Below are 533,867 nucleotides of genomic sequence, written 5' to 3' on the forward strand. Positions count from 1 at the left end.
TCTTTATTAATAAACATAAAAAAAAAAAAAAAAGTTTTGCCCTACCCTTTTGCGAAGTTTGTCGACGAAGCAGAGTTCGACGCAGCGAACCCCAACGCGTACACGGATGGACGACTTTGTACTTACATGCGATGGAGACCCTAAAAATACACGCAACGACTAAAAATAATCCTCGATCGGTGCTAAATACATTCGTTTCGAAGAAGCTCGCCATTCGAAGGAAGAATTTTAGATGTGGACGAAATTCAGAAACATGGAAAACAAATTTTGTATTATTATTACATTTCTCTCGTGTTATTATTTCGTTATATATATATGCATAAAAGAAATTTTACTCGATAGTTTGATAATTCGTTATTTATTATCTAATTTATTAAGACAAAGTTTCTTTCAATATTTTTTCCTTAAAATTAATTCTATTTTGACCCTTTGATTATGCCCGTCTATCGTTATAATAAATAATTCACGTTCAGAAATTAAATCTTTCTTTCATGAATTCTTTGCAACGCAAATTTTTAAAATGAAAAGCTTCCCAAGATTGTGAAGAAATTTTATTTTAATATAAAATAGAATTATTTCAGTTATTATAAAAATGAGAAAAAATAAATTAATCAAATGTTTAATTATAAATTGTAATATCATATAAATTCAATTTTTTCAAGATGAATTGAAAAATATATACACATCATGCACATTAATTATATACTGTTATAAAAATAAAACACTTTTTAATCCACTATAAAGATTACTACACAAATAGAAAATTATTAACCTCCATCACAAATATTCTATACGTAGAAATCCTTTCTTAAATCCTTTTCCCTCGAAAATTTCGATAAATCATAGCTCTTTCCTCAAAGTTATCAAAATTCAACTCTGTAATGAACCTCTAACCAATAACTCGTGCATCAACTTTTACATCGTTTTCCTCGATTCTCCAAAGATATCTTACGAACAATATATATATATATATATCACAGCGATTTTTCACTTCGAAAAAAACTTCGTAAATCGCAATTAAATCGCAATTAAAAATTGCAACGCATCTTCTTCTCGACACACGCCATTTTTCCTCTCTCCTAACCTCTAACCACGACCTGTCACCGTTCAAACTTTCCAGGAAACTTGAAAGCAATCTGGCAAGGGGTCGAGGGCACGCACAGCAACGAGGGGTGGCCTCAGGGTGGGGGCGACGCAATTAGGAGAGAACATAAATCCCGCAGTTTAGCACACTTCCTCGCATCGCCGGTAGATCGGAGAATACAAATCAATCGTCGTAACGGCCGACTGCGCATTTAATTTCCATTCGGCTTCTGATCCGCGCGGACGGGGTGGGTTAACGTGGAACAGGACAAATAGGACGAGCAGAGCAGGCGGAGGAGAGATTGTACGAATGGATGAAAGAAGAGGGTTGAGAAGAGCTCACGGTATGTGATGATAGAAGGAGGAGGAGGAGGAGGAGAGGGGAAAAAAAAACGATGGAAAAGTGGGTTAAGGGGGAAGGATGGGAGAGTAATTTGCGAACATCGAAGCAAAGGAGATTTAGGACACGGAGAATGGACGATTGGACGTTCTGGGATGGAATGGAAAAACACAGAGGACAGGAAACGTGGGATGGTGATGGTATTAGATTGAATCTGGAGGTGGAATTGAGAGAGAAAGAGATGTGGGAAGAAAATTTTTGTGATGACAAATGAAATATAGTTGCTTGGAAATAGAGGATTTGGTAAAATGGGCAAGATTCAAAATGTGTGACTGGAAAGTGGATTTGGAAAGTGTGAAAGTATTTGCATATTAATATATTTATTATTACTGTATTTAATAAAAAGACAGATAATGCAAATATTTTTTGTGATTACTGTGTTTAAATGAGAATTTCCTTTAAATTATTATAATTAAAGTTTATTACTGATTCTTATTGACAATTCTCTTAAGTCTTTGATATTTATTACTTTATTATATCAGTAGATTATTTATCCTTTTAATATAAATGTTTTGAAAATTCTATATAATTAGTATGCAATTCTACTATTCATTCTATCAATTTATAAGAGAAAAACATTTGAATTTTACATTGAGGAATGCTTAATAAGCTATAATACATTAATTTATTTTCTTCACAATAAAATAATACATACAATTTATTCAAATTATATTCAATTAGCTTCAATTTTGATATGCGACAATCATGATTAACAACAATATATTCAATTACTAAATTCGAAATAGATTTGTACACAGTTTATATAAAATTAAGCATTTCATGTGACAAGCTAACCTAAAAATCGATTTTAACAAAAATTAGTTCCATTCACATTAAATTAAATACATAAAATGAAAGGAAAAAAAGAAAAAGAATAAATTTCCGGAATAAATTGACAGAGGGAAAGGAAAGAGGAGAAATAGAATGGTGAAAAACGAGGACACGACGAATGGAAAAGAAAATTCTCGTTGGAATGTTGAAGATTCTCTTCAGTCTATTTCCATTCGAACGTAGGCGTTTCCCCTCCCTTCGTTGTAAACGGATCCTGGGATCGATGAATGACACCGGCGTAAAAAGGATTTACCGCGTTCCGCGACGAATCGACGGTGATCCGATTCGCATTAAGCCCGCGACGTGCACGCCGGATCGAATTTGTACGCGTCGTTACGCGCTCACGTCGCCTCCTCCTGGAAAATGAGCACATTCCGATAATTGCGCTTTCGGTGCATTGTTTACCCCGTGCAATAACGATCGACGTGACTCTTTCCTCAACGCCCGTTCACGCTAATAAGCTTTGTAATCGTTGTTGTCCGATCGCGGAGATAACGCGCGTAAATGCGCTGCCAGGCCCGATTTTATAAAAGAATTATGCTTACGAATCGTGATTCTACTCTTTGTTGGATATAAAATAGAATTTTTATCTTTATTTTTTAGAATTGAGATAATTGGAAATGATAAAAATAGTGGAAAACGAAGAATTGAAATGTTTTTCGTTGCAAGGAGCAAAGCGAGGAGATTAGAGGTTAGGAACTAGAAAAGATTAAGTTAAGTTAATTAGATTAGATTGATTTCTAAAATATTCTTAATATTTTCTTATAAAGATTTTGATTCTTGAGATTATTTTCAAATTCTTGAATTGAAAAACATTTAAAACAACTTTGATTGAATTGAGAATTTTGAGATCTTCGAGAACTTAAACTCTTCTAGTCCACAAGTGTAGTAATAAATTTTTAAATACAAATTTCACTTATGTCACATATAAGAAACCAAACAAACATTCCAACTAGAACATTATTTCAAAAAATAAGTGAGGCCGAACAAATTTTTACGCGAAGAAACAAGAATCTTCCGAATGCCTGGTTCAAGTAATGATGCTCGAGGAAACATAGGTTAGTGGATAGCAATAGATCGACGACACTTTCGACAGTGGCGCAATCTGGGAGACACGATTATTGCCTTTGCAAGATCCCCAACTATTTCCACCGCTGATAAGGTTCCTTCGAGCCACAAGATTTCCTTCTTTTCTCTTTTACACGGCATACTTACACATACTCTTGTACATACTCTCTCATCGTTACTCGTGGTCATAGCATCCAGGCTTACCTAACTTGGTCGACGGCGAGCCGCACTCCCGTCATTGCCAAGCAAGTTTATGGCCCAGACCGACGCCCATAAACTGTACAAATGGTAAATCTACCGTAAGATCATCCCAGCCGAAAATGATGTATCGTAGGTTCCATACACACGAGAAATCGGCGGACCTACTAGTTTGACCCACCACCCCTAGTCCCTCTCTCTTTCCTGCGACGATGTTATCTATGACGGAAAGAATTGACGAAAAACGACGATGTGCTACTGGCTTGAAGTGTAATTTCTAGATCTGTTTTGGTGGATATCTTGTATAAAATGAATCCTTTGACTTTGAAATATAAATAATAAATATATATCATATTGATATAGTATTTGTGAATTGAACTATTTTATTTGGAAGTTGATTTATATTGACTAATTTAGGTTAGATCAATCAAATCAATTTGTAAATTTATAAATATTTTTATAATGAAATAAGTAAGTATTCGATATAAATATTATTATTTTATACGATACTAATTCTTATTCTAAATCTTCTTATTCTCTCTTCTTTCAGTAACATCAATGTCCAATTCGATAACCTGTGAAAATTTATATACATATTCGAAATAAAATATAATAATTCTTGATATTTTATTTTATCTATTTCAAAATTTTACTACGATTCTTGTTTAAAATTTAGAATAATTAATTTACATTCTTATTTACAAAAGATAATTCCATAATAATGTGCCTTGGATACAAAATTATTGAACATTTTGTTTCCAACGTTTCCCCGTATTTCGCACATGGATTTTAATTCAAAAAGAATTATAAAATAAGATCCCGAAAACGAGTGATGATTACATGGAAAGATTCTCAGCTTGAATAAACTTTGAACCAAGGTGTCGTTGGCGAAGGTCTTTTGAAATACGCGCGCGGGACGCTTCGCGAAGCATGAAGAATACAGAAGGGATCAATGTACACAACGATTGGCCACGGGAATATAGACTGCAGCTTTTAGGAGCTTATCCTTGTTACACCGTGGTGCCGCTATGTAATACTATCTTAACCGAGGAGAGCCATTGTGATCTTATTTCCGCCTGGCTCGGTCTGCCGAGTTAACATCTTCAACTTCGATCGTGCAACTACTCTTACATGTTCTGGCTTTTGTTTCGTTGAATATATTTGTTAATTCAATCCATTCGAAATATATTTTATGTTTATGATATTATTAATTTCTATCAATGATCAAGTAAAAATATATATATTAATATTTTAAATAAGAAAAGAGACATTTGTTTTTAAAAAAGAAAATATAATGTTAAATCCATAAGTTTTTCTTAAGATTTCTCGGACTTTATAGATAGTTTAAGAAATATCGTTTGAGAAATATAAAAATATTTGAAAATTTTTAAAATATCATGAGAAGATTTAATTTCATTGAAATTTTTTATTTTTATATACATTAAATATGTGAATTTTTTTGATTTATTAAAAGATATAGAATTACACTTATTATGCATTATTAATTTTAATGAATATATTAAAGAAATAAAATAAATTTCACTGGAAATTTTTTGTTAAATAAAAGGATTTATGATATACGGATTTTGATGTAGATTTGGGATTTGATAGCGACATATTTAGTTCATACAAATACATTATTCTATTTTCCTTTGTATCAAAGTTCTACGTTCTACGTTTCCAGTTCTATATCTCGACAACTATTCACTTGTCTTTGCAACAGTTTACAGATAATTCGGAATAACTACTTTGTAAGTAAATTAACCTCTTGGAAATATAGATACAAGAAAATTAATCTGATTTCACACATTTTCAATAGAGTAATTATTTATCATCAAAAATTTATATTTAAGAAAATATTGAACAAAATTTTACGATAAAATTTTTCGATAATATGTACGCAATATAAAATTGTTCCCTATTGAATGGAAATTTTACAATATAGAAGAACCAAAGTATTCTCATTGAAAATATCATACATATATTTTCACACACGCACAATCTCGCGAGCTCATTATGTTCCCGGCCACATTGTGAAAAGGACGAAAGCTCTCCTCGACGGATTTAACTTCACGATACCCACACACCTGTGCTTTACCTGCGCCACGAGAGTGTGATCAACTGTACGTAATGGGGACAACCCTTACTAAATCCTGTATTGTAAGAAATCGGCCGGAGTTAATAATAGAGCTCGGCTTTCGGCTTTGTGCCAGGCGTATTGTGCCGCGAACTGAGATCGTAACTCGTGTGGGATTCGACCGGTGTCCTCTTATGCTCGCGAGGAGAGGATGCAAGAGGATGCTGCAGTCGTCTTTCACGCCCAACCAGAGTAAGGGATTAAGGGATGATGCGGTGATGCGCGGTTCAAAATTTTGAAAAATTTTTCCCAACTGAATGGTGATATAATTTAGAAAAGGGAAAAATTGTTTTAAAAGGTTTAATGAATATAATCTAAATTTTAGTAATTTCATTACGTTTCAAACGTATTTTAGAAGATTCTTTTTTTTTTTTTTTGGAAAAATTTTTTTTTAAAAAATTCTCTCGAATAATCACGAATGGTGATGTAATTTACGAGATGTTATGATAAAGAAATTAAGTTTAGAACGTAATTTAAATTTGATCGTCAATTTACCCTTTTCTACGTTAATATTAAACTTTTAACAATTTTGAAATTTTTCCAAAGTATTAATCACACACGAGTTATTTTGTAACGAATTAATCATTTATTTTTTATAAAAATTTAAAATACTAATCCTACGTTTTAACATTAAAATTCAAAGATTTCATTGAAAATCTTATTAATCAATTTTCTGAATATCTGCTTAAATTAAAATCTTTAACAAATTATTAAAAAAAAAAAAAAAATGAACTCTGACCAATTTTCAAATATCATATATCATATAGTTCGCAACGTTCTTCGTAACTATTCTTCGACCATTATTTCGAGGACATTCCATCGCACACGAATCTTCGTACGTTCCTTTAATCGAGACACGAAGGCAGAAAAAGCCCCTAGAAGCATCGACACGAAATGGAGAAGTAAAGGCACGAGCGAGGTACGTCCGTGTTGTAGAGCGGCAGCATCTGGTGCCACCCTTCCCTCTTTCCTCGCATCGCATAATCCCTCTCTTTCCATCCTATCCTTTTTATCCCTGTCCCGTATCGTTCCGTCTCTTCTCTATTTCTCCTCCACTCTCTCTTTCTTTCTCTCTCTTCCATCCACTCTGCGGCCACGTTCCTCCTTCTCTACCGCTCTCGTCCCTGTCCTCACTCCGGTTCAGGCCGCTGCCGTTGTCCCGACGTTACTTCCGTGACGATGAGCTTCAATACGCGCCGATAGTCGCGGCGGGAAACCAACGAGCCTACCCAAAGTCGTCCATGGTTTCCACGCATCCAACCCAACCCAACCCAAACCCAGCCTAGCTCAACCTGGGACGCGACCAATACGTACATACACATATATATACACACACACAACTCGAGCGTGCATCCAGAGAGATGGAGGGAGAGAGAGAGAGAATCATATCACGTGGCTGCGGTTGTATAGGTATAAACACGTGGAAGTGGGACAGAGAAAAGAAGAGTAAGAGAAAGAGAGAGAAGGAATGGTTGCGCGGGCGCAACCATCCGCTCCTCGCTCCTCTGAAATAATAATAGAAGAATGAAAATGAAAGAAAAGGAAAAAGTAATAATCTCGGGGATCTTTTAAAATCCATCGAAGCAGACGAAGCCGCCGGATTGTGTTGTGTGTTAGGGCAATCTCACCGCCGTGCCTCCTCGCGTATCCTTCCCTTCTCCTTTCCTTCCTTCTTTTCTTTCTCCTTCTTTCTTTTTCTTGCTGGTCCACTCATTCGTCCGGCTCGCTCGTTGTCTCCTTTTCGTTGTCGTAGTCGAGCACACGCCCCCTCCTCCCTTTCCTCGTGAATAGAAGTCAACATCGACGTGAAATCCGAAGATACCGATGTCGAAGAGAGAGAGAGAGAGAGAGAGAGAGAGAGAGAGAGAGAGAGAGAGAGAGAGAGAGAGAGAGAGAGAAAGTCGTACAACCAGTACGACAATACGTACGTATCGGGAATCCGCGTGTTTAACGACGTTTATCTCCTTTTCCCTCTTGCCTTCTCTCGCTTCTCTCGTTCGATGTCTTTGTAATGGCTATCGGAAGACAGACTTCCAAGAAATGGTTAAGGATAAGATGTGGTAACCGTTTGTTGCGAGGAGAATCGTAGATACTTGTAAATATATTTCATATTTATCCATTTCTGAAAATTATTATATTTAAGGAATGAGCAAAGACATACGGAATTTAACTATCGTGTATTCTTTCGAAGAAAATCCATAAAGTGAGACATCTCAATAATTCGAAACATAATATATATATATATATATATCATCTTACAAAAAAATTTATCAATCTTAAAACCTAATATCATCTTTATCATCTTTCTCTCAAAAAAACGTATCGCGCAAATATATCGCAAGAATACAATTGTCCAATCCTCGAGAAATCCTCATAGTCCAATCGAACCCTCCTCCTTCTTCCCTCCGCACCGAGTTCGTCAAATTGGCTCGAAACAGGACCGGTCCAACTCTTCAGAACGCGAAACTCGGGACGCCACGCATTTGACGCATTAACACGATGAAAGAAGGGAGAGGAGGAGGGAAGAGGGAGGGGGAGGGGGTTAGTCGATGTTCACCGGAAAACAGGGATGCCGGGGAATTCGGGGGTCGGTTGACAGCAGAAGGGAAGGGCGGAGGGAATAAGGCAGACGAGGACCAGGAGAGAGAGTACAGAGAGAGAGAAAGAGAGAGATGGCGAGAGAGAGCGTGAGGCGAATAGAGAGGGAGAGAGAAGAAACGATTGGGTTTCGTTTCGGGGTGAGCCGGAGGGAGGCACAGGATTTCACGGGAGGCTGATCACGAATGGACGCGTCTCCCGCAGCTCTGCCGCTGACAGCCAGGAATTGGAATTGCATCGGCGTCGCTCGATAGCCAGCCATCCCGCCAGTCAGCCAGTCAGGCAGCCAAACGGCCTAACATACCATGCCTACCCCATCTGCCTGCCTGCTCGTTGTATTGCCTGCGCTATACCTGCTGCCTCCGCTGCTTGCCCGGTTGCCTATATCTCGCGCCTTGCCGGCCCACACACGGACCTCATCTACTAGCGCGCCTCCTCGATATCTCCTTTCGTGGAGATCCATCCAGGCAAGATCCATCGAGGAGGGATGGATGGACCAGGTGGCAATCCTCGATCCCGATAACGGTACAGCCCACTGTTTGGTTACGCTCGTACGCTCGTACACCTGTGCTCCACAGGATATGGGGAGGATAATAAGCCTTGGCGTGGAAATTGCGAGTTTCGCGAGTGGTAGGTTTGCCGTGGTAATTGGATAATGATCGCGCACAGTTTTTGGGAAATTTGGAAGCGCAGAAATTATTATTTTTTTTTTTTGAAGTTTCAAAATCGGAATACTTGCTATTGTCATTACTTACGTAAGTTACGTAATTTTTCTTATACTGTTGCTCTTATCGTTCGTAAGGATCATAAATATATATCTCGATCGAGATTACAGTACAAGAAATTCGATCAACGAATACTACTGATTTTAAGATCAGGGCGAAAAAGATATCAAGAAATCTGTGAATTTAACCTTTAAAACGCAATGAATACATTCTATCCAAATCTACTTACAAAAATCGATCATAAATGGGGATCGGGTACAATTAAATTCCATTATCGATGGAAGCAGGAATTACTTGTCGCAATATTCCGCGGCCGGCCATATAAAGGCGGCTCTATTTACCAACGGCAAATCGTCGAAAAGGATCATGGCCCGTTTGTCGCCGCTTCCCTGCCAACTCGTTATTTGGGTTATCGAATGGGCCTGTGCACGATGCGAGCCCAGTGCGCGAGTAGAACGCTTGGCCAGATACATTACACGTAGCACGTATATAACCCGGATTGATGCCGGTGTGGAGCTCCGCGAAATACCGGATGCTGCTGCTCTACGACCAGTATTGTCAGACTCGTGTTTTCGAGGGGATTGGATTTTTTGATTTAAAGGGCGGCAAGCCTGATACCTATCCCGCGAGAGACCCGCGATCGACTGCCGACTCTCTCTCTCTCTCTCTCTCTCTCTCTCTCTCTGTTCCTCCCGTTCTATGCCATTCACGTGCACGATACGAATTTACCGCTTAAAAACAGACGTTATCCCGCGATTACGTTGGCCGGGTATAGAAAGTTTGAAACGCGCAACAACGGGGGAACAATGGACGCGACACTCGTTTTTCGACCACCGTCAATTGGAATGTATAGCGGGTTGATATTCAATCGTGGTTTTAGTGTTAAAAATGTAAAATACCGCGGGGGGGGAGGGAGGAGGAGGAGGAGGAGGATGTTTGGAAAATTGGTAAATGGATTTGGATTGGTCGTGTCGCGCGCGATAAAAGATATAAGGTCTTTTTTTTTTTTTTTTTTTTTTTTTTTTGGAAATTGAAAGTTGAAATTGTTCGTGACGTTTAATGACTTTTTTTTTTTTTTTTTTTTTTTTGAAAGAATATTCACTTTGCTGCTCCGTATTTCTGATGGAATTTTAATTCGTTCTAAATTTGGAATCGTGGAGAATCAGACTTTTTAATTTATCTTTTTTTTGGTATTTTTTAGTTTGGCTATCGAGTGTTATATTAGCGTAAATTTTGTTAAAATCGGAATTGTTTGTGATGCTTGGAGGTCGATGATCTTTGGAGGGAACGTTGACGTTGCTTTGTATTTCTCGATGATGGATTTTAATTTGTCGGGAACGACGAAAGTTCCGATCTTTCGTCCTAAATTTTAATATTTGAATTAAATTTTCCTTTTCCTCGAATATTAATGCAAATATAATTTCAATATAGAGAAACTATCCCAGAAATATTTCGTAGTACGATCTATTAGTTGTTTCTACATTTTCTATTATTCTCATTGCCGTCTCACACCAGTTTCCCGTCAAGACTAAGACGCTCGCTATTGTGCCGCCGTTATCGGCCAAGAATATTATCTGCCTCTTCCTGAACCGGTTTGCACGCGATGGATAACGAGCCAAATGGAAGCATTCGTACGAACGATCTGGGAACGAAAACAACAACCGTTGAATCGAGGGTTGGACCGGATAGCAGCGAATATCGTTATAGATATAGTGGAATTCGTTTCACCGTATTTGACCAATTCCAACGATCCGGAATTTTATGATAATTCTTATCGAGATGATGGGCGCGTAATTTACAAGGAAATTTTAGCTAAGAAAGAATTTTTCTTCTTTTTAATGCATTCGTGCAATAATTATGAATCAAAATATTCCAAATACAAATATTCCAAGCTTTTAAATTCTCAAGGATATGATATAAAGGGAAGGGAGGATTACGATTTTATTATTTAAGAAAACTGTTTAAGATTGTTTCGACACGTAAGAAAGTTCGATGATTTATCTTATTTAAAATACAACGTTTCATCGTTTCAAAGTTACAATTATACGCTTACTTATACCGTATATTCTGATGATTCACGTCACGTACGAGCCAAACTCGCGTAACTGATTCCAGTGATTTACGATCCACGATTAATACCCACGCATACGTATACATATACGATTTTGATCGACGTGAGGTAAGGTATTTAGGGGTCGAAGGTTAATGGCCGAGAGGGTAATATCATCGAGTACTACTTGAAGTGGTCGAATAAAGACGTGGAGGATAGGGTTTTAAGGAGGGGGAGAAAAAAAAAAAAAATAAAGGAAGAAATATCGGACGAAAGTTGATCGTTTAAACATAAGTCTATCGATCGAGGTGCAGTTTATTCTACGCGATAGATACTTATAACCCTTATTTAAAACCCTTTTCCACGCTCACCCCTGTGTAAAGTATAATACCCGGAACCTAAACTACTTTTAAATGCTAATAAGTAGTATACATTGTAAATTATAAATTATTATTTCCAATTTACGAATTGTAATTACGAAGAGAAAAAAAAATGTTGAACGATTCATTCCCGACGATATAGAAACGTTCATTTTCAATAATTTTTATTTTTCGCCTAAAACAATCTTTTACGCCAATGAAAAAAAAAAAAAAAAAAACAAATTAACTTTACTTTACCAATAATTTTCCTCATCTTTCCAAGTTAATCTCGTCCAACATCTTTCCCAACAAACTTAAACTTCGACCGATTCCACCCTTTCGAAACGACATTAACAACTCCCCTACGAATAAAACCATCATATTACTCCTTTCCATAAAACTTATTCCACTATTATAAAAAAAAAAAACTCGTAAACCATAAACGGCGATCATTCGTTCGAATTATCCGCCTACGACGGCCATTAACCATCCATCCATTCGACTTCACATTTTCTTCCCCAACCGCTTACCGCAACCCCGCATACACCTCGTGCGCATTCGATACGTCATTAAACGCGAAAGAGATCCGCGTAGAAGAATCCCTGCCCCCATCCTTTTCCTAAATTGCTTCCGCCTTCGAAGCGGGCAAACCGTTTCGGGGGTCCAAACCGAGGGGGCCCCACCGCAAAAACGAGATTCACGAGATTCCATTCCATTCCTTCCTTCCTTTCTTCCTTGGGACCCCCCTCGAGGATCCATTGATATTAAAAATATAGGTGGAAACTGAGCGTACACGCATGCGGGGGAGGGGGAGGGGGCGATAAATGCAAATGCGGGCAAAAATAAGGGGGGAGGAGAGGTAAATGCGGTAACGAGCGCGAGGTTCGTCAGCTCGAAGAAGGGAGGAGACCCCCCTCGAGGGACATTGGGGGTGGTCGAGCTTCCTCGCCCCCTAACAAGAATCCCCGTGGCGCGGGACCACCCCACCTACAATTCCTTTCTCTCTTCTCTTTTTTTTTTTTTTTTTTTTGCAACCCCTTCTTCCTTTGGCCACATCGACGCTCCTAGGAAAATGCTCTCGCCTCCATGCTAATAACCGAGGCCGATAACACGCGGCCGATCCCACGCGAATGGGGTGAATTGTGAATGAAAGGGGGGGGCGACAATGCGGTGGATGGATCCCTCTTTTGCTTCGGTATTTCTCTGCGCTGGCTTTTCGTTTCTTTTCTTTTCTTTTCTTTTCTTTCTTTCGCGGTGGGTCGAGGGTGGATCGTTTCTTCTTTTGGTTTCTTTTTTTTTTTTTCTTTTTTTTTTGAGACGAGTGAAGGTGAAATTTGGACGAATTTTGAATTCAAGAAGGGGGATTTGGGAAAGAAAGGGGGATGTATTTTTTTTTGATTCTTATTTTCTGGAAAGTAAAGAAGTAGAGTTGGTTAAGATTTCGAGGAAAAGTTAGTTCAACTTTAATTTAAACTACTACGATTAATTTACGATTATTCGACGTTTCGAAGTAACTTTAATTTCAATCAGTTTAAATTTTGCCCACCTCCGTAAAAAAGGTAGGCTAGATCACATCGTAAGATTCCTTCATTCTTTGCTTTTCTGTAATTGTTGTAGCTATTTACACATTTGGAATATATTTTAGAAAAAGAAAGATCGAAATCGACGTTTCATTGATATTACTTTTTACACTTTTACGAAGAAAGTGATTATTCTCAAACGTAGAGTATCGAAATATAATTCAACCTCTATCCGAGACTGATGCAATACCAAATCTCTCGAATAAAAATTATGGTCGCGGCGTGAAGAAGACGGTGCCACGTGCGGCTAAACACGCGTGACCGTAGCTCGCCTTGTTCCCAACGGAACTTCCTCCTTTCACCCCTTTTTTAACGACGCCTCCTCACGACACCCAGCCATGACTTATGCTCATAGACACGATCGTCGGTATAATCGCGTATAAGGGGCGAAACACTCGTCCCTTTTTCCTCGCGTATAATAGACACGACGAGGATCGAGCGCGACGATCATCCACGATCGAGGGGGACGAGGTTACAAAAGGGGCCACTTAATTTTCGCGAGCACAATGCGGATGTGACCCTTTTTTTCCGCAAACGATGTTCCACTCGGGGTTGCCTGATCGTTACGAAGCAATAAAGTTCGGTAATGATCGTGTTTCGAAAATAAAAGAAAAAAGGAGGGGTGACTATGGAGAGACGGAGGAGGATCGATTCTTCCTCGAGAGGATGTTTCGTTCGATCGAAAGATAAGAAATTGTAGTAAAGTAATATAAAATAAACTTTTTCAAATTTTTGAAAACGAAAGAAACTTATACAATTTCAAGGAATATCGAAATATAAAATAAGTAATTCTAGTAATAACCCATTCTTTTTCCCCTGGAAAAGAAACTCAACTCGAGAAAATCCCATACAATTTCAGAAGCGTCGCAAAATTATTCGAACGAATTTCTTAAATCGATCCCGCAAACGCATCTCGCCACCGAGCAAAGAAATTGGCTAGAAACCCGTATCTGCTTTGATAAAACACACCATACACCGTGTCGCCTATATTTATATATATATATATATACATGGGGAATAATCTTGGTGAAACGGGATATCTTGGGAGGAGGGAGAGTTCTAGCCGATCCATGCGGAAGATAGTGATCTTTACCAGAACCTGCCACCCCATAAATGGCAGGTAATGCGTGTGCTCGGATATTTGCAGTTGTATAAAGAGACTGGAGAGGAGAAGACGTCTATATATACGCCCACCCATTCGCACACCCACCGCCTCTGAGGAGAGAGAGCAAAGCTCTCTCTCACACGCACACGCGCGCGCATACCTGCATATTTGCACACGTACGTAGCCCTCCCCCTCCCTCCTGCCCCCTGTGCAGCACACGGGAAGAGTTCTCTTCTGAGAGAGGACGAAAAGGAAAGAAAGGTGGATAGAAGGGGGCAAAGGGCGGAGATTAAGGGTCGGCGAGGAGATGAGTTTGTTAAAAAGGCAGAAGCGGGCCAGCAGCACGCATCACGGACATCAAAGGGACAAGACGAAATGAAATCCAACCGACGCTGCCCGTCGCCACCCCTCTCCTCGAGACTATCTCCACCTCCCCCTCCCCCCCCCCTCGCCTCCTCTCTCCTTTATCCACCCTCCTTTCTTGGCCTCGACTTCCTGTCTGCGCCATTTTTTTCCCTCCCCCCTCCCCTCCTCTTCCTCTCTCTCTCTCCCTTTTTCCTCCCTTTATTTCTCTTCCTCCCCCTTCCTCCTCCTTCTCCTCGGCCACTCAACACGGTTTCGACCCTGTCTCCTCCACCCGTCCTCCTTCGTCCATCCTCGAGAGAGAAGGGAAGCAGCACAGAGAGAGAGAGAGAGGGGGCGGGGGGAGGAGGACGCACGCAAACCCTTTTTTTTACACGGAGGAGAGGAGACGAGAGCAGCCACCACACACATACTGTTTCATCCTTTGCCGCAATTTCTGGGCGAATCGTAGCCCCTCCCCCCTCGCGGTGTTAAACGCAATTTTTAAGAACGCGGAGGTCGAGTAATTGCCTTGTGCCACAACCGGCCCGGGACAGCCGCAATTTTGTACGGTTTCGCGTTTGCGAGATCCCGTGAATGGTGAACGTGTCAACGGTTTTTACACGATCCCCCCGAAAAGATATACACGAGGGCTTTTTTTTTAATCCCGTTTCTCCTCCCTTCTCCTCCCTTCTCTCTTTACTTTCGTTCTTCCGTTCTTCTCTTTCTCTCTCTGTTTTTCTTTTTTTGTAAGATTTAGGCCGGTTTCACGGATGTTCTTCGTTTTCTTTTCATACGTCGAGTATCGTCTCTTTCCGTTTTTTATATTCCGTTGTTTCAACGGAAGAGCTTTGCCAAGGGGAACTCTGTTTATGGAGGTAATTAAACGATAGCGTTTATTATCGATCAACGCGGAAAAGAGACGAATGAGAAACTCCTCGCCAAGTAACGAGGATAAATATCCACTACCACTATCTAGTGGTGGAACTCTGTGATGCGGAGGACGGAGATAAGACACACAGAGTGGTTGACTTAACGGTGATGAAATGTTCGAACCGATCGAAACGCGGTGCGGTTTACCGTTGAAAGATCGTAGAAACCAGATATTAAATCTTATAGCTCGATACGAAATAACGAATTAAATTAAATATCTTACGTCATCGATCATAATCTATCGCGTGGAGATGTAATATAAACTTGCGTTTTTTTGTTATTTTCTTTCAAATTTCCATGATTATCCGATCATATATCGGGTCATAAATATGTATCCGGCGGGGATATTCATGGAAATTCTTTAATTGAGTTATTTTGGTTTTCCGCGAGGCAAAGCGAAAGAACGGACGGAAACGGGGATTGAACGCCTCCGTGAAATCCTTGTGGGAAGCGTGCAGCCTCGAAAATCTCCTTAGACGAGATTCTGGCAAGCAAAACTCCCCTTGCCAACCGTACGATTACGCCGCTTTTCGACTCTTCCTTCCTTGCATCCGTCGTGGACTTCCGGGGTGAAAAGTTAATATAGCATTTACGCGGGACGCGTAAAATAAAAGTGTCGATTTAATGAGAGGGAGGAGAGGTTGGTGGGAGGGTGTTGCCGCTTTCTGCTCCAAGATTATCGCGATGATTAAAATCTTAGAATTAAATTGCATTCGTTCCTCTTCCGTTTCGCCGGGTTGAGCAGGATCTTATGGCCCCACGCGTTATACCTGCGATTTAATGGAAGCTTTTGAACTCGGTTGAATCTTGGGTTGGCGGGGAGTCGCGGGCGGAGGATTGTCGCGCTTTGTTCTCGCCGTTGCTCGAATCGAAAATACGTCAAATCTTACGTAATATTGTTGAAATGTAATTGCTTGTCGTTGGAAGATTATCGAAACGTGTATTACGTAATATGCCTCAGATTTTTAATCTATTCGTAAAATATAAATTCAAGTTTTCGTATTGAAATAGTTATTTTACCATCTTCCGCAAATTGTTAAAGGCATGTAACAAAATATGCCTTAGATTTTTAATCCGTTCGTAAAATATAAATTCAACTTTTCAATATTAAAACGGTAATTCTGTGCAAATTCTTAACGATACGTGGAATTTCTCTTCCTCGTTTCGTAGCGCAACCGTTTCACAAGAGGCGCCAAGAGCGAGGAATTCCTAGCGAGATATATTGAAAATTCCTACCGTGTTCGCGATGTCGTATTATGAACCCCAAAAGGAGTATCCATCCTCGTCGGTGATCGCCAGGGTGAAAACAATATGTGCGAGACAAGTGTGTGTGAGAACAGATATTCGATACGTCGTTTTATATATATACAGAGATAGTTTCATAGAATCATTCGATTTCGTGACCAAAAATTCGAAATTACATCGTTGTCTCTCCTCAATATTTTACTTCAAACGTTTTTTCTCCTCCATCCGATCAAAATAAACCTTATCTCGTCGCCGAGTCACCGGTGTAGTTTTTAATATCAAACGTGAAATCCAGCATCCGCGCATAATCACGCGTCACGAACCGTAGTCCAGAGGAAAGGGGTGGAGGACAGGTGGAGGGACAGGAGTGGTCGTTGAAAAGGCATGGAGCGAAGGGTGGCGAGAAGAGAGGCGGAGAGAGAGAGAGAGAGAGAGAGAGAACGAATCAGACCAGTCAGCTGTCTAATGACTCGTTAGGAGAGGAGAGGAGAGAGAGAGAGCTGGAGTAACGAGGCCACCGATAAGTGACAGGTAGGTATTCCGCTACCCCACGTGGCCAAGCTTGAAGAGGGTTGCTCGAGGTGGCCGTGCTCGGTTGGCGTGCAGGGGGCAGAGAGAATACGGGGGTAGAGGTTGCTTACCTACGGTTCTGCATGTCACTGGCACTTGGCCGGTCGATGTCGCCGTTGGGGCAGGATCAAAGCGGTAATTAACGTTTCAATCTCAAGCAGTTTCGACGTTGAAACACCCTTTTAAGAAATGGATACGGTAATTGAACCAACACCACAGTTTTCCTCCTCGTTTAATAAATTAACTCACGGATAAAAGGAAGTGAAAACTTATCGAACGGATTCGAGGAGAAAGGAAAAAAAAAAAAAAAAAAAGAAAGGAGAAAAGAAATGGTAGATAGATGAGCGAACGAAATTTTTATTTTAAACGATCGTCCATATCGTCGTGCTTTTTTTTCCCTCCCCTTCTTTTTATTTCTTTTTTTAATTAGAAAGATATATATATATACACATATACGAAGATGGCGCGTATAAATCGTGGCGAGTTTAGTACGTTCCCTGCCCCGAGGAGAGAAAGAGAGTTCCATAAATACGACTTGATATATTATCCTGCCGGTAAGAAAGTTTACCCACCCGCGATTTTCTAGGTTGTCAGGCGTTCAATGTATTTATATATAAGCCACCTTTTAAACCCTTCAATCGCTAATTGCGCGTGATAATTTAAATAGGATTTAAATCGCGTTATAATTAATCGGCCGGCTCACGTCCGCAACGCGTTTCATAAATTTACACCTCTGCGTGCAGAGGATATTTATCGACACCTACGAAGTGTGCGTGTTGCAAAGGCGTGCAGCGATTTAATCCTGTCACGTTACTGGGACGAAGAGATTGTTAACTTTGTCCCGATGTATATAATTAATAACGCGCAGAACGTGTCGCGTCGAGCTTACGTTTAATCCACTTTATACCGCTCGTATCGATATTTAATTCATCGCGAATACGTGAAAAAAAACCTCTCGAAACAACAATGTCGATCAAAGTTGTTCTATGAATTCTTACGCATTCGAGAATTCGTAAATCCCTAAAAACAAAATTTCGCATCGATATCGAAATTATGTAACCGTTCACCACTGAATGGAATCCTTCGCTATTTCAGACTTCACTTTGTTCACGATCCTGACAGGCTACCTAGCAGGTAATTAAAAAAATGTTGGAAAAGTAAATAGTTAAAAATCTCGACGACAACACTTATTATAATTCAACTGCTTTTCATATAACGTTACAATTATTTCCGATTGTTATTAAGTTTTAAAGAATAAATCATTGAAGTAACTTTATTCGTAACTTCAACTATCAAATTTTGTTCTCATCACTGTTACGCTGTAATAGTAGAAGAGCTATAAAAAATTATCCCCATTTATGAAGCTACGTTAGGATGATCATCTAAGAAGCTGAAATACTTTCGAAACTATTTTGATATAATACTAATATACTTATCGAGCTTATTCGTTACAATTATTATTCTCAACCGTTTGAGTACGAAATTACATTTATAAATTAAACTATCGTTATTATCCTATACTGTCATACATTCCCTTCATAGAAATGAAGGGAAAAAATTTTTTAATATCACATCCGAATTCCAATGCATCCATATTCGGATCGTCAAATATGGCCGAAGAGACAAAAATAATCGTTTCCTTTCGTTATTAACCAACCCCCAGACTTCTTCGTCAAAAGATTATTCTAGAAGCAAACGTATCAAAAATTCGAGAAAAGTAGTTTGCAACGATACAGCAGTCGTACCTCTAATCCCATTTGCCTGTTTCTTCCTTCAACCTCCCCCCGTTACGTCCGAGGATACGTCCCTCTTTCTTACCACCGAAACCCACCCACTCCACCCATCCGTCTGTTCCTATTTCGCCCTCCCCCCTCTCCCACCGCCATTATGTTCCCTTTGCTGGATGGTTACGCGTCTCTATAGCAACCCGCCACCGAGGGCAGACAGGAGAACACGCCGGTTACCTACGCACACACCCACCCCCGCTCCAGGGGAGGGTGTAGGAGCATGCGTGCACCCACGTGCCGGGCATGGAGTGACCCATTTTAAAAAAAATCGTCGCGCGAAAAAGGCGAGGATTTTTTCTCCTCCTTTTTTCTTCTCTCTCTTTCCGCGTAGAAAAAAGAGGAGGCAAAGGAGAGAGAGAGAGAAAGGGGGGGAACGTCGAGGAGAAGCTCGGTTAATTAGGTTGAGTACTTACCAGGTACGAAGTAAGTGGATTAGCCGTGAAGTGTCGCGCAAAATGTTTTTCTGTTTTCCTTTTCTCTCCCTTTCTTTCTTTCTTCTTTACTTGTCCCTCTTTCGCTTCTTGTCCCGCGTAACTTCGTTTCGACGATTCGACGATGAAACACGAGAGAAGGAGGAGGAGGAGGAGGAGGACGACTCTCTGGAAGTGGAGAGTTTTTAAAAAGAAAAAAAAAAAAAGGAATCGTGTTCCAGCCGCGGCCTGGTAATTGAATTTCGCGCGCGCGGGAAAGAAGGCGGAGGGAGGGAAAAGAAGGAGGTAGGAAGGAAGGAAGGAAGGAAGGAAGGAAGGGCGACAAGGTACAATGGAGGAGGAGGAGAAGGAGGAGAATCGCAATTACTTCTGTTCTTCGACCGAGATGAATTCTTTTAAAACTTATGCCCGGCAAAAACTCGGCCTGGCTTTCATTTTAAGTTGGCCACCAGCCTTGTTTACGCGACCAAACTACGGGAATAAAAATTGTTTCCCGTTAAAAAAAAGTGCGATCAATCCGTGCGGCAAATCCTTGCGCCCGTCTTGATGAAAGTTAATCTCCAAACCAGTTGGTCGACACGCGAGACGATTCATTTATAGGGAAGAAAAGTATCACGCGGGATGATAATTATTTTTGACGCGATATGATTCGTGAATTGTGATTAGCGATCACGATTTTGAGAAGATTGAAAATCTCGTGAAATATAATTGTAAGATTCGCGAAGGAAAGTTTTTAATACGCGATGATGATAATTCTTTGTAGATCAGATTTCGATTCGTAACATTCGTGAATTGTGATTAGCGATCAGTTTTGAGAAGACTCGAAATCTATCCTATAATTATAACGCACGTTCGAGTTTCGAAAATTTATTGATAGGATGATTCGTTTAGGAAAAGTACGATAATAATATTTTCGAGTTATTCTAGATACTCGATTTCAATTCTTAATATTCAATACGTACATTTTGAGCTACACTTTGCAATTAATTTTGAGAACACTTTCAACGACACGACACGCAATAGTAATAAATTTATAATTCGCAAAATTATTCGTAACGAACTTTTATAAAATCTCCATCTTATAATATCCGTTTACCTTAGAAAAATATTCCACGATACGAATATATATCGGCGAAATGGAGGAACATTTTTAGAAAAATATTCCACGATACAAATATAGATCGGTGAAATGGAGGAAGATTTTTATTACTATTTTTGATTAAGCATCGAAATACGGACGAAAAGCTTGGGAGAAAATGAATTTTATTTCAAGGAACTAGGAGGGTGAAATTAATGTGAATTAGGAAATCGGGAATGGTAATACGGGCAAGTTGCGCAAAACGCCTTGCGCCCCGCAACACCCGTAAATGACGTGGTTGCGGATCGAAGCGCGTTCAGGGGCAAGGCCCCTTGATGAATTGTCCGCACGTGCCTGCCCACGTACCACCACCTAATTACATGCTGATCACAACGAGTACCTATATTGTCCTTTGAAATGCGAAATTGCCTATTGTCAACGTTTTCGCGGTCGAAACAACCGGCAGCCTGTAATCGAAATTTACCTCCTGATACATTTTCAATGGGGGACGCATTGTTGTTCCTTTCACCGCGCGCCCCTTCGTTACACTTTAATCCTGTCCACGATGCTCGAGGAATACCGAGAATACCTGTGGGGGAACATAGTAGAAGTAAGAAGAAATTTTGTAAAATATATTGCTCGATGAGAATAATAAATAAAAGAAGATGAAGAGTATCGTTTTATCAGTTGGATCGGGAAAAAAGGAATTCTTATTCTAAGAGGAAATTTTTTAGTTAATTGTTCAATGTGAATTTGAAATGAAAGCGAAGTAAAAAATTGTAACAATTGTACTTTGATACAATTGAGCATTTAAATTTTCCATAATCTTAAAATGAAATAAATCTTTTAAGAAGCAAAGATACCGACGATTTGCACCGATTCGAATTTCTTTTTTTCGAAAAAAAAAAAAAGAAGAAGAGAAATTACTCAATAAACCAAAGGATACGAAAGGAGCGATCCGTGACGTGTCGTTGATCGGCGTTTATTTATTTTTCTCACCCTTAAAACGGTCCATCGTGGCGTGAGTCGTGGATTGATGTGTTTTCTCGAGCCGTTGATAGATGGAGGCGCCCGTGTTGTCGGCGCCTCCTTTCTACCCCCTTAACATAGACAAATGCTCGCCAGCAACCCTAACAAATATCTCACAGATTTATTATGCGAAATCGCTTCGGCTTCGGAGCTGCTGAAACCGTTCCTGAAAACTTTCGAGGGCAAAAAAATTGGTGTTCTTTCATGGGCAGTCGTGCGTCGCCATCACGGAGGAGGAGGAGGAGGAGGAGGAGGAGGAGGAGGAGGAGGAGGAGGAAGAAGACACGGCGAAGAAAAGCCACTCCACCGATTCCTTGGAAACCCGGGGGACGAGCCCTTTTAATAAGTTTTATTTCAAGATCAACGTCTTATGCCGTATTAAGTAGAATGAAAACGAAAGCCTGCAAAAGAAACTTCTCCTCATTTTTCCTTCGTGCCCGATTCATTACGACCTTGCCTTTCAGCTTGACCACTCTCCTCCTTAATTATATCCGCGGCGCTAATTAAATGCTTTTTCAACGGCAACATGGAGCCGTGCCCGCTTAAACGGCGATCTCGTCTCGTTTGGCAAACCGTTCTTGTTGCAAAATGTATTCCATTAAAATGTCCAACGTGCATAATACTCGCAGAAAGATCAGAAACAGGATTCTGTGAAATATCGATTTTTTAAGACGCAAGGAAATAATTCGAAATTCAAGACGTTCATAACGATACAAAAATTAATAGACCTTCCGTGAGGATCGTATATATAATAAAATCAATAAATTCACTGTCGATAAAAGATGGATCTCGTAATTATTCTCGCGAAAAATCGTCTGCTTTAATAATCAAAGGAAAATCTAACAACCTAACAAGAAATTTGGTAGAAAAATTAATCAAGATTCTTCTATATATAATTGCGGTCGTTAGAAAAAAAAAGAGGGAGAAAAAACAAAATTAAAATTCCAAACCAAAGCATTCATCGTCGCTAACATAACGATATAAGAATAATAGACCTTTCATGAGGATATAATAAAATCAATAAATTCACTGTCGATGGACCTTGCGACATGCAAAAATCGCATAGTGAAACACAATCGTCTGCTTTAATAACCAAACGGAAATCTAACAGCCTAATCTTCTAACAATTAATCAAGATTCTCTCGTATAATCGCGTGTGGCGGTCGTTAAAAAAGAGAGAGAGAGAGAGAGAGAGAAAAAACAAAATTAAAATTCCAAACCAAAGCATTCATCGTGACGCGATAGATCGGATCGGTGCAATTTAAACGAATTTTCCCGGGCCAGGGTTGAACAGTCGGTAATGTGTGTCGGTGGGTTGGCGCACGACCACTATCAAGCCGAGTTGATCGGGTGTCGCCGATGTCGGGAGGGTCGGCGCGCACCAGGCGCGGAGGTTTATGTGGCAGAAGTGATGGCTACATTTGTTCGTTATTTCGTTGCGTTTTTGTTTTTAGAGGGGCTTTATTTACGACCGGATACCGGGGCCACAAATATGCGACGAGATCGGCCAACGCGTGTTTCGTTTCGGCCGCGTACACTTATGCGAGCGTGGCTGTTCGTTCGGCGAAACGAATATTCCCGCGCCACTTTTATATCCGCAATAATTTGGCGCGCCGACGTCATCCGCAACACCGTGCCGTGTCACGTGAACCGCGAGTAATGATAATGAACCACTAGCGATAGCTGATTTATACAGCACCTGTGTGCCACCTGTGTGTCCCGTCTATCGTAATTTTTCTAATTCTCGTGCCACGATATTTCTTCTTTTTCATTCCTTTTTTTTTTTTTTTTTTTTTTTGGAAAATCGTGAATACCTGTGAAAAATTTTAATTTTTGTATGTATGTGGAGTTTACTTTATTTTAATGTTATACCGTTAATCGCAATTTTGATACCACTCGCTCGAGGAAAATAATCTTTAAGAATACAGAAACGGAACGTGACAACGATCGATCAAAGCCTCTTTGAAATAAACGGCAATTCATCACCACGGACACTAATTTCTCAAAATCACACGTTTCTTGTATAAAACTACAATTTCGTTGGAAATTTCCATAAACGTGTCATTCGATATTTATCTCATCCCTTAAATATCAAAAAGATTCCATAGCACACATAATAGTGCCATAAAAATTATAAATATTTAAACCAACTAAGTTACAATTTGTTTAGTAATTTCACGTACATACGTAACATTGATGCGCGTAACAAAAATACGATACAAAGTTATTTCATCGTGTCACGCTATACACGACTCTCCGATTTATCCTTAGAATTTCATTTGCATCGGGATCAAGCGGTCTGTATCGATCGATAAAACCAAGATTCCCGTGGATCGACGCAGGAAAAGATAAATTGCGGTATTCTTGGGTACCACGGACGTAATATCGGTGTATATTTACGAGGTTGCGGGAACGGGGGTGGGATGAGGGACACGATATCGTGGGGTAGCGAAGACAGGGGTTGTGGTGGGGGGTTAGAAGGCGGAGGTGGAGGTTTCTGGCGTTTCTTGCGAGACGGAGAGCCCCGGGTTGCGCCGTTCAAAAAACATTCAAATTAATTCCAGCCGGCTTCCTCCAATGATGGCGGCCAATGTTGTGCAACATAAGATGAGACCTACGGCTCCTGTGTGCTCCTCCAGAAATACGCACGCACATACACGTCGCGTTTCTCTTCTGCTCAACTTGTAAATATGTACAGTTTGGACCAAAAGTTTGGAACTACTTCAACGGTAGATAAAATTTGAAAAAGGATAGGCGTGTAATTTAAATTAATTTAAATTAATACTTTTCGACGATATTTATTTTTGAACCGATAGCAAGAAAAGATCTGAAATGTGGATCTTTGTAAGAAATGGTAGTTTTTTTTTTTTTAAATAAAGTAGAAACGCAACATTTCGTTTCGTTGGATGAATAATTCATTCGAAGATTTCAAAATATATATATATATCGAAAAATCGTGTAAAAAACACTTTACAATTTTTCCATCTGACCCGTTAACTAACGATATACTTTATTTATTTTTTCCAAATTTAAACATCTCTCTCCCCATCGTAATCAATCTTAAAAAAAAACTTACTAACATAGAAACTCAATCGTTCGAATTCCTTTTAAGAATATCTCAGCCCACGTTTCACCTTCACACTTTCGCATCCTCCAAAGCACAAAGCAAACATCCTTATGCATTCCTCGTTCCTTTTTTTTCATTCACACATTCACACTTGTTCACGCGGCTACGTCGGTTTACGTATCTACACGCCGAGGACCACCCCCTAACCCCTTTTCACGGTTGCATCGGTCTTTTTTCTCCCCCTCTCCCTCCCCCCGTCCAGCCATCCCCCGTGCAAGAAAACTCGAGCGTGTTGGTAACAACGGTCGGAAAAGAGGTACGGAAAAAGGAACGTTTCTGCCTCGATCTCCCTTCCCACCTCCACCATCCTCGTAACGTCGTTGCCTCTCCCCCCCCCTCGCATCGAGGACCCTTCTCGACCGCCAACCACCACCACTCTGCCCATTCCGCTTTGCATGTCTTTGGGGGGGGAGGGAGAACGCGAGTGGAAGGAGCGAGCTTTCTTACAGGATACACCGGCGAGGCTGGAGGCTCGAAGAAAGGGCTCGAAGGAGGGAGCGAAGGCGAGAGGCGGCGAGAGTGACGAGGACACGAGGGGCGGAAAGAGAGAGGAATGATAATCCATTCGACGGTCATAACGCAGCGCGGCACCGTAAAGCTCACCAGACAAGAAATACGGCCAACCGAGCGACCACCCTCCCTCGTTTCGTCTCCTCTCGCGTCGTCCCTCTATCCGCGCGCGGCACCATCTTTCTCCAACCTTCCCTCTCCACCCTCGAAAACCTCGAAGCGGCCAACTTACCCCTGGTTATATGCAAACCACCGTCCCCCCGGGCCAGTCATAAACTTACTGAATTATATTACGCGGACCCGCTTGTCCCTCTCCGCCTCCCCCACTTCCTACAAATCCACTATATTCCCACCCGCCACTTCCGCACAACCACCCCCCCTTCAACTAGCCGGGCATTTTTGTTTCGCCGTTTTCGCTTCTTCTTCCATCCTCAGAGACTCCGCTCGAACTTTTTTTTCTTTTCTTCTTCTTCTTTTTTTTTTTTCTTTTTTCCAAATCGTGGAAAAGATGGAAGATTCGAGGCTGGTTTTATTCGAGAGAGTTTGTTTGTTTATTCGAGTAACATCGTTTCAAATTCGGATTCGAAGGAAAAGAATTTTATTAATGGATTTAATATATAATGAATCTCCTCGAATCGTGTTCCTCGAGTTTCGAAAAGGGGATATATTTTTTTCAAGGATATATTTTCGATATTTCTCCAAAAATCCTAAATATCCGTTTGCCTCGATTCGAATTTAATCGTTTCGAACAGAGCTTTCCCGCTCTCTCTCTCTCTCTCTCGAAAGGAAGAAAACTTTTGCGATCGAACGAATATTCTATCGATCTCCTCGTCGAATATCGCTCGAATCCAACAATCGAGCCCATCCAGTTTCGAGTTTCCCCGCTCCGCGAATCGATCCGTCCATTTTCAATATGATCGCGGCGAGTGACAGGCGCGGGTCATTACTAAATGCAAATCGTAGCGAGAACTACGGGGGGATCGATGAGTTTGCGAACGAGCGAACAAGCGAGCGGGCAGCGAGCGCGTAACGCCGTTTAACCGTTTAGGGGAGGGAGTTAAAGGGGTGAGAATCGGGCTCGACACGCGCCTCGTTGCCGTCGATCGAGCCATTTTTCCTTCCTTTTTTCCTTTTTCTTTTTTCCTCCTCCTCGTCGTCGCGTTTTAATAACGTTTGTCGTATGCTTCCCCTCAACGTGGGCGTTACCAGAAGCTTATCAGCGTGAGTTACGCGTGAGAAAAAGTCACACGCTGATTTCTCTATATTTCGTCGTGTGTGTGCGTGAGCGTGGTCGGTTGGTGAGTCGAGCGTGAGATGGGGATAATAATGGATACGTTTCTCTCGTGAAGAAGGGAGAAAAATGAGTTGTCACTTTGGTGAAATTGTTTGACGAGGTTTGTCTCGTTTGGTATGAGAAATCTCGTTTTCAACGTATCGTTTGAATTCGTGGAAAGATGTTTGTTGTTGGTTTTTCTTTTTTTTTTAGTATTATGTGGCGGTGGTTTCCAACAAAACAATGGAAGAATCCAATTCTCTAATCCAATCCTCTCTTTCTATTCTACGACGTATGTCTACCATTCGTTGCGTTTCGATAATTTTTTAGCGAGGAAAGCGATACGTGTATTTGTTTTTTAAAAATAATTGAAATTTTGCAAAATACGTCCAAGGAAAAAAACAAATTAACATCTTCCGACATCGAGTCATTTTTATTCTTTTCCAATCAACACTTGACACGTATGTTAAAAAAGATCAAGACAATTTACCGAGTTTCACAATCACAATTTTTCATCGGCCTCTTTCTCAAAAAAAAAAAAAAAAAAAAAAAACGATATTTTTAAAATAACCGAACACTCTTCCCAACAGAGAAGGGATCGATCGAGTCGTTCGAAGAAACGAGAGCAGGGCGAGAATCTGAGCGAATTGAGCCGTCAAACGCGTATCAAATCGCGCATTATAATTGGAACGTTGACGCCGACGTCGAGCACGTGCCGCCACTGTAAGACCTGCTCGTATATTATTCCTACGGAATCATAACTCTAATTCCCGATATCGAATCGAATTACACGGCGATTGTTATGGGAGACGTTCGATGAACGAGCGCACGATACGGAGGGGTGGCTCGTGCCAAGGATACCCGTTATTAGAGCGCTCGTCCAGGATACGCTCCATGTCCGACTTTTGTTCCCTCTGCGACAATATTTTGAATGGGAAGATGATCCAACGACGGCGTAGTATCTCGATTGCCCGAGGCGACGCGCATTTTTGGATAAAGGAATCAACGGATCGAGTTAATTTATCGATCCTCGAGTCGGTCAAAGATTCAACAGATCATATTAAATACGGTTACTCGAAGTAAGAAATTTTATTTTTTCGTTTGATTTAAAGTTACGTTCCTTTTTTTTTTTTCTTTTTGATCTTCGTCCATAATTCGTGCTTTTCCAATTATTTCAAAGTTGATCTCGTATCGTGTTTTCTTCTTTTAAATTTGTGAAAAGATTCGTGTAAAAACGGTACGCGGTAATTCATTTCGTATCGATCCTTTTGTCTTTGATTCGTCGCGTAACTTGTTGCTCGCGACAAAGAAGTGCGTGGAAAGGATAAAAGTGTGGTATCAGATAGCATAAACAATAACCAGGCAAGGACTGGTTCAAAGCTTCCATCTCTGTGCGAGATACACGCGCGCCCCTCTTTGGTACACAACTTAAATAAACAACTCCAAGGTCCGTGGAAAAGGGAGTTTAAAATCATATTCACCCCTCTGCTCGCAACTGAATCTATTAGCTTCGAGCATGTACCGTTCCACTGACGTTTATAGCTCGATGAAGTGTTTGACGTACAAATTCGTCGGCAAAAATGCCTGTTACCCTATTTTTATCCCTCACAAAATTATATAAATCTCCGTTTCGCAATAAAACTTTCCAATTATAAATTTTCCATGAAAAAGAAAGAAAGAAATTTTCTTCAACTCGCTACCATTCCCCACTTTTCTTTTATCCCATCAAACCTTCGATTCAAAATTTCCAACATATCCAACGGACAACTACTACTAGAAAAAAAAAAAGCTATTTTCCATCGAGGAGAAAATCGAGATACAAATTCCCAAACGTTCACGGCCACCTTGTTAATCGGCGATCCCCCAACGCGTTCCAAAGGCTCGACAACTATATCGTAATCGCACGCAGTCAGCCACCCAGACAACAAAACTGCTCCTTACACCCTCCTTTCACACGTACGCTCTCTCCCCCTCGGGCTCGAGACCAAGTACCTTCGATCATAATACACGCGGACAGCGCAATCAGAATTTACACTCGTCCAAATCGCGTATCAATCACCCTCGTGCGCCCAAAGGGATGCACGCGGCCTGCACAGACCCGGCCATGATAATGCGTTTCGCGCCGTGTCGATCGACGCACCAACCTCCTCCTTCCACGTGTGTATATATATATATATATGTGTGCGTGTGCGTGCGCGCGTGTGTGTGTAAGCTCGTCCTTTTCGCCCTCCTGCAGCGGCGGCACGAGCAGTCACGTGCCCGAGGCGCCCACCCTCCCTCAACCCGCCCCTGTGTCCCCAGGCCGCCCACTTTAGACGGCTGTTGGAGAGAGAGAGAGAGAGGGAGGGAGAGGAGAACGGTATCCTCGTCACCTTTTTCATTTTCTTCTCCTAGATTTCTCTCGCTCAGCTCCCTCGCGCGACCAGTCGCCGCTTTAATAAAAAGCTACTTACTTTTTGGACGATGATGAGGACGAGGACGAGGCGAATTATTGGTAAGGGACGATTAACGGTGACCTCCTCCTCGAAACGGGGGTCGAGGGAACGCGAGAAACGATCGGATTGGGCATTAATAATTGGCAAAGTTGCTTCGAGTTCGATCGATTCGTTAGAATGGTTATAAGTGATATTTATTCGTAGCTATATATATATATATATAATTATTTGTAATTATTGTTATTACGTTTTGAATTATCGAAGTGGCTTTATTTGAACTGTTAAATTTTGGAAGGGAGAGAAGGTGATTGTCTGAAAATTTTTCGTGCTTTCTTCTCTCACCCAGTGATGGGCAAAATAGTTATTCAAAACGTAATACTAATAATAATTCGAAACAACCGAACCGATATTACTTGAGAACAACTGTAAACATCTATCAACAAATATAATTCGATCCGTGCACAGGTTCCACTTACCCAAATTCGTCGAATCGATCTCGATGCCGAAAAACCATCTCGCCTTCCATCAAAGGAGAACTGTGCTCGCTCCTTTCCATTCATCGCCGCGAATAATATTTCATAATTCGTCGGCCGAAACGAAACGACCATCCAACCAGGTCCAACGAGGATAGGTGACGGGTATAAAAACAGTATGACCAACAAAATGACACGGTACGAGGCATCGGTGTGTGTGTATATACGCGAATGTGTATAGGGAGGGAGAGAGGGGAGAGGCGGGCGGACACGTAGAGCGGCGTTGAACTTTAATATTACAAAAAGCTGTAATCCGTCGGGCGGGACCAGCTGGAGCGTTAACCCTGGCCACCCAATTTATAAAAATAACGATGAAATTACTGTTGCGTGAAGTGTAGCGTCACGCAGGACACCGATGCAACGCTGCACCCCGCGAAAGGACGACGCGGCAGCGATGGAGGGAGGACGGGGGAGGCGGGGGATGGACACATCCACTCGTGTCGGACACACGTTGGACGCGGAGAAAGAGGAGGAGAAAAACGGGGAAAAACGGAGGAAGAGGAGGAGAGAGAATCGTGGGGAGGGAGGGTGATACACGTTTTGTCCGTCATCAGCTAGCGGACCGTTAGCCGGGGCTGTTGATGTTTTAGTCTCTACTCGCGTTTTACGTTCGAAAAAATATGCGCATTGGTACGTGAGCTAATCGGTGGTAATAACGAAATCTCGGATCCGATTAATTAAAACGGTGAACGCGCCCGGCTCTCGAGAAAACAACCTCTTTCCCGGTTCTTTCGAATGCGCGCGTCGAAATTCCGCTACAAGCGGAAAACTCAAGCGACGCCTAAGCTTTCGCGACTCGTTAGATCACCCCTCCTTTCCTTCCTTTCTTCCTTTCTTCTTCTCGCTTCGTTGTCGCGAGACCTTTTTTTTTCTTTGTTTAATTCTCTTCTCGTTCTTCTCTTTGGAAATAGATGGAGTTTGTCGAGTCGTGTAACGATGATCGAATTGCTCGATGCCGATTTTGAAGTGGAGTTATTATTGTAAATTATCATTGCTAAGTGTTATATTCGCGTGTATATATTCGCGATGCTTGGAATACTTTTACTGTACTTTTTTCTTCCCCCCCCCCCCCCTCTTTGCACCTATCAGCAATTTTATGGGCCACGGTTTGACGAAAGATAAATTGGCAAAAAGTGTTTATAAGGTTCCCTCGAGCCCGTACGAGACGAGCAAATTCGTTTCCCTCGCCATTATTAAATCACGCTGAATCACCAGAAGCGCGCGATTCCTCGAGAAAGATCGGAGAAGGGACTCGTGTTCACCTCTTTGCCCCCTCCCTCCTCTCTCTGCGTCACCCGACCCAACCGAATCCTCATTGGGCCGATGCTAACAATGTTTGTAGATATATTGTATCTCACGCATCACTTGGCCCGCAAATTGTTTTATAAACAGATTATAGCGACAGCGGGGTCGCCACCACCGTAACGCTGGTAATATACTTCGACCAAACCAACCGCCTCGCGGCCCACCACCGACCCCCTCGCGTGTACAAGAACTATTCCATTCCATGCGAGGATGCACGATACGCTGTCGTCGCATAAAGTGTTAATAAAATATCGACCGATTTCAACAAAGTGGAGCAAAATCGTTTCGAATCATTTCGGATGGAAAGAATGGAGGCAAGAATCGAGGTCGGGAAAAGGATTTAATCGGAGGAGGATTTAGAAGTCGAGGGATAAGTCGATTTGAACACGATTTGTTTAAATCTTTTGTTGCCTCGATTGGTTCGTCGGTCGAGGGAAAGTTTGGAAATGAAAATGGATAGAGAAATTTTTCAAATTGATCAAAGGGAATGAATCCTTGTTGATATTCGAATTGCGGATTTCAAAAGTATGTACGTCAATTGTTTTTGTAAGTAAGTATAAATAGTATATTTTTATAATATCATCGGAAAATTTTAAAATCACAGATAACAACGATTAATTCCGATCGATTTTGAAACACCTCTTCGATTTCACTTGAATCTCGCGAAACAATATTTCCTTCGAATTATACTCGACGAAAATCACCGTATATACCTACGAAAATACCCAAAACTCGCCAATCTCGTTTAAATCTAATTTATTCATAGATCCGTCCACCGTGTCTACCCATCCTACCCCGCAACAAAATAGAAGAGAGAGAGAGAGAGAGAGAGAGAAAGAGCAGAAATCGAATACGTTCGCAAATATTCAATTTTCCTCCTGCAGATTTTCGCATCAATTACGGAGGAAATCAAACGATTTCTGGAAATAGATCCGAAGAAAGAAAAAAAAAAAGAGGCAAACGACAATAATAAGAGTGCATCTCGAATTCCGGGAAGAACGGGGAAAAATCCGGTGAATCAGTGTCCGTGGCTCATTGGCTCGATAATAGCGGTAACCCACCGGTACGGAATAGCGTGCTTATTGTGGTAAACCTGGGACTTAATGGCCTGTGACCCGAGCTCCGTGCACCAATATCGACGGTCTGCTTGTTTCACCGAGGAGGAGGCCGAGGAGGAGAAGACTTAGTTATTCGTGGGAGGGCGGAAGGGAGAGCTAACGTTCGTCGTCCGGGTGGCTCGACGAGCCTGCTGCCCATCTCCGGTCGCGTGCCTTTACGACTCCGTATAATATCCCTGTTTTAAATTTGAAATGGCCTCCGCTCTTTTCCGATTGCCATCATTTTTCATATAGCGATTCATTTAGGGATTCAGATATTTGCACGTAATTGTTTATACGAGCAGAAACGTTAGACTCTCCAATTAAGTATGTTTTGATATATTAGCTTCGAAACAAAACCTCTGTTACTAATGTAAATATTTTCGCGATTAGAGCGATCGACTTAGGGATTCAGACGTAATTATTTATATTCGTGGATAGGAGAGATACTGTGTTGGATCGTTCTCCGATTAAACAGGTTCGAAATAGCCTCGATTCTTTCATATTACTACAATTATATTTTAGAAATTTGGATATAATTACTTTGTTTATTGTCAATGTGATTGGTAGTAAGTTTTGTAAGTTATTGCGTTGTAAGAAGATGTATTAGGTAAGAAGATATATAGATTTAGGGATTCAGATATTTGGACGTAATTATTTATATTCGTCGTATAGGAGAAATACTGTTAGATCGTTCTTTAATTAAGTAAATTCGAAATAGCCTCGATTGTTTCATATTACTACTTACTAATTATTTTCGTGTAGAATAGATCGATTTAGGAATTTAGATATTGTCGATGCGATTGGCAGGAGAAATACTGCGTGTTTCTCCAATTAAGTAAGTTTTGCTTTAAGTAAGTTGTTATTATAAGAAGATATATTAGATAAATAGCCTCGATTCTTTCATATTTTAGGGAATCGAATATTTGGATATAATCCTAATTCTAACTTTTGCTTTATTGTTATCGCGTTATAAGAAGATATATTTCTATATTATATCGTCGCGTCTCTTCACATCGTTGTAATTTTCCAAAAGATATGTATACTCGAATAATTACGCTTAATCATAATCCTGGTGCAAAATAATATTTCGAAAACTCAATATATTTCAAATTCATTTTTAACAAACTATCCGTCTGTTTGTTTATTTATATCTCGTGCAAATTATCAAAACTACGCTCAACAAACCTATTCGTACGAGATATTGACTCAAACTCGTCTTCTCTCCCTCTTTCTCCCCCAAACCGTCTCGACCCCTTTCTTCCTCCTCCTATTCGCGACAAAGCGGTGGCAGTTTCCTTTATTTGCTTCAAAGTCGTTTAAAAGTGGGTACTTGGCGGGGACGAGGCGTAACCGAGGCGTGAAAAAGCGAAAAGTTGCCGTGATCACCTTCGTCGAAGGGGTTAAATCGGTCGAAGCGGCGCTCGAAGGGGCGAGGGCCGGACGTCTTGCGGGATATTTTTGCGAGCTTCCAATCGTCAATCGTTTATTTATCGCGAACCCTCTTCGATATATCGAGAGAAGGAGGGGGAGATTAATCTTCACCGGTAAATCGCCTTGACGAGTTATTTCTGTAACGTTTCCCCGTCACAAGGGGGGTGAAACTGGCGTAAGAGATGAGTCGCAAGAGGAGGAAGGAAGGGTGTACAAAAAAAGAGAGGCGAGCTCGCAAGTGCGAGAGATGCTACTACCTCGCACGATTACCTACCCAATCTCGAATATAATTTTCTTGTTAGCTGTGAAATCCAATCAACGTTGACGTTGCCCGGCCAAGCCGCCGCCTCTCGGGTCGACCAACCCCGACACGATCTCCGTTTTCTTTCTCTCTCGCTCCACCTTTTTCCCCGACGACCAAGGAATACGCCAATCCGCAAGCACTAGATATCGCTAGAGTCGAACAGCAGAACTATCGCGATACAACTCTGGTCTTCACCCATTATTAATCACCAGCGTTAAATTAGTGGAAACTTAGTTAGCGAACGTGTGAATTGGCGAATAGCGCGAATATTTTCGCGAAATAAATGATGGATCGATGTGGATCGCCGAAAGGATACTCGATCGAGAGATCGTTGATGGATGCGCTGCGTTGAACCAGAGCTGAACAACGGCGAAAGGATCGTACATACTAGAGCGTATAATTTTATCCAGCACAGACCGGATCCTTTGATATAACGCCTGTATATAACGAGAGAATTAAATTCGTCGAGACATCCACAACTTTTGTATCTTTGCATACGTATTGAAAGATAATTTTAATACTTCGCTAGAATCGAGCGAAAATTATTTTACTCGTATTCGTCGCGACTCGTTTCCAATTCGTCAACCCGGTGCAAGAACGAATATTGGAATAAAGTCACGAGATGATTCTTCTGACCAACGCCATCGCGGTAACCCTGCCTGGGAGAAGGATACACGAGGAGGGCGAACCACGAACTGGCCTGCCCTTTGTTTTCCGCGCGGCCCTTTCAATTATTTGCAAATAAAAGAGCGAGGGGTTCGACCCTTCTTCCTCGCCTCCTTCCTCTTCTCCTCCTCTCGCCCCAACTTCTTCGCCACTCCTCGTCCAAGATTAAAACGACGTGTTTCTTGGGCTCGAGTCGTAGCAGGGGATCATGGAATTAGCTAGAAAATCGCGTTTATACTGGCCCTCCTTGTTTTGCAACGAATGATTCATTCGTTTCGTAACACTTTCAACGAGTCGAGTCAACGATTTATACGATGTAACAGAATCCTTCCATTCGTAAATCTGATAAACCCGAATCGAGCTCTAAAATAATTAAAATAATTACTTGTCGTTGAAAAATAATTACCCGTGTTGTTATTGTATCTGGCGACAATCGGCCACGATTCCTTTTTTCTCCCGTTGCCAATTATTATTACATCCCATCCAAGCCTCGATTCCGCGTCTCCGACTTATCGGCCTACCACGGAACGGAATAATAGGCGCATCCTGGTGCAGGAGATTGAAAGGAAAGGGAGGAGGAGAGGGCAGGCCAAGGGGGCGAGTGCCCTCTTCTTCTGCGCGCCTCGCTGGCCACAGACCACGGAGTTGAATCAATTAAAGTTTAATCCGGAACCAGGAGGATCGAGGAGAAGCCCCTTCGGCCACCTTTCTCTCCCTCTTTTTCTCCTCTCCCTCTTTTTTCTTTCCTCCTCCTATCTCGTCTCCCTTTGTTTCACTCCCTTTTTCCGCTCTCCTTCGTCCCTTCGTCCATTCTATTTCTTCCATCTCGAGCAAGCATTCTATATATATATATATATTTTTATTTTATATTCGTTTTATATTCGTGCAAAAATAATTTTTTTCCTTTCCGTTCTTTCTTGTTTCATCTTCGAGACGAGGTTTCAATTCTTTTTCTCCTCCCTCTTTCTCTTATTCGTTTCATTCGTTTCATATCTCCGTTTTGGAAAATTGGAAGAGAACAATTAAACATCCATCGAAACGAAATTAAGAAAAGGAATACGAAATGTTTCGATGATTCCTCTAACCGATAATATTCAAACTCGAGACTCGAAATCGTAAAAAATATATTTCTTCGATCATCCATCTCCCTTCTTCTCTTTCCCCCCCCCCCAAAAAAAAGAAGAAAGGGAGAGAGGTACAACTGCTGGAAGACGCATCCAGGTGAAACGAGGGCAACGAGGATGGAGTCGAGAAGGAAGACGCGAAATGGGGTGGGTTGCAGAACGAGAGGAGGGGAGAGAGAAATTGGGGATCCCCAAAGTGTATCGCTTACGCGAGGGTCTCCGCTGACAATGGGGCCTCGCAACGAGCGGAAAGAATAGTTATCCGTAATATGGGGTGACGCGTGCTGATGAGTCGGGGCCGGAAGTTTCGATCACCCCTCCCGCCCTTGCAAAACGAACTTTAAAAAACGAATTCTTCTTCCTTTGCTTTTTTTTCTTCTTCTTCTTCTTCTTCTTCTCGAATCACGATGCAACGACAAAGGAGATAAAAAAAAAAAGAAAGAAAGGGAATTGGACAATTTTAACGAATAGAAATGAATTTTTTTTTTTGCGTTAATTATGCTAATTTATTATTATTATTCAAAGGAGGAGAAATTAGTTTTATATGGGATAGAAATATGTTCATCATAGATTTTAAGAAAATCGACCGATGAAAATCTTACAATTAAACATCTTTTGGCAAAGTTTCATAAAATTTTTACGATTGGGATAAGATAGAATAAGATGGCGTGCTATAATCTTTGATCTTGTATAAATTAGATATTCTAGAAGTTTTTGGAATATTATTACACACAATGGGTATTCGAATAATAATGAACTCTCGAGAAGATGTTCTCCATTTTCTGTATTATACTGACATGTTCAATCGCAGCAGTCTGGAAAATGGCCAACTCGAGAGGAGTCTGGAACGAGTCTTGGCGTTATCGAGACGTCAAAGACTTAGCGACGCTTGAACCTGGCAAAAAGACCGATCGCACGCGTGTCATCGAGGATTCTTTATCCCTCCCTCGTGATTTCGCGCTCGGTGTCCTCCAACGGCTTTCAGCTTTCGACCTAGCGTGGCATAGTAATTATTCGGGGACGTTTCAATGCGGGTATCATCATCTCGATAATTCTTTTAAAATTAACACGTCTCTTTTCACATTGTTTTTAAATTTGCCTAAACGATCGTCTTTAAATTTATGTCTTATGTCGTTTAACGTTACCTTTGGAAATTGTTGAAACGTGATATGTCGTTATAGTAATGGTCTAATAATTATTCGAGAATGTAGGTATCGTCCCGATAATTGATCGTAATACACATTTTTTAAAATTAACATATCGATATCCTTTTTTTAAGTTTGTCAACGATGTGATCGTCTTTTCGTTTCTTTAAATTTATGTCTGTGTCGTTAACGTTATCTTCGAAATTGTTGAAACGACGTAGAAGATAAAATGATCATCTTGTCTTCGAAAGGATTTAATTTTTAAATTACGAGGCTAATATTATTCTTAAGATTGTTAATACTTTGATCCTTTTTCTTATTGCTCTTGTTATATCTGTTATATCCAATAATTTATTGTTAATTAATTTAAATATAGGTGGTAGATAGGTGGTATCGTTTATTAAATTGTCAAATTTTTAGCATGTTTTTGAGTGTAGTAAATATATATACGAGGGGAAGTCTGAAAGATTTTTGAAGAAAATTAAAAGAACAAATATTGAAACGAATCGATTAAAGTTTTTAACGTGGTATATTTATAATATCTCGTTCACCATATTTTCACTACAGTTAAATTTTCCACAAAATAATCCTATTGATTCTTATTATCAAGTCCCACAAATAATATCGTTTTACTTTCAGTTGCATTTTAATGTAAATAAATAAATTTTAATAATTTTATATTTCCACCGCTTTGGATAATATTTCTGTTGAAAAGAATAAAAAGAAACTCTTAAATAATACGACACAGAAATTTAATTTTCCAAAAAACTTTCAAAAAACGTCTCGTGCTCCGATGAAATTCATCGAATCATAACTTCCGCCATTTTCTTCCTTCCCAATAAAAATAAGGTTCATTCAAAATTCTGAATTTATTTCCCAAAACTTTGCTCCATCTCTCACCATTACAAACTTATATATTTAAAAAAGGAACCGTTTCGAAACGTTCAAAATTCATTCTCTTCTTTCAAAGTTTATAGTTCATTCCAAAAAATAAAATAAAATAATTAAAATTGTTTTAATACAAAAAACCAAAGTCAGAATCCAAATATTCGAATATCCTTTTCCCAACTTGATACCTGGTGCCACGGCATCGAAACCTGGTCGTCACAACGAAAATCGAAAAGTCCATTATTTTGGAATCTTCTCTCTCTCTCTCTCTCTCTTCTTTGCCACGAGCGAAACAATGGCGGACGCGGAGGATGCGTCGACGGGCCGTTTACCTGGAAATACGGCGGCCAGGAATCCGGTGACCCGCGCGTGGCAATCTCTCATTTTTCCCTTCGAGGACAAAGGAGCGCTAAATCTTATTGTTCTTATGCCGGTAATTAAGGTGGTTGAATTAGTTGGCGATTGTTCGCCTTCTGCCGCTCGTTCGCCCTCCTCCCCTTCAGCGGGGGATAATAAATAAGATTCTTGAGAAATTTCTGACCGTGTTATTCCGCAATCCTGTTTACGCTCGACGGGCGGCACCCAGGGGAATGGATTAACGGGGGAGGAAGAGAGGAAAGGGAAAAAAAGGGAGGAGGGGAAAAGAAAAGATGCAGCGTTAATTGCAACTGTAACGAAGTTCTTCCTGCTCGTTCTTGATTGTAGATTTATTTTGCGCCAAGTTGGAATGATTGTAATCGCGAATTCGTATTTTCTGAACGAATGCGACGACGAGGTGGTAGTAAATACGAGGCCCTCCTTCGTTCTTCGTGTTTACCTCTCCGATGGAAGGATTTGTTTTTATTTATATTTATATTTATTCACGCGAGTGTGAATACGTGCAAGTGGTTGGCTCTTGTTAGATCGATTGTATTTTGAAATCGAAGTTTTGATATTGAAGTCTCGCGAGATTCGAAGAATGAGACGAGTTTCTTTATTCGTGTGATTACGTTTCGAAGAGAGACATAAGAATTTTCGTAAGTTTAGAAAAGGTGTAGATCGAACAATGAATATACTCGATTGTATTTATATTTTTGAAAAATTCATTTTAAACGGATTAATACTGGTATATTGGATTTTATAAGTCTCCTCGTAGGTAAAATTAGTGTGCTATATGTAACTATCCTTCCACTATCGAATATTCTCGCTGTCTGAAGATGTTTTGACGTTGATTCTATTCGCATGATGCGAACGAGAAAACTTATAAATATCATCAATTTTATGTAATATTGTCTAATAATATTTGAACACATTATATACGCAAATTTTGCACGTGTACAACAAATCTGAAAACTGAATTTGATAATTGGACGAGCCAAGAAAAAAATCTTCTCAATCGAATTTAGAATCGAAATTAGCACCGATCAAGAATAACTAATATAACCAATATTAATTCAAAAATGCTTGCACGAGTAAAAACTGATTCCATTCGAATGAGAAGAGAACGTCAAATCGATTCGCGATCAAAAGAAAACTTTGGATTACGTGAATCAAGATTAACTGATATAATTAATATTCCGTTAAAAAACGCTGCACAACAAATCTAAACTGAATTTGATAATTTCATTGTTGAAGATCCAAAAAGATTCTATTCGAATGATAAAAATGACAAATCGATTCGCCACCAAAAGAAAACTTTGGCTCACGTGAATCAAGATATAAGCAATATTAATTCAAAAATGCTTGCACGAGTAAAAACTGAATTTGATAATTGGATAATTCCAGTGTCGAGGATCGAAAAAGATTCCATTCGAATGATGGAACGTCGAATCGATTCGAGATCAAAAGAAAACTTTTCGATAGAATTTAGACTCGAAATTATCAAGAATATAACCGATATTAATTCAAAATATGTGCTTGCACGAACAAATTCGAAAAAATCGAAATTATCAGGGGATACGAATCTCGAGAATAATCGTCGAATGGGTTTGCAGCTTTCTTAATATTCTGGAGAAGTGGTTGCGTCACGGCGCGATACTCACGGCAGTATTTCACTTCTATCCAGGAAACGTTGGTCGTCTCTGCTAGGTCTGGTTTCGCGGCCGTGGAAAACTCGCGATTGCAAAAACTTGTCTGGTCCTCGAGACAAAAGAACAAACTTTCCCGCTCCCGCAAGAGTTGCCGGCGACTTCTCCATCTTCTTCCTCTTCCATCCCGACTTTTTCAATTTTCAACCCCCCTCCATGCCCTCGTCCCATCGACTCGAACCAAGTTTCGGTGACAAGGCCTCTTGCTCCGCTTGCAAAAACGCATTTCCGAGGAGAGAAACTCCAACTTGGACCACCCATCGATCCGCTCATAATCACCTTTCCCACCCTTTGCATCCTCCCCCTCTCTCGCCAACCGTGACACCTGATCGATAGATATTCCAGACATTTTGTATTAATTTCATCAACTCGATTCCGCGTAGATTTCGTTTTTTTTTTTTTTTTAAAGAGACGTTTTTTTTTTAAAGTGACGTTATTCGGTTATTTAATTTTTAATTTTGGTTTGGAAAAGAAATTGGAAAGAATGGAACGTGTATGTATTTTATATAATTTTTGTCAATCTCTGGGCGAACATTAGATTTTCAATGCGGGATCTTTTTCCAATTATTTTTAACCTCAAAATTGCGTCTAATCGAATAAGCTTGATTAGAATTGTTTCGAATATTATCCGCGATTTTGTGTATATCATAATAATAAATAAGGATATAAAAGTTTGATCTCGTTCAAATTTTTGACGCAGAAATTTGATTTCGAAGCATTTTCGAAACATTTTCGAGGGGACGAGTATGATATTCGGAATAAAATTGTCAATCAACGACGATCAATCAACGATCCTATCCTATCGCGAGGCGTCGAAAATATAGGCCAAAAATTGTATTCTCTGCGTTAAAGCGCGAACGAAACCAATAATATTTGTGCATGCAATAATAACTTTAGATTACACGTTTAAAATTATTACACCGCATAAATTTTCGCGTCTCGAGTTTCTAACACCACATCCACAGATTTCAGCGACAAAAATAACTAAATAAAAAAAAAAAAGATATATATATTTCGCCTTGATATAAATTCCATTTTTTAACGTATCTTCCAGCACAAAAAAGTTTTACAGATAACAACAATAATTACACGGAAAAATGTTCCATCGACACACGCGATTATACATAATATACCGTGAATGAAACACGTTTTGTTTGACACGACTATATATATATATTTCTTTTTATTTTTTATTTTTCCCTTTTTTTTTTTATTCCTCTCTCTCCCTCTCTCTCTCCTTTTTTTTCCCCAATTATTCACGCGCACCACGTGTCGCCACGGAGGGCGAAAATACGCCGTCATTCATCTGCAACGCTTACATTACATTTGTTGTATATTTCCGCACAAACGCGATAACATGACGCTTGACTTCGTCCTCCCCCTCCCTCCCCCTCCTCCTCCTCCTCCTCCTCCCGTCCCGCCGATGCGTTTTGTTCGAATTTAATTTCGTTTTGCTACTTCATGCGCTACAAAGGGTATTAAATTCCATTGCGTCGCGTTTAAGTGAAGCATGACGCAAGGGGGGGAAGGGGGCAGCAATTGCTGCCTCTCTCATTTTCCAACGCGGCGCGATACCATTTCCGAACGGAACTCTTTATTCGAACGCGGAACGGCGATCACGACAAATCGCGAATATCGTCCACCCATCGCCACGAATCCCCTCTTTTCTCCCCCTCTTTCCACCGTTCTTCACGATATTTTATCGCGAGGTTCCTCTCGAGGTTCCTTCGATACGAATCCTCCTCGTTTTCGTGAGACTCGATATTCGTTTTCGACGTTTCCGATTACTCCTTTTCCCATACACAAGTCGCATCATCGTCGAAATTTTAGATCGCGACTTGGCTTTTCGAAACCCACCCCCTTCTATCGCATCGAGGAAAAGAGTGGAAAAATTGTCGATCGAGGGTTGTTCGAAAATACGGAGACACGAAGAGAGGATACGCGAGGAGACACGAGCGAGGCCGATCGAAGACCATCGGCCGTTTATCAAATATCCGCAGTTAATCCGGTTACGAGCAATCCGGGAGCGCGACGCCGGCGGATTGTAAAGAGGAAAGGCGGCGAAAGGGAGGAGGATAGGGGTAGATCCGCGCGGATAGAGAGAGAGAGAGGCGCTGATTGCAGGGCGGGTAATGATGGAGGCGCAGGGGTGAGCAGCAGCCTGGAAGTAAGTAAAAATTTAAAATTTAGTTACAGCTCGCGTGCGGCCGACGGTTTGCGAATGCCGCGGATGTGGGACACGTCGGGGGATGAGTCAGCGCAACAACAACGCTCGCGGGACAGGGTTTCTCAAAGTTTTCTCTCGATGTTAACCCCTTCAAGGGGTTCGAATAAGTGTATACGTTCGGAGGTTTTTTCAATTGAAATTATTGCACGAGTAAATTTGTGAGAGAACTCTTCCTCCGTGGAATCTTTTAATAATAACAGGAATTAGAAGTGCTTATGGAAGTTGAATATTGTAGGTGGATTTGGGAATAGGTTAAATAAATAGTAAATTTCTGTGAAAGAGAATATCTTCGCCATGGAATCTTTTAATAATAAAAAGAATTAGAAGTCTTGTAGCGTCTTTGAGGAAGTAGAATGTTGTGGAAATTTTAGGTTTTAAATTGAAATTATTGTACGAGTAAATTTGTGAAAGAGAACTCTTCCTCCGTGGAGTCTTTTAATAATAACAGGAATTAGAAGTGCTTATGGAAGTTGAATATTGTAGGTGGATTTGGGAATAGGTTAAATAAATAGTAAATTTGTGAAAGAGAATATCTTCGCCATGGAATCTTTTGATAGTAAAAAGAATTAAAAGTTTTGTAGCGTCTTTGAGGAAGTTGAATGTCGTAGGTGGAAATTGTAGGTTTTAAATTGAAATTATTGTACGAGTAAATTTGTGAAAGTGGAACTCTTCTTCCGTGGAATTTTTTAATAATAAAAAGAAACTCGAAATGCTTATGAATATTGTAGGCGGATTTGGGAATAGGTTAAATAAATAGTAGTAAATTTGTGAAAGAGAATTTCTTCGCCATGGAATCTTTTGATAGTAAAAAGAAAGTTAAAAGTTTTGTAGCGTCTTTGAGGAAATTTAATGTTACGTAGATGGATTTGGAAATTTAAATAGATAGTGAGGAATGGATACACGTTTAAGTTTTCTTCTTCAAATTGAAATTATTCCAAGTAAAATCTGTGGAAGAGAATTCGTCGACGTGGTATCTTTTCATAATAAGAAACTTGATGATATTTTATTGTTTCGAAAGTATTTTAGCGCTTTCTACGTCTTACGTCTTGGGATTTCTGAGGAGGTTGAACGAGTTATAAGTGGATTTGGAAATTTATTATAAATAATGTGAAGTGAATATTGAAGTTTTCTCGTTCTGTCGAATGAAAAACTATCCAGTATAGAATTTTTTAAATAATAAAAACAAAAAACTAGAATGATATTTCATTTGGCAATCAATCAGAAACTATTGCCTTGTAAAAATAAATTCATAATTATAATAATAAATTATCGTTTTATTTCTAACCTTAATAATCTGATAATCTTTTTGATAAACTTTTTAAATAATCGAAATTATTTTTGTTTCTCAAGAAAATTAGAAAATCGATTACTTTACTAAAAAAAGAAAAAGTCTATAGAATAAAATTATTTATAAATATATAATATCATTTCCAAATCACATAGCGCAATAACTAATTAAAACAAATAATTACGCATCTAATGAAAAAAAAAAAAAGAAGAAAAAAAGACTCGAAGGATGATCTCTCGATTCAATCTCCCTTTTACAACCGTGTTAAAAATCAGGAATTCGCATTCGTTCAATCACGAAATGGGACAAAAGTGAGTTCTGTTCCGAAATCGTAACAGGATCCGCGTAAAATACCCGTTTCCCTCGGCCTCGGTAATCTCAGCCAATTAGATCGAGGTTCCCAGAGTCGGAGGCAGCCGAGAGGAGTGCACGAGTGGAATTAGACGCGAATAGCCAGCCACGTTTATAGCCTGGCAATATACGCCCCCATAAATGTGGAATAGCCAGAAACCCTTATATTTAAATTATCCTTGTTTGCCATTCGTATCCCCGCAGCTGGGTCACGCGGTCAACGCCGACAGGAAAAATAATTCGTACGTAGCCACGGTTTGTTTTACGAGAAAATATCCTCTGACGGAGGAGATTTCTCTTTTATTTAAATTTATTTAATCTCGCGCTCGGTTTTAAACTTGAAAAAAAAAAAATATGATAGACGAACGCTTATTGCAAATTTTGAGAGAAATAAATAATTTCTTAACCAACTGTTGAAAGATATTCCAAGAAGATCTATCCAAGAAGAGAACGCGATAAAATGCAATAAAAATTTATCCAAAAAAAATCTAAATAAATAACTAATTCTCATTGGACGAAGAGAAACTTCAACTCTCTAGAAAAAACCTCTGAATGAAAATACGGGAGGATCATCGAGTTTCGAATTTGAGAAACGCTGTGAAGAGAAGAGAAGAGAGGGATGGGATCGCTTTGGGTGTAAGCTTTAATAAGGGCTGCCGAATTTCACACTGACTTGGCTCGCCACGGATCCACGAGGGTGGTGGAGGGGAAGGGGTGATGTTGCACGAGGGGGAAGCAGGATCAAGGGGTGGGCACGAAACGAAATGGGAAAGGAAGGCGTGCGAGTGATCGGCCGGAATAAAGTCTCCTCTCGCAAGTCCCGGGCACTGAGCGTTTCTCCACGCACACGGCCGCCCGCCCGATCAACGCCAAGATTATTAGAGTATTAGAACTTGTCTCATAACTCACGGGCCTAATGGCCTTTGACCCGGCCGATCCGTATTGCCTTTGACGCGCCACCACGATATATATCTCCTGTTTTCCTTCGATTGTTCTTTTTTCTCTCTCTCTCTCTCTCTCTCTCCTTTATTTCGTCTCGTATTGGACGCGGAGATTTCACGAGCGAGCGATTTATCGAGGGGCGGTGGTGGTGAAAGTTGCTTTTCCTTCGTTTCTCTCTCTCTCTCTCTCTCCCTTTTTCTTCGATCGCGTTTTTTCAAGCGACATTTTTGGAAAGAGGGCGCGTCCACCATTCAGAGGTTCAAAAGGTTGGCAACGGGTTCGATACGAGAAATTTGACGATTTAAGTAATTAACCCTTTCGCTGGTCGAGCACAACTAGAATTGTGTGGGCGTAAAACGTGGCCGCCGATCATCTTTCTCGAGCATATTTATTACAGTCAAAGCTCGTTCTCATTATTTAAAATCCTTATCGATTGAACGATGAAGAGAGAGCCAAATTTTCCAATCGAACACCCCCTCCCCCCTTTTTTAAACAAAACGCCCAATTTAATTCCTTTTACAGACTCGTCTACAAAATCTCATTACTTACGTCTCTACGAAAAATTAAACGTTCTTTATTTTTCCTAACGAGGAGATCGCAAAAATTCGTTTCGATTCGTTTCTTACGGAGAAAAAGAAAGAAAGAAAGAAAGAAAGAAAGAAAGCCAGCGATCCTTGAAACCGCGGTAAAAAATCTGGTGAAGAGAAAAGCTGTATCGTCGCGTGAACCCCGACGAGAGAAGCGAACAGCTGGCGCGTTCAGCCGCGTTCGCCGCGATGCTCCTCCGCCACTACGATCCGCAGCTCACGCACTCGCAACAGGATTGTTTTAATGCCATTTAAACTAATCGAATTAGAGAATGAATCAATGTGACGATACGGAACGATAAAAGAGGGTGAAAGAGGGGGAGGGGGGAGAGAGCGAGGAGCGGAGGTGGGGGCCGGAGTTTGGCTGGATGGATACGCAAAAGGGGGCGCATGGATGTGCAACAACACAACCCCCGTTCCTGCAAACTCCGCAGCTGCCAGGCACAGCGACCGCTCGACCGGAAGTAACGCGACTACTGCCTACTATGCATCTCCCTCCCTCTGTCTTCCCATCTTTCCATCCTCTCTCTGTTTCTCTATCCGTCCGTCCATCCATTCCCCTCTTCGTCCCCGTTCGTTTCCTTCCCACCCGCTACTCGGCCTCTCCCTTTGTTTCTCTCTTGTCGCTCGCTCGTTGTTCAACCCCCGTCTTCCTTCCATCTCCTTTCGACTCGAACACCCCTGTCATTTACATGCGTGCACGTGGTACGTGGACGCGTCGAGACGAGCGTTTCTTTCGAGCGGAAAGAAGGAGGAGGAGAGATCTTTTTTGGAAGGATGATGAAATTTTTTTGGAAAATTTGCAAGATTGGAGGAAGGAAGGGATTTATTATTACGCAATCTGTGGAATGTAATTGGGAGAAGATGGTAAGAGAGAAGAGAGGTAAGAATTGAAAAAGGAGACGAAACTGTTATTACTCTCCGAAGGGATGGATAAAAAGAACGTTGAAATTGAAAAGGGAATGTAAGGTGGATAAGATAACGTGTCTCGTGCTCGAATAATTCGGGATCTCTAATGCAATGAGGAATCTCTTTCGAGCGGGAAGAAAGAAATTCCTTTCAAAATTCCTCCTTTCTTTCTCGCTTTTCACGAAACAGCGATCGACGAACGAATCGTTGTCATTTACACGTTTCGAAACGCCATTGCGAATTTATCCAACCATGTGTGAAAGCGCAAAGAGCCGTTTGTTTGTGATTCGACACGCGTGGCGATGTCAGATGTTTAAAATTACGATTACGGCCTCTCTCTCTCGTCGTATCTCGGCTAATCCGAGAAGAAGAAGAAAAAAAAGAGAAACGATTCTTGCGTCGAATCGAATTTTTTCTAGATGGATAGAGTCGCACGTGGCGGCCAACTACGCGCTACGTTTAAAATCCAGGCCCGATTTAATCGCAGGGACCGTGAAGAATGCAAGAATCGAGAGATTCGACGAAATTTCCCTTCCACGATGGAGACGTTTCTTCGAGAAACGAGAAAATTGAATGAAATTTTCTAAAATTTAACCGGTGGTATCTATTTTTGATCGATATTTATTGCACGCGCAGAGTGATTCATTCAGTTAATTTGTGCTATCGACATAATCATAACTCGAATTAATCGTCTATATTTTTTCAAGCTGTGTCTATATTACACGATCATCACGATAATTCATGTTATTATTAATTCTCACCGCATATAGTTATTGACGTAAATTCGTAAAATTTATCTGGAAATCATTATTTCTCTTTAATTGAACCTTCCTCCTAAACTTATCGAAACGTGTCGTCATTACGCGAGTAAAGATGTAAAAATATGCACGCGTTCTTTCTTCTTTTCCAAAAAAAAAAAAAACAAAAAAAAATGAAAAATCGGAAAGGACACCATTCGAAACGCGCGAGAAACGCGTTCCATTCACGGGGCGGAATAATAATAATAATTACGAAGGATCATAAGGTCGCTACACGCACTTGAACATCGAATTAACCAAAGCCAAGTCACCCTAGCCCATATTGAGAGTAATATGCCTATTACGCGTCTTTCCTCCGTCCTCCCTCTTCCTCCCCCCATTCTCCTCCGCCAGTAAATTACGCGCGCCCCGTTTTCTCATTAACGCACACCTATAATCCCTCGCTTCCTCCTGCAAATCGAGAAAAAATATATATATATATATACGTAATGTATCCTTTTCACGAGAACATGCGCGATGTAATTAAATTCCTTTGGCCGACGATTATTTCGTCGATCGTCGACCTGCGAATTTGCATTTTCAATGAACGGGAGGGAGGTCGATTGAATCGATCCATGCGACACGAGCATATCGATGAATCGACGAGGCAGGGGAGGGAGGAGAGTTTCAAGGTTGCCCGAAATTACGAAATGTCACGCAGTTTGGCAATAACAATGTGAACAATGTGCGAGTCGAGTGGAATATCTTAACTTTTATCGTTTCGAAGGGGGGAATTTTTTATTTTCGAAAATATCGAAATATCAAGGTGTTGAAACGGTATTAGACAGTTTGCTCATATTTACTACGAGCACGTGGTTATTTTATTATTATATATTTTAATTAGTTCAGAAATGAAACGTTCGGAATGCGAGATCAATGGGATATTTTGTCAAGTGGTATTTGTCAAGCGACTCGATACGACGCTAGTCTATCTTCGTCTCGAATCAATTTCCAGCTCAGATATCCAAACGATTCCCCTAATTCAAGTTATCTAAGAATTCGAAAAACAATAATATCCCACGTATCCATCGTGTAAACCTTTCAAATATCCAAACATCGAACTCGAAACTCTCCTCCATTCGTCGAAACCAAAATCAACCCCCCGATTCCTCTCGCCAATTCTCGAGAACGGTGTAAAAGAAACGGAGAAAAAGGACGAAATCCTAAGGAACGCATGCATCTTGGCGCGAAATAAACCGCGCGACGAAAGATCGCGTTTCGGCATCGAGCTCGATCCCGTTATTCGCCGTGCGCGCATCGGGCGCCGCGCCGATCCAACCCTCGGGGAGGCCGGCTCGCAACCCTCCCCCTGCCGCCGTCGCTCCGCCCCCTGCCACCACTCCGGCTGCACCCCGCCAGGGGGTCGCCCATAGGGCTGCGGTCCGTCCGTCCATCCCTTCCAACGAGGGGATCTCGCGTCGAAACCCACCGCGGCCAGCTGCGGGACTCGAATGTCGCTCCCTTCGACCACTCGCGGATATATTTTCTCGAGCTGCCTCTCGTTCACCCTCTCCCCTCCCTCGCGCCTTTTCTTTTCGCCTCGCTCTCTCTCTCTCTCTCTCCTGTGCGTTGCACACTACACGGCAACACTCTCTCTCTTTGTCTCTCTCTCTCGCTTTGCAGAGGAGCCACCTCTCTACTCCCTTCCTTCCTTCGCCACTTTACATACGCATACCTCGTGCATGGAAGTCTCTCTATTAGGGAGAGACTTCCATTTTTCTGCCACAATGGCGTAACCCGCTTCTTCGCTGCCTCTTTTTTTTTTTTCTTTTTCTTTCCTTTTCTTTATTTCTCTTTTCGCGGCTGGTACCCGCGTGTGTACACGCAACGGTGGAGACGAGCAACGTCGCTAGGAGGAATGGAAGGAGGGGGGGGATGGCGCTTCCCGTCATTAGGACGGGGAGTGTAGCCGCGAGGTCGCGCTTATCGTGATTAAAAGTCTCCGCCGGATCTTTAATCAACGGCCATCTTCCTTCTCCTTTTGAAAAGGAGACGAGGTTTTTGTTATTGCGTTTAGGGGGATGATTTTAATAGGGACACAAACGGGGACGACGCGTCTCGCGTGAGATTTTTATTTCTTTTTGTTCTTTTTTTTTTTTTTTTTTTTTTTTTTTTTGGTATTATCGAGTTATTCGGGTATTATCCAACCGCTCGTCGACGTGCGGTGTAATTGGAGACGTTGGGAGGGGATTGAAAAATCAATCTAACGTTTCAGCTTTGACTTTAATCCTTTGTAAGTGCTTCTTTTTTTTTTTTTTTTTTTTTAGTACGTTTCATCTCTGTCGAAGATTTCGAGTGTTAACTTTTTTCCTTTTTGGGGAGATTTTTTTTTTAAAGAGATGTTGAAAGTTCGGTAGAGCGATGTTTCTTTCTTCTTCCTCTTCTTTTTTGTAACGCGGATATCCAATACATTAGGGAATAAATAAGGAGATTCTGGTTCTTTTTTTTTTTTTTTAGGCCAAATACTCGAACGAACGAAAACGCTGGCGAATCGTTAATTTGAATATCGCTGAGCCGGACTCTTTGAACTTTCAGGTTATGTTCGACACACTCGGACGGATGGAACTAACTGCTAATTTGTAAAAAATCTCCGCGTTCGTCCATTCATCCATTCTCTCCGTGCGAGTTTAACCGTGTAGAAATAATATAAATCGGAAAGAATAATAATAACCTTTCGAGGTTACACTATCACTTACGCTAATTAATCACATTCGTTTATTTTGAGGAGGATGCAAATTTAAATCTGTCCATACAAGATTATTCTAAATTCATTGTTCGAACATATAATACGTGTATATATACATAGATAATAATGGAAAAAGTGTTATTAAACTCGTTCAAGCGTAATAGATTCTACCTTAACGAACACGAAACAATATCATTTTCATTTATAGATACAAACCGTATTCTTTCTCTTTCTGCAAGAGAACAACGTAACATATCCGAGAATCGAGTCATTCATACTTGAATTAAACGGAATGAGAAGCGAAAGTTGGAAGGGAAGCAATTCGAAAGAAATTCCCCCGGAAAAGTAAATCAGCGATCACGCTGGAAACTTGTAACTGGAAGCCAGGTAACGGATTCCTCCCCAACGGATTCGCATTCAACTCCGCGAAGAGCTCGTCTTAAAAGATCCACTACCGTTTCTCTACGCCCCCCTCCCCGTCAGAACGTTGCCGAACCGGCCGGGTTGATTCACGGGTTGAAGAGGACACATCGACTTTAAACCTGAAGGCAGACGGGGGCAACCTCGAGACCCCGGCTCTCCTTTCATTAGTTGGAATAGGAAACCAGCCAGTCAGCCAGCCAACCAACCTACCTACCAACTAACCATCCATCCAACCACCGCAACGACCTACCCACCACCACCGACCACCACCATCGCGCCCATCATCACCGACGCGGGCCTTCCATGATCCACTCTCGTTCCTGGCGGCCGGCTCCTCCTGATCTTGCGTGCGGTTCACTCGTTTTCAATGAATACAATGCCGGTGCGGATCATATTGAATATGAAAACGGGAAATCAACGAGCGCCACCACCCCTTCTTCTATATATATATATATATATATATATATATATCTCCTTCTCTTCGCGTCGCGTTTCCATCCGATTCTTCGTTTTCGACCTTCCATCTCTTTCGTGTTTTTCCCTTTGCCATCTCTTCCCCCCTCGTTCGAGTCTTCTTTGTCGGATCGAAAAGGGGAAGAAAGAAATACGATATCGAGATCAACCGGTATATCCACGGTTTAATCGTTGCACGCAGGATTAGCGGCCGCTTTCCTGGTTAACCCGGATCTCGTGGAAACGAGCGGTGTGCGCAGGCATACTCTCTCTCTCTCTCTGTTTCAACCTCTTGAGAGAGAGAGAGAGAGAGTTGAAATTTTCTTGTCTCGGTGAGAAAACGTCGTCGATGCTCTCGTTAAAAATTAATGTTGCGATTAACGTTTCGATTCGACGGCTTTGAAGGAAACGCTTGGAATAAAATAACGATCGAATTAATCGATAATCGAGGCTTAAACCTGAAATAAAAGGGGAAAGAAAGTACACCCTTTTCTTCCAGAAATGGAAGGGAGCGGGATGGTTGGCCGACGATCCCTTTCCAACTCCAGCCACGAAATTTACGCGTATTGGCGCGCAGATGATCGCAGATTTCGAGAGAGGGAACTGTTAACAATCCGGATCGTGTTTTCTTTGGCCCCTCCTCCATATTTCGTTGGCCTCCGCCGGCAAACACACTTCGTTAGGCGATCCGTTCTCCGTTGTTTCCGAGCGCTGGCAAACTATGCGCTTCTCCCCTCTAAACAACCACTACCTTTAACCCACTTACAACCCTAACGTGGCGTGGACGCGTATATATTCACGGGCAAAGTCGATGCTTTTATTCCCGTTAACGAGATTACCATTCGTTTCCCCGCCTCTCCCTCCACTTTCGCCTTATCTCGAACAAGATCGTTCAGATTTTCCACAGATTTTTGGATAGAAATCCGCGATAGAAAAAGAAATTGTACAACGAATGTTTTCTTTTATTTCTGCGTAAAGAAGCGAAGAGAGACGTGTTTGTTTGAATTTCGTTTACGATTTAATTAATTAGGAGACAGACAGGTTTATTCGAGAATCTATTTATTTAGATTATTTCTCTGCTCGAGAGTTTCGTGGATTTAAAGGTTAATATCGGAAGGCTCGAGATGAGATATTTCCATTTCGAGAGGAATTTACGTTTAATTTTTGTAATTACTGTCAGAAATTTACGATCTCCTCTCCGTATATAAAACGGCGAAATAATAACGCCGCCCATAATAATATTGGCAACGTTACCGACCAACACGAGCGAAACCAAATTCCATGCGTAATCCTCTCCCTCTCGCCGATCCAGATATCATTACCCGCCCCGATTATCGACCGCCCACCCTTCAATCTCGCGTATAAAACATACCATTCTATCCAAGAATCAATCAGATCCAATCCGAAACCTCGTTGCCCTAAATCCAACTCGTCCACGCTCGATTACCGATTTTCATTTAAGAGTGGAGCAAAAGAAGGCGACTCTTGCTTTCTAAATCTCTATCCTATCTCTATCGAATCCATCTTTATTCTTCAAACGAGTTAAAGACCCTTGCTCTCCATCTATCTCTATCGAATCCATCTAATTCTTCCGACTAATCTAATTTAACTTCCAATCGACTCTTCATCAAGTCTCTATCAAATGAATTCTTCGAACCAAGATTCGAAGAATTAACTTTTTGCTTTTCAAGTCTCTATCAAATGAAATCCATCCAATCCTTCGAACCAAGATTCGAAAATTAACCTAACTTAAATCGACTCTCTTCGCTTTCCAAATGAAATTCATCCAATTCTTCGAACCAAGCTTCGAAAATTAACCTTTTGCTTTCCAAGCCTCTACCAAATATTCATCCAATCCTTCGAACCAAGATTCGAAAATTAACCTTTTGCTTTCCAAGCCTCTACCAAATATTCATCCAATCCTTCGAACCAAGGTTCGAAAATTAACCTTTTGCTTTCCAAGCCTCTACCAAATATTCATCCAATCCTTCGAACCAAGGTTCGAAAATTAACCTTTTGCTTTCCAAGCCTCTACCAAATATTCATCCAATCCTTCGAACCAAGGTTCGAAAATTAACCTTTTGCTTTCCAAGCCTCTACCAAATATTCATCCAATCCTTCGAACCAAGGTTCGAAAATTAACCTTTTGCTTTCCAAGCCTCTACCAAATATTCATCCAATCCTTCGAACCAAGATTCGAAAATTAACCTAACTTAATCTTCAATCGACTCCTCGCTTTCCAAATCTCTATCAAATGAAATTCATCCAATTCTTCGAACCAAGGTTCGAAAATTAACCTTTTGCTTTCGAAGCCTCTACCAAATATTCATCCAATCCTTCGAACCAAGGTTCGAAAATTAACCTTTTGCTTTCCAAACCTTTGCCAAATAAAACTCATCCAATTGTTCGAGCCAAGATCCCCGAAGGAAGATAAAAATTACCGGAACCCCTGGAAAGAGCCATATGGGGAACGTAGATAATTAGCTCTCGAGATTTTTTTTCTGGACAAGACGCACGCACAGACGTAGAACATCCAAAGAGCTGGTTTCGACGACGAGCAGATGCTCGATTCCTCCTTGTTCTCGCGAGACCCTCTCTCAGAGGCCTATGCTGGCCTCCTCCTCCTCCTTCTCCACGGTGTTGTCGATGCGCCCGCTTCCGGTTCCGCCTCTTCAACCCCTTACAGTCGCGAGAGTCGTGCCGCCACGTACGACGTCGGCGCACAAAGCTTATTATGCCCCGGCTTGGCTCACTTCAGCCCTCGGAAGAGGATGGTCTCGTGCTCGTCGTCCCATGCCACGAGTTACGAGTTGATGGCACTCGACGAACGTCCTTCCCGTCTCTACATCCTCGATTCGGCTACCAACTTTCTTTCCCGCTCTCTGCCCTCCTTAACTCGCCTCCTCTTTTCACGTTTGCACGTCACGGCTAGCCCTCTTTATGAAATCTCTACTTTGCTCGCGATTCTTCTTTTTCAGCGGATCCTTGTGGATCCTCTTTCCTTTCCTGCACGCCCTTTTGCTAATTGGTAACGGGAATAGGTTTTCGAGAGGTTGGGTTTTCGAGAGGATTCTTCTTTTTTCTTCTTCTTCTTCTTCTTCTCAGAGGTCGCGAAATTAGGAAGGGACGAAGAGAGAGAGAGAGAGATGGGCTGTTTTTAGGAAGAGCGGTACATAAGGAAATTTCTTGCGATGTGATTCGAGCATGAACAGTTAATAAGAATTTGGTTAATTTAGAAAACACGAGTGAGAATTTTCGATCATTATTTTCTTTCTCGAATAATAATAATATCTTCATAGGTTGACGAGTATCTGTCGAAAATTTGAAGAAGAAGAATAATTTGACCTGGAGAAAATTTCGGAAAAAGCGATTTTTCGAGGGCGCGAAGTTGGCAAATGGCGAGTCAACAAGCTTGCGCTATTATTTACAGGCATTATCGCGCGGAGGGTGCGTAAACAGGGACATTTGGCCCCGTTGCTGAAAATCGACGATTCACCGCGGAACGCAAAAAAGCCTCAACTAAATTTACTTGTCCTTTAACGGGGACTAACACTTTTCCCAACCATCGCTTTGTTTACGCGGCAACGATCACTCTGCAAACGATATTGCGATATATCCCCCGTGAAAAAAAAATGCGTTTAATGAATGCGCGAGAAAAAAGGAGGAAGAAAATTTAATCGAGAACACGTTCCATCCGCACGATCGTTTCGAAATTTTATACCCGATGCTTTCCAACGCGGCGTTGAGTTTTGACTTTTTATCCCGTTAGAATTGTATCCCGTTTTATCCTGGAATGGATATTATTATTTAATGTTTTCGAAAAAAAAAGAAAAAAAAAGAAAAAGAAAATATCGAATTAAAATGATATCGTTTCGAGTCCTCGGTGATTCGATCTTGTTGGAATAAAAGTATTTATTCCGGCGATTTATTTGTTCGTATGATTTCGAAATTTTTGGTCGAGTGAAATTTCCTACGAATTTATACATTTTTTCGCGCGTCTCTTTCAATGCGCAAACAGGAAAATAGGTGTTAACCTTTTAACCCACTTTGCCAGTTTCTTCGAAGTTAACTCGTCTATTAACCGATTCGAAGGCGCGCCAGATGCGTCGTTCAATATCTGTCCAAAGTGGCGCACCAGACGGGTTTCAAATCGGAAAGAAGAATCGTTTCCTTTTTTCGATAAAATTTCCGAATGCACGATGAAAAATGTACGCGTGAATCGATCCAACGATTCGATTGCAGTTTTACAACTCGCGTAAGCATCGACGATAGATCCATTCGTAACTATTACTTATTCTCCTCAAACCTTATATACAAACGTGTCATTCACATATACGCACAACGTTATACGAACAAAGTTTCGTTTCGCGCCATCTGGCGTACAATCTTGCACGAGCTCACTTTGAACAATAACGAAAATTCATTATTCGAATACGGTCGAGTCACACTTCGTACAGCGCTTCGATTGTCAATTCAACAACGTGATACATTTATATATCGTACAAGCTTGATCGTGTTAAAAAGTTACAACATCGAACGTACAAAAATATCTCGAGTTCCATCGAGTTTGAATTTCATATCCGTAAATAATCCTACTACTACAATTTAACAAATATATCAGCTATACTATACTATATATACTGAAACCATACTATATCCATTTCTTCGATTACGTATACAACTCAAACTGTTCCTCCTAACTTTTGCGGTAACCGAGGTTCCACCATTTACGACGAGTGAATCACAAAAGGACGAGTATGGAAGAAAAAGTGGAGGAAGGAAAGAGCGAGGGAAGAATTCGGTCGGATGGTGTGCCGGGGAGCTCTGTGGCTCGACTGATCGCCTTCCACCTCGAAAAGCCTTATATAGGCTTCCCCGAATTTTGTGGTCCACTTAACTAGAAAACCTGGTGCTTATCCGACTCCGGAGCCGCTGCAAAATTACACGCTTCGGCTTATCAAGCCGTGAAACTGGTATTAAGCGTCAGACGAACGAGCGCGCTCCTGCACGCGCGCGAGGAGCCTTCGCCGGAGAGGTGAGCCCGGCGAATGCACCAGTAAGCTCGTTTCCTAGCCTTTCCCCTATAACTATATACACGGATATCGTTCACCTGACCGACCACCCTGACTTTTCGATCGGAACGCCGAATCGAGGCCCCCTTCTCCTCTCTCTCGGTATCCACTTCGTGGACAGCCCCCTCTTCCGCCTCCTCGAGCATTGACCGACTGATACTTTCTTCCCTCTTTTCAACTCTCCTTCCACTTTTCCTTCTCCCTCTCCTCTTCTTCTTCCTTTTCGCTCGAGATCGAGTCACTCGATCATCGTACATGCTTTTGGAAATCGTTGGAACGAATCGGAGAAGGGAAATTAAGTGTCGAATTCTTTGGAAAAATTTCCCACGATAAAAAATTGAATTGGAACACGAGAACGAGGGCGCCGCCGCGTGGCGTTCGAGAGACACCGTTTCCACGGTGTCACAGTAATTAATTCCCCTCCCAAATTACTCGAGAAACAGGCGAGGAACTTTACTCGTTGCACCGCACGCGCCACCTGCGAGTCAAATTACAATGCGAGAATGCCGGTTAAATGATGAAGCTTAATTGAATTGCAGCTCGCTGCAAACTAATTTGCATCCGCTTTCCGTCACAGGCCCCTCTCCTAGTAAGGGGATCGTTGGAGACGGTTTCGAGTTGAAGGAATCTTCGAATCGCGTAAATACCGATTCGTGCTTGCTCAACACGAATAACAAATGATTCGATTTTTCGGAAACCGAAGTGAAAGAGAAAGTCGAAACTTTCCTCCCATTCGTTTTCTTTAAAAACAAAAATTCGAGTGTATCGATATTCGCGAAAGGGAAATCTCTGAAAAAACAAAAATTCGATATTCGATTTGGGAATGGAAATTTTCTTTTTTAAACAAAAATATTCGCCTCTGTTTGGAAAGAAAAATTATCCGCAATGAAATTTCCGCAAAAATTGAACGTCGAATTTTCTCGTTTTAGGCGAAGATTTAACCGATTGAAAGCCGGTGTTTGTCGAATTAACCAGAGTTTCGCCAGTTTCACGCGTGGACAAGGACGCGCTCCTCGTGACGCTGCGTTTATACCCGCCCCCTCGGGGATCGGTTGCACAAATGCTTGCGAAATGACGCACGATGCGCGTAGCATATCGAGCCGGCGATGGGAGTATGCGCGCGGTTACATGTGAAACGACGGCTGCGGCGACGGCGAAAACAATTTTACCCTCGTCTATAAGACGCGCCCTCCTTTTTAACGCGTTATCCAACTCGGTAATGGAATCTCGTGGTCGACGCCGTCGATGGAAGATAATCGTTTATCCCCGGAAGAAATGCGATGATACGCGAAAAGTCGAAAAGAAAGAAGGAATCGAAGACGGTTTAATTCATTCGTAGAAAGTGGATACCTTGCGACTTTTTATTATAACGTTGATAAATGCGTTGAAAAGTCGATAAGAAGGTAAAATGAAGGAAATTCTGTTCTGAAGAGGTTTCAGTCTCCTTTTTTCGACTTAATAAATAATGATGGTGTGCCGAGTGGGTTAATAGGAAAGGAATATTAAAATGTTTCTATGTATAAAATCGTTTGTATAAATGGAAGACATGGAATATGCAAGTTTGTTGGACGTGTTTCAATGGGAAGGCTTGTTGATTGCATCAACCAAGCGTTATCTAAAAAGAAATTGTTAAGATACAATTTTAAGTGAAATTCTTAATAACGTTCATTGCTTCACGTCCATCGAACAACATTCATTGTTAAAAACATCTAAACAAAGCCTTCAGCTTCGAACGTTAACGAAACGAAAACAAAATTCATCCTTGTTTCCCGAAAATGGGGAAATTTCGAAATCGTCGAATCATCGGCGAATTATACGAAGGATCAGGTCCATGGAAGGGAAGAAAGGGCGACGTGAGAACCTCGGCATCGATCTCGACGCACGTGGCCACGAGTGGAAACCCCTTCGACGTCCATCCTCTCGTCGTTTTCGTGCGTCTCGTACGCCGATTGTGCGCGGCCGAGTCGAGCGTTCGCCCCAACAATGGAACCGGCTTAAACGCCGGTAATTATATTTGCGGCCGAGAGTCGGCCGAATGCCTCGAATTCTCGTCGAAACGCGGCCACTTGGAGAGTCGGTGGAGCGTGGAGGACGAGATTTAACGAAGACGAGGATTCACCTGACGCGCCGTAGTCAGGTGTTCCCTCATCGATTGGAAAAATCCATGAATTTACATGGATATTGGTTAGAATGAGTATCGCCAAATATTATTCTCTCAGCTATAATTAACCTATAGTTTGCTCCAGCTACGGACGATTTCTTAGCTAATAATTTGCGAAAGGATTTCACACATAGATACAAACGTATACAAGTTTTAATATTTTACGTATCTTTAAATAGAAAGATTTGTCGAATATTAAATTATTTTTTATCGCTACTTTCCTTATTCATTTCAACAATTTCGTTATTCAATAACAAAAAATCAAACTCGTCTCAAATTTCATTATGTCGAACTAAAATGTAATTTGAAATTAAAAAAAATCTAACCATACTATATTATTAAGAGGAATCTGTTCTCACGAAACGTATGTTGATTTTAAAATTGTCGAGGCGATCGGTGGCTCACCGATTGGAGATTAAATTCTCACCTCCCAATTCCTTGCTGGACAGAGTCCATTTCCTATGAAACGCGCGCCACGCGTCGCGGGCAAATCGCGTGTTGTTTGTCTCGTATCGCGATTGCGAGAGACGGGCCCCCTCCTCGTTATTAATGGCAATACAAATCTCGAGAGTCATCGAGCGCTCTTCAATCTGAATGCCTTCTGCTCGTGACGTCACGCGCGCTTCCTCTCTTCCTTCGTTACCCTCCTCCACGAGGCCCTTCTCTCTCCCTCCCACCAAACCACCCTCCCCCTTCGGATACGACACGAGTGTTGTACGTTGCGCGGTTCCTCGTCGCCCAGAAGTTTGTTGTGTTTTTATTCCCGTTGAATGAGTCAATCGGCTCGGCTTTGCATCCGCCGTACACGCGCGCTTCCCCAACGGGGAGCCCACTCGAGGCCCTCCTCCAGCGGAACAGAGAGGAGAGAATGGAAGTAGCTGCGATTCCACTTCGGGGGTGGGACCTTCAATTAACTTTCCTCTGATTACATCTCCCAGTGCCCACATGTGCTGGCACTTTTGAAGTCTCTCGCGTCGCGTGCGCCCGCCAAATTGTTTAATTGCGTCGCATTACCTTTTTCTTTCTTTCTTTCTTTCTTTCTTTCTATATATTTCTCTTTCTCGTTTTGAGAGGAGGAGGGGAGGAGCCTGTTAATCGTCGGTTCTTCTTTTCCCGCGAAGGGATACAGCAGGGAGGAGGAGGAGGAGAGGGTGAAAAGTTCTGACGAACCGACGCGGTTAACCGCGTGCTTTTCCCTCGTCGTGCAAGTCTGGGTCACGGCTCCTTCCCCTCCCCTCTTCTCTTTCTTCGTTTTTCTTCCTCCTCTGTTGTCCTTTGCCACGAAATCGACGAAATTTGGAATTTTTTTTTTTTTTTCGTGCGTATACCTGCGATACCTTGACCGAAAATTTTCGAATACCAAGTTAATCAATTTAGGAATTTTTTGTACGGGGAGTGTAATCTCGTCGACGATTCCTTTTTTTAATTGAAATTATTTTGACGGAAAATTTAATTAGGAGAATATTTAACAGAACATTCAAGAAATTCATCCTAGGATGAAAAAACTGCAAGTTTCATTCACTTATCATAATTTAATTTAACAAATAAAACAACGCATAACAACTATGATTGAATTGAAAAGAAGAACAAGAAGAAGCAATCATCACGTTTCCCTTTCGAATCGTTAATGAAAAAAATCCTCGAGCGGCAATAGAACAAATAAAAATAAGCATAAAAGAGGAAAAAGGAAAGGAAGGAAACGGTGTAGAAACAATCAGAGGCGAGGAGAGGAGTCAATTTCACGGGCGACCAGGGCCGATGATTCGCGGGCCGATGAAGAGGGCGCCACACAAGCCCTTCGTTCCCCCTTTGGTCACCTCTCTGTTACCCCGTGAATCGAATGATAATGAGATTGTTGGCCGGCCACCGCCTACGGCGATCCTTGCTGTATTCGACCACCTTCGCCGCTGCAACCAGCTAGAGCCCCCTCTCGATAACGAGATGCAGGAACCAGCTCTACTCTCTCTCTCTCTCTAGAGACATGCTCTCGATCGACAGAAACGCGGATAAAAGAGACGTAAATGAAGCGAGAAAGGATACGAGAGAGAGAATAGAGAATAGAAGGAAGCAAGAAATAGGAGAGCAGGCTATAGAGAAATTGAGAGAGAGAGAGAGAACAGGTATAGAGAAATCGTGAGAGAGAGAGAGGATGGAGAGGAATGCAGGTTGGATACCCTGTTGCCCGAGGACTCGAGGGCACTGATATCCGCCCGAATGACTGCCACGTAATCACCGGCTAATTATCCGATAGATACCCGCCAGCTCTGCCCGCCGTCAGCCACAGCCGTGTGCCTCTCGTGCGAGATCGAGGGAGGCGGCAAAAGGGAGGCGAAGAGAGAGAGAGAGAGAGAGGAATACCAATATGGCGAATATCGGCGGATTCCATGGAACTAGAACCTCTCTCTCTGCCTCTCTCGATCCTCGTTGTGCGCGCGTGCTATCCCTTCCGGTATCCGTCTTTCTCCGCCTCCTCTCCTCGTATCAATCCCAACGGCGAATGTCAATATCGAGGCCCGCTCGTGTAACGACCACGAATCGGTTACGTGTACCTGTTTTGCTTTGATACGTAGATATGAGCGGTTTTTTGTTAGGGGAGGGGGCGTTTGATCGTTCTCAAGGATTATTATTCGTGTGTGTGTGTGTGTATATATGGTGGGTAAATGATTTTATATTTTTAATGAAATTTTTAATGACCGAGCACGATCAATTGTATATGTTATTATTTGAAATCGATGCTCAAAGTTTCGATAACGATAACGCTTCGTTCGTTTAAATGTTAAGTTTGTAACAGTGTTGGAGGATGGAAAAATTGTCGCGCGAAATTTTTATCAATGATCAAAATTTTACAGATATGATATGATACGTAAGAAATCAAACGCGCGTGCATATAACACTTTCGTTAATTGAATATTTATTATTCAAACTTTGCGATGTATATATATAAAAAAGAAAGGAAGGTACACGTTATTATTCGAAAGGAAATTTTTCCTTCAAAGTAGAGAGAGTCGTAACCCTTGGACAATCACCTATCAACGTTCAAACGATGCGATGAATCGCGTTCAATCCTTTCATAGTAATTGCAACGTTCAATATTGTTACACACTTAATCGTGTTCTGCAGGATCATTACCTAATAACGTTTAATATCCCGTACCATCGGCGGAAAGTATGCATATAACGTCGTATAGCGAAATTATTTGTCGATCATTGACCGCGAAATCACGTGTAACCGTTATATACAGGCAGCGTAAGCTAATTGAAATTCTCGTGTTTGGAATAAACACGACGCCGGCGTATAGTATTCGACGATGAATTTAGCATTGGACGCTATACGCTCGCCATCCAAGTCCCTCGAGTTCGATTAATGACTTTGTTTCAGGTAATGAGGTAATGATGTTTCTGGTGATGATGATACACCTGATTAACTTTATTGTATTTTCCTCTTGTACAAAAGCTATTTCTAGGAAAACTATCTCTCTCTTGCTCAATTATTCCGTGTTAAATTTTTCTTCTCTTTCCTATTACCGCGAACACAACATCGAAAAATATCACAAAATTCCTACCAGTAAATGACGAGGCTCTATCTAAAATGTTTCGCATTCTCCTTTCCAAACGTCATCCTTTTCTCCTCCCCCCGAAAAGAACGTATTAACACGATTAACACGGCCGAAAGAAATTCGAAAAAAAATCTTCGTAAAAGATTCTATTGCTCATCGGTAGTTCCCCCCCTATGGAAATCGAGGGAACCCATCCACTCAAAACTTTATCCCCCACTCCTTTATCGGCGACCTCGATTCGGGGCGGTTTAAAAGTCAGAGCGTTATATATATATATATGCGGACACGCATCGTGGAGAGGCGAGGGTCCGTGGAATAATTAGTTAACGGTATAACGACAACGGGCGAAGCTCTCCTCCCATCTCGAAGATAACATCTAGATCCTGGTCGAGCTCTAAGCCTGAGTGACGTTTTCTGTGCGGGACGCCTCTGTCCTCGTCATCGAGTTCGAAAAGAAAAAAAAGAAAAGAAAAAAAAAAAACGATCCTGCAGGGATATTTTCCCGTCGAACGCCCCCGTGGTTTCACTCCTCCTCCTGCGAGAGGATCGTTCGTTTTCAGATTTTCGATCCCCTCGCCTCGCCGAGGAAAAACACGATTTTCGACGTTTGTCGGCCACGTGGCGACAATAGCGTGACAGATATTGTTCAAGCTTTTGTAACAAGCTCGGCACGAAGAAGAATTGTAATTTCTGGATCGTGCTTCGAAGATTCGATCAACGATTATTAAGAATCGGGGAAACGTTAATATATTCCTCTCTGTCAAATTGTTTGAAATCTTTCCACCGGTTATAAACGATTTGAACGTCAGTGGTAGGAAATTAATGAATAAAAATTGAAAAGATAAAAATTTTCTGTCAAACGTACATGTAGCATCAGAAAGCTTCAATGATTAGATAAAGTTTGTCGAAAGTTTTATTCTCTGATCGAGGATTAAAAACGGATACCGGATGCCAAAGGAGGATATTCTATTTCCTATGTTTTGCGCCGAAGCCGAATTCTCGCAAAGAAAAGAAAAAAAAAAAGAAAAAAAGGGAAGGAGAAATAAATTGTAATGGATATTTAAGGATCGTTGCCAACGGCATCGAGGACGATCCTGGACAAACATCGTCGCAGCTATCATGCGGCAGTTCCCCGGGCAGCGTAACAGCGAGATAAACAGATGTTTCTGTAGGGATACTTTGGCCTCGACCGTAGGAAAACAGGGCACGTATCATTGTACGATGCTCTAGGCATATAAAGACAATTTAATGGGCCCATCTCTCCGCTGGTGGCCGCCAACCTTTCCCTCAAACTAACGATCAACAATGCTCGGGACACACGTAGGGAATCGTGAGTACCTGGTGTGCACGTGTGTAATAATAATTTTACAAGGGGATGCGACGACGAGTTAGAAAACGGACGATCGTTAACAACGTATTCAATTTAGGGGAAAGGATATTGTTCATTCTCCTTCGATTTTTTTTCCTTTTATTTTATTCGAAAAATCGACCTACCGTGGTTCTCAACCACTTTCTCTCGTCACATGGTTTTTAATTAAAAGAATTTTTATTCGGTTTATCGATCGATGCACCTGTAATATATATTTCGTGAAATTAGCATATGCATGGGCATATACGTAGCCAGGCCCGTAGCCAGGATTCTTTTCACGAAGGGGCTAATTTTGTACGCACAAGAAATTCGGAAAAATGAATTATCGCGGCGCGTTCTCTTCGAACGGTGAAATAAATATTTGGTGTATATACTTTGTGTCGATAGAGAGAAATGTAAAAAAGAATAAATAATTTTCATTTACTTGAAGTGATTGAGAATCACCGGTTTCTAGATTCTGATAAAATAGAGAGTCAAGTATGATTCTTCCAATTTTCACATCGATATACTCTTTCATCGTGCTCACAATTTTTTACCATCTTCCTCTTCCCAAACCTCTCCCCTCCCAGCCACGTCCCAATTTCCCTGTCCACCCAATTTCTCCTTTCACCCTAATTTCCTTGACCCGTGATCGCCGTCCTCCTCCTCCACCACGTCCACTCGAGCGGATATCAATCCACAGGATCTGTGTTGGGATGGCGGGCACCGCGCGAGCACGCACCCTTATCGTGGAGAGGAAGGAGGAGGAGACAAAGTCTCTCCCGATAGAAAAATACGGCTGGTCGTTCGGGTGAAGTATTTCAATGAATATGAAAGTGACGGCCGCGTAATCCGGGCCAAATTTATCTGACCTCCTCCTGGATGGATATATCCACCCTCGCGCTTGACCCACGCCCTACACTCTCAGACCGGATAACGTATCGAGGCTCCTCGCCATCGCCACGAGGCGGCCATTCGTTTTAAAACGCTCCTTGCCACGCAACGATTGATATATATATATATCAACTATGTAACCCTTACGATCCATTCTCGAGAGGGGTGAAAAGGAATATTAACGTGGAGAAACCGTGTCGGTCGATGGTGCACGGATATATCGGATTTTCCAATTTAGGTCAATTATTTTTTGCACATCCGTGTAAACTAACTAACGGATTCGATCGTTTTTTTCCGTCATATTTTCGCTGTTCGTATTCGGATCGATCCTAGTTTTCCAGAGATGACTCTTCGAATATAGCGTATATATATTTTTCATTAAAATAATTTTAACCCTTTCGCTACTACGGGCTATAGTCGCTCTGTAGAAGACGTCGATTGGAGTATCTTTCACTGGAAATGTAGCATCGATATTTTGTTTCTCTTCTTTCTTCAATAAATATCGTCGAAGCAACTCGAATTGTGAGGCGTAAACCATCTTTCTCGAGCACTGTGCGGCGGAGAAGTCGCTCGTAGGATTAAATTTCATCGCGGAATAATTCCTCTCGAATTTAATTCAATTCCTTTAATTTCGAAGAAACAAACGAAAATTCGTAATGCATACCGTGCTATAAATCTAATTTAACCTATTTTTCCATTTTAAACAACGAACACAGTAAATTTCATCCAATTGCTCGAATAACTCATCCGATTTCTTTTAAAATAACCGCAATGATCAAAAGAAAAAGATAGATCCATTCTTCTCTCGCTTATGTAAAACGTCGATATGATTGATGGACCGTCGACGTGCCCGCGAACAAATTCGATTCTACTCTTCGTTCCTACTCGAAGAAATATAAGAAAAGGAGGAAGGAAAAAAGGGGGCACAAACTCGACGGCGCGCGGGGGAGAAGGTGGCGCGATTTGTCGAAGGAAATACGTCTGTCGACAGCCCTGCGCACGCAAACCTCACCGTTCCTCTTCGAGAACTCGATGATTTTACCGTTGCCAGGCACGTCGTCGTCTCGTCATCCCCGTCGAATCCTGGATTTTCGGCATTCCCTCTCTCGTGATTTTCCTCTCCTCTCCTCCTCCACACCCCCAGTGAAGGCGCGTCATTGTTTACAGGCACCTGTATGTACGTACGTATATAACAATGTCACGCACACACCACGCCCTCGTTTATTTCTTTTGTTCCGCGTCGCAGCGAGGGGTTCGAAGGCAGGCACGGCTCGAGGCCGGCCTGGTTTCGACAATCGGGCGGACGTGCAAGATCGGGACGATAAACGCGGAAAGGAAGGCGGATCGGAACCGTGCCGAGGCCGATACTCCATGTATATATATATATGAAAAAGGTCAAGGGAAAAAAAGGAAAAGAAAGGAATAGATACCTTACTCTTTTGTGGACCGATAGAACGGAGGGGTTTACGTAATGGGGGAGGGCTCCTGTTTGCGAGTGGTTTTTTCGGTCGAGGGTGTTCTTTTGGATCATGGATATCTATTCTTTTTTTCTTTTTTCTTCTTCTTTTAGCTTGGTTTCGAAGGATACGAATGGTGGTGGTGGGAGATAATTTCTTCTTGTTTCTTGTTTATATAGATGATGATGAATTTTTATATAGATGATGAATACGAATTTAATACGTAATTATGGAGGGATCGAACTCCTATCCTTCTTTTCTTTCTTTTTGCTTCGTTTGGGGGAGATAACTTCTCGTTTCTTGTTTATATAGATGATGAGTAAGAATTTGAATTTAATACGTAATAATGCTTGGTTTGGAAGCATAGGAATGGTAGCGGGGAGATAATTTCTTCTTTCCAGGTGGTTGTAATGTATTTACTATTGAAGCGTTATAGTTGAAAAGTGTTTATGATATTTATTGCTATTATTTTGAGATATAAAAGTAAGAAAAGTGTAATTTTATGTAATTACGATGATGAATTATGAATTTGAATTTGTCCATTATGGAGAGGCTCCTGTCGGCGAATATCTATCCTTCTTTTCTTTTTCTTTTTGCTTGGTTTGGAAGGATATGAATGGTGGTGAGGATTAATATATAACTTCTTCGTGATTTTAATGTATTTACTATTGGAGCATTCTAGTATAATTGAAAAGTGTTGTTTATTGCTACTATTTTATGACATAAAAGTGAGAAAAACGTAATTTTGTATAGATGAATTACGAATTTGAATTTGTTCAGATCTTCTGTTGACGAATATCTATCCTTCTTTTCTTTTTCTTATTTGCTTGGAGGCATACGAATAATGGGAAGATAATTTCTTCTTTCTAGGTAATTGGTAATGTATTGAAAAACATAGAAAAGTATCTATACAAAATGAGAAAAATTTTGTAATTTTATATAGACAATGATGCAGAATTTGAATTTGTCCACGAATTTAACACACAATTATAGAATTTGTAGGAATAGAGTATATAATTATAAATTGATAAATTGACACGACAGCAGTCCACTAATTATCCCCACTATTTTTAACTTTTTACTCGAATAACTGGAGTTCTTTCACACAGCTTATTCTTCGGATCATATCTGCTGCGTTTACCCGTTGTATCGTACGCGTATCTCTGTTCATATAATTAATCATTCATAGCGGGCATTCATAATTGGAGCTCAGTTAAACTTCACTTAATTGGATGAAATCGATGAAAATTTCTGATAAAGTAGACAACAAGTTAAGATAAAAGTTTCGCGTGTGACATATCTAAAATACACCTACAATAAGAGACACAAAACTTTATCTTTCATTTAACTCTGTAACATTATCCAAAACAAATTATCCATTCTTTCGAGTTTCCTCCTCGCGTTTAAAGAAAAAAAAAAACAATTCTCATTTATTTTTCATTTTTCGCGCGAAAGAAAACAATGCCCGACACGAAGAAATCCAAAAGAAAAAAATTTTCTCGACCCAATATTTCTCGTCCCCGATATTCTCCTCTCGAAACGAGAGGAAACGCTCGATCGTTTCCACCCCTCCTCCTCTCCCCTCCCCTCCCTCCCTCCCTCCCCTTCCTCCAGAGCTCCTCCACGAAGATAAAGAAGAGTTCCGGGTAACAATCGGCCGCCAATTTTAACGACGAAACTTGCGGCCGAGCTTTCCATTATTTCGCCGCGTGTACGGAACTCTTGTTTGGGAAGATAATAACGAGGCCGCATCGTATAACAATTTACCGGCTAATCGAAAAACTTTTGTTAAGACCGAAACTTTGGTTAATTAGCATCTTTGGCGGATGCTTACCTTGTGGCCACCGCGAGGAACCGCCGACCGGAAATACCAACCGATGAAGAAATTGCACGATGCGCGAAGGGCTTCTTATTATCGATTCGCCGCTCCAACCGTTTCGCACGAAATCGACCTTTTATCTCTTCGGCTCGAGTTGCCGCGATATCGATTTCTTGTTTCTTCTGTTGGAACTTGTCGGCAAGTCGCGACTCGTCCTTTTTTTTTTTAATTTTTGGATCAATTTTATGGAGGAAGGGGAACGCTTATGCTTCTCTAAAAAGGTTGAGAGAAGAGAATAAAAAACGACGAATTCTCGGTCGAGTTTCTCGAATTAAAAATGAATTTCGATTATTCCGGCCCTCGTTTATTTTATGCAAATTCGCGCGAGCCCGATCTGTCACGAATAATTGCCTCCCTCGTTTCTCCATCGTTTAATATTCAAAAATTTGATCGATCCGACGCAATTGGGGATCGCGTTGGGTTGTTTTTTTTTTCTTTTTTTTTTAAATTATAATTCATTAGATTCGTGATAAAATGTGATAAAAATTGAATTTTCTTTCTTTCGTCTCCTCCTCGAAAAGAACGAAATTTCGAAACTTATTAATTTAAGAGAAAGGAGAGCAAATAAATCTTGTTGGTTAAAAATTGGGGAGGATGTGGCCAAAAAACGTACACCGATCTCCTTTAAATTAATCCGTTTTATTCCTTCAAGGCATTATAAATATCCAGGGAATAATCTTTTTCTCGTATATATATATTCTAATAAACATGAACAATAATAAATATAACGTGTCCAAGAAAGTAGGAAGTTTTCTTTTTTTCTCTCTCTCTTTTTTCTAATCACGATACAAAATAGCGCGTTTGCGTAATTCTCGACAAAACAGCTTTCATAATCATTTGATTCTCAAAAGATACCGCCGATCCCTTTTTCTTCTTCTATCCATTCTCCATTCTTGTGAAAAATTCTGATGAAAAAGAAAAATTTGTAAAAAAAATCCTCCCCCTTCTCAGTATTCTCTCTCAATCATATTTTTCGAGAAAAAAAAAAAATAGTCGAGGAAAAAACAGAGAAAAAAAACTTCCTCGTGGCGCACGATTCATCAGCGAAATTCGCATCCATCTTTTTTCTCTTTTTATTATCACTACGAGTCACCACTCGAATCGCACGATCAAGCTGTCCCATATTTTTTTACTCGTCTTCCTTCCTCCCCTCTATTTTCCGTTTTCAACGTTTGTTTCCTTCTCTCTCTCACTCTCTCACTCTCCACAAAGGGGGACACGGTAACGCAGGGAAAATAGATAGTAACATCTCCGAAATAGTAATTCGTTCGCGTAGCTCGCATTGTTCCGAGATCGACGGCCGTGTATACGTGTTCGCGTGGGTGGAAGGGAGAGAAAGGATCCATCGAGAATAGCTGGACCGGAATACATAGTCGAACTGCCTTTCGTTTTTCGAGGATCGCTCGCCCCGCGACGGTTGAACCGTGGAAAAATTCGAAATATCGACGGATCCCTCTCCGCCGGAAGTGGCTGCCGCCGCTCGATGTTATGTATACGTAATGTGGGTCGATGGGGATTGAAATCGAAATGCGTCGACGCGTGAGTAATTATTATGCGATTACGCGTATACAGATATCGCCCGCCTTAGATAAAACGTTCTGTCTAGCGTTTCGAAATATTTTTTTTTTTTTTTGATACGTGTAACTGCAACGAAGTAAATTGGATTATCTTTTAAGAATTGTCGATCCTTGTAACGTATATGTAAAAATATGATAACTTTTGGTTTTTCTAATATATATATATATATATAATATCGTTGTAGAAATCGATACCTGCTTCGAGGTAATTCGAAGAAAAGAATTGGGATATCTTGATATCTTTTGGAGAATAATCGTTTCGAAAGTTTTTTGCGCCGGTCAATTTCAAGAAATTTCAAGAAACGCAACGATGCGTGTAATGTTTGAAAAGGGATAGGGATATTTTATTGGAAAGAGTAAAAAAGTTAGAGTAGAGACAGAACGTGTTAACTAAGGGAGAGACGCGCGCGGAAAGAAGTGTGTGTAATGGTCTCGAGTAATGGAGACGAGTTTACGAGTGTGCAATTAAGATTATACGGCATGGTATACGAAGTTGGCGAGGGCAATCGTTTTACAATCGATTCGATGAGGTAATAGGGGAACGTTGCCACGCGTGTGTTACATTAATCGTCTAACATCTATTGAAACGTTTATATTTATTAAAAATAGGACATTCAATCGTAAAGGTACGTAGTAAATTAAATTGAAAATAATATTTATCTCTATAAAGTATCACTCGTTCGTGTAAAATATGATCAAACAGTGAACGTATACTTTTAAGTTTATTCAATTCAATATAATATAATATAATATAATATAATATAATATAATATAATATAATATAATTTAATACTAATTCTAAATTGAAAGATCGTTAAAGAAGCTCGTTAAAGAAATCTTTGATTTCGACGATATTCGCTCGTCGCGATATATATATATACTTCAATCATATTCAATAATAACACATTGTGCATATACATACATATATATATATATATATATATATATATATATATATATATATATATATATGTTGTATTATTGACGCGTTGACAGTCATGTCTTGCCATTAAAGGCTAATTACGACGTATTATTATTCTATTTTTACAATATGTTTCTTCTTTCCAATTGTACGCACGTGTGCGATCACACGCTAGATTTCGTACACTCTATAAAAAAGCCATTCTTGGTGAACATATCGTGGACGTGTTCTATATGCGTACAATGAAGATTGTCGCCAACACTCTGACCGATCAGAATTCACAATGACGCAACAATTTTCAATTGTCTTATGTATGAATGAGATACGATTACGTATATATATATATATACGTTTCAAAGCGGATAAATCTTATTTCCATCCAATTGGAATACTGTATATTGAATATTAACATATACGCTAAATAAATATCTTTTATCCTGTCTTTTTGTACGTAGAGTGTACGAACTTGACCTATCGTATTGTAAATCATCAATTGACTGTTTATTCGGATGTTTATTCGAACATAGTTATTATTTCCACAGACAAGACAGCCAACGCGACCAATATATTCAAAGTGCAAAGTAAAGATCGAACCTCTCGAAGGATACTAATCGTATTTAAGAGAAGAAATCGTAATCGACTAGGAGAGAAACATCGACACAAGATGGAGTACGCAATAAAGCGATCGAACGATCGATCATCGCTCTTCTCGACAACCTTTTTTTTTTCCGCCTATTATCCTTCGTCTCGTAATTCTATCGTTTACACGCGTCTAATTTTACTACACCTTTATTTTACACACTCCCATTAATGCTATGTACAGGAAATATGCTCGTTTGAATCACTCTGCCTTTGTTTTTCAAGCGAAAAAACAAAGTCGCTCTTGAGCTCGATTCGAAAAGATGATGATTTTGACACGAAACGAGTGTTACGAGTATAATAAATCCATCGAAAGAATTCCTAGATTCTAGAACCTAGAACGAACGTCGCACGAGTGCGACGAGTAAAATGGCGATCAAAATTAACCATTGTCGGTTCTGATCTGTCGTAATTTCCTTTCCAATGGACAAATTATTCTTGATGGATCGAATGATAAGTGTTAATGAATATGATATCTCTTCCTATAACGATAAATTAATATTAAAATTTCAAAGATTTATTTGAGCAATGTCGATCTCTGATTAAATTGTGAAAGCGAAGGAACTTGAATATCTCATTCATATATAACTATAAATAGATTTCGATTAACGTGCGATTACGATGTGTAAAATGATGACGCGAGCGTTTAATGAAAACCAAAATTTTAGCTTAAGATCATAAACATATAGCCCTAAGTTCAACTAACGAACAATGTTACTTGTGACAATTATCTAAAAATTTTGATCGCTGATTCAATTGGAAACTTAGAATTTGAAATATCGAGTATTTGTTCAAGCGATTGATTTGGCGAGGAAAAAGCATTTGGGAATCGAAATGTTTGACGAAACGTTCTTCGCAATTACTTCGATCGCCTCTTTTGCAACAACAAGCGTGATCACGTTCGAAAGTGATCGATTGCGTAATATCTTTAGAAATACGAGTGAATGAAACTTACGAGCGATAGAATACCGAGTGATAGATATCGTTTAATCGTGCGAGGAAAATATCGTTAAATTACAGTGTGTGTGTGTGCGCGCGCGCGCGCGTGCGTGCGCGTGTGTGCAGAGAGAAAAAGACTCGAAATATTTGATTCTGTGATTTTCAGTTTTCAGCATATAGCAAATATACAAGGATTCTAGAAAAGATAAGAACGCTTTCACCGGAATCAGTTCACGAATTGATCCAATTTCTAATTTAATTTCAAAGTATTTTTTGGTATAGAAAGGTATATAGGAGCGATTGTAATTTCCCTTTCCGTTTCCAGAAAATAATTACATCTCTATTAAATGTTAAAAGGAAGACAACAAACATAGAAAAGTATTATAGTATATATATATATATATCACTTCTGTATACGTATACATAATTGTTATTATTAATTACTATTGCGTGTGTATTATTATTATTATTATTACAAAATATTGCAAATTTCAAAAAGTAAGGAACGGATATTGAAAATCATTCATTTCGATATGTAATTTAACAAAATTCTAGCACAACTAACTCATCATTGAATATTTACATTGCAATTATTAACCCTTTCGCTATATACATTAAAAATGTCAAATAATAACCATTTGCAATAATATCTGCGGATATCGCATAGTTGTACACACCGAAAGTAAAATTTTTTGAGAAAATAAGTTTTACCAAATTATCATTTTATTGACAAATCGTACGCTTAATAATTAACAAAAAAAAAAAAAAAAGAACAAAGTTTACAACTACTTTTTTATGTTCAGCTTTCGATTAATTATAAATATAAAGATCTGAAAAAAAAAAAAACAACAACCACGCATATATTTCTTTTGGAACAAAAATTGCCCTCGGCGAAAGGATTAACAGAAGCGAGAAATTCCTAGATATTGCCATCTAAGCTCGTTTTTTTTTCTTTTTTCTTTTTTTTTTTTTTTTTTTTTTACGATTAAAATCATCGATTAACAGAGGTGTGGCACACCGTTGACGGAAATAATGTCGCGGATATTATAATTTCGGAGCCTTCGCATAATTAACACGAGGAGGGAGGATGCTAACGAGACGTTTCACGTTTTTCTCGCGTGAAACCTCTAAGCTGGGTTTCATCTCGCAAATTGATGCGATTTGAGATAAGCGCCACGTTAATGACATCGCGTTTTCGCGCGCTTAATCAGCGCGATTTCGCCGAGACGTGCACGTATATTTGCTGGGAAATTGTATGCTAAAGTGAAAAATGCACGAGCACCTGTTTCCTCCCGTGAAAGTAATTGAAGACAGGAAAAATGTGAAAGTTAAGTGGGATAATGATACTTATAGGGTTGAACGATAAAAGCGTTGAACAATTTTTGGATCGTGTGATTGTATTTGATCAATTTGATCAATAGAAATTCCAGTTTGATTGAAAGAGGAAAATTGAAAAAAGATTGTCTTTCTAATTTACATTTTTCTTATTAGATTAAATAATTTTTTTTTAATCTATTTCAACAAGCATGCTCAAAAATTGCTTCATCTCTTTTATATCACCCGGTATATATCAATGTAATCGTACGTCGAATCGAAAAAAAAGGACGAAATTTAATTTGAACGTCTTACATTCTATATTGTTATATTTTATGAGAAGAGTTCATTTGTATTGCACCATCCTATATATATATATACTGTTCGAAGTTCAGAGACACAAGATAATGCAAATTTTGTGGAAATTTCTCCTTTCGAATCTCGCTATTATAAATCCAGAAACATGTTCAAATCTTTCTCGATACTGTTTCGCGCTAAAAATATGTATAGTTTTTTTTAAAATACTACGAATCAAAATTCTCTTCAAACTTTTCAAGAAATTACTATTGAGAAAATAATTGAATCAGACAAGTGTTATATTTACGAGTAGATAAGTAAGATAAAGGGCAAACTTTTATTAGTATATTTACAAAACATCGATGAGTATTAGATTACATCATTTGTTTTGCTATCGAGAATAACTGACTAGGTATGTACACGCTCTCTTAATATTTATATTGCATCATTTTTATTGCTAATCCGTCTGATGGAACCATTCTCAAATTCGAATCGAATATTCAAACAATTTTAACTTTTATTTTTTTAACAATAAATAAATATCGAGTGTTACAACACAAACTCGACAATTTAACAACTTGTTACTCACATCTAAGAACTTCGAACGTGAAATGCATAAATCACAAGAACCCAACCCATATATAAACCCTTAAGGATCCCAAGATTCGTAGGTTATACAACGGAAACGAACATCAGAGACAAAAATCCACAAGAAATAATCAATATGTCACTTTAATCACACATAATCGTCTAATGTACAATTAGGAAAAATTTCATCGACTGCCTCTTTGGTATCGTTGATTCATTGAACTGATTCACGGTGATCGCTATAGCGTGCTCTAATTTTACCATACATCTATGTACACGTACATCTGATACCTGTATTAATTCGATCTAAATAATCGACACGACGAATAACGTGATCGTCGTACCTCGTCATTTTTAGGAGAAAGAGTGTCTATCTAAAAATTCCTCTCTCGACCACTGTGCAACTAATATTTTTCTTTCTTCTCTCCATTGAATACTAGTTTACGAGTATATTACTCATACGTCTCTTTCTTCTTTTTAATCATTTGTATTTTTTTTCTCTCCCGATATTTTTTTTTTTTTTTTTTTTTTTTCCTCTTGTTTTATCATCTCTTGGTCCGTGAATGAGTTTTTTCGCGCGATTGGCATGTACGAGTCCTATAAAACTCATTGCCAATACCATCCGATCTATATATAATCGTATAAGTGTATTACGCAGCTAACGTTTACTCATTTTTAGAGTTATACTACTGTTTTATTTTTTTATATTTATATATATAAAGAAATAAATTATTTCGTGCGAATTATCTATTGCGCTCGTGTTCAGAACGGAACGAAATATATATGTATATTCCCCTTTGAACACGTGTGGATAATTTACAATATAGCAAAAAACAAGATAGCTACCAAGTGTTCGATGTAATGTTATGTACACTCTTATGCGCATGTGCACGCTCGTCGGATTTTTTCTGACTTTATTTCTTGACACGATCTAACCTCTAAATCGCGAAATTAGATCGATGTTATGTGTTTATTGAATATATAAATGGGGCTTCATTGTTGGCACTTAAAAAATTGCATCATATGCAAAATGTATTGTTCACTGATGGACGAAATGATTGTTCGAATCGCGAGTCGAATGATGAAGAAAATCTTTTAGCGAAAAATCTGAGTGAAGTATGAAGTGATTCGTATAAAGTAAAACAAGCAATGAATTAATGTTTCTCGTTGGTTATTATGTTAATTATTTATGTTATGTTATGTAAATGTATATAATAAAATGTTTTAGAACACTTGTCATTGGCAAATACGATATCGAACGTTTGAGCATGCATAGTGAAGTACGACTACTTGTGTATGCAAAATTTTACAAGAACCACTTTAGTTTCTTTATATTATAGATTAAAAAGAAAAAATTCCATGTAAAATATCTTAAAATATAATTCTCTATATTACTTTACACGAACCACTCTACGCAATTTGTATAGAATAAAAAGCAAGAAAAAATCTTACGAAAGTATAAATCTACGAAAGGACATTTTAATACGCTTTTCTTCAAATATATATCTTTCTCAAAATGTTCGAAATACGTAGTAGTACGTTTCATAACCATAAACGTCGAAACTTGGTCGAAAAAAGACACACACTATCGACTACAAACTACGCAGCATCAAAATTTTGTCACAACTATATTCTAGTACGTAGTACTACGTTTTCGTAATTTACTACTAATTTATCGTAATTTATTTGATACTACGCAATACACCATCGTTAATAATCCTCGTTACCAATCAATATCGAATCTTTTAATATCTTTTTCTCTTTTCCGATATATTATACGTATACTTTTTCCCCAGACACATAACCAAATAGATCAATCTTCTATGGAACTCACTTTTCATTTTAGTCGAACACGCTTTTCGAAAACCCAATGCCATTACGAAACATCAAAGCCAACACGAATAACCCCTTTAATCGATTCTATATCGATCCGAACACTTCTCGATTCTTTCCGCCATTCTCTCGAATTTATCGACACACATCGAGGAAGCATGCTCTACTTTGAATTTCTACAATCCTACATAGCTGCACTATAATTCGCAAATACGAACTCACGAAGTATGGATTATATACGACGAACCATATTTCAAAATGACTGTATCATATCGTTCACGAATTTCGTCTCTGCCGCAACATTTTAACACTTAATTTTATATATACGTATGAATAGCGCTATCTATAATTTTAAATGTGATAAATACAAAGTGTGCGTACTTGGTAATGGTGGTGTGTTATTTGGCAGTTTCTCATGTTCCACTCGTCCTAATATCTCTCACTCCTGTATCACTTTCGAAATGGATTCTTCATTCCATCTTCCCCCTGCTTTCCACGTTAATATCGAGATTAATATCGCCTTCTTTATATACAATGCAATCTTTGGTTTCACTACGAAATCTACGCGTTGTGTACACTCCAGGACGCCATTGCTCAACCGACATCTTGACGAGTTTCTTGAGCTCGCGCATGTTATTTTCCCCATTTTTCGAAACGGTTCGTGATTGGCGAACACATGCTCTCATTTATTACTATGATTCAACAACTACATACAAGGTCTTTTAGGCCTGCTCCATAACAAAGTTACCAGAAAAAAAAAAATACTATATGTTTAGTTAGTAATAATATTCTATTATGACACATTTTGTCAATTCAGAATGAACCCTAATATTTAAGCCTCGAACCGATCAGCTACGCCATAGAATTATTTTTAATATTCATTTTTTAATATCGTCACGTTAAAAATCAACTTATATTGAAGACAAAATCTTTCTCTTCGAAGATTCCCATCGAGTACTTAAATATATAAATAGATAAATATTTGGTACTGTTTCATAGTATAATATTCGTTTTCTAATCGCGAGGTTCGTCAAATTAGCATATGATAAATACACATTAATTTAAAGTTTTTCTGTCCGATCCTTTTTTTCCTTTTTCGTTTTTTTTTATTTTACAATAATCAATACGTGCAATTTTTGTGTACATATGTATGTCTATGTACATGTAATATACATAAATGCCGAACATGTGAAAAATATAAAACGAAATAAGGACCATCAGTCTTGGGAGATAAAGATGTCGAAAAAACAGTAACGAATCGAACGAGGGATGATAATATTATGGAAAAACGAATCGATCGTGGTATTAAGCCATCCACGGTTCAAAGAAAAAATGATTCAGCCTCTAAATCTCATCAGTCAATTCATTTTTTTTTTTTTTTTTTTTTTTAATTGATTGCACGCGATCAAAATTGAGCATTCGCAAATTTATCAACTCACCTGTATATTCTTTTATGGGAATGTTCGTATGTATATAAGTGCCATTTTAAATGCAATATTAAATTATAAATGTATATGCAATGGGAAACTTGAATCTTTCGAAAAAAATCGTGTTATTTTGTTAATTCTTTTTTTTTTTTGTTTTTTTTAAATTATTTTAAAATTACTTTAGGCGAGACGTCAATGTGATGTTAGTCACGCTCTTTCTTATCGACAAAACATCGAATCTTATTTCATAAAGAGTCATTTTCATCAAATAATACTGTTTACAATAATCATGGTTCGTCCAACGAGATATAGTGAAACGGGAATTTTCAAACTTCGTTGTTTTTCTATTTTATTATTATTAATATCTTTTCTTTTTCATTTTCTCGTTGCACAAACATGAATATAATATGTAAAGAATGAGCATATAATTGTCTTTTGTCGATTTATTAATGCCCTCGATGTAGAAAATCACAGTGTCATAGCTGATCAAGAATTTGGCAAAATGATTGGATTTGTCTTTCACTTACCTGAGTCGTTATCAAACCTGTACCATTTATTTCAAAATGAAATAACCATTCAATCTGTCACAATTATGTCTGTTTAGAATAGTACTACAAAATTTCAAGAGATAAAAACCACAAATGCTTTGCGCGATCCCCTATTTCGCGTGTATTATTCAATTCGACTTCTCATCCCAACATTAAAATCTCAACTAGATTTTATAATATTATTTTATAAAAAATTCGACTGATGTTCTGATACGAAGATCAATTTGCACGATTGGATATATACTTTTTTTAACCTCACAATTACGAATTTCCAAACTTTTCTCCGAAAAACAGTTGTTTCACGATATTTTCAACATTGCACTAATATTTCAAATAGTACACTTGTCAAACAAGCACTTGTCAGATTTCCTTCGAATATTCATATCAATATCATAATCTCTAAAAGTTCACAAAGAAAAAGCAAGAGCCTTGCCTAATCGCGCGAGTTTGTCAACGATCAAAGCAAAGATCGTCGAAGCGTTTTCGAAACCTAACTTCTCAAACAAACGACAATGAAGATCCAAAAAACATGGATCATAGATTTTTTACAATTCTTCAGACAGAGCGATGGGTGCTCTAGAGCCGGGTTTCATATCCTTCACACCGATTCCGATGTCATCAACTGGTGCTGGAGCCAACTTCAATTGGTTGCCGTTCACTTTAATATCATTCACCGAATGGGACCTACCATGCGTAATAAGCGGTTTCGCTGTCTGATTAGTGCTTGTGTTCGAATTTGAGCTGCTCACAGAATTCGTACTAGGACTAGTCGCGGAGTTCGAACTCGAACTACAGTTCACAGTACCGCTTGAGAGGGAACTCGAGTTAGAATTTGCATCTTGCGTTTGATTGGTCGCCGTGGATTGCATTACAGGATTAGGAATGGACGATTTGGAACGAGGTTTCGGCTTTGGGTTCATCGAGTTCACGTTAAGAATAGGGGTTGCAGATTGATCAAGTATTTCACGACCAGTATCGAGCGCGGAATCTGGCGAAATTGGTATCTTAGTGGATACAGTTGATTTTGAAAATGTTGTGAGTTGGTTAGCCGATTGCGATCGTACTGTATGATTGCCAAGTTTGTCCCGCAACGCCATCTGATAAGCTACTTCAAACGCCTGGCCTAAGGTTAGGATCACCTCCGTTGCTTGGTCCTGAAACAGATATGTCTCGCTTCGTAGATTTATTGTGAAGGTAATTAAAATTTGGATGAAATTGACAATAATACATTTTGATTATTAATGAAGAAGAAGTGTAAATGATTGAATTATTAATAATATTAATAGATTTAACGTACTTGTTATTGGAATTATTATGAAGCTATTTCTAATTGAGTTGATAAAATTAAAACATCAAGAAATATGTAATACAGTAAAATTTTATTTACTGGAACGAAATTTCAGTTAATATCCGATTAAATAATTTCCCGTTGATTGAACATATTTATCTGAATGGGAAATCGTGGGTTGTAAAAAGAATTAATAAACTGTTGTGTGTTACGTGTGTATGCATGTAAGTATTCCATTTGAATTGCTTATTCTCCATTCGGATCAGTTATATAATAATAACAATTCTAAATTCTGTTTCAAAAAAATTTCATATAGATAGATTTCAACATTGTGATATTGAAAATAAAAGAATGAAAATGAACTTACCATTGTTGGTACGCAAAATACATGGCAGAAATGCGTACGGCTGGCGTGGTCCTTGGTAATATATGCGAAATGCGTGAGATCGTCGGCATCCTGACAGGCGCAGTGAATGTTGCGAATTTCGTGCTCGCAAATCGGCTCCTATATCGATTTCCATCATTCCAAATACAAATGTATATAGGCACAGTAATCGTATTATGGTTCAACGTTAATCCTTTCGAACGTGATACAAATTCCATAAATGCAGGACATTGTTCTCCTTATTTATATCGTTATATTATTGATTCGAAGCAATTTTGTGATAAATTCCAATTAATTTTATCACAAAAACTTTCAAATCATATACGAACAAATATAAGATAATACTTATATAAAAATAAGTAAAAAATATAGTTCAATTAAAACTATATTTTTATTTTTAACTATTTATAAAGATATTATATTAAAATTAATCATAATTACACAAAGGATTAACGTTGTTATTTAAAATTTTTTGCCACGTATTCCACGATATTATTTAAATATATCTTGTAAAAATTGTCTTACATTAGTCACTGTGTTGAGGAATCGAACGCCACGATAAGAAATCGCCAAAGTGATGTCAGGGGTGACTCTAGGTTCGCGGCAAGTTTTCTTCAGCTTTTGTATCGATTTCTTTGTCGACTCAGTACCGCGTAACTCCTTCACCACAGTGGAACCCAGATACTACGCGATTTTTGAACAGAAAAAAAACCGTGCCTCTAGAATCTACAAGGTATTTAAACGCTAAGCTTTTTTAAAAATACGATTATAAATCTACCAGTATTAATAATGAATCGCGTATAAATTATTTATAAAATATGTACATTAGTTCTAACTTAATAACTATAATAAGAATTGGCTTAAGCATTATTAAATTGTTGTATGATATTTGCAGAATTATGTATCAAAGAAAACAAGCGATCATCAAGTTGAACAATATGAACTTCCAAATGAAGAAAGCGTTAAATGCTCGTTTATTGCGCTAGAGGTTACACCAAAGAAGATAATATTCTGAATGAAATGTGTTATTAGCTACACCCACGCTATAATTATGGTAATAGCCTTCACCTTGAAGCGTTGTCATGATTATCTGGCTGACATCACACACCGCACTCGTTATTCAAGAACCATACAATGTGTTAGAACGACAGAATTACGGAATACAATTTCTATTTCTACAATGAAATAGAAATCTCGTTTTTATAGCAACTATAATTTCCTTTTTATACAACGTTATAAGAAACTCGATTACCACCGATTTTTTTGATGTAACCATCTCGCGACGCAGTAACATAAATCCCAAAGTATATTCATAGTACGATATTAAAGTTACACATGAAATGGCAAATTTCATATGTGCATAAAATCATTCAAAATATTCCTTATGGACAAAACAGTAACTCAACAAAGATGAAGAATTTTATATTAGCATAAAATATCAATTATATTGATTAATTTTAATTATTAATCTTATACTAATAATTTTGCTACATACATCACTATATGAAAATGTGAACATTCGTTATTTCATCATCATTATAGTGGAAAAACATAAAATAAAAGTTATATTTCTCGAAAGAAAGTTAAATTAAAAACAATTTTATTAAACTTTTTCAGAATTATATTAAAAGGATTTTATTAAGAAGAAATTTATTAAAAATCTATGAAACATCGAGTAAAGCTTCAATTTCTTCAATTACACTCTTTCGCTGAAAATATAAGAAGTTACCGGCATAAGAGCTATCAAGAATTCGGCCATTTCATCTACGACGATCTATATAAATTATCCTTAATAACCAAATAATAGAATCCATTCACTACATAAAGCAGTTAAAAAGATTTGGCTGCCTGGAAGGAATAGTTCCTTGTTCAGGAAGGAAGACACGGCAAAAGACATGTAAAATAGCAAGAAAGGAGATAGAAGGGATGGAAGAACGGAAGCAATTAGACTTACGTTGGCGACGTACGTGACGCAGCCGGTGACTAGAGCTTTTGGCTGGTGCCTCCATTGCGTCTTGAGGGTGGACGGGACACCGAGGAGCAGCTCTGACGGTGCCCTGATCTCGAGTTGTTCCGGTGCCGAGATCGCCCCATTATGCGAACTGGGTCGTTGGGGTGGCTGCGGAGCCGGCCTGTTTTTGCGATGCCTTAATGTGCTCGTGCCGGTCGAATTCGTTCCGGTTATCGACGTACCGCCATTACCCTCCGTCGTTGTTTCCGGCAGCTTCTCCCGTATCTCCTCCTTCAGCTGCTGTATGTTCGACTTCTGCGGAAACCAGCCACCGCCGAATTTTTGAGTAATAGCGAGTAGAGATTTTACAAAAAAAAAAAAAAAGAAAAAAAATACACGTAGCTTCTTCTCATTCTTTTCTTTGTATTAAATACGTTTGTAATAGTAAAATATATGTAGGTCTCATTGTAAACAGATATTTTCATTTCTAATTTTCAATTGTCAAGAAAATTTGAAAAAAAACTTGACATATAAAATTAAATTGTCACTTTAATGTTTGCAATAGTAAAATATATGTACGTCTCATTGTAAACAGATATTTTCATTTCTAATTTTCAATTATCGAGGAAATTTGAAAAAAAACTTGACATATAAAATTAAATTGTCACTTTAATGTTTGCAATAGTAAAATATATGTACGTCTCATTGTAAACAGATATTTTCATTTCTAATTTTCAATTATCAAAGAAATTTGAAAAAAAAAACTTGACATATAAAATTAAATTGTCATTGTAATGTTTGCAATAGTAAAATATATGTGCGCCTCATTGTAAACAGATATTTTCATTTCTAATTTTCAATTATCAAGGAAATTTGAAAAAAAACTTGACATATAAAATTAAATTGTCACTTTAATGTTTGCAATAGTAAAATATATGTACGTCTCATTGTAAACAGATATTTTCATTTCTAATTTTCAATTATCGGGGAAAATTGAAAAAAAACTTGATGCATAAAATTAAATTGTCATTTTAATGTTTTAAAATTATATTTAAGAAGACGAGTACGTGTTCCTTAAAAATATAGATACATTAGGTATCATTTATCAACAACAAAGCTTTATTACATAAAACAGAATATTTACATTAGACTGTCTATCTATTATAAAATTAATTATAATGTTATACGTATTTCTGTTTCTCTCGAATTCAGAAAAAAGAGGGGAGAGGATTTCGAGCCGCTGAAGAAACTTTGCCTTTCGTCAACACAATGTAAACTACGAACACGTCAATATTAACACCAATAGAACGCGAATACATTCCATTAATTTCGACCGTGGAACGTAAAATCTTCCAATAGATTTATTTGAACGAACGAACGACCGGAGCAAATACCTTTTTACATTCCAACGTCGCGTTTTCGGCCGCGTTACAAGCAAATTTCCGATACGTCAGCGGAGCCAAAAATAAAAATGGACACATGTCGGCGCGAAAAATTTTCGCGCAGCGTTACAAAGCCGCGCACGAAAACCGGGAGGGGGGGAGGGAGGAGGGAGAGGGCTGCTCGTGTTACAGAACGTGCAATTACACTCGTGAAAGCGTCGCGCGTTTCGAATCGGCACCAGTCCTGATGAAAAAAAAAAAAAAAAAAAAAAAAAAAGAAAACTTTTTGCAATCTCCGGGAATGAATCGTTTCACGCCGTTCCGGGAATTACGATCAAACCAGATTCAAACCACACGAGCGTATCGTTCGCCGTACGGATTACATCCCGCGAATCGTTTGTTACATCTGCCTCTCCTATATAATTTCTCTTCGATATCGTTAAAAGAGAATCGTGTCGGGAGAAAAAAAATAAAATGAAACGATTGAAAATAAGAAAACGATACGCTGTGACAACGATCAAAAAATACCGAGAAAGAATAAAGAGACACGATGTCAAAAAGTATGATGCAATATTTTCCTTGCAAGCATGAAGGGCGACAATTTGAACGATTATTATACTAGAAGGGGCAACGAAATCTTAGAAACGTACTGGTATTTAAAAAATAGCTCAGAGGTTCAATTTCCTATTACGAAAGATTGATCGAAGAAAGTGAAAATACATCATGTATGAAACCTACATCGAGATTCGAAGATTAATCCGCAGACGGAACTCCGCGGGCCGCAGCGCGAGGCCGGTAATCGTGAAATTCGATTACGAGGAAAGAATGGACGTAAGAAGCAGAGAAACGGGGGAACAAAGAGAGCAATTTGGACGCGTCGACCGACGGCCATTAATCGAATTTAATTAGCTAATTAAGGGGAGCACCGTCGAAAAGGCCGAGCGGCGAGACGCTCGGCGCGAGAAGGCGGAGGAGGGAGGGAGGGAGAGAGAGAGAGAGAGAGAGAGAGAGAGAGTAGCTCGTTAACGGATGCACGTATCGCGCTCGAGGCGCCCGAACAAAAACTATTAGCGTCCGCTCGAGCGATCAGCCTGAAAGGTTGGCTCGAGTGTCGCCTCGCGAGGCAAGTGTGTGTATATATACGCGGGTACACAGGTAGCGGAAGCTTGATGCGCCCCCTCCTCGGTTACAATAACGCCTCTCCAATTAGCCACGATATTTACATTATGACGCGATCGGTTGAAAGCTCGGCTCGATCGAGCCTTGGCCCTGGCGTGTCGCAGGGACCCACCCTCGAGCCACCGCCGTCCTCTTTTTTGCCCAAGTGCTTCGCGGCCCTTGTCAGACACCCCGTTCAACGGAATTCTTAACAGGATCCCTTCATCCGCGACACTCGTCATCCATTCTCGTTGTTTCTGTTTCTTTTTTCTTTTTCTTTCCCGCCGTTTCCCTCTTTCGCTCCGTCTGATTTCGATTGCCACTTTTAAAACGCGCGATGTGACGCGCCCCCTATCCGGGCCAGGTGAGAGAGAATCGGCGGAAGAAGAGCGTCACGTGGTCTGATCGACGAACCTCGTTAACTCTTTCCAGACTCTTCGCCTTTCGGTCGTTTTACTCGTTTTGTCGATCCTCGCGTTTATTATTAAGAAATTTTGTTGCTTTTGCGATCGAAAAAGTTCGAACGATGGAATTTCTTTTTTTTTTTTTTTGAGAAATGTCGCGTGATAATTGTATTAAATATATTTACTTAATGTGTATTATTCGATCAAATATTCTAATTTTTTTCATTATCCACGTTTCGTTATTATTTTCGAAATAACGTCTCGATCAATTTAAAAATTGCTGGGAGATATGTTCGTAGCAACTTCTTAGCATACGAAAAATACGAAAGGTTCTAAATTTAACTCCACAGTTAAAATATTTTCACGATTTTTCACCTTCCATTGTCGATTCCAGACGAACGTTTTTAGAAGGCAACGATCGATTCGTATTCAGTTAAACTACTAAGCGAATTCACTCACCAACGTGTTCAAATCCTTATTGAGATCCTCCAAGTTGGGCCCGGCGCAGTTACGATTCTGCGCACGCGCGCTCGATCCACTGACAGACGCGAGGATCCTCTTACGGTGCGCTGGCTTCTGGATCTCGAGCACGGTCGCCAATTCGACCTCCCACACGCACCTCACGCGCTCCATATCCGTGTACAAATGCTTTTTGAAGGTTTCCGCGTAATTTTCCAAATGAATGCTCTTCAACCACTCGTCCACCGATTGAACGTTGGATCGTTTGTCCAAGCGTTTGTTCAACAAACCGACCGCGTCCATTATCACGGCCCGCTCTTGATCGCTCGTGATCTCCATATCTTTCAAATCGGCCTCGTCCAAAACCCCGTTCTGGAAATAAGAAACAGTGTTCCAAACTTTTCTTCTATGCACGCGTTTCTCTTGCAATTTCGTTCGAATGAATTTCTTAGCTAACTTAAAATGATTTTACACACAAATTAACGCGTAAAACTTTTATATTTTAATATTTTATCCATCTTTACATATAAAGAGAGATAATTTATCGAATATTAAAAATCTATATTGTCGTGATATTTTAATAATAAAGTAATTACTAAAAAGCATCCTCGGTTTGTCAGGGCAAATATCACAATGAAACATCGTTACAAACCTTATAATCCCAATAACGTGCTCTCATTTATTGCCTGTTGTTCTTATTTTTCATCTTCTTACACTATATCTCTATTTTTATCACTATTTTCCTTCTCTCTATTATCAATTTCTTAACGAATAGAAATCATTTCGTTATTTAATAACAAAAAATCAAATTTCATTACAGTTCCACGCTGCAAAACTCAGAAACTTTGAAAATAACATTTCCATCGCCACGAATGTCAAACTCGGGAAAAACTAACGTCGAAAATAAGTCGATCCGAGATCTTATTTCAGATAAAAATCCAACCGTTTGATATATTATTCTACAACTTTATAAGCTTATATAGAACTTAAAGAACTTAGGAATCTATTAACGAAGCGATATTTAAAAAAAAGATCAAACATAAATAAATATTCGAGAGTCAAAAGATTAGTATAGTTCTCTTAAAAAAACTTTCAAAGGATAACGAGGATGTGATGCTCACTATGAAATCCAGGTCGTCGAATCCATAGTTGATGAAGAGGGTCTCGTAATCGGCCAGTCCCAGCGTCGACAGCCATTGACCAACGGAAGTGGAGACAATAGGGCTGCTACTAGTGTCCGAGCTCAAGCCTGTGCATAAAATTATTTTACTCGAATATAGAAATAAACACGATTCTTCTTAAAAATCTCTATACTTTAACACCAGAGAGAAACTAATCGAACTCGAACATTTCGAAAAAATAAAAACTCGAGAGAAACTTCTTTCAGAGGCGTTATATCGCGTATATACCTAGTCTCGTCTGGAACTCCTTCTCCAGCTCGGTGACGAAGACCGACTCCCTGACGAGGCCCGTGCCGATCGACGCCATGATCTCTGAAATCTTGGCCCACTCCTCCTGCTCGTCGAAAGGGCTCATTATGCTGAGGGACTTCTCGTCCCTTTCACGATCGCGATCCGACAATCTGAACGACACCTCTCCGTCCTCGAGACGTTCTCCGCCTCCGCCCCCATCACCTCCGGTTCCCATTCCGCATGCGGATGGCCCGTAAACGTTACGCAGCCGGCGCAGGGTGCGCGGTCGCTCAGCCGTCACAGACCCTTTCAACAAACCTGTCGAGATTACGATATATATGGATGAAATATTCGGTTGCGACGACGAAATATCGGCGAACGTGTTGCCCTTTACGATTAAGAATTTTCGTTTTAACGTGTATATAAGAAACATTAGAAGGAAGTAGTGGAAATAATATGTGTCTCTCTTTTTTAAACGTACGTGTTGGTTGTTTGTCGGTTTGAAACAACTGTGAGAGGTAATTTTAAAATGGATACAACGCATTATATGAATTTATGATTCGTTTTATTTTTCGATACTCTACGCCAATTTACGTGGCGCATATTTCCTTTGCTTTTTTTTTTTTTTTTATTTATTACGATTCTGTATTTTGTTATCCCCTTCGATTCTGAGTAATTATATTAATCCATAATTATTTTTCGATTCCAAAAAGATCGTCGAATATATCGAATATAGTGTTGCTTTATTATAGGGAATTAGGATATTGATATCGCTTAATATGCTTCAATTTGTCGAGAAACAACGAGTTCAAACCCTTTCCCGAATTCAAAACCGATGTTGCATTCTCGAAACTTAGCTGACCAGCAGTTCCCAACGGTTTTAAACGCAAACACGTCGAGGCTGTCTGGGATCAGCCAACAGATATCCATAATGGATAGCGTACGAACGAATTCACGGATACGTTGAATATTCATTATTGATTCGTCATTGTTCGATGCCTCCGCGAGATTAGCTCGCGGAAGATAATCAAGACCGGTTGTCGACACGGATGTCTTCAAGCAATTCGTAAAATTTTACTTTCTCGAAGAAAAAAAAAAAAAAAAAAAGTAATGACGATTTTGCAAAATTACGATGATTAAAAATAGACGAGACAATTGTTGTTTGATTATTCACAAAGGAAATGACGTGAAAAAATTATGATGGCCGAAAATAAATCGATAATATTTTTCGAAGGAAAATACGAAAGTGTTAATAATATAACGAACGAGTGATCGCGATAAATTGAAATTCTCAATTTTTCTGCGTCTCTCTGGTATGATATTTTAAAAAATAAATTGCATAAAAAAAAATTGTATATATTTTCGATATTCTCTTTGACCCACCACATTTTATTCGAGGGTCTAAGAAATAACGTGTTAAAAAAAAAAAAAAAAAAAAAAAAAAACATTTATCATGTTCACCGACGAAGTTGGCGAACACGAAGCAATCCCCAATATTTTCGAAACTATTGGCAATATCGAAAAATGTTTCGGATAAAGGTTAACCGGGTTTTTATAAAAAGGGGACGTTGTTAATTTTTTTTTTTTTTTTTTTTTTGTGAAAAGCGTGTAAAGGTCAAATTTGTTTTCTCTTTTTCCAAATAGAATCGTATATTTTTAACTGTTAATTAGTCGATTTGATCGAGATTTGATTCAAAATTCACAATTGAGGAAAGAAAAAAATAAATAATATCTTTTACATACGCGCGATAATTTCCTACGCGCATTCTCCATTAGAAAGAAAATTATTCTTCATCTAGAAATATAGAAAAATATGATATTGGTCGGTTGAATTATTCTCGTAAAAATAAAAAAAAGAAAAAATGAAAAGAGAAACGACGATATCGTTAGATATTCAAAACATTGCTTGGTCACACGTCCCAACATCCGTGGCCGGCAAATAAATTCAGGTTCTCGAGTAAATAAAGAACGCGGATAAAACGTTTGCCGGTCAAAGTACTATATAAAAAAAAAAAAAAAAAAAAAAAAAAGAAAAAAATCATTTACGCGTGCACTTGTTGCGAGCGTTACATTCGCAGTGATTGAAGAGATTGGACAAACATTGGACAAACCGTGGACCCGGACCGTGTACGACACACCGCCAATCGAACAAAAAAAAAAAAAAAAAAAAAAAATTCGAATCAGGGAAGATTATTGCGAGATCGAACGGTTTCCTGTCGCGAACGGATATACGGAAGAGGTTTTCAGTGTCTTTATATTTTTATTAATTTCAAAACGTTCCAAATAAATATGTGCGTAATTCGTCACTTTTGGGATCCCACATTCTGGAAATCCAAATTTAAAAACTCAAGACTGGTATTTTCGAGATTTGAATCGCGCTCTAAATATTTAAAATTATTTAAAATAAAGATAAATTATATGTTTATATCGTTAACTTCCAGATGCAAATAATTCTTCCAATTGGGCCGCAACGTTTCTTCGCTCTTCTCAACAGTGTCAAAACTACGTCTACTACGAGGGGTTGGAACGGCGTCGCCAAGTACAATTCGAGTGCTATTTTTTTTCTCTCTCTCTCTCTCTCCCTTTCTTCTCCAACGCCGTTACAATCGACGCGTTGGAAACACCGCTGCGTTACCCATGGAAATTCTTTCATACGAATTTTCACAAATGAGAATTCGCGCCATCTACGCACGTACGAATGGGCCGGCTTCAGAAAGGCTCGTGAAACCTCATAGACGGCGAAGAAAAGAAAACGAAGGGAAGAACGTGGGGTGACACGGGCAACCAGCCACTATGAAGAGAGAGAGAGAGAGGAAAAAAATACCACTTTAAGCAACGGCTATGAACGCCTTTCAAAGACGCTGTGTGTATCCTTTTCCCGCAGGCGCGCACTCGAAACAGAGAGAGAGAGAGAGAGCAGCACGTACATACGTACGTACTTAAGCTAGTACACGTGCGGACGTCGTGAAAAGCTCATAAAAATATTAAATAGACGAAGACGGAGAGTGATAAAAAAAAGAAAAAAGGAAGAAGAAAAATGGGGAAAAAAGAAAAAGAGGCGAGTAGACGTGAGAGTAGACGTGTACGTGAGCATAAGGGTAAAAAAGAGAGAGAGAAGGAGAGCGGTGGGCGCAGGTTACAAGCAGCAAACGTACGTAATTTTAATTAAAGCTCCATGATGAAGGGCGTCGCCTGCTCGCGCGCACTTCAGCCACCACCCGTTATATTATGTAGGCAGTTATTCAAGTCATATACACAAATTACATAAATCCTCATCGTCGTTCCCTTTCCTCCACCTTCTCTATCTTCTCTTTCCCTCTTCCTTCCTTCCAGTCCAACCGTCCCCTCGCCATCCACCCACCCTTTCGTGTGTAGCTTCTCCTATTTTTTTCTTTTCTCCATTTTTTTTTTTTTTTTTTTTTCCCCTCCTTTTCTTCTCCTCTTTTTTCTTTCCACCTCCACAGAACTCCCATTATCTATGTCTCTCCCGCGGGATTTTTTTTCCCTTTCCACGGTTGCCATTCTTCGCCAGTCGTCGCACAAGCAACCGCCGGCTTTCACGGCGTAATAGTTTCCCTTGTGAGAGAATCCGTTTAATCGCAGTAATTGGGAAGAGCCGCGACATTATGCGCTTTTTCTTTCGCCTTTATTCCCGTCGTCGGTTTGCACGCCTCTTTCCACCACCGTGAGAAACTATGTAATACCGCGCCAAATGTGTCTTTTTCTTCCTTTGTCTCCTCCCCTTATCTCGTTTTCTTTCTCTTTCTCTTGTTCTTCGTTTCTCATCTCTCTCTCTCTCTCTCTCTCTCTCTCTCAAGATTTTTTTCCTTTCTAGTACGTTTTGTTTTTCGTCAAGTACTCGGTTTTTTTCTTCTTTTCTTCTCTCTTTCTTTCTTTCTTTTTTTTTTTTTTTTTTTTGCTTTTGGAAGAAAATTTTTATCTCGCTCTTTCGAGAACGCGTCCTCCTCCAACAGAGAGGATTCATTTCTTGCAACGATGACGCGTATCGTGCGTGCATCTGTGTGTGACGCGATTGGATTCGTTCTGTGTATCGAGTGTGTTCTACAGGGATAGATCTTTTTCGTCGTTCAATCGTGTTTCACCGATTCGTCGTGTTTGTCGATTCGAGGAATTGTCAGTGAATAAAGGGAACAGTTTTTGAAATTACGAGAAAGATAGGTTATTCCATAATGCGATTTCGATTGGTTACAAGATATTGGAGAATAATCGTGTACGTGTTATAAACGTCTTTTGAAGCAGGTGAACAACCGTGTTATTTGTGCAAATCAACGTGAAATCGTAGGTATTCGTTTTTCAAGTAAAAATATATATATTCATTGTGATCAAGTACAAAGCGATTGATAGTGTACTTTTTCCAGAATTCATACATCAATGCCTCCTTTTGTCGTATCGTATCGTGCGACAGAGTTATTCGAATCACAAATGTTGACGATTGACAATTTTTCACGATTCGTGAATATCTCTTTGAAAATTGTTATAACAAATGAAGCGTTAAAAATTACTTTTACGTTACATATTTTTCACGCGCGACGAAAGAGGATTAAATTAAGAAATTTAAACTTTGAAAACCAGTAACGTGATAAAATATATTATAAACAATTTTTTGTTATTTCGCTTTTTGAACGATCAATTTTGCATTATATCGTATCTGGATTTCATATAACCCAAATTTTCTAATTTTAAATTGATTTCACTTTCTTCTCACCAGAGTCGAATCTTTTTAATTTCCTTCCTATCCCCTGCGCACGAAGTTTTGACACAAAAATAAAAGAATAACTCGACTTTTGCTTGAATCAGAGATAATAGCTGCTTCGAAAAAAAAAGTTATCGCCCGACATTTCATCGCTGCAATCTCGAAACCGAGAAGTAACTTCCGCCCATCTTAACCCCTTATTTCTAGATTCTCGGCAGCGGTCCATTAAAGTTGAAAAATTCACGACGTTACTCGTAAACATTAAAGCAATCCTTGCGTAAATAACTGCGTGTGGATTTCACAGAAACGCAGGATCCCGCTGTATATTAAAAATGGCCGACCATTAAAACTCGCTCGTAAACCACGCGCCGTTGGGATTGTCGCATCTGCTTTGAAACCATCATCGAGATTTTTCTCGAACAAGTTGATCAAGATCGTTTATTTCTACGACCAATGATGCGTGTAATTTATACGTTTGATGAATTTTGCGCGAAAATTTACCTCGAAATTTGATGGATCTGTCGGAATTCGAAAAAAAATTGTTTTTATATTTCTATCGGATATAGAACAGGATAACGAAAGAGAATTAAAATAAAATATATTCACGAGGCTCGTAATAATGCCTGTCCTCGTCGAGGATGACTCAACGAGTCGTCCCCTGCAATTATCCAACTTTTACTGTAAATATATTACGCAATATAATAATAATAATCTTTGATGAAATGAGATAACGCTTGCACGAAATTCTGCTGAAGGATGAACAGCTTGCGTCTGAAGGCAGTGGTAATTTTAGAGCGTTGTATCTGGTGAAAAGTAATAAATACAAAATTTCAATTTTCAAATATTAATAAAAACAACGAGTATGGACATTATCATTGAAAAGTCATTCTTGGAAAATCTCGTTTCCAATAATATATTAAATCAAATTTCAAATTTCCATTGATAAATAACTTATTGGATATTATTTATCACGCATATTCGAAAGAAGAAGGAAACACTTCTCGAAAGACCTCGGCTCACGTCACCCGTAAGATAACCTCTATCTTTTCCCTCGAATTACCATTTCCACAATAAGAACAATTGCATCATCTGCAAATTACCGCATCCATCACGAGCAACGATCAGACGACGACCACACAATTCGCCATAAAGAATGCATCGCACCTACGATCAATTGAACGTAATTGGCGAGCTCGAAGCACCATTTTCAACGAGTGACAAATATACCGAGCGATCGTAGAAACCACTCGTTTCTCCCGCTTTCTTTCTTTTCTTCCTTTTCTTTCTTTCTTTTTTCATTGTTGGCCCATTGTTGGGGGAACGATAGCCGCCCCATTACTCGAAAGAGCATTCGTCGCTTAACGAGATAAACAGGCTGCTGGTACAAGGTTTAGATACCGACCGGACGATAAATGCTCGTACGTAATTTGTAAGACCAGTAGGCTGCTTACGATCCATATATTTACTCGTTGAAAAGGACTTAAGCCTCGAACGCTATGCACAGAATGTTAATGTTATATTCTCGATCGAAGGATGGAAACAAAGTTGATACGCAAAAATTTTTGCAATATCGTTAAAATAGATTTTGATTCAGATTCATTATCTTAAATTAATGGATATCCTTTCGCGTATCGACTTGATTTGTTTTAGAATTTATCGTGAAAAAAATCGTTCACGAATGTATCAACACCGTTCGTATCGTGTAGGCGTATAGTGTACATTGTCTGGCTGGAATTCGTTGCCGGCCTCTGAAATTTCGTGGCGACACAGAAGTGAGATATGGATACTTCTACTGAATAGTGTGACTATTTTTAGATGGTCGATTGTTGCTCGTAAGGTGGAAATGGGTCAATATTTTTGGTATACGGGTGCGGTTTGTGGAGAAGAAAGGGGATTGAAAGAGATAAATGCTTCGTGGACTTTTGGTAGGAAGGTGACAGTTCTGTGAACTTATTGTACAGGAGAGTTGAAGGTTATGTAATCGTTGTGAGTTCTGATCTTTGAAATAAAATAGAAATGATAAGAGAAAAGGTATGTATATATATACGTCGTTACGTTTTCCATTTTTTTTTATGTTAAATTTTTTTCTAATCTAATAAGAAGAAATAATTTTAATATCAATTTTATATTTATCACAATTATTGTTATTTAAATTCATTATTCGAATATTAAAAAAAATATCGATATTCATATGATTATTTATATAGTTTTTAAGAATAATTTATATATAATCGAGTTTTTATAATATTTATAAATTATAGGTTAATTTAGACATTCCATTTTGTACACTGATAAATTTGTAAACTGAAGCAAGGTATCACTTGTCGTTTAAAAATCAAAGTTACAGGACAGGTTTTCTAAGATGAGAGAAACGAGTTTGAAGATTTATAGAACAAGATACAGGACATGAGAGAATAAATTATTAAGAAAAAAAAAAAAAGAAAAGAAAAAAAGAAAACGTTGATGAAATACTATCGATTGCAAACAATTTTGTTCAAATTAAAAGAATCTATACGCGCATATTGAATAATAATCCTTAAATTACACGTCAATAAAATTATTATTGAAATTTATTCAATTATATTTCGAATCCACAAAATAATGAGCCATCAATATATTAAGATATTTTACAATTCATCGACCGTACAACTTAGTTGAGGAAACATAGTTTTCAGGTCATCGATTTCTAAATAACTACACAAATTGCGACGTATTTGGACACGATAATGATTCCAGTTGACTCATAATACCGCTAATTAAACTTGATTGTAGCGCTCAATGGGTCAGGAAACGGGGTCCCGTTTAAAATGATTCCAACCAGATCGTTGAAAGGAATTCTTAATAATGCGTTAAATCGTTCGTAATCGACATCAGATATTTTTAGTGAACAAATTAAATTCATCGAACGATGGAAGGAAAAAAAATATTCATTGGGAAATATTCTTCTTTTCTAAGAGTTTACGATTTGTCGAAGAGAAACGTTGAATACGCGACACAATTATATTAGGGAATTAAAATCCATGTTCTTAGTTTTCAGATAATTATGCATTCGATATCTGTATATATAATTAATATTTTTAATTCATGTATATTACACTGATAAATTTTTGTTAATGTATGCATACATGATTCGTATCTTAATATATCGATATTTATTTAAATTACATATTTAAATTACATAGATAATTTGCGGAAAAATATAGATAATATTAATAAGTTTCAGTATAATTCCTTTTTATAAAATTTAATCCATTTATTTTCAACATCTATAATGAAATTCAAATAAATTAAAATCTAAAAATATAAAATTAATATAATATTTTCCCTTAAAGATAAGATAAATCCAAGATAAAATTAAATAATTTGATAAAAAAAATTCTTAGAGATTTATAAAAGAAACAAAATTAATCAAATATTTAAATGATGAAATTTATTCAAATTTATTCTCTAATTTCAAAAATTAGATTTTCAAAATCGCTGTAACAGGTTTTCTGAACATGATTTTAAGAATACATGTTTCTGAACATGATTTTAAGAATACATGTATCTATATCATATTACTATATTGATATTACTAATTTTCTATTAAAAAAAAATTTTAAATTAAATAAATAATTAATACATTAATACTTAATAATAACACATATTTAAATGCACAAGAAATAGTGAGACTTATTTCTTCCATTCTCTATCATTTTAATCCGTTCTAGGGAATAACGTTCCAGGGAAATTCTCGGTTTATCTCTGTTTGTCTCCATGAAATGCAATCGTTATCGCTATAGACTGAAAGCATTTATGGGGCAAGGTATATTAACATTAACATGCCGAGAATTCACGGGCATTTACGCGGTAATACGAGCACTGTGAACACTTCGACCTCTCTCGACAAATCGCGGCCGCTCGAGCGCATAATTAAATACTGGCGGCATTGAAAAGCATAATCGCGCGAAATCACTTCGAGGAAGGCCATCGTCCCGAGAAAACGATCAGAGCCAGCGAATAAGGGGGCAGAATTATTGCAATCAGTCGAACGATTGATGCGCGGACTTAACCGGAACCTTGAACAGTTTCGTTCGCTTATCGTTCGCTCATTTTCGCGTTTATATGAAAGAAAATGTCGACGAAGAGTGGTATTAAAGATAAAATTATGTATGTGTCCTAACATCGCTATTGCTTATTATAATTACATATAATTAACATGCGAGTCTACTTTTCATTACCTAATATTGCACGATCAGTCGATTTTACATGTAATTTATTCCTATAACTACATTTGGGTATTTTATTACGAAATGCTTTTAAATGTTTTCAAATAATTTTAATGGCTTTTACTTTTACGCATCTGACAATTGTAAGAATTATCTTCAGTTAAAATGTATACAGTAAACGTGTGATAATATATGGTTATTGTAAAACATGTATTGTAGAAATATCTGTTGTTTGGCTGATTTACAACTGTATTTATATACAATTCATTCTGTTATATTAACTCATAAAGTTGTGAAAAGAACATCTTACAAATATCAGATTTCGATAAATAAATACTTGGAGATGGATATTGATTTACAATGATAAACAGAAATTTCTTTTGAAATTTCGTTACAACATTTTTGAAAGAATGTTACGATGAAGTGTAAATAATTTTTAATAAAATTTTAAAGCATTATGCTAATTACAAAGTTTGAAATATTAATTTCAATCTAATAATTTATGTCAACTATACATTTTCTAATACATAATAAACATAACCTCACATAGTATACCTTGATCAAGGAACATTTCCTTTCTTCTTTCTGTACTCTCCATAACCTCTAAAAACGCATGCAATTTAAATCCAACAAAATTTAAATATAAAAAAATTATGAAATTTCAATAAAAATATCCTGAACACAAATCGTAAAACGAAGAAAATCATATAAACACGTTTCTTTCAAAGGATGTTATCTTTCCTTCGTTGAGAAGTTAAAAACGGAACAAAGCAGACCGTCTCGATTGCCAGTCAATTGTTATTCGTCGGATGCGCTCGTGAAATCGAACTGTATATTTGCCCAGATGTACGCTATATTTCGAGGCTGGATTATAACATAACACATGAGGCAAGAGTCACAGTCAAACATAGAATCGTACCTAAAAATACCAGAATTGCAAGATAGAAATAAACTGGCCGAACAACATAAATTTCATGAGAGACATAACCTTATAGCTTATTTCTAATGAGTTTCTAATGTTCTATATCAGAATAATAGACTAGTAGTATATTATGAATCATGATACAAAATGATAAAATCAATTAGCAATTAGCATTATAATGTCTTGTCAAATAAGAAAAAAGAAATATTAAAAATATGAACATATAAGATGACATTTCTATTTAAATCATATTAACATTTATAAATGTTAGGTTATGCATTTTAATCACTGATCAATTTTATGAAATTCTATATCATAACCTAAATTATTCTTAATATTTTAACGTAATATACGTGATTCGTGAAGAAAATATTTCTAACTTTCTTTGACAATGTTTTCTCTAGAAGAATGCGTTTCGACGAAAGAACGCGGTACTACTACTAGATAAAAGAACATATACTACCTCAATTATATTCGAGATAACTATCCTTTCTCAGTATAAGACGAAAGAAAAGAAAATGAGACAGGTGGAAGCTATAAAAAAACCGGTAAAAGAAACTTGCGTAAATTGTAAAAATGAGCGTTACGAGAATAAGCCAACAGATTTCAATCAAATAATTAGGTTCAATCAAGTGTATACTTGTATTTAATCCAATTTAGGTCGAAATTCGAGGGACAGAATTTTTAATCAAATGACTTCGATAATCTTGACATCAAAAATCTTTTTTTATCTTTTTATTATATTTCTTTATTTTTCTATATTATTATATTTTGAAACATCAAGTTATCTTATTGATAGTTATTATGATTTATGATATTAACCAATTTCGAAAGATTTTTTTATCGTAAAATTATAAAATTATCGAATTATTATTTTTGTTTTTTCCCCTGATTTTATATTTTTCTATGGTATAATGATACATATTTTTCATTAATTTCAACCATTCATTTTAATACCTGCTATTATAAAAGGCGCAATATCTTTTGATGTATCATAATTTATTTACTTTTCCGTCTCGAAACACGTTAATTTGCTGCGCACTCAGTTTTTCTCTATCTCTTTCCAACGATGTATCGCGTGCCCACGAATGATATCGAGACGACGATTTCTCGACTCGCGACGCGTCCTCGAACGTGACGCAACGAGTGGACGAACTATTATTACATCAGGCCACGCGACGAGCAACAAGTATCGCGGTTTTTGCCAGGCATGCCAGGAACTCCAGCCATGCAGGATTCCCTTGGCGAGTGCACGTGGCACTAATGCACGCTCTGACGCGCGCTCGCGCGTGTACACGAAACGTCGAAGAGAGGGCACGTAATAACACTGAAGAAAGCACAGAAAGTTTAACACTCCCCTATTACCGACTCTCGTTTTTCTCTTTTCCTGCTAGTTCACCAGATGTCCTTTTTCCTTCTGGATAGGATACGACATGCGCGCCTCCAAGTTCGTAACTACTGACATGAACAATGGTTATATAGTTATACAACCGGTTAACGATTCATTGACTTTTGGAAAATTGGGACCCTTGCAATGGACACGTGTGTTATTTTGTAAAAATTTCTACGCAGCTGTTACACCCGTATATATATCTACGCTCGATTTCGTCCGTCTGCTAGTGAGATAATGTAGTGCGATATTTATAAAGGCGTAATTTTAATGTTTGTCGTTGGCAAACATTTTATATAATATTTATCTAGTTATATTTTTTTTTATAATTTTATGAAAATGTTTTGAACAAATTTTATTAGTGTATATCATGGTTTAATAATTAATAATTGGTTATAAAGTTATCTAAATAATATATAATTATGTTAAATTTTCATATTTTCCATATTTGACACTATTAAGTTGATTCTAAACCTATTCTAATGCCGATTATCTTTTGTTTGAAAATAGTAAAAAAAACATATACACTGTGTTAATGACTTTATCTCGAAAATATCTTGTATATTATCACCTTTTAGTATGTTCCTCTTTTCCTTTCTAAAAAAATCACAATATATATAATAATATTCCACTTCTTACACCAATCAGAAACACTTTTCTTATACACTTGTCATATCATAATAATTCAATATTAAACAAAAAATAATGACACCTCACTATTATGTTAATTTTTACAATTCTAACATAAAATATATGTGTCAATGTTATATATCATACTGTTCATATTGTAATTTCACTATAGTTAATATAATATAACAAAAACATTGGTTTTCTAACGCGAGCAACATGCGACACGCCCTACCCGCACAAATCGCACGCGATGATCCACCTGCCTCGATCGATCCTCGTCTCGATGCACACTGGCGCCCGATCCCGGCGGTTCAATCGATTCTCGTTCGACTCGGGACACGTGACCCTACGTTGCCCTTCCCCAGTCTACCTGTGCGTGAGTCAAGCACCGGGCTTTCGACAAATTTCCGTTTCAATCGAATCAGAAATCTCCAGCAAAGCTGATAAAAGTGCAATTGCCATAATCGTGAAATTTATAATAATTAGTTATTTGATAACTTATCAATGAACGTAAAAATAACATTTTGTTTGATTGGATTTTCGTTGACAAAAATGATGATTCATATAATTATAAATCTTCAAGATATATTGATCATGCGCACTTCTGATGAATAAATTTTAATTTTTTAATTATTTTTCCTTCACTCATTAAAATTACAATTTTATATTAAGTGATAAAATTAATTAATAAACATGCAAGTTTTTTATAGTAATAAATAATTTATGGATCAATAAACTTTAAATGAAAGATTGTCAAACATAACTAATCACTCACAAGGTATCAATAAATCTACATTCTTTAATCAATTAACAAATTTTCTTTCTTTGTTGTATAATCTAATATCATCTAACATACAAATCTCTATTTTATTATTTTTTCAACTTTTTCCTAACCTCCAATCAAGCTCCCAGCAACATACATTCAGGCCAGTGATTCCGGATGGAAGCCCGATGGAACGACAAAACCGGTCTATCAACCGAGCCAGGTTCGCGCAAGTCCAGTTCAATTTCAGCACCGAAGGATTCGTCGTGCACCGATCAAAGTAAGCAACACGTAACAAATCGCGATATTGACCTGTGTTTATTGTTTCTCGTATTGTTCACCAAACTAGAGAAATTCAATCATTCGGGAGAAATAAACGCGAAGTTAATCGACGATGCACCACGAGGCTGGTTAACGAGACGACTAATTCGAACGTGTTAGGTCCACGAGGAGCAGTTGCACGATGGTGGTGGTGGCAACGTGTACGAGTAGGAGTAGCGTGAAGAGAGGGAGGGGGAGGTCCAGTCCTCACCACCCGCACTTACCAGCCGGACAATAAAGAAAGGAAAGGGAGAGGCGAACAGCCGGTAAGGAGGAACAGAGATGCATTAAAAGTCATCCGACTCGTATAGCCGACAGACCAGTGTGTTGTTCGTATGGAAAGATGACCCCAGAGATGGGACTAGTATTCGTTGGGACCCCAGACCGAATTAAACGCTACCATTAGTTGGAATGATGAAGAGAGGAAGGACGGATGTCGTGAATATTTCGTCATTGGCACATTAATCTCTTTTTTGCTCGTTGGGCGTTGAGTTTTGGTATGTGGAGATTAACCTAGTTTTATGGGTCGAGGAATTTATAGAAAAGATAAAAAATACTTTGAAGATTGAATTCAAAGGTTGAAAATATTTTACTAGTTAAAATAAATTTCTGAAATTTAAAACAATTTAATATTGTATTATAATAATTATAATAAATGATTGCATAATAAGAGTTTTTTATGATGCTTTTGTTAAGACAGTTTAATTTTGAAATGATATTCAATAATTAATTATAATTAATTAATTTATAATAATTTTTAGAATGCAACTTTCTACTTATGAAAAACTAAATTTGCAACATTATAATGTAATTTTTTAGTTAGCTATATTTACATGAAAGTTTTCCAAGGAAGAATTAGTCGATTTTCGAACTTTCGAAGCCTGTAAAGTTCCAGGTCTTCAAAAACATGCAGACGACCCTGAAGAAGAATTGAATGGCACAGAACAGACAATGAATCTACACTCGTGGAGCACGCTTGTATATAGTGAAGGTTCGTTTCAGCTGACCAGGGTCGACCATTGTCATGTTAATGAATAGAAGACACATTTTCGAGGTTGAAAGTTGCGCTTGTTCACGCATTTCATACTATGTAATTATCTTATACCTGAATCATCGCGTATAATGCAAACTGACATGAAGATACACGAAAATAATGAAATAAGATGCAACTTTATATCAAATTTAATTTTAAAATGTATATGAAATTGAACGTTTGAATCAATGGATATCATTAAAATTCTTAATTTTTATACAAATTTAAACTAATTAATTAATTAAAAATAGAAGAACAAAACATGATATTAATTTGAACGTTTTTAGATAATAAATATTTTTGTATGATGCATTACATTAAATAATAGTGAATAAATTAATCTAATTCTAACATTATTTTTTTAAATGAATCATTTAAAGTAACAAGCAACAAAAAAAATTCAACGACACCAAAATAAAACTATCTTTATAAACTAATTGAATCAAATTATCATCATGCGATTGTCGATCTAATCAATGTTGACACGAGCAATACATGAATACTCTTGTAGAAAACATGATTCGTCGTACACGTCATTCGAAGTGCCGTCGTTGAGTTCGTTACACTAGCTTTCTGGGAAACTTCTTGGAGGTCATGACTAATCCATTCCGGTACAGAGGAAACGGTACGTCTTCCATTAAAATGCGCGCTGCGTGCGTGCGAAGCACACCTAAGGCCCCGGTTGCTTCCGTTTAAGATCAATAGACGCAACTGAGCAACGAGTAATTACGTCGTCGGTAAAAGCCGTGATCGTCCACGCGAATGTGAGAACCATCCTTTAGCGATTCGTTTTACGCCCGCGTGAACCGCACCTCTTCCTCGAATTCGATCGTAGATTTGTCTGGAATTACGATTTATCGCCACGTTCCAACATTGATGTCTCTGCAAAGGATGATTATAAAGATGTATAATACGAGAGTGAGTACACGTAATAGTTCTTAATTCTCTTTTAACTTTGCAACGATGAGGAATGTGTTTTGTCTCTATTCATATTAAATTGTTAAAATTTAGAGAATTATTAATTCAGTAGAGAATTTAATTAGATATGATATATATGAAGTAATTTTATTATTTCTATATATGAACCTAATATATGAACCTTCTATATTTTTTGTTAATCAAGTTATTTTATGTGATCAAAGTAATTTTTAGGTTAACTTTGGATATCAAAGCATTCATTTATTACCGTCTAGAAATGAAATAATGATTTCTTTTTCTTTTTTATTATATGATATAGTTTTTAAATTAATAATTTCATCGAATATAAAAAAAAACTTTTATAGTTTCTAAATCTTCTTCTTGACAGATATTATATTACAATTTATTTAATATTATTTTGAAATTTAAATTTTTTGCAATTAATTGTTTTTCCAATATCCAAAAAAATCAAGTATATTTTTCATAAAACAAAAAATTTCATAAAATCCAATCATTTAACAAATTACCTACAATTACATATCAATGCATTGTAATCAATCGAACTGTCAACCAAACAAGTTTCATGTAACAGTATTAACCTAACAATTATATCTCCATTTTTTCCTTTGTCATTTGTAAGACCAGGACACAATTAACAAAAAAAAACACGGAAACGAAAAAAAGCAAATGAGTAAAATACTATGTAAAACAAGATCGAAAGTTTCCTTTTGAAGGAGGAAGAAGCTCGCATGAGAGCGAGATTATGACATCATGGTGGAATGCATTAGCCGTGGTGCATGAGTCACGCAACTTTGTCGCGTTGCGTTCTTTCGGCGATCATTTGCAATGACTTTTTCTCGCATACGACGACGCAGTTCATAGATAATTCGAGCAATCTCGTAATTGATGCGATAAGTGAAGCTACGATGCGATTACCCATTAGCTGGGAACGTTCGGTTTATCGCCGTTGTTCAGAATTAATTTCGCAATGAGGTTAGGTCGTTAATTAAAAATTTCTTGTGAGACTCATAAGAAAAATAAAGTCAATGATCTTTGTAGATGTTTACTTTGATGTAGTGGTAAATAATTATTTTTGTTTTTTTCTTGTTTTCTTCTATTTAATTTATGTATTTGGAAGGGAACATATGTGATAATGTATGAATCAGTGTGGACATTAGAAACACGTGTTCGTTGATAAAACAAAAATAGTAATGTTGTGACTATGATATTTTTATTATGGAAATGGAATATTATTGTGAACAAATTGTATTTAAATTTGAATTATTTTTTATAATATATTTTATAATATTGGTCAAATAATATATTTTTTAATTTGGAATATGAAGTAAAGGATATAATTATTTTTAATCTGGTTACTTAGTTAATTTAATATTTAGACTTTATAAGTTTATTTTAATTTATTTTTTTTCTTTTTTTAGAAAAAATTAAATATTCAAGTAAAAAAAGTATATACTAAATATATTTCAAGAACTTCAATGTTCCTAACTTTAATACTTGACGAAGAAAATATTTTGGAATTTAAAGGAGAATCTAATATAACAGCAACTAATGTAAATTGCTGACTGTGATCAAGTATATACTAAGAATTTTCAAAAACATATATAAGATTTTTAACGAAATCAATTTTATTAGTTAGTTGTTAAATAACTTCGAAAGATACGTTTATTATGTAAATAAATTTAAAACTAACTATAATCTTTGGTAAAAAAAAAAAAAAAAAAAAATAGAATTTTAAGTAGAAAGGAAACAATTTGAAAAATGAAGTAATTTTCATTTTTTTTTTTTTGTATTTTAGATTCTAAATATCAATGGGCAACGATTTAAAATCCTCGATTTGTTTATGGAATACGAAGAATAATAGGACAGGATTGAATGACAATCGCGACAATCGCGATTTCAAATTGTTGACTTCGATTATTGATTTCGATTGTCGATTTTGAGCACGAATTTCCGCGTTCTTCCGGCTGGCAACAAAGAGGTGCACACTTTCCGTCACGGTCATAAACGGAACACAATGAAAGATTAACCAGCTTGCTGAAAGTAAATTCCGGTTTCCCTATGTTGCGATTCATCGTTCAACAAACTTCATGTTTTTTCTCCTTGATGAAATTGTTACAACAAAGCTTTTGTCACCCTTGATTCAATATACTATTTGCCTAGTATATAGTTTCTTTCTAATAATTATTATTTACACAAGTATTATTTATCATTGCAATCTAACTTTACATTTTAACATTTAATTTTCTCCAATTCATTTATCAATTTATTAAATTTATTAAATTGAAAAATACAAATAAAATATATTTAATTTTTTATATTAAAAAATAATAAATTGAAAGATAAAATACATATGTATGTATGTTTAGAAATATATAATCTTGATATAAATATCTTGATATATAATTTGTGAATGTTTTTAAAAATATGAATATTATGATATATGTCAAAAATGCAAAATTGAAATATTACTTAATTTATTTTATTCTTTTATGTTTGAGAATATCAAAGAACTTTTAAGATTACTAATTGAAAAGAGAATTTTATGTTTCAAAAAATATATTTTTCTTTTAGTTTTGATACAATATAAAAAATATTTAAAATGAATTTTTCTTTACTTACCAAATTGCTAACAACATTGTAAAAAAAAAAAAAATATGATTTGGGAAAAAATGAGCAGAAAATTACATCGAATATTTCCTTGTTATAGATTTTTCTCGTGAGATGCCGGAGACAGAATACTGATTTATTTGAAGATGGTGAGAGATTGCCGGTTACAACCGAAGAGATAAACAGCGATAAGATACAACATATCATTTGTCAAACGAGACGTTGTCCTGTTCTCTGGGTACACGTCTTGCCTCTGACAATCTTGCTACGTGCTTTGAAATGTATTTTCAATGCATTCACTACCGAACGTGTTGAAATATACACTTGTAGATATAGGTATATTTCTTTTTCTATCATGTAAAACTAGTTGTAATGAATAATAATATAAGACAAGACTTTCTCAAGTTGTATGATATATTAAAAACATGATTTTAAAAAAATTGCTTTCATTATAGAAAATATGAATATACAATGTAAAATAGTGAAATGCTGTTTATATATAAACAGAATAATAATTTTTCTTTTTCATTTAACTATTAAAATTTCTATTCATTCATTATTATTGTTATCACATTAAATATAATCAATTAAAGTTTCATTTATTTCCTTCGAAAAAAAAAAAGAAAATAATCTTATATTTATTTCTTTTCATCAGGAATAACCAAAAATATTATAACAGTGAGCATCAGATTTTGATTAAACGACTTTCGAAATGGTCCAAGATTCCAATGAGGAAAAAACAGATATTTACTATTGAAAACTCGATTGTATCCGTTACGATTTTCCTTCTGTGTATGAAAAAGATGAATAGACAAACTGTTATCACTTTGGCAATGCGTAAGTACTTGTGCCGTAACATGTACCGTATTCAACCGGATGTCATGATGTGGTTTGCCTTATTGTAAGGTATATTAACGTTCATGCGGACGTTGCTACCAAATCGGACGAGCGATGTTAACCGAGCCGAATTATGCGACAGCATGCAGTTGCAACATGAAGTTATATACTAAAGAATTATCTTGCATCTGAAATGCTATGTATATTATATGTATATTTGGTGAATTTTAATTTTGTCCTTTTTTTTTTTTTTACGAAAAAACAATTTATATAATGTAAACTTTAAATTGAGTTTATGATGCTATAAACATCTTCTGTTTAAGGAAATTTACCATATTCATTTCAGTTTTAATTTTTTATTTCAAATTTAATTCAGATTGTGGTTATAAAAATGGCTATAAAAGAAATTAATAAATAAATTAAAGAGAAACTAAGAATTTCTAGCGAATCGTTAAAATTTACACTTTCATAAGAATATCATAGAATGGATAAATAAATGTTTATAATTATACTAATGCTTGTGACCCAAATGTCAGAATAAGGAGAAATCTATCAGCAACTTGTACAGTTTAATTTGTAGTCATCCGGGAAATGGAAATACAAATTCAGATCTCGATCTAGCAATTGAAATCCCGTTCTTTCTCGATATGCTATGTATGCTATGTAACTATAAACAACAGTTACTTGTAATATTGTCACATGTATAGATCAGAATAGATATTTTACAAATCGAAGATCAAAGATCTACATTATCAATTAGTCTTTTTACTAATTATTTTTTTATTCATATTGCATATTACATATAACTGTAACTGAAAACCACTTTGTATATTAGGTTAACCGTTCAGAGTAGTCTTATTGCAAATAGAATATCTAAATATAGAACGTGAACTTTCCTTGCTTTCAACATTCTGTAATAACTATAGTCAAGAAACGATGAATATTAATTTTACCTTTTTCATTAATTAATCTTTTTATAAAGTAAAAATTAAATAAGATGAATCTTAATTTAGTAATTACATTATACAATATTTGCAAAATTTAATATTGATCTAATTAAAGTTAAAATACTTATTCTTAACGAAAAAGTTTTTATTGTATTCAAGAATATGTTAAACAAATTGATGTCAAAAATAAACTTAAATTAATATTTAAATTGAATTTAATATTAAAATTTATTTCAACAAACATACATTCAAGTAAAGTAATCTACAATTTATACATTTTATTAGTATATGTTCTACTAATGACTAAAACATATATAATAAACGAGTTTTTAAAATGAAAGATTTCGTGAGCAAGACTAATGTAGATAAATGTGGTTATTATCGAAAATCCCAAACCTACGACAAGCAGATTCTTTGAAGCACACGATAACGAGCGTAGGGAAGAGCGCGTAGATGCGCGCGTGCGTCAGTTATCACTAAAAACGAGCGTAACTCATGGTGTCGATAAGGCAGACTAAACCGTCTGTTGATCTAGTGCCGACTATCTACAGATATCACGTTAATGTATGAACGGTAGTTTCTCTAGCGATGAATTATTGCTCCAGAAATATTATGGATCAACTCATAGTATACGATAACTGTGCTACAGTAATTATAAAATGATATGAAAAAAATAGACAAATTAATTCATTGTTTATTTTTTATAGTTAATTATAATAACATATATTAATAAAATTTTGTTAAGAATAGTTAAATATTAAATAAACTAATTTAAATAATTTAACTATGATTGAAGAAATAATTAATGGTAATATTTTCTTGGTTAGACATGTATAAATAAACTAATCAAAATTTAAATTTTCCCGCGAAAAATATAGAAAATTTTTCAAAGTGATTAATAAAAATTAATAAAAAATTACTTTAAATTTTTTTTAAAGGAGAAGCTATAAAATAATTTAAAATTAAAGTGAAAAGTTAAAAAAGCTATTAAAATGTATAAAAGAAAATGCAAAAATAAAATATTTTTCCAAGATGAAATGTAAACCTATCTTTAGATTATTTTTATAATCATTAACTTATCTACTATAACAATGTCTGTGACAATGAACTCATGATATAAAGAACAATAAAGCGATTAAGAAATTTATTTTGCAACAATGACGATCATCATTGATCGAAAGCAAATATCATCAAGATTTCAATTTGCCCGCTCATTTTGAGTCGGTGCAATACTATCGGGTTTCCAATATGGCGTTGTGTAAGCTATAAACGGGCGCGTGCGGATGAAAATAATTAAGAGGATAAGGTTAATAATATAAGAGGACGCATGTCGTTGGTTGGAATCTCACCTTGTTCCACTTTTTCATTAATTCGTCGGTCGGAAAGAGACACGTGCAATTAGATTACAATATTGTGCTCGGTTTCTTGTCAAACATTACGAAAATATCCCTATACGCGAAAATTATGTGTAAATAATTGGAAAAAGCGTCGGATCTATCAGAAAACTTTCTCATTATCCTTTTTTTAGAATTCTACACCATGTTCCATGTGGAAATTTTATATTATTATTTTCCAGTCTGTTTTGAGTTATATTTTGCAATATTCTTGCAATTTTCTATATAAAATATTAATATATTCGTAAAATACTTATGAAGAGTTGATTCTAAAAAATAAAACAAATATAAAAACTGGTATAAAAATTATGATTGAAACTTATTTATTAAATTATAAGAAATTGAAGTTTATATTAAATGAAGCAAGACAAAACGATAATGACGAAGATAGGTTATCTTATTTTATTTCTATCTCGGTTTATATAACACAAATTCAATTATTTATGATAAATAGCTTAATAAATAAATCTCAACCATTTTAGTTATTAATTTTTGTATTTGCTTTGTTTTTTAGAATAGTATTTTCAACATTGCAAGTTTTAAATGTAAAATAATTAAAATGGAAAATGCTATTAATGATGGACAGAATAATATTCGATCATATTAAAACTAATATAATCCGAGTACAGCAATGAGAGTTGCATAATTAGATCATATAGATCAATAATAAAAATGATAATAATGAATATGCATGCCAACAAGTGAAAAGATAAATCGATGCATCGTTTTCTTGCTCGCGGATAAATTCAACGTTTTATTCTTTTTTGTTAGCAACAATTTTAGAATAAAAAAGTTTTAATAAAAGTGAATGCATTATAATATTTACAGAGACTATGTACAATATGATGTACAAAATGAAAAAGTAAAGAAATAAGTATGAAAATTTTTTGTAAAACAATTGTAAGTAGATAAAAATAATTAAAAATATAATTATTTATATACAAATAGATAACTTACCGTGAATCATTTGAAAAACTCGAAATAATCATGATCCTTGTTAGGCTTATTTCAATGATGAGAAAATAGAAAAAATACTTGCACGCAATCTTGTTGATAATAATTTGTTTCACTCGCATGCAATTCGACTTATTAAACGTACAATAATACTGTCACAACAAGAACGCAGCATGTCGCAAAAATTTACTATACACATCTCGAAAGCATCGTGATTCAAATTTAGTCGCTGTTCGTTCAATCAAATTTAAAAAAAAAACAAAAGAATTAAGAGGGCAATCAACATAATATTTTAATCACTTTTATTTTTCAAGAAAGGAAATTTAAACGAGGATAATTTCACTTGTCATTGAACTAGTCGCAATATTGTTTCGCGAAACAATTGAAATGTGATTCGATTAAAGATCGAAGTAAAAGATGTCTTCGTGAAGTAAAAATAACGAGTTGAAAAAGTAAGTTTATGAACGATACTAACGCGATAAAGAAAAATAGGGACCAAGTGACAAAGCTCGATGAATGTACGAAAGCGACAAAAAATAATTCAAGACATCGCATTACACAGCAGCATAACGTTTATTATAGCACACCAATGATATCGATATAACGCACTATAATCGCATATTTATATGTTATACTTTCTAAGTGTACCGCCCTACATCTAAGAGATATAGGTTATCTATACTATATTTTCTCTTATTACTCGTGAATACTCGTCCAGCGATTACAATAACTAGACGGAAGCGTTTAACATAAAATAAAATGTAAAAATCAATCACAAAATAAACTATTTATGTATATATACCATGGCCTAATAAAATTCTGTGTAACAAATCAAATTGCTTAACCTATGAGCTTGACAGTACATGGAGCGCCCTCTAGCAGTGCATAGTTTCCATTCTCGATGAATAATTAAAAAAAATCGATTCTCTTTTTCGATATATCTATTACTAAAAGTCTGATTAATATGTGGCAGTTTTTTATATATTAATAATAAAAAAAATATTTATATCCATAAAAATTAAAATAGATTTTGAAGTTTGAAAATGGGCAGTTAGAAAAAGATGTTTAGCATCGAAAAAAAAACATCGAGAAGGAATCTATCTACGACTTTCTAACTAATATATGTGACGTTCCATGATCATTAGAGCATCCATTTGTCGATGAAATACTTTCACTTATGCATAAATCTACGATCTACAATGACGAATAATAATCTTTCACATAAAAAAAATTGAAATTCCACGGATGTCCAAAATTCTTTTTCAATAGTACGTATGAATTTTTTTATCGCTATTATACATTTTTCATGTGAATACGACTTGACGTTCATTTCCATTAAATACTTATTACGACTTGTATAATTAAAATGTGAAAGGAAAACGACAAATAGTCACTACAGAGTATACATATGATTGTATAGAATATGTATATGTTGATTTACGAGTTTTAACAGTTAAAGATTATATCTTTATGATACATCAATATCTGTTTAAAAAAAAAAGGCATGTATTTACATAAGTGGTTACCAATGTATGTAATTAGTGATTAATAAATGTATAGAAAATATAATATATACTCTATTCAAAAAAAAAAACAATCAATAAAACATTCGATATAATAATCTTCATAAATTTTTTACAAATATATCATATATATATAGTACGCAATATTTGTATATACAGGGTGGTGATAAATGAAAGGATTACAAAAGATTTGGAAGCAAGTGGAAGTAAAAAATAAAAATATTTTATAAAATTTTCTAAAAAAAAAATATATATATATATAATAATAATTAACTTTTTTGTTTTTCTTATAAATAATGATAAAGTTTTTTTAAGTAATATACATTAAATAATGTTGAATTTCTTTCTCCCTTTCTTTTTCAAATTTACTGATAAATATAAGACTTCTTGATGTATTTTTAGATTTTTCCTAAAATTATAATTAATTATTTTGAATATAATGTTATATAAATTAATTGATATCTTTTTCGTATAATTTCAATCAAAATAAAATATGCAGCTATGTTATAAACTTTAAAAAAAAAATTCTTTAAAAAAATTTTTTTTATTCACATATTCTAAGTGCATAATTTTCTTCGCATCTACAAATAAATACCATCAAAGCAAACTTCTACTTGGATAATTAACTGATTTGCTAATTTGAACGAAAATAAACAAAAATACATTTCATAAAACTAACAAAAAAAATCAATAATTCTAATTAATCATAGCTACCAAAGCATTTAAAATAACATTAAAAAAAAAAAAAATTACTTAAATTTATTATATATATTTTTCACGATTGAAAATAAAAATGAAGCTTTTTTCTTCTTGTCACTCTAATCACTTTCCAATAATTCTAATATATCATAATCATCAGACGTGATAAAAAAAAAAAATAAAAATTGTTATATATATATATCTTCAATTCCATAAATTTAATCTTTTCTCGAGGCACGTCCCACGCTTCCAAATTTCAAAATCTTGCAACACCCTTTATATACCCGTGTATACATCACAGTTAACAAATTAACGTAAAAATAATCTAAGGAACTATTCGAAAACATTAATCATACGTAATATATTGCAATAGTAGCATTTTCTACGCTATTGATCGCGCCTCTTGTCCCCCATCAGCGAGTAGTCTGGTAACCGGAAAGGATGACGACTTCCGGCATCCGAGTGTTTTGTCTCGCGGAAAAATTCTTCGCGCAAAACCGCCGAATAAAAGGACATTTAACGCGGACACGAAGCATATTTAACTTTAACTCTAACTGCAGGGAATATTAATATTAAATAATTTTGTTTACACGAAATATTTTTTGCGCTTATTAAGATATTGAAATTTTATTCTCATCCAACGAGAAAGAACTACTTTTAGCACCCGTTACGATATTAGAATCGAAATTCTAGCAGTTTCATTATAAATTGATATTTTTCTTTATGTTTTCTCTTTTTTTCTTCTCTCTTTTTATTCTTGCGAATTCTTAATACTAAAGTGTTCATTTTTCAGAAATCAAGAGCGACGAGTTGCACGTGCCCTGCAGAACAACCCGTGATCCATGATACTTTCGTACTTTAATAATCCTCTGTCTGTCTTTCTTTCTTCGTTTTGATCAAGATATATCTTTTTTTTTTTCTTTTTGCGATAAAATCTTGAAAGTCTGTTCCGGAAGGTTCGTTCTCAGATTCGATTTGGATTTATTAATCATGAGATTTATTAATCATCAATGAGAGTGAAGTGAATCTTTTAATGTTATGTTAATAAGTAAAGTATGCATACGTCACAATTAATATTAATATTTTAAAGCGTATTTCCATATGTATTTTGTTTTATTATCATTATTATATATTTAATTTTCGAAAAGAATGTGGCGTAAAATAAAATCTTTGAAAGATGAATGAAAGACTTGACGGAAATCGCTATTTTCGTAAACACACACACGGACAAACGTATACGTAATTTTCATACGAAATATTGGCTCGCAACCACGATTCAAACGATCAATCCGGATTTCTCACGGACGTTTCGAAATATTTACATACGCGATATCTTTCCGCGCGTACAAATCTTCCTTCGCGCAGTATACCTTTATACGTTGACACGTTCACACGGAATGACTTCGCCGTATCGCGAACAACCACCAAATGGAAAATATTAGTTCGATAAATCGGCACAAAGTACAGAAATACAATGATCCCGTGACAGACAATGCAAAATACGAAACGAAACAAAAAAAAAAAAAAATGACGAGGAGAAAAAGAGAAGAGAAGATGAAAAAAAAAGGTAGAAACGATAATACAATAGATGGTTCACAAAACCGGTATAATACCAAGGATCAAACCTTCCGGATCGGCATGTTATATCGAAAACAAAAAAACGAAAAAAAAAAAAAAACAAGAAAAAAGCTCGTGAAGTCCCATTATTATTCTACACTTCTATAGTACACCAAATCGTGGAAACAAAAGCATGGTGTAAATACAATCGACGCGAAACAACAAACGCGAAACGAAGTTTTCCTGAACTCGTAGAACGGAAATTACAAATTATTCCAACGCGAGAATCATCATGAGAAGATAAAATTTCGAGAAACGAGTGGAAAGAACGCATTCGATGGTTTCTTTTCTTTTGCAACATATATTGTACGTGTATAAAACGATTATAAAATTGTTAGTGATATTTCACTGGCTTCATCCGGAGATGACGATTGCCGGTACGGCGATCGTTGTCAGGCAGACGGTCAAAATAAGAAGAAACAAAGACGTAACACAACGATTATGCATGTACACGTGGGCAGAAAGAAGCGTCATGCGGTGCAGCCAAGCGTGCGTTGCTGTTTACCTGCGAACGGCACATCCCCGAAGTATTCCTCCACGTTGTCCGTTGACATGCTCTTGTCGGACAGAGACACGCTCGATAACGATCCACTGCTGGCGTCCAGAGAGCCGCTGGCCGGAAACTGTAATAAATCCTCGTCGGTTTCCGTTTCCATGTCGCGTGACCGCCGTTTGTATACCTGTACACAACAAGTAAAACATGAGTATGTATGTGTATATATATATATATATACACACATAGAGAGTTTTCGTTTGTTTCTTTTTTCTCTTTTAATGAATCTTGTGATGTGATGTGTATTGATATTATAGAGATTATTGGATTTTGGTATCTTTCTAAGCAGATATCTATTATTTCTTGCAAATATAATAGGATAATTTATTTTTAAGAGTATAATTTGCGGTGATGATTATATTCATTGGAAATAAAAATAAATTTAGAGATAGATTTTTAATAAAAGATTTTGAAAATATGAAACATAATATAAAATCGTTATACTTTTTTATTAATCGATATCGGAGAGAGAATTTGAAATAATCATACGATTTATTTATCTTCCAATTTTTCTATCGATGTTAAATTAAATTACGATTAATGCATAATGAAAATTAAATTTATTTACCATAAAAAATTTGATTGTCGTATCTCTCTCTCTCTCTCTCTCTCTCTCTCTCTCTCTCTCTCTCTCTCTCTCTCTCTCTATTTCAAACTTTTTTGAAACGGTAATATACACTCGAATTACTAGGGAAAAAACGGATCAAAAATGACATTTCGTACGTTTACGAGCTATAGAAATTTATCTCTGAACGTTGCACATGAAAACAAGTTTGAACGGAGCAAATAAAAACGATTCCAACGCGATAAAAATCTATCGGTATGGATCACTTGATACGATTATACATAATAAACTTTATAAAATATGAATCGGTTAAATAAATCTCAACAGGAATGTATATTTGTATTCCAAACTTCGATCCGCAATTTAAATCACGAATACGTATAACAGTTATTAAAATTTCGGTTTACAAAATCAAAAATATATCGTCATCGTTTACCACGAATCGACATTTTCAATGTATAAATATTGAATGTTATAATGATAATAAAAATTCTTGAATACAAACATGAAACCGATTGATAAAACAAAGCTGAACCAATGCTTTTTACATTGTTATAAATTTAATAACTTTTGAAATTAGCGAAAAAAACTAAAACTTGATATTTTAAGAAACTTTGAATATCATACAACATCAAACATAATATTTATATGGAAAAATAGTTTTCGAAAAAATATTTATTCTATCATTTTTTTTCATCAACGATAATTCAAATTTAGTTGAATTATTTTACACATATATTCATCATCTAAATTAAATACAGAGGGGAAAAAATCCTCCTCCTTCAAACAATCAATTCAATTCGATCAAAGAATTAATAATTATTATCAATATTCATCAAACCGATTTTCTAAAAACCATTTCCTATTTTTCTTCATTGTATCACTCTTCCAGCAAAATCAGCGATATATAAGTACACATGTGTACTTATTCTTCCCAACGAGAGAAGTCGTTTCTACTGCGAAGAAGATGCACGATATCGCTGTACAGTTCATCCATAAAGAGACTCAAAGACGATTAAACGCGAGCCAAGATAAGATTCCTACGTGTCGCGGATCGTCGTTTTAACGCAATTAAAATTTGACGCCATCAAAGCCGACAGACGGACACAGACGGCGGACGGTCGCATCTCGGTCGCGGCAAGCGAGAGGAAAGCGTCGCTACAAATTCGTAGATTTCTCGTTGGCGAGAGGAGAGAACGAGCGTTCGCGAGGAGAAGTCAGACAGGCATAGAAGCCGAGGGCTTCATTATTCAAAGGGTGTCGGCGTCTTGCATTCTGCCGCTCTGCTGGATCCGCGGAAGTTGACGGGTGTGAAGCAACCATCCGTGAGCAGTTCCTCCGCCTCCTCCTCTTCCTCCGCTGCCAAACGCGCCGCCACGCTTCCTCTTTTCCACAATCCTCCGCTACTCGCCACGATACCGACCCGATCCTGTCTTTCAATGGTGTATCCGTCATTGATTCGCGGCAAACGATTGACATTCTTTCAGAAACACGGTGATTTCACACGGTGTACACGTTCGTTATCTTATATTTTCTTTTCTTTCCAACAAGGGGATTTAGAATTGTTGGAGTTGAAGGATCAGATTAGGAAATGATGAAAGTTGGAAATCTATAATTAAAAAGAAAAAGATTTTCAGAATGTTATGATTGAGAAAATAATTATTTGATATGCGTTATCTTCGAAGGATAAATTTATCTTAAAAAAAAAATTATACAAAACCTTAACGTTAAAATTCGATCAATGCTTTAAATAAGTTTAATATTTAAATAATATAATAATATTTTAGAAGATTAAAAGTTTCACCTTTGACTGATAAATCATTTCCTTTAATCGATAATTGAATCACGAGAACGGTTATGCGCCATAACCGATAGATAGTTCTCAATCTTGTATCAATCAAGGCACAACCTTTGCCACTGTACAACGTTCGAAGAGACGATTAAATTGTGCCGAAACATCGGCTGTGTCTCGTCCGGGTTGATGAGATTTACGAGCGTCAATCGAAATCGAGGTTGACTCGTTATCGCCAGTCGCGACCCCGTGACTTGCCAATTACCGTCCCGCTAGATTGCCAGATCTATACACATACAGACATCCGGTTCAACGAAATTACACGTTCCAACTTTGTTTCCTCGCTTTCCATGGAACCTGACACAACCTGTCCTTATTTCTTGCGAACCCAATAGTGTAACTAAACGAATAAGAATAAAATAATTATTGAAATGATAAATTTTCTATCTATATTCATAGAAAAACACGTAATAATATCATATATTTATTCTTTCTTTAATCAAAATATTTTAAGAATGCAAATTTAAATCCAAATTTCCAAACACGTACAAAATGCATATATTTACACAAACTTCAACTATGCAGTAAAGTTTGAAAACCAATTTATCTTGGATATTTCTTATGCTTGGTAAGTGCTCGCTATTTATCCACTGTAAGATTAGATCTATCAAACGATTTAACATTTACGCAGATGCAACAGAGAAATAAAAAAATCTCTGAGAGAGCGACGCGATCGTATCTGGTATCCGTGAAGATCTACAAGGCTCTAACTAGTCGATCCGCCCGAAGCAGAGGCAACCGTACATACCGGCACCAAAGCGTCTTGCCTTCATCCGTCTCCTTTCGCTGAAGGATATATTCACTGTACGATATTTCGTGAAGCGTGTATAACCGCTGAAAGACACGGATTGCGAACGCATATAGCAGCCAGCGAAAAGGAAGTAGCGAGAAAGGACGAGAGGAGGAGGTTAGGTGGAGTGAGTAGGGATTGGTGAAGAAGGATGCATGAGTACTGGTAAGTTGTAGTATGTAGACATCATAGTCGGAGAGGATACGAGAGAGGATACGAGCTTCTACTCACGAGATGGCGCACCTGTAGAAGATACGAGACACATGAACGAGAGAGAAATATAAGGAGACCATACGGTATATATGTTGTGTGAATATCCATTCGTGGCGGATGCGAACGTAGTCACTCTCACAGCAGAACGATCATAGGATGATGCGGCAAACGGCGGGAAACGAGCATAGAGCGACAGACATCTCGACCTCCTTGCAAATCGCATCACAGATCAAACACGGCTTGTATATTAAACGTAACCTGCTAAGGCATCCTGTCGACTGCTTATCTACTGTCCATGTTTGACGATCGTGTCTTGGCTTCAACGATGTTTTCCAAATGGTATTGTTGATAAAATTTTTCTAGCGATTGATACGCTACAATCGTGGCAATATCACGATTATCAATTATTTCGATCAATAAATGATTCTGAATATTTTACAGTTTTCGAAACGAAATTTTCGCATCAATACTTTTGCAAGCAGTAGCTACTGGTGTTTGATATCTCAATATGCGTAACAGAGTAATGGGAATGCACACGCATTAGTTCTGTTCCTGAAACGTAGTCAAGGATGCAAAATTGAACTTTCTACGAATATACGCTCCAGTAGAGAACATGTGACGAAAGCGTTTACCGCATTAATAAGATCTATTGAAAGATCGTGTAGTGAATTTGCATGCATACGATTCGAGACTTAAATATATTATTATTAACAAAAAAAAATTGGAAAATAATTTTGATTTTTACGGTATTATGATCGATTGACTTAGTTAAAATAATTTGATTAGCAAAGAATTTGCGAATTAAAGGATTAAAATTAAAGGATATGCGACTTACGCACTCTATAAATTTTGAGGTTAGCTTTGATAAGATTATTATAAATTGATACAATTATTAAGTTACTAACATTAATATGATCTCACAAAGAACTTAATATTGTATTTATATTTTTAATTTTTGCATTAAAATTAACAAAAATAATTACATATTATTAATATCTTTAATTTAAAGGTTAAATAAATAATACAACAGACATCCACATATCCATAAACGAAGACTCACCTGACTCAAAGGACGAATCCTTTCATGAATAGATTTCTCAGCTTGCATAGCAGAAGGTGGTGGATGATCAGGCGTCGGAGGTTGAGCATAGTGTGTGGGACTGGTGGGCAGCATCATTTGTACTCGTTTCAAGCGTTTGTCAGTCGCCTCGCGGCCATCCGGTGTAGAATGCTCGTCAATGGCATCGCGTTTATCGTCCAAAAGACTCTCCTGGGAAGACTTGAGTGTCAGGAACGCGTTTGACACGAATACTGGTTCCTGGACGAATGAATCGGTCTCGCTGCACGGTGATTTGTCCACGCATGGGCTACTCTCCTGCTCGTAATTCTCAAACGCGTGTCTACGTAATTTTCGTCGAGGATTCAACGTCTTGATCGGTCTGTTCTCGTAGATGGAAGTGATGGCGACTGGTTCCACATTGGTTTCACGTCTTTCCTCGCCATCCGGCACGCGAGACTTCATCTCTACATATTGGTCCACACTTCTGGTTACGTGACGCAATTGTTCACGACGTTTCTGCAACTGTTCCAAGTCAATGTGACTACGAGCGCCGCTGCGCGCCATGAACAGATATTCGTAATTGCTAGGGCCCAAAGTGCAATCCGCTGATAAGGACATTTGGGTCTGTAGATGCGTTGGTGAGACAGACAAGTTGCGCCTCGGTGGTTTTTTTGGTGGTGTTGGCTGAAATGTATGTACGAATTAATACTAATTTGATGCTTATGATTTCGTTAATACATAATAAAATTCATCTAAAGCAAAGTTATACTTATTACTTGTAAGTTCAAGCAACATTTTTATGTATCAATTTTTATATTTATTTTAATTTTTAGAATTAACTCTTTAAAGATATTCTACAAATATTATTAATACTTTTTAAAATGATAACAATTAAATAATTGCTAAAATTATAGGAATATTTATTTTAATTGGCTTCAATTTAAATGTCATCTTAATTGATTGCGAATATATAAAAAACATCGATACTTTGACAATAATCTGATATGATATCTCGTTAATGCGAAAACAAATAACAAGAGGTCAATTAAGAATTGAGGTTAATAAAGAATGAAACCTTCATCCTTATGGAAAAAAAAAAAAAAAAAAAAGAAACAATTGGATGAAAACGAGGTCCAACTAATAATACCGATCAATCGTCGGATATCTTTTGAAGGTAATATTCGATCGGCATTTTCACGAAGCAGTCTCGTTCGAAGGAAAAATGTAGCCAGCGTCAAGCTGTCGGGCCAATTAACTCGCGATTAATTTGTCCACGTTAACGAACTGTAAGGCGCAGAGATGATTCATTGCCGGGTTACACGGTTCTTCGATGCGAAAAAAGAAGTCAATCTCGAGTAAGTGGAAGAAAAGGAAATAGAGGAACGCTTAAAGAAAGACAATTCAACCGTATAAATTAGAATCCTGTTAACAACATCGAAATTAACAATCTCTTAGTATTCAAGAAAAAGTTGAAAAGTTATTATCAAACTTGGGAAAATTGAAATTTTACTTGGAACTATAACATGGTAAGATAATGCAAATAACAATTTACATATATAATCCAAATTTACAAATTTCTCATTATTTTAAAATTACAGTGTAACTCGTAGTGTAACCGTCGCAGAACAATTACTTTCCAAAAAATTACAATATAAATAAAAGGTACATATCTTCGAAAAAAAAAAAAAAATTCAAAATCAAATCTCGCGTTTAAAATTTTCAAAACTAATTTTTCTTAACTCTTTCAGATATAAGGCGTATCATAAGTTTCCTCGTATCTGTTTCATTTACACGTATACGTATCAGACATTATCGAACATGTCGATTATAACGCGGATAGATTTCGCTTCGAACGAGAATATTTCTCTGTTTCATCGGAGTGAGGGAGAAGAGGCGAAAAGGGGATCCGGAGTATATATATTCTTACCGAGACTTTACTGTTGGAGGCGGGGCTGTGGAGAGAACTGGACAAGGGTGCCATTGGCAAGTAAATCCCGGCGGCGCTGGAATCGTTGGGCAAACAACGCCGGTCCCGCGGGCTCGGTCCACCGACGCTCGAGGACGAGGAAACGCTCAATTGGTCCGACTCCCTGCCACCCCCGTATCCCGTGGGTAATGTCAAGGACAGATCCTCCGACACGAAGCTACCCTCCATTGTTCCACGAGGTACCGGTGGCGTTTGGTACAATCCGCTGTCGGAACCCCTGCGCAACCAAACTTGAAGTCTCAGAGGGACTAATTCACAACTTGGAATTGCTAATAGATAAATCTCTTTTTTTCATTTTCTCTTTACTTATTTATTTCTTGTTCTGATTTGTTTGTTTGTTTGTGTAGTAAAGCTAAACATGGTGCAGTAGCGCTTTGGACGATTAACACTGTAACAAATTTAAGGATTGTTGAATATTTCGAAGATGAAAGTGTATTTTTGTTTCAACACTTGGTGATGGAAGAGAACTCGTGTGGATATGATTGAAAAGTGTTGTTTGAAATGTGGTAAGCTGTTCAATATATTCCTTTCCAGATTTTTGTTTTTCTTCTTGTGTTTCGAAATTACTATTCTTATGCATTATTCATGATTCCACTTAATAATTTATAATGTAAAAACATTAATCTTATTACAGAATAATGACAATGGCAAATGACAAAATTTCATCATAGGATTAAATCTAAATGATCATTTTCAAACGCTCGATCAAAATTACAATCATAATATTCAATTTACAAAAAAGAATTTATTCGTACGTTAGAAAGATGCAACAAGTGATTTTTTGGTAAAATTCAGTTTAGAGGAAACCTTCGATTGACAATCGAACGGAATATTTATTCCAGTGTCGGGGAATCAAAAGCGCTACCAAAAGTGCTGGAGAATGTTTGCATGCCATTACCGTGTGGTATCGCGCTGTGTTAATGGTATTCTGTCGGTGGTAGTGTTTTGTGGTTTGTCGTCGGGAGTCTGATCGGAACTTTCGAGTGTATTTATCGAGTTCAGAGTGTCGGACATAGACATAAAGACGCTGTCGAAGACTGAACTGGGGTCGGAGTCCTCTGTCTGCTGGAGGGTCCTCCGTACACCGTTCACTGTCGGTCCCCCATTCTGCTCGTCTTCACTGAAATTCGCAATCCATCCGGTATCGTCAGATTTGAATTTCCAACGACTCGTTTACCGTATTAGCATAACGAGAAGCGTAGCCACTGCCGAAGCGAGCAATAGCGTGCCATTTTTATTCTTGTCATCATCTATGCTAAATGCGTTTTTTATTTCTTATCTTTATTATTATTATTTTTTTTTTTACAAAAAATAGAATCGAGAATAAAAATTGGAAATAGAAATATATTAAATTAAAAAAAATAACAGTGTCAAATATTAGCATCGATAACATCTCTAATCGCTGTCTTTTCTTTCCATTCGCAGTTACCTTAAAGAAATCGTCTCTTTCAAAGACGACTCGTTCATCGATATTCAACCCAAACAACAGATATACACGAATACCCCTGCGTCTCTCCCTCGACAATACGTAAGTTCGAGCGGATGAACGGCGACTTTTTAATGAAGCCACGTAGACGAGGTCGTAGGAGAGGCGCAAGCGGAGAAACAGAAGGAGAAAAGCAGCCGAGGAGTGGAAACAAGCGAAGCCAGAGGTGAATGAGGAACCGGCGAACCGCGAGTGGAGGCCGTGCCCATAGGACGAGGGAGAGAGCAATGGTTATTAGTTTTATGCTGAGACGGGCTAACATTTACATTGTTTAACGTGATGGATTCATCTCGAGGCGGTCGAGCCACGGCTACCGACGTCAAACATTGACGGTGGAGGTGCGGAAAGCCCTCCTCTCCCCTCCTCACCTCGACATATCGTCTCTCTCTCTCTCTCTCTCTTTTTCCCTCCGTCAGCTCGGCTCTCTTTCTCTGCTCTGGTCGGGCCAACCGGTCGTGCTTAGCAGCTGGCAGCAGCGATGCAAAGCGAAAGAGAGAAACGAAGAAAGAGAGAAAGAGAGAGAATACCAATAGGGTGACCTAGGGGTGAACGAGGCGGTTGGTCGGACCCACCATCGCCTGCCTACATCAGGAAAATTAAACCAAGCCAAGCGGTGCTTAACGCGCTGAGGCTACACGCGGCCGCGCCACCTCCTCCAACCTCCTCTCCTCCACCTCCCTCTCAGCTTTTCCCTTTTCGGCCCCAGAACCTTTCCTTCTCCTCCCCTGCCCTCCTTCTTCTGACCACCCTCGCAGAACCTACCCCCGCACCCACGAACGGCGCAGAGGCAGCACCGGTACCAGCCCGACGACGACGCCGCCGCCGCTAACCATCATCCGAGCACTCGCCACCCGTTCATTCACTCCGGGTGTGTGCGCACCCTGGCCCAACGTCTATACTTTTGTTTACCCGACATCTCCTATATTAAAGCCGCCACGGTTATGCGCCCACCTATACTGCATATCCGCTCTTTTCTAGAAAATATTACCGACCTCCTCTGCACCGCTCTCTTATCCGATGCATCCACGCGATATTCTTTTCTTTTCTTTTCTTTTCTTTTCTTTTCTCTCTCTCTCTCTCTCTCTCTCTCTCTCTCTCTCCATCCAAGATGACGCCGGATGAGCACAAATACGTAGTGGAAGGGGGGAGAGATGGAGGGGGAGGAGGATAGAGGGGCAAGTAACAGCTCGGTGCAATTGTTTCTTTTTTCCTTCTCGTTTTATTTTTTTCGTTTCGTTTCGTTTCGTTTCGTTCTCTTTCTTTTCTCATCCGTGTGTTTTTTTCTCCCCCTCTTTCTTTTCTCTCGACGGCGAAGTTCACGCAATCGTTGCACGGAAATGCAAAATGCGAATGGCGTGTAGCGTGATGCGTTCGTTCTTGTTTGGGAAGGATGATGGCGCGTCGCGATCGAAAGCAGCCGGTGTTTTTTTTTTTTTTTTTTTTTTTTTTTGCATCGATGGAACCTAGGCACCCTAGGTTATTGTTGTAAGCATTTGCTCTTTTGTCAGAAACTACTGTACTTTGTCGAAGTAAGTTGCATCTGTTCGTTTTAGCGAATTTGTTTGCAATTTGAACAAACTAATAATGGAGCCATTTCTTTATCGTATTAAAACGAGAGAGAGAGAGAGGGGGGAGAGAGAGAGAGAGAGAGAATTCACGATTTATGTAAGAAATTTTTAAATTTTAAGCAAAGTTTTTCGAACACTTATCGAATTTCGTTTATATTCCTCGCAGCTTGGATCGCGCAATAACGAAATTTTACATGGCGGGAAGAAGAGAGAAAAAAAAAGGGAACGTACATGGAAAGCAACGGCGATAGTCACGAGGCAGTGTTAAAGGGAGGAAAGGGGCGACACGATACTCACAAAGACATAACGGAAGTGCCGGAAACACGGCGATCATCGTCCCGAGGCTTGTGATAGAACTGCCATTGAGTGGGCGATGTCCCTTCCGCCGGGGAGAGATCATCCCCTGGGCGAACGTTCTCGTAAGGGCTGCCCAATGAATCGTTCCCTTGGACCGGAATCGGTGGCAAGTTCTCGCTGTCGGCATCGCTCTCCACGCCAGAGGAAGATCTGTGCCCTGCATATTTCATCCGTCGATTATTCATTTTACCGTTAAGTTGCAATTTGAACCGTTCATTCTTCTTATTTAAGTTATTCGAGTGCGAAGATGATGATCGAATGGTTAGTAAGAATGATGGATCATCATTGGATGGAAGATGATCCATTAATGGCGCAATTAACAGAGAGACAACATCATAGGAAGAATTTCGTTTCCTCGTAATTTATAATTTTTCGCGTGAAAATTTGATCCGTTATAATTGAAAGAATCGTAAGAAATTTATATATTCATTCATAAACGTAATCTCTAATTTTCTATTGATACTATAGAAATTTATATTTTTTTCAGATTGGAAATCAATCAACGAGCAATACGCTAAATTCAAAGTATCATCGCGAAAACAATTGCGATTATACAATTATATTTCTAAATCAAATCCAAAGACTTGATGATACGATAATTCTAACAAGTTCTAATAACAAACGGGCGAACATCAATTTACGACCCAATACGAAAGCGTTCCTCGGCGTTAACAAGGTTCAACATGCCATCGTGCGAAATCTTATCGCTCGATGCTCGCTCATGCAAACCGTTCCGACAAATTTTTCGAGGGGACGTTAGCCGGTATCGGGGCAATCGGCTCGGTTATACACTTATGACAGCTCGCCGAGAGACACGTCGTTTTTCTCCACCAGATATACGTCTCGTTAATTGCACAGCTCGTTTGCTCGGGACGTGCATGAGGCGAGAAAGAGAGAGAGAGAGACGAGGTCGGATACGCACTTTTTATCACGGCGGTGATGTCCTGAGTGACGTGCGGCGGGAACTGTCCCAGAAGATCGAGCACCGTGTTCTGTCGCGAGTCCCGGATGCCCAGGTCGACCCCTCTGTCCAGGAGTGCCCGCACCACTTCCATCTTGCCGCAGAGCGCCGCCTCGTGCATCGCGGTTCCCGCGGACGTCCTCGTGTTCACGTCGACGCCCGCCGCCAGCAACACCTCCACCACAGCTCTGAAACCGACAGGTGTATTTTCCTTTTTTGCCTATTTTGTTCTTTTTTTTCTTTTCGGATTGAATTATGGCCAGATGCTTTTTTTTTTTTTTTGTAGATGGACGAGAAAACGTGAAACTGTTTTTGGACGAAACAGGTGAAAAATATATATATATATACGGTTGACGTTTGTAAGTAATGAGAGCGAGTGAAATTTTTTACGACACGTTTTTTCTCGTTTCTTGTCTGCATGGTAAATTTTACCAACTTCAAGTTAAAATATCTTCTCTAGATTAATGGTTTTTCGATATAAGTAGATTGATACTTTTTTTTATTTATTAGAGAATATCAAATTGGTATATCAAGCAATTGGTAAATAATGTATGATCTCATTTAAAGAAACGTTAATGATTTTTCATATGTATTCTAAGAAAAAACTAGATCATCATCAGAATCGTGTGAAACATTTCTTGCTATGGATAATAATGGCGGAAATCAAGGTAAATTTTTTAAAACGTAACGTGTAAGTTAATTATATACGATACCGCATGTCCTTCATAATTTGAACGTTGATTAATTTCCGCGAAATTTTATTACATTCAACGAATACGATTATTGTGCGTATCAACGATACACTTTCATTTTTACGTAGATTTCATTCGATTTGAACTACCTTGAACATTCTAAATTTTATCCTCTGATGCGTCAACTTTCTCATTCCCGCTCGATCCACATAAAAATTTAATCAATACGAGTACGAATCAATCAACAATCTTGTCTCAACAACCCTCCCCTCCCCCCAGAAATTTCACCGAATATCTGGTGCCCAACATACAACACACGCGTTGTTTCCATAAACATAGTTCCATAGTAATACTTAGTAATCTTAAATTAACAAATCAAAATTAGAAGTAGAAGGCGTGCAACAACGGTTCCCCGAAAGCCATCGATGACGACCATCGATGGTTTCCTACGAGACCTCCCCCCACCCGTGGGTCCGCGGATCACCGACGTCAGCTGAAAGTGGCCCGCTTGCACGCATTTCCCATTTCGATACCACCACCACCGCCGCCGCCACCGTGTATCACGAAACCCAGATTTCGTTTTGTATCCGTCGGTCGGGTGTGCACCGACTGCAGTGACCGCAGCCATCCGTCGCATATAGGATTCGTGGCTGGGAATCGGATTCACGTGCACCTATGTTGTTATTACCGTGCCATAGGGGTATTTGTATACTGGCTTACCAAGAGCACCGATATTGAATCCGATAATAGACATTACTTCTGCCCCGTTCCCGATCCCTTCTCGAACCCTACGCCCCCCTCCCCCTCCCCACTCTGTCGCGCCTTCCCTTTGTCCCGCTCCCGCCCACGTAACGCCGCCCACGGAACCGCCAGATCCGCCAAATATCGCGGCGGGGCGCGTGAAACGCGTGCGTGAACGCAATCATCACCGGTGTGTGTGCATTGGTATACTACACAACCGAATCCCGACGTTACGTTTCGATACTCGGATGTGCACGGTGTGCAGGGAAGGCCGGGGAGCTTCGATGCACGACACCGAAAACGAGCGTACACAGCGATCGTGCACAGAGCGCGCCAACAGAGGGCTCTGGCTGCTTCCTACCGTGGATTCGCGCCTGTCCAAACAGTCAAAATGCCTGTACACACGTATATATGTATAGATGGTGTGCTGTTTGATCATCGTGGAGATTGTCCATCGGGCAGATTTTCCAACCTAATCAGCGCGACGAGGTCCGATCGGCGGGGATAAGGATGGAATAAGGTGATTCTTGTTGGGATATAGTTGAAGGCTTCGTGTTACGTAATAATTCAAGAATTATTAATCGAGGGAAAGTTTGAATGGATATTTCTCGATGTATTATTAACAAGATCGTTGTAAGCGATATTATATCTTAGGAACGAATATATTTTAGGATAAATTTTTGATTGGATCGTATTAAAATTGGGGAAAATTCGGACCGCTACAACTTCGAAAATATGATTCTCGATCAATGATCCTAAGAAACGTGGAACGGTTTTTCATTTATACGACGATTCCCGAAATATCGTCGTGCAAAGAAAGAGGTAATTTTTAATCACCATCTTTTTCCAAAGTCCACGCAAATGATGAATGCGATTCCTGGAAGAACACGTGCAAATCTGCATTTCCAAGAAAAAAATATCGCTTCCGAGTTCCATAATTTAACGTTAGCGTTTTACATAATTTTCATATCGACATTTGAACGAATCTTTTTTAACTAAAATTTCGCAATTATGTAACGAAGATCGAAAAGTAAACGATTGAAATACATATCTGAGATTCAGTAAATTAATTCCATCGAAAAGACGAACGCCTGCGTTGAGAGAAAAGTATCAACAATCCTTCCCAAACCTCGTTCCCCCGGTCCACAACAAACAGTTTATCAAAGCAAGCAATATTCGCCTTTCACGCGTTCCCTCGACACGTTCAGTCCCGAATTTGCCACGGTGGGATACGGCCGCGTGGCAAATTCACGCAATAGCGTGCTTTGCACAACGCGCTCGCGGTTCGCGCGTGCTACGTGGCGCGTGTGTACACGCGTCCCTCATCGAAATGCCGCACGGCCGTGTGTCAACGAGAGATAGTGTTCACGTGCCTATTTAACATTTTAACGGATACGTTGTCACGTATGCGGTGGCCGTCACCTGTCATCCTTCGACGTGACTTTGTTCTAAACGGTATTGGATAAATGTTTCCGTTCCGCGCCTTTGATGTTCCTCTTTTCTTTTTTTTTTTTTTTTTAATTGCAAGAATATCATATATATTCTGAGAATTTTGAGAGAACGGAAATTTCGAGAATTTTAAATTTTAAAGGTTAATAAATATTTAGGGTGTAACGTTATACGTAGATATAATATAACGTCGGTTATAAACGTTGGCTCAAGCGTTGGCTCAATCTTTGGACCAAGAAAAATTAAACATTTGATCGAATCTTGATCAAAGAATGAAAAACAATTATTCTTAAAAAGTCTTTCCAATTTTTCAAAGTATATCAAATTTTTTTGATATACGTTTCTTTTTAAAATTAAATTTCCGATTCCTTCTCCTACGTTTAAAGATTACCAAAATTCGAGGAGGGCATTCTTAAAAGAAATTCGGCCAATAAATCGATCGCTCGTCCCGTATTTCACCTGAAATCTGGATCGACGAGGAAAAGTCGAGGACGAGGTACAAAGATCGACCAGTTTTCCCCAGAGGAAGGGGCGGTGAGAAAAGAGGAGGGGAGTGCGGGAGGAGGCGACGGAAAATGCATTCATCGGGCTGTGTATCGCGACGCGATCGCATTATAAGCGGGCAGCGCCAGTTAAAGCGATTATCGGCTGCAAGGCTGCATAGAAAAACCGACGTTATACCCGATTACAATGTGACTGCCCGTTTCGCGGCGATTCGAAACGAACGATTTTCGATCCGTCCCACCTACAACCGTCGATTATTTTAAAGGCTTACCAGCCGGATTATGGACGTGACGCCGCGATGTTAAATGAGAATGAATTGGCCGAGCAAAGCGTTAAATGCTACTATCCCCTCCCTTTCCCTGCGCTTCCAGCGCTCTTCTTTATTCAACGCCCGATTCGAAACGATCGTATCGATGATTCTTCGACAGGGTTGGACACGATTTCCGCCAATTTTCGAACGTGCTTTCTTTTTCGGAATGGAGGAAGATTAATATATTAATATAAGTTAGAGGAAGAAACCATTGCCGATTTTTTTTTTTTTTTTTTTTTGAGGAAGAAGAAAGAAATTTTGAATCGTTTAATTTTTGTGTTAACAAAGAAAGGTGAAAACGTTAGATGTTATTTGTTTCTTTTTGAACGTGTTCTGTGGACATGAGTGAAAATGAGTTGATTTTTATTCAACAAGGAGAGATAGATACTTGTATTGAGAAAAAAGTTACTCTGGTTTCTTTTTAAATCTTTTGTTTCAATTGTGAAAAATGTTGGATCGTATAGAAAACGAGAATTACTTTTCTCTCCGTTTCTCTTGTTTAAGATATATATATATATATTCTAGTTCTAGATAATTTTTTTTTTTTTTCCCCAATCGAAATTCACTTAACCGTGACAGAAAAAATACGCGTGTAGGGGGACAAACATTTACGTCATAAGGGGATATTAAAAAAAAAAAAAAATAAAAAAAAAAAGAAAAAAAAGTTTACACATCAATTTTTTTTTTGTCATTTTTCCCTGTCTACTATCATGTCAATTTTACACAAATATTTCCCTTCATACCTCCATCAAATGTTATTTACGACTGTTTGGATATTTTAAATCAACGAACCGTTCGATGACAAACTGGAAATAATAAACCGGTTGGCATCGCGTCCAGCTTCTCGCTATAAAACGATGGAAATACATCGTTGGGAAAAAAAAAAAAAAGGGTTGGCTGGTGGAGGAGGAGGGAGGAGAAGAAAAAAAAACGAGGGAGAAAAAGAGAATGAAAAAAATAAAAAAATAAAAAATAAAAATAAAATGGAAACGCGTGCAAATAGCCGCGTTTCAAAGAATTGTTTCGAGCGCGTGTATATCCCGAAATTCATTTTCGTTATTTAATTGTACAGGATCGGTGTAACCGATTATCCGGTTAATCTTGCATCATCCGATTGAACGGTTCGATTAATCAAATAACGAAGGCTCGTGCTTACAATATCGTTTATTTAACTGAACATTTTTGCTGCGCGATGCAACAATCACCAATTATTTGTGTAAATGCTAGTAAATCGATCGAACGATGGGAACGGAGGGAGGGGGCGCCCATATTTTTGGAAAGGGGGGAGTGGAGGGATGACTATTTTTCTTTATGGAGGCGCATTGGGTGCGCCATTGCGAAAACAACGCACGAATCTCTCTCGTTCACGTTTCACCGTGCCGTGACACGGGCGTATCGCTTATTTTTTTCCACGTCCCTCTTCTCCCACGAGGTAAATCGCTCGCTGTCACACAATTTACGTTTTCGAAATTCACGCTTTGTCAAAAATATCCGTTCCACGCGTACCCTTTCAAAATTTACACTGGATACATACCACGCTGTGTAGAGAATCGTGAATACGAGGGAGAGGGTGTGCGGTGTATTTGTGGAAAATGACCCGAAAAGAATATTGTCCTCTCCTCTTTTCTTTGTGAAATTGTTCTTCAAATTGTGATTAAAAAATGTACGTTTGTCCATTCTTTTAAACCGAATGTATTTAATTCTTCGTCGAATTTAGAATGGAAGATTTATATTCACTCGAACAAGAAAATTATCGTTTCATTTTTTTAATGATCCAATGATTCGGACTTAAGAATTCTCGCAACGTAATCGATTTTATTTTATTCAATTTTTATTCTATGCATCTCATCCTACGTTCCAAAAAAGTTGTGCTCAATTTTCTTCCAACAAACGTATCAATCCATTCGATAACTCTCCAAACTGTAACTACACAAAAATATCTTGGACATTTCTTTCTTCTCTATTCTCCCTCAAAAAAAAAAAAAAAAATATCGCTATTAACACATTACTTCAATTTCCAGCTAACGACACGCCCAGCCACCAAATCACACGCCGGACAAAAGATCCAATACCATTTCCCAACTCGCATTGTTCGACCACCGCACGGCAAACGGTACGAAGACACTGCAAATCCCTTCAAAAGGGAGGAGCGCGTCAATGTTGGTGAACAGTTATCGAAGCGTCAGAACACCTTGGTGCATAAAGGGGGCATTAAACATCCTGCGAGCAATCACGATCCAGCAAACCGATCTAGGTCGATACGTTTCGAAGGTAACGATTAATACGATCCTCTGGTAATCGAGGGGCGGCTATGGAACACGCATGGACGGTCAGAGAGGGATGTCTGTTGGCCTCCGCGGATCCATTCGATCGGAGATTCGGCCGGACGAGGAGGAGAGACCCGGGCTCGATCGGTAATATGGGACGTGCGTTACCGAGAGAGGGTTGCGACGGATCATGCCAGGACGTAATACATACATACATATCGTATTCGACGGGATTACGCAACGTGGTGCTCTCTGATTGGCTAATGGGCAACGCTGCAAATGGTTCGACATCGTTATGCTTAGGCGAAACGACTCTATTGTTGTGCCGGGATACAATGAGTCGAGTACTATATTACTCGATAATTAGCGCGAACAGTTCTTCTTTCGGAAGAAAGAAAGGAAAAAAAAGTGTTGCTGAAAATGGTGGAAGAAGATGTGGAATTAAAAAGTGGAAATTTTGAGAAATCGAGGAAAGGATTTGAGAAAGTTGGAATTTGTACGTGTTGATGTTTGTAGATAATCGTGGGATATGGAGGATCGATTTAAATGAATGCAAAAATTTCGAGTGGAGGATAATGATAATCGATGATAATTATTTTTGTGTTTTTTTTTTTATTATGTTTGATCTATTATTTCAGTTGAATGTTTGGCAAGATTTGGTTTTGTAACGATAATTTTGTACAAATTATGGATTTTAATTTCATATGGAACTTTACAACAACAAGATAGAGAGAAATGTTCTGTCTACGTTCAGTAGTTTGGATCAATATTTAATGATCTGTTAAATATTTGATGATTGTTTTAGATAAATTAATAATATAATCGAAACGATGACACAATCGCAATTATCCGTGTTCCAATTTCAGATATATGTACCGATTTCATCAGAATTGATTTATTCATCAGAGATTTATTCACGGGCCACATTAATAAGATTAATTTCAGACACCTAGTTACGATGATTATGATTTATTAACTACTAATATTATACACTCCCATATTATATTTCTTACAACAAAAAATCTTGTTCAAAATAAAGAAATCCTCCGACCTTTTGACAGATTTAACATCCAAAATAACATATTATTTCATCTCGAACCTTAACGAACCTTAAATAATCTTACCTAAAAAAAAATGTGTAACTCAATTAATCTTTATTCAACTTCGATATGTTTCATTCTAAATTTCATAAAAAAAAAAAAACCACCCCCTCTTCATCAACATTACGAACAAAAAATCCAGAAACAAATTGATCCTCGACGGAGACAATCTTTGCAAAAAAAAAATAAAGGGACGAAGAAACGTAGAAAACGCATCTACGAGAAGAATTGAACGTTCTTTTCTTTAGATGGCACACACGTGGAGCGAAAATTAATCGTGTGACGCGTGTACGCGCTTGGAGGCCAAGCGTGTACACAATCCCCGGCAGGGTTCCACGAATCATGAATAATCTAACACGATCCTGATCTGCAATGCAATATAAAATAGATTTCATGGACAGCGGCTGTAAATGCGCGCGCGCTCATACTGTCACCCTCGCGTGTTGATCAAACGCCGTGCGACGATCATCGACTCAGCTTGATTAAATAAAGAGAGCGTGTTACCGGTGAACGATCCTGACTGGTTATTGGACAGGCTTTACGATCCGTAACGAAACTTGAGATTGTCAAACGAAATTTCACGTGATATTTTTTTGGGGGGGGAGGGCAAAACGAGAGAAAAGAATTTTAATGATACGCGTTAGATCGACGTGCACGGAAAAATTTGTTTGATAGAATTTGCGAGATAAGAAATAAATGAAATATTTTTCTCGAGTAAACGTTAGATTGATTGTAAACTGATGGTGTTTAAATGTTTAAAGTCGATCTAAATGATGGATATCTTGGTTGAAAATATATTTTATATATTTTTGTAGGGAATATACAAATATTCGCAATTTAATTAATAACATTAATGGTTATTGGATACAATAAGTAAAGGAAAACTAAAATTGACTCAAACGAAGTTTTAGACGAATATTTTATAAAACGAAAGAAAAGAATTCTAATGACAAGATGGACGTTAAATTAACTAAGTTGTTTTTATCAGTTAAAATTGATAAATGAAATATTTTTTCCAAGTAGATTATTACATGCTTACAATACCATATTAATGATATCATTAATAATTTTTTTTAATTATCAATTAAAAAAATTAATTAATTCAACAATTATTTCGGTTTGTTAATTGTTAAGAAATGATTATTTTTTATTCGATACAAAATTGTGATATATAAAGATATAAAGACAATTAGCATCGAATTTTTAACTAAAAAATTTGCATCTAAAGTGAACCTTTTTTACTACGATATTTGAAAAGTATCTATAAAATTATTTTTTCGTTTCTTTTATACAATATATATATATATATTCATATCCTGTACGTATAATTTTGAATAAATGCATTCGAAACGAGACGATAATTGATTTTTCATAACTTGAAATAACAATTTACCGAAAATAAAAAAAAAAAAACCATACATATAAAAAAACGCGTAAAATATATATATATATATATATACATACGTACATATACGCGTTCACAAAGACTCACCTGTGACCATTTCGCGAAGCCAGATGCAGCGGTGTGTGAGGAAAAATCACCGACGAGGAAGAATTCCGGAGGGGCACGATCAGTTCTGGATACGTGCTAACGAGCAAATGCACGGTTTCCAACCTATAAAGGATAATTAATTTTACAGAAGAAGCACAAAGCCAATTAGCAATGTCATCGATTATTCAGTCGCGACGATCAATTATGCGCGTGCAGTTTCAGTTTCCCCCGATTGAAAGATTCCTCGAATTTCAATCGAGTTCGAAACTCGAATTCTCGAAATTATGGGCGAATTTTAAATACGAAGAAGGAGAGAGAGAGAGAGAGAGAGAGAGAGAGAGAGAATTGGACAAAAAAAAAGTCGCACGTGAAATTTACCTGCCATATTGTGCGGCGAGATCCAGCGCGGATTCTCCCCGGCTGTTGCGGATGCTGGGGTCGCATCCGTATTGCAGCAGCTGTGCCACCACTTCCGTGTGCCCATACTGTGCCGCACAGTGCAACGCTGTTTCGTTGTCCTTCGTCTACGATCACACAGGCAAACGTATTTCCAGCATACGTTTTTCGTTTCGATTAAATGTCTTAATTTATACAGCGTGTAAAACAAACGAGACGAAGGGATATGGGCAGAGCATTATTATTAAGCTTCACACAGATCGTAAGATCGTACGTGTTAAATTGATAAATATTGCAACGATCCCAACAACAAAAATTTTTTGTATCCCGTAATTAATTTCACTTCATTAATAATTAATGCGACTCTATCTTTTTTTTTAGGAATTTTTCATCGTTGTTCATTTGCAATGAATTATAAAACGATTAAAATATATAAGGTGTTGAAGCGATACGATAAAAATCGCGGGAATATTTTTACTTGACCGAAGAAAAGGAGAGGAAGAAAAAGAATAAAAGAGAAAAAAAAAAAAAAAGAAAAAGAATAAATTTACTGACCGTAAGATTCACTTTAGGTACGGAGGGTCCTTGGGTAAGAATTAACCGCACGATTTCAGCGTCGCCCGCCCAAGCTGCCAAATGAAGCGGAGAAGAGCCTTTAGCGTCGACGACGTTAGTGGAAGCCTCATATTGGAGCAATAACTTTACCACCTCCCTGAGGATGAAAGCGTTTTCCCCGAATTATCGTCACAATTTGCGCGACATCGATTAATCGTCAATCAAGAGAGTATATTAATGAGAAACGCGGCTTCTAAGATAAATTTCTTACATCGAAGAAACTTTTTATGGAATTTTTTTTTTTTTTTCTTGAAATTTTTGAAACGTACTTGTGTCCGTTCAAAGCTGCATGATGAAGGGCTGAATAACCACTGGCATCTTGCACATTAGCTCCCGGACCCCGCCGCAGGCTGCAAATAAATAAAATAGATTAGATTAGTATAGTATATTACGATGAAAATAGAGTTGAAAAGGAATTAAAAAAAAAAAAGAACGTTTATTGATAAACGTACAAGACTACAGGATGTTAATATATTGAACTTTACCTTTGGAGAGGCTAAAACAAATAGAAAAATTGGTATATAAAAATATTATTTATTTATTTAGACAAAGATATTTCTTTGCCTAATCAATCTTAAATTACTATATACTGTTCTACACATTAATACAACAATTTGATTAATGAATGAATAATTTGACGTTATTTTATCAGTCGCAGGAAGTCGAAAGTGATAATGACTCATATTTAAATGACACGATCATTCAGTTTATATTTGTCCAAGGTCTACGCTTAACGATACGCGGATCATTGCATTCATATTACTCATATTTGAAGTCAAACGTCATAAATATATATAATAATTCAACCTTACAAACTTTCGTTAACAGAACAACCAGAACTTACTATTTCAAAACACTATTTATAACACGATTAGAGAATCGCGCCACAAGTATTAATCATCACCGTCGCCAAAAGCTAACCAAACTAACCTAAACTCCTAGCCTAATCCGTATCAATAACTTCCTTATATCTTACCTTGTCTCAAAGAATAATCATCTTCCTTCCTCTATCCTTTACTCGATCGAAAATATCCACCATCCACCATCAAAATCTTAAAGAAAAAGTCAAGTCGAAAAACTTAAAACTCCGCTCAAAGAAAATTTATTCGCAGGTTATTCCTTCGCGAGGATTCTCCGTCCCGACTCGACCGTTCATCACGTGACCGTAAAAGCCTCGTTGGGAGGGGGGGACTGGTTATTCGCCAGCAAGGCTCAATATCGCGCTATTTGCAGCCGACAGTTGGAAAGCAAGCCGAATCGTCAGGTCACGAGAGCGATGGAGAGCGGTCGTGGGGGTAACGATCATCGGGGCCCCATTTCCGCAATTAGGAATTCATGTTTGCTGCCGGTAACTAATACCCGGCGGCAATATGGAGAAGCAAAGAATCGGGCGTCAACGCAACTACGAGAGACTGTCGTATCGCGGCAGGCAGAGTTAGGTCTCGCACAATGGGCCTCGCGGACAGGAACAGGTTCGCTAATGAAGCTTCCTGCATCCAACACATGTTCTCATTATTGGCCTTTGTTGCGTCCGTGGCGAGATAAACGTCGGCCACGCTCCGCCCTCGCGCAAACACAATGTAAACGCGCCTTTCGATCATCTCTCTTGGGACGAATGCCACACTTTCCTTTTCTTCCCTCCTTTTTTTTCGGAGATTTCTAGGTCGATGGTGGACGCCTTCTCGTGGTGACTGATAATGATCATGCCTCGTCGATATCCTCGTCAAGGTGAGTTTACAATTGTTGGAGCGCAAAATCTGCGTTTACAAAGTCGAGGATATTTTTCGTAAGTAATTAAGTAATTTTTGACTGGGTTTATAATTATTAGGGCACTTATTCTACTTGAGAGAGTACATATCGAAAATAAATCTTCGATATGATTAATGAAAAATGAAAAATGATTAAATTCTATATGATATCTTGTATTTCCATCCGTTAAGGTAGATTTACAATTTTTTAAAAGTGTAATCTACCTTTAAGAATTCAGCTCTCTCGAATTGATATTTTCAATTACATAACTTTATACCATTATCCCCACCATTTTTCAAGAACCCCTTTTGGAATTGTTAGAATTATATTTCTTGCCAATGAACAATTAACTTTACTAGTAGTATCGAGAATACCAGAGCAACTTTCGAGAGTTTTATTCTTAAACGCAAGTATTTATTTACCTTAAAAAAATACCAAGAGATAAGAGGCAGATCTTGTCCCACGAGTGATCGCTTCTTCACTGTTTCAATCTGTGGACATCGCAGGTTTCAAGGGATTACTGCATCCAAGCAATTTCTCGTTGTTCTCTTCTTAAGTGGATTTGACTAGCGTCGTTCCTAGGCTGGTCACTTAACCACCCTCGAAGCGTCGAGTGGCGCGCGATCAAAGTCGATCGAATTGAACGGATTCGATGAACAAGCATGGCGGCGGGGCTCGTCGAGAGCAGAAAGGGGAGACGAGGCTGCTGACTCGTTTGATCTCTGACCTTTTTTCCATATTGCGCAGAATTTGTCACGTAATTCGAGTAATTTGCTCGAATTTGATCTTGTCTCACTCTTAACAACAGGATTCTCGTTCATATAAATTTCGAAGCCGAGAAAACTATTTACGCGTTTATTAATTTTTTATTAACCCAAATCGGAAGAAGCACGAATGATTTTGGAATGTGACAAAATCAAATGTAAAGATTAAAAAATTTTAATAACCGTTCATTTTCCATGTTTAATAGATTACATCGATGCTTGCGCTATCTTTCGAGAGAGAAAAAAAAATATATATATATATAGATTTAAAAAAAAAAAAAAGGCAGAGGCAGCGTTGAAAATCCGTTGGAAAAAAAAAAAATCAAATTGGTGGATTCAGCGAGCGTTTAAAAAAAAATATACTATTCATGGGATTTGGAGAAAATCGAGGGCCGGGATGGCGAGGAAAAAAACAACGTAAGGGAGAGCAATATTTATCTTGGTCGATTAATACACGTCATAACAGTGAACGACCAGTATTTGCTCGGTCCTCGTGCAATTCCGATATGAAGATAGATCCGTAAAAATATGTATGTTTGCCCACGCCCTTCGAACTGTCGCACATATAACTCTTGTATCTTGATATTAGAAACACCCACGCTTCCCTGTATCGATATTAAACGTGGTTTTTGCCGGCCGAAACGGGGATAAAGTACAAACAATATTTCGAAATCGCGTTAAACTACACAGTTGTTTGCACAGTGTTTGGCCGTGTTTCATTCGAGATATAGATGGAATGATAAGAATTATAAGGAATAAATTGTTTATACGATTTTATTATCTTTTACAGTTTATAAATAACGAAAGTGGAAGAGTAAATTTATTTTGTGATAAGATAAAGATAGATAATTCTTCGTTTCAATTACGTCGTTCAAATAGTACATAATCTTAGCCGCAACTTTCTTACGGCTAATACACATTATTCAGAGAGATTGCTGATAAATCTATAATTTGTCACGCAATTAAATAATATTGGAATAATAAAATAATTTCTGGCAAAAATTTTATTTACCCGAGTTCGAGTAAACGGAAAATTATTTGGTCAGTCAAATAAAGTAACGTATTATTATTTGAACGGTTGATCATCATTTTATATAATGTAACATGTAATTTTGTCGAACTCTCAGAATTTTTAACGCCTCCGATTCATTATTCAAACATTGCCATCTTGTAAATTGGGCAATTTACGCGTGTTTGTACAAAACATCGTTGCTCGATTAAATTAATCGATTGCCTAATAATTTGGAGATGGGCGATTGGTGAAAGTGTTGTAAACGACAAACAATAATAACAACGCTTCTTAGCGAACGATGTTTGCTTGTTATCGAACGTTTGTTGAAAATTGTTCTTCGCAAACATTCGAAATGCTCGGCGGTGTTTATCAAAGCGATCCAACGCCAACACGCCTGTTTACAACAACAGGTAAAAATTGCGTGTATAAATGCGCAAAAATATTCGTCACACCGGTGACGATTTGTCTCGGCGCATCGCGGACAATTATATCGAAACTCGGTGCGGTTGAAAACGATTGCGGGGAAAATATACTTGAAACGTACGTATTAATGCATTTTGAAATGCTATCGAATGAAAAAGGAGACAAATGAAATCAAAATATGGATAAATTTAACGATGGATAATTTTTCTTTTTTTTTTTTTTTTTTTCATAAACAAATTTATCACGGATCAAAGATTTTATATATTATACTTATACAAATTATTTATCGAATTTTCTTTTCTATTGTTAACGTGGATTCCAAAAAACAATTCTTTTTTCCTTTCCTTTTTTTTAATATCCATACAAAAATTAAAAAGGAATCCACCAATGAAAGATCGAAGATCAAACCAATACTCCATTTTATTCCTGCTCGTATATAACGGATATAAAACACTGGATAAATCTAAATAACAAAAAATTTTATAACAGTGTTCATCATCATCGAGAAGGGAGAAAAAAAAAAAAAAAGACAAAAGAATCGAAAAACCTCTCCCAGTCATTATCGTCGCCTCCAAACAATGTCGCCCCGATTCCCGTAGACAAGGGGCCCCAGGGTTAAAGGGCCCAGAAAGAGGGAAAACTCGCCGGCTGGATTTGCCTCATTAACAGGGACGCGAGTTCTGAATCGCGTAGTCGAGGCCTGCATCAAAGCATCGCATTCAGTTTACCCAAAACAATTACCGGCAAACCGAACGCCTTTTCTCCGCGCAAGCAGATCAAAGGCGCGCCCGTGGTCGTCATTAAGCAACGAGACGTCATTAAGCTTTTCGGATAGCGGCACTTTAAATCATCGGGGGCACGCGTATACCCGACGCGCTTACGTTGTTCAACGGAATCGTTCAAGGCACTCGCCCACTCGACAGAGCAGCTACCGCCCTCTCGACGAGCCTCTAATCCATTGTAACTAAAGATCAAAAAAAAAAAAAAAAAAAAAAAAAGAAAGAAAAAGAAAAGAGAGAACGAGAGGAAACTGTCGATTTTACCCAATGCAAATACTCGCCCCTCAACCGACCGGCAGCAGCAATTCCTTGTGACTCGCGACCGACCTCGCAGAGTCAAGTGGTGGGGGGAATGGGAAGAAAAAGAAACGAACACTTGAGGGGTTACGCGAGTGCGCCTCGCAACGCTTGGAAGTTCGAGGAGCTTTTGGTCGAGGCAGAAGAATAGGAAAGAGCTAACGCGGACGGAGGAGGACGGCACGTGTTGAATTTCTCTCTCTCTCTCTCTTTCCTTTCTTTCTTCCTCCTTCCCCCTCCTTTCTCTCGCCCAATGTGTCTCACTACCGCCCTCTGCACAGCGCGCCCCGTCAACGGCGACGATTCGAGTCCTCTCGTTTCTCGCTCTCTTTTGCGGACAGAGTCGCGCGTATTTGTTTTCCGCGCCCTAACAACCGGGCCGGGGACGGTAGCCGGCTCTCTTCAAGCCGAGTACACAAGGAGAAACGCCGTGAACCTCGGCGGACGCGTGTATGGACTCGGCCTGGCCGAGTATCACCGTGTTGTGTGTGCGTCGAGTTAGAGGATGTTTCAGAAGCGGAGGAGGGTCGAAGAAGAACGAGAGAGAGAGAGAGAAATATTTTTCTTGAGTAAGTATTTTCCTCCCCCCTTTTTTTTTTCGTTTTTTGTTTTTAGTGAGAAGGATTTAAAAATGAAAGAGAAATTTGTCGAGTTTATGATCTGGCAAAATTATTTTTCTCCTTTGATTTTTAAATAGAATTTTTGATTGTTAGTTGTTTATATATATATATATATATAAATTTGCCAATTTATACGAGTATCATTTCATCATTTTTCAGTAGTAAAAAATTATCATCAATTGTAAACAATTAAACTATTTCAAACTATCATATATCATCCCCTCAACTCATTAAATCTCTCCTCACTTTTGAATCAACGAGTACTACATCGGAACACTTCCACATTTCCAGACCATTCGGGAACGTTTGACTCTTCCTTTCTTTTACCCTGGCCTTTCTCTCTCTCTCTCTCTCCAATTACTTTTGCAACCTACCACCCCCGTACCTTCTCCGTCTGTCGCACCCTCGACGCCAACTCGCTTGCCCCATTCATCGAGTTTATCCGCTTGCCCAAGTTCCTTAATTAAACCCTGAAGATTGTCTGCAAAAAGGACATCGCCCAGTGCCCTCGACATCTACGAACATTACGAATTGGACGACGAGGGGGGCAACATGAAAGATACAGATATGGTGGCAGAGTGGAGGGGATGAAAGCGGCGGTGCACCGTCTGTCAGGCATCCATAATAGCAATTTCTTGCCGGTTTTAATCAAGACGCCGAACGATCAACGACAAAAATGACCAAGGATAATTGTAACGGTTGTTTTTGTTACGGCCATGCATCTAAGGGGCACGTATTAATGAATCGTAAATTGTCGATCGGGATTGGAAATGCTCGCTGTTGTTGAAATCTATTATACAATTGGGATTAACAATACTTGGAAATATATCCAATACGAGTGCTTAATTAAGTCTTTTTACAAAGATCGTAGGAATTATATATTTTCTATTATTCACACGGAAGATCTATTAGGATTCTATTCTTCAAATTCTATTATTACAATTTTTACAAGGATTATAGCATTTTGTTACAATATTTTTATTATTATTTGTCAATCTGTGACGATTACGTGTCACGGGTATATATCGTTTTTGAAATTAAATCCAATTTATTTTTATCTCTTTAGCAAATTGTAACGTTGCATAATTAAAAAAAAATTCCAAGGAACCCGGATATCCGGGTAAGCTCCAGCGAGAACTTTATAGCATATGCATATATATGTGTGTTTGCAACATGATGCGATGGAAGCACGTTAACGAAGCTTAAGTGACGATTGCAATTGAAACTGGATGATGTGTGTCATGTAGCAAATAGGTATATTAAAGTTAAACGATTTGAAGTTTTATGATTGAATGGACTATCACTGAGATTTGTTTTCAACTCGATGCCTTTTATTTATTTAACTGGTTGAACAGGCGTGAATTCGTATATTGCATTCTCAACAGTGTTTATTGTTATTGTTAAAAAATTTTTTTTCACCAATGTGACTGTTTAACGTAATATTAATTAAATCATGTTTAATTAATTTCTATCTCGTTAATTATCGATAATTTCTAGACATCATTGGCAGTAATAAACATTGCATTGTCAATGTATTCCATTTTGATTATTTCCCTTTCCTTCTTTGTTCCACTTTTAAAACGTGAAATGATAAATTGCACGAGATACCACAATAGTATAATAAATATCACAATTGAGAGGAGGATGATGATTTCGCGTTGGTAATATACGTGTAATGTGAAGTAACGTTTATCTATGTGTGGTCTTTGTTTCCAAGAAAGTCGAGTTTCAATGTACGTCGAGATGCGCACTTGACTTACAATAAACCACAACTTTATGAATGTCTCTCGAGACTTGCATTGCATCTAGATATACAGGGTTTGTACAAATGTACCATGCAATACATATCATCTTTTTGAAATCATAAGAATTTCTTCATTTTTATTAAGGTCTTTCACTATTATTAATATTAAATGTAAATATAATGATATTAATATTAATATCAAAATAATTTAGTATGAAAAATATTTCACAAAAAGTATTATTAAATTGTGAGAAATCCAAATTGCTTCATTTGAGGTTTTTAATTTTAAAAATCAGTAATTTTATAATAATGAAATACCAACCAATTGTTTATCTCAGCAAAGCAAATGTAAAACTCAATTTTTATGAATGTGATTAAAAGAATACAATTTTTCAAATATTAAAATATTTTGTGCTTTTTTTGCATATCATGTGTACAAATTTTTATAGAATAATGTTTAAATTTTGCATAAACATTCATAGTTTATTTATGATCTCGAATATCAAATCTGTACATTATATATTTCCTGTTTTCTGATTTTCTAGCAAAGCGATATCTTTGTTAAATTCCTTCTCATAAAAATAAACTCATAAAAACCGATAAAAGTAACATTTAAGACGATGGAGAGGCCAATATCATTGAATTACAGTTGTTTTTCCTGATACTAGACAGTCAGAGAAGCAATAAAACGCTGAGGGATAGGAGAATCACTATCCAGCCCCTTCCGGTTCCATGGATGCGAGTGTTTAGTGCGAACGCACCCTTACGCTAGAAGCAGACAGGGGAAGGAAGCTAGGAAATCGACGGAGGGTGATTCGAAAAGGGACGAAAAAATTGAAGTTGGAAAATGAAGAAGTGAACGGAACGTTATATAGAAACTGTGAAAAAGATAAGAAAAATAAAAAAAAAAAAACGAAAAGATAAAAGGAAACTTAATAAAAATTATAAAATAAAAAAGAGGAATAAAAATATGGAAAATTTAAGAAAAAAAATCTTCAACGATAATGAAATTGAAAATTGAAAGTGTGAATAAAAACATTGCCAGAAAATCTAGATATTATATTATTTGTGCATAATATAATATGTATAATAAGTTGAAAAATAAAAATAAATGGAAAAACGAAAAGATGTGGAAGAATTTAACAATCATAAAATGAGAAAGGAAGAATAAAAAATAAATACGCGAAAAATTTCGAAGAGAGTTTTGAAAAACGATAAAAAAGAGTAGAAAGAAATGAAAGGAACAGAAGCAAAAGAGAGCAAATAAGAATTACAACGATGGAAGTCAATGGACGAAATAATGAGAGAACAATAACGTAGGAATGTCCGTATGTGAGACAGTGTTCAGTGGAGAGTGACCGAAAACAAGAGAAAGAGCGCGTACGTGACGTAGAAGAGGGAATAAGGAAGAGAAGCCAGACGACAAAGAGAGAAATAGTAGACAGGGTGGCCAAAATGCAGCGAGGGTGAAGACACGCGAGGGCTGTTAGACCGTCAATCGATAAATTCCTCCGGCAAGGAAGAGGGGTCACGATACGTGCTGATGTCGCGAAAAGGTTCTTCCTTGCAAACACTTGAAGTGAACTTCACACTTCAGAAAGGTGAGAGAAAAAGATGGAAGGGGGTGGTCTCTCTTCTAGTTGCACTTTATGCAGTTTCGCGCCCTCTCGAAAAGGGCAGATCTCTATATTCTCTTTCTCTGTCTTGTTAAAAGGGAAGATCGTCCATCGATCCGTAATACGAATGAACACAGTGAACGTTCTCGTAGTGACAGAATGCCTTGCCTGTTGGCTAATTATCCCCTCGTTGGTCGTTTAACGCATCGATTCCTTCTTCCGGAAGAGCGGAGAACGAACAAAACATTATAGTAATATCGGTCGAGTGTAATAGAATCGTTAGAGAGAATTTCACCCTATCTACTCTCGAATTCGATATCGTTTTCGATGATAAAAGAAACAAAACTAATGCGAGTAGAGAAGAAAAAAGTGTACGATGAAGTTAACGATCGAATTTGAATTATCTAATTCTGTATCTTGAAATTATAAAATATGATATAATGCAAGGAAAACAGATGAAATTGATAATTTTATGACGTAAAATTTTCTAGAAAATAATTTTGACGATGTAATTTTCAATACAACAATAAATATATCTCAATAAAAAACATTTAATATCAAAAATTCTAAAATTGAAAAAAAAAAACAGAAAGCCTCGTGAGAATATTTTTTCTCTTTTCATATATATTTTCTAAATTTTCTCAAGCATAAATATTCTTCATCAAAATCCACCCAAGATTATATATATGTATATTACCTTTCATATTTTAAATGTTCATTTCCCCGTTTCGAATAAATGAAACAAGATCGGTAAAATCTTTATTACTTCGAAACCGTCGAACAGGCTTTATCAAATCCTTGATCATAAATTAAAAAGTAAGTTTCCTCGTGGCGGGGATTCCGAGACGGGCCAACGGTGTGCTCAAGAGACATCAAAGAGAGACGAGGTTATCGCGGCCGGCCGATGACGTTAAAAGTTCTGGTTCGCGGGAGATCAAGTCGCCCGAGGCGATGTTTCCATCGGAGGGAAGCCCTTCCCGTCGTTCCCGGGGGCCGTGATTAAAATTATTGCCCTACCCAAAGTCAACACGCCGTACAAACAAAGGATAAACACATTCGCGGGCACCGGTACACGAGAAGTGGCACGATTAGCATCGCAAAATATTTCTCGTCTGTTCCGTCGAGTGTCGCTGTTGTCGTTCATAGCGCGCGCGCGAGAAGCAGGCATACTTTTTACATTGCTTTCCTCCTCTTTGTGATCTCTTAAAGCAATGGAGGAACAAAAGGTAAAAGAAGACAAGGAAAGAGAAATGAGGCAGGAGAGCAGAAACTATAGAAGAAAAAGTAAAGAGCTTTGGTAAAAAGTTGCCTCGGGCGAGCTTTTTAGTTATGGACAAGTTGCACGACTGGTGATGAGCAAAAGAGGCAATTTGTTGGAAGACAAGCGCTTTCGTTGTGATACATTTAGGATTTGTCGTGAGCTTGATCCTAATGCTCTGTCCTTTTCTCGCTTGGTTTACCTTGTCTTCTCTCGTGGAGAAAGTGGTGGGAGAAGTGCTTCTTGCCTCTATTCCTTTCCACTGTATCCCCCTCTCTTTACCGTCACCCTACTATGTTCTCTTTCTCTTTTGCCCCGAAGGTTTTTGCTCGTGAGCGACAATCGGTGTTAAAATGCGTGAATGCACTCCAAGCACGCACGCCTGCTTCTACACGAGCACGCGGCAGAGACCTCTCGAAAACAAACAGCGGTTTCTCGTCCCGTAGCCAACGTGACTTAATTAATGAAAGCGCGCGAGAAGCGTCGACAAAGTCGTCTTTGTCGAGAAGTTCACGGGACTGGGTCAATAAAGACGCGGGACCGCTGATCGATCATTTCGATTAGTCATACTCTTCAATCGATCGATTCGCTTCGACCTACCGATCGAGTTCGCGAAGGAATCTATTACGAATCTGAAGTTCGATTGAGACCGGAGTTCACGATTAGAGAAGTTGACAGTGATTTGTCGGACGAGTCGATTACATTCCTAGTGAATTGATTCGCGAGTTATATGTGGAAGTTGCTTGTTAGTAGTTACCAGCACGTGCATGAGTATTTAAATGACGTTTTTTAGGTCGAACTATGCTAACTCGGAAGGATGACTAAGTTATTTTTTGCTCTGGAATGAATTGAATGTGGGACTCACTGTTCTCATATATGGATATTGCATACGTGGAACATAGATTTTTTAGAAAAAGATACTTTTTAATATCATATAATATGAAAAATAAAAATAAAAATGAAAAGTTATTTAAAATTTAATTTCTTAATATATCATTGTCTAAAAAATTAAATTTTTCGAATTTAATTCTGACGATTATTAAATAATTTAAATGCAATTAACGTAAACGCAGAATAGAATTCATAAAATTATTATCCTTTAAACAGAATAAAGACAAAAATACTATGAACCATTTTTACAAATTTATCATGTTTAAATTAGGTTTATCATTGACTCTTGAAAATAAATCACTACCAAAATAAACCTGTTTATCTGCTCCCATAAATAGAAAGGAGCAGCATCCGATAAGTCGTGAAGAAACGTGATTACTTACTTATGTACTCTCGTTTCCAGACGCATGGGTCAACTTTCTAATTTTTTTTCAGTTTTATATCATTGATTTAATTAAATTTTAATGCGTAAAATCATATGAATATACCTCTAATGTAGAATTTTGAGTTTTCTTGTTAAGAATGTTCACAACAAATTTTAATAAATGATAATGCAATCAGTTGCATGTTCATATCACATCTTTACATGTATCATTATATACATAATGTACATATTAACAGAATGATTCATGGTCATGGTGAAATCATGAATAATCACTGAACAATAATGTGGATAACACGCGCATACGGACATATTATTTTACTCTATAGATATTCAGAGCAAAATTAATTATGGTCAAGAAAATGATCATACGATTACGATGTCCGCGTTTATTTCCACACGACAGTTATATAATATGTATTATAGAAAAATATCCGATTATTAAACCTTGCTCGATAAAGATAACTCGAAAAACACGAGAATTTCATTCAACAATGACTATTACAGTTTTCATAAAATATGTATCATGAATCTAATTGTCAATTATCAGACACAAAATTGGTTACCTATTAGCGATTAATGGATAGTATATATACGAACATAAAATAATTACAATGTTAAAATAAAAATAATAATATATAATATTGTTATTAAACAATGCAATATTGTTGGTTGTAATACGGTTCGTTCACTTAATTAATGTGAAAACTATCGAACGGAACAGATTCCACGTATAACGGTACAAACGACGGCATCCACGAGTATCTCTGGCAAACTGTCGGAATTAATTGGAAAAATGTAGCGATCAATTGAGCGTAGATAATTTAACGCAGGTACCGGTATGTATAACGACTCATCTAATTTCGTTTATGCTTAAAACACAGTTGTTCCTGATTAATAAAGCTAACAAGGAAGTATTCGAAAAATGAAATGAAAAGAAACAATCGGGACAGCAGTCAATGTATAAACACTTTATCATTGAAATCAAATCATCAGAATAGAGATTCTAAAAGAACGTGACACGTAACTTTCATTTCTCTATGAATTGACAGACAATGAAGTTATTTTTCCCATAATCTAATCAAGATAACGCGCACGAAAGCAAAACTATTATGTGAAACACCACGTAGAATACGAAAACGGGAAAAGAAGCGAGAAAAAGCAAAGTCTGCTATGGTGACACCCACCTTGCCAGTGGACCACTCCTCTTCGCTCGTTGACCCAAAATCTTCTCGACCACGGTGACATTTCCGCTTCTCGCTGCCTCCAGCAGCTCCTGGTCCTTCCCCATGGTCCATTTACACTGTAATCAAAGTCTGGTGTTCACTTGCACACTTGTCAATTTCTGTTTTTACTATGATTACTCGCGTTTCATTGATCCAGCGTGGCCATCTTGGGCCGACTGCGTCGCCACCTTACGGTCACTTCGCAAAACACTCGCAACACACGATAGCGCGACAGAGAAAGGAATATTCAGGCACACGATGATTGGTTGTTCAAGAGCGAGATAGAACGACAGTAGCCGAGACTCGAAGTATACCGTGCTCAGGCATGTAGCCGACTGTCAAGTACCAGCTGTTGCGCCGTACTGATTTTCCGTGGCTTCACGCCGACTCGGTTTTGCGGCAATTTAATCGAATAAGTGTGTCACGCGGTTCATAACTCCGATCGACATGAGTCGCAATTTTGTCGGAGAGTTGCTGATCTTTCTGTTATTCTTCATTGGCAGTTTAGATACGAAAGTATTATCAAATACTCTGTCTCTCGGTGGTAAGCACATAACCTCAATAGCGTATCCTGACAATTTTTTTTTACATATTTTCTTAAGCCGATTAAAAATTTCCGTTATTAAACGTAATTAATTTCAAATGTAAAAACAATAAATTTTGTAATTCGTTTAAAAATGTAATAATACTAGATTGTTTTTCAATTATGTATTGATATAAATAATCAGTGTAATCTTTTGAATTGATATAAATATGAGATTATTTATAATATAAATCTATAAAAAATAATATTATTTTTCTATTTATCGATTAGATGCAAAACTTAATGGATGAATATATCACTTTTATTTAGAATTATACTTTTTCTTTATTTATTATCTATAATAAAATATTTAAATGATAATGTAAAACAATAGATAAATGTACATATAAGTAATATAATTGTGTAAATGTAAAGTAAAATATTAATAAATATATTTTTACTTCAAGAACATATATTTTCTACACACATTTTTATATTACATATCTATTTTCAAATGTAGCTATACATTTTATATATATTTATTATCATATATGATTACATATATAAATATTCTAAATGTGTAATAATATTTATTTTGTATATATTTGTGTAATATACTTATATCAGAAAATATTACTTACATTAAATGTAACGTATAAGTGAAAAATATTAAACCGTTACCACTATAGAGAATAATCTCTATGAAAAAGAAATATTTATTTAAAAGCTAAATTTGTCAAAATAATTAATAAATTTATTACATATTTAAATTATATAATAATTGTATTTATAGATATATATACACATTTTTATAATTTTATTTTTAAATGTACAAGTTGATGAAACGTTGCAAAAGAAAAAGCATATGTGATGACTTCTTGTACGTATAAATAATATTTAAATTACAGCGATCTTCTAATTTATTTTTCTCAACAGTATTCTTTTAAATTATTTGAAATATGTAATATAATGAATCATTATATTAAAATTTTTTGTAAAATGTCCAATATAATGTACGATACATTTTACAGATGGAAGTGTATTTGAAATGAAGTTAACTAATCTTCATGACACGGTACCATACATGAAACAAGCATCTATTGCAGCAAATAGCAAAGCAACCTTTAATGTAACAAACGTTTCCTCCAGTGCTTCATTTATTATTTTTCAAATTCATATTTATCAACATAATGTTACACTATCTTTTGATAAAGATTATCTTAATAAAGTTTCGAATAGAAGCATATTTGGATCAAACATTGGTCTTCTTTTTAAGTTAACCGCTGATACGACACAATTATTCATCAAAAATGATAATGTTCACAATGTTATGGCTCTGCTCGTTGTTATTGCTTACAATAATAATGGTGAGTAGTATAGCTTATCTCGTAATAAACGACTCGATATGAATCATTACTTCATTATATCGGTGCATTTCTAAATCTCTAAAAATCAATAATGTTCGTTGCTGTGCAATCCAATTTTTACTTATATACAAAATTGAAATAATTTTAATTTTTCATTTCGTTCACAAATTATCAAAGCTAAGCTAAATGTTATGATATGAATTGTTGATTCAGATTTGACAATTTTTGTAGACTCTGCATTTTAAACGATATACAGGGTGATCCATTATTGCAATAATGATAATTATACAAAATTAAAAAAACTTTATTTGAAAGTAATTATACATTTTTACGTTTTTTTTTTTTTTACACTTATATATTTTTAAATCCTATTAAATATTTTATGTTTTCGAGAAATATTCGTCATCAATATTCAAGTGTTATTCAGCATTATCACATTCATTCTCGTTTATTCACAATTTGTATCGGTAACGCGCAACACAAAGGAATTAAAAATGGCTTTTAATAACTCTACATTCCTTAGCTGTTGTATTTTCCTAAAGAATACTTTCAACAATGCTAAATTAAGAAACGTATTCAATAAAAATGATTATTGAATATTACATGTATTTTCTCTTATTATTATACTTAATACCTCGCATAAAAAAAAAATACATGCTAATGACAAATTTCAGAATTTTTTTCATATTTCCCAAATAATAATTAAAATTGATAAATTTTCACATATTTCTATCCCTTAAAATTTCAATAAAACTCTACTCTCTATATTATATCTAAAATCATCAAACCTATTCTTTAAAGATTTCTACTTCTACTTCTGTTTATCGACATGTCCCAAAAAAATTCCCTATCAACACGCTATACGCTTCAACATCATTCATATTTCCAATTACAATCGCGGTCACTAAAGTGATAATCGGACCAACCTGTATATCGTTGATTTTTTCTGTTTTCACGAAGCGGGCTCGAATAATAAATTTCCCATTGAAAAGAACGATCAATCCCATCCATCAGTTCATTGTTCTCTCCGTTGCAGCACCCATACCGGGTGGATGCAACATGGAGTTCAATACCGAGATCGCGCCGTACGCGAGAATCCAGACACGCGACACGATGGTGATCGTCGACGTGCAACCGGCCTCGTTATCCTTCAACTCGAGTTGCGAAAATGTGTCGGTGGAGGTCGAGATGTATCAGATGTTCCTGCCCGAGCAGGACCTCACTGCCGAAACTTATTTCATGGGTATCGTAAACATGCTGACTGTGCAAGATATCAAGAATAACGGAGCGAAGGTATCTCGGTATCATCTAATTTTTATAATTAATCATTGATGAGAATAATAGCGTTTATTTATTTATTTATTCTTAAAGTCTAAAGTTCTTTGAGTTTTTTTCCTGAAAATTGAGATTTTAGAAAATATGGATAAGAAATGAAAGAATTATTTTTGAAAATAATAGATACTTTATTGAATATAATATAATTAAAAGTAAAGGTTTAACATTTTTCATTTTTTTAACTTCTTGATGGAAGAAAAATCTGACAGATTACGCGTGTTTTTTAAAAAGATAGTCAACGATAGTTGATTGCATAAAAATTATACTCGCGGTGAATCTGAATTTTTTTTGATAACGACAAAGCAAAAATCCATATTAAAGTATCGATTCAATAATTCGATTGATTCGTTCGTTTGCAGTATATATATTTTTCAGAGCGAGATTTAGTTTCAAAACTAGGTTTATTCCACTGGACGAATCGTGAATAATAGGTATTTTGAATATTAGATTGGAAGAAAATAATCGATCAATTAAAGGTAAAGAAAAATTTAAAATAATAAATTCATCAATCAAATCGATAAATTTTTCGATCGTTCTAAAACATTCGTTTCAAAAATATTATTTATCGATCAATTTCATTTCCACATTTCCATCAATCCATCGAAAATATAAAATATTCTAAGATTTAAGTGATTAATTTTTATTGCAAATCACTATTTTACAAATATCGTATGTACTATATAGTGTGTACTCTCAAAACATAATGATTACCATTCTAATTATACTCACAAAATGTACTTTTGATTAATCATTAATTAATTGATGTATCGTTCGTTGTACGCCAAAAGTAAACACAAACATGATATTAAGTTATTATTATTGGCAACAATATTGTATACATAATTAATCAAACGTGCACCGTAATCGTATGATATATTCAAACATTTTCAGGATACATCGAATAATATATTTATAAATCAAAGCTTAACAATTCTAATATTAAAATGTCTTCCATATTAGGTAATGACTTCCATTGATTTCTCTCCTATGAGACGAATATTTAGCGCGTATATCGGAGTTGGCTCGGTTTACGCCGCAGTGGCTAGTTATGAAAATTATTCTGCGGCCTATGTCCCGATATTTTCATACAGCTGTAATCCCGCAATCGATCCTGTATCATGTGACATTTTATGTACGTGTTCCATTTCATCCATAACAACAAGAAAAACATGATAAGTTCATTTTTTTTTTTTTTTTTTTTTTTAATATTGATATCACTTGTTGAATTTAATGTATCGCTGATCATTGATTAGAAATATGTTATTAGAGATAGCCCAATTATGATACATAGATCGTATATATAAAACAATTATCATGTTTTTCTTTTATACATTTTATATATATAAAAAAACCCAAAGAATTAATCGTTCTATCGTATCGTTATTTTCAGCCGAGAGTGTTTTGAAGTTTATTTCTGCCGTTTGTTTCTTCCTGGGATTATTTTTTACATTCCTGGGTCATCGTTTCCCTAGAACTGAAAAAATGTTTCCTATATTTTTCATTGGAACCGTAATTGGATATGCCATGGAAGGTATGTATATACGACACTGTTTTCATTATTTTTCCCACACTTCTTGTCATAAAATTATATATTAAAAAAAAAAAAAAACAATACAATTTTTTTCACTCTACAAAAATTTAGCGAAATAATAAAAAAAAAAGTAACAACGTTATAAGTTAAATACAATGGCGGATTTGTCTACTACTGGACATATTCGCTGTACATTTTGTCTGGAAAAAAAAGAAAAAAAACCAACAAAATTAAAGACAAAAGCTAAATACAATTGAATACAATATTATACCATACATTGTACTATCCCGTTTGTTTCAGGAAGCGTTATAACTGGTCTGGCGATAGGTTTGCTCTTCAACCTGTTGTCGTTAATATGCCCATACTCCGCAGAACGTCCTTACAGCGTATTGTTTGTCAATACGACTCTGGGCTTGTTCTTTGCGTGCGTTGCTTACTTATACTCCCCAGGTACGGAAGAGGCTTGGCATCTCTTCAAGGACACGTACGAAATGCCGATAATAGTGGAACGTATCCGAAAAGCGATTCAAGTGCGTGTCAACGCTTGAGGAAAGATCAGCAGGGGTTGTAGTAAATTATAGGAAAATAATGGAAGCCGGCTTAAAAGCGGACGAGAGGAGAGTAACGCGAAAAGAAAGGGGGATGAGGCAGCAGAAACGAGAGCGAGAGAGAGCTCACCGCCCCCGAAGTTAGTTCGAGTTTGGCGAAGGGATGAAGTACAGTCAGAGAGTCCCCCTGTAGCTTTTATCAATGTTGCCCGCTCATGTGGAAACTTCGTCTGCCGAATCCCCCACAGCATTCGCGTTACCTCCTACCTTTCTCACCATAACCACCCTCCACCGTCCCCCGCATACACGCGTAAACACAATAAAAATCGTGGCACGTACACACAGAGCTCGAGACCAGGCCCCAACTCTCACGAGCCGATCTAACCAGCTTGAAAGATTCGCATTTACCTAATTGTGTCCCCCGTATTTATTTAGCTCCAAGACCTATTTAGATTACACGGTCTATGCATGCGTAACTGCACAGAGTATCGGTCCCCGATCTACCTCCCCCTCCCCTCCCTCCGTCGGCAGATGATCGAGTTGGCCATCCTCTCTCCCGCTTCACCGTCTTTGCCACAGTTTGTTCTCCGTCGTTTATGTAATCGTACGTATGTTTTTTTTCTTTTTTCTTTTTACGTGGAAATGATTATCGGTGTAAACTTAAAAGGAATATGGTTATTAAGGCGAAGGAAAAGAAATTGTTCCATGACGTTGGTGCCTTTCCTTTTTTTTATGAAGATTTTATATTCGTTTTTTATTATACACAAGTAAAAGTAAGAGGAGAATTTCGTGAAAGATTTTCGCGAGGATAATGCATTTATTATTCGATATTACTCATTTTCGATTCTCTCTTTCCTCTTTTTCTTCTTTCAGGTTCATTTACATTTCTGCAGAACAATGCGGTGTTTTGGATACTATTTGCGACATTGGCTCTCAGTGTAACACTTGTCGCGACATTTTACTCTTTTTCTCACCTCACGTGTTCCATATTTTCATCCTTCGCGATAATCCTGCCGATTGATTATTGGGTTGGCTCTTCTCTGAAATATATCGTGATAAACATTGTAAGGCGAGCAACCGTGGAGGATTTTAATCTAGCCATTGTTCAACCTCCGATTCAATCTAAGGGTATCGTGTTTTGTTAACATTTACAGGTTAAAAACTGTATGTGAATCGATGAGAATTTTTATTTTATTCAAATTTTATATATAATTATACTAATTATATTGATATTGATAAAATACAGAATCGTTAATACAACGTGTTAATAATAAAATGTTCTGAAACAGTGTGCAATACGATTTCAGATATATGGTTGATTGCATTCTGGATCTATTTGGCGGTGTATCACTTTTATAAACATTGGCAAAATCGAGAATCATTAAACCCGACAGAAACAATGACGGAAAGAACGCCATTGCGGAATCAGATAGATGTTCCAGATAGATTAATTACAACAGATCCAGATATAATTACCAATTATAGATATATTTATCATTATTTATTAACAAGGATTAGATTTTGGGTATTTATATATGTATATATTATATTTAAAAGAACAAATGTAAACAAATTTTTACATTTAATGCACGTTCATATTTTATGGTTTTATATTTATTAAATAACGTTTCAGAGATATCGCTCAGTTCAATCAGAGACATTTTGTAATGCAATACATCAAAGATAATACTTGAGTGACAATCTTGCATATTTTTTTAATTAATTTTAATTGCTCTAATTGCTTTATACCAAATATAATTTTAACTTTTTTAATAAAATAATAAAAAGTAAAATAAGCATATACATTAAAATCGAATGTACATAATCAAATGTTCAAATATAATGTGATTATTTTAAAAAAATATTTGTAAAAATATTATTCCTTCCACTTATCAATCACTGTAATATAAATATAAAAAATAAATTCTCTTATCACGTATAATCATTTCTTAATATTGACCAAATTTTTTCTAGATTTTTATTTCTTTTTATATTTTTCGAAACACACGTGATAAATATCTTCAAATAATAAATATGAAAGAAATAAAAGCATAAATATTAATTTCTCACTTATTCAATATTGTCCTTTGTTTTGTCGTTCTTCACTAGCTAAAACCTAAAAGTAAAGTGTTTATTATTCAAATATTTGAAAATGAAGTAAACAATGCAATTATTTCGCTTGTATCGGTTGAATGTAACCAAGCAAGGCATCGAACGTTGAGCTCTCCATCCAAATCGGAAACAAGAAAAAAGAAAAAAAAAAAGCGAGAAAAATAGAATTAATTTGAAATATAAAATATTGCTTATGCAATGAAAAATAGCGTTTCGAATTAAATGATTTGTAATTGCTTTGTAGACTTTTATTCGCTTAAAAAAAAGTTTACGTATAAATAATTCAATAATTTTTAACAGCACGTGTAAACGCACTCGGAATATAAAAGGATCCAAAGGATAACGATGAAAGGTTCGAAGTGTTGTTGAACAAAAAAATGCCAGATGACTTTGCGTTGTCATTAAAATGAAATAACATTTATTGAATCGAGACAGTGACACCTAACAGTGGTTTTCTATATCCTACTACTTACAATCTTAAAGGTAATCACAGCAACAATATTATCTCCATTATTCACAACACTTACGTAGATTACTGTCGCAATAATATATTATTCTCGTTAATAAATTTGTTTAATACTCATACACTGTATTCGTTATCAGTATTTATTATTACAGATAATAAGAAAAACTGCGTGACCACTTCCGCCCTCGGTCCGTCGAAGATTCACAAGGATCGTTCGTGATGTGAATCGAAGACATTCATCTTCATCTTCACGTTTTTCCAATAACATCACTGAAATGGAACTTGCCTTTAAACGTGCAATTTATTAAAACAACAAACAAAATAGAGATAAAAATTTACGCGGCAACGAACCCAACATCAAATTCCATTTCTGTGTGTATTATAAATATTTTCACGACTTTCCATAAAAATCGTCGATTGTTCTTCTATACAACGTACATGTCAACGTATTATTTTTCACCAAGCATATTTTTCATCTTAGCGAGGAAGGATAAAATTCGGCCAAAAAAAAAAAAAAAAAATACTAACTAAAACTAAAAAACTAAACTCGACGAAGCCACCATTTTTGTAATAAATCTTTTGGCGCCCTCTGTAATCTTACAGAAATTCCTTTCGAAATTCAATTTCATTTCGTTTCTATATTTCTATCGAGGTACGATATTCTTCCAATGAAATAAAAAAAAAAAAAAAAAGAAATCCAATAAAAAAACTCTTCACAGACACGATTCAAATTCAAAATTACGAAAAAAAAAAAAAAAATCTCGAATAAAATAAATTCAAAGAGAGAAATACATACATTTCGAAACGTCTGTTCGAAAATTCGAGAGGAGTAAAAAAAAAGTGAAAAAAAATCGGAGGTAACGATTCACGAACACCTTTGGTTCCCTTATACGTATATATTTTATATATATATATATATGAAATATATCGCGAACGCAGAAGTGGTCCGTGCGGATCCGAACGAAGTGTACGACGTCGAGAAAATCGAGGTCCTCTCGACCGATGGGAGAATCGACAGAAATGGCGGCGCGCGCGATCTTTTTTTTCTTTTTTTTTGCCCCTAATTCGGCCAATTATTCGGCCTTGCGTTGCGTCCTCTTTGTTTTGTTCCATTTTTTAGTTTTCTTTTTTCCTTTTTTTTTTTTTTGTTTTTTCTTCATCCAAAAATATAAATTTACTAATGTACATTACAATCCCCGTTCGCCGTAGAAAACGTTCAAACGAATTGCGGTACACCAGCAGCTTGCGCCGCGTGTCGACATCGTAGGAAACGTTGCGTCTTCCCCTCCTAACAGACGGAACACGGTTTATCCTTACTTTATTTATTTATTTTTTTATTCTTCTCGTACGTGCCTCGTCTACGCGACTCGACGCATAATATTATCGTTAAATTATCCTATTGACTGTTGACAAATCGTTATTAGCTCGTCACCTACTGACGAGAGAGAGAGAGAGAGAGAGAGAGACTCGACGATAACGCGATTGTTGTAATTGCTCGGCACAAAAGCATATTTTTCTCGAGGGAGGAGAAGCTGTTTTTTTTTTTTTTTATCGCAGATTCTAATTAAACGGATGCTTGTTGCGTAACACTCATATACACATGCTCGAGGAGTATATGCTCGGGCGAAGGGAACGAAATGTAGACCTTGGAGGTAGTCTTGGAACGGCGATTCTTGCGACGACCGATCATCATCGGAAGGTTTAATACGAGAAGATCGTTATGGGTGAAATATCGTGATACCGTATTTTTTACAAATGTTGTTAACAACGTTGATTTATAAATATATAATTTGTACAAGTGTCCGGCAAATCTTGTGCAACTTATCTAATTTGTTTGAGATAAACGAGAGTTGAAGCTCGTTAAAATAATTTTACAATAATAATTAGTAGCATGGATTGTATAATAATTGTATTTTGACGAAAGTTGTAGTAGATAGGTGGTATTTATAAAACACGTTTTGGCTCGAAGTAATTTTAATTTAATCGGATTGAAGATTGCTGAAATAATAAATTGTGCACGTATTTAAAATTTAATTTCAATTATCCTCGATGCTGAAGTAAAAAACAAAACGTTTTGTTATCCTTGGATATACATATATATATATCGATCATGCTAATCACGATGGCGTAGCCTTTACATCTCGTTCATTTTAACCCCTTTAAAACTTCCACGACAACCTGACGATCTGTAACATAGGCTTTCGAAGTTTCAAGTTGTTGCCTATTCGATTCAATATTGCATCAAAAATACGAATCGAAAATAAAAATTCAAATACGAATCGTACGCGAATAATTGTTAAAAAAAACGAAATAGCATTAATTATCTTCTTCTATTAATTATTTTTCTGCTTGGTAATTTTTTGAACGATTCCACTTGGATCCACCGATACCTTTGCATCCTCATTCCATCTTTTCTTTTATGTTCAACAAAACATAAAGGAAAACTTCTGTTCCATTAATATTAGAATTTAATTTCGATAATTCTTCCGCCTACTTTAAATTTCAATTTTTGAACAACGCTTGTCCAACTTCCAAGCAAAATCTTCAACTTTTCTTCAACCACATATAAACTTCCTCCATCATTCTCACACGTCACCCAATGCTTCTTCACTCGATCGATTCGCTGCTTTATTCCAAACGAAGCAATCCTCGAAGACGCGATACCGCTCGGTTTCCAGATAAGCTTTCCGCGAGCAGAGAGGAGGGAAACGGAGGGGGAGTGAAACGCGTGTTTTACGGGGTAGTTGGTCGGCCGTTTTATCGCGGTGAGCCGCGTGAAACGGATGTCGCGAAAATCTCTCGAGTGGTTTTCGCGGTCGCGCTTGCGCGTCCTTCCACTTTCGACCACGCTAATGCGATTAATTAGAAATTTTATATCGCGTAAAAAGCCTTGTCTCTGAGGTAGCGCAGCATCGCGTGTGTCTACATATATATATATATATATATATAGAATTACCCTGTGCCGTAATTTTCCCACTTTTCCACGTGGCGCGCGCGTGCTTTAGACGAACGCGTTGTGACGTCTGTGTAACTGTGCGGTGGCAATGAAAATTTATTTTCGCTGAAAGTTTGGAGATCCGAGATTCTCATCGTTCCATCGATCCGGAGAGAAAAATTCTCGATTCTCGTGGCCATTAATTTTCAGCTCGAACTTTGTCGCGTTGGATTTTATTTATTTTTACTTTGCGTGGTTTCTTTTTTTTTACGATGTGAGAAAAGTTGAGGGAATTTTGAGGTCGGAATTAATTTAAGGCTAATGAAAGAATGTGAAAGGATTCTTACGTTTGTGAGGTGTACAACTTTCAACATATCGAGAAATCTTGATAAAGTGGCAGAAATTTCGAACAACTTTTTACAAAAGAACCGCTTTTGTCACCGATCTTTTTTAAAATTCACGAAATATTGCACATCGCGTATTACATAACAAATTTCTTAAATTTCGCATTAAAACACGAGCTAAATTACCTTCTATTCGAGCACCAAACAGTATTATCTCGTATATTTAAGTAATCTTTCCCAACTAAATTGCTAAATTAAAATTCTAACAAAGAAACTCAACCATTAACCTAATAATAATAATTCCTTCTTCCTAAATCTCGATTATATAAAAATCACGCAATTAAAAAAAAATTAAAATTTATCAAACGGCCTTAAGATTTCTTCGACATTACGAGTCGCCAGATCGGTGAAACGAATCAATCTCGAGGCCGAAAAAATTCCTTTCCGACTCTTTCCGAATAAAATCGCCACTTTTATTTATCTTTTAACTCGCGATTTTTACTTTTTTGTTAAATTACATTAACGTATCCCACCTGCATCATCCCCTTTCACTCACAGTCAAAGGCAAAACCTTCGTGTTAATCTTTCCTTACCTTGCACATACTTGTCTTTTCTACAATTTTTCTATCCACTATATCGTAGAAAAATTGTAAAAAAAAAAAAAACATATATACGAGGATGAAGATGTTGTCACGATTCGCTCAAAAAATAAAATATAAACTGAAGGAAGAGAACACCGTGTGATCGTTGTTCTTCGTTGTTCGATCGTCCGTTCCAAGACATTCCAAGCGTGGCCAAGGATCCGCGTTCGAAGTGCGACGAGAAGAATAACGTATAATAACAAGATGGCGACGACAATTGCGCGGAAACGAATGAGAATAAATGCGGTTGGTGTTCGAAAATCGCCGATCGACCGTCCTTCCCCCTCCACCTCTTCCTCCTCGTTCAATCGAGACGGTCGATCGTTCGTTTTCGAAAAAAAGGAAGAAGAATACATCGAATATACACTTTGCTTCCGTGTTTTGTTGTTAATCTTTTGTTGCGTTTTGTTTCATCATCGCTTTATCAACGCGTCGATCGAACGTGTCATCGATTCGGTTCCCTAAACGTATATATATATACACACTTGCTTTTGCCAAACGCTTCCTCTCTAATTTACACGTTTACGGGCTAAGAAGAGTATAACAAATGCTATTTTACAAGTCGCCTTTATACAAGAATTGGATCGACCAGCAAACTGTCCACGAATATATATATATATATGTATAAGGAAGGCGCGAGGAGGAGAAAGGAGAGAGAGGACAGTTTCATTTTCTGTTCAACGAGTCGAAACTCGCCCCGTTTCTCGTCTCGATAAACGATACGATTTTTTCCCTCCTTGTGTCTTGTGCTTCTAACAAACGCGTTATGTAGTAAGTATATAATATATATATATATATATACTGCAAATGAGACACTCTCCCTCTCTCTCTTTCTCCTTCTAGTTTTATTTAACTACGGATTGTCTTAATCTAAGGATCGAGCGGAGAGGGGGTGAAAAAAGGGTGAGAAATATACAGAGAACGTTCTCGTTCGAGAATTCGTGGTGTCCTTGGTGGAGCACGAGAAGAGAGAGATGGAGGGTAAAAAGAGGCGAGTTGAGAAACACGTTTTTCTTGTTCGAAGGAGGAATTCTAAAGCTAACGCGCTGTATCCTTGAACCTTTCGCAAAGGTCCGGGAGAAAGAGGCGCTCTTAACGGGATTACCCGAGGACCTAGTTTGAGCGAATCCTGCGGAAGTGCGTTCCGCCTGCGTCTGAACGAGGCTCGTGAGACGACAACCGCGATCGATTTAAAATTTCGTTCGAGCCAAACTTGGCGTTTAATTCGAGTGAACATTTCGCCAGATATTTTACTTCCTTTTCGAGAATTTTATTGTATAACGAAATGAAATTTTTAAATAATTATTAAAATTTGATCCAATCGGATTTTCGACGATCCTAATGTTAAACGAAGAGCAAATAAAATTACTTAAAATGATGAAATAAAGTGAAGAGAAAAAAATCGATCGAAAGTTGCATTATTAATTGATCAAACGAATAAAATTTTCACTCGAAAATTGAAGATGGAAAAAGTATTTCTATCTCATTGCAGAAGATTTTCGAATCGATTTTCATTCGAGGATGAAAATGAAATATTTGAAAGTTAGATTCCCCAACTACACGAATGGAAACGAAATATATTTCAAAAAAGAGAAGAAGAAGAAGAAGAAGAAGAAGGAATGTTTTGCAAGCATATATATATATCCAGTTTGGTCGAATTTCTCGACTCGAGAAAGGAAGGAGGAGACGTTGTCAGCCGGCGCCATATCTGCTCGCAAGCGTGATGGCCGGCGAAAAAAGCCACCCTCGAGGCAGCTATCAATCCTCTCCCACCCTTACAAAGGCTTGGCCAGAGCCACCCCAAAGTCTCGCGAGAATATTTGCAGCGGATGCCCGCCTCCGTCCGTCTTCGGATCCCTCGAAAATTTCGCTTCTGTCATGCGTACAACAGCTCTACGCGTGGAAAATTCGATAAAACACTTCTCTCGAGCCATCGATCAGGAAATTTTTAACGCGATATCGACGATGAAGTAAAATAAATAATTCCTCGATCGATAATATTGAGAAATTTTCGTCTATCGAATTCGTTAATAACGAAAAACCATCTTCTAGAAAAAAAAAAGGTTTTTATTTCGGCGTCGATCGATATCGTTAAGAACGTTAAAAATTTAATATTAAAATTCGACGATTCGTTGAATCGAGTAAGGAATCGAGAATATTTTTTTTTTTTTTTTCTTCTTTTTACGTCCTCCGTGAAATATCGAAACGTTAAAAAATATATTTTGGAATAAGAAGCGCGCGAAGATAATAATTTTTTTTTTTCTTTCTTTCTTTCTCATTGTACTATTTCAATTCGTCTATCGATAATATTTATAAATTTTTTTTTCTCTTATCTATCTAACAAATAGTGATCATTTTTTTTTTTTTTATTACAAGCAGAGAAATTTTTATTTTTATTTTCCTTATATCAAACTTATTATTTGATAAAGTTAACAAAAAAGTTAATTCAATAGACGTACAACCTCGATACAAAAGCGACAATTCATATACGATGATATTTATATATCGCGTATTTATAATCGACGTTCGTTCGCTATTGTATCGTATACATTTGTATCGCCGTATAAATATTCCATCCATCAGTGGCGGTTCGATCGTCTAACGAGCATGTTCGACGCCGGTGCGCGTTGATTTGTACACTGTCGCGAGTAGTAGATGGATAATATTATACCCTGCGTGACCCGGGTCATGCGTATACGTCTACGACCACTAGGATTAAACGCGTGAAACGAAGGGAACGAGAATCGTCGCGCGATCACGATCAGTGCGATTTTTCCTTCAACGTCGTTGACAACACGCGTTCGTCGTCTCGAGAGGATATTTCGTTCTTGAACGAACGTTTGAAAAATTTGCGAGGAAAAGTAATCTCGATTATAATAATGAATCGTTCGTTGTGTTGAAAACAAAGAATTTTCGTTGTACGAAATTTGTGCAAGGGGAAAAAATAGGTTTGTGTGAAAATACACGATTTGATGTACGAAAAATAAAGAATTTTCGTTGTAGGAAAAACCACGTTGTTAAAACGATTTGATGAAAAATAATGAATATATAATAGTCGCGGATTAATGAAAACGGTTTGTCCCGGTAATCGCAAACATTGAACGAGGATGTGCAGCATTCTTGTGACCGAAAATAGCTATCAACAGTGTCCGCTGGTTATCGAGATTTGGCAAGTCTCCAACGAGTAATTAATCGAATTAAAGCGTGGGACTCGTTAACCTTTATTCTCCTTTCCAAACTCCTGTTGCGCCTTAACATGTTACACGCCATTCGTTCAAACTCTTTCGCTGTGATTTCTTTTCGATTAAATTTTATAGATTTATAATAAAAATAATTACGAGGATTATGTATAATACGATTGCATACGTTCCTAGGGGAATCAAAATTGTTGAATTAGGTACTTTCGATGCAATGCGTTGTAAAATATCATTGAAAATATTACTTACAAACGTATGCAATATATTTCGCGTTTAATTACAGCGAAAGAACGGACGAGTATAAGCAACAATTACGATTATCAAACTCTTCGAATTTTCCCCTTAATTTAATCCTCCCACCTAATTTAATATTCCATTTGATAAACCTCTTCAAAATCTTCGAATCATTCGAAACATCCGCTCCCCCTTTAAATTTCCTTAAATTTCCCGAATTCGTCCCACGCGATTGAAAGAATGCAAAAAAAAAAAAAAAAAAACTACACATGGAATGATTCGACGAAAAATAAAGAAATAGAATCGAAGGTAAGATGAAAAATCCCCAAAAAAGAGAGAGAGAGAGAAAGAGGTGCAGCCCACTCGAGATATCATCCTGTTGGTCGCAAACATCGTTGAACGCAAGTGATCGTGGTCGGCGATTCGTCGTACCTGGCCGCTCCTACTTTTCGTGTATATTCGTATGGCCGTGTCCGGTAAGAAAAGCGCGTTGAGAGAGGGATTGATTGATCGAGGTTCACTCACTGGTGTCGGACGTGTGCACGGGAGTGGTGGCCGGCGTGTTCGTTGGTTGATGCTGCTGCGCTGGCTGCGTCGGTATCCCGAGGGATGCGAGCAGCGGCCGGGACACTGCACCCGGGGTGGCTGTCGGTGGCGGCGGGCTCTCCTGGCCGACGAGCAGGCTCGCGGGCGGGAACCCGAAGAGCTGGGATCACTGGAGCCTCGGCCAATAGTTGCCTGTCAGGTCTGGAGTCTGAGACGGGATCTGGACCGGGACCGAGACGCCGGCCGATATCACGCCTGGAAACACCATTCAAACGTGTTCCTCGTTTAACAGTGAACCTACGCGGTCAAATGACCGTTTCGTTTACAAAGTCTTGTATCCATTTTTCAATATTCACAACTTTCTCTATCGTTTACCTTACGAATCCAATCAGCTAAAATCTCTTTCTCTATATCATAAGATACAAATGCTGCTTCCTTGCAGCGGTAGGAATAGGTATACGTGAAATGTCGGTAGGTTTAGTGTTTTAAATTGTTCCTATAAGGAAATAGGGCCTTCCTGTAAGGGGAACCATGATATACTCTTTCGTTATTCGTTTCTCGAATTTCGGGAGGTGGAGGTGAGAGAATAAGGTTGGAGAGACGATTCGACGTGTCGAGGGGATATCGAAGAATTATTGATTGGTCGGCGTTTGCGGAGGAGGTTGTGAGAATAATTTGAATCAAGTTGATTCGAAGGGATAATTGGACGAAATCTCTATGATCTTTATTCCACCAAACAGCCGTGTGAAAACAGCCAATATTTCCAACAGATCCAAGTAAGGACGAACGAATTGGGCCGAAAGCGAGAGACATCGGGGAAAGAGGGAGGAGGCAAGTGAAAGTCGCAGCAGCGCTCGTGCACGTGAAACGATTATGATGGATAAGTTGCGGCTCGTTCCGCACGTAAGAAGCGAGAGAAAACGGAGGGGACACAGAGAAGGGCGAGAAATGGGGGGCCCCGTTAAAGAGAGGGAGGGGGAGGGGGGGAAAGAAGAGAAAGAAAGAAAGAAGAGGAGGGGGGGAAGAGGGAAGAATCGAATAAGGAGGGGGGGAGGGGAGACAAGAGGAATGCCGGCGCGTGTACCGCAGTATTCCATCCACCATTCTACGGCGTTCCACTTCATTCCTGTAGGTACGACGCCGCGCACCCCCGTATTTCCTCCCCTTTAGGTTCGCACGTTATTGAGCGCTCGCCCAGCCGAGGCGAGACCCAACCCATCCACATCCTCTGTTCGCCCCCTGTACACCCTGAAGAGAGGAAGAGCCGCCCGTGGGGGGAGGGAGACGGTGCGAACCGGAGGGAAAGGGGATGAGACGTTGAGACGGAGGGGGAGAGAGAGAGAGAGAAGGACAGAGAGGGAAAGGGAGGGTCGATCCTCCGCAGTTTTCGTTAAACGAGAAGGGTGGGGTGGGGGAGGGAAAGTCGAGGAGGAAAGTGAGAGAATCGGGGAAAATGGAAAATTCAGCAGCCACGGGTGGTGAAGGGGTGGGTGGAAAACCACCGAACATCCCGTTCTTCGATTCGGGGAGCCCGCTGGCGCCCGTGCGAGATTTGTTTTAAAATCCTTTTACAATTCCGAACGGGCGGCCACGTGGTGCTTGTACCACGTTTTCGTCTATTCTTTTTCTCTTTCTTCTTTCTTTTTTTTTTTTATTCTCTGACGTATAAGGCGTACAAGGCGTTCGTCTCTCTCTCTCTCTCTCTCTCTGTCGCCTTCGATCTTTCAGGGATTGTAGGTACGACCCCTGTTGAGACGGGGCGGGATCGAAAGAAAAGAGGTTCTTATTGTTGGATAATACTCGACGTTTTATTTTGCTATCGACGCGTAGGGTGTCGGGAGTGAGGCGAAGATTGGTTGGAAATTTGAAGGGAAAGGTTGGCCATCGATTTCCCAGAATCGCAGATAGATAGACACCGTTCTCGATGGGAATAAGAATGCCTCTGTTTACCGCCCGACTTTGGATTTAGATCGCGTCCCGTAGTATCGGATACTAGAAAACCGATTTATCTTGAAATATTCGAGGCGAGAAAGACGAGGAAGGAGAGAAGAGAAGATCGATAGTTGGACAAAGGTTTCCCTATATTTTATCGAATTTATTCATCGTTTGCAATTTTCGAGTAAGAGATCTTCAAAATCTGAAAACTACAAATGAAAGATACGATTGAACATTTCAAACTGTACTCGAGCAATTATTAAGGAATAAAAAGAAACGTGGGCGCGTTTTAGAGAGATTTCTATTCCATTCCAATATTTCATTTTCCGTCCATCATTGTTGTTAATCCAGGCGAACAATTATCAAGGAATGAAAAGAAACGAAGACACGATTCGTTGTAGAGATATTTATTTGGTTCCCCGCACGAACACGTCGCCGATGAAACAAACTTCCGCCCGTTGAACTTCGCGTCGACCGCCACGGCAACTGTAAGTGGACCACTCCTCGCGAAGACGCTTATCCTTTTTCATCGTTCGAACGTGCGAGTAATCAAGCGGGGAGTTTGAATGGTGCAGAAACGAGAGCAGCGCCGTGTTCCCGCAAACGACACGCGTCGAGTGCCGCCGCGACGGGAATTTTCCATCCCCACCCGGTTTCCACCGATGTATCGAGAGAAGAACTTGAAAGCTCGAACGAAAGGAATGCGCTTGCTTGCCTCGTTCGTTGTTTGTGGAAAATGGAAGGAGGCAATCACATTTGCAAAATATGAGAATTATTTAAGCGGAAGTATAATGGACAAATTCATCGTGAAAAGCATATATATGAGAAGGAAAAATGGTGCACGAAGTAACTCGAATAATTTAACAGATCCAACAACCGAACATCGAAAAAGTACTCCTTCTCCAATCAGATCATCCTCCTTTATCGAAATAACGAGCTACGTTATATTTCAATTTACGAACTTACAGTATCAATTTTTGTATCCACTAGAATTGTCCCTTCGAAAAAGTAAAATCAACCCCAGCAAACTCGATACAATTTCGCCCTAAAAATATTCTTTACAAAAAAAAAAACGAAAAACCAAATTCCTGCTTCGTCCAACACCGATCGAAGCGTTAAGGGAAACCACTCTTCTCCTCGATCATCATCATCATCGTCGTCGTCGTCTCTGAAGGTAAAAAGGTTTTTTCCCAGATACGAAGAAGTTGTTTCATCTTCGCCTTCTCGTGTACCGCCGACCTTGATCAGCGTTAAACGGCGAAGCGGGGGGAGGCGGCCTTGAAGATTGAACAAGAACAACAAACAAACAATCGTTTAAAGCGGAAACTCACCGGTGGCGGTGGAGGTGGTTGGTTGGTAGGGCGCACCACCTGGTCCTGCAGGCTGTCCTCCTGGCGTGGTGGGGGTTCCACCATGAGAGGTCGGTATACCGCGATGGGGTTGCGAATGCGCAGCAGTGCTGTGTGCGTGGGAGTAAGACTGCGTCAGCGAGTGAAGGGGCTCGTGGAACACGTACGCCGGATATCCCTCGGCGCGCTGCTGAAGACAGCTTCCACCCATTGACCCGCCCAAGCTGCTCGACATCGAGCTGCCAACGTAACCGAGTAACGGGAGAACCCGTTCGGATCAGAATTCGTTCGCAACAAACAAGTATGATCTATTTTTTAATTGCCGGAAAATTTGGAATTGTATTTTCCAATACGATCGAATTTCAATTGGTGGGTTTTTCGTGGGATTTGATTTTTAATTAATCAGGTTAGGAAACTTTTGGAGCAGATAATTCCAAATTTTTTTATCGATAATGAAATATTGTTCTGAAAGGATCTTCGAATTTGAGAATACGAAATTCGAGGTGTCGATGATTCAATTAATCTGGAAACTCTTGAACCAAATTTTTTATCGATAATATATATCGTTGTGAAAGGATCGAATCTTGTTATTGATCAAAAGTTTGGAATTATTTAAGAATTAAAGAATTTAAATTTTGATCAAGATGTTTGATCAAGGTTTTTGGATAGATTCCAAATTTTCCGAATAGAATGTAATATTATTTTAAAAGGATTTTTCTCAATTAAATTAAAAAATTCATTCAAAAATTGATTTTACAATGCAATATTGATAAAAAAAAATATTGTTGAATTCCTAGGAAATTGAAAATTTAGTTCCAGTTTTGTCTGTTCGTTGTAATAATTGCAAGTATTATAAATATTGGTTGAAGGATTAGAATTATTAATTTTTTCTTTACTTTATAAAATTTAAATAAGATTAAACAGCTATTGATATTTCTTTCAAAAGTGGCGACGATTTGATGAAATTATGACTTTTAATTATTATTCGTTTTGAAAGACGTTAATAAATTTTTCGAGAGGTTCGCGCGAAGGAAAAGTTTCGAAAGATACAATTTTTTTTTTTTTTTTTTTCATTTCTCCACGTCGAAACATGGTAAAAGGAGATAAAACAACAAATTATCGGTATATAAAAAACATTTGTTTCAAAGATTCGCGTGGAAGAATTTCGTGCCACGTTTGTCGCAATAACTTAATGAATCTATAATATAACACTCGAATTTGATTTTTACACAATTTATTTGCTCTCAATAAATATTTCGTATCAAAGAGATTTCTGGATTATGGATATGAAGATGTATAAGCTTTTAGGAGGATTAAAATTTCGACACGAAGGCCAATCATTTATCATTTATTACACAATACGAATTTTCAATGAATCAATGAAATGTCGAATGTAAAAAGAAAAAAAAAAAAAAAAAAAAAAAAAGAAACGTATTTAAAAATTGTTTGGAAAATTTAAATTCGAACCTTTTGATATCTCTCTTATCCTGTAATCTCCGCAACAATGCAACCTCGGTTAAAACGCAGCTCGATTGCCAAATCTTTTTAAACAATGGGTCACAGTTACCGTGCACTACATTGTCACTCCATTTTGACATGTGTAGCCACCAAAAAATAAAAAACAAAACAAAAAAAAAAAAAAAAGGAAACAATCGACGAAAAATTATTTTAACATTTCCACAGGACGAATCAAACTCTTCTCCAATTCTCAAAAAAAACTAAATCGCTATAATATAAAAAAATATATATATATACACACACACATGATAACATTAAAAAAAATAGAGGATGAGTTCGCTCCAACCCACTCCTCCCCCAAATTCGAAATTAAATTCTCCAAACCCATCGCCAAATCATTTAATAATCCTTTCACCGAAACAACAAATATCGTGATATTTCGAAACGACTGAAACTTCTTCGAAGAGGAAGAACTTTCCCTTCCCCCTCCACTACGCACGAGGTTGGGCGAAGGCAGGCGAGAAACACAAAAAAGGAAGGAGGAGGAGGAGGAGGAGGAGGTGACAGGACGAGCTTACCTGTAAGTGTCGGGCATCGTAGCGATCGGCTGCGGTATCGACGAGTACATGGCGTTGAATCCGGCGTTTAAGGGTAACCGTGGCGTGGCAGGGGTCGCGGCCGGGGGCGCTGTGCTGCTTCCACCCCCGCTGCTGCCACCGCCGACTACCTGATCGACAGCGGCCCTCCTCTGGTTCCGTAATTTCTCCTCTCGACGCCACTTCGCCCTGCGATTACTGAACCACACCTGCAACCGACGCAATGACGGTGCTTTTGTCACGATAAGGGGCGTCGTCACTCCGAGCGATGCGGCTCTCGCATTATCTCGCACACCTCCTTCTCTCCACGTATCTCCACTCCTTCCGCTACTTCCTCCTCGCTCCGTGCACGCTTATACCTTTTTTCGCTTCTCTCTTCCTTTCATCTGCTTCTCTCCATTCACAAAACATTCGCTCCATGCCTTCTCACGCTATTCTCTTTCTCGTTCGTTTCTTTACTAGGTTTTAGATATTCTTTTTCGTCTGTTCTAATTTCAATTTCAACAAATTAAATCCTATTAATCCCCTTTCGAGTTTTCCTTTCTACGCTTGTTTTGTTAATTTTTTTTTTTTTTTCTTTGGATCTACCCCGTCTATAGGCTAATAAATTCGGACTGCTTTCTCAATTTACGCCCTCTCTTAAGCGCGTGTCTTTTCGTCGACCTATTCTACTAGCTACCGAGGTTTTTCTTTTATCTAGATATTTTTTCCCCCTCCCCATTCTCCTGTCCTGTCGAAAGCGAAACGAGAGTTTGCACGAGATCCTCGTGCAATCTGTTAATTGCGATTCACGGATGGGGAATCGAATCAGTGTCCACTTTGACGTTCTTTGATGTTTCGTTCGTCTTTCTTGTTCGGTTTCTTCCTTTTCGAAAGGAAGCGTTTTCGACAGCGGATTCTTTCTTTTAAGACTATTCGTTTATGGATATAGGTTCAAAATTGACGCGATTCCGAAATTTCGATTCCTCTTGACTTTAAACAGAGGGATTAAACGAAAGTTCGAAAAATATCGGATAAATTCACAAGTATCCCACATTCAAGCGAATATTACTTACTTACTACGAGGCTCGCAACTCGAGACTGAGCAGATTTAATAATCCGTACACTCGAGAAAATAAGAAGAAACTGAAGTTCAGTTGCTGAAGTTCAACCCCTTAATTGCCAACAAACGTTTAATCGTGGGTCTATATTCACCAACAGCACTCAAGTTATAACAATCAATCGAACAAACACTCGAAAATGTACGCACGATCGAGTAAAGATTCTATTTTGTTTTAAGAAGAATCGAAATCTTAACGACGAATCTCTCGAATCGAAATCGCGACAGGGATCGACGACACAACTTTTCGACACGAGAGATGATCACTGGTGGAAGAAGCATGGCCAAGATGGCCCGTAATAACCTCGTAATCTCGAGCAACAAATCGGAGCTTAAGCTCTCTTTGTCGCGCTTCCTCCCGATTTCCAAGATGCCCTCCTCCTCGCGATAAGAGGATTCCCTTTTCTCCCTTCGATATATGCTCGTAATAAAAACACGGATTACGTTATCGAAATTTCTTTCCCCCGATACTTCTTCCCTTTCATCGTGGACCAACGAAACGATATCGCCGAATTCCGAAGAAGGAATCTCGAGGATAAAACAGATCCGACGAACCTTTCTTTCTCGAGAAGTTGGACAAGTTTTTTTACCCAATTTCATCGAAATAATTTTATAATCTCAACAGAGAAATGTTCGTGAAATATTTATGAACGCGGGAAAACTCTCTCTCTCTCGAAAAAAAAAAATCGGAGAAGAAAAGGAAGGAAGGAAAGAAAGATCAATATAGAATAGAAAAGTAAAAATTGAAAAAAGGGCGGGGAAAAAGGACTAAAAAAAAAGGGGAGAGGGGGGAGAGAGAACGAATTGTTGAATTACGAAACGAGCTCGATTGCTCGGCTCATTTGCAAAAGGGGGAAGGGAGAGAGAGAGAGAGAGAGAGAGAGAGAGGGAAGGAGAGGGGGAAGAGAGAAAAAAACGGGACGAACACACGCTCCTCTCCTCCTCCTCCTCCACCTCCAACTCTTCTTCCAGCGCGCGCTTTTATTAAATAGCCGACAATTGCTACGTCGGCTGGTTCCGTTCGCGAACAGCCGCTTAAACGTTCGCGCGATAATGAGAAATAACGATATAAAAATTCGATTGCCAACAATGAGCGCAACTTTCTCAATTACCATGCGCCACCGAGGACGCTAACAATAAGCCAGACCGGGTGAGGGAGGGGACGGGGGGAGTTATTATTTTTCCTCCTCGTCCACCCCATTTCCCCTCTCCAACGCCACCCTCCCTCCCTCCCTTCCTCGCAAGCCTCTGATCCTGACGCTAATTTGTACGCATTCATTCGAGCTATTGGTTGAAAAATAAAATAAACGTGAAAAGAGGGAATTCAAAGGGGGGAGGAGGGTTGGACGATTCGCCTCTATATATTTGGAAAATGTATCTCTATAGGGTGTTAAAATATATTCGTGGGGATATCTTTTTTCCAAGAAATATCTATCTTGAAGTGAAAAAAGAAAAATTTGGAGTGGAAGAATGTTAGGTTAGAGACGAGACAGTTTTTTCTTTTGCTTAAGCTTAAATTATGCTTACAATTGCTTCGATAATTTTGGGAATCAAGAATCTTTGGTTGTTTCTGTCTCCGGAATCGGGGACTCCAAATCGCGAATACATTGTAATATTAGTCTTGGAGAGGAATGTTGCTGTTTACACAGAATAAGTTTTCAAAGAGACATAATAAATAACATCATTTTCAATCTCTTCGTGAAATAATTATATCTCTTATATTAAGAATTTATTTCTATTTCACTTCTTATTCTTCACAACGTTACATCAACCGGACGACAAAAACGGATAAAAAATACTTTCGTAATAAAAAAAAAAAACAAGTTGACAAGAAAAGAAACGTCCTTCTGCATGCAACCCTCGTATATCCAAAATGGCCACCGAAACGGCCAAACATATCGCTATCCCTCCTCTCCGTATTATTAAACAGAGAGTGAGAAAATTTAAAATTCATTTTGTCCGTAGCGAAAAACTTGATCCCGCACACCCGACGGCCTTCAATTGAACGAAATAAAAGAGAGAGAGAGAGAGAGAGAGAGAGAGAGAGAGACGAAAAAAGAGAGAATAAATTTCGTGTCGGCAGCGACGTGGCAAATCGTGTTCTAGCGGGCCACCGGCAAATATCCACCATTCGCCCGCAGCGAACTCCTTTCGCCCAATACCGTCGTTCCTCGTAAACTCGTCCTACCGCGTCCCGAAAACTCGTTTGAATCGATCCATTCGGAATTCCACGAACCGGGTACATCGTTCCCGTCCCTCGCGGCAGACCTTCTACTTTGATTGGCAATGTTTAGAAGATGGCGTCGAACGCGAATTTTAAGATCGTTCCATGCAAGATTTCGGATCCCCGCGTGTGCTGTAAAAATAACACGGATCCAGATATTCTGCGAGGATTTTTTCTCCGCCGCGCATTCGTGTTAACTCGTGTTTCCTTATGTTTGAAAATATTGGAGAATTTTTTAAATTTATCTCGAACGATGTTGATTTGTTTCGGAGTAGTTAAGAAAGATTTCGGATATTTCTTGATTTATATCTGGATTAAAAGACGGAAGGCAAGACACATCGGTCGGATGACACTTCTGGAGGAAGAAGAAAAATTCTACGAGACCTCGAGCTAGAATTTGAAAAGTTGCGAAAGAAATTCGAAAAGATCGAAGAAAGATTTTTATACTCGCATCAAGATACAGAAGAATCACGAGATCTTTCAGAAGAGAGAAATTTCCAAACTGAACTCGAATCATTTTCTTCGTCGAAAGAATTTTTAATCCTAAGCCTGAAAATTTTGCAATCGAATTTTTCAAACTCACTATAGATTGGAATTATCGGAAGGAACCGCTCACAAATAATATTTCATAGACAAGATTGTAGCGATTGGTAGGCGACGCTCGAGAGAGCGGGCAAAGATTCCTCGACGGGATTATCGGGGTCCTTTCTCTCGTGGAGAGGCGCCACCACGCCAATGTCCGACGATGCCACACTTCGGCCATCACGGCGTCACACGAGGGATTCTTCTCTGGGCAGCGCCATAGATGATAATCGGGCAGTGGCGGCGGTGTTGCGCGGCGTGGCGAAACTCGTGCGAGTATCCAAGGTATATAGGTGGAAAAGCGAGGAACAACCAATCAGAGGGCAACCTCCCTGGGGACGCGACGTTGCCATGGTTGCGTTCGAACCCTCTTAGGCCGTCTGTGCCGGATCCCTCACGGCTTGCTCGGGATATGCCGCCGCGTGCGGCGTGGCGTTTCGTAGCCGTGTGCCACGACCGAATCCGCCACGCCATGTCCTCGCCGTGCCACGCTTTTACTCTCTCTCTCTCTCTCTCTCTCTCTCTCCTCCTCTCTCTCTCTCTCTCTCTCTCTCGCATCGTCCGTCCGTCACGATTGTCCTCGTTTCCTCGTCCAACGACGTTCGAGAGAATCGTACTCTGCCTTTTTACCATTTTTTCGCAATCTTTCTCTCTCCCCCTCCTTCTTCCTCCACTCTCCTTCCTTTTCCCTTCTACTAGTAGCTCCTTACTCCTCTCCCACTCCCCTTTGTTCCATCCAACGACGATAGAAGACTCGTTCCTCTCTTTTTCCTTTATCTTTCTTCTCCTATCCATCTTCCCTATATCTCTCTTCCTACCCTGTCTGTCTATACTTTCTCCGTTTCTCTCTCTCTCTCTCTCACACACACTCTCTCTCCCTCCGCTCCACCTCCCTCCACCTCTTTATCCACCTCTCTCACTCTCTCCAGGCTCTCTCTGCCTTTGCCTCTCGCACCGGCACTCCCGGTTTCCTGCACTTAGCAAGATCAATACCAGCCAACGAGGCTTGAAAACATGCGTCAACATGGTCTTGCACTGTTTGTACGTCCACATAACGCTCAGCGCCCGGTTACTACCACCGACGCGAAAGCCCGCCGGCCACTTCACCACCCCCTATCGTCGGGGCCAGGTGAGGGAGGCCGAGCGGATAGCAAGAGGGTCGAACACAGCGGCACGGCGCGGCCAAACAATGTTCGATAAGGCTGCGTACATATTAGCTCGTATAACCGTGCGTCACCCCATGGCTCGAGCAACGATGTTATATTAATTAATTACGATACACTCTCTCTCTCTCTCGCGCGCGCGCGCTACTCTTCCTACTCTACTTCGTACCTTTGTAACTCCTCTCTCTCTCTCTCTCGTGGATATTCGCGTATTGCACAGCACACGTGATTTCTCGAAATTACGCTTTTCCTTGGAAAAACTTTGTTTCAGCAACAAAAACGGGAATTCTTCTTTCGTTTTTATATAGGGAGAAGTATAAATAATCTGGACAGAAATGGCAGAAATTTTTATCGTTATTCGAATTTCCTTTAATCGCGATCAACGATTCGCAATCAACGAGATTCCAAATTTCAAAAAGCGACGAGAACACTCTTCTTCCTCTTCCGTCAAATTTTTCGAAAAACCTGCAATACCAGTAGCGCGCGAGAGAGAGAGAGAGAGAGGAGGATCCGAATGGTTGGTGGCGTTTAAAAAAAATGGCACGACGGTGTAAAAAGAGGCCTGCATAAAGACGAGAAATCCCCCCCGGGTGGTCTCGCAGATTCGTCTTTCGAGGTGTTTAACGTCCCCGTGGTCACGCGTTTCAAAGCGTTTAATGAAAGGGCGTCGTTGCACTTAACAGCCGCCCTTCTCTCCTAAGGCCGGGAGAAGACGTGTCGTGGGAGTGGAAGAAGAAGAAGGAGGAGGAGAAGAAGAAGAAGGACTTACGCGGAAGACACGACCAAACGAGGGAGGAGGAGGAGAGAAGGAGCGGAGAAAGAGAGAAAAAAGATGGAAAGAGGAAGGGAGAAAAAGGCGGAGCGAACGAGAAAGAGGAAGCACACGCCGCATTCGCACATTCACACTCACCTGGATACGTGCCTCAGGCAATCCAATCTTCTCGGCGAGACGCTCCCGTGCAAACACGTCCGGGTAATGTGTCCGCTCGAATTCTAAAACGAAACCAGTTTGCAACAAGTGCTCGTTATTAAACGTGGCTCCGTTGGATAGCTCGCGTGTTTTCGCGCTACTATATAAGTAATTTACTTATACCTACACGTGTGTGTACTACATATATATATGTTATATATATATATGTGTGTGTGTGTAGTACGTATATTTGTTTTTAACTCGCGCGTGGACGTGGTACAATTTTATATTAATCGCGCATAATTTCGATTCACCGCGAGACAAGATTAAAAGGATAATTATCGAACGATACTCGAACACGCAGCGCCGACTTGAATGGCCGCGGATCCAATTAAAGCAGCGGTGCTGCTCCTGCTGAACGAGAGAAGACCGATATATATATATATATAGATATATATATGTGTGTATATATACATATGTATATACATATATATATATATATATTTGAGGAAAGCAGTAATTTACCTCGACCGTCTCTGAATATGCATGCATCGTCGCGAAACGGAATACACGTACACGTACAGGGGTTCCATGACACGATCGTTCGACGTTTATATCGTTATTACCGGCTGAACGAAAATGGAGCTTTCTGTTCATAGGGGGGGCACAGGCATAGGTGTTCGTTACGTGGAAATGTGAAATTGAAGCTACCTATGGTACTTTCCTCTCTTCTTTTTTTTTTTATTGTTTTCCTCTTTTCAACGGTAGTAATTGTAGATGGATTTTTGTAGGATGATTAAAAGAGGGAAAAGGGGATGTAGCCGCTTCCAACCCCTTAACGCCCGTGCTTATGTTCGATATAGTTTCAATTATGAATTCGTATCCCCCTTGTGAGAGGATTTAATAATTTACATTCGGAATTACTAACTCATTTATTTTTGAGAATCTTGTTTAGGACGATGAGTAGTAGTCGGTCCTCTATTATTAATACCATGCATATACGTTGGTTTATCTCTTTTAAATTAATGACAACCGGTGGTGGTTACCTTTCAACGAAAATCTCTCTCACAAATTTCTATCTATCGAATATTCTTCTAACGTTTATACATATTTTCGTTCGAATTTTAAAAATAATTATTTTGAAAAGAAATACGGGCGTTAAGAAGGTTTTCTCTTTTTCTCTTTTTTTTTAATATAATAAATCGATAATAAATTCCATCCAGTCCAAAAAGTCTTAAAACTGTCTAAAACTAACCTTTCTCGAGGCTGTCGATCTGCTCGTTGGAAAAGGACGTTCGGTTGCGCTGCAACTTCCGTTTTAACCTCAGCCGTACCTGCGAATCCTCGTCGCCGGACGAGTTGTGCTCCGAATTGCCATCCGACGTGGTCTCTTGCTGATGCGACAACAGGGAGCCCGTGTCTGAAAGCAAACGTAAACGTTGGTTGCCCCCTTTCATTCGAAAAACCGTTTCTATCTACAAAAGGGGAATTCTATCTCCAAAAAAGAGAGAGAGAAAAAAAAAATTCAAACCCATCATCTTCTCTTCTTTCATTTCGCATTCACCCTATTATTTCTCGGGGCCCCGATAGATACGCGACGACGAGAAGAAAATTCGGCCGAAGGAGGGGGATAAGAGAAAGGAGGGGGAGGGCATTCGAACTTTCCACCAGTTTGCCTCGAGAAGAGCGATCCAATTAAGGATAGCCCCGTCCCACCCACCGACAGTATCGTTCCACCGATTTCGCGACGAACGACGCGGACTAACGTTCTCGGTATTCCTAGAAACAGCTGGTGAGAGAGGAAGGGAGGGCCAAGATTAAGACGGAAAACGACACACACAGAGGTGTGTCTGTACCAGTGGTGGTCGTCGTCGTCGTCGTCATCGTCGTCGACGTTGACGGCTCCCGCGATTACTTTCCGCCTCCGCGCACCGAACCCTCTTTCCATCCCTCTCCTCGATACCTTCCTGCCATTTCCTCCCCCTGTCCATCCCTTCGTGCCTATATACTCGCCCTTACGCCACACACTTATACGTATATATATATGTATGTATGTATGTACGTATCTCTCTGGATGCGCTTTATATATATATATATATATATATCGTCCGCTCGTCAGCTGCTCGCTTTCTCGTTCGCTCATCTCTCGCGCATCGCGCACCACCCACCCTTTCTCCACCGCCTTCTCTCTGCCACGACCCTCTACTACGAAATCTCTCGCCAACTTCCCTCTCTCCACCCCTCTCGCCACCCTCTCTCGCAATCCGAAATACCGCCATCCTCAAACGTGTATATATATATATATATATATGTACCGATGTGGCCCCCCTCTTCGTCCCTCGCGCCAAGTGAAATCATCGTCTGTATACGCTTTTATATGGGATATTTTCTACTTATTTGAGTAAAGGTGCGAACCTGTTCTCGAGAGTGAAACTGTACTGTTCGAGAGTTTTTTTTTTTTTTTTTTTGGAGAACGTGGGTGGTGTTGTTGTTGTTGTTGTTGGAGTAATTTGATAAGAGTTAAAGACGTCGATTATAGAAATTCGAGCTAATTGGTAATTTTAATTTTGTTCGATGGAAGAGTGAAGTTTCTTGCTACATAGCAATTCTTGGAAAGTATTTGGAAGAGGAGATGGAAAAATCGAGAAATCAGTGATCCTCCGCTACGAAGAGAAAATTAATTACCTCATAATTTTACAATTTCATCGTAAAGTAACCCCAAAACCATATCACATTGTTATACAGAAACGGTGGGCATTCGTTTAGAATCAGATCACAATTGCCCTAATCTGCTTATCTCGAATTCGCGGTTACATTCAGAAGCATCGCCCGATCGGGAGAGGACCACGACAGATCGGCCTTGATCCTATTAGAAGAGAGACACCGTTTCCTTCTTTCTTTTCTTCTCGATGGAAGGAACTGGTCGGCCCCACAATGTGAAAATACCGCACAATGAGAGGCGAGAGGAAGGCGCGTAATAACGGGACGAGAGGGTGTTGCGCGTACGAGCAAGATTATAATACGTGGAGGGTGCTCTCCCTCCCTTGACTTTCACCTCGCCTCGAGACCATTGTCGGATCCGTCACCGCGCGGCAAGAAGTGGATCGAGCCATTGAGAGGATTCCTGTGCCGATTCTCTACACCTTCTCTCGACGCGAAAAAGGTGAAAAGGACCCCAGAGAGGCATTGACCGTGCTCGATGAACGGTAACAATTTCGTTTACGTATGGGGGTTGGTCTACGTTGAGAACTGCTTGCCGGGAAACGAGGTGTGAAAACGATCTTTCCTTGTTGATTTTCAAACGTCTAATTCATCGACAAATATGTTTCTTTTTTTTTTTGATTAACGGAATTTCATTCGTACGAATCTTTCGTTTCTTTTTTAAAAAAACATCTCGTAAAGAAGTCACGTATCGTAACATTTTTCTTTTTTAATTCCACTAATATTTCCAACCTTTCTCGAAATCTCTTGTTTGAAAGAAACAAAGGAAGAAGAATAAAAATTCTCTACGAATTCTCTTCGCGTTACTCCCCGATTTAAAAAGTTTACCTAAAAAAAAAAGATTGTTCGGAATAACGTTAATTCTCGCTTAACGAAAAAAAAAAAAAAAAGAAAAACATGCCCCTCCCCCAAATAATCAGAACAATAAAGGATCACCATTAACGAAGTGGAGGAACAATCTCTTGTTCGAGAAAACACGGTTGCGCGTCGCGCTTAGCAATTAAACGTATAATTGGGACTCACCGCTTCGTTTGAGCAGGGAATCGTCGCGGCCGTGAAGCTGGCTGCCGGGTAGAAGCGACTGGCCGGAGCCCGGGGTCGCCGCCGTCGGGATCCCCGTGGCCAAGGGATGATGAGAGGGCGTAGCGGAATACCAAGCCGGTGGCCAACCTGCAGCCTGCCCATTGAACATCCGAAGCTTATCGTACACGCTCTCGGCACCCTGATGCGCTTGCACCGCCGCCGCCTGTTGCTCCTTCTGCGAGGCGAGGTTCCTCAGCACCCTGTTGATGGACGACACCTGGACGAAACACCAATTGATCGATCGAATCGAAATCTTGGTATCGAGAGAAGATTCGAGAGGTATGTATTTATATGCATAATGGACACGTTTCTAAAATGCGTTGTAAAGAGCGTATGGATATTTTGGGAGGCGCCGTTTTACATTACATTCTTTGATTCTGTGGTCAAATTCTTCTCTCGAACGAAGGAGAAAAGAAAGGATTTTGGAGAATTAATTTAAGAGAAATATAGATACATCGATGAGAGCGAAATAGAGAGGAGAGGATTGATTGTTGGAGAGATCGATATCGAATCAATATCGGAAAAAGTTTGCCCGTTGTAAGTTGCATGCACCATTTTGGAACGGTGATTGGTTTTTCGTTTACCGAACGGCGACACTGTTTTCAGGAAAGTATCGTAGATTGATTTACCGGATTGTTTGACAAGTATCAAATCGTTAGCAGCAGAACGCGGTAGAATGGTAACGCGGCGGTTGTGATCGAAAGGAGTTTGTTTGTTGTAAGTCGAGTCTCATCTAGCCATTGCTTTTTTTGATTTATCGAGCACAGATTTTTCAGCAGAAAACTGCCATGAATACAGGAATCGAGGATCGAAAAAATAAAATCGCACGATTTTGACGCGACGAAAATTCCACAAACGGGTCTCGAGTTCGACGTAAGTCGTTTCGACGCGAGTGTCGTTTATCGTGAAAATTTTCCAGAGATTAATCGACGAGGGGAGAGGAACGGTCAATCGTGAAAGATCGCTCTCAAGAAACAAAGAGGAGGAGGAACTTTTTTTCCCAAAGTTTCATTCCTCTTCTTTCCTCGCGACAATCATTTCTCCATAGTTACATAGTCTCTCGTTCATCGCTCCCTCTTCCGTTCTTCTCTTTGCCGACCTTCACGTTGAGGGAGAGACTAACAGATGAAAGGACACCGCCATCCAATTATTATTACATAAAACGGTTTCCATGGCTCTTCGCTCCCCTAACCAACGATGGTGGAGCGCGGTCTTCTTCACCTTGTACCGAACCACTGGCCAACTCTAAAGTTATAACGAGCCACGGGGGCCGAGCCTTGTGCTCTCGACTCTCGCGCAATAATAGTCTCTCGCTCGCTGTTCTACGCGCCCTCCCCTTCTCTTCCACGTCCCCCTTCTTCATCCACCCCCCCCCCCAAAACATCGACGAGTCGGTCGGTGCGCAGCGAGCACACCGAGTCGTAGAGCCCACAACTCTATGTGCATTCACTCTCCCATGGATCTCTTTCTTCCCCCGACGTGGGACGTGGAGGATATCGAGCGAGGCTTCTTAATTACTAGGCTTTCGTTGAAAGGTTCGATGAGAGAAGAGGGGGAGGGAGAGAGAGAGAGAGAGAGGTCCTTTCCTCGAGTTTAAGACGAAATAATGGGCGTGTATGCGGTCGGGTGCCAACAACCGAGTGTTGTTGCACACTCGAGTATGCACAGCACGGGTCAAGAACGTGTATGCACGTGAGAGAGGAGGGGGGTTATTACGTCGAATAAAAGCCGATAAATTCAATCGTGTGCTTTTTGTGCGCGCCGCCTCCTCGACGAGGGATCGATCTCGAGCGTCGACGAGCCTCGAGTTTAACTTCAAGCTTTGTAATAAGCGAAACACGTTTAACGCGATGCCAACTCACCGAAGCTGTGTTTCACGCGAATGATTCGCGAAAGTAAAAGTAGATCTTGAAACGAAATAAAAAAAGTATATCGATTTGATTGGCTACAAAAATCGGAGGGAATAATCGATTATGCTTTCGTGTAATTAATTACGATTCTTTTAATCAAAAGCTTCTCGATTCGAGAAACGATTGACATCAAAAGGCAAAAACAAGGATAGTAGTAGAATTCTCTTTTTATCCGACCCATCTAATAACTCTCTCGCAGACGTGAGATACACAGTTTCTTAGGAAATTGCGCAAACCCATCGAACGGATCCAAACAAACGAGACTCGACGTAATACGAAGCAAGGAGAGGCCCCGCGCTTGTTCCTTAACCGGAATCAATCCAACAGGGAGAGGGGTGGTAGGTTACCTCGAGGAGGGAGAGACGACGGCATCGTGGAAAGTTGGTATCGCAAGATTCGTCTCAATCCTGCGGAATAATGGCCACGAGAGAGAGAGAGAGAGAGCGCATGGAAAGGACGTTTTCGAGACTAACTGCATACAGCATCGAGAGAGAGAGAGAGAGAGAGAGTTCCACAGGCAGAGTTCCAGAGCCTAGGCTTTCCATCATCAAACCAAGCAACCTGGCTGTTCTACGCTTCGCTCCACTCGGCTCTCGCCGCACAACAGCCGCAGCACCGATGCAGACCATTACACGCGCGACCGGACACGAATAATTGTGCAACACGCTTAACTGATCCCATTCACCCTGATTCTACCCGCTTCCATCCGCTCGTCGGCGACTAACCCCGTCGCACCCCATTGCCGCGGACGATATGTACCCACCGCAACAACCGGCGCTCCACCACTACCATCATCGTCATTGCTATCATTACCGTTAACGTCGTTGCGCGAGACAATCGCCGTCGTCGTCATCGGTGCAAACCATCCCCTCCCGATCGAAGATTCCTCGAAACGATTCGTCGATACCAAGAGGAGGAGGATTCTATGTTTCGATGTTTCGTTGATTTGGAATGTTGTCTTTACCTTAATTTAAAGCGATTAACGATTATTCATTAAAAACAACGATAAGTGAGACGATTCAAGGAAACTCTATCGCAAACGAGAGGGAGATTTTGATGGAACGAAGTTGTCAAAAGAGAAACCGAGTCTCGTTCAACTCTATTCAATTCTATTCGCGCGATCCTCTCTTCGCCTAGACAGAAACTCTGTGATCATTATAACGATCGTTCCACGATTTAAAAGCCGCTGATCGAACCGCGTTCCTCCTTTCCGAACACCGGATAAGTAAAGAGCGGATACTCTCTCTCTCCCTCTCTCTCGCCGATTGATCAACCATCCCTCCCCTCCCTGCGAGCGAACTCGAGAGCGCACAGGATTCGTGCGCTCCTCTCTGTTCCCAGAGAATCGGGAAAAGCGAGTGGTTCACGAGCCGACGGATAACGACTCGTACGCGTGTCGTCCCCTTCGATTCCTGACAGCCACCAGGCGGAATCGAAAGGGAGCTAGCTTCTTCTTCTCGCGAGGAAAAGGCGACCTTTCCTCCGCAACGACTCGAGGAGAGAGAAGGGCAGAGGAAAGGATGTTTGGAGGGGATGGAAGCCCAAGGGGTGGACAATGCCGAGGCCCGCGTAATGGGCCGATTACCTATCCCACCAGATCGTATTGACGAGACTTTGATTAGGGTCGAGTGGCCAGATCCGACGGGTAAGTATCGACAGGGGTGCGCGCCCTGATAAACCGCCGCCACTGCACAAAGCGAGCCTTCGCGTCTAGGCGAATGAGCATCCCGTTCCTGGATGGATTGGAACAGGACGCCAGAGTCATTGCGCTTTTCTTCTGGAAAGAGGTGATCTCTCTGGTCATTTGCTAATTGCACGCTCGAACGAGAGCCAGTTTTTCGGTTCAAAGCGCGATGGTATGCTCGTCTCGAGATGGTCGATTATTTGAGATTGATCGAGTTTCGATCGTTTCTGAAGGAAAAGTGACGAGATATGATGGAATCGGAGGATACTCACGCTCGGTATGTTGTCGTTGTTGCAAACGCCCTCTTGCAAAAGTCGATCGCGAATCTCCCAAGCGAAAATCGATGGACACTCTCGTTTATAGTCGGCGATTTTGTTCACTACCGGCGTGGTCGCCACACGTGGTTTGCTACCGCCAATTGCACGTGGTTTAATTGAACCGGTCTCGTAGTACCTGGAAAAATAAACCAATTTCTTTGTCGGCGGAGAGATTGGAACGAGCTGTACACGGTGAAAATAAATAATATTTTTCTCGCATCTCGATCAAAATTAACACCAATAAAAAAGTAATAATGGAATCGTGGATATTAATAACACGAGATAAATTGAATTGATAAATTCAATGCAAAAATGTAATATTCCTCGTGTATCGAACCATCTTTTATTTACAACTTTATAACCAAACACATAAAAAGGAAACGAAACGTATGGGAAGAAGGAATTTGATCAAATTTCAACGCGATCTTAAATCACTGACCTGCCTAGTATCTTGGAGACGCAGCCATTGCTGACTTGCAGTATGCGCGAGATGTCGCAGGGTCTAGCACCACTGTGGGCCAGTTCAACGATCTTCTGCCTTGTAGAGTCTGGTAATGGTCGGCCATTGACGTAAACACCGCCAAGCTGGTTAACCCCGCTGTGTCCTGCAGCCGAGCACCCAAATATTGAGTTCTGTCCGACCATAGAACCCCCGCCAATACCCGCACCACCCCCGTGCATCAAGTCCTCCTCTGTGAACCAAAATCGCGCACCAACGTGTATTCTGTCACTTAGCCAGGGTGTCTGGTTGAATAAACACACCGGCCCATATGTGTCCACTTGTGTACGCGTGGGCCACGTTCTTATTAGCCTGATTGCACCGCATGCATCGTCATCATCGCCGTGGACACACATAGGTGGTGACGAACCACCGTGCGCTATCGATAATGGCTACCCGTTCTCGATTTGGCATACGCTGTGTGCCAAACGCTGGGGCCTGTCGTCGACTTCGCGTATCAAAGGTGGGAAATTCGATTTGCCGACCAACGATTAACCCCTTCGACGCGACGAAATATCGGTCCTGTGGAAGAATCATTTTTCATCGAAGATATAATAATACAATAAAATAGGATATTTTCTACAAATCTTTGAAAATAGGTATACTATATATCTTTCTTCGTTTACTTTAAATAACAATGGAAGGAGAATTGAAGTAATTCTTTGCGAATATTAAAATTACACATACGAAATATAACCGTGTAAGAGTGAATAACTATTTGTCAAATTAATTTTATAATTGATGGAACTTATTGTGTTTTTTAGATTTTGAATTTATTTAACAAAAGAGAATGGTGTTTAAAAAGAGATAAAAATATTTGTGAAAAGATAGAAACGTTTATATATATATATATATTTGTATTTTTTAGAATAATAATGTTTCTAGAGCTAATGAAATCATAGTGCTTGAAATTGTCTGGAAGACAATTCTTAGACCGCAAAAGATTAATCCTCCGTGTACCATTCTGTAATAATATATATCATGATTGTTGAAATGGAAGGGAAATCCAAAATAACGTAGTATCGAAGCTGCTGTAAATCGTGACAATTTTGAATTTCCAGAATAAACAATTGCACGTGATAAATACAAATACAACGACTTTTAATAATTACAATATACACGATAATAACACGAGTCAAAAGGTAGACAATGAATGTTTAAAAAAAAAAAAACGCCATTGTTAATTTCGTTACGCGACACAGATGGCACGATTGTAACAGTCTACAATTGCGGAGGTACAATTCCAAACACTAAAGAGTACACTGGACAATATTTGCGTTGGTTAATCGATGAAAATACCCGAAACCACAATTAACTCGTTTTTCGACGACACACGTTCGTAAAAATCAATAAACTTTTGTTAAATTTAACGAGATAAACGACTGCAAATAATCAAGCTATTCGTCCACGGTTTATCAAAATGTATTTTCAGAAATAAAACAGTGAAAACGAGTTTAATAAAAAATAAAATAAAAAATAATGAAAAAAAAAAACAGAGAGATATATCTTTTATTCTCATTGTACATAGCGAGTAACGACGATTCACGCGAAATCATCGAAGATTGTGCTACACGTACAAAGCATTTAAAGAATTCACCGTTTTATCGAGTATGAAGAAATACAAAAATAAGGTGGATGTACAAAATGAGCCCTTTGCTCTTTTGTCACCAATTTTTTTCTCTGAATTTACGTGCTAACGCCGACAGCGTGCGAAGAATAAGAAGCAAGTGAACCCCGTAGCAGTACGTACTTACACGGGGTACACACGGCCAGGCGCAGGGACCGCGGCAAGGACTACCATTCCCGACATTGCTGCTCGCGCTAAATGCATCTTGCAATTAACGAATTTAATTAATCTACCGCTTTTGCGGCATGCAAAACGACAAGAAATAGTTGAAACGCAATTTGAATGGGTCTGCTCGTAGTGCTACAGCACTGTATGAAACCACTTTGTGTGTAACGTCGGAGCACACCATGGCGCTTTCATCAGACTTTAGCCGGCGTCACGAGAGGGCCGAAATTCCACACGTTTCGTGCTTATTTCACGCTTAAAGTAGGCATGTTTCCGCTCCGCGACTATCTGTCACTTTTCCTTGTCTAGAATGCACAACTACTTCGCGATTGTGTCGACGTGAGACAATCGAGAATTCTGTTTTCTCCATTCTCTTTTCTATTTTTTTTTTTTTTTTTAATTTCTATTTTAATTGATATCTTAGCGAGAAAAAAATTGGAAAAAAATAAAATAAGAACGTTTATTTACGCAAGTTTTACAAGTATCTTAAAAATGAAGACAATAAAATTTTGAATAAACGAAATAATGAAAGATTTCTAAATATTTTTTTAACGATATATAGTAATATATAATTTTCTACAGTGTATATATATTTGTACTTTTTCAAATATATTTTAAATATTTTCAATTTTTGTAATAAACTGTACTACTATTATATTATATTATTAATTTTTATCTAAATCATATTCATCGATCACCAATTATTAATTTACGATCAATCATTATTTTCTTCACCTATAATATATCATACTTATTAAACTATTAAATATTCTTAAATTAGTCAAATTTATACAAAACCGCTAATCAAATTATCCAAACAAATAATACAATATTTTTATATTGAATACAACATTTAAAAATGCGAATTGCTAATAGACAAGGTAAGCAATTATATAAATTTACAAGATAAGTTCTCTAATTTTTACATTATTATCGTGAATTCCTATCTGAATATACGATCATTAAAGAGCAAGGTAAACGAGAATTTTGCATAAGATATTAAACAGATATCGCGAGTAATAAGCACTTTTATACTTTGATGACAGAACAGAAAATCAAGACAGTCTGTCGAACGAAACAGCGTAAAGTCTATTCGATTATGCATGCTGCGTAAAAGAGATGATAACGATATAACGTTAAGACATTTTCCTTGATCCGATTAAAATGGCGAATATCCTTCGAAAATCCAACGTATGGCCGATGAATATTCATTCGAATGCCTATTCAAATAACCACGTATGTAAATGTGATCAAGTATAAACGCACGTTTTTGATGTGTGCAATGCATTATGGGACTAGCACATCGCATCGCATCTTTCGAGATAACACTGGGATTTGCACATTCATGTATATTACTACTATCTAATATTTATACACAGTACTTCTTTCATTCAAAAGAAGATTATATCTTTCGTGATGAACACATTTTGCTTTATACCAACAAGATATCACTGTTAGATACACGATCAGTATGTGCATCAAACTATGCTTAACGTTCGTGATAAATTATTTAATCAAAAGCATAAGAAATGCTTTTCAAGCCCTTATTTACATCGATCAATCTCGAATACAACTATGTAATTATTTATACGGATTCGAATGATTTCACATATTGAAAATCACGATCCAAGAAATCAAACGAAAATCAGAATTGTTCTCAATCAGATACCCTCGCGGAGACTATTGTTTTCCTTTAAAACTCGTTCGTCGTAAAAATAAACTATTGTTAAAGGCATCGAAATCCCGGCGTTGCGAGAAAACCCCGTCGTCGTCTCCGCTTTGTGGGACGACGCAAACCCGTCACTGGTTTTTCACCAGTTTTAATTCATTACAAAGAGGGTGTGACTCGGACACATACATAGGTATACACGGAGAAGGAGGAGGAGAGATCCCGGCTGGACGACGAATACACAAAGTAAAATCCTTTCTCTCTCCCTCTTCCTCTCCCTACTGATCGTCTACTATCCCTTCCACTCTATTCCTCTCTCTCGTCTCGCACGAGGAGAGCGAATCGTCCGTAGCGCTCAGCACCGGCGACCCGTGCACACGCCGTCCGCACACATTCTTTATATATAATTTCGCGTTAATCTACGCGACGACCAGCGCAAAAGCGAGTCATGCCGCAAAGTGAGGCAAAAAGGTTCCACTTGGCTGAGCGTGAAACGGGACACAGATTAAATCCCATCCTGCCGGCGCACGACGTCGCGGCACCCTTCCTCTTCGTCCAACTTCCCTCCCCGCTACGCCATCGGCCCCCTCTTATGCCACCCTACCTTCCATCACACTCCCTCGCAGCGCGGTCCCCTACCCCTCTACCTACACCGTGGCCGACCTCCCTCGCCAAACAACCTCTGAACCTACCGTTCCTAACGCTACCGCCCTAGACAAGAGGGGTAGGGGCCAGTGGGAAAATTCTGCCATTTCGTTCTCTTTAAGCGCAGAAATACTTGTCTGCTGTATAAATACATTCTTCGTGCCGATTAATACCATTTTCACTTGTTTTGCACTTTGTGGTAACTTTTCGTTTGTTTCTAGCTTAACACGATGTGTAAATAGTGTTGAACTACTACTAGAAGTGTGTTGAGTATAGTATTAGAAAGAATTGAATTCCCGATATAGATAAATATGATATATAATATCATAAAAACTGTACCGATGATGCTATATGATTTAGCAGATTTATAGATAGATATTTCTAATGATGCACATTCAAGATTTATCCTATTAGATAATGCTGGCAGATGTGCACCTAATTGCTCAATAAAAATAGCAACAATGTGGAAAATTATGTGAAAAATGATTTAGATTCAAAAAATACTTGCCTTATATTATATAAGATGTACATTTCGTTTGCACGCGCTCTCGTTGATAGGTTAAGACGCACAATAAACGATAACTGATCATAATGATGATGATGTTATTTTTGTACACTTCTTCTCAGTCATTCTCACTAAACTATTTTACCAATAACGTATTCGTAACATACATAAAATCTATATTCCGTTTACAATTCCGTTCTTTATTTCTATTACACAATTTCTATTAACAATAAATGATGAAACACACGACATTAATAGTTACTCGTAAACCGTCGCGTCGGTAACTTTGCGCCGAAACATTTTCCCATTAGCGACTAGCGCTACACGAAAGGTGGCGAATTAACGAATTTCCAACTGAAAAATGGCGGTGTTTATATACGTGCACTCGTAAATAATGCAATATAGAACAGTATAAATGGTATGTTTCCCCAAGAGAAACAACAAAACGATCAGCAACGGCTGCTGGAAAGGAACGATTGATTGTTATCCGATAATAGAAACAAAACAGGCCAGCGAACCGGCTAATACGCCACTTCAATTCCCAACGATGACAGAAAGTTTACGTTACGATGTTTGTTTAATGGAATGCAATAATATTACGCGGGTAATTAGCCAGTGCATTTTCAAGTGTCATCTTTTCGAATGTAAAAAGTTTCGTGATTGGTTCTCTTCATGCTCGAAGACCGTCGCATACAGAGAATTCGATATGACGATACTTCTGATGTGAATGCTACTATTCTCGTTAGAAACATATACTCCTCGAGTAACTAATTTCTAGAACGGTCCGAAAAAGTTATGAAGTACTTTTCAAAATGCATCGCGTCGCTTCGTACATCCAAATGGGTTGAAAGACATTTGTTTTGAGATATTTTTTTTATCTTTTATAAAGTTGAACATTGAAATGTGAATATTGTAAAAGGTAATTATCGTCAATATAAGATAATTAATTATAAGTAAAAATCAGAGAAACAATGTGCAAAAACAGTTGAATTTTGAAAATGAAAATCAATTTTCTTTGTTTTTTCAAGGTGTTCGAAAAGTATAACATTATTCTCGATTCCAGAATCGCAATGACTTAACAACAAAGACTTAATAACAAACGGAATCCCATTAAACGAAAAATAATGCCGGTATGTAAAGTATTTCGGCAATGCGAAATACATTTCCCTGGAAATATTTTTCTTTCATTCATTTCATGGCATCAATGGCAAAGTAAAGAAGATAGAAAAGAAGTAGTACGGGAACAGATGGTACGATGTGTTTTATTTATTTCAAAAAGGAGGTAACACTCGTTAAACGTTATTATCACCTTGGGATGAAAGATTGAAAACGGGAGAGAAGGACGAAGATAGGATGAAGTTCACTCTGACAACTTGCTTCAAGCGTTTCTCAGGCTAAATCCACGCCACAAGGAAGCAAGAGTTTCATCTGAACGCGTCCTACCGCGACATCAAAGATGGCGTGCGGAGCACACATTCTGTAATGAGTTGAATCGCGGGTAGAGAGGCATTCTATCCGTCCTTTACTCTCTAATAGATTTAAACGTACTCTATCCCATACTCTAACCTTCTCTCAGGTGAATTCATTACAGGCAGTGTTAAGAAGCAACGTTGAATTAGGGAAAGCAACGCCATCCTAACAGTGTATACTCGTTACCACGCCTCTTATTATTAAAGCCGCGAGGCATCGGATCTTCGTCGCTTTTCACCATGAAGAGAAACCACGGAACATCACGATAGCATCGAAGTTAGTAGTCGGATGATTACACTCGTGCGTTCCTTAATTATAATTGCGAAGTCGGTGGTAATGTAATTGGTATTTAAATGCATGCTGAAATAATTTAATGTCACTGACAAACTTCTTCTCTTTTCTTTAAATGTTCTTTTTTTTCGCTTTTATTTTATTATTTTTTTTTTGTTTTTTTTTTTAGAAAAATCGTCAAAGATTTTCGACTTCTTGATAATTTTTAAGGATCTATTGTATTAATGGACTTTTTTTTGAAAAAGTTAAATAATTAAAAAGGTAAGCTAATTTAAAATTTTATTAATGAATTCTGAAGAAAACTTCGTCAAGAAAAAAAATGATAAATAGTATAAATATCTTATTTGTATTAGTAATAGATGCTATTTTATTTTTACTAATATAATGAATAAAAATATAAGAATTATAAATATATAAATATATTTAAATATATTTATATATTTAAAAATTATATTTAAAATATATTAAAAATATATTTAAAAATTAAATAATGAATTGAATAATCATTCTAAAATAAATTAAAAATAAATTGAAGAAGTGATATAAATATAGTATATTTATTAGAATTTCAAATATTTAATTTGCAATGGTATGAGATAGATATGTTGATTTAACTATTCATTCCTTATTTAAAAATAACAATAATTTTTCTTTAATTATGTTTTTTTTTCAATTAATATTTTTTCATCAGCAGGATACAATAATAGGAACGAGAAAAAATCGAAAAGCGAAAACAGTTCCATCCATAAGCGGTGGAATAAATTATGAAACTAACAGGAAATCTCGAGATGCATTACGAGCGATATCCTATTGCCTCGCCATGGATAATCCCGCACCCTCGACATTTATTGCCCCTCGAAAAGCCAGCGCAGGTAATCTCCGCAGCTTCGGCTGGCACGCGAACCGACCGGCACACGAGCGCCCATAACCATTAACAAATCTTGTAACCTAGCACGAAATAAAGTGCTCTCGTGAATCGACCGTTTGATTCCAATAGCTATGGGGGCTGCTTTTATGGGAGCAAGATGAGAGACACGAAGGGGAACCAGAAGCTGAAGAACGAAGAGGAAGCGATACAGAATCGTGGAAGAAAGAAGAGTGTCTCTATATGTGTGCGCGCGCGCGCATACATCGTGCCACAAGGGTATTGTCGATCTCCTCTCGCAATTCTGTGATGCTCGAACGGTGCACACAACATCACGAAGAAAAGAGAGAGGACGAGTCTTCTGTGCCCGAAACTCGGGTATTATGATCATCGAACGTAATACGATATGGCCAAACTTCGGATAAACATACACGCCCCTAGCACACGGGCTGACCTGAACCTAAGACCTGCCGGTGAAATCAATTTTAACGGACTGAAACTGAAGGGAATTATCAGATTGATGCGTAGACTTGGATTTCAGTGTGGTGAAGATAGTAACTTTTGATTGTGAGAGATTATATCGAGGGATGAAATTTTTGATTGTTGAGAATGGGAACGATATAATTTCACCACCATAATTTTTTCATTTCATTGTGAAATGTTTCTCACATAATTCTTTATAAAATAAATTTTCTTACAACAAAATTTACAAAATTTTCTTGTAAAAATTGAAGAAAAGGATATGAAAATAAGTAAAGAAAATAAAGTAAAACGAATAAATTCTTGCATAATAATAATCATTATTTGCAAAGAAAATGCATTTTCATATAATTTTAAAAATTTCACGAACAAAATTTATGAACGAAGATAAAAATCTAAAAAAAAAAAAGATAAATGATTATTTAAAAAATGAAAAGATAATAAATGATTTATACTATGCATCATCAAGAATTCAAGAAGCAAAGTTTAAAGATTTTAAGCAATCTAAGAACAATATTTCTTATAACCAAGTTAAAAAAACCAAGTGAAATTGCAAAAATTGTGTAAAAAAATTCTCGCAACCAAAACGATTTATACCATCCTCTAACTAATCTCACTGTTTCCATGCGCCGATTTATATCAAACAGAGGAGAAAGGGGCACGCACACGATTCAACACGAGACGAAAGCGAACAAAGAAAAGACAAATTGGCGGTGTAGGCGCTCCGCTTATTAAAGCCAACGCCTGACCCAGCCTGACCCGAAGCAATACACCCCGATTGTGCCGAGTGTTGTAGTCGGATAGGAGGGGAAAGTCGGTGGTACCGAATCGGTAGAAGCTTTTTGGGTAAAAGGCGCCACCCTTCGGCGTCGAGTCTCCGTTGAAGGGGCTGTTGGCCCGACAGAAGCCAAGGAAAGGCGTGTCGGGTTACCGGCTAACCCCGGGGGTAACCGCGAACCCCACCTAAGCCCATAAGCGTACACGTATTTGCGCACCCCTTCGTATAACTCATTGGGAAGGTCACAAATTTCGCTCGAAGGTTGCGGTGCGATCCGAACCACCTATGATCCTATGGGGCACCATCGGACCACCGTTAGCAAAAAGGTAACAAGATGTAAATTGAGACGCGTTTAGAAAGGATACACTGCTAATTAGTAGATGTTGCATGAACTTGTGTATATGGTGAAGTTATAGGAACGATTAAGGGTTAATTTCTTTTGTTCATTAAAATTTTGAAAGTATTTTGAAAGGATTTTTTAAGATATTTATTTAACTCTTACTTTGTAAATATAATAAACTAAGATGATTTAAAATAACTTGTAATTTATAAGTATTATTAGTATTGAAGAATTTATTAGTATTGATTATTTATAATTTATAATTTGTAAAATATATATATATATTATTTTTAGGAAAAACTCGTCAATTTGGGAAAGAATCATCTTTCTAGGTGGTCAAGAAGATTCAAAAATTAAGAGAAAAGCTTGTGTTCGTCGGCATTTTGTACTTTCGAACAAGCTACAGAGCTGATTCATGGAACTATACCCTTCCGTCCCGATTTGAGACAACTCGAAATCCATCCGAAGGTACGATCCATCGGTCCAACCCGATTGTATATCGATTAAAAAATCCTCGTGTCGGGTTTCACGGTACATGGTACAAAGTTGACATTAACGATTGCTGACAATACGAAAGGCGACCGACGCTCGACCGCATTGTAACGGCCTTCTATTAGCACAGTCGACGAGATACAAGAGCCGGATCTTCCAGATACCATACCTATCTGAATGACAGATAATCGGCCACCTTTCAGTTTCTTGAGGCTCGCGATTAAATATTCCACTTTTTTTTTTCTTACTTTCTAGAAAATGATCTTGTCTTCTTAACAAGTTTCAAAGATGTATTTATTTTTTTTTCTTTTAAATTTTTATTTTTATAATATAACAATGAATATGAATTTTTCTTTTTATTACTTATTAACTCATATTAAATAATTTTTATTCCAGAAAATAGCCTAATGGTATAATTCACATTTGCAATTGATAGAATATGTGTACTTCTATCAATAAAAGAAAATTATAACGTGATACAAATATTACTTTCTGTGATACAATCGTTTTTTCCAATTCTTTTGAATCATGTGAAAAAGCTCGAGTAATACCGCTTGTCAGCGAAACCAAAGTAAAGAGAAGAAAAAAACTATATAAAACCTTCATGTCGCAGTTCATCGATGCTCGGATTACAATCGAACACTTTACTGCCGGTATATTTTGCAACAGTAATTCCACCAATCTGTGATGAATGAGTTTTGCGATACAGATAGATTAAGCGATGATACAGTTATAATACCTTTTATATCAATGTGGTATATAAAATGATTTTCAAAAAATCTAGAATAATATCTTTCAAATATTACAATACAAAAAGCATAAATCAATGTAAAAAAATTATTGTTATCGATATTTATATATATCTTATATTATTATATTGATTCACAATATAATATTATTCACAATATTAACAATATCAACTATATTAATTAAATTCTAATTTTTTATTTTTTCATATAAAACTAATAATCGTATAACCACAAAAATTATATCAGTACAAAATATTTTCAATATTTTCAATATTTTTTATATTATTTTAATCCCACGAGCAAAAACAAAAGATTTGTAAAAACTATCAACTAGTTTTCAATTATATAATTAATCTGTTATTAGTTAAGTTAAATAAATTAGACTAACCTTTATGTGGCATCTTCCAGAAGGGCGGTTCGGGGGTGGGCGAGCAAGGGTTAGCCACCCCCGCGCCCAACAGGGTTCTTGCCGCGTGCAGCGCCGCCGCCGCCGCTTCCCTGCTCCTCGCTGCCGTAGCACTTGGCGGGTAATCCGAAGCGCTGTCACTTTCGGCGATGCCGCCACCGCCACCGCCGCCTCCGCAAGGACGAAGGTGCAGGTTCAGTCGACCGCCGCCGACCGTGCCACCACCTCCACCGCCTCCTCCGCCGCCGCCTCCGCCACCGCCGCCACCTCCGGCCACGCTAACACAATGCTAGAAAAAACAAACGAACAATCGTTAACTATTAATTTAATCGCTCAAAACTGAGAATCATAGAAATAATGCAAATAAGTTTGACAGTAAAATAATTAAACTCTCTTGAAACTCTGTTTCTTGAAAGTAATCTTCACAAATACAATTGAGACCGTGAGAGAATAACATTAATTTCTCAATACAGAAAAATTATGCTGGAAAATTTTATCCCTAAATATGTCAGAAAGAAATATGATTAAATATGATTGATTATGACTTTTGTACGGCTTATAGAACGATTCAAAGTTTATACGATGCCTCCAACAAGAGTTTATGCATTTTTTCTATACTTTTATTAAAATTTGAAATGTCTTTTTATAGATAGAAAATAATTCGTGAGATACGTATGAGAAAATATAAATATTAAGTGAAGAATATTTCTGAAGAGATATCTTTTACATTTATTTTATATGAAATTTAGTTATATATAAATATACAAGATATAATGATGAAATTGTGTCTATAATGAGATGCATTTCCTATTCATAAATTAAAAAAATTAATTATTATGTATTACTGTAAAGCCAAACATTATAAACATTCTTAGAAATTTAATATCTTTTATGTAAATTTAACGACTAATCAAAATCTTAGAAAAAGTGACATTTTATACATAAATCACTGAAAATAGCGCAAGTAAAATAGAAAATAAATATCGCATCAGAATTTTACACTGACGGCAGAAAATCACAGGACAAGGAAGGCTAATTCATGAGATTTACAAGCAAAAGCTTGTTGATCTTTCACAGAAGTAGCTAGTGTTTATTCATACCAAACGATGCACATGCTTCCATCTTCTGTTCTAACATTTTGCATTTCACGTAGATATTCTTTATTTTGTTTTAGGCAAAGCAAACTAGTTTCATTATATCATATAATATTTTTTTTTAAAATCATACACCACATTCAAAATTCTGAAAAATTGACTGCTTTGTATGCATCTTATTATTATATATACATATGCATGTACGTATCTACAACAATTTCTTTCTAAATTCTAATATTTTTTAAATTTCAACAAGAAAGCAACATGCCTGTTCCTACGAAATTAACTGGTTGTTTTTTTTTTTATTTCAAATCTTGTTTCGAAATAATATCCCGTCTTGTGATTCTCTTTATATTTTTAAACAAGAAAAAAGAAAACGCTGTGAATCATGTTTTGTTTAAATTTCGCTTCCACATCTCGTATATCGCGGTACGACGGCAATATCTTGCGTTTCCCACTGATGATTTTTGTTAAAATTTAATTACAGAGTTAGGCAGACCATTGGAAATATAAGAAATACGTGTCAAGTGGTGAAATCCTGATGGATTAAACATGGATGAAAAAACATTAACGTTTCAGCGATTTTTTTCTTTTTAGCTTTTTCTTGGTGACTGAAATGTAATTCCAAACTCGAGCATTTGCAATTTACCGGCAGCAAGTGAAAAGAAAATACGCAAAGAAACGCATTTTCGTAGAGCTCGTTTTCACACTCTTATACTTTAAATAGTCCGATCCGTTAAGATGTTTAGTTTAAACACGAACGTGGATGCGCGCGCATCGTGTCGACATCGAGTGAAAAGCTGAAATAATTTCTTAACCTCGCGGCGACGTTTCCTCAACAATGGTGTTTGTTAGCCAAGCGGACGAACATTGAAATGTTGGTTATTACGAAATATAGTGAGAGAAAGATTTCTAAGACTACGTTCGTCGACTTTTTAAGCATTAATTAATTAAAAACGGGATATTGCGTACTGATCAAGTGGAAGGTGATTGTCGTCTATTGTGCGATTTCAAGGGCGTGAAAATTTTATGTATGTATGATGTCGTTGAGAAATAAAAGAAATATAAGGTAACGAATTAAATTAATAATTAGAAGAAATACATGGAAAGAAGAAAAAAAAATTGAATATTGATAAAAATTTATTCTCAATAAAGGTAAGTTATTTAAAAAATTTTTGATTAAAATAAAATAAATTTTAAGCATTTTCTCATTGTTACATAATTAATATTTCCTTTTTTCGAATATCTATTAATCTAACATCGGCATAAAGTTTTCGCCCACTTTTCCCCATACATTCAATCGTAATCGTACAAGTTTATAAATTAAAAAATCCACAGGAAACGGAAGAAAAAATATCACCTCGTAAACCTGTCAAATTCATAATCGTGATGCATTAAAAAGCATGTGTTTGGAAGAGGAAAAAAGGTCAAATTTTGCATGCCGACAGGTCAAAGTTTCGCGTAAAGGCAGATCAATGTTTCCGTGTGAAACACATCGAGCTGACTATCAAAAATAACCGGCCGATATTGTTGCGAGCGATTTCATAAGCCAACGGTAAATCACGAGAACTCGATTTGATCTCTGTACTTCTGCACGCTCTTTCACGTGCCCTTCCACGCATACAAAACGGCGGCCGCTTCAAAGAACATAATTCAGGGGATTATCGCACGCGCGAAACGGGGCAAATATTGGCACTGTCGAAACTGGTTCGCCGAAAGCAAATTTCGAAGTGCACCCAGAAAATAAATAACGCCGCGGCGAATAATAAACATCGCGGTGTCGACGGTAAATTTTTTCATTTTTCCAAGCTTGATTACGCTCCGCATAAATTTATCGTTCATTCGCCGATCTTTTTCGTTATTTGAAAATTGCGATCGAAAGGCGAATCAGAAACGTGAGACATAACTAACAGAAATAATTTTTTTTGATTGACGCCAATTAGTGTGCAAACAATAGCGACAATTGAATCTTCTTGTTCATTTGAGATGGAAAATTGTGTTTACTTGTATGAATTGCAATAAGAAAATGATGAAAAGAGCTAATTTATTAGATTTTGATACATTTACGTTATGAAATAGTATGTAAGAATAAAGTAGTAGTAAACACTTGTAGTTGTAACGATTATTTAAACTCGTTAAACATTACTGAATATCATAAACACATCTAAACATTTTAAACTACTATATTGAAATTCTATTATGTTTAGATTTTGTATAATAATTTTTTTATTATTAATATTTAGATTAGAATAATAACTAAAATGTTGAAATTATGTTTTTTTATTTATCTATAAATAAACTTATAATAAATGTGCCTTTTATTTAAATTGCTAAATTAATAACAATAAATAATTAAATTTAAAATAAATACACCAGAAAATAAGAACACTATACGTTGATTACATATGTTTTCATTTTCTCAAATTTATACATCACTCATAATCATTAAATACTGAATAGATGGTAGATTAAAACAATATATATAATGAAAAGATTCAAAGAAACGAAAAGACCAAAATAAAAAATAGAAATATTTTAAGAAAACAGAAATATTTGAAGATATCAATATTTAATTCTATACTTACTCTCACTTAATTAAAATATTGCTTAATTAATAATTAAATATACCGCAAAACTTGATCTATTAAATTACATTCTAACCCATTTACAACACCAACAAAACGTCACATGATGCGCAATTCAAACGTTGATCAGCGTGTGTTGACGCACGAAATCGTTTGTTCCGTTGAAAGCAAGAAGAGCTTTTACTATCGACCGTGTAATTTAACTCTTGCACAGCTGAGATGGTTGCGGTCAGTATAGTGTTTACATCGCCGGTAATATGTTCTTTGGCGATCGAAATGCCTCGTCTGAAGGCGACTGTATAACGCACCGCGGACGCTCACCTACGCGCATTCCACCATCGCTTTCGTTCATCACGGTTAATCACGCCGCGGTTACGATGAGTGTTAATTATCATTCGGTCCGCTTCGTAGATCATTAGCTCCTTTCAACCGCGATGCGGGAACGTCACGACGAAGGGGGTCAGTGGACGCCTATAGATGATCCGACTCGATCAAAATGTGCAAGTTGTATATACTGACGTCGACTGATTATAGGTTACCACGCCACCAATCATGCGCGATTGCATTGTATCGTATTTAATACCGCATTTAGTTCAAATACTTATTTGACTACGAGTTTATAAAATAATACGTATAGTGCTTATTTATCGAGTTCGTTGCTCCTGCTATAGAAACTGCTATTTTATAGAAATTATTCCAGGAAAAATTATATTTAAATTCACAGCAAATTTATGACTTCAAATCTTTACAAATTTTAATTTTAATTTAATTATAATTTTTCTGAAAGTTCAATTAAAATAGATGCGATTAATATTCCGACAATTAAGTTCGATTTTTCAAAGAAAATCAAATGACGTTAAAATAAATGTCTTATCCAACAGATTAAGATTCAATTAAACCCGCCGGCATGCTGAGTGTAAACATGCTTAAATTCTACTACAAATTAAATGAATTCGCACAAAGTTTACTAATTACTCAGTTCCTTCTTACGGCATACGCTTAGAAGAAGCTGCGACACATTAAATTACTTCATTTCGTTAGACATAATCTGAGATTTTATGCAAAAAATTATCGCGTGGCAACGTTTTTCTCGCGACGGGACGAAAAAATGAGTTTCAAAGCGACGGGGTCCATGCGTAACGACATTCTCAATGCTCGATTTGCAATTAGATACAAGAGGCAAGCTTTTCCTTTCGACATTTCCCTGTAAAAAAATTGCGATTTCCTAGCTTCGTTAACGGGAGATCGTTAAACGCAAAGAGGATTTTTGTACATTAACCTAATGCCTGACAATTTCCAGTTCAGAAGGCATAGTAAATAAACGCGAAAATATGATCCCTCTGTTCGAGGACCGTCGGAATGCGAAGGAAACGAGCCGCGACTACTCTTGTTGAAAGCATACTCGCAACTAACTTCGTGCAGTACTGAACATCAAATCTTTAGGATAGGTTACATCTCGTTATGAACAACTTCAAAATGCATCAAGAATATGTAAAATAATATAATTGATCTTAATGATCGATATGAAAAAAAATTGGAATCATGAAAATAATAATAATTTTATGAAATTATATATGTATATATATATAGTATATTATATCGATTTGAAATAAACATCACTTTTCTGACAAATCATTAACCTCACTTATTCGTTTGAAGTTGTCCGCGAAGAGAGATCCCAAAAACGAATGAGAAATTCGTGAAAGCAAGAAGCTATAAATCTCTGTTCGAAATTGTTTAGTGACAGAATGAAATGACATATTATTCTATTCTTCTTTAAAGAATAACATTGTTGCCTGATCGATTATTTTATGATTTGCCGCTATCTCGAGCCTCTCTTATTCTTCGCGGTTTCTCTCGTTTCATTTAAGAACAAAGGCAAGCCGAATAACATATGTGATCCGTAACAAACAACTAATCGGTCCCAAATGAATTGCTTATTTCGGAATAATATTAATCTAACTGAATGTAACAAATTTCATGATAGATCTGAGGAAGTTTATATGATATGTCAAATATCATTATAATTACCAGTATCTACATTCAATTTATCTTTTTGTATATGTGAAATCGTTAGCGGTTAAAGATTAGTGTTGACAAGAAAGGTGTTCGAAATTAATAAATAATTTGGATCAGTAAATTTTCCACGACAGGCCGGTTGTCTCTTCACTCTGGAGCGCTTCAAGTACAACAAAGGGCTTCACGTGAAATCTCTGAGGTACGCGAAACCGTTTCTTTGTTGAACACTCGAGAGCAACGAGGGGACATCTGTTATTTCCCGAGATTGTATCACTTTCAATGAGCGCGCGCGATGTTTCTTTTTTCCCCACCATTCGCCCTCGCCATTCGTGTAAAAATAATAAAGGCGGACAGGTGTTCGCCGTGTCCGCGCGCCATCGAGGCCTGTGATCCCTAATTCGAGCGACGATGGCATAAATTATTCATAAAGGGAAAATTTGTTTTATTCGTTCAAAATATACTGGCACATTCGCGCACGCGGTTCCAAAATTTTGAAAGTATAATGAGATGAAAATATCACCGACAGAAGCTCAATCAACGCGAAACGACGCTGTGCGAAAATTTCAGACCGTCGTTCTAACGCTTTACAATTGATTTAACGGAATGTTGTTCTTCGAAAGATCGCGAATGAAATGAAGTAAGATCTGTTCTCAAGATACGAAATGAAACGTTTTGTTTCTATGGTTTAATATTACGACGATTATTTTAAATACTAAACGTTTTAAAATTTAATATGATCGAAAATTATCTTATCTAAATTATAATAGAGCAGAAATGTCTTATATATATCTCTTATAGCACGAAATTATTTTAACTATATAGACTATTATTTGATGATATCATTATAACCTAACATGAAATATTACAATTAATTCTCGTTTTTCTCTGTTTCAAAAATGAAATTAAACTTTTTTCTATAATGTAATATAATATAAAAAGTTTAAAAATTTTAGAAAAAGAATACTTGTATCTAAATAATTTTGATCGAGAACTTCATGATCTCTTTTATATTAATTTCAACGAATCATCAGTGAACAACTTTAATTTCCTCCATTTCACGTAAAAGGTAATTGGAATGCTCGGTAAATGTTCATCAGTAAATAACAAAGCGTGGCGGCTGTATTATTTAATCCGTCCACGATATAGGTAAATCCGATACAATTCACTTTCAATTGACAGCGTTTTTTCCACGATCACAATAAGGTACTGGAGTGTTAACAACTATTGTAGCATGCGCAATTTATGGCTAAGCTTCATACCGTGATTTCAAATTATTAAATCTATTCTAATTTATTACAGTTTTCTATGAAAGACAATGAATGAAACAAAAATACAAAACAAAAAATTATTCTTTTATTCGTTTGAGATGAACGATCGATAATTTCATTAAATATAATATCTATCATTTACATTTATGTATATATAAAGTATTTTGTTTAAAGAATTTTTTTGCAAATTTGAATTAAGTAAATACTATTCAGTATTTCTAGAAATTACTTCATATTTTTTTTTTTTTTTATAGAAAGAAAATTAATTCATGATTAATCATGAATTAATTGCAAGAAATTAGCATTTAAAATTTACATTAAAAATTTTTATCAAAATATATAATATCGGTATTTTCGAAAATGTATTTAACATTTTTTTTCTAGTTTTTCTATTTTCTAGGAAACTAATAAATATAAAAAATTGTAATTCTTATATTTATATTATATCATAAGAAATAAAAGTTAATATGATTATTCAAAACATTTAATAATAAAATTCAATGTAAAATATTACAATATCGCATGGAAGTTACGACTTGTATTTAAAAAAAAATGATTACATACATCCATATTTAAAAAAAAAATGATATATATAATGATATATAATTTATTTACAGCATATAATAGTTTAAAAATAGAATTAATTTTTATTTCATTCTTTATAATTGAAATAATTTGAGAGATATCTTTTTATCAATCCTAAATAATTATCCGTCGATTATAAATAAATCTAAAGGAAGAATTTCAAAAAATAAACATAATACTTTACAATAAAATAGTAATTGAAAAGTATATAATTGAAATTCTGTATAGCAAGAATGTAAAGAAGCAATTTTAAAAAATCTTATTTTTGCCGCCGGTCGAAAGCTCGACTAACTTCATACATATCTATGTTTTACGTAATTTTTCAAATTTTGGTATTTATTTATAAATAAATATCAACAAAATACAAAATAAATATTTAAATACTTCTTATATTTTATGATCATATATATATGTACATCATTCAATAACTAATATTAAGTAATACATTTTCAATTTTTTATAAAATATATAAAAAAATATAAAATTTATTATAACTCAACTTTTGACTATTTATATATCATAATCTTACTTCTTTAGTGGTTTATGGTTATCGTTTAACAAAAATTTTGATCTAGTGACATGAAATTTGGCTCTCTACATTGAAATTTACCGATCGATTAAGAGTAATAGACGTACCGTGTCGAGAATGGCCGTGGTCAGGCCGGATCCAGTCACTAGCTAAAAGCACAATCCGCAGCTACGTGTTTTCGCGGGATGTTCACAACACTTTTCGAACTCAGCTCGACCAGCGATACTATTCGAGCGGCTCGATTCGCCACGACTTCGAAAACAAAGCGTTAGATCTTCGTTGAAACGGTCTCACTGATCACTGAGAATTTACACAGTTTAAAAACGAAAGTGGCGCGTATTCGTAACAGAATCCACCACTATAATGTTATTGCAAATGGATCTAAACAAAGAACGCTTCTCTGGCACAGTAACGTCGAGGATCACGACGATGATGACGGCAATTCGCCGTTCACGAAAACACGAAGATCCGTGGTCAGCGATCGAGGACGAGGTTCGACAGAACGTGATAGAATGACTACGTCACGAGAACAACGCCGCTCTCTACCATCAACAGTAGTTACTTCAATGTTTCGGGTGGGCGTCTCGTTTACGGTGTTTATCGGTCGTTATCGCGGCAAACTGACCAAGGAAACGAGAAGAGGACAATTGAACGTGAGCGTCGGTGAAGAGGAAAGAAACACGTGCAACTCGAAAACAGGGGTGCAGTGACGCGTCACTGCTGCGGTGCGCGGCGCCCGATTGACCATCAGAGTCTGCCTTCCTTCATGCGAAGATCCCTGCCGCACGATTTCGGCACCCCCACCCCTTGCTCAACACACTCCCGTCTCGTACAATCTCCCTCTCTATCAGGTTCCCTTCTCTTTCCTTTTTCGCTTCTCTCTCTAACACAGCTAGGACTAAACCGACGAGGTTGCTGCGCCTCCGGGCAAAGTCGCCGAAGCCGAGGTGGCTCCGAGACCGACCAGCGTTCCGTTTCGCCTGAGCGTGTCTATGGGTGGAGCCAGTGATACGCTGGCGTGGTCGTGCCTCGCTTTACCGTTCAGCAAACGTACCGACACCATAAAGTGGGGGAAATCGAACAAGCAACACCGTGCGACGTCGCGGCGTTCTCGAACCGGCATTCGCGCCAACAGAACGGTTTCAACGCGAGGATGTTGGAAATGGGCGGTGCTTATCAGAGGTGGCGCCCTTTGTCGTTGGACCGCGCCACAGGACGCCATTGTCTGTTGGCGGCGCAGCATCGTACGGCGTGCGCGACGCATGCCGACGCCTGACGTCGCGACGCCACTCTCGCACGCAACGCCGTCGCGGCCGTCGTCATCCTTCTGCCTCTTTTCTCTGCCTTCGGCTAGCTGCTTGAATTTCAGCTCTGAGAGGTAAGTCGACGATCCGTACGTATGCGCGTGTGTTTGTGCTTCGTGTATATATGTTACTTTTACATGTGTGTTTGTGTGTGTGCGGGAGGAGGGATACGCAATGTGGGTGTGTGCACAAGATTCCCGTATGAACGTGTGTCGCACTTTTGCCACTTTATTCGTTCTCTTTTTCTGCTCTTTTTTCCCCTCTCTTTTTCTTGCCACGTATTTGTCCGTTTATTTGTCTTTTACTGTTTACCGTACTTCCTATCATTGACTAGCATTGTTTTATGTACTTTTTTTGTTTTTTCTACACGTTGCACGAACACACGTGGACTATTTTTGAACATAAAAGCAACATAAGAAAGTTTGTTAAAATGGAACGAGTGAGATTACGAAGAATGCGAGATTGAATAATATTGGTCGTCGGCTGCCATCTATTTACTACTTATATATATGCTTATATTCGCGAGGCTTTCAATATTTTCTTCATTAGTGTTCTTCGTCATGGAGTACAACTGTGATAGATTTTGCATTATCAATGTTTTATACATTCAACTAATAAAAGAATTATAATATTTTACGTCCATACAGATATCTACTTAAGTACATATATAATTGTTTTAGGAATTAAATAGTTCGCTATTTTTTTTATCTTGTATAAATCATCATAGATTTATTTACGATTCGTCTAACCTATAAATATTAAGTTTGTGATTGTGTCACGAGAAGGCAGCACGCGCGAAATAATTGTTCGAATATATACTCGATTGTATCATAAAATTATCTTTTTGTTATGAAACAGGGGTTCAATTACATTCCAATTATCTAGATATTTAATTCACTGAATTGATATGATAATCGAGATGCTAATTTTAGAATACATTCCATAAAAGGAGAAAAAATAAAAGGAAAAAAGAGAATAGAGAATTATTAATGATAATATGTGTTATAACGACTACATATAGATTTACAATAGAATCGTATATGTATTCCGACTATAAATTTTCAAAGATTGTTTTTTTTATTTGACAAGATGCTTGCAAAAGAAGAAAAAAAAACATTTTTCTAATTATATAATAATTTTCGTGCGTGTAAAAAACAATTTCTATATAATCTGACTTTTCTTATTATCATTTTTTCTTTTCGCATTATTCAATGCCGAATAATTAATCAATTTAATATTAATTATCATTTATAATCGTTTAAATATCGTTTATAACGAATAGATTTTTTTTGGATTCTATCATTTTATTAATTTTATTAATTTATTAATTTATTGAATTTTATTATTGTTTATCAAATGATCAATTAAAATATATATTTAAATTTTTTCGATGGATAAACAAATGTTACTGGCACAATATTAAAAATATTCATACGTCCTAGAGGTAAAATATAAAAGTCAATAAAAATATTACATTTTAATATATTTAAGAATATTAATTAATTAAAAAAAGAATAATAAAATTTATTAAATTATCTAATGCAAATATAAAAATGCAAAAATAGCTAAAAAATTTCGATCATCGCAACTTCTAAAGCGACATCAAAACAACGTAATTTATATTTTCTCGTGAAGTAATTGCCACTTCGTTAGGAAGGGCTATTTTCCCTCTTGCTAAAGACCAATACGGTTACGGTCGCGACGTTGTCCCATGTTTTTTCCTTAAACGAGTTTAGTTAAAAAGCCTGCACGGTTTCACCTACACGTGAGTGGTCACACGCCACCCAAACTTTCCAAGGGAAGAACACCGAAGACACACCACCAAGGACGGCCGATCTCACTAGCGACGCTACTTAATACGGGTACTCGACCGAGTGTGCAATTAATCACCGATCCGTGGGTAATTGGTGGCGGGGTACGGGAATCGATCAGGGACTGGAGCATCGACGTGTGCACGGGCCATTCAACGAAAGTTCCGTCACACACCGTGTTCTGAGACATCCGGTTGAAAGTGTTTCGTTCAGAGACTACTTGCGAGAAAAAATGGACATAATGTTCGTGGTAAAACAAACGAAAATATGGAAACATAAAGAATGTACCTAATACGGTTTTTTTTTCACTAGATGAAAATGAACAAGTATCTATCAATAATTAATAACGATAAATATTTCTTTTATCTTTTACTATTACCATTGTTTGCCTTATTTTTACTAAATTTAATATGCTTCTATATATATAAAACTCTTATCGCGATGAGTTATTCCAAAATCAATTCGATTTCTCTCTTCCTTATAATACTTAATAGGTGTAAAAATATCAGAGATATATCAATAATTTTTCTTTCTTCACGAAATTAAGGATCTATTCTAATGTTGGAATAAAACTTCTTGAGAATCAATAGAATTTTCGAATTCACAATTCTCTTTAATCCATCTATAAATTATCCATAAAAATATAAAAAAAAGAAATTTCCTGGAAAATCTTTCGAAAGTGGATTTTAAATTTATATATATAAATGAAAAAATCTGTTTAATTTTCCTATCATAAGCCAGTCATAAACAGAGACTTTTCAAGGAATAAAGAAATATCATAAGGATGGATAAGAGAGAAAAATGAGATAGTTGGACGATTACCAGATAAGTAAATTAGAGTAGAACGAGTAGATGGATAGCAAATTGATATATTTGTATAATTATGTCGACGTTTGAATGACACTTTTCATTTATTTCATTCGTTAATCCCACAACTGAGCACCCATGTGAATCTCCCTGTTAAAATACTCCGCGTATATATTCAGACGATGCTTTTTCGTATTGTACATCTTTTTTCATTAAATTGTTTGTATCCATTTCTGTTCAACAAAAACTCAAAATAACGATAATTATGTTCTTTCATCTTCTGTTACCCCTTTTCGCAGAGTAATTTGTTTCCTGGAAATGTCAAGCTGAAATGCACTTTGCCTTTTTAACAGAATAGCCATCTTAAGTAAAGTATTTACCGGTTGATTCAAACGATCCTCGTCAATATGCTTATGAGCTTTTAAATTCTATTCGTGCGAAAGTTCTAGGATCCTGGATCCTTCAGAATGCTAAATAGACATGATCTACGGTCGGTTGGAATTCGTTGAAAAATTGTTTAAGTGGGTGAAAAATGATCGGTATAAGGGGGAAAAGAAAATTTTGCTCTGATATTTTTATTTTGCAATTATTTTTTCTTTCAGTATCGTTAAAAAGATTTTATGATTCAAATTTAATTTCATTTGAATCTTTCTATTCTAGGTACAATGATCAAAAAAAAAAAAAAGAAAATTAAACATCTTTTTTTAATTTAAAGTTTTCATATGAAAACATCTGTAGAATTTAACTAAATAAACATTTAATTGAAAACAATAAATATTAAATAATAAATTCTTTTGAATTAATCAAAATATTCTAAAAAAAAAAAAAAAAAAAACTTTCTGTCTTATAGTATTTCTAATAATAACATAATCCAATAAATATCCGTTTTCTACAGTTGTCATCTTTTCTCACGATCAATTAGCTACAGGTGGAGCTTCATTTAAAACGCACTAAACGAACAGCGATCGTTCAATCGTATTTGTGTAGGTGGGATTAGACGGCTTCCGTGAAACGCGGGTCAGTCATATCGTTGTCAGAATTTCAGCACGGCTTTTTCGTCACGCCCCTCGTGTACCTTTCAGCTTATCCAACGCGTACAATTGGATTTATCAAGTTAAAGTCGAAACCGACGAGTGTGCCATACGCTCGTGTTGCAACGACGATGACACGTACTGTTGGGACGCCGACTGATCCCCGCGAAACGTGAATGTCAAACATCGAACTGGATCGGGATGGCTTTGCCGTGGAAATTTCGCGCGTCACGTGGCTAAAAGTCTGGCCGAAAAGTGTGCCAAATCGATGGTAAATGGATCGATTCCTTGTAACGCTGCTCAATCATCCTCTTAATTTCTATTCATTCGTGTGTTTATACGAAGGATTTCTTTGTATAAATCCTTCCGTAAATATTTAACTATTTTCATTCCCGAATTTTATTTGCACAAAGATTTTAAGTAAAAGAAATTTAATTCTTACCTTCGATACTTGGATCGTAAACTTAATTCTTGGAACATTCTCAATTTTTTAAGTATATTTTATCTTTTTTATATTTCTATCTTTTTTTTTAACATTATAAACGTTAAATAAAATATTACATGCATTATCTGAAAAATACTCGTCTAAAATCGTATTATAACTCGTTAAATACCGCAGCACCGAGAACTTCCGGCGTATCCACCGGAAGCACACCGTGGAGCCGTGGATCCATGCCGCTCGGTCGTATTTCTCGTATAGGATTTGCCGCGTTATTTAGGTCGAATTTTCGTCTCGCGAGCGTTCCCAATAATTAGGGAGCGAGGTTCGCCATTTACAAGCTAGCGACTCTCGAAGGCAAAGATATTTTTTTTCCTCCCTCGTTGCACGGTCGCACGATCGTGAATGGAAAACTGTGGTGACTCTACTCCGTGGTTGGGGATATCAGTGTTTCCGACTAGGTGAATTTCATATTCCACGGGTATTATTTGAACGATTAACGCGAATGGAAAAGCTCGTTGCTCCCGGCCCGCCCTCGTATTGTTGGCAACATTTTCAACCGAAGCATTTACAATTCTCTCTTTATTGCCTTTCGGCTTATCCGGATTGCGTTGGGCCGCGACCGAGCCGCGTTTCATTCTAATAATAACCATTAAGTTAACGAACTGCAACGCGGCTGTTTGAACACCGCTGGACACAGGGATTAACGTACCATTAATAAGATTATCCGCGTAAACAATAGATTGTCCATTTCCGACCTCCGGCCATCCGATTCCGCCGGATATATAATGCGAGCCGCAGGACTCGCGGTTTATCGAAAAACTCGATATCTCGCGGATCCGTGATAAATTGCAACTGTGACGATTCGTATTCGCGATATTCGCAAAGATATCGATGTATCGATAATGAAATGTGGTGGGTTATTAATTATTGATATTCTTAGAAATTAGATTTCGAAATTAATTTTATATATATTTGTGACAAAAGTATATATTCGTACGTTCCTTAAAACAACTCTTTCGATGTTGTAATTTTAAAAAAATTTTCTTTTACGCGTTATTTAGTAAATTAACGTTTTAAAAGAATCTCAAAAATAATTCATTTCGATCTTAAATAAAAGGAGATATTATGTTTTAAAAGCGTGTATATATTTTTTTGATTGAAATCGTTAGATAGATACATGGCAAAATGAGCTTTGAAAATAGAAATGTTTATTAATTACTTTTTGAAGAAAAGAATCTCGTTTAAATAATGAGATTCAATAATGAATTTTGACCGCATAATAACGTTACAATTGTAAGATAAATCAATAATCTGGTTTCGTAATTGTTCTGTATATAATACGAAACTAAAGAGAAATAAATGTAAATTTATATTAAACACAAGAGAAACGTATAAAAAAAATAAATGTGCGAAACGGAAAATGAGATTGTAACTAAATAAAAATATAGTTGATATTATAACAAACGTGAAATTACACGAAACAAGAAGAAGATAATTAACGTTGCGATGCATTTTAATTCCGCGGAACACAATGTTTACGAAACAGCATCCAAATAAATCATTACGAGCAATCTCATAAAATAGAAATATTTACACATGCAATATCCAACTACTGACTTAATTTTGAAAATTTATTTTTAATTTTACAATCGTATTCATTCAATGGCTACGATATAAAATTTCCTAGCGTTTCGCAAATAGACGGATACGTTACAAAAAATATTATTTCCAATTTCTAATTCTTAACATCTTAACCACATATACGTATATCTAACGTAGATATCAATATTTCTCAAAAAATTAATTTCTTCGAATCGGACAATCGAGATCTCAAAATCTCGATCATCAAATTTATACAATAATAATAGGTATATTTTTATCTCGTAAAACTTCGACCAAATTGAAGAAGTAAACATGTTTTGCTTGGTTACAAAGTGGGTTAAAAAAAACCCGACTCGAAAAAAAATCATATCGTATTACCGAAAGGCGTGTTTCCAGAAGGGAATCCAGAGTGGCGAAATTTCCAATGTGAATTTCCTTCACAGTATTAGAGTCGAATTCTCTCGTTCTCGGGCCGATTTACGAGGGCACGGCATCAAAACGGCAAGTGCATTTCGCGGCAAACGAGGCTCCCGACATCTCGGTGTAATCAGACACCGATGGGGAGTGGTGCAAATGTAATTGAAAACATCCGTGGTGCCTCTGATCCATGCCGCTCCTCCCTGCCTTTCGCTTTTTCTCCTTCTTTCGCCGCAACGTTACGCGCCACCCCTCTGTCCCGTAATTAAAAGTCGTTTCCCCGCGATTTCTGCCCCGTCCCGTTCCCGTTTCGCGTTTTACCTGTTCACATTATACGCGCGCGCACCTGTTTCTCTCCCGTCGCGTTTTCAATGCTCTTTTCAATGCGATTGTGTTACGCATTTGTGGAAACGCGGAACTCGTTATTACTTTGTATGCCTCTTTTTAATCAGCGGTAATACACTGGGAGAAGATGGGACGCGTTGTTGAGATGCGTCGGGGAAAATTGTTTTATCGAGCTTGATTCTTTACTTGTCTTCTTTCTTTTTTTTGTTTTTATTCTCTTATTATTATTAAAATAAATTAACGTACACGTGATGATATTCGAATTATTTAGATAATAAATAAAAAATATTGTGAAAATAACTAAATAACTAAATATCAGGACAAAATTATTTCAATGAGTTAATTTAATAACTTATTATTCGAAGCATCGCAGATAATTATATTACGAAACGGCCGAAATTGTACATGAACATTTTGAATAAAATTACTTAAGAAATTACGTAAAATAACTTTATTTTTAACTAGTTTCATAATTCTATCCAATTTGTATCTAATGCATATAAAATTGATAAGTATTATTCTTAATAATAGATACCCCAAGGATGGATATATACTTATAGAAAAAAATTTACTTCAAAAACTTCAATAAATGTTGTATAACCAATCACTCGAGTCCACTTGAACGAAATAACAACAATTGCCCAAATACGGACATCACGTTGCTTACCGCCCCTTTAAGCGACACAATACATTCACCGCGCGCGTATCCGTGAAATCGTGGAACTTTTCAGAAACGTTCGTAGACCGTGCTCTCGGGAAGGAGCGCGATAATGCGTTTCCAAGTAGCCGAAAGTAGGTGTAAATACGGGCGGAAGATTTTTTTTTCTCCGGCATCGTGGAATATTAGGTTAGGAAAGGAGCCGACAAAGGCGGGTTCCCTTTTTTTTTTATTGCGAATAATTCTCAATGGAAAAGTTTTTTTTTTTTTTTCTTCTTACAAAGCCCCCTCCCCCTTTCGGTACCACGATCGTCGTGTACACACGTGAACGATCGTGGTGAAAGAGGGAAAAAGAGAAAGGGGGCGGGGGGACGGAAAAGAGAGCGGAGAGAAGAGAGGAGAGATCTCAAAAGGTACGCAGAGTACCGCCTCTGATGAATGCCGCAACCAGTGGCCACCATGTTTTCCCTTCACTGGTCCGCCCTACTACGAAACATCCCCTCCCCCCCTCCGCGCATCCCTCTTCTGGCCGATTTTCCAACCCCTCGCCAAACCGCGATTGAACCCTTGTACACGTTAGTATGCGCATCAGAGGAATACATTTTGCAGACAGGCGGCGGTGCACGAGCCGGTGAGTGTAATATCGATAATAATTACGGCACTGGTAGCGTTTGCCGAATAACTAACCGGAGACAAGATTTTGGTGAACATCGTAATCGAACTCGTTGACAAAAGAGACTCTTTCTTTTTTTAATAGGTCTCCTCATTGAAAATTTTTCTTCCTCGTTGAATTCGGATACGCGAAATGATCGTCCCTTCGCCGCAATAGATTCAGAGCTTAGATTTAAGCTACACGTATCGTTGCATCACTTTCTTAAACGTGTTTTCTTTGCAATAATAACATTAGTTCTAATATACAGAAAAAACTACTTACATCCCATATTATCCCGATTCATTTTAATAAAAGACTCTCGCATTTTAGCCAAAACAAAGTAACAAAACCTCGATACACTCCATCATACATATTAGATCCTTTATACGATCGGAAAGAACCAACCGACAAAGAAGAAAAAAAAAAAAAAAAAAAAGAAAAAAACGCCCGACTAAAAAGGAAAGTATCAGCGTACAAAAAGACCAAGTCTCGCATCAAAAGCGTATACATATGTATATACATATTAACCAAAGTCGGCCGCTTCGTTTGCAACGCGATGCGCGCGCCCCGCGTTTGAGGAAGCGCGGAACGAGGAAGAGAAGCCACGAGGAGGAGAGCCGCCTTGAAAAAAGAAGGGGAGGAGAGAGAAAAAAAGAAAGCGAAAAACCGACCGATAAACAAACCATACCGCTCGGATCGCGGCCGCTTTAATCTTTCTTTCGAGGCATCATCGGCCGCCTTTTGCGGCATTCAATGAAAAGGAGGAACGGGCTGGGGCCCTCCGCTTTCCTTCCCCCAAATCCAATCCCCTTCTACCCCTCCACTCATTATGGCAACATGCGGTAAGTATACTGGTGTTTAAGTCTCGCTGGTACCCCTCGAGCCAGGGGTTGGTTGCACGGTTTGAGGGTATGGCATTAAGTTATACACGTATATTCGTGGCCCTGTAAAAAGTGCCATAGATTGGATACCGTAGGCTGGAACGTGAAACGCGGCAAGCGTGCGCGCGAGCTATGCTCGAAGGTCGGAGGGACAAGGACAGGATGGAAGAGCATCCCTTATTCTGCGGCGGCTCGTTGTACGGCTCGACGCATCCGAATACTCTCACTCCCCTGATCCCGGGGATTCCAGGTGGTTTCTGACTCCCTTCCCCCTCTCCCCCTCACGCTCACTGTACGCCCTCTCGAAAATTAGGTAGCCCGAATCCACAGCTGCGATTCGCAACAACGTCGAAAGGATCAAGGATACCGGCGCGCGGATATCTGCTGCGATTCTTTCTTTCTTCTTTTTTTTTTTCCAGACGTTTTCAAAGATATTGTTTCGTGATAACGTAACGACAGTTGCGAAAAGATAAAGGAAAATGAAGTTGTTTAAATTTCAGATTTAAATTCGATTTGAACGAAAGTTAACAATTTAATTGACGTAACGAAATAAAAGGATTTTCAATTCTTCGTTATGTTGTCTCGAAAATAGTTGTAAATGGTACTCTGTTTCTCTTCTGTTAAGAGAAGCTTCTAACCAGATACACCCCATTGCTGGCAAATTTTAGCCATTGTCGCGTCCAGTGGGGACTCGAATCCAGGTAACTGGGAATCCTTGTCGACCCGGTCAGGTCAGGTAGTTGGAAAAAAACCGGTGTTGGTCCGCGCCGCCCAGAGATAATCCATGTAGCCACGGTGGCGGGACTTACTTGCCCCCTCCTCTTCACTAGCATACAGTGGCCAACCCCTGTAAGAAGCAACGATACCGCGGCTGAAAAGCCGCTGCGAATAACGTGCTTACGCGCGATCATCCGACCGCGATCCTCAACACCCGTGACAGATCAAGCTGCGCGCGCCTCTTTCTCTATCTCTTTCCTTTCTTCTCGCCGCTCCTTCTCCCCTCTGGATGAATCGAGCATAAGCTGGCCGCGTTAAACAGCGAGAGAACAGCGGCTGGGCCTAAGTACAGCGACGTTGAAGGTGGAATCTCTTTTTCCAGGGGGGCTAACAATACAGTGTAGATTACTTTTCAGAATGGGCGGTGTGACGTAAACGCGGACACTCCCTTCTCACGAACAATCGTTGTGTTTGCCGACACAATTTCCACGGATTAAAATCATAAGAGCAAGAAGGATCGGTTAGGATTTTTTTCTTCGCCAGTTGTGGATGGCTGAATTTCCGCCGCTCTGCGTCGGGGATTTTCGTGACCGCTTCACTGAAGTTTGACTATTTGAGAGGTGGGTCATGAGTTTTCTGGGAAAAAAAGGAGAATAAGACAGAGATAAAATGGTCGGCCAATATTAGTTGGATCGATTCGATTCGAGCTTTTTATTAAAATTTTATTCTCTAATTTCTACATTCCCGAAACGAACAGACAACCATATCATTCCTTATAAACTTTCTATATACTTGCTTTCAACGTATCTTTCACGTATCCTTCCAATTTAAGCATCAAAAAAAACATCTCTATTCAATTTGTCCTACATTTTATCATTTCCATCGTAACCCGTATAAGGTTCACAGAAAGAAAAAAAAATGAGAGTACACACACACACGTCTCGTCTTTTCAAATTCCGAAAAGTCGAGGGATCCAGATTTGACCGCGATCGAAAGTCAAAGGCATATTCGATCCCCGGCCGTCGGCGGACAGCGGACGGATTCGATATCGGGTCCTGATGAAGGCTTCTCGAATGTCGTGTCAGCCACTCTTGGAACTGAGAGGGAAGAGAGGTAGAAATAAAATAGAAAGGGAGATCGAGAGCGGGGAGGCCGCATTCCTAGACGGCTTACCGGTCGGTTATCGCGGCAGCCATCGCTCGTCTTCTCATATCCAAAGGTGGCGGATTTGTTTCTTCCTCTTATCCGACCCTTAAGCAGAGGCTTTTGCGCGGGGGTGGCGGGCCGGTGGTACAAAGGCACCCTAGGGACGCAACAACGGTATCATCTTCGGAAGGACGGAAAGCTACCGAATTTTCGAATCGTTCGAACGTGTCGGTTCGAATTTTTTCCGGGCTCGTGGCCACGTCCCATGGATATGAAGCTGTCTCGCGTCCCATTGTTTGAAGGCTCTCGGCTTTCGAATCTTTTTTTTCTTTTTTTTTTTTTTCATAGTAAAATGCCGAAATGATCGAATTAATTGAAGGAAACGTTTGGAACATTGACACATCTGAAAAAAAAAGGATATCGTTAATAATTTCTATTCTCCATTATAATCATAATTATGCGACACCGTTATTGTTTATTTTATAAAAGAGGAAGGAAATTGGAGATGGCACATTCGAGATATTAAAAAACTTCGCATAAGGGTCTCGTGTTACGTAAACGATCGAGAAGAGAAAAGTCAATTCGCGAATATTTATGATGCAACGATTACAAGGAATAACAGCGAAACGAATCGGGGAACGGTCCCCCTGGATTATGTCCCCTTTTTGCTATTATAGGGAACTACCCATGCATGAGGTATTATCATACAAATATAATCCCCATACGCCCTTACGCGAAATAATATTTGTCCCGATCGTCGTACGACCAATTATCTTAACTTCCGTGATATGTCAACCCTTATACGTACATGTTTACACTTATGTGTATATATATATACACACACACGAATATAATGTGTACGCAGAAAAGTTTGACATAAGTACTTTTATTATTCGACATTGGGATAAGTAGTGACGATTTTCTCAAAAGTTCTGATTGAATCGTAAATAAAACAATCAATGGTTCATATATCATTGAAATATATAGAGAATATTCTTTTTAAATAAATATTCTCTTTCTAATATTATCTCCTTATTTCCTTCTTTATGTAAACGTGATTTTAACATATTTTCCTTTTTATTAATCCTTAAATATCAAAGATTACGAAACCAAGAAGATTCAATACTTTTGGACCGAGCGCATGATAAAAACAAAATTTCTTCTTAAAGGAAAAAACTCCACGTAACGCAACGATTGCTAAGCTTAAGCCGCGAGAATGTATGAGGCCCCATAAAATGCAGCTCGAGAACAGAAAGAATCTGTTGGAGAAGGATCAATTGGGGTATATATATATACGTGTTCACTTATAGGGAATCGCGATAACACAGCGAAACCATTCTCGGTTTCCCGACTCCTACGAAACAGTTGGCCCCCTGATTGGTCATCTCTGTGTGATCGAGCACGTTACACATCGACGTTGTGTCGAGCAACGACACGCGTTCTCCGTTTCTCTGTCCACGGGTTCCGCGCGGTCAAACGGCCCGTGAAAATCTTCTAAATCAATTTCTGCGCCGGCATTTATCGAGTCGCGTCCCTCAATCTCGTTGGATTTAGGATGAAAACGAATGACCTTCGACTACTAGGATCGATAGTCCTCTCCTACGCGGATATCGGCTTGGCTTCTGCATTTGTCTCGATGGGGAGGGAAAAACGTCGGCCCAAACTCGATTTCGTCTAAATCTACCGCCCTTACGTCCTTTATACCGCCCCTGGTTTAACATCTTTATCGTAATTTTCTTGATTGCCCGCCGCGTTATCGCAGGAATACAACCTCGAATATTTTACGAATAAAAATTCGATAATAGTAATTGGTGGTATTTTTCAAGATATTTGTCGGTAGATTGAAATTTAGTTATCCTTTATGATAAATAGGAGGATGTGTTTTCGAGATCAATAAGATAAGCTATTCAAAAAAGATAACTTTTACAATAATTGTGGAGTTGTTATAATTTCTTTGACGCTATTAATATAAAGCTTTTTTGGCTCTAGATACTCTATCTTCTATTATCATCTATTTCATCTAGTGTAATATAATTTGAAAAGATAGTACTTCAAAAATCGAATTCAGAAATCGAATCGACAATTTTATCAAATTCAAGTTTCGTTCCAATGATAGGAACAAGATCATTTACGTCATTTCAATTAAAAACGAACTTTAATTACAATTATTTTAAGTAGATTCTTAATGAAACATCCTAATAACTAGTTGACTCGACAACAAATAAAATATCTATCCAAATATCTTAAATGTCACCAATACAATACAATAAAACCACCTTTGTGTACACAACAATACAGAAGCAAAGCAAACGTATATACTAATAATCCCATTACCTCGTATTCACTCCACAGTCCACGATTTTTGGCTTCCTCCATGCCAACCGTTATCAAAGGGACGTCCAAGCAAGATTTAATTAAGAATTCTTCAAACTAGACATCCGAGCAGGATTTCGCGCGGCCCCCTCTGCCCCCGATATATCCGAAGAATCAACGTCAGAACGCCAGAAACGAAACGTCAGGGCACGACGGCGCACCATGGCGCGGAGGATACAGAAAGGAAGGACAAGAGGAAGACGAGACATTGGAAGGTTCGCGTTTCGAGCCGGTAGCACGAACAAGCGTCCTCTTGGCCTCCTCTCGGCACCGGCAAAGCATTCCTCGTGTCAGAACTTCACAAAGATCCTCCGGTTAACAGAGAATCGAGAGACTAAGAAGGAGAGAAAGACCAGCGGGATACTTCGACGAGGGGCTACTGGTTTCTCCGCGAGATTCTTGATGAGAAAACGCGTGGTTTCGTTCCTTCGTCAAAAAGTCGCTGCATGCTCCCGTACGATTCGTAAGAGCGTCACAGCGTGAGTTTTGTGCCCTCTATCCACGATGTGTCCGTATAAATTTCAGCGACGTTTCGTCGGGGTCCTGGAAATATACTTCTGGTAAGAAAGAGAGGAAGAAAGAGAGAGTAAAAAAGAAAAAGAAATTACGGGAAGTTGAGACGATCGATGGATAGATTTGTAATTTTGGATCGTAGAAGGAGAAATTTGAAAGCGTTAATTTATTGGAATAATGCAAAGATTAAGTAGTAATAGTATCAAGAAATATCGGAAGATGTTATAAAAATGGAGGAAATATTGCTCACTATATAATAGTATCACGTCGCTTTATTCTATCTCCAATTTTTAAATTATGAATCGTAAAAAAAACGTTTTTTTTTTTATTTCATATTTCATAAAAAATGTTTGTGTTCTTTCGCTTCTTACGATCCAATGAAGCGAGCATAAAATAAAATAATAAAAAGAGAAACCGCCAATTCTGAGAATATTTACCTTCTCGGATGCATTCATTCCGCAATGATTATATCATGTAATAAGTTATATTATCTTATTCGTAAATATAAAACTTTCTATAAACGAGTTTTTCCATTTTCATGATTGTAGAAAGTAGCCAATCTGCATTTCTTTTACAAAACTTCTTATGAGGCACAATATCTATGTATGAAGAGAAGTAAGATTATTTTTCATTATTTTATATACATAGAGAGTAATAATTATTCCTCATCGTTATGTAATGAACACGGTATATAAAATGTAAGACTTTAAAAACGAATTTAGATTTTTTCATCCGTAATAAAGATCGTTTTCATATGAACATTCAAAGTGATCGGTGAACAAAGTAAAATTATTTTCTACTTTTTCATCAATAAGATTCATCCATAATGAAAACAATGGCAAGTCTAAACTTAACCAATGACAAATAATCAATTCATAACATACAGTTTTAGTGCCGTATAATCGTGCATATCCGAAGTGAAAAGTCTAAATTCGTCTTAAATCAATCCAATACTCACGAATTCAATCATTGTACAAATATTTATCTATAAATATTCTAATTTTCATCATTCCTATGTGAATAAATTATTCAGAATATAGAATATTCAAAATTAAAAAGTGTAAATTCGCCTTAAGGGAGCAACTTCTCCCGTGTCCGTAGAATATGACAATAAGATCGGTCAGACCGGTGACAGGGGTGGTTCGAGTTCTCGTGTGTTACGTGTACTACGTGGAAAGGGCGAAACACACTGGACAAGCCATTCCAATGCGAAAGAAAGAGAAAAGAAACGGACAGACGGACCACCCCGTCTGCCGGCGATCATGTCTCGATCACGTAAACTAGCCGCCCCCTCATCCATCATGCCTTCGTCGTACATTGTCATGTGTGACCAGCCCGATCTCCTTTTTCTTCCTGCATCCTCTTCCTCTTCGTGCTCCTCGCCTTTCAGCTTGTTCCTCCGTCTTGTTCCGCCAATGGTGTATCTCGTGTCGTGGACTCGAGATCTCGGTGCAAATTGGCAGGGAAAAACAAACGGCGAGACCTGGCCAGGCCGACGTAAACGTACCGATCAGGGGTGGCCAAGGTCTCAAGATTCATAATTAGAGTCAGCGTCGTCTCGTGCTGCTGGCTGCATCGTTCTGTAACGAGGATTAGAGAAATTGATTTATGTGTATATTTTTCCCCCCCCCCCCACTTTTTGGAAGAAGGATCTGCGTCAGAATAGTACGTGTCAGTTGTCATTCCGTTGGAAATTTGAATTTAACATTCAATACGGTAAATTTTATCCTGTCATCGGTTATGTCGTATTGAAAGGTAAAAAAAAAAGTTGTATACAAGTCGAATATTAATGAAATTCGTAATATAATTGATTAATTTATGTGAATAAGAATGTTATATCAATCTAAAAGAATTGATAAACATCAATTCTCTATTTAAAATATCATAATTCAATAAATGAATTCTTATAAATCACTTTTTTATTTTTAAAATGTATTCTCGTATTTTTAAAGATAAATTATTTTTCAGTACAATCAGAAAATAAAGCATACATCTCTGGACAATGTGTTGTTATTGATGTGTATAAATGTTAACAATTTAATGATATATTTCAATTCAAGTTATTCAAAACGAATAATTTACCGGGAAGATTTATAATTGTATGCATGCACCATGTTCTAGTCTGTTTTCAATCTTTAGATTACATAGTCTGGTCACCCCAAGCTGGACAGTACATTGCTAATTGCTGATTGATCGTTTCTGAATAACGCAATTAATTGAACGAGAATCCTGTTACTTGTACAACAACCTTAAAAAAGAAACAAAAAAAAAATTAAAAATTCTTCATTTGTATTTTTCTTATTAATATATATTTTTTTCTTTGATATCTTCTAACAATTTCAAAAACAAATCATTTTAAAAACAATAATAAGAGATAAACATCTCGATACAATATAATTTTTATGAAAAAAATCAATGAAGCATTTAATATAAAATAATTAAAACTTACAAAGAGCAAAGTTTCTATCTTATCCATAATTACATCTTATTCAAATCTTCCAATCATTAATATCCCAATCTCAAAACTTTGCCACAAGCACAACAATATGAAAATTATTATATTACACAACTTTAAAAATCTCTTTTAAAAGAGAAGTCTCTGTGCACAGAGAGAGATATCGAGAGACTTGAGTACCGATGCAGCGGTCGATCACACAAAGGGTGAGAAACGAAGGGCAGAAAACGAATAAAGGAGCTTCCCCGACTATGGCACGTGCGAAGGCTGCGAGCCGCAAAAGAGGCGGCTTATATTATTATAACCGTGGGCAGGTGGGCGAGGCACTCTATTGGCAGTGCTAACGAGGGATCGGTAATTATTACCCACGACTTAACTCCTAGCTGCTCGTGCAAAGACCTTTATTGTAATCGCTCACCCTTCGTCCTTTTCTTCTTCCGGAACGAATCTAGTTTGTGGGAATCCTATAACATGACTGCGGCTACCGAATTAATACGCATTACCACCACGCGTTTCCTCTATTTTCACCATTTCTTTTCAGAAATTTTAAGAACGAGCTAGAAATGGGGATTAAACGCTACTGCTTGAGATAATTGGATATTGATAATTGGATCTATTACTGTAGATTTTTGGTAATGTTGGAAATTCTTGATATTTTTTGAGAACTTTTTATTATTTTATTATTTTCATAGTAACTTTTTTAATTAAAAATATAATCAAAATTTTAACCAATATTTATTTGGTTAAAAAAGATTAAAATTATTTTAATAAGTCATTTTAATAATATATTATTCAAAGCATTAAATAATTGCAGTTAATTGTTGAAGTTATATGAAGAATTATGAATAAATTTGAACATTTTAAATAAAGTTATCATTTAAAGTAACATTATTAATTTTAACTAATTAACTTTTCTAGTTCTATATAGAAATATAAAGAAATATAAAGAATGTATATATTGTGAAATAAAATAATATTGAATATCATTTTTAATCATTTTTAAATATTTATAGTTTTACATTAATAATTCTTGAATTTTGATTTAATCTGATATTATATACAAAATTTGATTATATGATTTATTTGAATTCATAAAAAATTGAAATCATTGCTGTATTGAAATATATATACTTACATATGATAGTAATTTATTTTTTATTCTATAAAAATGATTATTTCATATTGAATTCCGTGCACGTGTTCAGAGTTTGTCGTATGCCAAGTTCGCAAGTAAGCGGGTCAAACACCGTATCAGATGATTTTCACGTTTTGATGGAGTTGTTGACCCTTGTAAAGGTACCTGCGTGCTGCTACGATTACACACTTTCAACGCGTTAGTGTGAATGTATGTCTACCTGTCCGGTCAAGGTGGACGATCCATCATCGTGTCAACGGAGCGTTACACCGTACGACCAAGAATTTCTAACATCTTCCCCTCTTACATATACTGGGTGTTCCATGTTATTTTATCGAAGGAATATTTCACTTGCTTCTGAAATATTAAAAAATAATTCAGACAAAGATTGAATAGTTTTTCAAAAGAAACATAATACGTAATTAATTATTTTTTTCACAAGTTCAGTTTTGTTTTCTTAAATAAAATCACGTATTTTTTAACGCATAAATAAATGTAATTCTGTATAAAAAATTATTAATTATTTATAATAATTTTAAATATATCAAAAAATATAATTTAAGAAAAAATTATACTTTATGACAATTATATTATTTTTATGTAAGACACCCAATACATTTATTTCCCATCGGATTCAAACATTTTTTTGAAGCAAATCAGATAAATAATAATAGAATATCAAGAGATAAAACAAGTGCAAAAGATAGAAGAAAAAAGTAAGATATTTAAAAAAAAAATAAAAAAAATACAAATCTCAGTATCGTTAAAAACTATTTTTGTAAAAAAAACCTAAATTCTAAATATAAAATCAGTTAAATATTTTCAATAGTTTAAGTTTCCAAATTAATTTAATCATAAAATATTTTGAAATTACAAATAATTCTTTTCGTCAACATCGTTTTTCAATTTTACCGTTCACTATTTCCAATGTATTTTTCTTTTCATCCTAGAGATTTAAGAACAACACAGGAAGCATTTTTCAATTTTCGGTTTCTATTCGGAACCCAAACGGATAATCACTTGTTTAGGACCCGATCCTTGTGTTCTTGTTAGACAGCAAAGAATCCGGCGAATTAACGTAAATCCTTTTTAAATAATAAACCTCTTGTTAAGTGTAATGAATCCATAGAGAATGAAAATGAGAAGTAGAGGGTGCTAAGGTACCTATTGTTGAGGTTAGGAATGACTGACCAATGATGGGACAGTGAAAACCGAAAAATAGGCCAAGACTTTAGGTCGATACTCGTTGCTCGATGCTTAGCTTCGTTATTAGCTAGGACTTGGATATTTGGATACCCTTAATCCCTTTTCTACGATTCCATCGAGTCTAATCTACCTGACTGAGCAGTGACAAATAATATCAAGTTGCCTGCCTCGACGCCAGCGCTACACTGGACCCACTATCTGATTTTAAAGGACGCGCCAACGAAAGATGATCTTCGGTTGACAAAAGGTGTCGAGTCCGAACTTGGATCGTTGGTTAGAACTTTTTCACTGAAATCGGCAGCATCGTTTCATAAGAAAAAGTATAAAGCCGTCTAGGACTATTTTTCTGATATTTGTTTGCGTACATTAGGTTAGGTTAGCCTAGTAACAAAGAAGCTTTTCACGAAGATACAAAATTTCCATAGAAATGGAATATTATTGTACTTTTTTGCGAACAAAAAGAATTTACATAACATCAATTCTGAAAAATGTTTTGAAAATCAGTTTGGAATTATTTCATGTTAGAGTATGAGAAAAAAAATTAATAGAAGTATTAATTTATCTTAATTTGTAAAAGGTATTTTTTTTTAAATTTTTTTTTTTGCTCATGAAATGCGATGGTTGCCTTATTATAATTTATATCATTTACATATTTATATATAAATCTAAATCTATCTAATTAATAATATTATCGTTAAATTCATGTTGAATCAGAAATGACTCGGATCAAGATTTAAAATATAAAATTATAATTTTGTAAAATATAATTTTCGATAAAATCTGAATCGACGAAAATGAAAATCGTATTAAAAAGAAGAAAAAAATTGTGATAAAAAAAATAATCTTCATATGCTTTGATAAATCTTCTTTCCTTATTATTTAGAATCAATTGAACATCAAGCCAGTTACATATATATATATATATGAAATACATATTTATGTACATATATTGATATGATTATATTATATACATATAAATTCGATAAAACGAAAGACTCAACAAAAGACAGAAAAGAAGAAACATACATGGCAGCAACTGAGAAAAATCCATCGTTGAAATCCTTTTCGAGTCAGTTCGATGAGAATATAGAAACGATACGCAAGAGAGATCGACGAATACAGAAGAATCACGAAGGGAAAGAGAAAAAATAGGAGCCAGTTCAACGAGTTCTAAGACGGTGGCGGCCTTTAAAAGATTCCAGATGCTTTGATGTTCGCCGCACAGCACTCCGCTCTGATCCATGTTGGAACGAGCGAATACCGAAAGATCGCTGGAAGATCATGAACAGAAAAGAATTGCATGCAAACATTTCTTACTTTTCACTGTTCACGCAAATTTTCATAATTTATAATTAATTAATATTCAATAATATCTCTTAATTATATTCTTATTTTTTATTCTTCATCTTTTTTATAAGAAAAATTATAATTTATGTGTATCAAAGAAAGAAAAGCAAAATGTTATTTCATAATATTTTTCGGAAAATATTTCGTAATAATTGATAATTATATTAATGGTTTGATCGTCGATATAATTGAACAAGATTTTTCTGTGTAATGTAAATGTAATTTTGCTAAATAACATTATCGTAACGTTCGATCAATTGCAAGAAGAACATCAATACTCATTAATGTTTGGTGCATCGGTATTCGGATCGTTTCAAACAAAGATTTTAGTGACTGGGTCGGTAACCATAAAGGATGACTGTACAGTGAACGTGCAGATTTATCAAAAATGATGACCATGCTGAGACCACTGGTCACAGAAATCAAGATTCTACAATGTATAAAAAGAAATTGTCATAGATGACTAAAAAGGAACAGATATAGTGTTATTTTAATAAATGGAATAATTTTAAGGTTAAAGTGAGAAATATATAATATCACTTTAGAGAGTTATTCTCAAGAAAGATGAAAGTAGTTGATTAATATCCTAGTAAGATGCATTCATTTAATAATTATTAATTTTTAGCAAAAACTTTTAAATTTCAGAATTATACAACAAAGAAATCAATATTTTAATTTTGAATCTGAATCACATTGTACTCACAAAATCGTCAATTCTCAGCTCGAATGATCTAGGCGTGTGCTTTCGAGGACTTTTCACCAAAAATGAAGTGTTCATCGATACTCTTCTGCTGACAAATGTGTGCATTGTCGATGAATAGCGTGCTTCCAGCTTTACAATTACATCGTTACTTGGCTGTTCAATATAGGACGAGAGAAACCGGGACACTTTTCATCCATGGATACCGGTCGTTTTGAAAAAATGGATCGTTGAATGCCCGTAGATCCTTTTTACGCTCACGGTTCTTCCCTACAGAATTGCTGGTTTCCTATTTTCGTCACTGGCGAAAACTTTTCTCAATGACTATACGAGGAACCTCGCTGAATGTATGTAAGTATCCTGAACGACGTATCCATGAACGGGTACACCTGTAGCTACTGCTACTATTCTCGAAATAATTCCAACTATAATAATAAGCCTTGAGCCAAAACGAACATAAGGATGACGGCCCATTGACTCCGTTTTTTGTACGATTCAATAGAAACGAAACGAATTGTGCAGCCACGATGAATCGGCATAGTAGCTCTCTCTAGAGGTTAGTGGCTTCATGAATGAAGATGTCGTTGCTGCTCATAGAGAAATAACATCGAGTCGATCCTATGGTTGTCCATAAATTATGTCTTCCACTTCATTTCTCTATTTTTCAGGATATCTCATCTATTGATGGTTGGTTGTTTACCTGTGCAACTGGAATAAAACTGATCGATTTCGAAATTGTAAAGCAATTTTATATCATTTTGTCAATTGAATTTACAGAATAATTTTTTGAATTGTGAATTATAGATTGAAAATAGGTTAGATTACAGATGACATATAGTGCATATATATATAATGCTTCATATTACAGAAATTTATTTCTTTGTTATTTTTCGTATCGTATGCAATGTTATTGATGTGGTATCGTTAATACTTTTCACAATTAAAATTTAATAATAAATATATATAAGAAAATAAATAATTTCTGCGAATGTATCAATTTAAATGTAAAAATGGTAAGTAAATACAACGATAAGTGATATGAAATGATAAGTAAATACATCAAATTTCATGCACTATATTTTTTAAAATTATATTTTTCTAATATAAAATCGTAAAATCGTAAAAATGCTGCAAAAATTTTCGATTTTATATTAGAAAAATATAATTAGTTATAAATAAAGAAAAAGTTCTCAAATATTTTTTATCATAGTAAAACATTGATATATTATAACACTTATATTTTGATTTCTTTTAGCTAAGAAGTTCCTTAAAACATCGATATACGTAAGTTAACGTAACAAGGAAAGTCATAACGTTTAACTCCCCGCGAACAAAACAGTCTGTACCCCAATATCGATAACTACCCAATTGTGCGGGCTCCAGAGGTTCGTTTCTGATATAATCAGGGAATACGCAGGGGGTGCTACTAATTGTAATCGTATAATACAGTCGAGGGGTGACGAGCATCGCAAAGAATTGATTCTGGTTACGTTAATATAATCAGAAATTCAAGACCCGCTCGTCTCTTTCCTTATGAAATATGTACCATGGGAGATGTTTGTATTCGCATCTTTTTATTGACCATCCAACGATCATGAAAACTCATGCAAATATTTCTCGCGCCTCAGAATTTTTAGATAAATTATGAAGTTTTTATGAATATGAATAAGAAAAATGCTTTTCTAGCAATAAAAATTATAATGCATTTCATCTATTGGAACTAATAGAGGTAAGCATATATTAATTATATTTTAATTCATATACAAGCATCTCAATTCTTCTAATTGTTAATTCAATCCTTTTGCCAAATTATTCACGGAAATTCTTAACTTATAAATTCAACAGCTCTTATATCTTTCAGTACAAATAACAGTATAATATTAATATGATATACTTTCTATAATAGAATTGCAATGAAATGAGAGCAGTTCAGCGGCAATGTATTGAATATCAAGAGATAAGAATAGAAGAAAGAAAAAGGATTGGTAAGCATCGGTGATCTATTGCAGAGAGAATCTGTGCGCTTAAAAAATGAGCAAGATCGCGCTCGCTTGAAAAGGCATCCATTGACTTTCCTTTCAATGGCCCGTTGCAACAAAACGAGCATGCGATATCGGTGCGGCAATGAAGTGGAGACCATGCGTAATCAATCAGTTTCATAGAAGCATGGAGGCCCGACGCGTTAATATCCAGTAGAAAACTATGAATATATACGCAGCTACCGACAAACGAAGATTCGGTCGAGTGTAACGCGTAAGATGAATATTGGACAGGCCACGAGTAGATATATGTGTTATAATATGCTTCCTATGCTGGATAGATATAACATATTCATAGCTGACTGGATGAGAAGCGCGCATATGCATCTATACAAATGGTTTCAGAATTATAATATTTAACACAATTTTATAATGATAAAAATTTTGGATAATAATGTATCGAGAATATTTTTGTGGAATGGTTATGAATAATAATCAGAAAGATTACGTATGTATTACGATTTTACTTTATTTAATGATATTAATCATTTTATAATTACATCATAGATCATTTACTAATAACAATAAATTAAAACTTATATAGGTATCCTTAAGGATTAATTAATAAAATTTTGAATTAGATAAAAAGTACTCCTATCTCCGTACTTCAGAGAATTATTAATAGGCCTGTATTTTTGAAGCACTCTATACAATATATATATATACTACATATATGTTACGCCACTGACGAACGCATTGTGCTAGCGTAGCGAGTAAACGAGTCACGCTGCGTCACGTTCTGGCCCACCACCGCAGCAGCAGTAACAGCAGCAGCCCTTCTCCTTTTGTACGAACACCCCGCCGCTTTTCAGCCCGGCCTGAATTACGTTACGCCGCTTTACTATCGGCCAGTTTATATTCGAGGTTTATGCGGACCTCGGCTAGATACACGTGAATAGCGTTTTAATCGAATCGCGCCACAGCCGCGTAATGATATTTGCTCCCTTCCTTTACCGAGCTCTCGACTCTATATCATGGAGGAAGAATCCCTTTTTATTTTTTTTTTTTTCTTTTACCGATTTATCTTTGTTTTTCAACATTTGTTTGTTTTCTGTTGATTTGTTTGATGGAAATAGAAGCCTTTAACAAGTCTGTACATTGAATTTTGAGCTTTCCGGTTGGATATGATCGTAAATTTGATTTTGAAAGTGCTGAAAGTGCATAATTTTCTTTATTTATTGATACTGATATAATAATTAAAAAATATAAAAATATATTTATAGATAATTTCATTCGTTTTTTATTATGATATTATTGAAAAAAATATGTATTTCAAAGACTTTAATATAAACGACATATTAATTTAACAAATACCAATATTTAAATTTTCAAAATATAAATATATTCATAATCATTTTACTTACATGCACATAGTCTTCCAACTTTATTTCAACTACTCGACATGTCAATTTACTCGCGTACGAAAAGTGAATCGAATTTTGTGCTCGAGGATAGAGATGAAAACTCTTGAAATATTCGCACATGCCTGCTCATAACTTAATGGAGTTGACAAGTCGTCGACGAGAATGATGGACTGCGTTGGATCGAGGGGTTTCTCGCAACCCCAACGCGAGGATAAAAACGGATTCGCCACGGGCAGCTGTGGCGGCGCTACTATGCTCGCCTTCTAGCTCATTTTCCTCCTCTTTACTTTTGGGGGAAATCAACTCTCTCTCCCATCCGCGTAATCGGTTTTTCTGTTGTGCCACTTAAACAAGACAGCATTTGCGCACATGCGTGTTTTACATGAGATCCGTATCCCGAATTATACGTGGGACGAACCCTTGTCGGAACTTCGAGAAGCGAAAACCACTTTGTTATATGGCCGTCAAAATTTTCATTCATATTCATTTTATCTCGTCACGGTTCTTTAATGCTGTACAATATTCAAAATATAGCTATGAACTGTAAGATATATATAAGAAGACATAAGATTTTAGTGTTATCTCTAAAGTTATTTTGTTGAAATAATTTTAGAAATATTAAAACATATATGATAAATAATATAAAAAAAATGTATATGTAAAATATATGTACGTATTTAAAAATTATATTTCGTCACCTTCTCTTTTTTTTCCTCTTATTAACCACCTTAGATTGTCCACCTTAGATATTTTCATAGGTTATTATAAAGTAAATATAGACAAAGAGAGCAAATAATAAGACAAGGATGGAGATAGATTAAAAATTGTGAAATCAGCGCCATCTTCAGAGTGCCGTAAATGAAACATATAAAGAAAGGATAGAAAATAATTAGAAGAAGATAGAGATAGGATCAGAATTGACTACTAATGCCATCTCTTGAGTGTCAAAAATATTTCTTCAAAAATAGAGTAAGATAAAATAATAATTGAAATATTATAGACTAGATATAAATAATATAGATTGTGATTATAATAAAATATAAAATATAAAAATATATTTCTAAAAACACTCAAAAGATGACATTGATTTTTAATTTTTATTTTGTCTTCAGAAATTTTTTTTTTACATTCAAGAGATGGCGCTAATTGTCAATTCTTAATTTTTAGCTTATCGCTTTTAGAGATATTTTTAGTGCTCAAGAGATGGCGCTAAAAGTCACTTTTATTCAATCTCTATCCTCTTCTTTCTATTTTCTATCCTTTTTTATGTGTTTCATTTGCGGCACTCTGAAGATGGCGCTGATTTCACAATTTTTAACCTATCTCTGTTCTTGTCTTATTATTTGCTCTTTTTGTCTACATTTAGTATGTAAAATTAATTTTATAACGTTAATTTAAACACTTGTGACGATCTATGATCCGAAAATGTCTAAGATTTTTTTGTAATAAGAAGAAAAAAATTAATGGTTTGTACATTTTTATATACATATATATATTTTATATTCTATATTTCTATATTTCTATCGGCATTTTAGAATGCGATGATAATGTGGTAAAAATCCATAAAATTTTACAATTCAAATATTCTATGACATATGTATTTAATTTTAATAATTATAAATTTTTTATTTATCAAACTTACTGGTGAGTCAAAAATTTTTTTTTATTAATTGTTTTTCTAATATACTTAAATTATAAAATGTTTAATAAAAGTTACGTTATAATATGAAATCTAACCTAAAATAAATCTAAAGTAATAATAAAATAAAATTAGTAAAATCTATAAATTAAAATCTATAGTAATAATATAAATGTAAAAAAATAATTGATTAATTTTTATATTTTTATTAAAAAAATTTCAAATTTCATAGTTTTTCATATTAAATTCAAAATTATGAACTTTTATTATGCTACTTTTATTTTTCGATCAACATGTATTTCATAAGAATGAAATCTAATGAAATAGGAATAAACGTAGAATCTAACACTTGTCTTCAAAATACATGAGGTAATATGAGCAAGTTAAAAATGATTAAAAGATAATAATAATCAGGTTAACTCGTGCAACGATTACTTAATCAATCTGATTTTCAGTTTATTATGAAAATATTATCTGCATTATCTCGTTGTCATTGAATATCATAGCTTAAAAAGGAAAATGTTAGAAAATTTAATAAAAATGATGTAAAATTTATAATTTCAAGGTTGCGAATACACTCTCTTGCTAATGCTTGAGCAACCGGTTTTCTCGGATTCTACTAAATAGTCCGACAAAGTAGCATCTCTTTCCTGACCTGAATATAAAAAAAAAATAAAATTTCAAGCTTATTTAAAATTATAAACGTTGAAACGAATTATGAAATAAATCATTTTTATTTAAAAATCTGTAAAATCTTTCGATAAATCGAATTATAACAATTTATGTTTTTATGTGTATAATCTATATCTATACACCTATTAAAATAAATATATCTATAAATAAATAAAATAAATCTGTAATATTTATGTATTGATTGTAATTTTAGATTTATTTATCTTTAGACTTATTTGAACATTCTTTTCCAAAGTAGCATAATATTTAATATTGTATATTAACATTAAATCAGGCCGGTTTTATTTCACATTAGTTGCTCGGCAAAAGGGCCGAATTCACTTTCACAAACTGGTGCGAGTGAAGTGAAGGACTTTTTTTTCCGAAACGAAATCTCGTCGCACCTGAAAACATTGCCAATTCGAATATATTGATTGAATTTTTTCCACCAATAACAAATGTCTTTGTTCGAAAATTGAAACGTTGACGAATAACCTATAATGATGTGATGTGTTGAGTCGTGAGTAACATAACCTTCACCCTTGCCTCGTTTCACCGACTAGTCATTTCTCTTTCCATAGCCAACTAATTATTAACACTGTAGTCTTTCTAGTTGCTAGTCTTTAGATGATAATAGAATTACAAAAAAAGGGAAGAAGGAATTTTTTTCATTGTTAGTTTAATTTCTTTTATTCGATTTGTTTTTCTTCAAATGTTATTAGAGAAGAAATAACCTATTTAAAATTCCAGATTATTATATTATTGAAAAGAAAATGATGAGATTGCGGAAGAAAATTGTCAGATAAAATGTTTTATGTATTTAACACGTTTTTTCGACCTCACATTTTTTTTCAATACAATATTGTTTTAATTCTTATGAGTTTTAGATATGCCGAATTTGATTGTACGACTTATCAAAGAGTTATTAAAATAAAAATATACTTTCAAATTCCTAAAATTTAAATAGCTATATTTCACAAGAACTTTTTTATTTAATTTTTTATGCAAAATATCTCTGTTTCTCGCTTACTAATAAAAAAATTAAATCATATATATCATATCAATATATTAACGAAATATATTTTCAGATTCAAGAAATCGGACAATAGTGTACACAAATAGTATACACAAATCAAAAGATATAAATGAAAAAAGAAAAAGAAAAAGAATCGAAGAAAATCACGTAACGCGTTGTAGTGTTATTTAACCTCGATTAAACGTGTTCTTTTGCATCGAACCACCGAGTCGATTCGCACGATATCCATAGTCATTTCTTTTCCGGCCAGTCGTGGTATCAGAACTTTCACGCTCGAAATGTTGGCCAGCCATTGCGAAATCAGATGATATTTACACAACCGTGCCGACTTTTCTCACTCGTTCGCTTTAATAAACGCGGACTAATTATCGTAGAAATTGTAACTATTATAATACTTCTTGCCGGAAGAATTACAGTTGGATTACATGTCAGATGGGTCATTAGTATTCCTCAAGGTCATGATTGTTGGATCATCGGAGTATATACTACACATGTTATGTAAGATAGATCTCGAGAGAGGGTGTATCTTGCCGCTATGCACATTTTAATTAAATACATCTATCATTCAATGCGTTTCGCAAATAAGAAATCCGAGTATGTGATTTATTTTTAGGAGATAAACTTAATTACAATGTTCAATGGAAATAAAAATCTATTTGACAAAACGGTTTTACAAGTGGAAAAATTTTAATGAGAAATTTAAAAAAAAAATTTTTGAAATGGATTTATGGTTGAGTTATTATTGTCTCAATAAAATGTGGATATTAAAGATTGAGTAATTGAACATTAAAATTTTTTTTCATTTTTGGTAATTTTCACGATTATAATTTGTTAAAAATCAAGTGAAAGTACGTGATGCGTAAATGAAACATTATATATAATATGATATGGTGTATATATTGTATATGTTACAAAGTAAGTTGTCAAAGTATAAAAAATATATTAGAATGATGGATACTTTACACAAGTTTATTACACAAATCATATGAATTAATATTTTTTTTAATTTTTATAAATAGCGACATAAGCTTTTTTAATTTAAAATTCAGAATTTATTGACACAATTACTGATTTTGTAGAGACTTCTGTTGTCAACTAAATGTGAATCCCTTTCACCAGCAATCTGCATGCTTATGTAATTCACTGCGAATTATTGGATTGATCAATATCTTTAAACAAATTTAATCTCTATAATAAGAATTCAATAAATAAAATAATAATAATGAAATGAAATAAATCCAATTAAAAATAATGAATTATAATTAAATTTCATAAAAATATATATATATATACTAAATCATTATATGAATATATTTATTACTTATAGAAATAATTAAATTTTACAAAAATATAGAAAATACGAAAGAGTAAAATTATTATTGTATATTAATTAAAAATATAATTTTATTCAATTAAATAATAACGATTTTTAAATTGAACATATAAGTATCAGTAATATTAAAGTAATACTATTATCATAATTACTGTTATGTAAAAATTTCTCTAGGTATTAAGTGGTGGTATCCTTTCTCAAGACAATTTTCTAAATAAACGGCAAACTAGCAATGAGAAGGTGTCTAATAAAAAGATCGTTGATTCCATTTAGAACGAATGAACGTGAGAACGGAAACAAGGGCCGAAGGTGCCACGGTTTAGGCTTCATTGTTATCCAAGAAACTGCGGGAAGAAGAGTTATCGTAAGAAGGAAGCTTACGCGTAATGAGGCAAATCAGATTGGCTGATTACGAAATGTGAGATCGCTTACCATTTCTTGCAACAAACTCGATAAAGTTTCAAAAGTGAAACGATTACCACATTTCTTATTCTCTGTTTTGTCGTATACATATTTACGACGTTTTTATGTCACCTCGATTATCGTGGTAATATTTTTTTAAGTCTATATCGTTATTCTGCAATTCAAAAAACTTTAGAATGTATTTTTCTTCTTATTGTGAGAATAAATTTTTCATATCTAATCAAGCATTGCACATAATCCGATGTGTTGTCCTATAAATTAATCAATTTATCTATTTATAAAAATGAAAATAATAAGAAAAAATTTATTTGAATTGAAATTTATGAACAAATTTAGAAATTTAATAAATTTCTTAATAGAAACTTAATATTTTGTTAAAAAAAATTTATAAAAAGTGAAGTACATATATGTAAATGGATTATATAGATTATATGTAGATACTTACTTTCAAGTATATATTTCTTTCGATATCAAGAAAAACAATTTCATATTTTTGTTAAAAAATTGAAACCACGAATGCGTAATAGGAAATGATCTTATCATGTTCGAGTCTTAGTCATGCATTTCTCATTTAATATCATAAAGATTTCACACATTTTAATATAAAATAATCACTATAATAAAATTGTTCATAAATTATATATAAATTCAAACTTGGAAATTCATCATTTTTGTAAACATAAAAAATCCATTATTTGATTAATATAAATAGCAAATACGATTAAATATTAAATAATTATTTTATTTAATATTATTTTTGAAAAATAAATGATACTTTGTAATTTTATATTTTTGATCACTTATAATAATATTATAAGATTATTACAAGATTTACATTTTTATTTAATTAAAATTTATATGTATAATCTATAATTTTTTTTATATTTTATTTTTTTCTAAAGAAAGCTATAAATAATTCATCTTATTTCTTACTTGCCATCTTTTTCCTATCATTCTCTCTTCCTTCCTCATCTCCATCATAAATCGATTTCAAACATGGATTTTTCAACATTCAGAAAACTTGTTCTTCCCTGTGGTGCAGTGTCCAAAAGACACAAAATGGAAGCGCTTATGCCACCTAAGGATTTGTATGATTCAGACAAGGATCGATCTTGTCAAAAAGAATGAAAAAAGGATACATCTTATCTATCGTTTACCACCCACCGCGAGGTTAGAACCTTCGTGTCCCTCCCCTTCCTGTCACCTCCCACCCTCACTCTACGAACAATATGTACGTGATGCGCGCGCGCGCAATACACACACACGCACTCGTTTATTAGTGCCTTATGAGTGCACGATACACACTCTACACACACGCGCGCGCATTTACCGGCGATCGTTCGCCACAGCAAGTAGATACGAAATAGCGGTCGCAGTCGCGAAGGCTCGCTGCTCACGGTGAGATCGTGGTCTGTCGTGATCGAGAGCAGAACACGGTGTCGATTGTGATCGATCGATCGATCGTTGTCAATAGTGGACGCGGTCGATTCCTATCGAGACAAGGAGAAGGTATACGAGAAACACGCCACACGTGTGAACGTACAGTTTGGATCAGGACATGAAAAAGAATTCTGCGTGAGTTCGAGACATCGTTTCTTATCGATTGATTTGAAGATTCGATTATAGATTGATGATTGCATCTACAACGATCAATCGAACGCGTGTGAAATAAAATACCGCGAAAACTACCGGTGCGATTCTGCGCGGTGACAGCTTGTGATCCGCGTGCAACGAGTCAATATATTAAATTCATTTGTTGTATTAAATCCAAAAATATAAAGAAAGTATTAAGAAATTGAATAAAATTTGATTATTTCATTGAGTGATATTGAATAAATTGAATTGTTGATATGATGTACGATCGTGGTGAGGTTAAGCGGATGTTTGTTATTTGGTACAGGACGGAATAACTTGAAGTGCAGGACGAGTGAGCTCAACGAACAATAATGATTTTATGAGAAAATCTACAAGAAATGCTTATACATTTTGTTGTTGGATCTATGTAGTCGCAATATCGAAAGGATAATTGTGAACAAGAAGAAATGGAGAATTCTTGAAACGTTTAGGTGAGATTTCTAATTTTTTTTTTTTAAGTTTGTTGCATATGTTGCATAATTTTATCGACATACAATTCGATTATAATATTGTAAGAAAATACTTGAGTATTTAATTATTAAAGTAATTAATCATAGATAGAGAGTTATGATATTGTATTTTTATATCTCAATAATTTTTATGTAAATAGTTTTTCAAAGAATAATGCATTTTCTTAAAAAATGTAGGAAAAAAATTCATTATTATTTAAAATTACTGTCGATTCTAAAATATATTCAGAATTCAATTTTTTAAAATTATTTTTGAATTATTTGAAAACTCATTATTTTGAAAATTCAATATAAATGTCTTATTTGAATAGAAAAATGAAAGAAGGGTGAAGACGAATATGCTAATATAAGAATATGATGTTCTACCGTGAGAACGAATGGCTGAATATACACGTGTTGTTTACAATTCATGTTTTCAAATTCGCTATTCAAAACGATATTTTTCTTTGTTAGATGTTTTGTCGTGTACCTATGAATGATCAAAGTAGATAAACAAAATTTATGATGATATTTCATATCTCTTACGTAAATGCAAATATATAGAAGTTTTGAATTACATTTTAAAATCATTTACATATAATTTTATTAAAGTTTTATAAGTTTTAATAGATTTGTTTGTCGATTTTATAATATGGAAGGTATGATTTTATACATAATGGAATGTTAAACAAGAGATTAATTATTATTCAAGATCGAATAATAACGTCATTGGAATTTATCGTTGTTTTTATTTAAAACGAATATTTTTCATCGTAAATGGTAATCATTGATTATCAATAATTTAGCATTTTAACTAAAAATATTATGATGAAAAAATTATTTTAAAAATCAAATATGTAAATATATGCATGTATATATATATGCAAAATACCAATAATATTAAAACAAGTGTATTTATATTTTATCTGTTTAAGTTAGATGTTTTAATAAAATATTCTTATCGCAATTCATCAATATTATTATATAATATTATTAACATATGTTATTATAATTAACTATTTTATTTACTTAATTATAATATTTTCATTTAAGAATTATTTTTCTATTACACAATCTATAATTTCAGTTTAAGTAGAAAGTTGAAAAAAGTATAAAAAAGCTTAAAAAAAATATTGCATTCTTGTAATTTTACAGATATACATAATATTTTAAACTTTCGCCGTATATTCAATATACGTATATATCCGCACTAAATAGCAACTAACATAACACTAACCTATATTCAAGTTACACTTGACCGTAATAATATCAAAAAAGTAAAAATAACTTTCAACAATTCTTTCGTATGTTTTGACTTTATGGAACCGATCTGTTAGCCACTTGGCAAAGTAGGCCTCCCATTCAGGAAGTAGATTTACCATCGAAATCGAGGTGCACGCATATACACGAGCCACACGTGAGGCTACTGTTCGAACATTGCATATCGACTTACCTAACGCGTTATTTAACCTCTCATTGCATTAAACGTTAGGTTATGTTTCACCGAAATCCTATTCGAATTGTTCGTAGTGATCGATGATCGATGCTCGATATTTAATGCTCGAATAGCGGATTTAATAATCGATTGTTACAGAGAATTAATCTGCATTTATATCGAATGTATTTAACCTATGTGCGTTGTCATATTTCAAATAATAACGAAGGAACAATATGAACAATATGATGTCGATCGTGAATGAATGCTTTAATCACATATTTTGTTATTATAAAGGAATAGCGATGAAAAAATGGTAAAAAATTATTATGTATTATATAACAAGTATTAGAAATTTTACAAATATAATAGATTCGAATGCAATGAATGATTCGAATAAATTTTAGAAACAATAAATTCGAATATAGTGAAACTGTATAGTTATTCAAAAGAACGAATCTCAAAGTATTTATAATAGCAATAATTACTAGGCTGAAGAGCCTACTGAAAGTTGGATTGCGGCAATTCAGCCTTGGTCTCGTTGTGCTTAGAGGATTATTAGGCTCATTCGTTAACTCTGTATCTTTGTACAATTTTAAAACGATTTCAATGTCGTGAATATCAATATTTAATCAATGAAACAAACTATAATATTTTCTTTTATAATGTAATATATTCTAATAAATTCTTCTTGCAATTCTGCATTAGTTAATAAAAATTAATGTTTTTTTTTTCAAAATTAATTCAAAATATTAATGTATACATATTTTAGCTCATGATTTTTAAATAATAATAATAATAATAATGAATGTATATATGAATTAGAGGTAAATTATTAATAAATTTGATTGTTGCATGAACGCATATACTTAGCACGTGCAAAAGCAAGGATTTTGATTTATGTATGTAATATACAGATATTCAGATTTATATGAAAGCTGCAATTTAGATTAATAGTTCAACAGGCTGCGAGTAAAATAATCTTACAAGGAGAGATACAAATGGAATGAGCACTTGAACAAAATTAGAGCTTAAAATATAATAAAAAATAAATATAAATAAATCTTATTATAGTTTCAACTGACTTGTTTAGAAAATACGATACTTGAACGGACTTAATATTACGACAATCTAATTAATAGTCAGTTCGGATTTCTGTTGGTTTCTTAATTGAATTTAAAATTTTGCGGTTATACTGCTCTCTCTATTTTACATTTTTTTACATTGCATTATTGACTGCATTATCTCGAAATGAATCTAAATATGAAATAATTCGATTAAATATCGCGGGGATCGTTGATCGAAAGTTGCTTAACGTGTAAACGAATTTCGGAATAGAGGTCAAATTTTTCGAAATCATTCAAGGATAACTTTTGCATTCGTTTTGAAGGTGAATGTAAAATATGAGTCAGGGTCGAATATCTATAAAATAAAATGTTCGCGAAGCATCTTTTTTTTTTTAGTTTACTGAAAGTGAAAAATTAAAAACACGCGCAATTTGAAGAAATATCAAATAAATATGATACCTAATTCTCAAAATATTTTATACAAAATCACGTTAGAAGAGGAGCAAATTCGTTTGGTAATCAATTATCGCGATAAATTTTATTACACTTCTCCATAGCAATTCAACTCGATTAGGAAGGTACACGCGTCATAATAGAAATTATCCCGTACACGTTGCTCAATAGACAGAATATTTAGGACGAGTTAACGATTTCGTTGGTGTATAAAATCGTGTCTGCTATTCTTACGTAAAAAAAAAAAAAAAAAAAAAAAATAGAGGAAAAAATTACAATAGAACAATGAATCAGCGATCTGTGAAACCCTATTTACCAAATTTTTTCTTCTTGACTATGATATCTTCAATTTTCCTAAATAAGATTTTTTTTTTTATCATAGCTCAGTAGTGCGAGACATATACGTGCAAATAAATATATCGCAAATTGCATCAATGTATCCTTAAATCAATCCACAAAAATCATATAACCTCTTCCATTTGCACCACGTGCTGTGTAATAAAACCATAACGAATCTGAAAAAAAAAAAAAAGAAAGAAAGAAAAAGTCACACAGCCCTCTGTATAGTCACCGCTAGCTTATTTAATTACCTTCTGAAACAAAGTATAGTTTGTTATGAGTCAGCGATAACTAATCGCAAGTGAGCACCGGTACGCGGGTTCGTTAGGATCAACAGGTTGCCCCCATCGATCCGTAGATCTCGCGATACGCAATGCTCGCAGGTGTAACACCCTTAAAACGAGAACGAGTGGCCTGTGAAAAAATCGCTATATTCTCTTTCAAACTTTTATCACAGGTATCGCACGCACTTTCACATCTACACGATACGATAATGCAGGCGTATACACGCGATATCGATACACACGGATGTGTAGACATTGCGAGAATATATAGGAAAAGCGAGTCGGAACGATTTACAAGCACGTGGTACGATTGCGGGTGACCGTCCTTATACCACTTACCTAGATTTTCAACCAGGAACAAACGGCTCGGAATAGTAGCGGCGAGAACGACAGGATTTTGCAAGAAAAATACCAGGAACTTGTACTTTCATGCCGAGGTAAATCGACGACCTTACGCACGAGATTGGCCGAGATCGATCGATTTGTTCGTTATCCGTGAAATATCGATACTACTGTCAATGCATTTGTATATCGTATGTCGGAACGGTATTACGATATAAATAGAAATTGGATCGTTTGCCATCTTATTTTTGACATTTATTATTGATAACGGTATGCACGATAGTTTTAACGCATGGGATAATGATTTAAGCGGGGATGTTCATTAAGGAGATCGAGATGTATATAGTATTTGAACTTAATGATATGGATTGGAATAACTCGATGCAAATTGATTCGAGATATTCATACGTATGAACTCTAATTGGTTTTGTATCGGATCGTGGATATTAATTGACGTAATAACGTTAATCAGTTCTGGTTGATGATAATATAAGAACGTGACGTGTTTAGTATTTTATGTTCACACTCCTATCTATAAAAATAATAATATCCATAAAAAGTAATTATTTATGAATCTTTAAAAATGATAAACACGTTTTTCGAGTTATCTTTATGAAAAAATTATTTATAAAATTTTTAAAAATTGAATATTACAAAAAGAAATCTTGATTCTGTATCGTACGTATTATTTCTCTCGAAGAAGAAAGAATTGTTCGTGATACAACGCGACCAAGATTGAGAGGAAATTGTATTGTAGAGAATATTTTTCGCTCGCTCAGCTGTTACGTCGCGGCAAATCAAGTATTAACCGCAAAATTGTTGCCCAACGATGAAAATGACTCGAGGTTAATGTCTCAAACCCATTCACGCCGCTCAAGAAAGCATTGTAATCATTATTTCCTCCGCGCTCAACGATTATCCAGTATTCAGTGAAGCAATGTTTTGGTGAACTCGTTAGAATGTTGAAAATATTATATTACCACGAATATATATTCCTGTTTCAATATTATTATTACTATTATTATTTAAATTTTCTCGATTTACGTTGAATCAATTTTATGATACTTTTTGTAAAAATATAAACTGTTTCCTACAATTATGTGTGTAACAATGTATCCTGAAATAACATGTATTTATATATGCACAGACTATTTTTATAGTACACTATTTGCTCTTAATAAACGGTTTCCTTAACTAATGATTAAATAAATAAAATTAATAGCTTCGTAAAAATTATCCACCACTTGCGTTATTGAAAAAAAAAAAGTATAAATCCTTTTCCATTACTTCAAAGAACCTATTAACCTATATTAGTCATCTGGTTACTTAAATTGCATCCTTATTTTCATCATATATATATATATATTTATTATTTCATAATTAATTAAATCGAGAATGCTAACAATCATCGAGTATTTTTTATTTACATTATTCTCATTGTAGCAAATTTTAACAACTCTCAAGTTTACACAACGTTTCTCGAAGAAGATTGAAATAACCATTGAAAAGACGCGTGTACGAAATCGTTTCCTTCGAAACGTTCGGCTCTGAAAGGCTGTTACAGCCATTGCAAAATCATCTGCCCGTATGTTCTCGATGAAAACGTGACCACCGACGCGATCTTCGCGATTGGCTTCTCATGCGGCACAAGATATTCGCTTCTTTGAACAGAGATATATGGCGCAAGACGATCGTCGATACGCGAGAAATATCGCCGAGTTGATAGCGGAATATCGCAAGCATCTTCGTGCAAATGTCACGAGATATATTGTTGAATAGACAGCGTTGTATTATTCATTCAACCTTGCGGGAACCTTTTTCTTCTTATTCTGAATAATAACCATGGTTGGACACAATGATGTTGCAAAATCGGTAAACGCGTGAAATTGCACGAGAGATTGTAAAAGATGCGGAGGAGGCGAGGCAATGGAGATGCGCTTAAAGCTTGTTCAAGGTCGACGAGGACTTCTTTTTTGGCAGAAATTTTTTTTCTAGATATAAATAGCGCGATGTCTGCGTTTTGACATTGGAATTCTCGAATATGCACTAATTGTTTTTTAGCTTGTGAAGAATACTGATCATTCCTTTTTTTTCTCTGATTTTTGAATGGTGAGATATAAATGTCTCTGTCGAAAAATTAATAAATTTCAAATAATAACTTAATAATTTAATTAATTTTAAATAAATAATGAATATTTATTTATTTATATAAATTTTTTCTTTATTTATTTAGTACTTAAAATTTATTTTTTCTTATATTATTCTTTAGTAAAGTTACGCCGATTTTCCCTAAAGCAATTACTTATAAGGGTGTGTACAAGGAGGGAAAGATTTTTTTCTCCTCGTTGAAAGAGTCAAAACGGTCGAGTGTATGGATGCATGCAATTCGCGGGAACGAGGTGCTCTTATACCGTACGGTTCTAAAGATACACTTAAAATGCCTCTGTAAATGCCAGGTTGATTCCAAAGGATGTAAAAGGAATACGAATATTCTTCTTTTCGCTTGTCATGAAGTAATGACACAGCGGGGAATCATGGGAGAGCAAAATTGCTCCCGTCCATCTTCAAAAATATGGTTGCACTTGTTTCGAGATCGAAATAGATTTAAAAAGACGATTTATTAAGTTCAAAAAGTGAAATATTTAACGCGTATGCTGTCTGAAGTAATTAAGGAATTAAATTCTTCTATATAATTGAAGAAATATTTAATCCAATAAATCGCAAAAATCAAAATAATTTTTCTTGCTAATTGTATTATGTATTTTTTTTTATTTATTTATCTTTTCACAAGAAATCATTCTTTCTCTTGATCGTATCTGTGGTAATTTTTTTATATAAAACATTTCTTTTTTTTTTATCTATTTTTATTCTATTTTTCTCATCAACAAAGTAACATGTGAAACGAGTATATAAGTACATAATATAATATCCATTAGTTTCTAAAAATCTGTAATGCCAATAAATTATGTATCTACTCTCATTATTTAACAATGGCGGTTACTGGATGCGGTTCGATTTATCGCGATGAGACGTACTGCGTGAAGTTGCTAACAAATCACGGATTCATTATCAATCAGTTGTATAAACGGTGCCGCGTTCAATATTGACGTACATGTGTAATTCGTGCAAACGTAGTGTGTCGTAAACACAAATTGTTAGAATGCTAATGGATTATGGTTCGTTGGCTATAGATAACATTTGATATTCATCATATTGATTGTTGCAATGCAGTAATATGGAAGTGCAAATTCGTTTAATATCGCGAAACATTTAACGAATGAGTTAATAACTCGTTTAAATTTGTTCATTTTTACTCGTGATATTTATCCAAAATATACACATATTTGTCTGTTTGTCCATTAATAGTAAGCATAATTCGTATTATACGATGATATAAGGAAAACGAGATTGACGTATAGAAATATAAAAATAAAAGATCTGAATCGATTATAAATACGGAAAAATTTCATAAATAAAATTTATAAAGTTAAGTTTATTAAAAAAAAGAAATATGTAAAACTTTGTATCGATTTAGATCTTTCGATCAAACCGATTTTATAAAATTTAGAAAAAATTTTTATAATTTATCAACGAATCGTAAAATACTTATTTTTAATTATAGAAAAAAATTAAAAATTTTAGAACATCACTTGCGTATTTACTTACTTTCATATGAATGCTTTGATGAGGGCATTCAATGTATTTAATTTTCATCAACAATTTCAATCAATGTATTTTTAATAGGCACGTTTCTGGAACGTTTATGAAAGAAGTAACTAGGTTTAACGCAAATGTCGCAAGCCACAAACATTGAGTATAATTTAATAAGTGAACTGCTCCAGTTATCATTGTAATAGAGAGCAATTAACATGGTCGCGTTCCCGAGTTTGAAACCCGGGCCTCTGTTTATAGACTTGTTTCCCGTCTGTAAAATATCTGTAATTTGTCTTGTCGTCCGATAAAAGGAACATTTACTTTTCAAGACCGCGTTTGCCTCACGATTAATTTACATACGTGCGTCAGTCCAATGGAAAACCTCGGTTCACGAAATCTCTATTTTCTATTCTCTTAATAAAAAGGTTGAAGATTTATTAATTTTGAATTAATTGCATTTCATGCATATAAATTTATCGAATATTATTTTTACTCAATTATATGGAAGTCGGATGAAAAATAGATCGATGTCGTGATGTTGTGTCTATAATTAACATTGGTGAATTACTGATGACCCACGGTTATCGTAATTGTGAAATTTTCGTTGGATAAAGAAATGTATGTTCTTGTGTATAATTCCAGTAAGGAAAAAAAATATATTAAAGTACGACTATTTACCGCAATTAAGATTATTAACGCGTTGCTTAACACGTTTGCTTCGAGTGATTTTTCATCTTAAAAATATAATTAAAATTTAAATTGAATCAGTTGATAATGGGAATTTTATCAAATTTTATTTAACATTCTAGAATCGACAATTTCTAATGAAAATAGTTTTCTTGTCATGTTAAAAAATGTATAAAGAAAAAAAAATTATTGATTATTTAAATCGGGATTAAATTCTGCAATTTTCATTATTGTTTAGTAAATTTTAAAAAATAAATAAATAAATAACTGAAACTAATTAAATGATACGTGTTATGCAATGATATGAATATGCACTCGTATGATTCCGTTTTAAGTATTATATATGTATATTTTTCTTTTCCGACGATTTATATTATATTATTGAATTTTGAATTATTTACCATTATTATTATTATTTATTTTTTTTATAATAAAATGAAAACCAGAAAAAAATCAAATCAAAATCATTTAATATATATAAAAAAAAATTCATAGTTCATCAACAAGTTATGCTTCTTGCATTCAATAACATAAGTTTTATATTAATATATTTTTGCGTAATCTTTGATTATTAATTTATAATAATTTATCTCAATAATGTATAAAATAGATATCGTAATAACTCTTGAAACTCTATAAGAAAGTAGGAAGTAGTAATTTTCTTTTCTTTGTAAGCAAGCATATAAGAAACTGGTTTTAAGTGTATAAAAAAGTTATCTAAAAAAAAAGGGATATTAATTTAATTATTTTTTTTTTTTGTATTGATTCTATGTTTCAATTTAAAATATATATTGATATTTTCTAAAACTTTAATAGTGAACAACAATTCACAGAGGAAATAAAACTGTAAATTCTGCAAATATTTATTAAAAATTTCAATTAACGATACTTCATAAATAATGTTTACTATGCATATTCTTGTAAGTTTTCAATTTCACTTATTGGAAAGTTAATGTTTTATAAATTGAAATAATATTCGATATTTCATCATAACTTGTTTCTACTATATTTTTCAAAAGCTGTTCATAATTTAAATGTATTTTTATATTTTTATAATTAAGAAAATCATTAATCATTTTTTTATTTTTATAAATCGAATTTATAATATGAAAAAATATGTTTATATATATTAAATATATATATATATATGAACGAATAAATAAAATACTGAGTTTAATTCAATGTAGAATCATAAAGGATTAAGAAAAGCCGATTGATTTTGAGATTATATTTATCGATTTATCTGGTTTTATAAATTTTTCAAACATTTACAATCAATCTTCGTATCACCGACAAAAGAAATATTACAAAGATATAATCGAGCAAACAATTAAGTCGACACCACGAGATCGTTCGTTCAATAGAATTAGTGCAACAAGTGTGTAGTGGCAACAAGTGCCATGGTGATTGGAACGGCAACGCTGCTGACTCGCGTTATCTTTTGCTGTCTTGCAACAAACAGTCAGTGACCCATAACAATTAGTTTCGTGGGGGAAAGGACAGACTCTACAATGTAGAGGGGAATGTTGATTAACGGAAGTCGAATAAACTTGCGTGATCCGGTAGGGTAAATCCATCTCGATTTCTTGACCCTCGGTCTTCTCTCTTACACTGTAATTTGTGCACGAACAATGGACACCGAACTTGTTACTTTGATTACAACGATAATTGAAAAGTTTAACGATAACGAAAGTAAATTGTATAAATTTTTCTCCAGGGGAAATTATTTCGAAACACTTAATTTTTGTTCATAATAATATAACAATTTTATCAATAGAAAAAAATCTATTATTGAAAAAGAAACGAGTAAAAATGTACATAATAATATTTATAATCGAAATATTTATGACAATATTAATATATCAAAAACAATAAAAATAAACATATATATATTGATGTATCTATGTATAAAATCTTAATAGGTATTATAAAATCACCGTGCCTATCAACGCGACATCAATCTAACGACATAATAACACAACGATATCATTCAATAACATAATGATACTAACATGATAATGTATGTGATATAATTAATAATATCAGCATATCTGTTGCATATATGTTAAAAAATGAACGATAAAAATATCGTTCCATATACGTATTATTCTCAGTTAATTCGTATATTCAACTCTACTAAAATTCTATGCCAAGCACGAATGCAATTTATTAAATTATCCATTTAACGAATTACTCGTCATTGACCGGATACAAATAAAATTGCTATGAACTTGATTACGAATCTGTAATACAATTTTACATTCGTCAAAAAACTCACATTGTATTCGTATTAAAATCCGATTGAGAATCCTATGAACGAATAGAAAATGATCAATAACGGTATTTGCGAAATTCTGCGTTGTTCCATGTTCGTCACGTTCTCTATATATATCATTTAACGGATGTCAAACGATGAATGTGACTGACGATCGAATAAACATTCGTTTCGAAAGAACGAAGCATACGTGCGCGCGCAACTGGCGCGGCGCGGTGCACGCCGGTAAATGATGGTGTGAACGCGTGCGCGATCATTTATACATTTCAAGCATATTAGTAACGTAGCTGCGTAACCGTTACTCATAGAATAACCGTTGAGAAGAAAATTAATCGCACTCAACTTAGACGACGGGACTGTGGATTCTATTTACGAATTACGTGTCTCCCTTTCTAAATCCGTCATATGATAGCAATGCGGGGAATGAAGAGAACACGTCATTTTCATCTGCACCCGTATTACGAAGGGAAGAGATTGATGTGTTCGGTGGAGTGAAGTGAAACACAGGGCATTGTTTCGTGAGATGGATCAAAGTAGTTTTGAAGAGAACGGAGGTTAGATAATGAGTTAAGAAGTGCGTTCATAATGTCATTGGATGTAATGAATATTAATATATAATTCATAGAATTATAGAAATGAGACAATGAAAATAATTATGATGTCAAAGAATGCTTTAATTTTTATAATAGGTAAGCAACTATTGCAGAGGTTATTTTTAGCTATATATATATATATAAGAAGAAAAGTTTTTTTACGATTTTGAATTTTTAATAGCCTTCAAGATTCAACATGGATGTAAAAACCATAACCTTGAATTTCAAAGAGTTGATATAATTCCAAAAACCGAGAACTTTAAAAGATCCCACGAAATCTTCCATTATTCATGGCTTAACAGCATGAATTACATACAAGTACCCAGAAATATTGAACTCAGTGAATGAAGAATAAAGTCATTTGTATGAGATGCTGCATATCTGAAGTCGTCTACCTTAGTTTCCAGGACTGTCTATGAAAGTTTATTAAAAAATCTTATTTGTTTTTTTAGTTTTTTATTTCTTTTTCATTCATCATGATCTTTATTTATAAAAAAAAAATTATAGGTAATTACACTTTTAACTTAATAATTAATTTACAATTTCTTTAAAAAGAGATTCAATGATTTTAAATTGATCGAACTTTTTAGATCAAATTTAGTTTTAACAATATGTCCTTGTTTTTAATTACATTTCTGTGATTCAAACATATCATTTTAGGAATAATCGGAGAGAATCATGCTGGATACAAAATTGATAGACCAGCAAATAACAGTCACGACATTAAAGTGCACGTGCATCGTGATTCACGAGCGGAATAATTGTAACAATCATTTGTTACACTCCTTTCTTTCTCTTTTTCTAAACCTTATATCTGCTAAGGAACACGACTCATGTCTGTAAGTTTTGAAACTTGCATACGAATTGCAGATTCAGCTAACTCCGATTTTGCCAAATCACGCGAACCAAGTTACCATAGTCATAAATCACTGTAAAACATGGAAAATGGATACGAGAAAGCTGCTAATTAAATGCAACAGATAATTTATATGTTTATGAAATTAGTTCGAAGGTTAGTCTCTTGTCCTTAAAAGACAAAATTTCTATTATTTCTTATTCAATATTAAAATATTATATATTTTTTACGATTACTTACAATATTTAAAATAAATATTATCTAAAATAATTGGATACATTATTACAAATCGGTACTTTTATTGCTTCGATATATATCGTCAGTTTAAAAGACAAATATTTCAGCTGGGCGCATGATACCGTTTCCGGTGTCTAATCCACTGCGCAAAGACCCCTTTCGTGATCCTGACGACCACACGAACATACTACTTAAATAATTCCTCCCCATTAAGTTCTGTGTCACGTACCATCTCGCTTCTTGTACCACCGACAACTGAATCGCAGCGTGCACTCGATTGTTCTTTCAATGGTGTTTTTTATATACCGCGGTTATTCGTCACGTTGTTGTCTCGCGCGTGCACACGATAACATATCGAATTCGTTGTCAACAATTTTCTCTGCGACGATATTATCCCACGAGAATACTTTTTGCATCTTCGACGCATCGTTTCTTCGACAAGGTATGACGATAACATCGTGATTCTCGTAACTCGAGTGATCTTCAGTGCGGTTAGGTGCTTTTTCGAATTAGTGACAGATGCGTGGATCGCAGTTGTTATGACGATTAACTTTAAGGTTGATTTTTAAAGTAATTGCGAAATTGACAGATTTTTTTTTTTCATTTTATCTTATTATCTTATTAAAGAAAAGAAATTCATTTTTGTTATTGATTTTGATAAAAAATTTTGGAATTTAGATAATTTTTTGTTTCGTTGGTGACTATATATATATATATATATATATATATATCTTTTTATTGTACAATACAGTACAATACTTTGGAAATTTAACATTTTCTATAAGTTTCTCAGATGTTAATAGAAAGGGACTTTCAACTTTCTAACTAATCAGCTGATTAACTATACACAACATTGTTTAAATAACTCTTTGAATGCGTAGCCATTGATAAATACGGAAGACGTCTCGTGAAATGAGTGAACTTACAAATTTACAGCTGCATGCATATACTTTCTTATAATTAGTTTTATATAAGTGTTTTTTTTATTGATTTTTATTAACGTCATATGTATTTTGACTTTCTCTTATATAACTTCTCTTGTATAATTTTTCAATGAAACTTGAAACTTTTAAATATTCATATTACACAAATTTTATTCAATTGTCTGCATGAATAATTAAAAAGCACACTTCCTATTTTATATACTATGCTAAATAATTAAAAATCTAAAAAAAGAAAAAATTTATCAACAATAAAAAATCGCTCTTATTTTTTTCTATTAAAACTTTAACTTATGATACGTGTATTCATTATATAACAGGATTCTTCTTATATATATCATACTTGCGAAATTATGAAATTTTCTCAGTAAGAAATTATACATACGTATAAAGTCGTTTATCCGACTGTTATGACTCCCCCGTTCGTTGATCATTCGATGCATAATACACTGTTACACAACAGTTTGTGTGCTTTTACTGCAGCATCGCGAGAATGAACATGCAGAAATATCGATGATATTTACGTTCGTTCAATTTCACGAAACTTTCTACGTTACGCTCAAACGAAAGTATTCGTCGCATAGCACCAATAGTAAATCGAATTTAAACCCTTGTCAGATTTTAACATATTTAGAAAACTTAACATTGTTACGTCTTCATTGGTATTGGGATCGTTTATCATCAAATTGGCAAATTTCTCTTTCTCTATCCTTGAAATTTCAAGGAGAACGCCAATTAGGTTAAACGCTTTGAACAATACATGCGAACTTCACCTGTTTAGGACGTCCGTGAACTTCTAATCGCGGTGACAAGCCACTTTCATACGCTTAACGGAGAATGGCGAAAGTGGAACTTGTTCCACTTCCGTTTTGCTAATTTGGAAGCTTCACCGTCTTCGGCCGGGACGGATGCATGTCGAAGAATACATTGTTTATTCCATTATGCCGTGTATACTGGGTCTTATGTTGAAAGCTGTGTTTATGCTTTGGTAGGCGTTAATTTTATTTAATCGTGCACCGTTGCAAGTAATTGGAATGCTGGCATGCATAGACAATTGCAATAACGGATTTCATTACATTGTATCTGGTAAAGACTAATTAAGTAAAAAGTATATATTTACTTCATTTTAATCGTTAAATTTTTTAAATTCTCTCAATAATATTTAATATCATCTCGGTAATAATAAAAAGTAATAATAAATTGTTATTTCTTTTTTTTTAAATTGCAATTTTTTTTTTTTACAGAAGTTATCTATCTTATATATATATATATATATTAGATGTCAAACAGTTGAAAAGCAGTTCGCATTCATACTTCTTCTTTTCCTTGCTTCGCATTAGAAAGATTAACAATAAGAAGGCAAAGGATGAAGTTACTTTGCCGTCAATTCTGTACAGAGAACTCTTTGTTGCAATCTTATGAATATGTATGGAAACTTTCGTTTGCAACGCTGTAACTGGAATCTGGGTATGTGGAACGATCTTCCTTTCGAGATAAATAGACAAATAACTTCCTATTATGTAAGCGTAGATGTGGGTGTATACAGTTTACTTCTGTGCATATATTGAAAATAGATGCATATAAAATATATATTATACTATAATTTTGTAATAAATATAATATTCATATAATTACAGTAACAAAATTATATAATAAATATGTAGCAACTTCTTTCATACTGATACATTGTATGCTAAAGATAATGGGAAGCTATTTCTTTTGTGAAAATGAATACAATCTATTGATCAAATTATTAATTAATTAAGCCATGTAGTGGCAATTTAAAGGAAATGGAATTCGTAGCAACAGATTGATTGCTTCATATGACTCTACAGTGATTTCATCTTAGTGATTTATTGTATGCAAAAATGTACTGATTGAATCTTTATGCGATGAACATTTAAAATTGATTTATAATTTTTAAAAAAGTTCTTTTTTTTTCTCTTTCTTGAAGAAAGAATTGAAAGCATCGTTTTTATTTTGAATTCTTTGATTGTTCATGTTTTGTGAGAAAAAAAGTATATATTAATTATCAACCAATGTATTTCTCCAGTTGCGAATCAAAGTTGGAGGATATCCAAGAAACAAACTTTGATTGTTACGTGATCGAAAGCGATTAACGACATTATTATGAAACCTTGTTCTTCTTAAAACACTTTTACATTCTCATCATAATATAAAAGAAAAGAATATGTGAAGGTTTGACGACGTAACCTTCGGGAAACTTTTTTAGTGATTCTGTTACGTGTTATTAGATTTTATTATTATTAAATTATAAGATTCTTTCTTACGATAAGCTTATATTTTTTTTTAATTTGGAAAAAATACAGAATAAAATATAGGATACATAATTTTCAATCAAGAAATACAATAACTAAATTAAAAATGATTTACATCAGTAGATTTAGATCTATTTAATGATATTAATTAACATTACAAGATACAAATCCATTTTAAAATTAAACTTTTAGCTTTATTCTCAAATATAATTTATATTCTTATCGCTGCATTAATTAGATCAAAAATGAGTTAGCTATTAAAATTAATTATCTTTGCAATTATCATGCTAGAAATAATAAAAATAACATCCATTTCCAAGCTTAACATTTTAATATTTTTTTTCCTATTGCAAGTATATCACCTTTGACATTATTCCGACCATAGCGGATGTTTATCACGTGAATGGTGGTAAACATTTAGATATTCATACAGGAATATCTGTATATCTATCCTATTATTTTATGTATCACCTCTGACTTAAGTTAACACTTTATCTATCAGAATGTACCTATTAACGGATTTTTTTTTTTTCTTTTAGGTACCAACTCTTATTGACATGTCTATTAATGCTCTTATTCCTTATTAATTGCCTCTTCGATTCGATTAACGAGTCGATCGTTACTGAATGGTAACCTCAATCATGAGCGATAGATAAACCATAAATAAAATAAAATTCTTTCGATTAAAACGAGTACAAACACGTCGTGATCAGTGTCTTTCATAAGTAAAGTACCTATTTCTTATCCGACGTGAGAAAGAACAATGGTGAACAGTTAATATTATATCTCGCTCGGTTATCAACACGGAAGTAAACCGTTCGGTGCTTTTCATTGTCAAACGCACTTCACGAGTAATATACCGTTAACGCAGAATAGCGCATAAATCGCAGTCGTCGTGCATAACGATCAATCGTGTCGCGTGGACATTTATCAAGATGCACGGACTCGCGTGCACGCGGCCAACCGAGACCGAACGAGCGACCGTTTCTTCTAGATCCTCCTGAATCCATGAGAAAACGCGGAAAAGAAAAAAGAAATGCTCGAAGAAGGATTGAGCCAAGGATGGATTAGTCACGCAATACGAGCGCGAACGCATATATAATATGCGTGCATGGGAATTCGTAAATTTGTTAGCAGATTTTCAAGCCTTCAAATTGTTTGTGACGAATGAATACATATTTGTTGAGCGTCCACAGTACATTGGAGTTTATGGATATTGTCGTTTCGGATAATTGTATCTTATTGCCTAGTAATTTGTGTTGCCTTGTCTTTGAGAAAGATGAAGAAAATAGATAGTTTTCTAAATTGATAAAAATATAAGCAGATATGTTAAATGTTCCTCGATTATTTATTTAGACAGTAAAGAAATATTGAGAACATTTAATGGACGTGATGGATGTTTTAAAAATATCTTTCAAATCTCTTTCGTGTTCTCTTCATCGTTGCAAGTATAATTTTTTTCAGACAATTCATCAGACAAAATAATTAGAAATGATAAATAGTAGTTTTTTTTAATAAAGTTATCCTTAACACATATTCAATGTTTTTTTATAAAATATTCTTCTTTATCATTCGAACATTATGCATTTCGTTTACTCGTTTCAAAATTATTTGAAATTGACAGCTTTCTATTTATTTATTGACACATATTTTTACAATTTTAATATCGCATTTATCGCGAATTAAACATTTATGAAGCCTTAGGATTCACACAACGAATACTGTTACTAAAATTTTAGATAAAAAGTCATAAATTTCTCTCTATGTTTCAGCACATTTCTATCCACGTATGAATTTCTAAAAAAGTTAAAATACTAATATTCCTTGGAAAACTTGGCAAACATTAATTATTATAGCACTCGCATTGGTGCCTATCTCCATCGACTGGCTCCTAAACGTTCGTAAACCACTCGTCCAGCCAGTGGTGGCTTGCTTGCATGCTGGAGAACCGCGTTAGAGGAAGGTGTTCGCCCGGTGGTCAGGTGGGGATGAAGGCCGCAGTACTGCTTCTGCAAACGCCTCGACGATGTGCACCTAGACCTACAAAACAAGATAACTCGCGGCGATTTACCGGCGACTCGTTGCGTTGCACTCGCGGATCCGAGACGTCGATAGAGCGCCACGAGCGCGAGACGCGTGTTTTTATACGTAAATGTATAGATTTATTTTTGTGAAAAAAATCCAAGTTTATGTTGTAACCGATTCCATACGATAATAATATAATTAGGCACAGGATTATGAGATTAATTTTGTAATTTTGCTTGTTTTGATTTTAATTGATCGTGGCCAGGCTGTGAATGAAACTGTCGATGGTGTGATTATAAAGATGTGAGAAAATTCGTGTCATCTTTCACGTTTCAAGAATCAATAAGATCCGTAGGATTCGATATTTTTCCATAATTTTTACCTAGATTTTTTTTTTTTTTTTTCTCTTTATCCTAACTCGAAGAATGTAAAAAGATAATTTAAAAAAAATCATTTTACACTTATTGAATAGAGAGATTTCCTAATCGATAAACACTTAAATATATCAGAAACTTTATTATTAGCAGATTCGTCGATCTCGCCAAACCTGTTTTTTTTTATTTATTATAAAACTATCAATTTCACACACGATTCTTTCTCCTATAGCAAATCAAATTATAAAAAGGTGAAAATTCCCGATCGTTATTCACCCTTTGCATCTCCATTCTCACTTCTTCCATTCCACCTCGTTCAATATTCATTCTGAATGCAATCTTCTTCGTCTCCCCTCCCCCCTGTTCCAGGTGGTTTCGCCGCAGGCAGCCGCGAGAGATGTGGTCGCACACGCGATTCTTGCTCCTGGCGTGGACGATCGCGTTGTTAACCGGGATACGGTTCAGCAACGGGTCCCAGAGGCCGCGTCTCGGCGGCGCCGTGAACATCTTCAGCCGTTACGGCTATCTCAGCATCAGCATGAGAGTGGTGCCAAGGAACGACACCGAGACATGGATCTTCCGTGAACCGACATTAGACGTTTTCAGGAATCCTGTCCCCATGATGACCAGGCAACGGCAACAGACCGCTGTGTTCGACGGAGACTTCCATATGGAGTTTTGCGACAATGTTCGCCAACTTCTGCAAGCATACTTCCGGGACTTCACGTTCGAACGGCTGGAAAGGCCGTGGCGAGCGTTCAGCGCCAGCTGGTCCAAGGCGGCCATTGCTCGCCATTTAGGCATCAACTCGTCCTTCATCACAGGCGATCATTGTTACGTGTTGGTACGCGTTGCCAGATTCCGTGAGAATCAGAAATTGGCTGGTACCGCGGAAACGATGATCCTGGACGAGGCGGTTCTTCGGGAAACGGAGAACGTCACGGTCGGTGATACGGCGAGTGTGGTGCGATTTATCAAACATTTTGGATCGCATTATATCGCCGCTTACGTCACTGGAAACTCTTTGTATCAGGTAAGGATTAGAATTAATCTGTCTGTCCAACTAGGATTCTGATGAATTCGATCGAGTATATATTTGAAATATATATATATATATATACATGAATATTTGAATATTTACTTTACCGTGCTGTACGAGTGTTCGAATAGATGTTTAATTATTCATATTGTTTTTAAAATGCTTGCGCAAGAGGAAAGATTTTATTGCATAAAATTTATTACTTCAAGATTTATTTCCGAGAATCTCTGCCTAGAAATCATTAAATCAAACGTTGCAAAACATCATCAAAGAAATTTTCTCTTAATAACTAATTGTTTTTCTTATTACAATCAAAATTACACTCTGAAACTATGATTTAAATACGGGCGAGCGGTGTTCTTGTATCTATATTTTATATAAACCTTAAAGGCCACTCCAAAGATTTGTAAGTAGAATAATGATACTGAAAATAATAGAAAAATGATACATTGATTAAATTAACGACTAATTAAGAAAAACTTATTAAAATAAAAAAAGATGCTGATAGATATCTAGTTAATTATACAAATATATATAAATCTCACAATGTTATTAAATACAAATTTTGTACAGGATATAGTTGAAAATATGTTAAAAAATAGATAGAAAAAATTATTCTTTAAAATTTAAATCAAAAATATAGAATATCTAATATCTTTATCTATGTTCTAAAAAAAGTTGATTTTGTATATGCTTGTGTGGATAATACCATTCATTTATATCTATTTATATATGATAATTTTTCTATGCATATTATCTTTAATAACTATTCGCTGTTTAATATTCTATGAAAGACGCATAAAATTTTTTATAAGATAAACATGTCCTTGAAATATCAGTGTACAATTTTCTTTTTTTTTTTTTTTTTTTTTTAATACAAAATAACTTTCTCTTCTTTTAAAGCATGTATCCTTCGAGACAATTTTACGATCGTGTATTTTAAATAAAAAAATATTCGTTTGTATGTATCTGTGTTTATATAATGTATCCGTTTCAGGTGTTCGTGTATACACAACAAGCGTATCTACGTATCAAAGAACGATTGAAGACCCGTGGCGTAGCAGATCTATCGAATATCGAATTGAACAACTACTTTTCACCGTGGTACGCGGAACACATGGGTTCCATACAGGCAGCGAGCGGAAATCGCACCGTCGAGTCATGGGCGGTGGAACGGCTTCGAAACCAATATTACATTTTCTCATACGCCAGTTTGCTGAAATTACATGGTGATGCGATGTTGCTGAAGCAACTGGATAGTTTGTTGGGTAACGAGGCATTACTGCAACTACAGCTAAAGACACTGGCACCCATTTTTAAAGATCCTCAACGACGCGAATGGTTCCTTGAGGTTATTGATAATTACTTTAAGTTATGGGAGGTGAATATGTGAAGTAAAAAAATACGTCCTGAAAGGAGAAAATTGGTACACCTCCGTCATATTTACGTAAAATTACGTACCGAATCGTATTTGAACGTGGCGGACCATGATACACATATACGTATATTAGAAGAAAAAGATCGATGACTTCGACATGGAAAGATCATTTGATTGTCATAGAACGATTAGTGTTCGAACAGTCGTTAGTCACGGTCTGCTGAATGTTCACTATTGTTTCTCCGTCAAACGGACGTTAGAATTTAATAGAGAAACGCCCAACTACTATATTGTTATTAAATAAGTATTTATTAATATAATCGACGATAGAAAACATTTTTATACAAACGTTTTAAATATATATATATCATATAATATATATATGATATATATATATACATCACAAGCAATTTTCATAAAAATGACTGAAAAAAAACGCGATATCCTGTTCCTATGTTTGTCGGTTTATTTTTGATATTGTTTTAATAATATCTGTTGCATTTTCGTTTAAGCTCTTCAGAAATATAGCGACAAATATAGAAATAGGATTCGTGGTTTTTTTCTTTTTTCTCGCTAATTTTCTTCTCGAGTGTGATCGAACTTCGATAAATCAATCTCAATATTTTTGAAAATAAATCTACATATTATATATTTTACAATATATTTTATCCTTACAAACATATGGACGTTATTTTTGCAGAGTTAAAATAAATTTATGTGAGTATTATTGAGTATAAAAGAACGGTTAGTTTTTGTTTTGTACGAATAAGAAAAAAGTTATATTATTGGCACGGTAAAACGATCGATGGAGTAAAATTTATAGGAAAAATCAGTTTATTTTATTTTTTTAAATATTAAAGGACTATATCTCTTACGCTAACTTATTTTTTCACTTTCCTTGTTATCATGAAATCATAACAATTAACATACTAAAAATACGAAACAAATTCAAAAAAAAAAAAAAAAAAAACTTCAAAATCAAGAAAACATTCAAATATATAATAATTTTTTAAATGAAAATTATTTGAAAATTAAGAAATACACGCAGATACATTATAAGAATCGATATTTTTATATGAAATCCGATTATATTATATTATATATAAAACATTCTGTAACTTTTAAATCAACTAAAGAAACTTGAAGAATGCATACTTATTAATTTTTATAAAATTTTAATACATCATATATAAAAATTTTTATTGCTTATCATGTAACACTCAAAAGTGCTTTTACAATATTCTACAAGATAGAATTATTTAAATGAATTTATTTTTTATTATATATATAAAATTTCATAAAAATCCATTTGAATTCTTCAAGCTTCTCTATAAATCAATATATCGGAAATAAATTGAAAACATTTAAAATGTTTAGAACTTTCATCACTTCAAATTTACATATTTTCTATGGAAACGCGCAACAATTGTAAATAGATCAACCTATCTTCAGAAATATTGACTGTGGTAAGATTATTCAATTCTGTTAATGTATAATTATTACTTAGATTCAAAATTTAAATATCACATTGTCTATCCATTGATATTAATTTAAATTTGAGATGAAAAAAAAAAATCTTATTACTAATTACGTTTTACTAATTCAGAATGAATTTTTGTACATAAACCTTAATCGGTTTTTTTAAAGGTATGCAATTTTGCAGATGCTTCTTGTTCCCTACCTAATTTTCTTCCATTAACAACTAATATAATCGGAGTTTCGACGCGTATAGATTTGAAGTCAAAATCCTGAAAAAAAAACATACTTATATAATCATTAATTTTAGAACAAATATATATAACATTAAAATAATATTAACATTATTAAGATAAGAAAACTTTTGATGAATCACGAACGGTTCGGGTATAGCAACAGAATCTCCTACAGTAACACCACGACCTTTAGCAAGATTGTATACTGTTACAGCAATACATGTTTTCTCTTCATCAACAAGGCAAAAAGCGCTAAAATTCGACATGTATTTGTGAATCTTATTAATAAATTTCTTATTTGTTTAATTTTACATTAATATTGTTTAATATACAAAATTTACTTACAAAGGTACACAATCAGTGTCTTGTATCCAACATACTACTTTTCCAAATATAACTTTCTCTGGATTTAATCCTAAGACTAAATCTTTCAATAATATTAAATCTAATTTTACAGTCTTCTGGCCGGATGTGAAAGAGCCACCTTTGTATGGTCCCAAATGTTTAACATCCAATGCCTACATTTAATCAGAAACCTATAAATATGTATAGGTACCAGCATCATGTATTAAGTTTATAAAATAGTATAAAGTGAATCATCTTGAAATTACATTCCCATAAATAGAAAAAAAAGTATTGTCCAAAAAAAATTTAAATACCCTTATCATTTGATATAATCTCTTCGGTTTTACTCTCCCACTATTGTTTACTGAATTTTGTACATCTTTTAAATATTGTAGTAATTCATCTCTTTTATTACGTGGTGTTTCCCACAATGGATCTAATAGCATTGCCCTTTCAAAAGACTTTAATGCTAAACTATATTCTTCTTGATATTTTAAGGCCTAATGTATATTTTATTTAATTACATCAGGAATTAGGAATTAAAATTCATAAATTGTATTGAAAAAAAATAAAATGCTTACCACTGCCTTATTATGAAATAAATCAGGATTACTTCCTGCTACAATATCTTTTTCCTATAAACAATTTAAATGTTTATTACTAATTAACAATGAAAATTATTATAATATAAGACTTACTGCTTGTGCATAAGCTGACATGCAAAGTCGTAAAATTGCAGGATTTTGTGCTACTGTAAAAAAGGAAGACAAATAAGCATTTCCTAATATTGCCCAAGAAATTCCATCTGTTGTATCAAGGCTAACTGCTTCTTTAGCATGTTCTACACCTTTCTGTATATTTTGCATTCGTTGTTCAACATTAAGAACTGGTTCTTGCCTGAATACCATTGATAAATTTCTTAAGGATACTTTATTCTTACCCTATAATTTTTATTATATAATTATAAAAAATAGTAAGATATATAATAATTAGAAAAAAGGATCTTACATGGCGTAAAGCTCCAACAAAACAATTTTTTGCTTGTTGAATGTCATCATTTTTCCAATAACATTCTCCTAATTCATTCCATGCTTCTACTAAATTAGGTTCTAATTTCACTGCTTTTGTTAATAATTCTTCTGCTTGAGGTATAAAACGTTCTGTAACATTTAAGGCTTTTCCTTTTAGATAATAATATTTTGCTCTTGATCCATCAATTTCATACCCTTTACATTCATCAAATTTATTTAAAGTATCTTTCATCTCTTTTTCTAAATCATTATTCTTTTTAATAGCTTCTTCAATAGAATGATTTTCAAAATAGTGATCTCGAAAAAAATATAATGCATTAACTTTTTCCTAAAATAAACAGATAAAATAAATTTTATATAAATAGAAAATAAAAATAAAAGTAAATTTACAAATGAAATTATATTTTTCTGTATATATTAAAACTTATTGTTAAATAACAAGGAAATAAAGGAAGAAGGTAATTCACAATAATTCTCTATATCAATAAAAAAAGATATATAATTTTCTAAATTCTATTATTAAAACGGTATAAATACCGTCAATGCTACAATAGGATCTTCTTTAACAATATTTGCAGATTTTGCTCCTGCAACCACTTTATCATCTATAATTGCAGACATTTTTTTTTTTAAATACTTTTATAAGCAACTTATCACAATAAATTCATTATGCGTCAGATATAGATGATATTTTTAGTTCTATACATAATTTATAATTATATACATGCAAATTAACGTTTAAACAATGAAGTATAATCTATCATTCGAGAACTGTCAAAATGTTAATGTTTGCAGAATAATCGAAGAGGTTATGTGATAATTTTAATGCTAACTAGTATATATAAAGTACTATTCACAATAATGTTAAACGCAATCAATATTAAGTAATTTATATATTTTCAAAGAAAATAAAAATATTATTGCTTCGATTCTACAATTTTTCAATAATAATCATAATGAAAATAATTAAAATAATTGTTTTTAATTTATGACTTTTCATATGTTTATGGTAAGCTTCGTTCGCATGATTATTACAAATCCAATTTCTAATATAGTACCAAAATGTGCCGAGGATAGCGCTACTAGTATTCCTCCCACTGCCACCTGTCATGAGCATCAAACAGGGCAACTAGTAGAATCGCGTACTCTGTGACCGAAGCTTCCCCAGAAGGCTGCATCGTCTCAGGATCGCCATTTTATATGTTTGGCTCTGAGACTGGGACGGTGGGTGCGTGTGGTGCAAACTACAGAGCGTATTCCGTGTATTATCTGCAAGATGTTACCCAAATACTTTGCGCCCGACATGTACAAGTAACGACAGGTGTCGGAGTGTGTGATCGGGCAGCGAAGGCTCGGGCCGAAATGGTCCCGGAATAGTGAGCTGTGCGTGAGTGTGTTTTCATCGAGTAAGTGCGTCGCACACTGGCTTTTCACTGCTGTCACCATTTGTTAAATACCTGTGCCATTCGGGAAGTCGGCTTTGGGTCAAATTACGGACGGCCTCTGGATTCCTTGCGACACCCTCGCCATCATCTACGATGAGTTCGCGCAACATACCCTCAGACAAGGTGAGTCTTGTCACTTGCTCTAATATGTCTACCGCACCCTTCCTCTTTCTCCTTTATTCTTTGCATTCATACAATTTTCGGCTGCTGTTAGATATAAATCATGTAGTATCGTTTTACATATTCGTACTCTTATTCAGTAAGTTATGGTCATTGGACCGTCAATGTAAAATTAAAGTTCGATCAATGAGATGTCTTTTCGTGTCTACATGACTGCCACTTTTTCCGATTAAACAACGGATGTACACCCTCGCATTAACGATATTAATATCTCTTCTTTTTTCTGTCATTTGTTTGTTATCTCTATGTTATACGTACATATAATATTACACACCTTTTTTTTTTTGATTTACGTTTAAGCGAAGCATACTAGCAAAATAATTCAATATGAAACCAAATCTCGCGCGGTAACATATACAGTATTGCTGATCGATCGTAAATCGGTATTTACGTCATTGGTGATTATTGAAATTTACTTATTATTGTTATTCCTCTTGTATTTTTTATCGAATACTATCATAAATTTACACCTCTGGCTAATTAATGGACAAAGAGTTACCTTTGATCATATTCCATGTCATTCTAACAAGATCATAACTTCACCGGTTCTTTCTTCTCGCCAAGAGCTCACGCTGTAGAGCCGTTTCCCTTTCCCCTCTTCTCTCTGAAGTTCCCTTCCAAGCATTGTGAATTAATTGTATTGTGAAAGTCATGACGGTACGTTCTCCACGCTTTGTGAATTACACCTACTATCGTCTACTATAGAGAATCGTCGCGTATTTTTTTACAAAGTCGTCGCTACTCGTGAGAAGTGTCCTCTTAACTGAAGCCAACGAGGCTGTTTAATTGGCACCAATCGTATCACAGAGATGACCGAGTACCTATACTTTGTACGTTAATCGGTGTTCCTCTATCTCCTATTGATTCCTCTTCTTTAGTTTTTATTTCACGTCTCGATATGTATAAATTATTAAATTAACGATCGTATATATACATGGCAATATAATGACACAGAATATATGGTTGGTTGTGCGCGTGAGCAAGTACAAGCCGCGGGCTAAAGAATAGATCGACATACACTCAACCTATTCTGCTAAAAATAACATGCATTCAAAATTCAGCGGCATCGATGGAGTGTAAAATAGATGCAAATATTTGCGCGGCCCCTTTTCGCACGGATTATGCACGCTATTTCCAGCTATTTTCGTGTCCACCATAATCGCCCGATCCTTCTCCCCTGTTTGTAATTAATTGGCGATGTAGTGTATATTTGGTCATGTTCAATATAGGTGCGGTTTAGTGGAGGAACGAAAAAAACTGCATCATTATATGTAATGAAGTGAATTAGTCTATTTATTATGTTGAAATTAAAATTTAAAAGAAATTTTAAATGGCACATAGGTCAACTTAATTCTTGTTAGATGCAGTTTAGTATTTTGTATAAGTTATGATTTAATAAAGAAATAATATTATGAATTTATTGATTTTATTTTTTTTATGTGATTGATTTAGAATAATCAATTTATTACAAATTGTATCATTTATCGATTTTTTATATTAATCCCGAATCTCTTATTACAAAAATATAATTTATTATAATATTGCATACAAAAATTATATTCTATAACGTATTATTCATCCTTCTTATTATTCACATATTGATCAAAATTTTTAATATAACAAGCACTTTTTTCTTCGAATTATTTATTTTTTTCAACATTTTTATTATTTTTATTTCTTTTAACAGAAGCAAGTATAAATTAATTTTTAATTTTAGCGTGATTTAAAACAGCCAAAAATTTTAATAATTTATTCATGTTTCGGTTTATAACAATTGTAAAAAAATTCGAGTACAATAAAATCAGTTCTGTTGAGTTTTCAAGAAATATTTTCCATGGAGAATTGCGATGCCGCGGAAGCTTAGTTTCGTTACAATTAATCGTACAAATTGGAATTCATGGCGAGCTATCATTCCGGCCTGGATACCAGAGAGAGCAGCAAACACGAGTCCTTTCACCCGCCATTTCGTCAAAGATACTCTATTACTTAATTATTTTACCAAGTGAATGACATTTTCTCGAAGGAAACATCAACATATTTGTTCTTGATCAAACATTATATGCAATATTATATAAAAATCAGAAGAGAAAAATAATACATTCATTTTTTTTAATTTTATAATTTTTATCTTATGTAGAGATTATGAGTAAACATTATATGATTATATTTTTACAATATCCGATAAGATAGAAAACAAAGCTCGTGTTTAATTACTAAAATAAACGTAAAATAAAATAGATTTTTTTTTTTTAATTTTTCCACTCTAATTCGAATTAGACGACCGAGTTGGCACGCGTTCATTGTTAACACATTCGTTAATACTCTGTTAACTCGTTGTTTTGCTTTCCGTTCATGGTACGTGTACCACCGATGGTGCATGTCGTAAACGTCAAAAACTTAAAACATATGCGACCCACACGGCAGGGTACGCGTTAATAAATCATCGCTACGCTTGTCGGGTTTGATAATAACCGTTGTCTTCCTTCTCATTTCATTTTATTAAATTTTTTGATAGATGTTTCTGGCTATCTCCTTGTTGTTTCTTTTGGACCAATTTGACTCGGAATAAAAATTTAATACATCAATCTTCAAACTTATTAAATACAAAATTTTAATAGTGTGTCGAATGTCGTAACATGTACTTATATAAAAATATATGTTATATCGAAATTTTGATGAAAATTGCTATTATTTATTAATTATGTTTATATATATTTTTTTATTCCAATTTCCATAGTTTCGAAAGATTTTCTAAACTTCTAATTTTGAAAAATAAAAATCATTCTTAATTATTTTCACTATTTTTACGAAAAATGATCAGTTTTTTCTTCAACTTTTTAATAGAACGAACGAATTCGATTTCAAAAACTTAAAATATCTACTAATCAATAACTTATTTATCTAACATCAAGAAGAAATTTACGTGTGAATAATACCATCGTAAATTCATTTTCAAATTCAACTATATTATCCCAAGTAATCTCGTATCATTATTATTAAAAAAAAAAAGAAAAAAATACATATCCTCGGCTACTATTTGCCGTAGGCGGCAGCCATATTTGGAATCCCAGGAGTCTAGACATAATTGGTCAAAGCAGTGATGTAACGAACGAGGTATCCAAGGTTTTAACCTCAAACTGGCAAAAACCGGCCACTCGACTCAATTTTTTCCCCTCCGTTATTAAAATAATTTGCCTATCTCTCATATATAAAAGTTACATGCACATGAATTTACATCTTACGCTATTCTTAACCACACCACTTGGATATTCTTTCATTTTTCGCTGAATACGCTCATTCGATTCGCCTTTCGAAGCCGGGATACGTGATTTATCAAGCTAGCTGGAACGTCTCGTTGGCATCGAGTTCGAAAGGCTCGAAGAACGCGGTTCAGTCGGCGGTCGCGCCATTGTCATGTGGCTATCGAGCAAAGCACGGTCAAGGTCGATTAAAGAAAAGAACGAAATTGTATCTCCTTTTTTCGTAGGAGAAAAATAGAGAAAGGGAGAAAGAAAGAAGAAAAAAAGATCGGTTCGAGAAGCTATAACGCGAGAAAAATGTTTCTTCTAACTCGCACAATAAACTATGGCGAGTGGGGTTCCCCGTGGTACACGTATAAAGTTCTATATCGCTTTCTCCTCGCGGAAATACGAGAGTGGGCGGGGTAAGAGGGAAAAATATAGGAGGGAAAAATCGAGCTGTCCATCGTATGGAAAAAGACCGTCCAGCAAAACGGATCAAGGCGAATCAGCTTTTGTGAAACGTCTAAATCGATTTTCTGTGTCGGCCGCTTTTCTTCTCTGAACAGAAATGTGTGTCGACCGTGCTTGCGGGCTCGTTCCCTCTACGACGAGCTGACGATTCACTTCGTCCTTCTACTATAAGTCGAGGGCAAAGCTTTTCTGGATAAAGCGATTCGATGACGTTGTGAAGATGAAAGCTTGTCTCATTCTAGATGGTCGGTTGATAAATGTTTGAACTGCTTTGCGAGATAATATCTGTGATAAGAATGATTTCTTCTTGTTGATCATTGATTATGATCAGCGTTTTCAAATTAAGAATATAAATGATGAACGAAAATGTTTCAATTTTAATCTATATGCTACAAAGAGAATCTTATAAAAAGTTCTTTTTTTATGTCTCGCATAAAAGGAAAAATATAGAACGAATACTTAAATCGAAATGTTAAGCGAAGTTCATGAGTTTTTTTTTTTTTTTTCCTTACTAGTATATATCTTGTAATGTAATTGAATTTAAAAGTTTAATGCAATGCATTAAATTCTGATCGATGTTTCGGAGATCAGTTCTACTTCCATACAAGGGAACAGAATCCAATTGAAAAAAATATATCTCGTAATTGGAATTCGATCTACACGATTACGCGTTCCTATAATTTCTGCAATTATAGAATATAACTACGTTTCTTTAAAAGATATATGTGATATGTATTTCATGTGCTGATTTCATAATTTTTGCCAACAAATATTTTTAATTATTCGAATTATTAAAGTAAAAGCATACAAATTTACAAGCATAAAATAATTCTTGTTTCTTATACGATTTAATGAATTCTTTTTGATCTAAATGCAACAAACATATTTAATAATTTTCCAAGTTCGATATTTTTTATTTATCGATCTTGTTTACGCCACATATTAAATGAAAAATTTAAGAATTATATATTTTTAAAAATGAAAATATTTAACATAGATAAAAAGATATTTTAATATAGTGATAAAAGGTATTATTAAAAAGAAAAAGAAAAAAATAAAAATTCACGAGATATTCTGTTTTCATACTATTTTAAATTTTGTTCACTGAATGGAAGGTGATTCGGTGTATAGCTGTTGTTATTTTATAACGCAACAATTTCTGCAAATAAAAGAAATCAAAAACGAATGAAGGTTGAAATGCAATAAGTGAAGCGGAAAAAATCTCCGAATAATATTGTTCGTATGAATCACCGTGATATTATATCATTCGAGTCGTATTTATTCCTAAAAATCCATTGTTTGCATTTTGAGACAATTATTAATTCGATGAGGATTATTACAGAAGTACAAAGTTCGATTTTTATCTGTAACAAAGAAAACGAGGAAAATATCTCGTTCTTTTGTTCAATAATAATCTGAATAAAAAATTCAATCAAAGAATACATCATAAAATAATATATACATAAGTTTTTATTGAATATAAATTTTAAGCAAAAACCAAAATCTGGGCAATGTGATTTGAAAAGGATTGTATCTTTTCTTAAGCGTTAAAGAACGTTAATAGGTTTTTACGTGTAGACGTTAATGTTCTTCTTTTTATATAAATATATTAAATAAAAACTATGCTTGCAATAAATAATACGATATTCAAGTGGCCTCGTTATTTAAATGTCTTTTCCAACAAGAGAAAATCGTTCTCTTACTGTCGTTCTTTATATATTTCAACAAAGTTTCGAAAGAAAAGTCGAATAAATATTCGTCGGTGCGCGCGCGCGCTTCAACTGTAAAACATCTAAAAGTAGATTCGAACGAGATCCTTTAGTCTTTCACGACCCAGTTAAAACTGTTTGAAACTTCCGAATATAAACTCCGTCTCTTTCCAGAATAATTCCAATGTTACATGAAACACTTTATTCTCTTCAATCTTATACTTTTTTAATAATCTGCACTTCAGAATCTGTATCTTTTCAATAAATGATCTACGATTATCATTAATCCATTTAATTTATCCATAATTCATAACTAATATAAAAAATTGCTTCAAAAAAAATCCATACAGTGAATTGATTCCACCATTTTCTTACCATTCGTATTTTTTTTTTTTCATTTATTATAATAAATAATAAAATAAGTAACATCAAAATATTCAAAAATAATACTTTTCATAATAAATCGTAATTAAATACAACGTTAATCATAATACTTCTGTTTACGACCAAAGAGAGAAAAGCCACAATTAAAACTCAATAACTGTACAATCATTATGATCATATTTCTCAAAAGATATTGCAATTGAAATACTCGACAGTAAGAGTTTCAAGTGATAAAGTAGATTCGTTGATATCTGCAACTTTTTTCCCGGTTATATTTCTGCCACCGTTTGATGTTTCCATTTCAAAGTGGATTCTGCCGGAGAACGAGTCGATATTCTCGCAATCCATTCGCTTTCTACGGTCGGAGAGCGTGTGGTCGCGTTTGTTCGCCGTTCACTCGAAAAGTTAATGTTGCTACGAACGGTAACGCCACTTTTTAAGGGATCAGAGACGAGACTCGTTCGGTTTTTGCAATTCGCGACCCAATGAATACGGGCGAATGAAAACGCAATTGACGAACATTTAAATACTTAATTTCAAGGCGAGATAACTCATGTACGGGATAATTTAAAAAATATTCTTTCTTTTTCTATTTTATTTTATCCTTTATATACCATTTATTTTCGTATACTCGTTTATTTTTTTAAACCAATTTAAAACTTAGCATATTTTTCATAACTTTTAGGAGGTAATAAATAATAAAAATAAAAAGAAAGATTTTTCTTGAAAAAAATTCGATTAAAATATCGTGTAATATGATTGTTGAAAAGTTATAAAACAGATTACAAATTATTTTTCTATTTTTTTCGGTTGAAAAAAAATTGGGATTGAATAAATATCGAAAACAATAGATGTATTCTATTGTGTGATGTTCGATTAAATTTTTTAGTAATTGAATTCCTTGTAAATATTGACTATAATGGAATTTTCATTTAACCGGTATAATGAATAATTTCCTCGAAATCACTATGGTTCTATTATTTATTCGTATTTATTTTAACATTTAACTAGTTTATATACATAATTGCAACAAACAAAAAGAAAGAAGGAAAAAATAAATTGTATTATATCTTTTAACGAATCGGTCAATAACATCACTTAACGAAGAAGTACCCGCTCTTTGATGCTAAGACAATATTGGAACAAAGGATTTGTTCGTAAGAACAATAGCAATAGAACTAGCATAATATCTTGAATAAGCATTGTTAGAATATCTTCGAATGTTGGCAGCAAGAAATGTTGCAGCAATAATTTCTATTGAGTTAAGAGTATAAGAAATGTATTTGCTATTTAAAAATATTGAATAACCGCTTATATAAGTCTCTTTGTTATTATAGTACTCATGTTTACAAATTAGATATTTTTATTTTATTATTAAGAAATAATCTTGATTATATTTGGATAGCGTATTAACAAAGGTCAGTTTTATTATTCTTCACAGATAGATATACCTTGTAATATAATATGATATTATTTTTGCGCAAGTTGAATGATTAAATAAATGTATAATTTATAATTGTACCTGAATATAATAATAAAAAATTAATGAAATGGAAGATTAATATTAATTAAAACATTTTCGTAATGAAAAATATCATTATGCGTAATTGATGGAAAAATTATGATTTTATTTGAAATTCGAAAGATTTCTTTTTAGAAGAGAAAGTAAAATTCCTTCGAAATCCTGCTATTTATTGATTTGATCCATACGTGCAATGTTTAATATTCAAATATTTAATATTTTATTAACAGTAAACATTAGAATTGCATAGGAAATTCTCTTTATTCTAATAGGATTTCATTCTTCTCACTCGTAACATTTATAACAACAGATAATATAATAGTTTATTAACACAAATTTCACTTCTACCTTTTCATTGGATAGATTTTCAATAAAAATCATAGAACGATGAAAAACAATGAACATCATATTTATTTAAAAAAAATATATAACAATATATCACATGTCACGGATAGTTGTATGAACTATCCATTCTCTCGAGAGAAAATTGCTGACAATTCTATAGTTGTAATGTAATATGTGAATATGTTCAAAACAAATGAGAAAATTTATGTAAAAACAGATGTATTCGATTTATCGCACATTTTGATTTTTCATAGTATAATGAATTTTGTTTTTTTATCTGTTTTTTTTTTTTTCTTTATAAAAATTATTTTAAGTGTAGTATTTTGCATTTCAATGCAGCTAGACATCTTATTAAAGATTATTTTATTTCTTATCTAATAAAATTGTAATAAATTATCATAAAGTAAAATTCCATTTATCTGAATCCATCAAGAGAGATAAATGAATTAGCATCATAGAATTAGATGTCATATTGTAACAATCCAGTTAATAACTTATTATTCGTATCCATCTACAATTTCATATTTCATTGAGAACCGAATGTATATTTCATTCAAAATATCTTTTCGATTTAGGTTATGCTCTAATTACATAAACACAAAACTATATTTCGAAAACAAGGTCAAAATGTATCATCTGTTCGCTTATTTCATTGTTTATGAAATGTTGAATTCATTTCTCAGAATGTTTCTCATGTATTTTAAATTGCATCTTATATACACGCGTTCACGAGCCGTCTTTTCCTCTCGATTCTATTTTAACAAACTCGTATTTTTTGCTCCACGTACAAAACACGTGCTGTTTACACGCGTAGTACGGAAAGCTCATTAATGGGGCTATACATCGAAAAGCATTGGTCCGGTAGACACGGTTCATAAGGAACCGGTCCTGTTTACTCGCAGAGCAAATAAAAATTGGCCGTGGCACGTGTTGTTCGTGCGGGATATCGAGATTCGTTTGTCATGTAAATATTTTAACAAAAACCTTGATATCCCGACTCTATGAAACGTTTCACGCGAAATAAGCGATTTACCAATTACGAATTATCTTCATACTTATTCACGCGCATGCGCGTATATGTATATATGCGCAGAAAAAGGAAATTATTACATTGCGTTTAAAGTTATGCTCTTGTCGTTTATTTCTTGGTTCCAGTACTTTTTTACGTTCTGTTAATTCATTTTTCAATTTATGTGTTCTTTTTATATTTTGCGATTATGTCATCGATACACAGTTTTCGTTACTTAGCTGTCATATCATGATTTGTGTTATAATCTTTTGAGGTTAACTTTTGGAGAAAGAATTTTTTTTATTTTATTCTAACATTGTTATATCTACTGAATTTATTCAATTTCGCTTTACTTTCGAGCTAAGCTTTATTAAATAGTATAGTATGATATATAAGAGCTTAAAAAAAAATTTAATGTTTTTGATTGGTCAGTAAATATCGACTTCGTGGCACGAAAGCGATTGCACGGCAATGCAAATTCCGTGAGTTAGGTCCTGTGAAATTCATGATACGTTAAGCATACATTGCCGGGCTACATTCAACTGATTGCATCAGAACCATATTCTCGTATCACAATTGCCAGCTCAATTCGTTACCACTACAGACTGTGCACAACGGACAGGTGCATAAGCAACTGGTATTCACGATCGTTTTCGGACACGATAATATCCGATATGACGCGACCGATATTTCTGTAATAACAGACTCGTACGATGAACTAGGAAGATCGTGATAAATCGCAACTCTGCCAAAAGCAATCATGTGTTTTTCTTTGTATTAGTCATCGCTAATAAAGCAGAATTTACTGAGAATATTATGATTATCCTTTCTTCTATGAGAAACATGATTCAAACGCACAATTTATAATGTTGCGTTCACATCGATCAAACGTGTTCATAAAAGCAATATTCAGACAAGTTTTGAATTGGTGAATAAATCTTTTAAAATATACATATATCTATGAAGCATCATTTAAGTATATGTATATAATAATACACGTGTATTTTGAGAAAGAAGAGAGTGAAAAATAGACTTCCCATAGTGAGATGAGAAGATGTTATACACATTGATTTGAGATATATATATATATATATATGAAATCATAATCGTCAAATATTTTGTTTTATTTCTTATGCAATTTTTTCTTACAACCATTTCGAGAAAAAATATTAAACGTAAATAAAATATTTCCTTTCATTAATTTATTATCACAATAAATTATTAAATCATTACGTTTCACACAATATCAAACGAAATTTTCTCGAAATGTAACACAATACGATAGTGGTTCGCAAGAAGAAACAAGGGTTATCTCCGTTATGCTATTAATTACTTAAGGTTCCAAACGATAATAAGGGGAAGAGTTAAGTCAGAGGAAGATTCGCGGCGTGGTTCCATGGAAAACGGTAACCGTAACGGCTGCAGAGAAAGAAGCGATGTATATATATATATATATATATAGCGATAATAAGATGGGAACAGAGCGCGTAGAAAGGCGGATGAACTGGCCAGACAAAGATTTTATGCTTGACGTCAGCGCTCCGTAAGTACAACGGCATTCACGTATACTTCTCGAATATTTATTCGATTGTTGGAATTTCTTTCTTAGAATGCGAAAAATACGTTCGACCGAAAAAAAACTCTGGAATTCAGTCTTGTAACATCCACAACGAATTTCGAAGGATTGCAGAGGATAGAATTAATCTCGTTGTCTTTCTCAATTTCACCCGTCCGTGTTTCTTTGCAACTAGGTTAGCCAAGATTGATAGGGAGGCGACATATAAACACGCTTGTATCTCAAAGTTATAAGTTTAAAGCGGGTTTGTAGAGGGCGCGGATCAGTCGTTACGGCTTGGCAAGCAATTTACGAGGGGTTTTTGCTCGAAACCGTTTCACGTTCGCGGAGCAAAACCGTTCGAATTTCGCGCAGTGTATTCCATTACATGCCCGCATTCAGAACGGCCGCGAGATAACCTAAATTTGTTCTTTCACGATCTTCCATTTTCGTGGTATTTACGAGATACATCGAATTATACCGGCAACGTATTTTTATCTCGTACTCCCGCGTCCGAAGAATTTTAAATTTAATATCTACGAAATTTCATGCGTAGTTCGTTTAAAAATTATGGAGTCAAAGAAAAATAATGGATCGCCATTTTTAGACGTTTCGAACTTGACATGTCGTTCGTCATAATTATTATTGATAAGCAATATTGAACTTTTCCTATGTACAAAATAACAAATTGTTTTTTTTTAAGTATTTTTATTTTTATTTCTAATCTTCTTTTTTGAAAATTAAGCCTTGATTGATAATTCAATTTTTGTATTTCTATGTAAAAGTTTCTAGAAAAAGATTTCTATATTTATATTTTACTTCAAACGCCATTTCAAACGTAAGTAATTTGTCATATAGCTTGTTATCATAAAAAATAAATTACACACGTGATAATACTATTACTCAATATCAAACAAAATCATTAGCAAACGATGATACTGATTTTGATACGCAAGTAGATTTAAAATGATTCTGACTAATAACGTTTTCATTACCACAAAAGTTTTTTTACGCTTTCATAAAAGTGCACCTGACCACACTCAGAGAGAAAGTGTGCACGGACTACTTGTGCGGTTCTTGCGAAATTTCAATTCTCATTTAGAGGTGGTCCTATTACCGTAGTTACTTAGATAATGCTATAGAGATTATTTTAAATTTATATAAAAGTTAAAAAATATTTGTACATAAAAAAAGGAAATCTGTAATTAATGTTAATATTATTTTTATTTTATTTGACTTGAATTTTTGTATAATCGTAAAAAGAATTTAATATTTAAAAAGTATATACTTCGATAATGAACATCCTAATATATTATATTCCATCTTCTTGTATAAATTATGTTTATCTTTAAACTTTCTATTGGAATAGCCCGTTTCTCGTCGAGAATCAACAAATATTATCCGCATAGAAATTCAATCTTTGTTTTACAAATACAGCATCAACGAGTTATAACATGGTATAACCGAGAAAATCGTTGGCCAACGTGAAGTGCAAACACATCACTAAATGGTAGACATTCTGTGTCTAGGGATTAATGTTTGTCACGAACATAAAATACAGTAGTAAAGCATTGATTCAGATATAGTTAAGTATGTATTTTGTAAAATTATCGATGAATTGATTTCAAATGTTATTATCTAAAAATATCATAATTCATTGATAATTTATAATATACAAGAAATCAACTAATATAAATAATTAATACAATTGAAGAAAATACTGTGGTTATTCAATATATAATATCGATAATTTCTTATTAAAAAATAATGATTTCATTATGTTAATGAATTGTTTGAATAATTTATAATCGATTGTTTTATGAATATGATTATTTATCTTTCTAAGAGTAGAAAATGAATTTCGCCACATTTTTTTGTTTAACAGGAGAATGACATTCCATTCCTCTTTTCCTTCTATTACCCAATAAAATCATAAAGTTAATATAGCTGGCAGTAATTGGGATTATAGAGAAAATGGGGCAAGAATAAAAGGATTAGAAGCGGATCGGAGCTGGGTGAAGGTAATACCAGTAAAGACTGTACTTCTAACGCTTCTAACGTGACACATGATACATATGTACACGGTATCATGGATTCCACATAGGTCATCGGTATTATATAATAATTAATTCTGAAAAATTTGCATCAGGATATTATTATATATTTACTTCTGATGTTACTTTTGATTTTGTTTCTTTTTCTTTCTTTCTTTCTTATATTTTATTATCAATAAAAAAGAATTTTGTTTTGTTGTATTTGAAAGTTTTCATCAATACTGCTTATATCAGTATAAGTTTAAATACGTTCATTATTAAAAATAATAATAAAGTACTTTATTTTTTATATATTTTAATTTTAGTGCATATTTTTATTAAGAATATGATATAATATAAATTACAAATAATACAACTTATAATGTAGCAAAAAGATAATTATTAATATTTAGAAATATTTATAAACGTTCGTAATACATCTAAAAATAAAATACAAGATTAACCAAATTTTTTGCAATTCCAATTTCATACATATAATTAATTTGAGATTATTATATAAAAACTATATAAATTTAGATCTGTAATTAATTATATATTTTAAAATCTATATTTTCGATTCGTTCTATTATTTCTTCTTTCATAGATAAAACTTTTTCGTTTCAACGTAATAATCACGAATATTTATGCAATTCGTTTTTTTGTTCCCCGAATCTGTATACTCTCATGATAAACTTCTACTGTTTCAACGACACTGAAAACATACAGTAATTTCTCGAGTCCGCAATTTCCTGTCTACATTTGAGCCGCCACGTCCGTTTCCGCTATACTACGAATTGTATGATAGCGGAGAAATGTATCGCAAGGTTAGGTTAGATTCAGACAAACGACGTGACATCTTGGCGAACTTGGAACGGTAATTCGATACTTTGGTATTTTTCGTAGCAAGATGACGTTTTGCTTGCTGCACCTGGATTAAACGTTAGTATCGCACGTGCTGTGTATCCTTGAGCCTTTGCTCAAAGTCCAAGTTTCAATTGTTTTAGAACGTTCTCAAATTCCGGATGCAAATAATTATTTGTTAGATTTTTTATTATTTTTATTACAATATTATATATTTGATAACAATATCATATATATATATATGAAATAATTAGTTTTATTTACCACGTACTTATTGTAACATTAGAAGTTGATGTAAGATAGTTATGCTCACATCTATATTTACATTGTCTTTGAATTCTCTATTAGCATTTTTTAGCATTTATTAGCGTTATTTCTATTACGAGTTTTCCATTAGCACTTTGAGATAAATCTTGTAATATAAACCACTTGGATTTATAAAATCAAAGAAATTATTAATAATAAATACTTGAATCTTGAATTTAAATCTATATGAAATTTTGATTCTCTTGATATCAAGTTATTTAAATAATTTTGAATAAAATTGTTTTGAACATTTTAAATATTAACCGAAAATTTTTAACGAAATGATCAAATCGAATTTTCTGAAAATAAATATTTCTTACAAATAAAAATGATTATTGCATGAGACTTCTTGTCAATTTGCACAGAATTATAAGTATAATTGCTCTATAATGAAAAGATAAATATAAGTAAAAAAATCTATTTTTTCAATGTTATTTAGTAAGAATAATTCAATTAATCGATAATAATATTAATATATCGAAGTCTTTCAGATTTCGATATTAAACGTAGAAAAGAGAAAATTCATTCTATTTTAATTGAATTAGTAATTGTTAACTTTCTAGTTTGATTCTATAATCGTATCCTTCCAGCAGGATATGGAACTAGATGAAATTGTTTTTTTCCATCTTCCTGTTTCATTTCTTTATTTCCTTCTTCTGAAACAGAATGCTTAATGAATGTATAACTTACGTGTAGCATATGACAATGTAGTGTACGAATTAAATAGAAAAATTAAGAATATTTGATTTTTTTTTTGTATATATAATTATAACATAAATTCCGTTAAAAATGGAAGAAAAGCAAAATCAATCAGTTTTATTATATATGGTTATAAAATTTCAATTTCCTTTTAATTTACCTTGTGAAAACGGGAAACCGTGTCGTTAATAAAATTACTCAATATATACTCGATTATTTAATAACGTGACATAAAGTCGCGGCGGAAAATTACGAAAGAGAATTACGGGCCGCCAAAGATAATCATCGATCGGCGGACCATAATGCTATAAGACGGAACTGGATTAACCTCGAACGGTATTTGTAGAGGCTCGATCGCATGTGTATACTCGAAGTACCGTTTCGCCGTATACCGTAACGCCGCGTGTTGTTATAACGTAGTAAGTAGTTCAGTCAAGTCCCGCTTTCAACTTGCGAAGAAAAGTTTATCCGTGGCACCGCGTGTTACAACTACATTCGTCATCTACGGTTTAACGCTTCGGTCGTCTTGTGAAAAAATATTGAAACTGCGCAGGCTTCAACCGCTCGAAAGATATCACGTAAAACGATAGAGAAAGATGCAATACAAGTTCGACGCACGCTTGAAGCTTTGAGAAAGAGATAAGAGAAAATGATCGAGAAGAGGTATTGGAAGTTTAAAAGCACTATTGGTTTTAAAGTTTTAAAGATTTATCAAGTGTGAAAAAATGATATTATAATTTAAAACTTAAAGGATTAATATCTCGCAATCGAAAGAATACTGTTTCTCGCGATCAACCACGGACGTGAAAGTATTAAATGGTTGCCCAATAAACAGACCGCCTATCGCGATGGACCATTGCAGCAAGATGTATAGTGGCATAATACTCAGTTGCATAGATGCGTACAGTAACAGCATCCTGCGGCCAGCCGGTATTCATGGCATGCTTTGCGATTCAAATTCGTTAGACTAATGGTGGACGTGTCGACCGAGACTCGCTCAATTTCGCAGCGTAACGGCTAAAAGTTGTTGGTTACGCGGGTTGCGTCCAGCCTTGAATAAGGCTAATTTACAGGCAGCGGCTGTACGCAACGGAGGAAAGTTGTAGAGCGCCATCTAGAAACGATGAAGCGAGAAGAGTCGTTCTGTAATATTGTGCAGTGTCTAGAACTTACAAGTGGTAAATACTTAATTCGCGACATACGCGTACAATTATTTCCCTAGTTTTCTAGGGATTTCTTTGCATGTCCTCTCAGTGTAAGGTTTTAAGGACAGCAATGGATGAAAAGAGGATATAACTGAATGAGATATTGATGAGATAAAATAGGGTGGACTAATAACAGTTATTTATCTAGCGTATTATATTTGAAGAGGGATTTTATAAAGAGATCTCTATATTGTTATGCTATATTCAAATTGCTTTTCGCAAATAATTGTAGTAAGTCTAAATTAAGCGTGATATTAGAAATAATAGCCTGATATTAGAAGAAATTTTTGAATTTCTTTAAAATTTTTTATTTTACATTATACATACTTTTTAATTGACATTAATTTATGTCTCTTCCCTTGTGTAGTACAGAAGAACGATTTGTTTTTATGATGAGATAAATTATGAGATAAATTAGAATCCAGATTCAAGTTCACTTTAACTCTTGATTCTTTTTAGAATTGAAAGGAAGATTACGGGTCCAAAATGAAAAAACTTTCTATCTAAATTCTTTCCAGAGTCTTCTTTCTTTTCGTCCAAACTTTTACTGCGTCGTAAAACCGTGATAGAGTTGTGTGATGTTAACTTACGTTAAGAATGCCCCCGTTAAATAATCTTGAAATTTAACAGAGCAATTAAATGATTTATCGTTTACGGCTTTTGGAAAATATTTTCTTTTCTAGAATTATTTTATGAAATAAAAATCCTTTTCAAAAGGAAAAGATTTTTCTAAGGAAAAAGAGAAATATAAAGAAATTAAATTTTTCCTAATTTCGTATAATAATATAATAATAATTTTTTAAATTCTTTCGAAATATTTTTTATGATATTATTTTGATATTAATAAAAAAATTATATGCATTTTAATATTTTATTTTTCTCAAATAATAATTGATCTCATAAATTATAAATTTAATATATTTTACATTAATGAATTATATATATATATTTTTTAAGAAATCATTAATATGCTAATTATTAGAATTTATATATATTCGAAAATTTCATTTCTCGAATATTATTAGTATTTTTATTTATATCAATTAAATAATTGATTGATAAAAGATTCTTCATTAAAATTTCAATATATTATATCTGAATAATATATTCACGAGTATATTTCAAAGTAAAATAGATGCATTCTTACTTAAATATAAAATATATTTTCCTTGAAATGTTTAGTTAAGTGCGTTTGCCATTATTGGAACAAATTTACTTCCTTTCCTTCGTATACTCATAAAATAAAAAAAAAGAAAGAAAGAAAAGAAAAAACTATGAAAAATGAATGAGTTTTCATAAAAAAATAAAGTCTCGTTTTAAATTCATTCTTGTCGACATATTTTTTTGCTTCGATGATTTATATAAATTCGTCAAGCAAAAGAAAAATTTCACGCTCTCTTCAACTTTATATTCATATTCCCTCGTGATTTTTCGATTCGTTGATGGAATCGCGCGATACTTGGCATTTTATCAGTCTGTTCCTCGTTCTCTATTTAACGGGAATGTAATTGGATCGATTCCAAGGTTAAAGGTGTTTCGAAATGTCTGTCTTTTTCCCGCGAATCCTTGTCAAAACGACGATAGAAAAATAACTTTATTTTTGTATATTATCATTAAATTTTATTGACTTTTTAAGTTAGAATAAATAAATGTAGAATAATTATTTAAATTATTTTTTGAACAATAGTTTTCCATTTGAAATAAATGAACGAATAACTTTTATCGTTTTAATTACCGTTATTATTTGAACGTAGAAATGAATGTGAAAAATGAATCAGCTATATTAAAAAAAATGAGAAAAATATTTCTTATTATAAATCTTTTCGTATTTTACATAATATTAAATGATATTTATATACACCTATATAGCATCGAAATCGTGATCCAAGAATCATCACGATATTCAGTTTCAATTTTATATTTAACCAACAGAAATAAGGATCGATGGATTAATAACACGTCAATATCATGAGATTGGAATAGTAAATAGCTTAAAATAAACGTCTACAAAAAAAAAACAACTTATCAAGGTTGTATGCAACGTGATAACAAATGAGTTCCTTATCTTAAAAAAATGTAGATAGAAACGTGTCCTTGAAGTATCAATGCCAGGAATCTTATGCTACACGCAATACTGAACATCGAACGATTTCCAAAAGCTTAATCGTCTAATTGCTGTTTAAATTATGCGCATAACTATCATTCACCAGCCTTTTCTCGCTTCGTATTCTTCGTTGAATATATTGAACGGTATAATAAGTCCGTTGGAAACAGAACCTCGAGTTTTTTTTTTTTTTTTTCTTTTCTTCCCCCCTCCCCCCTCTCAAGCGGAGCATTCGAAGGTCCTAGAAAAAAGGTAGAGGAAGTGGCAGTTATACCTACGATCGAGATATAGCTGCCACTTCCAGAAGAAAAGAGAGAGAGAGAGAGAGAGAGAGAGAGATGACGATTGGGAGAAGAGGGAGAAAGAGGTGGATAAAGTGGCAGGGAGGGAGGTGGAAGGAAGGCAGGCCCAAGGCATTAACGAAGAAAGCTTTCCGAGCGAACGGTTAAGTTAGCCTGGAATTTATGGCCGAGTCGAATCAGACGTGAAACACCCACGGCGAAAAGAGGAAATCAATTCGAGAGCCCTCTCGACTGGTTCTGGCTCGAACGGAAGTCGCGAATCCGACTGTTCCCGCAGGCAGAAACGCGTCTCCTCTTCCCCTTCCTCCCCCCTTCCCTCCACCTTTCTCCTCCACCTTTCTCTCGTGGTATCCGGAGTGTGTGCGGTAGATTCGCGCGTTCCGACCTACAGAAGATTACCGTGAGATCGTTCGAGAGAAAAAGAGGAGAAGGGTATTGGTCACGAAGAGTCGGATTTAGACGCTAGGGAATTTCGTCTAGTTATGAATCTGGCTATGATATTCGAAAGGTTTTGAAAGGTCGATGATCGTCGTTTTTCGACCGAGAATATCTGGAGAGAGTTTGGTTGATTGATAGGAGATGGAAATACGAAATTGACGTTGGGGAACGAATTTTATACGATTGATGGAAGAATATAGGTTGAAGTAAATTGCGAGATAAAAATCTTGAAGGTGGAAATGTGATTTAATACACGAGTTTTTTATTTGTAGAAAATAAAAAGATAGCATGGTTTGAAAATTAGCGATGAATGAACGTTGTACTTGATTACACTAATTTTCTGGTAGAGTTTGAGCACCGTTTAATTCGAATGATAGAAATGGAAATCGAGATACGACCCAATTCGAGCAGAAAAGAAGCGGTAACGACGGTAGGAAAAAAGTTTAACGAACTTAGCCAAGCACCGAAAGTAATTCGAGGATGATTAACTTTTTAAGTTTCCGCGTGATAACGTAGCGTCGCCGGGCCAAATTCTCTTCTATCTTCTGACTTCTTTTGGTGTACTAAAATTTTCTTAGGCCTTCAACTTCTTCTCTTGACCAAAGGAACCAAATAACTTACATATTATATCCCCTTCCAGATTCTCTGTTTATGCGACAAAGTTTCTTTTTAGACGTCAACAACTTTTTGAAATTATCTGACGAGATATTAACTTTTTGCTTACATTTGAATTAAATTAATCGTGCATATTTTATATCATATAACAACGAGTCTAATCGAATTGGACATGCAGAAAATTTAAACTTAGATGTCGTCAATTGAGTCTAATACTAAAAGATGACACATATGCATAAAATTAAAAGCGACACTGTCCGCAAACATGCCATTGTTATTTGTCCGAATGCTTTAAAAAAATATCAATTCTTCAGAATTATTATAATTCTATATTGATAATTACAATATTAAAATTTATACGTTATGGTATCATTTTAATAAACTTATTAATCATCGCATCTTTTAATTTTCTCTAATTCTATTTTAAATTTCGCTTACACTTTTGAAATTTGACCTATCTATCATGTTTTATATGATATTATACCAATATAGTCGTAAAAAATCATTTAATAATATAAATCAAAAAAATTTTCTTTTACAATCATACCAATAGATAGATGATGGGGTTGCGTGGATCATTGATAATCTTGAATGGAAAACCAGTTAATCACATACGTAATTATAAATGTATTGATTTATAATATTATACACGTTCAAGTTTAATCCGAACGAAAAGATTATCGCGGATCAATGACGACATGTTACACACAATATGTTCGTTACACCTGTTAATGATACACACGGTTAATAATATCGTCAACTGTTCAACGATAAAGCGCTGTTTAATAATGGAGATACGAGGATGGAAAGTTCGTAGTTGATAATCGGTGATCTAAGATATATAAGTACGTTATACGCACACACGTTAATGATATATGAAAGTTTAATGATAGTATGAAGTGTTTCATGACAGTAAATATTCCTTGACAGGAAAAATATTAACTGACCCGAATGTTCCCTACGGTTTATCAGTGAACTATAATAATGGATGTATTAACTGATAAAAATGAAGATTAATGACACTGTTTAATAACTAGCGTTAATTTTATATTAAGTTTTAATATATCTTTCGATTTTTTTGTCTTGATTACATTTAAATAAAAATATTAATGAAATCGTTGGAATAATAATATTACTAGTAGTTAATTTTTGTTGTTATTGAAAGAAGGAGATTTGATATTGAATTTTGTAGAAAATTATAATATTACAAATATAGATACACGTATATTTTAAAATTAATGCAGAATTAGTTAGAATTCACATACCGTGATAACTGAAATAAAACGTGAAAGCAATTTTTTTTAAGCTTTTACAAGTTACGATTTTAAATTAAGAGCTGAGTACGTATTTAATCTTCCTGTTTCGCAATTCCCTCTTTTGTTTTTTACATATGTAAACTTAGTTGCACAGTTATATTCGCTATTTGAACACCGACAGATGAAGAATGTTAAAATATTGTACATAACTTTTGCATACTCCGCGTTAAGTGTACATTTTGATTGTATAAATTAAATCTAAAGTCAGGATTGAAGTAAAACTTAGTTAGAAATGCTGCCCCTTTCTCTCTCTCTCTCAGATCAAAAGCTAATTTAAATAACAAAAGTGACCGAATATTTTTAGCAAAATAATATGAAATTTAATATATTATATTGACGATAAATATGTAAATATGTAAATATTTTTAACTTAAAAGAAAATAGCATAGAGATACACGCGAAAACAATTTTATTTATTTATTTATTTTTTTAATAAATAAATTAAATATATAAGATGAAATTTGTCATAGAAAGTTTATATTTTGAGAAAATTCACATTAAATATTCGTTTCGAATATTTACAAAACATAAATAAATAAATAAATCGCGATAAAACGAAAACGACATGAAATATTTTAAATGAATTAAATAATTAAAAATTAAGTTTCAAAATGATAAAATTTCACGTAATTTCAACATCATTTTTTTATCAATTTCTTGGCGACAAAATTACTTACAATCGATAAAAATGACCGAATGTGTTCCGGCACATTGGCAATTCTATTTGGTAAAAATGTGACCGAGAAATTGCGAATCCGTGAAATTTCCTTCGCTTGCAGCTTCGATGACATCAACGAGGATCGCCCTTACAAATAGGGTCGGCGTTAATCCGACCGTGAAGATAATCGTTTTTCCGTTAGGGACGCCGTTGCTTCTCTTCCGGTATGTTGCATCGACGTGTCATGTAGATCTGATTACGTGTGCTCGTATACAGTATGGTTTTGAATAATCTTATTAATGTTCTAGATGCGTATATGATACGTGGAATTACTTTTAATATGTACATCCAAAATGAAAAAAATAGAAAAATTCTTTTTAATGATAGATATTCTATGATTTTTCATAATAATAAGAACGAATTCGAATTTTTTGTTTTTATTTTTGTCCAATAACAAGAATATGAAAACAGTATTGATGATACAAGTATCGTGAATGCTTTGTGGAAAGATAGTAATTTGACATAGGATAAATTAAATTGTGTTTATCCATTATTATATTTCAATTTTTTTGCAATTTATATCTTATTTACAAAAGAAATAAGATAATACAAAATTTGGATTCACGATGATTTGAATTTGAATTTTTTATATTTATAAATAGTATTATCGATATCATTAAAAATACTGATTATTTATGATTAATATATTCGTTTTAAATATCTGATCAGAATTCTTATAAAACTTTACAATATTTTAACAAAATTTAGCACAATGATATAATAATATACAAATTTAAGGTTGAATTAATAATTGAATAAAATACAGTTTTATTAAAATTTAAAAAATGTTACTCTTTTTGAACAGTAATTCATATATATCTTCATTATAATTTTGATTCGCTTTCAGTACATAGAATCTGCTCATCGAAGATTAAAGACAACCCCGGAAAATCTAAAATATTCTGTATAATTCACTTATGCTATCATACATATAAGTGCAAAAAGACAAGACCTACGCTCTGACCACGGTAACAGAGATGTTCGCTAAATTTCCTTATCGATCGTCCACCGGTCGGTGACCCCTGTAGCAAAAGCGAATCATCGACTCTGGGGACGTTATAAGCAGCTATGAATTCAGCGTTGGCGTTTTCATAGGTTATACTAGCATAAAAGAAAAATTACAATCTATCATTATACCTATTCTTTTCTCCTCTTTCGACGTGAAAAAAAAGAAAATAAAAACAGAAAAGAAAAACGAAATAAAAAAATATCTTTCGTCCATTTCGCGAACTTCGTTAAATGGTTCACGATAAATGTATACACAGCGATTCTGGATCGTGTTTCGCTTCAAACTCCATAGGTTCGTTTCTAAATAGACGTTCGTCCCTTTTCTCTCTCTCTCTCTCTCTTTCTTTCGTTTCTTTTTTCATTTGCTGTTTTCCGTATTTTTCCCTTCTCCTTTTTTCATTTATTTTTGTTTTTATTTCTCTCTCTTTCTTTGCCCATGTTGTCCGTAAATTTCTGTCGGTATTTTCGGGAGGCGTGCACGAGAGGACCGCGCATGCGCATTCACGATCGAAACAATGCCTCTATTTCCATCGTGTTTCTGGCGCAACCGGCTTTTCGTAAATTCGAGCCATTAAATATGGACGGGCACGTCTACGTTTATGGGGATACGCGGTTTGGATCGATCGTACTATCGAGGATCGAATCTACAGCAGGAGGCCGGTTTGTCAATCGGAACTGTCTCCTCGTGTCTTGCTTCGCATTCGATCAATGACACCAAAGTTTATGCGTGCGTCGATATATATAAAATGGAATACTGTGTATTCTATATATTTCGTATAACGTATTCTATACCGATTTGAAATATATACACATTGGAAATTTATAAGCGATATTTTCTAGATTAATTTTGTTTTCACAAATAACGCATTTTTATCTTTTCCATTGAAAATTTTAACCAGACTTAAAAATAATTGTACTTTTTGGAAAAGAAAGGAGAAAGTGATGTTGTCTTCGAAAGATAGAAAGTGGCGTCGATCGACGACCATCCACTACGTTATTATTACTCTTCTGATTAGTGGTGCGCGAGATGCTAAGAATAGCATTGAAAGTAAATTGATCGCAAACGTTTTAGCGCGATGCGTTTCTTAACCAAGTAAAGTGCTTTACCATGTACTTAATGTCTAAGGAGCTTTACCCTCCTTATAATAGAAATTAATAATAATAAATCACCACGTTTCTTAAGAGAGTAATGATTTTATTGAATTATACGATTGAATTATTGATTTATATGATTTCAGTAATTAGATTAATTATAGAAATCGTATAGAATAGATTATAGCTATTGTATGTATAATTTTAATTTATTCTTCTTAAAATTTTACTTCTTTTTCTAAAAAGATTTTCAATTATTGCAAATATCATTATATTAACATTTAACACGAATATTCAATTATTAGGAAAACTTCTTTATTAGTTTATCAAATTATTATGACACAAGTTACGCAGGTATCGATAACAGATTGTTCCTTTGACGAACGTGCTACCAACAGTGCTTAAGGATTTCGTGCTCTTGGTGTTTAACAAACAAGCTTCGCATTATGTAAATCTGGTTGAGGTAAACTGTAGAGATCCGTGATGGCATAACATCGGTGCGAACGTTTGTTGCGAGAAGAAGGAACTTTTAGAAACTTATCACTATTTAATTGAATTTTAACTATATTTACATAATTGAACGAGAATTTTGGTGAAATATCGTCTTTGTTTAGTTTTCATCTATTAAATAAAAGCAAAATCATTATTATATTAATTTTATCATTCAGAAAATACAAAAAAAATGATCGTATCGCTCTATTTTCTATAAAAAAAAAAATAATCGAATCTAATATTCTATCAAACAATCGTACATTATTAATCTAATTCTTTATTTTGATATTCATATGATATTTAATATTTTTAATTGTTTCATCGTATATTTTTAATTTCCTTTTTAGATAATTGTAATTATTATCAGATAATTTTTGACAAGTACTCGTAAAAATTTAAACATTCAGCTTATAAAAATTTTAAATCATTAGTGAATTGGATGGATAAATTGTGTAACATATTCTAGAAGAAAATAAACCGAATGGGTTAAAATATCTTGGTGCACATAAAATTTGGATCAAATTCAAATTCATTCACAAAATAACAAAACATTTTCTTTTGCCAGATGGTCCAATACTTCCGTACAGAATTGCATCTTCAGAATAGCGAAAGATTGTTTCTCAAATTTTTATAGATATTATAATGTATTTCGTATCGCATGAAGCTATCAATTTTGTATACAATGAAATTCACTCACTCAGTTTATAATTTTTACAATGTATAAAAATCTTTTCTAAATTTGATCCATTTGTAAACTCACTACGGTTAGATGATTTAAAATTTTTGCCATGGGTATCATATTTCTACGCTATCGTTATTGGAAAAAGGGAATATATCGAATGCAGAAAAAAGTCAATAGATTCCATATGACTCTCTTCTTTTTGAAGACTTTTTAAATTACCCGATATGTAGCGAATATTTCATCGAATAAAATCCATATATTATTCGAAACAATATTAATTTCATATTAATGTAACGTTACTATTTATTGATGTATATGTTAACGTTATGACATTAATTTTAATCTAGTTCATTTAACATGTATATATTATCGTGTTATATTTGAATGTGTTTGTTTAATATAGTGTCCAATTGTTTGTTCAATCTATTAAAGTATTAATTTTATAATAATTTTAAATCAATTTTAAATCAATAAATCCTTTCTTTTTCTTCTTCTTCTTCTTCTTCTTTCTCTTTATGTAGAAACTTTTCTAACATTCTGATTCTTCGTACAATAAGAAGATAGAGATCTTATCGATCGAAAGACGTGAAATTCATGATAGAAAGTAGGTTTATTCTCGCTATCGTACATTGTTAACGCAAACCTTATTGCTAAACTCGGCACGGCTTCTAAACACCGGATGTTTCATGCAACATTTAAGAAATCTCGGTTACGAAATTAGTTTGGTCGTCGACTTGGAAAAATCATAATACAAAATTCAAAAACGAATCGATAAATTGGTAGCTTCAAAATTCAAATTCTTTTTCCGCTTTATATTTATTAAAGCATCGGAGTGTGAATTTTTTTTATAATAAATTAAATTTTTTATAATTATTTTATAATAACTAAACCATGTGCATATATTGATAAAATATATTATAATTTTTGAATCCATCAATGACGAGAATAAAGAATTAAATAATAAATGTATTTACTATATTTTATGAGAATTAAAGAGATTAATAGCCACATTAAATTTCGTTCGCGTGTAAATTCTTCAAATAGATTAAAAAAAAAAAAAAAAAAGAAAGAAAAGAATACAAAAGAATAAAATAAAATATGCATTTCGTTTTTCCTTGTTCAACACTCACGATTATCGTATCGAATAAGAAAAGTGAAAACGCTTCCTCTCTCACCGGTAATTGAAATGATTCGACATGAAAGTGGTTGAAAACTGGATGGTATGTGTTGTATTGTCGACGATCATCAAATCCATTCCAGGAATAACGATTCCCTCACTTTCACCCGTCATCGTTTCTTACCATAATTCCCCGGGGATAATTAACGACCGTCAGAAAAGGGCCCCTATATCGGATAAATTTTCTCTCTTTTTCTCCCCTTTTCTCTCCTTGCCTGAATCTTTGCTCAACAAGCTAATTAGTCGCGGATAATCATTAATTAAATAAATTCCATTCTATCGTGATTTATTCGTGAGATAACTTCATTTCTCTAGAAGAATCGATTTAATTGTTGAGAAATTATTAAATAGAATAAACTGGAAATATTCAATCGAGAATCGAGAAATAGTTTGATGGACAATGAGATTTTGAAAATGTTTAAAAAATATTCGATGGATCGAGTAATTATAATAAATTAATTTGTTAAAGAATAATAAATTTTTATAATCATATTAGCGAAAATAATCATTTTAATAGTTTAGGTTTTACGATGTTGAATAATGATAGAATATTATTGGTAATATTTTTCATTATAAAACTATTTATATTTGCTAAACGTGGAAGAAAGTATATAGTTAGAGCCGAGATCAAGATGATTAAAATCAATGTAATCAAGTTAATATCATTACTTTCTATTTCCTAGCTATATTAGGATTATTATAACTTTGTTTACAAATTCTATTAAACCTGTACTTCATTAACGATTTTAATGCGGAAAAAAATTGGCAACTTAATGCCTTAACAACAAGCAGAAAGATTCTAAAAAATTAAAAAATGATCTTGAGAATAAATAAAAATATAAAAAGAAGAATTACACATGAAAGATCATACGATAACTATAATGTTATCTTGTATTAATGTGGCGACAATGTCAGGAAATGTATTATATATCAGTAGTATTAATTACCGATGTTATCGATCCTTCAATTGTTTTTTAGCTAATACGTTATGACGCAATCTATATCGATGATACGTACAATTATATATATCTGATTCCTGAAGATAAAATAAAAATAAAACGTTATCTCCATACTCAAAACGTATTTCTTGATATACATTGAAAAACAGTTATTTTTGTTAAAATATTTGTTGTAATATTTGCATTTTATTTCTCAATTTTTATTTCCATCCATTATTAAAAAATGCGAAATAAACATCTCGATTATGAAAAGTATACTGATATCGATTTGTCAATAAATTCCTTGTGAGAATGAAAATTTACCGCGACTAAGTAATGTTAAAACTCATTTAACCTATAACCCGAGAATGCGTTTTATCAATCATATTTTTACGATTTCTTTTTTTTCTCATGCTATTCTGGAATTGACCAATGATTCCACTTATCTCTATTGCATTTTTAAAGACGAGAAAAAGAAAAAAAAATCCATAAAGAATTAAAAGAAATGAAAAAAAATAGTCACTTTGCGATTGCTTGGAATAATATTTCGATAAAACGTATTCTCACAGGCAAGCAGCCATGATTTAATATTGAACGAGTAATCGAAGCGAGGCAAGCTGCTTCTTCGATATATCGCTCGAATGTGACTCTCGATAGCGTGACGATACGCTAATATCGGAAATGGCGGATGTGAATGTGTCACGTTTTGAATATTCAATATTATTTTGTGTAAAAAAAAAAAAAATGAAACGAAATGAAAGAGACAAATAGAAATTTATATAAAGATGCGTATTACATTTCTAAATAAGTGAATATTTCTAAACTAAAATGCCGATTAAAAATTAAAGGTAAGAAAATGAGGTTAGAAAATTTCGTTGTTAAATATTAAACATATAATAGCGAAAATAACATGAGAAAATGATATTCGTGAATAAAATAAAGTGAGATAAAATTTTCCAATAACATGAACAATATAATTTTAAAAATAAAAAAAATATAAAAAGATAAAATGTAAAAGGTAATGTTGACAAAGATGTAATTAAATATAAATAATGTAAATATTTTTTAAGATGATAGATTGCAAAATGATATAATGAAATAAGAATGTAGGAATAAAAATTGAACAAATGCAAATTTTATTTCTAAGTATACGTTTCTCTGTATATTTTTCGTGCAAGAGGATGCAATGTAAAGAAACTAAATTGCTACGCAAGAAGAATCAGACGTAATCCGCTTTTAAAATGCAATGTAGATGCAAGAAGTACTAATTATGAGAGAAAATGCAAGTCGTGTTTCCAAATATTTATCAGATAATTATAAACGAAGACGCAATATGAAGAATTGAGGTTATCTTGCAAGAAACTGAAGCTGATTCATTCAACGAAAAAATGAATCACCCAACTATCGAACCTAAAATATCTAATCTGAAAAGATTAGACGTAAAGGATTTGTAACTTCATTTTTAAATATTTATTATAGTATAATCAAGCAAAAACACAATACGAATAACCAAAAATATCACGCATGTAAGAAGCGAAAGCAAACCACAATTTTTAGTTGCACAATATGCGACAAATACAACATAAAAAAGAGAATAAAATCAAACTGCGCTTTCAAACATCCGAAATAAAATAACCAAGCAAGGAACGCAACACTTTCAAACGAATGCACTTCGCAAGAAAACAAATCAACTATAAACCGCGTTTCCTAGTAAAAAAAAAAAAATACCTAGGAATATGCGTCTCCATAAAACGAAGCGAGTGTCTGCCGCATTTCCAAATAAAATTTATCGTGTATCAACGTAGAAGGGCGTGATGCAAGGGATATATGTGGAAAGACGTTTCCACGCTGCTGTGAGGTAAGAACGCAAGGTAAACAAATCGATTTAATAGAGGGTATGAGAAAGGCGCGCAGTAATACGGACTTTTAGTTAGGTCTTATCGCATCGAAATCCACCGTTTCACTGGCATGACGGTGCTTTATCCAGCGGAAAGAGCTTCTAATATCGCATGCCGTTTATCGATTTATCCCTGGGACGACACACTACCGACACGTATTGCGGATCGTACGTTTCCAGTAGCATTCGTGGCATTTCCTCCAACAGCATTGCCGCGATTTACATAAGAATTTCTGACTGTGTTCTGACGCTTTTCGAGAAAAAAAAGAGGAGGGAAGAAAAGAAAAGAAAGGAAATGGAGAGGAATAGAAGATGAAGAAGGAAGTAAATACTTATAGGAGGAGGAAGAAGGGAGGAGGGGCGATGGATGAAAAACGGAGGAGAATCGATAGTCTCTCGAGAAGGTGTCACTACGTATGGAGCACCAGATTTACCCACGTCACCGACTACTCAAGCATCCTGAAATAGCATACTTTTCTTCATCGATCAGTCTCGGTCGTCTGCACCAATCTAGTCGCTTGCAACCCCTCTCGAGGAGAGAAGACCGAGGGTCGAGGTTAACCAGTTCCTTACTCGCAGTTAAATTATTCGAGAAGACCAACCTATTTGGGTGGTCTTGTTAAATTACTTATTAAACGTTGGATAACGTTTTGTAAATTTTCAATTCGATTGATTTACTTATATAGATACGCAGATAGTATTTTTGTTGTAATTTGTAATTAATTGTAGAAAATAGCAATGTTAAATTTTTCTCTCAAGCAAAAAATTAGATTGAGTTTTTAAAGTTTAACGCGATAAAATTGATGTCGTTTATATTTAAAAATGTTTCTTCCTGGTATATACAAGTGGTTTGGATTAGATAACGTGATTACCTTGTTTCTTATATAGTCCATGTTTTCCTTATCAATTTTTAATTCGTGTAAGCAAGAATATTTATTCGAAAATATGGTAATCTTGAAAAAACTATTAAAAAATAAAAATTGTATTTTTTTTACAAATGTAAAGTCTATTTGAACAAGATAATATTTCGTCGTATATACGATAGAAATGTGAAGAAAGGGTTGATTTTAATGGGATAAGTGAAGGTTTGCAGTACATGGCTCATGCTGAATTCTCCATCAAAAAGAACATGAAAGGAACTTGAAAGCGCATTTTAAAGTAAATAAACATGTGTTTGGATGACAGGTGTTCGTTTTCAAACAAGTGTACAAGGGTGAAAGAGGTCATGAATTTATTTCTCTTTTCTTTATGCTATTCGTAAGCAGGATGTTATATTTTTAACCAAACCACGGTAAATATTTTTATATTTATTGTATCGATAAATAATAAAAAATTATAGATTTTTCTATTTCATAAATTATATGCTATACGTAATTTAATTTTAATTTAATTTCAAAACATACGATATCTTCACATTTAGAAAGATTCTTTTATTTTCCGAATTAAAAACTAAAATCGAATTAAATTTAACATTCAATATTATATCAAATATTAATATATTAAGCAATTTTATTAAATGTTTTTCAATGTTAATGCAATTTAAGTAACGAACAAAAAAAAAAATTCACAAAAGAAGATTTATTGTGAAATATTCAATTGAGAGATCGAGATTATAAAAGTTTTTTTAAATTATATTCTATAGTCTGTCAAAATTTAATGACAAATGCATTATGTACGCAATGTACAATGCAATTCTAAACATGTAATCGCGTTTTCAAAAAATCGTTGCATTTTATCACTTACTAAAATAAAAATTAAAAAATTCCGCATTATTTAAATATAAAAGGAATGACGTATAGTTTTTAAATTCCGTCATTTTTGTCGTAAATCGATACAATTGTATCACGAGAAGTAATGCAGTTATCGGGTTTCGATGTTAGACGTAACCGATCAAAATTATCAACGTGTAAATTTAATTAAATACTTGGAGAATGTTCGTGCAGGCAACTAATCAGGTTAACAAATTCTTCCACACAATTTGTGACGAAATTTACGATTAACCGTAGAAATATCTGAATTCACGAGATTCCACATGTATAACTTGTGGATTTAAGAGAAAGTCACGATTACCTTTAATTTAAATTGTGAAAAATTTCATTCTAAAAATTTTACACTCCACTGTTAACTTGATTTTATTAGAAATATAAAAAGAAATGAAGGAATATTAATTTAAGAAAATGAAGGATGAGAATTAATATCTGTCTTTCTATTATTTCTATTATTTCTCATATTCTGGCCACGAATACAAGAAGAGAATACGCGAAATATGTTGGATGTTGAACTGAATCGGAGAGTACGTGTCGGGTCGCCTATATTTAACGTAGAAAGAACGCTGCTAAGAAGGGGATCGGATAGATCACGAATGCTATGGTGCATTATTGAGAATTCCTGCTCTAGGGATTCCACCACTATCCTCCGTTTCGTCGCTCGTGCTTTAATCCGATCGAGGAATCTCCTGATTTACATTTGCCAGTTGCGTTATCTCAAGACTGATTTATTTTTTTCGGTTGTATAATAAATAGTTAGAATCAATTTCATCCATCTTAATTACGCGAAAAAGAACGAGAAAAATATAAGAAGATTCGTTTAAGATGACAAAAGTTTATTAACTCGACGAAGTAACATGTAACAAACGAATATCAGAATAGAAAAAAAAGATTGATAATAATATTTGTAAATAATGTAATTAATTATACAAATTAATTATCCATTCCGAAAATCATATTGTTAACAAAAATGTTTTAAAAAAGATTTCGATGAACTGTCAATGTCTTCGGTTAAATGGATCGCGCCAAACACGTCCAAGTTCCAAGGAGCATTAATTAAGAGAGAAATTGATGCGATAAGGTAAAAGAGAATTTTTCTCAGGAAAAGGGGAAAGAAAGACGATCGTCGCTATTTTTAAAAGAATTGCCCACAGGGACGAAAGCTCAAGGTTCGAAGAGGCGTTGAAAAGGGACGGTCGACGTCAAGTATACCGAGAAGCAATTAGGCCGCTCCCTAAGGATTGTACAAGAGGCGGCTAATCTCGAATCTCGACTTCTTTAAAAGATCGTGATCAGAAGAATTGACTTGATTCAGACAAGCCACCAGAGATCTTGTGACGCTTTGATTGCACGTCATACATCTAATGAATTATTAATCTCGTAATGTGTCTGTATTAGCATTCATATGCCATTAATTTAATTTACATAAATCGCACCTTTATGATTTCACGTAAATGACGTTTTACGATTTCTTACGACACATCGAGTAGTAAGTAATTCATTAAAGGGATTAGATTCAAGACTTTATCGAGGTAGACAAAAATTATAAAATAAAAAATTCTCTAAAAAAATAATAATATATTAATATATTTATAATCGGTAATTTGATGCTAACAATATAATTGAAATTCAATTTAGAATGTCAAATTAAAAAATATCGAATTTAAGATGAGGTTAAGTAAATTATTGTATTTCTTGTGTTTCTTTGTCACGAAATTATAATAGTTCAAAGATATACAATTTTCCAATCAAAATTTAACGATCCTTTAATCGGTAAGGATTATATTACAATCAGTTTACTTCTACTTGAGAAAGTTGACGCAAGATGGTGTATGAAAATAATTTTAATGAAGTTCCAGAAAGATGACGCTAGTGTAGCTAAAGTCAGCAAAATTTATATTCATGGTAGTATATCCCGCGGTGTGTTATTGACATTCGAGAAAAATACAGAACTATACACTATTTCCGAGCAGACCAACATATAATACGTTATATAAGCTCATTGGCGATACCCTTTCGACAGCATGATGTTGTTTCAAGGAGAGATAGAGCAGCTCTGTGTGTTTGCATCGTATGTCGCATAGTCGGGCAATGTTTCGGTGACATAACCTGGATGGTACAGTACATAGCCGCATAACCAGTTTTAGAGGATGACGCTCTGTTTACCAATCATCTTAGAGAAGACATGGTTGTTCTGTTTGATTATAGTCCGATATCATTCCCAAATAGTAAGTTTTTAATAAATAAATAATATTTCTGAAGTGATAATTCTTCTTTTTTTTTCATTTTTTTATCGAACAATGTAGAATTATATTCATTTGTTAGATTTGAACTTCGACAACATTTAATCTAACCTTCAATTATTATTCATGAACTGAATAGTCTTTCGATGTTAAGATGATAAGCCATGTATCCTTTCTTAACGAGATCCTACCAAGATTTTATTACTCTCTACTTTTCTGCGTCAGTTGAAACTCTTAGTTTTGATCCATGAAATAATCCTTACTTTTAAGTGATATTCATAAAAGAGGAAAAGTATAAATATTTTTAATTTATTCCCTTTTTGATTTGCATTTTCAATTTTTAAAAAAATTTTTTTTTATTTAATTTATTATGAATATGAATTAAATAAAATCTGAGTTAAAGAAATTCAATTGCGAACAAAACGATTGATTTTTTTTTTGAAGTTTTATAAAAACTCTATAAATATTGAATGAAGTATAAATACATATTCAATTATATTAATTAATAATATTTATATTATTTATTTATTATTTTTCTTTCAGTTTCTAAATCAATCTGATATTGTGATTTATGTTCAGAAATGAATTATAATAAGAAACAGACTGTCAAATCTTTTTTAGAAAAAAACTAATAACATTGGACAAAGAATGTCAAGATTAATCTAAGACAGGTTTAAATGCTAATATTAATCAAATATCGATATATATTTTTTTTAAATACCAAAGTTGATCAAAATTGGTGATCCAGATATAATCAAAAACATCTTTTAAAAGGTATGGGAGAAAAAATGAATTTCGAAGAATAAATTTCATTTTATACAAACATTTTTACTTTTCATTGGAAACGAAGAAGAAAATTAACTTTTCTTGATTCAGTATTCTACGAGAGAGAAAAAAAATAATGTAAATCTCGTATCGTGTTTAAAAACTGAATCAAATTTCAAGTTTAAATCAATCGAGAAATAAATAGAAAAAAAATTAAACAGAACAAAAAAAAAAGTGTAAAATTTCGGTGGATTTAATATCGGTATGAAAAGATATAAATCGTCGGTACAGACGATAATGTTATGTTCATTAAATGCACAGTTTTTTTTTTCAAGAATCTGTAAAATTGCCAGCCATCTTAGCTTTCGTAAGAAAAATAATAATCCCTTCTTTTTCCCCGTTTTCTCTCTTCTCGTCTTTAATCAAGACGTGTCTCTAATGCAAGAGACAAGAAACCAGACAGGGAACTTATTTCGCACGGAGAGAGGAATTCGCCTTTTTAAGCCCCAAAAAGATGCAAGACTTGGTACGAACAGAAACCAATTTGAAGGCTCGATTTCGGAAGAGTACGCTTTTAGGTCAAGTGGACTCGGACACCGGAAGCTGAGCGGGTTATCTTCGTTATCCGGAGGGATAAGACGAAGATTAAGTCGATACATGTGGAGTTTTAGTGATCGTATTTTGGAATTTACGAGTTTGGTTAATTGTTATTTGAAAATCTTTCCCATTAATTTTATCAAAATCTTATCAATTGTCAATATTATTTAATCGTATGCTTTTTAGGATATTTTCATTCCAGATCTAGTATTTTTCTATCGTTAAAAGATTCTTTAAGTTTGAGGAAAACTCGAAAGATGGTTTCTCGTTTCATTTCAAACAAATTCAAGATCGAGATATTAATATTCGAAGATCATTGAAAGGAGGAGCATTTGAATCACAGATAAGAAAGTCTGAAACTTGATTTAATAAATATCTTTTGAATATATCGAGATGATTTGAGAACAATAATATGTATTTTGAACAGTACAATGGTAAGATAATTTATTTAAATTAATATATTACATTTGCGAATTTCTACACGTTCATTATGAGCCTCTAATTATCTATGTACGATTGTTACGATTCAGCATTAATTCAACGAATGTCTCGTATCATGCATAATCAATGACTACTTATATAAATTCCAACACGTATACATTTGAATCAACAACTCGTTGAAACTTTTAAATATTAAATATTAGTTCGGGGAAGTCAAGGTTATGATTTAAACGTTGCGTTCATTGATTTAAGAATTTAATTTAAGAATTCTGTTAATAAGACGTCATTATAAATTATAATGCACGTTATTAAAAAGAATTAATTATTTTTTTTTCTTTTTTAATAATATATTTCTCTTAATTGCAAGTTTAATGTAATTACAAAATCACGCAAGTTTTATTAAACGAATACAATTTTTTAATTTTTTAATATAATTTCAAGAGTTGAAAACAATAGAATGAAATATAAATATACAATACAATACAATTTTCACACAATTTTTTGACCTGATCTTAATCTTATGAACTATGAACTCTGGCGTTGAATATTTTTTTCGCTAATCAAGGAAATTAAAACGCAAATATAACGTTTGCAAATTGTAATGGTTCTCTATGTAAAGTCTTCACACAGGATTAATATTTCACGAAATTTTAACCGATGTACGTGGATTAAATTTTCATTTATATCACCATCACGCGTTGGATACAGATAAAAATATTTATACCTGGAATAACCATGGATTATATCCTCCACCGCGTTGCATTTTTCAATGAAGATTAAACACGCTTGTATAAAAGAAAAAGACCGTGCAATACGTTTAAATTAATCCTTGCACAACTCGCTTTAAAAGAGATTGCTTATTCAAATAAGTATCACGATCTAAAAAAAAAAAGAGGATCAAATAATTTAGGGTAATTTATTATAATAATCGATTTAATTTTTCATTCATAATCCGCATAAATATTAAGAAATATCGATTAATTTTAATATTTGAAATTAAGAAATATAGTAACTTTTATCGTATAATAATTTCGTATAAATATCCACCGACTATCGATCTTGACAAAACTATTGTTCCTTGGTGATTACGACCTTAACTTCCGTCAAAAATGACGTCCATCTCTACGTCAACGTTGGCCGAACATTCGCGTGACCGTACGATATAATGAATAAAGTATCGGTTAATCATCGCGAAGACCTTTTATTTTCCCCATAATTCTGAGAGTGAAATATTTAAGATTCGCCGTTCGAAAGAGAATATTACTATTTGAAAAATCGGGTAGAAAACTGTCGTCTGTTTAGTTGGTTTTTCGTCGATTAATACGACGTGGCGGATACGCCGGCTTTTGACGCATCATCGACAATGCGCGCCGTTTCCATCTACCTATCCCGTACCGTGCTTCGTTTGTTGCCGGAAATTGAAATTTTCATGTCGGTCTGCGCCGCGGATCCGAAATACTAATGGATCTGAAATAGCGGGGATAAAATGGTTGCGCGTCGGTGCCTTAATCAACGAGCTCCCCCGTCGCTTTTTTTTTATTTTTCTCCCTTTTTACCCTTTCGTTTTTCCCTTTCTTCTTTCATACTTTTTTTTTATTTCTCTCTTTCTTTTTTCTTTCTTTTTTTTTTTTCTCCTCCTTGATCTGTTTGGGAACGAACATGGCGGGGAAATGAAAGCATGATATAAAACGCACAGTTAATTCTCGATTTCGGTGGTGAACCGTAATCCAACGGGGCGAGAGATCGAGCTTCATTTCCGGTTACGGGTCCGGGCAATCAGGAATCCGGCTAAACAAAGACCAGTCGGCAATTTGGCCGAGAAATCTTTCGGGTCGGTTGTGAACCAACCACGGATAACTCCATTACGAAGAGAGAAAACGAGTGCCATGTTGAGGTGGAATGGAATTTTCACTTAGCTTCGAAATACGAAGCTGAAACGTGTGGAAAGAGTTAGATTAGGAATGTTTGGGGCGAAGAGAGAGTTTAAATGTAACGAAAAAGGAAAACGTAGATTCGATATGTTCGTATAGGTTATGATAGATAGTTTCGTTAATATCGCGAATAGCATTTCTAACGAGGAATTTCTAGCAGGGTTTCTTCTTACGACACGTTCCACTTGTCACACGTTCATCTTCTGTCAGTCAAAAGTATAGTACAGTAATGTTGGAATATATATGGTCATGAATTTGTCCGCTTATACGGCTCTCGAGTTACCCCTACCACTTCCTCATATTATTGGCAAACTTCACTACCATCTAAGATCTGCATTGACGATAATTTAATTATTATTTAATTATCAGAACGGGAAAAATATAATTCTTCTTTTTTGCAAGATTACTTTATTACTATTATTACAAAATTACTTTAGATTACACTTTAAATACGATTATATTTTATTTAATTGTTTCCAATTGAATAATAATTACTCTGTATTTCACTCTCGTCATTGGCGCATGCGCGGTAGAACGAACCAGTGTCAATCTCGAGTATATGTAAACTTAACCTATTTTATGTCTTGAACCATACTATTTCCGCTAACTGCACGCAATTTCTTCGCTGATCACCCACTCTTCGTTTAAAATAGGAAATTGACACGCCGTTGCGTTCACGGCTCCCCGATTTCTATTTACGAAGTTTATTCGATTCGATAAATGCCGATTTGCAATCGACGACTGGTGGGTATAGCCGACTTCAAAGTGGCGTAAAGTCACGGCCGCCTCTCGTTGATACGATTTTTTTCGATTTTACCCCCCAGCCAGCCTGCAAATATTTTGATTGGATCCGAACGAGCATCAACATTCCCGCGGGTGGTCCCCCATGCAAATTGTCTTCGTAAACGTTCTCCTCGAAATAACCGGTATGTTTTTCCCCGGTAATGAACATTCCAACCTCGGCTAAATGTTGGGTTACTCGACAAAACTATAAAGGGAGGAAGTGAGAAAAAGTGACAAACAAGAGGGAATAACACAAGCTTGGATCCCATGCGAGGATATTCTAGCTACCCCCAGGAAAGCACATTGAAGTTCCATTTCTAATCCCGATGTAACAAACGGAATATGACCTCACTCCGCAACTTTCAAAAACACGAAGCTCTGTAATACACGTACTACAAACTAACGTTCAAAAGTTTTCTACGGTTACTCTGTTGTTGCTCGCATTTTTCTTTAATGTATTACCGACCAACTCCAGTAAATCCGCCATTTTCTACTGCATGAACTATGATGTAAATATACGGTATTTTCTTTTTAATTTTTTTTAATTTTTTGATTTTCATTCTGTTTTCAGGTAACTACGTTTTGTAAGCTGTTTGAACTTCTAGTAGTTTCTCCTTTCGTAGGTAATATTTTTTTATAATATTTTCTAAAACGCGTAATATATAACTTGCACTCTAAATTTACTTATCTTATACTAAAATATTTATTATATTACGAAAAAAAATACATCATCCATCGTTGCATTATTATTTGGAAAAAAAAATTAAATCACAGAAAAATTCGAACATTATGAATTTGAGATTAAGTCGATACAAATTTAACGCAAAAATAATCAGTGATGATCCTAAATTGAACGTACCACATACTCATCCATTGTATACATTCTCTATACACGTGTGTGTGTCGGCAAGCTTTCTCCTCGTTTTTCCTATTTTCAGCTATTCTCTACGGAAATCTTAGCCGAACATGACCGTGGTAATACGAGTGTCGCGCGAAGCCAGACGGGTTGCAGAAGGCAGGCGTTCCTCTCTGGCTTGTACCGATGAATGCAGGCTAGACAGAGAAATATAGAGGGAGAAGGTCGAACTGGGGTGTGTATTGGAGAGAGAATCACGGACTCTCTGCTAGAAAGAGTAGGGGATGATGGTCGGAGGAAGAGGGAGGGAGAGAGAGAGAGGGGAGCACGGTCGAGCAAACGCGGTACGATCGATCGGTACTCCAGCAAGCAGCGGGGGGTTCCCCGTATATAGACGAGTTCTTCTGCTCCCTGCACCACCACACCCACGCTTTCTGCCTTCTTTCATCCTCCGCATCGCTCTATCTCTCTCCATCTCTAACACTCGGTCTGCGTCATTCACAGTCGCTCGGTTTCTTCTCTTCGTAGCTCTTCGCTCGTATTACTTTTTTCCTTACGACGATTCTTTCGTTCCATCTTCGTCTCATTCGTTGAACTCCTCCAAGTCCAGGGAGTTCTGTGACGAACGACGGACATAAGCAGAAGCAGCTGTTCCAACAGCCGCTTTGCTTTTCTCTTTCAATGTCTACTGCCAAACCCTCTGGACATCATCCCCTCCCCCCACAACTTTCATCTGTGCCGTTCCCATTTTCTCGGTTCGCCGGAGAAACCTCGTCTCCCACTCTCTTTCCCCTCTCGTTTTTCGTCTCGTTCACGCGTGTGCGTGCATGCGTGCGCGCGCGCTCTACCGAGGAATCGTAACGAAGTCGTAATGAAAGACCCTTACGTTCTCGCGTGTTATAAAGTGTGTAGAGGGGTTTGGAAAGAAGAAAAAAATGTTCGCGGCGGAAAGTTGAAACGTTGCCCGTCTAATTTCCTATTCGTTAGAGAGGAGAAGTTGAATGGATTCTATTCCTCTCGACGATTACTAAATTTTGCGGTTTTCTTGCTTCGCCGTCTCGATGGTTACTGATGTGTGTGTCGTCCAACGAGTGCAGCAGCGCCACCATATGATGATTTATCGAGTCACTCGTAACAAGATGGTTTTCATTTAACTGTCGGGATGAAAATATTAAGCGAGTTATATCCGGAATGGAATGCTTGTTACGTAATTGGTTAGAATTTGCACAATAGTTATTAGGATAATGAAATTGAGAAACAATTAGCGTGATTTTTGGAAAGTTTATTTACCACGAGTTGAATTAAACTCGAATCTAAATATCGAATTAACATCGAAAAAGAGAATCCCTCGCGTCCATCTCCTTTAATTCCTTAAACACTCCCAAGATAAAATCCGATCACTTTAAGAACGTGTTACACACTGTCCCTGTTTCGATCTGTAAAATAAGCTTGTGCAACGTACAAGTTGAAATAAACTTAAACCAAGAATAAAGAAATAAGATAAATTTATCCGCGTAAAGTTTTCTCTTGATAAAAATAAAAAGAAAAGAGAGAAGATTAAAAAAGATAACGAAGAGAAATTTTTATTTTTATATCTTATACCAAGAAATTATCTTTAAGGAGAAATATATAGAATAAAGAGAAATCGGGAAAGAGACGATCGTAAACGCAAGAAATTTGTTTCCAGTCGGTCGGATAAGGAAGACGTATGTAATGGCTTCTGAGAGTGTCCGTTGACAGTGGATTCGCCGAGATTGTACGGAATCTTCTCCCCGTTCCACTTTGGATTTCCGTAGTCGTATCAGCGGCTTAGAGACTAATCCATTTACGCTTTATTGGTCGAGACCGTGTGGCCTTTGGCCGAACGAATTTCCGCCATCGCCACCTTCAACCCGCCGCCATAGTATAATAACACTCTCGCGTCGCCCGGAACAAGGAAACGCTGTTTGTTCCTTATTATCCCGTGAAATATTGGCCCGAGAGCCGCATACCGGTAAAAGCTCGATACAATACGTTCGGTCGTCGACTAAATTACGGGTGTCGCCTTTATATAAATATTTCCACGGTTATTCATCCGTGACAAAATCGAGATCGTTCAATAAATATGTATAATATATATCTTTCTTTTTAAAATAGCGCGAAGAAAAAGAAATATAATTATATATGTTATAGTCAATTTACTTTGAAGTAAAGAAAAAAATTAAAGGAGAATATTTAATTAGAGAAAACACTTGTTCTTCAGCTCTGACATTTTTTTATTGATTTTTTTTTTTTTTTTTTAGAATTACCTTAATAATTTAAAATATCATAGCAATAAATATTCTTCATTGTCAAATGTAAATGTTTTTCTTTTAATTATAACGTTTAATAATTAGAGGAATGTTGCATGGATTATGGCTAATCTATCATTTTTAATTTCTATCATACCATATATATGAAAAAATTAAATTTGTTTTATTATTTGAATATCGAAAGCAGCGTTTATTCTTCGGTTGATCGAAACGTTTCGTTACCGGAAGTTCTCCAGCAAAGGCGTGGAAATATTCTTAGAAAGTTCACCGTGAAATCGATTGAACCCTGTGAACGTATATAAAATGAGAGGGAAGTTTTCGACACGAATCCCATCCAACAATTTCTCTTTGTTCCTTAATTAATACTAATAATAATAACTTCGATCGTTCTCGATAATTGCTCGAACTTTTTTGATCGTTCTAATTGAATTTTTGTTTCCCTTTTTCTCTTTCTCTCTCTCTCTCTCTCTTTTTAATTCCTGTATATGCAAGTTTGACCTTATTCGACACATTTGCAGTTTCAATAGCGATACTTATCGAAGCGAGACGGTGACAAGCCGCGTCATAAAATATTACCGATATTATCCTTTGAATTTTATTCTTTTCACGCGGAGAAGATGGAAGTTTGCTTAGACATCACTGTGACCTCTGGTAGGCGGGAATAAAATATACTCGTATATAATTTACATGAACCATGAAAACAGTAAGATTATAAAATTTAGAAATCTGATAATATAAAAGCTTGAAACTTCGATCAAAGAAATGAAATTTGTTATACGAAGCATAAATGTATAATTCTTGTATATTATAGATATTTTATATGCATCGGGGAAACCACAAAAATTTTTTTACGATTTAATCACACCACATTAATATGTTAATTCTTCTCTATATAACTTTCTATCAACTTTCTCCATCACAGATTATTACTTCGGTTATTTATATATATATATATATATATATATATTACTCGTATATATTCGATTACTCATATTTATCGTACACATGAAAGTTGAATTAACGAAAAGTATAAATATAAAAACTATTTTTTTTTTCTACTCATATTAATCCAATGTTTAAAATAATCAGGAGAAAAATGTAAAGCGTAAACAATAAATCATTGTTTTCCAACGACAGAGGACCAGCGAAAGCCACTTAAAACTCAATCGATACTCACGTCCTCGTAATTCGAGTGGATCGCGGCTGTGGAACGTCGTTTATTCCTTGGTTCGATTAGCGAAGCTAAGTGTCGGTAGCTGTATTAGCCTTATTTCCGTCAGGAACTTGGGAAAGGTCGGGTCTAGGTCGCATGCCTAGATCTGAGCGAGCGATCGAGCACACCCCGGTGTCGTAACATCGACTTTTAATGAAACGTCTCGAACGCTGCGCCGCACCGCGGCATATTGCACGATCTAAAGGTTACTCTCGCGCATTGAAGTTCGATTTGTAGCTAAGTTGCATCGTTGGATAGAAATTCTCTAGAAGATTATTTGTATCATTGATGTATTGAATTATAGTAGAATCATTGTCAATTTCGATTCAAAAGTCTATCATGGTTTCTGTATACAGCTATTACATTATTGTAATACTTATTGACTCGAATGTTTTGTGACTTTTCTTTTTCTTGGGGATCATGTCGTGAGAAAGGTTGGCAACCTTGTGTTTGCGTGCGCATCGCGATGTTTGCCAGTGAAAATTGAGAAACTACATTCGATATTTTAGAAAGTATATATTTAAACAATATACTTTTAATGAATATATAATGAATCTGTTATTATTTTGAAATTATTTAAAAATCTAATGCAATTACTATAATGTTATCTCTTTTTATCATATATTTCAGTTTTGGACACGTAACCAAAAAAAAAAAAAAAAAAAGGATATTGCATGTGTGAACATCCTCAATCAACTGATCTTTTTTTTCTTAATATCCGGCGATCAGTGTTACACGATGAACACAGTTGCTTGCACGGTTCTTTTTCACCGCCATGATAGTGATTCGCAAGGTGTCGATGTCTAGGGTAAAAAAATATATAGTTTAGAAGGCTTGAAGGCTTCGTGCTTGAAATATCGGAGACTTAGCGAGATTTGTGTGCATTTATACTCGAACAGAAGTCGATTGATACACATTTCCATATGCACCCATGTAGGAGGTAATCGGCTAATATACCAGGATCTGATAGCGCATATTATTAACGCGATTTGCCAAAGGAGCATGCATATTCACGGTTCTTTGATCTATCAGACACACTAAGCATTCCATGAATATTTATGTTCGCACAATTCACTTGCGACTTGATATCGCAAGCAAGTGTTGTAAATTAAGTTACTAGCTATATACACGTCTCTATTTGCAATCAAAATATTGTTCGAGTTTTTTTAATAATGTACACGCAATTTTTTATGCTTTATAACATAATCACAATATGTAAATTTTTTTCTTTTTTCTCTTTTTTTTTTCATAAATATTAGAACACTTGTTAATCTCGTATGAAACGTGACAATAATTGCAATATAAGGGCGTGTGAAATACATGTTAAAAAATTTAAGACCACCCCTGTCTTTGGTGTCGAGTTCTTGGACACTTCCTGTCGATGAAGTGTTTCCACAGAATTCGGGTCGCAATCAGGACGTATGAAATTTAATATCGGAGCGTACGTTACGGTGAGAGTCTATCGGATTTGCATCTGATAGTCGAAAACTCTTGTCAGCGCTCTTTCAATCTGGCTATAGTAATCAACCGAATGTAACATGTCGATATCGCATGTGAGACAAATATATATATTTTTTTATTGTCATTAATATGTTATTCGAAACGTTAAAAGATCGAATATTGAATAAAACTCAGTGAGAATGGAATAATCAAATCGATTATAGAAAATTAAAAATTTATCATTTCATGAGATTTTATTTTTCATCGAATAAAATCAAAATATCGTGATAACAATGCAGAATAAATTGAATTTTGAAAAACAATCTTTTCGTCAAAATTTATCTTTTCTCTTTTTTACAATATAATTTCTATCGTTTTTAAAATAAATTCGAAAATTTTACGAAACAAATTATAAATACAAATTTAACAATCTAATAATTACAAGTGATATCAAGTATGTAAATTTTGTTACGAAAATAAAATTTATAACTTTAACGAGTATATAAAAGTCACGATATAAGTCAGTTCAATATCTGAATCGCGAGAGCAATTATGTTTCTCCATCGCTTCTTGTCAATTTATTAACTTAATCCCCCGAAGAACAATGTAAGTACTGTCGACGCGCGACATTTCGTTCTACGTGGATGTAATTTCAATGGAAACGAACAATGTAAGTTGAAGAAATTAAACATCGATATTCGAAAAGATACGTGAATCGGAGCCTGTACAATAATTAACTTCGTTCGATCGTCAAACGAGGCTGCATTGTTCTTTCGCGTTCGTAAAAGGAGAAAAAAAAAAAGAGAGAGACTTGGAAAATGATGGAAGAACAATGAGGGCGCCACGATAGATCGTAATGGCGACCCTCGCAAAGGTTTCTCCGATTTTAACTTCTTCGCCCCGGATAAGATTCGGTTAATCTGTTTAAATTTCAATCAATGAGTACACGGTCTTATATATCGGCCAATCCTGTTATATAATTAAGTAACACAATGTAAGCGATTCTTTCGCATGTTGAAATGAATTTCTATGGTTTTTTTTTGAACTTATTTTATGATATAATCACGTTTTAATTATGTTTTTGTTGTAATTGTGTCGTTCTTTTTTTTTCCTCCTTTTTTGTTCGCTTTTTTTCTTTTTTTTTTTTTGTTCTGCAATGAATAGGAAACAGAAATGCCGTAAAATTACAAGCTGTTAACCTTAATTGATCTCTGCATTTTTGTCACCACGCACTGCTTATTAACAACACTTCTAGATCAAGTACGCCTGTACTAGAACATCGGACAACTTTGTTTTCTCGTTATCACAGTAATTGATATTCAAAATGATAGTGAGGAAATAAGTTGAAACAAAGATTATCATTTTTAAGAAGTTTCTATATAATTATGAAAATTCGCTATACATTCTGGATATTAATATACAATCTTAAGAAATGGATGATTAAAAATTGAATTTTATCATGGAAAAAATTAGAAGTTTTAATAGAGTTTTAAAATCAGAAGAGGTACATTAAATATTTCTCACTTTAAATACAATTGTATAATAATTGCGTTAAAATTAAGATTTGAATTAAGATATTTTTTTTTTTTTTCTAATAATTGATCTTTTGGCTTTTCATCGACTTAAACGGTCAATAAAAAAACGATAAAAAATCTTTGAACGAATTACGATTGTGTTATGTTATGTTAATAAGCAGTGATGGCAAGTTGTCAAATAGAAAGCTACAAAATGTGAAAGAATATATTCACAATCAAGATGTAATGGCATGGGTAAAAAAAATATCGATCGATATATACGAAATACGGATTCAGGTCTCCGGGACATTGGAAGTCAGCCAGAAAGTGAAACTACCAGCTCTTCAGGTTGCCTATTGGCCTATTCGCGATTATTCGCGAGCGTGATGTTTTCAATTCGGATAATGGCACTGTTCTGGAGGTCGCTGGAATATTTTAGCAAAGCCACAATAGGATTGAAAACACGTGACAAGTGAAATCGAGCATACAGATATTTTTTACCGTTATAACAGAAAATTGATTAAAATTATGGCGTTGTTTAATCTTATATAATTACAATCTTTTTTCACACTTCTAAAATCTGATATTTATCCAGTAATCCAGAATCTTGTAAAAAAATTTCTTTTTTATATTATATTTTATCTTATTTATATAGAATTTTAATATAGAAATCTAGAAGAATATTTTTGAAATTTTAAAGAATCATTATTAGAATCATAAATTCTTCCCATTATCTTCTGAATGTTATAATATATCAATAACGATCGAATGTCGAATGGAAATTTTTGAACTTTAGCATATGTTTACCGAGACTTGTCACATTCTTATAGGAAATGCAAATTTTTTGCATCATCACCTTGAGGGAAATTATCGCTTGTTACGAGGCTTAAACCGGACTCGCCGCTGTTAGCAAGCGACGAGCTGAACAGAAACATTCATACCGGATGGGACAGCATTAGTATTTATTAACCTAAGGTCGTCCCCTAATTGACGTAATTACCAGCTCGAGATATTCCGTGAAGATTGGGAAAATTGCTTGTATCAGTGGTATATACTCGGTTATCGAGTCATTAACTACCGTTGGAATTTGATTAATCAAAATTGAACACCTTTTTTTTATAATCTTTTCTATGACTTTCATACTAAACATTCACAATCTTTATTTTCTTTACATTTCATTAATATCGTAATTTTTCTTCTTTTATTTCTTCACAACATATGACTGATTCACGATCGACCGTCTACTTATTAATTATCCATCTATTTGAAAATAACGTTCTTTTAAATTTTCTTTTTTTTTTTTCCATTATTAACCAACGAATCGGTAGATGCCATCAATATCAGTAAAAATAGGTCTCCTATTTTCAATTACCAATTAATACACGATTTATATGATAATTCAACGATCGAGAAGAACAATCGTCATAGTTGTTCTCTCCTTTTCTATCTATTCTATATTCAATTGTTGGTCTTTTCTTTTTTAAATCGATAAAACACCACAATAACTTTAATATTATCAGCATTAATTCATTCATGTTACAAGACATAATTATTTATATATTGACGATATGTTAAAATTTTCGTCATCCTCTTTTTGATCGTTAATCAAATACCGATTACGGAAATCTAAATCCAAATCTCAATTAGCGAATTTGCTCGCGAAGAGTTAATAGCATGTAACGTTGGTAACCACTTTTCGACATGTTCCTCGGTCGGTAAACGACATTGTCGTCCCGCGTGATAATAAATCAGGCCCCCGGTCATCATTTATAGCCGTTAGTTAACGACACGAGAACTACAATTATTTTAATGGTCCTGTCTACCGGCTGGGAATTCCATCTGGTTTTAACATCGATGCCCATGACATCGACGAGATGGCCGGATCCCATCGATAATCTCGCAGTTAGATGGAATTTATTGATAAAACGCTTATGTGCGTATATTGGCGCCCCCAGCGCACATCGGATCGGTAAGTTGTTTCAACGATACACGTGTATATTTCGTGTTACGAATCATCTGTGTGCCGCACACTGTAGAATCGCCATGATTGCAATATGTATACCGTGTATATATACAGGTATAGTATGATGCGTTTGCATTAAAACGATCGTGACACGCTTCAAACGTTCCTGGTGATCGATGCTCGCAGACCATCTAATTTACACGCATGCAACAAGGTAATGGAAGCTTGTCAATATTGTCGCGGTTTACGAGACGAACTTTATGTTTGAAGTTGACAATTTGGAATTAAGAGAATTGTGTATATATTGAAGTTTTATGAGAAAAAGATCTGATTGAAATATCATTTAATTATAACAGTGGATAAATATGCAAGGTTATGTTTATAAATTGCCGAAATTGCTTAGAAAAAGATAAGAAAAAGAAAAAGATAAATAAACATTTTTTACTATGTAATATATACATTTAAAAAGATATTCCAAAGAAAATAATACAAAAGTCAAATTTACAATTAGAATTTTTATTTTATTAAAATATCTTTCATAAAAAAAATCTACTTTTTAAATTATAATGAGAATGATAACAATATCTATTTTTAAAAGATTTCACAAACTAGATCTGTTCGTCACAAAGTTATTTTCAAGAATATATTGAACTTCATTCAGAATTGAATATAATATCTTAAAAAAAATTAAAAACTAACCTTAAAAATATAAAATACATTGAAATTGTAAATTAGATATAGTATGAACACAAAAATTCTTTATAGAATAGAAACGAATTTAATACTATCATTTTATTATTTGCTATTTCGAACTATCTTCTGCCTATAGATATTAGTATAGATATATTCTCGCATAAAACGTATTTTAAAATGCGGATTTTAAAAGGAATATATTGGTGTGGTCCTACCTGACCAGGTGTTTCCATTTTGTTTCGTGGAAAATAATCGTGTAGAATGTAACTCGAAAATCCGACGATGATTGTTAACTTAGGACGATTTTTTGAAATAATTTCTACGAAAACATTACACGGTTCACGTTGTTCGTATCTATTGCCCTTTTGCTGCTTTTATATTCATCCTATTCATTTGTGTTCAGTTTGTTTCTCCATTCTCTTTTCCTTTCTTTTCCTTTTAGTCGTTGATGATCTATTATATCTATCTTTTATATTTATTTCTTAGCTGTGTCTCCTTTTTAAAAGAATTTCGAAAAACGTCAGATATAATTGATCTGATTAATTAATTATTAATTAATTAATAATTTTCCAAAAATTTTTTATTTAAAAATATCCTATATTTATAATTTTATTAACAGAAATCATCATTTTCAAAAGAATAATATGTGAAAAAAATGAACACCAGAGCAAAAAAGAAAAGTGCATGAAAAATAATAGTTTCGTTTTATATGAGCATAATAAAAACTTACTAGTATTATGAAATATAGGAGCATCATCGCTAAGAAAAAAAAAGAATAGTACAATCGTCCTAGTATGTTATTTCTATCTCACCAAGAGACTATCTATAATAGAGACCACAACGCCTGTATGTATGTAGGATGACCTATTTCAGTCTTTAATGAACCTTTCTCTACAAGTGTATCGAACGAAAAAAGGAGAATTTCAAAGAGAACTTCACATAAAAAACTTTAAAGATGAATATATGAATTAAATATTCCTATAATTTTTATATTTTTTTTTCTTCAATTTTCTATCATTTTATACTATGTACTATGTACCATATAATTAGCAAGTGATAAACTTTTTACCGTAAAAAAATATTAATCTAGAATAATTAGAAATTTTTACACCAAAAAAATAATACTGAAAATAAAATTCCTATGATCTAGTAAAATCCCTACAATCTTATTCCCTAGAGTAATACAATTCCCCACTCCTTCGTTAAAACTGTGTCACGTGGTATCCATTAGTTCCGATCGCGACGCGTCGATCACTTGGCGTCCTGTGTTCATGGCGAAGCCTGAAAGAAGTCTTAGGAGGAAGCCGTTGCAAGCCACCCTAAAGAAGAAGTATAACTTCTACGAACAATAGCCGGTCGTTATCTTGACCGGCGCTTCGCCGTAATTTCTACGAAAGTCTTGCCAGTCCCCTCTTTTTTCCGCCATTCCTTTTTCACGTTTTGTTTTCTCGCCGTAGGCACGCATTGTACTCGCGCTATATCCTTTCCGTGAACACGATCGCCTCAACAATGCACTGCCATTGACTCTCTTTCACTGAATCGTTGGATCAGAATGTGCAAGAAAGAAGAAGCAGATAGAAAGTTTCTGAGTGAGTGTTATATGCGGATTCTCCTCGTGTTTTCTAGCGCTTTACGCGGGGCAGATAGTTCGGGGATTGCTACCATTTCGAGAAACGATTCGAGGCTACGATGAATGCCATTGAATCCTCGAGCAAATTCGCGCGAAATCGCAGCAAAGTAACTTCCTGCTTTTAATACTTCTACCAGGAGTTGGTGCATTTAGGTAACTTGTGTAGGTGTAACATTTAGGTTAGTTTGAAGAGAATATGAAAATAAACATAAAGAAAAAGTATCGAATTAACTTATATCAACTTTTAACATCATTTAAAAAAATATTTTTAAATTAAAGGTTAAACGTTAGTTAATGTAAGTACAAAAAATTTCACAAAAATATAAAATCAAATCATTTTATAAATACAAAGTTAGATTATTATGTTTTTGAATTAATGTTTTGAATTAATTTGAATTTTAATTTAAATTTAAATTTAGATTAAATTTTAAATTTTGAATTTAGAATTAAAATTAAATTTCTCTTTCGCAATATCTAAATCTGAGATTTTAAAAACTCTATGCGAAAAATTATTATTATGTAAGAAAAGAAATTCAACAGTCTTGGTCTATAATTTTTTAGTCTAATGATGCTAATAAAATAGTGTGATATGATCGAATTTTCATAATATCTAGTAATCATAATAAACCATGTATCATGCGATAATTAGTTTGCATGAAAATTACACGAGACTTATGAAGATAATCAAAAGGTTGCAAATATCGGGCTTTACGGATCATTAATCCGTCTTCGTTTATATCACCGTTATCTCTGTGCCACGTATCTACAAATAATGTACCATTGTGCATGGATAAATCAGCTTTATCGCAGCACGATGAAAGGATTTTCATTTTTCTCCTTCTCTCTGATAATATATTCTACCCTCATTCCATGTACGTTTATATTTTTCGCGATGCTCCGTTTAATAATATACCTATATTATTCTTCGAGGATCTCGAATCGAAAATATAGAATAGCGGTCGACAAAAGCGTATCGCGTGGAGGAAAAGTGATCTCCTTAAAAATATTATGACATAGCGTGAAATATTGTTCGAGATATCGCGCATACGCCATCATTCATTTCGATGTTGGATCCCATTGTCCCTTCTTCGCTTATCTGACGATCATCGTGATATCAGTCTATGAATACGTACCGCGTTACTTTATTAGATCCGACTATTTTTACCATTCACCAAAATAACTGTTTCTGTTACATCCGTTATTAATTTTCAGGGACGGAATGGCAGTGATAAAATCGACATGGATTTTACAACGAGATTTATTTAATCGAAGAGATGTATATGTTAAATTTGAATTTTGGACTTAACAGGAAATTAATTCTTTATTTATCGTAAATCTTTAATATTTACGAATATTTTTTGCAATTTTATTAATATATTTATAATATTATTTATAAAAATCGAAAAATATAATGAATCTAATGTAAATGTTTATATGCTTAATAATATAATTGCAATAATTTTGATGATAATTACGTCGATTTTGAAACAATTACATGATTAAGATATCCCAAGTTAACAGTTTAATTCTTATTTATTGAATATCGCAAAATCAGAAAATTCTTTCAAGTTTTAATGCTTCAAAGTCGACATCCTAAACGATCGTCTAAAATCGTTTCCGTTTCACGGTCTCACAATCCAATTACAGTTTGAAATCGGCTATGACGGAGACCGACCCGATTAAAAGGGAGCGCACTTTGTGCGTTGTTAACAAGTGGTGCCACGTGAAAATCCTTGCCTCATTAAAATTACGTCAAAGGAGTTACTACATTCTCAGCCCTTCATTTGTCGTCGAAAATGAATTCCTTATTTTCAGTCTCGAGAGCAATGGTTTTACTATTATAGAAATTGTAGAATCTAGATATTGAAAAAAAAATTCTTATTAAATTCTTATTGCACGCGATAATAGAATAGATTTTTTTGTTGGAATTATAAAAAATAAGTAATAATATTTAAAAAAATATTTAATATATTTATTTGAATTGGAAATACTGATTAATTAAAAAAAATCTTGTTCTACAAAAAAAAAGGTATTCTATAAATTAATCACAATATCTCTTCATTTACACATAGTCAATTTTTTATTTTTTTCAATTGATCATATCATTAGTAAGATATTTATTAAAAAACTAACTCTAAAATTTCATATTTACAATGTTTGCAATACACTTTCTAATTTTTTTTTAATATATATTTCAGGTTAAACAATTATTATTACATTTGAAAATTTAATAATCACATTCCAAAACAAAAATAACAATAAAAATATTAACAATCTCGATTTGCCATCTATCATGTGTCGAAGTACTTAGTTAACCTTCTGGAAAAATATTCGCCCAAGGTAACAAATAATGATTTGTCTTACAACCTTGTCATCCTTACCAAAAATAATCTAAAAGAAAATGCATTCACCACATACTTTTGACCCGCATCTCGTAGAAGAGGAGTGTGGCCGTAATAAAAAGCGGCGCATAGATGCATCCCTGCACGGCAGTAAAGACGCCGAGCGAGAGACATCCAACGAGGGAGCAGCAAACCGTTCGGGATATTTCGTTTCTGGCGGAAGCGTGTCGGTGTTATCTCCGCCTCTGGCGTCAGTCGGAGCCCAGCCACGTTCGACTCGTGGCGACTTTCGTCTGAATAATTCCTGGTATCTCATTGACCCATCTTGAGAATGCACGTAGAAGAGGCGGGTTTCGAGCGACAGCTTTGTGGCGCCTTCGCGATCAAAAAAATTAAGAAACCAAGGAAGGTGGATTAAGGATCGCGCAATATATTCGAGATAATTTTGCGTGCTGCGAAATATTTAAGAATGGCTATAAAAGTTGATGGTTGTATGATCATAGTTAAATCTAAGATTGTCTGAAAGTCGATATTGTGTTAGATCATTGAATTTGTCTTTTTGATGTTAGCCGTTGATAATATCACGAAGTCAATTGTTGATATTAATTTTTTATTGAAAAAAGAAAAATTTTCAGAAACTTTTCATATTTAAATATGTAGATTTGAAAAATGATTAACATTCGTTGCATTTTAAGAAAGTAGAGAATATCGTTGTATATTTAGTTATTGTACATTGTGAAATTATCAATCCCAATATAATATTTTCGGTATTTTAATAATGAGAAAACATAGAATTTTATTTCAAATATCATTTCGTAATTTTAAAGATATATTTGAAATAATTAAATAATATAAATAATCCAAGATACTGAATTTATATGACTAAAGATATTTTATTTATTTTTATTTATTATTTATTTATTATGTGTAGAGAAAAATGCACTGTGCATTTTATGCACTGCATATAACTCTGAAATATATATTGCAGCAGTGATTAATCAGAATTATGAACGATATATCCAGTTAGCGTATTCTACTTTTGAAAAAGATTACTAAAACATAAAAATGAGTACTTGAAAATAAGGTCAAGCAGTACATATGAACTTTTATTTTATTGTTCCTGCATTTAGAATGCACTTGTTATCTAGCTCATATGTATTATAATAAAGCTAAAAAATATTTGCATCAAAATATAAATCATGATAAATTACATATGTATATAAATATCATAATAACAAAGTACAATAGCAATTTCCATTTTATTATGTTTATTGATGTTTTTCGATAAAATATCGGTGTAGAAAAATGGCAAAAATAATGACTTTTTTGAAAATAATGATTTTGTAGAATTATAAAAAATTTCAAATGAAATGTCAGACAATCAAGGTTTCCTATAAATCAACAAAATTTTAAAAAATGAAAATGTGCATGTTCATAGTTCATGGTTTTCTCCTAGCTTTTTATATATATTATATAATTATTACCATTTATAAGATTATATAATTAATACATTTCAAAAAGAATAAAAGCAACCTTGAAATTCCAATATTAGCTAAAAAAAAAAAGCACCAAAGATCAAAATCAAAAGTATTTTAATTTTCACTACATTTTAATTCATCTAGAAACAAAAAACACATACTAAATCTCAATAAAAAGATCTTGTTTTTCCAGTTACGTCAACAAAGCTCCATCCGTGACGTAGCACAAGGTCCTCGGCAATAACTTCTATCCGAGGTTCAATCGATAAAGCCTCCCATTTCGGTCAAACCGAAAACACGAACCAGTTTCCCGGAATCTCGAACTTCTCTCTCTTTCCCTCCCTCCCTCCCTTCCTCTCTCTCTACTATTAATACCACTACTACTATTATTAGTACTACTACTATTACTACTATTTCTTTTCACAAAATTAAAAATATTTAATATTTAAAAATATCAATAATCCATAATTCATATATGTTTTATTTTATTATAGTTCAAATCAGTAGAGTTTTTTTTTTATTTTTTACATGTTAATGTCTTTTGCAACAATGTTGCAAGAGAATATAATAATATAAACGCTACGACATAGCTATACAATGCTATACAGTAGCAACGATGATGGTGAAAAAAATAAAGGAAAAGGAAAGAACGTAGCACACGAACGAATGTCGTATGAAATTATAATTGTATTCAAAGGCGGAGGCGCTGCTGCCTCTCATTTGTTAAGCAAGTCGCGCATTGACGTCACACTATGCGAGCTACAGAAAACTACAGAAAAGTCGACTTTCGTGGGAAACTCGATTATACATTTTATTTTAAAGTTGTCTTGATCATTAGAAATTAATTTATTATCGGCTTTAACTTTTAAGTATCATTGGATCATAGATAGCCATGATAGTTTAAAGACAGTTTAAATTTTATATTGGATTAATTTTAAATTATGTTATTTTATTATTACAATTTTAATTTATATTTTATATCATATATATTAAATTATATCGATGAATATAATTTATTATTTGAAGAATATTTATGTTATGAATTGTAGAACAAATTTAAGAAATATTAATGAAATATGAGAGAAAGATATCTGTAAAGTTATGACTTTAATATGAATTTACATGATCACTTATTAATTAAAAAAAAATATATCGATATTTTCTCTCCATGAAAATATTTAAATTGCAAGTAATTGATTCTGACAGATGTTTCTACATAAATAATGTCAAGGATGAAGGTGTTATTTGGCAAGTTAAAATAATCGATTTTTTTCGTTGCATAATTTTGAATTTTTTTTTTTATTTTTAAAAATTTTATTCTCGATGACATGTCGATAACTCTATTTCAAAATGTTATTTTGAAATTAAATCTTCGTTAAAGAAAACTTTTGAAGGTCTCGCTATTACAATTTGTATAAATTGCACTTACTATGATGAAATTTTAATTAATATCTGATGAATTGAATTTCAATCGATTGAATCCACTTTATCTGAACATGAATTATTTGAATGAGAAATCATAAATAGTGAGAAAAATTGATATTCTTTTATATGAATTCCAATTATGTGTATAATATATTTACCATATAGAGAAACTCCATTTATGATGGAACAACATTTTAGTTAATACTCTATTAACTAAATTTTTCTTGATTGAATCCTATACTTATCTAAACGCGTAGAAAATATGAAGAATGAATTAGAGATAGAGCTTTAAACTATTTGTTTCTACTTAGATTTTTATGTATATAATCAGAATTTGGAACTGTTGAGAATTAAAAGATGTACAAAAGCTATCTATATTAAAAATATTTTATTCAAGATTACAACATAAAAAAAATCTATATGCAAATAAATTGCCAGACGACGCTAATATTCTACAAAGTGTATTCTAAAGTGTATTGTATTATAAAATATAATAGTTTCTAGTATAGTTTAGTAATAATCTACTTTTAAAATCATCCAATTGTTCTCATAGAACAATATTTCTCAACGTGGATCGTGACTCACAAGATAATTTGTAGGATGTAATTACTGCTGTCATTTTCATTTAATGACTTTCAATGTTTATTTTTTTTTTAATACAATTGCATAATCGTATTCCATAGCAATACCAGATGTCTCATTATTTAACTTAAAAAGAAAAACAGTATCGCTAATTATTTTGCGATAATATATATAAATAATAAATATATATAAATGTATAATATTAAGTTTTTAAATTTCTCTTATAAAGAAAATAGGAGGTTGCAAATTATTCGAACGTCACAAAAGAAGTTGCAACTCAAAAAATGGTTGGAGAACAGAGACATAGAGGGATGATGATGCACAGCAGCAGCCGCTTGACTCTCCCGCTCTGTCTCACTCGGAAGTCCCGATGGTATCGACATACATTCACGGAACCTGGCTCGTATTTTTCGACGAGCTTCTTTGACGGACGCACACAACGCTTTCAGGCGAAGGGCGAGCACGGTCGCGCGCACCCGTTCCGAATCTAGGTCATACTCTATGCATATGCACATAAATGCACTCGAATGCCCCAATGACCCAGTTTACGAATCCTGACGTAGTTATATCGTAGCCTCGACCCTATGACGTGCACTCTCCCCAAATCAAGGTAAACTTCCCCCGATACACGCTTCTATTCGCTATTAGACCACTTGTCTCTTCCTTCTTTGTTTCCTGTTTGTCGAATGGCAATCCTTGCCGCCGAGAAAGGATCATCTTAACGAATGTTACTAGATTAGATGCAAAGACGGAATGATTTTGATGTGAAGGATTATTATTGAGTGAAAATTATAATTCTGGAAGAATGTAGAATTTATTAGAGATTAATCTTTAATTTTATTTTCAAGAATAAATCAGATTGGAATGGAAATTAGAAAGATTTTTGATATTTTTTTCAATATCTTCCACAATAAACAATAAATCATTTATGTGAAAATTTTCATTGTAAATATTGAAATTATTTTGCAATCCTTTTGAGGATCATGCATGATTCACAGATTGCAAGTCCATGCTTTAAAAAATGATCAATTATAAAAATTATAAAACGAATTTCCTAATCCAAAATATTCAAATAAAATCGGTAATTTATTTTCCTCCTTTTTCCATCAAAAATAGAATCGATTAATCGGAAACCGATCGAAATAGTTACGTACTTTTCTATTTTATTCGTGCTATATGTACAACTTGTTAACGACTATACCACTATTTCCGCGTGAAACGCCCTCTTTCTCCCGAGTATTTACGTAATGACGCGGTGACCTGTTTCAGCCGGCGCTTAAATATGTAAATTGCGCGGAATTACTATTGTGTCGGCCGTGTTAAGCTTCTTATTCAAATTGTTGCTTTTAATCTTTTCCCGGTGGCCGATCTAACACGTTTCGGAACAACGTTGTCTCGATTAAGTTCCTTGTAAGCTAAAACCCGTTTTCCATTCTTCTCATATCTGACATCTGGATTTGTCTCTTACGCCTCATAAAGTTATAGTAGGATTTATAGCAACGATGCATTCTAATATATATTCGATGCGAATTGTATGTTTGAATTAACAAATCTTTTTTTAAACTAAGAATGCTTTGATTTTTTTTGAGAGGAATTATTAACCGTTTTCTATATTAATTTTATATTAATTTTTAAACTACATTTTGTTTAAAATCAATTGACGAAATTTGTATATTTTCCACAACATATCAATCTGGAATGGTTAGCGAATTTGAGAGCGATCAGAGAAAGAGTAATCAGAGCTCTTGAACCTTGAAAGACGACGTGTCAGCATTAAGATGGCAACATCGCAGTACTGCCCGTGAGATATACACGAAAAACGATATCTGAACTTGAGTGAGCGAAATAGCGTCGCCTATATAGTGCGACACAAGAGCAGCTCATTCTTCCATGGACATTTTACACTCCAGTTTTGAGTGCAACGCTTCGCACGAGTGCAACTCTGACCTAGAATTTTAAAGACTTATTTCTTACATTCGCTACTTTAACGTGACCATAATAAACCATAACCTTCGTGCACCGGATTCTAAAATGACAAAGCAAGTTGCCATGAATCAGTTTCATTACCTTGGAATTATTATAAGTTTTGCTATACAAAAGTTAATTAGAGATTGCACTATAATATTTTTCCAGTCTTCATTGATCTGTTTAAAAATGAATAATTAGTATTTAGAAATGAATAATTATACTCATAGCTACTTTATTGGTTGAATATATAAAAATATGTATATAGATGAATATATATAAATATATATATATATATAGATACATACCATATTGAAAGATATATTTTGTGGAATTCTTTTTTTAAAAATCTTTGACTTAATAATTATTTTTAATATTCTATAATTAAATTAATTCTTTTAAAATTGATTTAAAAAAGAAATCTAATTACATCATTCTTTCATAATGATAAAAAATAACTAAACATCTATTTTTTATTTTTGATGTATCATCAACACGTGATTCTAAAATTATTTTTTCTCCTATCAAGGAGATATTTCAACTAGGGATTATTTCACATGTATTTTCTTATAATGAATATCCTAATAGGACATCCTACGCCTGTGTCATAATTAATCTAGTAAGGCATGAAAAATACACAAGTGTTTTGAAAGTGACTTTGAACAGATGTCGAATGAAAAAAAGAACTATCGGTATCAGCTTACCTTCAATCCTCAGACCTCCAGTGTTTTTTCACTAAGGAGAAAGACTGAAATATGAGCTTCTGTTTTAGGCAGGCTATGCCTCGACTAAATAGGGTGATCCTTTACATGGAAGCCGAAATATCATTTGTTAGACAATAAAAAAAATTTTTGTAATCCTAATGAACCAGTTATATATTCATTTTGGATAAATCAATATATACTGACTTTCTTTTAATAGTATCTTTAACGATAAATTAAATTTAATATTCTGCGTTTTAAAAGAAAAATAATATTATTAATGTTTTAAAAAGATATATTAAAATTTTACATTAAAATTAATAGTTGAATATAAAATTCAAATGAAATTTAAAACAATTAAAAATTTCAAAAATCACAAGAAATATGATTCTGTCAGAAACACTGTATCTTCTAACCTCAATTTTTAAAAAAAGATTTAACGCTTTTAAAAAACGTAATAATTGAAAGACATTCTTATAAAATTAAATTATAAAGTTAAAAGAAATTTTATTGTTATTTACAATAATGAATTGCCAACGTGAATTTACAATTTTTCTTTTTTTCCTTCTCATCATTTCGCATCTTGTTCTTGTTGCGACAAATGCTTTTCACTGAGGCAAATGGAAAAGATATAACGAAGCGCGCGCAGCCAGTGCTCTGTTCGTTACGTTCGCTTAACGAGTGCTTTAACACTCGAACTGTATAACGAGTACACTTAACCTATCTGCATTGATAAACGTGTCGTTAGATTTTTGCAACCTTGATCCTAATCAAACGGATCGCAGTATTAGCGTCTAAATCGCATAGGAATTCTATTGAAAATAATATTTCAAAGTATATCATCTTGTATCGAATCGTTTAACCTGGATACTTGTGGGAAAGAAAAAAAAAATCGTTACATGTATCACAAAGTTCGGAGAAAATATTTTTTTCGTACCCTCGTTGTCTATTTCGAACCATTTCTCCCGCTTCTATTTTTTTTTCGTCTTTTTTTTAAATAAAATCTGAATTTCATGTCATGTACTACGAATGTGATATTTTTGACACGTTTACTATACTCTCTCGAATATCTCGTGTATATTACCGATAAAAACGGAACCAGATGTATCGACCGTATATTATAAAACTTTTTTTTTCATATTGAACAAGAGACACGAGAATTATGAGTGATTTCAAGTCATTTCAATCTCTACGTATTTATTTTTCAAAATTCCAAAAAGATCGAAGATTGGACAGACGAAAAAAGTTATTGACTTGTTGGTTTTCGTTAGATTTTACTTGTTTCGTGCACCGGTAAGTCGAATCGACATGAAATAGATAGAGTGGACATTCGTTGCGCTTGACACGGTGAAATGCGTTTCCAACGTGCGAATAATTTTTAGAAGAGCATGTATTGTGCTACTGCGTTTAAAGTGAAACTGAATACGCTTGGCGTCGAAATAGAGAGATTTCGTATAAAATTGAAAGCTCGCAAATTGTAGAAAGATTGTATAAAACTTCCTGGAAATAATTTTCTCGAACTTTTTTCTTCAAAAAATTTTATTGCAAGAAAAATTTTAATAATTATTAATTAAAATAAGAATTAAATTCAAATGAAGAAAATAAAAAAAATAAGAAACAAACACGAGAAAATAAAATTATAATAAAGTTTCGAGTAAAACCTAAAAAATCTCACTCGAATTGATCGAATTATTCATTCATATAATTCACAAATTCATATGGAATTTATTCATAACCTCAAAAAGTTAGTTTCATCGATAAAGGAAATCGTAAACTCTAGATTCCACTAACTGATTGAATGCTGATCGGAAAATGGGTGAGAGTTTTCGATTGTTAGGCTTTCTGATTCGAAATTCAGCTTATACAAACAGAACCTGGTTTCCGCGATAGCAAGGGCAGCCGTTTAGAATCGGTGCTCGCAACACGATGCATAATACAAATTGGTGTTCTTGCAACGATCGATAGCCCATGTTCGATTGTTCTCTCGGGAGCAGTTGCACATTGTTATTACAAGTGACGCCACGAGCAATGTGTTCTACTATTGTGGTATCCTTAATTACTAACGAAATTGGTTTAAAGTAGATTTATCTGTAATTCGTTGAAAATATTCTATATTTTATTCCTTTTTATCTTATTCTTTCTATCTTTTTTTTTCTCTTTTCTATTTAATTTCTATCACTAATTTTTCTTTGATTTTTCTATGACAAAATTTTTCTATTCGATACGATTTCAATGTATATTTCAGAAAATGAGAGAAATCTTCGAAGTATGCTTTATATTGAATCAAATCCATGACCATCATAATTTCGTTTCTGTTTTATTTGCGATATATATTTTTTCAATTTGAATGATTTGAAATAAAATTACGATGTATATTTCTTTCTTCTTTATTTCGTTTTTGTTAGAATAATAAGACTTTTGCTGGATGGAAAAACAATTTTTTTAGATTTATATGATATGAATAATGATTAAATTTGTAAAAATTATTATTTTGTTTTTTCAGGGAGAAAACAAAACATATTTATCTTGTCGATTGAACATGTCTTTAAAATGTATTATGATAACAGAGAATTAAGATATTTGATTGCGTATATAAGTCATAATTTATCATATTCTTAAGAATTATTAATTAAAACGAATAATATAAACAGATAAGTATAATGAAATTTTATCAATCTTAATAATTTATTCAAATGAAATAATCGCATTTTTTGATAAAAGAAACTTAACCTAAATTTGAGTAATTTTTTTAATACAAAGAAATTTACAGTTAAATTATTCCCTTTATATTTTATACATAAATACTTTCTTCAATATATTTTATAGTTTCGAACATTTATGCAGCAACGTAATCTCACAAAGGGAACAAATGAAAAGAAATTTATCAATTACACGCGATTTCTCGACACCAGTGGAAAGCCCTATTCTCCCATTCTATCGAGAAAAAGGAAATGAGTAGCTATTCGTCGGTCACGATAATTAGCCAAAGGAAAAGAAAACGACGAAGAAAAAGAGAAAGAGAACCAAGTGACGGAGGCGAGTTGTCCGCTTCACTCGGCTTTCTTTCCGAAACTCATCGTGCAAATAAAGGAAAGGGCCACGTCGAGGACGAAGGCCACCGTTACACATTCATCTTTTAAAGCGGCACTTTTCAAAGCATCACTTTACGAACCACCCAACTGCGTTACAGGAGAGAAAGCTCATTCCCTACATAGTGTCGCGAAACGCCTCTTTTATCCCTCTTTGCATTGCGTCCGTAACAACCATCGACTACACGTGTACTCGTCAATATTTTCCCTTTTTATTATTAATCTCTGCAGTCTCGTTCGTCCTCACTGGCTCGTCTTTTCTTAACATAATGTATATATAGAATATATTTTACGATATGCGTTATAATATTGTGATTAAGAATTTTGTTGTTTATTAAATAAGAAGGAATTAAGGAATTAAGGACATTATAACGTAGATGGAAAAGTCTTCGATTGACTTTTTGACCGGAGAGTTGAGAATTTAAATTCTGTTCGTTTTCATTTTTTTTTCTTTAAATAAATATAATATATATGTTAATATATATTCGTGAGATACTTTTGGAGGATCGATTCTGGAGGCTAGGCCAAGGTTAGTATATAGAAATATCGATTAAGGGTTATTTATTAAGTTATAAGCAATTTAAGTTTGCAGTAGATGAAGCAAGGCAGTGTTGTGACAAAGATAAAGCTGTCTCAATCTATCTTCGTCTCGTTTATAACATAATAAATAATGGATAGTTTTTTATAATAAAATTTCTAATAAATCTCTAATAATAAGAAACATAAAAAAACTGAAACTTTTATCATCTCTGACGTAATTTAAAAATTAATATTTTTATATAAATGTCAAATAATATTCCAAACTAATATTAGATCATATAGTATCCAACAAAAGAATAATTTATTAAAAACAAATTTTTTTCAATATAAAATCTTTTTATACAATTTTCCTTTTTTCATGTAGAGTTATTCTTATCGATTATATACTATCAATTTCAAAACCTTGTATAAATCCATATTTAACGTTATCCTTCGTCATATTCATACATTCTCTTTCTCTCTCTCTTTCTCTCTATCCTCTGCATTGCTACTCCCTCTCCTTCTAATCGTTTTATCTTTGAGAACTAATTGTTACTGAACATGCGGTTGAACTTCTCTACGCAGAGGAGCCGGGAGGCCGGAAAGTGTTGTCAAGCTGAAACAGCTTTTCTCCCTCCACAGCTTTTTAAAAGCATCCAGTCGTGGATGACGCATCAGGTAGCACAACACACACGCTTCCTCTCTCTTAAACACACTCCATCCAATGAGCGTCTAGCTACAAGCGTGTGTAGCACGGTAAAAAACCGAGTATCGAATGCTACCGCATGAATAAGTCCCTTTGAAGTTTCTACCACCCACAGCAACTCCGCTCCGAAAAATCTTGCAGCTTCAACCGTTTTAAAACCGACACGTTCTCCTCTCGTCATCTCGGCTACTCAGTCGTGTATCTTTATCCCTGTGTGCGCCTTTAAAAACCGAGTTCACACAGGTGCGGCCAAGTTTGCCATCCCTCTCCGATGCTTTCGTTTCTTGCCGGAGCAGGAACAACGGAACGAAACGAGGGAAAAAAGAGGAAAAGGGTGAAAAGGGAAGAAATGCGGAGGTGGTATTGCGCCACGTGTTTTGAAACTGTCTCGTCGCGTGGGACGATGAGCTTTTGTGGCGGAATGCACGCTGCAGCAGGAGCGGAAATATTTGTCCGGGTCTATCGTTACTCACAAGATCCTATTTCGCGCGAATTAATTATAAAATACGAATTAATGGCATTGCCGCGTACCACGAACTTTTCCATAGAATTAAATTCTATTTATGATTGGACCGAGCCAGAGTTCATGATTCCCCACTGCTAATTAATTTTCTATTATTGAACATTATTGGATTTAAGGAACATTTTTGGATATCCGTCATTCGTTGATTAAGAAATTTTAAACTTTATTTCAATTTTCTTCAAAATATAAAGAATGTAAAAAAAATCAGAGATATAATGGATATATATATATATAAAATTAATTTTGACCAGAATTTGAAAAATCATAATGTATAAATTATGTTTACATTTAAAATTAATAAATATAAATATATGTTCCTTGTTTTTCTTTTTAATTTTTTTTACAAAACAAGATGCTGTCTCAAAAATAAAATGTTGAACGAAAGAGAAAGTAACATTTTATTCATTTCAAATCTTTCTGTATATTATACGATATATTGTTACTAATTTATTTCATTCTTTATTTTTCTTTAATTTTGCACGAACCATGATTAAGTTCCTATTATACTCGTCTTGTATGCATTTGAAGTTTCAAAGCACGATTTAAAATCCTGGAGTTTCATTGAATGCTCATTACTACAGTTGAGTAAGAAACATGAAAAACGTAACAAGAATGATAAAACGCGATACGGTAACGCGTACAAAAGAGCTCATTGTAGAGAAAAAGGGGTACTGAGAATAAAATACCATGGAGTATTATTGCAAAAGAACACGATTGTAGAGGGAACGTTCAAAGAATGTTAGATGAAGTAGCGTCCTCGAAGCAACGAATGTAAGCAGCATTATGTTACTCCACATAAAGTTCGATATTTTGAATCCTATTATTCGAACATGATAAAGCTTACCATTAAAATAAATTCCTTAATAAGAAATATTATATTATGATATTTTCTAACTTACTATTTTCATCCATTTAAATTCATCATTTGAATATCGCTTGTTTTTAGAAGTTCATCAAAAAAAAATGTTTCGAATAAATATTGAATAATTTCAAGGAGATGTAATATGATGTAATTAATTTTCTCTTGGATGAACTTATAAAAGTCAACACTTGAGCTCACTTTAGATGAAGTATCATACGACATTACCTATGGATATCAAAATATATTAAATTCCAAAATATATTAAAATCTATTTAAAGAGAACAAATCGAGTACTTACATAAATTTGAAATTCCTTGTTTTAGATTTGATCGATAATAAAAATCTCAAAGGCATGATGATAACAATTGATTATTCGTGACTAGGTTCGTAACAATGATTTATGCTGTTACAACGCTAGTTCGGATTCTTGCGACCACAAAAGCCACGAAGGATCACAAATTCTCTCCTTCCTTTCATCTCTTTCACTTCCTCCGAACGACCACGAGTCTGGCTTCGTTGGTAATTATTTATGTTGACCGGTCTCTGCGCGAAACAGTAATTGAATTTGCGTCCGTAAAACGGCCACTGACCGTAATTTGTCGACTAGTCAAAGAGAAGGAAGAGAGATAAAGAAAGAGAGAAACCTAGATGATTAATACAGGTCTTAATTGTCCTCGTTGTTGTGCGAATGAAACGTGGCTGATGATGTGCTTAAAGCCAATTGAAGTCTCTTAGGGGAATCTTAGATCTCCTGGAAATAATGAACTTGTGTCTACGATCTTATGTACAAAATGTGAAATATCTTTCTCTTTGAACAAAATTTTTGTAAAAAATAAAAGATTAAAAGATTAATTTCAATGATTTATATCGTTATCACATAATACGATCATATTTATAGGTTATATTGACTCGTCATATCATATTATTTATCATATTATATATCATTTGTAAGATTTTAATAATTTTGATTGTTTCTCTCAATTATCTAAAAAAATTTTTTCATTGTGTTTATTATCTAAATGTGATTGAAATATAAAAATCAAAATTAAGAAAATTTAAGACGAAAAAAAGTCGGAATTAATTCCCTTTCATACGGCGTGTGCCTATGCAAAGATAAATAAAAAAACCACATATGTACACCTTAAATACTTCTCATATAGTCTTTTTCGTCTCGAGCTTTTTCCCCTGTCGCAAAGCTTTTTTTCAATGTTTCCCGAGCGCGTTTTCTTTCTTCTTTATCCTTATAACGGATGAGCCAAAGAGGCGACCTCTGTTATGGACCCCTCGAAGTAAGAGAGATACGCCACGAAGGGGCGCGACATTTGCGATTCAAAGCACAACGAGAAAATGAAGATTAAGGGCGGAGGGTTTAAACGAACGAGAATTACGACACGTGTACTCATGCGAGAGGGTATGAAGGGTGCTAGAGATGGTGTCTATAGTCACCGCCTGACTCTTTTATTCGAGTTCATTTTATAAGTCAATATCGCAGCTAGAGGCAAAGAATTGCCTTTGTAAAGTTAAAGCGTTAACTGAACAGTGATTTGTTGGTCCAAATATTTCGCAAACAAACGGATTGACGATTGAACGAATTGTACAGATAATTTTATTTGATGTTAGGGATGATATATCAATGTACGATATTTTTTGTTGTGTAAAAGATCAAAAAAATTATAATATTAATCTTGTTTCTTAAACTTTTTTTCCTGTTTTGCAGATAAATCTACGCCTCATTCTTGTCAGTGGTAAGACAAAAGAGTTCCTATTCAGTCCGAGCGACTCTGCGGGGGACATAGCGCATCATGTGTTTGAAAATTGGCCAGAAGGTACGTTATTATTGAAATTTATTTACATTGTAAATACATGTAATCTCATACATGAAATGACTAATCAATGATTCTTTTTATAAAAGATTTTTATTATAAAAAAAACAATAAATAAATAAAAGAACAAAAAGGGATAAAAACAAATAAAATAAAATTATGAAAGTTTGATAATATTTATCAATGAATTTCATATCGCATATTCACGAGATTCGAGATAATCGCATTGAACAATATGCAAGACGGTCCAATTAAGTCTCCTGTCGTATTAATCTATCATTCGAAATTTCACATGACATGATGTGTCATAGAAATTCCCTTATCATCGAGAAACTCGATGGAAGGATCGCGTTGTCACAAGACACACTTATACAATTATCCATACAATAACTGTATTCGATACGATATATTAGACGAACATATTTTTCTATCAATAAATTAAACTTAGTTTATTGTTCATCCATACTATACGATGGTATTTTACGCTTGTATTTTCATCGTCTATCATTGTCAGACTACGTGAAGCATGAAAGTACCGAAATTGAAAATACTCGCAGAAATATATAGACCATAAAACATCGCCATCTATCGTGAGATATATCAAAAGCATGAAGTACAATTCAATTAAGCATAGTACAACGCGAGATGGCGAAACGAGCAAAGCAAAGATTTCGAAACCGAATGAGAAATTTGTTAGCATAATTTATCGTACAATGAGATTTACATAAAAATTACGTTAAAAAAGAGAAAATGGTAAAAACGAATTGATTAACGAGAGAAAAGTTTCAAAACTATAAATGTCATTTATTATTTTTGTTACTTTCTATGAATGCTTTGAAAAAATAATGTAAGTATTATTAATTATATATTGAAGAAACTTATTAAATGAATAATGATATATTTATATTTGTTTAACGATAAAAATAAAGAATGATATATTAAAAAACAGTTTTTAAGTAGAATTCATTAATTCAGAACAACATGTCAAATATATGCAATATTAAAAATTTTTTATAGGTTATGTTATTATTTTATTATCGTTATTTCTTCTTTTCTAAAAGCAAATAATTTTATTTATAATAAATTCAAATAAAAAAAATACAAGATAAAATTCTTAAAAATCTATTTTCTATTTTAATCTACAATTTTATAACAAATCTCACTTTATATTATTTTTATTATACGAAATACAGGGCTCCTCGTAAGCATTATACATATTAATCTTGTATCAAAAAAAAAAAAGAATTAGATTTATCTTTATTTCCATACTGTAAAAAGTGAATCGAGTGGGTTTTCATTCTTCTAAGAAGCATATTTCATGCAAATCTTCTCAATACTTGAAAAGTAACCCGTTTAATATTAAAATGTATTCAGTGACCGCAACATCTCTTTTGCTATCTTAAATTGTCGCATCGAAATTAACTTTAGTTTTGAAAAATAGAAAAGAGAAATTATATGAAAATTATTATTGTTATTGTATAGTTAATTTAGATAACATTCCTCAAAAATTCGATAATTAATAATTGCGCCAAATTTTCAATATGTTTGATCATGTTGTCCGATATAATACAAGAGAAAATCTTTTTTTATCTTTGAATACAATATATAATAATTCAATTTAGCATGATTTTTTATCTAATGTTTATCTAATTAATATATATAATTTATATAATTTATGTATATTTAATATATTTTTATCTTTGTTTTGAAATAATTCGTAATTATGAATAAAATTTATGAATATTATATGCTGTATATTAAGAATGCTTAAATAAATTTTATTAGAATCTGTTACAATTCGTTAAAATGATATAGTACAAAATATATTTTTATTAAATATACCATAAAAAAGTATATTTAAATTATAAAAATAAATGTAAAAATGAATTTCAATAATACATGTAATTTTTATATTTTGAATCTGTCATGTTTTGTAGTAGTATAAATTTGAAAAATTAAATCAAATTTTAATTTAAAATTACTCTCAAAATTACTCTAAAATAATCTTATCATAAATATTTTTAATACATATATTTATGTACAGAAATGTATACAAAAATATTTCTTCTTCAAAAAAATAATTTCAAATATTTAATATTTAAAATATGAAAATGAAAAAGGCATAAGATAATTTCTATTTTTCTAGTTTAACATGATTGCTAAAATTTTTACACGCATTTTTAAGAAACACAATTTAACATAACATTGAATTATTTCTGTCTCTTATTTTCAATTTCAATTTCTTCTTCTTACTATTCATCACATAATTTCAAGAAACATGGTCAGGACACGTCATAATCTTATCTTTTACATCCAAAATAGAATATTTTCAAATCCTTTTGCGTGTCATTCATATTCTTTTTACACCGTCGACGAATTAAATTCGATGAACAGTAAAAGTCGAGGAAATTCACGGAATTTTTGCTGAGAAGCGACTGATGAAATTATCAAAGTGAAATATTCTCGGCATCCTTTCCATAAGTCTAATGAACTTATTATTATTTTTTTCGTCATGTCGTTGCCCCACCGATGGAAAATGCTGAAAATATTCGAGGCAAGGTCATTCCGAGGTCTTATACGAGGTTTCTGTCTCTTTATCTTTTCAGACTGGGCGGAAGAGGCAGTCGCTAAAGCGGAGATCCTGCGGTTAATCTACCAGGGCCGTTTTCTGCACAGCAATGTCACGCTCGGTGCTCTTGGGCTTCCTTTTGGGAAAACCACGGTGATGCATCTGGTCCCACGAGAGAATCTTCCCGAGCCTAATTCTCAAGGTAAATCATCGACCAGCCATCCTCCTGTTTATCCTGTCCAGGAGAAAAATGAAAGGCGAAGCTCTGGCCAGGGGAAAGAGAGCCTTTATCTTCTGAACCAATATAGAGCCACGGTTTAATCCTCTAATGGTGGATTCTCTCGAGCGAACATAGCTGGCTAGAAGAATTTTTAAGTATCGTTGCTTTTTGGAATAGTTTTCATGTTAGTTATGGGTTTAGATTTTATTATTAAAGTCAGATGAAAGCTATTATATTTTTTTTTTGTATAATAGAATCATATACTCAATACGGTATCATATTAATTTCCTTTAAATCTTCTTAGGAATGATATTCAAGTGTTGATATATCATTATATTTGCATTCATGAACAGTTCCATCTTTCTTTTTGACATCACCTAAAAATTATTTAGAGATCATTAGGATGATGTGTTCATTTGATTCAAAGGATTCAAAGGATGAAAAACATGTGATATTATATAAATAAAGAAAAAAAAAAATAATTGAAACAAGAGAAACTAAACAAGATTATATCATTATGTTTATGCTTATATTAATGTAATAAATCCTAATTCTATTTAGATGTTTATAGTAAATTACACATCTATTGTAAAATACAATAGTGTATATATTGTGTAATGTATATTATAATACTATATAAATACTAGATTAATTTATACTATAATTTTATTTTCTCTTCTTAATATTTTTGTTATTTTTAAACTTAAGACGCATAGGTCCTATTTCGTATACCTTCTCATCTATTATATATTTCGTAATATGAGGCATCATCAAAATGAATCAATATTTATCAAAGTTTATTATTTATGAAAGTTAAAGAAAAACCATGAATATATAGTTACTTTATTTTATTATATATGATTCATGTGCCTCGCGGAATAAACATGCAACATTATTTGCACACTCAACATACTGTTTTTCTTTCTCTGTGCGGTCTCGTTAATCCTCCATATGTATATTCTATGTGCACTCGAGATAACAACGATTTACTTTTTCATTCCCTATGGTCACCATATAAATTTACATTCTATTTTTCATCTTTTGTTTCCATATCCTTTTTAAACAGATTTTGCAAATAGATTTAAAATATGTTGCATTTTAGATATATTATAAATATTTATATTTATATATTTATTTTACAGATTTTTTTTTAAAATATCCTTTTAAGATTTCAATCCAATTTTGTTTTTATTACTTTTTTTTGTATTTTAATTAAAATTTCATATATATTTTATCAACTAAATTTGGAAGTAATATTATAAATTTATTTATCTTTTCTAAAATCAATAATTTATAAATATAAAAAAACAATATGCAACAAATATTTATTGCCAACATTTATTAATATTATTTATATATTGATCATTCAATATAACAAATTATAATATTCAATATTAGCTAAAGATCCCAATCTCACTTTTGCTAATTACAGGTCTTCTGCCTAACGGCGGATACATGCACATACCAGCCCGACAACATTCTGCTTCCTGATTATGATTAGCAAAATCTTCCAAAAAAAAAAAAAAAAAAAAATAATAAAAACAAATTCCAAAGTGTGTCCATGTCCGTACAATCCAAATGTCCACGATCATCGTTCCTGTACAACCCAATCTCTTCGCGATCTTGAAAAAGAAATTACGTGGCAGAACTCATGGTACTTAATTGCTGTTTACTTCGAGGTATTATCTTTGTTATTGTCGACGACAAATAACTATTTATGCTCAGTAAACACGACAACTTTGTAGCGATACTTAAACCCGTGTTTCCTCCTTGACAAGAAATGAAAAATAGAAAGAAAGGGGTTCGCGTGTCTCGGTTTATAGTCTGTTGGCGGAAGTCGAGGACAACGCGCACGCGAAAAAGATTCACAACTCGCTACTTTTATATCACATTTCAGAATAAAATCAGAAATAAAAAAACATGTAATACTAAAGATTTTTAAATATAATTTATCCATGTGTTTTCTACTTGGTCTTTCCTTTTGTATTTTTATTTATAAATTTCAGAATAACGATATAATTTATGAAATCTCATTTATGAAATCTGTTTTATTTTTTTTTTTTTCAACTCTCTATTCAAAATAACTGTTTCAAGTAAGAGACAATTTCTCATTGTAATTAGAATAACAAAACTATTACTTCTCTGTTACAGATCAGAGGCAAAAAAGTAAAGGCGGTGGGAGTAGTTGCTGCTCAGCTTCCTGTTGCATACTTTAAAGAAAACGTTGGCTGCCCTGGATATATTTTGAGGTCGTTCCGTGTGAGAGCCAGCTCCCATGTTTCTTCAAGCTGAGCCATGGTTTCTAAGGTTTCGACGCTGGTGTATCATTGTTAGTGGCTGAGCCTCGTGAGCATTGTAGCAAAGCAAAGTTGTCGCATCCTTGTCGCCGATTCATCTAAATTAAAACAAAAAAAAAAAAAAAGGATTTATTTTGGTTCATCTGCAACGCACGCTAAAAACATCGTTCACCGTCCCAAGTGAACAAATTCTGTCATCATCAGTCTCTTGAAGAGAAAAAAATATAATGGAAAATTTCAAAGTCAGATTTATATGTCTATAACATCGTATAAATTCTAAAAAAGAAATTGTAATGTAAGCCAAACAACATAATTTATACATGTTGTTTTATATTTTGTTTTGGTAACTGTGTACACAAAAATCTATTTATAACTTATATCGCGTCAAAGAGATTGTCAAGTTTTTAGGCATATCGATGACCTGGTTCGACATTGGAACACATAATGTCGAAAACGCCGTTCAGCTTTCACGGTCCAGAAATCAAGAGGAAATTACGTGTTTCAAGGAACATCAACGATCATCATGTTTGATTTGTTCGCTTTTGCAATCTATTATTAATTGTATCACATATAAGAGAAGATGATTCTAGTAAGATGAATTCCTCATCGGAAGAGATAGGATGTTAAAGCCTTTCAATGAAATAGGGGTTGAAAATACGCTCTGTTGAACGGCGCTATACGATGCTTAGAATCTCAACCACTATTCGACTATATTGCAGCGTTAAATAGTAATTATTATTGTAGACAGGATCCGTGAATGTGTTGCGTATGAATGAATGTGTTACATTTGAAAGATCGATGGAGAGGAAGAGAGAGTGTGTGTATATGTGTGTGTGAGAAAGAGGGAGAAGAGAGAGAGAGAGAGAGAGAGAGAGAGAGAGAGAGAGAGAGAGAGATAAATTTATGTTGTGATATGCAGGTAGTGAATATAATTATATATTATACATACTATTATTAAAACTATATATATATTATATATATATAAAATTATATATATATATATATAATGGTATGAGACATGTTGACACGCAGTTAAATTCTCATACACAGGATAGACTTTATTAACATGAATTTAAAGTAATATTATGACGCCACTTCGAGAGTTTAGTATTCTGGAATAAGATTACAGAGAATCAGAAAAAGAACATTGGATCTCTAATGGTAGTTATGATTAAATAAACATTCAAATATATCTCCTGTTAACTCCTTTTCCTTATCCACCATTGTTTCCCTCTTCATGTATTCTTATCTTTTTCTATCTTAAAATCCTCGCGTTTTAATTCTCTTTTCTTCTCTTCTCTTTTCTTTTCTTTTCTTCTCTTTTCTTCTCTTCTCTTTTCTTTTCTTTTCTTTTCTTTTTTTCCCCTCTCTCCTACTTTATTGTTTCCACCCGTCCATTTTTTATCATTCGGGCCTAGAAATGTTCATAGACCCAAAAAATCAATTCATGTTATAGCTGAGATATCCAATATCGCGAATATTGATTATAGTTAGGTCCAACCAAACCATTTTACAATAAGTTGTAGCTTATTCTATACTCAACTATATTACTGTATAATGTATGACTCTTACCAATGCATAACACGTGTATATAATATATATATATATATATAATGTTCTTATTTAGTGAAATTCATCGTCAAACAAACGATGGTCAGATGTTTATTTAATTTATTATCGTATGGAATGTCGACAAATAATGTATTTTTTTTTTGCACGTTCGAGATAGTTTGTATCTGCTTGACTCATATCAAACTTGTGTACTATATGAATTGAACTTAATGCTTGTGTTTCTCGATAATCAATTACAGACATTTTCTCTGTAAAAAAAATTCTAAAGAAAAAAAATTATAAATCAAATCGTTGTTAATTCTAAATGTTCTTTAGGATTTGTTTATCGAATCTCGAAAATTAAGAAAAAAAATTTTTATCGTGTTGTTGAATGATATTGAAAAATGGTGTTATTAGATGTATTTTTTTTTTTTGTTCATAAATATTTGTGAAATGTGTAATATTTTTAATTTGACGAAACATGTGTATTTCACAAAATTAACATAACTACTTACAGAATTGGTATGCTGAGTGCATGCAGATACGATTATAAGTTTATAGGAATGATTAATACAAGTATTTAGTATCTAAATAGGTTTTTAATACCTTCGTATATTTTTGCTATCGATTTATCAATCAAGATATCGCTCTTTTCGTTTTTGTTTATATTTCCTTTTTTTTCTCTTTTATTTACGTACTATTAAGAGATAGATTAGCGGTATGAATGCTGTTTATAAAAATAACAAATTGTTTAGTGAGTAAGTCAAAAAGTTACGATAAACACATCACACACAAACACACACACACATATATATATACACAATAAGTACATGAGAATGTGAATTTCAAAAAAAAAAACATAATGTTTGCTATGCATACTTTTTGAGGTTAGTTAATGATCGATATTATCGAATCCGAGTAATAATCGTACGCTATAAAATTCTTACAGGCGAATCGATTTCCATTTATTATTCGATCATAAGGTAAAAATTATGTGTATAAAAAACAAAAAAAAAGAAAGAATATACTCTGTAATAAGCTTGCTGCACAGTTCCTTTGACGTTACAATATTACTTTAAAATCTTGCGAAAGAAAAAGTAAAACGTGTTTATTTAAAACACGAAATGATAGTGAAAGAAAGAAACAAAATAAAACTCTGTTGAAATTAATAGTAGGATAACTTTCCTTTGCGGTGAATCAGAAATTTTACCTCGTCTATTGTAAGAACTATTTTGAGCAATGTGACATGATAAAAAATTGAATGCGATATATTCTTTGTATAAAAAAAAATATTCGGATTGGAAAGAATATTCGATGACGAACAACTATCTTTTTCAAAAATATGTTTTCAAGATAATTATCCTTCATACCACCAATCACTCCATCTCTTTCTCTCTGTATCTAAATATCGATATCCGTTGTTTTCTTTATGTTCGTCATACCTTACGAAGATGATCTCACACTGAACGCAATGAGAATGAAAAAAAAAGAAAACATATGGTAACGTACCCACCATGACTAGCAAGTATTAAAAGGAAAAGGGAAAAAAATTATGAATGCCATGGAACTTCTAAAAGATCATGAGGAAGCGGGGTTAATTTAAAAAATGAACAAAAACAAAAAAACAAAGAAACTGTAATAGTGTATTATATTATATAACTATATGCCTGATTCTATTTGCTGTTTAAACGAGAAAGATGATAAATGAAAATAAAATGGTATTCTTAAATACAAAAAAAAGTAATAATGGTAATATTAATAATAATAATAATAATAATAATAATAATAATAATTATAATTATAATAATAATTATAATAATAATAAAAGTAAATAATAATTAATAATAATAATTATTATTATAAACAGTCTATGAAGAATATAACTTACACACACTTACATCATATCAAAATTTCTAGCAGTTAAGAATCAAATCATAGATTTATTTCTACACGCGTTTGTTCCAGTGAAGTATACGCGTATAATACCATTGTACAAGTAACGTACAAAAAGTTTTGATTCTTCATTGATGGCATCATGTGGATCTTAATCGATCTTAATTACTAAGTTGGCATTAGTTACGATGCAAATCGTATCATCGAAAATTGTGGACGATCCTTAATCCATCTTTCTTCATGTAAAATGAGCTGATTACAGGTTTTCATGATATAATGTAAAATATGATACTACGATGGGATTGAAATTGTTGTTGTAATCATCAAATCGAGTTATGCATTAATACATCAAGATGAGCATTTATTCTATTTGAAACTCGAGCATCTAAAACTTATTTCACTTCTGTTCAAGTATAATAAACGTATGTTTTCATTATGAAGAAGATAATAAAAAAGGAAAGGAACACGATGACGAAGAAGAAAGGAAAGCTTAATTCCGTTAAAAAAACGGAATCTAATAAATTATAAGCTTGTATATCAACAAAATGTTTTTTTGTTTATGAATCGAAAACCGTAGTCAATTCAGTTTACTTCAAAAAATTTAATCAAATACATATATTGGCGTTTCTCATCTCTCAGATAGAGCATTGTTATTGCTAGTCAGACAGATTTTATTAATCGTGAGAGCATATTGGCGGATCAACGAAATGATAATAATATATGTATTAATTCCACAATATTTCAAATATTGTAAAGAATGTTATAATTTTATTGCTGTTTCGAAAAAAACATAAACTTTTGAAAGATCGTTGTAAATGTATCGATTAAATTTCAAAATCAAAATGACCCGCGACAAAAAAAAAGAAAAAAAGGAAAGAAATAATCGAAATCATAAAAATTAAGCTTCGTGCACAAACATTCCAAAATGAAAAAGAATGAGCCCTATCTTCGTGTTTAAAAACCCTTATCCTCCTGTTTTAATAAATTATATCCTATTTAAACAGTGTTAAAGAAGAGAAATCATATTAGAGATTCCGTGTTGTTCGATGTTAAAAAATAATCGTAGAACGTTACGATGTAATCGTATTCGACGAAACGATTATAATTATATGGCTGAAAATAATTTAATCACATGAAAACATCGTGTGTGATCTGTCCCTCATACATATGTGCACATAATCTTTATTGACGTCGAGATTCACGATTTAACAACAAAGAAAAAGAAAAAAAACAAAAAAAAAAAGAGAGAATAATGAAATGTACAAAGCAAACTATAATTTTATACGGAAATCGGGATATAATGATTTTACTTTAGATCTGTGAAACGAAAAATCATACATGACAATTGAAATTCTACTTTAGAACCAAATAACATATTATTGTATAAAATTATTCTCTGACAACCTTTAAACTCTCTTCAAATGACAAATAATCCTAATTCTTTGTTGCTTTTATGTTTGCAGTTTAAAAACAATATTTTTCTAGACGAAAACTATTTCTATTCATGCGATACACATATACACATACATACATACATACATGAATGCGCGAATTCGTGAAAATCGATTTTGAAAAAAAAAAGGAATGCATCCATGCATTTTGATTGAATGTGTTTTGGTATCAAAGATATTTAATACCAGTATGTAATATATATTCATTCAAATTGATAATCGATTCTTTTTTTTCTTTTTTTTTTTTTTTTTTTTTTTTTTTCTAAAAAAATGATTCATTTTTTTTTGTGCGTATTCGAAAAATATATAAAATTTAAAACCACCGAAAATTAAAATTTGTACGTGAATGTTTAATTAATTATTTGCTCTCAAAGAAAATAATTTCGAGCTAAAAATATTTTTTAATCCTTTAATAAGAAGGAGATGTATAAAACATTTTCAACTGGCCGTCCTACATAGAATATGGCGAATGTTAAATATATTATTTGAAAGCTATCCTACGTATTGCCATAACTTATTGATGCGTGTAAATTATATACAAACGATTCAACTTATTAAAGTTAAAGCTCTAACAAAATGTAACACGCAATAATTTTTGTAGATCATATGTTAATAAAACTGATGTTAATAAATTCTTCCATAAATTTCTATTAATTCGAAAATAAAAAAGAATTGAAAGAGGAATAGTAAATTGAAATAATAAATCTAATTAAAAGAAAAAAAGAATGTACTGATGATTAATTTACAATATCTGCGTGTTAATTTATTCAAATGTAATAGAAATGTCGAAAACGAGCAATAGTAAATGGCACTTATTTAATGTCTCATACATCCTTCTTGTGTTTATATTTATTGTTTTAATTTTTGCCAACTATCCCCATGTAATGTATCATTTTAAACACAGCCAAGTATCTTATCATACGTGTAACATAGAATAAGGAGTATATCATGCCATAAAAGTGACGATGGTAAACGTTTCTAAACGAGAAATCATATAGTGATAATATTCATCACATCATATTCATTCACACAAAAATACTCTCATATAACTGTGTACATGACATTCATTTCTCTTATTCTAACTAGCATTTCAGGTTTCCTTCTGCTTTCTCATTTATAATGTTAATTTTAAACTAATCTATCATAGTTAATTCTACATAGAATAGATGTTATATTTTATCGCTAATTTTAGGTAACAATTACATGTAAATAGTGTGATGAACAATTAAATTGAATGACAATGATCTTAGACTTTTTTCAACGGATTTCTTGAACAGATACATATAATTTTGTTATCTGTTATGCAGAGGAGAACAGCCAATTTCTTACAATAGGGCACAGCATAATATATTGCAGCGTGGTTGGATATTTCTATACAGTAAAGTAATTTCTACAATATAGATTTGGTGTGTACTGTGAAGAACCGTCTTGTAATTGTTGATAATTTTTAATGAGAGTGGATGATAAAAGGTATATCCACATACTGTGCCGTCTTGTAACGAACTTGTCGATATACATATATTAAATTTTTGAAAACTTATTGTTAAGCTTGCGTTACACACCTCATTTGTAAATATTAGATCATATTTTTGTCTGTAGCATAATGAGGATTTTAACTGCAATTTATTTAGTTCATAGTATAAGATAATAAAGCTGGAAAATATAATAAAACAAAAAAAGCCTTATTACTTCTTTTTAAATAATGTAGTTTTAGAAATAATATTTATTATACGTATATTCAAATTTTGTTTATTATTATTTGAAGTCTTGTTACTTTTTTAATATTAAATAAAAAAAGAATTAAAAAAACGAAAAATTATAGGTTATGTACAATAAAATACAATTATATGTAAAAATAATCGTGTTATGAATTATTTACATATATTAATTATATATATATATATATTTTTTTTAGTAAATAATATTGAAAGTTATTTATTTTTGATTTAACATATAATATGATTAACTAATAATGATTAAAAATTTATTTTTATTTAACTCTATCAAGTAAATGAATTTTTATTCTTATTTATTACATTTACATCATATTCGTAATTACATTCATAAACATATTCTTTTATTCTTATCTATTATAAAAAGTTTCAACCAATCAAATCTTATTTGTACATATATTTTGGAAACTTGCTGACATATATAGTACATATTCTATACATTGCAGTATTGTGTATCGAACCTTACAATTATACGTATTTAGTACGTAACTACTTCATATGCCTTGCACAATTTGTTGTGTTCTATAAAAAATTATACTCATATCTTGAGAACGTAAATAATATAAAATATTTTGAATAATAAAAATATTTTTAAAATTTAACTTCATATTTTCCATTTGAATTTACTCAAATTTTATATATTATTGCCAGTAAGTATTCGAAAGTATTCTTAAATATTTTAGAATTATTCATTACCGGTATTTCAAACGTACGAAATAACATCAAGAAATGAAAATTTATTGTAAAATAGATAATTTCTTACGCAATAGTTCATATAACTTGCATATATGATTAATTTACGATAATGTCAAGCATGTTAATATGTAGAATTTTCTTTCGTAATTATATGGCATTAATAAATATGATATAAAACAATTGTCATCATTTTAGGTAGCAAAATGTCTCCTGCTTTAAAACCAGACGTTCAAAAAGAAATGGAATCGTTTTTTCATGTCTGTATGGCAAATCCTTCAATATTAAATCAACCAGAATATTCTACAGTAAAAACATTTATTGAATTTTTTGGAGGACAAATACCAAAAGTAAATCAACAAGAAAATAATGAATCACCAAGTAAAAAATCAGAAGATGCAAATATATCTAAAGAACCAGAACCACAATCTGAACCAGAAAGTGAAGAAGAAAGTGATCTTGAACTTGATATGAGTGCAGTAATTGGTAATATTATTTATTTAAAATTTCATTTTTTTCAAATATTTAATTTTTTGTTATATTTTTATAATATTTTTAATTAATAATGAACTTTCTAGAACCAGATACAGATGCTCCTCAAAAAATGGGAAATCTTACTTTACAACCAACAGAAGAAGAAATTGCAGAATCTCAAGCTAAACGTTCTGAAGCTGTATCAGCATTTATAGAAAAAGATTATGAAAAAGCTATAGAACTTTATACTGAAGCTATTATATTAAATCCACAGGCAGCATTACTTTATGCTAAACGTGGACAAATTTTCTTATTATTGAATAAGCCTAATGCTTGTATTCGCGATTGTGATCGTGCCTTGGAATTAAATCCGGATAGTGCAGCAGCACATAAATTTAGAGGAAGAGCTAATTATTTGCTTGGAAAATTTGAAGAAGCAGTTAATGATTTGAGACTTGCTTGTAAATTTGACTTTGATGAGCAAGCTGATGAGTGGCTACGAGAAGTAACACCAAATGTAAGTATTTTTCTATTAAATTGTTATTTTTTTTCATAACATAATTTATTAAATTAATTAATTTGTGTATGTTTTTTATTTTTTATTATTCAAAGGATTATATGTTTATTTAATAGTAAGCATGTAATATTTATTAGTCAATTATATCATATAAGATTTTTTTATAATATTTTATGTAATATCATATTATTAGATTTTATTTATTAAATAATTTTGCAATTTTAAAATCGAGAATATTATATTTATGCAAATCGCGAATATATTATATATTTTTATTTATTTGAAAAATACATAAATTAAGATTATTTCACTTCGATACTTAACTTAAATAAAATAGTAATAATTACAATAATAACAATATCAACAATTTACTTACTTTCAAAAAATCAGTCATACATGTAAATAATAATAACACAATGTAAAACAATAAATATTTTATATGAAGCATTTAATTTACATAAGGTACATTAAAAATCAAATTTTTTACTAAAACAAACAATCTCAAGACATTTTCATTTACATTGAAAATATATTTGTATTTATTTATTAACATGGGAAGTTATTATCAAGTAACTAATAATTCTTTTAAATAAATATTTATAACTTTTAATAAGAACACAATTTGTTTATACAAGGTATTTCACAAAAGCTTCAAAAAGAGATCATTCTTATCTCTTTCTTAGTGGAAATATTTTTATGTATTTTATTTTACATACTTATAATATGTAACTGCTTTCATCATACGTTGTTCTGATGGCTGAAAGTGTCACAGTATTTTATTACAATTACACAACCATTACACTAAGTTTCAAAAAGTCTATTGTGCGAGTTCACTGTATCTTCAATTTTTATATTCATGTATTAGATAATAGGACCCACCATTATTGTGATATGTTTTCCATAACTGTGTGATTCTAGGTGTAGTTAAACACATTCAAGGGAAACTCACTATTCTTTTTTTAAATTGGAATGGTAACACTTGTCCTATTTTCCAAACACAAGTATATATATCTTGAAATCTTCGATTCAATCCATTAATACACTTAAACATTTGTTAAGCGTACTATTAACCAAGCATTTGCCTCTTAGTGTCACCAATATCCATGTTGTTTACCTACAAAACCAATAGTATATCTTCATACCTCGAAACAATGTCTCTTCTTATCTTTAAATAAATTATTTAATATATCGCGCAAAGCGTGATTCCAGAAGAATTAGGTTTCTCTTCTCTTAATTTAATTATCCAGTTGGATTTTTATCTGAAGGCGATCCAAGATTATTTTTTACTATTTTAAGAAAGAAACTTCTCTGTACTGCTTCAAGTAAGAACTTACACTAATGTTCGCTTCTTTTCACTCATTCGCATTTTTGTTTTGTACAATTTGCTCTCACCTCATACCTCATACGGCATCAAGAGCTATTTCAGAATGTAGGATTACACTCAACTAGGAGGACTTGTTTCGTACTCGTGTATAACTTGCTCAACTGATTTCTTATATTTGCCTACGAGCTCTGGTAAATCGTAAGCAATGGCAACGTCGAGTCTATTGATTGGACATCCACGGAAATACGTGCACGTAGAGCTTAATAGAGGGAAATCATAGAGAGGATTCAACCGGAAAAAATCTCGATAGACATCCGGATCGGGCAAGTCATATCGTGATATGTTCTTCAGTGTACTCAGGCCCTCGTAGATGTGGTAATCTTGTGGATTCTCGATAATCTTGTCACTGATTTCCTTTTTGTTCCCAAAGAATGTCTTGTGATTGTAGTATGTGGTTAGATAGCAATCTACCATTTTAGCATGATTGCGCACTCGTACCTACATGCAACAAGAAAATAATTTCCCTCGTTGAAGACAACAAGTTTAACGAATAAAAGATTAAAGCGAAATAACTTACAGCGAATCTCCGGGCGCTTGCTATCTTATGCTCGACTTGTTTATCAATGGCAGTACGCAAGTCGCGTAAAAATGCACGTTCCTGAGCATACAATAACCTGGTAGGTGCACCAGCTTCATACGGGATTGACCACAATGACGTGGAGTACATGATCGGTGGTTCAGCGCTAGACATTAGCGGTGATATATTCCAGATCAGAGCACCTTGCACTCTCATGAGTTCCTCCGGTTTTACTTGATCAGCTTTGTTAAGAATGATGCGTGTCTGTTGCGGAAGTACGCATTACGCAGATGCCAACACATCTGAAATTTAATGTCGAAGCTTACCTGATGCTCCCTTCCTTTCAATTGATCAAGAATCGCTTCTGTTTCTGGCCCAACATCCAACTTTGATGGATCGTATACTAAAAATATTATGTCTGCACGGTCGATGAACCATTGACACGCATCATTAAATGGGAATAAACGTTGGACTTGTTTACGAATTTCCAAGATTCCTGGTATCTCGACAATATTCACCTGGTAATGTAGAGATCGTTCGTTAAACAATATTAAATTTATTAATATTTTAAGAATAAATCAAATACTCACTTTTTCTAGTAACTTATTATCGAGTCGTAAACCCTTCAGACGATCGAGCAATCCTTGGCCGAATTTTTGTAATCCGGAGAAAGTCCAATCAGCGGCGAGTTGCGTGCCATCGAGGATCTCCTCTTCCTCCCCGTGCATTATAATATTGAAGTAGGCTGGAGATGGCTCGGCTCCTGTGTCATTTCCATTTGGCGTTTTGCATTGCTCCTCTAAGCACTCTCTCAAACCACCTAAACACTATCTGTAATTCATGCTTCTAGCATGCTTCTAAATCTACCGCTAAATCATTATTTACTATTCGAAGGCGTGATCACGGCCGACTTAGTTAAGCGTCAATGTGAAGTAAGTGAAGCTTTCTTTTTTTTTTTTTTTTTTTTTTTGCACAACAAATTCTCACTACTTTCTTCGTTTCTCGTTACTTACGCACCTGTCCTTAACGATGTCTGCTTGTATTCGATATCGAGTAAATAATTTATGATGGAAGATTTTCCACCGCTCCACGGACCCATGAAAAGAACTAGTGGCTTGGAAAATATTTCTGGATCTAACAAATATGGTGTTAAGTCGAATAATTTGGATTAATTTTTTGGATATCGATAAAAAAAGAACATTTATTAATTATTAATTATTAATGCTTACCACCAAAGTGTCTGTTGCTCAAGTCTCTGTATTTATACAGAGATTCTAACGGCTGGATGGCATTGTCATAAACCCTTTTCAACTCCTTCAACACAATATCCGCGATTTTTTGGATGGCTCGCTCCTTCTCTTCATTTTCCTCGTCCAATTTCAACAGCTGATTAATATGATCACGCGGCCGCAAATTTTCCGGTATCACTATTTCTCTGATCAAGTCTTCCTCGGGAGTAGGTTCTTCTTCCTCGCTCTGTTCTGTTTCTTTCGAGCCTTCAGCATCCTCCTCACCTCCTACTTCTTCTTCTTCTTCTTCGCCAACTTCTCGTCTAGCACGAGATTTTGATTTCTCAGCTTTCTCCTCCTTTGATTCTGCCTCTTCTACGGATTTTCCTTCCTCATCCGCGGATTTGGCCTCTCCTTCCTTCTCTTCTTCAGCTCCTTCCTGTTGCTCTCCCGATTTTGCAGCCTCTTCCGCCGACTTAGCTTCTTCACTTTCTTTACCTCCTTCTACTTGATCTTCGACACTTTCGCCCTCGCCTTCTTTATTCTCTTCCTTCGTTTCGTCCTCGCTCGCTTGTCGCTCCGCGGATTGACCTTCCTCTTCGGCTTTGCTATCCCCCTCCTTTTCTTCCTCTTCCTTGGAAGCAGCTTTCTCCGTCTCTTCTTCCCCTTCGTCCTCGATTTTCTCTTTCTCTTCGTCAGACTTTATCTCCTCGGTTTTGGCTTCTTCGTCGGATTTCTCCTCGTCGATTTTCGGTTCTTCGGCCGATTCACCTTCGGCCTGGACTTCGTCGGATTTTCCATCGTCAACCTGCGACTTTTCCTCCGATTTTCCTTCATCCTCTCCAATTTCTATATCGGATTTATCGGCATCTTCCTCTTTGGATCTTTCCTCGGCATCTCCTTGCGTTTCTTCGTCGGATTTTCCTTCGTCTGCTTGCACTCCTTCGCCAGATTTCTCCTCCTTCGTCTCTTCAATTTCTTCCTGGTCGGAGTCTGTAGCATGCTCTTTCGCTTGCTCGGCAGATTCTTCTTTTTCTTCCTCGGTTCCTTTATCTACTTCTCCAGATTTCTCTTCTTCCTCACCTGTGAAATAATAACAGCTCTAAATTTTGTTAGAATAAGGAAGACAAGAAATGTTGTATTTATGTTTGAGTCTCAAGTATCTCAAAAGATATTTTTCGTGTATCACCTTTCGTTTCATCCGCTTCGCCACTTTGTTCTTTTCCAACTTCAGCGCTCTGTTCAGTTTCTGCGGATGCTTTTTCCGCCTCTTCTTCAACTTGTTCGGCGCTCTCCGCAGCTTTCGTTTCTACCGACTCTTCTGCATCTTCCTTCGAAGCTTCAGTTTCTGGCTCCTATTTTTAAATATTCACAATTATTATATATACAAAATGTTGCCATATTTTTTAATGTATTTTAACAGAATTGAAATTAACTTGTAATTTTTCCAATCGAAAAAAAGTATTCTTCCTTACTTCTTTGATCGCAGGTTTCCCTTCTTCTTCTTCACTTTCTTTATCGACGTCGATCCCAACCTCGGCACTGGTCTGCTCCAAAGATCCTTCAAACGAAACATTCTAGAAATCGCTGTGCTCCAGTTTAATATTCCTCAACATCTTAACATTACCTGTACCGAGGTCTTTCAATGCCTTTTCAATGTAAGGTCGACACAGATCCTCTGGCGGCACCTCTAGTTCTTCTTCGCTTTGCACTCCTGGAACACGAGTTTTTACTCAAGAATTATCTCGGAAATTAATCATTTATTCTCTTTTTTTTCTCTTGCATCACATCGATTCCAATATTTTTATCTCCATTAGCTTTTTTTTTTTTTTTTAACATTTTTTTACATTTTCATCAACATTCACGAATAATTGAATAATTTTTTAATTTGGAACCGAAAGAAAAATAAAGTAACTTTGTTTTTACATCGTCAATGGAAGATTTCCTAGATTTTCAATTTATCAACGTGAGAAGTATTTTTCCCTTTTGTACGTGTTTTGCAAAAAAATTTCACGGTTGGCTTGATTCTATGCCGATTCTTCGAGTGCCAGGAATTTTCATCGAGAGTTCTCACTATGCTAAACACGCGGTGCCAAAAGAAGATGCGGAGTATTAGATAACCTAAAGCACGGGAGCTTAGCAAGAGAGTTTAACGCCACGCGACTACCAAAAATATCTGACCCAAGTGACGCAAGATCTTGTCAAAGTCGTTACACATCGTTTTGGTTGAGCGCGTGCTCGAGTAATGACAGGTGTGCAGAAACAACAACCATGCTCGATGATCCGGGTTTAAGTACCCGGTTTTCTTGAAGACAATCTAGAATTAGCAAGAAAAAATGAAATCTTCGTTAAGGAGATAGACCCTTCATTGCATTTCGTTAGAAATTTCAGGAATTACTAGAATTCTTTTTATTGAAATTTCATTATTCGAACTTGTTAATCTTTTTATATGCTATTTTATACACATGAAATTATGTACGTTTATTTATTTGAAGGATGATATATAAATTTAAGAAATTCTGATTCATAAGTTTTGAGAACACTGCAGAAAATCATTGTATTTCCACATTTAAGTTAACTGAGAAAAGAAAATTAATTTCTATAATTGAATTAAAACAAAGAATTGGAAACGGTTCAAAATTGTATTTCACATATTGTAAAATAGAACAACATCATTTTGAAATCTACCAAAATAAAGTTGACAAGGAAAAATAATCATAAATGAACTGGATAATTCAAGGTTAAGATCTATGAATCTCCTATGATACAAATAGTTTTGATGATGAATTCCATTTATCGATTTCAAATAGAATTTCTTTCATATTTTCACCTTCGTTTCTGGATCGCTAAAATCTTCGATATTATATTATGCGGCATCGTAACTAAAATCTTGGTCGATGAAAATGTCGATATCATCTTTCTAGGCAGTACCTGGGACCAGGAGGCCGCTTTCTAAGTTTAGCAACGAGTAGGCGGCTTTGAACCGAGCAACACTTGAAAATATTTATATATTGGATGAGCGAAACGTATTTTTATCGGTTATTCGCTGCGAAAAAGTTCAAACTGTATTAACTGAGATTCTTGATCGATACGAAAATGATCGACACGATCATCTATATAATGATTTATACAGTGTTTATTGAGAAAACAATGAATCGAATGACAGGATCGAATCGGATAAAAGATAAAAAAAAAGATTCAGATAAATTAATTAGATTTATTATGAAAAAAATTTTTATTGGAACAAGATTCTTTGAACTGTGATGAAATTTTTTAAAAGAAATTTAGTCTGTCTACAGGCTGTAAGAAGAAAATACGTAGCTTGTATTGCTCGTAAATTGTCATCATTACATCACACGTGTTAGTACTTTTGGCATCAGATCTTATATCGTTCCGTACATTTTGTTTCTCTATTGTTTTTCATAAAATTAACAAGAAGTTTAATTTTTTGTTACATTTTGTATTTGAAACTTGTTAAATTTTTTTTTTTTTTTTTCATTTTCTTTTTTCTCTTAGAAACATATGATTTCTCTTCGTTAGTTTGGATTTAATAATTTGATTATGAGAATAAACAAAACATAAATTGTGATCGAGGAATCTAATTTACGCACATGATATTAATTTTAGACTCTAGCGATCTGTAAAATAATATGTTAAAATTATGCATGTCGCAAAATAATTCTCGAAAATGTCAAGATACGGGTAATGGAAGTAGAGGTAAGCAGCTGTCGTTTGGCAAGCATAGCCACCAAGGATAAAGATAGAATCTGAAGTCTTGTTCCTTACTTTGTGACATGTATAGTCTTTAATCTTTCCGCTATAAAAAAAATTGAATTCATTGTTAAAAATCCATCCATTGTTCATTTTTCCACAATGCGTCACAAATCTGTTGCGACATGAATCTAATCATTTTCATTGATACATCTCTTTTATGCTTGGAAATTCTACTATCATTCTGATAAATAGTATAGTAATATTTTTTTCGAAAGTTGAATTGCAGATTTTTTTTTAATAATATTAAGGAATATTAATATAATGTTAAAAGTGTCGTGACACCTATATTTAATTTAATTTACTACAATAATGTAATTTTGTAAAAAATTTTGAAAATTTAGTTATTTATATCCAAAATTTTTGGGGAACACCGTTACATTTGATTGATTTTATTTTGATTACAAACGTTAAAGAAATTTGATTGATTCTTCGTCGTGAATTGCTCAAATCAACGATTCGAGTTTAAGATTCGAGTATCACTTTAAACGGAATTCACGATCAGATTCATAGAATTTAGAACGAATCTGGCACGGATTTATGTCTGTCCTTATGTAATTATTTGCAAGTTGTTGACAGTTGGTTTCCATCGATTCCCAAAATAACAAATCCTTGAATCCACGATCAAAATCTTTTACCCGATCGCTGTCCCATTTCGTTAATCCGAACTGATCAAATATCATTATTATCTTTTCTTTGCAACTTTAACATTAAGCGTTTCCAATAAGAAAGGAAGGGAAAAGGAACGGCATCCAACGAATTATTTTCAATTTCAGTTTCTCAATTTATCAACATTGCCAAATTCAAACAAGATGCAAAGATCAAATGGATTTAAAGATTTCAAAAGAAAATTTTCCAAGAAAATTTCTAGGGAAAAAAACTCAAACATTTCAAGAAGATAAGAAAAGAAAGATCAAAGGAAAGGATTTTAAAAAGAATTTAAATTTCCTTTAAAAAGACACGTGACCACGGATAGAGAAGAAATGTTGTCCAATCTCGATAAGAGAAAATTGAGGCAACGGATTGTAGGTTCATCGGTTCGATCACACGCCTGTTCGATGGTGAAGAGACTCGACGAGCCAGCAACCGATGACGCAGACCACTGTCTTTACGTAACATTGACCTTCATCAATCGTCACACATTCGTCTGCACGTCATCCACATCATCGACCGCTACAAACTTCTAGAAATCTAGTTCGCACTGACACTTCCTAATGTTATCCTAACGTTTATCCTGTGAAAAATCCTGAATGAAACAGAATTTACCCTTCTCTTTCTGCAAAAAAGTGAAACGAAAGAAACTGTTTCGGCGATGATCTTCGAGAATGATACGACATGGATCATAAAGAGCTCAGACAACGCGTCATTGCACTTTATTTATATAATTAAACTTGAAACAAACGACGCGATAATTATATTTTAAAAAAGCGTCGCAACTCGTTAAAAATAAATTGAAAACAAATAGCGTTTCTCGTTCGATTTGTTTGTTGCACGTTTTTATTCGTGCGATCGGGGATTAATCACGAAAATTTTCCAAAACGTATACAATGTATATAAAAAGATATAACTTCTGTTATAAAGAGAAAGAGAGAGAATCTTGGCACGAACGCTCGAAACCAAAGTACCGAAACCACGAAATGATACGAGAATAATGAAAAATCCTATAAACGAAAACTATAAGAGAATACTATAAAACAATAATTTTCTAAAAACTGTACATTGACTTCTGAAGAAGACGTCATCGACTTCCAATCGTTCAATCGTGTTCAATTATTTTCGATCGAATCCCATCACAAACAAAACTTCAACGGTATAAAGTAAAATACAACTCGGTCCCAAAAAAGGGGAAAAAAATTAGAAAAAAAGAAAACACTGGTAGAATACTTAAGATTAATATTCTCTGATCGAGCGTAAGGGATAAAGGCGAGAAGAAATCGGTACGACGTGAACGAAGAGCGATGTTGGAGTATACGATTCCCTGGTCGAGGGAAGAGTTCTTTGAGGGGAGTTTACTCACCCTGTAAGGCGGCGACTAGAAGGGCCAAGAAGAGGCCCACGAAGTACGCGGGCCGTCTCAGCCGCGAGCCCGTCATCTCGTTTCACTAGGCACTACACGATGAGCCAGGGCTGGCAGCTCCTCTCACTCGATAGTCGCCTTCGACTCAAACTCGCCCGCGAGGAACTGGCATTGTCACTACCGCCAAACCCCGAAGACGCCCCTCTACTTCTCACCCCACAGTCGAGAAACCACGCGAGCCACCATTTTCTCCTTTTTTCCCGCCTGATCCGTGGGATTCCATCCGTGGTGCAAGTACAAATGGCAGGATAACGAACGTTTTAACTTGTTCGTTAGTCGGATGGAGTGGAATTGGAGGAAAGAGAGAATCGAATATTCGATTAGGAGAAACGGGGAATGCGTTCTTTTAACACGATCGAGGACGGTTTCTGTTCACCCTCGTGGAGTGATATTTTGAATGCCTCCTTTCGCGAGATTTGAGTTGTGATACGAGTTGATATGCGACGAACGGACGGTGATCGAAGATGATCGCGTTTTGTATCTCACCGTTGGAGGCCGTTGTCGAGATATCTTCTCCTCGTGTTTTATATGAATCGAACTGTGGTTACAGTTGGACGATAAGTAGCAATTGTTGGAGGTTTTTTAATTATTTGTTCCTAGTAGATTTTTAATAAACATGGATTATATATATATATATAATTAATTGTTATAATTAGAAACATTTATAAATAAACTAATTACCAATGATTAGTAATGAGATGTTAGAAGATCTCCTATTAAGATTTCGATAAAAAATTTAGAAAGTAGAATAAAATAGTTTCAACGGTAGTTTCTGCAAAATGACAATTTGATTTTTTCTCAAGATACACAAAAATCATTCGCATAATTTTTATCTCATAAAATTCGTAGATACCAGGAGTAGAGTGGCAGTTTTAAAAATACTTCTTGGCGACCCGGTTTTCTCGAGTTTGCAGGGTCTACCTGGCCGCTAAAACATTGACCAGTGTATAAAGATCCTTCACACGTTTCGACCTAGCTTTCACATCATCCTCAATCTCATTCTTTCAATATCACGTTTTCTCCATCTTTCTTCTCTTATTTATCAATAAAAATCTGATGTTTTTCAATTTTCTGGTTTCTGTTCTTGCATAACCTGGCGAAGGATATAGATAACAGAAATATAATGAATATAAAAAATAGAAGTTTATAAATAATCGCGAAAATTTTTTCCTGCATTTACATTTCTCTTTTCGTCGGTGAAAATTACAAAGTTTTTATCAAAGATTGTGTAGTTAGTTAATACGAGCCAATTATAAACGTCACAGTGGTAGAATTCCCAAAATACATGCGTGATATGGGGACAAGGTCATCATGGAAATTGGTGGAAATGTAGTCGAATGCTAGTTGAAAGTTGGTTGTTTGAATGAAAATTGTTGATCTTGATGAATGTTTGCTGGTTCTGGTAATCAAAATAAATTGGAAATTTTAATCAAATAACATCGTAATTTCGTTGCTTTGAATAATTAATCTTTTAAAAATCATGCTTACTTTATATAAAATAAAATAATATAAGATAATTTGATTTTTTAATTTATGGAAGATAAGAAAATTTTTCTTGATCTTCATTGGAAAATGATATTCAATGTCAACCACGTGAGCATTTTTAAATTTAATTAATAACATATGGGCGGGAATTTCTTTCAAATATTAAGAAATTTTATTTTATTAATATTATATTATATGGTCCCATTAAAAAATTTTAGAAATAGAAATTGATGATCAAAAATAATAATTCTAAAGTTTTTTATACATAATTTAAATTATCAATATTCTGTTGAATACCAATTTAAATTTTATTAATATCACATTATTTTATAACATTTAACGTTAGAAATATCATTTAAATCTTAATTAAACAAAATTGTATAATTGTAAAATCTTTAAATATATCATTATCAATTTTCAACTTTATCTAGAAAAAAAAATTTCCAAGAAAAAGCTGCTCCAAATATTCATAACATTTACAATACAAATACAAATAATAACATACATAGCAAGAATTCATTAAGAACATCTTTGTATCTCTTTCAATTTTTTTTCAATATGTAATCCGAATCTATTCACTTTTGTATGTAACGATTTTCAGAAAAACGTGAAAAAAGTTGTAATCTGTCCCGGAATTCGGAAAGCACGTAAAAGGATACGACGAGACGGCTTTTGCGCAACGTAATATTAGCGAAATTCCAGCCGTCTATTATCGACGGTCCCTACGAGAGCGTGGCTACGCCGCGTGTAGCAAAGAGAAGAGATCCGCGGCGAAATGCGTGCGTGCTCGGACAGAGAGGAGCAACGGAACGACGGGCGCCTTTATATTTAGAAGCCCGGGTCGCCGCCGTATAAGGTGGTGCTTCCCTCGTGCAAAAGTTCTCGCGTTTGTCCGCTCTCTCCGTCGCTATCTCCTCCGTGCTCTCTCCTTTCGTCCTTTCCACTTATCCACAGATGCCGCCTTCCCCCTTCCCCCATCCTTTCTCCTTGCGCAGATATTCTTCCTATCCTTGCTTTCTCCTCGTTCTTCATCTTGTATTTCTCATCTGTGGTCTTCTTTCCTCCCTCGATCTTTTTATTCATTCTTGTATCTTTAACGTTTTCTCTCCTTTTTATTCAATTTATTGCTATTTAGTCCCTATTTATTCGTTCTGTCGGTGTTCTTTCCTTTTATCTCTATGTTATCAATTTATAATCGTTGCTGTCTGTATTTCGCTAGAGATGATCCTATCGAAGTTTATGTGTTTATCGGATTCGAATTGTTTCCATTTTATAGATTCACAAATCGATGATGTTGCCTGTAAATTGCCTGTTATTTGTTTGTTACAACGATATTGTGGATGTTAAATATGTATAATAGAAGATGAAATTAAGAGATCTGGTGGAACATTGTTTCTCGTATTTGAGATTCGTAATTATTATGATATCGAACTTTTTCGTTTGCAAATATTCGTTGTTTAAAGTATTATTTTATTTTTATATATGTATAGTACATTTGAAAAATCGAAACACAAGTATTTTATTTTCCTTTACGATTTCGTAAACTTTAGAGAACCTTGGGGAATTTTTCTTCTTGACGTCAAGAAAGTGAAATTTTTGAGAATAGTCTAGGTTTCGTTATTGCTGAGACAATGGGGCACGGAAAGATGTGCAAAAGGAGCTTTCATAGTCTATTTGAAATGTAGATCGAAACTTATCGAAAGAAAGGATACAAGTGAAGCGTATAATTGGAAAGTAATCGAAATATGTAAAATATAAAGGGGTACAATAAGAACAGGAAAAGTATCGATTCTAAAAACGAAGTTTACTAGCCAAATTGGCCGGTACACAGTCTATAATAAGCTCGTAATCGTATGAGGTCACAATGCGTCTTGAACAGACATGTTTCACGTCATTATGATTTAGTATTTGGACAGGTTCCTGAACCTGTACCATGAGATATACTCCTTTCAGGGAAAATTACGATTACAATGCAGCCATTTTTTATATTATAACGTATATTTCATTAAAAAAATTCTCATATATTTATATAAAATTTATTTGTTCAACAATGCATGTATTATCTTTTTTATATCTCTTTCCTATTACTTAGTGCTAGTTAACCAACAATTAATCATTCCTTCGCAAAATATACAATTTGATGTGTAGTTTCTCTTTATTATAAATATAAAGTACAAACCAATTTTATTTCCTTTTGCGATGCATAAAGATCATTGTCGTGATTTGAAATAATGTTTGGACATTGACGAAACAAACTTTCCTTCGTCCCTTGCGAATTAAATGTTTTTATCATTTTTCATATATATTTCAATTTATCTAAGCATTGCTTCCAAATCAATAATTTTAAAACCATTACGATATTTCTGTAAAAATCTTTGCATTATATTATTTATGTTTATTGAAATATTTATTGGATAAAAGTTTTTTAAGTATCATATTATTTTTTTACAGGCTCGAAAAATCGAAGAACACAAAAGAAAGAAGGAACGTAAAATACAAGAAAAGTTAGAACGTGAGAGACAAGAAAGATTAAGGAAAGCTCGAGAGAGTGCAAAAATTTATGAAGAAAACACTCGTACCTCTCAAACTGATTCCAGCGGTGATACTGCTGGAATGGGTGACTTTTACAAATTTTTAAACGATCCAGATGTTCTCCAAGCTTTTATGGTAAATCTCTATTAATCAATTTATTCCACTATCGTTTAAATATCGTTCAAATATTTATATATCATGTATAAAATAAATTTTCATTTATGTATATGTTTAAATTACAGTTAATTAATCGATATTGTATAAAATACAACAATCTATTTATCTATTTTTTATAATCTAAAAATCTTAATGTAACTATTACAAAATATTTTATTATATACATTTTACATATTTACCGAGGTATAAATATAAATAGTAAGATTATCGGACGTAAAGAAAACTACGTGATCAAAATCTAGAAGAATTAAAATAAACAATTATTTTTCCTTGTATTAATTTATTCATAAAATTATTCATAAAATTATTCATTGTGTGTATTCTATTGATACAACATATTATTAATAATGCACAATATTATGGTCTATTACTCTCACGTTACAAAAAAAGATTATATTGCTCATATTATTACTTTTTGTTTTTCAGGATCCTGAAGTAGCTGAAGCTTTCAAAGAAATTTCCACGAATCCGACAAATATTTTGAAGTACCAAAGCAATCCGAAGATTATGGCATTTATTAATAAGATGGCTTCGAAATTCGGTGGAGCTGGTGGATTTCCTGGTATGATGGGTGGTATGCCTGGGTTCCCAGGTGCTGGCACACAAACTACTCCAAAACCAAAACCACAGGACGATGTTGGTCTTGATTAAATCTGATATGCTTTGTTATTGAAATTCTGTTTCAATTTATTCTCAAATAATTTACAAAGCTCTGAAAACTTGTTCTGAAGTGATTGTTATGTCACAATGCGGTGTCTTATTAAAAAATACTATAATGAATTAAGCGAGCTAGAATTTAGAGATATGTATATCTTCACTGTCATAATAATAATATTTTAAAAAAAATTTATACATTTCAAAATCATCTTGAAAAAGGAGCATAATTATAAAGATCCTCTTTTATACAGTATTTCTCGTTTAAGGTTGGAATTTTTTAATTTTATCTCACTTGGTAGAGAGTTCTTGGAACTGCTCCCATAAAATTAATAAACGTTCATATTATTTTTGATCTGTGATCGACGATATCTCGGAATAAGAGTTATCTAAAATATTAAAAATAATATTTCTTTTATTCTCCGATGCATCAAAAAATAAGTATATAGCAGAATGTCTAATTTCTAGAATGATATTTCCCTTGATAATTATACGATCTTCGATCGTAATGGAATAGGACTTAAATTAGTGAATGATTAAATAACGGGGAATATTGTATATAACCCAAAGTTAGTTGTATTTTAAATATGGAATATATCGATACTTGTTATTCTTTAAACGTTCAACTGAATTCTTAAATAGTAATGGAATGATATTATATATTAATGAACAAAACGATTGATTTTAAATGAAAGAAGATTTACTTTCTTATTTTTTATGCTTCTTTGTCAAATTTAAAATTTTTAAAGTAAAATGTTTATTATATGATAATGCATTCTAGAATAATGAATAATATTAGAATTTACTTCTTTTAGGTTTATATGTGTGAATTTTTTTTTTTTTTCCATTCAATTTCTTATATTTTTTCATTAATCATACGATAAAGCATTTGTTTGTTAATGAATTTTTAATTGTTTTCTATTACCTAACTTTATATTTGCTTCATATCACTAACTATATATTAAGTTTGTCATATATACAATAAGCATTTTGTTCAGTTTGCTCGACTCAGTAGGGAACGAGTATAATTTTGTACGATTACGGTCTATCAAAAAATCTCTAAATAATTTTTTTTTCAAAATCAAATAAATATATATATATATGAAATTAATTATCGATGTGAAAAATAATGCTACAATTTCGTTAAAAAAAATACATTATCCTAAATCATACGTTATCCTAAAATATATATATATATATGAAGAGGCAGAGTTAAAAAAAAAGAATGATTTTAGTAAATTAGATATTATGAAGATGTATATTGTAAAATATTTTCTATGAATTGGTAATCTTTCTATGCGATTCATAAAAGTTTTTCTAAAAGTTAAATTTTTAAACAAACTTTATTAATTTAATATAATACTTTCCATATTTATTTATTGTTTTTATTTAGAAATCTATTAATATTTAAAAAATATTCATTTATTCACCACAAGAAAGTCTTTTTTTATTATAATTTGATGAATATTGAACAAACAGTTATGAGTTGAGCAGCTAACGAATAATATATTGCTTCGAATATATTTCTGTTGAAATATAAACTGTTATATAAACGATGTACCGCGAATTCAATAAATGCATCATACAATTCTGTGTAAATATCAATTCTTATTTACCACAGAAAAATTGGTAAAATACAAGTTAATATGTACAAAAATATCATTTAATTAACAAAAATCACAAATACTTCAATTTAAAAAAGAAAGACAATGAAAACAAAACAAAAGAAAGGAAAAAAATAAAACAAAAGAGAACTGCATGATTGCGTCTCTGTATCCAACAATAATAACGCAATCTCAATGGCTAATAGTAAGTATAATAATATTCACATGACTTGCACAATAAATAAATTCTTACACATAAATTCTTATAACGATAATATTGCACGTAAAATGAAAAGGTACTGTATTTCTTAGGGATAATTTTTACTCGCTTTGATATTTCTATAATTATATTAGGAAGTTTAAGATTTAGCGTCTCTAAGATAATTTTCTTTATAATTTGAATTATAATTTTTTGATCATTTCCAATTCATTTTAATCTACATACTTTCCTTGAATATCGAATGATCGATATATTTAAATACATTAGTTCATTTATAAAAATAAATATCTACTTATATAGATACTATGACACATTTTATACATTATTCATTATTCATTCACGAGAAATAAAATATTCTATTTATTAAATTGAAATCATATGTTCATAAACGTAGATTAGTGACTTCAACAACGTTATTTTTCTATTTAAACTAGATATTTAAGCAAAATTAAAGTATTAATCTTTTATTAATCTTTTATATTTTTTTAAACTATTAAACTAGTCATTTTTCACTGAAATTTTAATATCAAACGGAATGAAAAATAAAAATGATATTATGACCTTAAAGACGCCAAAAGTGCAACTACCCGTAATAGAATAAATAATGCCTCGTCATTACAATCCTTCGAAAAACAAGGATAAAAGGAAAATAACGAGACGATCAATCAACTTATTTGAAACTTTTGATAAAACTCGTTTTCCTTTTATATCATTCTAATGTCCCACGTACAACATATAAGTCATTTTATCGTGCTAGGTTCTTCTGATTTTGAGCATGTGCAAGTTCGAATGCCATGGCACTTTCCTGAAAGTCGATATTTTCGTCTCATCAGGGGATGGAATTTCCTTATCGATCTCAGCTATTGATGCCTCTTCTATCAATCTCAGACCAGTAATACCCGTATCGTAGCTGAACATCCTACGATGTCGTTTGACATCTTGATTAGCGACGTTCCAATTTCTTGTACCCGGATCACTGACCACGCGTCTATGCTTTCTATGATGATGATGATGACGGCGACGATGATGATGATGATGATGATGATGACGTTGCATTATACTAGACGATCTTATAACATCTTCTGAATATTGCGGATCTACAGTAGATGTCGCGATACAAGATAAAGAGTTTGGATCAAAATAGAGCCGATTGTCGACGAAAGGAACGAAACTCATCGAATTCGTCATCCATGAATTCGGATTAAATATTTTCTTTGGAGTTCTCTGAATCGTGGTGGACCATTCGTTATCCTGTCGTAAATTAATGGTCACATTTTTGCGACAATAAGAGTCATGCGATCTTGGCTGTAATCTGTGGAAAGTATTTTCAATTATGTCTATAAAATTTCAATTATTTTTTTATGTAAATACCATTACGTACATCATATAAATATGAATAACAAACCTCGAGGAACATAGTAGCATTCTGTGTCGTCAGTTGAGCGGATGCTCTCCTCTTGGCATTCTATAACATTTATTCCACGCCTCTAATAGCAGTACACAGCTATGGAATCGATAAAAAATTAACAAAGGCAACCCGATCCTGGATATGACGCCCCAGGCGAGTACCCCAAAAAATCTCAATTGCAATTCTTGTGAAATCCAATTCTGTGTAACTACAGTATCGAAAGCCCACAGTACAGAATTACTGAATAATAGAAATGTGATCACTTGTCTGGCTGGTTTCGCTATTATTTGGAAACGAGTTATACAAGATCTCTTAGATGCTTCAGCGATCAATGTACTTTGAGCGAAACATTGGATTAATTGTAAAATCGATGCCGTAAGTAGCATAATATGCCTTCCGCGTGTTTCATTGCTTTCATTCTCTAGAATAGCTAAGGAACAGGCAGAAACTACAATCGTGAAAATAGAGTATAACTGAACTCCAAAAAGAGCCACGTTTGATAATAAACTATCTAAGATGGCTGGTGCTCTAATAACGACAGACATTTGACGAACTTGAATAAGTCCACTAGCTGTCATTAAGGTACTCAATGTTAAAATGCTAGTTAGAGTACCGCATGTTAGCCAGGATAAAGTTGATGATGGAAAATGTTGATCTTCTCTTACGACAAGGAATATCAATATTACTACTATGCCCGCGACCATGCACAATATGCCTAAGAATAATCCTTTGCTCGAGCCATCGCATCCAACTTTGGTGTGACTTGTCAAATCTTTGCTGCCATGAAACTTTTGCTTGTGTAATAATCGATTCCGACCGACGTTTTGACCCATTACAAAAGTTACTGCAGCAGCAATTAAACTAAAAATATTGAAAAGAGTATGAAATTTTTTCTCGAATAATTGGTATGCAAATTTCAAATTAAATGTAATATGTTATAATTACATATAAAATTTACCTAAATTGTACAATAAACGGATAAAGAAATGGCATACTCGATGTCCACAATTGTCCAAGAGTATTGGTATTCAAACACTCTTGTAAAGCAATTACTTGTGAAATTTGTTCATCCGAGATAGGTTGATATGGTTGAAAAATTTGTTTTTCTACTGGAGAATGATCTAGAAATGAAAAATAAATAAAAAATAAACTTATATAATCAATTTAGTATCTAAATAACATATATATTTATTTAAAATTTCATAATTTCGATACATATATTTATAATATTTCGCCATTAAAATCATTTTAATATATAAAATAAAACATACTTATCAAATCTCGAGTATGCCTTATCAAAGATTCTGGAAATCCTCGAAGATTCAGTGGGGAAGCTGAATTGTGCAAACCGCGTTGTGCCAAATGAACGAAATAAGTCCATTCTTGAGCAGAATCCCAAATAACTAATCGAAACCAAACAGCAATATTTGTAGCAGCCAAATGGATGAATCCGAATCTCGCTATCAAACCGAATCTTTCTACAAGAACCTAAGAAATATTCCAATCAATTCCATCAATTTTATTAATTCAAATGTTTTTATAATTTTATAACAAAAATAAAATGGTAGTAGAATACTACTCACTTGCGAATTCACAAAAAGAAAATGCATTTGGAGAAATGTAAATAATCCATGAAGTACCGGATGTACGAAGACAACATCGCTCAAGCATTCTGTGCCTTGCATCATGGAATGCATCGCCATTTCTAAACCATTGAAAACAAGAGTCGCCAAACCGAAAACTGTTCAAATATATTCATGTTTCAATTCTGTTTTTTTCTTTCGCTTTTTTCGCTCATATAAGATTATTATAAATTGGAATAACTGAAGAAACTCACGGAGCGCTCCAACTCGAATGTAAAAACTTGTTGAAGCTGTTCTAGATCGCGAGATGTGAGCACGTTTCAAAGATCCGAACCTGGTTAAGGATGTACCACCGAGTTCCGCATCGTCAACACCATTTGCACCGGTACCGAGGCTTCCACAACTGTCTACCAATACCCAAATATAGATGCTGATAATCACTGCTATGCTTCCTACATATAAGTACATCAAAAATATGCCCTACAAATAAAACAATAAAATCAATTTATAAATAAAATAATATAATAAAATAATATAATATTCATTTTCAAATTGTATTAAAAGCAAAAATATTTTATAATAATATTTTATAATATAAATCAAATATTATTTTAATGTATGAGAGTACTTTTTTTAACAGATTTTTTTAATAGATATAAATTCAACTAGTAATGAATCGAAAATCATACTACAACTTAACACGAGCTTGTAAGAAATTGCTTGTAATTGACTTGGAGAACGTGGAACTAGGCCACAAACTGTACTAAGGTCAAAGAATCACATCAAATAACTCGGTAGATAATCTTAGGTTGTACCTGATGAAAGTTGAATCAGACTATATATATTAGCTATATACAAGCTAAATTTATTAAAGGCATGAATAATATAATAAATTTTTTTTACAACAGTGAATAGATATTTTTAAGAAAAATTATATATTAAATACGTGACATATAACTGTAGAAATAGATGTATAAAAATTATTAATATTTATGATAAAGATATCTATTAGAAAAATATAATTGCTTTGATTAAGAGTTGAACAGAATTTTTGAAATATAACTAGTATTATCGTTATTTAAACATAAAAAAAATATCCTAAACATAAGAAGTCTATAAAGAAAAATTCTTTTAATTAATAATCATAATGTATCTTTATATAATTATATAAACAATTTTATTCTAATTCTTCTACTTATTTGAAATAAATACATAAATAAACTTAAATTACTTACCTGTAAACTGAGCAAAGGTACAGGTGTGTCCATGACTTCGGCTAGGCATAGAGCAATCATCAGTACTACGAGAAGCTGGCCATAAACATTCGAGAGGATGATCCATAACTGAGAACTGTAACACAATCATCATAAAAACCAATCATTAGCTACGCGATCTTTGTTATTCCATTTTCACTGAGAACATGAACTATTTGCATTTATCATAAGTTAATGACAAATAATACTTACAGTGCTTCGTACTAAATTATTCTATTTTCACCGATCTTATGATGAAAAATACCGAAATTGATAAAATTTTATAACATTATCTAATTTGATAATAGTAATTCGAGATAAATGTTAAATATTCTATTTTACATCGATCATGACTGCATCGATTTAATTTACGAAGATTATACTTCAACGAAAATAAGATATAAATATTTATAATATTAGTAAATTAATTTAATTTTTAATCTCAGTTTTAATCCTTCGGTAAAAATCATTAAATACAATTTATGCATAATGATTTAATATTTTGCATATCCTTCGTATAATTTAATTGAAATTTTAATTCATAAAATTAAAAATTTTGTGTTATCGTTTATCTGTTTAATTATACTTATTAAAAATTTCATTTTTGTTTGTTCAAAACTATGCAAGGAAATATACCACGTATAATCGTAATATCTTACAAAGGTTCAGAGTGATCCAATAAATCGTTCGAAGAGTGTGTCCTAGAAAGGATTCTGGAGACTAGAGACTTGGACGGAGCAGATCTCGTTCCTTCTGCAATTGCTGCCTCTGTCTCAGTATTCCTTTCACCCCTATTGGGGACACCGCCAGGTGCACCCTCCACGGTGCCACCTGTTGTACTTCCTGTCTCGTTTAAGCTATCTTTATCGTGTTGTTCATTGCTAACTGAAATATACAAAATGAATGATTGAATATATGAATAATAAATTATAAATTGATATAAATAATTTTTTAAATATTCTTTGCAAAGTTTTGATTATACGAATTTTATTAATCTTATATTTTTTATATATTTCATTATTAATTTTTTTTTCATTTAAAAATTCATTTAAAAATGAATCGAGTTGAAAAATACTAAAGAATATTTTTTAATTAGAATACAAGAAAAAATAACTATAATAAAAATTAAATAAAGATTAATTTAAAAACAATAGTATATATAAATATAAAGTAGTATAAAATGTACATAATATAAGTGTACATAAGAGAAATTGGATGAAGAATGGTCACAAAATTCAAAGATGCATGAAGAGTGCATCAAATGATTATATAGATTTCAAAAACTTGTGCTAATGTCAAATCTTTTTTAACTCATATAAATAGACTAGAATATTTTATTTTCTTCGTACAATCCATTAATTAAGAAGATTCGGTAATTAATAAACAAATACTTGTATAAATTAAAATTATATAAAATTTTATATATATATATATAATATAGCCATTGAAATTGAATAATATTGAAAGATTGCTAAATTTTTGAAATAATTTTAAAATATTTTAGAAAAATATGTTTCATATTTAAACATCTTAATTAATATAATTAATTACTAAATATTGAATTTAATAAATAACAAATGCTAAACAATTTTTTTATATTTTTTCTTCAATTTGATAAATTAGATGAAACAATATTTCATGAATCAAAACTGAATTAACATAAGATTCAGTTAGTTTTGAAAGCTTAGGTTATATTATTATATTAAATATTAGAAAATTGAACTTACAGAACATAGTTAATGTTGTATGAATATAGAAAATCAAAATATGATAATTATTTTAAAAATAGAAAGAACAATAACAAATTTGAAAATAATAGAACGAAACTTTAACAAATATTTCGTATTGGAACGAAACAACCATTAGAACATCATTTCAATAAATCTGAACTTAGCTAAATGAACATATATACTCATCCACTTTCAAAAATTAACTTTCTCGAAAATGAAATTGTAAATTATGGAATTGTATATAATTGTATATTGTAGTCTATTAATTTATTCTTTCCGCGAAAGATGTAGTTATAAATGTTTGCGCAAGTTCATATTTGAGAGATTGATAAACAAGTGAAATTTGTTGAATAAAAATAGATTTTATCATCTATTACAATTAATCATATTAATTGGTTATATTAAAATATATTTTGCTTTCAAATATTTTTATATATTGTAATTATTTTTTATATTTGTCATGTACGAATGATCATCATAATAGTTGTTACATTATTTCTTATTTCAGATTAAATTTATTTTTAAAAAAAAATTTTTTTTTATGATTTTCAAACTTAATTAATTAAAAAGAATTTTAAAGATAAGTTTTTCTATTTTTAAAATTTTTATGTTATATTACATATATACATTCAAGAAAAACCGTTATTAAGAAATATATATTAATCATTAATAACAATAACAATTGATCTTTGAATTTGTTTCCGAATTTTATTCGAAAATCCACTAATTAAATCCATTATTTGGCCTTTTGGGTCAGTAGAGTAATACGATTAACTTTCGCTAGAAGAATTCGTACATCCAACTGTTCCTTCGATAATTTTCGACTCGAATGATTTAAAGACACTTTAAATGCGACGAAACGGATCCAAGAGTTGTAAAAATTGATCACTTTCGAATCGATCGAAATCGAAAATTGTAGATGTATTGATATTTGAAAAGAAAATTTTAATGAATTAAAAGTATGATGTAATCTATAATTTTTTAGATTCAAATAACACACATTTAGATTAGAATATATCTGATTAAACTGTTTGAAACTCACGTACGTTTAAAATTTAGTTTGAATTTAACACAATACTATAATAAGATAATAAATACAACCAAAATTAATTATCAATTTTTCTTTTCAATGCCAATTTTCAACTGATTCATTACCATATTGCACTTAACACTCTCGAAGTCAAACAATATTCGAGATATATAAATAAATCGATTGAATAGATATTGATATCGATAGGAATCTCGATTGTTCTTAGTATGAAAAACGATTACGATTACATGGTTTTAAGAATTATTCGTAATTTAAATATGATAAATAAACAGTGTCGACTCGTTTTAAACTTTGCAAAAGAGTATTCTATTATTCATAATACGAAATATATTATGTATTTAATTTTAACATAAAATTGATAAATTTTGTCAAGGATAAATTTTTTATTATGGAATGTCCATTTATAAAGTTGAGGTTAAAGGTAAGTACAATATTCAACAATCATTTTATGGAGATTCTCAGCATTAATGAAATTGAAAAGCAGTATACGAACATATGCTTGATAGATATATTGATGGAAGAGGCCAAGAAACGGTACGAAAAGGAAAAATATGCAAGATCGCTTTAGGGTTAAAGATGTCGATAAATCTAAACATTGTATAAGAATTGAGGTTAGGTCTCGATTAGAATAAAAAAAATATGTTTACTTGATTGAAGATAATTTATGCTACTAAATTATGGAAAAATACATGGTGCACTTGAATGTATATTATCAAATAATATAGTCGTAATGAAATATACAAATTTCAAATTTCATCGAACAAATTTATAATTAAAGAAATTTGTAAGTATATTTGTGTTAAATATGTTAAAATATTTTGAAAAATATATCATTTATTCAAATTGCGTTTAATTAATTTATAAATTAACGATTGTCTAAAATAGTTCACATAATTAATTATATTTTATATATTAAAATATGCTAATATCAACAATAAAATGAATATTTAAACATAATTTTAAGAAATTGTAACGATTATCTATTTAAATAAAAATGATTTAAATTTAAAAAATTCATTTGACTGAACAATTTTGTTATTAATTAAGCTGTATAATACTAATTTATCGAGATATTTAGAATTTATGATTATGATTATTATTCGTATATTCAAATAGTTGAACATCAAATATTCATATTATATGTACATATACATGTACATGTTTTTCAATATTTTTAATAGCTTTATATCTCTTTGAAACGGTTGCCGATGCTGTATGAAATAAAATGTGAAATTTTATGATTCAGCTATAAAATTGGGTCGATACGCCGCACTGTGAATTTGAGATTTTACGGTTTATCATGAAATACGTTTGTCATTACGATTCCAGAGAGTAAAAAAAATAGAAACTTGTCTGTCAGCTGACAGAAGAAGTCGAGAAATTCATTTGCTTTCTTGTACATCGCAAAAACATAAAATTTTCGAAGTTTTATTTATTTATTATAAATCATAAAATCAATTGAAACCTGTTATTGATAGCATTCAATACCATTTTTTACAAGAAAAGACTAAAGATTCTTTTATATTAATATTTTCATTTAAATATTCGATATAAAAATACTTTTTAATAAATTAATAAATAATACAATAAAATATTTATAATAATGTATTAAAAATACATAAATTGAAGATATTAAACATAAAGATATTGGATTATTTAATTGTGACTAATTAACATATTTAGCAAATGGATAATTTAATCATTATTTAAATGTTTCAGATATAATAAAAACAACAAAAATGAGAAAAATCTTAAAATATAAATTAAGAATCACATGATCATATTCTATCTAACATGGATTTATTATTTTAACATTTTTTATCATAATTTATGCACAATTCGAAAATATAAAAAAAAGAAAACAAAAAAATCTGTTACTTCCATCTTACAGACTTTCATCTGTTGGAAATATTAATAGAAAAAAATTTACCTCGCTTTTGTCAAAAGAAAACAATTGTTATCACTAGGCACTCGAATCATTGTTCATGATAAACGTCAATGAGTGAAAGAGAAGCACAATATGTACCGCGAAAGAAACGACAAAAGAGAAGTGCTTCAGACACAATCACAAAACAGAATGGCTAGTAACTCAGAAATATGGAACCAACAGTATATTGAATGGTCTGGAATACGGTGGTGGTATTCCAATGATGAGGACGAATATTACGCCTATGATGATAATGAAGATGACCACAAAGATGATGATGTCGTTTCTAGTAGCCTCGTTTTTAACAGATCGACAAAAGTGCACTATCAACGTGTAATGGTTTAGCTTATATTGCTATTTATTTTTTACGTTGCTAATAATGAAAACCATAGAATATATGAAATTTTACGTAAAATTGGAAAACAACCTATAATTTAAAAGAAATGTATTATAATAAATAATTTGCAACTTTGTAATACAATTCTGTATAAATAGTAAGTACTGCAACAATCTTTTGAAAACATATTTTTTGTATTTCTTTCTTTTGTTTTATCGTTTTATTGGAGTAGTAATGTACAAGAATTTCCAAGTTTAAAAATTTACATGTATATAAAATATGCAATTAAAAAATCAGGTTTAAGAAGAATCTTCTGTAATTTTGCAAATGCTATCCGCAAATGAACATGCACGACGAGCAAACCAAGCAAATCGAAACTGGTTTAGTTCTATCATGATCGAGTTCAAGATAAAAATAGAAAATGATTAAAGATTATCACGTTGCAAGACAGTTTTGCATGCCAATATGCAGGTTATTCGGCGAACCAAGTGCGAGACATCGAGATTAATACGATCACGAATAAGCAATCCTGTTATAATCCAATTAATCGTTTGTCTCCTATAATAATCACGTTGACTTATTGTATCATAATGCACTGTTCGTGAAAAAACGTTAAGGGTTAAGGAAAGACTTCACTGCAACCACCTGTTGTATAAATTATCGGCACTATTTATGATTCACAAACATTCATGTTATATCTTTTTCGATTTTTCAATTGATTATTCTTGATAGATTTTATTAAAAGTATATGGTAGATCTAAGAGATTGATGAGATAAAATTTTTATTATACATTGCTTTAATAATAATTATACATTGCTAATAATAATGCGATTTATAAAAGTTACATGCAAATGATGTAAAGGATTAATTTGAAGTATTAATATACGTATAAAATACGTGTAATAATGCTTAATAATCTGTAGAAAGTTATACAAGATGATATCTAAATAAATTTGTAAAAATTAAATAATTATAGTAAGGTAACTGATCTTCAATATATAGATGTATAGTATTTATGTATTACGTATTTATATTTTCTTTGATCTTAATTAGGCTTTTGTTGAATCAATTATATTGTTTAAAGAAAGCTAAATGTATTAATTAATTCATACAAAAGAGAATTATTAAGAATATTTAATAATCTAAAGAATATTTAATGAATGAAAAGCTTATACTGAATTTTTATAATTATAATATAATATATTATATTATAATATAAAGTAAGTAAAAAATATATTTCTATTGGTCACTATAGGATATTAATAACGCTTTCCATATAATTTAAAGCATTAATATTAATAAGGGAAATTTAAAAAGTATTAAATGATATATTATAGATTAAAAATATGAATTTTACAGAAAAAGAACTTATTGGTATTAAAAATGAAGATTTAATGAATTTAACAAAATGATTAGATTAACTTTCCATCAATTTAAAGCGCACTTTTACTTCATGAAAATGACTTATTCATCACAAGTATCTTCATAAAAAATAAAAAACCTGTTTTCTGAACCTTTCACTTGGTCATTCGAAAGTTCAAACTGAAGCAATAAATTTATAGTGAGGTAAGCATGAACTGCATCCCTAAGATATTTCTTTATGAAAATTATTTTAAATAGTATAACAGTTTTAATATAAATCTCTTATTGAATAATTTTAAAGAATTAGAATAAAATTGAGAAATCTACTATTTTCTTCCGGCATATATATTTATACATATATATTTTCCAAGATAACAAGAAGTTATGGAAGAGAACTTTTTTATTGCATTTATTTGTCTCATAAAACATCAACCTCCTCAGCTGATCACAATCAATGTGAATTACACGTTCTCTGAAAGAATGCTGATGATAACACTCTTTGCATCGACGTACATGTATTTTTTTTCTTTTTATATTTCAACCATGCGAAACTAATCGCCTCATTTTACGCCGCATAAAACTGAACGCCTTCATGATCGCGGGAAAAATTATGGCTACCGTCTGATTTAATATTCCTATAATTAAGATGTGTTCCTTATACAAAACAAATGAAAGAGAAAAAAAATTAAAATATAAGAGAAAAAAATATTAAAATATTATATGGCGTTTATATAAAAATGTAATAAATAAAATATAACATATCGCACGTTAATATAGAAAGAACGAATATCGATCAAGTGAAACGTGAAATCGTGCCCAAAATTCATTTTCAGCGCTTAACCGGTTTTCTCGGAATGCGAAAGTCCATTCCATTTCCGTGTCTTCGTTTAAAAGATAAAAAAATTATTCATGAAAGTTTGTGTGAACAGAACATATTCATCGGATCGATTTGGTTGCTCTTTACAATAGAACGAATCTGCTTTCACGCGATTTACGATCATCATATGTACGCAAAACGATATGTCGTTAGAAGACGAGCGTTTCAATGCGATTTCGAAGCGAAAAATTACCAGTATACAGGAAAGGACATTTTCCACGAATACCTTTCACCTCGTTTTTCACTCTGCTTTCACGATCTTTTATGTCCTCCGTGCATATTATTACCACGCATTTACATTTTCGATCGTAAATTTTAGTCAAGTTAAAATAAAATTGGAATATTATTTGATCAAATTAAATATGGGAAATTTGATATATTTTAAAAAAAAACTTTATTATATTTTATTATATTTTATTAGAATCTATAATGAATTGTTTAAATAAATTTAAATAAGTTTAATGTTGGAATTATTCAATTCTTAAAATTTTTAAAATATTAAAATTATTACTCGATTCATCAAATATTATTTAAATAGTAAGAAACATAATCAATTATGAATTATGTTTATTTTATCTTTAATTATATTTATCTACGTTTGCTTAAAACTATTTAAATTCTTAATGGATAGAATTTTTAAAACAAGATAACATATGGAACATTTGGAAGATGCAACATATGGAAGATGAAATGGTATTTATGAGGATACTAACAGAGGAAGTCGAAGAAATTCGTCTTTTAATTCTTCCGAAAGAAAATTTTGTATGGTGTTAACAGCACAGTGTCAAATGTCAAATGTTTAATTGCATTTTGTCACTTAACGGAGATTAATTTTTTCGTTTTTTTAACAATCAAAAATAAACATGTTCGTTGAAGTTTATTTCTGCTCATCACGAAAACCGTATGGCATTTATTGTAGCTTGTAAAACAGTGCGCATTAAAAACATAAAAAGACACGTTGAGGGAATATCTTAGATATCCGTGAACGGTAAAAAGCGTTTTTCTTTTTATTTAATAGTTTAATATTACCCATTTTAAAATAATATTTATTTTTATTTATTTTATAAAGTAATATTTTGTTATAAAAATTTAGATTATATAAAAGTTTTAAAATATTTAAAGAAAAGTAGAAAACAAGGAAATAAAAAACAAGATTGTAATTTTATATTTCATTTCCTGGTTTTAAAGAATTTATATTTAATATAATCTTTACTTATTATTTAATTTATTAAAGATTTTATCCAAATATGATAATTTTAAAATTAGAATAATAATAAAATAATTATTAATTATTTTTTCCAGGAAAAGAAGAGGAATTTAATTAAATGAACAAGTAAAATGCATCAATGCATGAACAATAAGTTTCGTGATTTATATTCGGAAATCTCATAAGAAGATGAATTTATTAGTCATGAAAAATACTTTTAAAGATTTCATATACAACATATATAGAAATTATGCATAAAGAAATCTCTACTTTCATGGAAGAAAAATATCAATATCCTATCAAATGCTACAATAATCAAATCTTTTTATTTTCTTTGAAAATCATATAATATATATATATATATATATGATATATTTCATAATTATGAAAAATTTTTTATATTTTGATATTATAACATTTGATGAAAAGAATATTTAAGTGTAAAAATGTAATTTAAAGAATAATTTAATATTCAACAATGTCCAAAATGAAAACAAGTAAAACGGTACCAAACATTAAAAATTTCATACAGCAACTTATTGTAAGCAGAATATCGTCGACAGCAAGGTATATGACAAGAATTCAAGCGAGAGATTTATCTCCAACCTTTTCCATGAATGTTTTTTCTTTTATCTGTAAAGAGCTATGATTCTTTGCAAACTCTCACGTGCAAATGCAATTACACTGTTCCGGTGCTCGAAAGCAATAGGCCAACCATCATGCGCGAGCAAAAGTGGATAACTGTACCAAAGAAGCCGGTTGCAAAAGTTGTCAGGATAAAAACAAGTTTCTTAAGTTGCATTCTCTAACAACGGTAACACAGTAATGTGTAACAAGCTGTCAGAAGGCCAATAACCACAGCGCCATATGTTGGATAAATTGATATAACTTTTGTGATTAATGATATTGGCGATCACATCATGGAAGCGAAGTGGAACGAGAAAGTAAAGGATCGTCAGAAGACAAAACGCGCCTCTGCCCGTGTGTAATATCCAGAGAGTTTGTACAAAAGACGAACATCTTCTCCACTTTCTTTTCCATGAAATGAAATGCGCGACGATCATTCAGGCTCGAGCACCCATTAACGACATACGATAGAGAAATTTGTTCGTCGTGCGAGAAATTTGTCGAGATCCTTGAACTTTGAGATTTAAAATTTTTCCCGTGTTAATATTATTGGATTGTTTGAAATGAAACGAAAAATATTTTCTAAAATTTTTTGTTCCAAATATATAAATATTATACAATTTTTCATTTCAAACTGTAAATAAAAAAAACCGCAATAAATAGATCTTCTAAATTCATGAAAATAAAATTCATCCATCTCAAGAAATAATTGTAATTCTTTGTACATAAATTGTACAAAATTTGTACAAAAATATAGTTTTGATATCGCATATGATTTATAAATTATTCGTTCATTTTCACGTTCTCCATCTTATCCCGATAAATTATCATTCTGTATTCAAAGAAAAAAGAAATATAATATTAAGTAGGAAATCTTGTTTTTTTCAATTTATGTACAAAATAATCTTCATCAAAATTATTCCGTGCAAAAATCTGTATACAATATCGGTATATTTATCCTATAATTATATTTTATTAGTTTATGACTTCTTCATGTGAAAAATTTACCACACTTCATGATCAGAGATCCATGATACTGATTATATGCACTTATACCATAAAAGAGAGGGCAGTATGGCATAAAAACAGCGAAAGTTGAAACAACTATTCATTATAAGTTAGTGATAAAAAATAATGGAATTGTGAGATCCATAAGATTGTGAGAATTGTTCGTCGAGAACGTATCTCTCGAATAAAATCCTCATGGTGAAAACATGATGTTTCGAGGTAAAAATAGATATGCAACATCGAGCAACTTTGATTCTTAAATAGCGATAAAGAAATAATATGTGTTTCGATAAACTTTGTGACAGATTAATTAAAAAAAATTTTGCAGCAATTGAAAAATAAGTGATTGCTAGCTATGTAATGTAAAATTGACAATGTAGATCATGGTATAATCGTATTGTAAGCGATAATTATACAAGTCAGTTAAAAACGTTATAAAATATATGCATGTATATATGTATCGTATCTTTTAACATGAATCATAATTGAAAGAAAAATTCTTCAGTGGATCATTATTCATTTTAGACTATTTTAAATTAATTCGTTAAAAATTGCAAAATAGATCTTAAAATTCAAAAAAATGAAATTCATTCAATCTCAAGAAATAATTGTAACTCTTGAAAATAAAGTAAATTGCCATTAAGCTCCGTACTATCAATTAAAATTTAATCAATTCGAGCTTTATATGCTATTCACATTTTCAGCCTAGATCCTATCGAATGTTCTGCCAATTGCAATACCGTTAACTGGTGATACGAATTCAGATATTAGTATCGAAAACATCCTATATCGGTGAATGGATATATCGCTAATAAAGAACACCTTGCACGTATCGAAAAGACGAAGGCGCGTACTCGAGCGATCCTATCTACCGCTAACCGTTTCTTTCGGTCGCCGACACGATACCGTACGACGACGAACAAATGACTTGCATACAAATTCATAACGTCTTTTAACAAACGAAACTATGCCGCATATTTAAATGTTACACCGTTTGTACTCGAGCAACCTTCGCAGACGGATCTCTCGCAAACCAGATGCATCTTCCACTCGACGGATCATCGAAAAGATCATTAACGACTTTTCTCTGTTAAAAGTATCGCTGAACAAACGATTCCATTAACAGAACAGAATACGAACTCTCTCACCTTTTTTATCCTTTACCGAAGTGGTAGAAACAGTTGAAGCTTCTTCCGGAATGTCCACAGCCCGTTCCTTTTTGCCAGATACAATCTCATCGATACTTTCCTTGAATTCATCCTCCTTCGACTTGAACTCCTCGTTGTTCTTACTATAATCAATAATAATTTGATCGTCCACTTTCTTCCAATCGGGCAATTCCTTGCTTTCTTCCGTCTCTACAACAAATTCTTCGAGACCAGGGATATTTCGAATATCAGGCACCAGAGTTTCCTCGTCGTCCTCTCTTATTCGCCATTTCGCTCGTTGGTGATGTTCAGTGACCCCGCTATTCCCACTCGCGGCGATTTCACTGACAGAATCGACCACTTCTTCGACCAACTCCTCCTCCTGAAGCATGTACTCTCTTCTTTCGTTCGGATTTTGATAAACTCGATAAGGTCCTACCAGACCGACGATCCCTCGAGGCACGGCCACGGCTCCCTTCCAATCTTCCACCTGGTCAAACTTCCCCAAGTGGTTCGTATACATTTCTTTGAAACTGAAAAGTCGTGGTGGTTCCGGTAATCGTGTCGATGCAACCTGTAACCACCGTCGAAGCTCCTCTTGTCGCGAACAGATCTGTATTTGTCTCTCTCCCGATGATTGTTCTTCGATGGGTTGAAGTTTACTCTCGAGAAAACCTGTATCGGGTAACTGAACCTTCTTGGGTTTCTTTACCACGCTATAAAGAGGATCCTCATCTTCTGCCTCGAGAATCGTCGAGTTTTCATATGTTACTTTATTCACTGTCGGCAGCCAAACATTCTCTCTCTGTTCGATTCGAGCTATTTTCAAATCGTTTCTACTCGTTTTATCACTTTTCACAGCGCTTATCACGACTACGTTACTTTTCTGACCAAATAGTATATTGTTATCGATTGATCTATCGTTGGTATCTAGAACGCTGTAGGTCGGTTCGCGAGTAGCTGTCTGAATCCACTTCGGTCTATTTTTTTGCTTGATAGAAGATATAAACTGCTCCGCTGTTAATCTCTTCCGTTCTGCGTTTGCGACGGGAATGTCAGTCAATTCGGCCACCATGGTCAAGTATTTTGATTACGATCTAGGTGATCAGGCCTACCGGATGTCACGATCAGATCGTGACAAACATATTCGAAGGGTCGATTATCGATCTTGAAAGATCGAAATATTTGGATGCGACCTAAATGCCGATATTTCCGGTAATAACACAACTGGTAATAACTGGTATATTTATTAATTTATAAAATAATTATATCTTAATTTTTTGATTTTAAATGATGAGTAAGATCATCTCAGTGATTTAATTTGAAAGTATACAAATTCGAACACTATTTATACATGGGAAAAAAAATTAAATCCATATCATAATTTCAATTATTTAGTTAAATTTCTAAATGATTAATATACACGAATCGACAATTATTTATTTAATATAAATGCAATTTTAATCATTTTAATCCAGAAAATAAGTATCGTACGTAACACTTACACTAAAACTTAAATCACCGATTAAAAAACTGTGTAATTGCAAACCATATGTCAAATCTGTTGAACGAATTTGAATTATATAATTTTTCCAAACTGATTCCACTTTGAACTCGATGGAAATAAAATGTTTGAAACACATATACTGTGTTATATATATATATATACTAATAAATATAAATAATACTAATAAAATTTTTATATTTTTGTATTATCGTAAAATATATATATTTCGAAAATCCCGTCAATAAGTGTATTCGATCGACTACAAAAGGTAAATGTCGTTTCTTGGCTTTAGTTTTACCAGAAACAATGTTTCGTCGCGTGGAGGTGGCTGGAGGTTGATCATATGGATTTGGCTCTCGTTCGTGACCAGGATTACGAAAAAGGTTTCACATCCATCGTAGATAGTTTTTACCTTTTCCGTTTTCTAGGTTAGGAGATTCTCCTTCAAACGTTGACGCAACATCTCGTTAATCAAATTCCTTGTGTTTATGTATCATTATCAAGATAAAATCACCTCTTTCACCAAAAAATTATTTTAATCAAATGTCTAGAGGAACGAACAACAAGTTCAAAATATTCATTTGTTAAATATAATAAAAAAAAATAATGAAAATATAAAATAAACATAATGAATTATCAATATATCTATGAATTAATCATGAAAAAGGTATAAATACTTCAATTTATTTTAATTTTTTTCGCAAATATGATTCTTTTTTATATTAAAAATTATATTAAAAATTAGAATTAAGAACATAAACTATTTTTTATAAAAATCATATCATTCTATATATATAAATTTATTTTCATCAAATCAAATTTTCATCTTATTATGTTTCTTTTTAATTCTGCATTTCAATTTTTATATACAAGCAATTTATATAATCATAAATTTATATAAAACGAAGAAATCTCTATAAGTGCCGAATTAATAGAATATTTTCGTCCTAATTACAATCAAGCCTAACAATTAGTTACGACTATGGCGATTATATTTCCGAGATCTCTTCAATTATAGCGACATACATTAGCGACTACAAGACATAGTGCCTTGTTTTACTACGGAAAAACAACTGTTGTCGTAAGAAAATTGCGAACAGCGAGAAGACCGTTAACTCAAGGACCGATTATCATAAAATGGAAAGATGGATTTATCGCGTGAGAACCATAAGTTTTGAACAACGTGACTGGAAATATCGAGACCTTTTATTCACGGTTTGCGAGAAAGAAAGAGATAAACCTCGAACAGGTGTTAGAGGTCGAAGCATTTTGCTCGATAATAACTGACTGGCTATACCGATGTTACAACGGCAGATTCTTCCGCGTTTCGCTTTAGGCGAGCATACTTGTTGGTAATAGCTGGACAGTAGTATACCGCTATAAAAATTGATAAACGTCAACCTTTGTAGAAACTCATGTATCATTACTGCAAGCTACTCAGAGCATTCGATAAATTACAATAACTTTAGAACAAAAATATGAAAAATATGAAAAAAACGAATGAAATAAAATAATTTATTTATATATAGATAATTGTAAAATCTATATTATTGTAAATTTTATTAGATAAATATGAGATTTTTTTTTATAGACAATGTTAATAAAGAGTCTTGGAATTAAAATATATTAAAAAATTTAGCATTTGAAAATCTTGATTATAAAAGAATGGGAACATGAAGAATTGAAAATTATTGTAATTACAATAAAAAAACATTGACATTACTAATCATCAATCAAATTTTTACTAATTTTCAATGATTTTTCAATAAAATGTGATAAAATATTGTACAAAAGACATTTGTCACATCATCATTATAAAGAACATATTATGATGATTTAATAGTTCAAACAACTATAGTTATATTCTAATATTATTTTGAGAGACATGCGATTCTTAAAACTCGCAATACAGTTATAGATTGTATGTTATAAATCATATGGTACTGTTATTTCAAAAACTAAGCCTTGATTTATTCAATACAATTTATTCAAACTTACGTTCTAGTAAATTAATCATAAGTTTACAATATTATTTATTTTATTAATTATTTTTTATTTATACTTTCACAAAAATAATTATACTGCTACAATTATATTGCTTACTGTAAATTTTATGCACAAAGTTAGAATATAATTAAAATTATTTAAAGAAATTGAATGTGTATAATTCAATTAAAATTATGATTTAATCATATCATGTGTCCATATTAAAAATCATAGCATGACGATGAACCTAGATCCGCTCTGTTAAAGTCAGTAATTGTTATTCTCGTTTTCTATTCGGTAACAAAAGCTTTTTTAAACTCGATGTTCACCACGAGATTTCTCTCTTCCTTTACTTTTTTTATTTCAATATGAAATTAAAAAAAATTTACAGTATTTATTAAGATTTATTTAAAATTGTTTAAATAAATTGTTATTAATGTTAATTTCAAAATGAATATATAATAATTTAAGATATAATATACAATATCTAATATCTATCCTTCGAATAAATATTATATACATATAAATAATATGCATATATTCTATATATGCATCATATATTCTAAATAAATATTATATGCTTATACTTATTTCAAATGAAAGTAAGTAATATGAAAGTAAATTGTATGAAAACTTAAAAAAAAATAAGAATATAATAAGGAAAATAGATTAATGGTTCAAAATAAATTAAATTAAAATTACAATATGATAAATCACGTATATCGAAGAATAAAAGAATTTTTTAATTTTTATCGCTTTAATAATGATCAAAATATAAACTGAACATCAAAAAGACTTTCAGAAAATTCTACAAGATCTAACTATTCTCCCTTAAAAAATAACATCATGTGTTAAACTTTTATTAACAATTATCAATGTTTACTTTTTTAATAAAATATAATCAAAAAAAAATTAATAATATTACTAACTAACGAATCATTATTAATGACATTAAAAAACTTATTAAAGACTATTAAAAATCAATAAAAAATTAAAAAGAAATAAGGAATGCATCTTATTATTTATTATTATTAATATAAAAATAAAATATAATTATAATTATATAATTATGTGTATATATATATATATATATATATATATATATATATATATATATATTATAGTAAAACAGAATAATAAAAGATTAAATAAGAACGTTATTTTTTAACTTGCTATATAACAAATATTTTCGAAATAAATTATATCCAAAGAAACATGCAGAAAAGAAACATTGATTTAATTTTTCTTTACTGTTTCAAGTTAATAAACCAATCAAGCATTAAAATTACTAATATAAACTATTAATTCTGATATTAATACAACTTATATACATAATATTATAATATTGCTAATATGATTACATAATATTATAATATAATCTTAATTTTATAAAAAATAAATTATAAATTTTAATATTATTAAAATTTTTATATCTTAAAGGAAAGGATTATTTTTTAATTCTTGTTAAAAATGAGAATTTCATTTTATATTAATAAATTATCAATTTTAATTCGGAACAAACAAAAAATGTATCGATCGTTTCAATACGTTGATTCAATAATAATCAATCAATCGCGCACGAGTGAACAGAAATTCTGAAAATAAGAATCAGAGAGAAAAACGACAAGCAAAAAACATGTAATAGGTAAAATTCACTTCAAAGCGATCATTTTCACTTCCGTGGAAAAGAAAAGGGAAAGTGTGCATGTTTTGAAATAAGAAACTACTTTGCCGAACGTGAGTAACATAAAAAAATCAATTATTTATGCATATGATCCTTTGAAATATGCTCTGATGAAAATAATTTTCATTCCATAAAAATAATAAATCATCGAATATATTCTAAAATATAAATTGGCAAATAATTTCTATCAAATTAATTATTATTCTATTATATATATATATATATATATGTATATTAATCATATTGTTTTAATAAATGTATTATTATTATTAAAACATATATTGCATTGAATTCTAATGATAATAAAATTTTAATGAAATATTTTCTTCATAAACTCACTTGATTTCCCAGAGTTACATTCTTGTATGGGTTGAAGAGTTCGTGGCATCGTTAAATTAAATTTTTCGTCTTTTTTATATAACTGAATAATAATTCACAAACACTTATATTCATAAAATCTATCATGAAGATGTTCAAATTAATCGATGTTCATTTGGATCGATTAGAACAAATTTTCTGTCAGGATCACTTGACTTTTGTCATGATTATCACGAAACGTCACATTTTTCTTAAAGTTTTTGCAATTCTTTTCATTTTATGTAACTCAAATTTAATTTTTCATTAAAAATTTTTAAATTTGCTTAATTATATAAATTTTATAACTATAAATTTCTTAATTCAGTGATTATTTCGGTATAAAAGAATTTTAATTTTAATTATCCATTTCCGTATTATAAACATAAATTATAAATATCGAAAAGTTAAATTGATTTATATCACTGATGCACGTGCATTCTTTATCAGAAATCACGTGTAGACTAGTTTGCAATCCGCAAGTTACGGAAGATCTACCGATCTCCAAGACTGACTTCCAATCTCTGAAATACAAATGGATAACCTTCAGAAAAATGGCGGCACTCATAAACGCTCTGTGATCACGAGTACACATAAACTACAATACTAAGATGATTCGAGTAAACGATCCCAGAACTTAGTTGTGATTTTGAGTAGGAGAAGCGTGTTACATATTTATTTGGTTTCAATACATTTTTTATGACTTCGGAAAAAGAAATATAGATGTGTATGTTGAATGTGAATATAAGTGGTATATAGTATTGTGTGAAATTCATATTTGAATTTTATTTTTTTTGTTTATGATACAATAAGAAACAAAAAATCGAAGTGCAAGAGAGAAAGAATGATTATGATACAAGATCAACTTTCGTTTCATTTGAAATTTAAAACTTATTATTCTCACAAAACTTTGTATATTTTATAATTTATTTTTTAATATAAGAAATAAAATATAATTTAAAAATATATTTCTTTTTTCGAATAAAATAAATAATAAAAAATATATAAATAATAATAAATGATAAAAAAATATAAAAATAATAGTTATGTATTCAATGAAAAACAAAAAATTTAATGTACAAAAATTAAAAATCTTTTTATATATAAGATATTCTTTTTTGGTTTTTTTAAAATATACCCAATACATTTTTAATCACAATAATTTTCCGTATAAAATCTTGTACTTTTATTGACAAGTCATAAAATAATATTTAAATAATATTTCTTACATTACTGATCCAGAAGTATAAATACACATTATAAAGCTTATTTTTAATTATTGCAATGAATTTAAAATACATTAATAATAAATGATTTATACAATTAAAATTATTCCATATATATTTCATAATACTTTTACTGTATTTTTTATTCACTAAATGAACATACTTTCATTATGCTTAAGAAATTAATTGTTGTTTAATATTGGATAGAAATAAGAATTATTTGTACATTCAAAACATTGATCATACAAGAAAAAGGGAATAAATGAAATTATATTGTAAACTTAAATATTTACAAAGTTAAATTTTTACATTAAGATCAGTCTTATTTATCCCTGATCTTGTAGTGTTCAATGTTGATTTTTCAATGAAATATATTTTAAAGAAATTAATTGTGATCTTTTCTTAAAATACATCTTGAGAAGGCATTATTTCATCAAATGATCCGATAATATTTCATTGTCACTTTTTTTTAGAACCAAAACCTGAGAAACCCATTATTGCTGCCATTTCATCTGAAGGTCCTCCATTATCTTCATTGACTTCTTCAATTTTTCTTTTCTTATCTTTTCTTTTCTCTTTTCTATATTCTTTAATTTTCTCTTCCTGTAAATAAAAGATACATGTTTAAAAATAAATATATTTTTAAAATATATTAATATATTAATATTTATAAAATATATTTGAAAATCTGAAAATAATACAAACCTCTTCTTTTAATTCTTTTACTCTTTGCTCTAAGTCATAATCTTTCTTTTTTTCTTCTAATTTCTTTTTATTCATTGCAAAACGAGCTTTAACCTGTTCTAATGTAGATCTTTCTATTTTCATTGACATACCCAAATTACGTTGATCTGAAAAAATTCATCTATGAAATTAATATTTATTCAAACATACAAAAACATTAATAAAAATAATAAATAATAATTGATTACGTTTGGTGCCATTGATGTGATCTAAGAAATTAATTGAATCCTTGACAACACAATCACAAACATTACAATAATACCTATAAATATAATATTATTATATAAATTATAAATTATATCTATTTTAGTTAATTTTTAGAAAATGATTTAAAATTTTTTACCCTCCAGTTTGTGATGATGGAGTATTTTTATTAATAACAACACTTTTTCCTAATTTAGATTCAAGATCAACTTTGTAATCTCTTTGTTTGAGCAATTCTCTTTTTACCGCTGGTTGTTTTGGAATTCCCAATTCTTCTTCTGCAATTTCATCCTGCAGACGTTGAAGTGCTATTCTTTCATACTCTTCTCTGTTCCATTTGCGTCTATGGTCATCAGGTCGCTAAAAAATAAATAGTATTATACTATTTAAATCAATTTTAACAATTTTTTTTTATTTAAATATAATCCAATCTATGTAAATTTATCTTTATATTTTTTGACATATATATTATTTATACTAAAAATTATAATTATGATTTAATTTTTCGATTTTCTAAATTATTCATTTTTTTTTTTTATTTTAAATTTAATATTATCATTTTATTTTTATTTTTATCACTTTAATGTATATGTAAAATCAGGTTATAAAATGCGTTAAATATTTTTATCAAAATTACTTGAAATTAAATTATCTTGATAATATATAAAAAATTAATGATTTTTATCACAAAATCTCATATAAATAAAAATTGTAAAAATTCTTACCATAGACATTTTTGAAATTCTTGGAGTCAATCAAATCTATTACGCATAAAAAAATAAACTGTTTCCCCCTCTTCTTTTTACCTTACTTAAGCCATGCTCTTATTTTGGATAGTGGTTGTAATTATCACTTATCATGATCTTAAATATAATTTTATTTTTTCAAAAATTTTTAATTTTCTTCGGAATAAATAAGAAGATTTATAGTTTTTTTTTTTTAATTATACTTAATTTTCTTTTGATAATACAATTATTATATTACATATGAAATTTATAATTTAATAAATTTATATTTATAATCATATATTTTTAAATATTAAAATTTAATATTTTTAAATAATAAAATTTTATAGTTACTTTTGCATAATTTATAAATAAAAAAATATTATATATTTCAATAAAATATTAAGATACATATCAATCGAAAATTTATGTTTAACTTTAAAAATGTATGTAAAATAATTTTTTATATATAATATAAAAATAATAAAGAATGAAAAAAAATAAAATAAAATATTTTCAAAATTAATTTTATTTGCCAAAATACATTTATGTAATACTTTTTGTATATTATTAATATTAGAAATGTATTTATATAGAGTGTCCCAACAATATTGGAATATCCGTAAATTGGAGATTCCTGAAGTAATTTCAAGCAACATTTTCTTTGCAAAAATTTTCATTATGACTTTGTTAATGAGTTATTAGTAAAAAACACTGGCCAATCACGGAGCGTGTAGGTGATCCGCAACAGTAGCATTAGCTGTCAACAAATAAATCTAAACAATATATATCAAAGAAACTGTGTTGAATATATAAATATTTTTTTATCAAAAAAAAGTTATATCGAATTATATCACGAATGAATAAATAAATAAATAAATATAATATATATATATAGAATATCTAAAAAATGGTTGGGATATATATATATTTTTATATATTTTTTAATAATTCAACATTAATGAATAATTTAATAATTAATTAATGTCTGAATCTTCCTTAAATCTCTGTAGAATAGCATGAATATTTATAAAATTTTAATAAAATTAATTATTTTAATAATTATAATTAATAATTATTTTAATAAAATTTATTTTTTTATTTATATTATTTCTTTAAAACAAAATTATTTTATAAAATTCAATTAAAATACAATTAAAAATAAATAAATTCCTTGATACCACTTTACATGATAAATATTCAATATAATTTTTTTATATGTCATTATCATCATTTTGTAATAATCATTATTAGATTTTATAAATTTAACACTGGATAAAAACTATAATTTTTTTTTTTACAATAATAATAGAAATTACAATATAATTAAATGTTCAATTAATGAAACTACATATATATATATATTAATTATGTTATATATATGTTAATTATATATATATAATTAAATCTAAATTTAAATACAAAATTTACATTTTTATTATCAAAATTTTTCTTCTAATAAAATTCTGAATAAAAATTAATCATAGAATTTCAAAAAATTAATCAAAAAATTTGAATATATATTACTTTCTGATAAACTATTTTTTAAATAATAAATTATAGTTTTATTCCAATAAATCTAATGGTACATTATCTGGTAATTTAACCCCATATATTGTTCCTATATAAGATGCTATTTTACAACCATATTCTAAACAATGTTTTGGTTTCCAACGAGCTAAAACACCTGCTAGAAAACCAGCAGCCAAAGCATCACCAGTATCTATTGTATCAATAACAGGAACTTTTGGTTTAATTGGGTGTACCTAAATAAGCAAATTTTTATTCAAATTTTTCATTTAAAAAATTGATTTTTTTTTTATTTTTAACATACTTGAGCAAATTGACTTTTTCCCCAAACAGCAATTGTTGGAGCAGATGCACCTTGAGTCATAACAAATACTCCCCCATGACGTAGCCAATCTTTTTTGACTGTATTACAGACATTAATTGTAATTCTTTTTAAACTATTTAATAAAAATGGTATATCTGATACATCATCATATGTAAGATTTAATGATTGAGCCAAAGCTTCCATTTCTCTTGAATTACCAAATACAATATTTGAATGACCTACCATTTCGCAAACTGCTGTACGAAAATCCTATAAGAGATAATATATTGTTAATAACAAATATATATATTTTATATATATATATATGTTATACCACTGAATATAATAATTTTGTTTTTCTCATTAATTATTTAACATTATTAGTCAAATTCTAGAATATTTATTTACATTAAATATATATGTCCCACTTATATTAAAAGCTATGATTATATCTCTTTCTTCTGCTTGTTTAACAAGTTCTTTTATTACAGAAAAACTATGAGATATGAAAAATCCTTCAATATATATTATTTTTATTCTATCAAATGATAAATTGCATGCTTTAAGATCATTTAAAGTATATTTAGCTGCAGCTCCTACATTTGCAACAAAACTACAATATGGTTCACTTATCAATACTATACATTGTCCTGTACTTATATTTGAATGAATTGCATATCTGCAAGAATATATATATTTAAAAATATATATCATAATGAAAATAAAATAAAACAAAGAATTTAAAGCATCTGCAAACCTAGCATCCACACCTGCTGACCGAACTAAACTTTGTAACATTATTCCTTTACAATCATTACCAATAGCTCCAGAAAAAATACAATATTGATTTTGAAAGGTTTCATCATAAAGCCACTGCATAATTCGCATTGTATTTTGTGCTGATCCTCCAGGATACACTACCTGTTTTGATCTATTTCATCATATTATTAATAATCTCTAAATTTTGAATAAGTTTTTTATATAATAACAATAATCTAATATTTTCAATGAATATTAAAAAAAATATTAAAAAATACATTATGTATTTTTTATATAAAATATTTTTTATATAAAATAATAATATATATTTATATTTATCTAAAATAATGAAAAAAATATTTATATAAAATATAAACATGTAACAATTATTAATAAATATACTTATTAACTCTTGCGGTATATCTGCCAATAATTCTTGCATTTTATCTTCAGAAAATTCTGTTTCTCCATCTACATTAAGATTATATTTTTTTAATAAATCATTATCTTTTATTTTTACAAACATATCTAATAAAGGATTGCCAAAAGCAATAATTGCAGGAGCATTAAGATTTTTAATAGATTCTCTTAATGGTTTGTCTTTTTCAACCATTTTTAATAATTTATAAGTTTTTTATATTACATTTATGAATAAAGCTTTTTTTGTATTCAAAGAATGTCTTCAAAAAATTTTAAATTTTACTTGTAACACATCGAATATGATTATTAAATATATAGATTATTGTTTAATTTTTCTTATTTCTTATTTATTTCTAAAAATAGTAATAAAAAAGTAACTATAATATTTATCTTTATTGTTTGAAAATATAAATAAATTTAAAACATTTTTTTCATATTTTTTTCATATTGATGTTTTAATATACTTTTAAAATTATTCATTTTTATTATAATAAGAAATAATAAAAAAAATGAATGTATATTTTTGTTTTTAAAACTGGCATAAAGGTTACTTTACAAAGTAGCTTTACAAAAATATAATTGTTGTTCTTTATTAAATATATAATTATAAATTTTTACAATTATTTGCATTCATATTTTATATTTATATTTATATGATTATGATATAAATATGAAATATGATTAGAAATATATACAAATTATTATTATATTATTCTACTTTGATATGAATTATTAATAAATATATTTAATTTTAATATGTATATAACATATTATTATGTTACATTTTATTATATCGAATATATATTTAAGAGTTTTTACGTTACTTATTTTTTTATAACAATTAAAAATTAATAATTATTATATATTAATAATTTATCGTATATATATGTATTAAAGTTACAAAATGGATGCGCACATTTTAATTTGAATAAGTAACATAACCATTGTGCATATGATATCTATATATTTTTAAATAGAAATTAAATAAAAGAAAAAAGTGAATTCTATATTTTAAAGATGGTTCGTAAAAAAATAGATAATCGTATTCGTATTTTAATTGAAAATGGTGTTATTACGGGATATAGAACAATGTTTATTGTTATTGGTGAAAAAGCACGAGATCAGGTTTGATTATAATTTAATTGCAATTTAATAATATTAAACAATATTTATATTTTAATTTTTTATTTAATTTTTATTTTAAAATTTAAAATTTAAATTTAAAATATTACAATTTTTTATTAGGTTGTTTTATTACATCATATGTTATCAAAATCTATTATAAAAGCTAGACCTTCTGTACTTTGGTGTTATAAGAAAGAATTAGGATTTAGTAGTCACAGAAAGAAAAAAATGAAATCCTTACAAAAAAAAGTTAAATCAGGAAAGTTGGATGTTAATGATGATGATCCATTTGAATTATTCGTTGTTTCTACTAATATACGATATTGTTATTATCATGAAACACATAGAATATTAGGAAATACATATGGCATGTGTGTTTTACAAGTAAGATTCTTTATTTGTTTTGATTTAATTAATTCAATTTTATTTTAAATATAATTAACAAAAAATTAATTTTTAGGATTTTGAAGCTCTTACACCAAATTTATTAGCACGTACTATTGAAACTGTTGAAGGAGGAGGACTGATAATATTTTTATTACAATCAGTAAATTCTTTAAAACAATTATACACTATGAATATGGATGTTCATCAAAGATTTCGTACAGAAGCACATCAAGTATATTATTCACTTTTTTTAATTAATTTAGAGATAGATTTTGTTAATTATAAATTTAATTAATTAATTTATTTAAATTTAAGAAATAATTTTAAGAATTAATTTTCTAATATTTTGAATTTTATTTTAGAATGTTATTGGTCGATTCAATGAAAGATTTTTATTATCTCTTGCTTCATGTAAAAGATGTTTGGTTGTTGATGATCAATTAAATGTATTACCTTTATCATCACATAATTTAAAAATTGAACCTATACAAAAATTATCTTCTTCTGAAACATTATCAGAATTAGATACATTAAAAGAGAATTTAAAAGATACACAACCTATTTCTTCTCTTGTTAATTGCTGCAAAACACTTGATCAGGTTTAATACTAAAAAATATGTTAAATATATTTATATATATATATATATATAAAATAAATGAAGATTATTTTATATTGATTTATTTATTAATTAATTAATTGATTTTATATTATGATTTTATGTACATATTAGTTTTTCACATAAATTTTAATATTTTCAGGCAAAAGTACTTCTCAAATTTATTGAATGTATATCAGAAAAAACATTAAGATCTACCGTTTCTTTAACTGCAGCTAGAGGTCGTGGAAAATCTGCAGCATTAGGTTTAGCTGTTGCTGCTGCTATAACATTTGGTTATTCAAATATTTATATTTCAAGTCCAAGTCCAGAAAATTTAAATACATTATTTGAATTTATTTTTAAAGGTAAACATCAACAATAAATATTATTTTTTAATAGAATAAATTTTATATTATTTTATATTATAGGATTTGATGCATTAGGATATCAAGAACATCTTGATTATGGACTTGTACAATCTACAAATCCTGAATTTAATAAAGCCATTATACGTGTAAATGTTTTTCGAGATCATAGACAAACAGTTCAGGTGTAATATTATTAATTTTTATCTTAAAATTTTTTAAGATAATTTTAAAGTTATTTGTTAAAATAATATAATATAAATACATTGATAAAGAAATCAATTTTTTTTAGTACATTCATCCAACTGATGCACATAAATTAAATCAAGTTGAATTACTTGTAATAGATGAAGCTGCAGCAATACCTCTTCCTTATGTGAAAACTATGCTTGGTCCTTATTTAATATTTCTTGCATCGACTATTAATGGGTAATTATATCTTGTATTTTAATTTTTGATCATTGTTCAATCATTTTATTTAATTATAATTTATACGTGTTTAATACATAATTTATTTTAATATAATATTATATAATACATAACTTATATATGTTTTAATAGATATGAAGGAACAGGTAGATCTCTATCATTAAAACTATTACAACAATTAAGAAATCAAACCATTAGTTCAAATAGTCATGAGAAACAAAAAAATGAAAAGATTATTATTGGAAGACAATTACATGAATTGACTTTAGAAGAATCTATTCGTTATAAACCAGGAGATTCTATCGAACAATGGCTTTGTGATTTATTATGTTTAAATGCTACAATAAATACACCTATATTATCTGGATGTCCATCACCTGATATATGTGAATTATATTACATAAATAGGTAACGTACATTATATAAATTTACATTATATATTATGTATACATTATATATATTCTTTTTAGAGATACTTTGTTTTCTTATCATAAAGCATCTGAATTATTCTTGCAAAGATTGGTAGCTCTTTATGTGGCTTCACATTACAAGGTAAATCTCTCTCTCTCTCTCTCTCTTTCTTTAAAAATAAAGGTACTAAATTTTTTTAATAATGTTTCCAGAACAGTCCAAATGATTTACAAATGATGTCTGATGCACCAGCACATCATTTATTTTGCCTTTTAGGTCCAATAAATTCAAACAAAAAAATATTACCCGAGATATTAGTAGTTATTCAAGTAAATATACATGATATGTAACCATATTATAAATGTATATGAATTTAAATATCTTTGATATTTTTTGTAATACTAAATTTTTATTATGCATAGATTTGTTTGGAAGGCGAAATAAATAAAAATACTATAAATGATGGACTAGTTCGAGGACGTCGAGCAGCTGGTGATCTTATACCATGGACTATTGCACAACAATACCAAGACCAAGATTTTCCAGCATTAGCTGGAGCACGTATTGTCCGCATTGCAACACATCCTGAATATCAAAATGTAAATTTAAATGTTATTATAAGAATTAATAAAGATAATTTTTATTTAATTAAATATTTATATTATAGATGGGATATGGTAGTCGAGCATTGGAATTATTGAAAAAATATTATGAAATGAAAATAATTAATATTAATGAAACATCATTACAAACATGTATGACAGAAATATCAAAAGTTAAAAATGAAGAAGTAAATTTGTTAGAAGAAAAAATTGGTAATTAAATTTATTATATTAAACACTTATATCAGATATCTTAATTTTAATTTATTAATTATTAATTTCAAATTAATTATTTTTTAGAACCTCGAGTTTCGTTACCGCCGCTTCTTTTAAAACTTAGCGAAAGACGTCCAGAAAATTTAGATTATATTGGTGTATCTTTTGGTGTTACTGAACCACTTTTAAAATTTTATAAACGAGCTAATTTTATACCAGTATATTTAAGGTTAAAATAATTATTTATTATTATTATTATTGTCATACATTAAAAGTTTATTAATAAAATAAATATTTACTTTTCCAGACAAACAACAAATGATATTACAGGTGAAAATTCATGCATCATGTTGTATAAGATCAATTCTGATCAAGATGTTAAATGGTTACAAGCATATTGGAATGATTTTCGTAAACGATTTATAAGTTTATTATCTTTTTCATTTAACACATATTCACCTTCATTAGCTTTAAGTATATTATTTAATAAATCGATTACATTAGAAACTACAAGTTAGTATATTTTCAATAATATATGAATATATAGTTTAATGTTCATATTTTTACGTTTATTATGCAATCATTTCTTTTTTTAGCATTGACGAAAAATATATTGGATATCTATTTTACATCATATGATTTAAAACGTTTATCTATGTATAGTAATAATATGGCAGATTATCATTTAATAATGGATTTATTGCCATCATTAGCGCGTTTATATTTTTTAAATATGATAGATGATATTCATTTATCAGCAGTACAATCGGTAATTTTTATATTTATTCTAATTTAAAAATCTAAATATATTTTGTATTTATACAAATGTTTTGATTTTTATTTTAGGCAATTTTATTGGGATTAGGTTTACAACACAAAACTGTTGATACATTAGCAAAAGAATTAGATTTACCAACAACACAATTACTTGGTTTATTTAATCGTATTATACGCAAATTTATACAGTATTTTAATAAAATAACAGAGAATTTTATTGAAACTACTATAATGAAAATAGAAGGTAATAATGAAACAGTACAACTTAATCCCATCAATGGAGAAAGTTTATATGATGAATTAGAAAATGCAGCTAAGGTTTGTCCATTATTTTATTATAATATTATAATTTATCAAATTTATAATATTATATCATTCGATATAGATAATAATAAATAGAATTATTTATTATTTAATATTAATAATATTTTTTAAATATTTTTTAGGAATTAAAAGCTAAACAAAAAGCAGAATTGGAAAAATTAAAAAAAGAAAATTTAGAACAATATGCAATCAAAGGAACAGAAGCTGATTGGAAAAATGCTCTATCTGAAAAAAAAAGTAAAAATCTCATATCTATAAAAAGTGGAGAAAAAAGAGAATTGGAAAATAATAATACTTTAGAAGAAAATAAAAAACAATTTAAAAAAAAGAAAAGACATTTTTCCAAGATTTAATAAAAATAATATATAAAAATTAATATTTTAAAAATAAAATAAAATAAATAATTATATGTGAAGTATTTATTTATCTTTCAATTATCATATTTTTATTTATCAATTCAATTATCATATTGTTTTAAGAAAAAAACATATCTTAATCTATAAAAGAGGTATTTGGAAAATATCTATATTATTTATATTATAAATAAAAAATATATAAAATTTTAATCAAAAAAATTATTATCTATTATATATTTTATACATTGACATATTAAATTTCTTTCATGTTGAATAGATCGTGAAAGTAATTTTTGTAATAATTGTGATGTATATGGTGGTATCTTATTTATAATTTTCTGTTCTTTATTTTTTGAATTTTGATTCAATGTCAGTTTAATTTTGGAAATTTTACAAACTGAATCTATTGGTTGTGTTTGAATAGATCTATTTTCATGCATTACTTCATTTTTTATTATATTATTTTCTTTATTATTATTATTTAAACTTATTTTTTTAAATGATACTTCTTCAGGCATATCACCTACAAACGAAATATATGAACATTAGATATTAATTTTTACTTTATTATAAATAATAAATTTATTATAAATTTTTTCTTATATGAAATATTTCTTATACTTACTTTCTTCTGAAACACTTTCATAATTTGCTACTAAATTGGGTATATTAGAAGTAGCAAATTTTGGTAATATATCTAATATTTCTTCTTCATCAGAAATTTGATTAATATTTTCCTTGTAATTATTTTCAATTTCGTTATTAGATTGCTTTTCAATTTCCAAATCTTCTTTTCTTAAGCACACTAAAATATATATATATATATATATATATATATATATATATGCATGTGTGTACAAGTATATTTATGATAATTTTATAATTTTTAAGTATATTATTTTCAGAGATATAAAAATTATTTTTTATAAATTATATTTTTTTATAATTTAGTCCATATTTAGTCCATATTTAAATAATTTTAATAATTATTAATCTTAATCTATTAATATTAGTTAATTATTAGATAATAAAAAAAACTATTTCAAATAAACAAGATAAGAAAATAAAATATGCTATATAATATAATGGTATAAAAAATTATATTTCTTAAATATAGCATATTCATTAAAACATTAAATAAATTTATATTTATAAAAAGATCATTTCTTTGAACATTTTTCTTATATGTAAATAAAAAAAAAAATAAGAACAATATATGGAAAATAATTATAATTCAATTTCAACTATGTAGGAATAAAATCTTTTGAAATAAATTTTTGTAATAAATATATCAAAATATATAATATAAATGACTTTTAATGCAAAATGTCAAACAGAATATAAAAGGTTATAGTAAAAAGTTATTTGATTTTTTTTTTTTGTATAATAAAAATAAAATAATAGAAAATAATTAAATGCTCACATGTTCCAAAAAATCGATGTAAACCTCTATATGTTTCCTTTTGTTCTTCAATATTATTAGATATAATAGGTTCCTTTTTTATTATTCTTTTTCGATTATGAGAACGTAAAAATTTATGTCTTTTCCGCTTAGTAATCTCCTGCTTTTGTTTAATTACTTCTCCTCTTTGTAATTTTTCTATTTCTTCAGCTTTCCGTAATTCAACATTAATTTTTGTAGGATATCTTCTATGATGTGATTATATATCATGTAAATCATTAATCATTATCAATCATAAAAATCATTATAACTTACTTTTTTCTCTCCATTATCCATTTTTCAATATCTTCTGGAATTGACATATTGTTAGTTTTATAATATAAATCACTATTATGTTGCATGATAATATATTTTTCAATGAATAAGAAAACAAAATGTAATTACAAATTTAGCTGCATCTATGTGAAGATGGCTAGTAGGATAGTAGAGGGGAGGAAAATTACTCCCCTCTCTTGTTTATTAGCAATACTACAAGATCTTATTTATATATATGAAACTTTCGACCAATACGCATGCCTATTTTTATAATTGTGGATCTATCGGAAATAGCCAATCAATTGTCTATATTATTTTATTTAGCTGTCTTCTCATAAATGCAAGTATTATTATATCCATCAATACCACAGAGTTCATGTTCCTTCTCATGTTTAGAAAGAGTATCTTCTGATGAAAAATCTTTATCACCTATTTCATAATAAAATGACTCATCATCCTTTGAACTGGAGTAATTTTCATTTCTTTGATCATATAATTCTTCACTATTTGGATAGAGATGAGCCTAAAAATAGTTACTTCAAATATTTTTTATACATTATTCACATTCAAATATAAAAATATTTCTTGAAGTATAATTATTAATGAAGAATATTTAAGATTTACATTAATTTCATTATTTCATAATTTTTTTGTTTGATATTATATAACATATGAAGCATTTACTTCAAATAATATTTTTTTAAAAAATAATTCTTTTTGTTTTTAACATTATGATTTTAAAATAATTTTTTTTTAAATACAAAATCATATGTAGAATAGATTTTCAAAAAATTTTATATTAATAATTATAAAATTTATAATTATAATATCTTATAATTTAGATTGATATAAAATAATTTATATTAATAAATATAAATATTATTAATAAATATAAATTATTTATAATAAACAATATAAATTATTTATTAATTAAGATTTCTATGTCTTCAATATCATATTTGTATTGAAAATATTAAAAAAAATTATTATAACAATATTGTAATGTATAAAAATAATAGAAGTATTTTTTTTACAATTATTAAGCAAAATTAATATTTGATATACATTTGATATAAATAAAAATAAAAATATATTTATGAATAGAAATTACTCTTATGTTGTCATAAATAATTGCTTATTTATTATCATTTTAAAATCTTTTCCAGGGTATTCAGAAATCCATTTAAGATTATGCAAATATTATTAAATGCATATTTTTTTATCGATATCTTGAATAAATGATATAATAGTATAGATTAAATTTTATGAATAATTATGTAAGAAAATATTTTATAGTCACCATGATATATTGCATATATATGAAATTTATGAAATATGGAAAATTTCAGTACAATTTTAAAATATAAAATTAAATTGACAACATAAAAAAAATTTTAAATATTTATTATAAATATAAATATAAATATATATATATATATATATATATATATATATATATATACATATAATATATATATATTTATAATAAATATATATATTATATATATATATATATATAATAATTCTTGCTTTAAATTATTTTGAAAAATAAAAACAAATTTAATATTATAAATCTGATAAATTTACTTATACGATATTAATGAAGAAGATTATAAATATTTTTATTTTATACAACAGTATAAAACATATATAATTAATAAAAATTTTAGGAGAACAATATTTTCATTTGATACAAACAATCTAGATCATTTTCATATTTCAGAACGATTATTCAACGCATATAAGAATTTTTTTTTTTAGTGGTTTATAAAGTAATTGGGGACACCAGATTTAGAACTTATAGAAATACGATTTATTCTTACAATATGTATCTTAATTACAAATTTATTTTATTCTGAATTTATATTTCATGGAAGTCATGTATTATTGAAATTAATAAAATGTATTCTCAATATTATGACACATAATAAACAATTACAAAAATTGTCATATTTCAATACAGAGCCACAAGCTATGTAGAAAATATTTATTTTTTAATTTATTAAATAGAATACATATTTTAATAAATATATCAGAACATTTTTTAGTGATTCCATGAAATTTTCTATTAAGAATATAATAGCTCGCAGCACTGTATATTCTGGCCAAAGAGCAATTAAAGAGCTTTATAATAACAAAACTAACAAACGCCAGATTTTTGTATAAATTTTATGAAAAGAAGTTATAGAAGTTATAGTATCTTTAACATGAAAATATATAAGAAATATACAAAATTTTACATTTATAAGCATATACTAATGAATTATAAGAGAAAAAAAAATAGTTCAGTTTTGTATAAGTATTACTGAAAAATGAAAGAGAATATTTGTTATTCAATTATTATTCAATTATTCAATAATATTAAACTCTATTTTCTCAAAATAATTATCGTGATAATCTAGCAGCATGCACTTATAATATAAATGCTAAAGAAAATTATATTGCAAAGAAATGATATTTTACAAATGACAAAAGAACGGTTAATACAAATTTTGTAATTAAAAATGATACAAATATTTCGATTTTGCAATATACTACATGTTAAAAGAAGAAGGAATTAAATCGTTCTGAAGTTTGAAAACAGAATACTTGTGTAATTCTTTATAGGAGGAGTAGCCTGAAGCTTAAGACTGTGCTTGTTCGCTGGAAGGCTGCATCTCCTCCGTTAGCTCCATTTGCTCTGATTGCTCAGTCGCATTCTCAGTTTTCTGAACACCCTCGGATTCGATCGTATTCTTATCATCTGTTTTTTGAGCACCCTATAATCAAAGTAATTTATCAACTATGACAGGAATGCAATGAAATTAATTACATAATGCCAATTAAACGTAGTGGTGCAAATAATGCTTATTTTGAATATAAATAATTTAGTAAAATCACTACCAAAATTAAAAATTCATTATTAAATAAATATAATTCAAAAATATTTAATATATATATTTCAAAAATATATTATTAATTTAAGTAATACGATTAATATTTTGATTACAATAAATAAATAAATATATTAAGTAAATTTAAAATAAATAAATATATTAATTAAATAAAGTATTATAATTATAATCAAATTTATAAACTATTCAAATATCATAAAAAAATATTTATATTTATCTCTTAAATTTTTATATATAAGAAAAAGAAAAAATTCTATAATTTTTTTCTTTATAAATTATAATAATTTATAAATGATAAATATAATATTTTTTTGTATATTATATATAAATTATTTTATACAAATAAATTAGATATATTACTGAAATCATCTCTCATAAATTAATCAATTTTTTAATATATTTATTATTATTAATATTTTATTTTAACTTACTTATATTTATACTTTTAAATCTTAAATTATTTTGATGATTATACTGAGATACTTACTGTAAATTGCTAAAAGAAATAAAATAGAATTTTATTTTATCAATGATATGTAAGATACAATCTTTAATTATTAACTTAATGTACATAAATAGGAAAAAAAAATTAAAAAAAAAAATAATTATTATAAAAGCATATAAAATTATTTTTTACTTATTTCTATAATAAAAAATCTTTGATTTTTCCATTTCAATTAAGTATACTATTTTCATTATAATTAAATATAACATACATATTAAAATATATTAAAGAAATTAATATATTATGTATAATTCATATGATAATTATTAAATAACAATTTTAAAAATAAAATATTCAATAAAAAAACTTTGAATTACATAAAAATATATTGTATATAAATGTAAATAATTTTATGTAAATAAAATGATGTTATTTACTTAATTATAATATATATCATATAATGAATATTATATATACTAAAAAAGATTTGTTCAAAAAAATATTAAATTAAATATCTATTTTTAAATTTTAATTAATTTTAAATTATTATAAACAAAAAAAATTATATTGATTAACATGAATTATAACTTTTTCATTTATGTAATTAAATATTATGTATTAAATTACTTAAAATATGCTTTTTAAGTAATTTATATATGACATATTTAAAAATATATAAATATATATATATTTAATTATTATAATCAGAAAAATATATTATATATAATTATCATAATCAGAAAAAAGTATAAATAAAAAATTTAATAATAATTTTCATTTTATATCTACAAATTCATATGTACAAAAAGTATATACAAGTATATGTATAAAAATTAAATGGAAAGATACCTGTTCAGGATGTTTTGCAAGATAATCATTTTTAGCATCTCTGATCATCCTTGTCACTTTATTCCTTAAATCCTTAAATTCTTCCCATTCTTTTGCATCCTTATTCTTTTTTGCTTTAGCATATAGCTTATTTTTTTTTTGTATTTCACTTCGGATTTCATCAGTCATCCATGGTTTTTTTAGTTCTAATTCCTAAATGATTGTAATATTTTTTTATAAGAATTTAAATAATATCTTTAAATTTGTTATTTGTAATTTTGTTTTCATGTACTAAGATATTATATGTATATAATTTAATAAATTATATTTTTCATTGTCAATAAATATAATAAATCTGATTAGATTTCTCTTCCATATTTCAGTAGTTATTAACTAAAATTTAAAAGTTAAAAATTAACTAATTTTAATTTGACTCATATATTTATTTTAAATATTGTATTTCAAAGACAAATTGCATTTAAATACAAAAGAAAAATTCAAGCAAATTAAAAGTATATATAATTTAAATAGATAATAATTATTTGTTTGATAAATAATTATTAATTAAAATATAAATTATATCTGAATAAAGAAATAATCAAATAAATAAGTTTATTGATTATATTTCCATTATCATGCAATTATTATTATATATAACATAATTATTCTTATAAAACAATAAAATTATTATCCAAGTTGCATTTTGTAAATATCAAAAAGTGAAAAATATTACTTACTTCAAGTTTACTAACTTTTTTTGCATTATTCATTGCTTTCCCTTTAACATTGCCATTTCTTACAGAAAATCTTGGTCTCATATGAGATAAAATTTGAGGTGGTAATGCTCTTCTGTGCCAAGGCCTCATCAATGGTCCTCTAGGTCCGACACCTCTTAAGCCCATTGGTGGAACCATTGGAGCCATAGCTCTAACTCGTGGGCCAAATAATGGCATCGGTCCACTTGGTCGATTTACTCCACCTGGTCGTGGTGGCGGTGGTAATCTTTGTCGCATTGGTCCAAAAACTGGATTCATCGGAGGTGGTGGCATTCTTGGAGGTAAACCAGGAGGTGGAAGTCTACCACCAAATCTCGGAGGTGGTGGAGGTCGCACACCAGCAGGTGGAACTCTTGGCCCTAACAAGGGTCCTCGGTTTAACGGACTCATGTTATTTTCGATGCAAATCTTCTAAAATCACTTTTATGATATTAAGTAGTAAACAATCAGTATTTCGTTAAATGCGAAGCTTTATTTATGAGGTTAAAACTTTAACTTTATACACTGTTTATACGCAAAATATGGAATATATACTCAAATTATATATTTTTTAATTTTATCGTATTAAACTTTTATTTGAAACCAATTACGGAATTAATAATTGTTGCAAATATCGTGTAAACATTACGAACTTGTAAGCAAATAAACTCTTTACCTTGCAAATAGTAATAGCACCGAAAAGCTTGATCTCAATAGTCATGAACAACAAACTTTAAGTTATACAAACAAGTTTATAATTTCAATACTCTAAATATTAAAAGTAAAAATTATATAAAAAGAATATGTATATATACATTATATTCTTTATATAATATCGTATTATATAATAAAAAATATTTTTCTGACTATTATAATAATTCTAAATTTATTTATTATAATTATTATTTTTAATTTTCAAAATTTTTTAAATGTAATTCATAATATTTTGATATCATTAATATTTATTTTTTACAAATTATTTATAATTTATATTATTAAATTTTACAAAAAAGAATGAAAAAAATATAATTTATTTAATTATTGTATATGATATCTTTATGATTTTCATTTTTTATTTGTTTGAATGAATTTTTTAATACGTTTTCCTTTTCTTATCAATTTTTTAACCAATTGTCATTATAAAAAATTAATTGAATAAAAAGATATATTATTTTTTTAAATAATATAATCATACAAATTTAATTTATTAAATTATAGTTTTTAAATTTATTTAATTATATATATTTAAAATAATTATATTATTATATTATAATTATATTATATATTAAATATTATATATTATAATTATATTATATTATATTATATTATATAATAAAAAAAATATAAAGTAACAAATTTTTATATTTAAAAAATATATAATTTTTTTAAACAAATAATATTTTTTATTGTATATGCACCTATATTTAAGGATAATTTTAAGAAAGTGAGTTAATATATTATCTATCTGATTGGTCTATTTCCGATGTATAAGATATATTCTTTTCTCATTGGTCTATTTGAGCAACGCTTTTAACGTATCGCCAGCTGTTAAAGTTACGTTTGTTTGAAATCAAACGGCAACTGAAGTTTGTTGAGTTGCTTGGAACTTCGAAATTTGTCTGCCATGTATAGGTGGTAAATATATTTCGTTGTAATAAGAAAAGGCATGCATAGTGATTAAAAATTAATAATAATTTGAAAAAAAAGAAGAATTCATTTATATATAAAAAACTGGCAGAAAATTTTTAACTAAATAATGGCCACGATTCGAGTACATGAGGATCAAGAAAATCGTATTTCCGATGTTCGTCGCGGCAAAGAAAATATTAATGTGCCCCTTCAAAATCAAACATTGCAACCAACGAAACGTGCAGTTTTAGGTGTTCTTCATAATAATTGTAATCGTAATATAAAATCAGTATGTATAGATTTTTTATCTTTTCTCCCGCGTTTCTTTAGACTAAAAAATTTAATGTTATTTTTATTATATATAATAAATAACCATAAAAAATAATTTTTAAATTTATATATCTTTTTAATGATAAATTAATTTATTTTGTTTCTTGTAGGAAATATACAAGGATGAAAAATACCAAAAAACGAAAGCAGTTATACCCACACATTTTGAAGCTTTCAAAATTTATGAAGAAAAAAAGGAAGAAGTTATATTTAAAATCTATGAAGATAAATTAGAAGAAGAAACTTCTGTTGCTCTTAGAGATACAAAAGATAAAAAAGAAATGAGAGAAAAAGAAAATATTACATTTGAAAGAGAAAAACCAAGGTTAGAAGTAAATCCTATAAATGTCTCAAATTTACCAACATTTTATAATGCCATTCAAGATATAAATCAAAAGAAGGAAAATGAAATAACTTTTTCACAAGGCAGTCCAATGTCTTTAGAAAAATCTATTTCTTATTTGTCTTCCTCAAAGAAAAATCATCAAAAAAGAAGAAAATCTATTAAAGAAATGAGAATGAATTTTTTTGATGTAGATGAATATAGAGCTGATATATATAATTATTTACGTGTTGCAGAAGTATGTATTTCTTTAAAATTTTTTTTTAAGTTAAAATAATAATTAATAAAATAATCAATATAGCTTTAAAAAAATATTTTATTTTAGACACATCATAGACCAAAACCAGGATATATGAAAAAACAATCTGATATAACATATTCAATGAGGTCAATATTAGTGGATTGGCTTGTAGAAGTTGCTGAAGAATATAGATTACAAACTGAAACACTCTATTTAGCTGTTTCATATATAGATCGTTTTCTATCATACATGAGTGTTGTAAAATCAAAATTACAACTTGTAGGCACAGCAGCTATGTTCATTGCTGCGTAAGTTTTTTTAATGTATATTTAATTAATTATTATTACAAAGTTATTATTATATAATAAAATAATAAAACTATTGATTGAAATCTTAATAATTTAGAAAATATGAAGAAATTTATCCACCTGAAGTAGGTGAATTTGTATATATCACAGATGACACATATCCAAAAAAACATGTGTTACGTATGGAACATTTAATATTAAGGGTTTTATCTTTTGATCTAACTGTTCCAACACCACTTACCTTTCTTATGGAATTCTGTATTAGTAATAATCTTTCTGAAAAAATTAAATTTTTAGCAATGGTAAGTATATAATATTTTTTTTAAAATAATAAAATAATATATTAATTTTCATAAAAAATTCTATAGTATCTCTGTGAATTATCAATGCTTGAGGGAGATCCATATCTTCAATTTTTACCTAGTCATTTAGCTGCATCTGCAATAGCACTTGCACGACATACGTTATTAGAAGAAATGTGGCCACATGAGTTAGAATTATCAACAGGATATAGTTTAAAGGATCTCAAAGATTGTATTTTGTGTTTAAATAAAACTTTCTATAATGCATTAAATATTCGACAACAAGCTATACAAGAAAAATACAAAAGCAACAAGTAAGTTCAAATATTAATATTTAAATTAATTTATTTTTTTTTTATATTTTATTGAGTCTCAAATATATTCTTATTTAGATATGGACATGTAGCATTATTATTACCACGACGTATTGATAATGTCACATTGACTTCTGAAGATGAAGAGGAGCATGCCTAGTATTCAACAGGCATTGCACAAAAATAAAAATATCTAAAAATTTATATATGTTTGGAGATAACGAACCTCCCACTATAAATCCCATGTTTTGTAAGACAAGGAGGGGATTAGAGCAAGACTGAGCTATTGTTTCACAAATGAAATGTACGAATAATTTCTATTTGCATATATAGTCACTATGTTTAGCTTAAGCAAACATATTGGCTTTATTTTTCATATTCCACTACCACCTATACTTATTATAGGTTGTAGATAAATTTTAATAACTGTTTTTAGAGCTCCATCATTATATTAACGAATGAAGCTCTAAATTATGTTATTTAGGAATTGTATTTTTATATGCATTTTTTAGATGATTGTTAACAGAACACTTGCTCTATATATACGATGCCTAAATTTTGTTGCCAGTGATCTGTCATAAAATAATAGAAAGTGTAAGAATAATAACTGTATTTATTATTGACATTGTATTAAAAATATACATCATTATGATGGAAATATTTCTATGTATTAAAATAATTACAACATTTATCTATTTTACAATTCTTGCATAGCTATTTATTTACATATTTTTTATATATATAAAATTGAAAATGATTTAACTAAAAATAATTTTTTTAGTTGCTTTTTTTTATTTACTTATTTATAAAAAATAGTATTTGTATATACATTTTATGGATCATGTTATTTAAAAAAAAATTTTTTACGAATATTTAGATTTTATATTTAGATATTAAATTTTTATTTTAAAACTAATTAGATTTATATAGAATATTTAATTTCAATATTTGATTTTTTATATAAATATTTTTTTAATAAGAAATATACAAAAGAAGTTTTTAAAAAGAAATATACAAAATTTTAGACATGATCTCTGAGCAGAATATATTGAAAAAAAATATTAAAGTGTTTGATACACTATACATCTATAATGTTTATATTAAAAAATATATAACTTTGTTTTTAATGTTATTTTTCTGCGATTGCAATATCAAATTTTTGAATTATATTATTTATATCATATATAATAAAATACATATAAAATAATTTTACAATGTTTTTAAAAAAACATGATAAATCTAAATTATTATGAGAAATTAATGAAATAAGTATTTTAAAATATGCCTTAAATTTGTAACTGAATAATAATGACTGAATAATAGTTCAATAACATTAATTGATTTTAAGATATTTTTCAACAATTTTAAAATAAATATTCCATAATAGAATATTTATAAAATATATTTTCTGTTACATGCTATAAAACACAAAATGTAAAAGACTATTATTAATATTAAGAATAAAGTAATATACGTTATTAATTTTGTGTAATATAATATTTTTTTTAATAATTGAAATATTTAAATACTAAAATATTCTTGAACATATTTTTTTTTAATGTTTATAAATTAATGTTAATAAAAAGTTGGTAATACTGATTTCTTTTGCTTTTCCATTACGTTTAATTGTGCGCATGTGTGCGTAATCTAAACTAGTATTGACGTTGACAATTTGCAGTTGATATTATATAGAAATCTAACGAAAAGGTAGTTGTGGGTGTTTCCTAAGATAAAAGTTACACATTCCATATATTATTGAGGTATAAAATTTAATTCAATATTTTTTTGACATTTGTTATTATTAAATAAATGTTTGTATTTCATCTTACTTATTATACATCTAAATATTTTTAATATCTTATACAATCTAATTATATTTTAAATAAATAGATATATATTTTTAGGTTATTTTTATTTATATTATTTGATTGATAAATAAATTAATTTATAATATTTTAATTTAAGCTATAAATACATAATATTAAAATAAAAATGAATGTTTGAAAAATATTAATATGATAGTTTGAATGAAAAAAAAAATTGTATTGTTGTAATATATTTATTTTTTTGTGAAATTGAATAAACAAATAAAATATAATTCAATTTTCTAAAAAATTTTCGAAATAGAATAATTTGTTTTTTTTTATTATATATTTTATTGTATTACAATATTTTATACAAAAAAATATTAATTTGTTTAAAACTTTGTCAATTCATATTGATAATTTTATTAGATATCATGGATGCATTTGGTGATAACTTTGTCAATGAAGAAGTAGATCCAGTTGCAGAATTTGTAGCAAGGGAACAGGATCAATTGGCAGGGTTAGAGAATGAAATTCCATCAGTTTCTATGTCTGTTCCTGCAACAGCACCTAATACAGATGGTAATTATAATTAATATTTTTTATAATTATGATATTATAAAAAATAATCATATTATTTTTAATATTTATATAAAATTATAATATTTAGTTTATATAAATAACAATAGTTATTATTTTATAATCTTTTATATTATTTGGTTTCAAAAATTTTGTTTATATTATTAATAATATTATGAATATATCAAAATTTTTAATAAATAATGTTTTATTCTTGTATAATAATATGTAATTATAAATCATAAATTAAAATTACATTATGTATTTTTATTTAAAAATTTTATAATTTAAATATAATTAAATTTTAGTAAGTAATATGAAATTTTGGAAATTTAAGTTGGTCCAGGTGGTGATGCTGAAGGCAGTTTTGAGATAATAGATGCTATTGGACAACTTCCTGAAACACAAGCACCTTCAATAATAGGTAAATCATATTATATTGTCTTTTTTTAAATCATCTATTTTATTATGAAATATTATATATAGATTTAAAAAAAACTCATTTTAGAAACTGTATCCAAACCTCTGCCAGTAAAAGAAGAACCCGAAAAAATACGAAAATGGAGAGAAGAACAAAAAGCTAGATTAGAAGAAAAAGGTAAAAGATATTTTTGTAATACATTTGATATTATAAAGATACATAAAAAATTTTAATTTACACGTAATAAAATTATAAATTGATATATATTTCAAAATACATATTTACATGGTATTATTATTATATGCAATACATTTAGATGCAGAAGAAGAAAAGAAAAAAGAAGAATGGAGAGAAACTGCAAGAAAAGAATTGGAAGAATGGTATAAACATCATGCAGAAGCAATTAGTAAAACAAAAACTACAAACAGGTAATATTTAAAATTGCTACACTATTCAGTTTTATTTTATATAACATTTTTAATGTTTTTTAAAAATATAACTTTTAATCGCATATTTGTAGATGCAATTAAAAGAGTTTTATTCTGTATAAAATTATAAATATTTTATTTATAATTATAAAATATGTACTACATACAATTATATTATTTTCATTCTGCTTCTTAGGGAATCAGCCAAGTAAGTTACACTATATTTCTTTGCATGTATAATTGCATTGCATTGCTGTATAATATAGCTTGCTTAGGCAGCTTATAAGGCAACTTACAGAATATTAGAAATATTAAATATTTCCATATGTTAGTAACAATCGCTTTTTTTTTATAACAATTGTACATTTTGTGCTTGATGCAATTATACTTGAAATTTCAATGTTTCTAATCATATTATTCAAAAAGCCATGTATTTATTTCCATTAGAATATTTTCATTTATTTCTATTAATAATTAAAAGAATATGTATTATAATATTTTATTATGTTTATATCATTATATTTATGATATAAGTGTTACAATAATTAAATTTTTAACTATTTTGTTATTAATAATATTAAAATGTTTAAATAAATATAAACATATAAATTATATTAAAATTTTTAATTTCTATATTTATTTATTTATTTCTATTTTATCTTTATTCTATACGTGACATTCAATATAATATAATTAGATTTTGATATTTTATTATAGAAAATATTATATTATAGAAAATATTAACATTTTATTTTTTTAGTTATTTTCAAATTATATTTATAAAAATAAATAGCAAAATATCTTTATTTTTTATTATATAAATTATAAAATAAATCTTATTTTATAAAATAATATAAAAGAAATAGTAAATATATGTATATTTGTATCAATTGTTAAATATTATAATAAGTCATTATGATATTAAAATAAAAATTGCTTAAAGAAATTTTTAACATTGCATTGCTACATATGTTATATATAAGAAACGAAAATAGAATTATTCAATACATATACTGCAATGTTATTAGTGCATTTAATGTTTGAGTATCGTCGCATTTAAATTTTTTATACGTTATAGCTTATATAACATAATGGATTTATCTTTAGGAATGCAGAAAAACAATTTGTAGCAGAAGCTGATGAAGTGGAACCAGGAACTGAATGGGAACGTATTGCTAAACTTTGCGATTTTAATCCTAAATCTTCCCGCACTTCAAAAGATGTTTCCCGAATGCGTTCAATTATTTTGCAGTTGAAACAAACTCCACCAGCTCCAGTCAGTCTTTGATTAAATTAACAACTTGGTTTAAAAAAAAAATATATATATATACATATGTGTATATATATATATGTGTGTGTGTATATATATATATACACATACTATCAAGTGAAAAAGTGTATGCAGGTTACAATAATATCATTAAAAAAAAAAGATCATAAAGGATCTGTTAAGTGAGAATGTAATATTATTGTGAATAAAGATTATTAATAGCAATTATACGTATAAATATTAAATTTAAAAAATAAAATGTGTAACATAATTATTAATGCCGATATATAGAAAAATATTAATTTTACCCTTACGTATATATATTTAAATGTAAGTGGTAATTCATAAAATAATATATAAAATTTCCATAAATTATTTTAATTATATATAAAATTTTATGAAAATATATCGTTTTTAGTACAGTAAATAAGTTTTGAAGTATATTAATACTATTTAACAAGTAACTTATTGTGCGTAATATATAAAATTCTTATAGTTTTAATTTTATACATTGTCCAACATCTTGAAATTTTATATCATCTAAAAATTCATGATCAATTTCCTTCTAATTGTTCTCGCATTATTTGTTCTGAAAATAAAAACAAATTAAATTTTAATATATAATAATTAATAGACTATTTTTGTATTTGAGAATCAAAGTAATCCGAGTTCTTTTTTTATTTATATATTTATTATATATTTTTTTTATTTTATTTATAAGTGGGGTAAGAAAACAATAATGATTAAACATTTAAAAAAAAAATCTATTAAATTTATGACTTAAAAATTTATAATTGATAATATGTTTATAGAAATATTGAAGTTATTAACATATGTGAAACTCTTTTTTATTGTTACAAAGAACTTGGATTAATTTGGTTATAAATACTTAAAATTCCAAATTTATATTAAATCTTTTTATTTTAATATAATGTAAATGAATAGTCATTATTCTGATAAAAATAATGTAAAGAATGAAAAAAATGATATAAAATATATAATAAATATAACTAAATTTTGAAAAAAATTATGTTAATCTGATTCTCAAGTACAAAATTAATAAATATGTAATCAAAATAAAAAAAAAAATAATTTATATTATATTATTGTAAAAAAAAAAAGATAATATTAATCATTTCTTATAAATACAAAAGGACAAGAAATTGATACCTATGTAAATCACGTTTCATAGTAAGTTGCATGTCATGTTGCCAGCGATAAATATTTGGATATGTAATGGAATTAAGTAATGTTGACACTGCATTATAAACAGCATAATCCAATTTTGTTGGTACTGGCCTATAAAATAAATAAAGCATTATGTATAGTAATTATAATGTGTAATTTTATATATATATATAATATTTTACCCTTCAAGAAATGTTCCAAAACCTTCTTCTGCATTTTGCATTTCATCATCAGAACTATCTATTGTTAATTGTGGTGATGATGGTGGTGTAAAAAATTCTAATTCATCTAATAGAAAAAAAAATTACTTTAAGTACTTTCTACCACATATATCTATATAAATTTCATTTATTTTAAAATATTCAAAACTTACCTACATTATTTTGATCTTGATTATTTGATGTAAGTAATGACCATGATTGTAACTTATTACATAAATAGTCTATTTCATCAATTTGTAATTTTGTTTTTAGATTTTTGTTTGAATTAATTACATTATTTGAAGTCTGTGAAAAATTGTATAAAAAATGCAACAATTTTAAATTAATTTAAAAATTAAATTAATATATTTTATACCTGATTATAACGAAATAATTGATCTTGAAATTTATGTTCTAAATATTTTTCAAGTTTTATTAAACCTTCTTTAGTACGAAAATCTGCAAAATCATTTAAAAATGGCCAATATTCTTTCCATGATACTTGATATTCTTCTGCTAAGTCTCTAAAAATTGAAATATAATTTTCTTTTTTAAATTTATTAATTAATAATATTTTATATAATTTATATTATAATTTTAAGTCAAAATTTATAATACCTTCCAACTCGTTCAAGACCTTTTTCTGCATCTTGTAATCTCAAAGTTAAATTATTAGTAGGACTATCTATAACATTTGATTCATCATCAGTTTTTTTAATTGGAGTCATACAAAGACGTGGAGGTGTTTTCCACTTTTTTCTGAATTCTAATGCTCTAGATTTTGTCATTGGTCCAGCAAATGCACGTACTTCTAAACGTGGACTAATTGGATCCGTATTTAAACTCTATAAAAATATTATTCATAAAATATGCAATATAAATTAAAATATTTTAACATACCAAAGGACTAGTAGGAGAAAAAGGTTCCCCAATCATTGGCTGTAATGAATTATCATCTGATCTTAATACAGGTACATAATATTGATCTTCCAGTAGCAAACGTATTTCTTTCTTCAATTCTTCATCTTCTTGACACGTTCTACTACAAATTATCTATAATATCAACAAAGATATAATTAAATTAATGTTTTAGATGAAATATACATATAAATATAGAGAATATAAAGAGAAAATAAATTATAAATAAAAAATAAATTTACATTTTTGTACATATATATATATATATATTAAACAAAATTTATAATAATATTCTTTATAGAAAAATATCAAATATTTTATTACGTACATCTATTGGTAGTTGTTTATATTTATTTGGTAATGTTTTTATACAACATGGATATGAAACAAGAACTCGAACTACATTTTTTAAACCAAATTTAACTGCAAAATGTAATGGAGTTTCATTCAATCCCTTATCAGGTGTATTTAAATATAAATCTAATATAATCTGTGCACGATCTACATAACTCTTGCATTCATCACCATAAAGTAACTTTATAAAATCTGTATTTCCAACAGTGTTTAATATTAACTCACACATATCAGGTCTATCTGCTCTAACTGCAATATGTAATGCATTATAGCGGCATCCTTCCTATAATAAATAAATAAATGAAATTTTTAAATAATCTGTATATTAAACAATTTATATATTTCCTAAACATGATTATAAGTTATGATTTACTTGCAGAATTGCAGGTGTATCTCCACTACCAATTAAATATCGTGGATTTCCCCATACTGTATTTTTTACAGCATATAGATCTCCATCTTTAATTAACTTTCTAAAACATACAAGATCTTGAGATCTTGGAGCTTTAAAATTATTTGATTTTTCTTCTATTATAGATATTGTTGTATTTATTGAGGTACTATTTATATTATTTGCTTTTTCAAAACCAGTTTTTGCATATTCTTCAGCTTCTGATCGTATTTTAAATGATTTTAAACGACCAGTCTTAAATTCCTTAATTACTTTTAATGCTTCTGCTTTATCTTGATATACTCGAATATTGTCTATAATATTTAAATAAAAATTATATATTATATTTAAATAATAAATTAAAAAGTTAAACTAGACAAAAAATTATTTATTTTTATATATTTACCTTTAATATTGTTTTCCATTGAAAAATTAAGATTTTCTTCAGGTATATATACTGCATGAAAAATTATTTCATTTAATGTATTAGAATTTCCATGAATCATATGTAATGTTTCTGATATTTGTTCTGTTTCATCCATTTTTTTTCTTTAGTTTTTTTTTATTTTTAATTATTTTTAAATCATATAATTATTTATTGGTTATGTATCATATATGAAAGTGTCAAAAATATATCAAGCTATTGAATTTAACTTGTCTAACTTAATCTTAATAATTCTGTATATAATTTTTTGTTTTCTTTAAATTAACTACAAAATATAAATTTACAAGAAAATAAGAAACTTGTATGATAACTAAATTATTCAAAGCTAAATTTAATTTTCAGATTAGTAAACAATTGAATATAATGTAAAAGGCATTTACATTATGAATATTATATATGAAATTAATAATTTATAATTTTTTTTTATATACAATACAAAATACTTAAAAAAGCATACCAATTCATAATCAACTGTCATTTATAAAGTTAACCAATCCTAAATAGATTCTAGGTCATTGACCAATTAATTTAAATGTAAAATAATTTATACATTTACAAATATTTATTTTAATATTTATTATTTAATATAAAATTGAATTTTAATTTTAATTTTTCTATTAATCATTAATAAATCAATTGAACAATTTAATTTAAAGATTAAATAGCTTAAATAAAGATTAAACACTTATTAAATAATCATTTGATCAAATTTTTTTCTTATTATAATTTAAAATAAATTAGTTAAAATAATGTTAAAATAAATTAATAAATTTGATAATATTTTTATGATTTATTAATTTAAAATTTCATAGATTATTTATTATTTATTATATAATTATCATTTATTAAAATTTTAAATATGAAAATTAAAAATTAAAATTTTTTAATTTTCTAATTTGAACGATATGATTTTTAAGTTGTAATGTAATATTTTAAATAAATTTTATGTAAAATTATATATAAAAATAAAATTTTTTTTATATAAGAAACATTAAATTGTCATTAAAAATTTAATTTATTTTATTTACTAAATTATCATAATATTTGTCATAATATATTATGTTGCTTATTCAAATGACACAATCGCGTCTGGAGAAGTCATTTTGTTGAGAAAACACGTGCACCTGTAAAACTATTAAACATTGAATGAGTTTAAGAACACTGAATGGGCGGAGCTATCACCATACCATCGTAATCAACCAATGAAAAATTCAATAAGTATTTACAAACCGCACATCATCAAATGTGTATTATCACTCTAGCTATATGTAAGCATGTATTTTTTTCAATCGTATTTAAGATTAGACTTGAGAGTTTCGGGACAATGTTGTTGTCGGAAAGGATTACTAATAGTTCGAATGTGGACATCGTGCAAAGTACATCGTTTAAAACGCTTCCTTTATAAGTAATGTTCATAGTGTTAAAAAAAAAAATCAGTATTTTTTTATCTATTGTACAATTATTTTTAACAATCGATTTAAATAAAGTAACAATAAATAATATAACAAATAAGGGAATTCCGAAATGAATTTATCATTTGCTGGTTGTGGTTTCCTTGGTATTTATCATGTTGGTGTGGCAGTGTGTTTTAAGAAATATGCTCCACACTTACTTTTGGATAAGATTAGTGGTGCATCGGTTGGTGCTATCGCTGCTTGTTGTCTTCTTTGTGATTTACCCCTCGGTGAGTGAACTCCTTTGTTTACATATCTACCAGATATATAATATCATAAACTTAAATAATTAGTTTTTTCAGTATTATAGTTCAATTTATGACTTTTGATATTATACATCTTATATCTTATATTTTATATATCTTGCATATTGCATATTTGTTAAACAAATTTTTTTCAATGATTTCATATTATAATTAAACTATAAATATCTTTTTTTGATTATTAGAATATTAAAATGTAATATGTATCTATAGAAAATTATATTTATATATTGTCAACTTAAATAATTTATTTTTATAAATTTTTTAATTTTTTAAATTCCTAAATTTTAATTTTTTTTTCATATATTGTTATTAATTTAGTATATAATAATTGTGAAGTATTTAAATGGATAATAAAAAATAATGTAAATGAAAAAAGATAAAAATATATGAAACATATGAATCATAATTATTATAATTTTATAATAGACAAAATAAATATAACATATTATATATTTGGCATATATAATTGCATATATAAATGCAATTTTATTTATTATATCTAATCTATAAATTATAAATTAATTTAATATAATTATATTATATTTACTTAAAATATTTAAAAAAATTTATAAAATCAATAGTAAAAATTGCATAAACTTGATCATACTACAAATAAATCTCATAACTAGGTCAAGCTTAAAATAAACAAATTAGAAATAATAGCAAGAACACTTATCAAATGTTTGTGAGTAAGATTGAATAAATATATAATGTAATGAAGGCAGATAATAATTAATAGAAATTATATGTATATTATTGAAAATTTTTTATTATAACGAAAATTTCTTTTATGTGAAAGGAAAATATACTTTAATAATAATTAATCTGAATATTGATTGAGAATTGTCATTTACTAATCATATTAAAATTAAATTATCAAAATATATTATAAAAAAAATTTATAAATAAATTTCCTTAAACAATATATAGATTACATAATTTAGTTTGAAAATTACATAAATTTTAATAAATATTTTTTGATGAATTTTAAAATAAATTATAATAATTTAATTTATAAATTTTAAATAAAGTTATAAATTATTATATATAAAATATATAGAAGATAATTTTTAACGATTTCTTATTTCTATATAAGTTTGCTATTATGATTATATTTTATCATATAGTACAGTATCATGGTTAACTAGAAACCTGATGCTTTCGTAATATAAAACTTCTATCCTATAAAGTTGAATATTTTAAATTAATGTTAAATATATAAGAAATAATTTCTAAAACATTTTATATAACAAGAAAAAAAAATATATAAATAAAGTTTTTTATGATTTTATGATTTTTATGATTAACTTTATAGGATAATTAAAAATTTAATATATTTAGATTATAGATGCATAGACTAAAACTTCGATTTAAATAAAATAAATAAAATATTCGTAATAGTTTTTCAAAATCTTATTCGAAATAAAATAAAGAAATATCAATTCAATTTATAATTTATAATTTTAAAAAATCAAATATCTTCTATTAATTTTATTTCTATTAAATTTATAATATAAAAATAAAAATATTGTTCAACATTTTTTACTTCCATATTATTGTGCATAAAATTATATACATATAATAATATACATATTAATATACAATGTATTTTGTTATTAAATATTTAATAAAAAACAAAAGATTCTTTTTTTTTATTGTTTCAAGATGATTCATATATATTATATAAAATAATCAGTTTATTGTTATCACATTTCTTTGTTAAAAAGTTTCTTTGTTAAAAGATTTTGAAACATACATCTATTAATTTGATATTTTCAGAAAAATTAATTATTTATGCTTTAAATTATTAAAAATTAACTATTATATATTATCATATATTTCATTAATTACCATATATCATTTATTATCATAAATAATAATAAAATAATGTTTGGATTTAAATCAATTTTATGTAGTTTTTATACATAATTAATATTACAAATACATATTCATTTAAAAATAATATCTTACAATAATAAAAATATATATAAATATATATAAAATATATATAAATAAATAATAATGTTCATTCACATATACTTAACAAGCGAATATTGAACAACAATCTTTTTAAAACATAAGTTAATCATTATGCATGACAATATATGATTAATATATTAATCATATATTGTTATACATATAATAATAAATAGTTAATATATATATATATATATATATATATGTAATTTAATATTATATTTATATATATGTCGTTTAATGCACGCAAAAATATCCTAAAATTATTTGCGTAATTATTATGTTGTGATGAATGAAATAAAGATGAAATATTTTTGTTTTTTTTTTGAATTCATACGCGATAAAATATTATATTAAACACAATTCAAATAAATAATTAAAATATAAATAGAATTTTTTAATTATATCCCATTAAAATTCCCAACAAATAAAATATCTTAAATATCTTAAAATATAATTAATTCAAAAACAAGTGCTATATTGACTTTGTTTTCGGAAAAAATATGTATACATGAATGTACATATACTTATTGTATACTTATATACATATATATATGTATATACTTATATATTGTATATTATATATATAAAGAACAACTCTTTAATATTTGGTAGAAAAAATGTGATTCAACATTGCTATATCACTACAGAATATAATTATTATAATCATATGTTTAGATATTCATAATAATGTAAACATTTCGTACACATAATGTCTATTGGATACATTTAAAATTGTATCTAGATTATAAATTCATATTATTAACTATGCAACTCATATGTTGAGTATATATATATTATTTATAGTTCGAGTCAAAAAAATTATTTTTGAATTAAAAACATTTTTTTAATAAAGCTTTTCTAATTTCTATCTAATTGCGCTCAATGACCAAGAATATAAACTTCTATATAAACTGTTATAAACTTATTTATGCGTATGAATTTTTAAAATTGTTTATCGACAAAATGAATTTCTTATTTTGAATCAATCCTTTACTACCAATATATTCGTGAAATTATCAATTATTTCATTTTGAGTTTCTTTTTTCATTTTCTTTAATAAAATCTTTTTTAAATGATATTTTATGAGTATCGAATTAAAGACGGTTTATTTTTCATTTAATTAAATTTAATCAATTAAAGTTTTTTTTGATTATTTTCATTTCCTTTAAATATTTGTCTGTGAATTTGTTTTCGATTCCAAATTTCTTAATCAAAACAGAAAAAAATTGAAACTCAGGATCTTATTAAATCTTCAAAAATATCTCAAGCGCAATTTTATTTTCTCTAATTCAAATCTTTAATATAAATATTTATATATTCTTTTAACATTCAAGATCATACATTTGTATATTCATCATTATTCACTGAACCATCGTTATTACCTTAATTGGTATCATTATGGCATTGAAAGCATTCGGAAATTTACAATCTCCGTTAACGCGGATTCAAGTGAACAATATTCAAGCGTGCATATGTAGTATATTTATATATATGTACATATATAAGCATATTATGCCATGTTGACTATATATATATTATATTTAAGCAAATATAGAAATAAAAAAAAATAATAAAAAATAAAATACAAAGAACATAGAAATTAAATAATATATATATTTTATATATATGAGAATAAATTAAGAGATAATTATGATTATATAAGTTATTCATGTATATGTTCAATATTAATGAATTATTTGACTTATATAATTTGTGTTAAAATAAAAATTTTGATTAAATTAAAATTTCAACTTTCAATTCTAATAAGATTTATATTAGTATGAATAAATTTCATTGTTAATCAAAAGTCAAAAAATAAAAATTTATTATAGTTGTTATTTAGTGATTAATTAAATTTTTAATTTATCTTTTAAATTAAATAAATAAATAATATATATATATATATATATATATATATATATATATTATATACAAATAATTCGATATAAAAACAATTACAAAATTTTTATTATATACAAATTTTATTATCTGATATTACGAAAGAAATGGGTAAAGTCTAAATAATATCGATAAAAGTAGATAAATTAAAACGAAAATTTAAACTGATAATCTGCTATTGTAACAAAATTAAAAAATAATCACATTATGTTCTTTTAATAAAATAGTATTAGATATACGTTTCAAATAATAAATTTATTTCTGTCATTGCACAATATTTATTCTCTAATAATTTCAATATTTTAATTAGAAGATAGTAAATTGTTTTCTTTTGATGTGATAACATCAATAGAGAATGTAATACATTAAACAAACAAAGAAATGTTTTTGTACTAATGCAATAAAAGATAAGATTATATATATATAAGAGAATAAATTTATATATATATATATATAAATTTATTTTCTTCTTATAAAATATCATAAAAAATATGATGAACAGGAAATTATGAAATGACAATAATATTGAATATATTAATTGTGAAAAATTATATTTGTATTATAAATTATAGCAACTTAAAAAATAAAAAATTTTTTAAAATTTGTTTTGTTTCACATTGAAATATGAAACATTTTAGTCAAATCAATATATATATATATATATAATATATACATACATAATACATAACATACATACATAATATTATGTATTATGTATATATATATTAAAAAATTTTGAAAATTATATATATATATATATATATATATATATATATATATATATTATTTATATTGGATATATGGATCATCGATTTAAAAAATTTGTTTTTCTTTGTATAAGAATATTAAGAATTCCAAAAGAAAATATATTTATATTTATATTTTATAGAAAATATTAAGTTTAGTGTATAAAAAATTTTAGATTTCGAATTATGTGATTAAAATTGTTGCATAAAGATTGGATTGCATAAAATTAAAGATTTTTAGTTTGTAAAACATTTTTATTGTGTTTTTTTTATAATCAAAGATATATTTGTTATATATAGTATATAAAATATATTTTTAATATATAATATGTAATATATAATATTTTATAAAGCGAATATCAAGAATACTGTGTAACAAAGTTATCAATATTATCGAAATTATATATATTTTCTTTTGTTAATTATACCTTTTTTTTTTAAATAATATAAATATATGAAACTTTTATTAACATTTCAATTTTGTATAAATATAACATAGTGTTTTTTATCTTGATTTTATATGATATAATATAAATTTATATAATATATTTCTTATTTTTATTTTTCATTATATGAATTCATTTTATATGGATATAAAAATTAATTTTTTTTTGTTTATGCAATTTTTTAATATTTTTCACCTGAAATAAATTATATATATCATCTTTATATAATATCTTAAGTATATTAAATTAGATGCTTGAAATTATTTTAAAATAAAGATAGAATATTAAATATTTTATTATTTATATTTTTAAACAATAAAATTTATATTTTTTATTTTTAATAAATAATAGTATTTATATAATATAATATATATTATAACACATATATATTATAATATATATTATATATATATATATATATATATATATATGTATACATATAACTATTATGTAATCAAATCACGCATTATGCTGAACAGCATACAAATTTAGAATTTTAATACTCTTTAATTGTATATATATACATATTTAATTATACATGTACACGAATAATTAAATGAATTTATATTCATATTCATTGATTGATGAATAATTTTTAATACATTATCTATGTTTTTGCTTTTGGTATCTATATTATTATTACATGTGTACGCAAATCAAACATAAAACAGTTTAGCATGAATTAACATAAATTAACAATTTCTAGATACAAAAGAATCTTGTTGGTATTTATTAATTCGAAAAAACTCGAATGAATTCGATTAATTCCACGATTATATTTACATACATATATTAAGTTCATGTAAATTCGTATCCATTATAATATTTCTAATTGTAATTTAATATATATTATATACATATCTCATATAAAAATGTTTTAATTTTAATATACATTCAAAACTACAGTTTTAAAATTTCAAATTTGTTTTTTATAATTCTTTAATGTATAAGATGTAAATATTTTACGTAAAAACTTAAATTCAAATTATTTTTTAAATCAAAATAAAATAAAAATCAAGAATAAAAAAAATGTATTCTCGGCTTTATTTTTTATTAATAATTAAAAATCATTGAAAATATCTGTGTAAATTTTCTTTAGGCGAATAAATATAGAATATATAAACAACAGGAAGATAATATTGATGAACAAAATTGAAAATTTTGTATTTTTTATTGATTTTCGTTTTATTTTGATTTGAAAAATTACCGCTTAAGTTTTTGAATATTTTTAGCTACTCTATATAATATATAATATATTTGTAATATATAATACATTATTATATATATATATATATATATATATATAAAATACAAATTGTTTAATAATTTTTAAATAATAATTATATCTTTATTAATAATAATTTTGAACAAAATAATAATTTTAGATACATCATCATATTTATAGATAATAGATATATTATTATTAGATTATAGATATAAATTATAGAATGGAGTAAAAATTATGATATAAATCTTTTATATAAAAGTCTATTATAAGAATTTATGAAATCCTCAATCAATATGCATACATATAGTTCTAAATTAATTATAACAATAATATTATACAAAGTTTAAAAATAATATTGTAAGAAATTTTGACATGCAAAAATATATAAATATATGAAATACATTATTTTTAATTTAATTTTTTTTATAAAATATAATTTTTAATTAATTTTATTTCAATTTAATTATATATTGAATATTATATATATATTATATATATTATAATATTTATGATGAGATATATAAAATAATTTTTGTTTTTGCTTTATATAAGATATCAAAATATAAATTTTTTTGAAAAAATATATTGACTTAAAATATCAAAAATTTTTGAAGAAAAAATGAAGTATTATAAATATAAAAAATAAAATATATGTAGAAATAGAAATTAAGTGTAATTTATTAAATAAATAATGTATTTTAAAAAATTTAAAAGTAATATATATATATTAAGTTAAATGATTTGTTTTTATTTTGAAATAAAATTTTCAAATAAAATTATATATTGAAGATAATATAATTTTTAATGTAGTATTTTTACTATTATATTATTATATTGTACTACTTTTTTTTATTATAGATTAGGCAAATAAAACATGAATTATTTTTCTTAAAGATTGTAAATATCTAAATATTAATAAACCTACAAAAAAAGAAGATATTTTATTTTATTTAAGTTTAAAAATTTATTACACTATAAATGATTAATCTAAATCTTTTAATTAAAAAAAAAACATGTCGCAATCACATATCTACAAGTTTCAGAGGAATTTATTCTGTACTTATGTTGCCTTACATATAATTTAAATGAAATTCATATTTAAAAGAAAACATTTTAAATGAAATTATTAAGATAATTTATTTTTAAATTTAATAAGATTAATTTTCATAATTTAATTTATATTATATTTTATATATTATACATTTATATATTATAATTTTCATGTAACAACTTCAAAAATATATTTATTTATAGGAGAGATCACAAGTAATGTATTACGCGTTGCACGTGAAGCACGTCAACGAACTCTTGGTCCATTTAGTCCATCATTTAATGTACAAGAAATACTATTAGAAAGTTTACAAAAGGTACATAATATTAATAATAATATTAAATAAATATAAATATTCAATTAAATATAAATATTCAATTTTTCGAAAATGAAAAACAACACATATATAATATTTGCATTTTTCAAAATTATTGCATAAAACAGTAGAAGCTAAAATCAATTAATGTTATTAATATTTTTAATGAATATAAAAATATTATGTATTATAGTTTCTTCCTAATGATGCTCATATTCGTGTGAGTGGTAAACTTCATGTTTCCTTAACAAGAGTATACGATGGAAAAAATGTAATTGTTTCACAATTCTCATCTAGAGAAGACTTATTACAAGTAAAAAAATAATATTTTACTTTATATTTTCTATTTTATTTATTTATTTGAATTTAATAAAATCATATATTATATTTATAATTATTATTATTTATGCAATTTTTTGAGTGTTTATTAATATAGAATTAAAATATATTTAAATTTCATTTTCATAGGCATTATTGGCCAGTGCATTTGTTCCCATTTTTTCTGGTCTTTTACCACCAAGATTTCATGGTATTAGATACATGGATGGTGGTTTTAGTGATAATCTTCCAACACTTGATGAAAATACTATTACTATAAGTCCTTTTTGTGGAGAAAGTGATATTTGCCCTAGAGATGTTTCTTCTCAACTTTTCCATGTATGTTATTAAAAAATTTTTTTAATTATTTTATTATTATTTTATTTTTATAAAATTTTATTATTATTTTAACATAGTATGATTGTTTAAATAATTTCAAAAGAATATGTTTTAAGATTATTTTAATTAATATAAGAATATAAGATTAAAATAATATTTGTAATTTATAGGTCAATTTTGCAAATACAAGTATAGAACTTTCAAGACAAAACATATATAGGTTTGCAAGAATACTTTTTCCACCAAATACAGAGGTAATTTTATTAATTAATAGAATAAAATTGTATAAATTGCTTATAAAGATAATTTAATCTTACATATTATATATGTATATATTATTATAATTAATATATATATAGCACTATAATTCATTTATATCTATTTTATTTTTTTTTTATAATAAAAAATTTTAATAATATCAAATTATGTTAATAAAATTATTTAGTAGCATAAATAGTTGTAATATTATTAAAAATTTTTTACAGATACTTTCAAATATGTGCAAACAGGGATTTGATGATGCATTAAGATTTCTTCATCGTAATAATTTACTTAATTGTACTCGATGTTTAGCAGTACAATCCACATTTGTTGTTTCAGAAACTCTTGATGATAATATGGATTATGATCCTGAATGTTTAGAATGTAAAATGCATAGACAGGTACATAAATATATATATTAATAATTTTTAATTATTAATATATTATTATAATAATATTAATTATAATTAAGTAATGATGAATATAATATACAAATAATTGTATAAAATAAAAATTTTTTTGTAAATTTTATATATATTTTATACATATATTTTTTATAGGAAGCATTGGTATCTAATTTACCTGAAACAGTTATGACCATATTTCAAGATGCAATTGATTCAGCTAATAAAGGTTTAATTAATTGGTTATTTAAACATCGAAGTGTAAAACTTTTGTCGTTACTTAGTTTACCATGTACATTGCCAGCAGATGTTGTGTATGCAACTTTTACAAAGTAAGTTATGTATTATATATATAATTTGATTTTTTTTTTTTTTATCTTTTAAATTTTATTTCGTATATTCTATTTTTACTATTTAATTATATAAGTATATATGTAAATGATATATTTATAAGTAAATAGATCAATAAGAAACTAATATGCATGAACTATTTTTTATTACGAAAATATTTTTTCTATTTTATTTATCTGTCCTTTTGAAATTTTTTCATCAATACTTAAAAATTAAAAATCTTCCTTATCCATTATTTAAATGTAACCAAATGTAAGCATGGGAACATTAAAATCATCACTCATTTGACAACATTATTGGAACAGAATCTAATTGGCATCAGTATATTCGCAATAATATTATACTTAGTAACATACTTAATAACTAACAATTGTCTACATTAAGAAAAATATTATGTATTTTGTAAAAAGATGAAATAAATAAACATTTATTATGTAAGCAACAAACAATTGACTAAAAATCTTGATTGGCAAAATTGAGATTGTTAACGAAACAGTATGATATTGTTATTGATGATACTGATGTTCTGCTATTATTATTAAATTAGATTATATTTATTAGAATATGTTATTAATATAAATATGCAAATACTAATTGTCAATTAGACAGAGCAGCAAATAGTCAAATGAGCAATGATCTTTTAAAAGCTTATATACATTGAAACATATTGACTCCTAGTTTCATAATGCAAATTGTGCAATATCAATTTAAATATAACTTCATTTCAATGTGTTGAATGTTGATTAATAAATAAAGTCTGATGCTAATACAATGTATGTAATTTATTTGAAACTGATATATAATTTTATAAAATTAAGAGTTGATATGTTGTATGGTAACTGACTAACAAGCTGATTGCTTTAAATTGCATGTAATAAAATTAATTTTTATGATATAATTATATATGTTAGTAAAATAATATATTATATATTTATATTTAAATTAAAAATTAATATTCAAAAATTATTATAATAAATTACAAATCAATTCATTTTTTCTATAACTAATGTTAGTTATTAATTTTGATGCTTGATATTATTAGAAATTAAGCTTACATATTTTAAATTTCATTTTATATATTAAAATCATATTTTACTAAAAAATTTTCATCAACAATTGATAAAATATAATTTTCTATATATTTTAATTATCTATTTGTAATCATGTATTTTTTTATATTTATTTTTTAATATCATGATTATATATAATATAATATCACATTTAACATTATGCATGTGATCATAGTCTGATTGGTAACAAGATAGAAAGTCATACCTTGGAATACAATATAATTGGCAATATTCTTCATACACCTCCACAGATGATTTCTTGTGCTAAACATATGACACCTTCTCGGTAAGCTTTGCATTTTTTTAAGTTTTGCTATTTAAAAAAGCTTTGCATATTTTTATATTATATTGCTCTGTAAAATGGCTTTTATATTATTAAATATTCAACCATAAAAAATAAAATTGAAAAATATATATAAATTGAGATTTATTTATATAGTGAATAAATAATAAAAAGTTTTATTTTAATTTTATTATTATAAACAAGATATCTATTATTATAAATAAAAATTTCAGAAAATTCCATTTTATATGTTCATGTATTTGTATATTATGCATTTATTTATTTATGTTTTAAGATATATGCATGTTTATTTATATTTAATGTAAAAAGCCATAATAACTTTTTCTTTTTATACTTTTTTTCTGTGTATTTTTCTATATATTTTATATATAATATATTTTTATCTAATTAAATTAAATATTAATATTTTATTTTATTTTCAGATTTATTTTGAATGTACCTAAATTACAAAGAAATCTATTAGAATTTAAAAAATTTTTCTTAAATCAATTAAATATGTTATTTCCTAAAATCAATGTTTATTACCAACAAATGCCACAGACTATTAAATGTCAATTAGCTATCACAGAATATGGTTCAAGTATATATAATCTTTTATATATTTTATATTTTAATTGTAGCAAAATAATTAAATTTTATTAACATTATTAACATTAAATTTTTCAGATATATATGATATGGAAGCAGGAGAAAAAACTGATAATTTATATAAAAATAAAAAAAATTTAAATTTAACATTACAATATAATGAATTGTAAGTCTATAGATTTTAATAACTTAAAACTTTTTAATTTTAATAAATATTATTTTTTATTATCTGTTAATTTATATTTTCTAGACAACCATGGAAAGATCATATTAATACATCAAATTGTGTTATAAATATGTCTAATCTTTCAACTGATGATACATTTGAAAATATTCTTCAGGTATATCATAAATATATTAATAAATTGTTTTAATCATTAATTGTTAAATTTATTAATAATTTAATTTTTTAATTTAAAATATGTATATTTCTAAAAATATATCTTAAAAAATTATTAATCTTTTTTAAAATAGAATTCGATTTATATTTTTTTTTAAATATTTAGGTAACTTCTGATCAAGAAGCTGTAATGGCATACTATTATATGGATGATAACAACAAAGTACAAGTCACAGAGATATTTGATGTTACGGATTCTGAATCACATGCAATGTTATCCATAGAAGAAGTTGAAAATAATACAAAATTACAATTTGATGAATGGGATGAACCTACTTGGTTATCTCAACATACATTTAATGATGGTAATTTGCTTTAATTATTGTTTATTTATATCTGTCATATAATTATTAATATAAGACAAAAAGAATTATTTTTTAGTTGCAACAGAATCTGATGTAAATCAACAAAGTATTGAAAATTTATCAGAAATGTCTCTAGAAGATGATATTTTGGGTATCTTGAATACATCTTCTGATCCAGAGAGTGAATGGGAAATAAGTAAAGAGTTACAAACAATAAAAATTTCCAAATCATCCAATACTACTCGATTAGAAGTAGATTAACCATTATTAAAAATCAAAAGTAAAAAATTTTTTTTTATTTGAAGTAAGATATGTGAGTATATGTACATAATAATATATTGTTGTTATATTATTTATAGTCAATTATATGTATAGTCAATATACTTTTATAACCAATGATATTGGTGCTATTATAGAAAAAGTTAATACTAATGCTCAAAATTGATAATTTTTTATAATATTTAAACATTTATCTAGAACAATTAAAACAAAAACTTTTATAAAACGAAAGCTGCAAGTTTATAATTTAGCAATTTTATAGTTTATAATCTGTGTTATGCACTATAAATAAAAGATATAGTGTAAGCAATATGAAAATGTGATATAAATGTATATAAAGGAATTTTTAACAAATTAACGAAACATATATAGTAGTTTATTATTAATACATTTTAGTAAAATATATTTAACATTGTTATTAAATACTTGCACTTTAAATAGGATAGATGTTCAAAGAAGAGACTGATAATAATGGAAATGTACATGAAAAACATTTGTTTTATTGAATATTAAATTATTGTTTGTTACTCTGTATGAAAATTAAGTAAGTTATTTTTTTTATTTTCTTTTTTGATCTAATTCTATTATATTTTCCATACAAAATTATTAAAAATTTTATACATATATATTTTACTAAAACTAGGGCATTTTCAAATTAATCATGCAATTATTGATTATAATAAATATTTAAATAAATTATGAAATTAATTATTTAAATTAAACTAAGAAAAATAAAATTTGTAATTGCATACAGCTGGAACTGAATGCTAACTAATATACAAAGTTTTTATGATATTTGTTATTAAGAATAATTAATTATGATTAAAAAATAAAATTTTTCTATCAAAAATATTATATTAAATGCTATTATATAATTATATAATAAGTAACAATAACTATTATTAGCAATTTTTAACAATAACTAATAACACAATTTATATGTTTAATTATATATGTTACAATTAATATAAAGATTTATAAAAAAAAAGTTGCTTATTTATAATTATCTTTAGGCTGCAGATTAAATATGTATATATAATTAATATACAGTAAATATTGAATAAATAAACATGTATTTTATTTTCAATGTGATGAGTTTCAAAATTCATTCTTACATTTTGCCGAATATAAAAAAGTATAACAAAATAAAAAAAAAAAAAATAATCGACAATCAAGATAATTGAAAAAAATAAATTCTTAAGGCAATATTAATCCAATTAATAACAACAATTGAAATCCCATTATTATGAAATTTTTTCATATTTAATATTTTTAATTAATTTTTTATCATATATTTATAAGTTTTATTTGATTAAAATAAGGTTAAACATAATACAATTTGCATATTTATGATGTACAAATATACATGATATTTGCATATTTAACGTATTTAAATAATTTTTTTTTAAATTTTTTTAATTTATGAAATATATAAATATAACTTATATTATGTTTGGTCGTATTATATTTTAATGATAAAAATCTAATACATATTTTAATAAAAATTTAATTTAAAAAAAAAAATTATCGTCGTAGTAATATTATGTTATTAATATTTAATTTAAAACCAGATTATTGCTACACCTTCCCTAATCAATCAAGAGAGTACTTGTGAAGCAATTATTTAAATTTATGACATAAATTAATTTTTGTAAAAAATTATACAATATTTACTGTATTAATTTAGAATAAAAAAAAAATATATTAAATTATATTATATATATTTTTAATTTTTATATACTCGAAAACTAATACTTATTACTTATCATTTTTAATTTGATAGATACATTTTTTTTAAAAAGAAATATATGTATATTAGAAAAAATTTTTATTTGAAATAAATAGCAAGAATATAAAAAAAGGGTCGAGGTCAATAAAAAATGGAATATTTATTATATTTTTTAATATAAAACAAATCATATTCGTATGTATAAGTTATATGTACAATAATTGAAACCGCCTTCAAAGTAATATTTTGAGGCAAAATTCCGTTTTTTTTTTCTTCCTTTTTTCTATATTTTTTATTTTTTTTTTTTTTGTAGAAATAATTTATTGCACATGCGCACAAGTATATAATATGTTGATTTTTATAAAATATGTCTTTGCTGATAAACATTGATCTTTCATGAATAAAAATTTTACAATTTACAATTATAATTGCATGCATAATTAAAATTTTTAAATGTCATATTAACTTAATATACAAACACCTCATTATTCCTTATAGGCAGGCTCCAATTATTTAAATATAATGAAATATTAATTATTTGAACATGTTCAGGCTGGGTCTTCTCCAGGAGCAGATGTAGAATTTCTCTGAGGCTCAATTTGAGTTCTGTTTTGTGAATTGCTGGTTGCAACTGCTACTTTATGTTGTGTAGTTAAACACTGTAATTGTTGGAGCTGTACAGGTTTGACAAGAGTTCTCTGTAACTATATAATAAATAACATTTAATTTATTTTATAAGTTTAATTATAATAAATTTGAAATAATATACTTTTTATATATATATTTTTATAACATTCGTTTTTAATAATAATAATTTATATTAATAATGTAAAAATATATACTTGTTGTTGTGATAATGTCGTTACTCCAAGATTTTGAGTTTGCTGACTGCATTGCCCTGTAGAAGCTCTAGCATGCAAAGATTTCGTCAATAATGTTTGTTTATTTGCAGGTACTACTTGGGAAGAAGGTGTCGTTTGAGATGCCATAAGCACTGGTTTTGTAGCTGCTACAAAAGACAATACTATTTTTATTTTTTTATTTATTGAAAGAAAATTTAATTTAATTTCCTAAAATATAAAAAGTTTATAAAAAGTTTATAAAAAGATGATTCATTTTTCATATTAAATTTATATAAAAACATTTCTACATAAAAATAGAGATTATAAAATAAGAAATGATGAATTCTATTATTTTATTTAATGATCTTAATAATGAATTTTATTTTAACAATATTTTTAAACATAATAATGCATATATATATATATATATATATATATATATATATATATATATAACATAATATATAGTTACTTACCCATTATAGGAGTTAACACCTGTTTATTACCAGATAATATTAATTGACTGGCTGTTACTGTTTTAGCCACAGTTACTAATTGATTTGATAAAACAGTTGATTTAACTTGATTTGGTTGCACTTGGCGAGTTATATGATTAAGTCGTGGCCTTTGAGATCCAACAAGTTGAATTGCTTGTCCACCCTAAAAAACATGTTTTTCTCATTTTATGATTATATATTCTATAAATTATAAATATAATAAAATTAATATATACCTGTGCAAGAGTGACAGAATTATTACTACGTATGTTTTGTTGTGATAATCCTTTCACAGCAGAAGGTATTATTTGGGCTACAACATTTATGTTACAAGAAAATATATATTATTTGATATTATTAACCTTATATAAGGATATAACATTTAGTTAACTTTTTAAATCAAATATTAAATAAAATAATCTATATGAAAATGATATTATCACATATGAATTCAATATATCAAAAAAAAAATTCTTACCAATTGGTAATGATAAATGAGTATTGGCAGGATTAGCTATTACTACCGTTGGTGTACTTCCAGCAATAGCTGTTGTAACAACTGTAGTAGCTACCATCTAAAAACATAAATCAATATTGTAGAATAATTTTTATATATTTTGTATAATATTAATTAAAATGTATGAAATATAAAAAAACTAACACTAGAAACCGTAGTGCAAGTATTAGTCGCAGATGATATAGGCAGAGAAACTATTACTCCTGTAGGTGTAACGGAACCCGTCGTCGCTGACACATTTAGCGACATCGTAATGGGTTGTGATAATCCGGGAAATGATACCTGTCGTACAACGAATAGTACAGTAGTATTTCATCTTCTAGGCCATATGTAGAAATAAACTGCTCTCCACAACCTGAACATTTTGAAGACCATTGATGGAATTTGACAGACTAGTAAGATTTACTCCCTGTAGATTTACATTGGTAGATGGTGGCGTAGTCATTGGTGTCGCAGATTGATTATTTTGACTGGAAGAAGCAGTTAATCGTTCAAGTAGAGAAGAACCTGAATTAATTCCTGGTATTGGATTATCTGCAGATGGCGTTCCTATTAATATAAAGAAATATATTTTAATAATGTGAATATATAATTTCATATTATATCTTAAAATAAAAGAAAAATTACTAATTACAAAAATAAGGAATAAATTACTAATTTTATATTCTATAATGATGATATTTACCTGCTAAAAGGGCTGAAAGTCCTGACATTGATAATCCTAATGTTGAAGTAGGATCTTGCACACGAGCTAATTTTACAGCTGTTGCTTTTACGGGTTGCTGTTTACAACTTAATTGTCCTGTTAAAGTTGAACTTAAACTCACCCTTACCTAAAAAAAAAATATTTGTTAGAATTTCGCAAAAATATATTTAAGAATAAGAATAATTATTTAACTTACTTGACCAGTCGTGCTAGGGACATTAATAACATTTCCATGACTAAGAACTCTAGATGGGATGGAAGCATTCAAAGAAATCCTTCGAGGCTGGACTTTCTGTTGCGTCAAATTGGCAGGACTACTATTTAACAAACTAAGGATTGCAGCATTATTTGACTTATTTGTAGTCTGTGCATTAGTATTCATAGCAGCAGCAGCTGCGTTTGCTGCAAGAATTTTTAATAAAGTGTTTTTTAATTTTTTAATACTTTTTTTTTATTTTTCCAATATAATTTATATTAATATTGTAACAAACCTGCAGCTTGCTGTTGAAATTGTTGAGCAGAATTCATAAGAGATGTTACAAGAGCTGTTATTGCTGGATTGGTAGAATGTTTTTTAAATGGTATTTCATTTTGGTTCTGATTAACAGTTTCTGTCACACAATTTTGTGTTCCAGCCTGTAACTGAGCTTGCTACAAATAAAATAATACGTAAAATTATATAAAATTGTTCAGATATTATAATAAAATAGAATATCATATAATTCATGTATAATTCCAATTATAATAATACCAAAACTGGAACATTTGTAGATGTAGCATTATTAATAGTATTGTTTGATTTTTGTTGAAAAACTAAAATTCCAGATCCATTACAGGAACTACCATCAGTAACTGACATTGTAGAATTATCAATTTGTACAGATGTAGAGGCATTTGATCCACCATTAGTTAAAGTTTGCCCTGGACTTATCGATGTAGCCTCATTTTGGGCAATAACTTGTGAAATATTTGTTGCATCTACGCAAGTCAAATTATTTTGTGCAGAAGTAGTAGTTTCTGCCATAGTTTTCATTGAAGCTACTTGTCCAGCTAAAGTATTTAACTGACCTTGAGCTCTTGATAAAATCTAAAATAATTATTAAATATTAGTTTATTTTAGAATTTTATTAAAATTCATCATGATCATTAAAGATATTTGATAATTACTTATATATATTTAATTTACCTGCTGTGCTACATGTTGAGATTGAGCTTGTTGTAAGTGCTGAGCAACTAATTGCGCTGCTTTTGCCTGCTGTGCCTAAAACATAATATTTAAAATTTTAATATAAAAATGTGTGAAAGAAATGTTAATATATAATAATAATTAATATATTAATATATTAAGTTTAATAAATTTTAATCCGATTTACTACTTAAAATAATTGCAAACCTGTTGATGCGCTCGTTGCATACCAGGTGTACATGTTACACGAGGGACCTGCCCTGGTACAACATGTTTTATTCTAACATTTTTTCTACCTTCTTCCGTAAATATTTCAGTAAATTGTTGGATATAATGATTTGCTAACACTCTTGTACCTAGTGTAAACCTAAACAAAAATTTTCAACATTTATTTTTCAAGTCAATTTTTATAACTTAAAAAATTCAAAATTTGATATAGCAAAAACAAAATGATTATTGAACATAAAAAAGTTCTCACCGGCATGCAGATCCATTTTTTTCTCCTTCACGATGATTCTTATCCATATAAAGCTCTCCCAGGTACTCAGAATTAGAAGGTCTTTGGAGAATTGAGAGCTTTATGTGATCTATTTCACCTTGATTTCCTCCAGTTTCTAATATATATTCTTCTATAACGTGTGGTAAACAGTCTTTTGTTTCTCGCGGGCGTTCGTATGCTTTTGCAAATCTACCATATATTAAATATAAATTTATTTTGACATATAGTATTATATATAATTAAATATATAATTAAAAATTAATAATTGAAATATACCTTAAAACATCAATGGGTGTATTTGGTGGAAGTAAAGGAGGATTTGTAAGAGAAGGCGTTGGACAGGCAGTGGCTGTAACTATTCCCCTTTTTGCTCTTAATTTCTGCATTAAATCTTGTATTGTCAATCCTTCTGGTTGTGCTAATTGTTCCAATTTTCTTTTGCGATTAACTGTAACCTATAATAAAATAACATAATATATATTTCAAATTAAATATGATTAAATTTATTTGAAAAAAATATATGAATAAAATTAAATAAAAATTTAAATTCTATCTATAAATCTAATCTATCAAAATTGATTACCTGTGAAAACTTTTTTGCTTGTCGCATAAGTTGATGATCAGTAAGCAAAGATTTAGATTGTTTTAATCGTGTTGTAGCTAAACTAGGAATAGGATTTGGATCAAGACAAAGAGGTCCTTGGGTAGCTGCAACTAAATGTGATTCTAACATTAATCGTTCTTCATGACTCCAGTCACCATCACTAGTCAAGGTTGATACATCTGAGAGTACACTCTAAAAAATATTAAAACATTATTTTAATTTATTTTATTTTTTATTTTAATTTAAAATTAGGAAATATTTTTATATTAATATTCCCCAAACTGCATCTTTGTTTATTTTTATTCATGGATTAAATAAATAGAAAGGAAAAAATAAATAAATCTCAAAATAGATATAATATACATAAAAAAATTATACATTTATATGTAAAAAAATTTTCATTTATTAAAATAACACAAAAATAAAGAAAACTGTTTTCAACATTTTTAAATTTTTTTCTTCTTATTGATAATTGATAATAAAGAATTTTTAATAAATATTTCAAATAATGAAAAAAATATTATAAAATATTTTGTTATTTAAAAAAAAAAACATCTTCAGAAATCTGCAGATCACAGTTTGAAAAATAATAATTTTTATTATAAAATTTTAATATATTTCGTTTTATTTCTTACTTGTGTTGTAGGCTTAAGAAGCACATGATGAACCTCAGCTTTAGTATGAGGAAATGTTTTTCGATAATCTCGAACTTCAGCTATTATACAGCCATCATAAAATAAATGAGAATGATTGGTTTCCAGTTGCTCTGCCAACATTGCAGGCAATTGACCATTATCTATACATGAAAGCAATTCACCCTGTTCATAACCCATCAGTTGTGTTTCAGCTAATATTGAATTTTTATCATATTGATTTCCCTTATCACTGTTAAATTAAAATTATTTAATTAATTCATCATTATGAATCTTCTTTTCCAATAGATTATAAAAAATTATTATATATAATTTTAATTATATAATAATAATAATAATATACTTACCTATTTCTTATAGCTAATGAGTATCCTTTATTACCAGCATAGAGATTAACAATTAATGTATGTAAACCTTCTCTCTGTACCAATCTTCCCAAAAGATCACATTCGTTCTCTAAATTATTCTATTAAATAAAAGCATTACTGAATTTTTAGTATATTGAATGATTGAATAATTGAATAATTAAATAATTTAGTATATTAAATCTTTTGATTATATAACAAAAGAATATTGAAAATATTAATTAAATAATAATTTAATAAAATATATATATACCAATACAGAATCAGGAGTTGCATAAGGAACTTTAGTAAGTTCTTCAAAATATAATCTAGTCAATTTAGACTGAATACTATGTTTTGAATGACTTTGATCTTTTTTTTGAATTGATGATTTATCACAAATTAAATTTACAGAATTTTGTCCTTGAATATTTTTCCAACATTTAGATACTTGATTTATCATATCCTATATAAGAAATATAAATACAAGCAAAGTGATATGAATTAATTAAAAAATTATATTATATAAATTAATTAATAATTACATAAATATTAAATAATACCTGAGCCTGCCGACACGCATCTTCTAAACTAGAGGCTGTGCCAATCATTTTAGTTTTTGATTGCTAATACCATTTAATGTCATATCTGATATAATAATAAATTTTCACAATCTGAAATAATTTTATAAAATATTAAAATCATTGATATATTATAAAACTCAAATTAATTCAAATTGAAAAATTTTTTAAACTAATTAGATCTAATTTAAAATATAAATTCTTCATATTTTGATTATCAAATATATAATGATTTTATATATATATATATATATAAAATATGTAAGTTTAAAACTTTTATATTTATCAAATTATTTTATTTTTTATAAAAATAATTTTTAACACATAAATCTAGAATAAATTATATTTTAATAAATTATTCTTTTAAATGAAATTCTATTAAATAAAATATATTTAGTATAATATTTAAATGTATTATTATAAATAAATTATTTGCTATATATTAAAATTTTTTTTAAAATAATAAACACATAAATGTAATTTTTTAATATATTATTTTAAATTTATTTAATATAATCATAATAATATCATTAATATTTCTTTATTATAAATTCTTATCATTGTTTGTTATAAAATATATGAATTCATTAGAAATATATAAATTTTTATAATCAAGTTAAATTACTTTTATATTAAAAAGCATTACTTTTATATGAAAAAAAGCATTAATATAATTTAATATTAATTTTAATTAAAATAAATTCAAAATTATATCATTTATATTATATTATATAAAATTATATTTATAGTATTATTCAATATATATATATATATATATATATATATATATGTATATATGATATCCATATAAAAATATTATTTATATATCCATATAAAAATATTTCAATAATTTTGAAAATAGCTTTGAGTAAATATTTGATATATAATGATAATAATCTTTCGCAAATATAGAAAAAACAAAATATTTTACAAATATATTTTTATATAAAATTGTCTATTGATGAGACTAGTATGTTTCTTATCTCATCTTAATATTATAATAACTATTATAATAAATATTTCAAATATAATAATAAGTTGATATAATTAAAGTATCAAAAAATGAAAAATAAAATAAATTAAAATTACCGAAACAAAAGATTAAGTATAAGTTAAAAATAAATGCACGATATGTTTTAATCACAGCGTGAATCCTCCGAATGTCAAAACAAGCACGCTACATGAGAGGTTATGTAAATGTTTATGAATTAATATCAATCACACTTAAATATTTTAAGTAAAATATAAACAATGAGTTATTTACCTTCAATGGACCTAAAAAGTGATCTAATAGTAAACATTGGATATAGGAGATGACTCAAGTTAATTTTCTTATCATAACCTCACACCAATTGATAAATAATACACAAGTTTACAGGTAGTGAAAATACTTCTCAATAAATCTTAATAATTAACAAAAATTATTTAATGTCAAATAAATAATATTTACAAATTATAAACGTCATTTTTGGACACAATGTAACCTATTATACAAACACCACACAATCATAGACTGGAAAATTGACCACATTTCTTCCTAGCAAGTTATTCAATTTATACTTCGTAAGCTCAACTAGTATCGGAATAACTACAGACGAAATTAGTATTTCATGTTCAACATGGATCTCACTTAAAAAGAAGATAGATATATGAGAAAAGTTATTAATGTAAAAGAGAAACAGCATTAAGAAGTCTAACCAACTTTTCAGAAAATTTACTTATAAAAATGATGTATGAATAATTATACATATTAATATGAATTTAATGGAAATAAAATCTTTTTTATAAAAATATTACATTATTCTTAGATTATTTTTTATGAAAAATTTATATTTATTTAATTTGGATATTTTTCTTTATGGCACAACATAAAGATTTTATTACTACCACTGAGATTCCATTCTTTAAATAAATTGTTCATGTTCAAAATTATAATAATCTGGACCTAAGTTCAAGTTACAGATATTTTGTATCGAAGATCGATACTTGTATGTATACAAGCAACGTAATTTAGTAATATGTAATTTTATGCTAATGAAAAATCTTTCAGTATTAAGTGAGAAATGTATGGAATTCAAGCTAGTTTAAAAAAGCAAATTTTGCTTTGGAGTTTTTACAACTATTTACATTATTTAGGTAAGTTTTAATAGTAATAAAAAACTAGAAAAAAAATTAAAAAATTATTTCATGTTTTATTATTATTTTTATGAAAATTTCATTAAAATTATTATAAATTGTATTGAAAAATATTAAAACTTTTATTTTTTAATAGCAATATACATTTAATTATTATCTTAATGAACTATGTGCATATAATGCATATAATTTTCATTATTATATTACTTAGTTTTATTTAATAATAACATAATTATAAATATATTTTATATTATATTAATTACTTTAATAAATATAATATTTTTTTTTATAATTGAAATAAAATAATTATTTTTTTTTTTAAATATAAATTTATATATTTATATATAATCATATAATATGTATATTATATATATATATATATATATATTTTTTTTTTAAATCATATACATATGTATAATGTATTATCATTTATATTAATTATTCAAATATATATTAATATGTAAATATGCATATATGCGTGTATAAATCATTTTTTGTTTTATTTGATTAATTATAATAATATATAATAAACAATTATATTTTAATAGATATTAATTTCTATATACAAGAATTATACATATATAATAATATATATTTTTTTATATTAAATAATTATTGTGTACTCATAATATAATTTTATATTACATGTTATAAATTATATATGATTATTTCACATGTATTTTACTTGAATAACCCGCCATTTAAAATGTAGTTAGTGCATTTGACTCAAGAGGGTTATGATTCTTAATCGACATTGTAAAACTCCTATCTACATAATCTTACTAGTGATTTCTATTTATCTTAATGAAGATTCAGAAAATATATCGTTCATGACTATCAATAAATGAAAGAAATATTGCGAATTGATTTTACTTTATATCAAAAATTATTTACGCTACAAAACGTTTTAATACTTGTACTGTGATAAAACTGTGTCTTTATTAAATGATCATATATATTAATACTTATTTTAAGTGTGAATTTGTCATTTCTGCTGCATTAATTTATTAATGACATTTGAATTTTAATATATCAATCAAGAATAATGGGTGTTGGCCTCAAACCATTAGAATTCACGGATTGCTTAACCGATAGCCCTTATTTTCGAGAAAATCTTCATTATCATGAGCGTGAATTGGAGAAAACTAGCCAACAAATTAAACGACTTATTAAAGAGGTCAAAGATCTTTTAACAGCTGCCAAAAGTAAGTTTTCATCATGATAATATTTTATAGACATGTAACAGCTGCTCCTACCTTACTCAATTTTACTTTCATATTTTCTAATAATATATTTCGTTTAAAAGTAATATTATACAATATATGTAATATTAAATAATTTTGTAATTTTTTAAAAGTATAGGTTGTTTATGAATTTGTTATATTTATTATATTTTTGTTTTCTAACAAATATGTTTAACAATATATAATAGTATTGTTCAATTTATTTAATGTTTTTAAACTTAATAAAAAATATCTTTAAATTTTCTATTTTCATATTTATAATTTGTAATAAATTTTAATTTTATTTCTTTTATATATTATTTCATAGATCATATTATATTTCAATATAATAATAAGTATATTTTCATCATATATAATAACTATAAATAATGATATTTGTTTAGATTTGTCCAGAGCTCAAAGAGCATTTTCAAAAACATTGCAAAATTTTAGTTTTGAATGTATAGGAGAAACTCAAACTGAAGATGAAACTCACATATCACAAAGCCTTAAAGAGTTTGGTAAACTTATTGCATCAATAGAAGATGAAAGGGATCGCATGGTATGCAATGTTTTTAATATATAATTTATAATATATGTTTTATATTTATTAGAAAATATTTTTGGATAAAAATAATTTATATTAACATATAATATATTTATATATTTTAAAATATATTTTTAATTTTTCATATATTATTTTATTATTATAATTTAGTTCTATAATATTTGAAAATAAAAATTAATTTTTATGTTTAATATAAGAAATCAAGACTTTTATGTAGAAATGTATAAAAATACATGTTAAATTATAGAAATTATAATATGATGAATCATATTATAATCATATTATATCATTTTTTATTAAATTAATAGTAAAATATTTTAAATAGTAAATATGTTTTTTATTTATTATATGTTTTATGTAAATATTGTTATCTATTATTTATTTGTTTATAAAAATATAATAAGTGTCATTATAAAAAACTCTGTTTTTATAGAAGGAGCACATCCTGGTTATTTAATGGTATATCTTTTGAGTCATATTTTCAATCAAAATACTTTCTATATATTTATATTTAAGTTATATTTTGCATATTAAATTTTATTTCTTAAGTGAGTTAAATATTATTTAAAAGCAAATTATTGTTTAATATTATATTATATAATGTATATACTTTGGAATATTTCTGAATGCATATAATAGTTTTTATTTTTTACAAGAAAGCTTTTAACATTTATATTAATATCATATTAAAAAGCAAATAAAAACTTCATATATTATTGCATGCAATTGTTATATATAGAAAATATTAAACATTTTAAATATATTTAATATATATATATATAAAGATTTAGCTATTTTAACACTATTAATATATCAAAAATAAATTATATTTTTAATATAGTACATTAGGTAAGTTATATATTTAAACATTTATCATGCACAAAATAGATTTCTTTTCTAAATAGCAAAATAACAGAATGTTGTTATGCTTGTTTTATTATAGCAATGTCAATGTTGATTTATGTGAACATATACATATACATCCATTTCTAAATAAAGAATGTATTTTAGTAATTCTTTTTATAATTTAATAATTTTGTATTTAATCTTATAGTTTATATAAATAATCTTATAGTATTGATATCAAGCAAGATTTTATGATATTTAGAGTAAATCAAAATTGAATTAAATCTACTATATCTTGAATATTAAAGTACAATATTATTTACTTTAGTGGTAAAATAGTCATAAGCTTATTAAAATAATATGTATTAATAATTCATGTATAAATTATGTTATAAACAGATATGTTTTTTAATACATAAATGTAGAAATAATGTATGTACAAATATTTAATATATTTTGTATTATTATTTTAACATAAATATTAATTCAATGAATTTAAATTTATATTTTCATAAAAATTTTATAAAATTCTTACAAAAAAAATTTTAATTTAATATTTTTTATTTTTAGCTTGAACGTGCTTATGATCAAATTATACTTCCTTTGGAAAATTTTAGAAAAGAACATATTGGAGGTGTTAAGGTAATTTTTATTATTAAATTATATTTAGTTAAATTATATAAAATTATATGATTATATATATTCAAAAGTTATGTATTAAATGTATATAATATAATCTTATATTCAAAAAATAATATATTAACAGGACGGAAAAAAAAAGTTTGAAAAGCAAACAATTAAATTTTGTCAAAGTCAAGAACGTTACTTAAATTTGTCTACAAAAAAACAAGACAATGTTCTTCAAGAGGTGATTCTTTATAAATATATCATAAATATAAAACATTTATAATATTTGATTTTATAATATAATAGCATATATTATTTTTAGGCCGATGCAACATTGGAAATGGCTGAAAGACATTTTTGTCAAGCTAGTTTAGAATATGTATTTTTGCTTCAAGAAGTACAAGAACGTAAAAAATTTGAATTTGTTGAAACTGTAAGTTTAATCTTTTTTATATATATTTTATTAAATTATTCTAAAGTATATAAATATAAAATAGTTAAAGATTATAAATTATAATATAATATTATTGTATTTTTTATATATTATTGTTTTTTTTCCAGTTATTAGGTTTTATGTTTGGTTGGTTAACTTTTTATCATCAAGGACATGAAGTTGCAAAAGATTTCAAACCTTATATGACTGAATTACAATTAAAAATACAGAAGGTTGGTTTTCTTTTTATTTCATATTTCATTGCTTAAAAATATATGAAAATGCATTAGAAGCACGATTCTAAAACTTACATTAGCACTATTCAAAAAATAGCTTTATGCATTATAACATTGATTTATAAAAATTTCTGAAGTGTATTATGCATTGTTGTTTCACATTCTATCTTGTAGATTTTGTAGATTATAAAAATGATTGAATTTATGAAATAAACAATATTAGTATATTTTATAAAAATTTTACAAATTATAATTTATTTATAACGATTTAATAATTTTAATGAATCACGACAATATAATAAATAGGAATTTTATTATATTATTAGTAATATAAATTATTCTAATATTTTCATTATAAGAATGTGATTCAACATATTCTGAATATTTTTATTTAAAAAAAAAAATTATTTGGGATACATAATTTGGGTACTTTTAAATGTCTTGTTGTGCACTTTGAAGTATTTTAATATTAGTAATTTTCTTATAATTGATATAGTTGTTAATATTCAACTACTTGTAGATATACTTAAATGTAACTTTTTACTAAATTATTGTGTGGTGCAAATATTATTAGGATAACAGCATGGCAAATAGCTTACTAATTTCCAATTTTATGTGTGTGTGTGTGTTTTACAAGACTAGAGAAAATTTCCTTGCTACCCGGGATAAAACAGAATCACTTATGAATAAAATGAAGGATATGAAAAAGGTAATACATTATTTTATGTTATTTTTATTTATTGTATATTTAATATTTTAGCATATGTTATTCTTATTTATAATAAGATTAATTTTATTGAAAAATATAAATCATGTATTTTATATTAATTTTTATGCTAATTAATATAAATTTATATTGAGATAATTTATTGAATAATAAAATAATTATATCCATAATTTGAATCTTTTATTTAAATAAAAGATTTTAGTTGTTTTAGTAATTTAGGAAAATATTACTAGTAACATTTTCCTTTTATAGTCTGCTGTAGAAACTGGAGTCAATAAACTGTATACACGTGAAGGTTATTTGTTTCTAATGGAAAAAAGTAAGTATATTAAAAACTTAAATATACAAATTAATGAACAATATAATAATTAATAAGATTTAAATATCAAGGTTTATTAATATATTAATATAATTATAAATATATTTAATTTTATAGAAGCATTTGGTACAACATGGACAAAACATTATTGTACTTATCAAAAAGACAAAAAGGAATTTACAATGATACCTTATAATCAACTTACAGGAAAGTTTGTAAGTAAAATTCAATTATTTTAAAATAATTTATTATTTAAAAAAAAATAGGTCTAATAATATTATATTTTAACTTTAACAGAGTAGTAAAGAAGTATTAACATTGGCATCTTGTGTACGTCGTATGTCAGATACAATTGAAAAGCGATTTTGTTTTGATATTACTACTGTTGATAAGTAAGTCTAATTTAACAATATTTAAAATAAATAATTTATTTAACGATATTATATACTTTGTATTTAGATACTCTACTTTTTAACTTAGATGTACATATTTTTTATTTTTATAAATTTAAAATATATAAAAAAAACCGACTAAGTTGGAATTTAAACTAATGTAGAACAATAAAAATGTACTTATTTTCTATTATTTTCTATATCAATATTGAACTAAATAATATTTATTTATATTTTTTATATACTATTTTCATCATTAATTCATTTAATTTATAATATATATTTTTATAATATATTTTTATTGATTATATTTTATCTTTTCTTATTTTCTTAGACATAATGTAGTATACACATTCCAAGCACTTTCTGAAGAAGATAGAAAATTATGGCTAGATGCCATGGATGGTAAAGAACCAGTAAGTAATATATTATTTGATTCTATTATTCTATTATATATGTTTCAAATGATAAATAATTGAAGAAATTAATACAATGCATTTATAATTTCAGAATTATCCTATAGTAGGTGCATCGACAAAGTCTGAAGAAACTATTCTAGATGAAACAGGTTTTATGTTTGTATCAAAATGCATTGCAATACTCGAGGAAAGAGGTAAAATTGATATAAACAATTAAATAAATGATATTTTGTAATATTTAATTGTAAATTTTTGTTAAAAATAATTTTAATATTTACATTATTTTTAAGGCCTTGAAGAACAAGGTCTATATAGAGTTGTTGGTGTTGCTTCCAAAGTAAATAAACTTTTAGCAATGGGGCTAGATAGAAGGAAATTAGAAAAACTTAATCTGGATGATCGTTTTGAATGGGAAAGTAAAACTATTACTAGTGCATTAAAAACATATTTAAGGACGCTATCTGAACCGTTAATGACTTTCCGATATTATAATAGTTTTATTTCAGCTGCGAGTGCGTATAGGTATTCTCTATAATATTATTTTATTTAAAATCAAATTAAAAATATTATCTTTTTTTATATTAAACTTTTATATAAAAAATATATGAATTATTTTATATTTTTATTATTCATTTTAATAGAACAAGAAATCAAAGAAGCACGTATCAATGACATTCATAATCTTGTTTATCGGCTTCCAAAAGCAAATTTTAATATGTTAGTTCTACTTATTAAACATTTATACAGGTAATAATTAATTTTATTTCATATTCAATGAAAAGATTTATACTTAAACGAAATTCATTTAATTGTTTTACAGTGTGGCAAAAAAAAGTGATAAAAATTTAATGACTATTGGAAATTTGGCTGTATGTTTTGGCCCATCTTTATTGCGGCCAGAAGAAGAAACAGTAGCTTCTATAATGGATATCAAATTTTATAATATTGTAGTTGAAATTTTAATTGAAAATTGTGAGAGAATAATTGCTGATCCACCACAGGATACTGTACGTAATATATCATCAACACAAAATACCATTTCCTCTAGATCACGCACAGAAGATGGATCAACATCTTCTGGTAATGGTACTCCTTTTTTAAGGTATCCAGTACATTCTAATATATCTTCACCACATAGTCATGTAAGTTGTTATATATATATATATATATATTTTACTTAATTTTAAATTTCAATAAAAACATATAACATAATAATATAATATATAATATAAATTTTCCATAAATTATCCAAAAATAAATTTTTTATATAGCTTGTTACGAGATCATATTACGATAGTCCGTTAGCATCTATTGATGATCTAAAACTTGGAGATTATGAAGAAACAGAGCATATGAGTCATAGAATGCCAACATATTTAAATAGTCGAAGTGGACGAATTAAATTAACTAATACGAATCTTATGTATCATTCTGCAGATAAAGGTTATTTTAATTTTTTTAAAATACATGTTTATTTATATATTTTTATAATATTCTTATTATATCTTATTATTAATTAATAATTAATAGTGTTAAAACATATAATTAAAATCTTATTATATATTTTATAATTCTAAATATTATATAAATTTAGTACTAACCAGTGGTAATACAAGTAGTTCAAGTGAATCGATTGCTTCTGATCCACATTCATTTTCATCTGATTTACCAGTAAAACAAAAACGTAGTTCTATGATGTCAGTTCATTATCCATCAAATTATGCTCAACGAAGCAATCCATCAGTATCTGTGTAAGTTTTTTTATTATCTTAACATAATTTTATATCAAATATTTTTAATATATAAAATTTTGTTTATAGAGTTAATACCTCGCCTACTAGTGGACGTTCAAGCCCTGGACAAGTACCTGGTATTTGGTAAACATAAAATTCTTGTCAAACATCATTATGTAATTCATTATGTATGTACTTCTATTACAGTATTAATAATATGTTATTTAAAAATACATTTTTTCTTGTAGGAGAGTTCGCACTTTGTATGCTTGTGTAGCTGAAAGCGATGGAGAATTATCATTTGAACCAAATCAAATTATTACTAATGGTATTAAATTCAGTACATTCAGTATATATTATTTATATATAAAACAATTACATTACGAATAAATTATTAATATAATTATTAATTACAGTAAAGGCCTCTTTGGAACCAGGATGGTTGGAAGGGACATTAAATGGTAAAACAGGATTAGTCCCAAAGAATTATGTAGAACAATTGCCTTGAATTTGAAAAAGCCAAAGAGTGCCTATTGTTTTTATAAATTGTTTCATAAATTGCAGAATGTATTTAATATTATTGTTTATTGGAACATATGTTCGCGAAAATAAGAATTGCTGCAATGATGTGTATGCAACATGATGTTTTCTATTTAAATTCTTTTGGGTACAATTTACATAGTCAATTACATATATACACGCGCGCGCATGGGCGCACATACACATAAAAACATATATCTTATTTATTAGGAGCCTTTTTGCTCAAAAACGTTTATAATGTATATAATCACTTGTAGAAAAATTTATATATATCTACATATATAGTGCTAATATATTACTTAATATTTAAATATATTTGTACTAAAAGATATTGATCCAATATATAGCTTTTAGGGGATCTCATAGGCAATAATATTTGTTTATAATACGATAATCTTTACGCGTACGTGCACATGCATGTGTACACACATATAATTATCAGAATGTGATAAAATAAATAAATACCAAATACAATCAGAATTTTTAATAAAGATTTTAATAATATGAAGACTATTAATTAATTTAATTGAATATTACAAAAAGTGAACATATATTCATATAATTTTTTAAATGATTTATGTTGCAAGTTTATAAATTAAATAATATGAAACAATTAAGTATTACAATATAATGTATTTAAATTGCCTTGTTATAAAATATTTTTAATAAATAAATTTTTTTTATAAGATGATAATTGTCAATAAAATATAAAGTTAATAATATAAATATAACGTCAGCTTTCGTTAAATTAAATATATCTATCTTAAATATTTTATTAAAACTGATTTATATATTATGAATATTATTAATAAAATAATTTCTTAATGCTTAATTATAATTAAATTTTCAATTAATTTAAAAAATCTTAAATTATATATTCATTTTAATATTTCTAATAATTTTTTTAATTTGAGCTTTTATTGTATTTTTTTGAAATTTAAAAAAAAATATAATTTATAATTTATATTATTATTAATTAAAGATATATAATTTTATTAAAGTTGTTATATGAATGTTTAATTTATGTATAATTATTTATAAAAAAGATATTTTTAATTATTGTCTTATAATAACATAAGAATACTAGTATAATATATAAAATATAATGTATAATAATATACTAATATATAAATATTAACATAAAAATATAATAAATGCTAAAATTTATTGTGTAAGAAAATATATTTTTATTAGAGATGATATTGTTTAATTTTTCAATTGAATAATTAAGGAATAATTTAAAAAGGAAGTTCAAATTTTTAATTATATACTTTGCAAAGTGTATACAATTTCACTTTTTAGATAAATTATTATTTAAATTTCCTAAACAAATTTCCATTCCTAAACATGCTGCTTTTAAAGCATTCTTTTCTACACTATTCCATATAGAACTCATAAACAAAGTATAACACAATATTGCTGTTAGAAAGATACGTCCTATATTAAGTCCAATAATTACATTGAGGGATGTAAAAGAACAATCCAATCCTATAGACCAAATAAGTGGTATAATTAATATACATCCCAATAACAAATACCAAAATCGTTGACGACGAACATTTTTCAATGAAGTTTCACATATGTTAATAGCTTCTTTTAATGAATCTTTGATATCTATATTTATAGTTTTAGATTCTCCTACAACATATATATTTTTATATAATAAATATAAAAATATCAAACTATTTATAATTTCTACATAATTTTATTTATCAACTTACCAATACTAAATTTAAAAGTTGCCATAATAGCTTCATGATCAGAATAACTAAAGTTTTTGTAAGGTATCCGATTTGGAAAAGGATGTTGAAAATTTGTTATTTCTATCTATAAATAACATAATATTAATTTAATTATACATTATAATTAAATTAAATTCTTTAAATAATAATTAAAAATTGTTAATTAATATACCTTAACATTTTTTGTACCCTGATATAAAATATGATCTATACGTTTTCCATCAGGAAGAGTGTTTGCATGTTTTGAATTAGTATAACTATTATTGGCACACTCATTGGTTCCTAAATTACTTGAACTATTTGAGCAAGCATCTGTTAAACCAGCAACACCACAAATAATTCTATAAACTAAATCTTGAGGTTCTGTATTAAGATCACCTCCCAAAATTGTAGAATCAGCACCACCAGAAGTCATTCTAATAAATTGGGCAGTATCAAAAGCTTGTAAAACTCTATGTGCTATATATTCATCATTGTGTCTATTGTATTCTGCATGTAACTAAAATAATATTTTATAATGATATCCAGAGTGTCTCAAAAATATTGGAACATTCGTAAACTGGAGATTTCTGAAACATTTTCTTTTACAAAAATTTTTATCACGACTTTGTTAGCAAGTTTTCAACAAAAAACACAATGATTGTTTGAATCAATCATTCGTGATTGATTAATGTTTTTTATTAATAACTCATTAACAAAATTGTAACAAGTTTTTGAAAAAGAAAATGTTGTGTGAAATCATTTCAGGAATCTGCAGTTTATAGACGTTTCAATATTTTTGAAACACTTTATAAATAGAAATAAAAATTATAATAAACTTACATGTGCAATATAGACATTAACATTCCAATTATGAATTTGAAGTTTACAGAGTCCAACACCTTTCCCACCAAACCAATCTCCATGATGTATTTTGTGTACATATCCATTTAAAGGCCATTTATGAAATATTACATCTTTAATAGGAAATTTAGACAAAATACAAAGTCCAGATCCAATAACTCCACTATAATTTATTTAGTATAAGTTCAATATAATTAAAAAAAATAATAAACTATAACAAAATCAAATTTAATATGACTAAATATATATATTTTATAATTTATTTTATATTTAATTTATATTTAATATTTTATAACTTAAATTATTTTACTTAAATAGTTATGTGTAATTAAAAATGATAATAAATGAAAAATTTTTACCTATAAAAATAATGCGAGTAAGGTAATTGTTCTTGTGTTTTAGCTTTTATCATTTTAAAATCATTAATTGACCATATCTCTTGTAAGCAAATAATATCATAATTTTCAGTAGCAAATTTGTCTGCAATTGCTGTCATACGAGCATTTCTATTTGGTGAAACATATGGTATTCCCCTAAAAAATATAACAATATAAGAAGATATTAAATCTAAATACATATTTTATCTTATTATGAAAATATTTATAAATAACAATTAAATGAAAAAAATAGAAATATTAGAAATGTTTAAATTTTAATTTAATTGAAATGATTATAATTAATTTTACAATATATTCGTAATATAACTTACCAGCAATTTAAAGTTAGAATATTTATTGATACTTCGTCTGTCATCTTTTATGAACTATTGACTAAAACAAATTAAAACATTTTTTATACATTTATAATAATATATGTAATATAATAATATATATTTTTTTTTATTAAATTTTTCAAACATTTATTGATATTACATACTTATATTATTATAATACTTTATACTATGGAATATATTCGCAATTTGATTACTATTATTTTATTAATATTTAACCAAATTAGAAAAATAGCAGGAAAATTTTTTAAGAAATTAAAATTTTTTTATTGTTTTCTTTATCACAAGTTTAAATAATACTCTAGTTTTGTTAGCGTACGTGGTTACACATTTTGTTTGTAACTGCGCACTAAAGATAATAATATTATACATTACACGTATTATTTCTGAACAATGATTCTCAACTTTCTTTTATAAAAAAAAATATTTTGTATTTATTTAAAAATATTTTTCTTTTTGATAACTTTTTATGAGTTATTAATAAACATAATATTATATAAAACATTTAATGAAATTTAACAACATAATGTATTTTATAAAATATTTTATAAAATTTTTTATTTAAGAGAAAAAATTAATACAATAAAAATTATTGTAACGGCATTAAATTTTTATAATATAAATTATTTTGAAAAATAATTTTAAAACATAATTTTTCAAGTATGTATTTTTTACTTATTTTTAATTAATTATAGTTAACAAAAATAATTATAAATCAAATTATATAAAGATTTAATAAAAAAATTTAATTTTTAATTATTGAAATATTGAAATTAAATCAAAATATTCTAAACATAAATTTTCTATACTTTTTACTTTACTTTTTTTTGATTAATAATTAATTAATATGAAATGTTAAACTTCATTTTAAAAATAACTTTTTGATATTTTTGTGTTTTCTAATAATATTCAATGAATGGATTATTATTAAAAATAGTTTTAAATTTAATTTCACTGATTTCAAAAATTATATATATACATATAAAAGTTAGTGTTTTTAGGATAGATATGGGTTACTTTGGTAAGTACTGTTGACAGAGTAATCTTGTTTTCTAGTGAGAGGGCGGAGTATTAAAAGTATAATTGTGTTTAAGGTATAGTTAAAAGCTATTATATTAAAATATGAAATTATTATATTAATTAAATTGTAAAATATTCAAAAATTATTTCACTTTATTACAAAAAGTTTGAAATTTTAATTTAATTATTTATTTTTAAAAACATATATCCTATAAAGGTAAGAACTATAAAAATGACGATTACATGATGATATTTATTTTTGATAAATTTTTATGTAAAATTTGTTTATTTTTATATAAAATTTTCATTTTGATGTATTAATTTATCCATATTAATTTTTAGTTTATTTCATAAAAATTAATTGTAATGTTGTGTTTTTTAATAATTTAATTTTTTATTAATAGTAAATATTGTTTTAATTTAGCTTTATTTTTAAATTATAATGGCTACTGATAAAGTAACTTTGGGAGATGCTTTATCCAATGTTGATGTACTTGATGAATTTACATTACCTGATGAACAACCTTGTATCGAAGCACAACCATGTTCTGTAGTATATCAAGCCAATTTTGATACTAATTTTGAAGATAGAAATGGTTTTGTTACTGGAATTGCTAAATATATTGAAGAAGCTACTGTTCATGCAAGTCTGGTAACTATTAGAAATATAATAGTAAATTAAAATATGAAATTTTTATTTTTATTAAATTGAACTTAAATGAAAAGTAAAATAATATTTATATGTTATATATGTATTATAATTTGTATATTATAATAATATTTAACATAATAGAATATTAAATAATATTAATTTTATGTATTTTTAATATATTTATAATTTTTTATTCTTAACTTAAAGAATGAATTATTAGAAGAAGGTTTGAAGCATGCTGTAATGCTATATACATGGAGATGTTGTTCACGTGCAATACCTCAGCCAAAATCTAATGAGCAACCTAACAGAGTAGAAATTTATGAGAAGACAGTAGAAGTATTAGCTCCAGAAGTAAATAAATTATTAAACTTTATGTATTTTCAAGTATGTATATATTTAAATATCTAATTTATATATATACATTCAAGTTTAATTATTCTATTTATTATAAATGAATGTCATTTTTTAGAGAAAAGCTATTGAAAGATTTTCTGGAGAAGTAAAACGTTTGTGTCATCATGAAAAAAGAAAAGACTTTGTATCTGAAGCATATTTACTTACTTTAGGAAAATTTATTAATATGTTTGCAGTTTTGGATGAACTTAAAAATATGAAATCTAGTGTAAAAAATGATTATTCTACATATAGAAGGTAATTATAAATGTGATATTAAAAAAATTGTTCTAAAAATAATTATATTTTTATTTTAGAGCTGCTCAATTCCTTAAAGTGATGTCTGATTCTCAAACATTACAAGAATCTCAAAATTTATCAATGTTTTTAGCTACACAAAATAAAATTCGTGATACAGTAAAAGAAAATTTAGAAAAAATTGCAGGATATGAAGAATTACTTGCAGATGTTGTTAACATATGTGTTCATATGTTTGAGACTAAAATGTATTTGACCCCAAATGAAAAACATATGTTAGTAAAAGTAATGGGATTTGGTTTATTTTTAATGGATAGTGAACTTTGCAATATCAATAAATTAGATCAGAAAAAGAAATTGAAATTAGATAGAATTGATAGAATTTTTAAAAATTTAGAAGTAGTACCATTATTTGGTGACATGCAAATTGCACCTTTTAATTACATTAAACGTTCTAAACATTTTGATGCATCTAAATGGCCATTATCTTCTTCATCAAACAGTATAAGTCCACAAGCAGATCTTATGGTACATTTACCACAAATTAGAGAAGATCATGTTAAGTATATTAGTGAATTAGCAAGGTAAGAATAAATAGTTTTATAATATATAGTTTTAATTAAAAGAAATATCAAAAAAATGTTTCTATTATAGATACAGTAATGAAGTAACTACAACATATAAGGAATGTGGTAGTGATACAGAAAATCGAGAAACTGCAGAATTAGCATTACGTGGATTACAATTACTTTCCCAATGGACAAGTGTTGTAACAGAACTTTATAGTTGGAAACTTTTACATCCTACTGATCATCACATGAATAAAGAATGTCCTCAAGAAGCTGAAGAATATGAAAGAGTGAGGGATATTGTTTATTATGCATTTATATAGTTATTATGTATTAATAACATGATATATATTAATATCTTTTTTTCATTAGGCTACACGCTATAATTATACAGATGAAGAGAAATTTGCTTTAATAGAAGTTATTGCAATGATCAAAGGATTACAAGTATTAATGGCACGCATGGAAACAGTTTTTATAGATGCGATACGTAGAAATATATATGCAGAATTACAAGATTTTGTGCAACTTACATTACGAGAACCATTACGTAAAGCAATTAAAAATAAAAAAGATCTTATTAGGAGGTTTGTATATTATTTTTTATGACAATGTATTTCTTTTTTTAAAAATATAATTAAATATAATTTCATATATTATCCAATGTTTTAAATCTATTTTTATATTTTTTTTAGTATAATTGTATCTGTAAGAGAAACTTGTGCAGACTGGCATTTTGGAGTAGAACCATTAGGAGATCCTGCATTAAAAGGAAAGAAGGATCCTGATAATGGATTTGGTATTAAAGTACCTCGACGAAATGTTGGTAAGAGTAAAAAGAAAATATAATTAAATTTTTTAATTAGAATAAATATTTAAAAAATATATATTTTCTTTTAGGACCTTCTTCAACACAGCTTTATATGGTTCGTACAATGTTGGAATCATTAATTGCAGATAAAAGTGGTGGAAAACGTACTTTGAGAAAAGATATTGATGGTCAATATCTTGTACAAATTGATCAATTTCATAAAACTAGTTTTTACTGGAGTTATCTCTTAAATTTTAGCGGTTAGTATGTATTTATAATATATTTACAATTATTTATTAAATATAGTTTTTACTATGCTTATATTATATTAAATTATACTATATTATATTAAAATAGTTTATTAATTATATATTATTTTATTTTAGAATCATTACAAGATTGTTGTGACTTATCTCAATTATGGTATAGAGAATTTTATTTAGAAATGACTATGGGTCGAAAAATACAGGTAATTAAATATTTTTTCATTAATATTATTAAACTAAGCTTCAAATATTTAAATACATTAAAAAAAAAATAATAGCTATCATTTTTGTATTTTTTAATAAACAGTGGTAAATGTTTTCTATTAATATATGCCAAAATACTATCAAATAGCGTTTTGTATGCTTGATTTCTAACTAGAAATGCCAAGTTCGTCACCAGCATAATGAAGAATGCAGCGACTTGATCACTATGGAGAAGCGTATTCAGGTACTTAGTTAAATATGAATGATTGTAGCAGTTATAATAAGTATAATATATATAAAATATTAAAATAATTTCATTATTATTGCATTACTTTTTATTTTTATAATTAATGTTTCATACCCTTATATTTTATAAATTTATAATATTTATTTTTATATTTCTAATATATTTTTATAATTTTAAGTTTATAATTTTAATATACAAAATGAATTTTATTTATTACAAAAATTTTTTGTTTTTAATAATATTTTTATAATTATTTTATAAATACATAATTTTTACATATATATAAAATAAATAAATAAATAATAAAATTTTTTAATCGTTATATATATTGTTAAAAAATATATATATATAAAATATAATCATTTGATAAATAATATGCATTAAGTGATGAAATCAATATATAAAGATAATTTTATTAATATAATTGTACAAAATTTTAATATTATAAAAGTCTATGATTATTATAGTTATGTTACTAATATATATTAAAGTCTATATTTAATTAATAATGTATCATATTATAATGTATATAATATATAAAATTGTTATATATATTTCAGTTTCCTATTGAGATGTCAATGCCATGGATCTTAACCGATCATATATTACGAAGCAAGGAACCATCTATGATGGAGTAAGGAAAAAAAGTTATTTTTATGATATTTGAAAAATATTTTATAACATAATATTTTATTTTTAGATACGTTTTATATCCACTTGATTTATATAATGATAGTGCATTATATGCTTTAACAATATTTCGTAAACAATTTCTTTACGATGAAGTAGAAGCTGAAGTAAATTTATGTTTTGATCAATTTGTTTATAAACTTAGTGAACAAATTTTTGCTCATTATAAACAATTGGCTGCAAGTATATTATTAGATAAGAGATTTCGAGTAGAATGTGTTGCATTAGGAGCATATTTACTTCCATATCCTCGCGCTAACAGATACGAAACTTTATTAAAACAAAGACATGTTCAATTACTTGGAAGAAGTATTGATTTGAACAAATTGATTACGCAACGTATTAATGCAGATATGCAAAAATCATTAGATTTAGCAATTAGTAAATTTGAATCTGGCGACATCACAGGAGTTGTTGTAAGTTGAATATCTCTAGATTTAATAAATATATAATTTATTAAATGAGTATTTTAGTAAATTGATTGATTTTATATACTAAAGGAATTGGAAGGACTTTTACAAGTGAATCGTCTTACCCATAAACTTTTAAGCAAATGGCTTGCGTTAGATGAATATGATGCCATGTTTCGTGAAGCGAATCATAATGTGTTAGCTCCATATGGAAGAATAACTCTTCATGTATTTTGGGAATTGAATTATGATTTTTTACCAAATTATTGCTATAATGCAGCGACAAATAGGTATGTCATTGTTGCAGTTATTATATAATATATAATAAAATAATTTTTACATTTTTATAATTAAATAATAACAAAATAAATTGACTACATAATAACTAAATACATATGATGTTATTAATTATTATATAATTTATATTAAAAATAAAATCTATGTATAATAGATTTGTAAAATGTCGTGGACTTCAATTTGTACAAGCAGTACATAGAGATAAACCTCCACAAATGTCTCATCATTATCTTTGGGGAAGTAAACAATTAAATTTAGCATATAGTACACAATATGGACAATATTCGGGATTCGTTGGACCACAACATTTCCGTACAATGTGTAAACTTCTTGGATATCAAGGTATTGCAGTAGTAATGGAAGAGCTTCTAAAAATTGTGAAATCTCTAATTCAAGGAAGTTTACATCAATTTACTAAAACATTAATGGAAGCTATGCCAAAAGTCTGTAAACTTCCAAGATATGATTATGGATCACCAGGAGTTTTAGGATATTATCATGCTCAATTAAATGATATTGTGCAATATCCAGATGCTAAAACTGAACTTTTTCATAATTTTCGCGAATTTGGTAATACTATTTTATTTTGTCTTTTAATGGAACAAGCTTTATCACAAGAAGAAGTTTGTGATTTGTTACATGCAGCACCTTTTCAAAATATATTACCTAGACCGTATTGTAAAGGTAATATTTTCAAATTATAAAAAATAATTCTATTTAAAATATTATAAAAATTTTAATTTTAGAAGGTGAAAAACCGGAAACTAAACAAAAACGACTTGAAGCTAAATATGCAGCTTTACAAATTGTTCCCAATGTAGATAATTTAGGTACTGCCAAAGTAAGTATTAAAACAAAATTATTTAAATTATTTATTATATAAAAATAATATATATAAATATGAAATGATTTTAAAATTATTTTAACTATTTTAGCAAGCAATGATTGCCAGAGAAGGAGATTTATTAACACGAGAACGACTTTGTTGTGGTTTATCAATATTTGAAGTAGTACTCAGTAGATTACGTAGTTTTTTAGATGATCCTATTTGGGTTGGCCCTCCTCCTGTAAATGGAGTAATGAATGTCGATGAATGCACAGAATTTCATAGATTATGGAGTGCATTACAATTTGTATATTGTATTCCGGTTGGAGAAACAGAATTTACTGTTGAGTAAGTAATTTAATTTTACTATTATCATGAATAGAATATTAGAAAATTTCAATTAATTATTTTTGTATTCAGAGAATTATTTGGTGAAGGTTTACATTGGGCAGGATGTGCTATGATTGTATTACTCGGTCAACAAAGAAGATTTGAAGCACTTGATTTCTGTTACCACATTTTAAGAGTACAACGTGTTGATGGCAAAGATGAAAATGTTAAAGGAATTGTAAGTATCTATTACATTTCATTAAATATAATTTTTTTATTATACAAATTTAATTATTTTTATTTATATTAAATAGCATTTAAAAAGAATGGTAGATAGAATTAGAAGATTCCAAGTATTAAATTCACAAATTTTCGCTGTATTAAATAAATATTTAAAGAGTGGAGATAGCGATGCTACAAGTGTTGAACATGTTCGATGTTTTCCACCTCCGATTCATCCTTCACTTGCTCATGCACAACAACAACATTATCATACACCAGAATATTTACGCCAAATGAATCATCAGTGAAGTAAGAATATTTATGCAAGTAATTATTTATAAGATTAGAAGATTAAATTTTATTTTTTAAGTAATTTATAATAAGATTTTGAAGTATTTAAATTTTTTTTAATATGTTTCAGGTACTTATTTAATTAATACATTTTATATTCTTATTGGTATTTAATATTAAGATAAATCATTTCTATCAATTAAATAATCTATTGCAAAAATATTATTTTAATCTCTTTTATTTTTTTGCAGAAATAATTCAAATTCTGTGAAACATATGTAATTTATGATATTAAGTATTTTTTTCTAAATATAGTGTAATAATTTTTGTTAATATGTTATATATTATTAACATGTTAATATGTTAAAGATAATTAATAAGAATATTAATATTTTATATTATTTTTTATGTAAAATAGAATTTTTTAAAATATTTAATTTATGATTCACTTTCAGATTATTATATAATTTTATATAAAATATAAAAATTATGTGCTATTAATATTATTTAATATGACAACAAATGTATTATGAATTTTTAGATATTTTTTTTTATCTATATTAAATTGTTTTTTTTTTAAAGATTAAATATAAATCATAAATCATACATAAATTACAATTTTCCGTTATTTTTTAATCTTTTGTAAACAAATTTTTATGTATACAAACGAACATAATTTATATTTAATGGAATTATATTATTGTAAGAATATAGAATTTCTTTGTATAAAAAAAAATACAATGCAATATGTAATATATTATGTATTATTTAAAAACTTTTAATGCTTTAGAAATATTTTTTTCAATTTTATTTTTATGTTAATTTGTATATTATTATGATAATTATATAATTAATTATCATACTTAATCACATACGAAATAAATAATAGAGTTTGGATTTTTAATTCTATATAAAAAAGAACATTAAAAAAAATCTTTCAATTAATTTTTAAATGACATTTTTAATCACGATAAAAATTAATAATAAATTATAAATTAGATTATAAAATAATTTTTATATATTATTATTGTATTAATTAATTGTAATAAATGATAATATTTATTTATTTATTTATATTATTATCATATAATTTATAACAAATTTTTTATATTTCAATGAATAACAACAAATAAATTATTATTATTGATATTTATGTTGTTATGTATTTTAATGAAACTACTGAAGCAATAAAAATGTATAGGATGTTTTATAAAATGGTGAATATAATTTTTTTTTATTTGTCTGAAATCATTTCAATCAAGTATATTATGTAATCAAGTATATAAATCAAAAATATATATATAACATATATATATATATTTAAAAAAATAAAGATGATTTTATTTTTTTAGTATTAAAAAATATTATTTTTATTCAAAAAATTATTTATATTTTATATATTTTAAATACTATTTTGCTAAATAATTTCTATTCTAAACATTTTTTTCTCAAATTATCGAAATTATTTCAAGAAAAATCATATTAAATGTAATTATATGATATAAATTATATATAAAAATCTTATATATAAAATACGTTTTTGAATTATATTAAATGTTTAATTTTATCAAGTTTTTAAATTTTAATAAATTTTTGATGATTTTGATTATAAAATAAACAACAATAATGCAATTTAAAAATATATTAAATATATGTTATATATATATTTTTATTATAAATATATAATTAATGTTTATATATGTATTATTTATTAAATAATATATTAATTAAGAATTTATTTATATATGAAAATATATTATCTAAATATTATTTATGAAAAATAATAAACATATTTAAAAAAATTTTTTTAAATTTAAATATACAGTATATATTTATAAAAATTTATTATTTATTATTTTTTCTTTTTTTTTTTATTAAAGATCCGAAAAAAAAGTAGATGCATTATCAACTTTACTACTAGGAAGATTACATTTTAATTGTCTTTGCCTTCCACCTTTTATACATTGTTTATTAACATCCAAAGTTTCAAAATATTGTACATTCCAGAATTTGATATCATTATCATGTGAAGAAGATGCAATTAGATTACCATTACTATTAATATCAAGTGTTTCAATAGAAAGATTATGTTGTCCTACTATTCCAAGATGATAATGAGGAAATAAGCTGCTAGCCCTATTTAATAAAATATATGTATTATTTTATATATTTAATATATAAAATATATGAATGAAAACAAATAAATTATAAAGCTTAGATGGCTTACCTAAGCACTCCATCTTCCCCACCTGTTATTACAACATTTTCAGTAATTGGAATCATACAATTTATAGCTTTTTTAGTTAAATTTGGAAATTCATCTGAATGAAAACCAAATTCTCCCCAATTATATACATACATTTTTCCTTTATTTGTACCTACTAAGATTTTTGTTTCAGATTTGAATAAACCAAGACATGTTAATTCTTCTTGATATTCTTCTGACTAATAATAAATTTTATAAATTAATTATATAAATAATTATATATAAGATATAATATAATATTTGCACTTACTTGAACGTGCAATTTTTTCCCTGGTATATTAAATGTAGTAAGAGATCCATCGCCACATGTACAAACTAAGTATTTTGCTTCTCTGTTTGTTGTTATAGCACTTACATAATCTTCCATTTTTTTTAATGAGAATACTGGCACATTTCCTCTTTGTCGAAGATCCCACACTTATTTAAAGTATTTAAATATAAGTATAATGAATGTAATAAAACAAAGAAAGAAGAAACAATACAAATATAATATACTTTTAACTACTCCATTATCATCTCCAGTTGCAAACATATGTTCTCCAATTATAGTCATTGTGTATATGGGTTGCCTAAAATAAATTAAATATTAATATTAATTATGTTATATATTTTTTGTTTTATCCATAATTAATATACATACTCATGTATATTTTCATAAAGTCTTATTAATTTCTCAGTTTCCAAGTCAGTGAGCATCATACATAAATCCTTAGCAGTAGAAAATAAAATCGTACCATTTTCATTAAATTCTACATCACGACATGCTTTAAGATGTAATTCCAAAGTTGATATTAATTCCACTTTTGTATTGTTATATTTATATCTATCATATAAAAAAATTCAAATATTTATAAAGTTATTTATCATTTATGGCATATTAATTATTAATAAATATAAAATTTACAAATGTACATCTCCTCCAATATCAGCTATTGCAATCATATTTAAATTAGGATGAAAACATATATCAACAACATAATCTTCTATTGTAATAGATGGAGGATGATTATTACTTATATCTTTTGATTTAATTATTGCTTTTATAACTTCATCTTCTTTCTCGTCTTCTCTTAATAAATTTGATTCTATACCATTAACTTTAATAATAAATAAAAAAATTAGAAATAACATAACTCATACTATTATAAATTATTTAAACATAAAATTATATAAAACTTACTTGCATAACTAGACATACAATCATTATTTGAATCAAAATGTCCTTCATTATCTTTATTTTCTATATCATCATTACTTAAACTATCATCTGACAAAGTTTGTATGCTATCATCACTTTTATCAAGACTATTTTCTTCACTATCGAGTGCATAATTTCCTAAATATCATGTATATTTAATTAAAAATCAGACAACAAAAATGTTCAATAAAATAAATTGCAATTGATATATATTAATAAATTAATACTTAAAAATGATTACAAAATAACAATGAAGTAAATATTTACATTATATATAATATAACAAAATAAAGAAAATATCATTTTTACTAAAAAAATATTTAAATATTCTTTACCTAAATACATGTTTTAAAAATATAAAATTTATTACGATTTCTAACTCTTTCTATTATGAATTAATTATTTATAAACTTCCGTCTTGTAAATAAATATGATTATTAATCTATCATTATACGAAACTAATAATAATTAATATTCCCTATAATTATATATTCCCTATATATTGTAATATGTTGTGTACTATATATGCATTATTCTAGTATCTAAAATGTCGTTTAATATATCTTATTTTTTATAATATAAATAATTATTTTAAAAAAATTTATAATACAATTTAAAAAAATTATAAAACTTATATCAATTTATTTCAATAATATTAAAAAATATTTAATTTAATTATAAAAATTACTAAAATTTCAAATCACTAGAAATTTCAATTTAAGATGACGCTACTATACGTAAAAATTTGCCATCGAATTTCTTATCTAACTATAGCAATTGCATTCAGAGTTTAGAGTGGAGTATGTAGCATGATGGACCATGGCGCTATATGATTTAAGAAAGATATATTTTCATAAAATATAAAAACGATTCTTGTGTGTAAACGTTTATATTTTGACAATTTTAACATGGAAACTCGAACAAATGAGTTATTAACAACAGGTCCTGTAACTATTAAAGAAGAACCACTTGATCAAACTGGCGCGAAGCAAAACATGCAACAATCTCAAGTACAGGGCGTTTGCATTGAAGAAGAATGTGAACAACGTATTGAATGTACAACCGAGGGTCAAGAGACTGAAACACGTGCATTTTTATCGAAATGTGTATTCTGTGGAAAGACATTTACTTTTGGTGATGATCCAAAACTTTTGGAATGTTTACATGCAGCATGTTCGACATGTGTCAATAGTAAACTTAGTGATCATAATACATCGGTCGACGTGGATGTTTTGTGTAAGGCTACATTATATTTATATTAATTTTTAAATAGCATAATACACAGAAATTTATTTTTCTTTTTATATATATAATATATAAAATATAATAATAATAATAAAAATAAAGAAATCTTTCCTTTGTATTAAATAGTACAAATAGCAATATATATTTCCATGTTTATTATTAATAAAGTTATTAAAAAATACTTTATCATATGGAATTATAATAAATTTCAATTTATAAATAATAATAAAATTTTTTTTATATAAAATATAGATTATTAATTTTTCTAAAAATTATAATTTTAAAAAATAGATTTTAAAATATATAAAATATCATTTATGTTAATATAATATGATATATGTAATTATATATATTTTATAATTATATATATAAATATAAAGTTTTTTTGTAATAATTTGTAATTTATAATGATATAGACTACAACATAGAAATATATATATATATATTTGCAGTGGAGAGTAATGTGATTACTTGCCAAATATGTAATGTAACAACACAAGCAGAAAATTTAATTGAAAATCGATTTTTATCAAAATTTATTGAAGAAGATAATAGTCCAGGTACTGATGATGAATCTAAAGAAACAGAAGAAGAAAAAAAATGTACTAGCTGTCATGATAATGCTAATGCCACAAGTTGGTGTGTAGAATGTGAAGAATTTATATGTCAAAATTGTGTTATGGTAATAAAAATATATCTTAATAGTAATAGTTATATAGTTAAATAATATATGTGTATTACATAATTATTTTATAGTTTATATTTAAATAGTTACTTATTTTGAATTATTTGTTTATTTAAAGGCACATCAAAGATTAAAAATAACAAAAGATCATACAATTAAACCAAAGGATGAAGTTGCCAATGATAGAGATAATGTTAAAAAGAACAATAAAAAAATACCTGGCTATTTATTTTGTACAATTCATTCACATGAACAATTATCTTTATTTTGTCAAACATGTGATAAACTTACTTGTAGAGATTGCCAACTAAGTGAACACAGAGATCATAAGTACAAATTTATTCATGAAATTGCTGCTGAAACCCGTGCTTCTGTATCAACTTTACTTAAAGAAGTGAGGTAATTTTCTTATTTTTATATTTTTTTTACATGTATTTGTAAATGTTATAATTATTTTTTTAAAAATAATTTATTTATATCAATTATTTTATTAATTATATTTTTCATAGTTATAAACGAGTTTTATTAAAAAGTGCAATGAAAGTTATAGAAGATAGACAGGTTCTTATATTAGAGAAAAAGAAAAATTTAGTACAAGATATAACACAAATGGTGGTGCAGTAAGTTATAGTAAATTTTATATTTATATGTTTAAATAAATTAAAATTATTTTATATTTTTTTTTTTACATTTTAGATTAACAAATACAATTAATACACGAGGGAAACAACTAGTTATGCGTTTAAATGAAGTTTGTGATCAAAAGCAAAATACATTAAATGAAAAAAAAGTTGCTTTAGATCAATTATCAAAACTTACTGATCATTGCATTCAATTTGTAACTCATGCTTTAAAAAAAGGTTCAGATATGGAATTATTATATAGCAAAAAGTATGTATAAGTATTATGTGTAAATTTAACGAAAATGTAAATATAAATATTCTATAACTTTTTATAGATCTGTTACAAGTCATTTACAAAGAATAAAAAGTAGACGAGCTGATATTCCAAATCCAGAAATACCAGTTAGAATACATTTGTCCTTGGAGAAAGTACCAGATTTGATAAAAGGTTAAATTAATAATAATAGGTGCTTAATTATATATTATTATATAGGTAGTATATGATATTGCTATAAGTGAAACATATTCTATATTTTTATTATAATGACAATAAATATTTAATGAATTATACAAAATAAATTTTTTTTTTTTTAATTTTAGTGGTTTCATCTATTGGAGCAATAGTGGTGGATGGTAGAGTATATCCTTCAACATCTCCATTGGGTGGAATAAATACACCTGTTATGTCATATAATGAATCACAAACAGATCAAAAACAAACAACAAATTTGTCAAATACACATATGGATGGTTCTTCCATAAGTACTGCACAATTACCTACTACAACACAACAATCTAATAATATGCAACAAAATTCTTACCAACAAGTGCCTCTTCATATAACATCTCAACAGCAACAACAAACACAATCGCAAAATTATGTACAACATTATCCTATAAATAATATGCCACCTCGGTCATCACCACAAGCACATCAACCACGAGTACCATATGCAGTTAATTTCAACAACAGACTACAACAACCAATAATGATACAACAACGTCCTTTGGGAAGCTGTCATCAACAAGTAACATCATCCACGCATCCTCATCAACAAGTACACATAGATCAACTTGGACAAAATACGAGTTTACGTGGACTTCTTGCACATAATCCACCACCTTTTCGACCTTCTACAAATCATGTATCATATCGATTACCACCTTATAGATATCCTACAAATAATTCTCAACGGCCAGTACCACCACCTGCATATCAACCAACAAATACATCAATGGTATCTGGTATAAGACTTCAACAATGCAATCCAACTTCTCCATCCACGCAACATATAAATTATCCTGTGCAACAACCAACTACAGCCCGTTGGCATATACCTCAAAATGTCAATCCTTGTCTTCCTTTTTATGCTTCCCGTCATCAAACAAATACACCTTCCATGTCAGTTCCTAATGATACTTACAAGATAACATTAAAAAATCAACAATCAAATACAAGTCAAAAATATAGTACACAAACGACTACTGCTTCTGATAATCCACCTCAATCACAAAATTCAATATCTATTGGTCATACAGTCAGTTCGTCAGTATCTAAAACGCCTAGTCCCGTGCTTCCCGGAAAATCAGATGAAACTGAAAAAAGTTTAGACAAATTTTGTCAGAAATCTTTAAATGACCTGATGCTTACCATCGCTAAATTAGATAGTAATGGAATTGTAGTTATACCAGAAGCTCAACGTAATCAATTAGATTCTGCCCAAGTAGATAGTTCCACTGATGAAGGAATAAATCCAATGACCGAAAATTCATCAGGTAATTAAATTTCTTATTAAATTTTTTATATATCTTATTTAGTTTTTTATACAGTACATATTTTAACAAAAAAAATTAATAGAAATAATTATAATTATTATTCAAAATGTTTTTTAAAATATATAAATTATGTATATAAAATATTCTATATTTTTATTATAAAATAAATTATATTATTATTTATTATTATTTTTAATAAATATACATGTACAATTATATGTTTAATAGATACTTCAAAAAATACTGCAGCATCTATGACAAAAGATGATCCTAATGAAGACTGGTGTGCAGTATGTATGGATGGAGGAGATGCAGTACTTTGTTGTGATAAATGCCCGAAAGTCTTCCATTTATATTGTCATATTCCTAGTTTAAAATCATTTCCTGAGTAAATATTTCAATAATATAATATAATGAGAGTAATATAATAACAATACATACATTTATTATTAATGTTAATTTTTTTTTTTCTTTTTTTTTTTTTTTTTTTTTTTGTATCAGTGAAAGTGAAACTTGGCAGTGTATGTTATGTACAAATGTATTAGATTGTTCAGATGATCCACCAGGAGAAAAAAGACCAAATACTATGAATGCAAAAGAATTGCGAATTGCACAAAGAATTGTATTAGAACTTTATTGTCAATATGAACAAAGTTTACCTTTTCGTGAAGTTGTATCCAGTGAGGTAAATTTATTGTATAAATTTATGTAAAATTCATATATATAAACATTAAAAATATAAAAATTATTATTTTATTTATTATCAACAGATAGTCGACTATCATCGCATCATAAAAAAACCAATTGCATTAGATATAATTAAAGATAAATTAAAATCTGAACATCCAAATCATTATACAGATTTAAGACAAGTAATGGCAGATATCAGATTGATGTTTAAAAATGCTTTTACATACAATCCTGTAAGTTTTATTAAAAAATTTGGAAGCATATGGAATCATAGATAAATAAAAAAATAAAATCATATAATATAAAAACATATAGAATGAAATAAAAAATTTTTATAAAAATATATATATATATACATATATATATATATATATATATATATATATATATATATATATATATATATATATATATTTCACATGATCATATAGTTTTATTTTATTTAGGTTGAATCACAAGTCTATCAAGAAGCACGAAATTTAGAAGAATTTTTCGAAAAATTATTATTAAAATGGGCACCAAATTATGCCTATGATGACCCTTTTCTTTCAGCTGATAAAGATGAGGACGAAGAAGTGTTCCCTCCTAATAGAAAATATCGTCGTATAGTTACAGATTAATTTCCATTTTTCATAATTAAGTACGTAAATAAGTATATTATTTTTAAAACACGTAGCAGAAATCTTTATCTTTCGAAATAATTGATACTTATGTATATTTAACATTGTTTTTCATGTTTAATTAATTGATAAAATACTTTATATTTACTAACAAACTGAACAGATGTTTACAATTATAGCATACATAGATTTTTTCAAATTTTATGTTCAATGAAGAGAATTTTATCATGCTTAATGTGAGCTTATTGCATGAATTTGTAAATTAAAAGTGAGTTGTTATTCACAAGTTTTAAAATATTTGTATATTTACTATCATCTATGAAATCAATTGATGAAATGTTTATCGTTCAATTATTAATTGTATTATTAAAAAATAATTGTGTTAATTTTGCAATAAAATAAATCAGTAAATATACAAGTATATTTTTTATAAAGTATTATAATATATATATTATATATTCATATACATTTTATGTAAGAAGTATTGTAGGGAATGAACTGAGTATATTAAAATTAAGAAAAAACAATTATAAAAACATTTTCAATTTATAATTTTATTTTTTAATTATAATCATCGAAATTATATTATTGCTTTTTTTGAAATGAACATCTTCATTCGAATACAGGTTCAAATAAATCTCATCATAAATTGTGTAACTTACTTAATAAGAGTAGATATTTGATTGAATTTGAATTAATTAGAATAAAAAAAGATATTAATCACTGTTGTTATACATTTTTAATTCATTTCATTATAAATAATATAATTTTAGGTATGAAAAGTGAATTGATTAGATCAGAGTCTGTAACATTTCTTTATATAATGAATAATCTTCTAAAAGTAATCTTCTAGTAATATCTAATTTCTTAAATAAAGTGAAATGACATATTATTTTGCATAAACTATATTGATGTGCAAGATTTTATCTATTTAAGTAATTTTACAAGAAATTATAGTAGATAGTCTAGATAAAATAAATAAATTAGTATCAAATAAATATTTTATCATAAGTTAATACTAAATTATTACTTATATTTTAAATGAATAATGAATGCTATATAGAATTTCTTCAATGTAATGACGTTATATATAATTTATATGTAATTCCTAATGAATAATTTGTTATTTTTTATAAAAATGTATAATTTTAATAATAAGCATATTTGCTTTATTAAACATATTTTATATATTCATAATATAAATAATACTTAAGTCCTTATACAATTGAATTATTATTATTAATATTATTACAAAATAAAATAAAAATTATGAATATTAATAAATTTTCTTGTATAAAAAATTTAATATATAGGATGTTAATATATGTTAATATATACAATATCTTTGAAAAATGAATTCTGGAAATCAAAATAAATATAAAAAAAATATAAAAATATCGATTAGGTTTATTTATTAAGTAATAAGTAATTAAAGTTTTGTATTAGACAAAATGAAATGAAAAAAAATGAGATTATTTTGATTCCATCGTCGCATTTTGTTTTTATCTTGATTTATGCGAACTTAACGCAAACTTAAATTGCTTAATAAATAAACTTCAACTAATATTTTATACACCAACTTTTCTATTTGAAGTTTTGTATTTAGAATTGGCATTCCCATAAATATTAATATTGTATTAATATATAAATTAATAATAACAATTCTTGCAATATTTCTTACATAATATATGCTATACATTTATATTATCATTCTAATAATAAATTGTAGAATGTTTTATTACTTGTTGATATGAAGTTACAGTTGAGTATCTTTCAGTAATTATATTAAAATTTTAAATTAAAATCATTTTCAAAATATTTTATTTTAAAAAAAACTTTTTTCATTTTTAAAATTTAAAATTAGCAATTTTATATAGCATTTTTATATAAATTAATATAGCATATTTATAATGAATAAATTTTTGTAACATAATAATATAAAAATATTAATCCTTAATGTTTAAATTTTATTTTCTTTTATTATAATTAATTTTATTTTTTTTTAATTTTTAATTTATTTATTTGATATCACCCAAATATATGACTATATATAATAAATTTAAATTGTAAATTTTTTTAAATTTATAAATAATAATACTTTGAATTTTTCTAAATTATTCTAATATTTTCATATTTATAATTTATAATAAAAATTTAGTAATGAATGAATTTAATAAAAGTAAATACATTATTGTGACATATTACATTAATTGTATTATTTATTTTAGTACAATAAAAAAATTTAGTACAATTTAAAAATATATTATACCATAATTTATTAAAAGATATAATTTTACAATGAAAATGAAACTAAATCATAATAATTTTATAAATAAAATTATGTAATATATTCATAATATGTTTCATGATATTTATAATATAAAATTTGATAATAATAAAAATATTGAAAAATTAAAAATAAATATTATTTTTTTACTTTTGGATATTGATTTCTGGATTTTTTTATAAATTTATTGTTTTTATAAATTTTATATACAAATTTGTAAATTTTTTTGCTAATTATGTTGCCATAATTATTGTGATGCCATATTGAATTTTTATCCAATCCACTTCAAGAATAGACTCACTAACGTGCATCAAATTCAAATTACTTAAATACATTCACAGCTCATTCAATGTAAATAAAACCACGTGATCAAAATCAAGAAAAATTAAAGTTTAATCAAATTTTAAAATATTGTTTATTTTATTAACTATTTTTAAAGAAACTATTCTTTCATATATTAATTTATTCACATAATTATTTTGTTGTCAACTTAAACATGAATTAAATAATAATGAAATGACAAATTGCTTTTAAAAAAAAAATTACATAACTATAACTAATTTTTATAAAAATAATTAATCAGTTTAACAAAAGTTATTAATATAAATATTGATATTCACTAGTTATTTATATATATTTCTATTTATCTTTTTTAAATAAAATAAATATATATTAATTGTAAATAGATATTTAACAAAATAGAATTATTAATATTTTAATTTTTTTCTATTTTAAAATATATATTTTTATATTTAATCCAATTTTATTGTTAATATACGTACTTTTATTATTATTATTATCATCATAAATTCAAATCATGTATACATATATATACATATCAACTCCCCATGCACATATGCATTACTCACATAGACATTATTTTTAAATTGTCAACCAATTTTAAAAGAGTGTTTAGTAAAACGTATTAATAAATGTAATAAATTTAATTTGTAATATATTTTTTATAGCATTTATATATAGATTTTTTTATATAGAAAGGTAAGAAAATGAATAAAATATAAATATTTTAGCTTTAAATGATTAATTTATATTTTTTTCATGACAGAATACATACGCGCATGTATAAATTTTTTGCTAATTCTTGACATTTCATAATTATAATTTTGAATAAAAAAATAAAATATTTTTGAAGTAAATATTATTTTAAGATATTTATTATAAATAAAAATAATTAAAATAAAAATATCATATTTTTAAATATATTATAAAATAATGAATATAATAATTTAATTCGCAATATATTTTTTTATTTATGTGAGTTTATATATAATTCTAACTATATGTAAATCATTGAATACATCTGTAATTGTTAAATTATATAAATTGATTTTTACATATTAAATTTATTATACATTCCATGTTATTCAAAAAATGGACATAGAAGCATCTGTAGTTGAACGTTTACAAAAATTGAGACAGTGGCAGTTAGAACAACAAGAACGATTATTAAAACAGCAACAGATACAAAGAGATATGTTAACACAAAAACAAGATTGTATGTACAAAGCACTTGAATTATCAATACAAGAACTTGATCTTAATGAAGATACATTAAATATAAACAATTCATGTGAAACTGAAAATAATGAAATTAATAACAAAGATTTAATTACATTACATAATAAATCACAAATAAAAGAAAGTTGCATACAAATGATAAATGATGATATATCATGTATAAGTCAAAATAATAGTTTTGAAAATGTGATTTTACAACAAAAATCTCCTACAAGGAATTTTAATGATAATGCAATTAATATTGAAAATCATATAAAAAGACAATCAAAAGATGAAATAAATTCAATAACTTCTTCAGAAAAAGAAAAACAAATAGAACAATTTTTTATAGATGGAATAGCACCATTACCTCCTGATAAAACAGTCATTAATCATATTTCTATTGATGATATACCAATTTTTTCTCCTAAAAAAGATTTTCATACATTGTTGGAAGAAAAATTAAAAGATAATAATGAAATTGAATCTCTTATAAAACCCAATGCTAATTCAGCAAATAAAATAAAAAAACCATTTTTAAGAAAAGGAGAAGGTTTAAGTCGATTTAAATTAAATCAAAAGTCACAACTTTCTACTTTAAAGATTAGACGTAGTGCTTCTTTTAATAATAAGACACAATCTGGTTTTAAATACTGCAAAAATGAAAATAAATCTAATAAAACTACACAACATTCAAAAAATGCACAATTATCAAAAAATATACATTGTACAAATTTAGCCCAAAAACATTTATCTCTAAAAAATATTCCATTGCCAAAGAAGAAAATTCATAGTAAATCTGAATCTAATATTTCAACTTCTCATTTGAAAGATTGTATTAATGAAATGAAAAATATAGTTGAATTAAACAGTTCTGATTTTCATTCTGGAACCCACAAAGAATTGGAAGAAGTACGAATATTTGAATTGTTGGAAGAAAAAGCAGAAAATTCTAGTTTTTGTTCTACATCTAGTACAGTTACTGCATTTTTACAACAATCAACTCCATTTAAAGTGAAAAATGCTGAATATAAAACAGAAAATAATATAAAAAAAACAAAACAAATAATTCCAATAAATAAAGTACCTAAAAAACAATTGGATTTAACATCATCTAATCAAATATTTAAATGTATCACATCAAATAAGGATATGGATGATATTACTCACTCTGATTTTATGCCTCTTGAGAATCAAAAAACTAATCATGATAATATATATGAAAATATACAACATATCAATGAAAATAATACAAGAAAAATAAACGAAGATGGACATATATTAAGAAATGAAATTCAGTCTATATATAATGAACAGAATTTTTGTAATATGCCTGTTATTGAAAAAAATAATGAAATAAATGATAGTCTTCATGTTAGATTTTCTGAACATAATGAATATAAAACAATTGGATTAACAGATACATCAAGTACATCAACTGAATCATTAGCAACAAAATGTTTTTTTGATGATAAAATTTGGAGTGATTCTTCAATTTTAGAAACATCTATCACAGAAACAATATCAATACCATTTAAAATGTCACAGCCTTCTGTAACAATGAAAAGTAAAATGCAAGAATTAAATTATAAAACTCAAAATTGTGAAGATATAAAACAAGATAATAATTCTATTTGTGAAACAAATATACATCAATATGTTTATCATAAAGATGAATTAGAGATATCAGACACAGAAGGTCAGACTTCTAATGATGAAACAAGTAATTTATATGAAAACAGTCAAAATAATTCCATATCACAAAAAACTGATAATTATAATATTAAAACATTAAAACAAGATATGAAAATATATGACAACAAAGAAATAGATGAATATGTAAATAATTGTAATAATGAAAAAATCACAGAAAATGTAAAAGACTTACAAGAAACAAACAGAACTATTTTTAAATCAGAACTTTTAAAAAATCGTTTATTGGAACTTGAACAAGAAATTAGTATATTTCGTAAAGAAAATACAGCATTATCTATGCAACGTAAAAAATTACATGAAGATTATAAGAATCTACGCAAAGAATATGCAGAAAAAGAAAAAAATTTTGAACAAAATAAAAAACAAGTAGAAGAACACTTACAAGAAGAAAAAAAAAAATTAGCACGTCAGAAAGCGGCATTAGAAAATAGAATGCGAGATTCGCAAGAAAAAGCTCAACAAAGTAAATTAGAAAGACAGGAAATTCAAAATTTAAAACAAGAAATAATAAAATTAACAGAAGAGATGCAAATAAAAGAAAGTAGATGGAATGCGGCAGAATCTAGATATAAATGCCAAATGAGAATATTAAAAAGAGAAAATTCAAAATTAAAACAAGAAATAGAAAGATTACAAAATTTAAAAAAAAATGATAGAAATAAAGGAAAATTTGGGATATCTGCAAATACAAGAGTAATTCATCAAATTAATAAACAGCTTGATGTGCAATTTAAAGAATCTCAAAAAATTAATGATGCTTTATTACAATCTGATCAAAAACTGGTGATAAAAACAATAGGTAATGATCAGAATGTAGAAAAAGGAAAAGGGCATAATTATAATCGTAATAAAAATATAATTAATAAATCAGAAAATCAAACAACTATAACAAATGTTGCTAAAAAACGAAATTTATATGAAAATTTAATCAAAGAAGCAACATCAGATTTAATAGAAATTCAAGAGCAATTTAATATTCCTGAAAATTTAAATAAATCTGAATCAGATTTAAGCAATAAATTTAGGAAATTAGATAATAAAACAACTAAAAAATCATATGAAGAATGTGATATATTCTTAAACCATAATAATCAAATAGAAATCAATGTAGATAATCAAATCAAAAATATTCAATTACATATGCAGAATGATCACACATCTTTTATACCACCTATGAAAACATATAATGAAAATTATGAAAAAAGTTTGGCATCATCAGATAAATCTAATACATATGTAACAACTACATCTTCAAACAAGACTAAACAAGATACTAAACAAGATGTGACACAAATTGAATATTTTGATGGTTCTATTGAATATCGATTTCCAAATGGAAATATTAAAAAAATATTTCCTGATCAAGGTATAACTAAATTAATATATTATAATGGAGATATGCGTGAAACTAATAAAGATGGAAAAATAAAATATTTTTATGCATCAACATGTACATGGCACACAACAATGCCAGATGGTTTAGAGATTTTAGAATTCTCTGAGTAAGTTATTTTTTAATTTTATTATTTAATTATAAATTTCATATAAAGTTTTATACAATAAATATTATTTTTGTTATTATATAGTGGTCAAATAGAAAGACGATCGCAGAATGGTACAGTAGAAGTCTCATTTCCAGATGGTTCAGTGCGAATCCTAGAGTCAGATGGTATTGAAAAATGGACATTGCCAGATGGAACATTAATTCAAATTCTTACTAATGGTGAAAAAATTCTTACTTTACCAAATGGACAACGTGAAATACATACTAATACTCATAAGGTAAAAAGATAGATATTTATTTTTTTAAAAATAAAAATTTTAAAATTTATTAAAAGATGTATATCTATATAAATATTTATATAAATATTTTTTTATGTGATTTTTAGAGACGAGAATATCCTGATGGCACTATTAAACTAATTTATCTTGATGGTACACAGGAAACTCGTTATTCAAATGGTAGAATACGTCTTAAAGATAAAGATGGTAATCTTTTAATGGATTCCTGTCAATAAAAATTATAAATATTATAGGCACAAAACTAAAAATAGTATTTAATAAAATTTAATAAAATAATGAAATTTTATCTTAAAATCATATATTAAACATAAATAAATTTTTAATAATAAGTAATTAAAATTATTAGATATAAAATCTGAAATATATTGTATGTAAATTAAAATAAATTTTTTATTATTAATATGATATAAAAATAAAATTTGTTATATTAACTATATGTTTTTGAATTATGAATATTTTTAAAAGATTAATTTTCTATTTCTTATTTTTTACTTATATATTATTTATGTATGATTATTAAAAATATATTAAGTATAGTATATTTAAATTAATTTTTTTTAAAAAAATAATTATATTTTGTCTATTTATAACAGCTATTTAAAAGCTTATTTTAAGTAATACTACTCATTCTATTACTAAAACAGTGTTGCCACATTTAATACCACGTATCTAAGATACTTAAATATGTAGGTTATGTTTCAAATAAAGTTGATTCAAATCACTTAGAAGATTTAATTGTGATATTTTATTGTACCAATGTCTATACGTTCAAATTTTAGAAAATGGATTGTAGGATTTGGTGCATTAGGTGGTGCTATGTTTTTTTATCCAAATGATAATGATAATAATAGTCAATTTTTACACACACATAAATTTGGAATAGCAGCTTCTAGTTGGGATCATAATTGGGATAGGTATATATATATATATATATACCTATATATATATGTGTATTCTTTAGTATTGTTATTATTGTTATTAGTATAAATATTTCTAATTTCATAATATAATATGTAATATGTAAATTAAAATTATATTTTATATCTCTTTCATTATTATATATATTATTCTTTTGCATATTCTTTTTCTTTTCTCATTACTAAAAATAATATATTTAAATAATTTGATTATTAAATAAAATATCATTTTTTATTGCGTTTAAAATCTTAATATTATTATTATTTTGTTGATATTTTATTATTAAATATATATGTTAAACATTTATTGTTTCCTATATTATTGAATATTAGTGTTATATTCATATTATTTATGTAACAAATATATACCAATGTATAAAATGTATTTATAAAATATATTTAATGATACATATAAAATATTCATTTAGAAATGTTTTTATATAATAATTATATCAAATATTTTTAATACATTTTTTTTCATATTCTTTTATATAATTATTTTATTAATTATAGTATATAGTTATATATATAGTTAGTTATATATATAATTATAGTATATATATATACATATTTTTAATTAATTTTTATATTTGTTTTATTGTTATATCTTCAGGCGAGATCCAAAAAGTTTAGTAAAACCAATGAAAATAGATAATGAATCTAATCAAAATTTATATAATAAACAATTAATAAATAAAACAGCTAAAGCTATACGTCATATAATTTTAATTCGTCATGGACAATATAATATAGAAGCTAAAACAGATACAGATGGGATACTTACGGATCTTGGTTGGTATTTATTCATGCATGTTAAATTTATATTAGTAATTTTTAAAATAATTTGATACATGTATCAAGTTCATATATAAGTGTATATATATATGTATATGTATATATATATACATGATAATGTAAGTAATATTAAATAATAAATGTGAAAGTTATATAAAATAATGATTTATGATATAATATCAAGTTTTTATATAAAATTATTTTATTTAAAGTAAAATTTAGTTGAATCTTAAATTATTTTTTATACTGAACAAAATTAGTATTTAAATTTCTTTTTTATATATGAAATATATATTATTATTATAATAATATTACTCTAACAACAATATATATTTAATAAAATTTTTAAAATTTTATAAAGGTAGACAACAAGCTGAGGCAACAGGAAAAAGATTACAAGAATTAGGTTTTCCATATACTTTACTTGTACATTCAACAATGACAAGAGCACAAGAAACTGCTAAAATTATAGGAAAAGATCTTAAGAATGTACCAATAAAATGTGATTTGCTTCTTAATGAAGGTGCACCAATTCAACCTGATCCACCATCATCTAATTGGAAACCTGAAGTAAATGTAAGTATATAAACTAAAAAATTGTAAGTATATAAACTAAAAAATATTTATTTTTTAAAAAATATTTATTTAAAATAATATTGCATAAAAGTATTAATATATTTCAGTTTTATAGAGATGGACCTAGAATAGAAGCTGCATTTAGAAAATATTTTCATCGTGCAGACTTTGCTCAAGAAAAGGACTCTTATACAATTCTTGTTTGTCATGCAAATATTATTAGATATTTTGTATGCAGGTAAACTATTTTGTATATGTTATTGATTAATATAAGTTAATATTATTTTTCTTTAATTCATTTCAGAGCATTACAATTTCCACCTCAAAGTTGGTTGCGTTTAAGTTTGAATCATGCTAGTATTACATGGATTACTATTTATCCTGATGGTATTGTAAAATTATGGGCTTTTGGTGATACAGGACATATGAAACCACAGTTATTTTTATAATTAAATTTAAAATAGCATATCATTTTATTTAATAAAAAACATTTATGTTATCTATATTTCATTTTTGTATACAAGTTTTACAAAATTATAATTTGTGTTTTATTTCATTCATGAAACTGTATCATTTTTGTAAAAATTTTATAAACATAACAAATGTAAATACATTTTAAATATAAAAAGAACAATATTTAGAAACATCTCAAAAAAAAAATATTTCAATTGTTTTTTTTATCTCTACAATTTGCAAGCTACAAAATAAAATCGATTATTAAAAAATATTATTTTTCTCATAGTTTTGAAAAAACTAATTTCGTATGAAAAAAAAAAAATTAAAAAATTGTATTTAATATTTTATAACAATTTTATAAAAGCTTATTTATTTCAAAAGAAATAAACAATTATTAAATCAAGTTTATTTATATTAATCGTACTAATAAATTGATACAAAAAAATAAAATATCTTAAAATTGTAAATCAATCTTGTTTCTTTTAGATTTTAATCATATGGTTTTGTTTACTTCCTTTGATTCAATTCATTGAACAGACTATAGAAATAATGATTGTTAAATAAATTTAAAATTTGAGGGAATTTTCTAATTTTATTTTTTTTTTATCTTATCGTTCATATTAAAATAGTGTTTTACATATTTTTTTTTATTACGATATACCTGTTATTTTTATTATTATTATTTAAAAAAGCAAAAAAAAATTGTAAATTCAAAGACATTCTATACATGAGCAGCATTGATTTAAATGATTAAAAACTTTGATCGTGGAAATTTATAATAATGCCTATACGTTTAAATTTAAAAAAATGGATTGCTGGGTGTGGTGTAATAGGTGGTGCAATGCTTTTTTATCCAAATGATAATGATCATGTTCAAACATCACAAAAACAACATTCTTGGATAACACCTTCATCTTGGGGCAGATGGGATCATAATTGGGATAGGTTATATTCATTATTACTATGATAGTTATTTATGAAAATATTATTGATTTTATAAATCAATTATTATATAATTAAAATCTTTTTTTATGTTTTTCTTAATAAAATTAAATAATTTGTAATTAAATAAATAAATAAATTTTCTAATAAATATATATACTTTATATAAATATAAAAAAATATATTTTTTATCTTACTTAAATAAAATATTAATTTTTATTTTTAAGTGTAAATTCATCTAATGTATTATTATTATCCTATTTAAGATATTTTAATAAATAAAATATATAAGTATGTATTATATTTAATCCATTTTTATTTTTATTTTGCTTTGTTTTAAAAATAGTGTGATAAAAATATTATATTATAAATTAGAAATACTTATAAATTCTATTTGCTTAATATTAGTTTCTGTAAAATTCTATGAATTTTATATTTTCTGTTTTTATTTGAAAATTCAATTTGTTATATTTATAGACGACATCCAGAATGGTTAGCAAACATAGCTAAATCAAATGATGAAACTGATAAAGAATCACGTAAAAAAAGATCAATTAAAAAATCAAATGTGAAACATCACATAATTTTAATTCGTCATGGACAATATAATACAAAAGGCAAAACAGATTCAGATCGAACACTTACAACTCTTGGTTAGTATCAAATCATATATTATAATTTTAAATGTATTAAATTTTTATAATAAAATATAAATCTATTAAAAAAATATATATTAAGAAAGTTCTGATGAAAGTTTTAAAATATAAAGGTAGGCAACAAGCAGAGGCAACAGGAAAGAGATTACAGGAATTAGGATTACCATATTCCTTGATTGTACAATCAACAATAATTCGAGCTAAAGAAACTGCTAAAATTATAGAAAAATATCTTAAAGATATTACACTGAAAGAAGATTCTGTACTTAGTGAAGGTATGCCAATTGCACCTGATCCTCCAATTAATGTTTGGAATTCTGAAATAGTTGTAAGTATATAATATTATATATATAATTATTATTAAAATTTTTATTTTTTGATTATATATTTTTGTGTATTATATTATGTAATAAAAAATGAAAAATTTTAGAATTTAGTTCTCGTTAAATCATTTTTTTCTTTAATATTCTATTATAATATTACTTTTTTTTAAATGTATTTCAGGTTTATGAAGATGGACCTAGAATAGAAGCTGCATTTAGAAAGTATTTTCATCGTCCAGAACCTAGTCAGGAAAAAGATTCATATGTTATTCTTGTTTGCCATGCAAATGTTATTAGATATTTTGTTTGTCGGTAATATATTAAATAAAAATAAAAATAGAATTAAAAATTTATATATTAATATATAAAATTTATATATTTTATTTGTTTTAGAGCATTGCAATTTCCACCTGAAGGTTGGTTACGTTTAAGTTTAAATCATGGAAGTATTACATGGATATCTATTCGTCCTAATGGAAGGGTAACATTAAGAAGTTTAGGTGATAGTGGACATATGGAACCACAGCTTATTTCATCTTATTAAATCATATAATTTATTTATTCATTTAATAATGAAATATTTAAATCATGCAATTTATGATTTGCTAAAAATGAAATATTTTTAATTATTTATTTATAAAACCATTAATATCGTATTTCAACAAATTTTTATACTTGCATAAAATAATACTTTTTAAATAAAAAAATTATATGCAATACATAGAATATTTTGAAAATAAGGAAGAATATATGTATATGATTTTATTATTGTGCATTAGCATTATAGAAGTTAAATAATGTATTATAACCATATGTGCCATTATTTGTTTTTGTGTATAAAAATTTATATATTATAATATTGATAACAGACATTTTTTCAGATTACAATGTATCATTACAATACAATTTCTATACAATATTTTAATTAACTATTTTATCACATACATACATATTATATTAAAAAGAAAAATCCTATATTTTATATTATAAATGTGTTTTTTATCAGAATTATGTAAATTCCTAATATACTGCTAAATGTTTTTTACTTACTTTTAAATATTAACTTTTTATTTTTACATATTTTATAAATACATTAAATTATGCAATTGATAATCTCATAGATTTCCTAGAATAATATCTTTGTAATGCTGCTTCAAATTCAGGACCAATTGTTCTCTTTTCCCAAATTTTAGATCGTTCTTTTTTTTCTGCTTCTATTTTTGCTTTTAAGCTAATAGTTTTTTCAGTTTCATCATTATTTTCAGATTTTTCAAATATTTTATCATCATTTTTTAAATTGAAAGTATTTTCTATTTTAATTTCATTAAGATTTCCTTCAGGTTTGATATTTTCAGTTTGTTGCTTTTGTCTTTTAGCATCACATTCTATTTCTACAGTTTCTTTTTCAATATTTTTACGCTTTTCAGGTAAAATAATGTTTATTTTATTTTCTATTTTTTCTTCAATTTCAATTTCCGTGTCACTCTCTTCTTCTATTCTTCTTTGTCTATATTGTCTATTTTTTTTTATTTCTTTATTTTTAATTTGTTCTTTATTTATAGCACTGATATCTGTTTCTTTAGTTACATTATTTAAATCAATTTCATCATTATTTATATCGTTTTTGATTTCAGATTTATCTGAAGATTGAATAGTCTGCACATATAAATGTCTGTAAAATCCTGACATATCTTGCTGTTTTTTAACATCTGCAATAGCTTCTAATTTATCCATTCTGTTTTCTTCTTCTTCCATTCTTTTAAATTCTTCTAATTTTGCTCTATAAGCAGAAGTAACAAAACTTTCTTTATCTGCATACATTGTTCCCTCTGCTTCTCGTTCTTTTTGAACCATTCTTTCTATTCTATATTCTTGTTCTTTTTTTCTTCGTTCAGCAGCTTTCAAAAGATTTTGAATATATTTTGGTTTCTTTTTTTCATCTTTTGCAGTTTTAGATTGATCTTTTTTTCTTTCTATATCATCATATACTTCATCGTATTGGAATATTGTTGGGTTTTCTTTCAATGCTTTTTGCATATTTAATTTTATTTGTTTTTTTATTTTATTTTTTTCTCCTTCTGCTTGAAGAGCTTTTTTAACCCAATCTGTACCATCTTCCTCATCTGAATCATTACTATCACCAAATATATTGTTAACCTTTGGAGTAATACGTTGTTTTTTAGATAAAATTAAACCATATCTGAAATTTATTATGATGGTTAATAATTTGTTCATTTTTTTTTATATTCAATTTTATTATTACTATTTCTATTACTTACTGTTTTTCTTCTTTGATATCGGACATATTTATACAATATTATTCATTAAACTCATATAAATATTTATATGATTACATTGAAAATATTATAGGTTTTTTATGTTTTTTATGTTTGCAAGCATTATAATATTTCTTTAATAATTTTTTAAAACAAATTTAAATAAAATATGTCTTTTAAAATTTAAACAATGCTATATTTTAAAAAGAAAACGTAATATATATATATATATATATATATATATATTTTTTGTTATAATATATTATAGAACTTATATATATAATAGTTTAGAATCAATTTTAGAATAGATTATAATTAATTATGCATAAATGTTCTTTTAATATTAATGTAAAATTTTTTGATTAAATTGAAACATTTTTATATTTTTAAAAATATTTTTATAAATTCTAACATATTAATGTTTAAAAATGATGATTTTCAGATTTGGATAGTTAAAAATTATAGATAGATATTTTTTCATTTTTAGGAATTTTTCGAATTATTACTGATTACATATATATGATTTTTATTTTAACTGAATTAAAGAATAACATGCTAAATTCAAATTATATTTCAATTTAAAAATTTAAAATAAATATATATTATTATACATGTGGATAATAAAAAAAAATGAGTTTGAATAATTATTTTTTATATAGATAATAATTAATAGATCGAATACAATCATAAGAGATGATCAGTAGACTATAATCTTTAAATAAGATCATATAATCTTGTGAAGTTAAGCAACGAGTAAAATAATTCTTTACTGTTTAGTTGCCAACTTTTCAAACGTGCTTTTAGTACTTGTATAATTTATACTATATATTATTCATAGTAATTTTTCTATCCTTTTCTACCCACGCTTACACTTGTGGACGTCATCAGTCATCAGTCATTAATCATCAGTCATCAGTCATCAGTATATACTTATATTGATATTGTATAGATATATTGTTTTATGTAGAATGTTTCATTGAAAATAAAAAGTTTTTTATATTTTTACATAAAAAAAATATCTAAATATGGCACACATTAATATTATATATACCGTGCCGTTTATGATATTATTTGTTGGAATTATTTATGGTTTTGCGATTAATTCTGAAAACAAATTAGAAGAAAATTTTATCATTCCACATTATACACATTATGAAGAACTTCAACAGTTATTTAATTCATTAGTTCAAAAATATCCAAATTTGGCAAAAGTATTCTCCATAGGAAAATCAGTAGAAGGTAGAAATTTGTTAGTTCTTGAAATTTCCGAGAATGTTAAGGAACGAAAATTATGTGAACCAATGGTAAAATATGTTGCTAACATGCATGGTGATGAAGCTGTTGGTAGAGAATTATTAGTATATCTTGCCCAATATCTTTTACATAATTATGGAAAGGATGAAAGAATTACAAAATTGATCAATAATACTGATATATATCTTATGCCATCAATGAATCCTGATGGATTTGAAAAATCAGAGGTAAAATTTGTATTTTATTATTTTTTATCTTTATAATATATAAGTTAATTTATATAATTTATATAAATTCTGATTTAATATTCTTTACATATTTAGGAAGGAAAATGTGAATCCAAAAAAGACTTTTCAGGTCGTGAAAATGCAAATCATGTTGATTTAAATAGAAATTTTCCAGATCAATTTGATAGAAGGACTAATCATCTTCAAAAGGGTGGTAATATATTAGATGGACGTCAAAATGAAACAGTAGCTATGATGACTTGGATTGCTACAGAACCATTTGTATTATCAGGAAATCTTCATGGAGGTGCTGTTGTAGCAAGCTATCCTTATGATTCTGGGTAATATGATATAATATTTATATTTTTAATCTTGAAAATTATAAAATTTTATTTATTAATTTAAAATTTATATAATATAGTAGTTTAACTAGTTGCTGTACTGAAAGTAAAAGTCCAGATGATGAGTTATTCAAATATTTAGCACACACATATGCAGATAATCATCCACAAATGCGTACAGGTCGCGCATGTGAATCAGATGTCTTTCAAGGTGGTGTTATCAATGGAGCATATTGGTAAGCTTACCTTAAATTCTTTTTTTAAAAAATATAATTTTTGTTTGTGGAAAGAAAATATTTTTATCTGTTTTAGGTATGAAGTTATTGGAGGAATGCAAGACTTCAATTATGCTCGTTCTAATGCATTTGAAATAACATTTGAACTTAGTTGTTGTAAATATCCAAATGCTTCAGAAATGCCAGAATATTGGAAATTAAATAAGGAATCTCTTATAACATATTTTGAACAAGCTCATATTGGAATAAAAGGTTTTTAGATATTCATTAAATAATATAATTTTTAATCAATGATATATATTAATTTGTGATATATATTATGATATATATCATAAATTAGTTTTTGGTTTTTTAAAATAATAGGTCTTGTAAGAGATATAAATGGTCAACCAATAGAAGGAGCAACTATTATTGTACATGGAATAAACCATAATGTTTCAAGTACAAATCATGGAGAATATTGGCGTTTATTATTACCTGGAACTTATTATATTCATGCAGAAGCATGGGGGTGAATATATTTAAATATAGAATTTATTTATTTTTACATTTATATACAATTTAATATTAATATTAATATACAATATTAATATACACTACATACAATATTAATTATTATAATATTAATATTATATAATTAAATATGTTTAGTGTTATTTAAAAATTATTCTTTAATTTTGATTAATTGTTAATTTATTATTTATTTAATAACATTTCATTTATATATAATTTTTTCTAATTTTAGATACTACCCAAGTGAACCAATAAATGTCATAGTAAAATCAGGCGAATCAACTATTATCAATTTCACTTTAAAACAGGACAATTATGATCAAGGTAATCAAGATGCACATTTAGTTCGTATGCTCCTACTTCCTAATCAATATCATGCACTTTATAATTTAATATCTTATGATAATATGTGAATTATTAGTTATATTTTATATAATTATATTATTTATTTTTTTATTTTTTTACGAAATTAAAATTATAAATAAAATTATTTTTTTTTTATATATTTATTATTTATAAATTTATAATTATTTTTAATGAATTGATTATTTTATCATGTTTATTATTTTCATTTTTACAGCATTGGTATGATCATAACAAGATTATTTGATACTCCTATTACCATACATTTTATTATAATTTATGTTCTTATTAGTTCAAACAAATATAAAAAATACACAAGGTATGGAGAAAAATATCAAATTTTGCAATTTATAAGAAAATAACTATTTATATTGAAAATTATGTACTTACGAAACACAAACACAATAATTGAAGCATAAACATAAATTTTATACATAATTTTAATATTTTTATATTTTTATATTTACATTTATTAATTATGTTTTTTATTATTTATTTTATTTTAAATACAAAAAAAATATTTTGAGTGCAAAATATTACATAATTTAAATAAAAGCATGCAAAGAGATGTTATAGTTGTATAAAATATAATTAAAAAATAATAAATTTAAAATTTTAAATAATTGATTGATACATTTTATAAATATAAAATTAAATCATGAATATATTATAAGAGAAAAATATTATGTACTAAACATATCTTTTTATAACATATTTTTTTTATTGAATAATTTTTATGTTATTAAGAAAATAATACAAAGGAATAAAACAAATTTTAATTTTATATTTTAATATAAATATTTTTTATTAAAATATTTTATTATTCTTATTTTTATATTTTTTTATATTTATTTTATATCAATAATAAATATTTATAAGAACATAAATAAAAATTCTAAAAATAATTATATATAAAGATATATTTTAATATATTTAAATTGTTACTAAAAATTCATATTAAATTCATGAAAACGAAGTTTAAATTTTATAAAAAAGGAAAATTATGCATTAAAAATAAAAGATTTACTTTATTTAGTTAAATTTGACTAATATAATAATTTTATAAAATAGAAAAAAATATATGAAGTAAATATATAGAAAATGCATTAAACAATTTTTAGCATAAATATCTATCATATAATTTTATTAATATTAACAAGAAAATATAAAACAATGAATGATGTTTATGATTATATTTGTAATTTTATGTATAGCATAATATATATATATATATATATATATATATATATATATATATATATATATATATAATCAAATTAAATGTATAATATTTAAAATTGAAAAAATAAACTATTATATTTGTGTCAAACAATGATTTAGTTTTCTCAAATATCTTCCAGCCTTTTCCTATTTTTATTCATCAAATGATACAATATTTCAAATGTTATTATGATATTCACGGATATTCACAGTCTCTTTTTTTATTGGTATTTTATGTTTTATTTAATGTTCTATTTTGTGTTCTCTATACCTTGTGTTTTATTATTTGTATACTTTATAATTTATATTTTTTATATTTTTATTATATTTTCATCTTCATATTTTTTTATTTATATGAAAAACTTATGAGAAAAAAATTATAAATATGATTATAAATATATATTTTATATTAAGTGTAATTTTTACTATATAAATTTTATTGATAATTTTAGTTGTTTTTAATTTTAATATTATGTTAATTTATAGGGGAATTAAAATCAGGCAAAGTTGAGGAAATTATCAGATCTATTGATAAATATGGTTTTCTCCATAATACGGAATTCAAGCATCATAATTACATAGCAATGGAAAAATATTTGAAAGAATTAAATTTAAATTATCCAAATATTACGAGACTCTATAGTATTGGACAATCTATAAAAAAACGACAATTATATGTTATGGAAATAACAGAAAATCCTGGAAAACATAGTAAAAATAAACCTGAAATAAAATATATAGGAAATATGCATGGTAATGAAGTTGTTGGTAGAGAAATTTTACTGTTATTGTTAAAATATCTTTGTGAAAATTTTGGAAATGACAAAAGAGTTACAAAAATATTGGAAAATGTAAGATTACATGTAATGCCAAGTATGAATCCAGATGGCTATGAAATTTCTAAAGAAGGAGATATAGATGGTATACAAGGAAGGACAAATGCTAAAGGGGTTGATCTCAACAGAAATTTTCCTGATCAATATGAAACCAATAATGTATGAATTTAAATTTTTTCATTGCTTAAGATATTTAGTATGTTATTTATGTTTATAAGTACATTAAGTTGATTTTAATTATTATATTTTATATCTTATAGTATAATAAAAAACAAGAAACAGAAACAAAAGCTGTAATGAATTGGATTGCAAGTATTCCATTTGTACTTTCTGCTAATTTTCATGGAGGAGCATTAGTAGCAAATTATCCATATGATAATAAACCAGAATATGCAGCTAATGGAGAAAATCCTAGTCCAGATGATAAAGTTTTTAAAGCCTTAGCATTAGCATATTCAAATGCTCATCCTCGTATGCATCTTGGAGAACCATGTCCTTCATTTTCGAATGGACGATTAAATACAGAATCAAATATGCTAGAAAAAAGGTTTCCAAATGGTATAACTAATGGTGCTGCTTGGTATTCTGTTAATGGAGGCATGCAAGATTATAATTATGTTCATAGTAACGATTTTGAAATTACGATAGAAGTAGGATGTACAAAATTTCCAAATGTAACTGAATTACCAAATTATTGGTTACAAAATAGAGAACCTCTTCTACGTCTCATTGAAATGGTATTATTTACACGTATGCACACCCATACGCACACGACATGCGCATGCGCGCATATATACATATACATTGTAAAAATGATTATTTTAATTAAATATATAATTAAATATATCATTTTTATTTGCAGTCTCGTAAAGGAATACATGGTGTAGTACGTTCATCAATTGGAAATCCTATACCTCATGCTAAAATATCTATAGAAGGAATTAAACATGATATCTATGCAGCTAATGATGGAGATTATTGGCGCCTTTTGGTTCCAGGAAAATATAATGTTACAGTTAATGCAGTAGGATATGAATCTCAAATGCAAACTGTAACAATATCAAATGGAGTTAATTTTGGAGAAGGAGAAGTGACATTGGATTTCACATTAATGCGAGATGATCCTGAACATTGGTATAATCATATATCAGATTTTTAAGAATTTTTTGAAAGTAAAGAATATTTTAATATAATTCTTATATTATATAGATTATATTACATTTTACAGAATAATATTTATATGTTGTTGAATATTAAAATAAATTGTATTTGTTAAAGAATCATAAAAATTTCATTTTATGAAGAAATTAGAATTTCACAAAAGTAAATATTTTAATATGTTACAAAATAACTATGAGAAAATAAATTATAATTATATTTTAATGGAAACAGAACAAATTATTAGAATAATTTATTGAATAATTATGTTATGCTTTTTAATTATCAATATTAAAAAGAAATAGATTTTTTAATGAACAAAATAAAATGAATAATATCAAAATTTATTTAATTTAACATAAAAACATAAATTTTTATTTCTTAATTTATTAACATTTATATTTTAATTTTTCATGATAAATTATATATTACAGTAAAAATATAATTTTTTATTTTAGGTCATCTGCTTATGATTTTCGATTAATGGCAAATTTACAGAATGTATATTTAAAAAATGCAGAATTAAGTGCTAGATTTAGTCAGTTAGAAAGTCATCAACCAAATATTGCAGAATTTCTAGCAGGAGAATCATTAATTAGTATGGCTATTCATTCTTTAAAAGTTACAAATAATGTAAATATATTATTAAAAAAAATTTTATAACCATATAAAATTTTTAACTTTATTATTTAAGATCACGAAAATTAAAAAATTTATTAATTATAGATAGGTGCACCAGAAGAAAATAAATTTCATATTGGTTTAATTGGAGGATTATTTGCATCTCAACCAATAGGAAGAGAAATTCTGTTACGACTAGCAACTCATATTTTGATGGGAAATCAAATTGGAGATCCTCCTATACAAAGAATATTGAATAACTCTGTATTACATTTTATACCTGGGATAGATCCTGGTTTTGATAATATATTTAATATGCAAGATTGTAATCCAATTGTATATGATGAAGTAGGAAAAAAATTATTACAGCAAAATATTGTTAATTCGAATAAATTAAATAAAATTATTAATGCATTTAAAACAATGTTACTTAATGAAGAATATGATGTGATAATAATATTAGGAAGTGGAGCACTTGAAGTTAGGTACTAAAAATTGAATAAATATTAATATTGCATAAGAATATATTTTCTTTATATTTTTTATAATAATATATTTTTATTTTATTTAGTTATACAGATGATACTTTGAATGTATATGAAAATCTAGCTAAAAATTATGAACATTCATTACGAAAAGGAACTTGTAATTTTCTTAATAATGATATTAAGGAAGTACAAAATTACATTAAAAATCAATATAATATACCAGTAGTAAGTAATATATATTTATTAATATATGAAATTATTTAAAAAAAAATTTTTTTTTGTTTATTATTATTTTAAGATAAATATTTATATATATTTAAATAATTATATTTTTAGATAAGTATCAATATGGATTGTTGTAAATATCCACGTCCAGGATCTATTCCAATTATTTGGCGCGAAAATTTATTGCCTTTAAAAAAACTTATTCATGGACTTACAACTGGTATCCGTGCAATAGTAACAGACATTAATGATGTTCCTTTAAGAAAAGCTACAGTTAAAATTGGAACCAATAATTATCATGTTTCTAAAAACATGGCTTATTTCAAGATTATTGTTCTTCCTGGTGAATATATGTTAACATTTTTCTGTGAAGGTTACATTGAACAAACTATAAAAATTCATGTAAATTATGAAAGTATAACTAATCTTTACATTAAATTGATAAAACATCATATTGAAAAAGTAGAACATCAAAAATATGATGAAGATCAAGAAACAAATATTGTAAATCAAGTTTTAATTGATCTGAGCAATAAATATTCACAATTATCAATTTTACATACTATTGGTAAATCACAAATAGGTACTCGAATAATGTGTTTAGAAATTGGAACTAAAAATAATAAACAGATTGGTCGGCCATCTATAGCTTTTGTAGCAGGTATTTCAAATGGTGCAGCTGTAACATCTAAAATTTTACTTTATTTTGCAAAGTATTTATTAGACCATTATCAAAAAGATATTAGAATAACTAATTATTTAGATCAATTTACAATATATATTGCACCGGATTTATCTCAAAATTCTAATGATAATCAAACTTGTACATCAAGTATAATGAATAACTTACAATTTCCTATTAATAATGATTTAACTACTGATGCAAGTATGATAATTAATTGGTTTAAAAATATTAATGCCATATTAGCAATAAATTTAAACATTGGTTCACAACATATTGAAATTCCATTTGCGGGAAAGTATGGAAAAATACATGAACAAATATATAATACAGATGATGATGATATATTGCAAGATTTAGCATTATTATATACAAAATATAATATTCATATGACATCTAAAGATTCACAATGTAATAATAATTTAAATATAAATACTAATGGGATTATTCATGGTGGGATAGGTATAAGTGGAAAAAGAAAACATTCATTAATGGATTATCTTTATTTAAATACAAGTACTCTGATGTTAAATATATATGTTACATGTTGTAACACAGATGATTCAGAAAATGTATGGGAAGATAATAAAGCTAGTTTACTAGCAATGATAGAAAAACTTAATGAAGGAGTAAAAGGATATGTTCTCGATGAAAACAATCATCCAATTGAAAATGCTATTTTATCATATAATCAATCAATGCATCACATCAAAAGTGGTATACATGGAACTTATTGGCTTTTGTTTCAACCTGGTACTCATGTTATAAATGTTACTGCATCTAAATATATTCAGCAGACTAAAGTGTTTATCACACCAGACATACATAATATTTCGTATTTAATATTCAAATTAAAATATGATGACAATTATTTGGGAATGCCCAGAATTGTTTTTATTATACTTTTAAGTAAGATATTCAGTATCTTTACAATATATTTGTAATTATATAAATTATATTGTAATTATATGTAAATACATATGTATATTATCATAATGTTTTATAATAACATAATCATATATAAATTATATTTTTATAGGTACTCTATGTTTGGGAATTATTATATGTTCTATTTTTATTTGTATCAATTGTCAATCTTCCAAAAATTTAGAAAAGAATAATTGGCGTCAATATTCATTTAGTTTACTAAAAGATGGTACAAGTTTTTTTGATGATGATGAAAAAGAAATTGAAATATTTAAAAGACCATTAAATGGTAAGTATTATTAATATATAATAATAACAAAAATGTAAATTTTCAAAATCTATATACTTATACTTATGTATATTTATGATGTATACTTATAAAAATTAGAAAAAAATTATTATTTTTATTTTCTCTTAATAGAATGACAGTTTTCAAACATCTACTACAAATTATTAATTTAAGATTGTATCATATTTCTTTATTTCATTAGTTTAAACTTTTTTAGGACATACACAAATTAAGGAAATTACAAAACCATATTTTGATGATGATAATATGTCAAGTTCTGAAGATGCTAGTGATTTAGAATTTGTTAGACCAAGTAAAGAGTGGGAAGAAGAACCAATTAAAGAACATAGATAATATATATATATATATATATATATACTATTATATATAAAAAGGAAGATATTTTTTTATATGATATTTAAATTATACATAAAAATATAAAAATTAAAGAAAAAATTACTAACAAATAATTTTAGAATATTAAAATATTGTAATTTTGTTTCAATTTACTATATAAACTAAATATTTACTAAATTATAAAATGGTTTTCAAAAATATCTTTCCCTTCAAACAAACAGTTTATCAATTTAAATCAAGATGAAAAAAAATATTAAAAAAACTAAAAATTATTATATCTATAAAAACTATTGTATTATATGATAATATAAAATAGATTTATAGTAAGATAAAATAGAAGAGAAATATAATGAATTTTGTTTGAAAAAAAAAAAAGATATGTGTTTTAAGATATATAATTAATTTAATATAATATTTTAATATATAACACAAGACTAATATTTTATATAATATAAATATGAATTATATTCTAAATTCTTTTTATATATCATTTATATATGATTTAATATAATATAAATCAATGAAAATTTTTTAAAATATAAAACATCTTTTGTGCATATTTTCAAGTATTAAGTGTATAATTTAAAATTTATAACATTTAATTTATATTTTCTTCAAAGATTTAAAAAATTTGAAAAATATTTATAGAAAATTTATTATAATATGCTTTATACAAAAATATGAATAAAAATAAAAATATATCACTTATCATTCATAAATAAATAATTAAAATGCTAAATTAGTTTTATATATTAATAAATTCAAGAATACATCAAATATTTTTATATATTTTTTATATAATATTACTATAATTAATTACATATTAATTTACATTATATACAGTCAATTATTTTATACTGTACAATACATTTTATACTGTAAGGTTATAAAAATTAATAATAATAATAAATTTCATAGAAATTGTAAAATGGCAAATATTTATTTACTATTTATAATATTATTAATTAATATAATAATATAATTCTAATATTATGTAAAATTTAAGATTTTTAATATGAAACAAAAAAATTAATTATTTATTTATTATATTTATTTTATTCATAGAATTTCTGTTTACAATGATCAACACAATACAATGATCAATATAAATTTGTTTATTATTTGTTTTAACAATAAATATTTTAATTTTGATTAATGTCAATATCGGTAAAATAAAATAAAACGAATCATAAGTAAATATCAGATTACATTTCATCTCAAAATACAAATTGAAATGATGTAATTTCAAAAATTAAATAAATTTCATGCTTTTGTTTTTTTTTATGTATTGTATTTATAAAGATATATAAATTATTTTTATAAAAAGCAATTAATATTCATTAATATTACATTAAACTTACTTTTTTAAATAATTTTATATTGAGCTATATTTCATTCTGCAGTAGCTTATTGAAGATTAAAAATAGGGAAACTAAGTAAAATATCTAGTGGAATTTATTCGAAGATACAGAAAATTTAACAAAGTTGCTTTCGAATATTGTGCACAAATTATTTAAGAATCATATTTTAATCATAATTTATGTATATTTTATTTGAAAAGAATAAAAGAAATAACATTAATATTAATATCAAATATCTCGTAAAAAAATATATACAGAAATGAATAGAAATTTATAACAGGATTCGGGACACGTGATATCTATTTGACAATTTTCATTTTCTTTGTATATTTGTGTAAACATTATTTTTTGAAAATTTTAAAGAATATTAAAATAGGCAAAGTATTTTTAAAAAGGTAAGTTTAATTAATTTTTGATTATTATAATGATAAGAAAATATTAAGATATATATTTTATAATTTATTATTTTTAAATATTTCTAGACTTTAGAGATTAAGAAATGGCAAAGAGAATACAACCATCTTGGGTTCCACCACAAAGAAAAAATAGCTCGGTTCTTAAATTGTATAATAGTTTAACTAGAAATAAAGAAATATTTGTTCCTCAATTTGGAAATCATATCTTGTGGTATAGCTGTGGACCTACTGTTTATGATGCATCACATATGGGACATGCTAGGTAATATAAAATTATAAAATTATATAGAATTGTGTAATATGAGATACAGAATATTTACTTTTATATTTTCTTGTTAATTTTTGTTATTTAGATCATACATGTCTTTTGATATAATAAGACGTGTATTATCTGATTATTTTGGATATGATATTTTATATGTGATGAATATTACTGATATAGATGATAAAATTATAAAGAGAGCTAGACAAAATTATTTATATGAAAAATATATAAAAGAAAATCATACGCTTGATAAAATTTTGGATGATGCAAAAAATGTAATGTATATCTTTGAAGATACTGTAAAAAGCACAATTGATACAGATAAAAAATATATACTACAGAATATATTGTGTAATGTAGAGAAAGCTATTGAAAATCTTGAAGATGCAGTAAAACTTAAAGATGAAGATAAAATGAAGGAATTTCAAGAAGTATACATATTTCTTTTATATTGTATAAAATACATTAAATAATGAATTTATAAATAGTAATAATGTCATTATTTATAATATTAATAATATTATTAATAAAATTATTAATTATTAATAATATTATTACTAATTTTATTTAATAATTTATCTAAAGATACTATGTTTATAACTTCTATGGATGCAGTTGTTATTAAAAGAAGTACGAGATCCTTTGGCAGAATGGTTGGATAAAGAAAAAGGTGCTACGGTTACAGAACATTCAATTTTTACCAAATTATCGCAACATTGGGAACAAGAATTTCACAAAGATATGGATTTTTTAAATGTAAAATTAAACATGTTGTTTATAATTGTTTTTTTTAAATGTTATTTTATTATTTGAAATATTAAATTAAACATATGTAAAAATATTTAATTATGATTTAAAAAATAAAATATTTTTTAGGTATTAAGACCAAATGTTTTGACTAGAGTTAGTGAATACATACCAGAAATTATAGAATTTATTAAAAAAATTATAGAAAATGGAATTGCATATGAAAGTAATGGTTCTGTATATTTTGATGTTTCTACTTTTGATAAACAAGATAAACATTATTATGCTAAACTTGTTCCAGAAGCATATGGTGATACATTGAGTTTACAAGAAGGAGAAGGTAAATATTAAAATTTTTTTTAAAAATTCTTGTATCAAATTTTTATTGAAAATTTTTTTATTAGGAGATTTAAGTACTTTGGCAATATCTGAAAAAAGATCGCCAATTGATTTTGCACTTTGGAAATGTTCAAAAGAAGGAGAGCCATGGTGGGAAAGTCCTTGGGGTAGAGGACGACCTGGTTGGCATATAGAATGTTCAGTTATGGCATCTATAATTTGTGGAGAAAGTTTAGATATTCATACTGGAGGAGTAGATTTAAAATTTCCCCATCATGATAATGAAATAGCACAAGCAGAAGCATACTTTAATAATTCTAATTGGGTCAGATATTTTCTCCATTCTGGTCATTTGACCATAGCAGGATGTAAAATGTCTAAATCATTAAAAAATTTTATTACTATACAAGATGCATTAAAAAAGCATTCAGCAAGACAACTTAGACTTGCATTTCTTTTACATTCATGGAAAGATACATTAGATTATAGCGACAATACTATGCACATGGCTATTCAATATGAAAAATTTTTAAATGTAAATATAACATATATTATGAAATTTTATTATTTAATAATAAAATGTAAATAAAATTTATTATTTGTATTACAGGAATTCTTTTTAAATGTAAAATGTAAAATTAGATCTTTGGGTTCAGAAACGAATATCAATACTTTTACTAAATGGACTAATTTCGAAATAGAATTAAATGAAAAGTTTTATAATGCCAGAGATTTTGTACATAATGCATTATGCGGTAAGAAAGTATTTATAAATTATACATATATATTTGTAGAACATTTTTTAGATCAATTCTAAGATTCAAAACAAATATAAAAATAGTAAATTGCTTATAAATAAATAAGCTTCAATTTATATATCAATTTTTTGTATTTAAACTTTGCGTCTAAAATCGATACTTCTTCCAAAGATCTTTCACGAATATATTAACATTCTATATTTTCTTACATTATTAAATGTATATTACAGTATTGTTATATTAACCATACTTACATTTTATTGCAGATAATATTGATACAAGAAGTGCACTTGATGCAATTAGAGATCTTGTGACGCACTGTAATATTTATATGAAAGAAGTTAAACAACCAAATACATTATTACTTAGAGATGTTGCAGTTTATATTACAAAAATGTTTACTATATTTGGTACTATATCATATTCACACGATGCTATTGGTTTTCCAATAGATAGTAATGTGAAATTAAATGTATGGTTTATATTTTTATATTTTTTTTTATTTATATCTTGAATTTTTCATTATGGATTTCATTATAAAGGTTGAACAGGCTGTTATGCCATATCTTGAAATTTTGGCAAATTTCCGTGAGAAAATAAGAAATCATGCTAAAACTTTGAAAGCTAGTACTATTCTTGAAGAATGTGATACATTACGTGACGATATTTTACCAAATATTGGAGTTCGTTTAGAGGATAGTAATAATGAAATTTGTAAAATTAAACTAGTAAATAGAGAAGATCTTTTAAAAGAAAAAGAATCTAAAAAGCAAATGGAATTAGAGAAAATGCTAGAAAAAGAAAAGAAAAAAGCAGAAATTGCTGCGGCAGCTGCAATGAAAGAAGCACAGAGGAAAATTCCTCCTTCTGAGATATTTATGTTAGAAAGAGATAAATATTCTCGATTTGATAGCAACGTAGGTAGAATTGTTTATAATAATATATATTTTTTTCATAATTAAAAAATTTAAAGCTTTTTTTCTTATTTAGGGTTTACCGACGCATGATATCAATGGTAAAGAAATTAGTAAAGGGCAAATAAAGAAATTGCAAAAGCTTCAACAAGCGCAAGAAAAGAGATATAATGAATATCTCGCTTCGATTTAATAAAGTGTTTAATATAGTATTAATCTTGTACATTAGAAAGGTGATTGAAGAAAAACATTGATCTCACCTTTTTAAAATATTTATTTTCATGTTAATTTTTATCATTGCATTGTTCATTAATTTATTGCTGTTTATGAACATAAAAACATGCATATATAATATTTATATTTGTCTTTATATTATTAAAAATTAATTAAAAAATTATCTTTAACTTAAATTTTTTTTTATATTTTACAAATTGAAATTTATAAGTTTACAAGTTATTTATTATATTAAATAAAAATATATTTACAATAAATTATATTATAAATATATCAAATGAAATATATCAAAAATGACAAATTTATTAAATTAATTATTAATACTGTTAAATTATTTTAAAAATTTTTAAAAAATGATATTATATTAATCCCTTACCATGTAATAATTACTTAACTATTAACTACTTAACTATTATAATATTATGTTGAATACAAAATATCAAAGAAATATTAAAAGAAAAATTTGTATAATTTGAATTAGTAATTTTTCTATAGAATTAATTTATAATTATAGAATTAAAATTAATTGTTCACTTTTGTTGAATCGAAATAATTTATACGCTAAAAATCACGCAATATAATATTTCTATTTTATCTGTATCTAAATAAACAGCACATAGAAATTAATATAACATATTATAGAAACACAAAGACCATTTTAGCATAAAAAAGTAAATAGAAAAATTTAGTATTAATGATTCCATTCACTGATGAATAAAAGCTCTAACTTGTTAATATTAATGTGTACAAAGAAGTATTCATGATTTTAAAGATAAGAAAATCAACGAGAAGGATTAAAAAGAAAGTACAATTATTTTTGTTATATAATTTTATAGCAGCATTAAAGAGATAAATAAAGAGATAAATATAAAATAAATATCTAAATGTATCAAATTTTAAAAAATTTTTATATATCTCTTCTCAAGTTATATACCTCTTCTGATAATAAAATTATAGAATTTGATAAAAAAACGATATTTTTAAAATTCGAAAAAAAATTTCATATCATTTTCTAATTATTTTTTTTTAATACAAAATTATAAATTGTAAATGATACGTAGTCCACAATTTTTACTATAAAAAATTTTTGTATTAGGAAAATATAATCCTGAAGAGATATCACGCACATTTTTCTATTTTCAGAAATAAAAATTTTGTAAAAAACATTACGTATTCATAATTCGTGTACACGTGTATTAAGAAGATGAATTAAATTTTTAATACATTACATGTGGACTCATATACATTTATATACATTTATATACATGTTCAATATTATGATTTTTAGATATTATAAAACAAATTGTTATTTTTAGTCAAAAACCGTTTTAATAATATATAATGAATTAAAAGCATGAAAATTACTAATTATTAATTATATTAAATAATAGTAAATATTAAATAAATTTATTAAATATTAGACAAATATTTATGTCACTAGACACGTACTAAATAATTTTCTCAAATAATATTTCGATTAAAATAATATTCAATCTATTTTGTCAATCTATTTTGATGCATATTATAAAACAATTAATATTTATATCGTTATAAAATAAAATATCAAAATATAATCAAAGGTAAATATGAAAATTAAATGAGGTATCAAAAGATATAATAAGCTTTCATAATAAAAACAAAAAATATAATTTTATAATTTAATATCATCAAATATACATGGAATGATTTGATTATCAAGATAAAGAATAATCAGATGATATCATATTGATAAAAAGTGTAAGCATAACATTACTTTCAAATATAATAGATAATGTCGTTGTAGATAAAGTTACGATTCTGATCGTGCAAAATATTTTGCGACACGTCGCCATTGGATTTGCTAGAGACCTGAAACAAAATAAACTTCGCACCATTTCCATCCTACCGGATGAATCTGACATGCGATGCTGTCCATTATTAAAGCATAATACCCCTTTCACAATGACGCGTGAGTCGGTGTGTGACAGCTTTATAAATGTAAAAGCTGTATAATGGCCGACGAAGCAGGCCGATATTCATCCCGCATTCAGGAACTGTGAAAACGCGAAGCGAATGGGTCGTGTATCACGAGCTTTTCCAACTCGAGAAAATACGTCCGACTGATAATGTCTTATATCGAAAACGGGATGAAATAATTAGGAAATATCTCTTTGTTTCGATTTTTCTATTAAAAATGAATAATATATGCAAATATATTTGGAATAATATTTTAACAAAATTATGAAATTCGTGTTACTATTATATATTAAATTTTATTAGACGATTTTTTTTCGTTGCAACGTATGGAGAGAAAAATTGAGAGAGAAAAAAAAAACGAGTAAGTTGACGTTAACAATGCGTGACGGTTGGTGTAAAAAAATATGCTCTCGAATATGAAGTCAAGATCGATAAAAAAGCAAACAGACTTTTCGCTTGAATTCTTTCTTTTTTACCCATCTCCTTTCTCTCTTTTTCACTTTCTCCCTTTATACCATATCTTCCTCCATTCGTGGTGACGTGAATGAATACGTAAATTTTTTCAGGAAAAACTCGATTTTGGGACCCCAAAGTCGAAAGAAAGGTCTCGATTCTTGATTGACACCTGAATGTTCTCGTATGCATATATAAAAGCCACCCTCTTTCTCCGCATTTCTCTCTTTGTCATTCTCTCGATATACAGTTTTGTTACGTTCGTCGGTTTCTCTTTACTCGGAATCAAAGTTCGGTAACTGTTGTAATTTAACGAGCACCACTTTTTACTCGTGTTACCGATGTGTGTTCATTTTTTTTTTTTTTTCCTTCTTCTCGCCTCTTTCACGCTACCATATTTTTTTTTCTCTCGTTGTTTCCACGATGTCGTTGATCGAAATGTTTCAGAGTAACCGAAAAAACGGAGGAAAAAAAAAAAAGAGCTTGGTAAAAAGAAAAAAATATATATACGTATATATATGGTAGAATGTCGGAAATATGAAACGTCATTGTATCAAAAGATCGACTTCGAAAGGAAAATAAATGAATACGTGAAAAATGAAAATCGATGTTCGCGTTTTTAAATTAGAAGAATATCCTGGACTTGTAATCCGAACAACTGGTACTAGTTATGTTGATCGTACAATAGTTTTCTTTCGTTGTGAAGAAATTTTTGTACATTTATACAAAAAGAAAAATAACAGAGGAAGAAGAGAATAGATTGTTGGGAAAAATTTGAAGAGTTATGATCGAGAAAATAATATCCATAAAGTTATTTTCGAAATGTAGATAGTTTTTAAACGGGTTATATCTCAAAGGGATATATTTCCATTGGATATCAAAATTTTTAAAATAAAACAAATATACTCTGCAATATCGTCGATATTAATTAATAATTTCATAAGAAATTCATAAAAATAGAATGAATTTGCTGATAGATATTTTCGTGGAAGAAATTCGATTCGCAGTATTTCAAAATCGCAGATGTTATAGGAGTCGTAGATGTATTGTGAATTCACGAAACATTTTCGAAAAAACTTTCACAATATTTAATTTTTGAATAAAAATTCTCATTTTTCAGGAATTTGGGGATTTTCCTTTCCGGATTATTGATATGTAACTTTTCTTAAATCTGAACAATTATCCCAAGAACCAAAAATGAAGAATGTATTGAGAAAGAGATTATCATTTCCTGAAATTCATTTTCTTGTTAAACAGGATAAAAATAATTATTTAAAATTTTTTCCCCACATTATTTGCATCCTGACTTTTTCAAGTCGAAAAATCTTAACGGATTATTCTGTCCATCGATACGTTCGCATAAACACAATTTATATCAAAATCGAATTCCGTAGCATGATAACTATAAGTCAGATATAAATAATTGATATTGTTCGAGGACAGATATCCCAATGTGTCTGTTCATGTGGCAACGGGGTGCGTTCGAAGGGGTGGCGTGAGGCTACGGAGCCCACTTTTATAACTCTATCGACAATTTTCAGCTACCCTCTCGTCGGTTTTCGATTTACACCACAGACTCCACCGTGCTCTTATCCTTTTGTTTGATTTATACTTTTTTTTTCCCCGTGGAGGAGTGATTTTTCGAAACTTTCCCGCTAGCTCTACGATTATTGCTATTGTTGCGCCCTGTCGACTGGTCGGCCACGTTGAAACGCTCGAAAAGTCGATGACAAATTGCCGATAGACTGTTCATCGCCATCAGTTTCGTTTTATCTATATTTTCCTGAAGTTTCGCGCGAAAATCGTGATGGAAAATGTGATGAGCTGCTTGTACTTTGTGAAAGCGTTAAACTGTTTGTACATGTATATCAACTGACTGAAAAATATGAAACAGGATGATAATCAAAATATAAATATTTCTTATTATTTCTCTTTATATATTATATAATGTATATATACATATATATGTATATATATATATATATTTTTTTTTTGATAAAAAATACGATGGAAAAAAGATTTATCGATAAAAATTATTTCTTGTTAATTCGATTTACGAAATTTTGGACACAAAAAAAAAGATATATTGATATGCATTCGACGAAAGCCAAAAACTGTTTATTTATAAACATAAAGGTATGACAATTATTTATTTGCTCAAAAAGAATAGATTCTAGATATTTTATGACACACTTTCAGATACACACACAGACATACATATATATACGATATCTGTTCACAAATTATTAAGATGATCTTACAAATTTTCAAATTTACGAAATCTCATCAATTAACGTAACCAAAATTACCTCACTAATCGAATTAAAAGTCTCGACCAAAATAAAAATATCATAATGTTATAATGACCAAAAAAAAAAAAAAAAAAGAAAGAAAGGAAAAAGAAAAAAGGAAATAGAATACGAACCCTTCGCGATTAACCGGATAACGCGACTCGCCGGAACGCCTCGTCAAGCCCAAGTATATAAATACATATCTCGAAGGGTTGTACGGATTTAGCCGGCGCGTTACGTCGATTTGCAACCGCTCTTATTTTTCATCATACACCCAACATTTTTTCCTCTTCTCCTCTTTTTTTTCCCTCCCCCTCTCCCTTTTAATTCAAGCTAATCTTCACCCTCCGCCACTTTTCTTTCGCGCGTCCCCTTTCCTTTTTTTTTTTTTTTTTCTTTTTCAATCCTCGATATCGCGGCATTTTCCACAGCAAAAACTGACCCCTAAACGCGGCCTAACTGCGAATCGACACGTGGATCGTGCTGCATAGGCGCGTGCGTTTTGTTTCGTTGAAAAACAACGTTGGGTGGAGAAGAAGAAAAAAGAAAAAAAAAAAAAAAACTAACTGAAAAACTAACCGAGACAATGCACGGAGCGCAGCTGGTTAAACGCGGAAGGGTTAGCGATTAACATAAAAGGGTACCATTACACGGCGCGAGGGCGCAATCGGATTCGAGGCGAGCTCGGTTAACGAGCCGTATTTATATGATGTTTTTGCGTTGGAAAAATACACACACACACACACACGGGTGTAACCTTTCTCGTGAGTAATATAAGTGGTAAGTAAGCTACTTGCCCACTTACGGGAATAGTTTTTTTTCGAACGATTATGGCGGACAATGCTGCACGATCAATTTCCTCGGAACGACAATCTCTTCTCTATGATTCTTGCCATTAACATTTTTTTTTTTTTTTTTTGCATTTATAAAGATACTCATCTTGATCATATCAAAATCTTGTTCTTTAATATATTTATAGATTAGAGATACTTTGAATTGGGATCAAAGTGTGCAAAAATTTTCTAACTATATTATAATTTTCTGTGAGACACTTAGAAATATATATCGTTTTAAAGTAAATAAAAATCACGTAATCCCAAAGGAAAGCAAAAATAGAAAGTAAAAAACAATCGTATTTGTATGAAACAATCGTATAAAAAAGAAAAAAAAAAAAAAAGAAAGAAAGGAAGAAGAAGAAAAAGAAAAAAATAGCGAATCGCAAGAGGAGAGGCGCAATAGGAAGAAATTACAAGTCTCGAAGACCTGCCCTCGAGTAAAGGGTGGGCAGACTTTAACCCTTTCACCCTCGAGGGCATGCGCACAGGAAAGTCTGCAATGCAACCTCGATAATTGCTGCACCCGAGACAAAATGGTAGGCGTTCGTAGCGATGGCGGAATTGCGAAATATACGGATCTAACATCCATTAAATATCCAATCTTTTAAACAATATAAAAATATACAAATATCCAATACACCATAATCATCTTTACTTTCATCGATCTTTCTCGAAGTACAACTTCCCCGTTTGATTTTTTTTTCTCTTCTCGAGTCTCGTCGTTTCGTGGTTTCCGATAGGCCAACAGTGCCTTCCTTCCCAGTTTGCAATGGCACGCGCAAAGTCATGCTTCGTTAAAAGGAAGCAATTACTAGAGAGATTTAAGGAGGGCAAAGAGGATCACGTCGTCTCTCCTCCTTTCTTTCTTTTTTTTCTTTTCTTTTCTTAATTTTCTCTCCTCTTTTTCTCGCTCCTTTTTTTTTTTTTTCTTCCCTCTTCTGGTCCAGTCTTCCTCGAGGTTGATGGCGTGGCTTGCTGCGTAGTTAGCGGGGCGTGTCTTCAGTTTCTTTGAATTAAACATCATGCCTGCTTCAATCAGCCCATCCCTTCGCCTCTTTCGCTCCTTTTCATTTCTTCCTCGCCGGTCCACGAGGATCTAGTCTCTTCTTCGCTCTCACGAGGCGAACGTATTCCCTCCTCGTCCCGCAGGCCTCTGTTTGACAACTCGTGTTCGTTTCGAGAATGGTTCGAGAGCGAATCCAAAGGGCGGCACGATTCCCTTTCCTTCGAAGAAGATATCCATCGCGAGATATGTCTCTTTATAAATTTGTAATCAATTCTTGCACTTGACGTTTTCTTCTACATTCTCCCACGCGTTGTCGCGTTCTCGAGACTGAAAGATGTTGTTTTCTTGCTGATATTAACCGAGCGTGGAGAAATGTGGCGGACGATATAACAGGGAGGATGAAATTTTCCAAGTTTCGTAGAGAAGATCGATAAGTAAAATATTTATTTATTTAAATCGTTCGTAATCGTTTAAACGACATGGGATTTTTCTGATTTCTTTTTTTTTTTTTTTTCTTTTATGAAATTCGCCAAGGAAGTCTATGATAAGTCTATGATTTAAAAATTCTTTTGAATTTCGAACGAATGTCGAAAGAGAAAAGAGAAAACATTATTTTCTATTATTGGTATTAATAACTGGATTTTGTAATAATTTACCACGCATAATGATAGACTAGATATTTCTCAGAAAGAATGAAAACTTGTACGTAAATTCAATGTTGGAGGTGGAACGTCTTTCCAACACAAGCGTATATAAGTCTTGGACTCAGGTGGTGTTGGCTCGACAAGATGTTCATACAGTGAGCTTCTGGCACTTTGCTTTTACCGAAATTTATTTTCTCCGCCCGTTTTACGGATCTCGTAAACGAAGAAGAAGCGGTAACAATGTTGGACATGTAAAAAAAAATTACTATAATACGTAAGATATTTCGGAATTTAGATGATTCTGAAAATCCTTCGATTCACAGATATCAATCATTCGAAAGAGTATCACATATTTTAGATGAAATCACGAAATTGAAACAATCTGTATATATTTTTAAATATTTATCACGCTTTCGGCTGTTGTTACGTTTAAAATAAAAATAGTTTGATGGATCGGAACTATGGAAATAGAAAATATCATTCGATGAAATGATCCGTGATAATTGAAAAAGAAAAAAAAAAAAAAAAAAAAAAAAAATATCGGAATATATTTTATTTTGAGAAGAAAGAAACGGTTCTATTAGGAAAAAAAGTAGATGTCGTAGATGATTATCGAAATTGCATCGAGCAAATGATTAGCCACGTCGACACGTGTTACGGAGATGAACCGTCACGAAAATGATTTCGGGGTGGCTTTCAAGAGGTGTACGCTTTCACAGGATATCAGGCTTTTTGTGTCAAATCGATCCGCACTCGATTGAGCGAGGGTGTCACGGCGGTGGACGGATACATAACACTTGGGGCGTTTCAAAAACGATGTTAAAGGGTGTCTGTTGCCGTCGCGTGTAAATTTTGTTAGAACTACACGCGTAGATTATCGTTCACGCGTTTCTACACCCGTTCATCGATCCCGTTATAGAATTTTTTAAGCGCGGATCGTCGTCGAATCTTCATCTGCGGGGATGGACGACGCGACGAAGTTACGCGTCTTTAAAATGCGACAGGAATTTAGGAAAAAAATGTATAAATTTGTTTCTTTTAACGCAGAAATAATATATAAAAAAAAAAAAAATTATGTAAAATTCAAGTACAGAAAAATGTACAGAATGCATTTCATCATACGCGATAAAATATCCAAAGCGGAAACAAATATTACGACATTTCACAAAAATTTTAAACATAAACGTTTCTGCAAATCTATTTAATAATTCTTTCGAGTAAGTTTTTCTTAAAAAAAAAAAAAGTATATTTATAGAATCCTAATAATATTGAATTTAAAACGATCGTCATTTTCGACAATCGTGCAACGACACGCTGATTCGTAATTAACCTATTTTCCTTGAAAAATATTCTCCCCCTTCCCCCTCTCCCTCTCTCTCTCCAACAACCTAACGAGCAAATTTTCACTTTTCATAATTCGCACACTACCGATTCCCGATTTCTTCGCGCAGGGATAAAGTCGGCACGAAGTCGTCACGAGATATAAATAACACCGAGAGCCTTGCGCGAGAAGGAAGCCCCGTTCGTTTTCCGTTCCCCGGTAACGCGTCCGTTCCTCCTCTTGCCTATCAATCCGCCCGGCGATCCTTCCTTCCCTCTCCGCCGCTTTCCTTTTTTTTCCTTTTTCTTTTTCTTTTTCACCCTTCCTTCTCCTTATCCTTTCAGCTTCCTCAGAGTAGCGAGAAGATGTACGGCTCGATACCCTACGGCCGAGTTGCTCTCCGCATCACCACCACCACCACCACCACTCCAGAGAAGTCCACCCCAAAGATTTGATCAGGAAAAAAAGATACGCGGCCGGAGCGAGAGGGGCGGAGGGGCGAGGGGTGGGTCCCCTAGTTCCACGTCCGAGAGCGTGGGGTGGCCCTCGCGAAGCGCCTGGCCCGCCGCACCCCAAGCGCTGTGAAAAAAACTTGGCTACCCCCTAACGATTTTTTTTCCTCAACCCCATCTCCACGCGCACACTAATTACGTTTTTAGGCGAAATTACTACTAGGCGAGTGGTGGAACAACAACGGCGATTCCTACGGCCTAACGTTTTTACGTTACGGACCCGTCCACCAGGGGACTGCAGAACTGGATGGATGGGATGGAGGGAGAGGACCGAAATACCGAAGGGATGCGCGTCGAAGAGAGATCTCTCCTTCTCCTTCTCTCCTTTTTTCTTATCCTCGAGAATGGTATGTGCAGTAGGAAGAGGTGTGGAGAGAAAGGTGGGGAGGGGGTTGGTTTCCTCGAGGACGACTCCGCTCTAAGACCGGAGGATTGGCTCTGATTATAAAATGTTAAATGGCATCGTCGTCGACCTCGTTACTCATCTAAATTTTATTCGTGCCGGCAATTGGCTACGGAGCAAAAGGTCGTGGAAGAATCGGCTGGGTCAGCGGAAAGTGGCAATCACGCCCGGCCTTCTCTTCTGATCCTCTTTATTCCGTTCTGCCACCCCTGTCCTGTGATCATTGCCTTGGATTTTCGTCCTTTTTTTTCCTCTCTCTCTCTCTCTCTCTCTCTCTCTTCTTCCTTTTTCTCTTTCCGTTAATTTCGTTGGCTTCATCGCTCAATCGTTTCTGAAATCTCATTCTGAAATTTCATTCAACTCGTCTTCGCATCCTCAAAGCTTTAACTTTTCCTATTAAATTCGTGCCTATTGTTTATCCGATTATGTGTACCTCCTCGATAAATCTATTAGAAATTTTGTTTCTTCGAAATACAAGCGATGTATATAAAAGAAAAAAAAAAACTCCAGTAAAATTTAATGCGAGAGAGATTGAATTAATCTAAAGATTGGGTTATGCAGATATAAGCACAATAGGCAGGTTAGTATCTCTTCTTTCCTTAAACGTGCACCAGGCTTTTCCATCTATATGATAATTGGAACGTCCTTTGAATTTTGTTTGAACACGCGGAGCTACGGTGTTAGACTTAACGATGCAACAACGTGTATCTGTTCCTGGGACAAATTTTTTTTTTTTTTTTCGACAACCCTTCCCCAATATTGACGGCTGATCGAGAGATGCAGCAGTTACGCGCATCTCATGAATAATTTTCTCCTCTCTCTCTCTCTCTCTCTCTCTCTCTCTCTCTCTCTCTCTTTCCCTTTCCTCCATTCCCATTCTCTCTCTCTCTCTCTCTCTCTCTCTCTCTCTCTCTCTCTCTCTCTCTCTCTCTCTCCTTTGGTATCGTTCTGTGGGTCGATCGGATTCTAGCTTGCGGGGTTAAAGGTATAAGGGTGCAACCGGACCTAGGCTCGGTGCAAATCCCTATAGATAAAAAGTCTGCACCCACCCCAGGCACTATCACCCTAGCCGATAGTAGTGACTCACCCACGATCACCCAACCCATTTTTTTTTCAATCCCTCCGCGCCACGGATCCGTGGGTCCACACGGGGGTGGAAGGGATGAATCCTTTCGCCTCGTGCTCTCTCCTTGTACCTTGCCCGCTTCCGTCGAGAAGGGTTCGTCGAACTCGAAGCCAAGGCCTCTCCCGTTTATCGAAGGAAACGAGTTGGATACGATTTTTGACCCTATCGAAAAGACGCGCTAATAAGACGAATAATAATAAAATCTTAATTCTTAATGCGTCTGAGAAATTTTCATTGGCGAATCGAAGCCAAGTTTTCCACGATCGAACACCTTTTGTAGGACACAAGGTTTATCCTGGATCCGCTAATGGACTCTCATCTGACCTCATCTCGCCTCGCGTTACTTCGACGGTTTATTATTCATGACCCGTTACTAAACCGTGAATATTTTCCCTCCGCAGTACCCTTTTTTTGGTCGCGAAAGCGGGCGTCGCCTTTTTACGCGCGCGCGTTATTTTTTATGCCTTATGTCGAGCACTCTCTTCACCCCTATCACCCCCGTCGCCATTGCCTCGTCCATTCTCCTTCATCTTCATCCTCTTTCTTCTCCAACCTCCGTCTCTGCCTCTTCCCTATTTCTTCCCTTTCTTCCTCTCCTCATTGAATTTTAAACGGACGGTCACTGTTCCACAGGAAATTGTAATTTTAATTTTTCTAATTTTTTCCTTTTTCACCAACCCATTACACGTTTATCGACCATCCATAGAACGTTAATAGAGTGTTTGTACAGACTGAGATAAAGATATTTATTTCGCGAGGATTAGATTCAAAATACATTTCAGCGAAAATTTCTTCGAAGAATTAAGTTAACGAAAATATGTTCTTTTTTTTTTTTTTTTTCTATCATAAATAAAATTTAAGAAATTAATGAAACGTAAAATCATATCCACGCAGAGCAAAGTATCCCGCGCCAAAGCACCCCCTCGATCCGTGAAGATCCATAAAAGAAAAACCGAAGATCCATAAAGGAAAAAAAAAACTTTTCTACGATAATTGGGAAGACGGATCCAAGAATTTATTTAATCCGAAGCATCGCGTAGCGAGCGTTAACAAACTAATTTCGTTTCTCCTTTCCGTCCATGAATCTGCTCTTGTCATCCCCCTCGTGTCTCGTCTCGGCCATCGTCTCCCCTTCAACGAGTGGCGGTCGAAAGGAGTGGAGGAGGAAGAAGAAGAAGAAGGTACCCGGCGAGGAAATAAGGAAATATTTTGACCTCTCCCCCCTTTCCTTTTTCTTCTCCCGACCGAGAGAGAGACGATCAGAGAGTAAAGAAGGAAAGAGAGAGAGAGAGAGAGTATATATAAGATAAGAAGGGGAAGAAGGGAAGGAGCAAAAAAAGGGGGAAGGGTGAAGCTCGGTAGCACGCGCGATTCCCCCTCGAAGAAGTATCTTGCGTAATTAAGCAACGCAGCCGTAATGTATCCAGTGTGCAGGGGGCGGCCATATTGCCTCCGGTGTGGACGGGGAGAGGCGAGCGAGAGGGGGGATGGGTTGGAGGCCGCGCGAATCGAAGTACCGGAGGGTTGCTACCGACGAAGAGATGGAAGGGTGAAGAGAGCTCCGAGAGAAGAAGCCGGGCGAGACTGGGTGAAGGCAAGGGAGAAAGCGAGAGGGTGAAAAAGAGAGAGGGAGTGAGAAGGATTGAAGGCGAGGGGAGGATTGTCGGGCAGAGTGAGGGTAATGATATGCCGGGTAAGTCGAAGCACCAGCGACGACTCCGACCCTTCATCGAGAAGAGTAGGAAGAGAGAGAGAGAGAGACCAAGGAGGGGCAGCAGCAGTCTCAGGCAGGCTTTTTCTTTCCTCGTCCTCGACCTCGTCTTATTCCCTTTCTTCCTTATTTCCTCCTCCTCCATCTTTTTTTTCTCCTCCTTTCTTTTTTCTTTATTTAATTCGGGGGCCAGCAATTACAACAGCCACGAGACACTCGGCTTTGCCGCGATACACCTCGCCTCTTCTCGCTTCTTTCTCCCGAAGGGAGATGTATTCCGTCGCGTACACGCGTTTTTCTTCCCATTGTTTCATCCCTTCGCCTAAACACCCCTCCGCCGCCAGGAACGGCGTGGTCGCCTCGTTGCCAACGTCGTTGGTCGCTTGATGTTGAATCATTCGCGAAAGAATTGTAATCAAAGTTGGTTGCGGAAACGGAGGGTGGAAGGAAATAAGTAACGGAGGAACTGTGGACTAGTGAGATGGGAGGGAGATGGATATAAAAAGTATTCGAGGAAGGGTATTCTTTAAATTATACATCGAATCATTGTTCCAGCGTTCCAACTTTGTCCGAGAAATATTATTTGTCTCGAGGAAAAACAGTTTTAAGAAAAATTTAACCTAAGTATATCCACGTGGTGAAACCTCACATGTTTTTTTAAGCGTATCGTTGAAAGCGTCTTCGTTTCACCGAGCCAGTGAAATCGAATGATACGGATTCGACCGTACCGGAATCAGTATCAGAACCAGCTGCACCGTGGGTTTATCTAATTTATGATCGCCGTTAAGGGCGGCGATATTTAAACGAGGCCGACTCCTCTATTCGCACGTTCATGTTCACCGAATTAATCTCGGAATCATTGGGCGTGAGCACCGCCGTCAAATCAAAAACTTACATCTGCTCGACGGGAATAAATCATCCCCTTGATCCGTTCAAACGCGTTTGCATATCATTAATTTGTTAACCATCGATCTCGGCGGGTTTCGATCGCGAAAATATTTGTCCCAGCGTCGAAAAACGAAAGAACAGAAAGAAGAAATTGCGATGATGGCGGTTACGAAAATACCATGCATGTATCCATGCATAAATCATGATGAGTCGCGGTTTTCGTGATACGTGTACGTGAAAGTCGCATGCTTCGGTATCGGCCACTATTATGTAAATCAACCAGTGGCACACCATGGTACCCACCCATAAACGATAAAATATCCGCTATATACAAGCGTTCCATTGTGCGGAATTCATAGAGGGCCTTCGAGGTAGACTGCGGAAAAGAGAAGACGTGGGAAGGGTGTGCGTTCGATCACCAATCGTTTTGCGAACGATTCGTGGAGGGAAATTTGTTTAGGAAAAAAAAAAAAAAGAAAAAAAAAAGGAAAGAAAAAATTGTTATGAGGAAAGTTTAAAAAAATTGGAATTTCTCGAAGAAATGCAAAGGATTGCAAAGGAGAGGAAGGGTGAAAAAAGTGTTCTACGTGTTTTTTGTTTCAACATCTTTTCGAGACATGAATAATTTTAAGAAACTTGCATGTTTTTCGAGATACATTCCGTGGATCTCGAGTATATACTTTTTAATATTGCATAATGCGCAATAATATCATAAATTTTGTGTCTACTAAAAATTTACAAAGGTATTATTTATGTAGGGAGGGAATAGAATTGAATTTTTGATGTTTTTTTTTAAGATTAAAATTAAAGGGATGCGATGAATAATATAACATGACGTAAAGAATTTTTAAAGCTACGCGAAGCGATCGCATTTTATCTTCCTTTTATTTCGTTTTAATTCTAATAAATTATTAAAATTAATTAATTATAATTAATTTTCAAAGAATACAGATCATTGTTTTTCTATCTCGACATTGGCATAGTTTCGAAACCACAGACTGTGAACAAGGGATGTTTGATGAACGTGTTTTAAAAACAACAACAACAACCTTCAAATGCTCAACTCGTGTCCAACCTATATAAAGGGGTGACTTCGCTTCACAATATTTCCCTTTGAAACTCTACAACTTTAATCTCAACCACTCAACCCATTAATAATTTTAACAATATATTTAAAACAGCATATTAAAAAATAGTAAACACAGTGAGAAAATAAATAATTTAAACATTCCTTACGTTATTCTGACAATTAGGGGGGGGAAAAAGAAAAAGTAAAAGTTTCAACATTGAATAAAATTTTCGATCAAACACATCGTCTATCGTATCTACGTTATTAAAGTACGATACGATATGGGAATACGAAAATATGAAATTGAAATAAAAGGGAAAATGTCGTGAGCAAAAGTTCCTCGTATCCGCGAAGAGATTGATTTGAAAATGGTTGTTGACCTTGGACTTGAACACATTTGTGCATGTCGATGGAATTGATGCCATTGATTTTTTTTTTCAGCGGGACTACCCAGCGGGGCTACGATGCCTCGTAGAGCAACGAAATACAGTTGCGGAGAACTTAAATCTAATTCCTGTTCTCGTGACAAATTTAATTCCCCAATAATTCATATTCGCCTTATTGATTAATTTTATATTTTTCTTTTTATTCATAATTTCTCACTTTAATAATTTCAATCAATGGAAAAAAATATGAGAGAAACAGGCTACGGTATTTAAAATTCCACGCGAAACGTGGAAAAAAAAAAGGCACGAAGAAATTTCCTTTAAAATCTAACAGATTAACTTTAATTAATATCTTTCTACCTTTCATCTAATCAAAGCCATTTTAAACCATCTCGAATCGCGCTCGCATTCATCGACACAATTCACCTTAAAATCACGAAGAGATACCAAAAAAAAAAAAAAAAGAAAAAAGAAGAAAGAAAAAGAAAAACGAACCGATAACTCAGCCATCGCCCAATCCATTCCGCATACGCGGCGATACCATCTCTTGAAAATCCACTTGCTCCTTATTTTTCCCGAATGTTTCTTCTTCCCGAGACCGATCTATCCTTCGATAAATTCCGGGGGCAACCGAGAGACGTCACGAGGGGCCACACATAGGTGGAAATTTCGCATCCCTTTCGTTTCGTATCGAGACGAGAGGAGGATAATCTCGAAGAGGTGTGCGGCGCTCGCCGCGGTTATACATCCTTCTCCTCCATAAATGTAATCCGTATAAAAACGATGGCTCGAAAAAACGTGGAAAGGGAACTGAAAAGGAAATAGATCAAAACTGAGGCACGCGTGATCGCCGCGAATTTACTGCATATTGGCTCTCGTATATGACCGGTCCCCCTCCTCCTTTTTCTTCCAGGGAACGTTCTTCGTGGCGCACGTTCGATTTCGAGACCCCTGACCGATTTGCTTAGCGGTGCTCGTTCTTCAAGGTGGAAAAAAACTCAAAGGCCGGGGTGGTAGTTAGTCGTTGGTCAACCCCGGTAATTGCGCGTAACCATGGAAATGCCTGTTTGTTTGGGGGCTCTTTTGGTCATAGAGACGAGGGCGAGCGCGCAGGGTGAAAGGGTACGGGTTTTCGAGGCCACTGAATGCAAAGAAGGGTTGCAGAGGGTCGGCCGGAAGTCAAGGACGCATTCACTGACTTCGAGAAACTCGGCCACCGTTCTCCTCGGTCTCGTGTTTTTTTTTTTTTTTTTTTTTTTTTTTTAAGGTTGACGCTGCGCGAAACGGATGCGAGGGGGATGATGAATTTGTGTCACGTAAGGGGTCTTTTGACCTTATTCCAGCCAGATTATTTTTCATGGATTATGGAAGAAGTCTTTTTCTATTTGACGGATTATAATTATTTCCGATTGTTTCGCGTGCATTTGAAACGAGATAGGATCGAAGAGGTATATATTCCATGTAACACGCGGCATAAACGTGAATTTACGAAACGAATTCTTCTTCTGCGTTTAGATCTCTCGATTGAATGAATTTTTGATGTATATCGGGTTTAACGGATCGCTGATCCAATAACGAAGCGTGCGAGAATATTGAGAACATTCGTCGAAAACAATTTCTTCGTTATGAATAATTTTGGTGTAACTGGATCGTTGGAAAGGTCGATTGATTATTTCGTTAAAAGGTAAAATTCAACGATACGCGTAAAATTAGAGTCGATTAATGGCGCGTGCCGTTAGTTTCAAGAGTCAGAGTGGGACAAATTGTATTTCGCTGTTTCATGTATTGATAGGTTGCTCTTTGTATTCCCGGATCCCTCAGTGGCGGAATACATACCCGGCGATACATCAATCTTTATCGAGTATTTTCGACCGAGGCACACTATTAAATCACGATCCTTTACCGCTTAAATATACGTTGCTCGACGCGCATACATAAATATACGATCGTATAATCCATGATTATAACAAAACACTTTTATATCTATTACAAGAACGTTCCTTTTTTTTCCAAAATAATTTTCAATTGTTGAAATAAAATACTCTACGAACGAAATAAGATTATTTCCTAACGCTACAACTTATTATTATTATAATTGCTTGTTAATCTTATCGCTGCTTGAGAAATCAACGGAACAAAATTAATTAAAAGACACGTATGCATATATGCACGAGGAAATTCTAATTTCCTCCAAGCGCATTTCCTCGAGAAAATGGAGTCAAGAGTGACGAGAAGGATAAAATTCGATCTATCTTTTAAACCTCCAAATAACTTCCCACCGTACACGAATCCCTCAAAAATTCTCAAAAATAATCATCGAGAGCACGAGTCGAGAGAAAAAAAAAAAAGAAAGGAAGGATGTTCGTGCTGGCAGTGAGCGCGAGCGCTAATTTCGTATTCGTCCTAGAAGCCCTTACGGAGGAATAAGGAGCGCGTGGTTGGAGGGACGAAGAAGGACCATTGGAAGGGTGAAAAAAAAAAGGGTCGAAAATGTGTAGCGTGAGCGAGAGAGAGAGAGAGAGGGAGAGAGCGCGAAAAGGTTAGGAGAGAAAAAAAAGAGCGGTACAGAGAGAGAGAGAGAGGGAGAGGGGTAAAACCGAGGCATCCCCACCCGATGGGCCATCCGCCCCTGAAAAAAGAGTTAATATTGATCCGTTTTTTTATTTGAGTCACCCCCAGGTTTTTCACCCTCGCTATTTTTTCTTCCCTCGGCTGCAGGGATCGCCAAGCGCGGCCCCGCTGGCACGACAGAGACGGAATTAGTGTTTCTATAGCAACTCTCTACCTCGTCCGTTCGTTTCCACGTCCGTCCGTCAGTCCGTTGGTCCGTTTCGTCCGTGGAACGTCCGCTGCCACGAATTATCCCTCCTTGATTCCGAGAGACATCGTAGAAAGAATCGAGCCACGATTGATACAGGAACGGGGGTAAGGAACGCCAACGAGTCGAGAAGAAAATCGCGATACGTGCACGTGCACATGTAGGTGTGCATGTAGGTGTACACGACGAATAGGTTTGTTCTTGCGACCGATCGCAATCGATACGATTGGACCGCGAAAGAAAAATATTTAACGATCGATCAGAAAAATTTTAATAATTTTTCTGTTTTTTTTTTTTTAGAATTACAATTCTGATTATTTCGAGTGAGAAGCGATAGACGTATGTATTGGACCACGTACTATTTCTTGACCATGTTAAAAGAAAAATTTTCGGCCTGGATAGACTTTGGATCGTGATTTAGATTAGAGCTCGTACGCTCGTACGAAAATTTGACGCTATTTTATCAGAATACGCCCGCGAACAGCGATACGAAAAAATCGGTGAGAGATATGGATAAATTACCCCCGATAAATTCATCGATCGAAGGGGTACGCGATAGGGATCATTCGTAGAAACTGATGATAGAACGCGTAAAGTCTTTCCCGGATATCCGGTATACGGAATTTTCCTTCCTTCCGGTTCGAATGCAGCCTCGCGATTCGGTGGAGTTAAATTCACCCTAAATCAGGAAATATGAAGCTCCTCCGATCGTGCTTTTCGTATATATATATATACATATATACATATATATATATATATATTCTCACGGGAGGGTTGGTTTCCGTGGAATATCCTTCAGACTGGTAAGTCGATGCATATTTCAGAGACTCAGCCACTCTTTGTTCCGGAATATGCTCTGGGCGAGCGTTCCTCCTTCTCCTCCTTCTCTCCCCCTCCCCTCCCTCCCCCTCCTTCGTCTCCTCTCTCGTTCTTTTGCATTCCCTTTGACCAGTTCCCTCCAGCCTAATAACACCCTTTTACCACTCCTTTTCTCTTTCTCTCTTTCCTTATCCCATCACCCTTTTCCCTCTTTCCGTACCCTGGAATCTGTTTAATACTCACGATATCGGCTCTCCTCTGTGATGAAAGCGGCCTTCGAAGTTTTTCAAGACCTCGCGCAAGTCCACAAAATCTAATTCACAAAGGAGGAGAGGGAGAGAGAGAGAGAGATAACCTTTTAAGCAACGCGTCGAACTCGATGGTCGTGTCTCCACCCCGTACCCCCTCCCCCTCCCCCTCCAGTGTCACTGTTTGCATTTATTTCCTTTTATTTTTTTTCTTTTTTTTTTTTTTTTATTCTCTTGGTGGAATACCTCTACCGGTGGCTACTTTGCACACTTACTTTTAATTGTGAAACAAAGAGAAATAAAAAGGTGAGCGGATCTCGTTGGTCTGTTTGGTACTAAAAGGAGGTTGTAAGGTGCGGCGAGGTATCGATTGATGGCGATTGAGGAGAGGAAACAACGGTATATCGTCGAATGAATTTTTTTCGCCTCGATGGAGCAGAGTTTGCGTTAGATTAAATTATGCGTAGATTATTATTATTATTATTATTATTATTATTAAATAGTTATTAAATTATTAAGATTTATATCTTAATTCAAATATTTGACACTTATCTCTTGACACACTCTCGTGACACACGTCGCATCACAAGGTGTGAAAATTAATTTTTCACGTTCAAACACGTTAATCTGAAAAACGAAAGAGGCGATTTCATGATATGATGATTTCGCAGTGTCGAAAAATGAAATAGTTTTTGCGTAGAGAGCATGGGAAGCAGGGGTCAGCGTTTCCCAATCTTGGCGGAATTCGGTTAGTGTAACGCGATAAAGAGACGCGTTGGGTCCATTCGATCCGATTTTTATGGTGGCCTCCACAGGCGAGCGGCGGTGCAGGCTGCAAGGGGGGGTTACTTTCACGGGGGTGGATCTCGAGGGGTTTGACAACCCCTTGGCACACCGGTGTCACCTAAGCGGCGAACCCCTTGGATCGTTTCACGTTCGAATCCTCCTTTTTTACGAGGGCCGGGCTTACTTTTACGCGAAACTTTGTGGAAGCTGGGCGGTGTTTCCCACAGATACGTGATTGCGTGGCCAAACTGCGCCTTGTAACGGATCCCGATGTCTTTAAAATACACGTCTTTACGGTGCCTCTTCTCCTCGATCCCCACCGTTTTTCGTTTTCGTCTCTTGATTCGACGGGGAAGGGGGAATTCGATTGGACGATCGAGCAAGAAGCACGAAAAGGCACGAGATATTTAATGGATTAATTAACGTACTCACGATGTTCAAGAAATGAAAATTGATTTTGTATATAAATGAGAATCCATAACCTAGAAATAGATATTATTATTATTTTTAATCGGATCTGGACGAGGAAGGATTTTACTTTTTTTCTTTCTTTCTTAGAATTGTAATAAATTTTTGAGAATTTTTTAAAGAGGAAAAAGAAAATAGGAGAAGAATAAGAGATAATTAAGTTTGAAATCATAAATCGATAAATTGTCCATCAATGTTCGACGAACGTCCAACCAGTTTCTATTGGTTCTCCGATAGTTGGCGCATATCGGTCTGAAGGGCATTCGTTATGCATTTTCATCATAAATCTAGTTAATACTTATTGGTGGTGCTATTTTCGAGGATAACCGAAACGATTCGGTCTAGTAGGACGTGGCACCTGTCATTTAGAAATGTGGATTCTTCGGTGGGCATTAGCGGACTAAGATGACAGGCGATAAATGCGCACACGTATTTAAACGCACACAATGGACGATGGATAGGAAAGCAGGTGAAAACACCGATGTGGTGGATTGGCGGTAACCAAGCGTTTCTCCGATTTTATCGAATGAATTTTCTACCGTAGTAAGTGGAAACCGCGCGTTTCTCTTTAAACAACGCACCGAACCGATGCCAACCAATGCTCGAACCTAATTTCCTCGAAGCGTTTATGGCCCACGTTTATGATATCATCGAGTCTTGCGAAACGAGTTTTGGGCTTGATTTTTTTTAATATATATGATATTCGACAATCTTTTGATATCGCGTGTTAAGTTTTTTTCTTTTTTTTTTTAAATCGATCGAAAATTAATCAATTTCGGAAGACAGGGAGACATATCGCGGGCGAATATTTGAAAATAATTACATCTCGACCGACTATATTTTCAAACAAATGAAAAAATATGACAGATTAAATTCAAAATTATCGTTTTAACACGAATTTATTTCTAAGAATTATAATATATTCATTTCTGTCTGATCACGAATACAGTTCATTGCATACTTTGACTTTAAATACTTTAAATTATGATAATGTGTCAGTCGCTCGAATTAAGAATCAAATTAAACAACTTGATAAATATTCGAATACGTCGCGTCATATATACCGATTGTTTAAGACCTATTTTAAGACATATTGTAAGCATTTATACAAACATTTATCAAGCCTTTAAAAATTCCATTTTCTTCTTTATCACCTCGCGTAATGTAATATCATCGATCGATTCTCGTGACTCTCCCGATTTCGACTTGGCCGGCAAAAGGATTCGCCATATGGTCTTCTACTTATCGTTAGATGTGCCGTGGAGATCCGTGGAGCATTCGACTGCCGAGAGGCAACGTTGCTTCGAGGAACGGGGCCCATTTATTTGGCGTGTGCTGTATAATTAGGACTGGAAAGAGAGAGAGAGAGAGAGAGAGAGAGAGAGAGAGAGAGAGAGAGAGACAGAGCAGGCCTCATCGAAGCTCATTGTCCTTTTTTTTTCCCGTTAGTTGGAAAACGAGTTTTGGAAATATATTGCCGGCTCCCTGGTGCGGTCGTTCGAATTTTCGGATCTGCCACTTCTCCAAAGTCCAACTCGAAACCATACTTCCGGAAATATCCGTTCATCGGACGCAGGAAACCATTCCAAAACTAGCCGTGTATCTGTCATATATTTTTCTTTCTTTCTTTCTTTCTTTCTCTTAATACTCTCTCCGTCCTTTTTAACGGATATTATCCGTTTCGAAATTTGACCAATTTCGATTCCTTTGCCTCTCTTTCTTCTCTCTCGTTTGCATGGAAATCGAATCGAATGGGCAGACGGAGATGGAAGTCACGCCCGAAGGAGATGGCCGTTTTCGTTCGAAATAGGCTGTGCGTTGATCGTTCTTCTTTTTTTTTTTCGTTCTTTTTTTCCTGATTGTTTCATAGGGCCATATGTCGGGAGGGGGGGTATAAAGAGCGACTTCCGTAAAACGGGAAGTCATTTAAATTTAGGCTGTTTACGGAATTTAAAAGGCGAAAGAGGGTGGAGAGAGGGTGCGACACCGCTGCGACCAATATATTCCAATTTTACGTTCATTTTCGAGCTTCGAGGAACTGCCGGGATCGGTGATATTTTTAGTTTCTTGCACGAAAGTGGCGTTTCGAACTTTAGGCTCGATCGCTTGGGACGATGATGCATCCGCGAACGCACCGCTTCAATTATCTATTATTTCGATCGATAATTTCTCACTTCGTTGTAATTGTTTCCAATCGTAAATTATCCCTTAAACGATTAGACAGAATAGAACGTTGGAACGTATTTTGAAAAATACGAATACGAAATAGAGAAAATCGCGCAATACAAAATTAAAATTGTAAATTTTTGTTAAATAAAATATCATGTAATAAAATCAACTTCCAAATTATACGCGTTATTATTCCTCTAAGGAAACGCGTTTTCCACCTTTAATCGAATATACGCACACACCACACACACATGCGCGCACATCGCCTGGATTTCACGTAATTTTGGGTTTCTCCCGTAAATGGTATCGCATTTCTTAGGGCGCTGCATCGAATTGGCGCATTGTCAACGGCGGGCCACCTAAGGGGCCGAGGGTGCCACAGTCCAGGATCCCTTTTATCCCTCTTTCTTCGTGGCAGCACGCGCGCTTTGCCGCTATAAAGGAGCGTTTTTTTTTTTTTTTAGCAGAAAGACAAAAAAACAAGGAGGCACGCCAACGTGGAAGCGGAAGAGGGGTTAGAGGCTCCTTCTGCCTCTTCTGAGCGGAGTTGCTTTTAGAGGGACGCGTGGCGTGCACACGACGTCATTATTTCATTCGTCTCTCTCTTTAATGCCAACGTGAATCCCAAACCGCTCGTGCATCGATGGAAAATTTATGACGAACCGGTTGCGCCGCGTTTCCCGAAAATTTCTTCGCTTCCTTCTTCCCCATTAACGTTCTTTACCCAATTTTTAAACGCCGCTGGGGGATATTCATTAACGGTGTTTCGACATCGATAATGAAAACGTATTATATCACTCTTTTTCTTTTTTCCCCTTTAACGAAGAAGAATGTTTTTCTTACTTGTTAACAAAGGAACGAGTAGATTTTTATAGGAGGAGTGGAACGATTTCATCAGTGCGTGCATCACGGGATGGAAATTGAAATTTCTATGGCAACGAAATTTACTCATCTGCAGCAAATTCAAAGAAATACTATATGACAAAGAAAGTATATAATCGTGATATAACAACTCTAACAAACATGGATCAAAAATAGAATAGATAGAAATAAATGAATGAAACAATTAAACAATTGATATTTAATTATTCGATAAAAGTCAATAAAGTAATTTGAGCACTTTAAATTGAAAACAGATTCTCTATTGTTCTCTATTCAGCTTGTGCATGTTTACCTAGTTTGTATATATTGTACTTCAGGTAGCAACATAGCGGTCTACAGACCTTCGAGTTTTCCGGAGTCTGACCTCGAAAAAACAATTTTTCTTTTCGATCCGCTACGAAAAAGAAGATGCTCATCGTTTACCTTGGAATTTTTCTCATGTGTCCAGGTTGTTCCTTACAAAAGTTTTGTAGCGCCAACAGAAATCTTTTGAAGATGATTTTATCGTAAAAATTGAACTGAATTACTGGAAGGATAATAAAATTCTAACTTTAGAAAAAAATTTATTCTTCGACTCTTGCAACATCAAAAATCTACAAGATCTACGTGTATAAATAAAAATTCAAGAGGAATTCAAGGTCCCCGTATGGATTTAAAAATACATCGAAATCAATATCGAACACTTTTATTTTTATAAATAATTTTCCAAGATACAAATTTTCAAACCCTCGCTCAACTCTGTTGTTCATCGGCGATACTTTTCGTTTACTTCATATATCACAGTAATTAATAAAATCCAATCTCACGCCATAAAGAAATAAAAATTAACGCACCGTTTACAATTTCCCCGGAGCAAGCAGAGTGTATCCTTGTCCATGAACTCGAAGAGACTCATCGCGAGGAGGAATAAAGTCTGGATCCCGGACTACAAACAAAGAGAGGCTAGGACATTGGAAAGGAAATTCCTTGTACACGGATTTCACCGATCCATCCATCCAGACTCGATCCGCTGCTGCATCTGCCACGTGCCCCCCACATTATGGCATAATGTGTCACTGTGCCACTGGATGCTATTTCCCCTTCCCTTTCTCGAACGATTTAACAGCACGGCACACTCTTGCCTCGCGCACACCGAGAACGTCCTCGATGTGTGTGCACGCGTGTGTGGAATCCTAGATTTTGGAAACTCGTCGAATTGAATGGAACGCCGCAGCTGAATGCATCTCCGTGCGTTACCAGTCAAAAAAAGCAGAGAGAGAGAGAGAGAGAGAGAGAGAGAGAGAGAAGTGGAATGGTACACGGGACAGTTTTTCAGTATCCACCACCACCACCACCACCATCACTCTTTTCACCTCCACTCCTCTCGTCCCTCTGTTTTATCTTCTCTCTCTCTCTTCTTTTCTCTCTTTTTTTTCCCCTTCTTTTTTCGTTTTCCTGCAATATTGAGCGTCGCTATTGCAAGATGCAACCTCGGATGAGTTGTGAAAATATTGACGCTTTGTGGGCCGCGACAGTTTATTCGGGTCCTCGTCTCGTGGTCCTTCAGAGGATAATAGACTTTGGATTTTATTGACGCGACCCGGGAAATATCGATGGATCGATCCTTTCTCTCGAATCCATTAACTTTCTCGAGCCATGGTTCGATGTATTGCGTGTATATGTATATATATATATATATATTGTTAATGATCGATCGAACGATATAATGGAATGTGAGAAAATAATTGAATATAAGAGATGAATATTGCAAAGATGAATATACTTACTATTGGCGTGATAGTTATTGCGAATGCAGATACTTGTTACCTACATTTGGATCGTGTGCAGTACTTACTCTTTTACAAATAAACATTTCTTCCTCGTATTTTGTCCGCTTATCTTTGTATTGAAACGCCATGCTGCTTAATCACTGCAAAACTTTAAATACAATTTACATATTTGTAAACATTGCAATAGTTTGGTAGTAGAGTTAGTTAGACGTTCAACGATCAACAAATAAATTATTCTTCTCGATTCCGCGACACAGGGCGAATAAATATTTAAGCACACGAAATCGTAAGCACGTGAATCCGGGGGATGGAGGATCTGTTTGCGAGGAGCCAATTCGTTGGCGAATTGGACGAATGATGATGATATTGAAAAAAAAAAAAGCACGAGAACGATTAAACAGTGAGTTTTTAATAATAAAAATATTTTGACAGACCAGTCAACTTGATGGGAACATTCATTACAATGAGTGGCGGTGGTATGCGGTATGAACGCGGTAGGAGGCTTGTTCGGTGAGAGTGGAGAGAGGGTGTATAGCTTGGAGAGATTGTAAAATTACAAGTAAACACGTGTGTCGTAGAAAGAATCTTTCTTATTCTTTCTTTCGTTTTTTCTTATTTTAAGAAAAGGGAATTGGCAGCGAATAGCGTAGTATGATTATGATGATGACAATAATAATAATTAATAATAATAATAATAACTAATAATAATTAATAATAATAACTAATAATGATAATAATAATAATAATAATAATAATAATAATTACAGATAGAGTACTATAATTAATTATATTACTTAAAAAAACGATCTATACTCGTATTTGTATATACGCGCGAATATCTCTCTTTATAATACTCCGTTTCTTTTTTTCCTCTCTTTCTTTTTACTTTTTTCACTCTTTCTTCCACTTTTTTTTTTCTCTCACTCTAGTTTCTTTTCTTTTTCTTTTTTTTTTCCCCCTCCTCTTCCTTATCTATTTAGGAATACTATTTAAAATCAGTCTTGTGGTTGAGATATATTAGGTGTCTGGTGAGGTAGTGTCAGTTTCATAGTATACATCGAGTGCCACTTGATGCGCTGCGCATTTCTTTCTTTCTTTCTTTCTCTCTTTTTTTTTTCTTTTTTTCTCCGAGAAAAAAATCACAAAATTCTTCGTTGACACGAGGCGTCGTTAACAAGCAAGTCTTATTCTCGTTCGATTCTGATATCCGTATGTGAATGTATGCACAAATTTACAGACGTCGTTTGTGCAGACATGTTTTAGCGAACATCAAATTGTTAGAGACTTGTAAACGAGATTTCTTTCACATTTCGAATAGAAAAAAAAAAAAAAAATAATAATTTATAACTCGTGTATTCCATATATAGATTTAAAACAAACATAAATATAATTGTTTGCATTTTTCTATACGTTATATTTTGGAATAGAACGATCTTCGAAAATTATTTGATCCGTTCTTTTATGAAAGAAAAATAAGAGATAAAGAATTCAATCATTTAACAGTGTTAAGAAACAACTTATTTTTCTTGTGATATAATGTATAATAAATATAAGTAATAATTATTCCGGATCGCGATTAATCCGCAAAGTACGAAAGTATTATCAATATATATATATATATATCATATATATATATATATATATCAATCCGAGGATTAAGACTCGTCGTTTTGCTCGCCGATATACATATCAACAATCGAGCATATAACGTTCGTAAAAACCGTGAAGAACGACCAATATTACGAACGATATAACGCATACAGAGTTTTCGATCTCAAGTGGCCTTCATACCTTTAATTAGAGTAGCGAGAATATCGTCCATCCATCGTAAATATCGCGGAACAGTGTTAATCAACGTTTAGTTTAACAGTTTATAGGCATAAAATTTTCTTTTTCTCGAATTTGTACCGTGTGTGTGGCCACGTTCGCGCGCATTTTCGAACACCATGTTCCGCGCCATGAGCAGTGCGCGCCCATTGGTCGTTTGGACAACCAATAAAATCGCGAGGCACGCGATTTCGAGTTCTCTCGCGCGAACGATCGACCGGCTTTCGTGCATACGTGATTAGCGTCTGCGTTGACTGTACAAAATTATAACTATATACGTATATAGTTTTAGTTACATAGATACAGAGAAGTATACACCATAGGTACATAATTGTTAATCGAGTATTCGAGCGATAGGGCGCGCGACAGATGCAGACTCGAATATAACGTTTACTCGAGTATTTTTCAAACGAATCGTAAGAAGAATAAAAATATTACCAGACGAAAATTTGGAATCACATTCTTTTCCTCTTTCTTTTTATTAATTTGAAATCAGTTAGAATTACAGATATCGATAGCAATGTAATTAGAGAAAGAAATTCTAACCTAACTATTTTTCAAATGTCTGAAATTGCTAGTGATTCCAAATTTTCTATCGACGAACTTTTTTTAATTCAATTTATCTCGTATAATCTCGATTACAATTTACATCGTTTATTCGAGTCGTGCCTCCGTGATCCCCATCTTCTTTTACGGTACACATTGTATTCGATACAACATATTATAATTTGACACAAACATATATCAATTATATGTATATATATATGTATATATAATATAATGTATAATATACATATATATATATACGTATATGCTATGTTCTTTTTGCCTTGCACATTAAGATTAAAAGGACAACAACGATAATGATTAATTACTACAGTACTGTAGGACAAGCGATAATTCTATTTTAAATACAAATAGGTACTCGACGCGAGATTTCCGTTTTTTTTTTTTTATTAAATATTTTTAATCATTTCCATCCTATTTTTTCTATCCGGCTATTATTTTTTTTTTCTCTCTCTCTCAGCGAGATTCTGGTCTGTTTACAAAGAAACATAGAAAACAATTGGTCCGTTATATATCATCGGGACCGACAGGAACGTAATTTTACCAGTATCATTCGGAACTAACAACCATTAACTAGGAATCGATCTCTTTTCAAGGTACCGTGTATTTCAGAAATTCGTCGTCGAATAGAATTTCCTATCGTCGATCGAACGGAAATTGATTCGAAAATTGATACTGAAAAATCTCTTCGATTTTCCTTCGATTCCTCTTCTCTTCTCTTTTTCTCCCCTCCCCCTCTTTTTTCGCTTTCTACGCATCCCTCTCTTTCTTCTTCTCTCTTTTTTTTTTTTACAACATTTCTACACAATGCCATTCCCGATCACATCCGTTCGTCGACGAGGAATCCAGCAACGGACGACAAGGTGCGTATACAAAACTAGGATAGAGAGAAGCGTAGTTTGCCTCTCGTTACGCCTATTAAATCTTCTATGTAAATTCGATCGTCTGAGCAGACAGATCGATATCTGTGTAAACAGAATTAAACGAGCGTACCGTAACTTTGGCTATCGAAAGACTATGTTTTTTTTTCGCTTGCGAGTTTACGAATGCGGATCCATTTAATTTAATGGAATATAACTATATATGCGAAAAGTATCAATCAGGAACATGATATTATTGCAACAATGCCTAGTTATATAATTCTATTACGTTATTAACACGTTTATTTAAAAAACACTGTTCAATGGCTTTCGTGGTGAAAATTTCGCGGTTCGGCTAGGATATTTTTCGTTTTTGTGATTGTAAAAGTGGCCTGAGAAATTTCTGCCTTTATAACCGGTTATTCTGTATATTATTATTATTATTATTATTTTTTAAATATAAGAATATCACATAAATCAAACTTTTGGAAATATTGAAAATAAAAAAAAGATATAATTTGTTTTTTTTTAGAAGACCAATAACTTAGGCCATTTCTATAATCACGAATATATAATTCATTATAATATTTATCATAGTTGAATGGAGGAGCTGTTTTCATATACACGTGTTCAACATGTTTCGTATTCGTGGTGAAAATGGAAATTTCAAGAAAATTTCGAATTCAAATTGATATTATATATGATTTACAAAACATGTTGACGATCATTGGTTTCTAATTATGCTTGTATCAATACTCTCTTATACATCACATGACTTGTGAAAATACATACATATCTATATTTCAAAAATTATACATATCCCACTTTTTCTGAAAAGTATCTGCATTTTTCTATCCGATTTTATTTCAAAATCAAAAAATCTGAAATCTGTTATTTCAACGAATTCTATCTAATCAAAAAAAAAAAAAAAAAAAAAAAAATAAATAAATAACTACAACATAGTTATAATTTCTTTCCAACATATACAGGATTAATAATAGAGTATAGGAAAAATCATGATGATGAGAAAACAATATTATTATTAACGCAAACTATTAAAAACTCTAACCATTATTATATCATCAAAAATCGTCGTTGCGTGTGAAGAATAATTATCCTTCGCTTGCAACAAATATTACGTAAGTACACCTATCGAACTGTAATAGGATTAGGTAATTGCCGCGACAAAAGTCGCGACAAAAGCTCGCGTTAATCTTCAATGACAACGATTATTGGTCCTTCGTCTATCGTAGATTAATAATTACATAAATGTAAAAGTGTACGCATAGGCAAATTCGCTCGGATGAGCGAAATCGCGAGGAAAATCGTATCGAGTAATTAAACGGTACGCTCGTACGACGTGAAAAAGCTGCCTCCTTAATAATAAAAATCCTCTCTCTCGTCCTTTACATCGCTTTAATATCGAGGGCGGGGTATTATATTCTATATATATGTACAATACATCTGGGATTCAGGGTGCTTTTTTGCTTTTTTGCCGGGGTACGAGGTCGGGGTACTTGGTGACCTCTGTCGCCATGCTCGAATTTCAACTGGTTGAAATCAATCAACGTTCATCCCGACCGAAGAGACCGACCGTACGTAAAAGAAGAAAAAAAATGTGCGAATGTAAAATAATAATAATATTTTTTTAAACTGGGAAATTAAAAAAAAGAAAAAAAAAAATATCTACTAAACGACTAAAGAATTAAAAAAATGTGTTTCTCGCAAAAAATTGACTCAACATTTTTCTCGTAATATATTCGTCAATTTCGTTACGCCTTGTTTACATGTAGACGCGTTATTCCGATCGGCCAATCTAATCAATCGACGACAAATCGTTTACTTTTACACGATTCAAATTTACGTTACACGAGTAAATTGAATTATTCGAAGTGGATTGATTGAATTGGTCAAAAATTTTTCGTACAGATTAATGGTCAAACAAACCGTTAGAATTAATTTTCTTTTTCTTTCTTTCTTTCTTTCTTTTTTTTTTTTTTTTACAACTATCTATGTCGATACGAATCAATGTAGTGAAAAGTAAGGTTAGTTAATGTACACGTATTATCATATCGATCGTCAGGATACAATATTTTCAACAATGTATCCTTATTATTACGCGTTTAATGTAAACATGGCTTAACTTGATTGATCATCATATTGAACGTTTTTTCTGTACACGAATTATTCGTTCATCTCTCAGTTTCTAGAGAACTATAATTTCATAGATATAATTTCGTTATATTCTTCGAAACATTATATAAATGTTAAATAAATAATAAACAACATTATTATAGAGCAAGAAGGATCCGAGAATGATATGATTAAATTAACTTTACTAAATTATATATCACATAATTTCTATCGCACTACAAAAGAAGGATATTAGATTTTCTTTTTTCTCTCTCTCTCTCTCTCATCGTTCGATTTTTACGTACTAGTTTCAAAAGAGGATCCTAGTTTAAAAAAAAAAAAAAAAGGAAAGGAAAGAAAAAAAACAAAATTTTTGGTAAAAAGACAACGGTGACGAGGGATCACAACATTTCGTTGAGAAGAGCTCGAAAGATGTCTCCTGAACACGTGAATAAAAGGGCGACGAAACGCGCCAGTTTCAAAGAGAGGGAGGAACAGACAAGTGGGCTGGAAAATGCTTCTCGAAAGCTTGGAACGTGAATAACCGGTGAAAAGTGCGGATGAGTCGGGACCATTGGGAAAGAATGTGGCGAAAGTGTAACGCGGTGGGGGACTATGTTTTCCCCACCGAGATTTTCACTTTCGGGAAGAATGAGCCACAGTTAATTTCGAAAGTTATTCTTCCCTTTTTTAGTTAAAAATATACACGATATAATGTATAATAGTTCATCAAATATATCGTTTGTATTCATTTAAAACTCAAATTTTTTTTTTATCACTTTTCATAATTCTAGATTAATTTCTAAGATCTCTGCAAAGCACTTACAGGCTTTTCAACATTACTCAAATCAATATAGAATATGTTTCGAGTCATCGCCAGTAGCTACTTGTTATTGCAATATTATTCTTTTACAAATTAAACTTTGTACGAAAAAGAAAAAAAAAAGAAAGAAAATATCGATCAGCTTATTCGCTTTGGAAAAAGTTCGATCAACGTGAAATTCGAATGTTGTTTATAGAAAATATACGGGCTATCGAAATACATCGCCCTTCTTAAAAGTTCAACCAACATCTTAAGCAAGGAGGACAGGCCTCGTACAGGCATCGTAAATCGTGAATATTCGATCGACGAAGTTACGAAGATCGTCTTACGAGAAAATATCTCGCCTCGACCGACAAAGATGGAAAGGAAACGATGGAAGAACAGCCGACGAAGAAATTGTTCTTGGCAATAGCCGAGAAGCTTTCTCTCTCTCGTTCCTTTTTCCTTGCGAGACGAACCGGGGGCGTAGGCGAAACGAGGGCAATTTGGGTCCCCGGCACCGATATTCGCACGAAATGCAGACGAGGAAACCTTTCTCTCTCTCTCTCTCTCTCTCTCTCTCTCTCTCTCTCTCCATCCACTACCTTTTGTCCACCGTGGAAAAACCCAGAGGTTATGTAAGTGTTGGTCGGTTTATATCTCGGAAAGCGGTGCCCCGTTTCTTCGCCATTGGAAAATAAGGAAAGAAGGGAGGAGAAGCAAGGGGCCGGAAGAGGGGGGAGGATGGAGGGGTGAATGACGTTTCACGGCCACTTCTCGCGTCCCAGAAAAGCGTCCCGGGACTGACCCCATGGAACAATGAACCGAAATGGCCTCGAGACTACGCCGATGAGATTTGCATGCCGGCCGGTGGAGGCATAAATCAGTGGACCATTGAGGCAGATTTGGCGAGGCAACACCGCCACGCTCTGAAAAACGAACGGACGCCACGTGGTGGAGGAAGAGGAGACGACGACGACGACCACCGGCTGCGAATTTTTCGGCACGCGGCCGTCTATCATTGCGAAAACTGGTTCGCGCGAAACAGACGGCCAGAAACGTTGTCGACAAACCGAAACGACAAAAGAGACGATCGTGTACCAAGGGGTTCCCCTCGAAGGAAAGAGACACGACCGGCTGCTCTCTAGAAAAAAAACGGAAATCGGAGTAGAAGAGGAGGAGGAGGAGGAGGAGGAGAAGGAGGAAGAAGAAGAAGAAGAAGAAACGGTTTTGCTCTCCCTTCTTCTCCCTCTGATTGTTGTCGACGGGCGAACACAAATGGAGCAGGGTGGATATCTTTTTTCGTTTCACCAATGATTCTCGTTAGAGGAATATTTGCCCGAAGGCGCGGCCTTTTTTTTTTCGAATAAAAGTTGTACGGCGAGGAGGGGGATTAATGCGAATCGCGGTGGAAGGTGTCGACTTACAGGTGTTGGTTGGTTCTTTCTTTCGTTTTTTGCAAAGGGCAAATGTAAACGAAGCGATTTCAAGTCTTTGAATTCGTTTTCGACACTTTTGGTGGAATGATTCTCGGTCGAGAATCGAGACCGGGTGCGAAAATTTCTGGCTATTCTTTACTCTTGTTGTTGTGCGAGAGAACTACTGTAGAGAGAAATGTAAATTTGCAAAAGGCATTTCTCGAGAAGGCAACGATCGGCTTTAATGGAATTTCTACTTTTATCACGCGAGTGGTTTAGGAAAAGTGATACCGATTCAATCCGTTCAAATTCCAAGCTTTCATTTTTTTCTTCTTTCAACGAAAATCATTAGGTGTCAATCGCTTAATGAATTGGAGAGTAATAAGGAAAATTATAAAATAAGACACACGTCTCGAGCTCGTTCGTAGCGATCATCATGTAACGATTTATCTTGTGGTGTGATATGATGTATGTGTAACACGAAGTTCGTAACTTCGATTCGAACGTGTATATACACAATACACGTATGTGTCTCAACAAACTTGTGAATCACTCGATTGCGTTACAAACAAAATTGGTGTAATAGATATATAACAATGCAATATATAACCGCAGCGAGTTGCATTTTATACGTATATATATATATATATATATGTACACACATATATATATATATACACTATAAAGACAGAAAGGAAAAATAAATACAAAAGCGGAGAAGAAGAAAAAAAACGAAAAAAAAAACCTCGATCGATAATATTCATATATACGTGATGAAAGAGAACGGCAAAGAAACGAAAAAAAAATGTAAAACAAAAAGAAAAAAAAAAAAACAACAAGCGCCGACAATTTGACAAATCGACGAAGTGCGAGAGCGACAGAGGATCGACGAACCGATGTCACTCCCCCCCGCTACTTTTACTGTCAGAGGAACTTGTATACCAGTACATTCATTCCGTTTAGTTTCTAGCTTTAGCTTTTTTTTCTTTTTTTTTTTTTTTTTTTTTCCTTTTCCTTTTTTCCATTCTCTCGCTCGCCTCTCGATCGCACACGGTTGTCCACGCACTCCCACGCGCGCACATGTACAACACACGCACACGACACGCATACACCCGTAACCTATTTTTTTCTACGCACTCGCGTATTTCTTCCTCCCCCTTCTATTCTTCTTCCCTCACACTTTTCTTTCTTCCCACAGATAACTATCTATACATAGATAATAATTAATATCTATCTAACCAGATAGTCACGCAATTCTCGTCGGAACGAAAGAACGCGATTGATACAACGATTAACTAAATACACGAATTTCTCTCCCTCATAGTTTCTTTCTTTCTCTCACCTGAAATGGCTGGAAAGATTCGGGTGGAGACGGCGGTTGTGGTGATGGTGGTGGTGGCGGTGGTGGTGGTGGTGGTGGTGGTGATGCTCGACCTTTCGCCCACGTCCATGTCCTCCTCCTCGTCCTCTTCGTGGATCGCGTCGCTGCTCGGACTACGACTGATCGGGGAGTCGCCGCTGCTGTTCGAGTGCGAGTGCGGCCTGTGCATGCCCGTCGACATGGACAGATCCTCGGGCTCCGTTTGCTCCGGCAGATCGATGGGGATACCGGACAGGTTCAACGGCATGGGCATGGAGGCGTTGACGATTTGAGGGCTTGGCAACTGGCGATGCGCCGATCTCGCCTCCCTCGCCTTTCTGCCGATCAACGAGGAGGAGGAGGAGGTGGTGGTGGTCGTGGTCGTCGTCTCGGGCTCCTCTATCTCGACGTCTATATCGATGTCGATATCCTCGTCCAGGTCGTCGCTGGCCAACGAAGGAGACGTGACCTGCGATCTCGACATTTGCAACGGGTTCAATCCTTGGGTCCCGCACTTGTGATGCATCAGGTGATGCCTCCGTCTGAATCTCATCTGGCAATGCTCGCACTCGAACGGTTTCTCGCCCTTGTGGATCAGCAGATGGGCCTTCAGCTGATTCGAATCGCTGAATTTCGCGGCGCAAAGCTCGCACGCGTACGGCCGTTCACCGGTATGGACGCGCAAATGGCGGCGCAGGTTTGCAACCTGAACGAACTGCCGGTCGCAATGGCTGCAGTGATACGGCTTCTCGCCCGTGTGCAGCCGCATGTGGGTCTTGAGGTGGTGGTCCCGCGTGAATCTGTAATATTAATGAAGAAAGGCTTGGTTTCCTTTCGTAGGCGGGTAGAGAAATTTCAGAGTGATAATCGGATAATCGATTAACAAATGTGAAAAATCAAATTTTAGAGGTGAGTATTGTGTATTGTTTGTTTGTTTTTTTTTTTTGCATGAAATGGATAAGATAGATAAGTGAGAAAAGAGTTGCATATTTAAAGAGTTCAAGCTTTGATCGATGGAGTAAATATATCGATATTTCAAGGCCACTAGACTTTTACGTTTCAAATGGAAATATCGTGCTCACGATTTGCATCTTCGATTCTACATTGAATAAAGAACGGTAACGTGAATACGGAGCGATTACGAATACAGTGACTTTGAAAAACTTCTTTAAACTGTCCCGTTTCGTCAAATCACACGGAGAGGCCAACTAATCTACGAGCTTAATGTTGCGTCTCATTCTCTATCTACACATATAAACACATAAAAAACAATTAATTGATTAAAATAGTTATACAATCGTGTATAGAAATATCCAACGATCGTCACTGCCTCATCTCTACTTCTCTTACTTCTTTATTTAGATTACACGATCGATTATTAATTTTCGAGCAAATGTGAAAGCAGGAGCGGCGACAGAATCTCCACGATTATATAAAATAATCATCGAATTTTCGTGCTCACCTTTTGTGACACTCCGGGCACTCGAAAGGTTTCTCCCCCGTGTGCGTGCGCTCGTGGTTTTGCAACACGTGTTTGTAACCGAACGATCTGGAGCACACTCCACAGGTGAACACCTTGTCCCTTCCGTCTTTGCCCACCTCGGGGCTGACCGAGATGGGCGGACTGAGCGGCGCCGTACCCTCCAACGGTGCCTGCACCACCTCCATCTTCGACGATTTCTGCGCCTTCTTCTTCGCCGTTTGCCCCTTCCTCGAGATTCTGTCGCCGCTGCTGCTCACCACGTTGTTGTTATTGTTGTTGTTGTTGTTGTTGTTGGCGGTGGTGACCGCGGTGTTGTTGCCGCGCCTGGACGTGGATTTGGAGCTCAACGCGGGCGACACGGGGCCGGGTGAGTGGTGGAGAGGCGAAGGGGGCGAGGAAGCGGTCGGCGGTGCCCAACCACCGAACAACGTCTGGTGCTGCCTGTAGAGAGACGGGCTCGCCGCAAGGGTTGCGTGCAACGACACGGGGATACCAGCGGCCATCAAGGCCGCCGTTCTGCTCGCCGCGAGCAACTGCTGAGGGGTGAGCATGGACAAGCCTGCCGTCGTTCCTCCCATTCCGGGGAACATCACTTGTGACGTGTTGTTGTTCAACGGCGGTGAGAGTGGTTGCTTGTCGGATTCTTGTTTCATGTCGAGATGCTGGCCGCTTATGAGTCCTGGGGGAGAGAAGAAAATGAAAGGTATGATAAAATGTAGTTTCATAGTTTCATTTCATCTCGTTCGGTGTTTGTCGAGAGGAATTGTGAACGAATGCGTGTTTTGCGAGATAAGTTTATTAGTCCTTGTATCAAAGTCTACATCGATACTGTTGATCGAAAAGATTTGTCTTTTCATTAAATCATTTAGAGAGAATTTGTTTTTTCAAAAATTTATCCATTTATTAAAATTAAAAATTAAAAATGTATAAAAATTTCGTTTTTGATATGAAGGTAGAAAAAAATATATAATTTTGACAGTTGGTATATTTTATCAGTAACTGTGAAAAAATAAAAAAATTCCGATACAATAATTTTTTTCCACGCATATCCATGTAACGCATGAGGAAAATAAATTAGAACGATATCATCGTTGAATATCTTTTTACTTGCTAACGACAGGAAAAAAATCAGATTCGAAAGATACAGATTTCCGGAAATCGTCCGAACGGTTTGACGAATACCGTACCGTTTCACAACAAATCGCATCGCGAGGTACGTCGTTGGATACGATAGTAGACGCGTGTACCACAATGCGCAAAAAGAACGAACGTTTCGTACGTGTACGGAATCGTACGACGATCTTTTTCTCCTTCCTACGTTACGTATCTTCCCTCTCGCTTGTTCCGCCATTCGGCGATGTTCTCCTCCTTGTTCCTCCCTCTCAGCCCTCCCACACACGTTGCTCACACGTGAGCGAGAAGCTCGGTCCTCCTCCATTCACTCACACTATCGTACGGTACGGTTCATTCATAAGCCTCGACTTCCCACCCACGTCATCGCGATGTACCCGCCTCTCTTCGACTTGAGGCCAACGACTTTGTGAAAGTGCAAGCTATGCCAGTGCATTCTGCAAATGTCTCCACGTGGTTTTTTCCGGAAAATGAAATTTTGTACGATGATATTCCCGATACGTTGCTGATTCAAGATTTCGATCGTTTTTTTGGAGGGGGAATTTTGATTAGAAATTGGTGAAAATATATAATATTGGAATTTTATTGGTTATTGATTTTTTTGGAGATCGATTGAAAAGCGAAATGAATTTTTGATATCTTTTCACAGAACAGAAAATAACGTTGTTGTTAAAGTTAAAATTTTCTTCTAGTTTTACGAAGTGATTTTAGCAAAATGTTACGAAGGATAATTTTAACATTCTCGAAAAAGAGCAACCCTCGTATTAGGGTTACACCTTCCGATGATTGCTTATCCGCGTGATCGGCGAGGCTCGACGGGGTAATTGAATTAATAAGAGGCTTGGTTGCGAAATTAACGGACGTAAGAAAATTACGACAACGACGAAATATAATTCGATGGTACATTTACATTCGAGAGGGAATTTCCTTTCCTTGGAAACGTTCTTTGCTACGTACTTGTTCGGAGAAAGAAAGTATAAATCGAATTCGAGATAATTGTAATTATTCGAGACTTTTAACGGGCCACTTGCAATCTACATGCGAGATGAGACGAAGGTTTAATTTAAGAAAACAATGAATCAACCGACCATGCTTCGCCGCCACTTGCTAATTAATGGGCCGTTTAGAAGAGGGACCCGTAATGAGACCCGTTGAATCAATAAGGGCGCGTAAGATCTATTCTCTTTCTTCTCTACCCTAAAACTCCCTTAACGTGGCCTAAGATTCTTACAGCCTACAATCGCCGTTTCCCGGCAACACGACCAGCAGAGTACCGCCCCCGCTCGCATCCCTACCCTAATTGGTCGCAACCCCAATATTCCGTTCCGAATCCCTTTCCCTTAGGTCTGAATAAAAATTTCTTCTTACTCGGCTTTTCTTTTTTTACCGTTATATGCGGAACGATGAATTTCCATGATTTATGGAAAATGCGTGGATTTTGTCAATTTTTCATACGTACAATTAATTTTATATTAAAACGCTATTTCATTTTCATTTACTGATCATCTATGATATTTATATTAGAAAAGAAAGATTTCGATACATCTGAATATCATATTTTCGTATATATTTATATTAAATATAATTTATAATATTATTTTCCGAATGTTTTCTACATTAATACTTTTAATAAATAATTTATTAAATAGCCAGAACTTTGAGAGATTGTACAATTTATGTTATATGTTACAAAATATTGCACAAGTATTGCAGCATATTTTCAAGTAAATATATATTTAACAATAGATATAAAATATAAAATATATTATATATAATATATTATATATTATATATAAGATATAAAATATATGATGGTTTGCAATTTGTATAGTAACTGTGATAAAATCACTTTGACCGTAAAATATATCTAGTTCTTAAAAAATCCCTAAAAAATTAGATCGTGTCTTTTTTCACAATATTTTTTTAAAAGACGTACACGTGTAAATTTTAACACAATTTATTGAAAAAAACGCTTTTAAATTTTAACTATCCATTAAACTTACATACAATTCGTTATTTGTTAATCGTTCGCGATTCCGTTCTTTAATTTGACCGCGTTTATTAAATGCGCAACTGAATATGCGCGCGCGCGCCTCGAATAAATATACCGTTGCACTTTGTTTATAACCTAGAAAACGCGTTCACAGAGACGATCGACGTCAGTGGCCGCACACTTCACGCTTTCGAGCATTTTCGTTGCAATTACGCGGGAGCGTGGCTATTTTCGGACGACGGTTGCAATCGCGAAATACGTCGAGTCTCATTTTCTCGAACTCGGCTCTCCTCTCCTTCCCGTCGAGTAATTTCGCGTCTTCCTGGATTATCGATGTTTACAATGTGTCACAACACGAGCATGTCCCCGCGAGCGCTTTTAGACTTTGGCGTTGAGCCAGTGTCGTTAACATGTCCTCTAAACTCGAAAACCTTAAATGTTCTTCTTTCCGACTGTCTGCCTTGTGGATTGTGATAAATAACGATTAGGCCACTGAATGTCGAATAAAATACGAAGAAAGATGGTATCTTTGTCGTATATCGTGACAAACGAGAAACTACGAATCTTTTTTGTTTTTCGATCGGATGTGACGCGTGTTTCGCGATGAATTTCATCGAAATACTTATGAAACGTTTAAATCGATTATCGATTCACGCGAAAGACGAAATGCTGATGCGTGGCGATTGCGATATTTTTTTCGATAAAATTGTTGATCCAACATTCGCGTGTACGAAGTTTCGCGATGTGAGAGTGGGTGGATATACAAGTGACGGCCGTAACGTACCTGCGTTAATTTGCGCCTCTTGAAGATAAGACAGTGCCATTGTACGACGTGTTTTCACCATAAGAACACATAACACAACACATAAGAAAGATCGCTTTTGACGCTGCTCTGATGATTTAAGTTTCTTTTTTTATTCCAAATACGGATGATGAGAAACCACTGGAAAATTATCGAATTCTCTTCGTAATAAACTGCGACGATATTTTTCTTGACGATTCTGTTTCGACGTTTGTAGTGAAACTGGCGCGTGTCCCATGGAACCAAGCAGGTGAAGAAAAATGAACAAAAAAAAAAAAAAAAAAAGAAAGGGAAAAACGAACAAAAGGATAAACAAGGTACGTAAAAACGTGTTACTATTCTACTATAAACAACAAATGTCGCCGTTCGACCACGAAGAACGACGACAACCAACGATGTTACTCTGGGCTGACCTAACCCAATACTAACTGACAATCGAGTCGCGCTCACTGTAGTCAAACATCCCCCACTTCGACCCTGGTCTCCCCACTAGGTACTCCGTATCCCCACTCTCGTCAGCCTTCTCTACCCTCTCGAATCGCAACCCTAGATGCGCGAGTCGCAGAAACGTACCTCGTTTGGGGGATAAAGCGAGCCGAAGCGTGCATTAGACGAAGACAGATATAGTGGAAGACGTTAAGGGTAAGAGAGAAGATACGTACTTAGAGAATACGATGAGATGATGAACGAGGACAGAGAAAGGGATCGGGAGAGAGTAAACGAGAAACAATGACAGACAGGATGAACCTGCGACCGTGATCTTTAAGAGTGGGGGGCGTTTACGAGTATAGGGAACTTGTATACTTCTCTGTTGTGTTACGATGGACAAGGACGGCTATAGAAGGCGGGTAATCGGTGAAACCTGTGAGAGAAAAGATAGGGAGTGGACGAGACGTGACGGAGAGGGAGAAAGCGAGCTTGACAATGTTCTGCAACTATAAACCAAACCAGTGTGTTGTCGCTCACCCTTTCAAATCGCAAGAAACAAAAACGGTTAAAAAAAATCAAGAGAGATGTAAAAAAGAGATTGTTACAAAAAGCGTATTCTGCGTGATAGTTATTCTCTTAAACACGTTCCAATTTTTCCGTTTAACTTGACGTGGAAAGAGCTGTGAAATGATTTGTTCGTGAAAAATAACAAAAATGTCGTCGAAAAAATTTTTTTGTATCAATCCTTTAATATTCACAATGATAACTCTATGTAAAGAATAACAAAAAAAAAAAATTCTTTTTATTAATGCGAAAAATACGATTGTTAATTAGTATCTATATTCAATGTGCAATATTTTATTAAATTATACATGAAGTTTACAATATGCAAAACGCAATCGAATATTATGATTCGATATTAATATAATATTAAATACGGTTTTAATAATGTCTTGTTTTACACGAGTAGTTAGAAAATTAATTATTAAAATATTAAAACATTTGAAATTATTATTGTTTTCGTAACGATATACGTATATAGATAATACATAAATAGGTATATAAGATATAGAATACGTGGATAAGTATATGTACAATGGGATGAATATAAAATAATAGTTGGCCAAATATTTAGTATCCAAATAATGCCAAATACATTATAGATATTTACTCTTTGCGTTTGTAACAAATGAATATCGTATCAGTATCTAATAATGATTATTAGAAAACATGACCTTGAACGTTAAAAGCTTAAAAACGTTTCTCACGTACGATATAATGGCTTTTTATTTACTCTTGGTACATACTGATTCGCAAATCTCGCTTCGTTTCCGTTTCTACGTCGTTCGTAAGAATTTCGTAGGACTTTTAACACTCTTAATAATTCACCTGCGGTCGATAAGGATCGTGTCGCGAAAACGTTCTACGACTTACTACGTCTCCTTTGAAGCTCGACGACGCGTCGTCGTTGCAACGATAGACGGGCACGTGACATTAAATATGCAGCGATCAACGTATCCACACTGATTAGGCGTGTGACACGATACGCGTACACTTGCGAGACTATTAAACACTATTTTCTGTTGAAAACAAACTGTTCAAATATTATACTTGAAAAAAAAAAAAAAAACATTCTTCATCGTCCGATACGAATAAAAGATGATAAAAAGAAAAATCCAAACGAAACGATTACTATTCCTCCCCGATACGAAAGTGCATATCGCGAACATTTCTTTTTTTTTTTTCTTTTCGCATTGATGACTGATTTTCGATATTGATGACGGAGAAAGGAGAAATACAAAAAAATCTCTTCGCTCGAACCAAAAAGAAAAAAAGAAAAAGAAAAACAAAAAAAAAACAAATCTCGTTAGTCGATCGTTCACGGTTCCTCGACACATTTTCCACGTCTCTTTCAACCGGCAGAATGAAACGCGAGTGGCGAACAATGCAATTTACGCAGGCCACGGCGTGGTATCGTCGCGAAACGGCAGGGATTTCACGTTGGTCGCGACTTCCGTGGCCGCGATAACGTGGAAAGGTGTAGCACAATGGCCGAAAAAGCACAGGGCTTCCACTGTTTTTTCGGGAAAAACGAATTCTATCGAAACACCACACCCCTCCCTTCCTTCCTTCGTGTTTCAACATCGTAACCCTGGGGGTTGGGCTTTTTTTTCCTCTCTCTCTCTCTCTCTCTCTCTCTTCTAACTCTCGGGGGTGAAAAGTACGAGAGACACGCTCGCGCGTGCACGCGCGCGCGTTCTCCTCCTCTCACCTGCCCGTGTTCGGGCGTGCGATGCGCGTGCCTGTATAGAGGGATCACGGCACACGCGAGTGTACGATAAAAAACTGGGAAGAATGGCTTTTGTATAGGTTTCGATCCTTCAGGTGTGTGCACACGCGTGCGTACGTCTGGAATGTGTGGAAGTGTTGTTTGATATTTGCCACGCTCGTGACAGTTTTCGCGTTCGATTCTGTTGCTTGGCGGAGAAGGAGATTTTAGATCTTCGAAAATCGATAGGAAGAGGGAGTAATTTCGTCGAAGCACGCGATTCTATTGTTTATTTAAAAGAAGAAAACGAGAAAATTTCTTGTAGTTCCGATCATTACCGGTGATTACTGGTGACACAAAAATTGATTTCTTGCTAAGATAGATTACAACAGTATTCTTTTTACGATTTTTTTTACTTTATTTTTCTTAGATCCTTTATTTTGATTTATTGTGCGAGCAAATGATTTTTAAAGGGGCATAGTAAAATCGAAATGCATTTTCCATATTAGACATGATACATGTCTAATAAATTATTGTTAATAAACGAAGAAGACAAGTGTATTTTATAGAAAATTTGTTGTAAAGAGTCCAACAAGGAGAGATAGAGAGAGGGAGAGAGAGGAAGATAAGAGAAGATTCTTAATTCTTCGATTTCCATTTCCTTAGGACAACGTGTTACGTTACAATTTTCATAATGGCGGTTTAAAGAAGAAAAGAGTTGCGTTTGAACGCAAAGAAAAATCGTTCACAATTGCAAGATTATTGGCAATTATTACGATACTTAACCCTTAGGCTTTTCACACGAAAGCAAAAGCATCTTTACCTGGTGACCCACTACTGTGCTTGAGATGAGATTTCTAACTCTTTACCTGTTACGCACGTTGTTTTGCGAATCAGATACGAAGAAGTCGAAAAAAAAAAAGAAAAAAAAAAGAAGAAATAAGAAGAAACAAGTAAATCGATCAGCACGATGATATAATCTATTTCCAAATTTACTGTCGATCGGTCGTCTCAAACATATAAAATTTCCTGGTATAAGTGAAGGTGGTAAAAATTTGGGATGGTCAAAATTTTAAAAATACGTTCGAAAATAGTCTAACGACCGGGCAATTTTAGTGGCAATAAAACGTAGGTAGGGTTGTACGAATCCAATGCTAAAAGTCACTTTGGTAACGTTGTTATTGCACGGTTCTAACCTCTTTCTCTCCTTCTTTCTCTCTCTCTTTCCCTCCTATTATTCTCCTTCTCTCTCGACAGTACTAAAACTGCTATACGATTGTCCTCGAGGAGAGGTTTTTCATCCCTCGGGGAAAACGCGACGGAAGTAAAAGTAGTAAAGGAGCACGAGAAACGAAAGGGTATTTTACCGACAATTAAAATAACGAGAATTGATTGCTCCAGTTTCGTACAAAAGAAGAGGTAAAGGGACGTTTCTGCCCCCCTCTCCCCAACGTTTCTTCGAGGACGAATATCCAGGGTAAAGAGACTTATTGCGGGGTTATTCGAACTTTTATAATTTTACAAGCGCAAATTATCAGGTATGAAAATATTGGGGCCCAGCCAGCCTCTCGAGAAAACTAGATGAAAGTGAAAAGGTATATACCTCTTCTTTTCCGCTCACTTTTCCTCTGTCTCTTTCCCTCTAGTATGCAAAACTAAACTCGAAATTTCGGCCGATCGGTTTTTCCTCTTCGTCCGAAGTTATGGTCGATCATATTGTATACACTTTTATACGTATTCACTTTCGAAAAGCGAAAGGTGGTGAGAAAAGGGCACGTTTTATTTCACCATTTTAAATACTAGGTGACCTGTAAAACTTGTATTTTTCCCCAAAATGAATGGCACTTATTGTGACACTTTTCACGGGGGTCACTTTTAACATTTTTTAATTAGATTTATGATGGTGTTGCGTCGGTTTATTTTATTACTTGGTGCTTGGTGAAATATTGCACCTCTGTATACGCCATACTTCGCAGTTAAAATTTCCTAAAATTTTAACATTGCTTTCATTTCGGTAAAAGTTCCAACTTTCATTCGTTTTTATACCTTTTATAAAATTAGAGATATCCTCGAATATTATCCCACTTTATAAAGATTTCATAGAATTTTTAGTTATTCTTTCTTTTTTTTTTTTTTTTTTTTTTTTTTAACCGATCAACGATTCAAATTTTTTTTCATTTTAAATTGCTTTTTTCTTTTAATATTATTACGCTACGCAGGGAAACACGTTGCACCGAAATTTCGTTCGGCTCTTCTCCAAAAATATCTTCTTCGTTTGTCGTGAACAGATACAAACAAACTAGTCCTCTATAATCTGGATAATCCAACGAGCTGTGCGAAAGTAACGTACGCATGTCTTCGTCCGAGGACAAAAATACACAACGATGCTCCTTGTTACCCTGTTTTCTAATTTTTATTATTACGAATCAACGTGTTCCTTATATTTCTCGACTATAGTTGATAGTGAAAAATAATGCTTCAAGTATCACTTGTGCCCGCAACATATTTTGTTGAAATTAAATTAATCAATTAAGCCAATAAATACTTTTTTAAAATTGTACGAAATCTTTTTTTTTTTTAATACTGACACACGTATAACGAATTAAAAATTACGCTCTTAACAATTTTAAACACCATAATAAAATCAACGCAATGAAATTTCGTTAAAGATAGAAATAAAATAGTAAAAAAAAAAAAAAAGGAGAAGAAAATGAAGTAGTTTAAAAAAGAAAAAATTATCAAAGTTAAGCATCAAATTCCCCCTTCCCCCCTCCTCGGGAATAAACGAGAAATCGGCCAGTTTTTGCGATGGTGCTTTTTTTTCAGCGTGAGACGAGGAAATTCTAACGGAAACACGGAAATACTCCACACGGATGGTCGAATTTATGCAAACCAATCTACCTTGAAATCTGCCTATTGTCAACCGGAACCGCTTTACATAGAGACCAGCGCTATAGATTAAATCGATATCTTGATCTGCGGTTGACGAGCAACCGTTGGCCACGGTTTCGCCACAAAGAACTTGTACGAGTCAGCTCTGGAAAAGTTTCGGTTGCGTCTCTCGAGTGGACTCTTTTTCTTTTTTCTTTTTTTCTTTTTTTCTTTTTTTTTTCTCCCCCCTCCCCCCTCCTCCTCTCCCAATCGACAGCGGTGACCGTTATAACAGACAGATAAGAATCTCGGCGGGTAAGCTTTTTCCAAGTATTTAAATATGCCATCCAGGATAATTGAAACTCTGGGCTATCCTCGATCGATTCGAGCGCGATCAGAATCTTCTTCTTGCTCGCTAGGAGAAGACAAATTTTCATCGATTTTCCGGTGCAAACGGCTCTTTGCAACGGTCACAAAGCACCTGTATGTTTTTTTTTTTTTATCGAAATCGAGGAATAATTGGATTCGTAAAGCGAGATCTCGATTCGTTTTTCAGGGGAGATGTATATACACACGTTTTTGGATAAAGGTTTTGAAGATTTGAAGATGCGAAGAATGTTTAATTAGATATAGGAAATGACTCGTGTGTTGAATCTTTGATACTATTGGCTCCTTTCTATCTTGCTTAAATTTCTAGACCAGAGATTATTTTCGTTCGAGCAACGGAAATTCCACTCGGATCGAATTGTCATTCCACGCGGTGGAATGAGAATTGAAAATTAAAAAGGGTGACAAGTAATTTGTTTATACTCGAAAACTCTTGGAATATTATTATTTGAAGAAAAATTACGAGTAATCGTTGAAGAAAATATCCACTGTAATAAAACGATGTAAATGGCCAAGATATTGTTGAATATCAATGTAACCTAATACCTGTCATGATATCAATCAGTACAATCACTCGAATCAAAATTTCTAGCAACGATGAAGAACAATGAAATCCAGTTAAAATCCGTACGATTCACTCGAGCAAATATTTAAAAACGGACTAATGGGAGTTCATTGATAAACCGTGACGTTCGATAAGAATAAAAAGTTGTCGATTAGAGAGGCAGGCTAAAGTCCTATGTCGAACACGCTTGTTGACGTTTTCGAAACAATTGCCACGTTTTTCAAACACACACACACATACACACACATATATATATATATATATGTATACATGTTAACCGGCGCCTCGATGTGTTTACTCGAAGATATCGAGGCACATAGTTTCGAACACTTATCGCTGATTGTCGACCGGGTAATCTTCTCATTATTGATCACGTAGAATTTAGCGCAAGCTTATTAACGAGTCGTCTAATCGTCGGATACCGCCTAATGACCAAGCCTAATAATAGCCGATCCCGATATTAATTTCGGTGTTCACCCAACGACGAACATGTGGTGTGCGAATAGACTCGAGGAGGAGACGTGGCTGGACACAGCAGCTGGTCTAGGAGGAACGTGGCCGCTTTCATTTTTTTCGCGTGGCCTTTCCCTCTGTCCTTGAATCTTTTCTTCTTCCAACAACGTTGAAACGATGGTATATTCGTTCGTGATTTACATATTCTTGCAAGTTTTATTTATAAATTTTTATTTGGCTTAAATATAAATAAATTAATCGAAGAATGGATAGGTATAAGATATGTATGTAAAAGATAGGCCGCGTCTCTTTCTTTGATAAAATTTCAGGCTGTTAAAATAAAGAGGTTTGGTGTAAAAAGAATATTTAAATTTTTTATATTACTTTTGATATATCGATGAACGCATGATCTAATATTTTCTCTTGGGATATCAAAAGCCATCGATGCGAAGGGATGAAAAGCAGCTAATCGAGTCGAGATGTAAAAAAAAAAAAAAGAAAAAAAATCATTTATCTCGGCATATCGGTATCTCGAGAACGCACAAAAGGAATTATTCTCGGTCTTGGTTTGCCCAGCCTCGTTTTCTAAGCGGATAAACGCGCCCTAAATTTTTTTCCTTCATCCCCTGAAGATCCTCCACTTGCGACTTCCGATTAACCGTTCTGGCCAGTGAAAGCCAGAGGAAGGAGGGATGAAAGTGCGCGAGAAGAGCGGCCAACAACGTAACAGTTTGACCACCAGAGCACACCTGGCCACAGAATCCATCGATCTGGATTGGATACACATACGACGAACACCGTTGGTCAGCTCTCTTTCGGCCAAACGAGAATTCGTTTAAAAAAAGAAAGAGAAGAAAGAGAAAAATTTGGAAGCTACAGCCCTTCCAAACAAGCGTTAGAAGAAACGATCCATCCGTTTTTGAGGAATATCAAGATAAATAGAGTGGCCGATTTTCAAGACCTCTTCCCGTGTCGATGCGTCACTGTCCGATTAACGGGCCAAGCCTTGTATGAACTGGATGTCCTAATCAAACGGTGATGCCTGTGATCAGTCCTACTATCATGTTGGAGTTTTTCACGATGGCTTCCTTCAACCGACCGACCTTTATCGTCTGTACACAATTTCTGGAAAAGTTCAATGAAACGAACGAACGAATGTCTCTGAATTGAAAAATGGATTTCTATCGATCCGATTTTATTAGAGAAATAATGCATCGAGAATATTTCCTTTTTTTCTTTAAATAAAATAATTTTCATGACTTTTGAAATATTGCTGTAACGTTCGTTCTTAAAAAACGATGTCGAAAGATAATTCTCGAGAACACTTTCTCTCTCGAAAAGTTGTAAATTTTACGTTACGCGCGCCACACGGAATTTCAACAATTTTCATCCCTTTAGGAATTTAAATGGTACATTAATATTCCTACAAGACTGTATTTATAAATATATATATATATATCCAACATTAGGAATATTATTTTAAATAAAAACATCCAAATTACATTTTTCCAAACTTTGTGGAAATATTCAGAAGATGATCCACGATCCTCTTTTCTCATGGCCAACGGTTACAAATACGATACGATCGGTAATTATTTTTTTTTTTTGTATCGAGAAAAACTTCTTCTTTCACTCTGGATCTCGCCGCGCACGATTTTATTCGGGGTTACGATTTTTCTTGGTCTACCGTTTTTACCCTCGCCGTGGAACCGAAACGCATGCTATTTTTACCCGGAAACGTATGCAAGACGGAAAAGAAGTACGATTAGAATCGTCCACCTTCTCTCTCTCTCTCTCTCTCTCTCTCTCTTCTTTCCGGGGTAACGTGCTTCTGCGTAACAAGGGCCTAACAGAGCTGTCAATCCGTCGATAAATTGAATGGAGGACCTAAAACCACCCTACATTTTCTGCTGTCCTTCACCCCCTTTCATCTCTATATACCGCGCACTCTTACACCCCGTCGGCGGTGGTGGCGGCGACCCGAGGCACGCACGATATTTTTTTTTCTTCCCCCCGCCCCTCTCTCTCTCTCTCTCTCCTTCTCTACGTAACAAAAACGTCCGTCTCTGCGTTTGACGTGTGATTCGGCTACCCCTGTGAAGAGATTTAAGGAAGCAGAAAAGTGACCGATCCCTCTGCTCATCGAGAATCAATCGGATTCTTCGGTTAGATACAATTCGGGCAATGTTCTTAATTTTCATGGTGATTGCCGATGTGGGCAAAGTGTGATCGATAACGAATGTTGAAAGTCGATCAAACGGAACGGGTAGAAAAAAAAGAAAAAAGAGAAGATGGATGGAAAGAGAGAGTTTGAACGATGGAAATTTGGCAATCTGAAAATTAAATCCGTTTAAGGGAGGAGTGGAACGAGGAGCGATACGTTTTTAAGAGAATTTTTATAGGACGATGTTATCGTTTGATAAATTGAATTGAAAAATCGTTATATTTAAACGGAGAAGTTAATCGCTTCTAATAAATTGCCTTCTAAAATGCTCAATAATTCTTTTATGGATATGGACGAATATAGATATTCCTCCTCATCTTACATTTTCCCTATCTAACCACGTAATTACACAAATCTTTCAATTTCACGAATACACGTGAATTGGTTAAACGAACGAAAATTCACTTTCGATCGAATTAAAATTTTACCTATCTCTAAATTTTCTCTCGTTACATATTCATCAGAATATTCCTCCCGACAATTCGGTCGAATCGAAGAAAAGAGTCATCGAATTCTCCTCCTTCATTCCCTGCGATGGATGCAGTGTTGCAGAGCTACGAGAAAGATGGAAAGACAAAAGGAGGGAGGGGGAGAGAGAGAGAGAGAGAAACGACCCCACGCAACGTTCCTTTCGCACAAATCCCTTCGTTTTTGGATTTTTCGGGTGAAACGGGATGGCGATGGGGGGAGGGAAGGGGAGGAAAGTTGGTGAGTAATTCGAGGCGGGGTGCGGGCTCGTGTGCAGGGGTTGCCCTTTGGGATCGGCGCCCTTCAGCGTCCACCCCCGATCAACCTCCTCCCCTCTGGGGCAGGTTTGACCAATATTTCCGAGGGGTAAGGTAAAAGGGAAAGGGGGATAAAGAGCGAGATCGCTTTATTCGTAGCAACGACTAATTCGTGCGTGCGCTACAGCTGCGATGGCGGAAGTGGAGGAACGAAAGGCGAACTCGTTCGATAACGATTCGTTGAGATTCGAGTGGATATAAATATACGTGGAATGATCAGCCCTCTTGTGATTAAGTAAGAATAATGATAAGATTGGAATGTAGGGAAGGTAGAGAGAGATAAAATATATCGAAAGCGTATAGCAATGTATCATGGTGTTTGAGGAATGAAACAAATCTCTATTCGATATTATTTCTGTTCGTAAAAATTTGAATGACGATATTAGATATTGTAGATTTGCAATAACCTTTCCCTCCTCTTCGAGTAATCTGTAAAATATTAGTGAAACAATATTAGTTGAATTGTAAAGGAGGATCTATTGGTGATTATTACATACATCATATTTGAATTAAATTACTTATTGTTTCGAAAGCAACGATCAGTTAATAAAAATGGTATATAATCCAGAGACATCGGTTATAGTTTTTTTCTTCTCTCTTTCTCCATTTCAACGAAAACGTTGAAATAACGGACGTCGATTTCGTTCTCTTCAATAAAAGTTGGCCGAAGGCGAAGAGGTCATCGGGATCGAACTCGTTTTGCCAGTTACAGATCGCTCGTTCTTCTCGAGTTTTGCCATATTCAAATACTTTTTTCCTCGGCCCTCTTACTTGCTTGCTGAATCTTCGTCGATCCGTGTACAACACCGTGACAGTGACAACTTGTCCAATCCAACTTAATAATAGAGCTCCCCGTTGAAAGTCAATTTTTGTGCCCCTCTTTCTCTTCTTTCCCTTCAAAGCTTCATTCTTCGAGCCGTCAGTCGTTGAAACTGTTGAAATTAAAAAAAAAACTCGAAGTCAAATAGACAAGCTTTTCAACGATGTCCATTCAACCATTTAATTTTTTTTTAAAAGTGTCTCGAAATTTTATGCCAATTTTTTTCATTCCTCGCTCGTTCATTCTTCTCATTATACGTCGTTGTTAACGTTCAAAAAATGGAAATTTTTAACTCGATTTCTGATTTTAATAATTTAATTCGGAATGTAAAGAAAATAAAAAATTTCTAATTTTATACTAATACACGTATATGAAATGCGTATTCGAAATTCCCAATTTTTGAAAAAATTCTAACGGTATCAAGAATGCTATATCATCGAAATTCGAACAAGAGATTCCTTAGAATCCAAACGTAAAGAGGTGGGTTTCGTGCGAATTCGTTACAAAGTCGAAATCCCACTTCCACCGACCGGTCACGTAGACCTTTCGAAACTCCAAATCAGCGAGAAATTAAATCGACCGTGCCAGTTTCGTCCGCGGGTTCGCATTCTTACGATGGACAATGTGCGACAATGCGAGGCCCACTCAAGGAAACCATGCGAAAAAAAAGAGGGGGGGAGGAAGAAAAAGAAGACGAAAAGGCGAACGATCCATGAAGATGCAAGGGTGGACCACACAAGCGACACCAAATGCTTCGCTGCTGGTGGAAATCATCGATCATACGATTCGTTACCATCGATTAAGTCGTTAGAATCGACGAAGATGCGATTGCACCTTGTCAAAATCCTTCGACGATGTAGAATCGAGATATCTCGAAACGTGTTATTATCTCGAGAGAGAAAGAGAGAGAGAGAAAGATACAGTTTGAAACACGGGGGCCTCCGTGCAACGAGGCACGCACCTGTCCTATGTTAATGGCGCATAAATCCAAGCAAACGTAACGAAACCACTATGGGCCCTTAATTTATCGCCCCGTGGGCGTACATCACTGGGCCACGGAAATGGAAACAGATATAAAGCGTAATATAGTGTCGTCGATCGGTGAAAACTTGTTAGAATTTAATCTTGAATAGGCATAACGTTTGATAACGAAGTTTGTCACACAGCTGCTCGTAGAGGAAACTTCTGGCCTTTGTCGTTAATATTAACGACAATGAAATTGCGTAAAAATTAGTGGAAAGAAAATTTGTAAAGATTGTAATTGATTGTAATTAAAAAAAAAACTAATATCAAGAATCAAAAAAATGATAAAAGTATTCTTATAACAATTAATCTCTAACAAATTTACAATGAATATAATCTTAACCTCAATCTTTTCAAAACAATTTAATTTCAAATAATATATTACGAATAGTCTATCATCGCTAAACGATCAAAATCCTATCTCATCAGATCGTAAGAACGAAAAGTAAGGATACGACAAAGCTTCATCCACGAGCCTATCAAACATCGATTGTGTCTTGCACGAACAATTCCTTTCATTCGAGGTGGCATTCCTCCGACAACAATGCGCAAGGTGGGTCGAAGAAACGAAGAGGCTGCGCAGGAAGTTACTTTTATTTATAAACGCCGAAAGAGGTGTACACGGTCACCTCTACTCGCCTCCCAGTTTTTTTCCACTCGTTGCGCTCGTCCTTACAGTTTTCTCGCATGGGCACACCTCAAGAGGCGCCTGTTCTCGCGTCTACGAAAGACGGGAAGAAAGGAGAAAGGGAAGCCACTTCTCGCAGCTGCACAATCGTCGCCCACGTTGCCAAGGTTCATTTAACTTGGCAAATACACAACTCTTTAACGTTGTGTCGCGTTAAACGTCATCCACCTAGGCTGACTAATGGACACTGACAAATGCCGGTCTCGGAGGATTCCGGGGCTTGGTCCTCCACACCTTCGCATTCTACTTTTGTATCTCGCGGCTACGTTCGTTACCTCCGTCAGCGTTATTTAAGCCGAGGTGTAGAATTTCTCGACATCGTCACAGTTAATCGAGGTTACGACGTGTCAAGAATGGTCTCGAGAATGGTTTTGAAGTATATAAAATTTGATAATTGTTTGGGAGAACTTTTTAAGTTTAAAATTTCACTGTTTAATATCAATCTAGAAAGGTTGGATTAGATTTTAATAAATTTATAAAAAGGAAATATCTTTGACGTTTAAAAAATAATTGTCTTTTTCTACAACAAACAATTTAATCGAAACTTAACCTATCAATAAATTGAACACGACGAAAATAATTGATGTTACGAGTTACTTAAAACCTAACCTAACTTTCTTAATAAATCGATGTAAAGACAGTTATACTAATTATGAATATATCTCAATTAAATCAGAATTAAAAACGAAATTGTGGAATAATATAAAATTAAAAATCTGCTTAAAGAACTTATGCACGTCTTTCCATTTTTACAATTAAATAAACTTTCTTCAATTTTTTTCTCAAAATAACAAATAAACTCGAAAACGATCTTCCAAACTCGTCAAAACCGACCAAAAGACACGATTCCTCGGTATCAACACGACGAACAAGAAACACGCGTCCTCGTTTCCGGATCGTCGCGCCGGAGCCGAAATTCGATCGTGTCTGGATTACGAGATAAAACATAAAACGCGTTTCCCTTTTCGAGTCGAGGAGAGGAGAACAATATACCCATCGAGAGGGACGACGAGACGTTCCTTCGATAGTGGATCGTCTAAGCAGCTACACGTTGTCGGCCCTTCCCCATTCACCTACTACTTTACTCATCCTCCTCCTCCTCCTCCTCCTCCTCCTCGTTTTCTGTCGTGCAGCCGGTGCACACACGCGCGCGCCGACGATCCACGCGACCAGCAACAGGCTGCCGACGTTTCTTTCCCTCCTCCAGGATCCTCGTGCCTCGTATATACGAGAACCTCGTGCCGATGGATCATTTTATTGCGTTCCTGCTCTCGGAAGCAGAAAGCCGCCGCTTCTCTGCACGCCACCGGTTATCGCAGTGTTTCCCAACCTTTTTTTTTCAGATACTATTTTTTCGTAAGATCCGAGATTCTTTCTCGTAATCACGTAAAAATGCATTTTTAATAGGTTAAAATGAGCATAACGTTTTATTTTCAATGATGCATCACTAGTCTTAGATTTTAGAGGTTAGGTTAGATTCTGTTAAATAGGTATTCATGAATTATGATTGAATTGATCGCTGAGTTGATGGCTTTTAATTTTATAAGAGAATCAGTTTGTGTAATATACGATTTCAAGTTTAATGTATGCAGTTTCAAGTGTAGAGTATATATAATTTTAGAAATTAGTGAATTTAAAAATCTCTACGATGTTCACTGTGAGGTATTTCTTGATATTATTATAATTTTATGACGATAGACAATTTTCTATACGAACATTTGCAAATAAAGATAATTTATAAGTTGGGAATCCATGGTTCATCCGTTTTTCTCCTTCCCCGAGTTTTCTCAATATCTTTCTTTGTTTTTTCCTTTTTTTTTTTTTCATAAACACTCAGTTTTCACGAATAGGTCAACGTGGTTGGTCTCTTTGGCGACCAGGATGAACTTCAAACGAGCCGGACCATGCCACTTCTTCGAGCATGAACAGGAAGAAGTCGAGTG

The 533,867-nt window shown here is 32.0% G+C and overlaps 31 protein-coding genes and 23 long non-coding RNA genes across 133 annotated transcripts; 31 read left to right on the forward strand and 23 right to left on the reverse strand.

The window, feature by feature from the left end:
* Positions 1-67,106: 67,106 nt before the first annotated feature.
* LOC100867893 (ankyrin repeat and SAM domain-containing protein 1A) lies at positions 67,107-144,411 on the reverse strand. Of its 4 annotated transcripts, none has more exons than XM_086910834.1 (18): positions 144,188-144,411; positions 131,735-131,815; positions 131,406-131,562; positions 130,833-130,978; positions 130,455-130,577; positions 121,861-122,087; positions 120,879-121,095; positions 118,426-118,647; positions 117,468-117,744; positions 115,541-116,224; positions 111,013-111,187; positions 85,007-85,327; positions 84,719-84,846; positions 83,598-83,969; positions 80,198-80,509; positions 78,769-78,927; positions 78,226-78,363; positions 67,107-77,724 (listed from the first exon to the last, which is right to left on the reverse strand). In XM_086910834.1, exons 1-18 carry the CDS (start codon positions 144,289-144,291, stop codon positions 77,116-77,118), a joined length of 4,452 nt encoding a protein of 1,483 aa, XP_086766960.1. In that variant the 5' UTR covers positions 144,292-144,411; the 3' UTR covers positions 67,107-77,115. The 4 variants fall into 4 exon arrangements, with proteins under 4 accessions (XP_086766960.1, XP_012342329.1, XP_086766961.1 ...); XM_086910835.1 differs by lacking the exon at positions 67,107-77,724 and adding an exon at positions 77,931-78,150; XM_012486875.3 differs by lacking the exon at positions 118,426-118,647.
* LOC105735540 (uncharacterized) lies at positions 95,836-104,529 on the forward strand. 17 transcript variants are annotated; one of them, XM_086910843.1, is made up of 7 exons: positions 95,836-96,395; positions 97,779-97,916; positions 97,986-98,454; positions 98,777-99,047; positions 99,502-99,908; positions 102,637-102,872; positions 103,192-104,529. In XM_086910843.1, exons 5-7 carry the CDS (start codon positions 99,867-99,869, stop codon positions 103,439-103,441), a joined length of 528 nt encoding a protein of 175 aa, XP_086766969.1. In that variant the 5' UTR covers positions 95,836-96,395; positions 97,779-97,916; positions 97,986-98,454; positions 98,777-99,047; positions 99,502-99,866; the 3' UTR covers positions 103,442-104,529. The 17 variants fall into 17 exon arrangements, 8 of the variants coding, with proteins under 8 accessions (XP_086766969.1, XP_086766970.1, XP_086766971.1 ...); XM_086910844.1 differs by having other exon boundaries at positions 98,847-99,047; XM_086910845.1 differs by having other exon boundaries at positions 98,847-98,948.
* On the forward strand, positions 114,485-117,474 carry LOC116414421 (uncharacterized). Its single transcript, XR_004224950.2, has 6 exons — positions 114,485-114,819; positions 114,922-115,334; positions 115,490-116,231; positions 116,715-117,066; positions 117,139-117,202; positions 117,289-117,474. It is a non-coding gene; the product is annotated as an uncharacterized LOC116414421 (long non-coding RNA).
* Positions 117,720-124,050, forward strand: LOC105735543 (uncharacterized). Its single transcript, XR_015292790.1, has 5 exons — positions 117,720-118,033; positions 118,953-119,243; positions 120,748-121,347; positions 121,426-122,100; positions 122,186-124,050. It is a non-coding gene; the product is annotated as an uncharacterized LOC105735543 (long non-coding RNA).
* Positions 124,483-128,938, forward strand: LOC147657121 (uncharacterized). Its single transcript, XR_015292791.1, has 2 exons — positions 124,483-124,787; positions 127,617-128,938. It is a non-coding gene; the product is annotated as an uncharacterized LOC147657121 (long non-coding RNA).
* Positions 136,765-141,225, forward strand: LOC105735544 (uncharacterized). Its single transcript, XR_001112130.3, has 2 exons — positions 136,765-137,058; positions 139,522-141,225. It is a non-coding gene; the product is annotated as an uncharacterized LOC105735544 (long non-coding RNA).
* A 114-nt stretch (positions 144,412-144,525) lies between the features above and the next one.
* On the forward strand, positions 144,526-151,350 carry LOC100864789 (transmembrane 7 superfamily member 3). Of its 2 annotated transcripts, none has more exons than XR_015292781.1 (9): positions 144,526-144,770; positions 145,781-146,116; positions 147,153-147,409; positions 148,412-148,583; positions 148,842-148,982; positions 149,283-149,512; positions 150,404-150,658; positions 150,838-151,055; positions 151,164-151,350. XR_015292781.1 is itself a non-coding variant. In XM_012486724.3 (9 exons), the coding sequence occupies exons 1-9, from the start codon at positions 144,674-144,676 to the stop codon at positions 151,215-151,217; spliced, it is 1,680 nt and encodes a 559-aa protein (XP_012342178.2). In that variant the 5' UTR covers positions 144,526-144,673; the 3' UTR covers positions 151,218-151,350. The 2 variants fall into 2 exon arrangements, 1 of the variants encoding a protein (XP_012342178.2); XM_012486724.3 differs by having other exon boundaries at positions 149,283-149,432.
* Positions 151,351-151,942: 592 nt separating this feature from the next.
* On the forward strand, positions 151,943-152,666 carry LOC116414422 (uncharacterized). The gene is made up of 2 exons (XR_004224951.2): positions 151,943-152,125; positions 152,261-152,666. It is a non-coding gene; the product is annotated as an uncharacterized LOC116414422 (long non-coding RNA).
* A 7,131-nt stretch (positions 152,667-159,797) lies between these two features.
* On the reverse strand, positions 159,798-179,750 carry toy (paired box 6 protein twin of eyeless). The gene is made up of 8 exons (XM_086911102.1): positions 179,476-179,750; positions 178,992-179,172; positions 175,066-175,342; positions 172,577-172,741; positions 171,322-171,404; positions 165,326-165,552; positions 163,272-163,528; positions 159,798-160,260 (listed from the first exon to the last, which is right to left on the reverse strand). The coding sequence occupies exons 1-8, from the start codon at positions 179,715-179,717 to the stop codon at positions 160,172-160,174; spliced, it is 1,521 nt and encodes a 506-aa protein (XP_086767228.1). The 5' UTR covers positions 179,718-179,750; the 3' UTR covers positions 159,798-160,171.
* An 8,040-nt stretch (positions 179,751-187,790) lies between these two features.
* On the forward strand, positions 187,791-190,778 carry LOC147657122 (uncharacterized). Its single transcript, XR_015292793.1, has 3 exons — positions 187,791-188,356; positions 188,665-188,838; positions 190,020-190,778. It is a non-coding gene; the product is annotated as an uncharacterized LOC147657122 (long non-coding RNA).
* Positions 190,779-191,605: 827 nt separating this feature from the next.
* LOC147657123 (uncharacterized) lies at positions 191,606-193,219 on the forward strand. The gene is made up of 2 exons (XR_015292792.1): positions 191,606-192,266; positions 192,450-193,219. It is a non-coding gene; the product is annotated as an uncharacterized LOC147657123 (long non-coding RNA).
* A 22,986-nt stretch (positions 193,220-216,205) lies between these two features.
* LOC100867772 (uncharacterized) lies at positions 216,206-216,743 on the reverse strand. Its single transcript, XR_015292794.1, has 2 exons — positions 216,607-216,743; positions 216,206-216,551 (listed from the first exon to the last, which is right to left on the reverse strand). It is a non-coding gene; the product is annotated as an uncharacterized LOC100867772 (long non-coding RNA).
* Positions 216,744-220,248: 3,505 nt separating this feature from the next.
* LOC105735545 (uncharacterized) lies at positions 220,249-222,133 on the forward strand. Its single transcript, XR_015292795.1, has 5 exons — positions 220,249-220,376; positions 220,508-220,652; positions 220,895-221,024; positions 221,089-221,368; positions 221,546-222,133. It is a non-coding gene; the product is annotated as an uncharacterized LOC105735545 (long non-coding RNA).
* A 2,216-nt stretch (positions 222,134-224,349) lies between these two features.
* On the forward strand, positions 224,350-227,181 carry LOC116414447 (uncharacterized). The gene is made up of 3 exons (XR_015292811.1): positions 224,350-224,508; positions 226,442-226,887; positions 227,003-227,181. It is a non-coding gene; the product is annotated as an uncharacterized LOC116414447 (long non-coding RNA).
* Positions 227,182-227,677: 496 nt separating this feature from the next.
* On the reverse strand, positions 227,678-229,554 carry LOC105735526 (uncharacterized). Its single transcript, XR_001112112.3, has 3 exons — positions 229,079-229,554; positions 228,155-228,299; positions 227,678-228,066 (listed from the first exon to the last, which is right to left on the reverse strand). It is a non-coding gene; the product is annotated as an uncharacterized LOC105735526 (long non-coding RNA).
* tsl (membrane-attack complex domain containing protein torso-like) lies at positions 229,466-251,367 on the forward strand. 5 transcript variants are annotated; one of them, XM_086910855.1, is made up of 4 exons: positions 229,466-229,720; positions 230,046-230,211; positions 248,440-249,103; positions 250,107-251,367. In XM_086910855.1, the coding sequence occupies exons 3-4, from the start codon at positions 248,468-248,470 to the stop codon at positions 250,500-250,502; spliced, it is 1,032 nt and encodes a 343-aa protein (XP_086766981.1). In that variant the 5' UTR covers positions 229,466-229,720; positions 230,046-230,211; positions 248,440-248,467; the 3' UTR covers positions 250,503-251,367. The 5 variants fall into 5 exon arrangements, with proteins under 5 accessions (XP_086766981.1, XP_086766979.1, XP_012342264.2 ...); XM_086910853.1 differs by lacking the exons at positions 229,466-229,720; positions 230,046-230,211 and adding an exon at positions 242,234-242,370; XM_012486810.3 differs by lacking the exons at positions 229,466-229,720; positions 230,046-230,211 and adding an exon at positions 242,698-242,893.
* On the reverse strand, positions 239,704-240,946 carry LOC147657124 (uncharacterized). Its single transcript, XR_015292816.1, has 2 exons — positions 240,769-240,946; positions 239,704-240,101 (listed from the first exon to the last, which is right to left on the reverse strand). It is a non-coding gene; the product is annotated as an uncharacterized LOC147657124 (long non-coding RNA).
* On the reverse strand, positions 241,798-242,730 carry LOC147657125 (uncharacterized). Its single transcript, XR_015292812.1, has 2 exons — positions 242,455-242,730; positions 241,798-242,287 (listed from the first exon to the last, which is right to left on the reverse strand). It is a non-coding gene; the product is annotated as an uncharacterized LOC147657125 (long non-coding RNA).
* LOC147657126 (uncharacterized) lies at positions 244,637-247,926 on the forward strand. Its single transcript, XR_015292817.1, has 2 exons — positions 244,637-244,859; positions 247,444-247,926. It is a non-coding gene; the product is annotated as an uncharacterized LOC147657126 (long non-coding RNA).
* Positions 250,778-254,590, reverse strand: LOC100867201 (tetratricopeptide repeat protein 5). The gene is made up of 8 exons (XM_003693860.4): positions 254,113-254,590; positions 253,553-253,903; positions 253,243-253,485; positions 253,126-253,179; positions 252,859-253,044; positions 252,545-252,717; positions 252,307-252,451; positions 250,778-252,235 (listed from the first exon to the last, which is right to left on the reverse strand). Exons 1-8 carry the CDS (start codon positions 254,194-254,196, stop codon positions 252,116-252,118), a joined length of 1,356 nt encoding a protein of 451 aa, XP_003693908.1. The 5' UTR covers positions 254,197-254,590; the 3' UTR covers positions 250,778-252,115.
* Positions 254,591-254,630: 40 nt separating this feature from the next.
* On the forward strand, positions 254,631-324,793 carry UBL3 (ubiquitin like 3). Of its 2 annotated transcripts, XR_015292801.1 has the most exons (5): positions 254,631-255,143; positions 319,356-319,464; positions 322,068-322,232; positions 323,683-323,929; positions 324,402-324,793. XR_015292801.1 is itself a non-coding variant. In XM_003693859.4 (4 exons), the coding sequence occupies exons 1-4, from the start codon at positions 255,114-255,116 to the stop codon at positions 324,464-324,466; spliced, it is 369 nt and encodes a 122-aa protein (XP_003693907.1). In that variant the 5' UTR covers positions 254,631-255,113; the 3' UTR covers positions 324,467-324,793. The 2 variants fall into 2 exon arrangements, 1 of the variants encoding a protein (XP_003693907.1); XM_003693859.4 differs by lacking the exon at positions 323,683-323,929.
* On the forward strand, positions 282,082-284,677 carry LOC105735528 (uncharacterized). Its single transcript, XR_015292810.1, has 3 exons — positions 282,082-282,271; positions 282,494-283,281; positions 283,354-284,677. It is a non-coding gene; the product is annotated as an uncharacterized LOC105735528 (long non-coding RNA).
* Positions 286,958-306,998, forward strand: LOC116414390 (uncharacterized). Of its 9 annotated transcripts, XR_015292803.1 has the most exons (5): positions 286,973-287,314; positions 292,418-292,469; positions 303,274-303,405; positions 305,645-305,786; positions 305,885-306,998. It is a non-coding gene; the product is annotated as an uncharacterized LOC116414390 (long non-coding RNA). The 9 variants fall into 9 exon arrangements; XR_015292807.1 differs by lacking the exon at positions 303,274-303,405; XR_015292802.1 differs by lacking the exons at positions 305,645-305,786; positions 305,885-306,998 and adding an exon at positions 304,659-304,877.
* Positions 292,582-296,398, reverse strand: LOC116414391 (uncharacterized). Its single transcript, XR_015292819.1, has 2 exons — positions 296,171-296,398; positions 292,582-293,856 (listed from the first exon to the last, which is right to left on the reverse strand). It is a non-coding gene; the product is annotated as an uncharacterized LOC116414391 (long non-coding RNA).
* Positions 316,915-318,915, reverse strand: LOC105735527 (uncharacterized). The gene is made up of 5 exons (XR_004224909.2): positions 318,779-318,915; positions 318,283-318,389; positions 317,937-318,181; positions 317,676-317,863; positions 316,915-317,593 (listed from the first exon to the last, which is right to left on the reverse strand). It is a non-coding gene; the product is annotated as an uncharacterized LOC105735527 (long non-coding RNA).
* On the reverse strand, positions 324,177-328,124 carry LOC147657127 (uncharacterized). The gene is made up of 2 exons (XR_015292813.1): positions 327,997-328,124; positions 324,177-324,645 (listed from the first exon to the last, which is right to left on the reverse strand). It is a non-coding gene; the product is annotated as an uncharacterized LOC147657127 (long non-coding RNA).
* A 3,472-nt stretch (positions 328,125-331,596) lies between these two features.
* LOC100866807 (putative protein FAM10A4) lies at positions 331,597-348,284 on the forward strand. Its single transcript, XM_031916569.2, has 5 exons — positions 331,597-331,825; positions 332,067-332,354; positions 332,447-332,859; positions 345,774-345,989; positions 346,458-348,284. The coding sequence occupies exons 2-5, from the start codon at positions 332,075-332,077 to the stop codon at positions 346,680-346,682; spliced, it is 1,134 nt and encodes a 377-aa protein (XP_031772429.2). The 5' UTR covers positions 331,597-331,825; positions 332,067-332,074; the 3' UTR covers positions 346,683-348,284.
* On the reverse strand, positions 333,279-341,983 carry LOC100866688 (uncharacterized). 10 transcript variants are annotated; one of them, XR_015292800.1, is made up of 12 exons: positions 341,778-341,983; positions 337,617-337,703; positions 337,465-337,550; positions 337,179-337,344; positions 335,990-337,072; positions 335,778-335,894; positions 335,351-335,523; positions 335,087-335,278; positions 334,761-335,024; positions 334,252-334,681; positions 333,739-333,973; positions 333,279-333,616 (listed from the first exon to the last, which is right to left on the reverse strand). XR_015292800.1 is itself a non-coding variant. In XM_086910852.1 (11 exons), exons 1-10 carry the CDS (start codon positions 341,851-341,853, stop codon positions 334,301-334,303), a joined length of 2,625 nt encoding a protein of 874 aa, XP_086766978.1. In that variant the 5' UTR covers positions 341,854-341,983; the 3' UTR covers positions 333,279-333,973; positions 334,252-334,300. The 10 variants fall into 10 exon arrangements, 5 of the variants coding, with proteins under 5 accessions (XP_086766978.1, XP_086766974.1, XP_086766977.1 ...); XR_015292798.1 differs by having other exon boundaries at positions 335,351-335,580; XR_015292797.1 differs by having other exon boundaries at positions 334,194-334,681; positions 335,351-335,580.
* Positions 342,613-344,125, reverse strand: LOC147657128 (uncharacterized). Of its 2 annotated transcripts, XR_015292815.1 has the most exons (3): positions 343,828-344,101; positions 343,018-343,236; positions 342,613-342,930 (listed from the first exon to the last, which is right to left on the reverse strand). It is a non-coding gene; the product is annotated as an uncharacterized LOC147657128 (long non-coding RNA). The 2 variants fall into 2 exon arrangements; XR_015292814.1 differs by lacking the exon at positions 342,613-342,930 and having other exon boundaries at positions 342,959-343,236; positions 343,828-344,125.
* Positions 348,285-349,681: 1,397 nt separating the features above from the next.
* On the reverse strand, positions 349,682-365,802 carry LOC100864551 (proton channel OtopLc). The gene is made up of 9 exons (XM_012486805.3): positions 364,029-365,802; positions 353,413-353,638; positions 352,736-352,850; positions 351,755-351,980; positions 351,501-351,658; positions 351,189-351,405; positions 350,876-351,038; positions 349,915-350,778; positions 349,682-349,821 (listed from the first exon to the last, which is right to left on the reverse strand). Exons 1-8 carry the CDS (start codon positions 365,101-365,103, stop codon positions 349,944-349,946), a joined length of 3,015 nt encoding a protein of 1,004 aa, XP_012342259.2. The 5' UTR covers positions 365,104-365,802; the 3' UTR covers positions 349,682-349,821; positions 349,915-349,943.
* On the forward strand, positions 355,710-356,377 carry LOC116414392 (uncharacterized). The gene is made up of 2 exons (XR_004224911.2): positions 355,710-355,955; positions 356,041-356,377. It is a non-coding gene; the product is annotated as an uncharacterized LOC116414392 (long non-coding RNA).
* Positions 365,803-369,714: 3,912 nt separating the features above from the next.
* LOC147657129 (uncharacterized) lies at positions 369,715-370,666 on the forward strand. Its single transcript, XR_015292818.1, has 2 exons — positions 369,715-369,898; positions 370,010-370,666. It is a non-coding gene; the product is annotated as an uncharacterized LOC147657129 (long non-coding RNA).
* Positions 370,667-370,721: 55 nt separating this feature from the next.
* Positions 370,722-372,910, reverse strand: LOC100866570 (zinc finger matrin-type protein 2). The gene is made up of 5 exons (XM_012487040.3): positions 372,459-372,910; positions 371,873-372,093; positions 371,718-371,791; positions 371,491-371,636; positions 370,722-371,388 (listed from the first exon to the last, which is right to left on the reverse strand). The coding sequence occupies exons 1-5, from the start codon at positions 372,465-372,467 to the stop codon at positions 371,245-371,247; spliced, it is 594 nt and encodes a 197-aa protein (XP_012342494.1). The 5' UTR covers positions 372,468-372,910; the 3' UTR covers positions 370,722-371,244.
* Positions 372,911-372,969: 59 nt separating this feature from the next.
* Positions 372,970-376,008, reverse strand: LOC100866457 (uncharacterized). The gene is made up of 5 exons (XM_003693856.4): positions 375,462-376,008; positions 375,050-375,223; positions 374,701-374,971; positions 374,293-374,562; positions 372,970-374,224 (listed from the first exon to the last, which is right to left on the reverse strand). Exons 1-5 carry the CDS (start codon positions 375,662-375,664, stop codon positions 374,024-374,026), a joined length of 1,119 nt encoding a protein of 372 aa, XP_003693904.1. The 5' UTR covers positions 375,665-376,008; the 3' UTR covers positions 372,970-374,023.
* Positions 376,009-376,351: 343 nt separating this feature from the next.
* On the forward strand, positions 376,352-381,113 carry l(1)G0020 (RNA cytidine acetyltransferase l(1)G0020). Its single transcript, XM_003693854.4, has 17 exons — positions 376,352-376,596; positions 376,717-376,980; positions 377,057-377,215; positions 377,346-377,582; positions 377,743-377,947; positions 378,011-378,132; positions 378,240-378,376; positions 378,509-378,784; positions 378,847-378,928; positions 379,000-379,116; positions 379,210-379,386; positions 379,455-379,602; positions 379,690-379,834; positions 379,913-380,118; positions 380,202-380,374; positions 380,452-380,700; positions 380,829-381,113. Exons 1-17 carry the CDS (start codon positions 376,489-376,491, stop codon positions 381,057-381,059), a joined length of 3,036 nt encoding a protein of 1,011 aa, XP_003693902.1. The 5' UTR covers positions 376,352-376,488; the 3' UTR covers positions 381,060-381,113.
* On the reverse strand, positions 379,177-380,158 carry LOC147657130 (uncharacterized). The gene is made up of 2 exons (XR_015292821.1): positions 380,065-380,158; positions 379,177-379,372 (listed from the first exon to the last, which is right to left on the reverse strand). It is a non-coding gene; the product is annotated as an uncharacterized LOC147657130 (long non-coding RNA).
* A 153-nt stretch (positions 381,114-381,266) lies between the features above and the next one.
* LOC100864310 (uncharacterized) lies at positions 381,267-388,550 on the reverse strand. Of its 4 annotated transcripts, none has more exons than XM_086910863.1 (8): positions 388,378-388,550; positions 387,684-388,142; positions 386,968-387,159; positions 383,146-383,302; positions 382,780-382,813; positions 382,486-382,712; positions 381,688-381,867; positions 381,267-381,585 (listed from the first exon to the last, which is right to left on the reverse strand). In XM_086910863.1, exons 2-8 carry the CDS (start codon positions 388,110-388,112, stop codon positions 381,269-381,271), a joined length of 1,536 nt encoding a protein of 511 aa, XP_086766989.1. In that variant the 5' UTR covers positions 388,113-388,142; positions 388,378-388,550; the 3' UTR covers positions 381,267-381,268. The 4 variants fall into 4 exon arrangements, with proteins under 4 accessions (XP_086766989.1, XP_086766988.1, XP_086766987.1 ...); XM_086910862.1 differs by having other exon boundaries at positions 383,209-383,302; positions 387,684-388,133; positions 388,378-388,494; XM_086910861.1 differs by having other exon boundaries at positions 387,684-388,133; positions 388,378-388,494.
* A 674-nt stretch (positions 388,551-389,224) lies between these two features.
* CycA (cyclin A) lies at positions 389,225-391,826 on the forward strand. Its single transcript, XM_003693849.4, has 6 exons — positions 389,225-389,619; positions 389,771-390,241; positions 390,329-390,552; positions 390,650-390,854; positions 390,921-391,168; positions 391,247-391,826. Exons 1-6 carry the CDS (start codon positions 389,458-389,460, stop codon positions 391,326-391,328), a joined length of 1,392 nt encoding a protein of 463 aa, XP_003693897.3. The 5' UTR covers positions 389,225-389,457; the 3' UTR covers positions 391,329-391,826.
* Positions 391,827-392,739: 913 nt separating this feature from the next.
* On the forward strand, positions 392,740-395,896 carry Clc (clathrin light chain). 2 transcript variants are annotated; one of them, XM_003693850.4, is made up of 7 exons: positions 392,766-392,928; positions 393,403-393,555; positions 393,890-393,976; positions 394,061-394,150; positions 394,290-394,401; positions 394,598-394,609; positions 395,509-395,896. In XM_003693850.4, exons 2-7 carry the CDS (start codon positions 393,408-393,410, stop codon positions 395,687-395,689), a joined length of 630 nt encoding a protein of 209 aa, XP_003693898.1. In that variant the 5' UTR covers positions 392,766-392,928; positions 393,403-393,407; the 3' UTR covers positions 395,690-395,896. The 2 variants fall into 2 exon arrangements, with proteins under 2 accessions (XP_012342478.1, XP_003693898.1); XM_012487024.3 differs by lacking the exon at positions 394,598-394,609 and having other exon boundaries at positions 392,740-392,928.
* A 132-nt stretch (positions 395,897-396,028) lies between these two features.
* Positions 396,029-399,692, reverse strand: Ankle2 (ankyrin repeat and LEM domain-containing protein 2). Of its 4 annotated transcripts, none has more exons than XM_086910860.1 (11): positions 399,129-399,692; positions 398,705-399,036; positions 398,557-398,614; positions 398,306-398,400; positions 397,960-398,112; positions 397,678-397,904; positions 397,436-397,583; positions 397,233-397,365; positions 397,042-397,147; positions 396,842-396,970; positions 396,029-396,260 (listed from the first exon to the last, which is right to left on the reverse strand). In XM_086910860.1, exons 1-11 carry the CDS (start codon positions 399,262-399,264, stop codon positions 396,212-396,214), a joined length of 1,566 nt encoding a protein of 521 aa, XP_086766986.1. In that variant the 5' UTR covers positions 399,265-399,692; the 3' UTR covers positions 396,029-396,211. The 4 variants fall into 4 exon arrangements, 3 of the variants coding, with proteins under 3 accessions (XP_086766986.1, XP_086766985.1, XP_031772496.1); XM_086910859.1 differs by having other exon boundaries at positions 398,306-398,614; positions 399,129-399,179; positions 399,625-399,679; XR_004224953.2 differs by having other exon boundaries at positions 397,237-397,365; positions 398,306-398,614; positions 399,129-399,688.
* Positions 399,693-400,311: 619 nt separating this feature from the next.
* bmm (brummer) lies at positions 400,312-416,079 on the forward strand. Of its 6 annotated transcripts, XR_015292822.1 has the most exons (15): positions 400,409-400,851; positions 408,441-408,553; positions 408,747-408,866; positions 409,022-409,210; positions 409,381-409,464; positions 409,696-409,872; positions 410,032-410,207; positions 411,472-411,582; positions 412,023-412,180; positions 412,267-412,354; positions 412,439-412,529; positions 412,695-412,893; positions 412,970-413,206; positions 413,614-413,716; positions 415,854-416,079. XR_015292822.1 is itself a non-coding variant. In XM_003693846.4 (13 exons), exons 1-13 carry the CDS (start codon positions 400,692-400,694, stop codon positions 413,152-413,154), a joined length of 1,851 nt encoding a protein of 616 aa, XP_003693894.1. In that variant the 5' UTR covers positions 400,409-400,691; the 3' UTR covers positions 413,155-413,539. The 6 variants fall into 6 exon arrangements, 4 of the variants coding, with proteins under 4 accessions (XP_012342491.1, XP_003693894.1, XP_012342490.1 ...); XR_015292823.1 differs by lacking the exons at positions 411,472-411,582; positions 415,854-416,079; XM_003693846.4 differs by lacking the exons at positions 413,614-413,716; positions 415,854-416,079 and having other exon boundaries at positions 412,970-413,539.
* On the reverse strand, positions 415,043-422,872 carry LOC100864192 (uncharacterized). Of its 2 annotated transcripts, none has more exons than XM_086910865.1 (21): positions 422,595-422,872; positions 421,313-421,423; positions 421,024-421,215; positions 420,753-420,871; positions 420,388-420,637; positions 419,732-419,944; positions 419,425-419,603; positions 419,128-419,337; positions 418,857-419,016; positions 418,650-418,724; positions 418,215-418,550; positions 417,955-418,114; positions 417,660-417,865; positions 417,443-417,590; positions 417,113-417,306; positions 416,902-417,039; positions 416,719-416,815; positions 416,477-416,553; positions 416,220-416,403; positions 415,744-415,910; positions 415,043-415,605 (listed from the first exon to the last, which is right to left on the reverse strand). In XM_086910865.1, the coding sequence occupies exons 2-21, from the start codon at positions 421,358-421,360 to the stop codon at positions 415,450-415,452; spliced, it is 3,309 nt and encodes a 1,102-aa protein (XP_086766991.1). In that variant the 5' UTR covers positions 421,361-421,423; positions 422,595-422,872; the 3' UTR covers positions 415,043-415,449. The 2 variants fall into 2 exon arrangements, with proteins under 2 accessions (XP_086766991.1, XP_086766992.1); XM_086910866.1 differs by lacking the exon at positions 422,595-422,872 and adding an exon at positions 422,420-422,472.
* Positions 422,873-423,283: 411 nt separating this feature from the next.
* Positions 423,284-432,033, forward strand: Graf (GTPase regulator associated with FAK). Of its 5 annotated transcripts, XM_086910883.1 has the most exons (22): positions 423,284-423,466; positions 424,508-424,671; positions 425,094-425,251; positions 425,691-425,716; positions 426,674-426,745; positions 426,870-426,971; positions 427,053-427,163; positions 427,292-427,396; positions 428,037-428,108; positions 428,379-428,445; positions 428,563-428,660; positions 428,743-428,837; positions 429,172-429,253; positions 429,348-429,450; positions 429,547-429,768; positions 429,898-430,003; positions 430,077-430,398; positions 430,528-430,699; positions 430,851-431,007; positions 431,077-431,133; positions 431,238-431,317; positions 431,406-432,033. In XM_086910883.1, the coding sequence occupies exons 4-22, from the start codon at positions 425,714-425,716 to the stop codon at positions 431,495-431,497; spliced, it is 2,118 nt and encodes a 705-aa protein (XP_086767009.1). In that variant the 5' UTR covers positions 423,284-423,466; positions 424,508-424,671; positions 425,094-425,251; positions 425,691-425,713; the 3' UTR covers positions 431,498-432,033. The 5 variants fall into 5 exon arrangements, with proteins under 5 accessions (XP_086767009.1, XP_031772600.2, XP_086767005.1 ...); XM_031916740.2 differs by lacking the exon at positions 425,691-425,716 and having other exon boundaries at positions 423,292-423,466; XM_086910879.1 differs by lacking the exons at positions 425,691-425,716; positions 428,037-428,108 and having other exon boundaries at positions 423,292-423,466.
* Positions 432,034-432,692: 659 nt separating this feature from the next.
* On the reverse strand, positions 432,693-435,865 carry nSMase (neutral sphingomyelinase). The gene is made up of 7 exons (XM_003693844.4): positions 434,991-435,865; positions 434,824-434,884; positions 434,474-434,647; positions 434,094-434,277; positions 433,444-433,770; positions 433,251-433,356; positions 432,693-433,167 (listed from the first exon to the last, which is right to left on the reverse strand). The coding sequence occupies exons 2-7, from the start codon at positions 434,865-434,867 to the stop codon at positions 432,821-432,823; spliced, it is 1,182 nt and encodes a 393-aa protein (XP_003693892.1). The 5' UTR covers positions 434,868-434,884; positions 434,991-435,865; the 3' UTR covers positions 432,693-432,820.
* A 15-nt stretch (positions 435,866-435,880) lies between these two features.
* On the forward strand, positions 435,881-443,482 carry Sra-1 (Cytoplasmic FMR1-interacting protein Sra-1). 11 transcript variants are annotated; one of them, XM_086910870.1, is made up of 20 exons: positions 435,899-436,081; positions 436,289-436,516; positions 436,724-436,903; positions 436,989-437,170; positions 437,230-437,754; positions 437,825-438,029; positions 438,112-438,326; positions 438,435-438,565; positions 438,640-438,810; positions 438,937-439,019; positions 439,196-439,264; positions 439,828-439,901; positions 439,968-440,373; positions 440,458-440,657; positions 440,819-441,348; positions 441,411-441,505; positions 441,600-441,838; positions 441,911-442,058; positions 442,135-442,369; positions 442,464-443,482. In XM_086910870.1, the coding sequence occupies exons 2-19, from the start codon at positions 436,307-436,309 to the stop codon at positions 442,348-442,350; spliced, it is 3,879 nt and encodes a 1,292-aa protein (XP_086766996.1). In that variant the 5' UTR covers positions 435,899-436,081; positions 436,289-436,306; the 3' UTR covers positions 442,351-442,369; positions 442,464-443,482. The 11 variants fall into 11 exon arrangements, with proteins under 11 accessions (XP_086766995.1, XP_086767004.1, XP_086766996.1 ...); XM_086910871.1 differs by having other exon boundaries at positions 442,135-442,351; XM_086910874.1 differs by having other exon boundaries at positions 442,585-443,126.
* Positions 443,483-444,019: 537 nt separating this feature from the next.
* Positions 444,020-446,337, reverse strand: LOC100864077 (WD repeat-containing protein 55 homolog). The gene is made up of 8 exons (XM_031916741.2): positions 446,133-446,337; positions 445,780-445,935; positions 445,504-445,696; positions 445,240-445,422; positions 445,095-445,168; positions 444,850-445,016; positions 444,561-444,778; positions 444,020-444,469 (listed from the first exon to the last, which is right to left on the reverse strand). The coding sequence occupies exons 1-8, from the start codon at positions 446,140-446,142 to the stop codon at positions 444,208-444,210; spliced, it is 1,263 nt and encodes a 420-aa protein (XP_031772601.2). The 5' UTR covers positions 446,143-446,337; the 3' UTR covers positions 444,020-444,207.
* Positions 446,338-446,572: 235 nt separating this feature from the next.
* LOC100864715 (E3 ubiquitin-protein ligase TRIM33) lies at positions 446,573-452,831 on the forward strand. Its single transcript, XM_012486821.3, has 11 exons — positions 446,573-447,033; positions 447,495-447,724; positions 447,846-448,126; positions 448,237-448,347; positions 448,424-448,618; positions 448,686-448,798; positions 448,951-450,126; positions 450,355-450,514; positions 450,628-450,811; positions 450,897-451,049; positions 451,263-452,831. Exons 1-11 carry the CDS (start codon positions 446,706-446,708, stop codon positions 451,434-451,436), a joined length of 3,105 nt encoding a protein of 1,034 aa, XP_012342275.2. The 5' UTR covers positions 446,573-446,705; the 3' UTR covers positions 451,437-452,831.
* Positions 452,832-454,587: 1,756 nt separating this feature from the next.
* Positions 454,588-459,301, forward strand: Sas-4 (spindle assembly abnormal 4). Of its 4 annotated transcripts, none has more exons than XM_086910884.1 (4): positions 454,588-454,722; positions 455,126-458,459; positions 458,544-458,739; positions 458,847-459,301. In XM_086910884.1, the coding sequence occupies exons 2-4, from the start codon at positions 455,218-455,220 to the stop codon at positions 458,973-458,975; spliced, it is 3,567 nt and encodes a 1,188-aa protein (XP_086767010.1). In that variant the 5' UTR covers positions 454,588-454,722; positions 455,126-455,217; the 3' UTR covers positions 458,976-459,301. The 4 variants fall into 4 exon arrangements, with proteins under 4 accessions (XP_086767010.1, XP_086767012.1, XP_086767011.1 ...); XM_086910886.1 differs by having other exon boundaries at positions 454,618-454,722; positions 455,129-458,459; XM_086910885.1 differs by lacking the exon at positions 454,588-454,722 and adding an exon at positions 454,922-454,998.
* Positions 459,302-459,365: 64 nt separating this feature from the next.
* LOC100864357 (serine/threonine-protein phosphatase Pgam5, mitochondrial) lies at positions 459,366-461,585 on the forward strand. Of its 4 annotated transcripts, none has more exons than XM_003693839.4 (5): positions 459,366-459,674; positions 460,291-460,469; positions 460,834-461,048; positions 461,156-461,286; positions 461,353-461,585. In XM_003693839.4, the coding sequence occupies exons 1-5, from the start codon at positions 459,517-459,519 to the stop codon at positions 461,495-461,497; spliced, it is 828 nt and encodes a 275-aa protein (XP_003693887.1). In that variant the 5' UTR covers positions 459,366-459,516; the 3' UTR covers positions 461,498-461,585. The 4 variants fall into 4 exon arrangements, with proteins under 4 accessions (XP_003693887.1, XP_086767014.1, XP_031772605.1 ...); XM_086910888.1 differs by having other exon boundaries at positions 459,395-459,568; XM_031916745.2 differs by having other exon boundaries at positions 459,664-459,773.
* Positions 461,586-461,937: 352 nt separating this feature from the next.
* Positions 461,938-464,416, forward strand: LOC100864478 (serine/threonine-protein phosphatase PGAM5, mitochondrial). The gene is made up of 5 exons (XM_003693840.4): positions 461,938-462,449; positions 462,924-463,099; positions 463,216-463,430; positions 463,607-463,737; positions 463,819-464,416. Exons 1-5 carry the CDS (start codon positions 462,286-462,288, stop codon positions 463,967-463,969), a joined length of 837 nt encoding a protein of 278 aa, XP_003693888.1. The 5' UTR covers positions 461,938-462,285; the 3' UTR covers positions 463,970-464,416.
* LOC100864600 (uncharacterized) lies at positions 463,956-465,947 on the reverse strand. Its single transcript, XM_012486825.3, has 2 exons — positions 465,705-465,947; positions 463,956-465,625 (listed from the first exon to the last, which is right to left on the reverse strand). Exons 1-2 carry the CDS (start codon positions 465,728-465,730, stop codon positions 464,524-464,526), a joined length of 1,128 nt encoding a protein of 375 aa, XP_012342279.2. The 5' UTR covers positions 465,731-465,947; the 3' UTR covers positions 463,956-464,523.
* Positions 465,948-466,531: 584 nt separating this feature from the next.
* Positions 466,532-475,624, forward strand: svr (Carboxypeptidase D svr). 2 transcript variants are annotated; one of them, XM_031916743.2, is made up of 15 exons: positions 466,532-467,182; positions 467,279-467,523; positions 467,607-467,759; positions 467,836-468,011; positions 468,123-468,270; positions 468,505-468,596; positions 470,343-470,851; positions 470,953-471,429; positions 471,555-471,826; positions 472,309-472,483; positions 472,577-472,956; positions 473,043-473,184; positions 473,296-474,775; positions 474,906-475,082; positions 475,300-475,624. In XM_031916743.2, the coding sequence occupies exons 1-15, from the start codon at positions 466,727-466,729 to the stop codon at positions 475,434-475,436; spliced, it is 5,019 nt and encodes a 1,672-aa protein (XP_031772603.1). In that variant the 5' UTR covers positions 466,532-466,726; the 3' UTR covers positions 475,437-475,624. The 2 variants fall into 2 exon arrangements, with proteins under 2 accessions (XP_031772603.1, XP_012342267.1); XM_012486813.3 differs by having other exon boundaries at positions 466,548-467,182; positions 467,604-467,759.
* Positions 475,625-476,634: 1,010 nt separating this feature from the next.
* Positions 476,635-480,787, forward strand: CysRS (cysteine--tRNA ligase, cytoplasmic). Of its 2 annotated transcripts, XM_086910887.1 has the most exons (11): positions 476,635-477,195; positions 477,283-477,478; positions 477,570-477,912; positions 478,097-478,237; positions 478,358-478,454; positions 478,530-478,568; positions 478,633-479,102; positions 479,178-479,322; positions 479,592-479,797; positions 479,868-480,242; positions 480,316-480,787. In XM_086910887.1, the coding sequence occupies exons 2-11, from the start codon at positions 477,300-477,302 to the stop codon at positions 480,430-480,432; spliced, it is 2,112 nt and encodes a 703-aa protein (XP_086767013.1). In that variant the 5' UTR covers positions 476,635-477,195; positions 477,283-477,299; the 3' UTR covers positions 480,433-480,787. The 2 variants fall into 2 exon arrangements, with proteins under 2 accessions (XP_086767013.1, XP_003693886.1); XM_003693838.4 differs by having other exon boundaries at positions 478,358-478,568.
* A 32,871-nt stretch (positions 480,788-513,658) lies between these two features.
* Positions 513,659-519,559, reverse strand: Kr (krueppel). 2 transcript variants are annotated; one of them, XM_086911333.1, is made up of 4 exons: positions 519,393-519,559; positions 515,815-516,163; positions 515,464-515,733; positions 513,659-514,801 (listed from the first exon to the last, which is right to left on the reverse strand). In XM_086911333.1, exons 1-4 carry the CDS (start codon positions 519,451-519,453, stop codon positions 513,937-513,939), a joined length of 1,545 nt encoding a protein of 514 aa, XP_086767459.1. In that variant the 5' UTR covers positions 519,454-519,559; the 3' UTR covers positions 513,659-513,936. The 2 variants fall into 2 exon arrangements, with proteins under 2 accessions (XP_086767459.1, XP_012342493.2); XM_012487039.3 differs by having other exon boundaries at positions 515,464-516,163.
* Between the last annotated feature and the right edge of the window lie 14,308 nt (positions 519,560-533,867).

This window comes from Apis florea, unplaced genomic scaffold (assembly GCF_048593485.1).
Source record: "Apis florea isolate Af1SG1 unplaced genomic scaffold, ASM4859348v1 contig_3203_pilon, whole genome shotgun sequence".
Taxonomy (NCBI): Eukaryota; Metazoa; Arthropoda; class Insecta; order Hymenoptera; family Apidae; genus Apis; species Apis florea.

Excerpts from the sequence above, each read along its gene's own strand:
- LOC105735540 (XM_086910843.1), top strand. The coding sequence starts at position 99,867 with ATGTCTCTGCAAAGGATGATTATAAAGATGTATAATACGAGA. Across the intron at positions 99,909-102,636 it reads TAAAGATGTATAATACGAGA|ATTTTTCTCGTGAGATGCCG; the intron begins GTGAGTACACGT and ends TCCTTGTTATAG. Across the intron at positions 102,873-103,191 it reads ATATACACTTGTAGATATAG|GAATAACCAAAAATATTATA; the intron begins GTATATTTCTTT and ends TCTTTTCATCAG.
- LOC100867893 (XM_086910834.1), bottom strand. The coding sequence starts at position 144,291 with ATGGGGAAGGACCAGGAGCTGCTGGAGGCAGCGAGAAGCGGAAATGTC. Across the intron at positions 118,648-120,878 it reads GGCACTTCCGTTATGTCTTT|TGAAGACGAGCAGAATGGGG; the intron begins GTGAGTATCGTG and ends TGCGAATTTCAG. Across the intron at positions 77,725-78,225 it reads TATTTTGCGTACCAACAATG|GACCAAGCAACGGAGGTGAT; the intron begins GTAAGTTCATTT and ends TATCTGTTTCAG.
- LOC100864789 (XM_012486724.3), top strand. The coding sequence starts at position 144,674 with ATGAGTCGCAATTTTGTCGGAGAGTTGCTGATCTTTCTGTTATTCTTC. Across the intron at positions 146,117-147,152 it reads TATTGCTTACAATAATAATG|CACCCATACCGGGTGGATGC; the intron begins GTGAGTAGTATA and ends TCTCCGTTGCAG. Across the intron at positions 151,056-151,163 it reads TAACAAGGATTAGATTTTGG|AGATATCGCTCAGTTCAATC; the intron begins GTATTTATATAT and ends ATAACGTTTCAG.
- toy (XM_086911102.1), bottom strand. The coding sequence starts at position 179,717 with ATGCACGGGGGTGGTGCGGGTATTGGCGGGGGTTCTATGGTCGGACAG. Across the intron at positions 179,173-179,475 it reads GTCTCCAAGATACTAGGCAG|GTACTACGAGACCGGTTCAA; the intron begins GTCAGTGATTTA and ends TTATTTTTCCAG. Across the intron at positions 163,529-165,325 it reads ACGATGCCCGACACTTACAG|CTCGATGTCGAGCAGCTTGG; the intron begins GTAAGCTCGTCC and ends TTACGTTGGCAG.
- tsl (XM_086910853.1), top strand. The coding sequence starts at position 242,330 with ATGCAACAGATAATTTATATGTTTATGAAATTAGTTCGAAG. Across the intron at positions 242,371-248,439 it reads TTTATGAAATTAGTTCGAAG|GTGGTTTCGCCGCAGGCAGC; the intron begins GTTAGTCTCTTG and ends CCCCTGTTCCAG. Across the intron at positions 249,104-250,106 it reads CTGGAAACTCTTTGTATCAG|GTGTTCGTGTATACACAACA; the intron begins GTAAGGATTAGA and ends TATCCGTTTCAG.
- LOC100867201 (XM_003693860.4), bottom strand. The coding sequence starts at position 254,196 with ATGTCTGCAATTATAGATGATAAAGTGGTTGCAGGAGCAAAATCTGCA. Across the intron at positions 253,904-254,112 it reads ATCCTATTGTAGCATTGACG|GAAAAAGTTAATGCATTATA; the intron begins GTATTTATACCG and ends TGTTTATTTTAG. Across the intron at positions 253,180-253,242 it reads TGTCAGCTTATGCACAAGCA|GAAAAAGATATTGTAGCAGG; the intron begins GTAAGTCTTATA and ends AATTGTTTATAG.
- UBL3 (XM_003693859.4), top strand. The coding sequence starts at position 255,114 with ATGAGTTCGCGCAACATACCCTCAGACAAG. Across the intron at positions 255,144-319,355 it reads GCAACATACCCTCAGACAAG|ATAAATCTACGCCTCATTCT; the intron begins GTGAGTCTTGTC and ends CCTGTTTTGCAG. Across the intron at positions 319,465-322,067 it reads GTTTGAAAATTGGCCAGAAG|ACTGGGCGGAAGAGGCAGTC; the intron begins GTACGTTATTAT and ends TTATCTTTTCAG.
- LOC100866807 (XM_031916569.2), top strand. The coding sequence starts at position 332,075 with ATGTCTCCTGCTTTAAAACCAGACGTTCAAAAAGAAATGGAATCGTTT. Across the intron at positions 332,355-332,446 it reads TGATATGAGTGCAGTAATTG|AACCAGATACAGATGCTCCT; the intron begins GTAATATTATTT and ends TGAACTTTCTAG. Across the intron at positions 332,860-345,773 it reads TACGAGAAGTAACACCAAAT|GCTCGAAAAATCGAAGAACA; the intron begins GTAAGTATTTTT and ends ATTTTTTTACAG.
- LOC100866688 (XM_086910848.1), bottom strand. The coding sequence starts at position 341,853 with ATGACGGGCTCGCGGCTGAGACGGCCCGCGTACTTCGTGGGCCTCTTC. Across the intron at positions 337,704-341,777 it reads TCTAGTCGCCGCCTTACAGG|GAGTGCAAAGCGAAGAAGAA; the intron begins GTGAGTAAACTC and ends CTCGTGTTCCAG. Across the intron at positions 335,895-335,989 it reads GAGCAACAGACACTTTGGTG|ATCCAGAAATATTTTCCAAG; the intron begins GTAAGCATTAAT and ends CATATTTGTTAG.
- LOC100864551 (XM_012486805.3), bottom strand. The coding sequence starts at position 365,103 with ATGGTGGCCGAATTGACTGACATTCCCGTCGCAAACGCAGAACGGAAG. Across the intron at positions 353,639-364,028 it reads TTCGGTAAAGGATAAAAAAG|TTAGCAATGAACAACACGAT; the intron begins GTGAGAGAGTTC and ends TGTATATTTCAG. Across the intron at positions 351,659-351,754 it reads CATTCGAGTTGGAGCGCTCC|TTTTCGGTTTGGCGACTCTT; the intron begins GTGAGTTTCTTC and ends ATATTTGAACAG.
- LOC100866570 (XM_012487040.3), bottom strand. Across the intron at positions 371,637-371,717 it reads TCACATCAATGGCACCAAAC|ATCAACGTAATTTGGGTATG; the intron begins GTAATCAATTAT and ends GAATTTTTTCAG. Across the intron at positions 371,389-371,490 it reads TAAAAGAATTAAAAGAAGAG|GAAGAGAAAATTAAAGAATA; the intron begins GTTTGTATTATT and ends TTTTATTTACAG.
- LOC100866457 (XM_003693856.4), bottom strand. The coding sequence starts at position 375,664 with ATGGTTGAAAAAGACAAACCATTAAGAGAATCTATTAAAAATCTTAAT. Across the intron at positions 374,972-375,049 it reads TCAGCAGGTGTGGATGCTAG|ATATGCAATTCATTCAAATA; the intron begins GTTTGCAGATGC and ends ATATTCTTGCAG. Across the intron at positions 374,563-374,700 it reads GTGGGACATATATATTTAAT|GATTTTCGTACAGCAGTTTG; the intron begins GTAAATAAATAT and ends TATCTCTTATAG.
- LOC100864310 (XM_086910864.1), bottom strand. The coding sequence starts at position 388,422 with ATGACTATTGAGATCAAGCTTTTCGGTGCTATTACTATTTGCAAG. Across the intron at positions 387,160-387,683 it reads AAAAAGTTAGTAAACTTGAA|GAATTAGAACTAAAAAAACC; the intron begins GTAAGTAATATT and ends ACAATCATTTAG. Across the intron at positions 383,303-386,967 it reads TTGCAAAACATCCTGAACAG|GCTCATCTCTATCCAAATAG; the intron begins GTATCTTTCCAT and ends AACTATTTTTAG.
- CycA (XM_003693849.4), top strand. The coding sequence starts at position 389,458 with ATGGCCACGATTCGAGTACATGAGGATCAAGAAAATCGTATTTCCGAT. Across the intron at positions 389,620-389,770 it reads GTAATCGTAATATAAAATCA|GAAATATACAAGGATGAAAA; the intron begins GTATGTATAGAT and ends TGTTTCTTGTAG. Across the intron at positions 390,242-390,328 it reads ATTATTTACGTGTTGCAGAA|ACACATCATAGACCAAAACC; the intron begins GTATGTATTTCT and ends ATTTTATTTTAG.
- Clc (XM_003693850.4), top strand. The coding sequence starts at position 393,408 with ATGGATGCATTTGGTGATAACTTTGTCAATGAAGAAGTAGATCCAGTT. Across the intron at positions 393,556-393,889 it reads AACAGCACCTAATACAGATG|TTGGTCCAGGTGGTGATGCT; the intron begins GTAATTATAATT and ends TGGAAATTTAAG. Across the intron at positions 394,151-394,289 it reads AGCTAGATTAGAAGAAAAAG|ATGCAGAAGAAGAAAAGAAA; the intron begins GTAAAAGATATT and ends CAATACATTTAG.
- Ankle2 (XM_031916636.2), bottom strand. The coding sequence starts at position 399,264 with ATGGATGAAACAGAACAAATATCAGAAACATTACATATGATTCATGGA. Across the intron at positions 399,037-399,128 it reads AATGGAAAACAATATTAAAG|ACAATATTCGAGTATATCAA; the intron begins GTAAATATATAA and ends TAAATATTATAG. Across the intron at positions 398,113-398,305 it reads ATAAACAACTACCAATAGAT|ATAATTTGTAGTAGAACGTG; the intron begins GTACGTAATAAA and ends TTGATATTATAG.
- bmm (XM_003693846.4), top strand. The coding sequence starts at position 400,692 with ATGAATTTATCATTTGCTGGTTGTGGTTTCCTTGGTATTTATCATGTT. Across the intron at positions 408,554-408,746 it reads TATTAGAAAGTTTACAAAAG|TTTCTTCCTAATGATGCTCA; the intron begins GTACATAATATT and ends TATGTATTATAG. Across the intron at positions 409,465-409,695 it reads TTTTTCCACCAAATACAGAG|ATACTTTCAAATATGTGCAA; the intron begins GTAATTTTATTA and ends AATTTTTTACAG.
- LOC100864192 (XM_086910865.1), bottom strand. The coding sequence starts at position 421,360 with ATGATTGGCACAGCCTCTAGTTTAGAAGATGCGTGTCGGCAGGCTCAG. Across the intron at positions 419,945-420,387 it reads TTCTTAAGCCTACAACACAA|AGTGTACTCTCAGATGTATC; the intron begins GTAAGAAATAAA and ends AATATTTTTTAG. Across the intron at positions 418,115-418,214 it reads CTACAAATGTTCCAGTTTTG|CAAGCTCAGTTACAGGCTGG; the intron begins GTATTATTATAA and ends TTTTATTTGTAG.
- Graf (XM_031916740.2), top strand. The coding sequence starts at position 424,512 with ATGGGTGTTGGCCTCAAACCATTAGAATTCACGGATTGCTTAACCGAT. Across the intron at positions 429,254-429,347 it reads CCATGGATGGTAAAGAACCA|AATTATCCTATAGTAGGTGC; the intron begins GTAAGTAATATA and ends TTATAATTTCAG. Across the intron at positions 429,769-429,897 it reads TAGTTTTATTTCAGCTGCGA|AACAAGAAATCAAAGAAGCA; the intron begins GTGCGTATAGGT and ends TCATTTTAATAG.
- nSMase (XM_003693844.4), bottom strand. The coding sequence starts at position 434,867 with ATGACAGACGAAGTATCAATAAATATTCTAACTTTAAATTGCTG. Across the intron at positions 433,771-434,093 it reads TTAATGTCTATATTGCACAT|TTACATGCAGAATACAATAG; the intron begins GTAAGTTTATTA and ends ATATTATTTTAG. Across the intron at positions 433,168-433,250 it reads AACTTTTAAATTTAGTATTG|GAGAATCTAAAACTATAAAT; the intron begins GTAAGTTGATAA and ends TATATGTTGTAG.
- Sra-1 (XM_086910869.1), top strand. The coding sequence starts at position 436,307 with ATGGCTACTGATAAAGTAACTTTGGGAGATGCTTTATCCAATGTTGAT. Across the intron at positions 436,517-436,723 it reads CTACTGTTCATGCAAGTCTG|AATGAATTATTAGAAGAAGG; the intron begins GTAACTATTAGA and ends CTTAACTTAAAG. Across the intron at positions 438,327-438,434 it reads AAAAAAGATCTTATTAGGAG|TATAATTGTATCTGTAAGAG; the intron begins GTTTGTATATTA and ends TATTTTTTTTAG.
- LOC100864077 (XM_031916741.2), bottom strand. Across the intron at positions 445,697-445,779 it reads TTGTATGTCTAGTTATGCAA|TTAATGGTATAGAATCAAAT; the intron begins GTAAGTTTTATA and ends TTATTATTAAAG. Across the intron at positions 445,169-445,239 it reads CTTTATGAAAATATACATGA|GCAACCCATATACACAATGA; the intron begins GTATGTATATTA and ends AATTTATTTTAG.
- LOC100864715 (XM_012486821.3), top strand. The coding sequence starts at position 446,706 with ATGGAAACTCGAACAAATGAGTTATTAACAACAGGTCCTGTAACTATT. Across the intron at positions 448,127-448,236 it reads ACTTTACTTAAAGAAGTGAG|TTATAAACGAGTTTTATTAA; the intron begins GTAATTTTCTTA and ends TATTTTTCATAG. Across the intron at positions 448,619-448,685 it reads GAATTATTATATAGCAAAAA|ATCTGTTACAAGTCATTTAC; the intron begins GTATGTATAAGT and ends AACTTTTTATAG.
- Sas-4 (XM_012486816.3), top strand. The coding sequence starts at position 455,116 with ATGGACATAGAAGCATCTGTAGTTGAACGTTTACAAAAATTGAGACAG. Across the intron at positions 458,460-458,543 it reads GAGATTTTAGAATTCTCTGA|TGGTCAAATAGAAAGACGAT; the intron begins GTAAGTTATTTT and ends GTTATTATATAG. Across the intron at positions 458,740-458,846 it reads TACATACTAATACTCATAAG|AGACGAGAATATCCTGATGG; the intron begins GTAAAAAGATAG and ends TGTGATTTTTAG.
- LOC100864357 (XM_003693839.4), top strand. The coding sequence starts at position 459,517 with ATGTCTATACGTTCAAATTTTAGAAAATGGATTGTAGGATTTGGTGCA. Across the intron at positions 461,049-461,155 it reads ATTGGAAACCTGAAGTAAAT|TTTTATAGAGATGGACCTAG; the intron begins GTAAGTATATAA and ends AATATATTTCAG. Across the intron at positions 461,287-461,352 it reads ATTAGATATTTTGTATGCAG|AGCATTACAATTTCCACCTC; the intron begins GTAAACTATTTT and ends AATTCATTTCAG.
- LOC100864478 (XM_003693840.4), top strand. The coding sequence starts at position 462,286 with ATGCCTATACGTTTAAATTTAAAAAAATGGATTGCTGGGTGTGGTGTA. Across the intron at positions 463,431-463,606 it reads TTTGGAATTCTGAAATAGTT|GTTTATGAAGATGGACCTAG; the intron begins GTAAGTATATAA and ends AATGTATTTCAG. Across the intron at positions 463,738-463,818 it reads ATTAGATATTTTGTTTGTCG|AGCATTGCAATTTCCACCTG; the intron begins GTAATATATTAA and ends TATTTGTTTTAG.
- LOC100864600 (XM_012486825.3), bottom strand. The coding sequence starts at position 465,730 with ATGTCCGATATCAAAGAAGAAAAACA. Across the intron at positions 465,626-465,704 it reads GATATCAAAGAAGAAAAACA|ATATGGTTTAATTTTATCTA; the intron begins GTAAGTAATAGA and ends AATAAATTTCAG.
- svr (XM_012486813.3), top strand. The coding sequence starts at position 466,727 with ATGGCACACATTAATATTATATATACCGTGCCGTTTATGATATTATTT. Across the intron at positions 470,852-470,952 it reads ATCAATATGAAACCAATAAT|TATAATAAAAAACAAGAAAC; the intron begins GTATGAATTTAA and ends TATATCTTATAG. Across the intron at positions 471,430-471,554 it reads TTCTACGTCTCATTGAAATG|TCTCGTAAAGGAATACATGG; the intron begins GTATTATTTACA and ends TTTTATTTGCAG.
- CysRS (XM_003693838.4), top strand. The coding sequence starts at position 477,300 with ATGGCAAAGAGAATACAACCATCTTGGGTTCCACCACAAAGAAAAAAT. Across the intron at positions 478,569-478,632 it reads GAGTTTACAAGAAGGAGAAG|GAGATTTAAGTACTTTGGCA; the intron begins GTAAATATTAAA and ends TTTTTTTATTAG. Across the intron at positions 479,103-479,177 it reads AATATGAAAAATTTTTAAAT|GAATTCTTTTTAAATGTAAA; the intron begins GTAAATATAACA and ends TTTGTATTACAG.
- Kr (XM_012487039.3), bottom strand. The coding sequence starts at position 519,453 with ATGGTGAAAACACGTCGTACAATGGCACTGTCTTATCTTCAAGAGGCG. Across the intron at positions 516,164-519,392 it reads AGAGGCGCAAATTAACGCAG|GACTCATAAGCGGCCAGCAT; the intron begins GTACGTTACGGC and ends TCTCTCCCCCAG. Across the intron at positions 514,802-515,463 it reads TGCCCGGAGTGTCACAAAAG|ATTCACGCGGGACCACCACC; the intron begins GTGAGCACGAAA and ends TTAATATTACAG.